Below are 576,716 nucleotides of genomic sequence, written 5' to 3'. Positions count from 1 at the left end.
ATCTGATTCAATACTTACTGGAAAACCGAATCGTAGTATGAGTTCCCTCAATAGGAATTTGGCCACTGTCAAGCTGTCATTTCGCCTGGTCGCGTATGCTTCCACCCACTTTGAAAATAAACAAACTATGACAAGTACATATTTAAGTCCTCGACAAACAGGTTACTGAATAGAACCAATTTGAAGTCTTCTAAATGGACTTTCTGACTTCCCAATTCGTCCAGTACAGACTACTGTTTTCCTGCCTGGATTTATTTGTTGACATTTTAAACATCTCTGGCAAAGACTCTCTGCGACATTCCTGAACCTTGCATTAAACCAATCTTTTCTGAAAAGTCTAATCAAAGCACCTCTGCCTATGTGGGTATCTCCATGATATATTCTAGCCATGGATGCAAGCATACAGTCTGGTATCACTGATCTTTCATCTAAATAGACCCACACACCATCTTCAGCCCTTCTCTGATAACCTATTTTCTCCCACTCCTCCTTTTCTTTCATGTCTACTTCATCTTGTAGGTCTTTTACTTCTTCCCATGTATTTATACCCCCAAATATCATAAGTTGGCAGCAGATCCCACATGTTTCAATTTTCTTGTTTAAGGCTATTTTGTATTTAGCACATTGTTGGGTAACCTGGTCAGCAAATCGATTACCGGATGTCACATGATTATCTCCTGATTGGTGAGCAGCACACTTGACCACTGCCACTTCTTTTGGCAATTGGATTGCTTCAATCAATTCTTTTACAAAATTTCCATTTTTAATGGGGAATCCTGAAGAAGTCATGAAATCCCTCTTCATCCAGAGCTTGCCAAAGTCGTGCATAACCCCGCAACCATACTGACTATCCGTGTAAATGGTTACTTTCCAATTTTTCCCAAGTGTACAAGCCTCAATTAAAGCAATCAGTGTAACTACTTGTGCAGACTTGACTCCTGGGGCCCGATTCACAGAATGAACTTACTACTTTTGGCATTCACAGAATGCACTTACTACTTTTGGTATTCACAGAATGAACTTACTCATTTTCGGTATTCACAGAAGTTAGGACTACTAACTTTAGGACTCCTAAATGCCTTCTGTGAATACTGAAAGTCTTAAAATTAGGATTTTTCTCAATTTAGTAGTAGTAAAGTTAGGACTCCTAACTTTAGGATGCCTAAATGCCTTCTGTGAATACCGAAAGTCTTAAAATTAGGAATTTTCTCTATTTAGTAGTAGTAAAGTTAGGACTACTAACTTTACTACTACTAAATTGAGAAAAATCGTAATTTTAAGACTTTCGGTATTCACAGAAGGCATTTAGACATCCTAAAGTTAGTAGTCCTAATTTTACTACTACTAAATTGAGAAAAATCGTAATTTTAAGACTTTCGGTATTCACTGAAGGCATTTAGGCGTCCTAAAGTTAGTAGTCCTAACTTTACTACTACTAAATAGAGAAAAATCCTAATTTTAAGACTTTCGGTATTCACAGAAGGCATTTAGGCATCCTAAAGTTAGGAGTCCTAACTTTACTACTACTAAATAGAGAAAAATCCTAATTTTAAGACTTTCGGTATTCACAGAAGGCATTTAGGAGTCCTAAAGTTAGTAGTCCTAACTTCTGTGAATACCGAAATGAGTAAGTTCATTCTGTGAATACCATAAGTAGTAAGTGCATTCTGTGAATGCCAAAAGTAGTAAGTTCATTCTGTGAATCGGGCCCCTAGTAAATAGGATGCCTCAACTATTCCAGCCAATGTACACATAGCGTAAGCAGCACTCAATCCTCCTTCTTCATGGCACATACACAAGCCATCTACAAAATGCTCATGTTCTGCATCTTTCAAGGGTTCTTCTTGTATGTCTGGAAGAGGTCTGGTACTGAGTACAGTATCTTACCAATCGATCAATTTCTGCTGCAACACCGGCTCTAATTTCTGGACTCATTTTGTATTGTCAGGGATTTGGATAAACTGCACCTTCTTTCACACTTACTTTTACTGGATCTAGATTTGCCATTAATCCTACTTCTTTTACTGTAAAATCCCACACTGCAGTATTCAAAGTAGTTTTAACCTCATCTGGCAGTTTGTCTCCTTTCAACATGGAAAACATTTTATTTACTTCAGTTCGCTGCTTGGCTAACATAATTTTGTAAACTCTATCTTCATCGGGGGTCTGAATTGTAACACCATCTGGTGTACAGAATATTGTGCAATTCATTTTGCAAAATCACTTCCTAATAAACTTACGCCACTTGAGTCACACACCACAAACGTATGCATCTCTTTAAAATTGCCAATACATACCTCCATTGGTTTTGTAATTGGGGTACTAATCTTTTTATTAGAACTGCCCACTACTTGGATCGCTTCTTCCGAGAGGGGGATGTTTGGGATGTCTGCTGTTCTCACAGTAGAACGGGTAGCACCAGTGTCCAGTGTATCTACGATATCATTGGAGGCCGTCACCAGGGAGCCATCAGGGGCATGCAGTTGCGCAATTACCCTACCTGCTTTCTCCTTTTTATCTAGCCAGGCTAACTTTCCCGGCCTTGTCTCCCAGCTCATATACCCTGTGGCTCATGGCTTGGAGTCTATCCAATACTGTTTCTCTCTGGTATGTCACATATTCAGTTTGTTTGAGCCACACTCGCTGTGCAGTATGAGACGTCGGACAGGCTGCATGTTGAACCGTCGCCTCCTCCAGGTCAGCTTCCATCTTATCGAGTTCAGCCCATTTGCCTCATTTATGCCCCGTAATTAATGCTATAGCTTGCCCACGTGTGACCACTTTATAGTTCTCCCAAAGAGTACTGGAGGAGTCTACCGACCCTGAGAGTTCTTGAGAGAAATTTGTAGTAGTTTCTGAAATACCCTTTGAGACCTCCAGTACATGCAAATAGCTAAGATGAATGAATGAATGAGGGGTTTCTTATATCGCGCAAACTTTGCCCAGTGGGCGTCAAGGCTGGATGGGGAATATACGGCTCCGAAGCGCCAGATGGTGTGTGTACGTCAACAGTACCGGCGAGTGATCGGATATGCCCCTAGGGTGGATATCTACCGTATTTATTCCCCCTAAGCCTTCCGCTGTCACCAGAAAATAATCTATACGTGTGAGACAGTTGTGAACCCCGGAGTGAAAAGTGTATTGTTTAGTATTGGGATATCTATACCTCCATGCATCTGTAAGCCCCAAGGCGTCCATAAGCCCTGTCATACAGCGATTATGTGGCAATGTCAGTTTCGTGGGGTGTATATCTATTGTACCGTCCACTATATAATTAAAGTCGCCCCTATCACCATCACAGCCACCGGCAATGCAAGTAGGAATGCTGATAGCACGAGTGTGCTATGGTATGTAAGGATAGTGGGATGTATACGGAGACAAAGTTAAACAATGTCCCTTCCCATTGGCAAGTAATGGCTGCAAAGCCACCATTTTGTAACCCCATCTCTCCATGGCCTTGCAAGTGGATCCCATGAGGTGCGTCTCCTGCAAAAAGGCTACTGCAGGTGTGCATTCTTTTAAATATTGCAGTACCAAACTTCTTTTAACCTTGTCCCCCAACCTCCGCACATTCCAGGTCAACACAGTCAACGGGGTCCCCGGGGCTATTTGAGTCAATGGGCGATTAGTGTCTTGTTGAGTGTGTGCAGACATATGTCACAGAAACAAAGCTTATCGTTGCCAAATAATAACCAGTCATACAACTGCAGATCGTCCGTAGCTATTCGTTCAACCATGTGGGCCTTGAAGAACTGCATGAACCAAACAAGAACAATGAAGCATACATCAATTCGAACAGCCCTTCTCCCCCTACCCACCCCCCATCCAGCCTCCCTGTCCAACGGACTCTGAACTGCCAGCCACCCCAACTCAGCAGAGCGCTTAAACCCTGTTCCCATGTACAGTACTTGCGTGCAAGGGGGGGGAGAAGTCCAAAGGAATCCGCATCATTCCCCTCCACAAAGCCACAAATTACTCAGGGGTTCAGTGTTTTTTCCTGCGCTTGTGTGCTCAGGTGCACAGCACCATCATAGTTGTCAAGTTGGCTGCGGAACATCTCACAGCCCCTCACTCTCCCGCCTCCTCCTGCTGCTGGCGGGCTTCCCCCACAGCTTGCTCCCGATCATTGTGGCTGTCCTCTCCTCTGTGAGGTTTCCGACGTCTATCAGGGCGATCGGTGACCTACACTCTCCGCCAGCCTTCCAACCAGTCATGTGCCTCCTCAGGCGTCTAAAAAAGTTGGGTTTTTCCATCCGCCACCACCTGAAGTCTTGCCGGGTAGAGCATGGAGTAGGGCAAATTTCTGGCCCGCAATTCCTTCTTGACCTCCATGAAACTCCTGCGCCATGCCGACACCAACGCTGTGTAGTCCGGAAAGAAGGACACAGTTGAGTTTTGGATCCGCAATGGCGGCGCTACCCGTGCCTTCTGCAATATAGCGTCTCGGTCTCGAAAATTAAAAATTTGAGCAAGGATTGGCCTAGGGGCTCCCGGGTCTGAGCCTACCTCCCGGCACCCTGTGCGCCCTTTCAACCGAGGAGAATGTGGAAAGACCCCTTGGCTGGAGACTAGTTTTTATTAGGTCCTCAACATATAAGTCCATTGCCGGGCCCCCTTCACTTTCCAGAACACCCGTGATCCTCACGTTGTTGCGGCAGGCGCGCCCTTCGTGATCATCCAGCCGTGCCGCCAGTCGTTTGTTGTCCAGTTCAAGTTGCTGGAGTTCTGGACTTTTTGGTACTGTCCAGAGGTGTCAGGGACAACACCTCGGTGCACAAATAAACAGAAACACGGGCTTCTCGATGGTGGCGTCAAAGACCAAAGGTTTATTACTGCAGGGACACAGAAGTCACAGAAACTACACACGGGCAGAATCTAGGAGCCTGTTCGAATTGTACAAAGTGGGTTGCTCCTTAAATACAAATTTTTTAGCCTGGGGCAACATTCTTCACATGCTAGTATGTTTCTAAACCTTCATGTCCTAAACAATAAATATTTGGTGTTACACAAGAATCGTCAACAATATCTGATGTCAAAACATTACGAACGAGGGGTTCCCACTGTTCCATCATAATCCCATGTCAACTTTTCATTCAAGAGCCGGACCGCCTCATCGTAAATTTTGTTACCTCCCCCTAATAAAAGCTCAGAAGGAAAGGAGCAGAGCCAGGTGCAGAAGATAGAAAAGCAGGATAAGAGATGTTTGTGGGTCGTAAATGGGCAAGGCTACCAGCTTCGGCCGCCTAATCATGATCAGGCCAACGAACACGAGAACCAGTAAAGCAGGACTGGCCTCAGGCTGGGGAGGCAGCTTTTGTCGAGTCATGCGGCCACAGCGTTTCTGTCCTAAAGTGCACGTGTCGCTAGCAAGGTGAATTGCTGGCTAAAGCTTACGTATCCTTAAGTGAAATGGTTTGATCAGAGGTCACTGTGTGTCCATTGACTATGTGAGGGCAAGAAGACAAAATGGCTGCCATAATCTAAAATGGATGCCATGGGTGAATCAAAAATGTGTTTATAACAAGAGTGCTCTTGCTCGTAGCATAGCGAAAACACCAGGATATTCTAAATGGATCATTTGCGGTTCACTGGTACTAAAATTATGAGTTTACGAAAATGTTGAAAACACGGGTTCAAATCGTCACGGAACCTCAGACCCTCCTTTTGCCCTTACATAGGCAATTACTCAGTCTCATTATCAGAGTCTATCTCGATGTTCATTAGGTCAGTGATATGTTGTTGCATCATTATCCTTTCTCGTACCTTGTCTCCAAACACAGGTGGTTTTCTAAGACAGGTTGCAGCACAGAGGCTACACAGAGCGGGACCACATTGGATAATAAGGCAGCACGAGAATAGGAATACTAGGATAATACCAACGACCATCAGAACCTTCCATCCCCACGCTGATAGTAGAGTCCAAAGCCACTCCATTAAGGACCAGTTTCCCTTGTCTACGTGAATAGAGTCGGAAATCTTGTGTAGCTTATAGATCGCTTTGTATACAGTCGGAGCATTATTGGGTATAAAAACACAGCAGCTCGATTGGATCATTCTGCATACCCCACCTCGATCTGCAAGTATTACGTCAAGAACCATACGATTCTGCAACGTCATGAGACGATCCGCCTGGAGCTCAGCTGATGACCTGGACTTTCCGGTGGCTTTGGTAATGCATTGAAAACCTGTTGGTGAATGAGACTCAATTTAGCAGTCAAGTCAAAAAGATAATCAATTAGCATTGGATATTCCAGTTGTTTGAACTCTTTCGGTCTAGGTACCCCCCAAACATTTGCAGGTCGACCGAACACAATCTCATAGGGGCTAAGCCCTACTCGAGAATGTACAGTCGCTCTTGTGGATAACAGGGCCAAAGATAGTGCGTCTGGCCAGGACAAGCCCGTGGAGGCTTGTATCTTGGCCAGTTTCAGCTTGAGGGTGCCATTGTAGCCTTCCACTAAGCCTGCAGACTGGGGGTGATTCGCACTGTGAAATTTTTGTTTTATATTTAAACCTGCACACACACTCTTCATAACTTTCCCTACGAATTCACTTCCGTTATCTGACCATACAATCCGTGGCATACCATACCTGGGGAAGTATTCCTTGAGAAGGATTTTGGCAGTGGACAAGGCAGTATTGTCCTTTAGTGGATATGCTTCGATCCACCTTGAAAAAGCACAGACTACCACTAGAACGTACTTAAGGTTGTTGCAACGATCCATGTGAATGAAGTCTAACTGAATCACTTCGAAGGGGCAAGAAGGAGGAGCGAAGTGACCAGCGGGTGTGGGGATTCCCTTGCCAGGATTATGCATCAGGCATATCATGCAATTTCTCACCACTCTTTCTGCACACTTACTAATTCCATCATTCTTCCAGACTGGAGCCAACATCTTACAAATCCCTTTAGAACTGATGTGCGCTGCTCCATGCGCCATCGTTACCACCGCAAGCACATACGCATCAGGCAACATCCAACGCTGCTGTTCTGACAGATCAATCCAACATTTATTCGAGTCCAATTTACCCGTATTCTCTTTCCATGCAAGCTTTTCCTCTTCATTCGCTTCTTCCTGGATTGCTTTCACACTTTCCACTGTATCCTCACACATTCCCGAGTCAGTAATCCATCTCGCAGACGTTGCAACATACATTCTACTCATCGTATTCCTAGCTGTCTGTTTAGCGGTCTCATCAGCAAAAGCATTTCCACGACCAACATCATCCGTGATTGCTCGATGAGCACTGCACTTCACAATCGCAACTTCAGTCGGCAAGGTTAGAGAGTCCAACAAATCATTGACTAGCTGACCATGCTGGATCTTAGTCCCATGGGACGTAATGAAACCTCTTTCCTTCCACAAACGGCCAAAACTATGCGCTACGCCGAACGCGTACTGACTATCTGTGAACACATTCACTCTCTTTCCCTTAGCTAAAACACACGCTCTCGTCAATGCAATTAATTCTGCAGCTTGGGCAGAATTCTGACTCACTCTTGCAGTTTCCACAATCGTACTCAAAGTCGTTACTGCGTAAGCAGCTGTTACATCACCATTCTCCAATTTAAAACAAGACCCGTCAACATACAACGTGCCATCTGGATCTGATAATGGAGTGTCTTTAAGATCAATCCGTCCCTTTGTCTCTTCCTCGGTTCTGAAACAACAGTCATGAGGTTCAGAATCACTCGACTCCTGACCAGTCGGCAACAATGTTGCTGGATTCAATACGTTACATCTTTTAATCTGAATATGACTCGCTAGCAGTGTCAGCTCGTAGCCTGATAATCTAGCACTGGTAAGGTGTTGTGTCTTGGTTCGGTTCATGAGCGTGTCCACGGCGTGAGGAACCATGACCACTAGCATGTTGTTCATGACCAAACCAGCAGATTGTCGAATGGACGCTGCAGCTGCTGCTGTAGCTCTCAAGCAACTAGGCAATGCTCTGGCTACCGGATCTAATGTTGATGAAAAATACGCACAAGGGCGTTGTTTATCACCAAATCGTTGCGTCCGAACACTCAACGTGCAACCTTCTCTCTCGTGGACATAGAGTGTAAATGGCTTACTGTAGTCAGGTGTACCCAACACAGGAGCAGAACACAGTGCATTTCGTAACTCAGAGAAACTTTGCTGACATTCGGCAGACCATGGCACCGGACTCGGAACACCTTTTCCAGTCAGGGCCACCAATGGTTTTGCCAAAAGGGAAAAATTTGGGATCCATTGCCTACAGTATGAGGTAATACCTAAAAACGCACGCACTTCTCTCTGTGTGCTAGGAACATTCATCTGTGTAATTGCTTTTATTCTCTCTGGGGTCAACCTTCTTCCCTCCTTTGACAAGAGATGACCTAGGTAGGTCACTTCTTGACAGCATTATTGCATTTTGGAAGGTGACACCTTGTGATTTAAATTAGACAAATGATGCAGTAGGGAAATTGTAGCTGCTTTGCAAGTTTCTTTGTCATCGGCAGCCACTAGAAGATCATCGACATATTGCACTAAAGCAGAACCAGGAGGAAGTACAAAGGAATCTAACTGACTTTTTAATGCCTGGCTGTAGATGGATGGGCTTTCACAATAGCCTTGTGGAGCACGTTTAAACCTGAAGCTTCGGCCTCCTAAAGAGAAGCCAAAAATATCTCTGCTTTCTTCGTCTATCGGAATGCTGAAAAAGGCATTCTTCAAGTCGATAACTGAAAACCATGTGGCTGTAGCAGGAATCAACGTTAACAATGCAGTAATGTCTGGAACCACAGGAAACTGTGGAATCACAATTTTGTTAACCTCTCTAAGGTCGATTACAAATCTATAGACTGGAGGCTTTGAAGGATCAGTGCGTTTCAGAATTGGCAGTACAGGGCTGTTACAGACATTTCCTCTAGTTTCTTCTACTACGTCTTTCTTGATCAAATCTTGCACGATCAATAAAAGCGCACGTTCACCTTCACTAGAGATCTTGTATTGTGGGATTCGTGGAAATTTGACATTTGCTTTCAAAGTAACTACATATGATGGAATTTCCAAAAGACCAACGTCGTTAGGACCAGTCGCCCAAAGAGTATCAGGGAGAGAACGCAGCTCCAGTGGGAGCGCATCCATTGATAAGTACATCGGGGAGATGATTCTCTTACCCAATGTAAGCTGTACTCCTGCCGGAGAACAGTACAAAGTCGCGTACAGGGGTTTTAACAAGTCTAAACCAAGCAGATTTTCATTACAACCAGTTGTCAAAATCAGGGGTGCTTTCAATTGACGGGGTCCAACAGAAATAGACAAAGGACCAGATACGGGGTTGTGAACAGGGGCGCCTGAAAAACCTACTGAAACATTTGTTAAGCCAGACAAAGGTGCGCCAGGGAGTTTCGCATGAATGATAGAACTTTTTGCTGCACCAGTATCCAACAGAAACGGTTCGACTACACCAGATGTTGCTACTGCGACATAAGGCCCACTCTGATCTACTGGAACTGATACTACTCCCTCTCTTTGTCCATGGCTGTCCTAGTACTCATTTTGCTGAAATCCCTCACTAACTTCACAGTAGTCTTCAACGTGATACTGTTGAGATCTAGTAGGTTGGGCAGACTGTCCGTTTCGCTGATCAAAATAATTAGAAGGGCGATCATTCGTTTGTGGAGGCATAGCACCTCGTCCTCGACCTCTAGAATTTTGCGTAGAACCACCACGACCTCTCTGAGCTGCTGCAGCATTATTTTGTGCTAATACTGGACACTCATTCTTATAATGACCTTCCTTTTTGCAGTAAGCACACTGATTCCATTGGTATTGTGGTCTCTGAGAACCATAGTCTGTCCTCTGATATGGCCCTTGCTGTGTATTTGTCTGATTCGTGCGGGGCGGATATGCCTGCTGCAAAAGAACTTTAGTTTTCAAATCTTTTGTTTTCTTATCTAACTTTTCCTTCTCTTCTTTATCCCTATTTTCATAATACTGAGCAGTTGCAAGTATTTGCGCAGTCATAGAGACAGCCCACGCACTTTCAGAATCTTTTAATTTATTACTGAGCTCTCGTAACAGATTGTGCACAAATTTATCAACAAATAGTCTCTGTCCTCCTTCCGTGCTCATATCCTGACCACTGTGATCTACGAAAGTTTCTTCAAACCTTGTGAAAAAGTCGGAGACACTTTCGTCCTTCTTCTGCCTGCATGCGGATAACTTGTCCCAGTTAACGCGCAATGCTGGCATCAGAGTTTTCATTAAATCGATTATTCTACCAGGCAAATCAGCAATTAGAGGTTCGGGTTTAGAACCACCTATTTGTTGACCATCTGCCGCTATTATAGCTGCCCAATCACCACCTAGGGCAACTGGATGATTTTCTTTACGAATTTTAGCCCAAATTGGTTGAGGTACTACATTGCCAAATAACATGTCAATGTCCGCTAAATTCATTACGCAAGCTTCAACCGTTTGCGCCAACTCTTTGTAGTATCCAGCTGGATTTTTACGCGGATCTGGCAAAGCCTGTTTTACTGCTAACACTTCTGCTCGTTTCCACGGAATGTGTATCCACACTCTCTGGAATTGGGCCGGAGCGGCTGCAATACCAAGGACTGCATCAGCTTGCACAGCTTCGCGCCAAATTGGAGGAACTTCTCTCATAGGATATTGACGACCTTGTCTCGTACTACGCTTGTCTAAATCTCTTGGTGAACGAAGGGAAGGATCGAATCTAAAATCTAAAATTAATTCCATTGCTTCTTTTATCTCCTGACCAACTATCATACCTGCAGCAAATTTTTGTTGAACTTGGATTAATTCATCCGGTAAATGTTCAGATTCGCTCTCTTCCCATTCTTCACGTAAAAGGGAACACATGACATCAAACACATAGCGCTGTGTCGGTTCCTTCCATTGCATGAATGTATCTAATACATCTCGCACACTATACCTTCCAACTTTCGAAATCCACCTAAGGGCAGTGGAGTCTAATATTCCACGTTCTTCACTACTAGGAAGCTGACTACGTCTCTGAACGGAGTCAGAGACAGGACTCCTAATCAAAGTTTTGTAAAAGGGAGATAGAATATTAGTGACAGAATCAGTGATTCTCCGACGAACAGAAAGCGGAGTCATATAGCTTGCAGAAGTTTGTAGGAGAGTAGTAGTCGGGACAGAAGAAACAGCAACAGTAGGGGTAGCAGGCAAAGTAGCTTGTGAAACAACAGGTATCAGTGGTACAGGCATAGGCAGAGGAGCTGGCAACCCTGGAAGAGGGGGTGCCGGAGGAACATTAATATTGACCACAGGAGGTACAGGAGCTTGATTCAGGGGAGCAGGAGCAGGTATACCAGGCTGTCCAGCAACCGGTAATTGAACATTCGGTAAAGGTGGAGCTGTAGCACCCTGTGCATACGGTGGGGGTGACCTCAACAAGTAAGACAACAGGGGATCCTTTTCAGGGTCCTCTACTATCTTAGCTGTACTCGATGGCAAGGCTGGATAGGACTTGTCTATCGCTAAATTACGCTCTCTATTGGCCACCTCCATCGCTTTCTCAGATTCATTGAGTTGCAGCTGCTTGGCAGACTGTTCCAAAGTCAATTCTTGCTCTTTTTGTTCTTTCTTTAGCTTTTTAGTTTCTCTCTGTTTGGATTCTTTTCGCCAATAACGGAAAGAATCAAACATTGCCGGCCGGGCTTTCTTCTTAAACAATTTCATTTCCAAATTATCAAGAATTTCGGGTTCAAAACTACCATGCAGTGGCCAACTAAGGACACCGTCTTTCTCCGTGTATCGGATCCACACCTCATTATAAGATATAGGACCCACACCATGTTTACAGTAAAGATCATAAAGAGGAGTTCCAATCGGAGGAACCAGACACGAGTCCTCCAACCGGGAATCCCTGTTGCAACCAAAACACGACAACATACAATTTTTCCGACTTACCATTTTATAATCCGGAACACAGAACAAACACAAACAAAGATGCGCGCTCGAACTAAGAACTTAGGCCTACCAAAAGCGAACAAATGTATCGATACCCAAACTAAACCAAATGATTATCGTAACTAGAACAACCAGTGATAATCTTACGAAACCAAACCAAACCAAGAACTAAAAGGATTATCCAAACAGGAGCAAACCCTTACGAAGTAACCAAACAACTAGCAACCACTTAATACTTAACTGAGGTACTGAAGACGTCACCAAGGAGAAACCCGTCTCCTCTCGCCGTACTAAGGTCTGCACCTCGGGTCCAAGACAGGGCGACAGTCAAGGCAGCGGACCACTGCAGCCGTCCGAACGGGAACCCTCGTGGAAGAGGACGTCGGGCCACTTTTGTGATATGCCGGGATCGATGAAGTGGGGCGCCTCCCTTTGGAATCTTCACACGAAGCTTCTCGAACTCTTCAGGCTTTTGGACCGGTACCGAATGACGTCGCCCCACGTTGGGCGCCAATTGGAGTTCTGGACTTTTTGGTACTGTCCAGAGGTGTCAGGGACAACACCCGAAGACTCCTGAGTTCTACCTGTCTCGGTGCACAAATAAACAGAAACACGGGCTTCTCGATGGTGGCGTCAAAGACCAAAGGTTTATTACTGCAGGGACACAGAAGTCACAGAAACTACACACGGGCAGAATCTAGGAGCCTGTTCGAATTGTACAAAGTGTGTTGCTCCTTAAATACAAATTTTTTAGCCTGGGGCAACATTCTTCACATGCTAGTATGTTTCTAAACCTTCATGTCCTAAACAATAAATATTTGGTGTTACACAAGAATCGTCAACAATATCTGATGTCAAAACATTACGAACGAGGGGTTCCCACTGTTCCATCATAATCCCATGTCAACTTTTCATTCAAGAGCCGGACCGCCTCATCGTAAATTTCGTTACCTCCCCCTAATAAAAGCTCAGAAGGAAAGGAGCAGAGCCAGGTGCAGAAGATAGAAAAGCAGGATAAGAGATGTTTGTGGGTCGTAAATGGGCAAGGCTACCAGCTTCGGCCGCCTAATCATGATCAGGCCAACAAACACGAGAACCAGTAAAGCAGGACTGGCCTCAGGCTGGGGAGGCAGCTTTTGTCGAGTCATGCGGCCACAGCGTTTCTGTCCTAAAGTGCACGTGTCACTAGCAAGGTGAATTGCTGGCTAAAGCTTACGTATCCTTAAGTGAAATGGTTTGATCAGAGATCACTGTGTGTCCATTGACTATGTGAGGGCAAGAAGACAAAATGGCTGCCATAATCTAAAATGGATGCCATGGGTGAATCAGAAATGTGTTTATAACAAGAGTGCTCTTGCTCGTAGCATAGCGAAAACACCAGGATATTCTAAATGGATCATTTGCGGTTCACTGGTACCAAAATTATGAGTTTACGAAAATGTTGAAAACACGGGTTCAAATCGTCACGGAACCTCATTGCGACACCTTTTTAAGTAATGTGGAAGTGTTCTTTGTCAGAGATTGAGTTACGTGCTCTACCTCCGTGACCCTGGCGGTCATTTTTTAAAAATCAGCCCTTAGGAGACCAATGTCTGTAGATATAGATCCGACAGTGGACTGAACACTGGTGAGGGCCGCCATGATATCCTCCAGCGTTGCCTTGGGCGCTCCGCCACCGCTCGGGCCTCGTCTGTGGAGCCCTTACTCGGAGATAGCGGGGGGAAGTCTTTGTTGTAGGCGTATTTCTCCGGGCTACTGTGCGAGGTTGTACGAGGACCTATGCCTCCTATCTTGCACCTGGTGATGCACCCCCCCAATGAATATTAGAACACCCAGCTCATGGTCAAGCCGCCCACCACTCAGTTCGCCCAGGGGGTCCCTTTGCTGGAGCGTTTGTTGTTTTGCCGCACTCTGCAGTATGGCCACTGTTCCGTTTATTTCTGCCCGCAATAGAGGTCAGTCCAGAGGGCTCCCTCAGCAACAGTCAGGTCTCAGGCTTACATCCAGAGGGCCGCCTACATCACCCGGGGACCCAGCAGCCGCAACTCCTCCCTTTCGTCAATTAGGATTTACAGATTCTGGGGTTCTCCAGGCCCCCATGATATGTCACCTCGCCTTCACAGGGCCCTTGCAGCAATCCGGCCCCGGGGCTCCTCACCTTCTGCGTACCACAACCAGCAAGCCCTGCAGGCCCGTGCGCTCTGAAATCTCCTGCACTCTGGCGGCAATGTGGCCCCCTGCAGCGCCAAACCCAGGCTCCGGCAACCACACTATCAGGCCGACGCCCAGATCCTCAGTATAGGCCTGCAGTCGCCCCGCCACAGGTGGGGGAGAGGGCGGGGGGTTTAGCGTTCCCGCCTCTCCGGGAGTCCCAGCAGCCACAAGCCGTTGCCGCCTCTGCCACTCCGCAACGACTCAGCGCCCCCCGAGCCGTGCTGTCCTGAGGAGTGTTGCCAAGCACCGCAACTCGGTGGTCGGCATGCACCAAAATTGAGCCCCCGGCTCAAGCGTGGATTGTTGGCCGCAAGAATCTCCGCTCTCCCACATCTCACACCGACCTCGGAGGTGCGCCGGACTTGTCCCGGACGGTAGCGCTAGTGTTCTGCCACAAGTGTGCGTCTTTGGGGCATACTGGGCTTGCAGATTTATGAGCGAATTAATGGGGGAACACGCCTCGTCCCCGGAGCTCCTCTAAGCTGTGGCCATTTTGTTCGGCTGCAAGCCATGCCCCCCAAGATATACTTTTAAACTTTTCTCACTGTATGCGTGCTGTATAGTGCAGCACACTTAAAACTTTTGAAAAGTTTGGAGAAAACAAAATTGTTCGCCTACTTTGCTCCTGCCTCAGTGTTACATATTTGTTGGTGCAAATCCCTGTCTACAAATCTTAGTGGCAAAGCTTTGCATCAAAAACAATAGGTGGGAGAGTAGGAGCGCCAATTTCCCTTCAGGGACATTCCCTCTTGACGCATAATAATAAAAGGCTTTGAATAGCAGTATTTACCATTATATTTAAGCAACTTCTGAGCACAAAGAACGTTTTGCACTGGAAAGTATATAACAAATTAACACTTTGCTCAAGCCTGCATCACTTCTGGTGACTTTGCACTCACGGAAAAGTGTTTCTAAATATTGCCAGAAGTTTTCAGACTTTGGCTTGATATATTGCTTTGTTTATTCTTTCCCCCTTCTCTCAGTGAGCAGCTCTATTATGGCGGCCACCTTTCATCTCATTAATTAGATCACACTGAGGTATTTTCCCCCCTCTGTCCTTTGCTGTACCATCTACACTTCAGGCATCTCCCTTCACCCTATAAGGAACATATTTCTGTCTGTGCTTGAAATTACTGCTGGCAGCTTCTCTGTGGTAATTACGGCAGAGAGATACTAAATTTAAAGGCTTAGTTTTTGAGGGACATTTTGCCTGGAGCCCCTGTCCAGGATTACTGTGTTATTCTTCTCACTTTTCTGAAAGATCTCATTGATAAAATAAGGGAAGAGGATAGTGCCATTCTCTCTTGACTCTACTTATCCTTTGATGATAGTGTTTTGGCTTTTTTTGTTAACGATCTGAATGTTCTCTTTATGTGCTCCTCAATGAACTATGCATCTATTGATTTTTCACCACACTTATACCTTCCCTTTGAATTTTTTATTTGGAGAGCTTGCGATAATGTGGTATTTTGTCAGGGATGTTGGGGGACAGTTTCAAATAAACAAAACAAACATAGACCCCAATACGAGCAATAACCCTGGGGGTGGGGGTCATAGATCCACTGAGTAACTGCACTGTTACAGAGAGAAGATATTTGAGAGCTATCTTTCAGGTCAACAAATCATTTTCTACCACTGGCCAATAGCCCTGTACATAGTGTGGGTATTTGAAGCCAATGGAGACACCAGAGCATTTGTGCTCATGGAGGGCCCACTTTACAGAATTAACTTGAGACAAAATCCGAAACGTACTACTTTCGGTATTCACAGAATGCGCTTGCTACTTTTGGTTTTAACAGAATGGATTTACGACTACTAACTTTACGTCTGCATTCGGGCCGGAAATTCGGGCCCGGAGGCGGAGTTTCTGGCTTGGAGGAAGAGCTTGCGGCCCGGATGTCATTTGCTCCCGCAACCACTTTGGACAGAGAAATTATGGAACTAAAATCTAAAGCTTTGGAAAAAATAGCACCCAGCCAGAAGTGACTGGCATTTCAGGACACAGAGGGACATATTTATAGCAGAATGGAGAAGCATGGCATTAAGCGATCATTGGTTATGCGACACTTATCCATTCTAAAAACGCAGGGATGTGCCATATTCACAAGAATGCGACGCACCCTTGCGTTTTCCCTAGTGCTGGTGCTGAGTTCAGCTGTCTAGTGCCAACACAGGCACCCTTGCACCATACACAGGTGTTGGCATTGTGGGGAAGATTGTTTACGTACAGGAAGGTGCCGTTAATGCAGCAAACATAGAAGTTGCAAAACAGCATTTTTTTTATGATTGCTTATGTGCAGGAAGGGGGACCTTCCTGCACATGAGCAATCATAGGAAATTTGCTGTGTCAATGTGTGCTGCCAAAAAACGGCAAAAACAAGGAAAAATAAAGCATTTCTCCTCATTTCGCCTATTTAAGACCAGGTTTTCCCTGGTCTTAATTTTGGGACTGCCTCCTATTTACACTGCCTTTGTAAATAGGGGGCAGCCTCAAAATGAGTGGGTGTTGCAGTAGAATGCCCACAGCAACACCCATTGCCCTCCCATTTCATATTAAATACAGTGTGAAAGGGTGCCTTATTTACAAGGCAGCTTTAAGCCATGTTAAGCGGCTCAACACTGCCTTGTAAATAAGGTGAGGCCCCTATCACCATCACAACATCACTGAAAGTGACATTGTGATGGCTATAGGGGCTTGTATGTATGCCCCAGAAATCACATTCTGCCATCCTCCCTCTATATACTTTTCCAATTTCCGAATTTTTATCACAGTATGGATACTTCACCAGTGCTTCACATCAAGTTAATCCAAGACTTTGGAGCCATTTTTACTCTATGTCTTTGCATATGTCAGTATATTCAAAATATTGAAGATGGCCCAGTTAGCGCCAATCCAGGGAAAGCTAACATTTCTTCACCCTCTGAATTTAGGGGAAAGAACCTAATTTACAAATGTAAAGTTACTACTAGAAAGTTTTCACACATAGGCAGAGATATCTGCCACTGGGGCAGAGATTTCCCTATGGTTATGTATAGGAATTTGTTTTATTTTTATTAAACTATAAAAAATATATATATTATTATGATCAATCTCAATGTAAAACAATTTGCCATATTTATTTTAATTGTAACGTTTAATTATAATAAATATTTTAAATGAAACTAAAATTATTTTTAAAAGTCTATTCAAAAGAATTCCCACCTAAACTAAAATGTTTGTATTTATTCATTGAATTGTCTAAAAATGACTCAAATATATGCATAGAATTAACTTAAATAAGTGTCATTATGTTGATAAAAATGAAGTGACACATATTTTAGTATTAACAAAGGTTTTATAATATTTTATAATAAAATATTTATTTCCTAATAAATAATTGTTTAACATTAAATAAAAACAGATATTTTTTAAAATGTACACAGAAATAATTTTATTCTAGCATTATTTCCTAAAGAATTTTATTTTAGGTCTCTGCCTCCATTATTTTCTATGGGAGGGCATTGTAATATCCGTGGTGGGCCATGTGTGGTTCTGGTCTTACTCCAGGCCTGAGCTGGAGTACATTTACAACTGTTTTGGGCCCATTTTGGCTACAGTAACTTTAGAAGTGAAGTTTATGAATAGGAATTGGCTTATTCTTTTGTGGGTGAGTGCATGTCCCTCTGTAAATCTCTCCTTAGCTCTCAGTAAAAACACTCCTTACTCATCCCTAAACCCCTTAACTTAAGTAGTCTGCATTTCCCATTTGACAGCCTCCTCCCACCCCTCCCACATTTACTACTAAAAGGTAGGCACACATGTGCAGACATCGCCCCTGTTGGGGTGAAGATCTCTGCACAGAAATGATTGGAGAGTCAGAGGTGTACACCTCCACATGTAAGATAGTGAATAGCATTCTGTAGTATTTGAGTAGTATTATTTTATTACTACTAAATGTACTATAAACTTGCCGTTTCTGAATATGCCCACATTGTCAAGCATCCAGAGACATTTTGCGTTCCTAGATGTTTTTTTCTCATTCTCATAAAGATGATCTAAAAATGAATTGTCTGTAACACAATATTTACTGGCATATGAGTCAAAAGGCTTTAAACAAAAAAGAAAAACTGACGCACACATTTTCCAAAATGAATTGAGTGTGTCAATGAAAACTTAAAATTTCAAGCAGGGGTGCTTTTATAATAAAATTAGACGTAAGCGTGTTCTAAAGAATGGGAAGCTTATAGAGAAAAAGACGAAAAGTTCACATTGAAAACATGTCTCAAGTCTACCATTGCAGCCTCTGTGTGCAGTTTTACGCTGTTAGTTTGCCCTTCCAAAAAAACTATTTGAAAGTCCTAAACCTCGCATTTTAATACATATAAGTCACCCCTAGGGCATGTCATAAACGGCCCAGAAGGCAGGGTAAATTGCATTGGAAAAGTTGGACATGTACTTCTAAGTTTTACTTTTCATGGTTGTGAAAGATGCTTACATTCGTTTTTCACTATTGCAAGGTCCACCCCTGTTCTAGGATAACAGTGGGTTACCTTATTTCATTTAATGTGTGATAGTTTTGTCATGGAGCATGTAGGAATAACATGTTTGCTGTCTGAGGAATTGTAACTTAAAAACCTTTTAAATAGAAAAGTCAGATTTTAGGTTGCAATTTTGAAAATGTAACTTTAAGAAAGTTAGCATTTTCTTAACCTAACCATTTGATGCCTGCAGCCTGTGCCTGGGTCACATGACTAGGTGTTGTTGGCAGTTGGTCTTTGTGTATTCATCCTAGACCTCATCACAATAGGGGATCTAGGTGTAGACAGAATGTTCCATCCTCACTTGATGAGGGGGCAGAGCTGTAACCTGTCACACTTGCACTTCAAATATCCTGCCTCAGCTCATACACAAAGGACATCACACTAAGCAAGGAATTCTAGACACTTCTGTAGGGGAAGACTCCAGACATTTCTTCAATTTCAAAGTGGGCACAGGGTATGAAGAGGGGACCCCTGACCCACTCTTCAGGACACTTTTTGACCGGTGGATACTACAGAAGAAGGACCACCCAACTAAACTGTTAAACTGGACCTGCCTGACTCCAGGGGTCAGCTGACTGAGCTCCTGTTCTGAGCTAAAAGGACAAAATAGGCTCCAGAGGGCTCCCTCCAACTGCCCAGCTGTTTTTGCAGCACTGGACCTTCCTTAACCTGCAACTGGACCTGTTGGAGCCCTGTTGGCCTCTGCTGGAGTACGTTTTTGATGGGTAATAGCCTTTACTCTGAAGTTTTTACTTTGTTTTTACATTTTACACACATTTTTGACATTGTAAAGGCTGTGGACACGAAAGTCTTTACAACACAAGACAAAACAACGCATTAGGGGGTTATTGAAAAAGGGGGTTTGGGTGGTCTCCACCCCAAATTATAAAATGTTCAAATAGTACCAAACCTGTAAACGACAAAGGCAATCAATTAAATATATATTACGATTTAATCTATAATTTTTGAATAGTAGGGGGCAGTGTTAGACTGTGACAGGATTTTTCAGAAACAGTAAGCATGGTAAAAGTATGCATCGTAGTGGAATGCATGGTGAAGGAGTTTCTAATGTGAGTGAATGTAAATGTGTGGTATTGGTATTTGTTGTAAAATTGGCGAGGTAAAGAATTATGTGTGTGGTGAAGTAAGGCGTAGTAATGTCATACAACTGTTTCTGATACCCAAGAGATGCCTCCCCGGTCCTTGACTCTTGGTTTGGCATCCGTTGAGTTCCTCCTTGAAGAATAGGACAAGTCATGAAGTTGTGAGCTCTTAGCAACTGTGAATGGGCCAATTCACAGCAAGATCTGCGCCCATGCCGCCGCCAATGAGAAGCTCCGGTGAACCCGACTCTTTGTGCTACAAAGAGTGCAAGTGAAAATCATATAAAAAGAAGGAAGAGATAAGAGTATTTTCCTAGAGGGGCTTGTTTTCCTAGTCTGATATATCTCAAGAAAAAAGAGACCATCTTTTTTAATGTCTGCTAACCTCCGGCACAGTGGAAAAAAGTGCAAGGTCTTTTTCTCCAACCCTCATCCACCACAATTACCACTTGGTGGAATGCTTCATGAAGTCCTGCTATGAAATGTGATGTGTTACTATCTGTGAATTATGCGGTAACACTAAATGGTATGCTCTAGATAGTGATAGAATAGGCGTAGGAAGGTTTTTTGGTGAAAATGAAAAATACCTGATTGGTAGGAGAGCAATGCCTAAAGGAACTACAATGGGGCCTGAATGTTGAGGCCGTTAGGTCCCTGTTGTAGTTCCTTTAGGTTGTTCAGCCGAGGGAACGCCTTGATGCATGTGTGATTACAGGACACCGAAGGACCTATGGAGCAAAACATTTGCTTTATTTATGTTGACAGACTTTAACATCAAGCAGGTGAAAAGTGTATTTTTTAGGAATAGGGAGTTTGTGAAGTCACTTTGTGTCAATTAAATTATTGGATCAGGAGTGGAATCAGGGAGTTAGTTCCTTGGTCCTGAAGAAAAGCCATGTGGAATGGATTGAAACATGTAGACATGTAGAAAGATAGGGCCATTACATCCATACTTTCGTTTTTTTTCCCCCCGTTTTTTTACCATATCACCTAGAGGACTGATTGCGCTCCGACCAGGTAGGTATTTTTAATTTTCACTACAAAAACCCTCCTACTCTAATTCTATCACCATCTAGAGCATACCATTCAGTGCTTCAGTGTAATTCACAGGTAGTAGCTCTCTCTATTCCATAGTTAAATGGGAGGAACCCTATGATGAATCATGCCACCAAGAGATAAACCTGGTGTGTGAGGGCTATATAAAACAGCCTTGCTCTTTTCTCCCACCCATCAGGAGGTCAGCACACACTACAAAGATGGACTCTTTTTTCTTAAGATATAGATGAATGAAGACCGTCAATTTGATATCTGCACTTCGTGCTACAGCATTGAAAGCCTTTGGTGACCGTCAACTCCAATCCCGAGCAATGATCATCTGTGACGCAGAGCAGGATCTTAGCACTACAGCGACAACTGTCTGTGATGCCCAACCTGTTCTTTGTACTACAGTGACAACCATCCATGACACTCTTGAATTCTTCATGCTGACTGATTTGGACAAGGACGCTATTACAGCTTGTGATTTTTCCACAATTTTCCTGACAGTGAACTTGCCATAGTCAAGTCAAGTCAAATAATTTATATAGCGCACTACATACCCAGAGGGTCTCAAGGCGCTTGATGGGGTGGGGAATTACTTGTCGAATATCCAGGTTTTCAGTTGCTTTCTGAATGCTAGATGGTTCTGAGTGAGGCGAAGGTGAGTGGGAAGTGAGTTCCAGGTTTTAGCGGCAGGTAGGAGAAGGATCTTCCTCCCATATTAGTCTTGTTGATGCGAGGTACAGTGGCAAGGGCTTGGTTGGAGGAGCGTAGCTGGCGGGGGGGGGCGTAGAAGGAAAGTCGAGTGTTGAGGCATTCGGGTCCAAGTTCGTAAAGTGCTTTGTGTGCGTGGGTTAGGAGGCGGAATGTTATCCTCTTATTGGCGGGGAGCCAGTGGAGGTCTTTCAGGTGACCAGATATGTGGTCGTTACGCGGGATGTCTGGTATGAGTCTGGCTGATGCGTTCTGGATGCGTTGGAGTTTTTTCTGAAGTTTTGCGGTGGCGCCGGCGTACAGGGCGTTCCCGTAGTATAGGCGACTCGTGACCAGTGCGTGGGTGACCGTTTTTCTGGTTTCGGTGGGGATCCAGCGAAATGTTTTTTTGAGCATGCGAAGAATGTTGAAGCAAGATGATGAAACGGCGTTGACTTGTCTGTTCATCGAGAGAGAGGAGTCCAGGATGACGCCTAGGTTCCGTGCGTGGTCCGTCGGGATGGGTGCTTTTCCAAGGGCCTCTGGCCACCAAGAGTCGTCCCAGGTGGAGGGAGAGGTACCTAGGATAAGGACTTCTGTTTTGTCTGAGTTCAGTTTCAGACGGCTGTGCTTCATCCACTCGGCAACTTCTTTCATTCCTTGATGTAGGTTGGTTTTGGCGGTGGTCGGGTCTTTGGTGAGTGAGAGGATCAGTTGAGTGTCATCAGCGTAGGAGATGATGTTGAGGTTGTGTTGGCGTGCGATGGTCGCGAGGGGGCTCATGTATACGTTGAAGAGGGTGGGGCTGAGTGAGGATCATTGTGGAACTCCGCAAGTGACTTCAGTGGCCTCTGACATGAATGGTGGGAGGCGGACTCTTTGAGTTCTTCCGGCAAGGAACGAGGAGATCCATTCCAGTGCTTTTCCTTGGATTCCGATGTTTCTGAGGCGTTGTAACAGGGTGCTATGACAGACTGTGTCGAAGGCTGCGGAGAGGTCAAGGAGGATGAGGGCGACTGTGTCTCCATTGTCCAGTAGAGTACGAATGTCGTCTGTTGCTGCGATGAGGGCGGTCTCAGTGCTGTGTTTGGCTCGGAAGCCGGACTGTGAGGAGTCGAGGGATTTGTTGGTTTCGAGGAAGGCGGCGAGCTGGTTGTTGGCAGCTTTCTCGATGACTTTGGCCGGGAAAGGTAGGAGCGAGATGGGGCGGTAGTTTTTGAGTTCGGTGGGGTCGGCTGTGGGTTTTTTCAGGAGGGCGCTGAGTTCGGCGTGTTTCCAGCTTTCCGGGAAGGTGGCAGAGTTGAAGGAGCAGTTGATGACGTCCCGGAGGTGAGGTGCTATGATGGAGTCTGCTTTGTTGAAGATGTGGTGAGGACATGGGTCTGTAGGGGAGCCAGAGTGAATGGTGTTCATCAGGCGGATGGTGTCCTCAGTGGAGATAGGGTTCCAGTCGATGAGGATGTTCGAGGGGGGTGAGGGTACGGCAGAAGGTTGTGAGGGTTGGTCTCTGGGTTGGTTGTCGAAGCTGTTTTGGATGTCTGCGATTTTGTCGTGGAAGAACGAGGCTAGGGAGTCGCAAAGGGTTTGAGAGGGAGTGATGTCGTTGGAGTTGGCAGAGGGGTTGGTAAATTCTTTGATGATGTTGAATAATTCCTTGCTGTTGTGGGCGTTGTTGTCTAGTCGGTCTTTAAGTGCAGCTTTCTTGGCAGTCCGGATCAGTTGGTGGTGTGTGCGGGTGGCGTTTTTGAAGGCGTCCTTGGTGCTGGTGTTCGGGTCTTTTTTCCAGGCCTTCTCGAGGGAGCGACAGAGTTTCTTGGATTTCTTAAGATCATCGTTGAACCAGGGAGCGTTTTTGCGGTCTAGTTTGTTTTGACGTTTTTTCAGAGGTGCTAAGTTGTTGGCGCTGTTGGTTAGCCATTGAGTGAAGTTAATGGCTGCTTGGTTGGGGTTCGAAGAGTGGGCAGGGGGATTTTGAAGAAGCGAGGAGGAGATCTGGTCGATGGTGATTTTGTTCCAGTTTCTTCGTAGAGTAGGTTGAGGATGGTTGTGGGTTGTCGTCTTTTTGTAGATAAAGTGAACGCAGCTGTGGTCTGTCCATTGGAGAACTGTGGTGTGACTGAAGGAGATATGTTTGCTGAAGGTGAAGATGGGGTCGAGTGTATGGCCTGCGTGATGAGTGGGGGTGTTAACAAGTAGTTTGAGTCCAAGGTTGGCGAGGTTGTCCAGTAAGGTGGTGGCGTTGTTGTCGTTGCTCTTTTCCAGATGAAAATTGAGGTCTCCCAGTAGAATGTAGTCCTCGGAGGGGAGGGCGTGAGGAGTGATAAAGTCAGTGATGTCTTCACTGAATTGTGCACGGGGTCCTGGTGGCCTGTAGAGGAGGGTACCTCTGAGAGTGGTCTTGGGGTCAGTGTGGATTTGGAAGTGAAGGTGTTCGGCGCTAGGGAGGTTGACATCTGAGCTGGTTGAGATGCGGATGGAATTCTTATGGACGATGGCGATGCCTCCTCCTGTTTGCTTGGTGCGGTCTTTACGAATAATCTTGTATCCTTCCGGGATGGCAATGGTGATGTCTGGGGCTGAGGAGGCGTTCATCCATGTTTCTGTTAGGAAGGCGACGTCCGGAGAGATGGTGTCTAGTAAATTCCAAAGGTCGATGGCGTGTCTGTGGACCGAGCGGGTGTTGAGCAGGATGCATTTTAGGTGGTTGGTGTCAGATCCTTGCACTCCTGACTATAGAATACATTGAATCTTTTCCAGATGCGTGACACCCATCAATATTAATCTTTCTTGTTAGCTATACGTCTTGAGAAAGCCTTGGCTCACGGGCCACAGGGGGCCAAACACATGTTGGCTGTGCCTCACAAAAGTATTTTCTTGTGGTGATCAGCCATGACTTCAAATAAATTTGGAGACGCCAACAGTTTCCAACCTCATTCTTTCCACTTCTAAAATAAAACTACAAACTGAATATTTACCCTATCAAACTCTCATAAATACCACTACTTGTCCTGGAACATCTTCGACAGTTACTGAACCAATGTGTAAGGGGTTTCCCATTCCCAAGGACAAGTGATACCTGAATTATACTCACTGGCATACAGGTTGGGCAAAAAACTGGATACATTACCCCTTCTAGCCTTTCGCCATCGACTTGAGAAGGTAACTTTTTCAGCTAAACTCACCTCTTCACTGTATCCGGCCCATGCTCCATCATGATCAGCCTTAATTTCAGGCTTTTACCTGGTTTTCCGTGACAAGATAGCCGTGAGTGGAGCTTTGTGCATTTTTGCGCTATTCTTCCCTTAAATCTTTGAAATATGGTTCTACTGATTAGATTTTTGTCACTTTGATGATGAATTATTTAATACATTTTACTCTGTTTTTCTAAATTGGTGTGTGTTAGAACTGGGGGTCTCTAGTTGGCGGAGGCAGTTACCTTAGTCCAATTAGGGACCTTTGCTTCTAGTCAGGGAAAAGAGGGACACCCTCTTTGGAAACCCCTGCTCACCCCCTGGTAGTTTGGCACGAGCATCCAGGCTTATCTTCAAGGCAATGTGTAAAGTATTTGCAACCACACTCCCAGTGACACAGTGATAACACCACAAATGGACACCAAACTGATGTATGAAAATAGCGGTATTGTTATCAAGAAGAAAAATACGGTTGACCAAGCGATAAAAGTCCAACATATGCTTAATCGTAATATTTCACTTTGCCGGTTATTTTCCCAACAAACATGTGTAGGTTTTTGCGGTATTAATGAGCATTTCACAATGTTCAAATGCATTCCTAATGCAATGCTATACAGTTCGTAATGCAGTTCGTATTGTCAGAATAATGCAGTTCTTAATGCAAAAATAATGCAATCCTCTGTGTAAGTAATCAGGCAATTCGTAATGCAAGAATAATGCAATCCTCAATGTAAGTAATCAGGCAGTCCGTAATGCAAGAATAATGCAATCCTCAATGCACGTAATCAGGCAGTTCGTAATGCAAGTATAACGCACTCCTTAATGCAAGTAATGAGGCAGTTCGTAATGCAGGAATAATACAATCCCCAATGCAAGTAATAAGGCAGTTTGTGATGCAGGAATAATACAATCCCTAATGCAGGTAATGAAGCAGTTCATAATGCAGGAATAATTCCAGGCCAATCGACGCGATTAGCACGGGCACCACTAGGCCCCAACCACAGACAATAGTCCTGAACTTCCAAGGGTGACCCCGGTACTGCCGGGCAGGTCCGGGCTGCTCGAGGACTCCTGCACGCCTCCCCAGGCCACACACGCTTGCGGTTCCCGACCGGAGTCCCAGCCTTACTTGCGGGATGCGCTGCCTCACTCTTTTTCTCTCCCCGCACGTTGGACCTCCTGCTGGGCGCTCCCGATGATGACGCAGCTCCGATGCAAGGCAACGCTGTAGCTGAACAGGTTATAGCTCTGCCTTCTCCGTTGCTGACAATCTTAGTCAGATTACTCTTTCGAATAACAATCACGATTACCTCACGACTTTTTTAGCTTTGTAAAATCTTTCAGCATGTTGCGGCTTGGCCCGACGGCGGCGATCTTGATCAACAGCCTCCATTACGATGACGGCTTGAGTCACAAACAGCTACACAGGAGTGTGAACGATGATTCACACTGTGGGTGCACTGCAGTCACAGGGCACTTTCCAACCAGCACCACGGACCCAACAGCAGTCTCAGGCTGCAAACACACATGCACATGTACAAAGCTTCACTGAGACTCGGTTGGGCTTCGGGCGAGACATTCCCAGGGCAATGCTTACGAAGGTCTCAGGCTGCAAAAAGCACACACACACCGTCGCTGAGACCCACTTGGAAACTTTGATGTTCCTGAGTTTCCACAACAGGGAGCCAGCTCTCCTCAGGTCCTTGGAGACAAGTTACTTCGGGAACACAGCACACAGCAAAGACCTTTCAAGCAGGGGGAAGCAGCACACAGCAAAGACACTTAGCCTCTCCTTAGGGAAATCAGCTAACTGCAGGCCAGTACCAGAACACACAGCAAGGGTCAGTCCTTCTCTTCAGTCTCTTCAGCTGTTCTTCCTTGGCAGAGGTTCTTCTTGGCCACAAAGTAGTTTCAATCCTTTTCAGTCTTGATCAGTCCAAAGTTCAGGGGTTTCAGATCTCATAGTTATACCCCTAAATGTCTGTGTGAAGTCTTTGTGTTCAGGGAGCACTGACCCCTGTCCAAAACAGTTATGGGTGTCTTCCTGCCAGTGGCACCTTCTTCCTTTGATAGTGGAGCCATTCTAGTATGGCAGCAGCCCAGGCCTCTTCACATCCAGGGGGGTACTCATCCCCCTTACACTCTAGATGCAGGTCAGCCTGTTGCTGTCTCACCTCCTCCTCCCCTGGGTCAAGACACTTCCCAGATCCTATCACATTCAAATCCAAACAATCAATCCACAACCAACCAGAGACACACAGAATTGTTGGAACAAAAGAAACAGCCACTTGGTAGAGTGGTTTCTAAACACACAATGCAAAAATCATCTTCACAAAAAGATGTGTTATTAAATTGTGTGTTCAGGCACACTAAACACCTCTCCATCTTAAGCCTATGGGAAGATAGGCAGGAAACATATTTATCAGCCTTTCCAATTCTGTCCTATGGGCAAGATGACCTTGCAACAGTGAAAAACAAAATGGAGAGTATTTCACTTTCAGGACATGGTACACACCTCAGTACATGTCCTACCTTTCCCTGACACTGCACCCTGCCTAGGGGGGTACCTTATGCCTACCATATGGATGTCTGATGTCCATGGAAAGAGAAGGGTAAGGCATGGCAAATGAGTGTACTTGCCAGGACAACATGGCAGTTAGCAAACTGCACACAGGCACTGCAGTGGCAGGCCTGAGTTCTCTCTTTAGGGCTATTTGTGTGGTTGGCACAATTAGTGCTGCAGACCCACAAGTAGCATTTGCATTACCAGCCCTGGCACACGTAGTGCACTTTACTAGGGACTTTACTATTAAGGCAAACATACCAATTATGGACAACCAATTACCATAATACTTTATACAGGGAGAACTTGCACTTTGACACATATCAGCAGTGGCAAAGTGCCAAAATCATCTAAGTTGCAACACCATATCAGAAAAAAAGGTCTAGGGGGAAGGCAAAAAGTTTAGGGAACTTTAGCCAAAAAGGGCCAAGTACAACAGTGTGGATTTTTCTTGTGTTGTATTTTTTACTTAATTGTAGTTTAAGTACTGCATAAATACTTTACACATTGCCTCTAAGTTAAGCCTTGCTGTTTTTGTAACAAGGTACCTGAGGATGTTAAGCACATGTTAACTGAGAGACTTTTGTGATTCACTTGGACACAGATTGTGGCTGTTGTTTGAGAAGTGCTCACTCTCCCCTCAACCAACAACCCACTTTTCATATAGCCCTAATAGATTCACTATTTTAATTGCTTTCATTAAAAGGTGCTACTGATACTAATTTTATTTGTATTTACATTCTTAGCGTCCAAATGACAAAAAGGAAATCTATTACCTTACTTCTTGCAGCTCACATATAACCAGCAGCAAACCGGTAACTCACTGTACAATGTTCTGAAAAAAAAATTTATGGAGAGATAATTTTGTGGTGATAGATTGCTTACCTCTTACTCATGCCAGAAGAGTAGAGTGGAAACTTATGGTAATAGTGGTGTCCTTAATGAGAGGAGGAAACTATGGAAGAGGAAGAAAGAATTCACCATATGGATGTTCTCCAGCCAGGATAGGCATTTGCTCTTCGTGGTTCTGTGGCCTCCAGGACCAATGTCACTGGCTTCCACACTCCCAGTGCAGAAAGGTAGAGAGTGGACATGTTGATGACCCTGAAGGGAAGGTTTCCTTTGAACTTCTATGGACCAGTTCTGCCTAGAGGGTGCATGGAAGAGAGTCTTCATGCCCTTGCAAGATAACAGGTAATCTAAAAGTGGCTAGGAGACCTTTGAACTAAGGGAGTACAGACAGGGTGTGTGACTTGCCTTAAGTTCTAGGGGTGGCTGCTATCGAGAGATGCTGGGCCAGGATGTTACCATGCACTGAGGGAATGGAGTGGCAAGTTTCTGAGGCTCTCCCTCAATGGAGGAAGGGCAGTCTGAACAATAATCAACAGGATTACGATAATGTTCGATGCCAGGAGGGAATATATAAGGACTCCTGGTGTTTGGAGTGTGCCCTGGTGTCTAGAACAGCATGCACTATCCAAAATGGAACTATAGGGCCAAAAATATCTTTTTTAATCACAATGGGCTACATTTCCAACAGTAAAATAAGAACAGAGTTTTCCCATAATGCGGGTACATTCCAAAGCACTAACCAAGCTAGGTTGGTAGTGTGTGCCCCTTCTTCCGCCTCCTCCCCTGCTTGCACCAGAGTGATTTTGCTTAACTGCTGAGGATTCCGTATGGGCTCCCATGTTTAAGAGCTCAAGTGATTCATGGATGTTCCATATGCGTCAGGGGCACCTGCAAGATCAAGGGATGCACCATCAGGTGCTTTGTGTAAAGGAGCACCGTTCAACTGCTGCGGCTTCAAAGGAGAGCTCCATAACTGGATCAAAAAGAATATCCGTGCGACACAACTTGCACCTCAAACCACCTTAGGGCATTAATTTACATGTATTTAGTGGTGCCTCCGATGGTGCAGGAGCACCAAAGGGGGCATATCTTGGTTTCCTGGAGGGTGGAAGGGGCATGCAAGTCCCTGACAATATTTTGGAAATTCTGCCTCTGCCTCCAAGTTTAATGAATCCAAGACAAGTTACAATTAAAGCATATATTTAATTGCTCTTAGAATGCTTTTAATGTTGAAATGTATTGTGGTTGAAGAGCTTGTGCACTGCATTTTAATATTGTGTTGGTAATCTGACATACACAGAGGGCTTGGCTGATTATAATCTCACTCCTGGTATTTTCTGTTAGGTGAGTGGTAGGTTATAATAATGTTTTAAGTTAGGGTGAGGAATTCAGGGTTAAGGAGTAATGATGTATCTGGTATGGGGATCCAGGGTACAATTAAGTGGTTCATTGACCTACATAACCTTTCATTGTTGTGGCCTCCCTTAGGCTATGTGGCTCTTTAGATAATGCCCTCTTATATATAACCATCTGCGATCCTGTAAATGTTTGTTAACTTGTGCAGAGTAATTCGTTTTGTATTTGTATTGTTATGGTGTCCTCCAAGGAAAGGCAAATACGGTGAAATGGGAGTTAGGTGTAGCAGAGGAAGGACCATGTGTTTCTTGTGATTTAGGTTCAATAGAAAATGAATCACATCTATTGTTCTTCTGCCCAGCCTATTTACAATGTAGGAAGAATGGATTAAACCCATTTGTCGACTATTTAGCATAAGATCCTGCCACGGGGCATAAAGACTGCAACGATTGGACACCACGCAAACAGTGGTTTTTAGTATCAGTAGGTACTTGCTTGGTGTAAGCCTGGTAAGGAAAAGGGAAGGCCTGAAACTCTAGGTTGATATATTAGAAACATAATGGACTTGGCACATGCACTTTACGATTCTAAAATGAAAAGTATAACGATCTCTAGACTAGTCTTAATATTTATTATTGAAGTAAGTGTTTTTTGTATCCATTATTTTAGAGGTACTTATTGAATTGCATAGTTGAATTTCTTTTATGACCTGATATATTTTTCCTCACACCTGTTTTTATTAATTTTTAAATTGACATGACCAATTGCAGAAACTTTGAAATATCCTTTTAAATATCATAATATGGTTGATTATTCCATTGAGTGTTTAGAGTGTCTGGCAGTATTGCACCCTAAGCTCATCATGATATAGCGTTGAACTCTGCACTGTATTTTTTATTTTGTTAACCTTTTATGGTTTTTTATTCCGAAATAAAGATTGAATTGAATTTAATAAATGTCTTTTCTTTGGACAACAAAAAAAATCGTATCAGGCAAAAAACGTCACTAGTATGATTAAAGGAGAATTTCAACACCATCTTAAGAATTTATTTATTTATTTATTTATTTAAAAGGTTTTATATAGCGCTGGCTGGACTAAGGAGAATCAGAGAGCTTTACAAGTCATATATCAGATTCAGTAGAAATATAGCATTGGTACTTTTGAGATAATAAGATAGACAATTTGCGCATGTGGTGCATAATTAAGATAGTGCAAAGCATGGGAGAACAAGGTTAATGAACAGATTGACGATAATAGAGTGGGTGTGATAGGATAGGATAGAATTGAGTAAGGCAGAGAGGGAGTTGAAGGCCAGTGTCCAAGAATTAAGAGCCCCAGTATTTGTTTAGAAGGAGCAGCTTGAGCTCTTTTTTGAAGCGGGGATAGGAGGGGTTGCAGCGTAGCTCTTTAGGGAGAGTGTTCCAGACAGAAGGTGCATTTCCAGAGAAAGAGCGAGCTTGTGTACTTTTCTTTTTGAATAGAGCAGAGACAAGGATCAGAGCGTTAGTGTTCCTCAGTGATCTGGTGCAGCCCGCTTTGTGAAGTTTTTCGGTGAGGTAGGGTGGGGTGTTTTGGTGGAGGGTTTTGTGGGTGATGCAAGCAGTTTTATAGGTGATTCTGCCTTCAATCGGGAGCCAAGTGAGGTCTTTGAAAACAGGGGAGATGCGGTCAAATCGTTTGCAGCCAGTGAAAAGCCTGGCAGCAAGGTTGAGAACTGATTTGATAGGGGCAAGGTGGACTTTAGGAGTTCTAGCAAGAGTGGCATTACTGTAGTCAATTCTTGATAGGACCAACAATTGCACATCAATTTAAAGTCCTCAGTTGGGATGAAGGGTTTGATTTTTCTGAGGTGCTGCAGTATGAAAAGAGCACCTTTGCTTGAGTTTTTAATGTGGGGGGTGCGACTGAGGTTCTGATCAATGCTGATGCTGAGGGATTTGACAGAGTTGGAGATGGAGAGAGTGCAGTTGAGGGCTTTGATGTCAGAGATCCATTGAAGAACGGGGAGCGGGTTGTTTTGGGGAGAGAATAAAATGATTTCAGTTTTTTTGGGTTACGCTTGAGGTGGTTTTGATGGAACCATAGTTGGATCTTAGTCAATGTGTTGTTGAGATGAAGGACGTCAGCATGGGATTTAATCCTATAGTAAAGTTGGGTGTCGTCGGCATAGACCTGATAACCGATTTTCGCTTGTTTGAGGACAAGGGTGATGGGTTCCATGAAGGGGTTGAATAGGGTGGCAGAGAGAATGGAGCCCCGGGGGATGCCCATGGTGACAGGTAGAAGTTTGGAAAGGCAATTGCTGATTTTAATTTGTTGTGTTCTCTGCTGGTAGAAGGAAGTGAACCACTTAAGAACAGTTCCATCAAAACCAAAACGGTCTTTGAGTATGTTGAGTAGGGCAGCATGGTTAACAGTATCAAAGGCAGCTGAGAAGTCAAGAAGAATGAGAAGGGAGGCTTCACCTTTCTCTAGGGAGCGATGGATGTCGTCAGTGATGTTGAGCATGGCTGTTTCAGTGCTACAGCCCTTTTGGAAACCTGATTGGGAAGCATCTAAAAGGTTGAATGAGTTAATGTGATTGTCCAGCTGGTGCAGGGAGCATTTTTCCAGTGCCTTGGATAAGAAAGGAAGGTAGAGATAGGGTGTAGGTTATTTAAGTCATTTGGGTCGGCTGATTCTTTTTTCAGGATGGGGTAATTTAGCCAAGTTGGAGGGATGCAGGAACAATGCCGGTGGTAAGGGAGGAGTTGACGATGGAGGTCCAGTATGGGGCGATGATGTGTTTTAGGTCTTGAACTAGATGGACCGGGATCGGATCTCTGGTATGTGAGGATGGTTTCAACTTGAAGATGATGCTAAGGATATCACTTTCTGAGACAGGACAAAAGTTAATCCAGAAGGCATTGTTTTTTCGCTGGGGGAAATTGTGATGGAGTACCGTGGGAGTGACAGTGGTGGCAAGTTGAGTGGAGTCCGAGGGGGGGAAGAAGTGGTATGAGGAAAGGGGAGAGAGTTAGGGAGGGGAGGTAGGTTAAGTGATGGGGATGGAACGGCGAAGGATAGGTCAATCTTGGTGATTTTGTCTTAGAAAAAGAAGATTAGGGGGGCTGAAGTAGTTTGGTCTTTAACAATGTTAACTAGATCTCTCGGTCAATTTTTTGCCCGGTCAAGTTGTGTACGGAAGAAGGATGCTTTTTCATTGAAGATATGTTTTTTATAGCAGGCCCTAGCGGCTCTGAGGAGGGTAAGATTAAAGGAGGAGGGCTATTGCCTCCAAGTGCGTTCGGTCTGTCTAACGGCTCGCCTCTCATTGTTAAGGTATGCATTGAACCAAGATTTGGATGGTTTGATATTTAGTACATTGAGTTTGGCTGGGGCGCTTTGGTCAAGGACCTCAGCAATGGATCTGTTGTAATGTTCTGTAAGGTCCTTAGTGCTGTGGAAGAGAGGAATAGGACGTAAGTGGGCTTTAATTTTAGTCTCCAGCTTGCCCAGGGGATAAGGTAAAGGTTTCGAGTAATTTTCATTTTTTTGGTTGTATTAGAGGAGGGGGGAGCATGGAGCTGTTGATCGTAAAGAGGATGAGGTGGTGATCGGACCAGTCAATGGGGATAGTGTTGGAGAGAACAGCCAGGTCCTTACTGGTGATGACAGCATTAAGGGTGGCACCTTTGTCGTGAGTTGGGGATTTGCAAAGTTGCTGATATCAAGTAGGTCATTAATAAGGTTGATCGAGGGGTCATCAGTTTTGTTCCAGTGGAGATTTAAGTCCCCAAGTAAGAGGTTCCTAGAGTTGGTGACCACTGATTCGATAAGAAGATCAGACAATTCTTCGACAAAGGAGAGAGGGTCACCAGGAGGATATTTAAATATTATATAAACGAATCGGGGGGAGCCCTGAACAATGAGTTTGGCACTCAGATATTCTAAAGTAGTCAGGTCAGGGTGCGGGACAGGTGAGAGTAGAAGTTCATCTTTATAAACTATGGCGAGGCCCCCACCAATTTTAATAAGCCTGTCTTTTCTGAGGATGGTGAAACCTGGGGGTGCGAGCAGGTCCAGGATTGATGTGGAATAGTCATTGAGCCATGTTGCCCTCAGAAATGCGATGTCAATGCTTTCACTGAGGATAGTCTCAGTGTTTTCCATAGCATGGCAGGAAGCTGAGCGGCAGTTGACCAGCATGCAGTTGAGGTGTTTGGGGTCAGTCATTTTAGTGGGGGAACAGGAGTGGATAGTGGTAAGTTGTTGCGGAGGTCTGGGCGAGGCAGGGGAGGACGGGGTCCTACTTGTTCCTAGGATCACAGGGATAGTTGAATGAGGAGGGAGAGAATTAGTGGTCAATGTGGAGGCAAGGAGGTTAAAATTGATGCCATGAAGAACAAGGGGGGAGATGGTTCGAGAAGTGGGGTGGTATGCTGGGGTGTTTACTGCAGTGAGACTTGAGTGAGGATTTTTTGTTAGGGGGAGTAGCCCCTTGGATGAAGGGTGCTGGGTCTGTAGGTATGAAGTCCTGGGGATATGTGTCACTGGAAGTATTTATTGAGGCGAAATAAGTTGCATGGCATGAAGCTGAACAGCAGTTGGCCAGCATGCAGCTTAGGGGTTTGGGGTCAGTCATTGTTGTGAGGGGACAGGAGTGGGTAGTGGTGAGTTGTTGCAGAGCTCTGGGCGATGCTGTGGGGGACAGGGACCTACTTGTTCCAAGGATCCCAAGGATTGATGAATAGGGTGAAAGAGACTTTGTGTTCAATGAGGAGTCAAGGTGGTTTAAAATGAGGCCAGGAGGAACAGGGGGATGGTTAGAGAAGTGGGGTGGTATGCTAGAGCATTTACTGCTGGGCAACTCGGGTAAGGGGATTTTGGTGGGGGTAGTAGCCCCTTGGGTTTGGGGTGGGGGGCTCGTAGGTGAGATCTCCTGGGGATAGGTGTGACTGTAAAGATTCTTAGTGGCAATGATTTTAAATAATTTTTGAGGGAGGAGAGTTTTAACACGAGGGATGAGAGGTGTAGTTCTATATTTAGGAGAGGTTGAATAAGAAGAGTGATGGGAGGGAGGATAGGAGATCATGTGGGAGAGAATAGTCCCGGTTGGAGAAAATTGGTGGATTGGGGTGTGTGATCGGTGGGAAAGCAGATGGAGGGGAGAGGGGGTGTCAGGGTTGCAAGGAGGCAGTGGTGTATGAGGGTGTGAGATGGTAGTCCCAGGCGTCAACTGGGAGAACAGAGAGGAGAGGGGGTGCTTGGGGCTGTTTGCAAGAAAATGGGTGTGATGGGAGATGGGGAAAGGATTGGGGTTAATAATGGAGCTGTTGGGGGTTCAAGGGGGTGCGTTAGATGATGATGGGGTGAATTATGGTGACAGTGGGGGAAATAGTCAAACTGCTAGGAGAGAAGGTGAGAGGGGTGATTTGTGCAGCTGTTGGGGAGTCGGGGGCAGGGGAGCCGGTCGAAGGAGGGTTTGGGAGGTCGAGGGGGATGTAGGAAGAACTGGAAGGGGAGGATGATGATGCGGTCATGGGAAGATATATCTGTGAGTCAGGAGTTTCAAAGTCTATTAGTGAGTCTGGGATCAGCTGGATTGGGGTCATTGAACGAGGGGGCAAGGGGGTAACTTTCATTTGGGGGGAGAAAGGTTAGCGGATGAAGTAGATGGTAGGTTATGGAATGATGAGCTGAAGTGATGTTCAAAAATGGTGAGGTGGTTTTCGGAAGCTTGGATGAGGATATTTCCTGTTTGAAAATGGAGATGTTGATTTCACCAGGGAATGTGGGGGTAGGAGTGGTGGAAAGTTTCAGACCATAAGGGATTTTACGGGAATTCGTGATAGGAAGGTGGCTGAGAAAGATAATTTTCCATTTAGAGGGGCGTTTAGTGTAGAAAATGTAGTTAGTTTTAATGATGGAGGTTAGGCTAAGATAGTTGTCCACAAATATGGTTTCTTGATGGCAGATAAGAAGTTTGTCTTTGAAGTTTTTCTTGACACTTTTGGAAAGGTAAGAGGGATAGACCAAGAGTTGGGTCCATGTTTAGTGATGAGTGAGTCCTGTGACGGGTGGCTAAGGTTGAGGGGTGGTATGATGGGTCAGTGTTAGTGGACAGGGGGAGCGGGGAGGACTGAGGGGGTGGATTGGGGTAGAGTACAATGTGGGCGGAGAATATGAGAGATGGAGGAATGAGGGGAAACGTCGGTTTAGAGGTGGTTTAATCAGCGGGTGTTTTGGGTCGTGGGAAGTCGGTGAAGAGGTAGTCTTGTCAGGGGGTGTTGTGGGCGGAGGAATGTAGTGAGTCGAGAGGGAGGTGTTATGGGGTGAGAGGAGGGGGAGAATCTAAGGGGAGGTATTGGGGAGGTTTAGCTTAGTGAGAGGCAGTAGAATGGAAGGTAGTGCTAGGCAGGAGAGAAAATAGTGGAAAGTGGTAGGGGAAAATGGTAGGGGTAGCAATGAAAGAAGAAGATCTGTGAGCAATAGTGAAAAACAGATTAAAGAGGAGCAGGGAGATGAAGACAAAGGTGTATCTGTGCGAGTTTTTCAAAAGATGAGCTAGGAAACGCTGAGAAAAATTAAAAGGTAAGATTCAAATTGTAACCAGTGGAGAAAAATGAAGTGGGGGAGTCAATAAAGAGTACACGTAGAGCAGAGGTAGATAACACGCCTAGTATCAAAGTACAAAAACAGAAATGAGGTAAACTATTATGAATGCTAAATAACCCAATTCACATTGCGTTTCGTGCAGTATAAATAATCCAGGGAAAATTAAAATTGTAAGCAGTGGAGATAAATAAAGTGGGGGAGTCTATAATGAATGCTGATTTTGGGATTAAAGTCAATGCTAACACAGGGGGAGAGCGGGTACTTGCATTGGATCAGGGAACCATGGCTACATCACCTATACATACAAGCTCCACGTCTAAAGCAGTGGAGGCTAGCTCTATATCTGATAATTCTTCCGCTGTTGTGACACCACAAGAATCCCCAAACCATGTCTTAATCAATAGTATAGAGTCCATTATAAGGACTTACACTCTTGCTATCGTAGAAAGACTTAACAAAATGGTTGATAGGCTTGGGAAGATAGAGCGTGGTATGGGTAGTAAGCTAGTATCCACTAAGGTACCATCTAAACCGGTTTTACAAACTACCATTATACCAACCCCAGCTATAACCCCTACACCTGCCCCCGCTCAGACTATGGACATGTCACAAACATCACATACCCTTAGAGAAATCATACCCAAAGCTACTTCTGTATTACCAAAAAGTAAACTCACATTGCCCCCTGTTGTAACTGCTAGTGGGTCGACGAAGAGCATAGGACAAGCCACTGGAGACCAGAAGAGGGATAGGGGGAGTGGGAGGCCTACACGGGGTAACTACAGCAAGGGCCCCCTTCCAGAACTTCCACCGGAAGCAGTGCCTTTCATGGTGGTTCTTACCGGGGTGCCAGAGTTAGAGGCGAACAAACACAAGGGTTTTGCCCAATTGAAGAACAAAATTATGCATTGGTTGAGCATGTATGGACCCATTGCAAACAACATCAATGGCGAAATCGTCCATGTTCGTCGCCTCCCCTGGTTGGGGGGAAGACCCAAGGACATCGAGGGCGACGTAGTGGTTATGAATTTCAGAGACCAGAATGCTGTCCATTTTATACTTAACTGGTCCTCTGATCACGATAGTAACCTTATCACCCCTCGCCCTCTCACATACTTCTATCCACGTTCAGTGGTGTTCCCGCCCCACCATCAATTCCCGCCAGCCCCTCCACCACCTTTACCCAGGCAAAAGTATCCAAACCCATACAGTCCACCCGGGTATATTAATGGATTTCCACTAATTGGTCATCATCCTGCAATAATAGCCGACCCGTACGGGTGGAATATTGTGGCTCCAATATATAATTCCTCATCCCATAGGAGAATGGACCATCTCAAGCCTTTCACGCCCCTAGAGACCACCAATAGGTTTGACCTGTTTAGTGGCCTGGAGGATTGCGATTGAAGCCAGCTGGCCACGGGGGGGTGGGTGAGGAAACATGTGGAGATGATGGGGGTGAAGTGGACAGAGGTATGGAGGAGAGAGGTTCTATTATGGATAATCCGTTATCTGGATATAATGCTGCCCGTACTACCAGCTGCAATGAAGATAGTATTGGGTACTTTCAACGTAACCTGGACCCCTTCACCCCGGCTGATGTTATTATAACCCCTATGGTCTCACCGACGAGTGGTATTATCCCCCGGTTACCTGATGACCTCCCGATCAGGGACGTATCCCCTTCCTACATGGGCCCTCCGTCCAACGAGGCCGCTAGACCAACAGTGGAAGGTTATAAGCTGGGGAGTTGGAATATTGCCGGTTGGAATAACAAGGTGGACCGTCTAGGGTGGCTAGAATTCTTAACCCAATTCGATATCTTATGTCTCCAGGAGACCTGGGCGACTGAAGATGTCCACCTTGATGGTTACGTTGCCTATAATTGTCCAGCCAAGCCCTCCAATATGGGTGGAGCTAGTGGAGGGTTGGTGATACTGCTGTCTGTTAGGCTGCCGGTACGAGTGAAAACTCATTTGACTGTTGGCCTGCACTCGCAGTTGTTATGGTTGCAACATAGGGATGGGAGAAATGTCCTAGTAATAAATCATTATAACAATGTTTTTAACCATTAAAATACTGTTATAGTTGAAGAACTTGATGTGGAGGTTGATAAGTTGTGTGGTCAAAATAGGGTGCCCTTTGAAATTCTGTGGGGAGGTGACTTTAACATCCATATGTGTCCCTTTGCCGGCACGAGGGTGTGTGGTTATGGTGGGGAGGATGGGGAAGATCAGGCCCATTTCCTACATTCGACCTATGGCGATTCTCTCAACACCCTCATGCTTAAATTGGATCTATGTATTATGTTACCTGGCGAAGACAAAGAGGGTAACCTGGTACCTACCTTTATAGGTAGGAACTGAGCGACGGTTATTGATTACCTCATCGTCTCCACCAGTATTACTGCTTTGTGTACCACCTCCGAAATAGTTGACATAGCCCTTAGCGACCACAACTGCTTAACAATGTACCTATCCTTGTGGGGGGATAAGATAAAGGCGTCGCACGGTACAGTGTCTGATGTAATTCCACACAGACCAAGCGCCCCCAGAATTAAATGGGGTAGGCACAATGAGGAACGCTTATTAAGTACCATAGTGTCAGCCTGTTTAGTTGAGGTAGAGTGCTGTCTTGAACCTGATATAGGTAGTGCTGATATATTAGCTAGCTTTGATACCATCAATAAAAATATTGCTAATATTTTAACTGGCACAAAACCCAAGGGCACCAGGGCCACCTGTGGGTGGTTCAATAAGGAATGTACCAAATCCCTACAAAAATTAAAAGCTGCTCTTAATTGTAAACCCAGGGATAGGGAAGCAGTTAAGGCCCTGAGGAGGAACTATATAACTCACCTGAAGGCTAGAAAACAGGAACTAAGGGAAGAAGCCTGGGACAACCTGACTAAGGCCGTGGATCTTAGGGATAGTTATTCTGGTCCACGGTCAATAGTCCTTTTCTTCAGAAGGATGATTTCCCAGTACTGTCTGCCCAGGTGAGTGAGGAACAGTGGGTGGCTCACTTTTCTAGCATTTTTAACCCCGAGGGATTAGATGTAGGGAGTGATAAGGATGCTGTGGGTGACACCCCCCTACCCCTTAATATTACAGTCACCGAGGTGGACGTAGCCATTTGGTGTAGTAAGGGGGGGAAGGCACCGGGCCCCGATGGGGTACCTGTGGATCTTTATAAAGCTGATGTATCCCTTTGGAGCCCACTGCTGACTATGGTGTTTAATGTAGCAGCAACGACCTCGGCCCCACAGGTCTGGGGGGAGTCTATCATTATCCCTATCTACAAAAAAGGAGCGAGAGGAGAGGCAAAAAACTATCGCCCCATCTCACTCCTTACTGCCTCCCTCAAAATCATGAGTAGGGTGTTATTGAGTCGTTTGCAGGACTGGGTTGAAGAAAATGGTGTCCTTGCGGACTCCCAGTTTGGATTCCGTAAGGGGTTAGGCACAATAGAACAGTGCATAAACCTGGACCTTATCATAGGCAAATATACACGCGCTAAGCAAGGCTCACTGTTCCTTTGCTTTTATTGAACCTCTCCAGTGCCTTCGACTTGGTTGACCACGGTCTTCTGTGGACAACTTTACTGGATATGGGCACCCCACGGGAAATCATTTACTTTCTGGCACAACTGTATAGGAAGTTATCGGCAAAGATACGGTATGGGCAACAGGGTGAGTGTTCGGCTAATATCCCTGTAGGCTCTGGTATCAGGCAGGGATGTGTCCTTGCCCCCTCCTTTTCTCCCTTTTTATCAACGCCATTGAGTCTGAATTACGTGCTGTCAGTGCTGATGCACCGACTGCTGACGGCATACCCAGTCCGGTATTGCTTTATGCCGACGACACAGTTCTACTTTCAAGAACCCCTGTTGGGCTTCAGAAACTCATGGATAAATTTGTGGATTTTATCAATGGGAGAAAATTAAAAATTAACAATTCAAAAACTTTTATTATGGCCTGTGGTAAGAAAGTAAAAAAATTAAGACCTTTTACAGTTATGGATCAAATAATACAAGTGGTTGACAAATTCTGTTACTTAGGTATCACTTTTAATAATAGGGGCATATGGGTGCCCGAAGTGACTAATGTAAGAGCTAAAATGGGTAAGTGTGCCTTTGGCATTTTTAAGTTTGCATCTAAGCTAGGCTCTAGGCGGATATCTGACATGTTGTATTTATATCGCCATAAATGTGTTGCCTTGGCCCTCTATGGTTCAGGGGTATGGGGCCACTGTAATCATAAAATGCTCCAGGTGGAGGAAAATAAATTTGTTAAAAAGCTTCTTTGCTTACCACCCTCTGCCTCAACCAAGTTGATCCACCATGAGGTTGGTCTGGAACACCTTTCTGATTTGATAAGTCTTAGACCACTTTTAGTATGGAGATCTATTTGGGTCAAGGAGCAGACAGGGTTTACAAAGAAGATCATCCTAGATTGTCTCCACATGGACAATTGTTCCCGTATCCCCGGCTCAATTACATTATTTGTGTATTTAAGGATGTCTTCAAATTGCATGTTTGTGATAACCCACTTGGTGTTATAGACATCCCTAAGAAAGAACTTAAATATGTTTTTATGAGGGCTAGTATTCTAAAGCGTAATGCTGTGACTTTTCTGTACCCTACACATGTTTTTTATGATAAGTATAATATGTTGGGACCGGGTTTCGCAGGATACCTTAAAATGGTTACCATTCATTCTCACCAATATGTTTTGACAAGACTGCGAATGGGGACCGTTCATTTGCTTGTTGCGTGTCCGCATATTAAGACTCACACTATTGCCCCTTGCCCATGTGATGGGACTTCAAAGCAATGTTCGGAGCATTTTTTATTGATTTGCCCATTTTATCTTCATCTCCGTAAAACCTATTTGAAACCACTTTTTAAAAAATATAATGTATCCACTGTTGAATCTGCTATGAGGCTTTTATTTGGACTTGATTCGCAGGACATTTGTTTTTTTATCGCAGTTTTTATCCTAAAATCGGTATATCTGAGGAAAAATATGTCCTTTGTTACATGAGTATTTATAAATTAGCCGTATTTTATATGTATTTTATTGTATCTTGCATGTATGTACTTTTATGATTATTGTAAACAAATAATCGAATAAAGTTTTTGAATTGAAATTGAATTGAATTGAATTGAATTGAGTGCATTTAGAGCAGAGGTAGATATCAAGAATAATATCAAAAAATTAAAACAGAAATGAGGTAAACCATTACGATTGCATCTAGACTAAATAATAAATAAATAAAAAGATAATGAACACAATTCACATTACGTTTCGGGCCGCATTATCAATCCAGGGATACAGATAGCATGCTGAGAGGAATTGCCTGAGCGAAGTTTAGCATCACCCCTATTGGAGTGGAGTTGACTGAGGATATCTTGCAGAAGAAACAAAACAGAGTGATCCCAGCTTGTCAGCTGTGAGCTGGAGATGGTTAGAGTGCTAACAGGTCATCTCCTTTGATGATGTTAGAAAGATTAGATGAGGGTAGAGCCCAGGTCCTCAGTCTTTAATGCGGCGCCGCCAATTTATGTCCAGGTAGGCGTCTACTCCAGTAAGGATTGTTTAAGGAGGTCCAGGAGATGCAGTGCTCCCCATATAATCTTTGGACTGCAGTAAGACATGGGTGAATGGAGGAGCTTGTGAAGGTAGTTAGGGGAGACAAGAGGAGAATGAAGATCTGGCCGTCGACAATTAAAGGTCCGGACAACCCAACCGGTGGTGCATTAGATTAGTCAGAGTGCAGGGGAGATGCGGCGCAACCCTCCTGCTCCGTTATGTTGAGCGGCAAGTAAAAGATTTCGGCTTCATCGGCCACCATAGGGGGCCAGGGGAGAAACAGCATTCACGCCGTCTTAAAACATGATGAGGCAGCCAATCGCGTACCTCGTCAATTGTAGTTATGGGGAGATGAAGCGCGACACCCAGCCCCGTCGCGCTGCACATCCAACCCTCAACCATGGCCACGGCAGCACCCAGGGAACCGAGCAGAGGCCGATCCAGGGTTGGCAGCAGCTCATCGACTCGGGCACCAGGGGGTGAGGGATTTGGATCGCGGGCTCAGAGCAGGGGAAGCAGTCACATGGAGCAGGGGCTTACCTCATGCCCAGTGAACCTGTAAAAGGGGCATACCTCATGCCCAGCTGTAATGAAGACCCTCTTGTACTGATTAACTCTCACAGGAGGGAAGAACTCTTTTTCCATCAGAAGTTTTCAGATTTACAGTTGAACTTGAAAAAATTGAACTTTTTCGAATGGGTGAGTATATTTTTAAAATGTTATATACTGATATTAGCCAAATCTAGGATTATGTACACTGTTTGATTGTCTCGTTTGACCAATTTTTCAATTTCAATCAATATTTCCATTAATTCAGTTTGTAATTCATTTTGCGCTGGTCAGTCCATATGCTCCAAAAATACTTACTCGCAAAAAAACACTCACATTTCCCATGCACACAAATTATATTTCCTGATAAATCTCCATTTTACAATTTCTGTGACATGGTTAAAATTGTGAACACATTCATTCCTTACATGCAAATTTCAGCACGTTTTAAATGCCATGTTTGCATATTTACATGCTTCTGTTATGTATTTGAAAACCTGAATAAAAAAAAAAATCATTAAACGTTTTAAATAGAATAGCAGCTCCTCATATACTGTTACGTTATTATGCGTGCTAATTAAAATAAATGAGCCATAAACGATGTAGCTGAAAGCGATGTGTTTGCAAAAAATATCAAATGCGAAAAATGCTTAAAAACATTTTACCAATAATGTATTGCAGAATGGAATCCATTATCTTTCTCTTTTTCATTACAATATTAGCACGTCAACGGTGCCTAATAACTGGTGGCTGCATCGTGAGGAAATCATATTTTATAGCTGCATTCTGTTGTTGTTTGTTTTTCCACTAGGTGACGGGTCAGATTTCAAAAGCTGTCTTCATATCACACACACGACCTTTAACTGAGGACGTTGAATTCAGGTTGCTGTGTACTTTACCAGTGCAAGTTCATTATGCTAAAACTTACTACAACTTACAATAACATAAAAAAATGGTAATGTGTGCTTTCGCAAAAATTATGTCTTGTGTAATTAAGAATGTGCAAAGCTTCTTCTTCACTTCAGAAGTTTTGGACGTTTCCATTATTTGGCCTCCATGAAGTTAAAAAATGTCCAACTTTGACTTCAACTTGATTTTCTGCATTGCAGATTAATTTTCACCTAGTAACAAGCAGCGCAGTGTAGACTGGTCGAATTATAGGGGCCAAAATCACTTATTCTGCCTGGTAATTTCTCCCCTGCAGAATTATGCGTTTCTGCAGCCATAAGGGGGGCTTATCCCTGTATGTTTTTTCCTGCACACACATTTTGCCTGTTTCCAGCAAGAGTTATCTGAAAGTGAAAACAGGGCAACCCTGGATGTGGCTTTGCAACCGATGCAATTCATAATCAAGTGGAGAGTGTCACAAGATGAGATATTGCATTGTCTGCCTGAAAATCAGGCCTGTCTGAGATCATTTTCACCGTAATCGACCCAAACTGAAGCCAAAAATGTGCTTATATTTCTTAGAGGGCTTCCTAGCAAAATAGAAAATTAATGCAGAAGTTCTCTGTCTAGTTCATGTTTTGCTGAGCTTTTAAATGCAAGATTTCACTGTGCAGCATTAGACAGCTGTGAAAAAGTGGATTAATATTTGGGGTGGATGGTAGTACCACACGTGTAATAGTGTCACTTTTCTTGTTAGGTCCAGTAAAGGTTACAGTAACTCAAACATGAGCTCAAACCCAGGTAGGTATGGCCCAGAGCAGACAGGCTTTACTGAAGAAAATGTGAAAAGCATTTAGAATTACCAAAACTGTTTCAAAGTCAAAAACAAAATGCAATAGAAATCAGCCTCTCAAGTTATAAAAATGGGGAATGATTTACAGAACCAAATGACACCAAAATGACAAAAATCCAATTAAGCCGACTGGAGATGTTACAATTTTAAGTTTTGTATGAACAAAGCATCAAAAAGTGTAAATAGCCAACCCCTGTTTTCTGGTTGTGCTTGACCGGGTTCCAGGCAAGATTTAAGGCTGACCTTGGTCAGATATAGAAACCACTTTCATCCCAGACGGAAGTGGTACCTTTTAACATGTAAGTCAAAAACTGTCAGCAGGGCAAGGCATCAGGCAGTAATCAAGGAGGAGGATCCACAAGGCTGTATAGTCAGTCACCAGACAAGGTCCTGGTGAGGCTGTTGACTTTTGGCTGGAGATTTCTGTGTGGGAAAAATTCAAAATGTTCCCATAAAAGGAAGTTGCCTCCCCAGGTGGATATTTTTATTGCTTTCACCTGATTATATTTCTATGTTCAGACTTAATCATAATTTTTGTAGCTCGGAATCCTGCAGCAGGGCAAGGCTGCAGCTAAAGCTGAACAGGGCTCTACGAGGCTGGGTACCCTCTCCACAAGGTCCCCCTGAAACGGATTTGCTGATGTGGAAAAGCTCAGAACGAGAGCAACCTGAATTTGTGACCCAGAGGCAACTCACCTTTCTCAAATTGACTTGGCAGGTTTGTCCCAGTTCTCTGTAGTTCTTGGGAGCCAACATTTTTCTAAGTCCCAGGTTTTGCAGGATGTTAGAAGGAGAACACTTTGACACAGCCATGGGTCCCAGGACCTCAGGAACAGCAGTGAGGGGTGAGGACTCACTCCATCAGGAGCCACCAGCAGGGTCCAGGACAAGTCCAGTTGGAACTGTTCAACTACGATCTTCAGAAAAGAGGGCTTCAAGCAGCTTGTTTTGGCACAGTAACTTAAGCCAAGTGACCCATGGGGTTCACTTTTTTTTGGTAGTGAAAGAACGTTCAGGCTTTCAAGTCCCCTTCCAGGACCCACCAGCAGGTGCAGTCCTTCTTCTGTTTACTGCAGGTCCAGTAGTGTTCTGAGGAGGGTGCTCTGAGCTGCCACATTTATGCCTGATACTTTCCTGTATGTGGAGCTGATTCCTGGTCCCTCCCTGACCTGTAGTGAAAAGGTTCTCGGGGTTAATCCTACCCACATTTACAGCAGTTCATGTACGAACTACAACAAACAATGCCACAGTGCACCATTCTACCGAAATCCAAGATGGGAGTCCCTTTCTTCCCTTATACAGAGCTTCTATGCCCATCTTAGAGGTGTGCCTAAGGAAATGAGCAATACAAAAGGGGGTGGTGATGGACGGAGCATCTGAATCAATCAAAAACTCACACCCAGTCAAAAGATCTGGGTTTAATCCATCACGTTCTTTAACCCACTCTGCCACCCCAGTTCAGACATGGCTATATACAAATCAGTCTGACCCTGTGCCTCATGGGAACAGTCCAGCCTGAACTGCTAAGCCATGTCTTTCCTGGACCGGAAACAAGCTTCCGAGGACCGGTTTCTGGCATTCCAGCCGTCTTCAGCCCGGCTTGCTTGAATCCAGTGGCAAAGTGAGCAAGAGACTCACGTCTGAGCATACCCTGCCACACTTATGGTGGCCAAAAGCGGTACAAAAGGGGGTGGTGATGGACGGAGCATCTGAATCAATCAAACACTCACACCCAGTCAAAAGATCTGGGTTTAATCCATCACCGTTCTTTAGCCCACTCTGCCGCCCCAGTTCAGACAAGGAAATGAGCAAACCATCTTCTGTGGTCACTCAAACATGCTACTGGGGGCAGCTCGTTTCCTACTGGGATTGGTGCCTTAGGGAATAAGAACATGTATGTATTGACTACACCTGCCTGTGACAGGGTAGGCCTCTTTAAAGTTACTAAAGTTCCTTGGCAATGCCTAACTGGGCATCCTGTCAGAGGAACAGAACACCGCCCCACACCCAAGTCCTTTGTCTCAGTTCTGGGAGCAAGTTGACACCTCTTCAAAGGGGCTATTCAGCTCCTGTACGACAGTTGGATGTTCGTGCAAATAAGCGTCTACTTGTTTTAGTCAGGCAAAAGGTGATATTTATAAAGTTGCTTTTGTAAAATATGTAATACAAATCTAAGTTTACTAACGAATTGGGCTTGCAATAAATAGTTTACAAAATGCAAGAATATACTTTGAAGTTGTTTCCTAAGTGAAGATAAGATTATTTAATTTTAATATTATGTACCTTTGCTTTCCTATGACACAGCTAACCCTGCTACAGTGAAAACAGCCTTTAGGGGGTCTTGTCACTGTAATCACATTTTATAATAAAATTCTACATGTCCTACATTGAAATACAATGCACATTGTCTTCTTGAGAATTAAGGCCTGCTCAGTGTTGTGTTTGTGCTGCTAATGTGGTGATGGCACAGTATGTGGTGCAGTACACTAGTGAGAATTAATTTACAGGCCCTGGGTACACTTTGTACCATATACTACGAACTAACAGCTAAGTAAAATATGTCAATTAGCAGTATAGCCAATTTTGACATGTTTTAGGGCTCAGAGCCTGGGAATAAGAGTTCCAGTAAACAGAGCAAAAAAAAAATCAGCACGTCATCCCAAAGAAAACATGGATGATCATATAAAAAAGTAGTAATTTTTCTATAAAGCTATTTCAACACCAAGCATATATTATGCAGAAGTATTTTATCAGTTTTAAATGAGGAAAAGTGTGATTTATATTGTAGCAACATTCTCCAACATGAGTAAGTTGGATTTAACATGTTAGCATTTCAGGTTTACTAATGAATTGCTGAGGTAAGCCAGAATTATCCCTGATTCACTTCCGGAATTCATAAGCATTTCATAAATGCTAACATATGTTTCAGCAACAACATTAGGAAGCAAGGCCATATGGTTTGTCTGGAAGTGACAAAGACAAAAATATTGGAACACCTGTAAGAAAATACTTTGCAAAGTGTGGGGGAAATCTTGGAGAGATTGGACAGTCCTATTCATAATATAAAAGGATACATGTGCAACAATGCTGAACCAAAATAAAAAGGTTTTTCTGTTTCTACATACTGGCAACTTGTAAAAGTAAATAGGTGGAGATCAAGATATGAGAACAAACCAAATGTGTCCTTACATAAGTAACTTTTTGCTATTGAAGGCAATCCTTGACAGGTGTTTCGTGTGTCATCTAATGGAGAGCTGCCAGAATGCACCTTGTATGATCAAATCTGCCTGGCCCCATTTCCGGCAGAAGCAACAGCCAGCATTCTCTTATGGAGCTTTTTGGGTCCCCAAGCAATACATATTTTGGGGCCCCCTGTTCAGCACAAACTTTGATTGTATTACTGTTTTTGTGTTTCTTTCAAGATTGCATGTAAACAAAGCATATTGAATTATATCATAAACTTTCTTAAACTGTGTCATTCAAAAGCAACTGAAATGTGTCTTGGCAACAGCCTCAAAAATCCTTCACATTATATTTGACAGAGAAAGAGTTAGAGGCAGACTTAGAAGTAGAAGAAGGCAGCAAGAAAGGAAGTGGTGAAAACAGAGAAATAGACAGTGTTGGAAAGAATTCTCTGTACAAGGGGATCTAGGAAGGTGGGGGCCCTGGTAATTGTCCACTATGTCGATGCCTTAAAACATCTCTGGGAGGAGCTTGCATCATTTTACCTTAACCATCACAAATCTTTGCACTGGCCCAAACGTGCACTAATTGAAGTTTTAATTTTCATGTTTTTCATTTCAATATGCTTGATCACCCAGGCCCATCTTTCTAGGTGGTCTGTGTCACATTTATAATGATTTTGTAAAGAAAGTTCACCAAATCTTAGGTACATATTTAGGAGTCCCTTGCGTCACTGCTGGGTCTCCTTTTGTGATGCAACACTGGCGTAAACCACAAAATCATAGTTATAATGCTATGCAAAGCCACTTTGTGTTGCTTTGAATAGCCTCATGGATATGGAGTAAGGCAAATTGCTGCATTCTTCTACTCTGCACTAGGGAGGTGTTCCATGGGAAATTAGTGGATGTTCCCATGCAGCACCCATTGATTTTGATGCATCCCCAGATTTACAAGACAATGTAAACCTGCAGGGATTTTATTTAATTGAGGAGTTTTATATAGAGCTGTCCAGGCCCGAGGGTATCGCAGCGCTTTACAACAGTTATAATGCAGGAATCCCAAAATAAGGCATAGGTATACATGTTGGTTTGGAAGTCCTGGTGTATGGTACAACATTGAGGCATCGAAGTCCTGATAACCTCGGAGAGTGCAAGTTGTCCAGGGCGGAACCATTTTCCGGGACGGGAAAGGGGAAGGGGCGTTGGGGCAATCGGAGGAGGTAGATTTTGGTGACCACGTGTCATGTTGCTGCGGAATGCAGGCATGTGCCCTTCCGTGTTGGTTATCTGTTCAGGTTGGCATGGTTTAGGAAGAGGTCTTTTAGGAGTTTTTAATTTTTTTTATAAAGGATGGAATGGTCCTAATGTCTGCTGGGATGGAGTTCCAGATTTTGGGTGCGTTTCCAGCGAAGGATCATGCAGCATTTTTTTGTTTCATCAGGATGACCAGTAGAGAGTTGGAGCTCCTGACGTTCCTTGTCTGGCCAGCCTTTTTGAGTTTTAGAGGCTAGGTATTCAGTTTTCCCTGTGTGGAGGATTTTGTGTGAGAGGCAGGCAGTTCTGAAGCTGGCACGCAACTCTACTGGGAGCCATTTTAGTTCTTTGAGTGCGGGTGGAATGTGCTCAAATTTATTGACTCCGGTGACCATTTGGGCTGCTGCATTTAGCATTGTTTTGAGGGGGCTACGTGGGAATTCGCTGCACCGGTGAGGATAGCATTTCCATAGTCAAGTCTAGATATCACCAGGGATTGGGTGGCTTTTTTGAGGTCTTTGGGCGGGATGAAGGGTTTTATTTTATTAAGAAGCTTCAGATTGAGGAAGGCACTCTTCGCTGAGTTCTTGATGTGTATGCCCATGTAAAGTTTTGGGTCTAGAGTGATTACTAATGACTTTATGGAGTTGGCCGGAGTGAGATTACCATTGAGAGCATTGATTGCTTTAAGCCATTCCATGATTTGGGGGTTTTCTTCTTTGTTGGAGATGAGGAGGATTTCGGTTTTGTCTTGATTGAGTTTGAGGTGCTTTATGGATAACCAATGTTGTACTTCTTTGAGAATATTCTTTAGTCTTTGAATATCTTCAAAGGAGAAGCTTTCCTAGTAGATATGGGTTTCATCTGCATAGAGGTGGAAGGTGATGTTGGTGTTTTTGAGTAGAGAGGTGAGGGGTTCCATATCAATGTTAAACAGTTGAGGGGAGAGAACTGATCCTTGTTGATGCTTCTGTTGACTGGGTGTGAGTCGGACGTGAAGGTTTTGATTTTTATCCTTTGGGAGCGGTAGTGTAAGAAGGAAGAGAACCATTGTATGACCACCCCATCTGCACCTACCCTGTCTTGAAGAGCCTTGATGAGTAGATTGTGATCCACCGTACCAAAGGCTGCACATAAGTCCAGGAGGATGGATAGGCAGCATTTGTCAGTATCTAGAGACTTGTGAATGTCATCCACAATGTTAAGGATCGCGGTCTCGCTGCTACAGCCTTTTCTGAATCTGATTGATGCAAATCTAGAAGGTTCATGCTGTTCATGTGCTGAGTCAGTTGTAGAAGAATGCACTTTTCAAGGATTTTGGCAAGGAGGGGGAGATTGGAGACATGTCCGAAGTAGTTCAGATCGTTGGTGTCAAGACCTGTTTTTTTGGAAGTTATGTTATGTTATGTTAATAACATTTATTAGGCGCAACAGCTGCCCCAGCGAAGGGGCGTCCTGGCGCCTGATCACATGTACAACACAACAGATCAGAGCTGAGAAGTGGGGACATTAGATAGCAGAGATGAACAGGTGGGTTTTGATGGCCCGTCTGAAGAGAGTCAAGCTGTTGAGGGCGCAAATGTGTACAGGAAGGGAATTCCATAGATCCGCTGCCAGAACACGGAAGGAACATCCTCCCATCCTGCTAAGCCTGAACCTAGGCTTGTTCGCCAAATGCTGAGCTTCGGATCTGAGTGAAGTGGTATGACTTGTCCGACTTTGAGGCAGCCGGGTATGACGCAGGTTGTCAAGGAGTTGTTTATGATCTGGCACCAGAATAGAGCTATGGAGAGTTTCAGCATTTTTTGTCAATTGGGTGGGTGTAGGATCTAGTGCATGAGATGCGTGTTTGAAGAAGGTGATCAGTTTGAGAATCTCAGTTTCAGGTATGGGGTGGAAGGATTTCCAGGCTTTCATAGGGTGGTTGTGTGTGTTGGGTTCGGTTTCTGGGGGTGGGGTTGTTCATGAGGGGTTGGGGTTCATGTCTAGAGAGAGATCAATCTTGGTGATTTTGTCTTTCAAGAAGTTGGCAAAGTTGTCGGACAGTTCTTTGGAGGCCTGACCTGGGGTCGCGGAGGGCTTAGATGTTTGTTGTCTGATGATGTTGAATAGTTCTTTCGGTCTATTTTTCGATTTGTCCAGGGCGGTGGATTAGAAGGTGGTTTATTCGTTGTTAATGTGTTTTTTGTATTTTCTTCGGGTTGCTTTGAATTGCCTGTGGAGGCTTGTAGAGAGGTTGTTCCTCTACAGTCTTTGCTGCTCTTAGTTGTCTTCTTTCAGCGTTGATTTCTGAGTTTAACCAGGATCTGGATGAAATGTTCCTATTGTTTTAGTTTTAGAGGGGCTAATTGATCTTGGATGGAAGTCATTGTAAAGTTATAGTGAGTGGTGAGTTACATTGTGGAGAGATCATCAGTGGCTGTTGGCAGGAGTGAGCATACCCTTTTTTCAAAGTCAACCTTGGAAATTTGGGTAAGATTTCTCGTCCATTTGGGGGGGTCTTGGGTGGGGGTTTGATCTGTGATTGGTTGAGTGATGTGGAATAGGATATGGTGGTGGTCAGACCAGTCAACAGGTAAGATATTATTGATTGTGATGGTGTCCTGTTGGTGTTGTAGCAGGCCTCAGCCAGACCCGCTACTGCAAGGGGTTCGCCCTTCTCAGCACAACGTCCTCAGACCAATAGGAAGAAGTTGGCATGAAAACTGGAATAGAAAATGTAACATTTATTACACCTCATGAGGGGGTGCTACGATTCAAACAGTACCCTTCGGTATTACAAGAAGTAGCACACCGAGCCAAGACAGCATGGTTTATTTATACCCGCACAGGGGCTCAAAAAGTGGGCGGGGGCTGTACAAACACAAGAGCACAATTTATGTACATATAAGGTAATGTTCGAGAGGCACAATCGATCAGTGGGAGGAGCTAACAGTTTTGGGTGTCGACAAACACATTCCTATCTGGAACTAATCACTAACAGATGTGGACCCTACTTGACATGCGCAAAAGTGAGGGATGCTAAATATATCTTGTTGCCGGGCAGATTTCAAGCGCCGTAGACAGGAAGATAGGACAAAGCACATGGTCGGCACGAGGTAGCATGTAGCAGACAAAATGGCTGCCGTGTATACAAAATGGAGTCCGCTAAATGTCAAGATAACAGCCAGGACTAAGATGTCTTCTTCTAATGCTTAATATAATCGATGTTAATTTACGACATTGGGAGATGATGGCATCAAGAATTGTTTCTTTGTTATGGGTAACTTCTGAACAGTGCTGGGTAAGGTTGTTGCTGTGTAGCAGCTCATTAAGTTTCTGGACTACCAAGTTGTTGTTTTCATTCCAGTGTAGATTCAGGTTTCCCAGAAGTAGGTTGTTCGCGTCTCGGAGTGAGCAATGAGCAATCAGGGCGGAGAAATGATCGGTGAATGTGGTGGTGTTTCCTGGGGGGTGGTATAGGAGATGGCACTGGAATCGCTTGTGTTGATGCTGGCGGAAAGGCATACACAGGTGTTATAGTTAAAGGTGTCAATTTCTGTCACAGATACATTGTTGTTATGAATGATTGTATACCTCTACCCTTTTGGTCTTTTCAACCTTTGTTGATGATTTCAAAGCCTGGTGGCACGAGAGTGTCCATGATTGGTGTTGAGCAGTCGTTTAGCCACATCTCGCTGATGAAGGCTATGTCTATGTCATGGGTAAGGATGGATTCTGCTAGCACTGTTGCATGTTTAGTGGCTGAGCTGCAGTTTATGAGCATGCAGTTGGTGGTGTGTGTCTCTGTATTGGGGTTCTTCTTAAGGGGGGCCCTGAGGATGTTGGTAAGGGAGGCTGGTGATCTAGGATGTTTAGGATGGAAGTAGTCCCTTCTGAATCCGGTGATCACCTGGATTTTGGATAGAGGGGTGGCTGTGGATGGGGTGTTGTATGTGGAGGCAAGATCTGCTGCTTCACCCTGGGACATAGCTATTCTAGTTCTGCAGGTACAGTCTAGGTTCTTATTTTGATTCGAGAGGGAGGTTGGGAGGTGCACGAAAACCTTATGCATCACCAGGGGAGGAGCAACAAGGAGAAATTACTTTATTTCTCTTTGTTTTTTCCTCTTTCTATGTGTGCTGCATCTTGCAGCACACATAGGAAGAGGGAACCCCTCCAAGGGTTGCTTTAGTGTAGGAAGGTGCCCCTTTCTGCACAAAAACAATCCTGCATGAAGCACAGGCACCCTTGCGCCATGGTGCACGGGTGCCTGCGCTGGTGTTAGGTTGCCAAAACTTCACCAGCACAGGGGGAAAGGATAGGAAAGCGCTATTTGCCATAGATACAGCACTTTCCTGCCCTTTCACTTTGACACAGGGCAGTGCAGCATGGTGACAAGATGTGCCCCCCATAAATACGTTCAGTTCCTCAGCAACTTCATTAAAACTCTGGGGCTCATGCTATATGTTTCCTATAGCACAGCCCTATGTGAATGTCAATTTTTGAAAGTAATTTGATATAGACTGGGGGCATATTTACAAGAACTAACTCATCAGCAACGATACATCAGATTTTTTGGGCCTGCCGCAAAATGCACTACCAACGCCATGGGTGCCCTGTATTTACAATACAGTGCTCCACGGTGTTAGGATTCACAGATCAGTCAGAAATTCTGATTCATCATTTGGAGTCAAAGTGGCACATTCCTGGAGTTTCTCATAAGACTGATGCAACTCCAGCAATGCATCAGAATTAAGTGGCTTTTAATATGGGAACGCCTACAATGCATACATTATACTTAACGCAGGTATAATGTGGCACAGACCTCTACAAACTGACACATTTGGCCCAATGCATCAGTTTGTAAATCCGGAGCAGTATGAAGCTCTGATAACACCGCCGCTGCATCAAAAAAATGATGCTGGGATGTCGCTAGCTTCTTGTAAATATGCGTCTGGATTCTAACTTGAATCTTATTTCAGTATTGTCAAGGGGTTTTTAGACATCAATAGGTCAGGTAGCATCCCAGCGGTAGACCATACCGGGGATGTCAAATGAAATTTTAATCATCCCGCACATCCAGGATATTAACACTCCTGTCAAACAACAAGGATGCAATCAATGGTCTTGAAGAGCGTGTCAAGCAATGTGAACAGACTGAGTAAGGTAAGAAAGAATGGCCAATCGCTCCTGCTTAGCATGAAGAGATGGACTGTACCCCTAGTATGCCATGGATCTCCTATTTATTGTAATCATTTGGAGATAAATATTGGCTTCCTGATTGCTGTAATGTTAGTTAATCTTTATGTAAGGAGGGATTCTGGCGACGAAGGAAACACACCTGGGCATTCTGGGTAATGGAATACAATTCCATTTTATCCTGGTGCTGCTGAAAACTCTGCCCGAAGAAGGCTTTGCTGTTTTCTATTAACTTCGGTAACTGCGGCAATTTGGGCCACGAGAGACCCTCCTTTTAGATTGTCAGGAAAGCTTTCTCCTGAGGAGACTGAGTGTAATGAGGTGCGGGACCTTGGTTAACAGTGTAATCAGCTATGCGGTCTTATTTCCCATCCATGTGCCTGCTGAAGGAACACGGGATGACTTTTTGTTTTTGTTTTTCACGAATTATTTAATTTGACTCAAAAGTAAAGACAGAAAAAAATGATACGATGACTTTGTTTATAACTTCACTTGTATTTTTCTATGAAAATGCGCAAACAGGCATTTTCTCATCTTGTTTATGAATCTTTTTTTAGATAATGCATGCTGTCTGTTTGGAACAGCTAGGCATAATGGAGATGCTTTGTTCCCTCTTTCACTAGTCTCGTTGTATTTTGTATTTTGTCTAAATAATACTCAAATGCGCAATGGAGCGCTTTGACTTCATAACAGAAACAAAAACACAGCAAGCACTGGAACTGACTCGGTGATTTTCTATGGATCACAGATGAGTGCACTGGAAGAAATATAGAGGAACTGGCGCAATTCAGAAACATTTAACACTGAGAGAATATATTCCTTGTACTTCTAATGAGTACTTAAGAGCAGGTCACAGTGGTATCCCTGTGCCTTCTGAGAGCAACTTGAAGAAGCACTTGGAGCTTTTGTTATGCGTTGTTCCCTCAGGTCTCTCTTCACTCTAATGAGCTCTTGTACACATACAAAGTTAGAACTAATGAAAGCCATCACCCAACGGCTTTTGCTGTCCTGTCGGTGGTATTCCTATGTGTCGGGCTGGGCACCACTGTTGTGGGTTAGTGTTCTGAAGGACAGGTTCGTGATGTCATTTGCTACTGCCGCCTCGAGGCAATAAACAAGGGTAGTCAGACGCCTCTTTTGGTGCGGGAGGATGGGTTCTCACTTACAGCTGAGGCTACAAGTTTTCAGTTTTACTGATTTCTACAGAAAAATACAGACAGCGACGTGTTTTCTGTCTGTATTATTCTTTCAAAGCAGAAAATACTGAAAATTGTACTTCGTGTGCGTGACTCTCCATGCTGTCCTTCATGAATTCCAGGCCACAGCTGAACAAATAGACAGCATGAGAAGTGAAAAGAGAGGTGGAGCTAATCCTAAATACAGGGGTATGTTCACATACATTTAACTATAATGCTAATATTGACCGGTGGCTATGGTGTTTTGTTATATTTGGCTGCTTAACTTACTAAAATGAGGCATCAGCGTAGGCGTGCATGTTTTTCCATTAAATAAATGATGAAATATACCAATATACTGCTCCATTTCTTCTCAAAACACAAATGAGATATAGATAAATGCCAATAAGATGGCTAAAAAATAAATATGGATAGTTACCGACTGAAATATCTTATTTTCAGTTCAGAACATAGTTTATTGACAATCATATAAATCATTTATACAAAATAAAAGCACCAATGCAAAGATAAAGTATACATTAAAGTAAATAAAAGATACATACCAAAGGAAATAGACTGTATAAATAACCAGCTATAATAAAATATGCAACCATTATAAATGCGTGAAAATAGTAAAAAATGGTATAGTATTTGTTAATAGAAAGTAGAAAAAACAATGAGGGGAACTCAGGGAGGTTTAGCGACTTCCTGTTGGAATGGGGTTCGAGGCAGAGAGCGGAGGGCACATGAATCAAAAAATGAGGTAACTGGGTCCCATGACTGTTTTCATTTTGGAGCCAAAACAAGTGGATAAACAAACGTTGTGTCTAGCCTATGGTTATAGCATACAGCGTACCACCAAGCCTGATACGAGAGTTTAGTGAGGTCCTTCCAAGCCTTGGTAATCTGCTGAAAAGCTACTGCAATAAGCAGGTCAATTATTTTTATGCTGAAAGTGCAGTGATCCAAAATGGGGGAAATACTACCTAAAAAATATGAGATATATGGAATGGGTGTGTGGTGGAAAATATGTTATTAATTTGAGACCACACCTTAACCCAAAACGTATGAACCGGAGTGCAATTGAAAAGCAGGGTATCTTTTACTAAGAATAAGTGGAGAAAGTAAGAGTCGATTGTAAATAAAAAATAACGTTTGAACAGTATTTGCAGCCCTGGAAGATTTTCGTAACCTTACCCACAGCTTATCTCATAATTCAACAGACCATGAGATACCCAAATCTCCCTCCCATGCCTGTTCCACTTTAGTCTTTGTGCGTGGTAATGCTGGTGCAAGTAGCAGAGAATAAATCTTGGACGCCCTAGTCCCTCGGGTAAGCACAGTGCGCAATTTAGAAATGATAGGAGATTCATGAGGGGAAATGTCTTATACTTATAGTCTTACCAAGACAACATTTACAAATAGGTTATCATAATGCCCATTGTTCAAACACGCAGGAAAAGTAAGTGACCACTGCCCTGCAGATAGAATACCTGAGAAGAACCTGAAGAGGAGAACCAGTCACTGGCCAAAGGACTGGCAGGACAATCTCCTGACTACTGTGCAAGGGTTAGGCCACTTTAGGGACAAATATGCAGGAAGGCAGGCTTGGGCACAGGTTTCCCTGGCACAAAGAGGCTGCACAGAGCAGTAATGGCCACCATAAAAAAATACATTTGAACAAAAATAGTTGCAGGAAGACAGAGTCAAGTATCTTAAATGTGGCATTGCAGAAAAAGAACAAGGACCACTGAAGGATCCTGTTGGATCTCACCCTAGGAAGCAACTATGAAATACTCTGCAACAAGCTTGAAGCAAATACTTTCACTCATTTAAATCTCCCTCAAGGGGAAACTGTCAAAGAACAGACCTGAAAGCTATATGTACTATTCTCCAACTGGAGGTCTTCCTTAAGACAACTAAAGATAAAGATAAACTCACAATCCTACAGGTGAAGATCCTGCATAGCATACTAGTCACCAGAAGCATACCCAGACTTAGTTGAACACTTTGAGGATAACCGGTGGCATGCCCTGGAGAGTTGCAACATTTTGACACATTCCCAGGGTCACAAGTCCTTTTAAATCTGGGCATGCGTCAAAACCCATGGGAGTTGCATGGGAACACCCACTTTGACACCCATGGAATGCCTTCCTTGCGCAGAGTAAGACAATGCAGCGATTTGCACTGCGTTGCCTTGGTCAAGATTTATGAGGCCATTCAAAGCCATGCAATGTGGCTTCATGTGGCTTCATAAATCTGAGTCAGAGCCTTGCATCACGCACGTACCTCTTTGCATAATGCAAACCTGACGCAAGGCTCTCATAAATATGCCCTTTTGTCTTTAGGATAATATTCTAGAAAGTTTCAGAAACAAGGACAGAGTTTTAGAGAGGAAAGTGAAGTAGAACATCAGATCCACTCCCAGGCCATAGCACGTTGTCAGTGAAATGGAGAGTTCCTATCTACCTCCAGACTGGTACAACAACCTGAAATAAACTTGGGGCTAACCATCACGTACAAGTCATTCCATCACTGAAAAATGTGGATTTTGAGTGCAGGATGCATGGAGTGCTTACCAGGAATTTGCTGAACGAACTGCCAGAAAAGCTCTTTGCTCTTGTTTACTGGAGTTTAGCTGCTGTAAATTTAGATTTTCCGGTAAATCAGGAAATAGCGGGTGCTATTTTTCAATTTTTTGGTGTCCTGCTCTTCTCGTCCTCTGCATCGTCAGAGTACCGTGATGCAGAAGAAGACAACAAAGAAGATAGAATGACACAAAGAAGAATGTGAATCTGAAGATGAGAAAGATAGGGCAGAAAGGTATACATGCTTTTTGCATCACATATCATGGTGCCAGTCTTTTGCCTGTCCAGTAGCATAGCTAAGGTCTACTTCACCAATTGAATGATTAATTGAAGGATTTTTTTTATTATGCATAAGTAAGTGAAATCAATGCATGTACAAAGTATGCAACACGGTTGAAAAGCATTACTCGAAATGTTGCAAACATGTGAGATTCTCAATTTACACAACCTCTAAAGTGTATTGGAGCTGTGTGTGTCTTAAGCCTCGAACAGGACTCTGTTTTAGTAGCATTTTAGCCATGTTTTCATAATAAAAGTTAAAAGCACACCCTCCCTGTCATCTTTTTCTCATTCATCTGATCAATTTCCATGATAAAAAGGTCTCTGTTACTGTTCCTAAACCTACTTAACATTGAATTAGCAGCAAATCTACAAGTAACAAAAACAGTTTTGCCACGTTCTGCAATGCAATCCTTTCTGTCCCAAAAGTGGAGAAGTAATACCAGTGGCATATTAATCGCCTCTTCGCCCCTACAGTGCGAGGGGGCTCCCTCTGGTACTGGCAGGCCTCTGGCCTGAGAGGTTCGGACTGGGTCCAGAGTATGGGAGCCACTGCATGTACTTTTCAGTAGGCCTGGGCGTAAAATTCCATTCCTCTCGCAGAAATTGCGATAATTTGACATTTTCCCGTTCCGCAGAGAGAGCAAAAATGCCAACATTTCCTGCTCGCGCTGTAAAAATACATTCTCCCCCGTGCGATCGCCTTACCTGGAGCCCCCCGTTCGCCAAAAAGTTTTCCCGATCCGGTTGCGTGCTCTACGAGATGTTGGATTGTTGGTATCCATTCAGCGCTATCTCGCGAGAGTTCGTGCCCGCGATCACGTCATTCGTCTCGCAATCATGCACTGCAAGAGTATGAGATCTCGAACCCGTCATTCTCCACCGCGAGCGAGAGCGTGAGGACGCAATCACGTCATATCGAATGCGACAAGAAGCGAGAGAACCCGAACACGTCAATCTCCACCGCGAGCGAGATCGGGGAACACGTCATATCAAACGCGACAAGGAGTAAGAGAACCCGAATACGTCATATCCAACACGACAGGGAGCGAGAGAACGCAAACACGTCATTTTGGACGCGCCATCACCTTCCGGCAGAAGTAATGTGAAGCTCGAGAACTCAAACATGTAACATTTTAAATTTGGAGAAGAATATCAGCTCTAGCAGCATAACACCTTCTGCAAATGATGATTTGGATGAAAACAACTCCTCAGATTGACATTTGGCTGTCCTTTTTTGTGCAAGAAGTCCTTTTTTTAAAATGGAGGGAGAGGGAGGAAGTGCCACAGAATCTCCAACTTCCTGTTCCTGTCTAGCAGGCTCCTCCCAGTGCTTTGTCCATCTCCTGCTCATTCAGCCTTTGGATTTTGAGCTGGAAAGATCACTCTTTTTGACTGATGCATCATTGCAATTGGATTTGAGGATTTTTTAATTGGATATTTTACAAGTAAGTGGTTGTTATGTCCGTTTGATTGTGGGCATTGCAGTTGTTGCAACTACAATTTAATTTTGGTAACTATCATTCCTTTTTTCAAAAATGTTGTGGGTAGTAGTAGTCAGTAGTTATGCTAGCTAGTCATGGCCTCGTGGGTGTGTGCATGATGAAGCAACTGTTCCTTAGGTGTTTTTTAAATGTATTTCATTTTCAAGCATCATTTCGGGCCTGGATGGCATTGGATTGAGTTGGGAAATGTGTTTTTTTGGGGTGGGCTTTTTGTTGTTGGGCCTAGACTTGTGGCTGGTCGCCATTTATAAGCCTAGGTGTGCAAGCCTGTCTGGCTTTGTCTGCCAACAGGCCTGCTTTCATCCAGTAGGCTCAGAGCAGGTAGCCACAGCTTTATTATCTAAGTGTTTCTGTGTGATCTGTTGAATTTAGACATCATTTAGAGCATGGATGGCATTGGATTGAGTTGGGAAATGTGTTTTTTGGGGATGGGCTTTCTGTTGTTGGGCCTGGCAATGTTGCTGGTGGACATTTTGAAGCATAGGCCTGCACGCTTGTCTGGCCATGTCTGCCAAAAGGCCCGCTTTCATCCAGTAGGCTCAGAGCAGGTAGCCACAGCTTTATTAATCAAGTGTTTCTGTGTGGCCTGTTGAATTTAGACATCATTTAGGGCTTGGATGACATTGGATTGAGTTGGGAAATGTGTTTTTTTGGGGTGGGCTTTCTGATGTTGGGTCTGGCCATGTGGCTGGTGGCCATTTTGAAGCATAGGCCTGCAAGCTTGCTTCGCCGTGTCTGCCAACAGGCCTGCTTTCATCCAGGAGGCTCAAAGCAGGTAGCCACAGCATTATTAATCAAGTATGTCTGTGTGGTCCGTTGAATTTAGACATCATTTAGGGCATGGATGGAATTGGATTGAGTTGGGAAATGTGTTTTTTGGGGGGTGGGTTTTCTGTTGTTGGGCCTGGCCATGTGGATGGTGGGAATTAATAGTGTCCTGCTTTTGCCATAAAGGCCTGCATGGTTTTCCTATTGGCTGACTGCTTCCATCCATCCACCCGCTTTGCCAGCAGCAGCTCCATGAATGGTTCTTATTCTCTTTCCTATCCTTCCTGAGAGTGTAGTGTGTGTACACAGTAGTATAACATAGACCTTGTTGACAAAGTCTTAGAAATGGCTAGACTATATATTTTGTTTGCACTAGTACAGTAGTAACTGAACCACAACAACAAATGTAACATTTCACTGATGTTCTTCTCCTGGCTTATTTGCTTTTAGGTGCACAAAAAGCCAGAGGAGTAGGTGTCATCATCATCACCCGTTGTACTGCCAGCCATCCAGAAGTCCTGCTGCGCATCACGTCCACGTGTGACCACAACTTGTTGTGCATCTGCGTCCTGCCTGACAGCTGAAGAACATGGCCCTAAAGAAAGGTACCAGGTCCAGTACCAAGAAAGTTGCCGGTGAGAAGAACAAACAGAAAAAGGAAGTGCCATTAACCAGGACTGGTGTGCCGGCCAATGTTTTTTTTGGGACTAAAAAAGTTAGGCCTGCAGCAGCATTGTCCGGTAACCAAGCTGGGAACAGCACCTCCGCACCAGCGATCCAACCCCACCAACCTAGGCCCAAGCCCTTCAGTGTCGCAGAGGTAGCCAGTCTACTAACAAGCAGCGATGTTGAAATGTCATTATCGCAAAGTAGTACACAATCAACGCAGACAGAAACTCAGCAGATAAGTGTGCAGCCGCAACAACTGCAGAAACTGCAAAAACAACAGCAGCAGCTACAAGAACAGCAGCAGCAGCCGCAAGAACAGCAGCAGCCGCAAGAACAGCAGCAGCCGCAAGAACAGCAGCAGCCGCAAGAACAGCAGCAGCAGCCGCAAGAACAGCAGCAGCAGCCGCAAGAACAGCCCACAATAGTGTCACGTTTCAGGCCTTACTGAGAGAACTGCATCTCCCAGAGTGCCTGTGGCTTAGTCTGTTGTTTGTGTTGTGTGTGATTCACTCCGTTTTCTATATCTGTCCTTTTCCCCCTCCTTCCGGTGCTTGTCACTTTTGCTGCCTGCCTATCTGATATCCGATGATTGCTGAAGCCTTACGAGGCCCCTTGCCTTTGCCTTGCGGATTAATTGTTGCTCGGAGGAGCGGAGACCGAGCAAAGCTGTGCTGCAGCTTGTTCCGCTGCACGGCGTGTTACTGCCCTTTGACCTGGAGCCGCGCTGAAGGCTTCGGAGGAGCCGCGCTGGAAAGCTGAAGCCGTGGTGGAAAAGCCGAGTCGGCGTTTGTGGAACTGTTGGGTACGTGAGCTCTGCAAGGCGTTCTAACAATAGAAATAGTTATCGAACGTCATCCGTACCTTTGTAGAAGCGGCTGCTTCCACTTTTGATTACGTTTTGGAGTTCTGTGGACTGTGTTTCTTGAGCACCATTTATTTTTCTTGACAGCGTGGGACTGTTGTCGAGTCAGGACGTTTGTTCCTGCGAATTGGCATGTTAAGTACTTTCTGCATAAGCACTTGACCCGGAGATCATTGACAGGCTATTAGATTTACGAGACTTCAGCAGAGAAAGCACATTAGCTTTGGAAATGTGTATTTAAGACTAAGGATTCTGCTTTCTCTCTGGAGCTGAAAACCCTATGGATTCTATTTTTCTTTTTCTTTTATCTTATCACTGTTTTTCTTGGATGATTGCGGCAGTTTAGACTAGTGAGTATACATTGTGTATCTCCAACCCTATTTCTATTGTTTTTCATATAAGGGAGGGGGTGTGTATTTACACGTGTCTTTTTGTGTATCCCTGCAGACTACCTACTTTAGCAAACGAAGAAAGAACTTCTAACCTGTCTTCGCCAGCTGTAGATGGTTTCTGGCTGCCAGCCTGTTTTCGTTATTTTCTCCATTTTTCCCCTTCCCTGGGAGGGGTTTCCCTAGAGGAGTTTTATACTTATGGCTCGTCGGGGGAACTGTTCCTAGGGAGGAAGGAAGTAGGCAACGTCATCGCTCCTGCTGCATCTGACTATCAAGGTTAGTCATCCTGCCTAGTTTGTGTCAGAGTGACAAGCCTACGTTCTCTTGCGGCCCGAGCGATGGATACCAACACTGTATTGCAAACCGTGTTGGATTCTTTAACTGCTTTACGGGTAGAGGAGGACGCAGTGAGAGGGGAGAACCATGATATGCGGAATAAAATGGGGGCTCTTAGACGTGATGTTGAGGGATTGGCCCAAGCTAGGACTGCAGGAAAGCAGTACATTAGAGAGGCTACTTTACCCCCCCTGTCCAAACATCTTCCCATTTAGCTCCAGGAGGGCAGGGTCCATCCACCATTCAGGTCATACAACCCGTTCAGCTACCATTGGCTCCGCCTGAAAGATTCTTAGGGGATCCTAAGAAATTTAGTACCTTTCTGGGGCAGTGTAAGTTGCATTTTATGTGAAAACCTAGTGTATTTTCGGATGACCATTCTAAGACCGCCTTTATGTTGTCTTACTTAGGAGGCAATGCTGCAAGCTGGTCCTTCCCTCTTAAAGACAAAAACGATCCTGTGCTAGCCAGCTTCGACAATTTCTGTGATGAAATGCGTAAGTTGTTTGATCGCAAGGCTCATATGTTGTCCTTGGATCGAGAACTTATAACGCTCAAACAAGGGTCACTAGATTTGTTAATCTACATTACCCATTTCAACCGTCTTGTTGTCGAGACTTATTGGCCATCTGCCAAACGAGTTTCCTTGTTTTATCAAGGATTGAGAGGGGAACTGAAGGATGTGCTGGCTCAGGTGGTGAACATGCCCACCTGTTGTGAAGAATTGATAGATCTGACTATACAGCTGGACCATCGGTTACAAGAACGTAAGGGCGATAAGCATCGCTATGATTTGAGGTTTCCAGTATCCAAACCTAGAGTGGCGTCGGAGGGAGCTTCTACTGCTGATACCACGGAACCCATGCAAATAGGGGGAGTTAGAGGCCCATTGAGTACAGAGGAAAGAACGCGTCGACGTAATCAAAAGCTTTGCATGTATTGCGGAAAGCCTGGACATTTCATCAGAGATTGTAAGGCTAAAACGAAGAGTATCAGAAATATCCCTGTGGTTGAATACCCCTCTTCGGATTCGGGAAACGAGAAAGCTCAAACAAACCAGAGGCCCTTGGTTTGAGCTATGATGGAGTGAAAGAGGTCTCTCATGCAATAGCGAATACCATGCAACCGGCTGTGCCCCATATGAATTTGTGTGTTACCCTTACATGGCCTGGAAAAATACCTGTCATGGTACATGCCATGCTTGATTCCGGAGCAACGGGTAACTTCATCGATGTACAATATGCTAGGAGGCTGGGAATTCCTTGCATCGAAAAAGAAGTACCTGAAGCAGTAAAAGCTGTTGATGGATCGGATCTGACATCTGGACCAGTGTGTTATCATACCTGTCCATTGGTGATGCAAGTAGGACATGAACATTATGAACGCATAGCCTTTGATTTAATTGATGCTCCTCAGTTTCGATTGATCTTGGGTATGCCTTGGTTAACTCAACATGACCCGCTAGTTAAGTGGGCTGCTCGTTCCATCACATTGAGTTCAGCATATTGTGCCGTACATTGTATTTCAACGCATCCTCATGAGGAAATCAAAATGGAAACACCTGCTAGCACGTTGGCTTCTGGAGGAAGAGAGTTGGGAGTCAACGCCATCACCACCCTTCCAGAGGTATATCAAAGATACCAAGATGTCTTCAGTGAAAGAGAAGCCAGTAAACTACCCCCACACCGGGATTATGACTGTGTCATCGAGTTGGAACCCAGAGCTAATATACCGTGTAGTAGAGTATATGCTCTCACTGAAGCTGAAAACGTTTATCTACAACAATACCTGAAGAAATTGTTGGAATCTGGATTCATCCGTCCATCTACGTCTCCTGCTTCGTCGCCTCTATTCTTTATTCCTAAGAAGGAAGGGGGCTTAAGAACTTGCATAGACTATAGAGCTATTAACAGAGTTACCAGGAAGAACAGGTACCCGTTGCCTTTGATTCCAGTCTTGTTGGACCAGTTAAAAGATGCTAGAATATTCACCAAGCTGGATTTGCGGGGGCATACCATTTGGTGCGTGTTCGCAGAGGATATGAGTGGAAGACTGCTTTCCGCACCAGATACGGGCTTTACGAATACCAAGTGATGCCGTTTGGCCTTTGCAATGCCCCTGCGGCATTCCAATTCTTTATGGACGAAGTTTTGCAAGGCTTATTGGATGTGTCATGTATAGTCTACATAGATGACATATTGATATATTCATCTACGGAAGAGGAACATGTCCAGCATGTGATGGAAGTGTTGGAACGATTACAACAACATGAATTGTATGCCAAGCTGGAAAAGTGTTTCTTTCATACAGGAGAAGTGGAGTTCCTGGGTTACGTCATCGGCCCGAATGGTATACAGATGGGTAAAAAGAAAACGCAAGCTATTATCCAGTGGGAATCTCCTTAGAATGTAAAAGCTTTGCAGAGCTTTCTAGGATTCGCAAACTTTTACAGAAGATTTATCAAAGACTTCTCCAGGATCATACAACCATTGACCCATTTGTTGAAAAAGGGAGCTACCTTTAAGTGGTCTGATCCAGCGGAAGACGCCTTCCGGACTCTAAAGACATGTTTCGTTACTACTCCCATTCTCCGACATCCAGATGCTAGCCAACCCTATATCATGGAGACGGATGCATCATACTATGTCATCGGAGGTATTTTGTCACGGAGAAATCCGGATACTGGTCAACTGCATCCAGTGGCTTATTATTCCCGTAAACTATCCTCCTGTGAAATCAACTACAGCATCACAGATAAGGAGTTGCTAGCCATCAAGAGGGCTTGTGAGGAATGGAGACACCATCTTATGGGGGCTAGACATACAGTGGAAATTTTCACCGATCATCGTAATCTCCTTTTCTTGAAAAGTGCACGTGCATTAACACCACGCCAATTACGGTGGTCGTTGTTTTTCTCGGATTTCGATTTTGTGATCAATATCGTCCAGGTCCACAAAATGGTAAGGCCGATGCACTGTCAAGACCAGAAGCAGCAGTGAGAGATCAACCCCCACCTCTCGAAGATCCACCTGCCATTCTCCAGGAAGTTTCCTTTCCTCCGTCGGTTTCAGCTATTACAAGTTCTCTTGATTTCCTGAAACAAGTGGAAGAGGAAGTCAAACTAATGGATGCGCAAACATGGATTGCTGTAGAACCACAGCAGAGAACAATTCGAAAAGGACTTCTTTTCAGGGAAAAGCTGTTGTATTTGTTTACAACAGAATTACAAAATCAAGTTCTGAAATGGACTCATGACTCTACACTAGGAGGACACATGGGTGCTCAGAAAACCCTGCAAACTGTCATCAGGTATTTCTTGTGGGAATCTATGAAAAAGGACATTGCGGACTATGTGGCTAAGTGTCCTGTTTGTACCCAGGCGAAGGCTCAACATCAAAGAAGCAGCGGTTTGTTACGCCCTATACCGATACATCAAACTAATGGATGCGCAAACATGGATTGCTGTAGAACCACAGCAGAAAACAATTCGAAAAGGACTTCTTTTCAGGGAAAAGCTGTTGTATGTGTTTACAACAGAATTACAAAATCAAGTTCTGAAATGGACTCATGACTCTACACTAGGAGGACACATGGGTGCTCAGAAAACCCTGCAAACTGTCATCAGGTATTTCTTGTGGGAATCTATGAAAAAGGACATTGCGGACTATGTGGCTAAGTGTCCTGTTTGTACCCAGGCGAAGGCTCAACATCAAAGAAGCAGCGGTTTGTTACGCCCTATACCGATACATCCAGCGCCATGGCACACAGTCTCTATGGACTTTATTGTGGAGATGCCTCTCAGTCACGGCAACAATACCATCTTAGTGGTTATTGATCATTTATCCAAAATGGGTCATTTTATAGCACTAACTTAATTACCTACCTCTGCGGAGTTGGCCGTAGTCTTCCTGCAAAATGTGGTTAGGTTACACGGGGTACCTTCTGTTCTTATCACAGATAGGGGAACACAGTTTACCTCTAAGTTCTGGAAGGCATTGTGTGACATCTTGGATATCGATGCCCATTTGTCGACAAGTTATCATCCTCAGACAGACGGGAAAACTGAAACACTAAATCAAACACTTGAACAGTATCTAAGGTGTTTTACTCTGCAACACAGTGAGGAATGGAGAACGTTGTTGTGGATGGAAGAGTTCGCCTACAATAGCGCTACTCATTCATCCTTGGCATGTTCGCCTTTCTATTGTCTTAATGGCTTTCATCCCAATTTCTTGCCTTTTGATCACCCTGGCATATCCTCCCTTCCTTCTATACAGGAGCACCATGCTCATCTTACAACTATAGCACAGGAGGCCGGAGAGCAGTTGGTGGCAGCCAGGGACCATGACAAAAAGCAGGCTGATAGAAAAAGATCTCCTGAGCCTGAGTATACTATAGGGGATAAGGTATGGCTGAGTACGAGGTACTTGAAATTGAAAGGGAATACAAGATTGCAGCCCAAATATGTCGGCCCATATTCCATTCTTGCTGTTATCAATCCGGTGGCCATGAAATTACGTCTTCCCCCAACTTGGCACATACACCCGGTGTTCCATGTGTCTCTTTTGAAGCCGTATGTGCCAGGTACTAGAGCTATGGAGAGACCACAACCTGTGGAGATTGATGAGGATATCCAGTATGAGGTGAGAGCTGTACTTGATTCTAGGAAAGTGAGAGGTGTGCTACAATACCTGATTGACTGGAAAGGGTATGGGCATGAGGAACGTTCATGGGAACCTCGTTCTAATCTCCACTGTCCTGGCCTTTTGAGACGTTTTCACGCTAAGTTCCCATCAAAGCCTGGTGGACCGCCGAGACGTCGGCCTTAGTGAGGGGGTTCTGTCACGTTTCAGGCCTTACTGAGAGAACTGCATCTCCCAGAGTGCCTGTGGCTTAGTCTGTTGTTTGTGTTGTGTGTGATTCACTCCGTTTTCTATATCTGTCCTTTTCCCCCTCCTTCCGGTGCTTGTCACTTTTGCTGCCTGCCTATCTGATATCCGAGGATTGCTGAAGCCTTACGAGGCCCCTTGCCTTTGCCTTGCGGATTAATTGTTGCTCGGAGGAGCGGAGACCGAACAAAGCCGTGCTGCAGCTTGTTCCGCTGCACGGCGTGTTACTGCCCTTTGACCTGGAGCCGCGCTGAAGGCTTCGGAGGCGCCGCGCTGGAAAGCTGAAGCCGTGGTGGAAAAGCTGAGTCGGCATTTGTGGAACTGTTGGGTACGTGAGCTCTGCAAGGCGTTCTAACAATAGAAATAGTTATCGAACGTTAACTGTTCAGAGCTTTTCATCCGTACCTTTGTAGAAGCGGCTGCTTCTACTTTTCATTACGTTTTGGAGTTCTGTGGACTGTGTTTCTTGAGCACCATTTATTTTTCTTGACAGTGTGGGACTGTTGTCGAGTCAGGACGTTCGTTCCTGCGAATTGGCATATTAAGTACTTTCTGCATAAGCACTTGACCCAGAGATCATTGACAGGCTATTAGATTTACGAGACTTCAGCAGAGAAAGCACATTAGCTTTGGAGATGTGTATTTAAGACTAAGGATTCTGCTTTCTCTCTGGAGCTGAAAACCCTATGGATTGTATTTTTCTTTTTCTTTTATCTTATCACTGTTTTTCTTGGATGATTGCAGCATTTTAGACTAGTGAGTATACATTGTGTATCTCCAACCCTATTTCTATTGTTTTTCATATAAGGAAGGGGGTGTGTATTTACACGTGTCTTTTTGTGTATCCCTGCAGACTACCTACTTAAGCAAACGAAGAAAGAACTTCTAACCTGTCTTCGCCAGCTGTAGATGGTTTCTGGCTGCCAGCCTATTTTCGTTATTTTCTCCATTTTTTCTCCTTCCCTGGGAGGGGTTTCCCTAGAGGAGTTTTATACTTATTGCTCGTCGGGGGAACTGTTCCTAGGGAGGAAGGAAGTAGGCAACGTCATCGCTCCTGCTGCATCTCACTATCAAGGTTAGTCATCCTGCCTAGTTTGTGACAAATAGTAGTTGTTGCTCCTGAAGTACGGGCATTTCAGGAAATCGAGCTTCCTGCAGACAAAGTGGAGCAAACCACTGTTTTGGAAGATCTATTGCCTTCCAGACCACCAGCAAGGAAAAGGAGGCTTAGTCTATCATCTTCTTCTTCAAGCCTGATGATTGTGATGCCACTTGGCAGCCACCAGCTCAGTCAGAGAGTGATGCATGCCACAAGACAATGCTTCTGAAAAGGAAGGTTCCAGAAAAACTTGGAGTTATGGAGGTAGATGTAGAAGATTGGGATGATTTTGATGAAGACGAGCCAGTCATCAGGCACATCACTCCCGCCCCAAAGGGGATGGAGACCGACATTCTCACCCGATCCAGAAAGGCTGCTACTGAGTGGGATGTAGCATGGATACCACCAACACAGGTTACACCACCACCACCTCCAGCTGCCATATTTTCAAAGGCCCGACAGGGACCAACTACATCCAACTCAACCATCTCAGTAGGTAGTGGTAGTAAAAGTCACAGTGTAGCTGCACAGAGTCACATTCCAAGCACACCCTCCAGTTCATCTGGTATTGAAAGTGGCACAGCCAGCAGTGCCAGAAAGTTCTTCTCCGGAGTTTGGGACTTCTTTTCTGTTAGCACCGAGGAGGAGAACGTTGCTATATGCTCAATTTGTTGACACAGTGTTCCACGGGTAAGCTTGGTACAAACTATGGTACCGGAGGCCAAGCAAGTCATCTCAGAATACACCACACTATTGTGTGGGAGAATCACCTACTTGACTTAAAACAAAGTAAAAAAAACTCAACCCATTGAAGTTGGGCATGAAGAATCAGGGAACAACATTATTGCGGTGGCAGGTGAAGAAGAGGGAGGCATTTCTAGCCCTGTCCCCAGTGGTGCAGTGGTACCGCCCACATCCTCCTCAGTAACATCTGAGTGGCACCACAGTAAGGGCCATACTCAGAGTCAGCCTGAGACACCAAGGCGACCGAGTACTGCTATGAGACAAACTGCGTCGTTGAGCCTAAGTGGGTTAATGAAAACAACAGCAGCACAAAGGAAAGTAATCCAGCCTACCATTGAGAGCATGCTTAGGTTAGAGGGGCAGTTCCAACGCAACCACCCAATGGCACGGTTGTACAATGCAAAGCTGGCTAAATTGTTAGCACTGGACCTTCTTCCTTTTTCATTTGTGGAAGGGCTGGGTTTCCTTAAATTTGTGTCAGCAATCTGCTCTAAATGGAAGGTTCCCAGGCGGTCCTATTTCGCAAGAATTTCTGTTCCGGCACTTCGTCATGATGTGCTGGAATGGATTGGACAAACTTTGCAGCAGAGTGCTGTTCACAATATTTATCTGACAACAGACGTGGACCAGCTGCCAAGCCACAGATTACATGTGCATCACTGCACACTGGGGGCCCGATTCACAGAATGAACTTAAGACTCAATCCTAAACTTACTACTATTTTGGTATTCACAGAATGCAGTTACTACTTTTGGCATTCACAGAATGAACTTACTACTTTTGGTATTCACAGAAGTTAGGATTTTGTCTTAAGTTTGTCTTAAGACAGACTTAAGACTGACTTTAGACAGACTTAAGACAGACTTAAGACAAAATCCTAACTTCTGTGAATACCAAAAGTAGTCAGTTTATTCTGTGAATGCTAAAAGTAGTAAGTGCATTCTGTGAATACCAAAATAGTAGTAAGTTTAGGATTGAGTCTTAAGTTCTTTCTGTGAATCGGGCCCTGGGTCTCTTTTGTGGGGGTTAGAGATAAGCTATCTGAACGAGGCATTGGTGACACAGCTGAGATTTTGAAAGCTACTCGGAAACATGCAACTGTAGCCATGTTCGCCATGGAGAAATCTCATACTGCTGTAAACATTTTGGAGAACAAGGAGGGGTTTGGCCCAGTAGGGAAGAGGGTAGGTAGGGCCCGTTAATACCAAAGAAAAGAGAATTTACCTATGCCTCTGTACACATGCTCACAACATTTAATGTAATGAAAGAGTAAACCACACTGTTAGTCGACTCAGACATTGATTTATGTCAGTTATTCAAAAATCATGAATTATTCATACTTTGTGGCAAGAGAAAAATACATAGTCAACTTTACATTGAACACACAAAAAGAGATTTTTGCAAGGGAAAAAGCAAAACAAACAACATATGAATGAGTGTGTGAATTATAGTGAACAAAACAACAACAAGTTCATGACATTGGACATAGTAAATAAATTGTGTCAAAACAGTGAACAACAGTTTTTCCAGGGTTATAATGGGATCAGGGGTACGTCTTACTCAATGCTTGCCCCACTGCCTGTAACACTATTAATTATGAATTTTATTCTTGTACAGGACAGGAAATAGAACCCAACATGAATTGGGATATGCCAAGAGATTTGGGCAAAACAATAATGCTGAATGCCAACGCGTTTCGAATACCGATGTGTGAGTCATCGGATTCTCATCAGGGCGTGGAGTGAATCCATTGGAACTGTTGAGGGAAGAAAGGAAAAGGGATATACTTTAAAAACTTGAAATTTTAACTTAAGGACGCTTTTCCCATATGAATGCACCATCTGATGCAACATACCTTATGCGACCAAAATGCTGTGGTCGATTGGGTCTTTTGTTATGTAAAAAACAGTCATCGTAAGCCGTGGAAGTCAACCTGTAATGTAGTGACATAGGCGTAGTGAGTAATTGTACAGTGAAGTACAAGCAGGCACGGATGTGTGCATGCATTATGAAAAAATTACCTCTGCTTTTAGGAGCAGCCGCTCCGAGGTCGAGGCTGTGAAGGCCCAGTTTTCAATTTAATGTCCCCCTAATTGGGATCTGCAAACACAAGGGATTGCGTATTAGCGAGGAGATCGTTACATCTGTAGCCCAACCAAATTTATTACCAAAGGATTTCTTACTTGTGTCCAAAAACGGATCTTTGCCGTATTCTGTGGAAACAAAACGGAACAGGGCGGGGAACTGATAAATGTCCTGTGTTAAATATATCAGGTAAAGCGAAAATTGCCTGTGCGCCGAGTGGCGTCTTACCGTGGATTCGGACCCTCAGGGCGTCGGGTCACCCGTTTGCTAGGACGGATTCGTCTCTTGTTAAAAGCTAATTCCTGAGGGGGAAGCAAAAAGACGAGCGGATTAATGCCCGGTCTTTGCTAAAGAGGAAGCGCGTGTGTGTGCGCTGATTGCCAACGTGGGTCTTACCTCGGTTATTGAGTAACCGCTCAGTGTGTTTGGATTCTGGAGGGCACAACAGCTCGCCGCCGCGAGTGGGGTGGACTGGGTTGAATGGTTTGGTCACATGGTGCCGTGAACCAACCGGCATGGGGGCCATCTCGCTAAGAATTGTGGGACATGTAGTCCTGGAGAAACGGAAACCGTACATTAAATTCTAGTGACTTCACTGAGGACATTAAGTCCGTTGTTGACAGTATTAAATTTCATGATGAGGTAGGCCTCTTTGCGTAATAGTGTTGCCTCTACATCCTGTACATACTGTTTAGGGTCCGCCCATGCAAGGACCGTCCATTTAAAGTCAAGTTCCCCATGGTTATGGCTCATGAAGTGTTCTACCATGGGTGCTGTACACACCTTTTTCTTTATGCGGGATCGATGTTGTGTGATGCGTGAATTGACAGGTTGACAGGTTTTTCCTATGTACACTTTGTCACAGGGACAAACCACGGCGTAGATGACATTTTTTGTACGGCAATTAGTAAACATCTCATGTTTCCAGGTGACCCCGTCATGGTCAAATGTATTACCTTCCAAGGTGGAGGAACACGAAATGCAGTTGCCACACTTGTGATGCCCGCTAACTGGTTTTAAATTCCATTTTGTAAGCAAATCACTTTTGGGTTTTGGAATATAGCTGTCAGCTCGAATCAGTTGTTGACCAATGCTTTTATTCTTGCGCATGGCAAAAATGGGCTTTTTTAGCGGACTTGGTAAATCTTCCAATAGATGCCAATTGTTTAAAATGATACGTTTGAACTGATTCGTGTGTGGTCCATAAGTTGTGACACACACCAACTCAATCTGTTCATTTTTTTCTTTTTTCACCAGGAGGTTTTCTCTGGCAGTGCATCTTGCTCGTTTTTTTGAATGATTGAGGAGTTTTTTTGGATAGCCCCTTTTGGCCATTTCAGGGCAAAAATTTGTCGCATGATGATCAAAATCCGATATCTCGGTACAATTTCTTCTTATTCGCAACAGTTGCCCAAAAGGGAGATTTTCCTTCAGGCACTGTGGGTGCGAGCTTTTAAAGTGAAGAATGGTGTTTCTGTCTGTAGATTTTTTGTGTAAGGCCGTGTTTAGAGTGTTTTTTCGCGGACCCCTACTGTGATGTCCAAAAAAGTCATCCTGCTTGTGCTCGATTCGATAGAGAAGCTGATGTCTCTGTGCCTGGAGTTAAGCCAATTGTAGAACTGGTCTAGTTCTGTCTGGCTCCCCTGCCACAGGAGCCAGACGTCATCAATATACCTAAGCCATTGAATTATGTGTCCCAGGAATGGATTGTTCTCAAATATGAACCTTTGTTCGTATTGTGCCATATAAAGTACCGCCATCTCAGGTGCATATGGACAACCCATAGCGATGCCTTTTATTTGGATAAAAAACGCATTCTCAAATTTGAAATAGTTGCTGCGTAGTGTGATTTCAGCCAGGGAAAGAATGAAGGCGGTGGGGACCCGGTGCGGTCTTTCACGTTGTTCCAGGTATATTTCCAAGACCTGCAATGCTTCGTCCTGAGGGATTTGAGTGTATAGTGAGGTGACGTCTAGGGTCACCATCCACTGAGTTGTTTGATCAAATGGTTGTCCCTCTATCTTGTTGATGAAATCTGATGTATCTCTGAGATATGACTTGACCTGCGGTAAAAAGGGTTTGAGAAAAAAGTCAATGTATTTTGAGACCGGTTCCAGTGCGGAATCGCACCCCGACACAATGGGTCGGCCAGGCGGTGTTTTGTCATTTTTATGAATTTTTGGTAAAAAGTACAGGACAGGTGTCCTTGGTGCTTTTTTGTTTAAAAATTCAAATTCCTTGGGGCCTAGGAACCCCTCATCAAGTCCTGTTTTGGTTATGCTAGCAATTTTGCTTTGTATAGCATGCACAGGATCCTCCTTTAGTGGTCTGTACCAGTCTGCATTGTTAACATGCGCCGTACCTTCCTCTAAGTACATGGTGCGGGGCCATATCACGACTGCCCCACCCTTATCAGCTTGCTTGATTAAAATTGACGTGTCAGATTTAAGATTTTGAATAGCAGATGTTAAGTCTTTAGACATGTTTTTGTTGACAAATTGTTTCTGTTTCTCAAGTTTTGAGAGGGAGGAAAGGACGGCTTGTTCAAAAGCCATGACCTGTTTAGGAATGTTTTGGGTCGGAGTGAACCTGGATTTAACCCTAAGCCCGGTGGTTTCTGAATTAGACATCTACGGCGTAGATGACATTTTTTGTACGGCAATTAGTAAACATCTCATGTTTCCACGAAATGCAGTTGCCACACTTGTGATGCCCGCTAACTGGTTTTAAATTCCATTTAAATTCCATTTTGTGAGCCATGCGCAAGAATAAAAGCATTGGTCAACAACTGATTCGAGCTGACAGCTATATTCCAAAACCCAAAATTGATTTGCTCACAAAATGGAATTTAAAACCAGTTAGCGGGCATCACAAGTGTGGCAACTGCATTTCGTGTTCCTCCACCTTGGAAGGTAATACATTTGACCATGACGGGGTCACCTGGAAACATGAGATGTTTACTAATTGCAGTACAAAAAATGTCATCTACGCCGTGGTTTGTCCCTGTGACAAAGTGTACATAGGAAAAACCTGTCAACCTGTCAATTCACGCATCACACAACATCGATCCCGCATAAAGAAAAAGGTGTGTACAGCACCCATGGTAGAACACTTCATGAGCCATAACCATGGGGAACTTGACTTTAAATGGACGGTCCTTGCATGGGCGGACCCTAAACAGTATGTACAGGATGTAGAGGCAACACTATTACGCAAAGAGGCCTACCTCATCATGAAATTTAATACTGTCAACAACGGACTTAATGTCCTCAGTGAAGTCACTAGAATTTAATGTACGGTTTCCGTTTCTCCAGGACTACATGTCCCACAATTCTTAGCGAGATGGCCCCCATGCCGGTTGGTTCACGGCACCATGTGACCAAACCATTCAACCCAGTCCACCCCACTCGCGGCGGCGAGCTGTTGTGCCCTCCAGAATCCAAACACACTGAGCGGTTACTCAATAACCGAGGTAAGACCCGCGTTGGCAATCAGCGCACACACACGCGCTTCCTCTTTAGCAAAGACCGGGCATTAATCCGCTCGTCTTTTTGCTTCCCCCTCAGGAATTAGCTTTTAACAAGAGACGAATCCGTCCTAGCGAACGGGTGACCCGACGCCCTGAGGGTCCGAATCCACGGTAAGACGCCACTCGGCGCACAGGCAATTTTCGCTTTACCTGATATATTTAACACAGGACATTTATCAGTTCCCCGCCCTGTTCCGTTTTGTTTCCACAGAATACGGCAAAGATCCGTTTTTGGACACAAGTAAGAAATCCTTTGGTAATAAATTTGGTTGGGCTACAGATGTAACGATCTCCTCGCTAATACGCAATCCCTTGTGTTTGCAGATCCCAATTAGGGGGACATTAAATTGAAAACTGGGCCTTCACAGCCTCGACCTCGGAGCGGCTGCTCCTAAAAGCAGAGGTAATTTTTTCATAATGCATGCACACATCCGTGCCTGCTTGTACTTCACTGTACAATTACTCACTACGCCTATGTCACTACATTACAGGTTGACTTCCACGGCTTACGATGACTGTTTTTTACATAACAAAAGACCCAATCGACCACAGCATTTTGGTCGCATAAGGTATGTTGCATCAGATGGTGCATTCATATGGGAAAAGCGTCCTTAAGTTAAAATTTCAAGTTTTTAAAGTATATCCCTTTTCCCTTCTTCCCTCAACAGTTCCAATGGATTCACTCCACGCCCTGATGAGAATCCGATGACTCACACATCGGTATTCGAAACGCGTTGGCATTCAGCATTATTGTTTTGCCCAAATCTCTTGGCATATCCCAATTCATGTTGGGTTCTATTTCCTGTCCTGTACAAGAATAAAATTCATAATTAATAGTGTTACAGGCAGTGGGGCAAGCATTGAGTAAGACGTACCCCTGATCCCATTATAACCCTGGAAAAACTGTTGTTCACTGTTTTGACACAATTTATTCACTATGTCCAATGTCATGAACTTGTTGTTGTTTTGTTCACTATAATTCACACACTCATTCATATGTTGTTTGTTTTGCTTTTTCCCTTGCAAAAATCTCTTTTTGTGTGTTCAATGTAAAGTTGACTATGTATTTTTCTCTTGCCACAAAGTATGAATAATTCATGATTTTTGAATAACTGACATAAATCAATGTCTGAGTCGACTAACAGTGTGGTTTACTCTTTCATTACATTAAATGTTGTGAGCATGTGTACAGAGGCATAGGTAAATTCTCTTTTCTTTGGTATTAACGGGCCCTACCTACCCTCTTCCCTACTGGGCCAAACCCCTCCTTGTTCTTTATTATTAGTGCGGGTATTTACCCGAGTGGGCAGGGATTGACTTTGATCGTCATCCTTACCAACAACTGATTCATTCAATTGCAGGGGACAAGTCTCCTGCGTAGCATGGCAGAGAAAGACACGCTGTCCTTTACGGAGAGCCACATTGCGAGTCTCATTGAATCATCTCCTTTTTCGAACATAACATTGAGTACCTCAGCTAAACAACAAAATGAGGCAGATAAATTGACCCGTCTCCAAAAGAAACACATCCGAACCGAATTACATGGCCACTTTTTACTTAAACATCTGAAGGCTGGGACTATTCCTTGGGGACTCCAGGTAAAGAATATCCCGGTGATTTTCACCGAGGACGCAGATTACAAAAAGGGATTTAGTCAGATTAATACCAAATGTAGTCGGGACCTCATGGTCCACACTATACAGACAGCCCAACGTATCTGCAGCCAAGAAGAAAAAGAAATTGAGGAGTTAATTAAGGCCATATCTGATAACCAAACGGTGACTGAAGCCAAGAATATTTTAGATAAGATTGAAAAAGAAATACAACTCTTTAAGGACAATACACTTAACGCTAAAGTAGCCCAATTCGAAAGGGACTCGAAATCCTTCAAATTGGAGCAAGTTTATCCATTCTTGAAGGAGGATTTCTACACGTCAGGTGAATCAAGAGGGGCTCTAACATCATTCCAAGGAAGATCTAGGAATATTCTTGACTTTCTCAGATACTACATCGTCTGACTCATCATCTGAGTCTCGACAAGATAACTCAAAAAGACGAGGGGCTGCTGTATCATCTCCTTTTTTAGGCAGAGGCGGGCAGTCACGGGTCCGCTTCAAACAGCCATGGGAGATGCGCACACGCAACAAAACTTACAAGAGCTAGAAAAATCAGCCATAGTTAATCTTTCAGATAAGCAATTGACTCAGGATGAAATAAGACTCTTATCCCTGGGCCTCAAGTTTGTCCCAAACAAAAGAACGGACTTCACTCAACTTAAATTAGAGGCATTAGATTTTTGCCGCAAGATTAGGTTGAAGGTGTTTTTCGCGGACTCCGAAGTGATGTCTAATTCAGAAACCACCGGGCTTAGGGTTAAATCCAGGTTCACTCTGACCCAAAACATTCCTAAACAGGTCATGGCTTTTGAACAAGCCGTCCTTTCCTCCCTCTCAAAACTTGAGAAACAGAAACAATTTGTCAACAAAAACATGTCTAAAGACTTAACATCTGCTATTCAAAATCTTAAATCTGACACGTCAATTTTAATCAAGCAAGCTGATAAGGGTGGGGCAGTCGTGATATGGCCCCGCACCATGTACTTAGAGGAAGGTACGGCGCATGTTAACAATGCAGACTGGTACAGACCACTAAAGGAGGATCCTGTGCATGCTATACAAAGCAAAATTGCTAGCATAACCAAAACAGGACTTGATGAGGGGTTCCTAGGCCCCAAGGAATTTGAATTTTTAAACAAAAAAGCACCAAGGACACCTGTCCTGTACTTTTTACCAAAAATTCATAAAAATGACAAAACACCGCCTGGCCGACCCATTGTGTCGGGGTGCGATTCCGCACTGGAACCGGTCTCAAAATACATTGACTTTTTTCTCAAACCCTTTTTACCGCAGGTCAAGTCATATCTCAGAGATACATCAGATTTCATCAACAAGATAGAGGGACAACCATTTGATCAAACAACTCAGTGGATGGTGACCCTAGACGTCACCTCACTATACACTCAAATCCCTCAGGACGAAGCATTGCAGGTCTTGGAAATATACCTGGAACAACGTGAAAGACCGCACCGGGTCCCCACCGCCTTCATTCTTTCCCTGGCTGAAATCACACTACGCAGCAACTATTTCAAATTTGAGAATGCGTTTTTTATCCAAATAAAAGGCATCGCTATGGGTTGTCCATATGCACCTGAGATGGCGGTACTTTATATGGCACAATACGAACAAAGGTTCATATTTGAGAACAATCCATTCCTGGGACACATAATTCAATGGCTTAGGTATATTGATGACGTCTGGCTCCTGTGGCAGGGGAGCCAGACAGAACTAGACCAGTTCTACAATTGGCTTAACTCCAGGCACAGAGACATCAGCTTCTCTATCGAATCGAGCACAAGCAGGATGACTTTTTTGGACATCACAGTAGGGGTCCGCGAAAACACTCTAAACACGACCTTACACAAAAAATCTACAGACAGAAACACCATTCTTCACTTTAAAAGCTCGCACCCACAGTGCCTGAAGGAAAATCTCCCTTTTGGGCAACTGTTGCGAATAAGAAGAAATTGTACAGAGATATTGGATTTTGATCATCATGCGACAAATTTTTGCGCTGAAATGGCCAAAAGGGGCTATCCAAAAAAACTCCTCAATCATTCAAAAAAACGAGCAAGATGCACTGCCAGAGAAAACCTCCTGGTGAAAAAAGAAAAAAATGAACAGATTGAGTTGGTGTGTGTCACAACTTATGGACCACACACGAATCAGTTCAAACGTATCATTTTAAACAATTGGCATCTATTGGAAGATTTACCAAGTCCGCTAAAAAAGCCCATTTTTGCCATGCGCAAGAATAAAAGCATTGGTCAACAACTGATTCGAGCTGACAGCTATATTCCAAAACCCAAAAGTGATTTGCTCACAAAATGGAATTTAAAACCAGTTAGCGGGCATCACAAGTGTGGCAACTGCATTTCGTGTTCCTCCACCTTGGAAGGTAATACATTTGACCATGACGGGGTCACCTGGAAACATGAGATGTTTACTAATTGCAGTACAAAAAATGTCATCTACGCCGTGGTTTGTCCCTGTGACAAAGTGTACATAGGAAAAACCTGTCAACCTGTCAATTCACGCATCACACAACATCGATCCCGCATAAAGAAAAAGGTGTGTACAGCACCCATGGTAGAACACTTCATGAGCCATAACCATGGGGAACTTGACTTTAAATGGACGGTCCTTGCATGGGCGGACCCTAAACAGTATGTACAGGATGTAGAGGCAACACTATTACGCAAAGAGGCCTACCTCATCATGAAATTTAATACTGTCAACAACGGACTTAATGTCCTCAGTGAAGTCACTAGAATTTAATGTACGGTTTCCGTTTCTCCAGGACTACATGTCCCACAATTCTTAGCGAGATGGCCCCCATGCCGGTTGGTTCACGGCACCATGTGACCAAACCATTCAACCCAGTCCACCCCACTCGCGGCGGCGAGCTGTTGTGCCCTCCAGAATCCAAACACACTGAGCGGTTACTCAATAACCGAGGTAAGACCCGCGTTGGCAATCAGCGCACACACACGCGCTTCCTCTTTAGCAAAGACCGGGCATTAATCCGCTCGTCTTTTTGCTTCCCCCTCAGGAATTAGCTTTTAACAAGAGACGAATCCGTCCTAGCGAACGGGTGACCCGACGCCCTGAGGGTCCGAATCCACGGTAAGACGCCACTCGGCGCACAGGCAATTTTCGCTTTACCTGATATATTTAACACAGGACATTTATCAGTTCCCCGCCCTGTTCCGTTTTGTTTCCACAGAATACGGCAAAGATCCGTTTTTGGACACAAGTAAGAAATCCTTTGGTAATAAATTTGGTTGGGCTACAGATGTAACGATCTCCTCGCTAATACGCAATCCCTTGTGTTTGCAGATCCCAATTAGGGGGACATTAAATTGAAAACTGGGCCTTCACAGCCTCGACCTCGGAGCGGCTGCTCCTAAAAGCAGAGGTAATTTTTTCATAATGCATGCACACATCCGTGCCTGCTTGTACTTCACTGTACAATTACTCACTACGCCTATGTCACTACATTACAGGTTGACTTCCACGGCTTACGATGACTGTTTTTTACATAACAAAAGACCCAATCGACCACAGCATTTTGGTCGCATAAGGTATGTTGCATCAGATGGTGCATTCATATGGGAAAAGCGTCCTTAAGTTAAAATTTCAAGTTTTTAAAGTATATCCCTTTTCCCTTCTTCCCTCAACAGTTCCAATGGATTCACTCCACGCCCTGATGAGAATCCGATGACTCACACATCGGTATTCGAAACGCGTTGGCATTCAGCATTATTGTTTTGCCCAAATCTCTTGGCATATCCCAATTCATGTTGGGTTCTATTTCCTGTCCTGTACAAGAATAAAATTCATAATTAATAGTGTTACAGACAGTGGGGCAAGCATTGAGTAAGACGTACCCCTGATCCCATTATAACCCTGGAAAAACTGTTGTTCACTGTTTTGACACAATTTATTCACTATGTACAATGTCATGAACTTGTTGTTGTTTTGTTCACTATAATTCACACACTCATTCATATGTTGTTTGTTTTGCTTTTTCCCTTGCAAAAATCTCTTTTTGTGTGTTCAATGTAAAGTTGACTATGTATTTTTCTCTTGCCACAAAGTATGAATAATTCATGATTTTTGAATAACTGACATAAATCAATGTCTGAGTCGACTAACAGTGTGGTTTACTCTTTCATTACATTAAATGTTGTGAGCATGTGTACAGAGGCATAGGTAAATTCTCTTTTCTTTGGTAAACATTTTGGAAGCATTTCGCAGCAAGGTTTTTGAATGGCTGCGCCCAAGAAGGCTTAGTATTGGTTTTGTTGCCACAGATAATGGCAGTAATGTACTTAAGGCCATGGACCTTGGTTCCTATTTTAGGGTTCAGTGTTTGATGCACTGCATAAACATTATAGTTCAAGACTTTCTGAAAATAGAACCCATAGTCAGCAACTTACTGACCACCTGCCAAAGAATATGCACTCATTTCAGCCATTCTTTTAAAGCTCGGAAGCAGCTGAGGATCAATCAATGTGAATATAAGATGCCAGTCAAAGCACTCATCCAGGAAGTGGCAACACGTTGGAACTCAACGTATTACATGCTTGATTGTCTGTTTGAGCAGTACAGGCCACTCAATGAATATGTCATGCGAAGAGTGGACGCTACTGTGAAAGGCATGACCCTTCAGATGAACCAATGGTGCCTAGTTAAATGCCTGACTGAGATGCTTCATCCTTTTGAGGTCTTCACACGTGAAGTCAGCAAGGAGGACTGTACAATGCCAAGCTATCCCATTATTGCAAATGCTAGAGCATCAGCTGAAGAAGGTGTCTGAATCATACAAAGATGTAGAGGAAAAAAAGGAAGAATATGACTTGGTGGAGAGCTTAGCCTGTCGCTTAGCTGAAAATACAAGGGTGCACAATAAGATTTTGTCACAAGAACATTACATTTCTGCCACAATTCTTGATCCACAGGCAACATTGGGACTGAAGACATTCATTCCTTCTTCAGAGATGGAAGTTGCCCTCTACAAAACTTGAATAGCTGAGGCAGCGAGTAAGTTGGAAAATGAACGGCTGCTAATTAAAAGTCTGCAAGATCAACCCACAAGAAGTACTGCAGCAGGGCATGAGGCATCAAGTGCAACTTTGGAGGCTGAGGTGCGTGCGTATGGCTCACAACACTCACCATCACTATCGACAACCGCAAGAACGACTGGATCATTAGGCCCAGTAGAATCCTTACACAGTTGGTATTTACAGTTAGGCATTAAAAAGCACAGTGCTGATGCGCAGGGAAAAGAGCTCGAAAGGTTAGCAGCAGCACCCCTAAACATTGAGCGGATGTTCCAGGCATATCTGGATGACCCAACAGAGGTGTACATTGATCAAAACCCATTGCAGTATTGGTATAGTAAAAGGGCTGAATGGCCACTGCTCAGCAGGCTGGCGATAAGCTATCTGGCTTGCCATGTCGCAAGTGTCTCTTACAAACGTGTTTTCAGTGCTGCTGGTTCCATTGTAACAGTGAGAAGGACCAGTCTCTCGCCCAAAAACGTGGAGAGGTTAACGATGATCAAAATGAATCAGCACTTCATACCACCGAATTACACAATACATGAAGCAAGGGAGGAAGATTAGGACAACGGCTCAGGTGATGGAAGTAGTGTGTCTCATGATTACCTATTACTGGCTGAACCCCCAGAGTTTGAGGACGAGCTATACTTCCCTGACAATTAGGCTTGCCCTTACTGTATTCCTCCCTTATTTTCCTTTATTTGTGTGTCTGTCGTTCCGGTTACTAATTTTGAATCACAACAAATCCATTACCACTGTCTTCTACTCTTCTTATTTCAATATACAAGTTTCAGGTGTCTGCTTTTCACAGTACAGTCCTCCGAATCCAGCTCCTCCAGTCCATCATACTGATTCTCCCTAGATCCATTGCTCTCATGATGATTGGATGATGGAAAATAGAAGAAAAAATAAAAACTTTCCTAGTCCCGCCAAAAGAAGTGGAAAATTATGACTACTATAGCTATCCTCCTTTCAGAGCAAAGAGAGACTGCCCATTAACTGAAAATGATATGGAACAGGTAATGATTGATGCCATGCATTGTAAGCAGAGTCGCAGACTGAGTGATTTTGTTGTTGTTTGTTGTGCATGAAGTTATGTCATTGTGCACTAATCATCTTTATACAGTACACACTAAATGTAACTCAAGGCAATTTTCCCCTTCTTGCAAATATTTTGAATAAGAAATTTGTACTTCTACTGAAGCTTGATACATTGCTTTTGATTGAATACAGGAAGGGGACTCAATCTGTACACTGCGCACTGAGTATGACAACAGCACAGTCTATGATGATGATGGCGAGAGAGACAGCCCCTTAACTTAAGATGAGAAGGAACAGGTAATGAAAATGAATGTCATGCATTGGACACCTGACTCTGAGCAATTGGTGTTTGTGTTTTTGGTGTTTGTTTGTTGTGCATGAAGTGAAGTCAAAGTGTACTAGTAGTCTTACTGTACACAGTAAAGAGTGACTCAAGTCAACAATATTTCTACTCTTGTTGTGTAATAACATCATTTTACTTCTACTGCAGGCCAATCTTCACAGTCAGTCAGTACAAGTACCGGAGACGATTGATGGAATAATAACAAGTCAAGAGGACGTTTCACAAGTGGCATAAAAGGTAAACACGTCAACAACAACCACAGCAGACCCAAATGTCTGTGTAGAAGTGGAGTCGAGTGTAGCGGTGGGATGACTGTGGTGCATTGATTTACCAACTTAAATTGTAAAATGCTATGTTTGGATATGTGCTTTGTCCAACTCTTAAAAAAAGTACTCTAAACGTAGGATGTGCTAAGCGACAAGCCATCATTGTGGGCCTGCTCTGTCCTGTTGTTGTTGAAGGTCAATGCTGGAAACAGACTAGAGTAGAGATGATGTATACATGCCGCCTCGGAAAGTGTTCTTGTTGCAGTACACCATCACGTGTGCATTTCTTTCAACTTTGTTTCTCATTCTACCTTTTGTTTTTCCATCTACGATTACAGGGGAAAACATTACAATGCACACTTACCTTACCAATAAATCTAAATTTTTTCCCAGGCGGGCAGTGGCGACTGGCGACACCCAAGATTGATGCACAAGAGGAGGACCAAGAGGAATGCCGAGATGCAAATCCAGTCCACATTTTTGACCAGGATAACACAGTAACAGTATCAACTTTCATCATCTTTTAAATTATTTGATTAATTGTTTTGTCTACAGTCTTTACAACAGTATGTTTTTCTTGTTGTTGTTATTATCAGTAGGTTTGCTCTCTGTTATAACATTTGTATTTGTTATCTGTAAAAGTATTAAGCCCGGAACAACTGAACAAGAAGTGTATGTAATCCGGGTCTCCTTATCAATCATCATCATGCATGCATTTCCTTTTTCTCCCTTAACATATTGATATGGATATGGTAGTCTACAGAGTTTGTAGTTTGTTGTTTGGTGTTTGTCCATGCATACTGTTTGTTTTTCATTTTCAAACCTTTCCCTAAAGCCCCCCTTCCCATCCATTTATGTTATGTTATGTTATTACACATTTATATCGCGCACGGATACTCAAGAGTGTCCCGGCGCGGTGGTGAACCATAACAGCAAAGCAGCAATTTTAGATGGGTTGGTTAAAAAGGAAGGTCTTCAGCTGTTTCTTAAATAGCATGGTGTCCTGGATTTTGCGCAACTCCAGAGGAAGGGAATTCCAGGCCTCCGCAGCCTTAGCAGAGAGCGAGCTACCCCCTAGCCGAACCCTGCGAAAGCGGGGAACAGTAGTCAGGCGCTGGGTGGTAGAGCTGAGATTTCTACGAGGAGCACAGAAGGAAAATCGCCTCTGGAGATAAACCGGGCCTGATCCATGCAGGGCTCTATGAGCCAGCATAAGGGCCTTAAACTGGATTCGATGGACCACAGACAGCCAATGCAAGTCTCGTAAAGGCTGTTTCATGCTTGTACGCCCAGGGATTTGCAGCAGGACCTTGGCAGCCGCATTCTGAATTACTTGTAGTTTCTTTGACTGATACCCTGGGAGTCCAATATATAGACCATTGGCATAGTAAATACGCGACAACATGAGTGCCCGAGTCACCATTTCCCTCGCAGATCTAGGTATCAGAGGGAAGAACTTCCGAAGAGATTTTAGGATACCGAAGCACACCCCCGCCAGTCGCTTTATCTGGCAAAATATATCTGAGATCTTCCCCGAACCAGATCACCACATTTTTTGCAGGGTTACCAGATGACAGAGGCTGGGGGTACCCTGGGGGCCACAGCGTCTCTCTAAAAAATGGAGGGAAGGGGCCACAGAGGAGAACCTCCAACTTACCCTCATTACACTTCAGCTTTGCCCGGGCCAGCCATCCGAAGACAACCGCAAGGCAACGCTGGGCTGCTGTGGGGTACACCTCACCTTCCTTCCAGGTAAAGAGGAGCAGAGTGTCATCCGCATATGCTATGACTTTTGCACCCAGCTCCTCTGCAAGGAAGATCAGGGGTGTAACATAAATGTTAAAAAGCAGTGGGCTCAAAGTCAAGCCCTGCGGAAAACCAGAAGCCACTTTCCGGGGGGTGGAGGAAAAAGATGGCATCCAGACCTGCTGTGTACGGTTGTCCAGGAAGGATTCAAGCCACTTCCAAGACCGACCAGACACACCAATGTGAGAGAGCCTAGAGAGAAGTTGTTGATGAGGGACCGTGTCGAAGGTGGCAGATAGGTCCAATAAAATCAGGGCCACTCTGCCGCCCCCGTCCAAACACTCCCTTATGGCTTCTGATATTTCCACAAGGGCGGTCTCGGTGCTATAGGATACCCTAAATCCAGATTGAGCCGGATGGAGAGCGCCTGACGACTCAACAAAAGTGGATAGCGGCCTAAAGACTGCTTTCTCACATATCTTGCCCACCGCCGGAAGAAGAGAAATAGGGCGATAGCTAGCATGCATGTGTGGGTCTAAGGACGGCGGCTTCAGAGGAGATATAAGTTTAGCCTCCTTTCATACCTTGGGTACAATGCCGGCCTGAAGTGATAGATTTATAATAGCATTCACCTCCGGATTAACTACCTCAGCAACCTCAGCAAGCAGCCTAGCAGGACACGGATCAGAAGGAGATCCAGATTTGAGGGCTAGAAGGATAGATAGAGAGTCCTTCAAGGTAATCGGCAGAAAAGCTGTCATTAGAGAAGCGGGCAGAGAGGGAACTGGCAGGCTCGAGATGTAAACTTCGGCCTGCCCTGTGCAATCCGATCCTAAAGAATCCTGTATTGCCTGGATTTTATCAATAAAAAAATCTGATAATTTCTCACCCCACTCTGCCGAGACAGGTAAATCCATCCGCTCTGCACTGGGATTGAGGAAACTCTGTACAATGACAAATATTTCCTTTGAATTATTTCTAGAGACAGCAATGCGCTCTTCAAAGAAAAGGCTTTTTGCCTCCTTAGTAGCTTCGTAATACCCCCTCTGGGCCTTTCTTAGTGCTGCTTTCGCCAATGGGCAGTAATTAGACCTCCAACAACGTTCAAGTTTTTTACAGGAGTGTTTTAATGCTATAAGATTGTTGGCATACCAGGGTTTGGACGGCGCATTTCTAATGCACCTGCTAGGAAGGGGAGGGGTAACAGACTCTACCGCCTGGGAGATCCAATTAGTAAAATTCACTAAGGCTCCATCCAGAGTCCCATTGGCAGTAGGCCGAGAATTAGACAGGATCTTACCAAAGACGGAAGCATCTATCCTCTGAGAGGGTTTGCTTTGAGAAGGTTTCTTAAAAAACAGAGGTTTGACAATGGACCAGGAGAACTGAATCAAAAAATGATCTGACCAGGGTACTTGAAGGCGATAAATAATAGACAGAGGAAAGTTTGAACATACCAGATCCAGGATATGCCCCCCAATATGCATTGGGGAATTACTCCATTGGGTAGGTTGTGCCATTTTCAAGGAGTTCTTCAATTCTGTTGTATCTGCCCCTGAATGTATGTTAAAATCCCCCATTAATAGAAAGCTAGAGAAACGTACAGCCCTAGGGAGGATAATCTCATCAAGAGCTTTCAAAAAAGCTCCAGAGGAGCCCGGGGGTCTATATACAAGTGTCCCACCCAGAGTGAAGTGAGGGGTCAAAGAGATAAAAAAATCCAATAATTCACCCCCCTCAATTCCTGGGGAGACTTTGTGGACCAAAGTCCAAGAGTCTCTATACACCACTGCTAGGCCTCCACCCCTGCCTACTTTCCTATGCACCCTTGTGATTTTAAACCCTCTGGGGATGGCCAGCTCAAGCATAGGGGCAGAAGATTCATCAAACCCTAACTCTCTTCCCCCGGGCTGTGCGACTTATTGAGGTGTGACTAAATTAAATGTACACCAATAATTAATCGCACGCTTCCTGGGGCGGATGTGGCAAAAGCAACAGTACTTCAATTTCAAGGCAGAGCGATGATCTTCTACAGCTTGTCCACCCATGAGCAGTATATTTTAGAGGTGATTTTTATTTACCAAAGGAACATATACCTCCGCATTAATTGCTGGCATTAATTGGATTTGTTGTCATCCTCATACACAGCACTAACTGTTACGTTGTAGGCCTAGTAAAGTGACTCGACACAACTATAGTTTGTAACTCTGTCAAGTAGGCTATCCCCACCACCATTATGTTTTGTTGTAAAATATTTTTGCATATTATTGTTGCTCTGTAAGTTCTGTACTGTACTTCATTATACTACTCCTCGAACAGTCTCTCAAAGGCGACTGACTGTCTCATTTTCTTTTTTTGCAAATGCTGCTGCCCTGCCACTGTATACTACTACTACCACCACCACCCCAATCATGGCATGTTAGAAAAATGAAACCATCATCACCATGCAACCATCGCTGTACCTAAGTTAAGCATCAAGCAAAGGTAAGAGAAGTTTGCGGGAGGCATAATCAATAATAATAATGGACATGTTTTCAATGAATTCACACACCCCTTTGAGTCCAGATAAAGAATGCATAGACTAGAAGAGAGAGACTGAAAGCACTAGTGGGACAACTCAATCAGTGAGGGGTGTCGCATCTATCTGTTTGTGTCTTGCACAGTCAGCCAATTATTTAAGTCAAACACTGGCTATGGGCGGACCTGCACCAGCATGGAAATAGTGTGATGTAAAATGGTAACTCCACCTGCAAAACATTAACAACATTGCATGTAAAGTAGAAATGTAGATTTAATATAACCCTAATAAAAATAATCTATGTAAAAAAAACACAAAACTGACCCACCCCCCTACCTAACCCCAACCAATGTCCGTAATGAGAAAGTCCAAATGTCCAAAATCCCAACGTCCAATTCCCACCCACCAAAACAAGAATTAAAAAAGGGGCAATAGACAGGGACTCTATGTGTGGCGGGATTGGAGAACGACAAGCATTTGCTCCTCTAGTCGGGCGACGCGGCGCTTTGGAACACTGCAGTTGCAACCACAGTGGGGGGGGGCACCAGAGATGGAAATGCGGCTACGGGCGGCCACCAGATGGTGGCGCCGTACCGCTGGAGGGCAGTGGCTGTGGCCCGGGGCACTAGAGGAAGCCTCAAGTGCTGCAGCCTCCTCCTCCTCCTCTTCCAAGACCACCAGCCCCCGATATTCTCGCTGGATTGCGTCCAACTTGCGGTGCCGTGCCTTGGCGGCCAACTCCTTCCGATCAGGTTTGGAAGGAGTAGCTGTATATCAAAAAGAAAAAATAAGACAATTGTAAAATATACTCTTAGAAGAACAGTAAGACAAGTTAATTATACACATAGTGGCATGGTAGCACTATAAAGTACATAACATTTGTGGTATGTATCAATCCTCCCACTTGTTTGGGCTTTACCATTTGCGGGATTTTTTTCAGGCATTAAACCAACCATGCATCAGATTCTTTACTATCAGCCACCTTTGCAATTTGCATGCTTCCATCACACATATCCTTCTCTCTGTCAGTCATAAATATTAAATCTCGCCCGTCCCTCTTCCTTCCACCCATCTTTAACTTTTTAGTTCAACACCAGGTAATCCAATCTGACTTTTAGTCTTCTCCATAAAACTTTCAAAGCGGAATTGAAATCACATATAGATGAGGCCATTGGTTACTAAATACTTCCGTCCCTAATGCCTTTACTAATGCCAATTAAAGGGTGTCTTCACTCTTCAAATGTTCACAACAACTCTTACTTACTTAGGGCATCATTAGGATCCTCACACTAAAATGGACCACCCGCCATAAGGGCGGGGGTCCCGCGGGTGCAATTAGGATGCGCCTGACAATATTTTTAACATTGTGGTGCTGCAATGCTAAAAATACAACGTGACAGGCCCCGCGCAGTGCCTGTCACGTTGTGCTTTTAAAGGCAGGGGGGTACCATAGGTACCCACCATGGGGGCCCGCAACAGGCCCCCCAAGCATACTCCGCATGCCTTTCGGACAGGCATTCCAAAATGCACATTATATGGCTGGCAGTGTGTTTCAGACACCGCCACCATATCGAACCCTATCCGCTTGGTAGACATGTCGACTGTGCGGAAAATCGCCGGGCCGTTTCTATCCACCGCAGACCCCCCAGCCATTGTAATATGGCGGGGGGTCATTTTTTTACAGGTATGGCGGGAGGTTAGGTTTGCCCCTGCCGGGCCGGTGGTGACTTCCTCCGGCCTAGCGGGGGCAATCCGTCGGCCATCCTAATGGGGCCGTAAGTCTCAACAGTACAGTATACATTCAGTACACCCTTTCAGTGAGTGTAATGTCAATAGTTAAGGATTATGAATCTAACCTACCACCGCCCGCCACTGGTGCTGGCACTAATAGTTATATATGGTCCATATGGTCATTCTAGCCTTTACTTAGTTAGCCCGAGCCATGCAACCATTTTTCCTTTGTGTCTTTTATTTTTGCACATGTGACGTTACGTTGCAGCTTGTTGTATAAGACACATTTGAGCCCACATGACCTCATACCGCTACTGTCTAAGCGCTGCGTACAAGGTCAACCAAAACATTAACAAGCTACTTTTTTTCTGAAGTTCTGGTGTACTGTTAGTCCATATTGTTTATCCATAAATGCTACACTTTTTGGCACGGCTGGGAAATGCTTGCAATATACTAACGCGCACCTTTTAATTTTTTGCATTACAGACAGAAGATTCCCTTCTATGAACCATAGCTTTGCAGAGCTTATGATGCAACAACTGCCAGTACTAGGTTCTTCTAAGGTGAGGGGTCCCCAGAATTCACTCAGAGATCTTCATTTATAAATTTATATAAACATACAGGTAGATTCATGAAAGAAAAATCGGCTCGCAAAGGGCCAGATTCTGCGAATCTGGCCCTTTGCGAGCGCAATTTTTGCATTTGGGATTCCTCATCCCAAAAGCAAAAATCGGTAATTTCGAAATCGCATATTTGCGAGGAATTGCATTTAAGGAATCTCTATTTGAGATTCCTTAAATGCAATTCATTAACCATTTTTAATTTGCGAATTTGCTATTTCTGGCCGCTATGTACCGCAAGGTCAAACCTCGTGGTAAATAGCGAAAACTTAGAAAAATGCATTTAAATGCATTTTTCTAAGTTGCATGTTACACACACACATGTCCTTTGGACATGTGTGTGCGCAACACCAATGTAGATTACATTTCAGGGGTGCTACAGGGTGTCCTTTGGACACCCCTGGCACCCTTGAAATCGCATCCTTATTTGCGATTAGCAATTTGCTAATCGCAAATAAGGAATAACTCCCCATTCATTCCTATGGGCCTAAAGGCCCATAGGAATGAAGGTGGAGTTATTCCTTATTTGCGATTAGCAATTTGCTAATCGCAAATAAGGAATGTGTAGGAATCGCGATTTATTTAGCGATTCCTACATGAATCCCGTTTTGCAAGTCCTTAATAGCGATTCCTTAATATTCGCTATTAAGGACTCGCAAAACGGCACTATGATGAATCTAGCTGTATATTCCTACCTAGGGGATGGTGGTGCTTCCACCACTGTTCAGTTATCATGATTTATTTCCCAACTGTAAGTAAGTGTAACAATGTTTATTGTTTTAAAGTTATTGATTTTCCTGTTGGTGTTTCATTATAGAACAATGTACAGAGCTTGTCAATTCAAAATAAAAATTTTGAACTTACATAGACTTGGTGGTATTTGTTGTGGACTAACACGAGTGAGCAAGCGAAAGGAAGGGTGTGCATGTGCATTGCTTCCACGACTGAGAGGTTGGATGTGTTATCTTCTGGGTTGTCTACTTGTTGGGTATCTTGGGGGGAGGGTTCGGAGAGCTAATAGTGACAAGACACTACTATAGCTAGTCGGGCAGGGGATTGTGGTGGGTTCTGAACTTCTGATTGAGGTGTCTGAGGAAGGTCCAACCTCCCATCACCAACATCCTATTTTCTTGTTCAAAGTTCTGCATGTGCAAAATCCCTACAACAGTAGTAGTATGTTCTATCATATCAAAATAGTAATACATCTGGTTGGGCATTTGTTGGTGTGAATTGTCAAAGCCTCAAGATTAACAAAGACTCAAGATCAATAAGACTAGAAGTAGTACAAGAGGATGACCCAAGGGACTGGACTCAATCGCTAGAGCTACTGGTGAATTTGAGGTTTATTTAAAACCTTTTAAATAAAGAGTGGCTAACTGGGCAAGCTTAGCTACTACAGTACAGACAGACTAATAGTAGTAGTAGTACAGAGAGTCATCATAGCAGAGGCAGGGATAACAAGATTTTCGAAACAGTACAGATCGAAAGATAATTGTTGGTAAAAAATAGCATTAGGAAACGGAAACAATAGTTCGGGAAAAATATGGTGCAGTAAAAGACTTACTAGGGCCAGCAGAAGAGCCTGCGTTGGTGTCCTCCTCTTGATGTTGTTCTCCCGCCGACTGTGCCCCTGGCTGCCTGCCCCTGGGTGCTGAACAGGAAATATATAAGAAAGAGACAAACATTGATGAATGGTGTCAAACAAATAATATATTTTTAAATAACGGTCAAAAAATACTTATGTACACAACAATTGCAAAAACTAAATTGACCGATCTTGTCTGGTCAACAAGTAGTATCGGGTATTTGCGGATCGACTACTTACTATTTATAAACACTAATCTAGTCTTCCATTCTGATTCCAGAATACTAACTAAGCCTAAGTACGACGTACCAACTGACCTAGCCCACCTATTCCAGGCGTGTCAATTGTACATTAAGTACGCATTTTCACTTCTTTTAGTCCTCAACAATGCATATGGTCTAATGGAGGACACGTGACTACATTTTTGTATACACCAAATTCTTGGTTGATTGATTTATGCTGATGTTCTGCTAGTGCTAAGCCTATTACCACTTATTGAACAAACTAGAAAAGGTTCTAATAAAGACTAGGGTACTAGCAGCACATGACGTAACAGAGGGGTATCACGCATACCACTAAATAATTACAAACTCATACAAAGTAACTAAACCTAAGTATCAATCCACCCCTATCTCTTAGTGACAGGACAAAGTAAGGACTAGAGTCACTATAGCAGTACGTAACTTAATTTCTCTAAAATAAACTCTTACATAATCACACTAAGCGAGCGCAAACACAAAGTTGCAAACAATTAAGATTAGTAGTAGCGCAGAAGAGCACCTGTGTCATAACAATCACAGAAGACTTTTAAACTAAATATTTAACCTGTAATGTAAGCAGCAGCATTCTAGTTAGTTGGAAAAAAAGATATTCACAATATAATTATATAACACAGAACAGAAGAACAGACACAAAGTAGCACTAAATAAATAGTTACCAAGACCCGGGACCTCCAATCCTAGCAGTTCCAGTAGGTCCTGCTCCTGGTCCAGGATGTCAGACCACCGGTGCATCAGCTGGGCCTGGGTGCGCCGAACTCCAGAGCAGCGGAACACTGGCCAGCACACCTTCCCCTACCGCTGCTGATGCTCCACGAGCCCTTACCCGGACCCAGGCCTGCCACCTGCTGCCAGGGTTAAGGGTAGGTGGCGCTGCACAAAGAAAATGAATGCAGCCAACTCTACCTCCCCAAATAAGGCCCGTGCCTGCACCCCTTGTGTGGGCCACCTTCCGCCAGGAAGGCGGTCGCGGCTCTGGCTCCTGCGGCGAGCCCTACCCTTGGACATGGTTCTGGGGTAGAGAGAGAGTGAGCTGGGGCGGGGAAGAAAAGGTAATAACATTTAAAAGTAAAAGAAATGAAAATAGCAGGCTATAGAAAAAGAGTGAAAAGTAGCTAAAAAACACACAAAAAGTAGACAAAAACCAAAAATATAGAAGCAGGAAAATAGTCAGAGAGATAATAAATAAAAAAGATTTTTAAAAAAGTGTCTTGAAACAAAGGATTGGAACGATAGAGGGAGGATTGAAAATTAGGCCCCAGAACCATATCAATAAAGTGAAAAACTAGATGGCCGCACCCATTGCTACCACGTGCGCAAGTTTGCGCAATATTTTTTCCCCAAGCACGGAAAAAGCACCACAAACACGTAAAAGCGTTCCCGAACAGGAAATACGTACCGCGTACGGGCGCGAGCATGCATTGTGAGACCTGGAACAGGAAATAAGCATTGCGAGCTGGCGGGACAAGTGAAAACAAGAGTGACCACATGGGTAAGTTGGCGAGACGCGATCACGCAGAAAATAGGGTGAATGGGCAGGCGAAAAACTTCTGCATCTTCGCGATATTTCCGCGCGTTCGCGTAGATTTTTAATATTTTCGAGATAGTTTGCGAAAGTGAATTTCGTAAATTCCGCCCACCCCTATTTTTCAGAGGGGGCCCCCCTCAAGTTTCATTACGCCACAGAGTAATACACTAGTCAAACTTTGAGGTTCATACTAACTACTGCTAGGTCACTATCTGGATGACTCCACTTGTCAGTGGTGTAACACAGGTGCGGGGGGGCCTCGAGCTGCAGGGGGCCCCCTCAGCACAGTATTCAGGCCTGAGAGCTCCATATTAAAGATGGAGTGGGGGCCCCTTCATGTACCTTGAAGGGGGGCCCCCTCAACTTTTGGTATGCCAGTGCCACTTGCACCCTCAACAAGCATGCAATAGAATTGAAGGCTTGCAACAATAGGATAATGAAATTTGCATAATTCAGGCCATTCTTTGATATTGAACTCCCCTAGTAACCAAGTGCTACAAACCTGTCTCCAAAACCAGGAAAATAATCATATAACACAAGCTAAATCCCCACCTGCCCTTGCAGTGCCTACCAACTCAACTGTGCAAAAGGGGTCCCAGAACACCTAGCAATTGATTGCCTGATTGTTGAGCACCTCCTGAGGCGGAAGCCGGGAGGCTGTTGCATGAGATTGTACATTTAGCACTGTGTAACTTTTAATCTCGTTTTTTAAAGTGTATTTGCAGCCGAAATCGGCGTTTTTACTTATTGCACAGTAATGGTAGCAAAATAGCTTGATTTGATAAGCATTAGCCGACTACCTGCTCCCCCTCTTTACAGCAGCCCAGGACCACTCCCAGCCGAGTATTGACGCTGTGGAGTCGGTCCCGAGCATTAAATTAGCGGCGGCCATCTTGGCTGTGGGGTAGGATCGAGTGCGCTCTAGTCGCGCATAAAAGGGGATGGTCATGCCTTCGCGCATCGAACGCGCACAGCGGACGCGCCTGACCCGCGCCGGAGTTGAGCCAGAGTCAGGCCTGTCTACGCCCGTCTACGTCCGGCCGGGTCCAGGGGCCATAATCCCTGGCCCAGGTCCTCAGTATTCCAGAGAAACCTTACTTGCACTAAATACTACCAGTCTCTTATGCCCGCCCATATTGGATATATTGAAACAGGAAAGATTGCTGAAATACACAGCTAAGCCACCTACTAACAAGACTAATCTGAAGAGGGAACTTGGTAAAGTAACCGCACAGAGCATTGCTCTACTTAATACACGTTCCCTCCAAAAACATAATCTGGAAGTGTTCTCTCTGCTCCAAGAAGACAACTTAGATGTCTTGGGGGTTACGGAAACCTGGTTAGAAGACTCGTCCATGCCCGACTTGGTAGCAGCACTACCCCCCAATTTCAGTGCCACTATTCACAACAGGAAAGATGGTAGAAAGGGGGGGAGTCGCCCTTCTATATAAAAAATCTTTTAAATCCGAGATCATCTGTGCAGAAAGTCTGGAAGGTGCGGATATTCTGGGAGTCAAGCTCTGCTCCACCACCAACTGCTTGGTGATACTCCTCGTTTACCGCCCCCCAAGGACTTCCCCAGCCTTCATGGAACCTTTTCTGGGTCGGGTTCATGACCTACGAACTAGGTATGAGGGTCTCATGATTATGGGAGACTTCAACCTCCACTGGGAGGAATCCCCCAAAGACACTATGTCAAAACAGCTAGATGAAGCATTGACTTTGTTAGACCTAATCCAGAGGGTGACTGGTTCTACTCATGAGAAAGGTCATACACTAGACCTGATCTGGACGTCAGTCCCGATGTTAGGCCCCATTACTATATCTCCCTGCATATGGTCAGATCATCACCTGCTGCAGGGTAGAATAGTATTTCCAGGACAAAGCGCACCGCACACCGCTGAGTGGCAGGTCGTGAGAAGGTGGAACACAATCAACACTGACACACTTATCTCCACTTTAGAGAGACTACCACCTCACCTTAATAGACAACCAGAGGATGACACTGAGACAGCCAGTCTCAAACTATCACGAAAACTGGAAAGCGTCATTGAGGTGGTGGCACCTGCACGAAGGGTTAAAATTGGAGATAAGGAGAAAAGTGCACCATGGTTCAATGAGGCACTAAGGCAATTGAAACGCTCCCTGCGTTGGTCAGAGAGAGCCTGGTGCAAGGGGTATGATTCTGACAGTCAAACCTTATATGCCAACGAGTTAATTACATATAAACAAGCTATTAGGGCTAGGAAAGCTGAGTTTTATGAAGACAGAATTGCAACCTCTCCTTATCCCCAGAAAGAAATCTTTAAGGTTCTGTCTGAATTGAGGAAAAAGAAGGAACAGCCCCCCTCCTTCTCACAAGAAGACTGCCAAAAATTTCAGTCTTTCTTTACCACTAAGATTGTTGATCTTCTGTCCGAAATTAAGATGACCCCCAGATTGGACTGTCCCGATACTCCGACCAAAACGACCCCAACAGTCACCCAGCCCCTTACCTCAATACCCTTACTCACTAAGGAAACTATTAGAACAGTGATGGGCCGAGTTAAATTAGGTTCACCGGCGGGCCCGTGTCCCCCAAGGGTCTTTAAACAAGCATGGTTAGGGCTAGAGGACGACATACTATCACTCCTGAATAGCTCGCTCATAACTGGACAGGTTCCATCCAACTTCAAGGAGGCTCGCCTGATTCCCCTCCTGAAAAAGGCAGGGGCTGATACCAAGATCCTGAAAAATTACAGGCCCATTTCACAGCTACCGTTCCTAGCAAAAATCCTGGAACAACACGTATTGCCCACTCTCTCTCAACATCTAGAAAATAACTCTCTACTAGAGCCCAACCAGGCTGGTTTCAGGGCCCACCATAGCACGGAATTGGTCATGCTTTCCGTGCTGGACGACCTGAGACTTAAAGCGGACAGGAAAAACCCATCTGCCCTGGTGCTGCTAGACCTCTCCGCGGCATTCGATACGGTCAAGCATGACCTATTGTTGTCGCGGATGTGGGACCTCAGTATTCAGGGCACCGCCCATGCCTGGCTGACATCCTTCCTGGAGTCACGGGTCCAGAGAGTGCAATTGGCTAACCTGGTATCGGAGGCAGTAGGTATCACATGCGGAGTCCCTCAGGGCTCGGCATTATCACCTTTACTGTTCAATGCCTACCTGCAACCTCTCATCTCAACATTAAATCAGATGGACTGCAGTATATACAACTATGCCGACGATGCGCAGATTATTATTCAAATTGACAACTGTCCAATGGCATACCAGAGAATGCATAACATTCTAAAATTCACCGTGAACTGGATGACGACCAACTCATTAAAAATAAATCCCAATAAGACCGATGTGTTGGCGATCATAACGGCATCTAGCCCCTGGAACGACCTCCTCTGGCCTACCGAATTAGGGCCATCCCCAATACCAGCTGAAGCAGTAAAAAGCTTGGGCCTGATTATCGATGCAAACCTCACCATGTCTGCCCAAGTCTCAGCCGTAGTGGGTACTTGTGTGGGGCTAATGAGGCAATTGCGCAAACTATCCCCTATCCTGGCGGTAGACACGCTTAGAAGAGCAGTATCAGCACTGATCCTGGCACGCCTGGATTACCGCAACGTTCTGTATGACAATATCCCTCAAAAATTGTCGAGCAGACTGCAGATAGTCATGAACGACGACGCCAGACTGATCTTCAACAAACCTAGAAGGACTCAGGCTACTCCCCTCCTCCATAAACTCCATTGGCTGCCGGTGAAACAACGGGCCAAATTCAAGGGCCTATGCATAACGCATAAAGCACTGTACGGACAAGCCCCAAAATATATCAAGAAACGTTTAGTTCCATACGCCCCAAGCAGGAATTTACGATCAGCAGACGCTGCTCTACTGATTTGTCCGCGTTTTAAGCTATCCTCCTTTGGAGGGCGCACGTTTTCCCATACAATTCCCAGTGCATGGAACAAACTGCCAGAGAGCCTGCGCAAAGAAACAAACCTTTTATCTTTCAGAAAAAAGCTAAAAACGGTGCTGTTTCAGGAGGCCTGGGGTAATGCCTAACTCTCTCCCCTCTAGTATGGGGCTCACTCTCTGCAAAGCACTTAGAGACCCCTGGGTGATAAAGCGCTATAGAAATCTAATATACAATACAATACAAATCACCAAGTATATCTCCAACTAGAGGAACAGAGGGGAGGGTTACTTGTGATAAGCAATAGCATGCTATGCAATAATGTCCCTAATTTATAAAGGTCTGTTTTAAGAGCAGGGAGGATTATTTATGATCTGTGCCTAGTACCAGGCTTGAAACGAAAGCACAAAGTAATGTATGTGTTGCAAAATGTGGGTCAAGCTGAAAACAGGTGTTGTGAAAGGTGGAGCAGCTAACCCTGTAAACAGTAAAGAAACGTTACGAAAGGGCAAGATTCCTAATATAGGGACTCAGAGTTTGGAGAGAAGCCTAGCTGTGCAAAGAGCTAGGGCTCCATTACGATGGCGGGTGAACAAATCATAACAGAAAACGGAACCGACCACCAAGAGGTGATGCGGTACCGCTAGGCCAATTAGGATGTGACCGTCACCCTGGCAGTTACATCCCGCATCTTCAACATTGTGGTGGGTGGTGCTGTAAGCAGCACCTGCCGTAATGTTGAATTTGCATGCAGTGCATTGACAGGCATAACGTGACAGGCACCGTGCGGTGCCTGCCACCTTGTGCATGACAATGAAGGGGGGTATCATAGGTGCCCCCCCAGGGCAGCCATCCACCCCCTCCACCCCCCCTGGGGCCCACAACAGCCTCCCAAGTCATTTACTGTATCCCTTTCCATAGCAGAGTCTCCTCCATGGAAATGCATACTCACCGCAGGCATACTAATATCGATGGCGGTGCCCGCAAGGCACGACACCATATTGTGGATCTTTTCCACCCGGTTGGCAAGCCAACTGGCGGAAAAGCGGCAGACAGACTTTCCACCCGCCGCAGTACCCCCGCCATAGTAGTATGGCAGGGGATAAATTTTGTTGTGATGGCGTGCGGATCGCCACCGCAGCCACCGTCACCGCCAGCCGGGCAGTGGAGATCCGCACGACATCCTAATAGACCCCTTAGTTTTAGTCAAGGTCCCTGCCATACACCTCATGATATCTAAATAAATGATTTAGATGATAACGATGATGAGGAAATGTGAAGTAAATTGGAAATAGTTTGTTTCTTTTTATAATGAAATTCAGCAGTACAACATGAACAAAAGACTCGACCAGCTATAAATTTGAAATTATAAATTACATAGCCAATAAGTGAATGCTTTTCACATCCAAAAGCATTTATTAACCAATCGTCAGAAATTGGGTTATTATTTGAGAGGTAGAAGCCTCATTCATATAAAATAACATGATTTTTTAAAAATTATTGAAAAAAACAAGCACAATCCTTATCAAGGTGAACCAGTCACTAAATTAACCTGTGCTTAATCCCCATGCAGCTTGGCACAAAAGCAGTCAGACTTAACTTAGAGGCAATGTGTAATTTATTTATGCAGCAAACAAAGAGTAATAAAGTGAAAATGCAAAACAGGAACAATTCCACACCATTTTACAAAATAGAGTATATTTGAATAAATAAAATGACACAGAAATTAATTAACTCCAATCAGCAGATCCAGAGAAAGGAATGGTTATACATTTGAGTGAGAAATAGCTTGTAAAAGATCAAGGCACCAACTGAACTCAGTGAGAGCTGCAGCAATGTCGATCCCACTGGCAATGTACCTTCATCAGATTGACTTGTGAGATGGTCCTGGTCTCCTTTCAATTGTCAGAGCTTGTTTCAAAGTACCATGTTTTGGGTGTCAGTAGGAGGAGTCACTTTAGCACCACAGCAAGGGTCTTGGGTGACACCACTTGTGGATTTTGACTTATTCCAGCAGGGAACAGCAGCAGTCAGGTAAGTTGAAGGGTCTCTGGAGCTTGTTGTTTCCCTGTAGCTCATGGAGGAGGCCAACTAGCTGGCCCTTGGAGACTCTCTGGTGGTCCTGGGTTCAGGGAGCAGGTCCAGCCTCCCTTTCTTATTCAAGAGGGCAGCAGGGCGGTCATTCCAACTGGAGGGCAGTCCTGCCAGTAGCATGGCACCACAACACAGTATTCCACATTTCCAAAATGGCCTGAAAAGTGGTTCTAGGGGTCAAATATTTATACCTGGTGTCAGCGAATGTCTGTGAGGGGACTCCCTGTCCTACTTCCACCTCTGGTTCCGGAAAGGTGTTCCCTTTTCAATGCTCAAATCTGTCTGGGGGTGACAAAAGGATGTTGTCAGGTTATTTTATGTGTGCTGTGGCAATGCCCTATGAAGTGTAAGTGGGGCAGGGTACAGCCCGCCCCCAGCCATCCTTCCTTGCAGGATGGCCCATCCTGCCCTTTATAATCCCATTTGTGTCACTGACTGGGAAGAGTACACAAACCTCAATTGCAGAGCTATTCTCAGACGCGTCTCCCTGGATAAAGACAGAAGGCACAAATGGTTGGTTCAAGAAAATACCAACTTTCTAAAAGTGGCATTTTCAGAATTGTGAATTAAAATCCATCTTTACTGTTAAAGAGGATTAAAAAATTGATTTGAGTATAATCAACACATCTCCACCTGCTCCCACTCCACCTATTGTATGTAATAAGTTAACCCAGTGTTAGCCAATGTGAGAGACAGACCTTAACACAGTGAAAAACCACGTTAGGGGTGTTTCAACTGCAAGGACATGTAACATGTAAGTACGCAAGCACTACTTTTTAAATACCATGCACTTTGCCCTTGCCCTTGCCCTAGGAGCTGTTAGGGCGTACCTAAGGGGTGACTTATATGGTATTAATAGGGAAGGTTTAGGCCTGTCAAAAGGTATATTTTGCCAGGTCAACTTGGTGTTTTAAATCTGTACTTCAGGCTGCAGTGGCAGGCCTGAGACATATTTTAAAGGGCTACTTTAGTGGGTGGCCAAATGAGTACTGCAGGCCTACCAGTAGCATATATTGAACTTGCCCTGTGTCAGTACCACGTACCTGAACTCGGCTTGCACAGGAGCAGAAGAACTTCTCCCCTGCTCCCAAACTCCACTGCGAGCTTATAGTTAAATCCACTCACAATAAAGAGGGGGAAAGGGGAATGGGACAACAAGAAAAACTGCCACTGCCGTGCTTCTTCCTAACTGGATACCCAGCAAGGGTTTTCTTGAGCAACCGCTAGCACACATCCAAGTATTACTCCTTCCCTAGACCCTCCCTTGACTCCCCAACAATTCCCCCTGATAACCGTTCTTGCTCTAATCGATAGTCCTATTACCTGTTAAATACAGTGGACTGGCTGCTCTCCAATGTTTGAATGACTTTTGAACAAGTAGAACCACATTATTATTTTGAGTTCTTTCTGTCGATTCTGGCAACTGAACTTCAGGTGGTAAGTACAAATATATATACATATATATATATATATATATATTTATATCTACTAAGAATTTTACTCAGTGCAATAGTAGTTTGGATAATTTAATGTTTCTTGTTCAACTAATTGATGCGCTGTTCAATGTAGGACTCCAAAAGATAAATGGCCGATTCCAAACTCAAGTGGTTTTAAAGTCTATTTTCTCACAGAAGTGGTTATACAGTCTGAGAAATGTCTCTCAAGTGACTGCGAAATACTGGAGAAGAATATGTGTCGCTACTTTAAAAAATGAATCAATAAAACAGCTTAGACTTACTTTTATTTCTTTTAATCTTCTTTCAATTTCCAAAAGAAAGCAATATGGCTCAAACAGGATCTCTCACAGAGCAAGAGATTCCACTGAGCATCAAAAAATACCTGAATATGAGCTGATGTTGAAGAAAGATATCTAGGGAAAAGACAGGCAGAGCAGTGTGGGAAGAAAACGCTACTCCCAGGACAAATTTTCACTAATCATGCGCTGTATCCCAAAACTATTTCTCCTCAGGAATAAGACCGTTGAAGTGCGCTGAGCGCATGAGCGCAAGCAAGAGTATAGCTACATTCCTCCCAAGGCTGAGCACTAGAACGCTCACCCAACACGCAATGACTTGTGTCGCCATCTTGGAAATTCCACTGTGGAGCAATATTGAAATGCTCGCACTAGAACAGCTGAAGTCTCCATGAAAAGAATCAATGCTACCTAACACATGAGCACCTGGGAAACCACTTATGCTTCAGTCCAAAGCAGAGACAAAATAGCTTAGCCCTGGACCAAGATTGCCCAGTCCTGACACCCTGAGTACATGTAGTAACATTTACTAGGGACTTATCAGTAAATTCAATGGGCATAGACCATAAATCCTTTAGCACTGATTATCAGTGGGAAAGTACCCAAATGTTCCAAAGCCAACATACACGAATCCAGCAACACAGGAGAGCAAAGGCAAAAGGTTTGTTGGTGAACCTGCATCGAGGCCAGGTCCAAAACAAATATTTCCCCCAGCTACCTAGGGTGCACTTTCTGACTCTACTTATAACTTATTCATCTGAAATCAGCCACATTTCAAACACTGAAAATACAATGAAGTGTAGACGAACTACTGTATCTTATTTCGGTGTGATTCCAGTCTGCCACTGAGGGCTTTGTTCCCCAAATGAAACATGCATATTTGATAAAAACAGTGGTACATAGTCCACTCAAAATTCTGTACAACAACATATTGAATACATCATAGCTCAATGATCACAGTAACTTGAAAGCCTCTTTTTGTGGAGGATAGTGCAAATAGAGTCAATCATGCCTACTGGAAGTAAGCAAGGAACCATTCATAATTGTCACATATAAAACTAAACTGTATTTGCTTCTAAAGGATACTGGGACTATTCCTGTTTTTATTTTTGCTCTCAACTAGTGAATGTATTTCAACTTTAACGGAAAAGTAGGAGTAACTATGGGAGGCCTTCATCAGGACAGGTTCTATTCCAAAGGAACAGTCCAGAGCTAACAGCCTGGCACTTTCCAGACAAAAACAAAAAAAGCACCACACCAGTTTCTGCCAAATGAATCTCATCAGTGAATTGCAGCTTAAGTCCAATTGCACAATCACAGATTGAGCAAGGGAACCATGCTTGGGACTACTTGTTACACTTAGACTGTGCCAATTACAAAAACAAACATTACTGGGTGGAATGCTTGATTTAATCTCAGCCATTAGTAATTACTTTGGTCCACATTCCAGTTTATTGTTTTTTGCTAACTATGCCAATCAAGACAGGCCAGCCATGTACAGTAAGTATTGATCATGCTCTTTAGGAAATGTTTAGTTTGAATTACAAGGCAAGGTCTCCTCCATATAAGAACACAAGCAACTCCAGAAAGGTTTCAAGTATTTGGGCCTCATCAAGTGAGATGTATCGGGTTCCAATGACACGGTAAGCATATGTCTCCCATCTGGGCATATCTGCCGAACTTAGGATGTCTCACTTTAAGGAACAAATAAGTGATGGGTTGAATGTTTGGATTAATCTTAGCCTCTGGAAATTACCTGAGGCTGAATGACAGTCTTTTTTATGCTATTTTGACACTCTACAGCAGAGGCTAGCAATATACGAATCTGTCTTGGTCCTTTTTCGTAGGAATTAAGGTATGACCAGTACAACTATCTGGTCTAAATGAGAACACAAGTATCACCAGATCCATTTCCTCTTTCTGGGACTTCTCAGTGAGTTGCTGTTTAAGTCCAATGACACAGTGAGCATGGGACACATGTCTGGTCTAATCTATAGCACGTAGGGTGCCTCATATAGAAAAACAAGAAATTGATGGGTAGAGTGTTTGAAATAATCTCAGGTGCTCGTAAATACTGAAACCACATTCCACCCTTTCCCATTGTGTTTTTCTTGATTAAAGAATGAAGGATCAGTGGTGCTTCAAGACAGGGTAGATTAATCTACAGATGCCTGGAGCTCATGGAATCCGACTGAGGAAGACCCAACTATCTCCTCATAGACTTGATGTTCTCATTTTTTTTTATGGAGAATGATAACCCCTTCACCCTGAACAACCAGCAATAAAATTACAGTGTATGTAACCTTTGCCAACTCTGAGCAGGTGGTAACCAGGTGCAACCTATTTAAATAGGCCCACAATGCCACTGGGATTTCCCACCATGGCTGGCCTGTATATGATGGCCAGGAGGCTGTGAATCAGAGATGTTACACAGAGAAGGAGAGGCCGGGAAAGGATCTAGAGAGCACTTATAACCCTCTTCCAGCTGACCGAGGAAGAGATTCATGTAAACTAAAGACTGCACAAACCATTCCCACCCATGTCCAGGTTCTGTGCTCACTGCACCTCCTGGCATCTGGGCGTTTTCAGGGGGTATAGCCACAGCAGCAGGGGTCTCTCAGAGTGCACTTTCATGTTTCTTCCACACTTTCCTTGATGCAATGTTTCAGAGGCTGCATCACCACATCCAATTTCCCAGTACACAACAGGCACTAGATAAGACCAAGCAGGAATTCTACCAAATAGCCCAATTCCCCCATGTCATTGGAACCCCTGTCGCACTCTCACCCCCATCAAAGAATGAGTATGTGTTTAGGAACAAAAAGTCATATCATTCCCAGAACATCCAGGTAGAATGCACCGCCAAACATATAATCACTGATATTTTGGCAAAATACCCAGGAAGCACACACAACTCATTCATGTTTTGCCCCTGTGGATTAAATCGCAGACTCACAAATGGCGAGTTTGGAGAGGGCTACCTGCTAGGTAAATGCATGGCTTACAAACACACAACCAGTAAAGGTTTGAACTGGCAGGACAGTATTGAACATGAATCTACTTATACCCTGCAGGTGACAGTGTGTATGCTGTACGTGACTACATCCTCACACCATACCTGAATCCAGCCATAGCAGGTGAGCAGAGGTACTACAGCGCCCACAGAGCCACACGCTTTGCCATTGAGAGGACCTTTGGAATCCTGTAGAGCCACTTCTGCTGCCTCCAAAAGAGTGAAGGTGCGCTACAGTACAGCACTGAGACATGTTGCAAAATCGTGGTTGCCTGGTCAATGCTCCACAACATCGCTACCAAGAAAGGCACCCAAGTGGATCTGACAGATTCCGACACATCAGATGAGGATGTACCAGCTCCATGTCTTAGATAAGCAGGTGAAGCCGGGGCAGCTGGCGGGTGCCTGGGACGAGATGAGATCACACAGAACTACTTGTAAGTGAGTAATGAGGACCCAATGCCACAGAATAGTGCTTAACTGTGATGTTTTATTTCCTTCAGGGCAGGAATACATCTGTCACATAGCGTGACTTTATTGTGATTGCTTTCACATGTTTGTGCCACAGTAAAAGTATTTCCATCAGCCAATAAGTCCACATGGGATGTGTTGCCTCACACTTAGCCATGAGTCCTTTGATGTATCTTCACCTCGTATGTGCATGCCCTTTTTCCCCTCGTCCAGGCTGCTCACTGCTATCCCTGGAGTCATCATATACTCTCCCCTGGCGTGCACTCCGGGATCTGTCCGGTGGAATTGGTGGAGTGATGCTGCTCCTGCTTGACCGTTTGTCAGTATCCATTGTGCTAAGTGGGGCCATGCCACCTGTCGCAACTGCGCGCATCTGGTCAACGGCATGTGTAACCTGCACCAGGCCCCTGCCCATGTCCTGGCAGCAGTGGGCCATCTCATGCTGCATACTGACACATCTTCGGGCCAGCAGGGATGTGGTAGTTGACTGGCGGTTGACAGCTCTTGTGTACAAGTCCAGCCGTGTGTGATGACGATGTCTCTCTCTGCACCTGGCTGCCCTGTCCCTCCTTATCTCCCTGCACAGTCTTCCAATGCACCTGTCATGGCCATTACACCAACCCGCAACTCTGTCATGTTATGATTGTGTGCAGCCAATTGGCGCTGTATTAATCTTATTCCTTTGACTTGCAGGCGATGTGCTTTCAGCATGCTGTCTTCAAGGCCCGAGAACACCTTGTCTTCGTTGACAGGAGAAGTGCTGGTGGACGGCAGTGCCCTGCAACCTACTCCCTTCTGTGGATTGTACAGGGGACTGTGTTGTCTGCTGTACTGCATGCTGCCTCTGGATTGGCTGTGCCTCTCCTGCTGAGTCTGTTGCCTCTGCCTCCAGCAGTGGTAGTGGTGGCACTATGTTATTGCGTTCTGAGCAATCGCTATGTGATTCTGCAAATTATTGAGAATCACAATTTTTTTGCGATATTTTACCTACATTGGAATTTGCGATTATTAAAATGCGATTCACAGAAAATCGCAATTTCAGAATCGCAAATTCAGTTATACCTATATATGGCCCATAGTATCTTTAATGGAATCAGTGAACCACAATGCAAGATATTTAGGAGTCTATGGCGGTCGGAAAAGCACTCAGACCTTCATGGTAGCAGAAATCAACCGCCCGCCGGTACAGTGGAAAAACCGGCGGCACAATTAGGAACAATCACCAAAAACATCAGACCGCGGCAAAATGAGGCCACCAAAGACCACCCGTAGCGGGAAGGGAAAGCTAAAATCCATCCCCCGTGGTTGGATTCACAATGGAAAATCACTGCCTTGAAAATTAGGATATGCCCGATGTGACCGTGGTACGTTCCTCTGTTTCCGACCACCACGGTCGATAACAGTGATGAATGAGAGAGCCAGCAGAAGAGCTGTAGCATAGCCATCACTGCGGACGCTCCTTGAAAAACATGGCGGTCAACAGCAAAAACTCACAAGGCCACAAAGTGTACACAGTAAACTAGCCATGCCCCCAAAAACATTTAACACACGCCAATGATACAACCACATGGCAACTACAAAAATACAAATACTAGGACAACCCAGACAGCACACCTGACAGCAATACCCCATTCGAACACACCCACATAGCTGAGTATAAAGCAAGCCCCGTTCCTGACCAGAATCCTTTGCAATACTCCACAACTGAAGGGCCCAACACCAGAGCACAAAGGAGAGGCACATCAACACACCATCACTACTCACAATACACACAGCACCACCAACACTTCCACACCAACACCTCTAACCCCTTTGCACATCACACAGCATGGCAATACAGAAAAGGCCCAAATTCACAGAGAGTGAGTTGGCAGTCATGGTAGATGAGATAATCAGAGTAGAACCACAAGTGTTTCGTATCCTGGTCCAACAGACACCATTAACCACAAGAGCACAAATGTGGGCACGTATAGTCGATAAGGTCAATTCAGTAGGGACCACCAAACAAACAAAAAAGTAAATCATGAAGCGGTGGCATGACTTGAGGAGGGTTGAGAAAGAAAAAAGAACAAGAACCATGAGCTAGCTCAGAGGACTGGTGGTAGCCCGCCATCCCACGAAAAAAAATTCACTGCATGGGAGGAGAAGGTGCTTGCCATACTGCATCCAGAGAGTCTCACAGGAATAGCCTGGGGAGTGCAGCCTGGTAAGTACAAACACATGTAGACCATTACACAGCTATGTACTGTCCAGCACAACTACAAAGCTACATCTCAGAGGCCCAAGTATATTTATTTGCACCACAATATCCACTACATGTCCCACAGATGTAACGTTCAGTCCATCTGAATCACCCCAAAGGTAGTCAGCATTTACAAGGTTATATGTGTCCAGGCAACCAGCACTACAACTTCCACAATGCCCCCTGTCCCACCCCTGAACAGGATGGAGAACTCACCCACACCCAGAAGCATGTGCCAGCCATTGTATTTTTCCCGCTCACCTAACAGCTAGTTAGCTATCCTCCCAGGGAAAGTTGTTTGGGGGTGGAAGACCTGCACAGAAAGTCCCACCATGCTCCCTGTCCCACCTGTGAGCAGGATGGAGCACTCCACATCAACACAGAAGAAGTTGGTAGCCATTGTAAGGTTCACCCTCAGCTAACAGATGGGTAGCCATCTTCCCAGGGAGAGATGTTTGGGGGTAGGAGGCCAGCACAACAATTCCCAGGTGACACCCTGTCCCACACCTGAGCAGTATGGAGCACTCCCCCCGAAGCATGTGCCAGCCATTGTATCACTAGAAACAAACTTACAGGTAGGTAGCCATCTTCACAGGGAGGGTTGTTTGTGGGTGGTAGTCCTGCACAACAACTCCCACCAGGTACCTTGTCCCACACCTGAGCAGGAACGGCACTCCCCCCTCAGAAGCATATGCCAGCCATTGTATCACTACAAACAAACTTACAGGTAGGTAGCCATCTTCACAGGGAGGGTTGTTTGGGGGTGGGAGGCCTGCAATACTAGTCCCAGCTACCCCCCTGTCTCACCCCTGAGCAGGTTGGAGCACTCCACAGCACCCAGAAGAAGTTGGCAGCCCTTAAAAGTTTCACCCTCACCTAACAGATAGGTAGGCATATTCCCAGAGAGAGCTGTTTGGGGGTGGGAGGACTGCACAGAAAACTCCAACCAGGCACCCTGTTCCATTCCTGAGCAGGATGGAACACTCAAACACCCCCCAGAAGCATGTGTCAGCCACTGCATTGTAAACTTTAAACTAACAGGTAGGTAGCCATCTTTCCAGGTTGTGCTATTTGGGGGTGTGAGGCCTGCAATGATCCTCCCAGCCTGCTCCCTTGTTCCCAAGCTGAGCAAGATGGAGCAATCCCCACCCACCCAGAAGCATGTGGCAGTCATTGCATTGCTCACCCTCATCTAACAGGTAGATAGCCATCTTCTCTGGGAGGGCTGTTTGAGGGTGGGATGCCTGCAAAACTCCCACCAGGCACCTATTCCCACACCTGAGCAGGATGGAGCACTCCCCCCACCCAGAAGCATGTTCCAGCCATTGTATCACTACAAACAAACTTACAGGTAGGTAGCCATCTTACCAGGCGGTGCTGTTTTGGGTTGTGAGGTTTGCAATACTAGTCCCAGCATGCTCCCTTATTCCACAGCTGAGCAAGATGGAGCACTCCCCACCCACCCAGAAGCATGTGGCATCCATTGCTTGCTCACCTTCCCCTAACAGGTGGGTAGACATGATCACACGGAGGGCTGGTTGGAGCTGGGACGCCTGCAGTACAACTTCCACCAGGCAACCCTGTCCCACCCCTGTTAACGTGGCGGTGCGCGGTCTAGGGCCCGCCCCATCCTCTGGCACGAAATTGCCGTGGTGATATCCTCGACGCCAGATGTCAAATTTGCTGTATGGAAAGGCGCATTCCCCTTTCCCAAGGTCCCGCTGGTGGTCGTGCTGCGCTGCACGGGGGGTTGCATGATTATGATTTCAGTGTTTTTAATGTTGTTTCTTCAATGTGGTTATGCAGAGATAAGTATCTCTTATGTGTTTATTGGTGCTCCTTTGTTTTCTTTTGTAGCCCTTGTGTATTTTTCCCTGTCTTTCTTCAAGGGGACTACAAGTCTCAGCCGTCCTGGGTGGTGGCCATCTTGAATGCTGACTGCCTACTATGTATAATGAAATATACGTGAAGAAATCAAATGCAACCCGAAAGAACTGATTGTTCATTGTTAATCTTACTGCCCAGGTTCTTAAGGATACTGGGTCACCCCATTGTTACTTAACTTAAGAGTCAGCGTGGACATGTGTCTTGGTGCTCACTATTCAGAATCCCCATGCCTGAGAGACGTGTTTTGGTGATGGCTGCTGGAGTGGTGGCGCAGTGCTGGCAGAAGCTGTGTTTTGCCTCATGTCGAGTCCTGCAGCTTGAGGCAAGGTACTACAAGCCTGGTCTTAATGGAAGATCTCTTTATTTAACATTCCTCCCAGCTGGCAAGAGTATTTCCGCTTGCGGTATGGAGAAGAGTTTGTTTTCCTAACGGGCATTCCTGTTTGCTGGTGCATGTGACACAGTGTTTGTGCTGCTCCTAGTTAAAAGTGATATAAATTCTGGGCGATTTTTTATTTATTTAAAGGCATTCATTTTTCCCGCTTGAGAGAGTTAAACAAGCGCGCATCAATGTGGAAATGAAATAACGAGTGAGATCTAAGTATGGGCGAAATGCGCGAATTCGCGGTACGCGAATTTGTGCGAATTGGCGATCCGCCAAATTTGCGAATTCGTGCGAATTTGCAGATTTTGGGTTTTTTGCGTGTTCGCTGTTTTTTTGCGTATTCGCGGGCCGCTTGCAGCGCACCGACCGCGAAGTTACCCATGCAGTCGTACATGGGCGCGGCCATCTTGTGCGCGTTGCGTATTTCCGTTTCTGGGCGCTATTGGTAATCTCGCATTGTGTGCGGCACGCTATTATGAGTTTGCTTGTGTTTTTGCATGCTCGCGGGGGAAATATCGCGCAAACTTACCCACGCGGTCCTCAATGGGCGCAGCCATCTTGTTTTTCATTCATTGCTATGGTTCTGGGCCTGGCTTTTCTATCCTCTTTTAATCTTTGCAATCCTTTCTTTCTTTGAACTTTTTTTTGCTCTTTTGTGCTCATTATCTATCTCTCTATTTGTCTAGATCTATATTTTGTGTTTTTTCAACTTTTTGTTACTTTAATAACTACTTTTTTTGTTTAGCTCTCTCTTTTATTTATTTATTTTTTCCCCCTATTATTTTCTTCTTTCGCCCAGGACCTTGGCAAAGGAAGCCGGCAAGTCAAAGGGGAAGGGTCCCGCACCCCGTAGCCGGCTCCCTTGCGGACGATTGAGGGGAGTGGATGTAGTGGCCAGGGAGGTTTTTACCATGGTGGAGGTGGCTGCCCTTATATTTTTTGTTCTGCGTCATCTCCCTAAGACCGTGGCAGCAGGGGGCAGACCCGGTCAAGGGTATGGCCTCCAGGAGTGTCGCCAGCGGTGGGATAAGGTGTGCCGGGCCATGCCGGGGAGTCGGGGGTCCGGTGCACCTACGAGCAGGAGACGCACCGGTGGGCCGACGTCCTCGACTGGGAGCAGGACCTGCTCCACCTGCTAGGTGTGGAAATCCCTGGCCTTGGTGAGTAGCTATTTAATACCTACTTTGTTTTCTTCTGCTCTGTGTTATATTGCTAATCTATTTTCTTCCCGAAGAGTACAAATGCTGCTGATTTGATTACATTGCAGGTAAATTAATGTTTAAATAGCTTCTGTCATTGCAGTTCCTCACCTGATAATTTGCGTTGCTACTATGCTTACTTGTTTGCAACTTTTTGCTCCTTTGAGAGACAGTAGAGACTCAAGTCTAGTCCTTCTTTGTACTCCTGCTGCCAACAAGAAGAGATAGTGGTGGATTGATACGTTGAGTATATTATTTATTACTTGTTATAGGACATTTGTTAGTGGTCTGCAATCATGATGACGGACTGTGTCTGTCACGTGACGTCTCGTGCTGCTGAGTGATGGCAGTCGTAGTAGAACCTTTTTGTTGTTGGTGTAGTTAGTGAATTACATAACTTTCCTGTTAGACGGTCGGCGAATCCTGCAATACTGTACTATCCTCCTAGTTGATCAGATCACATAGGTCAATACATGTAGTGCAATTGTTGTTAATTTGTTTCTCCGAGATAATTTTAGATTGTGTTCAAAGAAATCAAATATTTAAAAAAAAACAATCATCCATGTTGTGTTTCTTTATTTCTTGATCATCAGCACCTCCCAGGGGCAAGGCGACTAGCACCATTGAGACTCCGGTGGAAGAAGGTGGACAGTCACAGGATCGGTCCCTTGCAGGCTCTTCTGCTGGCCCCAGTAAGTTGTTCTATCGTTATACTAATACTTATACTTCCCTAACTTTTACAGCTCCTATTCATTACAAACTGTTTCCTAATTCTATTTTTTACAAAATAGTTTTTGACCTTCTTCTAATCTAGACTACTTTCTACATTCTTATCCTGCCTCTACCATCACTCTCTGTGCTATTACTATTTACGATTATGAGTCGGTCTGTGTAGGTAGCTAAGCTTGCCCAGTCGGCAAATGGTGTTAAACAAAACTCTGATCCAGAACAAAAGTTGAACCCCCAATCCCCTGACCGACTATCCATTGTGTCTGACCAATGATTTTACAACCCAGAAGAACAGAAGAAGACTACCGCTGAGTCCCGCCTATCTGAGTCACTGAAACATGACTGCCAAGTGCAGTAGTTTAAACCCTTCCGCTCACTCACTCGTGAACAAAAACCACACAGTGTTTGTTAGTTTTAAAGTTTTATTTTCAATTAAAAAATGAAAAAAGTATTTCTTTATTTTTAATAGCGTAGTATTCGGAGCTAGCACTGCTGATAGATGACGTTAAAGTTTAAACAACATTACCATGAATCAAATTACTTTAACGTAATAGTTAAAGACACATGAAATTATTAGAATAACTATGCGGGAGCCCCCGCCTTCTTTAAAGTACTTAAAGTACTGCTGATGAAGACTTACTAGTAGTTGGTGAATCGTCCTGTTGGCAGAAGGGCAATGCAATCTTTCTGTAATTAGAAAAATGGTGCACGTTAAGCAAGCATTCATCAGTTGTCCTAAGAAGTGTAGCATTTAATGGAATAAGCATATAAAAAGTTAACACCTTCCCCAAAACTGTCACTTTTTTTCAATCCCAGTAATATAAAATGTGTTATGTAACATTTTCTTCCATAACGAGACGAAAAAGGGGGTTGTGTATGGCATCTGAAAATATGACATGTTTTTTCTAGACGTCACAACATCTGATGCGGCACAGACGACCACCAGTGCTGGGGCCAGAAGTGCAGAGGGGTCCACTTTAGGGGCAGATGTGGCGGCACCACCAGTAGGAGCTGGGGGGAAGACTCAACGGCGGCGGATGGTGGTAAGGTATTATACTCCTTACTTATTAAAATTTTTGAGTAGGCTTGCAGAGGAGTGTATGTACAGTACACAGTACACTAGTACAAGTACACTGTACTGTTAAGAACAGTTACTAATTTAGAATTACTTTTTTGGCTATCACAGAGAAGACAGTCAACCTTGACTTGTAATAGCATTAGTGGCGGTACTTCTCGGGTAAGCAATGACCCCCTCTATTTGACTTCGAATCAGCTGGCAAACTTTTATCGTGAAGCCAAGTCATATCAGATGTACTTTAGGGATGTGAAGAACGAAAAGTGAAAGAAGGGTGAAACGAAGGATGAGCGAGTCTTAACGTTTATGACTGTAAAGAATGGTGATTTTGAATGCAAGTCAAGAGAAGAAGACAGTGGTTTCCAAAATATAATGAAAAGGGTGTTAGTTGGTTGTTGAAAAAAGGAACACTTGGTACATTTGAGACATTAAGTAGAATGATAGACGTACTTTGGAAGCCTGGATCTTATCTTCTTTTTCCTCATCGATAGCAGAGGTGTATGATGTAGTAGAGCAGACGGTGAGTGGATGAAGATTGTTACTTTGAACAGCATGTCTGTGCCAGAGTAGCAAAGCTGAGGAAATCCAAATACTAGAATTTGTGATTGTTTACAAATACTCCCTGCCTTGACTAACAGTACAGTACTTTAATTTGCAAACACAGCATCTATTGTGTATGTATTGTATAGTTGACAACATTATATCAAGTGAAGTCCCTTCCTCCGGCAATTATGGGTACCACACTCACTCCCTATGTTAATAATTTTATTTCAGCTGTGTCATGGGTGGACTATCGCTGTAGTTCACTCAATCTATCAATACAAGGGACCTAAAGTCATCCATCATATAACCAAAGATCATGTGATCGTCAGGGTAAATATATATGATCAGAATTGAATAATCTTCATTCTTCTTTTGTAGTAGTCAAGGCCGGGGGGGCAGTGCGAAATATATCATTACATTAAGCAGTAGCCCTTGATGTAACCAAGTATGGCCAGTGGCAGTGCCACCCCTATAGAAAAGTAAGAGCTTCTTATCCCCACCTGCATGTACTGCTTAAAGTAATGCTAGTCTGCGTCATCATGGCTTGTGTCTGTTTTTCTTGGGTGCCAGCTGAGTGAGCTGCAATGCTGGCTACCACAAGTTCATGTACCAGTAATTTATTTTGCAAAATAAGAGAAAAAAACAGAAGACTTTTTTTTAGTACTCTCTGACTATGTATGCAGTATTGAGTCCATCCATAGTCCTGCTAGTGAAATTCCTGAAACTCCCAGTATTGTCACAGGCTACAAAGACGGTGGAAAGATACATGCCAAAATGTTATACTGTGTTTGATACTTGCTGGTGTTACTGAGAGTCAACTTTCCGTTGAATTATTTCGACTTTATGTTAAAGACTATTGGCTACAGTATTTTTCTTTCTTCATATAGATGCTACTCCGAAAAAGCTCACCAGAAAGGAGATGGCTGTCCGGGCCAGGGCCCGTAAGCTGGAGGCTATTTGTGCCGAGTATCGGTGGCTGTGGGCTCGGGAGCAGGAGGAGGAGACAGCAACCACTGCATCCTCCTCCAGTGCCCCCGTGTCCACCAGCCAGAAGCCTCCAGCCAAACGGAGCCGTGGCCAGACAGCCTCCCGCCGCACAGAAGCAACACAATCAGCTGCCCCCCTCCCAGCGCCGCCTCCGTAAAAGAGTGGACTACCTGGAGCGGTTGGTCGAAAAACATCAGCGCCAGCTCCGGGACCTCCTCAAAGAGCTGCAGGACGTGCAGGAACAGCTGTCCACACTACGCCATCAGAGAAGTGACTTTCCTTTGCCCCTTTTTTAAAGACTGTTGGGGGTGGGAATTAGGTGTTTGGGAAAGGGGACTTATGGACATTGGTTGGGGTTAGGCCGGGGGGTGAGTTGGGTTGATTTATTTTATTTTTTGACTACATCAATATATTTCTTAATAATTATTTTTCATACCAAAACATAGCATACGTGTTCATATTATTTTGTGTGGGGGTGGGCGGTGGTTACTGGACGTTTGGTTTCTTTAAAACACTTGCAATGATTATTAGACATTCCCAGGAGTGCTCCCAGACCCCTAAACCCAGTCGCAAAAATCTAGAACCCCCCCCCCAAGTAGCCCTCTGCAGAAATGCAATTTTGGAAAAAAGATAAAATAATTCACCTTGGATTTTCTTCAAACCACTTGCAATTACAATTACACATTCCCAGGAGTGCTCCCAGACCCCTAAACCCAGTCGCAAAAATTTAGAACCCCCCAAGTAGCCCTCCGCAGAAATGCCATTTTGGAAAAAAATTATAATAATTCACCTCGGATTTTCTTCAAACCACTTGCAATCACAATTGCACATTCCCAGGAGTGCTCCCAGACCACTGAACCCAGTCGCAAAAATGTAGAACACCCCCAAGTAGCCCCCAGAAAAGTGCGAAAGTGCTAACCCTAACTCCAAATCATGCCAAAACACACTCTGCAACTAGGCGCAAACCCCCCTTTCCACCATGGATTTTCTTCAAAACACTTGCATTCAAAATTAGACATTACCAGTAGTGCTCGAAGACCCCTGAACCCATTTGCAGAAATCTAGAACACCTCCAAGTAGCCCCCTAAAAACATGCGATACTGCTACCAGGTTGAACCCTAACTTCAAATTGTGCCATAAACCCACTCTACAACTATGCCCAAACCACCCTTTAGCACCATGGATTTTCTTCAAACAACTTGCAATCAAAATAATACTATCCCAGCAGTGCTTCCAGACCCCCAAACCCACCCCCAAAAACCTAGAACCGCCCCAAACAGCCCCCCAAAAACAAGCAAGTGAGAAAAAACGGAAAAACTTTTTCACCATGGATTTTATCCAAAACACTTGTATCCGATATTAGATCTTCCCAGCAATGCCCCCATACCCCTCAACCCACCCGTAAAAAAGCAGAACAACCCCAAACAGGCCAAAAGCAAAAATGGAAAATGTAACACAGAACATTTGCGGCCTACCAGTCAAAATCACTCCAAACTCACTCTGCAGCTAGGCCCTAACTCCCCTTTCCGACCATAGATTTTCTTCAAACCACTTGCAATCAAAGTGATAATATCCCAGCAGTGCTCCCAGACCCCCAAACCCACCCCCACAAATCTAGAACACCCTCAAACAGCCCCCCCAAAACATGTAATACTGGTATATTCAAAACATGAAAAATTGCGCTGTTCACAAACAATTGCTGTTTTCAGCACTTCCACTACTTCGATCCTCTTGAAACTTACCTGGACACTTGTTCCAGCAATTCCCAAGAATCTCAGCAAGGCAGAACAAAATCGAACAACTGCGCTCTTTGAAGAAGAAGAAGAAGAAGGAGAAAAAGGTCTACGACTAGTTTTCACTTAGTTTTCACCCAAACACACGTGCCCGCAAAACACCAAAAAAGGGCAAAAGTCTGCCAATTCTAGACCAAAGAATGCCAAACCCCCCTAAAACCTTGCCAACATCATTATGAATGAGCCTGCATCAGGCCCTGAGCCCTAGACTCAGCGGGAACCCTACCAACTTAAACCCAAAAACCCTAATAAATCGCAATGAACCCTAAACCCTAGATATGCTTTGTCTGTCTGTGTCAAAGAGCCTAGGTATGCTACATCAGGATGCTTCACTCAGTGGTGCCTGCCTTGACCGTCTGCATGGCCCTGCCGCAAGCATGTGCCAAAAATTCGTTCCGCTCAAGAATTTGCGATTTTTCTGTAATTTCGCGAGATTCGCGAAAAACAACAAATTTTGCAAACATAACGGATGTTTGGCCCAAGTTTCAGGGAGTGTCATGCAGACGGTCAAGGCAGGCACCACTGAGTGAAGCAACCGGATGTAGCATACCTAGGCTCTTTGTCAGACAGACAAAGCATATCTAATTTTATGCAGCAAGCCACATAGCCCCAATTTGACATGAACTGCTGTCTGAAGTGGACACTGCCTGGCATTACAACAACAGTACACTGCCTCGCCCTCGACCACTACATACCACAAATAGACATACATGTAGTTCTGCTGTAGTAGTTGTTGCAGACTGGTTTACCTGTTTGCCACTCACAAATTGGCCATAGTTCTTCCGTAAACCAACGCTATTTATCTTTCCATCCCAGTGAGTGACTGTAAAGAAAAAAGATATATTATTTAATTAATCATCATGGTATATTGGCAAGTGAGTCCACTCTAAGGACATTTTACATATTGTAAAATGCAACATAGTGGCCCCTGAATTTGAAGTACAATTTGAATTAAACAAGGTAAAAAAAACAGAGTGGTAGACATGAGTTACAATTACTGTGTAAAAGATTAAATAATAACTAAGACAAGACATATGATTCATTTCATTGACAAAAAACAAACAGCAATTGGTTTCATCAGAGCTAGACAGCCATTGCTGTCCACTGCATGCCATCTTCTCCATTATTCATTACCTGTTCTACTTTTTGTCCGCAGCTTCTTCGGAAAGTGAGGGCCCACAGGGCAGCCTCTCCTGTCAATTTCAAAAGTAACTCTGTCAGCAATCAGCAAGCATGTAGTCAGTCAGTAATTTCAGTCCCACTTGAGGGGACTCGTCTATGAAAACAAAGTTTCTTTATTCTTCGTAATCCATCCATCTGCCTTGAGGGAAATGGATAGGTGGAGTCTGGAGGAGGAGGATAGAGGAGCATGATTGAGTTGTGAACTTGTGAACCTCAGGAATGCAGACTGCGGCACCTTCAAATCAATAAGGAAAATAAGATGAAGACAGTGCTGCTGATGGACTTGTTGTGAGAGTTTTGTTGTGGTGAAAGTTGCAAAACAAAGAAAGACACACAGGAATAAAAGTGAATAAGGACGAAAAAAAAGGAAGTCATTTTCAGGCCTCGGTGTCAGGGAAGTAGAGCTCGTCCTCAAACTCTATGAATTTAGACGGGAGTAGGTCAGCTAACAGAGAAGAACTTCCGTCACCAAAGTCAGTGTCCTTTTCTTCCTGCGTGCATTCACGTATTTTGTAATCTGGTGGTATGAAGTGCTGATCCATCTTGATCAGTGTTCACCTCTCCACATTTTTGGGCGAGAGGCGGGTCCTTTTTGAAGTTACAATGGCACCAGCAGCACTGAAAACACGTTCAGAAGACACGCTTGCGACTGGGCAAGACAAATAATTTAGAGCCAGGTTGGTGATCAGTGGCCATAGAGCCCCAAAAAGTCGAAAAACACACAAAAATAACCACATTCCAATGCCATCCATGCCCTCAATGATGTTTAAAATCAAGACACCCCTCAGAAAAACTTGGTCCATGCACCACTGAGTACCCCTGGGCCCAATGGAAGACAGCAAGGCAAACTGGGTGCAGGCCTGAGCACACTGCCTGGCTTCAAAATGGGCCCTTGACCCCCAGCTACATGGCCAGGCCCTGCCTGGACCAGGCCTCAAAATGGCCCCCACCCACATGGCCAGGCCCAAACAACACCCCAAAAAGTAAAAAAAATTACAAAAATCACCACAATCAAATGCCATCCATGCCCTCAATGATGTTTAAATTCAAGACACCCCACAGAAAGACTTGGTTCATGCACCACTGAGTACCCCTGGGCTTAATAGAAGAAAGCAAGGCAAACTGGGTGCAGACCTGAGCACACTGCCTGGCTTCAAAATGGGCTCTTGACCCCCAGCCACATGGCCAGCCCCTGCCTGAACCAGGCCTCAAAATGGCCACCACCCACATGGCCAGGCCCCAACAACACCCCAAAAGTCGAAAAACACACTAAAATCACCACAATCCAATGCCATCCATGCACTCAATGATGTTTAAATTCAAGACACCCCACAGAAAGACTTGGTCTATGCACCACTGAGTACCCCTGGGCCTAATCGAAGAAAGCAAGGCAAACTGGGCGCAGGCCTGAGCACAGTGCCTGGCATCAAAATGGGCCCTTGACCCCCAGCCACATGGCAAGGCCCTGCCTGGACCTGGCCTCAAAATGGCCCCTACCCACATGGCCAGGCCCCAAGAACACCCCCAAAAAGTCAAAAAACACACTCAAATCACCACAATCCAATGCCATCCAACGCCTCAATGATGTTTAAATTCAGGACATCCCACAGAAAGACTTGGTGCACGCACCACTGAGTACCCCTGGGCCTAATGGAAGAAAGCAAGGCAAACTGGGTGCAGGCCTGAGCACACTGCCTGGCTTCAACATGGGCCCTTGACCCCAGCCACATGGTCAGGCCCCAACAACACCCCAAAAAGTCGAAAAACACACAAAAATCACCACAATCCAATGCCATCCATGCCCTCAATGATGTCTAAATTAAAGACACCCCACAGAAAGACGTGGTCCATGCACCACTCACTACCCCTGGGCCTACTGGCTAGTGAGGCTTTACAGGCACCCCACAATAAAAAATAAAAATCAACATATAACAGTAAGATCAAATTCCATGACATAAATGAGAATTAAGTTTAAAAAAATCACAGAAACAGTTGTATCATGCACCCATGACTAACCCTGGGCCTACTGGATAGTGTGGCTACATACAATATATATTTTTTTAAGTTGTGAAAAAAGTTTTAAAATTGTAGTTGCAGCAACTGCAATGCCCCAAACAAACAACACCAACTTACTTGTAAAATCTCAAGTCCAAAAGTGATCCAAACTCCAAAGTCCAAAAAGTCCTCAAATGCAAATATCCAGCAGCAGCGACAGAAAGTAATCCTTCCAGCTCCAGATCAAAATCAAAAGTGACCAGGACATGGACAAAGCACTGGGAGGAGCCTGCTGGACAAGAACTGGAAGTTGGAGACTCTGGGGCACTTCCTTCCTCCCACCCCAACCCCTAAAAATGGACTCGTTGCACAAAAAAGTGCAGCCAAATGTCAATCTGAGGAGGTATTCTGATCAAAATCATCATTTTCAGAAGGTTTATGCTTCCTGTGGTGGGTTTCTTGTGCAGAATTGCCATTTTTGCAATTTCAGGAAAACGAGCGGTTCAAATCTAAGCATGAGCGAATTTTGCGGATCTCGCGTTCGCGAATTTTGCGGATTTGCGGATTCGCAATCCGCAAAATCCGCGAATTCCCGCGAATTTGCGGATTTTTTTTTTTTGTGTTCGCCCGTGTTTCTGCCAGTTCGCGAGGGTTTTGTACACTTTCGCAAATTGCGAACTTACCTGTCGGGTCGCAAGTTTCGCGAACTTGTTGTTTCTACGTGTCCAGCCTGTTTGGGACACTCTTCTTCATCACTGCCACTCTCTGTCACCACTGCCACTCTCTGACTACTCATGCCACCCTCTGGCCCACCCATGCCACCCTCTGTTTCATCACCACACCCTCTGGTTGTCCAGTGTACATTATTTTCGGCAAAGCAAAGCACACCTTCCCTGCCTCAAGTGACCTGAATTAATTTGCGGCTGATTAATGTGTCACAGAATATTTTTTTAGCTGGCACCTGCTTCCTTAGTGCGCCCTGATTAGTGATCTTTTGCACTTGCTAAGTGCTTTCATTGTTGCAAAATTAGTTACAACACCTGCCCTGCCCCAACTGACAATAATGAATTAGGGGCTGATTAATGGATTTTAACTTCCAGCCTGGCTCCTGCTTGTCTCCCTTAGCTGTAATTCAGGACCTTTGTGGCATATGTGTAACTATTCTGAGATTCAGAGCAGGGTCACATAATAGTTTCAACTGGCAACTGAACTCTGGAGGGGCCCCTCAGGAAGCACTACAGGAAATGGCTACTAATGATGAGCCTGAACTTTTGAACCTGGTAAGTAGTTACTTTCAGTTTTGCTAAGATCGTATTTCTGCAATTTTGCACTTATTCGCGGGGCGCGAACTCACGCGAACTCACGCGAACAGTGCGAGCAGTGCGAGCAAAATCCGCTGCTCGCGGATTTGCGGATTTTGCGGGAGATTCGCGAATCTCGCGGATTGCGGATTTCCCGAAAATCCGCAAAATCCGCGAGCGGAACGGATTTTCCGCCCATGCCTATTCAAATCTCCCGCCAGAAGTCAGCTGCGCGCTGCATCTACGTGTTCGGCATTGTTTACTCCCGCAATGCGTGATCGTGGGCCCTTATGACGTACTCGCGTTGTCAAACTCTCGCTGTACAAGATGGCGAGCCACGATGACATAATTGCGCTTGAAAAACTTTATCGCGATCACGCACCAAGAACCAAAATGGCGCAGCCCACGCAAACCGGGAGAAAAACAACTCGGCGGACTCAGAATCACGGTAAGTCAACGCCGCACACGCGGTATTGGAATTTTTCAAGTGCGACCAAGCAAAATAATTAGCAGCTTGCGAATTTGCAGATTTCTGGGCAAATTCGCGTGATTCGCGGACCGCAAATTTGCTAAAGATCTGCAAATTCCACGAACGAAACGGATTTTACGCCCACGCTTAGTGAGATCATTGACAACTCGTGTTCATTCTCACACGGCTAATAAGGCTCAAACGTGATTAAAACACACTTGTGAGTTGAACAAGCGTAGGTGTGCATGAATGTATTATTAATATATTCCTTTGCTCTTATCTGATGAGCATAGCCTTCACAGGCATAACAATATGTTCACAAAGAAGCATTCTTCAACCAAACCTCCTATGTGTAGTCCTGCATTGTTTTTTATGTTTATCTGTTTTCTTAGAAAGCACAACTTCTAGTATTGGTCTTGTGCTTTATAATTTGTTTTCTTTTAAACATCCAAGCATTGCCAGAATTTCTCCCAGGCACGAGAAATCGCCAAATTAGTAAAACTTAAGAAGTATTAAGTTATAAGTCTGGTTAGCCCATTTGTATTTGATATTGTGTCTGTCTGTTAATTTCTTTTACTGATCTCCCTCCCCGCAGACCCCTTTCTACCCTTTTCTCTCCTGCCCTCTGCAATACTCTGTGCTATTATAGCTTTTTGAGTTAGAGCTGCCTGGAGGTGCAATAAGTAATCTTCATGCAGATCCTGAGGAAGAAGCTACGCTGACAACCCCTGAGCAGAATGGAAACCTCCAGCACACACACACACAGATGTGTCACAAATCCAACACGAATGTAAAATCAGGACAGGTACGTAGCCAGTACATGCACCCAACCATTCCTCTCAAAAAGCATGGTGCCATATGACAACATAAGCCCTCTCATCACACGAAAATACACACAGATCCTATTGCCACTCACATTGTACAGACAGCTAAGCGAATGTGGAAGAAAGTCTGTGCACAATCACTGAATGCCATGTGTAAGCGCCATGTGGCCAGAGCATCAATGACCATATGAAAGCAAAGAAAGCATGGTTGGTGGTATAAATTTAGATTTGCACATGACATTACAAAGGTATGCATGAGATGACAATGGCCAGTTCAGGCTCAGATGTAACCTCTGCAAGGCAGAGTAATCAACAAAGAGGTTTCGCATAATGTCTTTGTTTGTCTAGTCGCTAGATGGCAACATGTCCCTGTAATCACAAAATATGCAAGTAGCGCATGGTATGTTTCAACACGTCGCACCATGGACATGTAATGAATGTACCTCAACATCATGTCAGGAGGCACATTAGTGTTCATACAAACAATGTGATGATTAGTCAACTGTGTGGTGTACAAACAGTAAATAAGACACATATAACACAAAGCTTGCAGGTGCACTACAATGACCATTTCCCCTCTGTCCCACAGGTGACCAAGAACTGACTGCAGAAGACAACACCAGCACCCTGCAGAGTCAGTCTCCCCTCCAGAACATGGACTCTCTGATGTTGACCGGGATTTAGAGGACAAGGAGCTTGAAGCCGGCCCATCTGGTGTGCCAGGGCGCAACAGGTCACAGGACCCCATCATCCCCTCACCACATCTGCAGCAACACCAACCTATCTGCAGACCAATGCTGTTACGGCCTGTACGTCCTGTACCACCACCACCAGTGCTGCCTGCAACACTCTCCCTGTCCCAAAGGATGACCAGCCCACACCACCAACTGAGGAGGGCAGGGTGAGGAAGCGGGGGCCCACAGTGGTGAGGCAACAGGTCCGTGGCAGCAGGGCAGATGGGATCGCAAGGGTCAGTCACAGACATCCAGACCCTGGAACCGAAGCCCGGGACAATATCAACAGAGTCCTTGGGGCCTATGAATGGGCCCAGGGACAAACGGGCCTGTCAGAAGAAGATTCACGTGAGCACCTTCTGCTGATGAGATCCATGGACACCCGCATGGGACAAGTTGTGGACCTATTGGCCCAGCTAGTGGTGGTACTGAGGGACAGGCCTGCACCACAACCAACAACTCCACCTCCCTCTAGTGTGCCGCAGGATGACAGTTCACCATCCTCCCCTGCGGCCACAGAGAAGGGTGAGTCCTCAGATCCCACTGGCACTACAGTAGAGGTCCCCCCCTGCCAATCGACAAAGGGGCCATCCCAAGATATCCCTGGGAGAATCTGTGGCAAAGCACCTACCAAAGGTCAGTCACGGAGCCAGCCATGAAGGCAACCCTCTTCACTACTGCATTGACTTTTTGGACTGTCCTTACCCAAACTGCCTTCTGAATGGCTTCTGTCTGTTGGACAGGGTCACCACATCAATATGGTGACTACTTGATTCTCTCACTTACCATAACTGTAAACTCACTGCTTCACTAATCACCACAATGTAAATGTACACCCCCTCACATGTCACCATTGTAAATAAATACTCCTTATACCCATGTTATTGTTTCTGCTCTATGTTTATTCCAGGATGTGCAGTCTTCACCATGATTACAATGTACTGGGAGAATGGAATTTATGTAGGGCAAGGAGAGGCTGAAGGGACCTAGGAAAACACAACAGAACAAGATTCACTAGTCAGGGGCTGGCATCACAGACATCACACAGCACTTACCATCAAGCTATTCAATCATGCACACATCACAATGACCAACAGTGCCAACATACACATCCTGTAGATGTGCCAAAATACCCTGTTCCAGAAACATTGTCAGCCACCACTGAGTCAACAAAACAACCGGCTGCAGTCACAAAGCTCACATAAACATTGCCAACAACAGCCACATCGTCAGACAATGGGTCAGTTGTACATCCTCATTCACTTTCAAGTGAAGCAGCGGTTAATTAGCTGTTGACGCTGCTCAACACCTTCCTCCTTCCTACTATCCTCGTCATTGGACACAGGTTGGTTTGCAGCTGGGGGACTTGGCTGCTCATCAGCATCTAGGAGCAGGGGAATTTCCTTGCGAATGGCCAGGTTGTGGAGCATGCAGCATTCAACTACAATCTGACACACCTTCCTGGGTGAGTACATCAGTGCTCCTCCGGTCTTGTCCCAGCAGCAAAATCATGACTTCAGGAGCCCAAAAGTACGCTCGCTCCACCACACAACGTGTCCTCCCATGGGCATCATGGTAGCTGATTTCAGCAGGTGTCCTGATATTCCACAGTGGGCTCAGCAACCAAGGTCGGTTGGGATATGCAGAGTCACCTAGGTGTGAGAAACAAAGAGAAACCTTGTAATCTTACTGTGGCAGAGGACAGCATGTCACACACACAAGATGCTAATTGACTCTGCATACTCAACCACAATCCATGTATACTCAGGTAGCAGATTAGCCACCAGCTGTAGTACAGTGCTGTTACGCATGATATATGAGTCATGGGCCGAGCCTAGAAATCGGCACACACGTGCAAGATGATCATATCCGCCCGGCACACCACTTGCACATTTATGGAGTGGAAATGTTTACGATTCCTGTAAATATGCTCACATGCCTGTGGTAGAACCAGCCCAACATGAGTGCAATCAATGGTACCGACAAAATGGGGGATGTGTCCAAGGGCATAAAAATCACCCTTAACACCCGCCAATTCACGCCCTCGAGGAAATGGATATATCTGTCCTGGTAGATCATCATAGCGGCCAGGACATCACGTAGCACCATGCTAAACATAGATTGCGACTTCCCACCTGCGCTGGACACCGTGTACTGGAAAGATCCAGAAGCAAACAAATGCAGGGCCGCCATCACCTTAGACATTGGTGTGAAAGCATCCAGATATTTCCTGTGAGGTTACAGGTGGGACTCCAACATAGCACATAGGTCCTTGAGGGTGTCTCTATCCAGACAGAATTTCCGTATGACGTCCTCATCCTCCATGTCTGCCAGCACTGTGAAGGGACGATGCACATTTGGCCTCCTCCTAGCTGAGATGAGAGAGCACACATGTCAATGCAATCCACCAGGAGATGTGTCTGACATCTTACATTTTGACTGACACAGCGGCAACAATGACTAACATCACAGTTGAGCTTACAGCACACATTATATGTAGGAAAACCTTCAGCTACACTAGTCGTACACTTGTCCAACTTTTACACAGCAAGTACCTACAAAACAATATCTGACTATGAGAATGCCCGAAGGGATATGGCCACATCTTGCATGAGCAGCCCTGAGAGTATCTCACACAGCATATGTGTGAAACAGCAACACAACTCTCTCATACCTAGCTGCAGTACCTGCCACACCCTCAGGCATAAGTCAAATAGGGCATACATCAACAACACAATGAGCACGTCTGTGCGAGAAAAAAAGGTATGTGCATGAGCCAGGAAAAGTAGACACTCAAAACAGCACATTGTTCAGTAAGACAATCATCACTGTGAGTTGCTCAGCACTTACACTCATTGCCATGTGTACCCATTGGAGGGTCCTCCACAACACTGTTCTGAGGGCATGCTCAGCAATATCACAAGGGACATGTGAGAGAGTACATGCTAATGTCCCAAAGCGTAAACACAAACATGGCATGTGTAGTCAGCAGTGAGGTAAATGTGACATTAGCATTGTGTGCACAATCACGTGGCCACTGTGCACTGTTGAGAACTGCACATTGGCCTTTCACACGTGTCCCTAGGTGCTCTCAAAGTGCACCACCACCCAAATCACGGTCATTCATGGCAATGTATGGTACCCAAATCGCAACAGCTACCGCCTGGCACCAGCGGTGTGTCACCACCAATGCCCAAGACACAATTGCCGTAGTGATAGGCATATACACATGGTCAAATGGTGGTTGGCATGCTTTGCCACCCAAATCGCGATAGCTACACCCTGGTACCAGCGGTGTGTCACTGCCAATACCCAAGACACAATCGCGGTAGTGATAGTCATATACACATGGTCAAATGGTGATTGGCATGCTCCCCCACCCAAATCACAGTAGCTACCGCCTGGCACCAGCGGTATGTCACCACCAATGCCCAGGATACACTTGCAGTAGTGATAGGCATATACACGTGGTCAAGTGGCGGGTGGCATGCTCCACCACCCAAATCGCTGTAGCTACCGCTTGGCATCAGCGGTGTGTCACCACCAATGCCCAAGACACACTTGCGGTAGTGATAGGCATATAGACATGGTCAAATGGCGTTAGGCATGCTCTGCCACCCAAATCGCGGTAGCTACCGCTTGGCATCAGAAGTGAGTCACCACCAATGCCCAAGACACACTTGTGGTAGTGATAGGCATATACATATGGTCAAATGGCAGTTGGCATGCTCCGCCACTAAAATCACGGTCATTCATGGCAATGTATGGCACCCATATTGTGGTAGCTACCGCCTGGTACCTGCGGTGGGTCACCGCCAATGCCCAAGACACAATCACAGTAGTGATAGGCATATACACATGGTCAAATGGCGGTTGGCATGCTGCACCACCCAAATTGCGGTAGCGCTCACCTAGCCCCTGTGGTGTGTCACCGCCATCGACCATGCCTTTACAGCCAATGAGAACCGCAATCACGATAGCACAATGCAAGATTGGAAAATCGCGGTAGGCGTGCTCCACCACGGTAGCACCGGTCATTGGCTGCAATTGAAAGATACACCACCGCTGTAGCTCCCGTCTGGCCCCTGCGGTGTGTCACCGCCATGGGCCATGCCCTTACAGCCAATGGGAACCGCAATCGCATTAGCACAATGCAAGGTTTGAAAATTGCGGTAGGTCTCCTCCGCCACCTCGGAGCCGGTCATGGGATGCATTTGAAAAAGGCTAACCTGGAACACCAATTGTAGCAGCTTAGAACCACTGAAACAACTCCAGGGGGCTATATATGTGTGGGAAAGAGCCCCACATTTCCACAGCTCACAGTGCCTGTTGCCTGAGACCCCTCACCACCAACTGCTGCTGCTGCTCCTGTCTCAGAGACTGCTGCCTGAGACTCCTCACCAACAACTGCTGCTGATGATGATGCTCCTGTCTCCAGAGACTGCTGAGACCCCTCACCAACAACTGCTGCTGTTGCTGTTCCTGTCTCCAGAGACTGCTGCCTGAGACCTCTCACCACCAACTGCTGTTGGGCCTGTCTCCAGAGGCTGCTGCCTGAGACTCCTCACTAACAACTGTTGCTGCTCCTGTCTCCAGAGACTTCTGCTCGAGACCCCTCACTACCAACTGCTGCTGCTCCTGTATCCTGAGACTGCTGCCTGAGACCCCTCACCACCAACTGCTGCTGCTGCTGTCTCCTGACCACAGATATCGAGGACTGAGCTCTGTGCCAGTCCCTTCACCAGCGAGGAGCTGGGGGTCCTGGTGGAAGAGGTGCTCACACAGTATCCGAGGCTTTATGGTGCTCCAAATGTCATGGTGAGTGGGAGTGAGAGTGCAGTGTGGGGCACACATGAAGATGATCTGTTGCAGTATGTGCCTGAGAGTGTGGGGTTGTGTCATACAGTGCCTAGCATGCTGTGTCCTGGGGTAAGGGGTGTGTAACCTATTTCACACATCTCCCTGCCTGCATATCAAGATTGGAGGGATTTGTATTGTCTTGTCAGCCATACAGTGACGCAAGATGTTGGTAATGCAGGAGTCATGGCAGTGACTACATGTGTTAATGGCTGTGTGGGTCCCTGATGTCCTTCATAGGCCCTTCTGTGGCCTTAGCTGGGGTTTTCGTACAGAGGGTAGTGATGGAATTCTGGCTGGCTCCTAATCGTACATCATCTCAAGTTCAGCACTATGCTCAGTAATTCATTACCCCCGGATGACACTATTGGTGGGCATTCACCTATGACACAGCAGATTGCCGCACTATTGTGTGCAGCACCCCCTATTTCCAGAAGCATGTGTACTGACTGGCATGTGTAGGCACTGTTTCAACTCTCAATTTGTCCCTTCATGTGACATTTCTGATGCCCCATGTTGGACCTCAGTGTGGGCCCACCTGGCCTGCACAGTCACCGCCCAATCTGACAAGGACACATCACTAAATGTACAGAGTGGTGCATGTGTGTATTTTGTGGGACTCTCCATCAATGAGCCAACTCAGCCCTTGCACACGACAGGCCTTGTGAGAAGGGTGTGGGTTTGTAAGATCATGTCACTCAATGTGACATCCATGACACAGTGAGCCATTCACAGGGATGGGATATTGAGGGCTGTGCAGTGTTGGACACAGTGAGTAAACCCCCAAACATATATTGATATGTACTGTATGTCTTGATCAACTAAAATATGGACAGGAGATGTGGGCAGCCTACACATAGCCGTCTTTGCTGGCCTCCTGAATGTGTATGAGATGGGCAGTTACTGTGTCCACCCTCATACCTGCATGCATTTACGTGTGATTCTCACATGCTAATGTACTATGTGAGATGCTGTATGGTCTCTGTTAGACATATCTGTTAATTTGGGATATGTTAGTATCATGCTCCTGTACTGAGAGACATTGGTACATAACACTGTGTCACATATTTTTCCCCTCTTGTATCCCATGCCTGCAGCTCAAAGTCCACCAGTGTAAGGCTGTGTGGAGGGCCATTACATGCAAGGTATGGGCTCTGTGTATCTCCAACCGACGGCGCACCCACTGTCACAAGAGGCGGGATGACATCTGCCAGCTAAGCAAGAACGTGGCGGAGATGACGCTGGGGCTGATCCCTCGGACTGGCAGGTTGGCGCATCGGAGCATAATACCACTAGTGGCCCCCATCTTGGCCGTGACACAGCCTGAGCTGGATTCACGTTTGAAGGAGCATCAGCAGCAAGCTAGGGGTGAGTATTCTTGGAAGGGTGACTTTGGCTTGAGTGGCAGCATGTGTTCACTACCTGGGGCAGATATGTGATGTCGGTAGTGTGATGCAGTGTCTTGTACGTGGCCTCTGTGTTGGGTGCAGCTGTCATGCATTTGCCCTACCTGTACTTTCTAATGTTATTGGAGTAATGGGTAATGACATTGCATCCAGAGACGTGGGCTTCAGGTATCATCTGCATTGGGGTAGTCCTGTGTAAGGGCAAGGCAGAGCGCATAATCTGTGTGTGCTTTCATCAATGCGTGCATTGCCTGACCTCAGAATGGTGAGGCTTGGACATCTGACACCAAAGTGCAACATTAGTTGTGCACCAAAGTATAACATGGTGGAGGACATCTTCTCATGGACATTGTGGAATGTTATGTTGTAATCTGTATCTGTGTTGTCCCCTTCTGCTCCATCCAGATTTGATAGTGGTGACATGTGGTGTAGTACATCTTTGCCCCCATCAGGGCCCTAGGTGTGCTCAGAGCTATTTGTATGTCTGTTTGAATGCAGCCACCGGAAGGATATTGTGCTGTGTGGTCATCACATGGCTCACTTATGCCCCATTAGCTTGTTGACAGGCAAATATTTAGTTAAAAATGGAGGTCCCGCAATGTTGTGTGAAACATGGAGATTTCATCATCTTTAATGATGCTTTGCTTGCATATGCATGTTCTGTTGATGCCAATTGTTAGATTTGGGGGTCTCTAGCTGGTAGAGGTAGGTACCTTTGACCAAATAGGGACCCTTGCGTCTTGTCAGGGTAAGGGGCTACACTCCTAAAATAACCCCTGCTCAACCCCTTGGTAACTTGGCATGCGCAGGCAGGCTTATCTCAGGGGCAGTGTGTAAATCACTGAATGCCATGTGTAAGCTCCATGTGGCCAGAGCATCAATGACCATATGAAAGCAAAGAAAGCATGGTTGGTGGTATAAATTTAGATTTGCACATGACATTACAAAGGTATGCATGAGATGACAATGGCCAGTTCAGGCTCAGATGTAACCTCTGCAAGGCAGAGTAATCAACAAAGAGGTTTCGCATAATGTCTTTGTTTGTCTAGTCGCTAGATGGCAACATGTCCCTGTAATCACAAAATATGCAAGTAGCGCATGGTATGTTTCAACACGTCGCACCATGGACATGTAATGAATGTACCTCAACATCATGTCAGGAGGCACATTAGTGTTCATACAAACAATGTGATGATTAGTCAACTGTGTGGTGTACAAACAGTAAATAAGACACATATAACACAAAGCTTGCAGGTGCACTACAATGACCATTTCCCCTCTGTCCCACAGGTGACCAAGAACTGACTGCAGAAGACAACACCAGCACCCTGCAGAGTCAGTCTCCCCTCCAGAACATGGACTCTCTGATGTTGACCGGGATTTAGAGGACAAGGAGCTTGAAGCCGGCCCATCTGGTGTGCCAGGGCGCAACAGGTCACAGGACCCCATCATCCCTTCACCACATCTGCAGCAACACCAACCTATCTGCAGACCAATGCTGTTACGGCCTGTACGTCCTGTACCACCACCACCAGTGCTGCCTGCAACACTCTCCCTGTCCCAAAGGATGACCAGCCCACACCACCAACTGAGGAGGGCAGGGTGAGGAAGCGGGGGCCCACAGTGGTGAGGCAACAGGTCCGTGGCAGCAGGGCAGATGGGATCGCAAGGGTCAGTCACAGACATCCAGACCCTGGAACCGAAGCCCGGGACAATATCAACAGAGTCCTTGGGGCCTATGAATGGGCCCAGGGACAAACGGGCCTGTCAGAAGAAGATTCACGTGAGCACCTTCTGCTGATGAGATCCATGGACACCCGCATGGGACAAGTTGTGGACCTATTGGCCCAGCTAGTGGTGGTACTGAGGGACAGGCCTGCACCACAACCAACAACTCCACCTCCCTCTAGTGTGCCGCAGGATGACAGTTCACCATCCTCCCCTGCGGCCACAGAGAAGGGTGAGTCCTCAGATCCCACTGGCACTACAGTAGAGGTCCCCCCCTGCCAATCGACAAAGGGGCCATCCCAAGATATCCCTGGGAGAATCTGTGGCAAAGCACCTACCAAAGGTCAGTCACGGAGCCAGCCATGAAGGCAACCCTCTTCACTACTGCATTGACTTTTTGGACTGTCCTTACCCAAACTGCCTTCTGAATGGCTTCTGTCTGTTGGACAGGGTCACCACATCAATATGGTGACTACTTGATTCTCTCACTTACCATAACTGTAAACTCACTGCTTCACTAATCACCACAATGTAAATGTACACCCCCTCACATGTCACCACTGTAAATAAATACTCCTTATACCCATGTTATTGTTTCTGCTCTATGTTTATTCCAGGATGTGCAGTCTTCACCATGATTACAATGTACTGGGAGAATGGAATTTATGTAGGGCAAGGAGAGGCTGAAGGGACCTAGGAAAACACAACAGAACAAGATTCACTAGTCAGGGGCTGGCATCACAGACATCACACCGCACTTACCATCAAGCTATTCAATCATGCACACATCACAATGACCAACAGTGCCAACATACACATCCTGTAGATGTGCCAAAATACCCTGTTCCAGAAACATTGTCAGCCACCACTGAGTCAACAAAACAACCGGCTGCAGTCACAAAGCTCACATAAACATTGCCAACAACAGCCACATCGTCAGACAATGGGTCAGTTGTACATCCTCATTCACTTTCAAGTGAAGCAGCGGTTAATTAGCTGTTGACGCTGCTCGACACCTTCCTCCTTCCTACTATCCTCGTCATTGGACACAGGTTGGTTTGCAGCTGGGGGACTTGGCTGCTCATCAGCATCTAGGAGCAGGGGAATTTCCTTGCGAATGGCCAGGTTGTGGAGCATGCAGCATTCAACTACAATCTGACACACCTTCCTGGGTGAGTACATCAGTGCTCCTCCGGTCTTGTCCCAGCAGCAAAATCATGACTTCAGGAGCCCAAAAGTACGCTCGCTCCACCACACAACGTGTCCTCCCATGGGCATCATGGTAGCTGATTTCAGCAGGTGTCCTGATATTCCACAGTGGGCTCAGCAACCAAGGTCGGTTGGGATATGCAGAGTCACCTAGGTGTGAGAAACAAAGAGAAACCTTGTAATCTTACTGTGGCAGAGGACAGCATGTCACACACACAAGATGCTAATTGACTCTGCATACTCAACCACAATCCATGTATACTCAGGTAGCAGATTAGCCACCAGCTGTAGTACAGTGCTGTTACGCATGATATATGAGTCATGGGCCGAGCCTAGAAATCGGCACACACGTGCAAGATGATCATATCCGCCCGGCACACCACTTGCACATTTATGGAGTGGAAATGTTTACGATTCCTGTAAATATGCTCACATGCCTGTGGTAGAACCAGCCCAACATGAGTGCAATCAATGGTACCGACAAAATGGGGGATGTGTCCAAGGGCATAAAAATCACCCTTAACACCCGCCAATTCACGCCCTCGAGGAAATGGATATATCTGTCCTGGTAGATCATCATAGCGGCCAGGACATCACGTAGCACCATGCTAAACATAGATTGCGACTTCCCACCTGCGCTGGACACCGTGTACTGGAAAGATCCAGAAGCAAACAAATGCAGGGCCGCCATCACCTTAGACATTGGTGTGAAAGCATCCAGATATTTCCTGTGAGGTTACAGGTGGGACTCCAACATAGCACATAGGTCCTTGAGGGTGTCTCTATCCAGACAGAATTTCCGTATGACGTCCTCATCCTCCATGTCTGCCAGCACTGTGAAGGGACGATGCACATTTGGCCTCCTCCTAGCTGAGATGAGAGAGCACACATGTCAATGCAATCCACCAGGAGATGTGTCTGACATCTTACATTTTGACTGACACAGCGGCAACAATGACTAACATCACAGTTGAGCTTACAGCACACATTATATGTAGGAAAACCTTCAGCTACACTAGTCGTACACTTGTCCAACTTTTACACAGCAAGTACCTACAAAACAATATCTGACTATGAGAATGCCCGAAGGGATATGGCCACATCTTGCATGAGCAGCCCTGAGAGTATCTCACACAGCATATGTGTGAAACAGCAACACAACTCTCTCATACCTAGCTGCAGTACCTGCCACACCCTCAGGCATAAGTCAAATAGGGCATACATCAACAACACAATGAGCACGTCTGTGCGAGAAAAAAAGGTATGTGCATGAGCCAGGAAAAGTAGACACTCAAAACAGCACATTGTTCAGTAAGACAATCATCACTGTGAGTTGCTCAGCACTTACACTCATTGCCATGTGTACCCATTGGAGGGTCCTCCACAACACTGTTCTGAGGGCATGCTCAGCAATATCACAAGGGACATGTGAGAGAGTACATGCTAATGTCCCAAAGCGTAAACACAAACATGGCATGTGTAGTCAGCAGTGAGGTAAATGTGACATTAGCATTGTGTGCACAATCACGTGGCCACTGTGCACTGTTGAGAACTGCACATTGGCCTTTCACACGTGTCCCTAGGTGCTCTCAAAGTGCACCACCACCCAAATCACGGTCATTCATGGCAATGTATGGTACCCAAATCGCAACAGCTACCGCCTGGCACCAGCGGTGTGTCACCACCAATGCCCAAGACACAATTGCCGTAGTGATAGGCATATACACATGGTCAAATGGTGGTTGGCATGCTTTGCCACCCAAATCGCGATAGCTACACCCTGGTACCAGCGGTGTGTCACTGCCAATACCCAAGACACAATCGCGGTAGTGATAGTCATATACACATGGTCAAATGGTGATTGGCATGCTCCCCCACCCAAATCACAGTAGCTACCGCCTGGCACCAGCGGTATGTCACCACCAATGCCCAGGATACACTTGCAGTAGTGATAGGCATATACACGTGGTCAAGTGGCGGGTGGCATGCTCCACCACCCAAATCGCTGTAGCTACCGCTTGGCATCAGCGGTGTGTCACCACCAATGCCCAAGACACACTTGCGGTAGTGATAGGCATATAGACATGGTCAAATGGCGTTAGGCATGCTCTGCCACCCAAATCGCGGTAGCTACCGCTTGGCATCAGAAGTGAGTCACCACCAATGCCCAAGACACACTTGTGGTAGTGATAGGCATATACATATGGTCAAATGGCAGTTGGCATGCTCCGCCACTAAAATCACGGTCATTCATGGCAATGTATGGCACCCATATTGTGGTAGCTACCGCCTGGTACCTGCGGTGGGTCACCGCCAATGCCCAAGACACAATCACAGTAGTGATAGGCATATACACATGGTCAAATGGCGGTTGGCATGCTGCACCACCCAAATTGCGGTAGCGCTCACCTAGCCCCTGTGGTGTGTCACCGCCATCGACCATGCCTTTACAGCCAATGAGAACCGCAATCACGATAGCACAATGCAAGATTGGAAAATCGCGGTAGGCGTGCTCCACCACGGTAGCACCGGTCATTGGCTGCAATTGAAAGATACACCACCGCTGTAGCTCCCGTCTGGCCCCTGCGGTGTGTCACCGCCATGGGCCATGCCCTTACAGCCAATGGGAACCGCAATCGCATTAGCACAATGCAAGGTTTGAAAATTGCGGTAGGTCTCCTCCGCCACCTCGGAGCCGGTCATGGGATGCATTTGAAAAAGGCTAACCTGGAACACCAATTGTAGCAGCTTAGAACCACTGAAACAACTCCAGGGGGCTATATATGTGTGGGAAAGAGCCCCACATTTCCACAGCTCACAGTGCCTGTTGCCTGAGACCCCTCACCACCAACTGCTGCTGCTGCTCCTGTCTCAGAGACTGCTGCCTGAGACTCCTCACCAACAACTGCTGCTGATGATGATGCTCCTGTCTCCAGAGACTGCTGAGACCCCTCACCAACAACTGCTGCTGTTGCTGTTCCTGTCTCCAGAGACTGCTGCCTGAGACCTCTCACCACCAACTGCTGTTGGGCCTGTCTCCAGAGGCTGCTGCCTGAGACTCCTCACTAACAACTGTTGCTGCTCCTGTCTCCAGAGACTTCTGCTCGAGACCCCTCACTACCAACTGCTGCTGCTCCTGTATCCTGAGACTGCTGCCTGAGACCCCTCACCACCAACTGCTGCTGCTGCTGTCTCCTGACCACAGATATCGAGGACTGAGCTCTGTGCCAGTCCCTTCACCAGCGAGGAGCTGGGGGTCCTGGTGGAAGAGGTGCTCACACAGTATCCGAGGCTTTATGGTGCTCCAAATGTCATGGTGAGTGGGAGTGAGAGTGCAGTGTGGGGCACACATGAAGATGATCTGTTGCAGTATGTGCCTGAGAGTGTGGGGTTGTGTCATACAGTGCCTAGCATGCTGTGTCCTGGGGTAAGGGGTGTGTAACCTATTTCACACATCTCCCTGCCTGCATATCAAGATTGGAGGGATTTGTATTGTCTTGTCAGCCATACAGTGACGCAAGATGTTGGTAATGCAGGAGTCATGGCAGTGACTACATGTGTTAATGGCTGTGTGGGTCCCTGATGTCCTTCATAGGCCCTTCTGTGGCCTTAGCTGGGGTTTTCGTACAGAGGGTAGTGATGGAATTCTGGCTGGCTCCTAATCGTACATCATCTCAAGTTCAGCACTATGCTCAGTAATTCATTACCCCCGGATGACACTATTGGTGGGCATTCACCTATGACACAGCAGATTGCCGCACTATTGTGTGCAGCACCCCCTATTTCCAGAAGCATGTGTACTGACTGGCATGTGTAGGCACTGTTTCAACTCTCAATTTGTCCCTTCATGTGACATTTCTGATGCCCCATGTTGGACCTCAGTGTGGGCCCACCTGGCCTGCACAGTCACCGCCCAATCTGACAAGGACACATCACTAAATGTACAGAGTGGTGCATGTGTGTATTTTGTGGGACTCTCCATCAATGAGCCAACTCAGCCCTTGCACACGACAGGCCTTGTGAGAAGGGTGTGGGTTTGTAAGATCATGTCACTCAATGTGACATCCATGACACAGTGAGCCATTCACAGGGATGGGATATTGAGGGCTGTGCAGTGTTGGACACAGTGAGTAAACCCCCAAACATATATTGATATGTACTGTATGTCTTGATCAACTAAAATATGGACAGGAGATGTGGGCAGCCTACACATAGCCGTCTTTGCTGGCCTCCTGAATGTGTATGAGATGGGCAGTTACTGTGTCCACCCTCATACCTGCATGCATTTACGTGTGATTCTCACATGCTAATGTACTATGTGAGATGCTGTATGGTCTCTGTTAGACATATCTGTTAATTTGGGATATGTTAGTATCATGCTCCTGTACTGAGAGATATTGGTACATAACACTGTGTCACATATTTTCCCCCTCTTGTATCCCATGCCTGCAGCTCAAAGTCCACCATTGTAAGGCTGTGTGGAGGGCCATTACATGCAAGGTATAGGCTCTGTGTATCTCCAACCGACGGCGCACCCACTGTCACAAGAGGCGGGATGACATCTGCCAGCTAAGCAAGAACGTGGCGGAGATGACGCTGGGGCTGATCCCTCGGACTGGCAGGTTGGCGCATCGGAGCATAATACCACTAATGGCCCCCATCTTGGCCGTGACACAGCCTGAGCTGGATTCACGTTTGAAGGAGCATCAGCAGCAAGCTAGGGGTGAGTATTCTTGGAAGGGTGACTTTGGCTTGAGTGGCAGCATGTGTTCACTACCTGGGGCAGATATGTGATGTCGGTAGTGTGATGCAGTGTCTTGTACGTGGCCTCTGTGTTGGGTGCAGCTGTCATGCATTTGCCCTACCTGTACTTTCTAATGTTATTGGAGTAATGGGTAATGACATTGCATCCAGAGACGTGGGCTTCAGGTATCATCTGCATTGGGGTAGTCCTGTGTAAGGGCAAGGCAGAGCGCATAATCTGTGTGTGCTTTCATCAATGCGTGCATTGCCTGACCTCAGAATGGTGAGGCTTGGACATCTGACACCAAAGTGCAACATTAGTTGTGCACCAAAGTATAACATGGTGGAGGACATCTTCTCATGGACATTGTGGAATGTTATGTTGTAATCTGTATCTGTGTTGTCCCCTTCTGCTCCATCCAGATTTGATAGTGGTGACATGTGGTGTAGTACATCTTTGCCCCCATCAGGGCCCTAGGTGTGCTCAGAGCTATTTGTATGTCTGTTTGAATGCAGCCACCGGAAGGATATTGTGCTGTGTGGTCATCACATGGCTCACTTATGCCCCATTAGCTTGTTGACAGGCAAATATTTAGTTAAAAATGGAGGTCCCGCAATGTTGTGTGAAACATGGAGATTTCATCATCTTTAATGATGCTTTGCTTGCATATGCATGTTCTGTTGATGCCAATTGTTAGATTTGGGGGTCTCTAGCTGGTAGAGGTAGGTACCTTTGACCAAATAGGGACCCTTGCGTCTTGTCAGGGTAAGGGGCTACACTCCTAAAATAACCCCTGCTCAACCCCTTGGTAACTTGGCATGCGCAGGCAGGCTTATCTCAGGGGCAGTGTGTAAATCACTGAATGCCATGTGTAAGCGCCATGTGGCCAGAGCATCAATGACCATATGAAAGCAAAGAAAGCATGGTTGGTGGTATAAATTTAGATTTGCACATGACATTACAAAGGTATGCATGAGATGACAATGGCCAGTTCAGGCTCAGATGTAACCTCTGCAAGGCAGAGTAATCAACAAAGAGGTTTCGCATAATGTCTTTGTTTGTCTAGTCGCTAGATGGCAACATGTCCCTGTAATCACAAAATATGCAAGTAGCGCATGGTATGTTTCAACACATGGACATGTAATGAATGTACCTCAACATCATGTCAGGAGGCAAATTAGTGTTCATACAAACAATGTGATGATTAGTCAACTGTGTGGTGTACAAACAGTAAATAAGACACATATAACACAAAGCTTGCAGGTGCACTACAATGACCATTTCCCCTCTGTCCCACAGGTGACCAAGAACTGACTGCAGAAGACAACACCAGCACCCTGCAGAGTCAGTCTCCCCTCCAGAACATGGACTCTCTGATGTTGACCGGGATTTAGAGGACAAGGAGCTTGAAGCCGGCCCATCTGGTGTGCCAGGGCGCAACAGGTCACAGGACCCCATCATCCCCTCACCACATCTGCAGCAACACCAACCTATCTGCAGACCAATGCTGTTACGGCCTGTACGTCCTGTACCACCACCACCAGTGCTGCCTGCAACACTCTCCCTGTCCCAAAGGATGACCAGCCCACACCACCAACTGAGGAGGGCAGGGTGAGGAAGCGGGGGCCCACAGTGGTGAGGCAACAGGTCCGTGGCAGCAGGGCAGATGGGATCGCAAGGGTCAGTCACAGACATCCAGACCCTGGAACCGAAGCCCGGGACAATATCAACAGAGTCCTTGGGGCCTATGAATGGGCCCAGGGACAAACGGGCCTGTCAGAAGAAGATTCACGTGAGCACCTTCTGCTGATGAGATCCATGGACACCCGCATGGGACAAGTTGTGGACCTATTGGCCCAGCTAGTGGTGGTACTGAGGGACAGGCCTGCACCACAACCAACAACTCCACCTCCTTCTAGTGTGCCGCAGGATGACAGTTCACCATCCTCCCCTGCGGCCACAGAGAAGGGTGAGTCCTCAGATCCCACTGGCACTACAGTAGAGGTCCCCCCCTGCCAATCGACAAAGGGGCCATCCCAAGATATCCCTGGGAGAATCTGTGGCAAAGCACCTACCAAAGGTCAGTCACGGAGCCAGCCATGAAGGCAACCCTCTTCACTACTGCATTGACTTTTTGGACTGTCCTTACCCAAACTGCCTTCTGAATGGCTTCTGTCTGTTGGACAGGGTCACCACATCAATATGGTGACTACTTGATTCTCTCACTTACCATAACTGTAAACTCACTGCTTCACTAATCACCACAATGTAAATGTACACCCCCTCACATGTCACCATTGTAAATAAATACTCCTTATACCCATGTTATTGTTTCTGCTCTATGTTTATTCCAGGATGTGCAGTCTTCACCATGATTACAATGTACTGGGAGAATGGAATTTATGTAGGGCAAGGAGAGGCTGAAGGGACCTAGGAAAACACAACAGAACAAGATTCACTAGTCAGGGGCTGGCATCACAGACATCACACAGCACTTACCATCAAGCTATTCAATCATGCACACATCACAATGACCAACAGTGCCAACATACACATCCTGTAGATGTGCCAAAATACCCTGTTCCAGAAACATTGTCAGCCACCACTGAGTCAACAAAACAACCGGCTGCAGTCACAAAGCTCACATAAACATTGCCAACAACAGCCACATCGTCAGACAATGGGTCAGTTGTACATCCTCATTCACTTTCAAGTGAAGCAGCGGTTAATTAGCTGTTGACGCTGCTCGACACCTTCCTCCTTCCTACTATCCTCGTCATTGGACACAGGTTGGTTTGCAGCTGGGGGACTTGGCTGCTCATCAGCATCTAGGAGCAGGGGAATTTCCTTGCGAATGGCCAGGTTGTGGAGCATGCAGCATTCAACTACAATCTGACACACCTTCCTGGGTGAGTACATCAGTGCTCCTCCGGTCTTGTCCCAGCAGCAAAATCATGACTTCAGGAGCCCAAAAGTACGCTCGCTCCACCACACAACGTGTCCTCCCATGGGCATCATGGTAGCTGATTTCAGCAGGTGTCCTGATATTCCACAGTGGGCTCAGCAACCAAGGTCGGTTGGGATATGCAGAGTCACCTAGGTGTGAGAAACAAAGAGAAACCTTGTAATCTTACTGTGGCAGAGGACAGCATGTCACACACACAAGATGCTAATTGACTCTGCATACTCAACCACAATCCATGTATACTCAGGTAGCAGATTAGCCACCAGCTGTAGTACAGTGCTGTTACGCATGATATATGAGTCATGGGCCGAGCCTAGAAATCGGCACACACGTGCAAGATGATCATATCCGCCCGGCACACCACTTGCACATTTATGGAGTGGAAATGTTTACGATTCCTGTAAATATGCTCACATGCCTGTGGTAGAACCAGCCCAACATGAGTGCAATCAATGGTACCGACAAAATGGGGGATGTGTCCAAGGGCATAAAAATCACCCTTAACACCCGCCAATTCACGCCCTCGAGGAAATGGATATATCTGTCCTGGTAGATCATCATAGCGGCCAGGACATCACGTAGCACCATGCTAAACATAGATTGCGACTTCCCACCTGCGCTGGACACCGTGTACTGGAAAGATCCAGAAGCAAACAAATGCAGGGCCGCCATCACCTTAGACATTGGTGTGAAAGCATCCAGATATTTCCTGTGAGGTTACAGGTGGGACTCCAACATAGCACATAGGTCCTTGAGGGTGTCTCTATCCAGACAGAATTTCCGTATGACGTCCTCATCCTCCATGTCTGCCAGCACTGTGAAGGGACGATGCACATTTGGCCTCCTCCTAGCTGAGATGAGAGAGCACACATGTCAATGCAATCCACCAGGAGATGTGTCTGACATCTTACATTTTGACTGACACAGCGGCAACAATGACTAACATCACAGTTGAGCTTACAGCACACATTATATGTAGGAAAACCTTCAGCTACACTAGTCGTACACTTGTCCAACTTTTACACAGCAAGTACCTACAAAACAATATCTGACTATGAGAATGCCCGAAGGGATATGGCCACATCTTGTATGAGCAGCCCTGAGAGTATCTCACACAGCATATGTGTGAAACAGCAACACAACTCTCTCATACCTAGCTGCAGTACCTGCCACACCCTCAGGCATAAGTCAAATAGGGCATACATCAACAACACAATGAGCACGTCTGTGCGAGAAAAAAAGGTATGTGCATGAGCCAGGAAAAGTAGACACTCAAAACAGCACATTGTTCAGTAAGACAATCATCACTGTGAGTTGCTCAGCACTTACACTCATTGCCATGTGTACCCATTGGAGGGTCCTCCACAACACTGTTCTGAGGGCATGCTCAGCAATATCACAAGGGACATGTGAGAGAGTACATGCTAATGTCCCAAAGCGTAAACACAAACATGGCATGTGTAGTCAGCAGTGAGGTAAATGTGACATTAGCATTGTGTGCACAATCACGTGGCCACTGTGCACTGTTGAGAACTGCACATTGGCCTTTCACACGTGTCCCTAGGTGCTCTCAAAGTGCACCACCACCCAAATCACGGTCATTCATGGCAATGTATGGTACCCAAATCGCAACAGCTACCGCCTGGCACCAGCGGTGTGTCACCACCAATGCCCAAGACACAATTGCCGTAGTGATAGGCATATACACATGGTCAAATGGTGGTTGGCATGCTTTGCCACCCAAATCGCGATAGCTACACCCTGGTACCAGCGGTGTGTCACTGCCAATACCCAAGACACAATCGCGGTAGTGATAGTCATATACACATGGTCAAATGGTGATTGGCATGCTCCCCCACCCAAATCACAGTAGCTACCGCCTGGCACCAGCGGTATGTCACCACCAATGCCCAGGATACACTTGCAGTAGTGATAGGCATATACACGTGGTCAAGTGGCGGGTGGCATGCTCCACCACCCAAATCGCTGTAGCTACCGCTTGGCATCAGCGGTGTGTCACCACCAATGCCCAAGACACACTTGCGGTAGTGATAGGCATATAGACATGGTCAAATGGCGTTAGGCATGCTCTGCCACCCAAATCGCGGTAGCTACCGCTTGGCATCAGAAGTGAGTCACCACCAATGCCCAAGACACACTTGTGGTAGTGATAGGCATATACATATGGTCAAATGGCAGTTGGCATGCTCCGCCACTAAAATCACGGTCATTCATGGCAATGTATGGCACCCATATTGTGGTAGCTACCGCCTGGTACCTGCGGTGGGTCACCGCCAATGCCAAAGACACAATCACAGTAGTGATAGGCATATACACATGGTCAAATGGCGGTTGGCATGCTGCACCACCCAAATTGCGGTAGCGCTCACCTAGCCCCTGTGGTGTGTCACCGCCATCGACCATGCCTTTACAGCCAATGAGAACCGCAATCACGATAGCACAATGCAAGATTGGAAAATCGCGGTAGGCGTGCTCCACCACGGTAGCACCGGTCATTGGCTGCAATTGAAAGATACACCACCGCTGTAGCTCCCGTCTGGCCCCTGCGGTGTGTCACCGCCATGGGCCATGCCCTTACAGCCAATGGGAACCGCAATCGCATTAGCACAATGCAAGGTTTGAAAATTGCGGTAGGTCTCCTCCGCCACCTCGGAGCCGGTCATGGGATGCATTTGAAAAAGGCTAACCTGGAACACCAATTGTAGCAGCTTAGAACCACTGAAACAACTCCAGGGGGCTATATATGTGTGGGAAAGAGCCCCACATTTCCACAGCTCACAGTGCCTGTTGCCTGAGACCCCTCACCACCAACTGCTGCTGCTGCTCCTGTCTCAGAGACTGCTGCCTGAGACTCCTCACCAACAACTGCTGCTGATGATGATGCTCCTGTCTCCAGAGACTGCTGAGACCCCTCACCAACAACTGCTGCTGTTGCTGTTCCTGTCTCCAGAGACTGCTGCCTGAGACCTCTCACCACCAACTGCTGTTGGGCCTGTCTCCAGAGGCTGCTGCCTGAGACTCCTCACTAACAACTGTTGCTGCTCCTGTCTCTAGAGACTTCTGCTCGAGACCCCTCACTACCAACTGCTGCTGCTCCTGTATCCTGAGACTGCTGCCTGAGACCCCTCACCACCAACTGCTGCTGCTGCTGTCTCCTGACCACAGATATCGAGGACTGAGCTCTGTGCCAGTCCCTTCACCAGCGAGGAGCTGGGGGTCCTGGTGGAAGAGGTGCTCACACAGTATCCGAGGCTTTATGGTGCTCCAAATGTCATGGTGAGTGGGAGTGAGAGTGCAGTGTGGGGCACACATGAAGATGATCTGTTGCAGTATGTGCCTGAGAGTGTGGGGTTGTGTCATACAGTGCCTAGCATGCTGTGTCCTGGGGTAAGGGGTGTGTAACCTATTTCACACATCTCCCTGCCTGCATATCAAGATTGGAGGGATTTGTATTGTCTTGTCAGCCATACAGTGACGCAAGATGTTGGTAATGCAGGAGTCATGGCAGTGACTACATGTGTTAATGGCTGTGTGGGTCCCTGATGTCCTTCATAGGCCCTTCTGTGGCCTTAGCTGGGGTTTTCGTACAGAGGGTAGTGATGGAATTCTGGCTGGCTCCTAATCGTACATCATCTCAAGTTCAGCACTATGCTCAGTAATTCATTACCCCCGGATGACACTATTGGTGGGCATTAACCTATGACACAGCAGATTGCCGCACTATTGTGTGCAGCACCCCCTATTTCCAGAAGCATGTGTACTGACTGGCATGTGTAGGCACTGTTTCAACTCTCAATTTGTCCCTTCATGTGACATTTCTGATGCCCCATGTTGGACCTCAGTGTGGGCCCACCTGGCCTGCACAGTCACCGCCCAATCTGACAAGGACACATCACTAAATGTACAGAGTGGTGCATGTGTGTATTTTGTGGGACTCTCCATCAATGAGCCAACTCAGCCCTTGCACACGACAGGCCTTGTGAGAAGGGTGTGGGTTTGTAAGATCATGTCACTCAATGTGACATCCATGACACAGTGAGCCATTCACAGGGATGGGATATTGAGGGCTGTGCAGTGTTGGACACAGTGAGTAAACCCCCAAACATATATTGATATGTACTGTATGTCTTGATCAACTAAAATATGGACAGGAGATGTGGGCAGCCTACACATAGCCGTCTTTGCTGGCCTCCTGAATGTGTATGAGATGGGCAGTTACTGTGTCCACCCTCATACCTGCATGCATTTACGTGTGATTCTCACATGCTAATGTACTATGTGAGATGCTGTATGGTCTCTGTTAGACATATCTGTTAATTTGGGATATGTTAGTATCATGCTCCTGTACTGAGAGATATTGGTACATAACACTGTGTCACATATTTTCCCCCTCTTGTATCCCATGCCTGCAGCTCAAAGTCCAGCAGTGTAAGGCTGTGTGGAGGGCCATTACATGCAAGGTATGGGCTCTGTGTATCTCCAACCGACGGCGCACCCACTGTCACAAGAGGCGGGATGACATCTGCCAGCTAAGCAAGAACGTGGCGGAGATGACGCTGGGGCTGATCCCTCGGACTGGCAGGTTGGCGCATCGGAGCATAATACCACTAATGGCCCCCATCTTGGCCGTGACACAGCCTGAGCTGGATTCACGTTTGAAGGAGCATCAGCAGCAAGCTAGGGGTGAGTATTCTTGGAAGGGTGACTTTGGCTTGAGTGGCAGCATGTGTTCACTACCTGGGGCAGATATGTGATGTCGGTAGTGTGATGCAGTGTCTTGTACGTGGCCTCTGTGTTGGGTGCAGCTGTCATGCATTTGCCCTACCTGTACTTTCTAATGTTATTGGAGTAATGGGTAATGACATTGCATCCAGAGACGTGGGCTTCAGGTATCATCTGCATTGGGGTAGTCCTGTGTAAGGGCAAGGCAGAGCGCATAATCTGTGTGTGCTTTCATCAATGCGTGCATTGCCTGACCTCAGAATGGTGAGGCTTGGACATCTGACACCAAAGTGCAACATTAGTTGTGCACCAAAGTATAACATGGTGGAGGACATCTTCTCATGGACATTGTGGAATGTTATGTTGTAATCTGTATCTGTGTTGTCCCCTTCTGCTCCATCCAGATTTGATAGTGGTGACATGTGGTGTAGTACATCTTTGCCCCCATCAGGGCCCTAGGTGTGCTCAGAGCTATTTGTATGTCTGTTTGAATGCAGCCACCGGAAGGATATTGTGCTGTGTGGTCATCACATGGCTCACTTATGCCCCATTAGCTTGTTGACAGGCAAATATTTAGTTAAAAATGGAGGTCCCGCAATGTTGTGTGAAACATGGAGATTTCATCATCTTTAATGATGCTTTGCTTGCATATGCATGTTCTGTTGATGCCAATTGTTAGATTTGGGGGTCTCTAGCTGGTAGAGGTAGGTACCTTTGACCAAATAGGGACCCTTGCGTCTTGTCAGGGTAAGGGGCTACACTCCTAAAATAACCCCTGCTCAACCCCTTGGTAACTTGGCATGCGCAGGCAGGCTTATCTCAGGGGCAGTGTGTAAAGCATTTGTGAACACATACAGTAATACAGTGACAACACTACAGATGGGCAGCACACAGGTAGTACTATAAAAATAAGTATTTTTATATAGACTTAACACAAGAACAAACAACAAAAATCCACAATACTATACTCAAAAATAGACTTTACAATGTTATAAAATAGCTCATTTCTCTCACGTTGTAAATGCAACACTTTACACTCAATGTACCTTGAATGTGTAACGCAAAGAAAACAAAAGGGTTACAGGGAAGATGATGGGTTGGTTCCTTACACTCAGGGGAGTGGTTGCGTCGGTTCCTTGCTGCTGCGCAGAGAAGTTGATGCTCGCTTCCTTACTGTGTGTGGAGGTGATGCGTTGGTTTCTCACTGCTCTCGAGTGCGATGCAACAAGATGGCACCTCAATGCGATACTCTTCTCCTGTGCGATGCAACAAAATGGCGTCTTCGTTACGATGCGACAACGTTGATGTGATGTGTGCACGCACGACGGCCGTGCGGCGACTCAATGATCTTTGGAGCCGCAACAGGCCCTGCGACACGCTTCTCCGGTGATGCAATGGGGACCTCTGAGGCAGAGGCATGCTTCTCCAGTGATGCGCTGCGCTTCGGCGATGCGATAATGACAGCGGCAGCGGTGGCTCGCTTCTTCGGTGATACCACAACAGCTGCTGCGGTGGCGACACGCTTCTCGTCATTGTGTTGCGCTTCCAGCGACACGCAGTCTCTCAGAAGGCCCAGCACAACAGCAGGCACTTCAATTCCCAGCAATGGAATTAGGTGGGGAGCTGGTTAATGAAGTCTTGTGTCCCTGAGACTTTAGGCATGAGGCAAGCTCTAGTTCAAGCCCTTGAAGATTCTTCTTCAAGTTGCTAAAAAGCCCACTCATTCCTTTTCTCCTTTTTTGGCAATGAAGCAACCACTGCAGGCTGACCCCTAAACACACAGCACTGGGGTAGTCTCCTGCTTCGGTTTCCTGGTTCTTCTCCTCAGCAAAGGTTTGTCTTGATTCCCAGAAGTAATCTAAATTTCTGGGGTCTGGGTCCCCTCTTTGATACACAAAAATTATTTGTCTCTGAAGGCAGAGAGTGTTTGTGCCTTGTCCAAACCAGTTCTGTTTAGTCCTGGGCACTTTGTTTACAGGACTCCTTCTGTTCCTTTGACAGTGCAGGCCAGGGACATCAGACGCACCACAGGAGGTTTCAGTTTCAGTTTATTTTTTATTTGCAGAGTTACTTAAAACCATTGCAATGTGTGCAAAAGATAAAACCATTTATAAATATGAATTCACAATAATAAAATGTCATCATAATTAAAATATAAAACACTTCTGTTTGTTTACAAGTTTAAATAAATTCTGATTTAAACATGCAAGAGCAACCAATGTGAGTTGGCCAGTCAATGCTGCAATTGTTACGTCCCCTGAACAAAAAATTTGTAATCCAAAATCTCCTTTGCCCCAAAAAGCTTTAGTGACAGTCTGGCATTTTTGCCCTTGCCGCTTCAAGAGATCTAACTAGTCTGGAGTTCGATTGTGGTGATGCTGGGTTGATGCAGGCCAAAACTGATTGCCTCCTTGTTTGAATCCCCCTTCGACTAAAGGGGATTTTTAGCAGTTGCCTCCTTTCTTGAAGCATCTCTGTGCAAGAACAAATGGTATGAATGATGTCACCCTCGCCATTTTTGCAAAAACTGCATACAGTGAAAGTCTGCACCCTTTTCCATGATGGAAGATGCTGGGTGCATGGTATCACTCAGAGTATTAGCTTTAGGAATTGTAATTTCTTTGCTTTTGGATAGCCCAGGTTAAAATATTGGAGGTGGAGCCAACATTGGGGAAGGCAGGCACAGCTCTATTCAGGTCCCAGGTGCTCCCCTTCCCCACTCTATATGCAGATGAGTTGATTCAGCCCTGTGCGGACTCATCCTGTCTCCTGGAATCCCCAAGCCCCTGTCACTCAAACTCCAGACAAGGAATACACAACCTAGCAGAGGCATGCTTGGATAGTTCGGCAAGAAAATACCTACATTCTAAATGTGGCATTTTCAAACTCAGACTGTTAAAACCAACTTCACTAAAGATGATTTTTATCATTCTGAGTTTAGGCATACTAAACTTGAATTTCCACCTAGTTTCCTGAGACAGTTAGGATTATAAGATGTTACAATCAAACAGCCCATTCTGGCCTATGGGGAACCGATAGTCTTGCAATAGTGAAAAACGAAAATGGCTGTAATTCACTATTAGGACATGCCACACACATCAAGGCATGTCCTACCTTTTACCTACAATGCACCCTGCCCTTGGGTCTACCTTAGGGGTGACTGATATATATAAAAGGAAAGGTTTAGGGACTGGCAAGTGGGTGCACTTCCCCAGTGAACATGGCAGTACCAGACTGCACACAGGCTCTGTAATGGGAGACCGGAGACTCACTTTACAAGCTGCTCGGTTGGGTGGCACAATCAGTGCTGCAAGCCCACCAGCAGCATTTGATTCACAAGCCCTGGGCACATGCAGTGCACTGTACTAGGGTCTGACAATTAAACCAAACAAGCCAATCATGGAGTCACTAATCCATACATCAATGTACCATAGGGAGCACTTGCACTGTGGCACTGAATAGCAGGAGGGCAGTGCCCGAAAGCATCTAAAACCAGCATAAAAATAAGAGGCAAGAGCAAACTATGGAAGGGAGACCCATGCCAATGGTGCCAGGTCTAACACCAATGAACTGAACCTAATTCTCTCTCTCTCTCATGCAGCATCTCCCGTGGGCATGGAAGGCCAGGGGACAGACACCAGTGGTAAGTCATCAAGTACAACTGCTGCACACGAGCACAGTGACACAGATGTGAGCAGCGCCTCGGAGGGGGACAGGAGTCTGCTTCAGAAATCACAGTCAGAGATGCAGAGCTCAACATCATCGGACGCTAGCGTTAACGCATCTATGTTGGAAGGCCCAGGGTATGGGGACTCTGCCTCCTCTTCCACCACACAGCATCCAGTGCCCACCCTCCCTGCTACTTCTACTGTTGCTGCCTGTGTTTGCACCAGTAAGAAGGGAAGAGTGTCCTTCACCCCAGGCACCGCTGCCCCTGCCCCTTTCCCCCCTGCTGCCATCAGTGTGTGGAACTTTTGTGCCAGCTGTTGTGGGCTAGACATCTCACCTCAATGCCTTTGTAGACCACGACAAAAGGTTGGCACAGGTGGTTGCTTTCATGCAGGGCATTCATTCAGACATGGGTAGGCTACAGCGGACTGTCCGGTCTTTGTCCTCCGCAGTGACGGCAGCCATTCAACTGGCACAATAACAGAGTCCAGCTCCAGTCTCTTTGTCCACCCTCCTGCCAGTGGCCACATCTGATAGTGACCACACTCCACAGACCTCAAGCACAAGCAGCACACAGCAGCAGCAGCCCAAGAGGTCCAGGACGCATCATCCCCATAGAATACTAAAGCCACCCCAGAGTGCAAAGGCAGAAGCCTGTCAGGTGACACGAAGGGCCACAGAGTCAAGAAGCAGGCCTCAGGGTTGAGGTTCTACGATTTCGGATTTCGGCCCGTATCTAGCCGCCATTTTGTGTCCTGCCGCCATTTTGTGTTTCCCTCACTCAGTCAGCACGGCGAACGATGTGCTTTTGCTTTTCCAGCTGCTACGTGTCCTTTCAGTTAAAAAGTAACTCCCGTGCCCTTGTTCATGAAACCCGAAGTCAGGGTCTGGCTGAGTTCATTATTCCATGTCTAGCTTGATTGATCCCTGTCTCAGCCGACTATTTGCCCTCTCCTATTCTTTCCTTATACTATCTTATCCGACTGACCTTCCCCATTCTCTCCTTGTATGCTCCCATTACACAACCATCCTTTGAGGCACACAATTGCGTCCTGCCCCCTGCAAGAGAGGATTTTGGACGCCATCACTGATTAATTTGTCAGGAGGGGTAGCACACGGGGTCTGAGAGAGAAGCGTGTTTGAGACACCGGATAGCTTGTTTTGCAACTTTTCCTATTGGTCTGTTTTGTATGTGTAAGGAGTAAACTCTGTAAATGTGTTTCCTATATAAGATTGTGCGCCACGGATTGAAGTGGCAGTCTCCTTAGAATCCACCTCGAGTGTAACTTCTGGGACAGCTGTGCTTAGCTGCAGCTAATAAACCTTGCTTCCACGCTCCACGGAGTGTCTTGTGTCTCTGTTTTTTTACAACATGTACATTTACAAGGCAGGTGAACTCGGGGATTAAGGCGTGCCCTGCGCCGCCCGGCCCATAAGGCCCGGTTCTCCAACTGGCACCTAAATTGGGGCGGTTTCAGTGGTAGCAGTTCAGCCCGAGGGTCGTGAGAAGCCCCGTAAGAAAATTACGGAGGATTCGCGAGCCACGTCAAGCGACCCCTGTATGTCGAAGTGGACCGAAGGTCTTTTGCAGCGCGGCTACTCCTTTCCGACGGCTGCTAATGACTGCTGCTCTGACTACCGCCCTGCCTTGGACCCTCTGATGATGATTGGTATCGCAAGACGTTAGACGGACCTCTGTTGGCGTGAGAAGACCATTTAGTTAAGTATTCATGGGTAGCGCCCACTTCTTTGTTTTGTTTTTGATTTTTGTTATTCGTCTGTTGCAATAGTCGAAGCTGAGGGGTAAGTACTTTTGTACTGTGTTCTTTGCTTTCACTCCTTGAAGTTAGTAAACGGATCAGTGTGCTTAAAATGCCTGGTCTGAGCAGATTTAGGAAATTTTGTTGTTTTTGCTGTACTAGGGATTCCCGGCTCGAGGATTCATGTCCGATTCCTACGGTTGGAACTCACACTTATGAGCTCTATTCCAAGCATGGTGTTGGTCCCATTGCCTTTAATGAGGCATGGATCCGATACACGAAGAAAGATGGTGTTTTACTGTGGCCACAAAATGGTAGCTTTGAGCCAGATATATTAGATAATTTGGAATCAATTCTGTTTAAAAGAAAAGCCTGGGCGGCAATGTTTGACTCTTTCCGCCTTTGGCGTAAGGAAGCCAACCAGAGAGAAATTAAACAAGCAAAAAGAGATAGGAAAATGAAAGATATGACGGTTATACAGGCTGCCCAGCAATTTAAACACAATGAGACTGATCAAGCGATTGAGGTCTCGGACAGACAGCATCGGATGGCAATTAATAGGTGCTATCCCGTGTTACCTCCACAGCGCACACATCTTGATGAAGATCCCTTAATGTCCCATTTGTTGAAATTACCTCCGCCTTATGCGCCAGGTGCTAATGCACCTGTATTATTGCCACCTGTGCAGCAACCTGTTGTTCAGCCAGGAGCTCCGGATCCTACGCAATTGCCCCTTCCCGTATTACCGCCTGCACCTGGTGGAGAAGAGTGGCTCAGGGGTTAGAGGCGGCAGACCCGGAAGCTGAGATCGGCCCTGGACCAGGGTTCAATTCCCCGCCTCGGCGGGTCTTGGGCTAAAAAATTCCACGGACTCGATAATTCTCGCTCCGGTGCCTCCTCGACTCACGGGTTCACACTCTGCGACTCTGGGCGATAGCTTGCTTAATCTCCACAACGGCCCCTCGCGGCGGGATGCCTGGCTTTCACCTTGTGGATACCCTGCCGGGATATCTCACAGGGGAATACCAGGACGGGTTCCCTAAGCAAGCGCCGGGAAACCCACTGCGGGTAGCTGTGCGCTATATAAGCTCAAATACATTTACATACACACACACACCTCATTTGCCACCAACTTCTGTACCTCAGTCTCCTTCACCTTCTGTTTCTCTTGCAACGGCTAGTTCTTCTCTTCCTTTGCTTAATACTGTGTCTCCAGTTTTACTCCCTACTTCTTCCCCGATTCGTAATCGGTTAGTTGATACTGTCTCTGGTCTTTTCTCTCCCCTCTTTGGGCAGTTTAATAGGACTCCTGCTTTTTCCCGAAGGCAATCTCGTAGCCAACTTCCAGATTCTGAGGAACGAGTCGTATTTGACTCTCGCTCATAAATGGATGATGAATGGTCCACTGTATAGTGTACCCGATATATTGCTTACCTTTCTTCAGTGGAATGCACCTACGCAGAGATATGTTTTTAATGTCATGTGTGACACACTTGTTAAAGGATGGGAGGATATGGAGTTGGATTTAACTCCTCAGGGTCTATTGGATATACAGGACAGGTTTGATAAAGGACTTATTGTGGGTCCTGACGTTGAGGGTGCTATAAAGACACTTGTTACTTTTAGGTCCTTATATTCGTCCCAAACTATTCCTGAACCTGATCCTGCAGTTAGACAGAGGACGAAGAATTATCTTATAAGAGAAGTTCCTCCAGTGTGGAGAGAAGCGGTTCCACAGGCCAACAATGTTCCAGGTGTCCCTGCTCATTTTCAGCGTATATGGGTACATGTCGCTTGGAAACGAGCTGAAGTTTTAGCACTTAAACAGTCTTTGCCGGACCCTCGTAAAAATCCTGCTGGTTACTATAAAGAGCTGTCCCAGACTGTTGATGCATGTATTATGAATTTGGCCAATATTGATATGCTGATGGGGAATGTAGTTCCACAAGCATTGTGGGCTCGGATTCGTAGAGAGGACCACGACCAAGCTTTAGGTGGTAGTTGGGCCGATATAGTCGCCGCAGATGCAGCACAAGTGGGTGGTGCTAAGCCAGATGATTTGATTACGCAGTTGCCTGGTAGAATCATCACTTTAATGAAGATGATGATGCCTGCCTTACGCGTTAACTGGGATAAGTTAGCTGTGTGTAAGCAGCAGAAAGATGAGAGTGTCTCTGATTTCTTTACTCGGTTTGAGGAGACATTTATTGATCATAGTGGTCAGGATTTAAGTACTGAAAGTGGACTGCGATTATTTGTGGATACATTTGTCTTTAATCTACTTCCTGAATTGTCTCATAAGTTGAAAGATTCGGAAAGCTCTTGGGCTGTTTCTTCGTCTGCCCAAATATTAGCTACTGCTCAGTATTATGAGAATAGGGACAAAGAAGAAAAAAATAAGGCTGAGAAGAAGACTAAGGATTTAAAAACAAAGGTTCTTCTTCAGCAGGCTTATCCCCCTTGTTGTGGCCAGCGTCAGTTTCAGCAACCTACTCAGCCTCAGAGGTTGCTACAGAAACCTGAGTCTTTTGTTCCGCGACCTTTGCTTGGTCCTAATCAGTGTGCCTATTGTAAAGAGGAAGGCCATTTTAAGAATAGCGTCCGGTTTTATTGCAGCGTAATGGTGGATTTCAAGTGCCGCGAGGCTATGGTAGTTTTCAATCAGCACCTAGGGGTAGAGGGCGTGGTGCATTGCCTCAAAGGCAGCGTTCCTTTCCCCCTCAGAATTCTTCGAAATATTTTGATCAGCAGAATACTCAGTCTGCGCAATATTACAATAATGACTATTATGTTGAAGGTGAGGTTCAGGATTTCATTCTAGTTAGGACAGCCATGGACAAAGTAAGGAAGTCGTATCAGTTCCAGTGGATCAGAATGGGCCTTATGTTGAGGTAGTTGCTTTGGGTGTTGCAGAGCCATTTCATTTGGATACTGGTGCAATGAGAGGTTCTATGATTCATTCAAAACTCCCTGGGGCACCTTTGTCTGGCTTAACAAACGTTTCTGTAGGATTTTCTGGTGCCCCAGTTGCTAACCTGGTTTCTTGTCCTTTGCCTCTTTCGATTGGTCCTTACGATCTGGAAGCTCCACTTATTTTAACGACTGGTTGCGGAGAAAACTTGTTGGGTTTGGATCTGTTGAAACATCTTCATGCAACGTTGTATTGTCCCCCCTCTGGTGTGCGTCTTACTTTGGGTGAGAAATTGGTTTCTCCCATATATCTACCGAAAGATAGCTTTCCGCCTGAGTTGCAATCTCTTCCTGCTACACTTTGGGCTACAGATCTGAATGATGTTGGTTTGTTGCAGATTCCTCCTTATGTGGTTACTATTAAGCCTGATGTTAAATTGCCACGTATTCCACAGCACAAGATTTCTAATGATGGTGAGCGAGCTTTGATGGCTATTATCTATGATCTAGTTCAGAAGGGTGTGGTTGAAGAAACGAGAGGTAATGTTTGTAACAGTCCTGTTCTCCCCGTTCTTAAACGCAGCGATCCTTCTCAACCACCTGTGTATCGCTTTGTGATTGATCTTCGGGAGGTCAACAAAGATTGTTGTCCCCCAGTTTCCTGTTGTCCCAGATATCACTGCTTTGCTTACTATGATACCCACCTCAGTGGCATGGTTTTCTGTTGTCGATCTAAAGAATGCTTCCTTTAGTATTCCTATTGCTGAGGAAAGTAGGGATATTTTTGGCTTCTCTCTCGGAGGCCGAAGTTTTCGGTTCAAGCGTGCTCCTCAAGCTTATTGTGAAAGTCCCTCCATTTACAGTCAGGCTTTGAAATCTCAGCTTGATGTTTGCATTCTACCTTCAGGTGCCACTTTGATTCAATACATTGATGATTTGCAGATTGCTGCTGATTCGGAGGATATCTGTAAAGATGTGACGGTTTCTTTGTTGCGTCATTTGTCTGACCTGCATCAAAAAGTGTCCCCTTCTAAGTTGCAATATTGCCGCCAAGAGGTTACCTATTTAGGTCATCTCTTGTCGAAGGAGGGAAGACGGTTGACCCCAAAACAAATTCAAGCGATTGCACAAATGTCTGAGCCAACCACACAAAGAGAGGTACGTGCCTTTTTGGGCATTACCTCTTATTGTAGACAATGGATTCCGAATTTTTCTTTGTTAGCTAAACCTTTGCTGGCACTTACGTTAAAAGATACGCCACAACCTCTCCCTTGGACTGACGATGCCAAAAGAGTTTTTCTGATTTACGTAATGCTTTGTGTTCTGCACCTGTGTTAGGTACTCCAGATTATAGTAAGCCTTTCACACTCTACGTGCATGAAAGAGTGGGTTGCGCGTTGTCAGTTTTAACGCAACAATTTGGAGACAAACAACGGCCATGTGCCTATTTTTCAGCTACGTTGGATCTAGTAGCCAAGGCATAGCCTAGTTGTCTCAGAGCTGCGGCAGCAATTTCCATTCGACAATCTGCTGGATTGGTATTGGACAACACTCTTGTTGTCATGGTACCACATGCAGTAGATACTCTTTTGAATAGGACAAAAACACAACACCTCACGAGTGCTCGCTTGTCTGGATATGAGCTGACGCTTTTGGCGAGCCATATACACTTCAAGCGGTGCAATACTTTGAATCCAGCCACATTGTTGCCCATACCAGACGAGAAAGGCATTCAAGAGCAGCATGATTGTTTTCACCGAACAGAGGAGGAAACGAAAGGCAGAATAGATCTAAAAGACACACCACTTGTGGATCCGGATGGGATCCTATGGGTGGATGGGTCTTGTTTCAAGCTTCCAAATGGTGAGACAACTGCAGCTTATGCTGTTACCACCTTGCATACGGTAGTAGAGACAGCACGCATTTCACAGAATTCAGCCCAAGCAGCTGAATTAATTGCCTTGAAGAGAGCATGTGTGTTGACAAAAGGAAAGAGAGTGAACGTCTACACTGATAGCCAATATGCTTTTGGTGTGGCTCATAGTTTTGGTCGCTTGTGGAATGAAAGAGGATTCTTTACTTCCCATGGGACTAAAATACAGCATGGCCAGTTGGTGACTGATCTTCTTGAATCACTTGCCTTGCCTACACAAATAGCAATAATCAAGTGTAGTGCTCATAAAAAGATTTTTTTATTTTTTTTATTTTTTTGTATCCTCATCTGCCCGACACACGTCCCTTAGATGCGAGAGGAACCAACCAATCAATCATCTCACTGCCTCTAGGAGCAAAACCCTGAAGATTGAGCCGCTTCACAACTTGGCAGAGAGTTTTATGGATTGATAGGAACAACCGTGCATCTTATGACGATGTCTCAAAGCAACGTAGTGCCAAAAATATTCAGTATATATTTGTCGGAATCTGGGCATGCCACCATACTGAACTTGAGTGGATGGGCTTAATCATCGGATATTGGAAAAAAAAAAAAAAAAAAAAAAAAAGGACCTCATTTCCACTCTGTCAAAAGTTTCCAAAATGCGAGATTCTGAGCTCTACATGATCTTCTCAGATCTACTTTTGAGGTTTCATATAGTGAGTTTAACCATCCTGAGTGGGTGGGAGGGGTGGTGTCCACCCAGTTCATACATATCTGCCGTCTTGCCAGCAGGATGGCTTAAAACAGAAAGGATCGTGCTGCCCCAGTTATGTTCTGGACTACCCCAAGGATGACAAGAGATAAAGAAAAGGGGATATCGATTTGAATAATCGAGTCCAAAGTAGCTTTAATCTCTGTCCAGAAAGTTGCTAATTGGGGGCATTCCCAGAGCATATGAGTAGGGTTGACACTGTCAAGATTCAAATATATACAAATCAGCAGTTGGGCCAGAGAATTGAACAGGAAAGACTTTAATATCGGGTGAATTAGTCCTTTAGAACAACAGCTAATCAGAAAACAGACAGGAGGCAAAGAGGTGGCTTGTTGGTATTGGTCTATACTTGAGGAGATAGATGGGGAGTTCCACCTTCCAAAACAGCTTTGGGGGAGTGAAATTGCGGCAATAGAGGAGGACAGTTGGACAGAATCTTTCACCCTCTTATATAAATTGGTTAAACCCGCATGGCTTAGACGAAACCATTTGTTCACTTTACATCGGGCTTATCTCACTCCCCTACGTTTGTCCAAATTTCATGAGGGGAAATGTTGTAACAAATGCAAACTCCCCTCAGCATCAGACACTCATATGTTCTGGGAATGCCCCCAATTAGCAACTTGCTCATAAAAAGATTACTGATGATGTGGGTCGTGGGAATGCGTTTGCAGATGAAGTAGCAAAGGAAACAGCGAGAGATACTACAAGTCGTATGTGTGTTGCGGGCCCTGCAAGATGGGTCAGAGAAGGAGGAATGTGTGAGGACACAATAGAATGTGTGAGAATGATTCAAGAAGAGGCCACTGAGAAAGAACGGAGTAAGTGGAGAGAAAGTACGGGAATGTTGGACTCCACTGGGTGTTGGACGGAATTGTCAGAACATCAACGTTGGCTGTTACCAGACGCCTATGTACTACCTGTAGTTACTATGGCGCATGGTCCAACCCACATTAGAGCAAAAGGCATATGTAAGATTTTGGCTCCAGTATGGCAAAATGAAGGAATTCCTAAATGTGCAGAAAACGTGGTGAAAAATTGCATTGTTTGTTTAATGCACAATCCAGGAAAGGGAACCCCAACTCCAGCAGGTCATTTTGCTCCCCGTACGTATCCTTTCGAGGTATTACAAATTGATTATATTCACATGGATCGTTGTAATAACCTCAAGTATGTTCTGGTGGTGGTCTGTGCCTTTTCCAGATAGATAGCGGCCTACCCCCTAAAGGACAATACTGCTTTCTCTACTGCTAAAGTCCTTTTGAAGGAGTTTTTCCCGAGATTCGGTTTGCCGCACATTGTCTGGTCTGACAATGGGAGTGAATTCGTAGGCCAAAATATGCAGAAAGTGTGTGCAGGTTTCGGTATTAAACAGAAATTCCATGCGGCAAACCACCCTCAGTCAGCAGGATTGGTAGAGTGTTATAATGGCACTCTCAAGCTCAAATTGGCAAAGATTCAGGCGAGCACAGGTCTCGCCTGGCCTGATGCCCTGCCGTTAGCACTTCTGTCTTTGAGAACTACTGTGCATTCTCGTTTGGGTCTGAGTCCGTATGAGGTTGTTTTTGGGCGCCCAGCAAATGTCTGAGGAGTCCCTCGACCTAAAAAGTATTCTGATATTCCATACCCAATGCTGATTGACTATTTGCATGACCTCACAACTAAATTACGTGTTCTTCATCAACAGGTTCAAAACGCTTTGCCAGAGGTCTCCGCAGACCCAGGTCACTCCATCCAACCGACTAGGTCTGCGTGAAAAACTTTCAGCGAAAAAGAATTTGGAACCTCGTTGGGTCCCACCACGACAAGTGCTGTTAACGACACGTACGGCAGTGAAAGTCGTTGGGAAAAAGAACTGGATTCACGGCGTGCATTGCAAGAGGGTACCTTTGCCTTTGCCTTTTGATTAATGGATCGGTAAGGGCATAGGTGATAATGAATGTGAAAGAGTACCTAGATTTGTACCGTTTAGCAGTGCACGCCTGGAACAAACGAACTCTGAGAAAGAAGACGACGACGTGTTACAGGAGGCAGTCCCAACACATCTGCATTTGAATACAGTGAACCCAGAAGTCTTGTTTAAGAACCAGACGATCCCTAATAAGACTCAATGTAATTTACGACCAAGAATGATCAAAGACAATTGAACTTTTTTTTCTTTTTTCTGATTTTTCTGATTATACTTTTTTTTTAAAGACCTTAATGTGTTTTCTTCCACTATCCATCAAGTTGCAGGGTCACGGTAGGAGTCTTAAGCTGTGACCTGAGTAGTGACATAGGTCTGCAGGACTTGCAGTGTCATAGGACGACTAACAACCACAGCTAAGTGATATAGGAAGATTATCGTGAGCAACGCTTTATTGTAATGGGTATTGAAGTGGAAATTAATGATCAGACTGTAAACATGAAAAGCAGATTTAAGAAATTATTGGTTAGTCCATGTGGAATAACCTTACGTACTCTGATATGTTTATGTACTTTATTAGCGTGTGGATGCTGGGTTGTTTACGTTATACAGCCATCACCTGTCCCTACCTCTGTCTCTTTATCTTTTCCTACTACTGCCTCCCCACATCGGTTTTATACACTTTCAGAACATGAACAGATTAGGAGAACCGAATATTTCAACAATTCGTTTATTCAGTTATTGCATCAACCTCAACTGGTGATGAATACTACTGATTGTTGGGTTTGTGGGCTCATGCCTCATAATACAGAGAGAGGTATGCCATATTTAGTCTTTCCATTCTCCTATGAAGGTTCCGCCTGGGCTTATTTGGCTATGTTCTCTAACATTTATCAGAATCAGCTACGGTATCCTCCTGGTAGCCCATATGGTGGTGGAGCAGACTTCAGTCACAGTTCCTTGATTAAGGGAATAGTGGCTATGGCTAAAATTGCTCAGATTAGTAAGATTCCTATAGATGAGAAAAGAGCATATGATGGATGGAATATAACTCGATATGTTACTAGCCTCACAGAAAAGGCTAAACAAAGGGGCTCTCCGCCAATTTGGACTGTACCTCATCGAGGTAATTTCTGTTTACAAATTAATGGCCAGAATGTTAAAAATAAGCAGGAGAAGAGTGTCTGTTCTCATACCTATATTTATACACCTCAGATCCCGTCACCACTAGTTCCATCACAAGGCACATATTTTATCTGTCATGGCTTCCTACATATTTCTCAGGAACCTGTTATGTGGCTTTTCTTCTTCCCCCAACGTATACTGCTCCTTCCCTTCAGGTCTTTCAAGAAAAGACATGGCAGGGGAGTTATTGATCAGAGAGACACAGCAGGACAGGAGGCAGGTGACTTTATTAAAGGGTTGCTTCCTTTCTAGGGCCCAATGGCCAATAGCAGAGACATCAGACACTTAGCTCGTGTTGTTGAGGCTACCATAAATGAAACTTCTGGAGCCTTGAGTAATGTGACAGCCGAACTTCAGGCGGATCGTCTTATGACGTTACAGAATCGGATAGTTTTAGATATTATCCTTGCAGATCGTGGAGGAGTCTGTAAATTGATCGGGTCTAGTTGCTGTGTCCTGATAATGCCCCTACAAGTCATCTCCAATATGTGGTCTTTGTGCCACTAGGTGTGTCCCGAAGCCTGTTTCACGGAAAACAGAGAATATTAGAATGATGCTACAGCAACAGCTCGATGACCTCATGGCCATTGACATCAACTCAGACTGTGTTTTGCCCGAGAAATGGCAAAAGGAGGGTCTGAGGTTCTACGATTTCGGATTTCGGCCCGTATCTAGCCGCCATTTTGTGTCCTGCCGCCATTTTGTGTTGCCCTCACTCAGGCAGCATGGCGAATGATGTGCTTTTGCTTTTCCAGCTGCTACGTGATCTTTCAGTTAAAAAGTAACTCCATTGCCCTTGTTCATGAAACCCGATGTCAGGGTCTGGCTGAGTTTGTTAATCCATGTCTGGCTCGATTGATCCCTGTCTCGGCCGACTATTTGCCCTCTCCTATTCTTTCCTTAAACTTTCTTATCCGACTGACCTTCGCCATTCTCTCCTTGTATGCTCCTATTACACAACCATCCTTTGAGGCACACAATTGCGTCCTGCCACCTGCAAGAGGGGATTGTGGACGCCATCACTGATTAATTTGTCGGGAGGGGTAGCACACAGGGTCTGAGAGGGAGACGTGTTTGAGACACCTGATAGGTTGTTTTGCACCTTTTCCTATTGGTCTGTTTTGTATGTGTAAGGAGTAAACTCTGTAAATGTGTTTCCTATATAAGATTGTGCGCCACAGATTGAAGTGGCAGTCTCCTTAGAATCCACCTCGAATGTAACTTCTGGGACAACTGTGCTTAGCTGCAGCTAATAAACCTGGCTTCCACGCTCAACGGAGTATCTCGTGTCTCTGTTTTTTTACAAGGCAGGTGAACTTGGGGATTAAGGCGTGCCCTGCGCCGCCCAGCCCATAAGGCCCAGTTCTCCAACGTCACATGCCTCAGAGGCATACCCAGCCCAGGACTCTCCTGTCCCAAAAGCATCTCACAAAGACAAGCAGACAGTTTCCGTGCGTGCTGAGAAGATGGTGCCTGCTAAGAGTAAACATAAGAAGAGCTCTAAGGCAGATTCCCCCACAACCTCAACTCCCATTCAAAGTTCTGTGAAGCAGGGAACAGAGGGCACTGCAGGGGGTACACCTGGTAAACCGGGGATGCAGGGGCAAAGACAAGGACAGACCAAGCGTCTTACTGGTTACAGTATGTTCCCAGAGGGAGGGCCACCATCTGCACCTGATGAAGCTTTGGTGGTGAGTGTGCCTGTTGTGTCCACACCACTTTCCATTAATCCCAAGACAGGGAAGCCATTTAGAGTCCCCAAGAAGTGGAAAGACACCCCACCACAATCTCCCACCCACACTGTGTGTCATAGCAGCATGACTCCACATCCATGTGCCACTACACTACCTGGTCCAAGCAGCCCTCTCTGGCTACATAGGCCACTGATGCCTCTACCTCAGCTGGGACTCTCTCTCCCCGGTCCAGTCCTCCAACCATCCCAGACACACAGCCACCTCCCAGTCAGACTGACAGGCAAGTCTGTGTGGAAGTCCCCCTCATGCACCTGTCTCGCACACAGCGGTGCCTGTGCCACCCATTGTTACCCCCTGACTGTTTTGCTGACCATGGCAGGGTACAGTCACACACATTCCATGTGCAGTTTTTTATGTACTTACTCTGTACTTTATCCTGGCCACTGGTCTTGTTGCTCACTGCTGTTTACCCGTGCATGTGCAGGCTCTCATGTAACTACTCTGAACATTGGACTGGCCACTGGCCTTGATGTGGGCCCCTTATCTCTGCAGCTTCTCATGGGCATACATTGCACCTTGTACTGGCCACTGGCCTTGTTGTTCCTTGCTGTTTGCCCCTTGCCTGTGCTGGATCTTATGTACTTCATCTGTACTTTGTCCTGGCCACCGGCCTTGTGGTTCACTGCTGTTTACCCCGTGCCCATGCAAGATCTCATGTAACTACTCTGCACATTGGACTGGCCGCTGACCTTGTTGTTCACTGCTGTTTGCCACTTGCCAGTGCTGGATCCCATGTACCTCTTCTGCACCTTGTCCTGACCACTGGCCTTGTTGTTCACTGCTGTTTACCCATTGCCTGTGCAGGATCTCATGTAACTACTCTGCACATTGGACTGGCCACTGGTCTTGTTGTTCACTGCTATTTGCCACATGCCTGTGCTGGATCTCATGTACCTCATCTGCATCTTGTCCTGGTCACTGGCCTTGTTGTTCACTGCTGTTTGACACTTGTCTGTGCAGGATCTCATGTAACTACTCTGCACATTGGACTGGCTAATGGCCTTTATGTGTGCCCCTTACATGTGCAGCTTCTCATGGACATACTATGCACCTTGTACTGGCTACTAGCCTTGTTGTTCCCTGCTGTTTGCCCCTAGCCTGTGCTGGATCCCATGTACCTCACCTGCACCTTGTCCTGGTCACTGTCTTTGATGTTCACTGCTGTTTACCCCTTGCCTGTGCAGGATCTCATGTAACTACTCAGCACTTTGTCCTGGCCACTGGCCTTGCTCTTATCTACTTTTGGTGCCTATATCTGTGATATTTGAATAAAAGCAGTTACTCTTGTTGTCTGCCTTGACTGTGTCCTTGCTAAATAAAGCGTTTTTGTGTGGTTATGGTTTACTGTGACACATGCTCTATTTGCCACTTCAACATAGCCAATGGCTTGTTTCCTCTGATCGTGTTGTTTCCACTTTGGAGTCCAGACTTGTTCTTCTGTGGATCTTGGGTTAGCTGTATGTGTTTGTGCTGAATGACTGCTTAACTTCATGGGTGTGGTGTTGTCTGTGTGCTGATTTGATTGCTGTTGTGGGTGTTCATGGTATGTCTCATATCTGTGTTGAACTGGTATGTTTGTTGTGCACACACTGCTTGGGGTGTATCCTCTGATGTACTGCTGTGTTTGCAATGTGATTTCTTGGCATGTGCATCAGTTGTGTGTCTGATGTGGCTGTGTACTGTGTTTGGGCTGTGTTGTCTCTTGCAGTTGACAGATGCTCTGTGTGTGGTTCTATTTGCATGTCTGTGTTTGTGTTTTGTTGGTGTGTTTCATTCAGATGTATGTTGCCAGTGTGGTGTGCCTTACTTGTATGTCTGTCACATGAACTTAGGTCTATTCTAGTTAATGTGCTTGTTTTTAGGTGCTTTGGTTGGTTTTGATTGTTTTGGTGTTTTCTCCTCTCATATTTGAGCTGTCTCGTCATTCTTGTGCATGTGCAGGCATGTGGTACACTATTCCACCATGTTGACTGGATGGGTGGTGTGGTATGTCTGTCTGTGTGTCATTGTAGGCCCATTTCTCCCAGCTTGTGTCCATGATTGTTTTGTGATGATTCACTTCTGGTCTGCCCTGTGTTGTCTGTGCATTGTTCCTGACTGATGAGGTTGTGTACTCGTGTTGTGTCTGCACAGATCATGTCTGGTCTTGTTGTAGTTCTGTCTGTGTTTTTATTGAGTTATGTGTTTGGCTGTTGCTTTTGCGCAAACATTGGTTCAGGCATTCCTGTGTGTGTGTGTGATGTTTGTGGATACCCACAGGGAGTGTGATTGCTTGTCAGTGTATTGACTGGACATTATTGGCACCCTTCTGTGTGTTTGACACTGGTGTTGTGTGCTTCAGGTGTGATGGGGGTATGTTGAAGGTTCATACTTGTGTTTGACAGTCATGGAATGTTGTAATGGGCCCTGTGTGTTGTGCTACTGATATACTCCTGTCATGTAGTTGGATACATATGTGTGGCTGGTCACTGTTTGACTTCAGACCCTTCCTTTCATCCCTGTGCCTATACATGGGTTGCCTTGCTGTCTCCTTGAGTCGTTTCACTCAGGTGACTGTGGTTTGACTTCACTCACTGTGCCAGCTATGTGTGATAGGATGGGATGAGGTTGTGGTTATATGTTCCTTCTCCTGCATGTGATGTACACATGCTTGGTGGTTGGCTCCTTGGCCTTCCATTTGTGTGCAGCTCACTTTAAGTTTCCTGTTTGTTGTCTTCCATTGCTGCTGGCATGTGGTCTGTGTATGTGGATGTGTGTCAATGTGGGGGATGTCTGTGTGACTTGGCAGGCTGTGAGTGTTTGTTCATTATCTGTGTGTGTGTGTTTCTTTTGTGCTTGGACTCGGTTTTCTTGCCATGAGTGTGGTGTTGTTGTGGTGTGTGGGTTTCCCTGGCCCTGTGCTTCTGTCCTTTGTGTTCCTCTGCATCCACACCTGCTGAGGCTGTCTCCCTAGTTGTTTGGTGTGTGGTGCAGGGTGTGGGTTCACCTGGCTGGTTATTGTGCATGGGGAGCACAGGAGGGGCACATAGCACGTCTCTTCATGTTGGGGGCCTAGTGTAGAAGTGTAGCCCTGTGAACTTTGTGCACTGTCCATGCCTGGTGCTGGGCCTGCCTACTATATTGTGTGCATGTTTTTACGCGGCTTCACCGCTGCAGTGATGTGACTTGGACATTATTTCACAATCTCGGGAAAATGGGTATCCTGGATGCAGAGGGGTGACTTGGTGACAGGTAGGACAAGTTTGGGTACACTTGTGGATGTGTTCCTGTCCCCACCAGGGTGTCAGGTGTGGGCAGGAACTCTGTATCTGTGCATGGGTAATGTATTATTGTTGTGTGCAGAGGGGTGTTATTGGGTACCTGCGGCGGCGTCCGCGACGGTACATGAGTTGCTGGTAGTGTATCAGGTACAGCACCGGGAAAACGTGTAGAGCTGGGTCCATTGCAGTCGGGCCCGGGCAGTGAGGACTGAGACTCTGGTTTTGCGATCCACTGTCGAGCTTCCGCCGTCTCCGGTTGGGTGGTTTCTCCACTGCGGTGCGACTTGTTGTTTGGGGCATCCTGATTTGTACAGCGGTCGGGATGTCATTGCACGCAGCAGTGGGTCTCTATGGGCTCCCATAGCCACGGTGGCGGGCGCTTTTAAAAGCATCCCAAATAGTTTTAGCGGAAATTCCAGGAGTTTCATTCTCCAGAAAAAATATATTGGTAAATTGTTCAAAAGCTTGTGTAAACGTGGGATCTAAAAGAAGGGTGTTATTTAATCCATTGCATATTACTGGGGGATTGTGGAAGGCAATCTAAATCCATAATGACTGGGGAATGATCCAAAATTAATATGGGACCTATACCTCAGTGTATGAGATGTTGAGCAAGTGCTTTAGATATAAAAAAAATAGGGTGAGATTGAGAAAAATTAACAGTGGAAAAGAAAGTATATTCCTGAAGAGCCGGTTTACATAATCTGCAAGCATCAACAAGAGATCTTTGAAATATAGTAGATTTAATCTGAGAATGGACATGTGAAGGAATAAAGCAAGCTTTTGAGTGTGTGTCTGTAATAGGATCATAGACTGTTACAATCACCACCTACTAATAAGTAATCATCATTATAAGTCATCAATTTCGACAACACCTGGGGCCAAAATTACTTATCTGGATTAGTAGTTGCATATATGTTAACAATGGTTAAGGGGATATTATCAACAAGTAAGGAAACTGAACCTCCTCTACCTTCATTGTCCTTATTTTGGGCAATGACTTGTATATTGAGGCATTTGCAACAAAATATAGCAACTCCATTACGTATCCCTGAACCAGGAGATGCAAAAATATGACCAACCCATTGTCTTTTGAGCTATCTGAGATATTAATTTCTTGTAACAAAACAATATCATCCTTTAACCTAGAAATATGTGCTAAAACCCTTTGACATCTTATAGGTGAGCCTTAACGTTCCATGACATGAATCTTAATGCCATCTAAAATACGTTCATAGGTTCAAAATGTTAAAACAGGCAAGAATAACTAGGAAAATATAAAGAAAACATAAGGATAATAAGATATAACTATAAACTGGAATAAATATACAAAAATAGATAGCATACAAAAAAGAAAATGGAAGTGCAGAAAAAGAAAGAATAACTTAATGGAAAAAAGAAAAGATGCAAAAGGATAGAGAAAATATGCAAATTAGGAATGAAAAATGTAAAAAGAAATAAAGTTGAGAATAGGAAAAAAGGAGATAAGAATACAAAAAGACCAAGGAAGAAAGACAAAAGCCATATAGAAAAGAGAAGTAGAAAAATTGACATACCAAAAAACATACACAAAAGTGGTGAGGCCACATAAGGCAAGTGTATGGCACAAGCATGACACACAACAGATTGAAGAGTCTACTCTAGTCTCTATTTTAACAACTTTACTCTCTATAGTAGACCATTTATCATCCAAATGTTGAAGGTGGATATTAGTATCCTCCATGTATTATTTCCTAAAGAATTTGTTCCATGGATATTGGTGGAGGAGATACAGCTGATGAAGGAGAGGCTTTTTTAACCCGTTTTCCTGATGAAAGCGTCACAGAAACAGCTAATTTAGTTGTTATTTTAGAAGGAGGAAGGGAAATACTTGAGGAGGTTGCGTATATATTGCAAGAGGCACCACACATTGCTCTGACTCCACCATAGTCTCTTGAAGAACTCTATAAGGGTTATAATTCACCACAGATGGAGTAGTAGAAGAGGTTTTAACAGTACGATGGACAGGCTTTGTTTTCACCATACACAAAAGAGGCAAATAAATAACAAGCTCTATATAATGGAGAGATGTGCCTTGAAAATGGTAATATTTCTTTGCCTCTTCAATAAAATAATGTTCCGAGGAAAATTATTATAAGACACACAGATGTGGTAAAAACTTAAGGCAGTAGGACCTCAGGGGACCCAGACAGGAACATGAGTAACCAGAAATGCCTTTGAGGAGGAAACTTAATGCGAGAATCTTCTACATGACATTTCTGGCAGTCAGACTTAATGACAGGAATCCAGCTTGAGCAACAGTGGGAAGAATGCATACAGAACACTGATGTGAGTAAAGATGCTGAGTACATTGGTGAAAAAACACCTTCACCACTACTGTGGTAAAAAAACAAAATGGTGGGTGAGAGTCCTGTGAGGAAACGCGCCAACCCGATAAAAAAGAAAATACTGCTCACCACTTGTCTTTATGGCCGCAAGGGGCCAATTAGAGCAGTGCCAGATTAAAAGGTCTAGTCTGAAGGAGCTCAACTCTCTCCCAAACCGCTACAGAGCTCTACTGAGAGGCAGCCATTCCTGTTGGCACCAAGTCACGGCCCTCTAGTCAATGACTTCTTAACTGGTAAAAAGTAGTCTTATCCCACAGCTTATCCCTTTCAGTGATTGTCTAAGGAGAACCAAAAAATCTGCTCTATCTAACTATGTGGAGATAGTTAATATATCTAAGGCATCTTGACTTACCATACCCCTTCATGGATAATAGATCTTTAATGATCTGCCTGTTGAAAGTGGAACACAGGTTACACATGCCAGGATTCCATAGTAAAAGGGGCACAAGATAGATTACATTCATCCAATAAGGGATACCAAGTGCTTCACAGCAGGACAGAATGTGGGCAAGACTGGGGAACTAGACAAAAGTCATGTGGAAAACCTTTTTCCCTCCATTTGTAGAGGGCCAGGTTTAATGTATCCCCATGCACCCGCACAACAGGAGATGGAAATGCATTTAGATTGAAATAAGGTAAGCATATGTGGCCTGTGTTATTTTTCTAGTTTCTGTGCATAATTTAAAACAGCTCCTTCCAGGAATATCGGTTAACAAAAGTCAATCCTAGTTAGGGAAAGGCCTTGTTCTTCTCTAGGTGATGACTCTTTATCATAAAATTTTTGATTTGACAGATTTATTACCATTGACCATAACATAATTCTTGCAAAAATGTGTACTAGGGACCCTTTCATCCACATAAGAGACAAATCAATTAAGAAGCTTTTTCAATGAATAAGTGTGCTTATTCGAATGAAACAACCTTCTAATTAATACACTTCTATAAAATATTTTTTGTTTGGCTAGCCAGAAGAAAATCTGCACACATTTTCTCTTTGAGTTCATGTTTGCTGGCTCTTACAGCTTCTTTATACTAGTGGCTACAGACTGCCACCTCCCCTCTGTCTCTCAGTCCCTTTGAAGGTGATTTTCTCAAGTTGCTGTTAGCCTCTGAACATGCCCTTTTAAACCATATTTTGCCAGTGGACACAGTTGTGGAAGCATCATTCCTAGTTAATAGATACTTCATGGTACTGGTTATCCAATGAAATGATTGAAGCAATACATCAAGCATTAAAACCAGATAAATTCAAACAGTTTTGGAAATCGTGAGATTATTCGAAAGTACACATTTTAATATTTCAGTAGGGATGATCTGGTCCCATTTTAGTCTGTGACAACCTTCTGTAGCCTCAAATGCCTTGTATACCAGGCCTATGTCGTGTGTGTCACAACCAAATAACTTTGAAAACAAAAGGAGTGGATTCTCGTCACTAAAGGGCATTAATGACAGACACGAACTAAAATATTCACTAGATATAAAAAATATAGTCAATATTAGATGAGCAGCGCCACCCTGTGAATGTTGAGTTTTCCTTGGATGGGCTACCTATCAATCCATGAACATTCACAAGGTTTCCCTCCAGGATATAATTAAAAAGACAAACACCCTACTTACCACAATTTTCAGCAGTAACTGGAAATACATTTATATTATATACACATAGATGGGAATCTTCTGAAGTCAACTGATTTGCCATTTAGCAATAAAATCACCTGCATTAATTAAATGATAGTTAATACTCCTTCAGAAAAAAACTAAAAACTGTATTGTTTAAACAAGCATGGAGCAGATCTTAGGTGTACAGGCGGTATCAAGTGAATGCAATACCTCACTATGTAAATCTGGACAAACAGCGCTTAGAGACCCCGGTGGTTATAACGCGCCATATAAATTAAATAAATAAAATAAAATAAAATACTCAACAAATCAAGATTGACATGGGCATCAATAAAGTTTAACAAAATGTATAAATGATCTGTGATATTCTTTTCAAAATTATTATTATAAGAATTAAAATTATTGACACTAAAATTGTGTCCGCTACATAAATAAATTGCCTGTATAATAGGAGAGTCTATTGCAAAACAACTAACTTCAAAATTCAATGTGGTTGCAAACCTGCTAATCAAACACCCTTTTGCAGTGCCAGACTTTCAGGCACAGATAATGTTGTTTGCTAAGACATAAGATTCTCCCACCTGTTTTCGTAACCAGTGGAGAATTTTATTTTTCAGATGATCAAATGATTCTTTCTTCTCAGCAAATAAACAGGAAACATTAGCTAAGACCAAAACAACAGGCATTGCTTCCAAGGGAAGGGGGTTGTGGGGGGATTAAATTAATTAAGACAGATGATTGATTAATTGCCTTGTTAGATATGGTGGAGTGCAGCTGGTAGAAGTTGCAGTTCCATGCATGCATACTTTTGATAGTAAAGGGCATTCAAGGGTGCACATTTCGGGGGCTTCCAATTTAACAGTATTATCACAAGAATGCGTTGTGACCGTAGTTGTAGGGACTGCCCCAGCTGAGGGCTCACACTTTCCTTGAGCAATGTAAGTTTCCTTAATTGAGTTTAAAATGTTACAAAGTTTGTTCATACTGTCGACACTGACTTCAATAGATTCCATATGAGAATAAAGAAAGCTGGTTTGAATGAAGCAAGTTGCCTAGATATCAACTTGTTCAATAACAATTCATTCAGTAACGAACAATGGCCAGGTTTTGTTGATGAGCCAGGTATGTATAACATATGCTAGTTGTAGCTCACAGGTTAAATTCAAAACTTATTCCATATATGAGGTCACACTGTCATCCACATGCTGAATACAATTAGGCAGTGGCATGCTGAAAGCACAAGGATTAGGAGGCAGTACATTCTTACTATTGCCTACACAGATTGCCATTGATGACCTCCCTTTATCACCTACAGATGACTCAGCCTCTAAAGGCAAACACTCGCTATAGGATAATTACGTTTTTTTCCTGTCTCAGCAATTTGAGCATCGAGTGCTCCAACTGCTAGAGCTAAAACAATGTCATAATAGTGAACTTACAAAATTCAAAAAATGAAGAACAAGAATGGATAATAAAAATTATATGAGGCGTCATTTGTAGATCGATTACTTGTGACCGGCCTACTTCCCCCAGCAGTATAACTGGGCACAACAGCCCCATGTACCCGCAGCAACACACAGGATTCCCATTTAAAGACCTATGAATGGGTTTGGGTTGTCAGAGGCATGTTTTTCATGATGTTTTTTTCTATCTTCCTTTTTGGTACAGTGGCTGAGGTGTAAGTCAAGAAAGTAGAATCTACCATCAGTATTTCCTAATAATTATTGCATGCTTAGTTTACACATGTGAATGCATGTAAACAACCAGAAGACTCGCTACTGACTACCATACTATAAAAGGAGACCCAGAGAAAGGATCCCTTTTGTTTCCGAGGCTCTCTGTGGCCAGGTTGGAACCAGCCAGTGGTATGGGAAGCAGGGCACAGAACCAGTTTGTCGTAGCTGAGGAGGGGGAGACTGCTAATTTTTCCGAACATACTCCTGGCTGGAACTTAGCCACATCCCAGGGAAGCAAAATTGTGCCATTTATTGATTTTACTTAGTATTGTGAACTGTGGGACAGTTTGCACTAAAGCAGACATGGTATGCTGCAAAACTGGTAAGGTTTATCCTTTGGTACATTTTCCTCATTGCTTACGGAGTGTCAAGAAGTCACCCCTAGCCACTACCTAATGGATAAACAGAAGAAGACTGGACTTACAGTTTGAAACCTGTGTGGAAACTCACAGTTTTAAACCTGTGTGGAACTCTGAAGGGCAGGGCCTGCACCCACTTGTACCCAGTTCTAAGAAGTGGATTCCAAGGGTCAAGGTTGACCTCCTGTGCGTTTACATAGGAGACATCAAGCTGCAATAAACCTTTTACAAGAAGTTTGCAGCTGCCCAGTAGCAATTATACCTAGACTGGACTATGCTGGAGGTAGTCTCGGCACCTAAATGTTATTCCTGATTCCTTGGAAGATCAAGAGGAGACCAATGATGAGCTGTTCAAGAAAGTCTGAAAAAGAGGGACCTTAAATATGTTTGTACTTTTCAGAGCTCCGGAACCTCTGGGGGTCTCTCTTTACACTTAACTATGAATGGGCAGGCCTCAGCCTGGTCCCTTTCAAGTTAATGAAGTCACTGAACACTCACAGCTACCCTTCCTGTGGTGATTTAAGGCACATACTTCACACTCAGTTCTTCCTGCCAAAAGGCCTAATACATTGCTTCAGTTGTGTGACCCTTGCGTGATTGCTCTTTGGTTTTGATGCCGGACATCTGTTAAAGGTCATGCATGGGTTAACATAAAACATGTGTGTCTGATGGTAACACTGTAATAAATTGGGGGTGTTAATTTAGGGGCCAACTACCTTTCTCAAGTGATAATCACAAACCATGTAAGGGCAAATCACTTAATGCACTGAAGTAACCAGGGCTCAAACCCCTGGTAGCTATGGCACAGAGTAGAGAGGGTTTTCCTCAGAGGCAATGTGTAAACAAATTGTACAGTACCAAATATTAATAAAGCCAAAATACAACACCAACTAAAAAAATTAAGCACATTTTCATAAATAAAATGACAACAAAACATCAAAAAACAATAGGCGAAACTGGAATCATGAATTTTTGAAGTTTAAATATAACAAATAGTGCCAAAAAGCATTAAGCTTCAAACATGTTAATCTTTTTTGCCTATGCACAGGTTAAGGCCAACTGCGTTGGAGCATGGGCAAGATACAGAAACTCAGTCAGATATTTTACCTTTGGATTTAGTCACTGTAATGGAAGTGTCTAATTCTCACATCATCAGTAGCTTCTGGAAGAGGTCTTGGTGAAACCATTGACTTTAGACGGGAAAGCTCAAAGCTGGAGAATTGTAATTTTGTCACCTAAATATTGTCTCTGACCAGCCAGATAGTTTTGGCATCTTTTCCCAGTGTAGATTTCTTCATTTGGCGGAGTCACCTTTGTGGAGCCCAGATGCTACAGCAGGGCAAGACAGCACCCTGCAGAAAAAAGGGCTCGACAAGGCCAGATACCTTCTCTCCAAGGTCCCCCTGAATCTGATCTGCTGCTGCAGAAGAACTCCAAGAGAGCGCTACTTGAATCCTCAGCACAGCAACAATGCACCAATAATAGATTGGCAGGTTGGTCATAGTTCCCAGGATGTCTTTGGAACAAAATAGCTTCTAAGTCCCAGGTTTTGGCAGATGTTAAGAGGAATACACTTTGACACAAACAAGGGTCACAGGACATTGGAAACATCATTTTTGTTTCAAGACTCACCCCGGCAGAAGTCACCAGGAGGGTAACGGACAAGTCCAGTTGGAATTGGTCAACTGGAAAGTTGCAAGAAAGGCCTCTTGAAGCTTGTTTTGTCCTATAGCCTGAACAGGAGATCAACCTAATCACTCTTGGAGTCCGCTTCTTTGTCCTTATTACTAGAGGGACTGCAGGTCCAGTTTTCTAGGCTCTTCTCAGTTCTCAGACAGCAGGGTCAGTCCTCTTCTGTCCTCTTCTGTTCTTCTACAGGTCCGGTCATTTTCCGAAGAGGGTACTGTAGGTGCGCATTTATGTATGGCAGTAGCACATGGGTGGGATGACTGCTGGCCCCTCCCTAACCAAAAAGTTCCAAGAGTAATCTTATCCACTTTTGAAACACTTCCTCTATGCCCTAAAGGAAACAATCCCACATTTCAACCAAAGATGGTGAAAGCCTTCTTCCCTGGTGCAAAACCTTTGTGTCTACCCCAGAGGTGTGGACAAGGAAATGAGCAATACCTCCTGTATGGTCACTCTACCACTGGGATTGGTGCCTATGTGAATGTAGGAAAACGGGAAAGGCCTGCCCAGTTGTCACTGAACATTTGCTTGTTTATAGGATAGGCCCCTTTGAAGTTAATCAAGTTCTTGGCACAGCCACAGGTCATCCTGTCAAAGGAACAACAACACATCCCAATAACCACTGCCTAGTTCTGCTCTGGGAGCAGCCGGGTGGCTGTTAGGTCTCATGCAAATTTTACAATTTAATGTAATTTTTAATAACTATTAAAAAGAGTCTTTGAATTACATTTCTAGTTGTTTCTTAACTGAAATTAGCATAATTAAGTTTAACACTGTACCCCAGGGTTTGCTAGTGGAGCAGCCAACATTGCTATAGTGAAAGTAGCTTTTGGGTCTTTTTCACTGTGAGGACATCTTTAACATTAAACTTTTATATGTCCTACTTATAAATACAAAGCACTCTGACTTATGGGTAGTAAGGCCTACTTAGAGGTGACTTAATATTATTGTTTAAAAAAAGCGTTTATGCCCATCGAATGGGTCATTTTGACAGGTCAAAAATGCTGTCATTCAGGCTACAAATGGTAGGCATGTGGTCATGATTGCGCTGTTACAGGTATGAGTGACACAATAGGTGTTGCAGTTCACTTGTGACATTTAACGTACAAGCCATGGGTGAACTCTGTGCCATAGGCAAGTTAAGTATGCCAATTAGGGATATACCATTGTCAACATGTTGAAATTAGGAGCACAAGCACTTTAGGTGGGGAACTAGGTTCGAGTCTCGGCAGGGACGCTCAACATCGTGTGATTTTGGGAAAATCACTTAATCTCCCCATGCCTGAAATAAACATGTCTGTCTGTCATGCAATTGTTGCTCATGTAAATCACTCTGATACATTCGGGTCAAGTTTTTTTTAAAAATATAATTTTAATGGCTTTTGACATTTTTCCAAGCAAACGTTCCACAATCTTTATACAGCTATGCGTGCAGTAAACATTTACAATAGTTGTTTCTGGGTGTGGCATTTGAATCATATACATTGATTGAGGTCATTATGATTTACGCTCATTATTCCAAGGAATGTCTCATGCATGTATAGATATATAATAACAACTTATAATGCCTGTAGTTGTGTAATTGCCTCTACCATATGTGAAAGAAAGAATGGTTAAAGCATCAAATAATAGGTAAAACGAAGCGCTGCCATTTGTATGGGGCACATAATCCAATTGGGAGTATCTGAATTAAATATCTACGCTTCCCATCTGCACTATACCGTTAATCCCATGGTTCCCAATAGCATACTGAAAACAAGAAATGTACAGTCTTATAGTGGAGGATAACCAACACCAAAGAAATCCCATAAGTAAATAATGAAACACAAGCGTGTATGTCCTGTGTCTCTTCTTATTTTTAATAAACAAAACTTGAAAACCAGCTACAAGGAGTCTTATTCAGCATACTTTAATTTAACTTACTGGGGCTAATGACATCCATATGGCCATGAGGAAAACCCGGGCGGTAGAAGGTTACAAAAACTCCCACCAATGTTAGTCGAACAGTACGGGTCCCCACCTTCTCCTATGGTCTAAAGTATCACATGTATTTATGGCCAGGTTTGGGTGTCTCTCATGTCATAAACAAAATGTGTCCCAGGCTTTCTCTATGTCTCCCCATGGTTCTGCAAGTGGTTTGTGTCGTTTAGTCACTCTACCTTCTTTGATCAGAGTCCGTTCCTCAGCTCTTCCCCAACGGGTCAGGTCATCCTCCCATCTAGTCACTAATGGTGCCTGCTTTGCTTTCCACCCAAGAGCTATGCGCCGTCAAGCCAAGAGCAAGGCTAAGTCTAAAAATCTGAACCACAACCTTTTGGCTTTAGGCCGGTATCCACACCACATCCAGTGACATCACTTTGTTTAGCAGCTCCGTCACCTTAGTCCAGACGCCATGAAGTCTAGGGCAGACCATGTGGTCAAAGTCTGCTTCGCTAAGAGTACAACGGGGACCTGTGTGTTCTGTCCCCTAAATACCACTTTCCACCTTTGTGGTGTGAGATATGTTCTGTGTAGCCAGTTAAACTGTAGATATTTAAAGTCTGCATTATGAGACACCTTCATGGGGCCTTCCAAGGCCCTTTCCCACTCGTTATCGGTAAACTGCTTGGAAAGCGTTTCCTCCCATTACTCAACCAAAGTATGGACGGTTCGAGAGTTCTATAATCACCTGATAAAGCCATTTTGATAGATGTCAGGCCGAGCCCAGAGTCACCATGGCATGCAAGACCGGGTGCGTATCCAGTTCCACCATCTCTTTTCCCCACAGCTCCGCCTTGGCACCCCTGATTCTGTGATAATTCAAGAATTGCCCGGGAGGCAACTTGTGATATTCCAAGAAGTCTGCGAGTGGTAGCAACTCCCCATCTCTATAACAGTCTCCCACTGTCTGGATCCCTGCATCGTCCCAACCTTGCAATTGTGAGGGGTGGGCCCCTCTCCATCCGAGGCAGACCTACCAGGGTGACACAAGGAGAGTATAATCTCACGTCTCTGGATCTCGCCGCGCATCTATCCCAACACGTCATAGCCACAGAAAGTAGCACTCCTATAGTTTTGATCTTCCGGCGCCTATCAAGCATTCTAGGTAAAAGGGTCAATGCCGCCTCGCCGGGGATGATAGGTAGTAGGTCCAGCCCTCTCCCATCAAGCCACCGGGCCAACCACTGCAATTGGGCCACCAAGTAGTAGACCTCGAAGTCTGGGACTCCCAGATCCCCGCTCACAAACGGGCATCGCAGGGACTGTAGGGGTACTCTATTACGGCACACACCACACCAAGTCTCTCATTATTATATCTACCCTCTTAAACCAACTGTGCGGTATTATTACTGGTAGATAGACAAAATATTATAAAAAACGGGGCAGCGTCACCATCTTAGATAGCTCCACCCTGGCCATTTTTGGGAGTTTCAATGAGCGCCAGAATGCAACGCTCTGCTGAAGTCCGTGTATAGTCCCCCCTAGGTTGTCTTCCAGCAGGTCAGCCTGAGAAAGATGGATTCTGACACCCCAATATTTAAAAACAATGGGTGCCCAATCTAAGTCCAACGGGAGTGTCTGTGGTCTCGGGAAAGAAGGGGATAAAGGAAATACATGAGTCTTCCGTCTGTTGAGTCGTAAGCCCAATATCTTTGCAAATTCTCCTAGTATTCGCAACATCCCAGGTATTCCAGCAGTTCCGTCTCTTAAATATACCTACACATCGTCCGCATAAAGTGAGATGATGTGTGTGGTCCCATCCAATTTAATCCCCAAATGCCCATCTTCCTTTTGAGTGCCTTCCGCCAGGGGCTCCATAGCAAGAGCGAACAACAGTGGTAAGAGGGGGCAATTCTGCTGTGTTGTGTGGCATTTTAGGCTCCGAGTGAATTTTCCCAACTCATATCCGTATATAGGTACAATGCACAATGCCCTAATATAGGCATAGAAATCAATCCCTTATTTAGACACAGCCCATGCAGACCAAATACAGGCATGGCTACTTCCAGCCGTACCAAACGTCACAATGATTTCTTGGAAAATCGCTTAAGCAGTCAGGGACCTTCCCTTGCTTGAATATTGATTTGTCAAAGAACTCATGCACTTTGCAAAGGACTACTATTCCTTAGGGGTTCTTTCCTGACGTTATTATGTCCGACTTTACGTCAAACTAGACACCTTCAAGGTATAAATATGCCTTCACTTGCTCTAGCAAGACACGGTGGTTCGGAGCAGTTCGACTATCTACTTGCCCAACACAGCTCGCTACAGCAAGTGCCGAAGGAAGCCGACCCTCTAGCTGACGCACTGATCGAGAGGCTGCATTTCTCTCGGCGAAAAAACAGCTCTAGTGTTTCCAAGCTCCCCTTGGGGGGTGTTGGGAAATCGAGTCCAGAGACAAAGATACCAGACTTCCTTCATTCTAAACTAAGGTATGGAGCTGATCCGAACCAAGAGAAATCTTGGATAGATTCTTATTTATTGATTTTGAAAGTTTTATAGAGTGCCAACTTGCCCCTTTCGGATATCAGAGCGCTTTACATGCAGTGATGAAAAGTTATACAACAAAATAGAGAGAGGTCGAAACTAATATACGTGTACATAATGTGCAAACATACAGCAAACAAATAAGGTAGATCAGAGTATGAGTAACATATTGTGCAAAATAAACAAAGAGAAGGGTGTGGGTCAAGAGGGCATCTTTTCAAGGTAGGTTGTCTGTTTACATCCATACACTAAAAGAACTACCAGTAGGGGTAGTGTAGAAGTCATGGTATCCTTATGTGATGATCATGTGAATTTTTCCATGAGAATTGCCTTTACTTCCTTTTTGAAACATGCAGTAGATGTGATAAGTCTGGTTTCTGGGGGTAGTGCGTTCCAGATCCTAGGAGCCATCCCTGAGAAGGAGGGTTTATAAGTTTTCATCTTATTGAATCTGAGAGGCTTTAGTAATAGGTTTTCTGCACTCCTTGTGGATCTATTACCCCCAGAGATAGTGTGTTTTTGAGAAAGATAGCTGGGTGTCTTATGGTGAATGGCTCTGTGAGTCATGCAGGCTATTTTTAGGTGAATTCTAACTTCCATTGGTAGCCAGTTCAAGGCTTTTAAGTTGGGGGAGATGTGGGACCTTTTTTCGAGCCCATGATAAGTCTGGCTGCAGCATTGATGGTGGCTCTTAGTGGTGTTGTTGATGCTTTGGGGAGGCCGCAAAGAGAGACACTTCCAAACTCAACCCTGGGGATGACTAGAGCTTGAACTGTCGTCTTGAAGTCAATTTTTGGTAGGAAGGGTTTCAGCTTCCTTAGAATATTAATTTGGAAATTTGCTCCCTTTGTTGCGTTGCCAATGTGTTTATGCATGTTGAGGTTGCAGTCAAGGGTTATAGCCAATGATTTTGCTGAGTCAATGATTGTTGGTTGAACGTTGAATGCCGTGAGGTGTTTGAATCAGTCCTGGAGGAGGTCTATTTTGGAGGGTAGAGCTATAAGTAGGAATTCAGTATTGAGTGGATTTAGCTTGAGATGTTTCTCAGCTAGCCATGATTGGGTGTTCAGCAGCGTTTTGTTAAGTAGTTTGATGTCTTCTGGAGTATGAATCTTAAGGTACAGTTGTGTATCGTCTGCGTACATGTGAAATTGGATGTTGTATGCTTGCAACAAGACAGTAAGAGGTTCCATAAATAGATTGAACAATGTCGGGGATTGTGCGGACCCTTGTGGGACTCCCAGAGTTACTGGTACGGATTTGGACAAGGAGTTATTGACCTTGAATTTTTGAGTCCGGTTTTGAAGAAAGGAGGTAAACCAATTGAGCACTGAGCCTGATAGGCCCATTCTGAGATTCAGCAGGTCAATGAGGTTCTCGTGTTTGACCGTATCGAAGGCTGAGGAGAGGTCTAAAAAGATGAGTAGGCATGATCCATTCTAGTCGAGTTTTTCTAAAGCGTCGTCAATAATGTGTGTCATGGCTGATTCAGTGCTCTGCCCTGCCCCTGAACCCAGATTGGTGATTGTCAAGCAGGGTGACTTAGTCAATATGTTTTGTCAATTGTTGGAGTACACATTTTTCAAAGAGTTTGGCCAGGGTAGGGTTGTTAGAAATAGGGCGATAGTTGTTAAGGTCCATCGGGTCAGCTGTTTTTATTTTTAAGGATGGGTGACACTTAACCAATGTTGAGGTTGTCAAGGATGCAGCCTTGATGCAGGGAGCAATTGATGATCTTGGTCCAGAGCGGCAAAATCAGAGGGGTTAGATCTTTAACGGCATTAGCGGGGAGAGGATCGGTGGTATGATTGGCCTGCTTTAGGGTGCTAAGAATCGTGCCTAATGCTTCTTCAGAGTAGGTATAGAAGGAGGACCAGGTTGCTTCGTTTTTTAGCTCGAGTTTTGGGGATGCTTGTTGTGGTGGCATTGGAAGAGTGGGAGGAATTTTGGTGGGAGGGCATGACTTTAAGACTGTAAGGTCATTGAGAAGATCTATCTTGATGTTTTCGGTTTTTAGATTAAAGAACGCAGAGAAATCGTCACATGTGGGTTGAGTGCGAGAGATGTCTTGTAGTTGTTGAGGTTCCTCCTTAGATTGGGATTTGATTAATTCAAAATGTTTTTGGGGGCGATTTCTTGCTTGGTCTAATTGGTGGGTGAAGAATTCAGCTTTAGTGCGTTTGATTTTTCTATAGTAATAATTTCTCTTATTCCTTAGAATTTTAAGGTGCTTGGAAGATGGGGCTGATATCCAAACGCATTCCAAAGATCTGAGAGTGCGTCTGTCATCGTTTAGCAGGTCATTGAATCAGGGTTTAGAGTTTTTCAAGGAAACTCTCTCTAGTTACCAAAGAGCGACGTCATTGATAACCGCAGATATTGAGTTAAGGTAGTGGTTGGTGAGGTCATGTACATTGGAGAGGCCATCCGGAGGTTGGACTAGTTTGTGGGTGTATGTGGGCAAAGTGTTGGGCTTGAGTTTTTTCAAGACTCTTTTCCATATCTTTGGTTTAGTGGATTGGGCTGCGTTGAGTTTCACGGTTTCCCTGATAAAGAAAGTGATTATTTGATGGTCTGACCAATCACAGGGAAGGATTGAGTCCAGCTGAATGGAGTTATTTTTGGAAATTATTAAGTCCAGGATTGCACCTTTGTTGTGTGTGGGGCTGTTGCAAATTTTGGTGAGTTCAAGTGCCCCGATTAAGTTTTTGAGGCTGTTGACCATTGAGTCGTTGGAGTCGTTCCAGTGGAGATTGAAGTCGCCTAGGAATATTTGAGTGTTTTGACGTCTGGTGATTGTTGTGACCATGTCCATGAAGTGTTCAGTGAAGGTAAGGTTATCATGAGGTGGATGATACATGATGTGCAGGGAACATACTGGCGTGCCATTGCTGGTGATGTCGATGCACATGTATTCGCAAGAGGAGAATGTAGGGGATAAGGCTCTGTTTACTGAGAAGGTGCTCCGGTATATGCATTCTTGGCAAAGAAAACTAAAATCTATGCTACACAATACTTACTTCTTCCCGCATACTAGACTTAGGTTAGGTACATTGGGGTAGGAAGTATTTTAAAAGCACCAGTTGAGTATTTTTAGCCATTGTTATTTATGTATGTAGTTATATATATAGTTTAGAAACTATACAATGCTCCTACAGTATTATGTTATAATAGTCTGCATTACGATTGTAGCAGTTCACTTTACTTGCGTGAGAAAGAAGACTGTTCAATAAAACCTTTTATTGAAAACGCCTGTCTCTCTATTTCTCTGCACTTCTGTAGAAAAGAAGCATGCACAAGTGACTGAGTGAAATACTTATCTATTGTTTCCGAAACTCTAGAGATACATTTCTTATTCTTGGGAAACAAAGTTGTCATGTTTATGCGGTTGTCAGATACTAATCCCTTCTTGTGAATTCGAGAAAGTTTCTAGTGACCTCTGAGCTAGCTGGCACTCACTATTAAATTTAATATATTCGATAGAGACCTAGTCGACCTCAGTCCTACAGCTAATCTATAGGATATATTAATCCAATGCGCAGAGCCTATTGGGAATATAGGAACTACAATACATGGCACCCAACGTTTGGAAAGGCACTAATTAAACGCTAGATACTAAAGTAACTCAGTCATGCTTTTCTCAGAGACCCCTTTTTCCCGTAAAATACTCCAATAGACGTCTGGAGTGGGTAAAAGGATAAAAAATCGCCATAACTGAGTAGGACGAAAATCCTATGTATTAGTTTTTGGTTTGTTCAAAGTTGAAGGATACCGTGTTCCAAAATATTGTGCACCTTATCTTTGTCTCCTTGAAACTTGCTCTGCAACTATCATACAACAATACCGGACGGCGATAACAACGCAACTGGTGGAGCTGCAGCAGCTGCAGCCCTACCAGTCTTAGATGTTACAGGCTTTAATGAAGATGGCCGATATGCTATAATCATCCCAGAAAATCTAAGGAAAGCCATCTCCATAAAACTTATAACAAATGGCCTATCATCAAGAGGTGGTAGGGTAATGTTTGTGATAGAGGCACATGAATATCATCAGACAGAGGTATTCTAATCATGGATTATCTTCCCTGAAGCAAATCCAGTATCACATGTTTTTCACTTCTACAAAGAAGAGGAACCTCCAATTACAATCCTTTCGAGGACATTGAAATTCCACTAACTTACCAAGAGCATCAGCTCTGGTTTAAAGGCACCCTACAACATCAAAATCACATTACCAGGCTCGGTCCACTAGGTAGACCAGGAGCAACATGGCCGGTATTAGCCAGCTATACAACACATCCTGCCATTGAAGAAATGTTAGGTGCAGAACTATTAGTTCAAATAAAACAACTAATAAAAATACACAGACAATTGGTTCAATATGTCATGCAGACTCTAACAGTCCAACCTCCTATAAGGATTCCACAGCACACCCCTTACCAGGGAAACACAAATAAAATTACACCACAGACTATACAGTCAGTCATTGGTAAATTACCTGCAAAAAGGGAACTAATTCCATTCTGGATAGCTCAAAACATTACTCAAATAGAGGCAGTATTTCCTGATACTACCCCTCATGAGAAACACAGGATTTTAACAATCTGTTTACCAATGGGGATCGCACCACATCTGGAGAACTGCGACACTTGGGGTCCAGTCTTTGCTGCAATTTACACCAAAACACATGGTGTTCCATCTATGGCGGTAATACCAGACGTCCTGAAACAGATTCAAAATTAATACGGGCAGAGCCTGCTTTAAATCTAGGTATACAATTACTGAATGATTTCAAACAGGTCTCCACAATAATATTAGCTAATATTAAAAGGTGAAGCAGCATCCATGGTGATCCGCCAAAAGTTAAGAGAATTTGATGTAACTGAGCAACCTAAGGAACTAGCCAGAATTATTGAAAAATCTTATGAAGAACTAGGTAGAGACAGTTTTGGTGGTAAACCAGTGAAACCCCAACTGACTGAAAGTCCTGCAAAGGTCTTTTTTAAAAACACTCTCCCTCTTCCTAAAAAAAAGTGGGAGAACACTAAACAAACTTCTAAAGAGAAGCGTTCTCAATCCCGAGGTAGGTCTACTCAAAAGGAGCCCTCTGAAAGGAGGTATAACCTCAGGAATAGGGATAATTTGAGAAAACCTGATAGATATCAAGATACTGATACAGGTCCTCTCGTACCTTTCGGACTTCCTCACAGAAATCGGAAAGCAGAGGACGGTCAGAACAAAAGGAAGAGGCGTGAAGTCGAAAGACTATCAATACGTTCCAAAACATAAGAAAACTCGTTTCACCAAAAAGAAGGTAGCAGGTCTAAAAATCAGACATGCCGAGGATCTTGAGGACCCAACTCAGGAACGGGGAGTGGGCTCAGACAATGTTGGACCGCGCAGCAGAAGTAACTGTAGCTCGCAAGATCTTGAAGGATCATCTGGAGACAGTGGACCTAAATAAGTACATCCAGGTTGAAACTGCTGATACCAGGGTTAGTGTCCCACACACAAGTTATATGAAGTAACACTCCGGATGGAGGGGGATACAATTAGAAAAATAGGAGCACTCTTTTGGGAGAAGCTCTCTAAGGGTTATGACATTCTACTAGCTGAACAAGACCAATTTGTCAGGGAGTGCTCACATGGCGAAGACATCATTATGCCAGCCTTCTCCAATCATATTTCAATTCATAAAAAAAAATACACCTATGCCAGGAAATGGGCAGTAGCCCAGGATCCTGCAATATATAACAATCATGTAGGATGGGATGAGGGTTCTCCTCAACATAAAATCCAGTTAAAAACTCCACCAACTGCACAAATGCAGTATCCAGTTAAGCAAGAAGCTAAACAAGAAGTCAGGGAGATCCTAGATCAACTTGAATACCAAGGGGTGATTGAAACATGCACCTTGTCAATGAACAATCCTTTGTTTCCTGTCTCAAAACCAGACAATACATATCGTCTAGTTTTGGATTACAGACATTTAAACTCCTGTTGCAAAACTTTGCAGTACAAAATGCACACAGTGCAGCACTAATGAATAACATTGTGCTTAAAAATGTAAAACATTAGATATTTCTAATGGATTCTTCTGTCAAAACATTGCACCAGATAGCAGGTATTTGACCGCTTTCGCAATTATGGGCACACAGAGTCAATTTTGTCGTCTCCCCCAGGGATTCAAGAATAGTCCAGGGTTATTTTTCAGCCAGAGTAACAGTAAATCTATGATGATGATGCATTATCATATGTCAATGACATCTATCTAACAGACGATGACTTGGATAGGCACAGGGTGAGCACCTTAATATTGGGCTTCCCCTCTGAAGGGTATAAATTAAATTTTTAAAAATCACAAATTGCCCACCTCAACGTCCTTTTCCTAGGATACGAGTTATCAAGTGAAGGCAAAAGCCTGGCGGCAAACTTTCTAGAGAAATGTGCGCTGCTCCAAACACCAAAAACGCTGAAAAACTTAAAGTCAATTCTAGGTTTCCGAAATTTCGGAAGAACTTACATTCTAAATCACGCAGAAAGGGTTAAACCTCCCTATGAATTAATCAAACCAGATTTCAAATACATTAATTGGACTCAAAAACACACAGAAATTTTACGTTCAGTGAAAACAGACATGTTAGCAACAACACATTTACAAACACGCGTAAACGTACGCAACCTAGTGATCCGAATCATTCCAGGAAGATGCGGATTCACGTAACTAACCTTTAATGAAGGAGAAAAAGTACCAATAGCTTACAATCGCACTTGTACACACAAGCTGAAATGAAATTCACTTCTACAGTAGCAAAAGCGAGAGCCCTCGCACAGGGTAAGCGCATATTGGTTGTTACTCCTGTACCTGCTTTAAAGGCAGTGACAAAAGCGAGCATTTCAGAATGCAAAGGCTTTACATCCAGGATGGATACAATGGGTTAATTCTCTTGCTGCAACAGACGTTGGAATATGTTTTTGACCCCTATTTGAAAGCACAAGAATTTCTACAATACGAACTAGAATGTCATAGGCCCACTGAGATTCTGCCTCTAGAACAGTACGGATGTATAATTTATACAGACGGATCAGCACAACCCCCAATAGGGGGTAAACAAGCTTATAGTGCTGTGTGCACGATCGTTAAAGGTCGCTGGCACAATGGTAAATTCCGACCTATGGTCACAAAAACATACAGCCTTATTCATGAAGGCTAAATCGGCTCGCAAAGGGCCGGATTCTGAGAATCCGGCCCTTTGCGAGTGCGATTTTTGCATTTGGGATTCAGCATCCCAAATGCAAAAATCGGTAATTGCTAAATCGCTAAATTGCGAGGAATTACATTTAAGGAATCTCTATTTGAGATTCCTTAAATGCAATTCATGAAGCATTAGAAAATTGCGAAAATGCAATTTTGGGCCGCTATTTACCGAGAGGTCAGACCTCTCGGTAAATAGCAAAAACGTAGAAAAATGCTTTTAAAAGCATTTTTCTAAGTTGCATGTTGCATGTTGCACACACACATGTCCTTTGGACATGTGTGTGCGCAACACCTGTTTCAATTTGCATTTAAGGGGTGCTACAGGGTGTCCTTTGGACACCCCTGGCACCCTTTAAATCGCTATCTTATTTGCGAGTAGCAAATTGCTAATCGCAAATAAGGAATACTCCCCATGCATTCCTATGGGCCTTTTGGCCCATAGGAATGCATGGGGAGTTATTCCTTATTTGCGATTAGCAATTAGCTAATCGCAAATAAGGAATCAATGGGAATCGCAATTAATATTGCGATTCCTACATGATTACCGTTTTGCGAGTCTCAAATAGCGATTCCTTATGATTCGCTATTTGAGCCTCGCAAAACGGCCCGATCATGAATCAGGCTGATAGTCTCTAGTGATTGTAGAGCTCAGTGAGCTGAACTACAAGCATTCAAGATGGTGCTTGAAAATACTGATCGCAAATTCTCCACACTCATAATGTGCGATTCCTAATATTGCATTCAATTCCATTGCACTGCTAACTCCTGAGGCGAAAAGCCGGGAGGTGTTTTACTGCTATTTTTAAACCTGTAATCTGTGTATTGATTTTAATAATACCTGCCGATTTGCACACTCTCCTCATTCCCACAGCAGCTGAATATTAGCTTTTGGGAAAACGAAAACCACTCGTCCTTGGCGCCATTGACCGCCGAGGGAGAACGATAGCCACGCCCATCTCTTGCTGGCCACGCCCCCTCCGCTGTGATAAATAGGGCGCGCTGACTCACGCGCTGCTCCATTGCACTGCTAACTCCTGAGGCGAAAAGCCGGGAGGTGTTTTACTGCTATTTTTAAACCTGTAATTTGTGTATTGATTTTAATAATACCTGCAAATTTGCACACTCTCCTCATTCCCACAGCAGCTGAATATTAGATGTTGGGAAAACGAAAACCACTCGTTCTTGGCGCCATTGACCGCCGAGGGAGAACGATAGCCACGCCCATCTCTTGCTGGCCACGCCCCCTCCGCTGTGATAAATAGGGCGCGCTGACTCACGCACTGCTCCATTGCACTGCTAACTCCTGAGGCGAAAAGCCGGGAGGTGTTTTACTGCTATTTTTAAACCTGTAATTTGTGTATTGATTTTAATAATACCTGCCGATTTGCACACTCTCCTCATTCCCACAGCAGCTGAATATTAGCTGTTGGGAAAACGAAAACCACTCGTTCTTGGCGCCATTGACCGCCGAGGGAGAACGATAGCCACGCCCATCTCTTGCTGGCCACGCCCCCTCCGCTGTGATAAATAGGGCGCGCTGACTCACGCGCTGCTCCATTGCACTGCTAACTCCTGAGGCGAAAAGCCGGGAGGTGTTTTACTGCTATTTTTAAACCTGTAATTTGTGTATTGATTTTAATAATACCTGCCGATTTGCACACTCTCCTCATTCCCACAGCAGCTGAATATTAGCTGTTGGGAAAACGAAAACCACTCGTTCTTGGCGCCATTGACCGCCGAGGGAGAACGATAGCCACGCCCATCTCTTGCTGGCCACGACCCCTCCTACGTCACTAGCGACCACTATAATTCATGTGTCAATACCGGAAGCGCAGCGGACGAGCGCAGCGGGCACGCCGATTGCGCGCCGAAGGCGCGCTTAAGGCAAGCTCGTCTGCACTCGTCCGCGACGAGGACGCGCCTAGCGCCACAAACCCTGCCCTATACAGCCCACTCTCCCCCTGCTACACTCGGGATGCACTGCTTAATCTTCGAGGGTATGCGCACGAAGGTAAGCTCACCTTTGAAGAGACTGCTTCTCCATTAACTGACTTCACCCACAAGGACCTAATTGTAGGAGGTCTCTTGAACCTCAGATCTTTACCGAAGCATGCCACTGAAATCAATCTTCTTATAGATTCACACCATCTGGATGTACTTTTCCTAACCGAGACCTGGACACATGCAAACTGTGAGACCGACCTAGCGGCTGCTTGCCCGCTAAACTTTAATATTCTTCATCTCCCCAGACCCAAAGGCCGCGGTGGCAGAGTTGGCGTCATCTTCCGAGCCTCGTGGCAAATGAACACCTTAGACATAGATCCTGCACCCGGAATCGAGCTCTTTGGTCTGACTATAAACTGCCACCAATGAGTCACCTTTACGGTGATTATCTACTACCGTCCACCTGGGGCCTTTTCTCTCTCGCAACAGCAAGCACTCCTCACGACTATCACTAACATGGCAACCTCTCATAATAAACTTATACTTCTAGGAGATTTCAATCTTTGGCCAAACGGCAGCCTAGACACAGGTCTAGACAATCTTCTGCTGTCCTGTGATAGTGTTTGGGGCTTCACCAACTGATAAAGGACCCCACTCACTCCGCAGGCAACCGGCTTGACCTTATCCTCTCGAGCCCGGGTCTAACTCAAGTAGGCGACATTCTACCTATGAGCTGGACAGACCACTCGCTCATCAAACTTTACATCAATAACGCCACAACAAGTAAGCCCAAAAATCACTCGCCACCACAATTCTCTTATCGAAACTGGAAAGCTTTAGAAAAACTCAGCATTTCCACCAAAGTCTTCGAGGTGGAGGACAGTTTCTCCTCCACCAGCTCGGTGGAAGACAATTACAGATCCCTTAGCTCGAGAATCACCTCCATTGCGGACTCTGTTGTCCCTCTTAAACTCTGCAAACCTAAAGGTAGAGCACCTGCTCCCTGGTACAATGACTCTCTGAAAACCCTCAAATCAGCCTGCAAACAGGCTGAGAGAAAGTGGAGACACGGATACTGCAACAACAACAAAATCCTCTGGAAAAAGTCACTCCGTGACTACAAATCCGCCATCGCAGAGAGTAAAGCGATTTACTACTGCTCCACTATAGCCAATGCGGCCAACAGTCCAAAAAGTATATTTTAGATCCTGGACAATATCTTACATCCTGACTGCGTCAAAAACCCCATTCCCCCCTCTCAGTCCCTTTGTGATAGCCTTGCTCAGTTTTTTACTGACAAAATCGAGACTATCATCAACAATCTGGCAACGCCCCCGCTTCACACTCATCCCACCCTTTCCGAAGTCAGCCCCACCAATTCTGACTCTCTGAGGTCAGCCTGCCCTCCTACGAATAGGCTACTGGCTTTCCCCCCTATTTCTCAAACAGAGTTTGAAAAAGTTGCACAGGGCATCACCTCGGGATCCCCCCTTGATCCTCTGCCTCCGAAAATCTGGAACTATTTCACACTCTCCGGATGATTTGTAATCAATCCCTTAGCTGCGGCTTCGTCCCCCGCCCCTGGAAGCAAGCGCTTATCACCCCGCTACTAAAGAAACCCACGCTAAACCCAGAATGTTTGTCCAACTTCCGCCCCATATCACTCCTGCCTTTCCCGGTGAAGGTGCTTGAACATTGGGTCAGTAAATGCCTCTCAACCCACCTCGAGCAGCACCACATTCTGGACGAATTCCAATTTGGTTTTCGCCCAGCCCATGGCACTGAAACTGCTGTGCTCACTGCCATGGAGGAGCTTCGAATGCGCGCAGACAGGGGCCAAGCCGTGGCCCTGATTTTATTAGACCTGTCTGCCGCATTCGATACTGTTAATCATGGGATTCTGCTCGAGCGGTTGAGAGACGCAGGGATCGACGGCACGGCCCTGATCTGGTTTCACTCCTACCTCAGCGAAAGAAAACAGGCCGTATCCCTCCCCCTTTCCAATCGGTCTTTTCCCCTGTCCCTCACGGTGTTCCCCAGGGTTCCTCTATCAGTCCGATTCTTTTTAATGTTTACTTGAAACCACTGGTCACGTTAATTAAATCACACAACATGACCACAGTAAACTATGCGGATGATACCCAGCTCCTCTTCTCTTGGGAAGGCGAAGATTCCATCTCCTTGCAAGCCTTCCATGATTGTCTAAGAGATACTGCGAGCTGGTTGCACCGGAACTCCCTTCAGTTCAACTCCTCGAAAACCGAGGTGCTGTTCTGTCCTGCGAGTCGCATACCCCGCCCTCTGCCTGCTGAGTTCTGGCCCCCGGAAAACTCTAACAACCCGCCACCTGTCACCAGTGTTCGCAACCTGGGCGTCATGCTAAATCACCAACTGAGCATGGAAACGCAGGTCTCAAGAACAGTCGCTACCTGCTCTGGCCTTATGCGCTCACTGCGCAAGGTCTTGCCTTTGCTACCATCCTCCGCCAGAGCATTAGTAGTCAGGTGTACTATTCTTAGTCGCCTCGACTACTGTAATGCCCTGCTGCTTGAATCTCCTGCGACACTACTGGACAGACTCCAACGAGTTCAGTCGGCAGCAGCCAAACTGGCTCTTGGCTGGACCAGGAGATCCTCGGCCACCGCTGCACTGGCCGAGCTGCACTGGCTGCCTTTGAAGCAACGCATTGCCTTCAAGGCCCTCTGCCTGGTCTTTAAGGCACTACATGGTGCAGGACCCAGACCTCTCCAACGTCTGTTCTCTTGGTACACCCCCACCAGAACACTCAGGTCCACAACTGCCTGCCTTGTGAGAGTGCCCAGATGTAAGAAGGCCAGGATGGGGGGAAGATCGTTCAGAGTGGCTGCAGCCAAGCTGTGGAACAGTCTGCCTGTCGATATTCGCCAAATCCCTCATCTCCTCCCCTTCAGGAAACGAATCAAAACATGGCTCTTTCCTCCACCCCTTTAAACCGGCCAGCTATAGTCCATCCCCCCCCCCCGTCAATAAACCCCAGGAGTAGCTACCAGCGCCAGGATACCTGCCAGGTGACAGTCGCGCTCTATAAATATTTTAAATAAATAAATAAATAAATAATCTTACAATGAATACTTGTAGAACTGGATTGAAAATGGTTTCAAAGATGCAAAAGGGGGCACAATCAAGAATCAGTTGCTTTGAGAACAAGTAGTTCAGTTACGAAAAGAACTACAGAAAGCTCACGTGATCCATACACTGAGTATTCAATGGGATGGCGTTCATGTTGCAGGGAATTCATTGGCTGATAAAGCAGCGAAGGCAGCTGCGCAAATGGCTTCCATAGCTGCAATCACTCGTTCTAAAATGAAAATAGACTGTGAAATAATGCTAGCTGTCAATGTGATAAGCAAAGGCAGCGGTGCAGCGTTACCTCAAAACTATCCACTTGAATATTCATACATATTGATGCAAACTCCGTTCCTTTTGCTTAAATCCCTGGAGTGGGGGATAGAGTAATTCTGAACAGGAAACATAGAGTAGCTTTGATACACGAAGCACATTTGGAGGAGAGTCTGATGCATCAGGGGATCTCTAAATCTATACTAGATTTAAAAGAGACGTATTGGTGGCCAGGGATGAATGGTCCCAATAACACATTTGCAAATAATTGCCATGACTGCAACAGAGATCGCAGCAGAGAACGCCGCCAGATACCTGACTACAATGTAGCCAGCCCAGTACATACACCTTTGTTAGACAGCATTAGACTATCTACACGTAGATGTGCCTATGGACAAATGCGGTCCCACAAATATTAAGACAAGATTCATTTGGATGTGGCCCCAGCGCTCGGCTGACACCCAAACCGTTATAAAAGATGTGCGAGTCTTTATCGGCAGAAAACGCAGTTGGCACGCCTCATACTGACCAAGGTCCTGCGTTTAGCTCAAAAGCGTACAAGGAGGCCATGGCCAATCTGGGCGTTGCATTGTGGTATGCTAGTCCATTCCATCCTGAGGGTAATTCGGTTGTGGAGAGAAAAAACCGGGACATAAAGCAAACTATAACAGCTAGGGTACTAGGCTCAGGTGAAGGTTGGGTAAAACATCTAATAAGTGTCCAACGTAGTCTTAACAATCTGCCAAGAAGTTCTCTAGGGGGAATCACTCCATATGAAATCCTTTTTGGAACTAGAATGATTGTCCAGGACCTTGATCGTCACACTTCAGTGGTAGAACGTAAACATTTTGATATCAAAGAGCATTTGGCTGTTTTGCAGGACTTAAATGATGCAAGAAAAAGTCAAAGCAACGTATACCTGAAGCCAACAACCACTGAAGGAAACACCCATCCCAGCAAGGCCTGCCTGGATTGCAAAGATTGGGGATCTGGTCAGAGAAAAGATTGCGGACAAGAACGAATTTGGGCCTTCTTACAGACAACCAGTACCTGTGCAAGCAATTCACGGATAAAGAACATAGTTACTGCTGTCCCTTGCTGGAAGAAAGGAGAACAGGTGTGTATCCATTGACCTGGTAAAACCACATCATGTGGCCAATCGTAGGTAGTAGGCCAAGTGGACTCCAATGATGTAGCAGATGCCCGAATCTGGCTACAATTCAAGAGATTCAAACTGAGAGACTGATAACATTTGAAGACTCTGCAGTACATAATAAAGGACTATGTAACAAAGCCATGGAACTTGTACCTCTTGAGACCCAAATAACAGTTTGTCAAGAAACCCCTGTCTACAATGATATGGCATCCGAGTGTACTAATACGACAAGTGATCAAGTGGTTCCAGCGATTTCATCGAATACTGAAGAAATTTCTACAATTGACAGAACTGCCTCCAGCTATTTCATTAACTTTGATACTTTTTCTGAGGATCCAAGTGAACCTGAAACAATGCCAGCTAAAAAAAACTTTTAAAGAACAAGCAACAGAACGTTTTCAGCAACTGGAAAAGACACATCTGGTTTCACCATTGGCTGAAGTATGAATTGTCTTAGGTGTACTTTTTGTTGTACATTGGTTGACTCTGGTATTTGCTTTGGGAATACTGATCAATGGAAAATAAAGTACAAAAGACACAGTAAGAAAGAACATCAACCTACTCCTCAAGCCACACAAATCATCCCATCGTGAACAAAGACACTTGTCAGCAGTGAACATCACACGCTCCCATACCAGGTGGTATAGCTTGGAACAGAACTGAATATGACATTCTTGGTCCGGCGGAGCTGTTGAAGATTCTACACCAATTCAAGGTTTCCTTGAGTGACTTTGTTTCACCCAGCACCTTTTCTGATGATTGATACTTTGAGACTGTTAATAATATGATGTCAGACTTAGAAATGTCTGCAAAATTTACAAATCATGAATACTAAGAGGGTTCATCAGATTATGAACAAATGTACTGTTATAATCACTATGGTCATCATTTCTTGCATAAATCTGAAATTCCTAGAAATGTAATAACTTATAACCAATGGGAACATTGTCCAACACCACCGAAGGGTAGCTCTAAAACATTATATGACAAAATTCCATCAATCCAGAAACATTTTACTTAAAAAATGTTAATAGGACAGGAATGAAAAGTATGTTGACGAATATAAAGCAAAATTATTCACCGGCCTTTTATGCTCAGATGTCGACATTAGGCACAGGGTCAGACTAATTTGCATATGGCCATGTCTGAACTAGGGTGGCAGAGTGGGCTAAAGAACGGTGATGGATTAAACCCAGATCTGTTGACTGGGTGTGAGTGTTTGATTGGTTCAGATGCTCCGTCCATCACCACCCCCTTTTGTACCGCAGCTGTCTACATTAGGTTTTGACTTTTGGAAAGACAACATTGAGACAAATTCATGTTTTTGAATGACACTGTTCAACAGACATCTTGTCTTGGATTAGGTAAGATAAAAGATTTAAACAAACCATCAATACCTACACCTACACCTGATAACAGTAACACTTCAGAGGGGGTGGTCGACGTAAACACGTAAAAACTATTTTACTTAAAAACAGAACAGATCCTGATTGGAAAAAATGGTTAATCTGACCCACAGACACAAACATCTGTCAAGATAGATTCCTGAATAAGACACAAGGGTTCACATTCACTAGGCCAGATCCAAGATATGTCCAGAGACAATATCCAGGAAAAGTAACATCATAAAGTGTAGGAAAACTGTGACTTGAGTGACTACAAATATCTACACTAAAGAAAGTGAAGCAACACTTATCTTTACTTAAAGATGGCATTGATTTAAGGGACTTCTTACAAGGACCTGCAAAACCACGTCATAAACTTTTTATATACACCGGTATCTATGCCATTTATAATGAAGCACGGAAAACAACGCAAGCAGAGACTGCAGAACGAATACGAGAAATTGATTGTATTAATTTAGAGAAATCTCTCTCTGTAGTTGACAAAGGGTTAACGACTCTGTCATCCAGAATATATTCTTTTGACAGCATAGTATTCTCTGCCATTGATATAATGAACAGGACCTGGTCATGTTACAACATGGTCAGTCACAATTGTGTTCTATAATGTTTTTGGCCTGGAAGTTACAAAACCTTCGTTTTGGCTATGTGCCGGGGCATCTAATCAACACCATGTCATTGTTTTCTGAATTTAACCTTAAAGAAAAACAAATCACTTTGGCACAGAGGGTAGCAGACTATGCGGTGCTGAGCATTGAAAAACTGGAAAAATTACTATTAACTGTTTCTGAGAAACCAGGAACAGAATGGATAATACACGGTACAATCACTCTGCCTGTTACGATTTTCCATTTTCAGTATTGTTTAAAACATATATCAGGAGGCGTATATGAAAGGTTGGGTAAAGAATACATCAAGATATCCTGGGATTTACCTTATATACACAAATGTTGGAGGGGGGGAAAAGAAGTGTTTCTTAGTGGTACGAATTGCGAAACTGCACTAAGTGGTTCACTCTTATGTCAGGGTATTAATTTACACGGGGCCTGCAATGGTTCTTTGAACAACTTATCCTGCCACCTGCAAGGTTCTCCAGCTGCAGTGATAGATCCCATTTTTAGGCAGCTTTCTAATGGAAGTTACATTATATTGAATAATCACAGCTGCTGTTGCAAGGAACCCCCCATCTCGTAACTGTGTCAGCCAGAGTCACTTGCTGCATGCAAGTATTGTTTCCTAAAACTAAGACAGATGGGAGTCGCCATTATGGCAATCACTGAACATCTCCTCTATACGAATTGATACTTTAAGCAGAAAGAAAGCCATTCTTTTGCAAAAAACTGTGCCACTGACCCGCACCAAAGAATCGTATGATCTCCAAGTCGCATGGACTTTTGCAGGAATACATGTCCTTTTATCGTCAAACTGCCCTATACATTTCTCAGAAATGTTAGGTCATATGTTAAACATGTCTGATAGGAGTGGTAATGTACCTGTATTTAAGACTGTCTTTTGGGGACTGTTAGCACCCTTTGAAGCAGTCCTAGGCATATTTCCAAAATTTGTGCACTCTGTGTTTGGCGGCCTTCCTCTCCTTTTAGGACTCGTAGCAGGGATACTAGTTTTGCTCTTTCTGCTCCAATATGGCAAGCCAAGTCACCATCAACACCCAGATCACCTTGGAGAACACCCTCCTGGCAATGAAGTTTCGTGAGCGCATGATACAAATACTTGGTTTGATTCGTTTAAGAGATCTGAATACCACGTGGTTTCTATCATTCCGACCAATCTGGCAATATTGCATCTACCTGTTCTACGATGCCTGCTATGTGGAGAAGAATGCATGCTAGACATCTGTCTGACACTCCCATCAGTCCTGTCAACGGAAGTTGATACTTTGCTTGAACCTGTAACGACTCATGCACTGTGCTGTCCCCAGCGGCTACCAATCCTGATGACGCCATTAGTTGAGATCTCACAGACGCAAAATGCAGACAGTGAGGTACGTGGAGGAAAAGGCACACAGGTACCATCTACTTCGAACATTGCTAATGCAACTGACGCTGACGGCGATGCTTCTCATCTATGTGCGGTTGATCTGCTTAACGAGCTAGTCCAACTGTCACCTACAATAGTAGACAAATTCTTTACCAGCTTAGAAGATTTGATGTTTTCTCCAAACAATGACACTGACTTTTGAAGTTAGCACACAGTGTTCTGTGAGACTCTAAATTCTACCTTCACTTTCCAAAATAAAACTTCTAACTTTGGAACTCTATTTTTCTATGATTTTACTTTTTTACCAAAATTGAACTTTTTTTTGGCACAAAGTAATCTGCTTAAAGTAGAACTAGTCCTAGAGAACGAGTATTCTTTGAATACTTCCAAGAGACAATATTTGACCTTGTCCACAACCAAATAATTTATATATTCTGTCATGGAATGGTCTCGACTTTTTCTTCTGTATTTAAGAGCCATTTCATAGATGTATTTTCATGATTCATTCGGATAGCGTTTTTTAAATGTCATCTTTATGCTTTGAATGAAACATTGCTTTTAAATGTGTACAGCACAAATGTTCTTTTCGTGTACAACCATTTCAAATGCATTTTTATGTATTTTGGGTGGGGTTTTAACACATGTTTAGAATAGGTTTTATGTGTTTAGAACTTAGTAATGTCGTACATAATAAAGCGGAGTGGGTGTTGTTTGGCGTTTTAGGGTCCGTGTGAATTTTCCTGATTCATGCCCTTATATAGGTACAATCCACATTGCCCTAATATAGGCATAGAAATCAATCCCTTATTTAAACATAGCCCATGCAGACCATATACAGGTATGGCTACTTCTACCCGTACCAAACGTCACAGCGATTTCTTAGAAAATCGGCTTAAGCAGTCAGGGACCTTCCCTTGGTTGAATATGGATTTGTCCAAGTACTCATGTACTTTGCAAAGAACTACTATTCCCCAGGGGTTCTTTCCTGATGTTATTATGCCTGACTTTACGTCAAACTAGACACCTTCAAGGTATAAATATGCCTTCACTTGCTCTAGCAAGACACGGTGGTTCGGAGCCCTTCAACTATCTACTTGCCTGACACAGCTCACTACAGAAAGTGCTGAAGGAAGCCGACCCTCCAGCTGACACACTGATCGAGAGGCTGCATTTCTCTCGGCGAGAATCCAGCTCCAGTGTTTCCAAGCTCTCCTTGCGGGGTGTTGGGAAATCGAGTCCTGAGACAGAGATACCAGACCTCCTTCATTCTAAACTAAGATATGGAGCTGATTAGAACCTAGAGAAATCTTGGATAGATTCTTGGCAAAGAAAACTAAAACCTATGCTACACAATACTTACTTCTTCCCGCGGACAAGACTTAGGTTAGGTACATTGGGGTAGGCGTATTTTAGAAGCACTAGATGAGCATTTTTAGCCATTGTTATTTATGTATGTATTTATATATGGTTTAGAAACCATACAATGCTCTTACATCATTATGTTATAATATTGTCATGCTGTATGCATTATACTTTGCAAAAACAACAATTGATGGACAGAATGCAGAACAATGTCATACATTCACCCCTGTACAGAGATCTGGGCCTAAATCCATTGTTTCTTTGAACTCCACACCACCCCAGTTCAGACATGGCCATATGCAAATCAGCCTTGACCCTGTGCCTCATGGGAACAGTCCAGCCCGAACTGCCAAGCCATGTCTTTCCTGGACCGGAATCGGGCATCCTAGGACTATACAATGCTCCTACAGTATTATTTTATAATATTGTTCTCGCTGTGAACATTATACTTTGGAGTCTGCATTACGATTGTAGCAGTTCACTTTACATGCATGACAAAGAAGACTGTTCAATAAAACTTTTTATTGAAAACGCCTGTCTCTCTATTTCTCTGCACCTATGTATGAACGAAGCATGTACGAGTGACTGAGTGAAATGCGTATCTATTGTTTCCGCGACTCTAAAGATACATTTCTTATTCTTGGGAAACAAAGTTGTCATGTTTATGCGGTTGTCGGAAACTAATGCCGTCTTGTGAATTCGAGAAAGTTTCTAGTGACCCCTGAGCTAGCTGGCACTCACTATTAAGTTTAATATATTCGATTGAGACCTAATCAACCTCAGTCCTACGACTAATCTATAGGATATATTATTCCAATGCGCAGAGCCTATTGGGAATATAAGTACTACACTACAGCTGAGTCCCTCTATAGATCTCATACGATGTGGATATCTTAGCTTCAGTGCGGATCCACGCACTGGGCTCCTCATACAACAGCCGTACTCAGCGTAACCAGCTCTTGCTCATCTGCATCTTCTCCATCGTTGCCAGTAAGAAGTTCCAACTCAAGGAGTCAAAAGCCTTTTCAAGGTCAATTGACATCACAACTGCTTCGGGATAGTCTCCTAAGTCATTGTGGAACATTACAGTATATAATCTACGCGGATTGTTAGAGGTGGACTGCGTGGGTATAGAACCGTTCTCGTCGGTATGGATCAACCGCTGCATGTATGGCAGGAGCCTAGTAGCTAGTGTCTTGCTTAGAATTTTAAAATCTGTATTTAAAACGGCTAAGGGCTAAAATCCATCCCTCCTCAAGCGCAGTCGCATAAAGGTGTTCCAGCTGGGCGGCCAGGGTATCAATAAATAAAAGTCCACTGGTAAGCCAGCAGTCCCAGGAGTCTTCCCTCTCGACATCCCCTTGATCGCTTCCCTGATTTTCCCCATCTTGACCGCTGATGCCAGGGAGTCACTGACATTGGCCACTAACCCTGGAAAACCGTAGTGCATCCAGATATGTCTGCATCGTTTCAATTGAACGACCGCTGGCTGCTGATACAGATTTATGTAGTATCTACAGAACGCCTCTTTAATATCACCTGGAGAACAAAGCTCTTGCCCCGTACCAGCCGTGATGCTCCGGATAGGCACTCCCTGACACTCAGTTCTAACCAGCCAAGCTAACAATCTACCAGCCTTACCCCCTTCCTCATGTTGCCACACTCTATACTTGGACATGTCCACCGTCTGCAACTTGTCCCACGTAGCATTATAACAACTCCTAAGTTCCGCCATTTTATCCTGTACCACCAAGCCGCTCGCCAATTCTCTGTCTAGGTCTAGTAATTGCTGTTCCAATTTTCCCAGTTCCCTGGCTATCTCTCGTCGGAGGCCCACTGTTTGTCCCAAGCATTGTCCCCTGGTGTCCACCTTAAAAGCTTCCAATTTAACCAACAAAGAGCTGGTTGTCCCCCGATTCTCAGAAAAATGGGTGGTCAATGCTGCTGCCAAAAGCTGTTTAAGATCATCTTCCAGCAAAACAGAGTCTAGTCTCCACAAGGGAATTAGAGTTCTCTCAATAATAGGAGAAAACGGCATAAGCCGTGGACTGTGATCCGATATGGCTCTCCCCAAGTATTCCGTCTCAAATAACACATGGGTCAGTGTAGTAGAGCAAAAAAAATGTCCAATCGTATGTGGAGATCATACAGATGAGAGTAATAGGAATATATTCGTTGTTGATCATTTTGAAGTCTCCACATGTCTACAAATCCCCACCCCTCTGCCCACCACCTGAGCCCTTGTGCCATGGTGGATGCCAGCGTGTCCGCACTAGGGGGGTGGATATATCCCATTCAACATCACATACACAGTTGAAGTCACCACATAGTATCAAATTGTCAGCACCCACACCGGCTAGGGCACCCAATAACCTCTCCAGGAAGGGGATATGTTCTCGATTGGGGGCATATACACTTCCCAGTGTTATCTCTCTCTCTGCCAACTTCCTCAGTATCACCACATATCGCCCTTTCACGTCCACTAATTGACAGGAAAGTTGGAAAGGTACACCCGGCTGAATCCACACAAGAGCTCCCCTCGCAAAAGCAGAGTAAGTATTCGCATACAGCTGCCCCCTCCATCTAAGTTTCAATTGTCCCACCTCCGGCTCTGTGAGGTGGGTCTCCTGTTACTACGCTATATGTATGCCCCCATGGCATCGATAATACAGTATACAATAGCGCTTAGCAGGGGAACCCATACCACGTATGATCCAAGTAAGGAACTTGAATCCTTCAGATCTAACTAGCTGATGCGCGATCCAGTAAAGCAATATTCCCCCCGGTTTCTCCCCCATCTCATTAGCCCTGAAAATAAGCATAGACCACTTGGTATGGAGCAACAACCCCAAACAATGAACTCCCACACCCGTGAGCGGACTGATAATGATCAGCTGCCCAAACTCACAAAAATGGTGCCTAGCACAATCTTACGACAAAACACCAAGGTCCTAGGAACCAACCAAGGACCTACGAGAAAGCGCGACCAAAGCTTCTAAAGTTTAGTGGTAGATCAATGAAGTACCCATGGCATCCCAGCCTACATAGGCCATCTTGCCCATTCCTCAGGTACCCCCCAGGCCCCCATACCCCCATCCACCCAGAAAACGGCCACTGTATTCAACATAAACCTACACAGGTTATGCAGGCCTCTCAGTTCTTAGGACATCAGAGGGAAGGAGGGTAGAGTGACAGAGAGTATAAGGGGAAGAGGAGGACAAAAGAATAAAGAGGGAAGGGAGAGAAAAAGGGGGAAACAGGGGGAGTAGTGGGAAAAACTATCCATCACTTATTGAAAGATCTCATCAGCCGTCTGCTGGGTCACCTCCCGCATACTGTTATGTCCACTTTGTGAAGTGTCTGATCCCGATTCTGCAGTTCCATGATTCGAATCCGATCCCCTCTCCTGCACCAATTCTCCATCCTGCAACATCTCCGCTACTGTTTGCAGTGCACTTGCCCGCTGCTCCGCCGCCTGCGACGGTTTCTTCGTGGCTCTCTGTCGCTGCCACCTCCGGGATTGTTTCCCAGGTTGCAGAAGTGTGTTTTCCCGTCCAACATAATTCGCAGCCTGGCCGGGAACATCAGCAAGTACAGAATTCTGTCCTCGCGCAGCGTTCGCTTGACTTCTAAGAAGGACGGACGCCGCCGTTGTGCTTCCAATGTGTAGTCTGGTAACAGAGAGACCTTGTAGTTGTCCACCGTATAGGGGACATCTGATCCTGCTCTCGGGAGCAGCAGGTCTCTGTCTCGATAATGAAGCAAACTGGCCACCAATGGTTGCTGAAGTTTTCCCGATACCGGCGGTCTGTTTGGCACCCGATGGGCCCTTTTCGAAGTATAAAATTGTGATAGGCCCTCTGGTGCCACCACGTCCCTCAGCAAGTTTTCCAGGAAGGTTACCATGTCTTGCCCTTCAATTCCTCACTGCAACCCCAAGACCTGCACGTTGTTGTGACAATTGCATCCCTCTGCATCCTCCGCTCTGCGCTCCAACATCCCCATTCTATCCGAAAGGTCCGCCACTGTGGCAGCCAGGACTTTCTGTGCAGGGGTGAGTTCCTCAAGAGTCGATTCAGTATGCTTCACCTGATCAGACAATTTGCTATATTCCGCTCACAACAATGCCAAACCCACTGCCACCATTCTGATGTCTTGGTGAAGTGTTGCTTTGGTATCAGTGATAGCTTTCAGGATCTTGGCATATTGTTGGTGTACCAGTATCTCAATAGGGTCACCTCCAAGTTCCTTAGACAATGAATTTGCAGCGCTTTTGTTCTGTTGTGGGGGAGGACCCCCCCAGCTTCCCCCTATGTTTATCCATGGCTAGCGCACCGTGCTCCACCACCTCTGATCTTGTGCGGCTCACTCTCTGTGGGCACCAAGTTGCCACAGGTGCCTCCAGCACGTTTCTCCTCAGGGTGCAAAATAGTTGAAAACTCTCGACTGCCCCCACAGCACTGGGATTCTGAGTTTGCCCGATTCGCCACCAAGGCACCAGCCCCGCTCAAGAATAGGCCTCAGAGAGTTGGCAATGGGTGATGTAAAGGGTATATCTTGGGCTACCGGCTGGATCTCCGACGGGTCACTCTCAGTGATATCCTCCCCCTGTGTCAAGGGTCTAGTGGGGTCCCACCCCTGCCACAGGCCCGGTGCAGTTTCACACTACGCAGTAGTATCATTCTCCCTTGGATGCTGAGTATGTTGTAAGCGACTGCGTCTCAGGTAACCGATCTGGGTCCTCCAGGTCTCCGTCCACTCTGTTGGGCAGTGACACATTAACCGACGAGCGAGTGTAAGGGTGTATCAGAGATATGTCCTGTATTTATTATAGGGCCTCCTGGGAGGATCCCCTCCTGTCAATGCCAGCCCCGACCTCTCCGCCTATGAAGTTCATTCCCAGTGTGGTAGCGTCATAGGTCGCTGTGGCCATCCAGGTCAATGCAGCAACCCCACTTTGTCAAAGTGCTATAGAGCGACCTTCAATGAGGAGAAAATCCTGGTGTGACAAACTCTGTCCAAGGGGCTGGTATGTAATAATTGTGTGATTGTGCTAAAGGTTACGGTCTCCAAGCACATAGAGAAGCAACAGGCACTTGAACTGTGCGGGTGCTAGTGTTACAACCAACATCAGCAATGCGTCAAGCTATTACTATCAAGATATATAGGTCGAAATGTCCGATCTTTCCACTTTCCACACTGGAACAATTGTCTGGTGTTGTACCTTGTCTCTGGTGAAAGGGTGCAGTGATCTATATGGGCAGTATTTCACGGGACCCTCCCGCTCCAAAGAATGCAGATCGCTCCGCTACAATCCCGTTCTCCCCCATCGCCACAGCCAGCTCACAGGAAGTCTGAGGAGATCGTGGGAAGTAAAGCTCAGCCAAATGGTGTTCCTTGTAAATGAATTCAGCAAGGCATATCGCTCACTCTACACCCGCAGTGCCCCCAATTTTCACCAGTCTATGTGGGTAGAGTCCCTGCTACGCACCTGAGTGATCACAGCTCACTGTCAGTTATGGAAGCGTCAAGCCCCCAGGGCAGCGCTGGGCATGGGAGCTAAACCGGTCCTCTCTTAATAAATAAAGAGTCGGAAACACGTTGGTTGCGTTTAAAGCTTTATACTTCTTGAGCGCCGGGAATGTGTCTCTTGTTGCCTTCCCTCTCTGTGGCATCTAAAATGGCCGCCTTCCGCTTCCGGCATGCCTCAGGTGCACGCACAACTAGAGCACATCAACACATACCTCCCCCTCTTTGACATTACACAAACATATGTAGAAACAACAAAAGTCAACTGGAGGGGACATAGGCTTCCACTAAATGTCATAGATTATAAGTGCTAAACAGTCTTACTTGATTTCCATGTCATAGTCCTTAAATTTCTTTGGTACCTTGATCAACCTGCCCAACCGGGTACGTGCTTGCATCGGGCTGCCTTCCGCTCGTGGCTCATGAACCGGTGGATCTGCTCCTAACTTCGCCTTTATTCGCTGTCCTCTCTCCTTTCTTTCAGTACCCGGACAGCAAGGCGTAGGTTGGTTGGTTGATTCCGCACCATCACAGTCCTCTGGGGTGTACAGCTCTTGGCCATTCTGATCATGGCTGGTGGTTCCTTGCCAGGTGCTCCCCGGCTCTTGTGCCATTTCGGGTTCCTTGTTTCCTTCCGGGATGGGTGAGCTCCAATCTTCTGTGTCTTCCCCCTTCATGACTCTATTGCATCTTTCCATCCTATCTTGCGACCATACCTTTACGTCGCTAAGTAGGGCTGACCTAGTATAGGGTTCCACTACTTGCAGAGGAGGGCTAAATTTGCTGTCTCCCTTCTTCTTCAATACTGCCTGTTTCACTCTCACCCACTCGCCCTTTTCTAAGGTCACTTCCTTGACAATACGAGGTTTGTTGTAGTATTCAGTGTATAGGGCTTTTGCCTTGTCCATGTTGTGTCGCACAACTGCCGGGGACCATTTGCTTTGCACAATCACTTGTTTCCATGCTAAATTCTCCTTTGTAAAGGGGTCTCCTCATCCTCTGAGTATTTGAACAGGCTATATCCAGTGTTGGCTGGGGTGATGCGATATGCCCATAGCATCTTATGCAGTTCCTTCTTCCAGTCTTGTCCCACACTTATTGCCGCTTGCACCGAGCCCATAATTACCCTGTTGAACTTCTCTGCTAGTCCGTTTCCCGCCAGATGGTACACAGGTGTGTGTTTGACTTCTATTCCGTTGCGGTCCTTAAAGGCATTCCATTTTGCCGAAATGAACTGCGGACCATTGTCACAGGTAATTTCCTTTGGGATCCCTTATCTCAGTAATGTGGAGGTGAGGATGGAAAGTACTGCTTCTGTGTCAACCACCTTACATTTGTCCACTTCCGGCCACTTGGTGTACCTGTACACCAAGACAATCACGTATTTGGAAACACTATTTGTATCCAGTAGGGGACCCAAGATGTCCACTGAAAGCATTTCTCACGGACCAGATGGGCAGGTGAACCTTCCTAGTGGTGGGTGTAGTAGGACTTGTGCCTTGTCTGCCCGACTGCAACTTTTGCACATCCTGATATGTTTTTCTACTTGGTTATCCATGGCAGGCCACCAGTACGCTTGCTTCGCCTTGGCTTTTGTCTTCATTAATCCCGATGTTCCCTCATGTATGATGGCCAGGAGATGATCTACCAAGGGTTGTGAAGGTACTACTTTGCCCCCTCTGCATAGAAATACCGGATTGTCACCAATGGATAATTCTTCCCTGACTTCCCTGAATTTCCTCTACTGGCTGTCTAGGTGCTTCTTGTCTGGCCACCCTTGCGTCAAGGAGGTCTTCCTGTTTTTAGCATTTCATCACTGGCATACGCTTTCTCTCATTCCTGCATACTGATCACCCCTTTGTGGTCTTGCATGAGTGCCACCATGTAGTCTTTCCATTCTGCGGGTTCCTGATTTGCTGCAGGTCCCATTGTGGCCTCCCGGGTCAAGAAATCAGAGACTTTGTTTTTTGTCCCGGGAATATACTCCACTTCATAGACATAATCGAGTAGTCTCAGGTCATCTTTGCTATACGAGGAGTCGCTTGTGCATGCCTGCTAGAGGTCAGGACTCTCACCAGCGGTTTGTGGTCCGTGCGGAGTAGGAAACTCGAGCCCCACAAGAACTGCCTGAACCGTTCCATGGCCCAGACTGCAGCCAACATCTCTTTTTCCATCACGTTAAATTCCCCCTCATTGGGTGCTAAGGACCTGGAGGCGAAGTTGACCGTGGTGATTTCTCCTTCCTGTGATCTCTGTCTCTGCATTAACACCGCTCCTAGCCGCTTGTCACTTGCATCAGTGGTCTGTATGGATAGGGCCGCTTTATCGAATCCTTTAAGAGGAATGGCAGCACAGATGTCTTGTTTTAGAAGATCAAACTCTGTTTGCTCCTCCTTTGCCAATTTGAAGGTGTTCTTTTTCATCAGGGATTGTCTCAAGTGGTGCGTTTTGGACACAAAGTGTGGGACAAATTTGCTGTAAAACTCCACCATGCCTAAGAATGAGCGGACATCTTCCTTCTTCTTTAGTGTAGGTGCTTCTTTGATAGCTGCTACATTGGCACGTTTCGGCTCTATCCCTTTTTCGCTGATCTCGTAGCCTAAGTATGTCACAGATCCGACTCCAAAGTTGCATTTCTCCCATTCTGCAGTGAATCCATTTTGGGCAAGTATGGTCAAGACCATATGTAATTTGGCATCATGGCCCTTTTTTGACTTGCCCATGACGAGAATGTCGTCCTGGAAGTATTGCACACCCTCTACTTTTTGGAATAACTTGTGCATGAGTTTTTGGAATACCGCGACAGCGGACGCCAACCCAAACGGCATCCTAAGGAATGTGTAACAGCCGAATGGTGTGATGAGCGACGTTAGGTGATTGCATGAGGGATGCAGATTTGATGGTACGCTGATGGGAGGTCTACTGTGGATAACCACTTTACTCCCTTTGTTTTGTCGAGCATTTCGTTTATCCGGGGTAGCAGGAACTTGTCTACCATAATGTTTTTGTTGAGATCCCTTAAATCCACACACAACCGTACTTTCTCATTGGGCTTCTGTGCGACCACTAACAGTGCAAGCTATTCTGCACTTTCGATGCCTCTATGACTCAGTTTCTTTCCAGGCGTTGGAGTTCTTCCTGCATGGCTTCCCTGCTCCTGAAGGAAATGTTGCAAACCTTTTTACTCACTGGTTGTGCCCCCGCCTTAAGACATAGTTTGTGTGTGAATTTTGTCATCCACCCGATCGTCCCTTTGAAGACCTCAGGGTATTCTTTCATCCATGTGTCTTCTTAGTATGCCTGTACTCTATCTGTCATCAACACTTGGTTGGTCCCGCCTGGGTTGAGCTGGATCCCTAGGGCTCCTTGATCCATCCACCTTAAGACGGAGGGTTCTTTCTCTGCGACTTTCAGTTTTCCTTCTGCTGTTCTTCCCTTGAACTCAAACTTGATGGAACGATAACCCACCATGGGTGTGGGTTCACCGGTGTACGTGACCAGGTGTATGTCAGTTGGGAGTAAGTCCATGCCTACTTTAGGTTCGAAGTCTCTCTTCCATATGGTTCGCTGGATTATGTTATACGGGAAGCCCGAATCAGCCACTATGTTAATCTGTACTCCTCCGATTTCCATTTGTAATGCCGGCTTCCTGGATCTTGTGCAGTTTATTCCGAGAGCTTGGTTGCCTTTGCACAAGACTCTGTCCTCTTCATCTTCTCCTTCTGGTGTTTCTTCGTCTCCGTCCAACTCCTGGGTGATGTACTTCACTTCCGTGACTCCTGAGCATGCGCCTGCACACCTTTTCATAGTGCCCTATTATTCCGCAGAAGGAGCGTTTTGCCCTGAACGCGCGTGATTGGTGCTGCATCTGTAGCAGTTGCTTCTGCTTTCACCCTACGGTCTTTGAGTCCTCGTGGGTGTCTGGGGGTATTTCTTTTGATGCCTCGCATTTGTCGGCGTTTGTTGCTGGGTCACTTCATGTCTGTTCCTGTCTGTTACTTTGCACACTGGGGTTCTGTTGAAGCTCTCCCTTTTAGCGGCTTTGGCGCACCTCTGACAGTTCCGCCTTCGTCACGAGCGCCACGACTTCTTTAAGAGGGGCATCTCCGTTTACCCACAGCTTCTCTTGGATCGCTGTATTAGCGGTGTGCATTATGATCTGATCTCTGATAAGTTCATCATGCAGTGTGCCAAATTTGCATGTCACTGCTAGCTTCTGCAGCGCCCCTAAATATTCGTCTATCAACTGTTCACTGCCCTGCTTTCTGTGGGAAAAATTGCATCTGTCTATAGCTATGCACACTACTGGTCGATAGTGGGAGTCCAGGTCATCCAGTGCGTGTTGGAACTCATATGTGTCGTTCAGGAGTCTGGTCTTCTTCACTAAGTTGTCATACACTCTGATGCCCTCTGGGCCTAGTTTGTGCAGCAGTATATTCTTCCTCCTCGAGCTGGAGAATTCCCCTTCTCCCTCTTCCTCTAGGGGGCACAAGTAGTTAAGAAAGTACTGCTTCCTGTCTTCCCACGGCATTACCGGCTCTCCCTGCTTGAGTAAGAACGGGACTAAGTTGGTGAGGGACGACGACTGCGCACACATTTTCCCTCCTTCGTGCTGGACTGGGGCTTGCTGTGTGGCGACTCCAGGTGGACTCCCTGGGGCTTGCTTCTCTTCTGACCCGCTTGCCTGCGTGTGTGTAGGGCTCCCGTCCCTGTCGTGGGATGCGCCTTAGAGCTCCAGCGCTGTGCTTATTAAGGGGTAGGGATAGACCGCTATGAACCTCCCTAATGAGCCCAAAAGTCTTCGAGTGCCTAGCTGCCACCTGCTTACTCACTGCATGTGGAGGGGCCTCTGCACCCTCAGTGTAGTGGCACCTTGTGGATCTCCAGAGGCAAAACTGCACGATGCCATCCTGTGTCTGGCTCCAGGCTGATCACCTGGCCCTCTTCCCCCATCTTCAGGCCTCAAGGTGTCCCTGTGGTGTCTCCGGTGTCATCTGGTTTGCAGGCACTACTCTCCCCTGCTCTGTTACAGCAGGTGCTCTCTTCGCGGAAAGCCTCCACTGCTGCGCTTCACTCTGGATTTTGGATAATGCCCCTCTGCCTCGTGGTGACTCATGCTCCTCTGCCACGCTCAGGTCCATATATTTATCGTGGTTCGGTGGTTCCTGTGTGTGCGCTGCTGTGAGGGCGGTCGCGGCGTCCTGCAGCCTCGTCGCCAGTTTAAACCGGTCCGCTCTTAATAAATATAGACTCGGACACGTTGGTTGCGTTTAAAGCTTTATACTTCCTGAGCGCCGGGAATGCATCTCTTTTTGCCTTCTCTCTCTGCGGCATCTAAAATGGCCGCCTTCTGCTTCCGGCGTGCCTCGGGAGCACGCACAACAACTAGAGCGCATCACCACAGGAGCAAGATGCCGCGCAGTGCTCCGGCACTGCAGATTAGGGTCACTGAGGAGGCAATGAGGCCCCCATGAAAGGGCTTTCCAGCGCCGATCGCAATTAGGATCAGGGTGCCGATCACTTACAGGAACCACCTCATACCATCAAGGGGGAGTCTGCAGAGATCTGGCTGCAGGCCTTGGCGTTCCTCGTTCGGCGCAGGTAGGCAATGGTTCCATCTTTGGCTGTGACACAGGACAGCTCCACTCGTCTCGCCACCATTTTGTCAGAGACCCACCGTCCTCCACTTGTTGCAACAGCAGTCTCCAATTAATGCACCGGGTCCCTTGGGGCAGCACCAAACGCTCCAGCCGCTCCCCTCTGCAAGACCCAAAGGAGGGCGCCCCAGGGTCTGGGCAGGATCACCGATCAGCAGGAGAAATTGCTTGGCTGGCACAGAGCTCTCTGCTCACGCAGCCGCCAATAATTGATGCGTAGCCACGCCCCCACCTTCGGGTTAAGTTTGCGCTCTATGAACGCCCCCCCCAAAAATTATGTTTAGAGTATGAAGGGATAAACTGCACACAGTTCTACAGCCAGCAAAACAGCTAAGGACCAAATATGAGAATAAACCATTCAAAAGATGGTCATTTTCTCTGAAAGCATTGTCAGCACAAGAGAGGCTGCAGGCACAAGCATTCTTTCCTTTATTTAACCTAAATTGATAAGTGCTCTTGTGTCATTTTAAGCTCCCTAAAACTATTTAATGCAAAAAGCCTTACACAATTGCAGGAAACGTTTTAAGTGTAAAAAAGTGTAGTGAGCCATTAAAATGCTTTTAATAATGGAAAAGAAGTGCATTTGGTTCACAGAACGTGTTCTCAATTTCGTTTTGCAGGAGTCATATACCCTTAACCTGAAATGATAATGACATATGGATGGGATTTCATTGTCTACTGCCAATATCTCTTGCAGTCCTTGTGTAAGGTTAACAATGGCAGATCTACTCTCCTCTATTAGGCAGTGATGTAATTGCTACATTCCTCATATCATTCATAAGATCTTTCTGGGATTCAGAGCATATACTTGGAACATTGCTGACTTATGGCTGACCTTCAAAGAGCTGCTCGGAAGGTTACAGCCTGCCCAGTGGAGAAATATTTTACATCCATATAAATACCAAGAGCGTTTATCATGATTAATGCTGTTACGGTGAATATCAAAAATATCTTCTTATAATTGGGCACTTCTTTCAAAGTAGTACATATTCTTCTTTTCGCTAACTTTTTTACATTTGAAGGTAGACATTATTTTGAAGATAAAAATATTACTAAATATCAAAATCCAGACTCTTAACAAGTGTAACAAAAAAGCATGATATTAATTTTGATTTGCACTTGTCATTCATCCAAATTGTTTTATTAATTTTACAAAGCGTCTTGCAATCAGTAGGTGAATTGTTTCCTAAAAATATTTAAATACTTATCAGGATTACCAATAATATTTATGCAGAGATGAGATCGAAGCAAATGAGGATTTGTGCTCACGTGCGACTTAGGCACCTGGTCATAATACATGTTGTGAGTATATGTTTGAACAGGGCAAGTGAATAACATTGCACCCAACATGATAATGGTGTGCGCAATGTTCCTATGTTACCAATTGCATGCATGTTTTGCATTCCAACATTTTCTTTACAGTTGTCTGTGAAAACCGATTTGCAGTTCGTAAAACAATCACACTTTGGCGTGCACATTTTACTCTCCATTCTAACATTGGACTCACTTTCAAACCTGCGTTTCTTCAAGGGCCGCAAATCCTTTGGGCAAGGAGTTGAAGCTGCATGTAGGTGCCCCCTAGTGGCGGTGATGAATTACTGGCATAATCTTCAGTAAATGTATTTTTCAGGGGATGTATTACAGAAGTGCCTCTGAGGCACAATGGAAATTTGAGTCCATTATGTTCTCCCCATGAGACTTCCATATTACAGAAGGGGGCTGGAGAGGCTTTGTAGCCACTTTCGTGAAACTGATCATGCAAATAAGCATTTTACATCCACACAACCTCAATAAGAAATTCCCTCATTACTAATGCGATGTGGTCGCAGTTAAAGGAAGGAAAAACGTTGTCCCTGGGCTCCCTTCATATCGCAAATGCAGAAACAGTGGCTAAGAGACTGCGGGGGATGCACTGACTGTTCATCCAAGTGTACCTTTTGGTATGGTGCTCGAGTTACAGAGGGACCACCAGGTATGTACCTGTAGGCGATTGCATTCACACACTGCACTGGCTTAGTGGGAAACCTGCTCTCGCTGAAAAACCCCACATAATTTCAGTTCCATTAATTTTGCGAATAAAGACTTGAAAAGAGTAGTACTATTTCGCAGAATTGATTAAATCCAGCTCAGGATTCTCTGTGCAATAGAAGACTGCAGCAGTTTGGCAATGCACATGTGTGTGGGCTAGACAGGGGGGGAGCAGATTATATGCACAAGTAAGTATTTGCACGCTGAAATGACAGAAAGGCTCCCGCTTATTAGCAATAAATGTAAATCAACACGACTTTCTTAAAAGATTATTACTGCTAAGGAAATAAAACATGTATGGAAAATAAATTTTTATTTTAATGTCTTTAAAAAATATTTTTTTTCAAACATTAATTTGCAATTGCTAAAAAAAAACCCTGCTAATAAGAATGAAGCAACACCTGAAAATATGATATTTTCAATCAAAACTCACTTATTACAGAATATTTACTCTATCATTACTGGTTCCTGGATTTGATATGGCATTTTAGTGCTGTTCTCAATCCATGGCTCATTCTTTTAATACTGTGAAAGGTTTTAACACCCTCAAACACCCTCAAAGGCAAAAAAGATATCGTATTTTATTTAATGCATAGGGGCATATTTACAAAATGCCAGCAGTGCAGAGCAGCAACCAAAGTTGCAGGGGTGCATTGAGTAAGAAGTAGAGTTCAAGAAAGTGCCACATTTACTAAGACAGGGCACTGCTATGCTCTCTACCTAGGGCTGGCAGCAATCAGAATGCCAAGCAGCACCCTCACACAATAGTATAAGGGTGTGTTTGAAATGTCTAGCATAAGTTTTGTACTGGAAGATTGCTCATGTAACTCTACCCTGAGGCAAAGTAATCTGTTGCAGCAAAATCGCTGCTTTGCATTACTTCCAGGCAAATTTCTAGTAAAAAACAAGCTTTGTGCTGGTAGACAGGTTTGGTTCACTTTTGTGATGCAAACCTGGCACAAAGTGTTAGGAAAATCTGACGCCCAATGTCAAGTGTCATGCATGCTTTCTATGTAAGCTTCTCCTTTGGACAAGATGGCAACATGTTTCAACCCCATTTGTTTGTTTGTGGGATCTCCTTAGGATTCAGACTGATGAATTGAGCATTGATCCTAAAAAAGAACAAATGATAAAGTTTAACTTTGCTACATTCTTAAAGAGCGTAATTTGTTTTGTGTGATAATGCTGAGAATTCTGCACTAGCAAAGCTCATTTGATGTCTTCATGATTTGATATGGCCAGAAACCTCAAGGCACAAAAATACCTGGTCATATGACAGGAATCACTGACAGATTATCGATTTCTAAAATATCGACCTACTATAACATCGAGTCTGTAATATCGATAGCACTAATATCGACACCCTATACTTAACATGAAAACTACAATAATATCGAGCAAACTATATCGATGCACAAAAATATCGTCTACAGAAATATCGTTAGCATTATTTTCGAATACCATAATATCGACACTCAATACTACATATACCACACTACAATAATATCGAATACAAAAATTTCGATAGCACTATTTTCGTCAATATCAAAATATCGATAGCTAAATTATACTCCATTTTTTATATATAACACCAATAAATCTATTCTCTAAGTAATACACACATTTCTAATGACTTCACTAATGTATTTTCAAATTATTAAGTAACATTTAGTATACAATATTGTGTTTTCGCAAACTGACGAAATTTGTATATAAACTCTTTGTAAACATACTTATTTAATACTTAGTACTCATTTTACATAATCTTTAATTATTACAAGACTTTTATTTTACATAAATAATTCATTTCAATTCCTCAACATAAACTATATAAGAAGATATATCTTAAATGTTTTACTTAAAAAAAATTCAAACTAACCAATAGTAACTCGTCTTTACGTATCTGACCAATCAGATGGCAAACTTAATTACACATAGACTATATAAACCAATCACAAACAGCCATACAAGTTGCAGGAAATATTCTTCGTGACCACATACTGCCAATTTTGGGAGCACCATCTATATTCTTCTCTTCAAGAAAAATCGTCCTGAAACTACAAGTAAGTAATCATATAGCTCTGTTAATAAATTCTAATTTTTTTGTCTATTAATTATAGACCAAGATTTGTAACCTAATTTGTTATTTCTTTATGTACTTTACCTTTAAACAGACTCTACAAACAAATCAAGTTACACTTCAACTTCAAGATACAGGACACTTTAAATGTAAAAAAGGTATCTACATATGTTTAACATTTACTTAACGTTCTTTGCCAATTATTGGCCTAATTTAAAACTCTATACTTTGTTTCTTAGCCTGAAAATCTTAATACATAGTGTGCAGCCAGAATTTTTTGAGGAAAAAAAGTTACAATGCTGTGTAAAAAATATTTTCTTCCTGTTCTTAAATATGTTTTAATGTGCTTTTACTCATAATACATGTGTCATCCTCGGTTCTTTTTAGCAAATAAGTAACAATGATTTATAACAAATGTGTATTATTTATATAACATATAAACGCATTAGTAATTTTCATCAACTTTCTCTCTAAACAGAACACAAAGGTACAGAAAAGAGATAATTCAAATCAAAGGACAAACATTCTGCTACTACTATAATTCTCTTGGTAAGATCATAAATAAAACATAACTAGTCTTTATAAACTCTATGGAATGTACTAGAAATAAAATGCCTCTTGTTATGCATCTGTTACTATAATCTTCCTGTTCTTAAATATGTTTTTTTGTGCTTTTACTCATAATACATGTATCATCCCCGGTTCTTTTTAGCAATTAAGTAACAATGCTTTATAACAAATGTGTATTATTTATATTACATATAAACGCATTAGTAATTTTCATCAACTTTCTCTCTAAACAGAACTCAAAGGTACAGAAAACAGATAATTCACATCAAAGATCAAACATTCTGCTACTACTATAATTCTCTTGGTAAGTTCATAAATAAAACATAACTAGTCTTTATAAACTCTATAGAATGTACTAGAAATAAAAATGACTCTTTTTATGCATCTGTTAGTATAATCTTGGAAATTTCTCTTTTTAAATTCAAATAAACAAAACTATTTTTAGAGACGTTATAACGTAAAACAAAACTTACCAAGAAAAAAATTGTAACTTTTCCTATAACATACTTAATTATTTCTCAACAGACCGTGGCAATAGAAGAACAACATCTAACTGAACAAGCATCTACTTTCGATAAAAAGAACATTACTGGTGGTAAGTACATTACTAGAAGAATACTAGCTTTATTTAAAATCTTTTATACAATTCAGATTGTATTAATATTTGTATATTAACTTTTCTAGATACCAGAAGTAAAGAATGACTGATGATGCAAGATTTATTACATCTCAGAAAGGGAAATTTTTGTTATGCTATATGGGCTACATTTATACTCAAGAGAAACAAAAAGACCTTAAAGTGAATTGGAAGTGTACAAAATATTACTCCAATAAATGCTATGGCCGTGCTACAACAAGGGAAACTAGTGTTATAAATACCACTGAACATAATCACCCACCAAACATCTCGGAAATAGAAGTGAGATCCACTCTTGAAAATATCAAGGAATTAAGTACCAGATCTGAACTACCTACCAACGTAATTCTGAAAGAATTACTACCTAAAGTTCCCAAAGAAGCAAGAGGTCAGCTACTATCTATTGCTACCATTAAAAGAACAATAGCAAGAACAAAAAAAGCAAGTAGACCCAATATACCAACTCCTAAAACTTTTGAAGAAGTCATAATTCCGCCAGAGCTTGTAATTACTCATAATGACGAGCCATTTATATTTTATGATAATCATAGCAAGGACAAAAGAATAATCATGTTTGCAACTAATAACAATATAAAAAAATTAACTGAAAGTACTACTTGGACGATGGATGGTACTTTTTCTATATGTCCAAAACCTTTCTACCAGTTATACACAATTCATGGGCAATATCATAATACCTGTATCCCCTTCATATATTGTTTATTACCAAACAAACAAGCCACTACTTACTCAGAAATCTTACAAAAAATTAAGGAACAAAGTTCTGACTACTTCCCAATGAAAATCATCATAGACTTCGAGCAAGCTATGATTAATTCTATTTTGAAAACTTACCCACACACATCCATTCAAGGATGTTATTTTCATTTCAATCAATGTCTCTGGAGACATTTACAAAAATCTGCCCTTAGTGTTGAGTATGCAACAAATATAAATTTTGCATACCAGATCAAACATCTCATTGCTCTGGCATATGTACCAGTAACTGATGTGACCGAACATTACAATTTGTTAATTGAAAGTCCTTTCTACACCCAAAATGAGCAAAGACTCGCCCCACTTTTAGATTACTTTGAGGACAACTGGGTAGGAAGACTACATAGGTCAGGCCACAGACGCCAGCCAAAATTTGCAATTCCCTAGTGGAATGTCTATCTACCAACACTCAACCAAGAAGCAAAAACGAACAATGCTGTTGAAGGTTGGCACAATGCCTTCCTCTCTTCTACTGGACGTACAACACCCACATTACACAAGCTAGTCTCAGCTATACAAAAAGAGCAAAGCTTTCAGGAACTACGTATGCAGCAATCAGTCATACAACTGAAACCAAAACTCTCTAGACAAACTGCTCAAATGTATTTATATCTTCAACAGCAAGTCCAACTATATCCTACAACAAGAGGACTGGAATATTTAAAAATGATAGCCAAAACATTGAACTAATTGCTATAACTAAATTAATTCATAGAGATCAAACAATATCCTTAATTTAAAAAAACACATATTTTAATATATAAAAAAATATTTATTTAGTCTAATTTATTTTTTAACACTATTCTAAAAAGACTAAATAAATATATTATTATATCACAATATTTGTTTTAAAAAACTGCTTCCATCCAAATAAAATAACATAAATTTCTAACTTACCTTTAAATAGAACATCATAAAGATAATCCTTTACCGAGAATACAATGTGTAAATATCAAAGACTTAATCCAACCAATCATTAATTATGTTTTCTTTAACTCTGCAAAAACTATCCATCATCCAAATTAAACGACTATTTAAATGCCATTTAAAATAACGACTGTTATCTTAAAGTGTGATAAATATTTCACAGAACTCAAAATATAAAGGAAGAACGTAAATCATCTCCGTTCTAACAACTGAAACACACTTCCTTTCCCTTAAAAAAAATTAATCGGAAACGGAAATAGCTGTTTCAAAATACGAGAAAAAAAAACAGCTAAACAATCCCACCGACATAACACTAACGAGTATCCCAGAATATATAAACATAACATTCCTATTTATTTATAATTTAATTAAATTATACCACATACTCATTAACTCCAACTATTTTAAATGGCTCAAAAATTCGTGACCGAAAATACGTATTGATTCCACTCCATTATATGTAAATAGTCATACTTTAATTCTCAACCCCAAAATAACAAAATATAACCTTTAATTATAATTTACAATACTTTAACAATATAAAATTAGATTCGTACCTACTCAAAAGTGAACCTGCTTCCAACCGCGACTTTCCCTTGACCAAAATAACGCAAAAAGACAAATAGTGGTTACAAAATAAACGATCCAAATTATATGTAACTGTGAAAAGTACTACTATAAATGTCGATTATTGTTATATATATGGCTCGAAATTATGTGTAATGTTAAAAAAATTGTATAGTATATTGTGAATAGAAAATGTTTTTGCCTGTATATTAATTATATATTACATACTTTTAATATTTATTACATTAAGTATTAAAATATAAAAATATTTAATGTAATATTTATTAAAATTATTATATAACTAAATGTGTAATATTGTTTTTGTTTATCAGATTTAATTGTTTACAATATGACTAATATGTGAAAATTGTTATTATTAAAACGTATTTATTAATAATAATAATCATACATAAGAATATTGTAATGTTAAAAGAATCATTGATGATGATGTACATGTTCTAATTAGAATATTTATATTATATTATAATTTTAAAAGTGTTCATATGTTAATATCATCATCAGTATCTCACTATATGTATTAAAAATTTGTGACTTATGTTTTTCATTACACATGTTGATATTTTATTAAGAAACAATAATAGTATTATGTATGTATAATATCATACATTGCATTATGTGAACTAACCATTTTTTCTCTACAAATTAAAAGTACTTGTCAAGAAAATTACTGTAAAATGTGATTAATAAAAGGACATTGTCCTCCATTTTTGTTTATATGTATACCAAAGATAGCTTAATAAAATGTATATATGTTCGTATATTTCAAGTGTTGAATAAAAAAATTTACAGGAAAGAAAACTGGTGTCATTATTTTGTATTACCTATGACAAAATCATTTTTATGTATTTTTGCAAATGTATTATAACTGTAATGTTCTATCTATTTCTATATACCACATGTAAATAAATAACATACTATACACTGAAGTTATAAAAAATATTATTCATACACCCATATACATATAATATCAATATTTGAAAGACACATAATTACATTTTTAAATTTTCCGACTCCAATAACCATTTACTTTAGGTAATTGCTTCACAAAAACCGTAATTAATTTACAATTCGAAATGCAATCACCATTTAATTATAGTAAGTGCAGGACACAGAACATATTAAATTTACTCTTCCAACTCCAATTAACAATTAATTTAAGTAACTGCTGGACATTAAATAATAATTAATTACTATAAAAAATCAAATGTAAAAAAATGAATAATGTAATATCATTAAATTAATTTGAATATAATAATTTTAATTTAAATAGAATCTTAATTTATGTTTTCCCTGTACCCCTATAATAAAATCTGACCCTGAAACCTAAATATACCCCTTCACCCACAAACTAAAAACTGACCCTGAAACCTGACAAAACCCCTTCACCAACAAACTAAACACTGACCCAGAAACCTAAAAATACCCCTTTACCCACAAACTGAAAACTGACTCAGAAACCTCACAAAACTCCTTTACCCACAAACTAAAAACTGACCCAGAAACCTAAAAATACCCCTTTACCCACAAACTGAAAACTGACTCTGAAACCTCACAAAACCCCTTTACCCACAAACTAAAAACTGACCCTGAAACCTTACAAAACACCTTTACCCACAAACTAAAAACTGACACTGAAACCTAAAAATACCCCTTTACCCACAAACTAAAAACTGACCCTGAAACTTGACAAAACCCCTTCACCAACAAATTAAAAACTGACCCTGAAACCTAAAAATACCCCTTTACCCACAAACTAAAAACTGACCCTGAAACCTGACAAAACCCCTTCACCAACAAACTAAAAACTGACCCTGAAACCTAAAAATACCCCTTTACCCACAAACTGAAAACTGACTCTGAAACCTCACAAAACTCCTTTACCCACAAACTAAAAACTGACCCTGAAAACTTACAAAACACCTTTACCCACAAACTAAAAACTGACCCTGAAACCTAAAAATACCCCTTTACCCACAAACTAAAAACTGACCCTGAAACCTGACAAAACCCCTTCACCAACAAACTAAAAACTGACCCTGAAACCTAAAAATACCCCTTTAACCACAAACTGAAAACTGACTCTGAAACCTCACAAAACTCCTTTACCCACAAACTAAAAACTGACCCAGAAACCTAAAAATACCCCTTTACCCACAAACCAAAAACTGACCCTGAAACCTAAAAATACCCCTTTACCCACAAACAAAAAACTGACCCAAAAACATAAAAATACCCCTTTACCCACAAACCAAAAACTGACCCTGAACACTTAAAATACCCCTTCGCACATACACAAAAAACAGACCCTATACGCACAAAATGTAGCTTTGATAAAACTACCCACCCTGATCTACTATAAACTCTACACCCCACTCCTAAAAATATGATACATTTATTTATTTAATATCTACTACATTATATATTTTTGATTCTTTTTACTACATACACAAAATACCTCAATTTAGAACAACAACCTAATAGTGTTCATAATTTCGTATTTAAATAATATTTATATAAAATTTAGAATCTAAACTAAAATGAAATACAAGGCAAAATTTTTACTTCTATGATTAGAGTATACTTTGTTTATACACTACCCACCCTTATCCCCTTGAAAATATACATCCCACTCATAACATAATTAGACAAATATTTTTAGAAAAAATATGAAAATATTATAATTACTAATATATTTTAGTACATAGACAACAGCAAACTTAAAAAATAAGTACTATATTCGAATAAAATCGATATCATTTCGCAAATATCGAAATATTAATTGCAATTTTTGAAATTTCGCAAATTTATATGAAATTGCGAAATTTTAATTTATATAATCACCCTCTATATTTTTAAAACACTACCCACCCTTATCCCCTATAAACTCTACATCCCGCTCCTAAATTTATAGTACAAATATTATAAAAATTTAATGTAATATTTTCATATTTATAAATATTTTTTGTACATACACAAAAATTATTCATAATGTTTAATGTACTCCCTAAATTGCGATCAAATTTTGACTACTCCCAAACAATTTTTATAAATATCGAAAATTTCAAATCTAAATGAAATGCGAAATTTAAAATTTTACAATTTCACTATACTTTTTTAAAACACTACCCACCCTTATCCCCTATAAACTCTACATCCCGCTCCTAACATTAATATACAATTATTTAGTAAAAAAAAAAATATTTAGATATATTTACATAATTTAATAGTATATATCCAAAATCAAAGAACAAATAATTTAACAATACTCAATAATTTTATATAAAATTTCGCATTTATAAATATTTTGATTAAAATTTCGCAAATTTATAAATTTACTTCAAATGCGAAATTTATTATTCCATATTTACACTATACTTTTTTAATACACTACCCACCCTTATCCCCTATAAACTCTACATCCCGCTCCTAGACTTCTAACTAAAAATAATAAAATTAAATGTAAAAATTATCTTATATATAAACAACATTTAAATAAATCATTACTTAACATACTTTAAAACATCTATTTTACATATCGATATTTTTGACAATCGATATTTTCAGCATCGATATTACTGATTTCGAAATTCATGTCTTTGATATTTTTGACACACACATGAATCGATATTTTCTACGACGATATTTTTGTTTTCGAAATTTCGTACCATCGATATTTTGGACTCGATATTATGGTACATCGACAATAACAACTCGATATTTTGACTGTCTACCATATGACAGAGTGAAAATGACAAATTGGTAGTTAAAGGGGAAATATAGTAGAATGTGAGAGGCATAGCTTTGTGTGGCTTCCTGGTGTGCATACCTGAATATTTTAACATTTATCAGGATAAGGAATGAATCCCAGTATTCCCGAATTATTTAGGAATTTTACAATTCCCAAACTCTGTATGATAAAAGGATCTGTTTGGAAAAGATGTGTCATACATGATATAATTGCTAAGCAGTATTGATATTTTAAGAAAAGTGTGCTGATCCAAGGGAATGTTGAGGTGACAGTTGGTGGTCAGTTGCTGCCTCGTGTGTGTTACTTGTGGCTCGCTGTTCACCTTCTCCTAAAAATAAACGTGTATGTGAAGGCAACCTACCATGTTCTACTCCTTCAACTGAGACATCCTTTTGGCAATGAGCGAGTGAGTCACCAGAACAAATCCTACGTGTACATGACTGCTATGAGGCAGGGTAACCTGATCCTTATGGGAGACACTTTGAACACTCCCCGCATCAAGGTACAGGGGTGTAAGCCACGAACTCGGAGCTGATGATTCATACTGCTTGTGAGGAAATAACTTGAAACACTTGCAGGCAAGTTTAACTCCTCAAACGAGGCGAAATGATCTGCTTGAATGTTGTGTTCCACACTCAGGCCGGGCGTCTCCTGACATGATATACATGGTGACCTTTTTGGGAGCGAACCGAAGGTTTTGCCGTCCAGAGTGAGTGTACGCTGAGCTCTAAAGTCAGGCCAGGTCTCTACTGACGTGTTTTACACGGATGACATTTTGGAAGAAACCTAAAGGTTTTGTGGCCCAGTGTTACTTACGAAGCAATATCGTCAGTAGATTACAATTTCAGCTTTTTGTATTGACTGACACACTGCCATCCTGGGACTACTCTGCTGTTATCTTTGTCTTCCACATTGTGATGCAGTTGTGCATTCCTGTTTACGGCAGTCTACAGTGGAGGCTTTCTTCGGCACTGAACCGCACAGTGTGCGGACTCAAGGCAAATGATTCATTTGTATTTCAAAATATTTTTATTGAAAATAAATTTTACATATACAAAAAACAAACAGTTGTTTGGGCTGCTCTTGCAATGTGTCCTTTTGGCCTAGTGGAGCCGGAGAGAGAAGAGAAAAGAGAAGAGAGGGGGGGGGGGGGTTGCGGGTCATTGCTTCCGATAGGCATCGAGGGCTTCCCACATGTCCTCTTCGGCTGTGTGGTTTGCCGCTTGGGTTTGGCGGTAATGTTGTCTGCCCCTCGAAGGAATGTTACCCAGTTGAACCAGCGTTTGAAGGTGGCTTTGCTGGTGTTCTTCCAGTTCCCCAGGATGGTTTTCACCGCAGCCATCAGCAGAACGTCAACTAGATCACGTTCTTCTTTGGAATAAAGCTGTGTTTCTAGGAAGGCGGTGGCAATCCCTGCTTGGCCTCGTTGTGTCTGGCATCCTGTGATTGTGTCTATGAGGTTATATACTTTGCTCCAGAATGCTTTAACTTTGGGGCATTCGTATATCATGTGGGCTAGGTCTCCCCTTGCTTTATGGCAGTTCCAGCAGGTGCTACTACTGCTTACCCCCACAGTTTCTAGTCTCCCTGGTGTCCAGTGTAGTCTGTGTAGTATCCAGTATTTTGTTTGAGCCAACTGCGATGTGATTTAGTTTTTGGACGCCGATGTCCATAATCTGGCCCTCTCCTCTTCGTTTAGCGGTCTCTGTATGGTCTCTTCGCAGAAGGCTATTGTTTTGTTGTTAAGAGCTGTGGTGCGTGGTGTGATTAGTTTGTAGATCTGCGCTGTTTGGTGGCCTATCTTGTTTAGATTCTGTGCATACTGTATGATGGTGGGTTTGAGTTTGGAGAGGTTTGCTTTGGTGATGGCTGCTTTGATTCTTAGGAATTCGTAGAATTCCTTGTCTGGTAGACTGGTTATCTGCTGCAGCGCCTTGTAGGTGAGTGGGTTGTTTCCTACTTCTAGTTGTGCCGGCGTTGTGATTCCTCTGCTGAGCCATTCTTTGCTTTCTAGAGCCTTACCTTTGTATGTGATTTTGGTATTGTGCCATACTGACTCCCATTTGGTGCCTCTGATGCTTACTTCTTGTTCCCTGTCTACTCTCAGTAGCGCTGATTTCATGTTGCGTAGTATCGCGTTTTTGGCTTCTGGGTGTCTGTAAGCCGTAAGCGCCATGATCGGGTCTGCTCCTCCTAGAATGCCCCTTTCCAGGTCTAGCCATACTGGCATGTACTCTGGTGTGGGGGCTACCCAGTGTAGTCCCTGCTTGGCAAGGCATGCCGTTTGGAAGGCCTTGTAGTTTGTGTGGTTCAGTCCACCCTGTTCTCTTTTAAGTCTGAGTTTCGCTAGGCTGATTCTTGGCTTCCCCCCCCCATAGGAACGCGTTGATGGCTTTGTCCATGTGTTTATGGATGTCCGTTGTCAGTGTAAGTGGCAACATGGACAGCAGGTAGTTTAGCATAGGGGTGATCATCATCTTTATTGTCTCAATTCTCCCCCACCAGCTAATGAATTTGGGGCCCCATGTGTCTAGCTTTGTCTTAATCTTTTTCAGCATCGCCTTCTCGTTATGGTCTAAGGTTGATCTGAGGTCCCTCCCGAAGAGGAGGCCCAGATATTTTAGGGGTTTTGTTTGCCGCGCCAAACCGGACGTGCCTAGGACTGTTCTGGTGGTGTGGCAGTTCATCGGTTTGCATTCAGATTTCTCCCTGTTAAGTTTGTAACCTGAGACTTGTGCATATTCCACTCCTGCTGCCACAGCGAACGTTTTCTTCAGTGCGGATTTGCACTTGCACAGCATGCAAGCACATGTCAGTTATTTTACTGGTTGAAGTGATACGTTTGCTAGCACTTGGGGCACAAGTCCTATAAAAAGAAGTGGGGGGACTGACCAAGTAAGACAATATGCAAATGACCTCATGACGTCAAGACATAGCGCTGTAAAAGAAATAAAATAGTGCTATTTCAATTATTTGTGTAAATACTGGGATAGACTAACCCATCTGACAGTCTTACAGTGTCTGCATTTATATACAGGGACAGAACAAAGGCAAAAGCATGCATCTCTTAAATACCTGTGAAGAGAAGGCAAGCTGTGTGCCTTTGTTTCCCTCTGTGGCATTTACATTTAAATGTGAGGTTCCAGGCGGCCCCCAGTCAGCATATATAAAAAAAAGGAGGCGGGATGGCCCCTTAACCTCGGCCCAGCTGGTGGTGAAAAAAGGCTCCCTTGCTGCCTGCATATTGCTGCTAGGAATGGAAAGCAGGCAACGTGCAGGTACTACTGAACGTTTCCCGGTGTTCGACAATGACACCAGGACAAGTTCAGCATATTTCTGTGAGACTCAAACTTCTTGGCAGGGGGGACGGCGTCCACCCTGTGAAAAGAGTGGAGGGACGCTGTGTACCTGCATGTGCCCCCGACTTGAGCCCTGCTAGCACTGATCCACCAAGCAGGCAGCAGTATTTTTGAGCTATATAGCACCAAGGCGCTGATGCACACAGCAAAATTTAGCAGATCACACAGTGGAAGTTGGTTGTTTACACTGGCACTGTTGGTTGTTTACATTCAATCAATAAATCAGGGTTTGTGAAACACGGCTACTCAAATGTGTGGGTCTCAAGGTGCAGGAGGGGGAGGGGCTCTGAACCATCGAAGTGCTGGGGTTCAGTTGAAGAGCCAGGTATTAAGACCCTTTCTGAATTGGTTCAGCGACGGGAATTGTCTGAGGTCTGGTAGCAGAGTGTTCCAGGTCTTGGCAGGCAAGGTAGAAGAGGGCACTTCCTCCGGTTCTCGTCTTGTGGATCCAAGGGATGGAGGACAGGACCAGCTAGGTGGAGTGGAGTGCAGGTGTCTGGTGGGTACGTCAAATGAGAGGCGGTGGTTAAGGTATGCTGGTCCTGTGTCATGGAGGGATTTGTAGGTGTGTGTGAGGAGCTTGATAGTGATTCTTTTGTTGACTGAGAGCCAGTGGCGTTCTCGGAGGTGCTCGATGATATGGCTGTGGTGGGGATGTCGAGGACCAGTCTGGCTGTGGCATCTTGAACATTCTGCAGTTTCCTGAGGGGTTTGAGGGTAACATCGCCGTAGAGTGCATCGCCGTAGTCGAGTCTGGTGCTGATAAGTGACAATTTTTTCTGGATTCAGTGGAGAGCCATCTGATTGTCTTTTGAAGCAGGTGAAACATGTGGAAGCAAGATGAAGAGACAGTGAGGCCACGGGAAGTCATCCCATGCTGAGGGGGTGGGTCCCAAGATGAGGACTTCGGTCTTGTCCGTATTGAGTTTGAGGCAACTGTTTTACATCCAAGAGGCAACAGTCGTCATCCAGCTGTGGAAGTTGTTTCTGGCAGTTGTGGGTTCATTGGTAAGTGAGAGAATAAGTTGGGTGTCATTGGGGTATGAGATTATGTTGAGTCCATAAATACTACCGATGGCCACAATATGGGCCATGTAGATGTTGAAGAGAGTGTGGCTCAAGGAGGAGTGCTGGGGTACTCCACAGCTGATGTTTGTGAGTTCAGAGTCTCCATGGTCTGACTTGCTGTGTTTAACACTGGCTCTGATTCGCAAAGTTTCAGGACAAATATCTTTAACTAAGGTTTTTTTTTTCCAGGGTCAGTACAGTTGGTAACTGCGGTGCTGACCAGCACAACTGGTGGACATTGTTAAACTTTTGGTGTCTTCCAGATTTCTCTCTAGCACTGACCCCCAAGGGTATTAAATCAACTGTCCTGCTGGATTATTAAGCCATTTATTGATTGTATCAGGATCATACTAACTTCCACAACTGCATGCAGAATGTCTCAGCCTGGATGAAGGACAACTGCTCGAAGCTCAACACAGACAAAACATAAGTGCTGATCTTCAGCAGATACACAGTCCTCTGGAACGACTCCGGGATGCCATCGGAACTTGGACCCACCCCCACACCAAAGGGCCATATCCGCAACCTCAGAATCATCCTGGACCGCATACTCTCCATGAAATGGCAGGTCAACGCAGTCTCCTCAGCCTTTTTCATCACACTCTGCATGCTCTACAGAATCTTCAAACATCAACATCAGGAAACAGTGGTTCAGACCCTCATCCCTAGCAGGCACCACCATCAAACTCATGAGAAGACATCAGACAATCCAGAGTACAGCAGCCAGACTGATTCTCAACCCACATTACCCAGCACCTGTGAGACCTCCATTGGATCCCCATCCAGAAGAGATGCCAATTCAAGCTCCTGACCCACTCAAACAATTTACTTCGTTACCAAGAACCTGCATGCATGAACCATCATTTGAACTTCCACTAAACACTCACAAACCTCCACTTCGCTCACCTCGTCCTAGCCCAGAAACTGCACATCTGTCATTGCTGTACTGGAGGACCCTCCTTCTCCCACCTCGCTGCCAAATCCTAAAAAACGTTCTCCCTCTCCCTCCACTGAACTGTACCATCTCTCAGTCGAAGAGACTCAAGACCTGCCTCTTCGACTGAACTCCTGAAGCACAGTGCCGGTATATCCGCATGGATGACAAGCCACGCTATACAAGAACTGCTTGATTGATCATATCTACTAGGTGCGGTTATGCCATTGTTCTCCATACTCAATGTAAATGTTCTCCACATTCTAGTTTTAGGAGGAGTGTTATAAAAACCAATAAGGCCTACGTCAAACTATTGTTATTAGAGACAGTTTTCTATACCAGTGCTGGGTCATCTCTAAGAACCTGATGTAGGTCGGTCGGTAACGGCCGAAAATCTGTATTTTTGGCCGTTACCGATCGGGGGCATTATTTTACCGAATCAGTAAAATTACCGATTCGGTAATTTTACCGATTTGGTAAAATAAGTAATTGGTAAATTTACCGATTCGGAGCCACCCATATGTAGCTGGGACTCTTCAGAGTCCCAGGAGCCTTAACGAATTGGTATTTTACCATCAAATCCAATTTGATGGTAAAATACCGATTCCGGTGTGCATGCACATGTGTGCATGCACACCTATGCCATGTGACAGGTAGACCTGCCCTTAGGGCAGGTATGCCTGCCACATGGCACCCGTGCCTGTTTTGAGGGTGCCAGAGGGTGTCAAAGTGACACCACCTGCACCCTTGTGTGAATCGGTATTTACCGATTCGGTAAATACCGAATCGGTAATGCCCATTCATTCCTATGGGCTTCAAAGCCCATAGGGATGAATGGGCATTACCGATTCGGTATTTCCCGAATCGGTAAATACCGAATTCATCCGATTCGGTATTCCAGCACATCTGGAATACCTACATGTTGGACCCATAGATTTACCGATTTTAAATTACCGAATCAGTAAAATTCGGTAATTTAAAAACGGTAAATCTTTCCTACCTACATCTAGCCCTTAGTCCTCAAATTTTAAGATTTTTTTACCGTTGTAAATTTTTACAAAATAATGCAGGAAGTAACTCCACAACATGCTTTCTTGCAATCACCCTGTGTGCCTCTAATAAAATTGAAACAATGGTTTGATGCCTTTAAGACATATTTGGGGGAACTGGAGCACTTTGTTTCTGTGCTGAGAGAAGGAAATATCTACTTGTTCATTCATTATTCTTTGAAGGCAGAGCTATACCGAAACACTTACCTGAGCTAGTTCTGGAGGGCGATGATGAAATGGATAAATACCAAGGATCTGTAAAAAAAAAAATGCAGATTAGATTTGAGGAGAAACTAAGTTTGGTGGCAATTTGTCACAGGTTTTTCATAAGAATTCAGAATCCATGGGGATATGTGAGACCTATATTACTGCGCTTAGAAAGCTTGTTGCCGAATGCCAATTTAGAACCTTTGCGGATCAGTTAATAAGAGATCATTATATATGTCACTGCAGTAATAAGATGATAAAACAAACGTTATCAATGGGAAATCACACATTACAGAATTCCATTAGGATGGCTAAGAATATTAAGATCACTCAGTTGTCAGCTAATGCACTGCAAGGTAAAATCACAGAACCAGTTGCTTATCTTAAGATTATTTGTAGTAAAGTGTAAAAGACAACAAACAGGCTGATAAAATCAATTTAGTTTTTTATGACAAATGCAACTCTTTCTTTTCCCGGCAGAATATGTTTCCTATGTGGAACTCACATGCATGTGAAAGGGGGCAAGCAATGCCCGGCTGGCTATGTAAGTTGTAGGTAATGCAACAGACAGGTGCGTTTCATGAAAGTGTGTCAATCTTCCCAAGCTAAACTACAGTCATCAGCCAATGTCACTGATGCTTATATTCAAGAGGAGGAATATGTAAGTATCAGCAAAGTATTATGAGAGATGATTTTTGGCTCTAAAAAGTGAGGTGGTAAAAACAGTCAATCCAGACTTTTAAGTAGTCATCATGGTGGGCGACACAAGTTTAAAATTGTTACGGGTGTCTGTGGTATGCATCACCATGATCATCCAGGATCTATATGACAGTGTGTGGCTGACAAGACAACTATTACTGCCTGAATAGAAAGCAGTGTCTTATGAGGGACATGACATTAAGTTGTGTGGGTACATTGATGACATATTGGAGTTCAAAGGATGAAGAATAGCTGGGAAGATTTGAGTAGTCCACAAGGGGTTGAGCATCTTCAGGTCGCTACACCAGAGGCTGTTGGGCACAATTCTTAAAACTGAGGCCAAAGAGCACATTATGAGTGCTCTTTGGCCTCAGAGCTATATAAGCTCAAATACATACAAATACATTCACATGTTTTTTTCTGGGGAAATGGGACAGTTCGAGACATACAAATTAAAAATAATAGTGATGGAGGGGGCAAGACAGATAACAAAAAATTAAGGAATGTTCCTTTTAGCATTCAACCGGATTTGGAGAAAGAATTAGACTCTTTGTGCAAGTGTGGCATTTTTGAACTCACTGATTAATCATTGTTGTTGTCTCCCTTGGTGGTGTCCCGCAAACAGAATAGGAAGCTGAGGGTTTGCATGGACCTGTGTTTTCTGAACAAAGAAATCTGTGTACACTCCCATCTTTGGTCCAACATCAATGAGCTTCTAGCTGGTTTAAAGGAGGCCAGTGTTTTCTCAAAGTTAGAACTGGCTTTAACGTACCAGTAAATTGATTTGGAACCAAAATCGAGGAATTTAAAAGATTTTGTTTCTCCATATGCTACATATCAATACTGCAAACACAACAGGTGATGGACCGAATGTGGTTCAATGTCACACACTCACCCCAGTCCAAAGATCTGGGCCCAAATCCATCGTTTTTTTGCACTCCACACCACCCCGGGTTAGACAATGGCGATATGCAAATCAGCTCTGACCCTGTGCCCCATGGGAACAGTCCAGTCCGAACTACAAAAGCCATGTCCTTCCCAGAACGGAATCAAGCATCCGAGGACCGGACCGGTTTCGAGGTAACACATCTCATCAGCCCGGGCTAGCTTGACTCCAGTGGTGTGGAGTGCCTGGGACCCACGTCTGGGCATCCCCAGCGCACTTGGGGCGGAATATGCAAACACAACAGGTGATGGACCGAATGTGGATCAATGTCACACACTCACCCCAGTCCAAAGATCTGGGCCTAAATCCATCGTTTTTTTGCACTCCACACCACCCCGGGTTAGACAATGGCAATATGCAAATCAGCTCTGACCCTGTGCCCCATGGGAACAGTCCAGTCCGAACTACAAAAGCCATGTCCTTCCCAGAACGGAATCAAGCATCCGAGGACCGGACCGGTTTCGAGGTAACACCTCTCATCAGCCCGGCTAGCTTGACTCCAGTGGTGTGGAGTGCCTGGGACCCACGTCTGGGCATCCCCAGCGCACTTAGGGCGGAATATGCAAACACAACAGGTGATGGACCGAATGTGGATCAATGTCACACACTCACCCCAGTCCAAAGATCTGGGCCCAAATCCATCGTTTTTTTGCACTCCACAACACCCCGGGTTAGACAATGGCGATATGCAAATCAGCTCTGACCCTGTGCCCCATGGGAACAGTCCAGTCCGAACTACAAAAGCCATGTCCTTCCCAGAACGGAATCAAGCATCCGAGGACCGGACCGGTTTCGAGGTAACACCTCTCATCAGCCCGGCTAGCTTGACTCCAGTGGTGTGGAGTGCCTGAGACCCACGTCCCCATCACCTGTTGTGTTTGCATATTCCGCCCTAAGTGCGCTGGGGATGCCCAGACGTGGGTCCCAGGCACTCCACACCACTGGAGTCAAGCTAGCCGGGCTTATGAGAGGTGTTACCTCGAAACCGGTCCGGTCCTCGGATGCTTGATTCCGTTCTGGGAAGGACATGGCTTTTGTAGTTCGGACTGGACTGTTCCCATTGGGCACAGGGTCAGAGCTGATTTGCATATCGCCATTGTCTAACCCGGGGTGGTGTGGAGTGCAAAAAAACGATGGATTTGGGCCCAGATCTTTGGACTGGGTTGAGTGTGTGACATTGATCCACATTCGGTCCATCACCTGTTGTGTTTGCATATTCCGCCCTAAGTGCGCTGGGGATGCCCAGACGTGGGTCCCAGGCACTCCACACCACTGGAGTCAAGCTAGCCGGGCTGATGAGAGGTGTTACCTCGAAACCGGTCCGGTCCTCGGATGCTTGATTCCGTTCTGGGAAGGACATGGCTTTTGTAGTTCGGACTGGACTGTTCCCATGGGGCACAGGGTCAGAGCTGATTTGCATATCGCCATTGTCTAACCCGGGGTGGTGTGGAGTGCAAAAAACGATGGATTTGGGCCCAGATCTTTGGACTGGGTTGAGTGTGTGACATTGATCCACATTCGGTCCATCACCTGTTGTGTTTGCATATTCCGCCCTAAGTGCGCTGGGGATGCCCAGACGTGGGTCCCAGGCACTCCACACCACTGGAGTAATGCTAGCCGGGCTGATGAGGTGTTACCTCGAAACCGGTCCGGTCCTCGGATGCTTGATTCCGTTTTGGGAAGGACATGGCTTTTGTAGTTCGGACTGGACTGTTCCCATGGGGCACAGGGTCAGAGCTGATTTGCATATCGCCATTGTCTAACCCGGGGTGGTGTGGAGTGCAAAAAAACGATGGATTTGGGCCCAGATCTTTGGACTGGGTTGAGTGTGTGACATTGATCCACATTCGGTCAATCACCTGTTGTGTTGGCATATTCCGCCCTAAGTGCGCTGGGGATGCCCAGACGTGGGTCCCAGGCACTCCACACCACTGGAGTCAAGCTAGCCGGGCTGATGAGGAGTTACCTCGAAACCGGTCCGGTCCTCGGATGCTTGATTCCGTTCTGGGAAGGACATGGCTTTTGTAGTTCGGACTGGACTGTTCCCATGGGGCACAGGGTCAGAGCTGATTTGCATATCGCCATTGCCTAACCCAGGGTGGTGTGGAGTGCAAAAAAACGATGGATATGGGCCCAGATCTTTGGACTGGGGTGAGTGTGTGACATTGATCCACATTCGGTCCATCACCTGTTGTGTTTGCATATTCCGCCCTAAGTGCGCTGGGGATGCCCAGACGTGGGTCCCAGGCACTCCACACCACTGGAGTCAAGCTAGCCGGGCTGATGAGAGGTGTTACCTCGAAACCGGTCTGGTCCTCGGATGCTTGATTCCGTTCTGGGAAGGACATGGCTTTTGTAGTTCGGACTGGACTGTTCCTATGGGGCACAGGGTCAGAGCTGATTTGCATATCGCCATTGTCTAACCCGGGGTGGTGTGGAGTGCAAAAAAACGATGGATTTGGGCCCAGATCTTTGGACTGGGGTGAGTGTGTGACATTGATCCACATTCGGTCCATCACCTGTTGTGTTTGCACATATCAATACTGCTGCATGCCATTTGGGCTGGCCTCTGCAGCCTCTGTTTCCTAGAAAGTGATGTGTAACATACTGAAAGGTATTCAGGGGGTGTCCATATTTCAAAATGATGTGTTAATATCTGTACCTGACAGAAAAAAACACATGATAATAATGTTGAGGAGATTCCAGAGCAAGGGGGTTGTTCATAAGGAGGGTTACATGTGTATTTCTCACTGATCGAGTTGAGTACCTGGGCAATTTGGTTCACCGCCATGGCATAGCACCTAAAGAAAGCCTAGCTGACAGCATAATTCAGACCAAATGGCTTGTAGACAAGGCAGTTTTGAAATCATTCTTTACCTTCGATTAGAATGCTGAATGCCAAAAGGTGTATGAGTGGGTGACAGGACAATTGGTTTTACCAAAGATTTTGAAACATCAGATCCTGAGTTGCAGTGTGTTTAACAGTTGATGCCAGCAATATGGAATTAGGAGCGGTTCTCAATCAGGAAGATAGTGCAAATGTTGGGACCACTGGTTATGCTTCACATAGGTTAACGGGTGCAGAAAGACAGTACTCTGCTATCGAAAAGAAACTTTTAAACTTCTGCTGGGCAGTTATTGAAAATTAGGAGCTATGTTTGGGGAAGAAAGTTCATAATCAAAGAAGATGATGGAAATGTTAGGGCCATTGGTTATGCTCCATGCATGTTCATGGTTGCAGAAAGACAGTACTCCGTTATCTAAAAAGAACTGTTAGTCTGCTGGTGGGCAGTTCTGAAATTTACAAACTATGCTTGGGGAAGAACATTTATATACTAAACAGACCACAGATATTTATGTGTTATTTTGAGTTGTAATAAATGTTAGAGGTTTTTCACCCTGCATTGCTCATGTGTCATCAAAGCTTTTACAATTTGATTTTTTTCCAGAATACATTCCTGGTAGCAAGAATGGGTGTGCGGTTAATTGATAATAGTATGTATTTATATTTATATATTCATTACCAAATTTCTCAATAAAAAATTGACAAAAAAAAATGGGTTTGCGGATTATTTGCTGCATTCTTCTGAGTGTGTTGATGTAAAAAGTGATTGAGGGGGTGATGATGAAGATTGTATAATGGCAACGTAGGGCGTACCACAGATGTGTTTGTTTCGGAACAATAATGGCTCAAAGCTACCATGGATGATTCCTCCATGGTTTCCGTCATGAAATATGTGGAGTTTAGATGGCCATGGGAGAGAAATCTTGACTTTGATTTGAAGACTTATGTAACAGTTGTGGAGGACCTTTCAGTGAAAGGTGGATTGTTGGTAAGAGGGGAGCAGTTGGTGCCACCTGTCTCTTTGAGGAATGCCATTATAATATGAGCTCATGAAGATCATTTTGGAGCTACAACGACAAAAAGGAATGTAAGTTTGTATTTTTGGTGGGCATTCATGGACACAGAGATTGACCAAGTGGTTAAGAAATGTGTCATATGATTTACCTGCAACAAAACTATGAGGTTCTCAAAGTTGAGATTGGTGATACAGTGTATGTAAAGAAACCTATGCAAGTGAGGAAAGGTGGATCCAAGTTTGAGCCACCCATTAGGGTATTGGAAGCAAAAGGCAACAGTGTACGGGGTGAAGGTGGTAAATGGTGAAATATCTGTAGGGTGGTTCAAGTGGTGTGTGTAGAAGAAAGGAGTGGCAGAAATTAAGAATGTGTGGAATATTCTGGGAAAAGTATGGAGGCAGTAAGTGTTGGTGGAGGTATAAGATGTAGTAGTAGAGTCATTTTGGAGTGGGATATAGGTGGTTCCGCAGGTGGGTTTGCCTTTACCATGATATGTTTAATGCCTTTTCATTAGTGTGTCTTTGTGGCACTTCTAAAAAGTATAATGATGGTTTTTGTCTTCCTTCACTATATATTATTTAAAGCCATGTATTTTTTTTAGTGTGCGGTTTGCCTATTTTGGCACTCCATAATTCTAAAATATGTATATTACTTAAGTTATTTATTTAGTATGTACTCTTAAGGATTACAGATTCTTTCTGTATTCTTTTGGTTATAAGATGTCTTTGTTCAATTTAGAAAAGGGGAAACCCATGTAGTACATTAAGATAGAAAGTCATTCGGTTGATTCAGGATGAACAGCCTTTCCGGAGAGCTCTAAAAACCCATCTGTTTTCTTGATAATTTTTTCCCATTTCATAACACCTGAGGCAGCATGTGATCACACAGGAGCGCCGGGACACCCCGTTGGGGTATCTGTGCACGATACCAAAACACACTAAATAAATAAATATTAAATAATGTTAGGAATGGGAACAATGCCATGCGGTAGTTCCATGTTCCCTGAGGGAATGTTGAGGTGGTCAGTTGCTGCCTAGTGTGGTCTTTCCTTACTTTTCAGTGATCTGTGGGGCTCTTTGTTTGTATAGCTTGATCTATTTACTGTGCAAACATTAAAGCTGTTTTAACTTTAGACTTTTTGTTTTGAATTGCAATGGTCTTACTATTTGAGGGTGAGTATTTTGTATTACCATGTGTAAGAAATGGGGTTACCAATTCTACAGGGGGTAGCATCGAACAGAGCGGGCAGGCCAAACTCCTGAGGACATGTGAAGTATCCCCGCAGTACCCACAGACGACACACCAGGCACACCACAAAAGAGGCACAACACCAGTTTGGATAAAAGAAGAATAACTGTTGTATTGTACCAAATAGGCAAGACTAACACCCAGTAATAACAGTAGGGCACCAACGGGTGCCAGGGAAATGGATTCCAGGGGCATTATTTACAGGAGAATGGGGCAAGAAAAAGGTAAGTCAGTCCATGGGTGTCCAGAGCTGAAATAAAAACCAAGTTATCAATTGAAGTGGGACATTAAGAATGAACGCATATCAGGCATTATAACTTCGGCATCACCCCTGTAAAAAAAAATCATGAGCTCTCAGCATGAACATCAGGCCTTGGCCTAAGCTCTGAGGCAGGACACCTGTAAAAAAACATCAACGCTTTCTCAATAGCATGAAATCAGTGTCAGCTCAACCAACAGGCATGAAACATCAGTATACATTGGCAACAGGACACAACTGATCCTGGGCAGGGGGCGCAGTAACCTAAGCACCCAGCTTTCCCATAAGGCTTGGCCCTAACTCATGGGTCAGGAACACCTGTAATAAAACAGCAAGACTTTTGCCGGATGTATGACGTTACAACGCAGGCTATTTAAACGCCTGCCTTTACAACGCGTTTTTTACATCGCATACCTTTACAACGCATAGAGCTTAGAGGTGCTGGATAGTGAAAAGTTTAATTTTCTATTCCAACTCCAGTCCCCGTGGACACTAGGGAAGGTGTTGGATAGAAAATTAAACTTATTCCCTATCCTAGAGCGCCCCCCAACGCAATGCGTTGTAATGGCTTGCATTGTAATGACCGTGTTGTAATGGTAGTGCGTTTTAAAAGTTTCGTTGTAAAGGTTGTTCACCCTTTTGCCACCATAACCCTGTGGATATAAACAGCAGGCGGAGCTTGTGAGGTATGACCTCTTCCATTGGCACCTTACGGGATACAATAACACATGGTGCATAGTTCCTGAGCAATACCCTGGGCATCAATAATATTATCAACAGGAGGTAGGTATATTCACCATCAAATCAACATTACGGGCTACCTTAAAATCAGGCAAGAATTCAGCGCACCTCCTGCAAGTAAATGGGAGAACAGCCACGCAATTTTAATATCAGGCCTGGCACTTCCGTAGAGGGACCTCCGGGCAAAAACAACCTAGTGGGAAAACACACAGGGTAACGTGCGTTAGCATAAATCGCAGTTCACCGGGTGCACAAGAAAATGACCAGGAACATCAGGCTGTCAGCATTGACCTCAGTATCACACTTCACTGTTGGCAGAACCTTTCCTCATAAGCCTAGGTATTTAATTCACCGGGGACTTCCCATAGTGAAGGCATTAGTCCCCTCAACCCTTTAGGACACAGGTGACATCTCCTTCGTGAACCCAGGTAAACATCTCCTCCGAGAAACACAGGGATTTAGTCAACCTTCCCTTAACCCGGGGTCGACTCTGGCACTAACAGTCACTGAGGGCCTAACTAAGGTCCGGGCCCATTCCAGAGGACTATTCCAGCACAACTGAGGCCAACGGGGCCCCAACACCAGTCTCCAGGGGGTGGGCATCGACCAAATGCCCCGACACGCCCCCCATCTCCCACACAGACGAGCCCCCACTCACCGAGCTCCTGATGTCCTTTTGGGGTTCTGTAGGACTCTCCTCCGCGGTAGGGGGCAGGCACCGAAAATGTGCCTCGAGGCCCCAGCCGCACGGTGCTTGACTCGCGGGGCTTACGGGCCCCTTCTGGGCCCAAGGCCCCTCGCAGGCGGCGGAGGGGAGGCGCGGGACACACGCGGGGCTCTCCTTCCCTCTCAGAGAGCCCCGCCGAGAACAGCTCTCACTCCCCCTGCTTCGCCCCGGCCCCTCCTCCCTCACGGGGACCCGGGGCTCTCGTAGGTGGCCGCGGGGCTGAACTCAGCTCTGGAGGCCTTCCCCCGGCTTCAACTAGGTCCTGACTGGCGGGGTGGGCACCCGCTCTGGTCTCAAGACACACACAGGGGCTCGGCAGGGCGCACAACGACGTCCTCCTTCTTCACCCGGGCCCCTCCTCTTTCTCACGGGGGCCTGGGGCTTCTGTTGGTTCGCTCGGGCACAGACCGGCGGGGTGAACTCCTGCTTTGGTTGCTTCCCTCGGGGCTCCCTCCAGACTACGGGGGCCCCGCACCTGCGCCTCTCACCCCTCGGCTTCACCTGGGTCAGCTTCCCTTCCTCTGGCTGCCCGGCCGGCAGCCAATCCTTGCGCGGCCTTCAGGGGGGCTGGGGGCACGGCTGGTGACGTCATCGGCGCCCCAGCCATGTGATGCGGTCCCTGATGGCTTCAGGGCCTAGCCCGGCCCTCTCCTCACTCCGGTGGCCCTCTCCTCACTCCGGGGGCCGCCACGATGATGATGGCAACGGGGGAACTCCTCCATGTAGCGCTTGGCCGCGTCAGTGATTTCTGGCTATGTACAACCGGCGCGAGGCAGCGCCAACACTCCCCGGGCTGCGGCGGTGAGGACGGCAGCAATGAGGGGTAGGCTCCCTTTTGGTAATTCTTCCACATACAGCATAAGCGCACCAAAACGCGGGGTAGGCTCCTGTGGCGCTATCTCCTCAGCAAAAGGGCACAAACACGTGGGATAGGCACCCACAGAGCTATTCACAGCGCCCAGCTCCTCTCTCGGGCCACACAGCTTCTGGGGGCTCCCAGGGGCACAGTGCTTTCGGTGCCCATGGCGCTTGAAGGGCCAGTAGCGCTTCAGGGGCCACAATAGTCACAGGCCACAGCGCTTCAGCAACACAGCAGTTCCTTAGGGGCACACTCCCCATACAGCGCTTCTGCAGCACAGCGCTTCCCAGGGGGCCACAGCTTCACGAGTATAGCGCTTGACAGGCACACATCGAAGGGGGGCAACAGTCCCAGCAGCAGGCCCAGGGGTCTCCAGGTAACTCTCCTCACCTCCTGGGGGGGTCCTGTCCTCAGCACTCCTTCCCTTTCAGGGTGCTTCTTCACGCAGCACTGGCGTGGTGCAAGGTCCCACAGCTCCCGGGACCTCGGGGGCCCTCCTTCCTCAGGGGCCCTAGGGACAGAAAAGTAGCACTACTGGGCCAGGTCAACAGGTAGTGGGGGCATCATCAAAGCAGGGTTGTAGGCTCTCACCATCCCCACTGCAGCGTGGCCTTCCTCCCACACAGAAGCCTTGAACTCCTGAAGTGGGGCTTTACAAGCCCTGGGGACAGTAGGGGAGGTTCTGGATGGGTGTAGGGTCCAGCACACAGGCCCAAGTGGCGGTATCCCCTCGCAGCAGGTCCCCTCACATTCCTGTCCCAGCTCTGTCTCCCTGCATGGTGGCACATCCCCCTTACTTATACCCTCCTCCCAGTCAGTTACCATGGGGGAAATTGACAAGTGCTCGCACCATTGCATGACATTACATATTAACAAAGCATCTCACACCACACATGGCCCATACAGGTTTATTACCATGGGGGGAGACAGTTCCAATTAGGGGGACAAAGAGCGAAAAATTTTGGGGGAAAAGGGCCAAGTCCAACACCATGTTTCTCACCACACCCTTCTCAAATGTCCTTTAATCCCACCCACTTTGAGTGGTTACTCTGCATTTTTCAAACACTCCTTGATCCCTCCACAAAGTAGTATAAAGTAGTATACTTACATACTTACATGTGTGGAAATCACTGGTACCTCACCATTTTACAAGTGAGTGAAATTCAAATTCAGTTGGATTCACTTGTGAAAGGTACAACACAGTGAAACCTTCTATAAGACTGATATAAACTCAAAATGTACACACTTTAAATTACGAAAATGTATATTAGTGTTCTTACAAATCACTTTCAGCAATGTTTGTACCTCACTACCAAGAAAAGTGAAAAATGTAAACATACTGCACCAAGAAGCACAGGTTCAAAATATATCAGACTTCATGAAAAATACTCGATTTATATCTGAAAAACTGATTGGGAGAGGGTCCAATATTCTCTACAGATTACAGTATCTCTCTTTGGGAATTCTGGTGTTTAGCAGGATCAGTCCTTCTTTCTGACTTCCGCAGGTCCAGAGATGTTCTGAAGAAGGTACCCAAGGGTCACACTTTTTTATTTATGGAACTTGCCTGTGGGTTGGCATGACTTCCCAGAGCGAAAATATTTCTTGGGGCATGCCTGCCCACTTTGACATCATTGCTTGGGGTGTGGCTCTGAACAATCCCAGTTTCCTGCTCTGCCAAAATCCAATATGGCACAACCTTTCACTCCACAATCAGAGCTCTGGGTCACCCCTTATGTGTGTCTAGGGAAATTAAGAACTCCCCCAAAATAACAGTTCTGGGACAGGTCGGTGCCACAATGGCTGCTTGGATAATGGCAGGAGCAGGCCTAATTCAGAGATACATCTGTCTATGGGAGGGGCTGCCCCTATGAATCTTGTACAGTTGATAAGCACATTCTCCAGGTCATCCTGAAAGGAGGAGGTTACACCACCTCCCAACCAAGGCTTGTTTGTTCCCTTTCCTGGTGGAAATGTACACCTCCTAGCAGGTGATTATCTCTGAAAGGGCTACTAAATGCTTTAGAAAGGAAAATGCCAACTTTCTAAAACTGTTTTTTTCAAAATAGCAATGTAAAATACACGTTTAGCATCAGACTGGATTGTACATTCCTATTAATTTTACTCCTTGAATCACTGTTCAAGCTATTTCCAAACTGGAGTTATGAAGTGTTAAAATGTAACCTATCACTTTTCAATAGGAGAGCCAGTCTTGCCACAATTAAAAAAAACGCTGGAGTTTTTTCACTGCCTGGACATGTAAATTTAAAAACACATGCACAACATTTTAGGCACAATGTACCATGCCTTATGGGCACATCGGGCCTAAATTCGGGGTGACTTAGACCTTTTTCTAGACATAAAACATCCTTGTTAATATTTCTATTTTAACATGTGCCTAGCTAGGCTCCAGTGGCAGGCTACCTGTTATGTTGTCATTTGCCCCTTTAGTGGTAGCACAATATGTATTGCAGTCCAGAGGGTACATTTACATTAGAGGCCCTGGGTACACAGGGTATCATATACTAGGGACTTATATGTAGGTTAAATACGCCATTTGGGGATTAGTCAATTATACATGTTTTTAGGGGTCAGAGCGGATACACGGCTGCTAGACAGTACCGCCTTATTGTTCAGAGTCCATACACCAGCACTAAAATCTAGCAAATGAATTAGAGGTGACCACACAAAAAGGGCATCTCCTCACAAATAAATATTGCATCAGCATACTACTTTAATCTAATTTAAATTCATGTTCAGAAGTTCAACAACTAAATCTATACAAATATGTTCAGGCCTTTTTCATATTTAGATCCAGCAGTTATTTTAGCTGTAATTTAGGAATTATCTGAAATTTTTGAGCCAGAGTTGAAGTTCCTTTTTACAGTCCTAGAAAAAAAAATAACACTATCAGAACATATATTTTCACTGATGCTTTTCTGCAAAGTGTATTAATACTGCACATCTATATTTTACACTATTATTCACTCACATTATAATATTGCAGGGACAATATGTACAAGTACATATAGGCAAATCAAGATACGCACTGTTCACAAAAGTGTTTGCGTATGGGAAGTAGTACTCTTATGTACTCATCCATGCCTTTGTGAGTCCAATCCGAAATGCAAAGTCTCTAATAGAAGGGAGCATAGAGGGCCCATTATTTTCTATTTATATTCATTTTCCTTGAACGATCCCTCTATATTCCCATTTTATTCCAATTTTAAATGCTTTTGGGACACTTAATAACGACATATAAGGCTATGTAAAAAAGTGCTACAGTAGAGATACTTTATGTACTGCAAACGGCATTTGTAAATAGGCCCCCATATGATTACTTGCACACTTAACCCTTTCGCTGCTGATGACGAGCTCAGCTCGTCATCACCCACGGGTGTCGTGTGCTGATGACGAGCTGAGCTCGTCATGGTGCCAGCAAAATAGTAATTTGCAGCACAGCGCAAAAATCCCCGCAGCAGCCATGTGGTTAATCATGCCTGAATCAAAACACATTTTTTAGCACATTAAAACATTTGATTGGACATATTCAATACAAATTCACAGACTTTGCTTTTTATACATGAAGGAAACCAATATTTGTGAATTTATCCCCTTACTTTAGCTCCTTACTGAAAAGTGGCCATTAGTACCCATAGAGAAGATGTTTTAAAGTATTTTGCGACTGCACACAGTGGGATTTGCAATCTCAAAATTCCTTTTCAATATTTAATAAAATCCTTCTGTGATTTGCAAAAGCCATTCTATGTTCCAAAAAATGGTGAGGGGCTCATTCTGAAACGCAAAGGTGTGAAAGAGGCGTTCCCTCTTAAATGCTAATCACAATGACATTTGTTTATACTCTAAATAGATTTTTTTCAAAGCAATATATGTTCCTTTGACATAAATAAGGTTCCCATGTTTCCCATTTGGGGATGGTGGTCAGCTCTTCCTTGCAGAGCACCATTCCTGTGTTTCTAGCCAATCACAAGGGGTCACAAATAATGACCAGCCTAATTTATGTTAATTAAGGAAGTCATTTTGTGACCCCTTGATACTAGATGGTTCACAACATGATTCAATACTAAACTGGAAAGCATAAGACTGGCCTCAAAAAGTCAGTGCACAATTTGCATACACTTTTTATTACCAGTTATACATCTAGCCCCATGTTACGCCTGGGTGGCTCTGAGTACAAGCTTTTAATTTACTATGCAATGTCATGACCTTCCGATACCTAGGCAATATCTGCGAAGTATTCTAGTTATCAGAGGTGTATTATATGACAGATATTTGTAGGGAGAGCTCTCTACTTTTTATTTTGGCCATTACGAAATCATCTTTTCTATGATTCCTAATCCTATATTCTGCTTGAGAATGCTGTATATATCATCTATCAGTTGCAGCATATCATAGAATCTCCTAATATTGAATGTTATAATAAACTTGATGGGTGAGAGCAGAGTGAATGCACTGCAGTGTTTTGACAGTTGAATAAAGAAAAAGCTCTGTATGTACCATATCCACTTTATATATATATACATATATATATTACCTACTGGCGGTCGCCAGTAGGTATATATAGTTAGGATTTTTTCTCTATGGGACTTTTGAAAATTCTATGTCTAATAACTTGGGCGTTTGTGGACGGAATCGGCTGAAATTTTCAGGAAAATGGCACATTTTGTTTCTGAGCAGCCCCTGAAAATTTGGGGGGGGGTTTCGTCAAGGGGGGGCCGAGAAACCAGGGGGGGCCCAAAACACGTTTTTAACATTCATTTTTCCATAGGGCGGTTGGCCTCACTTTTAGCTCGAACGGCTGAATGGATTTGCACGAAACTTGGCAAAATTGTAGGGACTGTTAGCCCGATGTGCCTTTGCTAGGTCTCAATATATGTGCTCCAGTGGATTTTGAGAAATTAACGTTTTAAAAAACAGATATATCTGTGACAGCGTCCCGGGTAGCGCTCCGGTTCGCTTACTTTTCGCGTAACGGAACTTTGCGAAGCGAAGCTGATTGGCTCTCCGGTGTCTGTCAACATTCTAAACAGTCCGGAACGACCGCCATCTTGTCTCTCGGTAGGATTGAGAGACAAGAGGAGGAGAAAAACGAAGGGGGAATTTAATGAAAGGGGGCAAGGTAGACCCCTCTTGACCCCCTAGGAATGATGTTGGGGTTATTAAAGGGTCCCGTGAGGCAAATAAAAAAAAAATGATTTTTCGCAGTAGAAGCGCTTCCCGGTTCACGATCTGGGTCGCGATCCGGTAGCGAAATGGGAATTCGCAATTTTGTGTTTCAATTTAATGAAATTACAAGATGGAGGAAAAACAATATGGGAAATGGGTATAAGGGGGTACGGGAGACGTATCCTGACCCCCTATGTTTTCTGAGGGTGGCTGAGGATGCTCATATATGTTGATGCATGTCTTCCAGTGGCTGCACGTGAGCAGATTTTTTTTTTTGCTGCGTGACGTCTGTTAACGTTCGATTCGAAGGAAATCAGGAAGTGTTGACCGCCATTTTGTCACTGCGAGTAAATATATTGTTAAAAATAATTGTTATAAATTAATCCGTATTGATAAACATTGTCTGCGCCATCTTGCCTTTTTTCCAATGCCACACTTTTGTCGTGCACGGCAGCCATTTTAGATGCCTTGACCAGACCCACTCTCTGCACGCCGCCGATCCTCAGCATGGCTCCCCACCCTCGCAAGCCTCTCCCCCACGCACTGGTCACCCCCGCTCTCTCTCTCATGCATGGGCCATAAACCTCACCCCATCTGCGCTGCTCTTCCCTGAGAATCACACCCTGTGCCCGCCCGACACCTCCCTTTCACCCTATTCACTACCGCACCCTCTGACACTCCTCTTCCTCTGTGTCTGATTGTCCAGGCTGGTCCCAGGCTATCACCTAGCCCTGCGGATGTAGTTTATGGCCCCAACTGTAAAGAATCACCCCTCTTCAAAGGAGTTACAGTAGATCAAGGCCCCCTCCCCATGAGATCCGTCACACCACACGCGTTCCTACTACCTGATAACGATCCTGTATTGTGATTGGGGAGGGAATTCTCACTGTAAGGGGTGTGGGACCGAGCCTGAAGCGGAAGATTCCAGGGATGCCTTTTTGTACATCAAAGTCTTCACAATTATGTGTCACATTAAAAATATATAGCACTCCAACAAAGTAGTAGGATTATAACACTTTAATAACTTATAAATATATACAACTCTCCAACAAAGTAAACACGTTAAAAAAAACATTTTAAACAACTATTTACATGGCAGCCTGCTGCAACATCCATCTCAAAGCAACAATGGGCTGCTTTGGTCTGTCTTTTAGTCGGCAAAATCCGTCGGTCTGTGAGGTTGAGTCAGTAGTGGACCATTGTGCGAATAGGCCGAAGAAAGCACAACGCGCCGAGATCAGGACGGCACCGATGTGGTGTCCAGCAAGTTGCCGCACTGGTCTGGCCATCCTACAATGCTGCGCCGAAAAACGGTGTGCGGCGCCCCAGGGGGTGGGGGGGGAGGCGGCACAAATGGGCCTCCCCCGCCTCCCCAGGTGGAGGCTCCTCAGCTGCAGTGGGGCGCCCCTTGGCATCCAACTGAGCTGCGCCCGCTCTTGCGACACAGTGCCTCGCTCGGCCAGCTGATTTGCACCTGCTCTTGCTATTACAGCGCCTCACCCGCCATCCAGCTGAGTTGCGCCCACTCTTGCGGTGCAGCGATAGGCGGCTGCCACAGGACTCTCAAAATGGCTGCCGGCTCTTCGGATTTGGGCCTGGTCCACTAAAATGGCCCTGGGACACATTTGAACTCGGACATTTGCCTGCTAGGGCATGGGTCCCATTCCCGAAAGCGTCCCCCTCAGTCTTGAAGATTCTACAATCGTCATCGGGGCCCCCGACTCCCGCAGGCATTCCGGTGGGGAGCGGCTGTCATGATTGCTTGCGGAATGGCCACGACGGAGCCACGAGATGGTGGTGCTCTCATGCTGACGCCAGCTTCAGTCTGAAACATCCAGAAACACTGTAGACTACCAATTCGATGACTTCCGGTGGAGCCCCAACATGACCCGGTAGGGAAGAACTTGCCCTCCCCTCTTTTGACTGATGGTTCTTGTTGCCTGTCCCCTCTGTTGTCATCTAACGGAACCTTTTTGGACTGGCGAGTGAGAAAAAAAAAAGGTGGGGCTTTCATCATTTGGGAAAAAAAAATGTTCCAATCCAATGAAAAGTGTTATTTTTAGGTCATAAGATCAAGCCTTCCATCATTAGGAAACCAAAAGTAAAATGAACCAATGAAAAGTTTTATAAACAAGTCACATGACCTGTTATGCGGCTTTGGGCTATAAAAAGCCTACAAAATCCGCTGGCTTGTGAGGCGGCGTCAGTAGCGGACCGATGTGCGAATAGGCTGAAGGCAGCACAACGCGCCGAGATCCGGATGGCACCGAGGTGGTGTCCAGCAAGTTGCAGTGGTGTGGCCATCCTACAATGCTGCGTCGAAAGACGGCGTGGGGTGCCCCGGGGGGGGGGGGGAGGCGGCGCGGACGGGCCTCTCCCGCCTCCCCAGGTGGAGGCACCTCAGCTGCAGTGGGGCGCCCCTTGGCGTTTCACTCGCTATCCAGCTGAGTTGCGCCCGCACTTGCGGCTACAGTAGGCCGAAGGCAGCACAACGCGCCGAGATCCGGATGGCACTGAGGTGGTGTCCAGCAAATTTCTGCACTGGTCTGGCCATCCTACAATGCTGCGCCGAAAGACGGCGTGGGGTGCCCCGGGGGGGGAGGCGGCGCGTACGGGCCTCTCCCGCCTCCCCAGGTGGAGGCTCCTCAGCTGCAGTGGGGCGCCCCTTGGCGTTTCACTCGCTATCCAGCCGAGTTGCGCCCGCACTTGCGGCTACAGTGCCTCACCCGTAATCCAGCTGAGTTTCACCCGCTCTTCCGGCACAGTGCCTCACCCGCCATCCAGCTGAGTTCCACCCGCTCTTGCGGCACAGTGCCTCACCCTCCATCCTGCTGAGTTTCGCCCGCTCTAGCGGCACAGTGCCTCACCCACCATCCAGCTGAGTTGCGCCCGCTCTTGCGGCTACAGCGTCTCGTCCACCATCCAGCTGATTTGCGGCCACTCTTGCGGTGCAGCGATAGGCGGCTGCAACAGGACTCTCAAAATGGCGGCCGGCTCTTTGGATTTGGGCCTGGTCCACTAAAATGGCCCTGGGACACCTTGGAACTCGGACGCTTGCCTGCTAGGGCATGGGCCCCATTCCCGAAAGCGTCCCCTCTTTTGACTGATTGTTCTTGTTGCCTATCTCTTCTGTTGTCATTTAACGGAACATTTTTGGACTGCCGAAAGGGGTTCTGGTCCGACCGCTGGTTGGTGGAGACATTTTGACTATATCCTGGACCTGCCCGGCCTCGCCCAAAATGGCACCGGTATAAATGGGACTCGTAACTCCTTGTTGTGTACTGGTTGCCCAGCCTTGATATCACGAGATACGTATGCAGTTTTGAAGCACATGGCGGGCGGGGACGAGTACTGATTGAACATTTGGACATCCCTATTGAGATTAAATTCTGATGTGTTATTGATTACTGTACTATTGAAAGTTCAAATTAACGTCACCCATGGTACTTGCCCGCAAATGTATATCTAGATAATTTTATTGTAACTGGCCCTGTCTTAATTTAATTATAAAATGTACGTCCACCGATTCCGCAACTGTTAGACACCTTAGTTCTTGCAACCTAATGGCGCGCCCGTTACGTTCTTCTACAGTGTAAATGTACCCTCATCATATAAGATTACAGTTTGCTCCGGTCCCGGCCCACGTGGTCATAGGCCCGTATTTGTATACTGACATTTTCACAATAAAGGTTTTTAAAACAAAACATAGTAGTAGTACCTAGATTGGTAAAGTTTCGTATAATAGCCACTGTTTTCGAATCAGTAAAAGGCAAGTGAAATAAAGCAGCCCGATTACATGACGGTTAAAAGGTATAATACGCAGGAAAGCAGTAAAGATAAAAGGTCAAGGGCTGTTGTGTTTTCCACTCCTGCAACATAAAGTGATCGATAAGAATCCGATATTCATGCCTATCAGCGACTAAGACAGCAGGTCGAGCCTCTTTTGTTCAACGGCTCCCTCATGGGACGAAGAAACGCCCTTTTTCTCGAAATAGGAATATTTTACTTGCAGGACAGTTGTAAATTTCCCGGGAAAATACATTAGCCTGGAACATTGTTAGTGATAAACTGTAAATGCATTTGGGTCCTTTTCTTTACAAGTCAGAGTGAGAAAAAAAAGGTGGGGCTTTCATCATTTGGGAAAAAAAATGTTCTAAACCAATGAAAAGTGTTATTTTTAGGTCATATGACCAAGCCTTCCATCATTAGAAAAACAAAAGTAAAATGATCCAATGAAAAGTTTTATTAACAAGTCACATGACCTGTTATGCTTACGTTACGTGCTGCGCGCCGCGCCCTGGATCGCTTCCGGGACGCTGCGCCTCGCGTACCGGAGCACTTCCGGGTGCGCTAACGTGGCGCGTCATATGACGCATTACGCGACAACGCAGGTCCAGAATATAGTCAAAATGTCTCCACCAACCAGCGGTCGGAACACAACCCCTTTCAGCAGTCCAAAAAGTTCTGTTAAATGACAACAGAAGGGTCAGGCAACAAGAACCATCAGTCAAAGAGGGGAGGGCAAGTTCTTCTCTAACGGGTCACGTTGCCGCACTGGTGTGGCCATCCTACAATGCTGCGCCGAAAGACGGAGTGGGGTGCCCGGGGGGGGGGAAGGCGGTGCAAACGGGCCTCTCCTGCCTCCCCAGGTGGAGGCACCTCATCTGCAGTGGGGTGCCTCTTAGCGTTTCACTCGCCGTCCAGCTGAGTTCCGCCCGCTCTTGCGGCACAGTGCCTCACCCGCCATCCAGCTGAGTTCCGCCCGCTCTTGCGGCACAGTGCCTCACCCGCCATCCAGCTGAGTTGCGCCCGCTCTTGCGGCTACAGCGTCTCGCCCACCATCCAGCTGAATTGCGCCCACTCTTGCGGTGCAGCGATAGGCAGCTGCAACAGGACTCTCAAAATGGCGGCCGGCTCTTTGGATTTGGGCCTGGTCCACTAAAATGGCCCTGGGACATCTTGGAACTCATCTTGGAACTCAGACGCTTGCCTGCTAGGGCATGGGCCCCATTCCCGAAAGCGTCCCCTCTTTTGACTGATTGTTCTTGTTGCCTATCTCTTCTGTTGTCATTTAACTGAACCTTTTTGGACTGCCGAAAGGGGTTCTGGTCCGACCGCTGGTTGGTGGAGACATTTTGACTATATCCTGGACCTGCCCGGCCTCGCCCAAAATGGCGCCGGTATAAATGGGACTCTAACTCTTTGTTGTGTACTGGTTGCCCAACCTTAATATTCATTCTTGCATCATTCGTCATCCACTAGCAAGGAAATGCCAGTTTGGCCCTACAAAAGGTTAGCACCCACTGTAAAATGGAATACAAGCTTTTTACGTAAAAGGAGCTACGACCCACGAGCAAGGCGGAACATCTATTTCAAGCAGCAAGTTTATTTTTGGAAATATCGGCAGCATGCTGGAGATGATTCATTTAAGTTGGGAATATGTTCACGTTGTTAATTTATAATGAATTGAAAAATGTTTTTAAAAACATGCAGTCTGGACTTTAAGAACGAGCGTGACCTGCCTTTGTAATAGAGCACCCTGGGAGTTGAAGTATGAGAGGCAGATAGCAGCAATTAGATAACGTCAGGTGTGAGTCCTGTTGTGTTAATGGGCGGCACAGACTGGGATCCAGGGGCGGGCCGATGGTTTAAATACCAGGTGTTTGTAGTATCACAAAAGATTTTCTCTGTTGGAATGAGGGGAGCGCGTCGGCGGCAGTGGAGCAGGTATGCAAGGTGTCAGTGGGCGGTTAAGCACAGCAGATGAGGCAGCAGCAGGGGATTTCAAGTCTTCCATGGTTACAGTTATGTGCAGAATGTTTGAGAGAGCTTAGGAAAGTGGTTGCTGAGTTTATTTAATACGAAGCATTGTCTCAAGTGAATCTTGTGAATAACTACATACATTTGGTGCATCATTGGGAAACCTGTTTCTGTAATTGTGCATTGTAGCTGGGTATTATCAAGTAGTGATTTAACTGGATGGACGCAGTGGGATGCATACGGTTTGGAGAGGAGGGGCGAGGACATGTGAGGGGTTCACTGCCGGGATGATAGAATAACGTAGTTTGCGCGCAGGCAAATCTTTGAGATTTGAGTGATTTATATTACTGTATAAGATGAGGTGACTATCATGGGGCACTTTGAGAATAGTTTGCAGGATATTATTGCTGGTTCAACATGGTAAAAGATGCATAATCACATGTTTTTACTTTGACACAACGTGATGCACTGTATATTAATTTTGTGTAATTGATATTTCCAGTTATCCCTGACGAAGGGCCCACGGAGGCCCGAAATGCATTGGGTTTTAAATAAACTGCTTCAAATGAAATTGGCGTTTGTACGTATTCTTGAATGAAGAGGCACGGATGGCCCATCAGGAGTATGAGAAGCACAGGAAATTGGCATTTCCTTGCTAGTGGATGACGAATGATGCAAGAATGAATACATGAAAAAACGAGGAATAAGAGTGAAAAACATGACAAATAAGGACTTAAATTCAGAAGTGGAATATGTATTTCTGCTTCCACTACAGCTACAGTGCCGTGGTCAGGGGTACCTTCGAGTGCCCCTACGTTGCTATGTCTCACATTCACGTGTCTCTCAGGCTGGGCACGTTACCATTGAGCACGCTTGGTTTAGTGAAATAACATGACAATAGGAGTAAAATATTGGTGTGCAACCTACCCTTCAATGAATTTGATATATTTTTAATGTGACACATAATTGTTAAGACTTTGATGTACAAAAAGGCATCCCTGGAATCTTCCGCTTCAGGCTCGGTCCCACACACCCTTACAGTGAGAATCCCCTCCCCAATCACAATACAGGATCGTTATCAGATAGTAGGAACGCGTGTGGTGTGACGGATCTCATGGGGTGGGGGCCTTGATCTACTGTAACTCATTTGAAGAGGGGTGATTCTTTACAGTTGGGGCCATAAACTACATCCGCAGGGCTAGGTGATAGCCTGGGACCAGCCTGGACAATCAGACACAGAGGAAGAGGAGTGTCAGAGGGTGCGGTAGTGAATAGGGTGAAAGGGAGGTGTCGGGCGGGCACAGGGTGTGATTCTCAGGGAAGAGCAGCGCAGATGGGGGGAGGTTTATGGCCCCATGCATGAGAGAGAGAGCGGGGGTGACCAGTGCATGGGGGAGATGCTTGAGAGGGTGGGGAGCCATGCTGAGGATCGGCGGCGTGCAGAGAGTGGGTCTGGTCAAGGCATCTAAGATGGCTGCCGTGCACGACAAAAGTGTGGCATTGGAAAAAAGGCAAGATGGCGCAGACAATGTTTATCAATACGGATTAATTTATAACAATTATTTTTATCAATATATTTACTCGCAGTGACAAAATGGCGGTCAACACTTCCTGAAATCCTTCAAATCGAACGTTAACAGACGTCACGCAGCAAAAAAAAAAAAAAACGCTCACGCGCAGCCGCTGCAAGCATGCATCAACATATATGAGCATCCTCAGCCACCCTCAGAAAACATAGGGGGTCAGGATACGTCTCCCGTACCCCCTTATACCCATTTCTCACATTGTTTTTCCTCCATCTTGTAATTTAATTAAAACGAAACACAAAATGGCGAATTCCCGTTTCGCGACCCGGTTCGCGAACCGGGAAGCGCTTCTACCGCGAAAAATCCCATTTTTTTTATTTGCCCCACGGGACCCTTTAATAACCCCAACATCATTCCTAGGGGGTCAAGAGGGGTCTACCTTGCCCACTTTCATTAAATGCCCCCTTCGTTTTTCTCCTCCTCTTGTCTCTCGATCCTACCGAGAGACAAGATGGCGGCCGTTCCGGACTGTTTAGAATGTTGACAGACACCGGAGAGCCAATCAGCTTCGTAAAGTTCCGTAACGCGAAAACTACGCGAACCGGAGCGCTACCCGGAACGCTGTCACAGATATATCTGTTTTTTAAAATGTCAATTTCTCAAAATCCACTGGAGCACATATATTGGGACCCAGCAAAGATACATCGGGCTAACAGTCCCTACAATTTTGCCAAGTTTCGTGCAAATCCATTCAGCCGTTCGAGCTAAAAGTGAGGCCAAACGCCCTATGGAAAAATGAATGGGAAAAACGCGTTTTGGGACCCCCTAATTCTCGGCCCCCCCTTGACGAAACCCCCCCAAATTTCCAGGGGCTGCTCAGAAGCAAAATGTGCCATTTTCCTGAAAATTCCAGCCGATTCCGTCCACAAACGCCAAAGTTATTAGACATAGAATTTTCAAAAGTCCCATAGAGAAAAAATTCTAACTATATATACCTACTGGCTATCGCCAGTAGGTAATATATATATATATATATATATATATATATATATTTTTTTTTATATGAAAATGCAAACATTTGAGCCTTTGTATGTGTGAATTTCAGTAAAATGTGGTAATATTCAATGCCTTGATGAGGTTATTGATACTTGTATTCCAGATAATAGGAAGCTCATGTATGTTCTCATGAGACTAAGCAACTTCCCAGCCCCAAAATCACATCATGATATGAGTAAATCGGTTCAAATGTCAAGTCAAAAGATGCTTTATTCGGTATGTAAAATACAACCATATAGCAACAGACATAGTAACAAAACAACATACATATATATCAGGTTTTTAGGAGCATGTTTCCGCTAAAATATGTACAAAATGTATCAAAAATAAAGCACAAATAATTATAGAATTATTTCTTTGTACACTACAATATAGCGGCATTCATCTGATATTGGTATATGTGCAAATTAGCCTAATAAAGTGCAAATATTAATTCCGTCATTCATACAGTGTGATGTGCTTTTTAGTAGCACAAAACCAAATGCTTAAAAGGTCTAAGCTACGTCATAATAAAGTGCAAGTGCTATGGCCTTCTTTCAGTACTCAAAAAACGATAGTAGCAATTTATACAATATTCATATATGTGCAAATTAGCATGATAAAGTGCAAGGTGTCAATATCATCCTACCAAAAATACACAATACGTTCAGCAGCACAGATTTCATATACTTTAAAATGATAAAGCATCATTGAATAAATTCATATAATAATTGACTTTCTTATGAAAATACATTTTAAAATATAAGTGGCCACATGAAAACATACATCTGGGGTCTCTAAATTGAACATCAGTTGCATCGCTGTTTGTATACCACGCGTATTATATTTTAAAAAGATGGGTTTCAAAGAAAATTTTCTAAAAAAGGTATAAAAGTTACAGGATAGCATAAAGTGACAGGTATCTGTTTGGATTTACCGTCACAGGGACACAAACAGGTGGCGGGTTTCTTAACCACGGGGAAGGCCACAAGGTGGTGCACAATTCCCAAATGGAGACGGGTCAATACAAAACGATGGGAATTAATACTAACAATACTAAGATAAGTTTGGAAGCCTTCATTAATATTGTATTCCAGGTAGAGATTGAACGTACTTTGTTTTGCATATTTTTCCGTTCTAATCCCAGCTGTATGTTTAAGGAATAAGATTTTAAGCTCCCGCTTCGATGGTACAAAATTTATTATGGGATCTTTAAAAATGTTTAGGCCATAAAGTGTCTTGTAACAATGTTGTATATGACTCAGCCATGGAATATTTGATCGGCGATCAAGTTTGATACAGTCATTAATTACATCCTGGGTGAACTTTGTCTCCTCCTTTGCCCAAATTGAGCGCCAAAGGGATAAAGGACTAAAACAATTAAATCATTAACATGATTCATATTAAGTTCCCTGTGTGTTAACTCAGTTGAGGCTGTAGCCGGTGCACTATTAATCATTTTAAAAACACATTTTCCTCACGTTGAACCAATTTGGCACTCTGGGCATCATATCCCCATACCCCTGCTCCGTATATGGCTGAGGATATACATCTTGCATTAAATATAGATAACATTTCAAGAATTCTACGACCCCCTAATTTTGCAGCAAATCTAAAAATACAGCTTGTATTCCTAACCATTTTAAAAAGGACACTTTTTTGTTCATTAACCCATCTCCCCTCTCCTGAAAAGGTGATACCCAAATAACAGAAACTACTGACAGATTCTAGTCTCTCCCCTTCTAAAAAGAAGGGCTTACATTTTCTTAGTTTCTTACCACATACCATTGTAACCGTCTTCCCTTTATTAACTTTCAACCTCCTATATTCAATGAAAAGATGGAATTGATTAATTAGATGTTGCAGTCCATTATGAGTACTAGAAAGGAGGACCGCGTCATCCGCATATAAAAGGATTGGGATTGGGTTACCATTAATGAAAGGTATTTCAGTAAAATGTGGTAATATTCAATGCCTTGATGAGGTTATTGATACTTGTATTCCAGATAATAGGAAGATCATGTATGTGCCTCAGCCATATAACCCCATGTTTATACCATATTTGTTCTCATGAGACTAAGCACTTCCCAGCCCCAAAATCACATCATGATATGAGTAAATTGGTTCAAAAGTCATAAAACTATTGTCACCCCTATGATCTGTAAATAGATGGCCTTATTAATGCTTAAGATAGATAGAAAACTCCTCTACTTAAGGAAATACAAATATATGCAGATAAATGGAAAGATGGTCTGTCCATCACCAATTCTCCACTAGGATCTTCTTCGAGTCTAATTGTTGATCATTCGATTTTGGGAAAAAAATTAAATATTGGATGATGTCTAACCCTTAGATATTCAAAATGCCTAATGCATAAAATAGTAACATCCCACTACTGAATTGAAGGTTCTAATAGTAGTCAAACAAGCTAGAGTATGCCCACTATTCAGTTTCTTGCAGCCATTGATATCTGACAGCTGACGAGTAGCCTCCTAGAAGTGTTCCTGAATGCCACAAAAACTGACAGTTCCAGCCTTTTATTATGGCTTTTCAGGATGTTAACACCTGAAACGAAATATTGTAAGGTAGTCCACTGTTGCTTTTTTAATGTAAACTTAGGAGAATTACTTTTTGTAGACACTTTTAGTCAACATCTTCACAAACCCAATTTCTCAAATGTTTTCGTGATGGCATAATTTGGAACAAAAGGGAAACAAGTAGTAGTGAAGAAGCTCATCTTTCGTCTAATATCCACATTCTTAAAAAAAATACTATAATTGATCACATGAAATAAAATTAGTAACACTCCTCATATAAAATGGCTTATGTTCACTGCCTTCTGCATGTGAGACAAATGGAACACTGATTTTTTTATTTAAACAGTACTTGATGAGTAACAATTAATTTGCAAGTGAAAATAAACAAATTAATGGTGTAGTCTGCCTTCCTGGAGGGACAAACTAACACTCCTCAGCTTAATGCATCCTTTCCCATCTTCTTCAGTTTCCGCTAAGCAATTGATTATGTTCATACCATCCATTCTTTACTTCTATTTTTGATTCTACTTAAAGGATTCTGCCTCCTGTTATTTTTGGAACCCTCTCATTCTCCTTCTTTTAATAATCTTTTTTTTGTGGGACTTTTTTGCATTCTCCCCTTTTTACATTTCCATCCTCCTCTCCTTAAGATTCCACCTGTGCGGAACTAGAAGTAGTTATTTATGCAATAAGCTTAGCTATTTTAACCTCCATTTGCAGTATGCATGCATGGACCTATAAATATGTCCTATTTTAGATTCATTAGAATGCATTTTATTTCTTTCCGCTAGAATGCTGAGCTGACTTCATGGCGTTTAGCAAAGTTATTATGAAGAACCTCAAAAAAACTCTATTACTCACCTAGGTAAAAAGGCATGAAACTTCCCCTTCAAAGAAACCATGCTATTTTCCAATTAACACTGTTGAAGTTTTACTTATTTTACCAAGGTTCCCACCATTCATGTCTCATTACCTGCTCTAATCATCAAAAAGCAAACAAAACCAAATTAGGCTCTCCCTCATAATGAGGAAAGGTCTTGATCTATAAAACATATCATGTTTTAAATACAACAAGAATAGGGTTACTGCCAACAAATTGCTGATCCATTGACAACTTAAGTTTGTAATGTGTTGAGGTTTTTCTTGTAGTTGATTGTCAGTTCCCACTGCTACTTATAAATATATTGTGCTTTTTTCTTTCTAACAATGTTAAGAAATAAATTAATTTCTCTTGCACATAGTTACTGATTAAATGTCTATAAGAAATATACCTAGAATTAGATTTTAAGAGCCAGACACAATGTAACTTATTTAAAGATTGGAGCAGGATATCTGGCAACAAGTGAAAAAGCAGGTGTAAAATCCCTGGTGCTACTGCGGCTGATCATCTGTTTTTGGTTCGCTTCGCAGATCTGGCAGTTCATTGTGAATGTGGTGTTGTGGCTTTTTAGTTTGTTTTTGCACGGGAACGCTTACTCTGCATCTCATTAGTGTTAGTTGGTGGTGTCCACCATGGAGATACATTTTGGGGCAGTTATTACAGGAATACTGGCGATGTCTGCAGGTTGCACCGGCTTGTGAATGGGGTGTTAAATCTATCTCCACTTTTGATGCGTTAATGTGAAGATAAATCTGAGATAAGTCCTTGTGAATATGGCCCTTAGTACACTATATAAGGACTATCTGATATGATGGGAACTGCTAATTTTAACACATGCAGAAATAGATGTATTTTATTAATCCACTTATATAACAAATACATAGGAAATATTATTTAATTTTTAGCACCATTAATTAAACATATAATTCAGGTGGCCATCTTAATTGGATTATTCATTTTTTAGGCTTATTCTGATTTTGTGTGAAACATAAAATCATTGAAAAGAGAATGGCTGTACAGGTATATACATGACAACAATATATATAGTTTTCTTGGCATATAAAACTGTATGTGAAACATAACATGGTAGAATTGTTAAGAGCTTCTTAAAGCATGATATTGACTATACCATGTGCTGATGATCAATAAATAAGCATTACATATTCCAGAATGATGGATGGAAGCAGTACATTTGTTTGGTATCTTCAATTGCATACTGAATCATAACGTACGTATTTTAAATCAATCATGATCAAAGAGTAGTAGATCAGAATACAGGGGTACAAGTGGACGTTATACATACAATATAATGCCAATGAAAAAATAGGGTATTTAAAATCCTTACCCTAGTCAACATCAATAGAAATGCCCCATGATTTTTAGACAAGGTCAGTGCTGACAACAAATCCTCTGTGAACAACTGTATTTTCATACATGTTACACCAGAAAGTCGATGCAAATGAACATAATTTTAGACAAATGTTTTTGTCCAGCAAAAGCAGGAATTGAACGTATGTTTACGGCCCCTCCAGAATGTTTTTTATTTGACCCCTGGGAGAACTTCAGTGATAGAAAATAGAATAAATAACCCCTTTCAGGCAAAAAAGGTATTACAGTGGCATTACCATATACCGGAGTCCTGGCAGGAAGTAATTGAGAATGAGACACAGCAAATGCTAAAAATGTGGATAACAGAGCTGTCTAATAGTTAGTTGAATTCACCTATTGTGATCGTCCCCAAACCTGATTGATCTATCATGTTTTTTATTGACTTTAGAGAAGACTTGGTTCGATTCATACCTGCTCTCCTGAGTTGATGAAATGATTGAAAGACCAGGAGAAGCACAATACATTAACACATTGGATTTGTGCAAAGGCTATTGGTAGGTGCCATTAAGGGCGCAGGATAAGGAAAAGAAGGTATTTTCCACTCCTGGAGGTTTATTTAATATTTTTTGGCAAATAAACACACCCAGGCAAAATACAAATACTGACAATGTTCAGGTGAAAAAAAAGTAACAAGGCACTGAAATAGCACAAAGGATTTAATTTAATAAATTTGATAAAAATATCATAAAAATATTCATTGACATATTTGCTTAGTTAAAAAAACATTAAAAAGATTATTTCAACAAATGCATAAGATATATAAGTTGTTTGTATAAATAGTACTCCCAATGGTACAAAGAAGAGATGGTTTTCATCTACGCGTTTCGACACTGTGAGTGTGTCTTCATCAGGACAATACCATCTTGTGTCTAAAAATAGATAAACAATATTTTAAAATGCTGCCTATATGCTAAACAGTGCACAGTGATCAATACATTTTTCTTGAACATTAGAGCCAGAAGTCTAATAGCAGAACATGATATACCACTCTACAACAGTTTGTCATCTGTTCATATCTAACATACAACTATAGAAACAGTGCAGTACAGTTAGATCATATATTCTTTGGTTCAGTTGTATGAGAGCGCAATGGAAAAAGTGGAAATTTAGAGAGGAGAAAAGAGGGGTTAAATCAGTTCATACGTACGAGATGGTAGATACTGGTGCTGCTCCAGTAGGTGATCTGAACATGTATTCACCTATTGAAGTAGTCAGAGTTTCTATTTTGACCTATTTAAATGCACAGTAATAACTCCCAAGGGTTACTGAATGGCAGGGAAGGATGGGGGTTAACTAATATTAGGGGTAACAGTGCTAACTAGCTGTCTAATGTAGCAAATGTTAATATTGAGTGCCGGAGATTACCTAGCTTAGCGTAGGTCCCCCATGCTCCAGTGACTCTCCGTATGTACATGTACCTCCACGACCTTTTCCATCCAGCCGTATCTACCAATAGGGAACCGAGCTGTTCATATAATCGGACTTTAAGACGCACTCGCCATGCTAATCTCTAACTGCCCCTGATTATGGCGATGCTTTATTAAATATGCTCATACTTTGTTTCATCATTTTTCCCAAATGGCTGGATGCATATACAGAGGTCCTATTCACATATCCTGACTGGAACCACCATCAAGCTTTTTCCTTCATGACCCAAAGGTAAGCTCCGGCACTCAATATTAACATTTGCTACATTAGACAGTCTGCCCATCTCATTCTACATAACCTGGGCAATACATTTCAGAGCTCAAAAACTGTGGAAACTGTAGGAACAAATTAATGTACAATCTAATAGCTCAACTATGAAATAATCCTTTTTCACAAACTAATTGATTCAATACGCCCAAAGTCAATTTCCTAATACACTACTCCTGTCTATGCAAACATTTACACTCTGTATTGTTGTTTATAGTCTTTGATACGGATACAACAGGAGATAATACATATAACTACAAATATGTACATCAGAGTATGTGAAACAACACAATAATTTATGTCAGCACTTTGTTTTGTTGAACTCTCAGCTCAGATAAAAATTTTCAGAGATCATGGCCAACACATTGGGGCACATTTTCAGGGACTTATCGCTGAGTCTGTGGCACTTTATCACAGCCAAAGTGGCAATAAATATATCTACTTATTCACAAGCTTGTGCTAACAGCCGATTTCACCAGTTTCCTTGCGATAGCAGCAGCAATATCATCACCACAGATGACCCCAGAGTAGGTGTTCCCATGCAAAAAGCCTTGAAAACACCACAACATTCTCAATGACCAGTCCGATCGGCGATAAGATCCCAAAACATGCGATAAGGCATGTTAGCAGCAGGGATTTAACACCTGCTCTGACCTGGTTTAAAGTCAGACGACAACCTTCACCATCAAAGGGAGCCAAGCCTAGAGCCACACCTGAAGAACAACAGATGCTATGGAGCTACGGATCATGCAGCTCGGACACCCAAGAGGGCGACAACGCCCACTGCCACCAACCTCAGGCCCGCCAACCCCCCCCCCCTCCCGGAACTCCCCTCCCCGAGAAAGAGAGGGAGAGACATTGAAAGGAAGAGAGGAATAGGGAAAGAGAGTGAAAGGAATAGAGAGAGAGAAAGCAAGACAAAAGAGAGAAAGAGAGGGTGAGAGAGAGAGAAAGAGCGAGAAAGAGGGGGGGAAAGGGAGAGAGAGAAAGAGAGAGAGAGTAAGAGGGAGATAGAGAGAGAAAGACAGAGAGAGCGAGAGATAGTGAAAGGAAAAGAGGGAGAGAGAGTAGCGACACTGCAGACCCAGGCCTCACTGCTCACCTGCTGCCACTGGCGTGTCTCCAACTACGTGCTGGTATACACTGCAGTCCACTAGGTCCCTTATAAGAAACAGAGTCCAGATTTATGAATGGCAGAGTTCCTACAATTGCACATGCCATCATTGCTTGCCCGCCCCTGCGCACACAGGCTCTTACACTCCAGACTCTCCTGCTGCCCAGCGGTGATTGCCATCCCCTGCGCACCCAGGCCTCACTGCTCTCCTTCCACCACCGGCGTGTCTCCAGGAGGGCCCACCATGTGCTTTTGCAAGCTCCAATCCTGGGGCCCACGACCTTGGAAGCCTCCACATCATGGAGCCCCGCATTGCGGGCCACCAGGTCACACACTTGATTCTGGATCTTGTTTTGCAATGGCAGAGATCATATCAGTGCACACAGCATCATCGCAGGCTGCACACCCGCTCAGCTCTTTAGGTGCCACTATGTGAACTGCGAGGCAACACCACATGGCGGTAGGCCCGCACTGCCCGTTGGCTCAGGCCTACACTGCAGACCAGCTGGGCTCAAATCCTTTCCAGTCCGGACCACCTGGACGAGGCATTATTGCAGGCTGCAGAAACGCTCAGCACTTAAGGTGCCCCTACCTCAGGGCACCGCAAGTCACCGGCCCGTGGCGGTAGGCCCGTGCCGGCTGCAGTGTATCGGGTCCCACCAAGTCTGTGCAACGCAAGTCATGGACCCTTTATGATTGACTCTCGTTCTGCGGATGCCATCTTGTCACCTCTTGCAGTGGGGAATGTGATGTGGTAGGGCCCCAGGCCCTCATGCATCAATAATTACCACACGGATACTCCCAAATAGACAGTGGAAATGACGTTGTGCACATGCACCCAGCCCTTTTTATTGGCAGGCTCACATGTCGTGTGACGCGTTTGCTGGATGGGTGTGGTGTGGGTGTAACTGGCCGTGAGAGAGTGGCTGTGGCATGCTGACAACTAGACCTGTTATCAGGAGATCAATACAGGAAAGACCTGGGACATGCAGTATTGTTGTCCCCCCCGTAAGGGGAGTGGGCTGGCCTTGCGTTTAACAGTCCAGCGTAAGGGTTTGAACAATGACCACAGGGTTCTGGGCGTGGTTCCGTCCTGGGCTGGACAAGTAAGTAACTAATGCGTGTGTCTCCGTTGTAGTGTCAGTGCCACCCGGACCGTAATCGGTAATGTTGCACCCTGTGACTCAAGTCCCACAACATGAGCAACATGGACTTAAGGGGGAATCGAAATTTGCCTAGGCTAGTGACGGTAAGTTTCAATTCTATTAAGGAGGCGAGGATTATGCTTTTCTCTCTTGGCTGTTTATTCACATAAAACCACATAGCAGCCAGAAAAGCATCAGAACTTGAAAAATTTTCATTTACATCCCCAACACAGGGATAGTCAGGAAAAAACATAATAACAACATCTTCTTCGAACTACAAATCCCATCAGTCCAACACTCGGTAGTCCTTCTATAGTGTCCATAGTGCCAAGGTAGGGCGTCCATCTCGTGAACTCCTCTTCTTTCTTCGCGCGAGTCACGCCAAAGTCTCAACGATCCTGTTTCGCACCATCATTACCTGGCGGGAAAGAACACAACAGTGTGAGCGTTGCCAGACCCGCCAAAGTCCGAAGGCAAAAGCATCACTTGCACTATAACAATCCTTTGAAATGCAACCAAAGAGAACAGTTTACACTGAATCCAATCCAGAAAAAATGTTTACTTAAGTCAGTACGGGGGGGGGGATCTCCGCAGGAGGTATGGGTGGGATAATCCTCGTTTCCGTGTCCTTAATAGAATTGAAACTTACCGTCACTAAGCTAGGCAAATTTCGATTCTATGTCAGGACCGGAGGCTTCGGATTATGCTTGTTCAAAGCTTATTCACCACCAAACTAGCAATATCCACCACTGGCTTGAAATAAAAACTTTTAAAGGTGGAATCTGAGGACCAATCCGCAGCTCGCATTAGGTCCTCTAAACGTGCCCCAAGGGCGAATGCTTTGGAGGCCATGGCCCCTCTAGCTGAATGAGCTCCGAATTTTTTGGTATCAATACCAGCTTCTTGTAATACCCACCGCACCCAACGGGCTATAGTGGGGGAAGAAACAGCCTTGTGTGGCTTCCGTAACGCAATCAGGAGCTGTCGTTCGCCCGGAGGGCGAAGTTCCATTGTAACATCCTCATACGTCCTTAGACACTGCACAACACACAACTTAGGGACGTCCCCAAAGGCTGGATAAGAAATAGACCTTGTAGCGGACTTCGTGCGGCGGCCTACGGTAAAGGTAACCCCATCTGGGGAAAACACTCTTGCCGTGATATCCAAGGCGTGCACATCAGATACCCTACGACACGATACCAAACAGAGGAGCATAGCCAGTTTGGCTGATAATTCCTTTAACGAAAGGTATTTGTTATGTTGCCATGAAAGAAAAAGGTTCAGTACCACGTTGACGTCCCAGAGGACAGAATATCGCGGTTCCGGGGGTAAGGAAAGCCGTACTCCCCTAAGGAGCCTACAGACAAGGGGATGTTCCCCGACCGCAACTCCATCCAACTTCTCATGAGCTGCTGATATGGCAGACCGTATCGTGTTAATTGTCCGGTAGGCTAAACCGGCCGTTGACTACTCTGCCAGGAAATTCAGGATGGGAATGACGCCTGCGACCCTGGGATCCAAGTCCCGTCGAAGACACCAACGAACCCACCTGGTCCAAGCCGATCTATAGCTTTTTGCGGTGCTACCTGCCCAGGCTTTGGACAAAAGGTGTTCAGCCGATTCCGAAAGGCCTGGGAGCGACCAGCGTCTCCGGAAAGCCTCCATGCCATGAGGCTGAGAGAACCCTGCAGGAGGAGGTGATGAGGGTTCCCGTCCGGATGAGGAGAAGACGAGGGAGCCGGGGGAGTAGGATTGGAGAATCCCAGGAAAGTTCCAGAAGAACTGGAAACCATACTTGCGATCTCCACACGGGCGTCACCACTTCCGCCATCTGCCGGCGAAGTTGGGCTGCAGCCCGTACTATCATGGAAAAAGGCGGGAAGGCATACGGTCGTTCTTGACTCCACTCCTGGAGGAACGCATCCGTCGCCTCCGCCAGAGGATCCGGTCTCCCAGCTGAAAAATCTCGGTAGATGGAAGTCCAGTCGGGACGCAAACAGGTCTATGGAAAAAGGACCCCAATTCGTTGCCAGCCAGTGGAACACCTGAACATCCAGCTTCCACAGGCTGGAGTCCCGCAGGTATCGCGAGTGCCAATCCGCAACCTGGTTGGCCTGTCCCGGAAGGTACTCTGCCGTTACAGAGATCTGATGGGCCAGACAATAGTCCCAAAAATCCTTCGCCAGATCCGCTAGCGCTCGTGATCGCGGACCTCCCAAGTGGTTCACATACCGAACCGCTGAGACGTTGTCCATTCGTAGAAGGACACACGACTTCACTGAATCTCTGGTCCAGCAACGGACAGCAAAGGATCCTGCCAGAAGTTCCAGGCAGTGGACGTGAAGTCGCTGTTCGTCGGATGAAAAAGCGCCGCCTGTGGAGAAATCCCCGCAGCAGGTGCCCCAGCCAGACCTGCTGGCGTCTGATTCTATCACCAAGTCCGGAACAGACCCGAAGATCGCCCGGCCGTTCCACGCCTCCATATGGGTGAGCAACCAAGCCATCTCTTCCTTGACCTCCACTGACAGAGGCACCAGGTGGTCGTAGGACAGCCCCTTGCGCAAATGATGCGCCTTGAGACGTTGAAGGGCCCGGTAATGAAGAGGGCCCGGAAAGATCGCCTGAATGGACGACGAGAGAAGCCCCACCACTCTGGCAATCTGCCGAAGAGAGGTGTGCGACTTGGAGATCGTCTGTCGCAGTTCGTGTTTGATCTTGGCCATCTTCCTGGATGGAAGACTGAGGGACGTTTGCAAAGAATCCACAACAAACCCCAAGAACACTGTGTTCTGGGCGGGAATGAAGACAGACTTGTCCTTGTTGATAATGAACCCCATACTCTGTAACAGGGAGACTGCCTGAGAGAGATGAAGGACCAACTTGGTCGGGTCCTGGGCCATCAGCAGGATATCATCTAGATACACGATCAATCGAATCCCTTGGCTCCGCAGGACTTCCACCGCTGGATGTAACAGCTTGGTGAAGCACCAAGGGGCCGAGGAAAGCCCGAATGGAAGGGCTTTGAACTCGAAGACCGCGTCCTTCCAGAGAAACTGGAGGAAACGGCGGTGAGGAGGATGGATGGGAACTACCAAATACGCATCCTTGAGATCTAAGCGGACCATCCAATCGTTTGGAAGCAGAACGTCCCTCAGAAGATGGATGCCCTCCATCTTGAAGTGATTGTACACCAACCAGCCGTTGAAGTCTTTGAGATTGATGACTGGTCGTTTGCCCCCGTCTACCTTCTCCACGAGGAAGATATTGCTGAGGAATCCGCAGGGGTGTCGCGTTGTTCGACAAATAGCCCCTTTGCGCAACAGCGCTGAGACTTCCTCGATCAACTGCGCGTCTGGCTGAGAGAAAGCTATGGGGCGAGGTGGCCTTAGCTGGCGCGGTTGATTGTAGAACTCTATACGGAAACCACGTACGGTTTGGAGACCCCACGTGTCCGCAGTAATAGCCGCCCAAGCTTGTGGAAAGCATACCAACCTTCCCCTAATTAAAACCTGATCCGCGGGGATCACACTTACCGTGGGAATTGTTGCCACCGGTGTCATTCCTGAAGCCTCCACGTCCTCGGAAGCGCGGACCCCTGGTCGGGTAGAAATTGATGTAGTTCGCAGAGGTATTGTACTGGCCTCTGCCGGAGCCCTGCCCTTTATTGGGTTGATTCTGACCGCCACGGCCGGTTGTGAGGCCCCTACCACGACCAGCCCCTCAGGAAAAACGTTGGTGGAAAACTCTTAATAGTGGACTGGGCCTTGTCTAAGGAGGTGAAAGTTGAAACGAATTTCCCCAGCTCCTTGATAAATGGCTCCCCAAAGAGACCACCTTGCGCTACGGCGCCTGCCTCCGAAGATGCCAAATCCCCCAGTTTGGGGTCCAGTTTGATTAACAAGGAACGTCGCAGCTCCATTGAAAGGGCGCAGTTTGCGTTCCCTAGAAATAGGACCGTCCTCTGCGCCCAATTCGACAACACCTCAGGGGATATGGGGGTGCCCGACACTTTGGCCTCCTCTGCCATATCCAGGATCTTCGTGATCGGGCCTATGGCGTCCAACAGCTTGTCTTGGCATGATCGCCAAGAGCGGTCAATCCCCTTATGGGGATCCTTAACAAACTTGGCCATGAAAGTGGCCATCTTCCCGTCCAACTCTGGGGTCATAGCTACCTTCCCCTCCAGCGTTGGACGAGGACACTCTCCCCTCAGGCAACTTCGCACCTCCTTCTCTAGGGGTTTGCGGAGGCAGCCCGCCACAAACTGCGCGACCTTGTCCCCAGGCGCCCAAGCGGCTGACCGAGGAAAAATTCTCTCATCCGGGTCGAGCATGCCTGAAGTGTCCTTGGGTAACTCCGCCGCGGATGTGGATGGTCGCCAAGAACGCACAGAATCCTCTTCATCGTCATCAGTATCCGTGGGGGAGATCCCTCCCGGGGAGGGAGGGGCAGTCCCAGCCGAATTTGAAGGGTCCTGAGGCGGGAGTGACACAGGGGCAGGCACGGTCGCCTTAGCTAGAAAAGCGTCCCGTAGGCGCTCAAAGGAGTCCTTATCTACACCCTGCGCACCTCCGGAGCCTCCGTCCCTACAGACCCTCTTAGGCGCCGGTGGCTGTCCAGGGTCAGAGACTGGCATCCCTACAGGGCCTGGTGCCAACTTAGCGCACTCCTCCACTATGCGGGCGGAGAGTCTATCTTCCATAGGTCCCACAATTTCTTGCACACAACGATAGATAGACTGATCCACAGCTGCATAAAACTCATCATCCTGTAGGTATTGATGAGATTCCTCCTCCTCAACGTAACACCCCTCAGCCATGATGCACTTTGTGCGCAGATATAAGGATAACTGAGGGTATAGTGGCGCTCAACGTGCCAAATATGGGCCAACCGGAGGTTAGCAACGTTTATATGCCGGTGAAACCTGGCAGTCACAGAGGCAGCACCAGCCTCTCACAGAGACCGGGTCACACCGCCTCCCAGCGCGCTCAAAATGGGAAATACCTCAGCAGCGGCAAAGCCATATAATGGTGCTCAAACCAGCCCGTAGGCGTCAGCGCGGTTGAAACCGCCGATACAGACCCCAGCGGGGCGTTAAAAAATGGGACAATACAACCCAGCAAGGGCGTCAGGGTTAGGCGGCAAACGGGGCTCCGGCGCGGCTCCTTCTCCCCAGCGCGGCTCCAGTCAGCGAGACGGAACCGCGCTCGGGCAAACGAGACGCTATGGCACCCTCTAGCGGTACAACGCACACCGCTGCACACACGGGGACATCGCGTAAGGGGCGAAAGCGTCCCCGCAATGAGGGGCTCTGTAGAAAGAAAACCCAATCAGAGCGTACAGAGCTCACCAAAAAACACAGATAGCAAAACACTATACAGCAATTGAGTCACACATCGCAAAGAAATGCCCTTACACAAATCTGTGTGAGAGAGGAAAAATAGTACTTAACTGGCTGCAAAGCAGCGAAGAAAGAGGAGGAGTTCACAAGATGGACGCCCTACTTTGGCACTATGGACACTATAGAAGAGTGTTGGACTGATGGGATTTGTAGTTCGAAGAAGATGTTGTTATTATGTTTTTTCCTGACTATCCCTGTGTTGGGGATGTAAATGAAACTTTTTCAAGTTCTGATGCTTTTCTGGCTGCTATGTGGTTTTATGTGAATAAACAGCGAAGAGAGAAAAGCATAATCCGAAGCCTCCGGTCCTGACATAGAATCACAGACCCTACATTCATCCATACTTCCACATTTAAATGATCAAAGATATGAGACATCTGAGTGAATATGAATGTTTAATGCACATTCAGTGGAGTGTTGTAGCTTAAGCAGTACAGGGCCATGCAAACCCATCTTTACATTGTTGGCCCATGGATGGCCAGCCAGAGTCCTTTAGGAAATGATAAGTTCATTGGAAGAGGAAGAGTTAAGTCTGCAGTCTGACTGCTGTGTCATTGGTATCCAAACAAAATATGGCAGTCCATTTCGAGGTCCTAGGTGAGTGTTGCAGAGTGTATCTGGGGATAGTGGAAGGTGATGATGCGGAGGGCAGAACTAAGCAGAAACAGGCCATATGGCGGAGATGAATGCTACAGCTTTCTCCTTAAATGTAAGGCAAATTCGTCCACATCTTTGTCCTCTGCCGTTTCATGTGTCTCACTTGTGGGTGGTGGTGTTCTGTCTCCAGCACTGTGTGGCAGTGACACCTCAGGGTCCAGAGGTGGAATGTCTGCCGCACTGTGTGGCACTGACACTTCAGGGGGCGGAGATGTGGATGGAGTGGTAGCAGCAGCATTCATCTGCGCCAGGTGTTGTGGCAGCAATGCCATGAGGAAGGTCTTCAGGGCATGGAAGAACACTACTACTTGTTGCTGGTGTGCAGCTGTGGCAGCCGTTCTTTCCGCATGCGTCCTCTCTATGTTCTCCATGATATCCCACATGTGTCCCAACTCCCGGGTGACATCGCTGGAGCCACTCTGACTAGACAGTTGTTCTTGTCTCTGAATCAGGACTCCAGCAATGTCAGCCATGGATCATTGAAGAGCATAGAGCGGACTGTGGGTGTCCGTTAGGAACTTTGAGTGGTCCCCAATGGTACATACACACCCACGTATGGCATCTACTTTGGATGCCTTGCAGTCAAACCCACCGCACCTATTCAGCCATCTGCTCCTTGCATCCCAACCCACGGCATTGGAAGGCCATGTGTTGTTCGTGGGGGTCCTGAAAGGCAGCCATGGTGGTGGGTGCTGCCTGCTGTGTGGTCTGTGCAAGGGGTGAGGTCTCATCTATGCAGCTGGCTTGCCCTGCTCCTGGAGGTGGGTTGAAGTATCTGTCAAACTCTAGGAGGGCGTCGGTGTCGAAGGTGTGGTGGGCCTCTTCATCATCAGAGAAGTGAGGTTCGTCTGCTCTGCAGGAGATGTCGGTTTTCCCTCTGCAATGTGAAGGGGAGATGCATTTTGACATTGTGTTCACATGTATGTTGATGCATTGTACATGTTTACATACAGACTGCATGAAATGGTGCATTTTGACTGTTTGGGAGGAGCTGCCCATTTGATGCGGGACAGTGGGCATTTCGACAACATCACAAATGTGTGTTTGTACTTGTACATTATCAACTCACATTTTCCTGAAATCAGTTCATGCCTTTGAATGTTTGGTCCGTGGTCAAAAAATTTAATTTTAGCACATTACGAGGGGCAAATTGGCTGAGAATGCTATTTTTTAGTAAGTGGTTACTTTACGGAACACCTTTTTCTATTTCTAAAATGTATCCTAATCATTCTACACATTGTTTTCGATGATTTCATCATTCTCCAGCTAAATGGTCACATGTCATGTGTCACTGTGCTAAGATCTTTACATTTTGGGAAGAGATTTTCTGCTATCTTCATATCGAATGTGGTATCAAAAACGGAGTGAATTAGAAATTAATTTTGTACGGTTTTGATCCTGACCTTTCTTTCCCTGACCAGATGGCTAAATTGTTATATATTGCTGTGGCGTACAGAGCAGATTCCATCTAGCTATTAATGGTTACATAAGATGAAAAGGGTTAAAAGCAGTGAGCGGACCTTCTTTTTACGAGTGGGAGGTATTAGAAAGTTTGATAAGATCTGAGGGGGGCATTTTATTTTATTAAAATCAAGAGGATTTATTGTTATTACTTGATGTAGTAGTGTTATATGCTCTACAGCACATTATATGTTTAAATTGGAATTTTAATTAATTCCCTGCTTTTGGATTGCTTGGTGTTTGGTATATGATTTATTTATCTATTAGGCTTATGTAAATGTTTTCAATGCAAAAAAAGAGATTTAGAACTGTTGATTGGCTGTATATTTTTTATAATTTTACATTGTTATTAAGGAGTTCAATAAAAAAAATAAATAAAATAAAAACTCACATTTTCCTGCTATACCAAATGTGATCGGCTGTATCTACACACAAGCGGCACCAGTTGTGTCCTCTGTTCTGTTGTGGACGTGTAGTGGTTTGTACCACATTGTTGTCAATGTTGATGTGCTCGCTGCATTTTGTGAGAGTTGCCCCTGGAGCTCTGATTTTGCTGCCCCTTTTCCCTTTCATGCAGTGTACCTTTGACTTTTGTGCTTATACAGTGCTGAGATGTTGCAGACTTGGGTACATTGGGCTCTTGTTGGGAGTTGCCCGTGGATATGTCAGAGTGTGACCTGCTCCTTTACGGATGTGGTCCACACTCAGCCACCGCAGTGTTGTGGCGTGCAACATTTCATGATATGTTGACTGCAGCAATGCTATTCATCATACAGTGTCACTTGCATTGTCAGTGTTGCTCACAGACACGCCACTTTGCTGGGTTTAGCACATGTGTATGGGTTGGTTGTGAGATTGGTGATGTGTGGGGAGGGCCTCCTATGGGCATATAGTCGACAGGGGCCTACTTGCTGTTTCTAGGTGTTCTGCAGTGTGCCAAGGGGTTCAGAGACATGCTCCAGAGTCCTCCTGGGTGTGCACTGTGCTCTGCTTAAATATGCATGTGTGCCAATGCACCCATCTCCGCTCATCCCCCAAGTCCCTGGTCATTACTCACCCTGTTGCTGTTGTGTCAGGTCATGTTGAGCAGTGTCTGGTACCCCAACTCTTGCCACGGTCTCCCCACTGATGACTGTGGACACCTTTTCCTCCATCTCATCCTGCTCCTCCTGTGGCACTGGACTCCCACCTCCAGTCTGCATTTCTGCCTTCCGGTTCTTGGCGGGGTTTTGCTTGCTTTTGCGCTTCACATCATTCCAGCACCCCTTGACCTCTTCAGCACTCCGACTACATTCACCTTCTCCACGATGGATTGCCATATTATATTTTTTGTTGCCAATGACACAGTGGAGGTGACGAACAATAGTTGATGGTGTTCTACCACCTCATTTATCAGGATCCTGTTTTCCTGCGGACTGAACCACGTCTTCCTCTTCTTCTTGTGTTTGCCCTTCCCTGACCCCGAGGTCCCAGGCTGGTCCTCCGAGGGGCTTGTGGGGTATTGGTTGTCCTCTGTACTTCCTCCGGCTACCTCCATTGTGCTTCACAGTTGTTTCTTTTGTTTTAATTTTTTTTAACTTTTATAGTGATTTTTCCTGCCTGACGTGTGAATTGCAGGCCTGGCGAAGATTATCGCAGATTTTTTTTATAGCGGTTAGGGCCAATCACAACTTTTTTCGCATTGGGGTTTACATTTTCATCGCCATCCCTGTGAGTTATTTTCCTGCGATAGAAGACGATAAGAAACATTGCTTCAACCGATTTTGGCAATGATTATCGCATGTTCTTGAGAATATCCCCCATTGACTTTAAACTCCAGTCTTGGTGAAATGTGCAAAAATACTCATCTTTGGTCACATAGATTCATAAGAAGCTAAATAAGGGAAACAAAACGTGTAGCAATGGCATAACTCTGCCTTGTGAACCTTTAACTCTCTAAAGTTATAGAACACAAAGAACTGCTATTGATAAAGTAAATATAAAGTATAGAATTGTCTCTAGACATGTACTGTTGAAGTCAATTGGAGGCACTCAGATTGCAGCATTTTGAAAATTGCATTTATCCTTAAATCTCTCCCCCTCAGATTTGAGGACACGAAAAGTTGATCTTCCCTGAGAGTGCCTCAGCCCTCCGTGGTGCATTACTCTACGCCCCTCTGACCCACTTATTACAATGTAAATATACAACTCGTAATCTGTTATATTTCATAAGCACTCGATTGTATACCATGGTTATAGCTTTTTTCACTGTATCAGAGATATGCACCATGATTTTATGTTACCATTTCATTGCCAATGTCCTTATTCATCACGTGATAAGATGCACAGACGTCTTGCTCAAACTGCTTTACTATAAAAAAAAATGCAAACATTAGTACACAGGCATACTCGTAATACCTCTTGCAAAGAGTCTATTTTTTAGCTGGTTGGTATGCTTTAATCCTTAACACTGCACTTCCGGTAATCTTTTATGGTCACCATTATTTTTGCATCCTCAGGCCTCACCTCTCCCAGTACTACTATAACAAGAACTCACTATGAGAGAAAATTATATATATCATTTTAAGGATTAGCAAATCTTTAAAACCTGAGAAACATGAGAAAAAAACTGACCTTAGAAAAAATAATCCTGGGTACAAAAATATGGGACATATGTATCAACATTCCGTTTTGCGATTCCTAAATAGTGATTTTTAAGGAATCGCTATTTAGAAATCGCAAAATGGTATGTATGTAGAAAATCGCTTTTTTTTGCTATTCCTTAAAATTCCATAATTGCGATTAGCAAATTGCTAATCGCAATTAAGGAATAATTTCCCATTCATGTCTATGGGCCAGAAGGTCCATAGGAATGAAGGGGAAATTGCGAATCGCAATTTGCTAATCGCTTATTGTGAATATTTTCAAGGGTGCAGGGGCGTCTCAAGAACACCCTGCTGCACCCCTGAAAATGACATATGCGCGCATATTACGCACATACATGCCCTAAGGGCATGTATGAGCGTCACATGGCACCTTTTGATTTTTAATAAAATGCTTTTTTAAAGGAATTCGCACCTTACCACCAACTAGAAGTTGGTGGTAATTTGAGATTCATTAATGGCATTTTGGAATGTTTTTTTTCCTTGATACATTGCATTTAAGGAATCACAAAATGTGCAATTCCTCAAATGCAATCGCAAAATAAGGAATGGCAAATTTAGCGATTCCTTATTTTGCAAATTTTGCAAATTTTGCTAAATTGTTTCATACATACAATTTATCGAAAATGGGTTCGCAAACACCGAAATTCTGTGAATTACGGCGTTTGTGAACCCATTTTGCCTTGATACATATGGCCCAATATTCCCTATAGGTAATGCAATGAGATTGCGATTTATCTGAATAAGGTAAGAAAAATGCACTCCCTCACATCTACGATGGATTATTTATTGTATTATGAATATTGTTTTTTGTCTCTTTTGTGGTTACACTTAATTTATGTGCTTTATAAGGATGAAAATGTGTTCCAGAAATGAATACACTGCAAAAATGTACTTGATGAGTAGGTACTAAAACTGAAGCATGTTAATTATAGTCTCAAACCTTATACTGTTGGCTGCAGATGTTTGACTCACGCATATGGAAATGTGTCAGCTTTTAAAGACATATTTTATCGCTAGCTTATGAATGTCGGATCTGTGGGTTTTCGGTGCATAGATGGCAATCATTGTAACAAAAATGTTGCCACATGTATTTTTTTCAGTAGTGTCAGCAAAGAAAGGGGGTCGATGTTCCCACAGAGACACGAATGCAAACATTGTGAAAACCCTAAACGATTAAGTATTATAGATATTCATGAATATTTGCAACTTTTTTTCACACTTTCATGTGCTCTAGAACATTAATGGAATGACGTAGGGGCAAGTGCTCCGGGAACCTGGGAAAGCGAACACCCATGTTTTCAATCATCCCTGTTTTGAAGAGAGTTTCTACATTGAACATAATTTTGTGTAGGGTGAATACAGTAAAAAACGTGAATATTCAACTTTGTCTCAACCAAAAAGCTGTGGATCTATCTTATCAACATCAGGCTGCTCTCAAATCGATGGGAAGCGCAGGCAGAATCCATGGAAACTTTGCCAGTCATAAGCTGCTATGGTATGCTTTCGGGGTCCCTGTCAAACGATTAGGATATATTCACGAGACATAAATCTGTTCCTGGTGTCTGTCTGTGTGTGATTGCCTAAAGTGTGTTTGACCTCTTTCAGGGTTTTTAGAAACCGGGGTGGATCCCACCATATAAAAATAAACCCAATGTTGATTTAAATATACTCAAACATTTTTGAACCAGCTCTGGCCACTCCCATAGTTAAGCCCTTCGGAAGATTTAGGTGCATATATTAGGATCTGAGAGTCAAAATGTTCCTTCACTTTGCTTGATAAATCGCCATAAGAAGCATCAAACTTCATTTTGATGACAAAAATTACAACAAAAGGGGTTGATTGTACATAAACCATATAAGCAGTAGGGAGGTAGCTATGATCGATACTTGTCTTCTGAAAGCCTGCAAATTCACCAGGCATCATTATATATTGTGCTTAGGGGGAAATCGAATGACAGGTAATGCAATGCCATTAACAATATCATTATTTAATATACGGCTGGTAAGTTAGCTGCCTGCCTGTATAGTACTTTAAATGAACCATGACGCTTCCAGCAGAGATAACACTGCAACTCTTTCGAACTAGTAATGTGTAACAGTTGACCATTCACAGCCAGGCCCGAGAACAGAGAAGAGGAGGAAAAAAATGATTGGTATGATGGACAATCAGATTAAAAGATCCACACAGGAACGGTCATGCCAGAAATGACGCAGAAGGAATGTAGAACTGGAAATTCAGTTCAAAGTGGCTACTTAACATCTCTCTTACCGAATCTCGGGTGGAACAAGACTGGAAACATGCCATGGTCGTTCCCCTGCTTAAAAAAGCTGATGCAGACATCACAAATCTTGCCAACTTTAGGCCTATATCCCTGCTGCCAGCCTGTTCCAAAATACTGGAACTCCACGTCAACACCCAGCTTAATGAGTTTGTTGAAAACGTGGGATATCTTCATCCATCCCAATCAGGCTTTCGCGCTAACTATTCCACCGAATCCGCACTCCTTGGGGTGACCGAGCGACTCCGACACGGTATCGATAGCGGTGAGACCTTTGCGCTTATTCTTCTTGATTTAAGCGCTGCTTTCGATACCGTGTCTCATTCCACTCTACTGGAGTCCCTCTGCTCCCTTGGTGTCGTTGGATCAGCACTTGCCTGGGTGGCCTCATTTCTCAATGAGCGCACCTTTCAGGTTTTCTCAAACAAAGCTGAATCTGCGATTCATTCCTCTGCTTACTGCGTCCCTCAAGGGTCTATATTGAGCCCTTTGTTGTTCAATATCTACATTAGACCACTTGCTTCCATCGCTGAGGACGCCGGTCTGTCTATATACTCATATGCAGACGACACGCAGATTGTGTTTTCTCTTTCTAGCAGCAGGGCTCAGGACACTTCTGCCCTTAAAATTGTCCTTTCTCGTGTTGCAGCGTGGATACAAGTCCATCTGCTAAAGCTCAACGGAGATAAGACCGAGGTGATCGTTCTAGGCAAACAAAGATCTGTGGAGCTCTAGACACTGGCCCAGTGATATGGGCCCGTTGCCTGCCCCCGTGCCTGTTGCCCGTAACCTCGGTTTCCTGATCGACGATAAACTTTCGATGAGGCAGCAGGCAACTAAGGTCGCTGCAATCTGTTTCAATACCCTACGTTGGTTGCAGAAGATCATATGGATGTTGCCCGAGTCCACTCGAAGAACTGCCGTACAGGCCCTTGTGATGTCTCGCATCGACTATGGCAATGTGCTTTATCTAGGAGCTGATAAAACAACAATCAATAAACTCCAAGTGGTACAGATCTCAGCCGCTCGCCTTCTGTGCAATGTTCCACGGAGAACGTCTGCAATACAAGCTCTGCGCGGCCTACACTGGTTAAAAATTTCTGATTGTGTGGTCTTTAAAACTCTGTGCTTCCTGTTTAAGATTCGTCAGGGTTCTGCTCCCATCTACCTGCACAACCTTGTCCAGCCATATCTGCCTGGCCGTTCCCTTAGGTCATCCAACAATGGCAATCTCGTGATTCCAAGAATCCGACTGGCAAAAATGGGACGCCGCTCATTCGCATATCTAGGACCTAAGATGTGGAATGCTCTCCCGCTGGCGCTAAAAACAGAAACCAATCTTCTGGCTTTTCGCAAAAAATTGAAGACTTTTCTGTTTTGAGTTCTCCTGTTCGGTTTTACTTTTTCCCTCAGCGATTGCTTGTTTTCTTCTTCAGTCTGTCCCTGGCGCCGGGAAACCCACTGCGGGTAGCTGTGCGCAATACAAATTCAATAAATAATAATAATAATAATAATAATAATAATAATAATAATAGTGGCTAGGTCAGATGCGCTTTTTATATAACACATGCAAAAGGACAGTTTCATTGCCTAAATTCACTGGCAAGTTTGCTATACAGAACATAACCTGTTGAGCGTCCAAGTTGATCAAAAAGTCAACTTTTTACAGCATGCACCATTGCATAACCATCTTTTTTCTGACATAGGCCGTCATGTCACAAAAAATAATTGAGACTTTGTTTAGAAAAGAAAGCACATGCATACTGGAGGCTAGGTTCGAGTACAAGGAAGAGCTTAAATCGAGAAGAAAGTTGGAACTTGGTCTATGACAAGAGGAAACATCTAGCTATCACAAAGAGTCTCACTTAGAGATGTTATAAAAGCATTCACCCCAGTCAAGAGATCTGGGTTAACTCCATCATTCTTTTGCTCACCATGCCACCCCAGGTTAGACCTGGCCATAAGCAAATCAGTCTTGACCCTGTGCCTCATGGGAACAGTCCAGCTCGAACTGCCAAATCAGGTCCTCCCAGGACCGGAAACAAGCATCCTAGGACCGGTTTTGGGGTTTCATCCCTCTTCAGCCAGAATATCTTGATTCCAGTGGCACAGTGAGCCCGGGACCCACGTCTAATCTTAAGGCATTTTTCTGTAACAACATGGCATATAATGTGGCCCTGCAAATACAGAACAACCCAGACAAAAACAGGATTGTACAATCCAATGGCTGGAATCCCAATATATGTATCAAGAAAAAAAAAATGGGAAGACATACCCTGCAGATCTAAACAAGCAGATCTAAACAAGCAGGTCCAAATCCAACAGAGACACCAACATAAACCACTGGCACACAAAGCCAAAGCATGGTTTGTGAACTGCCTCATTTCATCAAACACAAAACTGAATGTCTTCTGGTATACTAGCATGTTGGTTTACCATATTAACCATCTACATCTCAAACCCATGCGTCTGTGGCATGGAGAGAACCAGGCTATCAGAATAATCCAAAGTATGCAGACAAAGCAGAAGTCAAAGCATATGTATTAAATGCACTTTATGATCTATTGCTAAATCAAAGACATTTATAGAACCAATCAGAGCCATCTATAGGTCAAGTCTATCTAAAACCAGTAAAACCTCCAAACTGCATATTACAAGACAGGTGCATTCAGTTTGCCAGATCACGACTAACCAAAGTGGATCATGCCACTGTCTGAACTTCCAGACTCGGGAGAGCATACATATACCATTAAAGGTGGTTTGGCCGGAAAAAAAGATCTGAAAAGGACATAAGCAACAAAGGGGGATCTGAAAACTCTTCATTGTTCCCTTCATAAAGGACATTCGTATTAAAGAAGCAAATGTGAAAGGTATTGAGCAGGCATATAATGACGCCAATGCTCAGTATAGTCAAAATGTTAAGGAGTACTCAATTAGTTCAACATTCCCCCTACCACTCAAGCAAACATGTACAAGGTGGTCCCAAAAGTTGAATAAATCCGAATCCTAGTCAATCAATCAACCATAGAGCAGTGTCACACCTAGGGGTATGTGGGTGCTGAGGGAGCGATGACTCTGCTGAAGAACCAAGTCTTGAAATAATTTCTGAAATTCTTCAGGGAGGGTGCTGTTCAGGGATGGAGGGGTAGTTCGTTCCAGGCCATGGCATCGAAGTAGGATAGATCACCCCCGCTGTGGAAAAATGTGGGGGTTGTGCATACAGGCTGCTCGACAGAGTGTGGATATCTTATGGTTTTATGGAAATTCAGTTGATGGTTTATGTAGACCATTCCCAAATCATGTAGGACTTGCAGGTGTGCGTGAGATTCATGTTATCCAGTGAAAGGCAAGAGATGAACACTTCACAATCACGAAAACTTCAATGGGGCCCATATACACATTCAAATTTCCTGGCTGTTTCGCTGGGGTCAAGTTTTATAATTTCTCTACAGCTCTGATTAGTTAACTCACTGTAGCCTCAAAATCATTTGAGGTAATTATTTCACAACCTAACTAATCTTCAGAGATCAACTCTCTGTCCTCTGGTCGATGGACCATTAGATGAGTTATTTGATGGTGATATTAACAATTAACAAACTAATTTATAGATCTCAGTGAAATAACCACAGGGTAGGATTCATGAATTTTATCTAAATCTCAGTCGTAAATGAACGCTCATTAGTACAAATTCACAGTGCAGACTCCATCAACTTTCATGGGAGAGAAAATTCATTTAGCAAATACATTCAAAATCACAGACTCATTCAACAAATTAATGCATTAAGAGGGGATAGAGGTAGAGACAAAAGGCATAATAAATCATACATTTGCAAAACGATATGCACATTTGAGACAGAATAATAGCTACCCAATGGTGATAACAGATATCCAACCCTCTTGCCAAAGGACTGGTTGAGGTCCCCTGATTAGGAATCAGGAGACAAAGACTAAGGGATAGGATAAGACCAGGGCAATACTTACTAAACTTCTCTATAAACCCAATACACCAGGGTGCAACCCTCTTTTTCACTCTCTCCCTCCTCGATATTCTCCATTCTTCCGGAATCTTCAATCTACAAAGGTTATCATTCAGGTGTGAATCTTCCGAGTCTGTTCTCTCCTTTCCTTATCAGCAGCAGCTCTCGCCTCTCTTTCTCTTGAATAGCTCGCTAATTACTAATCTTTAGGTCATTCTAATTATAGTCTTCATTTCTACATGTCCCACCCTCAAAAGTTGCAAATATAGATGGAATAAGGACTTTGATTGGGCAGAGGCAGGGGAGTTGTCGTCACATTATGCTGACATATTCATTTTGATTAATCTTCTTTTTGTTTGACAAACCCTTCCCCTTGAGCTCATTCATAACTTTATTTTACTTAATTCCCAGACATCTAATGTTGCAAATCAAATAAAATTTTTCAAGGCAGTTCCACAGTCGAGAATAACTTTCACATGACTCCTGTCGTTGAAATCAGCCACACTGTCATCGGGTCACATCATGACTTCATTGTGCATGCGTAGCTTGCCTCCATTTCGCCGCCATTTTCCTTTCATTACATACAACAGTAGGCCCAAACGTACACTATTAATAATGGAACCATAAACGGATGTTAATTTCTCAAATATTTAATTCTCACTGTTCACCACCCACTTCTACTCTATCCTATGTTATTATCGTTTCTTTGAGCCGAAGCATTAGCAGCAATAGCTCTCTTTTAATTTCAAACCAGCATATGCCAGGCATGCAGTGCCTCAAGACCTAATGTTAGTAATTCTTGTGCATGAGTGAGAGTTTTCCCTCTCAAAAAGGGTTAGTCACTTTACTATCTACGTAATTCTGGTTCGCACATTCGCAAAAGCGTTTTTCAGTTTAAAGCGGGTGTTAGTCGCATTGCATTTTATTCAACTTTAGTGAAGCATGCATAAAGCTTTTCCCCCAAATGTCAGTGTTGTGTGTATGTTAATTTTGCCTTATCTACTATTTTTAACGATTAGTACTATTAATGAGGGCTTGCTCCGAGCAAGTTTTGTCTCCTAGAATTCTTGCTCTATCTATCCCTAGTCTGATGGCATTTGTGAGCCATCATAAAATACCCACCATTACCATGTGACAAATTTACTATCTAATATTGATATCTACGTTGTTCTCTATACATTCTACATTTTTCACTTTCATGTCTAGTTCTTTCATTTTATCATATAGATTCTCATTCATTTCTTATATCTCTATTTCCTCCATTTTTTTCTTTCTTCCTATCCTTTTTTCTTTGTTTCAATCCTCAGTCTTGTTTTCAATTTACCTTTGCAACACTTGGAAGTCATTATTATCATCAAAATTACTAATGCTATTAATATCACAGGTATTAGTATGTTCCTTAATAAACTACTCCTAAAAGGGTAAAACCAATTACCTATAGCGGAAATGCTTTTACTTAGTTTCTCCCAGACACCATCAACGTCCAGTTGGGTCAAGTCTGTATGACTCTTTGTAATATTCTGAATATATCCCTCAATACCTTTACTTTTGTCTGGGATATATGTACAGGGGTGTTAAACTTTCAACATGCCACAGACTCCACCCTCTTTTGCCAATAAAATATCAAGGGCAAGTCGATTTTGCAAAACCATAGATCTCATTGCAACCATTTCGGTAATTATCATCAAGAATTGTTGATTGGCAGTCAACTACTTTCGACAATTTACGTATTTTATGTAAATTTGGTACGACTCCAAATGACAGTATCAGTGCACAAAATGTATCACCTACTATTTCTGAAATACTTACTCTTTTACTTTTTTTTAGCCCTTTACTTATTACATCCATTTCATTGTTCTTAGTTATGAGATATACCTTCGTGAATACGATGCCAAAATAACTACCATACCATTGTCCAGGCAACCTGTAATAGGCATTTTTACCACACACGTAATAAACTCCTGGGAAAACAGGATCTGTTCCACCTTTTAGTTCCCATCCCCCATTATTAAGAAGGTATGTTCACATTCACTAGTACCAATGAAAATAGTATTATATTCTGTTTTTAGTCTATGTAGACAGAATTTCCCCAATTTTGACAAGTCTAAGGACATTGCAGCATGAGTCTCACCATTTCTTAGAGTCCCCCTCCTGAATAGCCCATGGTGGTGCATGTGACTTCTGCTCAACAGCCTTCTTTTGGAAATCCTGCCTTCTTTCCTCTACTAAATGTAGAAAATGTTTCTCTTCATCACGCAGAATGCATGTTATATTGTTCCTATGAGCATATGTTATATCTTTTGGGCTTGTGGTTAAGAAAAACTTGCCCATAAATTCTGCATCTTTACTACTAAGCACTGGATTCAGATTTTTTTAAATAGGTGTTCGAATTGGGATTTCTGTTTGGCTAAGGCTTGCGCCAAAGCCAGGTAGGAACCACCAGTCTAGTCAGGGAAAGGGAGTTACACACTGAAGATAACCCCAGCATTAGCGCAACACACACACACAGCAGCAACAAACTAGGCACACCACAAAAGAAACTCCACACAAGGTAATATAACAAATAGCCTTTGTATTATCATAAACACATTAGAAACCTAATCACATAGTTACACTGTGGCAACTGGCATGGGCAATATTCACAAGGGATTTTATACAAGTCCAGGCCAATCGGGCCACGCTCCAAAAAACCATCAAAACAGGTAAGTGAATGTAAAGCACAACCAGTAACTACTGGTACTGTAATGACCTCAGCATTATCATAAAGGCATAACTCCACATTAGGCCCAAACCTCATCAGCATAAACACATTACGCAATGGGCCTCAAAAGCATAAACACAGTATGCATTAACCTAATAAGCATAAACACATTACGCAAATAGGTACTACCCCAAAACAACATAACATGGCATTAGACATCAGCATAAACACATTATGCACTAGAACGTAGTGCACCACAGCACACTGACCAGGTGCATACATTACATGTGTCAATAATCTTAACAAGCATAAAGATATTATGCAATAATCACATTAGGTATAAACACAGTGTGCAATAACTCAATGTGCACAACAGGACCCCAAGCCAACTGGCCTTCTCAAAGGGGCTAAAATGCCCTATGACCCAAATGTCAGCCCTGCTGCCAAGGCAGCGGAATCCAAAGTGTGTCATCGCAAAGGAGTGCATTTCACTTCTCAACACATGCACTCAAAGAACTGTGGCCTAAATGTAGCAGCTGGCACTGAGTGCTGCGCAGCTGTTGATCAAGTGAAGGCCCTGGCACTACTGTGCCTCCTGAGGCGAAAGAAGGGGGTTCCCCAATGGGCTTCTTTTTAGATGCAGGCGGGTCGAGGGGGGAGAAAGACTGAACAAAGAACAAAGAACGTACCCCGCCAGTTGATGATGTGGTCCCAAATCTGGGATCCCAATATATGTGGGGTGATAAGCCTAAAAGTTGGCACTGCACATTACAAGATTAACTTGATTCAAGTATTTGCACGAGAAAGTATTTAGCAAATATATAAGTATTTTTATTTTAGTGTAGAAAAACATTTATATACATCTATAACACATAATTATCCTACAGATATAGCACAATACACATAGTCAATTTGGAAAAAAGATAAAAGTAACAAAATTACATTCTTCTTTTGAACCTACCCAGTAACACTTCATACTTCAATCATACTATCATTCTTTCAGTTTTTCAAAACCTAATCCTACCTAAAGTTCAGACATTCCACTTTCATTCTTCAATCCATACAAATTGTTCTGTTGTATGCTACATAAAGATGGTAGATATGTGGCATAGAGCAGAGTATTGTTCCAGACAATTGATCTTAACACGGCACCTAATTGGTACTACATAGTATGCTGTATTTCTGGAGCCTACTGTGCCTCCTGTCCCACTCAGGGACTTGATTAAAAAATACTGCACACCATTGCAGTTGCCCACTGTCAAGCGGGGCAACTGTGAACACATCTGTAAAGGGGCCCGGCACCACGATGCCCTCTGGACACCCACCGGGCTTCCTACAGCACAATGTGGCAAAACATTGCAGCTGCCCACGCTGGTGCGGTGCAGCTGTGAGCAAGGGGCACTGGCACTATTGTGCTTGGGGGATCCCTGATCACCGGGCCCCTCAGAGTGCCATTTAAAAAGAACATGCCCCCTTCGTGGGAGCGGCCCACAATGGCGGGTCCACTCAGAAACTTATGCACCGGCAGGGTGCCTATCGTAAAACCATTTCTGGGGCGCTTTGTTTCACAAAAAAACTGCCCTCAAGCATTAGAGCGGCCCGCATCAGCGGGTCTGCTCAGGAAAATCAAATACTGGTGCCTTGATAGGCACCTCAGCACTCACCGGGCAGTGGGAGAGGCGATGGCTTCCTCCTTCCCTTGCCGGTGATCTATGGTTTCACCCGGTCCCCCTTCCTGGGACCGGGACTTCAATGTGGAGCTTGCAAGGCTCCGGGCAGCTTCTCAGCCGGACGGGACATCCTCTCCCTGCCCCGCCGGACGACTCTGAAGCCCCGCCCACAGTCAGGCATCGGGCGCCTGACTTACGGTTTGAACAGGGCTGGAGCAGTGACTTCTTCTTGGTGCTGCGGTGCAGGGTGGGACCCCGCCTTCTAAACAAAGCGACAAGCGGGACGGGCACCTTCGAAAGAGAACAAAAATGCAGGGTCGGCACCTACTATTTTAAATATGGATAAAGTGGCAGAAAGACGGGGTGGGCACCCGCTCCTCTTCCCTCCAGCAGGGGGAATCCCCACGTCGGGATTTTCTCTGGAACGATTGCAGCTCCGTGCTGCACAGCCCTTGCTCTTCCTCTGGGAAAAATACTGAATTAAACACAGTGCTCACCAGGATCTAGGAGTCCCCACAACAGTCTTTAGGGATCAAGGGGCAATGCAGGGCCCAGGTAGGCAAGCCCTCATAGCAGCCCCCCTGGGCCCCAGCAGCAGCATGCCCTGGCAGGATTCAGGAACAGGTACAGAGCAGAACCTTTTCATGGGGTCACAGCCCCTATACTTATACTCAGATTCTCTTTGTCTGTTAGTGCAGGGCATGGGTGAACCAGATGCAACTCACTCAGAGGGGAATTGGAGCTCTTTGTTTTGCAAACTTCTTTTCCCCTATGTCATGTGGGGGCTAGGTGGTCAAATGCAACACAGGGGGCAGAGCCAGCATTCACTAGGGCAGGAACCATCCTATTCAGAGTCAGGGGATTACCCCTCCCACTACTCCCAGCCCAGATGTCCTATTCCGCCCAGTGCTGACTCGCCCTGCCCCTCCTGGAACCAGTGAAGTAGTGTGGCTCACTGGTTAGAGGCTGCAGACCAGAGAGCAGAGGATGGCCCGGGACCAGGGTTCGATTCCCGGCGCGGTAGGTTTCTGGACCAGGGTCAGCGGACTCGATAATTCTCACGCCTCGGTGCCCACTCTGATCAGCGTTCACACTCGGCAACTCCGGGCATTAGATTGCCTCATCTTCACTAACCGCCCCACCAGACCGCCGGGGATGCCTGGTCTCACCCTGAAGATACCCATTAAGGGACCATCTCTCAGGGAAGCCAGGAAGGGTTTTGCAGCGGTCGAAGCGCCTTGGGACCCTCCAGGTAGTGCGCTATATAAATGCCTATACATACATACATACATACATACATACATACATACATACATACATACATACACACACACACCTCCCAGTCCCTGTCACTCACAAGCCAGATATGCAATTTACATCAGGCAGGCAGACCTATAGCACACAAAAATGCCAACTTCTAAAAGTGGCATTTCTCCACAAGTCATCATAAATCTGCGCACACCATTGAACAGCATTTATTCTCACACATACTAAACTCGATCCTGCTCTCCTCTCATACCAGGAATTACCACGGACACACTTATCCCCAATGCATTCCTATGGGAGGGCAGGCCAACTTCACCAAATGTGCACAGAGAGCGCATGCACTTTATACTGGACCACAGTGCTAAAGTGCCCAGAGGCCTTAAACCACCAACACCATGTCAGAACTTAAGGCAAAAAGTTTAGGGGTGATAATGCCAAAAAGGGCCAAGTCCAACCCTTCCAGTCAAAACTCAGGGTAGACCAATCACTCCCTTGATGGGCTTCCATGCTTTGAGTGATAGAACACGGACGCTGGTCCACAACATCAGGGACACCCTCTGGTTATACGCCACACTGAACCCACGTTGTTCCCTCCAAAAATGAAACTCTCAGGCCCAACTAGGCTACCCCACTGGTACTCCCTAGTTGCCCCCGGCCAGCACCAGCCCCTAGGCCACCCAGACGTCACTGGTCCTTGCCAATCCCCAGAGTGGGGGGCAGTAACCCCTGGCATACAATAGCCATTCTCCACTCTCCCAATCAGTGTAGTTCCAAATTAACACGGATCCTTCAACCTAGGGTCCACACACTAAGGCTGACCAGAGGTCACGGGCGAAGCATCTCCTCACCCTACCTCTACTTCTGGGGTTCCGCGCTCTCCCAGGAGAAGCACCCGCCAGAACACAACTATCCCACCAGTTCACGACCTCTTTCCATCAACTGGTCCACCACCTTGGATCTACATTCACCAGCTGCACTGGCGTCAGAGACGAGGACTCCCTCCCTCTGCACCCCCTTCCAGAGCCCGGTACTCTCCAGTTCCATGATCACAGGGTGAGTCTCAGTATGTCCCAGGCTAGACAGAGCACACACCAGTGGTGTATCAGCAACCCACTTTCCTTCCAACTGAAGCTTCCTAAGAGAAGGCCAGCTCACTCAGACCCTCGGAGACTCTTGTCTTCATAAAAACAAAGCACAGAGCAGAGTTCCTCTTCAGGCAGGGGGACAGAGCACACAGCAAGTCCCTTAGTCCTCTTCCTCAGCAGAAACAATAAACTATAGTTCAGCCCCCAGACACACAGCAATGGCGGCAATTTTCCAAAGTCTATTCAGCTATTCTCCTTGGCAGGGATTCCCCCTCGATCACAAAGTTTCCAAGTCTCCCAACCTAGGGTCTAAACCCTCAGGTTGCACCGGGGTCAAACGCGAGGACGCCCTCCCTCTGCACCCCCTTCCAGAGTTCTGCACCCTCCCAAATTGGAGCGGTGCCCCTGGAAGCCGAACCGGTCAGGACACTGATTGCAGATGCCCTTCCCTCCAGGTCAGGCTGAACCTGGCCTCCCCAACCTCTGGGCTTAACCCTTTGTTCAGACAATTGCCCAGCAAACCAAGTCTTCCAGGGGAGCACACATGCCCCTCTTTAGGGTGATACATAACTAATGTGTCGTGTGACAGTCTGCCTGGCTCTAATATTGCAATCTCCTATCCACCTGACAGGGCGCAGAGATCGCCCGGGACAGAAGTGGCGTCACCATGGTCCCACATTGGTGTCTCAGCCCTTCTGGCTGGCCCCTGACCCAATGGTTCTTCCACTGGGGACTCTTTCTCCCTCTCACTCCTCAACCGAGCGATAGTAAATCCAATGCGGAAAAACTCTGCCATGCCATGGACAGACTTACCCAACCTCCGCCCCATCTCTCTTCTGCCATATTTGAGTAAACTGACCGAGAAACATGTGAACACTCACCTGTCTAAATGCATCGAGGCATCGGGAGGTCTAGACCACACCCAATCTGGGTTTAGACCCAACTACTGCACCGAATCAGCGCTCCTCTCCGTGTCAGATAACATCAGGATGGCACAGGACAGAGGGAGCTCTATGATTCTGTTGCGGTTGGACTTGTCCGCTGCCTTTGACACGGTGTCACATGGTATCTTACGGGATCGTCTGCAGAAGGTGAGGATAGGAGGTTTGGCGCTGTCCTGGCTTGAGAGCTTTCTCTCCGGCCGCTCACAAAGCGTCAGTTTAGGCTCCTATCGCTCGACACCGAGGGAGCTCACCAAGGGGGTTTATTTATTTATTTATTTATTCATGAGTCTTGTAGAGCACACAGCTACCTCCATCGGAGGTGTCCCGGCGCTAGAACTGTCAGCAGAAATAAAGGAGGGCTTATCTAAATAGAGGAAAATAGCCAAGTTTTCAAGCGGCTACGAAACAGTGCTTCAGATGGGGCAAATCTGAGGTCTAAAGGGAGGCTGTTCCAATGTTTCGCAGCAAGGACAGCGAAGGCTCTGCCACCCATTCGTGTGCGACGGAAGCGTGGTACAACCATAAGACGTAGGCTGTTGGAACGTAGGTCTCTAACTGAGTGAGATAATGTCAATCTCTTTCTCAAGTATTCTGGTCCGGTTCCGTTCAGAGCACGGAAGGCAAGAGTAAGTATTTTAAACTTAATACGGCAGGCTATAGGAAGCCAATGGAGCTTTTTGCGAAACATTGAGATCGGATGTCGGAAAGGGATATTGCCAATCAGTCTTGCTGCCGCATTTTGAACTACTTGAAGGCGTTCAATTTGGTACAAAGGGGCCCCCGCATAAAGACTGTTGGCATAATCCAAATGGGAGGTTATTAAGGCCTGGGTAACTGTTCTGCGCGCGTCCATTGGCAGAAATGGAAAGATTTTTCTCATCATTTTTAGTTTTCCAAAGCAGGCAGCAGTGACTTTATTAATTTGAGGGCTGCAGGAGAGCGTATCGTCAAACTGGAATCCCAAATTACGGGCGGTGTGCACCAGAATAGGGGGGGGGGGTTGAGTACCGTAGGCCACCAAAGTGAGGGGGGTATTGTCATTTTTTGATTAAAAAACAAGACCTCCGTCTTATCAGTGTTAAGACGAACATGGTTCGAGGTCATCCAAGAGCAGATTTCGCCCAAACAGTGGCGGAAGCTAGAGAGGCTGGAGTCAGAGTGATCTCTAAAGGAGAATATCAGCTGTGTATCATCAGCATAGGAAATCACTCTGACTCCGCATGCCTCCACTACCTTGGCCAACGGGGCAAGGTAGACATTGAAGAACAAAGGACTCAGTGCCGAGCCCTGCGGGACTCCACAGGCAAGAGGTTTGGACCCTGATTTAAAAGGTCTGAGGAGAACCCTCTGTGATCGACCCTGGAGAAAAGAAGTGATCCACAACAGTGCAGAACCGCCCAGTCCAATCTGCTCCAGTCGGTCTAAGAGTATTTGATGGGACACCGTATCGAAAGCGGCGGACAGGTCGAGGAGAACCAACATGGCCTCCTCGCCCTTATCCACACACTCTCGAACAGTCTCTGATACTTCTAGCAATGCTGTTTCCGTGCTAAAACCCGCTCGGAAACCAGACTGGGAGTCATGGAGTAGGGAATTAGTCTGGAGATATTCTGCAAGTTGAAGTTGGACGGCCTTCTCCAAGACCTTCGCTGGTTTCGGAAGGAGAGAAATAGGCCGATAATACAGAATTGTGTGGGGTCCGCATCTGTTTTCTTCAGGATAGGTACAAGCAATGCTTCTTTCCAAGCAGAGAGGAATTGGCCCAACTGTAAGGAGGCATTCCATAAGGAAGTAAGTGGCTCTAATAATAGGGTAGCCAAGTCACTCATGATCTTAGGGGGGACCAGGTCCAAAGGAGAGCCCGATTTGCACTGTATAAGAAGTTTAAGTGCAAGATCAGGAGTGAGGTCCTTGAATGCCACTAGGGCAGGAACAGTGTCGTGGCTGATTGAAGTCGGGGAAAGGGGGTAATCAGACGCCGCATCTGGAGGGAAGGTGGCTGCGATTTTCTCAATTTTTTCCTGAAAGAAGTCAGATAAACCATTGCAAAGAGACTGGTTGGCAACATTGTTGGGTGTCATTGCAGGAGGTTTGACAAAATCTTTAACAATTTTAAACAAAGTTTTTGCCGAGTTGTCTGCATCTTTAGTTTGCGAGGTAAAAAACTCTTTCATGGCAGATTTTTTGAGCTTGGTAAATTGCTTTAAGGCCGTTTTGTAGATAAGTTTCGCCTCTGTATCATATGTTAATCTCCAGCTGCGTTCTAATTTTTTGCAGCGGCTTTTTTCTTCCCGTAAGGCAGCTGAAAACCAAGGAGCAGAGGGGCGAGATCTTATAGAGGAAACAGGTAGAGATGGAGCAATACCGTCTATCGCAGATAGTAGGGCCGCATTGAACTTGAAAACACCAGCATCGATGTTATCTATGTGAGGCTCCAGAGGGCAACTAAATACCGACTCTAGGGCCGTGCATGTGATTTTGTGCCATTTTCTCCTGAAGTCTGTTCCCAGTACCACTGGAATAGGTATCTGAGGAAGTGGGATATCGACCGAGAGAATGGTCGGTCCAGGTAAGGGGAGGGGGGGGGGGGGTCCGTGATGATACCTGGGAGATTAGAAAAAATTAGGTCCAATGTATGGCCGGCCTCATGTGTCGGACCTTGGATTAATTGTGTCAGGCTCAGGCTCTGAAGAGAGTCGAGGAACCGAGTGGCTAGGGTACAGGTAGGGTCATCAGCATGTAAATTAAAATCACCTAATACTATAAAGTGCGGGTGCTTGAGAGACAGGTCAGTTATGATGTGAACCAACTGCGTTAAAGAGGAGGGGGAAGCTTTGAGGGTTATAGACTAAAATGTCGGTTAGGTAAACTGACGCAGAGTCGGCAATCGAAAAATACAAGGCTTCAATCAACCCAATGTTAGCTAGTTTTTTAATAGTGATATTGATGTGAGATTTAAACATGATGGCCAGTCCACCCCCAGTTTTTCCTTCTCGGTTAATGCCCAGGAAGCGATAGTCCGGGGGGGTGGCTAAATAGATATCCGGTTTTGAGGTATCCTTAGTCCAAGACTCAGTAAGGAATAGAATGTCCCAGTTGTAAGTGGTCAGATTCGACCAAATTTCATTAGCGTGACGAGGGAGAGATCTACAGTTAATCAGCGCTACTTTTAAAGTACGAGCAGTCGGGGCTGGAGGTAGTGGCAGAGTGCGTTCGCATCAAGGAGGGAGAGCGAAGTTTCACTGAGGGCGTTGGAAGGAATGGCCGTCTAAGTTTTCAGGGGGGCAGCGGGCAGCTAAGTCACAAGAGTCCGATCCTGTTTGTAGAAGCTGTTCTCTAGTCCAGCTTACGCGGTTCTCGATAGTTACCTGGGCAGGGGGACTGGCCCTCGGCCCGTGCGAGGCGCAGACGGGCTTGCCTTAGGCGCGCCTTCGGCGCGCCCGCTGCGCCCGCCTGCTGCGCGGACGAGAGGAGTGGTGATTTTTATACATGACAGGAGGGTGGGAATCGTCCAGAAGCTGGACCGCTACCCTTCCTGCCTTCCCCAAGATGGCGGCGGTAATTTCCGCGACTACCGGCGTCAGCGCCTCAATTCGGCTGCGCCGGTAGGATCAGGCAACAATTTCGACCCTGGAGGTGAAGTAGATCTCACCTTCTGGGTCGTATTACAGGAATTCAGGAAATTTAAAATAGCGCCCAATAAAATATTTACAAATGTAAAAGCAAGCCCTGAGAAAATGTCACACACTCCGTAATATATCTACAGGTGAGGGTAGAGAGAAGAGCGCCCCCGGCTTCCGCCTCAGGGGAAAGGTGCTAACAGAATTTGCACACAGAACGAAAGTCAAACCTTAAATAAGGCGGGAGGGCGGGAATCGTCCAGAAGCTGGACCGCTACCCTTCCTGCCTTCCCCAAGATGGCGGCGGTAATTTCCGCGACTACCAGCGTCAGCGCCTCAATTTGGCTGCGCCGGTAGGATCAGGCAACAATTTCCACCCTGGAGGTGAAGTAGATCTCACCTTCTGGGTCGTATTACAGGAATTCAGGAAATTTAAAATAGCGCCCAATAAAATATTTACAAATGTAAAAGCAAGTCCTGGGGTTCCACAGGGCTCATGTCTAAACCCAACATTATTTAATGCGTATGTGGCCCCCCTTGCTGAAATTGTGAGAACATATGGATTTACGCCAGTCTCATACGCTGACACTCAGCTCTTGTTTCCATTCTACACTCTCACCCCAGCAATTAAACACTCCTTTGCTGAGGGTATGAGAGCTGTGTCCAGCTGGATGGCCTCAAACTGCCTACAATGCAATGTGGGAAAGACTAAGGTCATGCTTTTTGGAGAGGCCCCCCTCCTGTGGTCACCAGACTGGTGGCCTTTGGATTTGGGACCTGTTCCCATCACCAAGCAGACAGTAAAAAACCTGGGTGTATGAATGGACCAGGGACTGCTACTGAAAGAGCATGTGAACCAGGTGACTGGCTCATGCTTCCGGACAATTGGACTTCTGAAGCGTGTGTTTCCATTCCTGCCAGACGTCCATAGAAAAACCCTTGTCCAGGCCCTCGTAGTCAGGCTGGATTATTGTAAAGGCCTACTGATATCTGCCAATGAAGACGTGCTAAGCAGATTACAAGTGGCTCAGAACACCGCAGCACGACTGGTCCTAAATGTCCCACCTAGAGCACCCTCCCATCCGCTTCTGTAAAAACTTCACTGGCTGCCTATCCGTCAGCGGAAGAGTTCAAAATTTGTTGTACTATACACAAATGTCTCTACGGTTTAGGGCCACAATATCTGACTGAAAAATTTAAGTTTTACAAACCTGCGCGCTCTTTGCGCTCTAGCAACCAATCCTTGTTAATAATTCCATCTATCAAAAGTGCAAGGCAAGGTGGCCGAGCACTCTTGTACATAGGCCCCACCCTATGGAACAAACTTCCCCTCAATTTGAGACAAAACCCGAATCATTTAACCTTTAGGAAGACATTAAAAACACATTTGTTTCTAACAGCATAAACCTTTCCTGCACCTCTCAAAGCACTGCTCTGGACATATACTGATGAGCCAAGCGCAGAGATACCCCTACGGGGGTCGAGTCTTGCGCTATACAAGCACATAAATAAATAAAATAAAACCGGGACTTCTGCACCCTCCTCTTAGGAGCGGTACTGCCCAACACAAGGACCGCTGCAGCTCTGGTTACAGACACTCCACATCCTCTAAACATTGGAAGATCCTCCTCAAATGGCCTACAAGTACAGCCTAGGACCCCAACCCAGCGCTGCCTTAAGGAACACAACAGGCCCTGAGACTGGGTTTCGGGCCACCTTGGGACACACCGTCCCACATTCGCTCCGTCCCCACTTTGACAGGATGTAAGCCCCTACACCCCTCCCATTCCTCTGGGACCTAGCTGGGTTACACTGAACCTCTTCCACCACATAGGACCAGAATATACTCAAGCCACTACTGTTGGAATCACACTCCAATGCCTCTGCAGGCCCTCTAGCACACAGCCAGAGGTCCTCCTTCCAGTGCAAGCTCCTTATCACCAAAAGAACTCACACCCAATCGTCCAATGCAACACCCCAGCCATCCACACACACCCTCAAGACTGGGGAGACAGCTCCCTACTGCCCCTGAATCTCAACCTGTACTCCTCCTACTGGGAACCAGGTACCACACTCTGGGAACTAGGAATGGGAGTTTCTGCACTGGACTCCCTTCCTGCAGCGACCACTGGATCCCACCCTTACTGGTGAATCTAGACAACTCAAAATACACTCAGGGGAACCTACCCTCAAGAGCTAGCTATTTCTCCCCCACACTCCCTTTCTTCCCTCCTATCCCCCCACATCTCCGGGGACAGGAAAAGGGATGGGGCACAGGACTCCCTATCTATGGGAACCTCCCCACCTACTAGCGTCCCCGCCTTGTCATTTTCTTTCTTCTGCCACCAAAATAAAAGTGCAGAAAACACCATTTAAAAAGGACACTCGAGGAGAAAACAAAATCAGAAACAATAATCCCAAAACATGTGATTATCTAATATGAAGAGTTTGTAGTCCAACCAGTTGTCGCTGTGGTACTGCGCAAACACATGTCCTATCCTCATCGCTGACAACCAATGTTAGAAATGGGATTTCTGGTTGGCTAAGGCTTACGCTAAAGCCAGGCAGGAACCACCACTCTTGCCAGGGCAAAGGAGTAACACACTGAAGATAACCCCTGCTCACCTCCTTGGTAGCTTGGCATGAGCAATCAGGCTTATGTCAGAGGCAATGTGCAAAGCGTTTGCGCAACACACACAGCAGCAACAAACTAGGGACACCACAAAAAAACTCCACATACGGTTATATAAAAATAGCCTTTGTATTATCATACACACTGTAGAAACCTAATCACACAGTTACACTGTGCCAACTGGCACTGGCAACATTAACAAGAGATAATACACAGGACCAGGCCAATCTGGCCACGGTCAGAACCATAAGAACAGGTAAGTAAATGTAAAGCACAACCAGTAACTATTGGTACTAGAATGACCTCAGCATTATCATATTAGCATAACTCCACATTAGGCCCAAACCTCATCAGCATAAACACATCACGCAATGGGCCTCACCAGCATCAACACAGTATGCAGTAACCTCATAAGCATAAACACATTTCGCAAATAGGTACTACCCCAAAACATCATAGCATGACATTAGGCATCAGCATAAACACAATATGCAATAGAACGCAGTGCACCACAGCACACTGACCAGGTGCACACATCACATGTGGCAATAACCTTCAAAAGCATAAAGGCATTATGCAATAATCACATTAGGCATTACCATCATAAACACAGTGTTTAATAACTCAAGGTGCACAACAGGACCCCCAAGCCAACTGGCTTTCTCAAAGGGGCTCAAATGCCCTTTGTCCCAAATGTCAGGGCTGCTGCCAAGGCAGCAGAATCCAAAGTACATCATCGCGCAGGGGCAAAGGAGTGCATCTCACTCCTATATCTCAACACATGCCCCCAAAGAACTGTGACCTAAACGTAGCAGCTGGCACCAAGTACTGCGCATCTGTGGATCAAGTGAAGGCCCTGGCTCCACTGTGCCTCCTTTCCCACTCAGAGACTCTATAAGCAAATATGGCCCCACCGTTACAGTTGCCCACTGTCAAGCCGGGCAACTGTGAACACATCTGCAAAGGGGCCCGTCACCACAATGCCCTCCGGACCCTCTTGGGGCTTCCTAGATTACAATGTGGCAAAACATTGCAGCTGCCCGTGCTGGTGTGGTGTAGCTGTGAGCAAGGGGCACTGGCACTTTTGTGCCCGGGAGAACCCCCGATCACCAGACTCCTCAGGGTGCCATTTAAAAACTACTTTCCCCTTCGTGGGAGCGGCCCGCAATTGTGGGTCAACTCAGAAACTTAAGCACCGGCAGGGTGCCTATTGTGAAGCCCCTCTCTGGGGCTCTTTAATTCACAATCCGCTCAAGAAAATCAAATACTGGTCCGGTGCCGTGATCGGCACCTCAGCACTCACCGGGCTGCAGGACAGGCGATGGCTTCCTCCTCCCCTTGCAGGCAATCTCTGGCTTCGCCTGATCACCCTTCCTGGGACTTCAACGTGGAATGCAAAGATAGTCGCGATGTTCCTATAGGTTGAGGAATGTGTTGGTACAGACTGTAGTGCAGGTGGATTAGAACAGGGTAGCCATGTGGTCACCCTGGGAATCCATTTTGTTGGATTTAATGCCCTCACACACCCTTTCAGGTGTCATGCTTCATCATTTGGGCCTGCTCCTCGTTGGGTCGGCGGTGCAATACCCAACGGGCAACACCTCAAAGAGGGGCTCTTTGGCGGAGATCTTTTTCCAACTGCCGTATGGATGAAGTGCGGGTGTGGGGCCAGGATTCAAGGTAGACGTAGTTGAGTGAGATAAAATAAAGCTAGTGGTACCAGAGACACTTTATTCAGGAGGGCCACTGCTCTAGTTTAAAACCAATTTCCTAGAGGAGAGTAGTGGAAAGTGATGTTTCCTATTCTCTTCTGGAGTGTGCTAAAGTCCGGTCGACATGTTTCTCGCTACTCTAAAATTTACTGAGCGATTCTTCAGGACCAAGGGGACTGATTAAGCATGTATCTAAGTGAAAATGAAACGGTCTACACTATTGTCACAAGGTATGGTGTATGTACACTCATATGGCTACCATCCTAGTGAGTGAAAAAAAGGGGGAACTATATTACCCTTCTTCACGTTGCGATTGTTAATACCTATTGGAGGTAAAAAAGAAGGGATAAAAAAACATATCGCGAACAAGTTGTGTTACTTTGCATTACAGTCTGTGATACTTGTGTATATCGCATGCTGTGATTCATGCGTGGCGCAGCATAGTTACACAAGTGTGACAAGTACTCACAACAGTGGCAATTCAGTGGGAGTGACATGTGAAAGTAGATAAAACCAGAATCTTGTGTTAAAAATAAAATACCCATTTGGTATTGGTTGCACACAGTTATTCAAGACTCACCTAAAGTTAAAAACAATCAGACAACAACAGTGTCCAGCGGGTAAAGCTTCAGGAGATCTTCCACCACAATGCTATATATAGGGGGAAAGATCTCAGTAACATTTTACACAGATCATATTATCCTAATGATATTGACAGTCTAAGGACAATAGAATACATGAATATATACAGGCATATTTTACAGTAGTACGAAAAGGTAAGTATTGTTGCTGGCATGTATTATGTAAGAGCGATGTATTCAGAGCTCAGAATTTTTAAAAGGTGATATTGTGGGTTAGCTAAATGGTAAGTGGTAGATAACTCCATTTGGTAGAATAATTGTACCAGTTTATAGATGGAGTATCTGTTCTTATAGTTAAAAAAGGGGGGGGGAAAGGGGAAAGGTTTGTCTGTTGTAGTTTCTATCCCAGAGGCATTGTCTCTGTGGGTGTCTAAAGGCAATTACCCCAACAAACATGTGTATAATAATAATGTCTGGCGTATGTCCCTTTCTGGACAATTGAAAAGTCTGTGTCTACTGGGGGAGGGTTGGGGTTGGGTTCGTTTTTTTATGAGGGTCCTTTCTGAGTGAGGAAGTATGCTGCTGATCGGGTTCAGTGACCGTATTACAAAAAACGGAACCCGTTGTATTTTGTAGTTAAACTCCTGGTATTTAATACTGCTTGGATTCTTCTTCTGAAGAGTCACGCGTCCGCCCGTTTAAATGAGGTAATCGGTGGATCGTTTTATATATTCGGCTAATAGCGGTAAAGGAAACATTTTGGGATTCTCTTCTAGCAAATATGCACCCGTGTAAACTATACACGCGGGCGCGCTGTTCTTTTAGCGTTTGTAATGTTACCGGTCCAGTATGACCGCGCATTTGTGCACGCTGCAAATCATTTTAGTTTAGTTTTTTCCGATCTAGTTATGGGCACAAGGATCGGCCGGCACTTATTTACAACGCACATCTAAATAGCTAAACCGGCGTGAGTCTGAATTCACGGCCGGACATTATTGTGTCGTAATTAGCCAACTAGGGAGGGGAAAGCGCATATATTAACACTTACTTGATGTAAGCCTGAGCTTCGTGTCAAGCACCTACCCATCGCCGCTGGAACCGGGTGGAGGCAGTGGGAGGGGTTGGGATTGTTTATAAAGGAAGTTAACGTGGATCCCATTGGTTAGCAGTAATGGGAGCCATCTTGTAGTGGTGTATGGTTGTTATATGTTTATGCACAGAGACTGCCAGGTGCCTGTATGATCATGTATCTGTGTGTGTGTTAGTGGGGAACCTACAAAGTTTGGGCAGAGAGTCTCACATTAGTATAATTATTTAAATAATTATCTATTATGGTTAGGTTTTTTGTCGCACTGCAGTACGGAGAATTAATCATTTTCTCCTCTACCTCGTGTTGACATGTGGACAAGACAAAAAGACTAAAACTGACTTCCTAAGTTTTGCAGGAAGTGTTCATATCAGAATGCAACATTAATATTATATTCATAAGATGTCAGCCATATAGAGTAGTTTCTAACCATTTGTATCTTACATCTCCTAGTGGAGTGGATATTTCTCAGATATATAAGGGGATATGTGATAGAGGTAGTCTAAAGCCAAAACTATCGTCTCAATTCTTGAGGGAGCATTATATGGTTGAATCAGTAAAGTGATGGTGGTGTATACACTATAATGGTCATTTCAGAGGCTTGCCCAGGGTATATCTTCGTTAAGGCCCTTGCTGTTGGAGGATAGTCTGTGAATCCAACGTTGTTCTTTGTAAAACAGTCCTTCCTTAGATGTCTGGGGACTGGCTTCCAGGACGAGCCATTGGAGAGAGTCAGCTGTATGTTGCATTTCCAGGAAATGCTTGCACATTTTGGTGTTATTCTTTTTACACCTGAAATTGCTTCGATGTTCTGATATCCTGGTCTTTACACTACGTGTTGTCATGCCTATGTATTGTAGGTTACACGGACATATGATCAGGTAAATACAGTTAGAGCTATTGCAATTTGTATGGCCTCTCATTTCCCACATGAAGGTTTCAGATAAGGTGATAGATTTGTATTTCTTGGTGAGAGGGCACGCCGTGCAATTTCCACATGGGTAGTGTCCGGTGACTGGTGGCAGACCCCATAATGTTGCTTGCCGGTTGGGTTCATTTTTTGTATTGGGTCTGGTATGGATAAGAATATCCTTTATGTTCCTTGACCTTTTAAAGGCAAACCTCGGTTGGTCTATGTTGAGGGTGCCAGTGTTTAGTATGGACCAGTGGCGTTTCACAATTTTCTTTACTTTGTTGGATATGGGTGTGAAAGTCGTCACGCAGGTCATGGGTTGGGCAGTAGCAAGGTCTCTCTCTCTGGGTTCAATCAAGCTCTCCCTATTGTTGTTCTGAGCTCTTTTCAAACTTCTTTTTATGTCTCTGGTAGGGTACCCTCTTTCCCTCAGGTTCCTTGAAAGGATAGCAGATTCAGTTCTGTAGTTAGCCATGGTGCTGCAGTTGCGCCGTATCCTGAGAAATTGCCCATACGGTAAGTTGGATCGTAGGGCTTTGGGATGGTGGCTTTGGTAGTGGAGCAAACTATTGCGGTCAGTACTTTTTTTGTGTAAGGTAGTGTTTAGGGAACCACCCTCCAAACATATCGTGAGATCAAGAAACGCTATGCGACTATTTGAAACAGTCATGGTAAATGACAAATATGGATTAAGAGTATTCATCCATGCAAAGAACTCTTTGTACGAGTCTTCGCTGCCAGACCAGAAGATTAAGATGTCGTCTATGTAATGTTTATATAGCTTTATGTTCTCACGGAAGGGGTTAGTTAGAGGTGCTATGTTGGTTTCCTCAAAGTGTGCCATATACAGACATGCTACACTGGGGGCTACAGTGCTCCCCATGCAAGTTCCTTGTACTTGGTGGTAGTGGGTACCCTTGAATTCGAAATAGTTCTCGGTTAGGACCTTTTCTGCACATTCCATGATAAAGCTGATGGGCGTAGCAGACGTCCATTCAGTCTTTTCCAAAGCAGTGGCTATAACACCTAGGGAGGCCCTCTGTGGGATGTTGGTGTAGAGGGCCTCAACATCTAGGGTTAGAAGGTAATCAATAGATCTTGCCTCATTGTAATCCTGTAGAAGGCGTAATAGATCTGTGGTATCCTGAATATAGGAAGGTATTTGTTTTACAAGAGGCTGCAAGAAGTGGTCGCAAAATTTGGAAAGTGGTTCCAGTACTGAGTCAATCCCGCAGACGATCGGGCGTCCCGGGACTGGAGTGACTCCTTTGTGTATCTTTGGCAACGTATAGAAATACGGAACTTTAGGGTTCTTTTTTACAAGGAATTCAGCCTCCTTCTTACTTCAACGTGGAGCCTGCGAGGCTCCGGGCACCTTCTCCAGCAGGTGGGACTTCCTCTCCTTCCCTGCCAGACGACTCTGTAGCCCCTCCTACAGTTAAGCATGGGGCGCTGGCTTCTGGCTTGAACCGGGCTGCAGCGGTGACTTCTTCTCAGTGCTGCAGTGCAGGGTGGGCACCCGCCTTCTAAACAAAGCGACCAGTGGGGTGTGCACCCATGAAAGGGCACCACAATGTGGGGTTGGCACCTGCTATTTTGAAAATAGATAAAGCGGCAGAACCCGGGATGGGATCCCGCTCCTCTCCCCTCGAGCTGGGGTAATCCCCACATTGGAATTTCCTTCGGAACGATTGCAGCTCAGCCCTGCGCAAATACTGGAATACTGAATAAAGCACAGCACTCACCAGGCACTAGGAGTCCCTCACAACAGTCCTTAGGGATAAAGGGGCAATTCAGGGCCCAGGGAGACAAGCCCTCATGGCATCCCCCTGGTCCCCAGCAGCAGCAGGATGCAGGAACAGGTACAGAGCTGAAGCTTTTCATGGGGTCAATAGAGATTTCTGAAAAGACCAAAACCATATTTGAGTAATAAAACTGCAACCTGCCTGTGACATAGAACAAACTAGACTTAACGCTACAGGACACACCATAGGGTAATGAAGATGGTGATACGTCACTCCTTCTGAGATGGAAGTAGGTCTTTTCAGGCAAACATAACAATCACTCACATCCATGGTATCAACATACTCATACAGGAGTTTAGTGAATACATTTAATGATTAATCACTATTTGATTTATCATGAGGATACATGCTCTTATCCATTTGTTATAAATCTGTAGAAGTTGTTTTTAGTAACTGCATTCATTCTTGCACTAGTATCTGTGTTATTTTGATTGTTAGTTACCATTAGAATAGGTACTATGACAGTTAACAATAACCACATCAACGTTGGTATTGAAATACTTCACAACCAACATTTAAAACATCTTCGTTTTAGACTAGATTTTAGATGTTCAGCCACCTTCATTTCTGCCATTTTTAGTACTACAAGAATTAATATCTAAAAGTTATTTCCTCTAAAAAAAATTATTTATAAAAATAAATCTTTGTGTGACCCCACACTTCATAAGCCTTCCATCTTTGCCCCCTCTTTTTCTCAATTTTCTTTCTTTTTGGTTTGATAATTTCCACCCTTCGTGTAAAAGTCTTTCCTTTTAAGGTGGTCTCAATTTCCTTTAATCAGATCCTTCAATAAGGTCACTTTCAGGTTCTTCAGTCAGATCAAGATTCTCAAAGTCTTCAAGTATAACATACGTCCATTCAGGAGCCTTATCTTTTCTACTTGGAACTTTCAATCTTTTTGATCTCCTTAATGATTTTCTTTTTGATTGGTCTTGCTCAACTTGACTTGACACTTCATTTAGTTGCTCTTGTTCTTTCCCTGTTTTCCTTCTTCGAAAGTATCTCAGTCTTTTTCCTCCACTCGGCCAGTGTTCATCCTTTCTGACCCTTTTTGTTTATACTGCCTTTTCACCTTCTTTCAAGTGTCCTTTTATTTTCCCTTTCTTTTCAACTTGTTCTGGACCTTCTGATCTTTCCCTTTCTGTTGGCTGATTTTGTTCTGGACATTTCGCTCTTTCTTTTCCTTCTTCTGAATGAGCCTGATCTGGACCATTCAGTTGTTCTTTTCCTTTTTCTGACTGAGCTTGATTTGGCTTTTCTGCAGTAGAATTTTCTATAATTTGCTGTTCTGGTCTTTCAAGTTCATGCTCTCTTTTGGCCTCTACAGTGGTCGCTTGGGACTCAGTAACTGGTGCCCACCTTACTTGACTTGTACTTGGTTGCTCTCCATCAATGCGTTCTTCAGAGTCTGGTTCTCTGTTTTCTTAGATTTCACGACTCTCAACATCTGGTTCTTCCTTTTGCTCTACCAGTTGCTGCTCTTGTTTTTTCAGGGGGACTTGGGACTCTCTGGGTCTGACTGGCATGGATCCAATTTGTCAAGCCAGCAGATTTCAATGCTGTTGTTGTGACCAACATAATTTGATGAGATCCTTTCCACCTGGGTTCTAAACATGATTTGCTCATGTGCTTCTTTACCACAACCCAGTCTCCTCGACACAAATCATGAGCTTGATTCGATGTGCTGTGGTTGCATCTTCTCCAACCTGGTGAGACACAGAATGTACCAGATCAGCTAGTCCTTTACAATAGCCCAACACTATATCATCAGTTATATTCATCAGTTTGTTTCCAGGTACAAATGCTTGTCACATTGCTCCTCCCATAAGGATTTTTTGTGGATTTAATCCCATTCTTCTGTCAGGAATGCTTCTAAGACTCATCAATACAAGGGGCAAAGCATCAGGCCATTTCAGTGGAGTTGATGCACACACCTTCCCTAACCTAGATTTTATTGTACCATTGAGCTGCTCAATCACTCCAGATGGTTCTGGTATATAGGCACAACGTAGTTTCCGCTCACTTTTGAATGCTGTACAAACAAATTTAATTATCTTATTGTTAAAATGAGGTCCTGTACCAATTCCAAAGTGACTGGAGATCCAAATCTGGGAATTAACTCTCTCAACAGTAGCTTGGCAACTGTGAGACTGTTTTCTCGATGGGTAGATGTCTATCCCACGAGAAGGAATGACAGACACACAATGACAAGGATACACTTCAAACCGTTGCGCGTTGGCAACTCAATGAAGTCAAGTTGCAGTCTTATAAATGGTCCCTCTGCCTTTCCAATTTTTCCCCAACTGACAACTGATTTTCTACCTGGGTTTTTCTGTTGGCTGTTCAAATACCTCTGGCAGATACTCTCTGCAATTACCCTAAACCTGGGATTGTACCATGTCTGCCTGAGATGTCTAATCATAAAATCTCTCCCAATGTGTGTAGCTCCATGATATACCCTAGCCATTTGTGATACCAAACTATCTGGCATTATTGGTCTACCATCTGGACACACCCATACCTCATTGTCTGCTCTTCTTTTGCAACCTGATTAGATCCAGAGTTCCCCCTTCTTTGCATCTGCCTCATCCTGCAATTTCCTAACTTCGTCCCATATGTCAAATGCAGAGATAAACATTACTTGGCAATTGGTAACTTCTTTTCCAACCCTCTGTTCAAAGATATTGCATTTCGAGCACAAAATTGTGCAACTTGGTAAGCGTACGATTACCCGGTGTCATATAATAAATTCCTGACTTATGTGCGGCACATTTGACCACTGCAATTTCTTTTGGCAATTGCAATGCTTCCAATAGTTATTTAACATTATTGTCATTACTGATAGGAGAACTTGAAGAAGTCAGAAATCCCTATTGCAGCCAGAATTGGCCGAAGTCATGCACAACCCCAAAACCATATGGTCTATCCATAAATATGGATATTCTCAGTTTCTTCCCAATTTTGCATGCTTTTGTCAAAGGAACCAATTTGGCTATTTGTGCGCACTTGACACCTCCTAGGCAGGAAGCTTCCAGGGTACCTCATACAGTACATACATCATAAGCAGAACTCAATTCTCGATTTCCCTCCTCAAGCATGACTCACCAACAAACATTACAAAATCTGACTCTTCCAAAGGAACATCAATTATGTCAAGTATGGGCTTTGTACATATTTCTCTCACATCCAAACAATCATGATCAACTTTTTCTTTCACTTCTTCACAATAGGAATCGGTCAACAAGGTTGCTGGATTCATCATGATGCATCTTGTTACACTTACATTCTTAGCACCCAATATTACTCTTTCATATTTAGTCAGCCGACTAGGGGTCAAAGGCTGAGTACGATTCCTTGTTAAAAGGATCTCAACTGAATGTGGCACATACACCTTTATGGGATGTCCCATCACAATTGATTCACTCTGTTCTACTAACTCCAACAAGTAGCAGCTACTGCTTTTAAGCAGCCAGATAATGCCTCAGCCACTGAATTCAGAGTAGCAGAGAAGTATGCTACTGGACATCGAGACCGTCCATGTCTCTGTGTTTATACTGAGAGTGCACAACCTTCCCTTTCACAGCAGAACAAAGCAAACTATTTTGTATAATCTGGCATTCCCAGTGCTGGTGTTTGACACAAACAATCTCTCAGTTTTATAAATGCTTCTTCACGTTCATCATCCCACTCAGTCAGATCTATCACATCCTTTCGTGTCAACTTTATTAAAGGTTTTGCAAGAAGTGAAAATCCACTGATCCACTGGTGACAGTATCCAACCACTCCTACAAACATTCACAATGTTTTCTTAATTTTAGGCAGACTTATTTGTCGAATCACTTTTATTCTTTCTGGCGTCACTTTTCTGACTCCTCTTTCTATCTTGTGTCCTAAATATTGAACTTCTTGTTGGCAAAACTGTAATTTTTCTGGCAACACCTTGTGTCCTTCTGCTAAATGGTTCAGTAAAGCTATTGTGTCAATAACACAAGCTTCTCATGTCTTTGATGCCACCAGTAGGTCATCAATATACTGAACTAAGACCGAATTTCCTGGCATAATCAAAGTCTCAAAACATTGTTTTATGGTCAGATTGAAAATCAAGGGACTGTCTGTTTACCCTTGAGGAACTCTGCACCATGCCAAAACAGGGTCTCCAAACCAGAATGCAAATAGATATCGACAATACAGATGTAAGGGAATAGAAAAGAATGCCTGGCACAAATCACTCAAAGTGTACCAATGGGCATCTCATGGTATCTGATAAGAAATCACTGCTGGATTTGGTATTACTGGACAACAGGGTACTCCTATTTTATTGATTTTCCTCAACTCGTGCACTATTCTATATTTCCCACTAGGCTGTATGAGCCCCATGATTGCAGAGTTACTAGGACTGCCCAATATTTCTTTTAGAAAACCTTGTTCAATCATTTGATCAATTACTGGGGCAACACCTGCCTTTACTTCAGGACTCATTCTGTATTGAGGTGTGTTTGGATTTATTGCACCCTCTTTCACCACTATTTTAATTGGGTCTACATATGCCATCAGACCAATTTCTTTTCCTGAAAAATCCCACACATCTGACCTCACTGTATTTTTCAGTTCCTCAGGCAAATCACTTTCAATTAGAAGTGAAAACATTTCATCCACTTCTGTTCTCTGTTTCACCAACATCATTTTAAAAGTGACATCTTCATCAGGTGTTTGGAAAACAATACCATCAGGCGTACAGAAGATGGTACAGTTCATCGTACAAAGCAAGTCCCTCCCTAACAGATTCACCAGAAATTCATTTAGCAAATACATTCAAAATCACAGAGGCATTAAACAAATCAATGTATTAAGAGTGGATAGATGTAGAGACAAAAAGGCATATACATTTGCAAAAGAATATGCAAATTTGAGACTGAATAATAGTTACCCAATGGTGATACCGGAAATCTAACCCTTTGGCCAAAGGACTGGTGGAGTTCTCCTCATTAAAAATCAGGAGACAAAGACTAAGGGTAAGTATCAGGACAAGGCAATACCTACTAAACTTCTCTATAAACCAGACACACCTTGGTGCATCCCTTTCTTTCATTGTCTCCCTCCTCAATATTCTTCCGGAATCTTCAATCTACTCAGGTTATCATTCAGGTGTGAATCTTCCCAGTCTGTTATTTCCTTTCCGCATCAGCATCAGCTCTCGCCCCTCTCTCTCTCTCTAATAGCTCGCTAATTACTAATAGTTAGAAATGGGATTTCTGGTTGGCTGAGGCTTGCGCCAAAGCCAGCTAGAAACCACCACTCTAGTCAGGGCAAGGGAGTTACACACCAAAATAACCCCTGCTCACCCCCTCGGCAGCTTGGCACGAACAGTAAGGCTTATCCCGGAGACAATGTGTAAACACACACACACAGCAGCAACACACTAGCCACACCACAAAAAGGAACTCCACATTGGGTTATATATAAAAATAGCCTTTGTATTGCCATAAACACATTAGATCATAATCACACAATTACACTGTGCCAACTGGCACGGGCTGTATTTACAGGGGAATATATACACATGACAGGGCATGTGGGCCACTGTCAGAAATAGCACTTAGTAAAAATAACACTTCTAGAACGTAGAATAATTGTAGCACAAAATAACAAGTGTAGGACCCAACCAGTAATCACTGGTAAAAGGTAAGTATACACTACACAATACTAATCACCATATGCATAGGCCATGTAGAGAAACATAAACTGACTAAAATAAACAATGCTAGGCAAAACAACCTCCTAATCATAAAAACACAGAGGTATCACAGGCATAAAGGCATTGCACATTACGCATAAATCACATTAGGCAATTATCAGCATAAACACTGTATGCAATCACCTTGCGCAAGACTCACATTAGATACTGACCAAAGGCCAACTGGCCTTCCGTGGGGCTCAAACGCCTTTGTCCAACAGTGTCAGGGCAGGCTGCGCAGGCAGCAAAAGAAGAGTGTGCAAGAGTTTAGGACCTAAACATGGAAGCTGCCCACTACTTGCTGGGCAGCTGGGTAATCACGAAAGAGGGACATTGGCAATCGTGGGCCCCATGTAGAAGAACTGTGTAACATTGCAGCTGCCCTCTGTCACGCAGGGCAGCTGGGAGAAATGAGCCCGGACACCAGCGTGTCTCTTGAGCCCCTCTCTGGGACTCTCATCCACCAATGCTCTTCGTTGCAGCTGCCCACTGTCTGGCGGGGCAGCTGTGTGCATGCAAAAGAGGCCTGTGAGTCCCACTCGGGGGACCCTTTCCAACAAATGCCCCTCAATGTTGGAGCGGTCTGCTGCCCTGTGGGACCGCTCAAGGAGGACAGGTAGAATGGGCACAACTGTGCCTGCGAGCCCCACTTGGGGGACTCTTGAAAACTAATGCCCCTCAACGCTGGAGCGGTCCGCTACACTTGCTGGACTGCTCAGGGAGAACAGGGACCGGCGATAGGGCGGGTAACGCCCCACTAACCTGGGACTCTCCTGCGGTCTCCTCTCTCCGGTGCGTCTCCAGCTCCTGCACGTGGGGCTCTTCGCCAGGTCCCTCTCCTAGGACCGGGACTTGGACAAGGAGCCTCAAAACATCTTAGGCTGCATGCGGGCTCTCATCCTTAACACGGGATCCCCGCGTCATGCTGGCAGCCTTCCTGTGCTTACTCTCGTGCTGCAGAGTGGGCTAAAGAACGGTGATGGATTAAACCCAGATCTGTTGACTGGGTGTGAGTGTTAGATTGGTTCAGATGCTCCGTCCATCACCACCCCCTTTTGTACCACTTTGTTCGCCATAAGTTGGCAGGGTAGGCTCAGACGTGAGTCCCCTGCTCACTTTGCCACTGGATTTAAGCAAGCCTGGCTGAAGCCAGCTGTAATGCCAGAAACCGGTCCTAGGAAGCTTAAATCCGGTCCAGGAAAGGCATGGCTTGGCAGTTCGGGCTAGGCTGTTCCCATTAGGCACAGGATCAGACTGATTTGCATATGGCCATGTCTGAACTGGGGTGGCAGATTGGGCTAAAGAACGGGGATGGATTAAACCCAGATCTGTTGACTGGGTGCGAGTGTTTGATTGGTTCAGATGATCCGTCCTTCACCACCCCCTTTTGTACCGCTCCTCTTGTGCTGCCGTCCGTTGAGCCCCCTTCGCTGCGAGGCAACGCCCGCGGCTGGGACCAATCCCAGCGCGGCGGCCTTGTGACATCAGAGGGAGCACATCCGGGATTCCTAAGCCAGCTGCGGTGATACGGGGTAGGCACCCGTTTAAATGCAAAGTCCCTGGTGGGGTGGGCACCCGCTAGGCACAAAATGCAGGGTGGGCACCTGCTCAGTATATAAATAGCAACCCACCAAGGCAGAGACGTGGGGTGGGCACCCGCTATCGAGCAGAACATGGGGTAATTCCCAGGCTGCCTCTCCGGGCTGCAATTCATGAACATGAGCGTCCTCCAAGGGCCCCCAACTCAGCAACAGGTCAGAGAGGGAAACTGGACAACACAAAAGTGGTGCTCCCACGAAGCACAGAAAAAGGGATCCTTAGGCATCAGGAATGAAAGTGCTTTCTTTAGGAATCAAAATTAAAGGGATCCTCAGGCAATCCAGATATAGTGCCTCTCAGGCACTGGAGCGCAATGTCCAAAGAAATTCTTGGAGTGAAGGAAAGGGGGGGGGGGGCAAAGGCTGGGCCCAGGAGCCAGCTCACGGGCCGTCCAGCAGGGAGGCAGCACCCAGTGGCGGTTCCTCCTGGTGCCCAGCAGCAGCAGCTGGCCCCCATCTAGTCAGGATCTGGGAGAACACTTTACAGGGGGTCACAGACCCTTTTTATACATACATTTCCTTTGTCTAAGGGTGTAGGGCAGGGGGAGAACCAGTTGCAACTGGTTCTTGAGCACTTTGTTTTGCTCAGCCCCTCTCCCTATTCACAGGACTGGCTAGGGACATCAGATGCACCACAAGGGGTGGAGCCAGCATTGTGGAGGGAAGGCATAGCCCTATTCAGGTCCCAGGTGCAACTCCTCCCTCCCATCTACATGCAGATCTCCCTATTCACCACCAGGCAGACCCATCCTGGCTCCTGGAGCCAAGCACACCAGCCAGCTTCAGCCAATCACAAGCCAGACAGGCAATTCACATTCACTGCACACAGACATGCCAACTTCTAGAAGTGGCACTTCTCCACTAGACACAATAAATCTGCGCACCCCATCGCGCAGCATTTAATCTCACGAGTTCACACATACCAAACTTGCCCCTGCACTCCTCTCACATCAGGTACTACCATGAACACTCATCTCCCTCATGCATTCCTACGGGAGGGCTGGCCAATCTCACAACACACACTCAGGCTGCGCACGCACTTTACACAGGGACACAGTGTTAAAGTGTGCAGAAGCCAAAAACAACTACCACCAGGTCGCATTTAAAATTAAAAAGTTTAGGGGTGAACCTGCCAAAAGGGCCAAGTCCAACACAAATCTTTAAGTCACTCTAGTTATAGTCCTTTATTCTATATGTCCCACCCTCAAAAGTAAGCATGGGAGAAATCTGCGAATTAGCGGTCCGCGAATTCGTGCGAAAGCTAATTCGTGGTCCGCATTATCTGTGAATTTGTGCGAATTTGCAGATTTTTTTTGCGTGTTCGCAGGGCTTTTTTTGCATGTTCGCGGGCCTCTTGCAGCGCACTGACTGCGAAGTTACCCATGCGGTCGTACATGGGTGCGGCTATCTTGTCCGCGTTGCATGACCGCGCGGGGCGCAATTGCGTGGTCGCGCGCGTTTTTGCATGCTCGCGGGGGAAATATTGCGCAAACTTGCCCACGCGATCCTCTATGGGTGCGGCCATCTTATTTTTCATTCATTGCTATGGTTCTGGGCATGGTTTTTGAATCCTTCCCTAATCTTTGTAATCCTTTGTTTCTTTCACTTTTTTTAAAAATCTTTTTTGCTTATTATCTATTTCTCTATTTTTCTCCCTCTATATATTGTTTTTTTCTACTTTTGCTTACTTTAAAGCTACTCTTTTTAACTCTTTTCTTTACTTTTTCCCTATTCTTTCCTATTTTTTTTCAGCTGTCCAGGACCATGGCAAAGGGAGCCGGGAAGAGCAAGAGGAAGGGTCCCGCACCCTGTACCCGGCTCCCATGCGGGCGATTGAGGGAGGGAAGATGTAGTGGCCAGGGAGATTTTCACCACGGTGGAGGAAGCCGCTCTTATATTTTTTGTTCCGCGCCACCTCCCTAAGACCGTGGCAGCAGGGGGCAGGCCCGGTCAAGGGTATGGCCTCCTGGAGCGTCGCCAGCAGTGGGATAAGGTGTGCCGGGCCATGCGTAGGGAGTCGGGAGTCCGGCGCACCCATGACCAAGCGACGCACCGGTGGGCTGACATCCTTGACTGGGAGCAGGACCTGCTCAACCTGCTAGGCGTGGAGATCCCTGGCCTTGGTGCGTAGCTATTTAATAACTATTTTGTTTTCTTCTGCTCTGTGTTATATTACTAATATATGTTTTTCCCGAAGATCAAGAATGCTGCAGATTCGATTACATTACAGGTAAATTAATGTTTAAATAGCTTCTGTGGGTGCTCGCCTGCTCAGTGGCGTTGCTACTATGCTTACTTGTTTGCAACTTTGTGCTCATTTGGCCTGAATATGTAGGAGTGTAGCACTTTACAGAACTGCATAATGCTAGAGAGACGAGAGACTCAAGTCTAGTCCTTCCTTTGTACTCCTGCTGCCACTAAGAAGAAGAAATAGTGGTGGATTGATAGGTTGAGTATAGTATGACTTGTTATTAGTAGTAGGACATTTTTTAGTGGTCTGCAATCATGATGACGGACTGTGTCTGTCACGTCACGTGCTTTTAAGTGCTGGCAGTCATAGTAGAATATTTTTGTTGTTGGTTTAATTAGTGATTTACATAACTTTATAAGTAGACGGTCTGCGAATCTAGCAATACTGTACTAGTATCCTCCTAGTTGACCAGATCAGATAGGTCAATACATGTAGTGCAATTGTTGCTGATTTGTTTCCCGAAGAAAATTTTTAGATTGTGGTCGAAGAAATCAAATATTTCAAAAAAACAATCATCCATGTTTGTGTTTATTTCATGATCATCAGCACCTCCCAGGGGCAAGAAGACAGCAACACCCCAGACTCCAGGGGAACAGAGTGGGCAAGAACAGTCTTCTGCAGGCTCTTCTGCTGGCCCCAGTAAGTTGTTCTGTTGTTAATATAATTAAACTTCCCTAACTTTTACAGCTCCTATTCATTCCAAACTGTTTCCTAATTCTATTTTTCACAAAATAGTCTTTGATCTTCTTGTAGACTGTTTCTACATTCTTATCCTGCCTCTCTACCATCACTCTCTGTGCTACTACTATTTACTATTATTATGAGTCGGTCTGTGTAGGTAGCTAAGCTTGCCCAGTCGGCAAACGGTGTTAAACAAAACTCTGATCCAGCCATAGCTCTAGAGGCTCTGAGTGCAGTTCTCTGGGTTGCCCTTGCTGTCTATTCCAGTCTTCTTAATATTAGCGCTTTGACAATTTACAACAACAAAATGTCAATGTCCACAAGGATAAGCTAGTAGTTGGATTTTTTATATGATAGTAGCACATACCATACCGCTAGTGTTTCAGGGACTATTCTGCACATACAGAAGTATGGACAAGAGAAATAGGACATTGTTGATGATAGGTGCAGTTCGACTTCCCACATACCTCAGTCAGAAGTAACTGTGCGGGACTTGGGACCCCTCACCTTGTTGGAACTTTAAGTCCTCCTGGTGGTGATGAGGAGTAGTTGGTTCTGTCTGTAATTATAAAAATGTTGCACGTTAAAGAACAAGCATTCATCAGTTGTGCCAAAAAGAGTTGAATGTTATAGCTAAGCATATAAGTTAACACCCTCCCCAAAACCGTGACTTCTTTTCAGTCCCAATAATTATTTTTTTTTTTACATTTTCTCTTCCATTACGAGAAGAAATAGGGGGTGGTGTATGGCATCTAAAAATAGGGCTTGTATTTTCTAGGCGTCACAACATCGGATGCGGCACTTCCCACCACAAGTGCCGGGGCCAGCAGCGCAGAGGGGTCCACTCCAGGGGTGGATGCGGCGGCGCCACAAGTGACACCAGGAGGAACTGAGGAGGATGGCTCAGCAGCGGCGGACAAAGGAATGCTGTACAGTAGACAGTACACTACTACAAGTACACTGTACTGTTAAGAACAGTAAATAATGTAGAACTACATTTTAGCCAATCACAGAGAAGACAGTCATCCTTGACTTAGCGATAGCATTAGCAGCGGTAGTTCTCGAGTAAGCAATGGCCCTCTCTATTTGACTTCAAATCAGCTGGGAAACTTTTATCGTGAAGCCAAGTCATATCAGATGAACTTGAGGGATGTGATGAACGAAAAGGGAAAGAACTTAGGATCAATAGAAGGACGAGCGAGTCGTAACATTTATCACTGTAAAGAATGATACGTGTTTTTGAATGCAGGCAAAGGTGGCTGATAGGAAGGAATCAGATGCATGGCTGCTTGAAGCAAGGATGGTTGGAGGAGAAAGAAAAAATTACTGCCTGTGTGGGTGAATAAGAAAATTAATGTGTGGTGTGCACTGCAATATATCATTTGGGTGAAACTCAAATGCAAGTCAAGACGGTGGTTTACCAAATAAAATGAAAAGGGTGTTATTTGGTTGTTGAGAAAAAGTTGTTACAGTTGAGACATTAAGAAGAATGAAAGACGTTTACTTTGGAAGCCTGGATGGTATCTTCTTCCTCATACATAGCAGAGATGTATGTAGAGCAGACGCTCAGTGCATGAAGAGTGTTACTTTGTTCGAACAGCATATCTGTGCCATAGTAGCAAAGCAGAGGAAATCCAAATAGTACAAGTTGTGATTGTTCAGAAACTCTCCCTTGCCTAAAGTAACAGTACAGGAGTTTACTTTGCAAGCACAGCATATATTGTGTATGTATTGTATAGTTTACAATGATATCAAGTCCCTTCCTCTGGCAATTATGGTTACCACACTCACTATGTTCATATTTTTCTTTCTGCTGTGTTAATCACGGGTGGACTATATCTGTTGGTCACTCAATCTATCACAACAAAGCACCTAAAGTCATCCATCATATAAGCAAAGAGATCATGTGATCGGCTGGATACATGATCAGAAATGAATAATCTTCATTTTCCTTTTGTAGTACTGAAGGCCCAGGGGGGCAGTGCGAAATATAAATTACATTGAGCAGTAGCCCTTGATGTAACCGAGTATGGCCAGTGCCACCCCTATACAAAAGTAATAGCTTCCCTATCCCCACCTGCATGTACTGCTTAAAGTAATGCATGCAAGTCTGCGTCATCATGGCGTGTGTCTCTTTTTCTTGGGTGCAAGCTGACTGAGCTGGCATTATGCCGACAACCACAAGTTCACGTACAAGTAATTTCTTTCGCAAAACTAGAGAAAAAAAAGAAGAATACTGGTGGACTCTCTGACTATGTATTGAGTCCATAGTGCTGCCTGATAGTAGAATTCCTGAAACTCCCACCGTTACAGGCCTACAAAGACGGCGGAAAGATACATGCCAAAATGTTATACTGTGCTTGCAAATTGCTAGTGTTACTTTGAGACAACTTTCTGTTGAATTATTTTGCGTTATTGTTAAAAAGTATTGGTTACATTATTTTACTTTCTCTCTTCATATAGATGCTCCAAAAAAGCTCACCAGACAGGAGATGGCTGTCCGGGCCAGGGCCCGGAAGCTGGAGGCCATTTGTGTGGAATATCGCCGGCTGCAAGCTCAATAACAGGAGCAGGGGGCGTCAACAACCTCCTCCAGTGCCCCCACCAGCCAGCAGCCTCCAGCACGGCGCCGTGCTCGGACAGCCTCCCGCCGCCGCTCAGCTGCAACACCACCAGCAGCTACCCCCCCAGAGCCTGGATGGCACGCCTGCGCCGCCTACGCCTCAGAGTGGACTACCTGGAGCGCAAGGTGGACAATCTTGAGCGACAGCTCTAGGACCTCCGCAAGGAGCGGCGGGACCACCTGTCCACACAACACCGGAAGTGACTGTATCCCTTGCCCCTTTTTTAAAAACTGTTGGGGGAGTGGGAATCGGGAGTTGGGGATTCTTTGGGACTTTTCAGAGGACTAATTGAAATGAACAATTGTTTGGGTTAGGGAGGGATGGGACTAGTTCATTTTTTTAGGGTAAATATATAATTATTTATTTTACATACTTCAACATAGTGTACGCATTGATGTTATTTAGTTGGGTGGTGGGCAGGGGTTACGGCACGTTTGGTTACCTCAAACTTACCAGCATGAACTATCTAAAACATTCAAAAATGTTCAAAAGTGCCATTAACAGAGTTAGTGAATTCAATTGGCCTACTAGTACTTTACTAGTACTACTGTCAGTCTCTCCTTCGAGTCCTAGAACCATTATTTTACCTCCCCAAAATGCTTATCTTACCTGTGATTCATGTTTGAGAATAGAGCTAGGCACAGCGCTGACTGCATGGCAAATGGCGATTATGCCATCCAGGACCGAAATTCCGTTGTGGTAACACACTAGCACTAGCAGCATATGAAAAACAAAGTTAAAAAAATGAGACATTGAGTGGCCTGAGAGGAGTATTAGAAGGAACAGTAGCCTAAGCAAAGCAGAAGATAAGCATGGGGAAAAAAGAATTGCATGGATGATTATGGCTACAACAAGAACAGTGACACAGCAGCGTAACAAGTCTTCTTGACATGTAGGAGGATGATGTGGACGATGGATCCAATCGATGGTGGGCATGAAATTCAGAATTTATTTTAAAATACTCCTTGTTTTTTTAACAAGAATTACAATATCATAGGATTCATCTAGCTGCCTTAAAATTGATTTGAGGAGGTTGCTTGCACCTTATCCTCCCCAGCAAGTATGTGGAATTATTGTTGTAATTTACTCACACCTCAATGAAAACCACACAGCCCGGAGAAAGAGGGTTAGGGTTTAAAACTTGGATGGGAATGGGAATTGTGGGGAAAGTTTTGTGGAGAGGAAAAAAAAACACAGCATGGACAAACAACAAATGAAGATAAACAAATCTTTGGATACGAAGCTATCCATAAATCTTTTAAGGGACATAAAGGAAGTGCATGCACTACTGCATGCATGAAGTGGTTTGCCAAATGGATAGGTTACTGAAAAGTAAGTAGTACTTTCTACAATGTACTAACTATGAAGAAACAATTTGACAGTACAGGGCTGCAGTAATTACGCAATTTCACTTGCCTATCTGCCCTCAGAGAGAAGAGAATTTGTACATTAAATTAGTTTAAAAAATAGCAAAGAAAAAAGTATACAATGCTGGAGGGATGAATTGAAGCAGAGAGCAAACAAATGCACACTCATAGAAGTTCACAGCAATAACAATACTTAAAATATAAGTAGAAATGAAGATGGATACTGTAACTGTATGTTGTTGTAGTTGTCCTGTTGAATTTGGGAAGTTGCATGCATCCAGCCATTCCTCTTTTTCGCGGTACTCCTCCATTCCGTCTGACGCTCCGGTGATCAATGTTGGGGACCAGAAGACACCTTGTCCACTGCCTGACTGGCGGATGCGGAATTGCGGCTCGCTAATGGTAAGCTTGAGTTCATCCTTTTCCCATTGCACAGGGTAAAAGCCAGCCTGTAATTGTTGATGGAAAAACAGGAAGTGATATTAAAACACCACGGAGAAAAAAATATAAGGTACGCTGTGTAGTGCAAAAATAACACTTTCAGTTTCAGAGTCGACAGTATTACAATACATAAAAGTATTCTTTAGAAAGTGCGTACTCTGAGTCTCCTTTTCAAGGATAAGTAAGTGTGGGCGAATGTTGCGGATCTTTCCCCTCAAGCTAGGTATAAACTGCGATTTTAGAACAAAATTAGACCTTCCCAGCAGTGCTCCCAGACCCCTCAACCCACCCGGAAAAATCTAGACCACCCCCAAGTAGCCCCCCAAAAACATGCGGTACTGAGACCTGGCTGAGGCCTACTTGAAAATTGAGCTGAAAACGCACTTTGAAAGTAGGCCCAAACACCCCTTTTGCACCATGGATTTTCTTCAAACCACTTGCAATCAAAATTGGACCTTCCCAGCAGTGCTCCCAGACCCCTCGACCCAGCCCCAAAATTGTAGAACCCCCCAAACAGGCCATCAAAGAAATGCAACACTTAGAATCCTCAGAGGCCTACGTTTAAATCGCTCCAAAACGCACTCTGCAGCTAGGCCCAAACCCCCCTTTTCCACCATGGATTTTCTTCAAACCACTTGCAATCAAAATTAGACCTTTCCAGCAGTGCCCCCAGACTCATCAACCCACCCCCAAACAACTAGAATCCCTCCAAGCAACCCCCCAAAAACATGCAATACTGCTAGGCCTAAGTTTAAATTTTGCCAAAACGCTGTCTGCAACTAGGCCCAAACCCCCTTTTTCCACCATGGATTTTCTTCAAACCACTTGCAATCAAAATTATACCTTCCCAGCAGTGCTCCCAGACCCCTTAACCCACCCCAAACACCTAGAACCCCCCCCAAGCAGCCCCCCAAAACATACAATACTGGTATCCCCAAAACATGGCAAATTGCACCGTCAACAAAAAATTGCTGTTTTCAGCACTTCCACTACTTCGATCCTCTTGAAACTTACCAGGAAACTTGTTCCAGCGATTCCCAAGAATCTCAGCAAGGCAGAACAAAATCGATCCGCTGGAAGGTGTACGACTACTTTTCACCCAAACACACGCGCCTGCAAAACACAAAAAAAGTTCAGCCAATTCTGTACCAAAAAACACCAAACCCCCCTAAAACCTTGCCATCATCATTATGAATGAGTCTGCATTGGGCCCTGATCTCTAGAATCCGGGAACCCTACCAAATTAAACCCAAAAACCCTAGTAAACCGCACTGAACCCTTTACCCTAGATATGCTTTGTCTGTCTGTGTCAAAGAGCTTAGTAGGTATACTACATCAGGTTGCTTCACTCAGTGGTGCCTGCCTGGACCGTCTGCATGGTCCTGCGCAAGCATGGGCCAAAAATCTGTTACGCTCAAGAATTTGCGAATTTTCGGCACTTTCGCCAGATTCCGGATTGCGAATTTGCTTCTGAAAAACAGCAATTTTCGTGAGCGGAACGGATTTTTGGCCCATGCTTGTGGCAGCGCCATGCAGACGGTCAAGGCAGGCACCACTGAGTGAAGCAACCTGATGTAGCATACCTAGGCTCTTTGTCACAGACAGACAAAGCATATCTAATTGTATGCAGCAAGCCACATAGCCCCAATTGTATATGAACTGCTGTCTGGACTCTGCCTGGCATAACAACACACTACACTGCCTCGACCACTCCATACCACGACTATACAGACATGTAGTTCTGCTGTAATAGTTGTTGTAGACTGATTTACCTGTTTACCACTCATGAATTGGCCATAGTTCTTCAGTAAACCGACGCTGATGATCCATCCATCCCAGTGATTGACTGTAAAGAAAAAAGATATATTATTTAATCAATCATCATGGAATATTGGCAAACAGTAAGTCCAAGGACATTTTGCATATTGGAAAATGCAACGTAGTGTCCCCTGCAGTTGCAGTACAATTTGACTTAAACAAGGTAAAAAAAAGCAGAGTAGACTTGAGTTACATTTAGTGTGTAAAAGATTAAATATTAACAGAAGACATATGATTCATTTCATGCACAACAAACAAACAGCAATTGCTTATATCAGACCCAGACAGCCATTGCTGTCCACTGCATGCCATCTTCTTCTCAATATTCCTTACCTGATGCACTTTTTGTCCGCAACTCTTTCAGAGAGTGAGGGCCAACAGGGCAGCCTCTCATGTCAATTTCAGAAGTAATTGTCAGCAATCAGCAAGCATGTAGTCAGTTATTACAGTCCCACTTGAGGGCACTCACCTACGAAGACAAAGTTTATTTATTCTGCGTAACCCAGCCATCTGCCTTAAGGGAAATGGATAGGGGGAGTCTGGAGGAGGAGGATAGAGGAGAATGATTGAGTTGTGAACTTATGAACCTCAGGAATGCAGACTGCGGCACCTTCAAATCAATAAGGAAAGAAGATGAAGACAGTGCTGCTGATGGACTTGTTGTGATTAGGTGATTAGAGTTTTGTTGTGGTAAAAGTTGCAAAGCAAAGAAAGACACACAGGAATAAAAGTGAATAAGGACGAAAAAAAGGAAGTCATTTTCAGGCCTCGGTGTCAGGGAAGTATAGCTCGTCCTCAAACTCTAGGAATTAAGACTGGAGTAGGTCTGGTAACAGAGAAGATCTGTCACCTAAGTCGGTGTCTTCGTCTCGTCCTTAAACTCTAGGAATTGAGACTGGAGTAGGTCAGGTAACAGAGAAGATCTGTCACCTAAGTCGGTGTCTTCTTCCTGCGTGCTTTCACGTATTTTGTAATCTGGTGTATGAAGTGCTGTTTCATCTTGATCAATGTTAACCTCTCCTTTTTTGAAGTTACAATGGCACCAGCAGCACTGATAACATGTTCAGAAGACACGCTTGCGAGTGGGCAAGACAAATAATTTAGAGCCAGGTTGGTGACCAGTGGCCATAGAGCCCTTTTCCTATACCAATACAGCAATGGGTTCTGATTAACAAAGACCTCTGTTGTGTCATCCAGATAGGCCTGCACCATCGACTGAAGGTTCTCCAGGGTTGCTCTACTTTGCGTACCATCTGTGGCCTTTGCATCACTGGAACGAGCAAACCCTTGATGACTTTGCCAATCCGCTTCCGACAATATTATGGCTGGGCCTGGTGCAGGTGAGGATGATGATGATACGGTTGCTGGTGTCGTTAACGGCTGTGAGGGAAAGTGACTCCATTCGGCCACAGATTAAGAAGTGGTACTTGGCACCGGATGGCCTGCGGATTCAGTTGTACTTCTGCCGGCTCCTTAAATTTTCTGCCGCTCTTTTTCGAACAGAGTAGCTGACACAGCTAGCCAATGTTTGTACTTTGAAACATCTGCTTCATCAAAAGGAATGAATGCTTTGCTGACCAGTGCCTTTTTGTACTGTGGATCCAGAATAGTGGCACAAATGTAATGTTGTTCTGTATGTATTTTTTTAAGCCTTTCATTGTTAACTAGGCGGCTTAATAACCTATCCGCTAACTGATATGCGTCTTGCTTTTCAGCATCATCTCGGAACGTTGAAGACATTGCCTTCAGTTGTTGATCTACCATGCGCAACAATGGGATAGCTTTGCCCAAAGAACAGTCCTCCCTGCTGACTTCAAGCGTGAAGACATCAAAAGGACGAAGCATGTCTGTCAGGCTTGCATCTAGCTTCCATTCCTCCAACTCTAGCCTCATGTCTTTCATAGTAGAACACAGTTTGACCTACTCATTTATAACCCCCCACTGCTCAAACAGCCGCTCAAGCATGTAAAAGGTTGAGTTCCAACATGTTGTCACCTCCTGGATGAGTCCTTTGACTGGCAGTCTACGTTCATGTTGAATGCTCCTCAGCTCCTTCCGGGCCTTAAAGGAATGGCTGAAATGTGTGCAGATTCTTCGGCAGTTGGTCAGTAACTTGTGGACTGTGGATTCTTTTTTCTTGCACAATAATGTTAATACTGTGCTCCAAACACGGCACTCTGAAATAGTCACCTAGATGCATGGCCTTAACTATATTACTGCCATTATCCGTGGAAACATAACCAATCATGCGATTTCTTGGTTCCAGCCATTCATAGACCTTCCTATCAAACTACTCTAAAAGGTTATGTACAGTATGAGTTTTCTCCATGGCAAACATGGCTACTGTTGCATGTTTCTGATTAGCATGAAAAACTGTGTCCGTGTCAACACCTGCTTTTACCTTTTCTTTCACCCCTGCAAAAGAGACCCAGTGTGCAGTGATGCACATGTAATCAAGGGCTTGGCAACTGGCCCACATATCTGTTGTCAGGTGGATAGTGTGAACAGCACTCTTCTGAATAGCTGCGCCAATCACCTCCAGCACATCTTGATGTAGTGCTGGAACAGCAACTCTGGCAAAATAGGACCGGCTAGGAACCTCCCATTTAGGGCAGACTGTTGCCACAAATACTAGAAAACCCACCCCTTCCACGAAAGAAAAAGGGAGGTCCAGCGCAAGCATTTTAGCCAGCTTTGCGTTCAAATGGCGCCTCCGACCAAAACATTCTGCTAATGGTGGTCTGGACCGTTTATCGTGATGATGATGAGGATGATGATGATGCAGACTTCTTTAAACCAGTTAGGCTCATTGATGTACTTTTTCGCATTGGTGTCTCTCCCAGACTCTTAGTGTGCCTCATACATGTTCCAGGGGTAGAGGGTGTGGGCGCTACCACTGCAGTGCTGCCGACAGTGGTACTGGGTGTACCAGAAGAAATGTCTTTCGCTTCTTCACTTCCCCCCTGCACGATCAGCCCCTCGTCATCATCAGATGCAATATCAATGGATACATTTGGATTTGCTTTTCTTTTGGCTTCCTGGATCTTACTTAGGTGCGCCTCCCACTGGATATTGTGTTGTTTTTTGAGATGACCTCTCTGGCCTCCGGTACCATAGTTGGTACCAAGCTTACCCCGACTAAATGATATTTTACAAATCGAACAAATGACCATGTTTTCCGCCTTTTGGCTAACAGTAAAGAAGTCCCAAGCTGGGGACTGGAGATGTCTGCTGGTGGTGGAGGTGCTACTTTCAGTTTCAATGCCAGATTAAGTGGAGGATGGGCGTGGCTGAATTCGACTCTGTTGTTCACTTACAGCACCACTACTTGAGGTAATGGAGGTCGAGCTGGATGGAAGTCCCTGCTGGCCCTTCTGAAGAGAAAATATGGAAACTGTAGTTGTGTTGGTGTTGTAGTTAACTGCGTCGGTGGTGGTACCAGTGTCACACCGCCTACATCCTGCTCAGCAGCCATTCGGGATAGGGTCAAAATGTCTCTCTGCTGCATGCCCACTGGTGCTGGAGTGACAACTGTGATGACTGGGTCGTCGCCAGACTGTTTATCAGCACTAGAAGACACCACTTCTTGTTAGTCATCATCACCCATAAGTGGAAGCCTTGCGGGAACCTTACTTTTAGGCTTAGCTACCTTTGTTGGCTCTTGGCATGCCTCCCCCTCAGACTGCATTTGTGGGTTCCAATCAAGATCAACATCATCAGAAGGAAGGGTGCTTGAATAAGAACTTGTAGTAGTCCTCCTTGACCTTTTTCTTGCTGGGGATCTGGAACACAATGGATCATCCTCAGGAGGAGTGGCTTCCTCGGATGATACCTCTGCTTGAATCTCGATTTCCTGATGTGCCCCTACTTCTGAAGGAACAAGCATTGTGGGCAGTTGTGCCGCTCGATGCGCCTCTAGTTGCGCCTCCCCTTGCGCCTCTCCTTGAGCATGTACTTGCGCCTCTCCTTGCGCATGTACTTGCGCCTCTCCTTGCGCATGTATTTGCGCTTGTACTAGTTGCACCCGTGGTGGTCGTTGCGGCTGTGGTTGTTGAACACTCGTCAGCTGAGTTACACCCTGCGTTGATTATATGCTACTTTCTTGCGATGAGCCAACATCACTGGTCGATGGTGATTGAACAACCAAAGTGGCTGCCTCTGCAGCACTCATGGACTTGGACCTAACTTGGTGGGGTGGCACTGAGCCCAATGAAGCGGAGGTGCTGCTCCCAGCTTGGTCCCCGGAGGACCCCGCTGCTGCAGGCGTTGTTTTTTTTCCCGAAAAAAGTGTTTGTGGGCACACCAGTCTCCTTGGTAAGTGGCACCGTAGTGTTCTTCTGCTCCTTCTTACTGGCAGTGGCAACTTTCTTTGTAGAGGAGCTACGGCCAACTTTCTTTGGGCCCATCTTCTTCAGATGGCAGAACAGCAGGCCGCAGTTGCACGAGTTGCAGAGTTGTCTGTGGCCACACGTGACGTCACATGACATTGTGCTGCACACACCGCTGCAGGACTTCTTCCTGGCACTGGTGGTTCTCTTGTGCACCTAAAAGCAAAGGAAGCCAGAGGAACATCAGTTAAACACCCCAAAAAGTCAAAAACACACAAACATCACCACAATCCAATGCCATCTATGCCCTCAATGATGTTTAAATTTAAGACAGAGGCCCCACACAAAGTCTTGGTGCTTGCACCACTCACTACCCCTGGGCATAATGGGTGAAAGCAGGGCAGGCTGGGTGCAGGCCGATGGCTCAGAGCACACTGCCTGGCTTCAAAATGGCCCCTTGTCCCCCAGCCACATGGCCAGGCCCTGACCTCAAAATGGCCCCCACCCACATGGTCAGGCCCAACAGCACCAACAAAAAGCTGAACATCACAATTCAATGCCATCCATGCCCTCAATGATGTATAAATTCAAGAGGCCCCACAGAAAGTCTTGGTCCATGCACCACTCACTACCCCTGGGCCTACTGGCTAGTGAGGCTGTACAGGCACCCACATTTTTTTAAAAAAAATCCATATATAACAGTGAGCTAAAATTCCATGACATAAATGAGATTTAAGTTTAAAAAAAAACCTCACAGAAACAGTTGCATCATGCACCCATGACTAACCCTGGGCCTTCTGGATACTGTGGCTACCCGCAATATATATTTTTTAAAGTTGTGAAAAAGTTTTAAAAAAAATTGTAGTTGCAGCAACTGCAATGCCCCAAACAAACAACACCAACTTACTTGTAAAATCTCAAATCCAAAAGTGATCCAAACTCCAAAGTCCAAAAAGTCCTCAAATACAAATATCCAGCAGCAGCCACAAAAAGTAATCCTTCCAGCTCCAGATCCAAATCAAAAGTGACCAGGACATGGACAAAGCACTTGGAGGAGCCTGCTGGACAGGAACAGGAAGTTGGAGACTCGGGGGCACTTCATTCCTCCCACCCCCCAAAAAATTGACTCCTTGCACAAAAAAGTGCAGCCAAATGTCAATTTGAGGAGGTATTCTGATCAAGATCACGATTTTCAGAAGGTTTATGCTGCCTGCGGTGGATTTCTTGTGCAGAATTGCAGTTTTTGCAAGTTCGGTAACGCAGGATGTTCAAATCTCCCACCAAAAGTCAACTGCGCGCCGCATCTACGGCAATGCGTGAACGTGGGCTCGCGTTGTCAAACTCTCGCTGTGCAAGATGGCGGGCCGCAATAACGTAATCGCAGTCGAAAAACTCGCGCGATCACGCAGCAAAATCCAAAATGGCACAGCACACGCAAACCGGGAGAAAAACAGCTCGATGAACACAGAATCACAGTAAGTCAACGCCGCGCAACCAAGCAAAAACATTCGCCAGCTTGCGATTTTTGGGGCAAATTCGCGCGATTCGCGGACCGCGAATTTGTCAAAAATCCGCAAATTCCGCAAACGGAACAGATTTTGCGCCCACTCTTACTCAAAAGTAGCAAATATCGATGGAATACGGACTTTGATTGGGCAGGAAAGTTGTAGTCACCTCATGCTGACATATTCATTTTTATTAATCATCTTTTGTTTGACAAACCCATCCCCTTTAGCTCATTCATAATTTTATTTTACTTCATTCATATATCTAATGTTGCAAATCAAATAACATTTTTCAATGCAGTGCCACAGACGAGGATCACTTTCACACGACTCCTGTCCTTGAATCTTGGCAGCTGTTCAGCCACTGGGTCATCGGGTCACATCAGGACTTCACTGCGCATCATATCATTTCCCCACCATTTTAATTTCAGTATGTACAACAGTAGGCCCAAACGTACACTATTAATAAAGGAATCATAAACAGATGTTAATTTCGAAAATATATAATTCTCACTGTTCACCACCCACTTCTACTCTATCCCATGCTCTTATTGTTTCTTTGAGCAGAAGCATTAGCAGCATTAGCTCTCTTTTAATTTCAAACAAGCATATGCTAGGCATGCAGTGCCTCAAGACCTCGAGTTAGTAATTCTGTGCATGCGTTAGAGATTTCTCTCTCAAAAAGGTTTAGTCACGATACTATCTACATAATTCTGGTTCGCACATGCGCAAAAGCGTTTTCCAGTTTAAAGCGGGTTTTAGTCGCATTGCATTTTATTCAACTTTAGTGAAGCATACATAAAGCTTTTCCCCCCAAATGTCAGTGTTGTGTGTATGTTAATTTCACCTTATCTACTATTTTTAACTATTAGTACTAATAATGAGGGATTGCTCCGAGTAAGATTTGTTTTCTTAAATCAATGCTCCATCGCTTGTACTGGCATCTTTTCTGGATGGGAATCCAATGGAGGTGTCGGAGGTGGGGTATGATGCAGGTCGATTTGGGGAGGTCCAGGATGAGTCTGGCTGCTGCATTCTGTATGGTCTAGAGTCATCTGAGGAGTTGAATGGAAATGTTAGCATAGAGAGTGAATATTTGAGGCAAGTGCACCGCTTTGTTATTTCCCAAACTTGTGGAATATTTTGGTGCTCCGCAGGAGGCGTTTGACGTCCTGAGGTGCTTGAACTGATGAAGAAAAGAACATGCTTCTAATGGAACACTAGAAGCATCCCAGCGGGCACACCTTTCACTCATCAGTGTGAAATGAGGGTTCTTGTCACCATGTTAGTATTATGTGTTTTCCATATTTTATTCACAAATTATCAGTTCAACTTTCTTTTATGCTCTTCTCAAATCAATTTCTATTTTTTGTTCATTTGTACTCCATTCAATTCATTTTACAAAATGCGGCATTATTTTTGATCCAATGCATTTCGGGCATTATAAACTGCCCTTCATCAGGGAACAATACTACAAAGAAAAAGTGAAACAAAATCAAAAACATTGTACGATCTAAATGTTCCTTACACTATATCCCAATGTTGTGAACCTTTATGTTATCACCTAAAAACCAGTTCAGTTTGAGTTCTAAGAACAGTGGATATCGCGCCATCAAGTAACAAAAGCCGTGAATTTAAACTGCCACCTTACATGACCTTACATCTTGTGTGAATTCAAAAATTGGCCGTATAGCCCACTCACATGCCAATTTTGCCGCATAACGTTATCACTGTGTAGTCGAAAGCTATCCAAAGCAAAAGCAGTAAGCGAAGCGTTAAAAGCAAAGCTCTAATGTCAAAAAACTCCATTATCACCATTCTATCCATACACTACCAATAATCCATTTCTGCAACTAACCTGGTGTGTTCTCACTTGTAGAAAGCTTTCTCGAGTGTAAACCAAACCTTCAAGAACACTCCATAAGTGACCAACTTGATTTTATCCATGGAATCGATCATTGGTCAGAGTTCCGATCATGTGGTGTGAAGATGGAAAACATACTCAGTGCTCGGTAAGTTAGTGCGTTAAATGCGAAATCTCCGATCATTTGGTGTAAATGCTAACACCCACGAGATATCACTGTATACTACATGAATTGCGTGCTGAAACTTCCAATAATGCTCAAAAAAATAATATTAGATGGTAAGACAGCCTAGGGGTACGAACCCTGCGGTGTCAAACTATGTCTCTAGGGATACCTAAAGGATGGAGCTATAGTGAGTGTTGCGTTTCAGGTGCATAAAACATGAACATAGGACTGTTTCATAATCTGAATAAGATCGTACACATGTTAAAACAAAACAAGATTTGCAAATATCGCAAGAATCAATTTTTGGCACCAAGGCAAGTTCATGATTTCATAGATAGCATGATAGTTCTATGCAGTCATTAAGCCCGTTGGGCTTATGTGTACACAATTTCTGTATTCAAAAGTTCTCTCTTTATAAGAGATTTTTCGTGTTGTCTCTCCCTTCCTTCTTATTCGCAGTCTCTAATACAATGAATTTTAACTGTGATATGTTGTGTTGTGCCTCCACAAAATGCGCAGCAACTGTCGATGTCATATTTTTTGTCTGTATGTTGGATTTGTGTTCAATCAGTCTGGTTTTTATGAGTCTTCCTGTCTTTCCGACATACAACTTTCCACAGGGACATTTCAGAGCATAAACAACATTGGCTGTGTCACATATCGCATTGGTCTTCACTTTGATTTTGTGTCCTTTCATGGGATGGTTGATCTCGTTTCCTTTGATAATATTATTACAATTTCCGCAATTTAAGCAAGGTTTTGTTCCTTTGAATACCTCCTCCCTTGTGGGTTTGTCTTTTAACATTTCTCCTATATTACGAGCTCTTGTGTAGGCAAATAATGGTACTCTTTCAAAACTTCCATTAAAGTCTGGCTCAAGGTTTAAAACTGGCCAATTTTTTAGTTATAGTTTTTTCAAAATGTTCACTCAATGTTGAGAATTTTGAAACTGCCACTAATCTGGTTTCTTCAGCCTTTTTTTTGGTTTTTAATAGTTCTCCTCTTTCGATTGATTTTACTCATTTCCCTGACTCTTCAATGATATGTTCAGGGTATCCTCTTTTGGAAAATCTCATTGCCATTTCATCCATTCTGAGTTGTAGTTTAGATTTGTCAGAGGTAATTCTTTTAACTCTCGCCATGAGAAAAAGGTAGATGTTTTTTTAAACTTTGGTTATGAAAGCTTTGATAGTGGAGCATATTGTTTCTGTCTGTATTTTTCTTGAATATGTCTATCTCAAAACCCTTGTTAGTAACTGAAATCTTCACATCCAAAAATGTGACCTCTGTTTCCGAGATGTCCCAAGTTAATTGTATAAGGTCATCCATTTTATTAAATTCAGTGAGTTTTTCCTGAAGTTTCTCTTTTGAGTTTTTCCAAATTATAAATAGGTCATCTATGTATCTTATTATTAGTTTCAGATTGTCCTGCCATTCCATTTTGGTGAAAATGTATGTCTCTCCGTAATCCTGCATGAATATATTCACGTATACCAGTGCCGCTGAATTGCCCATGGCTGTTCCAACCAGTTGCTGATACCAATCATCTTTGTAGCGAAAATAACTTTGGTACAGAGTAAATAACATCAATTCCATGAGTAACATCCGAAAGGGTGGGTCTGGGTCTGAGTTGAGCAGAGCCTTTTCCACTGCCTCTATCCCCAATGAGTGGGGTATCGATGTATAAAGTGAGCGAACAACAGCTGTGCACAAAATCAGTTTTTCACCCGGTTCAATTGGTACTGTTTCAAACTTCAATAAGAAGTCAGTGTTATCTTTGACATATGTCTTCATATTTTTACTATAGGCTGGAGATATCTGTCAAGTAGTTGTCCAATTGGTTTGTGTAAACTCCCACAGGTTGAGACGATCGGACGTAGAGGTGGATCCCAAAGGTTTTTGTAAATCTTCGGTATCATATATAATACCGGACTCCTAGGGTTGGTTTTAATCAGAAGATTCTTGGTTTTGTCATGGATTGTTCACATTTCATGAGCTTTCTCAATAATGTCCTTTAAGATTCTCATGTATTCCACAGTTGGATTACCATCCAACTTCATGTATGTGTTCGTGTCCATTATGTGCTCTTTGACTTTCTCCTCATACATTGTGGTTTTCATGATAACTAACGCGCCACCTTTTTCTGCTGTGGTGCGCGTGATCTCCTGATTGGCCGCTAGTTTTTTTAAAGTGTCTAGATCCTTTTGGGTAATGTTTTTTTTATAGTACGTAACCCATATTTGAATTTTGACAGATCTTGTTTTACCAGTTTTTCAAAATGATTCAAAGTCTTATGGCTGACTGGTGCCTGAAAAGTGCTAGTTGTTCTCAAACCCAATAGTTGATCCGGTACCTGTGTGTCACATTTTGGTAGAACATTCTCATAAAAGTGCCTTAACCTTAGTTTGCGCATCAGTTTAAAGAAACTTACTTCCAGTTCTAGTGAGTCAGTGGTTGTGGTTGGTACAAATGATGTTCCTCTTTGTAAAAGGTCTCTTTCATATGTGCTCAGTTCATAATCACTGATGTTATTAACTAATTGCTCTGTACTACTTTCTTCTTCTTTTCTTTGTCCTTCTTGGGCATGGTTGTACTCCTGGTGTTTTGTGCTTCTCTGTCCTTTTTTTTTCCTTTTGCCTTTTTTACCTGCCTGGGTCTCCTTTTTGGGCTTGGCCCTGGTCTAAAAAAGGACTTCTCTGTGGTAACACTGGTGGTTGGTTGCTCAGTTTGAGAAGTATCTCGAGTTCCAGTTGGTGGTTGGGTTCTTTGTGAGGTTTAACTCTCCGACGAAGAGGTATCTGTGTGTTGAGAGTATGGTCGATTTCTTCTTTTTTGGGCGTAAATCTCAGCCCAAGTATAAACTTCCCCAAGTTTACAATCAAGAGTATCCCTCTTGTATTTGCGTATTTTTCTCTCATTTATGTCTTTCGAGTGTCTGTCCATTTGTTCTTTGATATCCTCTAAAGTTTTTGATAATTCATCTTCTGACATCCTGTTCGCTAGGTCTGTTGATACCTCAGTGATCTCTTTGGTTAGTTCCTCTAAGATTCCTGATAACTCTTCTACAATTAAAAGAATGAGGCCAAGAGAGCACTTGTTTAAAACTGCACACCATTTGTCCTGAAAGCTCTTAAAATTTTTACACAATGATGGTTTTAGGGCAATTCTTAGGCCCCGCGGTATATGTGATGATCGGTGGTATTTTAATAAAATTCTAAGAGCTTTCAGGACAAATTGTTGGAGCCTGTGTCATTGGTGCCTGCTGTATAAAAGGAGGGAGAGGGGGGCAAAACCATTACTGTCCATATGAGTGTGACATATGATACCAACACTATTCTTGAATGACCAATATTATTCCTGTATGAACAAGATAGAGCCATTATGATGCACCTCCAACTTAGGAAAGCGAGACACTGTAAATGCACTATGGTTATGTGATCATGGAGTTGAATGGTTAACTTAGTCCTGATACTTCTCCACTCCAATACCTTAAAATCAAGCTTGGGGCTGGCACACACGTCTCGAAGCCGATCAGGACGACAAAGGGATTAAAACAGGGTTGTCTTCTAGCGCCCATCCTATTCAATCTCTTCTTAGCGGATCTGCCTGCAGAATTAGAGAAATGCTGTAACCATGCACCCAAGTTAGGGCACATCACCCTCTCTAATCTGCTATACACCGACGACCTTGTGCTGATAAGCCGCACCAAAGTAGGCCTTCAGCACCTCCTGAACGCAACCTTTGCCTTCTCTGCAAAGAACGCCCTCCAAATAAATCTTCATAAGTCAAAATCCATGACGGTCAATTACAGGAAAAAATTGAATCCTTGTTGGTACCTAAATGGAGAAAAACTTGATAGGATGGCCTCATATAAATATCTGGGTGTCCTCTTGGATTCAAACAACAACTCTAGACCTCAACTCCATTCCATCCGAGGGAAAGCCACAATGACTTACCTGGCATTAAAATCTCTAAAGGCAAAACTCCCTGATCTCACACTAAAACCATTTCTTGAAATCTTGTGTGCGAAACTACAACCGACTCTCACGTATGGGAGTGAATCACTTCATGGGAAGGATGCCGAACTACTGGACACGGTTATAGCCAACTCCTATAGGGCCATTTTCAACCTTCCTACATATGTCTCCCCTGCCCAGATTCGTTTGGAATTCGGCATTATCAGACAAACTCTAGAAAGGCGGAGCGCATATGTAGCAACCTGGCGCAAAATCCGCAGTGCAGAAGCCGACTCCTTAAATGCCAACTTATGGGCTGAGCTACTACGGCACCGTACATCGCCGCACAGAGTTTATCTTTTTGAATCAATTGAACTCCTAGGTTTATCTAACATTTAGGAAACGCCTACAGACCTCCAGTCCTTCAAATAATTGGCTAAAAAAATCAGCACGTATCATCTCTGCAATTGAAGACAAGAAAGTCTTGGCAAACAGAGCGCACGGATGGACAACCCTGGGTGGATATGGCAAAATACAGTCACAAGCATACCTTAACATCGGGATGAAAATACAAGTCAAAGAAAAGTTTTTAAAACTGTGCCTTGGCGTAATCCCGATATTGCCACACTTACCCCCCTGGGTGAGACCACCCGCTTTACAACAGTGTCGCCTGTGAAAGTCTGGCATGGAGGATATTGTCCACGTGATATGTATATGCCCCAGACTGAGGGACCTGAGGCGCAATCTCCTGCTCCCATCTTTTAAGTCACACGCTGTACGGACCTGCAGGCAGGCAGTTATAATGAATGAATGAATGAATGAATGAATGAATGAAGATATTTGTAGAGCGCACGATGGCCAAAACGGCTTCCTGGCGCTGGGAGCTCTAAAGAACCGAACAGACAGGGCCAGGAGGTTTAGCAGGGGTAGGCCAGGGCAAACAGAAAAGTTTTCAGCGCTTTACGGAAATGTGAAAAAATAGGGATCGAACGCATAGAAAGAGGAAGGGAGTTCCAGAACCGGGGAGCAAGAACATACTATGTTTTACCTCCAGCAACACAAAATTTAACTGCCAGGTTGTGAAGTTCTTTGACTCATTAAAAAAAAAAAAGACTTGACACTGTTTGAAGTTCTTCATTAGCACCTGAGGTCACTATTGATCTGTTTACAGCAATGTAGTATTATTTTTAAATTTCAATTACAGTTCAGTTTTTTAATGTCGTTACTGCTATTTTATATTTTTGTAAAGATTTTAATTAATCATGTACAAAATAAATATATTACTTACTTACTTGCTTAGTCATTCATTCATTATTTACTTTATTCGGTTATAATGCAAAGTACAACCATAAAAGTACAGTTAATAATCACATTTAAAATATATGGAAAAACAATCATAACAGAGAAAAATGAGCTTGTTCTATTTCATTAAGAAATAGATTTCCGAAATCTAAAAACATTTCTAAAAAACACAGAGACAGTTGCAACAGGTTATCTAATCTTTGGATAGATTAACAAGCACTGGCGTTGCCAATAGGTCTCGCAGTAGATAAGTTGGAGCTATTGGTTTTGTAAATGACAAAGCCCTTTAGGTTTTTAAAATGAAAACAAAAATAAAAGGCATTGTTAATTGCAATTGTAATAGCTCCAACTTTCCTACTGCAAGACCTATTGCAATACAATAGGTCTCGCATTTGCGAGAACTGGAGCTATTGGCAACGTAAATGAAAATGTGTTTAATGTATGTGTTTTTGTTTGGAGTGGACAAAGTGAGGAATAAATACAGAGGGGCGGTTGAGAGTTGACAGGTCGGGCCCAAAAACATTAATAAAAATAACAATAATTTAAAAAAACTTTATTTGGGGGGTCAGACAATAAAATTGGCCACAAGGGTTACCAGAACAACAAATAGGCTGTACTAAAACTGAAAATATAAAAACTAATTCTGCATTACAGTTTAAAGGATTAAATACAGCATTGTTGGTAAGGGGGCTAAACACTTTACATCTGGAACACCTGGATTTAAGGTTCACAATAAAACTCTGCCTCGGGCTATAGGGACTAGACATTCATCATTGCGAATACACTGCACCACTGGTACCGAGACTGCCAACTCTGCACTAGGGATATCAGGTGTAAACGCAACAAAGCCTCTGCACTTGGGCACACCATAACTAATAAGTCTGCTGAATGAATACAGAGGACTAGAAATTGTGCATTGGAAATACCGTCACTAAACACTAATAAACTGCAATGTTAAGGACGGCTTGAAAGTTTCAATCAGGAGCTAAAACTGTGGTTTGGAGCATACCGAAGTAAAAAAAAAACTGTTATACAAGGCATAATTAGTCTACGTATAATATAACCAGCACTTGAAATGAAAATTTAGAAGTGTGGGTATTCAGTTATCCCGGAACACCTGTTTGCAACTGAAGAGTTTTAGTTCTCTCTCACTAAAAATGCAGCAGCAGTGCAGTCTCTCAAACCAAAGTGGTGCGGGTACTCGGTGCCCACTCATATAAAGCAGGGTATATAACAAAACCATTGTGTATTCCAAAATTAAATCTTGCCACCATTGTGAAATCACGGCTAAAGATTCTGCTTTTTAATTACTGGAGCTAAAAACTTTCAAGATGGGCACAAGGAGCTAAAACAAATAATACCCAATGCTGATTCCAAGGCTAACAATATCTCCAATAGTGATTTGTGCATTGGTTATTAAAAGAGAAAGGCAATGCTCTTGTTCAGCCCTAAACAGATTGCGTCTTCGCAGCATTACACAAGTCGGGTACACAAACCCTACAAAGACTGGACATGCCCCAGGCATGGACCTCTGGTGGTAGGCCGGACATGCCTTACGTACTCACACATTAAAATAGCAGGCTTTTACAAGAAATGCAGTCCGCGCAGAGGGAGGGAATTGGACATGGCATCAACTGCTAAATACAGCGTCCAAGCCTGTGTGGAGTGGGGTCGGCATAGATGCATTTTCAAAGCTCTTTGCACCATTCCCCCTGCCCAGGACCGTAGCTCCATGTCACAGCACTTCACTCACCTCACAATCCTACACAGCCGCTGCTAAATGTACACCCTCTCTTAGTGAATGCAGTGTTTTCATGTGGCCTTAGTCAGAGTCGCCATAAAAGCTCACTTTAATTGCTGGCCGAATTGTGCACACAGTACCTCCTCACACAGCTGCCCACGTGGGAGTCAGTGGACCCACACAACACTATATCCGGTGGGTTACTGCCGAAGAAGGATACACAAAGTAATGAGAGTGAAAGCATAATCACTTTGCGTTCCTGAAGTAATTTAATTATAGCAGTAAAAAGAAAAAGTCTGCGACAAGTGCGCTCAAACTTCCTATCCACTACCCATACTTCCTGTTTAAATGACCCGGTGGTTTGTCACATGGTCCATCTAAAGCCCCAAAAAAAAGACTGAAATGCGAAAAAAAGCTAACAGTGCAATTCAACTCGCTGTTAACCTTCTTTCTACTGACTCATCGTGAACCCTTCATTGATAAATGAATTCACTTGTTTAACCGCGCAACATAAAGCCCAACAGATAAAACAAAAAGGAATAATGAAAAGAGACAAAGTAAAAGACCCACAGCGCAACGTGAAGCCTGACAAATGATACAAAGAAAAATACTTGCCAAATGAAATTGCAGGGATGGCTTCGGAATGTAGGGAGATGTTCTCGAGCTCACCGAAGCGCCATCACATCAGGGGCGTCCAGTGTGTGCAAAGACACAGGCCACAAGGACAGAGAAAGCAAAAGTTTAAATATGTGCACGGGCGCCATGCTCAAACAAAGCATGGGTCCTGCGCACATATATGTTAAGCACATGGCCATCGTAATACAAAAGTAATAATGATGAAAGTTCCCTCGCATATTAAACATATATACGCATGGCAACTAATTAAGCAGGGACCATTGCGACAATGCGGAAACATAGTTACGAGTGGGCTCCTACTCACGTGACCGAAATAGAAAGAAATAAAGGACAGAGTACAGGGAAACTGAAAGTACGGCCGGCCATGAATAATTAGTGGAGGAGAAGCCGCCACCACATCAAAGGGAGAAGCCCTTTGATGTGGTGGCGGCCGTGAAAAAAATGCAATTAGGAGGGAGGGAGGAAGGCTGATGCGCGTGCTTGTTTGGTCAAAGAAAAACCCACAAACAAAAGCTTGGTTTGACGAGCATTTTGAGGTCTTGAATTCTCGCTCCGCTCAATGCGCTTGTGCGCATTGATAGGTCACGAGACCTAAAAATCAGGATGACACAGATTTAGTTCCATGATCTTCAATATGGGAACAATCCATCTTTTCTTAGGAACTGTGTAAAATGTACAGAAAAACAAGATATTGGTGTCTGATTGTTCAGACAAATCATCACATGGGCATTTGCTAAGTTGCTTTGACCAATTGTTCCTATTAGGAAAACTAAAAAGTCTGAATACAAGGTTTAACTTAAAACGTGTTAATAAAAACCTTTCAAAATCGCTCATGTGTAGCTTAACATATGGTTGCGTGTTAATCGAGTTCATTATTAGTTGGTGCGCAACCACAGTCTTTTTTATCATTTCTGCATTGTTTCTGCGCTCACCCAAATACTTCATACATCTATTCCGAAGGTCTTTTCTAGATACATGACACAACAATATACAGGATCATCATAATAATCATGGTGGCCTATATTTATAAGAAACATCTTTACATAGCTTAACCATCCCATCTTGCCGCCATTATCAAGGCTCATCACGTCCCTCACAATAGAGCGATCAAAAACGCACTCCTCGGTGGTCCAAACCCTATGCCACAGAAGAACCAGTGCTACCTTAATGATGTCTTCAATATATGGTTGGCCTAGTTCAGCGTGACAAATGTACGTAGAAACACTATCAGGGACTGCTAGGAGGTATCTCATAAAAATGTTTTCCACCACCTGCAATGATTTAACATTTGCGTAACCCTATATTCCTGCCCCATGTATGGCGGTTGCTACACAAGTCGCTCTATAAAATGGTTCGAAGTTCACTAATTGGTTCTTTGCCCATCTTTTTACTAACATTTTTCAAGGCCATTATGGATTTACAAATTAACAGCCTCCTTGTCTTTATTGCACTGGGGTAAAATCCAGTGGTTTTGAATGAATGTACATTACTTTTTTCTTTGTATCTGCCCAAGGTCCACAGTTCAGAATGTCTTAGTACAGTTAATTCGCAAATCCAGGTTGGTTATGAATTGTGAAAAAGATGCGACCATCCTTTGCATGGCCAAGGGCGTCCTGGCCATCAAGACCACGTCATCAGCATATAGGAGTGCAAGGACAGATTTATTAGCTATCATCGGCATGTCACTGCACTCCCTTAACAGTGTTTTTTCCAAATCGTTAATATAGATTGTAAATAGAAAAGGAGCAAGACGCAGCCCTGCCGCATTTCTCTTGCAATGGCGAACGTCTTGGTACACTCTCCATTTCTACTATACCTAACTCTGGCTAAAGCCCCCAAGGAGAGCTCCCTAAGAAAATTAATAATATTGTTCTCCACCCCAAGTTTCTCCAAAATCAGCCAAAGTTTACTATGAGTGACGCAGTCAAAGGCTGACGTCAAGTCAACAAATGTTAAAAATATGCGACTTCCCTTAGCTTTGGTGTATTTTTCTAAAAGAATGTGCAAATTAAGACCCTGGTTAATAGTACCAAGGCCTTTCCTGAACCCATATTGCAGATCACGAATTATGGAGTGTTCCTCAGCCCATGTTTGTAGTCTATTTAAAATCACACGGCCAAAAATCTTGATGGATGAGTCCAATAGTGATATAGGGCGATAGGGCAACTTGTTCATGCTATCTCCCTTTTTAAAAATAGGGACAATAATAGACGCATACCATGATGGTAGCAAACCATTGGAACAGGATGCATTAAACAATAGTGTAAGAAGTGGGCCCCATATGTCCATATTACTTTTATATAGGTCAACCGGAACCTCATCGGGGCACGGGGCCTTTCCTCCCGAACAAGCTTTAATGCTTAAAGTTACTCTGTTCAGGGTAATACCCAGATCCAATTCAGTATTAGTATGCGTGGTCTCTTCAACCACTACGTTCTGAGGTAATATTAGCTCCAATGGGCTTGGGGCACTATATAAGTCTGCATAATGCTTTACCCATTCATTCTCAGAAATGGCTATTTCTACCCTTGCCTTGTTTTTATCAGTTAAAAAAGGGGCATTAACTGCTTGCCAAAAAGCCTCAGTGTCTCTGTTCGAAGATGCCTTGCCCAGAGAATCCCAGGCTTTCTTTTTAAGTGTGTCCTTTCTCTTTTTCAAGGTCTTTTTATAGACCTTTCACAACTCCCTAATCAAATTCCGATCTTTAATGGGGGCGTTTAAGGCATGCTTTAGATTGGAATAAGACTTGGTGCAAGCTGTATCGAACCAGCTCACTGATTTCTCGTTAGAGTTTTTCATATCCATCCAAAGGCTATTTTTAATGTTTGAGGCAATAATCATAAAATTATTAATAATTACAAGATCATCCGAATTTTCATCCAGGCAAACATCAATACTGGATTTGCATTTCTTAATTAAATTGCAAAGAAAATCCTCAGGAACTACTTTGGTCCACTTTGGGGAGTAACCGTTTTGTCTATTCAATGCAATATTATCTATATATTGCCTTGGCGTTTTATCTCTAACATGGTTATTGTATAAATCTAAAATTTCCACGCTTAAAGGAAAATGGTCACTTAATGGAGTGTCTAGAGTATTAAAGGTTTGAACATGTCCTCCATATCTAGCCGATATCAATATGAAATCTATTGTTGAGAAGGCTCCTATGCCATTAAAGGTGGGTCAAAAAGGGAGCTCCACTTTACAAATTCTATTTGCGAAACCCATATCGCAGGAAAAAATACTTTCATTCAAGTGCCCCACTTATAATATGTTCAAAATGGCTTACACTGGTATCATTATTCAGCATAAGCCACATGCCCCTATTTCTCCAGGTTTACATAGAGAACAGTTAAAATCCCCTCCCCAAATAACACAAGCTTCTTTGGATCTACCCCCCAACAAACATTTGATATCAATACCCAAAGCTTTCATTGTTTCTTCCAAATCCCATGCAGGAACATTATTATAAAAATTAACAATAAATTGAGCAAAACGCATTATCAATATGTATCCTAACCATGTGATAATATCGCTTGTTAAAAACTATCTAAATTTTCCTACAGTTAAACAGGTTTGATACAGAAGTGCACAACCCCCCTTTGGCCCTGCCGTGTACTGAACCTATTGCCGGTGAAAAAAAGTTTTAAAACCACACAAATGGTGAGCCTCTGTAGTCCAAATTTCTTGCAAGCTCACTATGTCGTACTTATTCACAAGGTTAACCCACGTCCGATTGGACATTTTTGTTTTTAAACCTGCGACATTCTAAAATATTATCAACCACCTACTCGTATTAGCTAAAATATCCACGGTACTCACAATGCCAGGATGCCAGGAATATCATTTTTGTTTTCTGGCAGTTTGTTCACGACTACGCTGCTTTCCTTCAATGCGCCAGACTCTTCAAGGTTAGTTGGCCCGGATCTCACCCTGTGATCTATCCAAGGGCAATTTGCTCCTTCAGGGGCGTTCACTGTGAAAGATCTTTCATTTACAAAGTTAGGCACAGGTTTAACAATGGGGTTAACTTAGTCAGTCCTGGACACTTCTTTTCCTAAAGAATCATTAACTTGTGTTATATAGTGTAGACGTTTGCCACTCAAGACTGTAAATTATAATGACTTACTCAACCCAAGCATCAGAAATGTACACTTATTTTACCATTATACATATGTCAACGCCCTCCTAAAAATGGTGTATTGTCAGAAGTAATTAGTGTGGAATGTCGATCACTATTTGAGAAGTCGTGCACATGAACAAATTGAAATAATAAGTCGTTCATTACATGAGGTGACAATGCCTATAGGGTAACCTGCGTTTTCTGAGCAAACAACCATTGACTATTGGATATTTTGATGACTGTGAACTGCAAGGGTATTTGCCACGAATAACATATTTTAGACATTCAGAATATAAAAGTTCACTTTTTTCCCTCGCAGTCATGAAAAAACACAAGGTTTACCTATGCAAATACATCTTTAATTAATTCCTCTAGTATTATGTGTTATAAATTTAAATAACAAATTTTTCACAAAATGTGAGTGTTCACGCATATTTGAAATGTTTAAAACGTCCTTTTTATGTGAATGTCAGCCATATTGTTGAAATACTTCCCACGTTATAACCCAAAAGGCATGTTAAGGTTATAATTTTAGCAGGACATTTATTCACGGCCAGGCTGCCGTTTCATTTGGCAAGAGGGGGGGGGGGGGGGGGAGGGCTGGCCATGACTTCTCAAAGGCCTTTATTAGCAGAGAGGTAAGACAGGGATGATGTAGCTCTGGGGGACCTTTAAATAAAGGCCTGACCAGTGATACAGTCTGAGCAACTGAGATGCTCCTAGAAGTTCCTTAATTCAAGGCCTTTCTGGTGGCATTCCACAACTCTGTGCACCAATTGCTGATGTTCTGCCATCTTGACAGGTGTACATTTTAGTCTCGCAGGGTGTCAGGCTTCCCTTATAGCTAAATAAAGCGGTTTCTAATTTTGAAAAAGAGGTACGGAAAGAGAGAGAAACAGACGTCAACGTTTTCTTAATGTTTCTTTGTGTTCGAACTGATGTGTACTCTTGTGCACTTACTTATTTTCATTTATGCGATGGTGTGTACGGGCAGCCATCATTGACGTGTTTACAGCTTCTCTTTAGAAGAAAAACGAGAAAAGAGGAATTATGTATTTCACCCTTTACCTCTGCATATGAACATTGGTATGATGAAAAAGTATTAGCACATACCTTTTCCAATCTTCATTTTGTGCTGCCTTCGAACTTGGAGTATTTTGGAACCTAAGGAAAAAACGAAAACTGACTTGAGAAAGGGGATCTTTATATTCGGTAACATCTACCTTATGTTGTTACCGGTGCAAGTTATGCTTTAATACATTTGTTCCGCAATGTAGTAGTCGGGAGATCTAATGAATCAAATGAGTTTACACGCTATCTGCTCGATCGTGTTCTGGTCGGCTTGGGTGCCATTCTTTGGCCAACACTGCTTGTTAACATGTAAACGATTGCCTTAATGCCTAAACACTTATTGTCAAATGCTCCTAAATCACACTTCTCTGTCGTTAAAAAAGCGGCCTTGCACTTACTTTTTATAGCTGCTTGTCTCAGAGGGGATGGCGGTCTTCCTCGCTTCTTCACTCCACCGAGTGTATTCAATTCAGTCCGACCTGCCTTTACGTTGTCCTACTTCCTGGTTTCTGTGTGCGTGCTGGGGATTGTGGTATATGTAGTGCCCCTCACTGATTCACATGTTTTCGCGTTTCTAAAATCCATTGATAAAACTGTTCTGAAGGATAATTTTGTTATGCTTATGATCTCCATAAAAATTACTCCTCGCTTGTTTAATCCACCCTGAGCGTTCCATTCAGCCGGGCCTGTTGTTTTGTTGTTGTTCCACTTCTTAGTTTCAACATGCGTGCTTGGAATTGTGGGATACGTAGTTCCCTCTCCACTTTTAATGTTCTTGCCATAAATAAATCAGTCCCAATGCTTTTTCAAAGGTTCATTTTGATGTACTTGTAATCTCCATAGAATTATTCATAGGTTGTATATTTCTGATAATTCATTTAGGCATGCAGTGTCAAATTTTACAATTAGCAGTGCCTTCTTTATATTAATCTACTTTCCAAATCACTTCCTTGTGGGTCTTGCTCCAATTTGGATATCACTGTCCAACGTAAATCTTTTTCCTCATGGTTGTGGTTGATCCAATGGTTAACCAACGGTGCAGTCAACACTTTTTTTCGAATTCTTGATTTGTGTTGTGTTATTCTTTGTCGTATTTCTTGATTAGTTTTTCTTACGGGCACAGAATTCCATGCACAACATTTCTAGATTTGCAATTCGTAAACGTGTCATGTTTCCAATTCACGTTTTTATGAGAAAATACAGAACCTTCTACCGTTTAGTTACAGTATGTGCATGTGCCGCATTTATGATGACCCTTGATCGGGGGTAACCACAATTGTTCCCGTAGTGTTTGGTTTAATCCCACTTTCGGGGGAGCAGCACTAACGACTTGGTTTCCAATGCTATTTTCTTTTTTAAGGGCAAATAATGGGCACTGATCAAATGTGTTATCTAATTACGACACTAAATGCCAATTTTGGCAAATTACTTTCTTCAAAAAATTAGTGCTAGGGAAAAAGTGGTAACACATACCAAACGATCGGTCTTCTTTTTCTCCTTCTTTTGTAATAAGACTTCTCTAGGGGTCCACCATGCCCTCTTCATCGCATGTTTGAGCAGTTGTTTTGGATAGTCACGTTCTTTTAACCTATCTGACAGTTGGTTAGCATGAAAAGTGTACTCATCTTTGAATGTATAGTTTCGCTTTATCCTTAAAAACTGTCCATAAGGCAGGTTATCTCTTAAATTTCTCAGGTGATGGCTTGTGTAATGAAGTGATTCGTTTCTATCTGTTTCTTTTCTATATAGTGTTGTTACATTGGAGGTGTAAACTTCCACATCCAAGAATGTCATCCTTTGCGATGGTTAATGCTAAACTTGATGTCTGTCGTCCTGTTGCTTAGTCATTCAAAAACTGAAGCAAAATGTCTTCATTTCCGGTCCATATCATGACTATATCGTCTATATAACGGACCCAGTTTGAAATATGTTTGGAAAATGGGTTGCTGTTATAAACATATTTTTCTTCAAATTTTGCCGTATACAGAATTGCCAGCTCTGGGGCAAAGGAACAGCCCATGGCACATCCCTTTATCTGAAAGTATAAGTCTGTTTCGAATTTGAAATAATTTTTCTTCAGAGAAAAATTTGCCAGTTCCGTTATAAAGTCTGTTGGTATTCTATTCGGTTATGGTCTCATTTCCAAAAAGATTTTATCGCTGACAGGCCGTCATCTTGGGGTATCTGTGTGTATAGCAATACTATGTCCAGTGTAACCAGGAATAGATGCTCTGATGTAAATGTCACCTTTTCGCTCTTATTGATGAAATCTGTTGTATCCTGAATGTAAAATGGTATTTCTTCTATAAACGGTTTAAGGAAAAAGTCCACATACTTTGAAATGGGCTCTAAAACTGATTCGCAGCCTGAGACTATCGGTCTCCCGGGTGGATGAGTTGAGCTTTTATGAACTTTTGGAAGAATATATAGCAAAGGAATTCTTGGGTGCTTCTTATTCAAAAAGTCAAATTCTTTCTGTCCTACAAATCCTTGTTCTAAACGCTTTTTCAATATTAAGGTTCACTCCTTTTGAATGTCCGATGTAGGGTCTTTGTCAATTTTTCGATAACACTCTTTCACATCTAGCTGTCTTTTTACTTCCGTAATGTATTCTTGAGTGTTCCAAATCACTATAGATCCACCTTTATCGGCTTGTTTTATTACAATTGATGTGTCATTTTTTAATGTTGAAATAGCCTCTTTTTCTAATTTAGAAATGTTATGTTTAACAAAATTTCTCTTTTTTTCTTGGTTGGCACAGGCAGAAAATACGGTCTTCTCCAATATTACCACCTCCTTAGGTATTTTATTTGCAGGGGGACAGAGCATGGATTTATTTCTTAATCCACCGAAAAGGATTTGCTACTACAGGGAAAAACATAGTGGGAGCTGCTATAAAGTCGGGACGACCAACTATGCACCTGGGGTGGATCGGAGAGCAGGTAGGTCCTGGTCTCCTCTTGGTTCTCATCGCATGTTGTTGTTCCAAATTCTGGATTTGGCCATACATGGATGCCTTTAACATCACTTCCAAGGGTCTGAAACTTGAGGGGCACCACTTTTGTAGTCAGGACTCATTTAGGTTGGGTTGAGGTGTGGGTAAAGATAGCTGGAGCATTTTCTGTCCCTGAGGCCCTGATCTGGGTGACAGCGATCCAGCCTTTGGAGTAACTCTGGAAGTCTTGGGTTCAAGCAGGAAACAGGTCTCAAGCAGCATGGCAGTCCTCTGAGGGCACAAGGCATACTTCAGGGGACAAGCCAGTCTTCTTGGTGCAGCAGGATAGTCCTCTGAAGTTCACAGAAGGCCACAGGCTGTAGAGAAGTCATTTGAGAGTCCTTCTGTAGGTTCTGAAGTGAACTCAAGATGGAATCTGAGGGTACTATTTTTATACCTGGTGCTAGCTCTAAAGTAGAAGAAACATCTGGAGTTTTCCACCCATTGACGTGTCTTGAAATTCCTGTCTCCCAACCATGGTTCCAGGCTGTCTGCAAGCACAATGGGCTAGTGTTAAGTTCTTGAGTGTGAGCTGAGGCAGAGTATTTGAAGTTCAACTGGGGCTGTGCACAACTCAATCAATCTATCTATCAATCAGTGGGTTTTGTAGAGTGCAGCTGGCCACCCTAGTTGGTCTCAAGGCCCTGGGTGGCTCATCAAGCCTCGGTCTGAGAGGTGGTGGTTGAAAAGCCAGATCTTGAGCTGTTCCCTCAAGTACTTCAGAAATGGGGAGGTGTGCAGGTGGAAGGTGAAGGTCGTTCCAGGACTTTGCTGTGTCATAGGAGAAAAGCCGACTTCCTCAGCAGGTGCGATGGATGCGGGGTATGTGGGCCAAGGTGAGGGTGGATGATTGGAGCTCTCCGGTCAGTTGGTGGAATGTCAGACAGTTGTTGATGTAGACATGTCAGGTTTTATGTGGGGCTTTGTAGGTATGCATGAAGAGTTTGAGATGCATCTCTTCAGGACTGGGAGCCAGTGGAGGGCCCTAAGGTGTGGGGTGATGCTGGTTCTTCTGGGAAGGTCAAGAATAAGTCGTACAGCCAAGTTCTGAATGATTTGGAGTCGATTCAGGAGCTGCTTGGTGGTTCTAGCATAGAGTACATTGCAGTACGGGATTGATTATCTGTCTAGTTGAGACGTTGATTTATCAGAAGAACTTGCACCCCCATCTATCTTGGATGAACCATCCCAACAATATTGAGTCCCTCTACAGTGTGGCTGCCTGGGGGGAATATACAAAGGTTAACTGCCAACTACACCTAGTCATGTCACCCTGGGAACAGACTGCAGGTTATAAATGGTTAGGACAAGAAAATGACAACTTTCTAAAAGTGGCAGATTCAGAATTCTGACTCAAACACAGACTTTACCATTAAAGAGGATTTTAAACAACGTATTAGACACCAAAATGAGATTCGCAAGCGAGCCAGCCAAAGAGACATAGGCCATATAAACTGGTGGAGTGAGCACAAACTCAACTGCTGCCAGTCAGCAACAGTCCAACCCTAACAACTTGCTTGGCCTGGAAGCAGTGAAAAAAAATGGTAAGCCATTTTATTACCATTTTATTTGTCTCATTTTGCTACTCTGGCAGTATGGTGGCAACCCTCCTCTGCTCTAATGTGGGGGCCTCCGCTGTTCAAATGCTTGACTCATGCACAGAATTTGTTTTTCTATATACATATGTGCCTGTGTCTGTGCATATTTTACTGTGAAGCTAATGCAATGCTTCCATTCTCTGCTTACATTACTAATTGAATTGCGATTGTTTGTTGCATCTAATTAGGATGGTCGTTGTGATTCACTGGCAATGGACGCTGCCCAGTCTCATTGCTTTTATCCCAAGATTCCACTCATCTTAAAATGGGTTCATGTTTAAGACTCTCTAAATGAGGGCTATCAAGAAGCAAAACAAACTATGTAAGAATAAATGACCAAATTAAAATACAGTGTGTGCCTCATACACAATATAACATTGGCATAAAGACTTGACTTAAACCTTCTTGCAATTATGTAAATGTAGATTTAACCTACTTTGACCCAAACGCAATTAATTGACAAGATGTAAATCGGGGATGCATTCTTGTGAGAAACATGTGAATGATCATTCCAAAAAGCAGGCTGGACATAAACAGAGCTCATTGCTCAGTATCAAACAATTTGGAACAAGTGGTGAGACAATATGCCAAACGCGGGCATACAATTTCCAGTGTTTTCAGTCTAGGCAATTACCAGGTGCATAGCCTGCGAAAATATGACTCTGTTTACTCAAAGTTGGCTTTTATCTACTCTGCTCAGATGTACTCAAATAAATACGCCAAGGTCTTTAACTTTAACTCAGCGCTGAAGTGATAAACATAACACCATGAGTGATTTAATATATGTAAAGAATATGTAGAATTAACTTTTACTATAAATAATATAATAACATGATCTAGAAAACGTCACCATGCCAAATCAGTTTTATACTGTAACCAAAATACAAATCAGCATCTGTCTTTAAGTACTAAAAACTAAATGTGTAAATATTTTGTTGCTTATGAATATTATTAGTGTAAACTCTTATTTGGCATGGATACCCTACTGTTTGCTAATTGGTAATCTTGAGTTCTCCCTGTCTACAGAACCTCATCAAAGCCTTACTAGTTGAAGTGGACACGCCCTCTAATAGGCAGCTTTCCTTCAAAAGAAGAGACGGAAAATCTGTATTTGCACTCAGCACTTTCTGGGGGACTTTACAGCAGGTGCCGCCAACGACGGTGACCTGCGCCCGGAGGCACTTTAGGCTGCTCTGGGCTCCTGCAGCACTCAGCAGTATCTGGGCCGCTCCAACTCCCACCTGGCTTTGCGGCAGGTGCCGCCAGCATCCATGGTACATGCCAGGAGGAGCTTAAAGGCTGCTCGGGGCTCCCACAGTGCAGAATCCCGTCATCGCACTCAGCACTTTCTGGGGGACTCCAACCCCCATCTGGCTTTGCGGCAGGTGCCGCCAACGTCCGTGTTCCACGCCAGGAGGCGCTAAAAGGCTGCACGGGGCTCACGCAGCAAGGTAATGTGCAGGAAAGAAGCCCAGGGCGGGCCCATCCTTGCCCATTACTGACCGGAGAAGGCGGGCTGGGCCCCCCCCTCTGACATCTGCGATTCAGCGTCATGAAGGTACTGTTTATTGCATATTCTTGGTCCGCTTGATAGGTCTGTCTCATTAGCGGCTAGTGGCGCTGGAACTGCTTCTTTGGTTAAAGAACTAACTGGTTTTGAACAATATTTACAGCCCTTCTGACTGTTATATGGTCATAGATACTCCTAAGACACCAGCAGCTTATCGTGGGCTGCAGCTAATTTGATTGGCCATAGGCGAATAGTCTCATCCGGTTGTCGCCATAGTTTTTCCCTTGTATGTATTCCCGGCCCTATCTTTCCTTTTATTTTTCTGCTTGTGGCTGTTTCTGAAGCATGGTCCAATGGGAAAAGGAAAGTAGCCCAAGTGAGCCTCACAGTTGGAAGGAAGCATGCGACTATTGATTCTTTCATGGCAAAAGCAGTTGAGGCCATTTCAGAAGAATTTGATAGGGCAGAGTGAAGACTGTCCTTGGGCCCTAAAGGCCTTCTTACCCCCTTGCGGCAAATCTGAAGAACTGGCCACTCCTAAATCACTGGTCGGGGCTCAGTTAGCAGCACCGAAGGCTACAGAGTGTACTAGTACCAGCAACTACAGTAGTTCGACGATAACAGTAAAGGTAAGGCACCCTCTGCCACGATACAGGAAGCGGACTTGTGGGTTCTCCTGCTCACAAAAGGATGTGACGTACGCACAAGAAGCCAGAAAAGATAGAGCCCTCCAAGAAAGGAGAAGGGACTGTAGCTGTTGACCCACGGATTATAGAACCCCTGAAGCAAAAAATCACAGAAACATTGACTGACTTGTTATCCAAATTTTGTAATGAATCCACTAAAATCATGAGGCATCTAAAGACTCGCTAGATATAGCCAAAAATGCCCTGGTTTTTAATAAGCGGAGCCCTCCACTGATAATGAGCAGATAGAGGCAGCACAAAGGGGTATATTTCCTCTGGATACTCGTAGCACTAACCAACCCTTCTCTTCTAGCAGCAGATCTGTAGGGGCCTCGGCAAGTGTAACGAAGACTTTGGGCATACGGCCCCAAACCCCTAGCAGACAGCCACCAAGTTTGGCTTTATCCAGCCAACACCCTGCGCCACAGCTTAGGGAAGGTGTCACTGGCAGTCTATCTATAGTTAACACCTGGGGTCGGCCAACAATTGATCTCCCTCGAGCATGTTGTCCCTATTCCGTGATTTTAGCGGGTGTCCCTGGTCTGTGTTTGCTCAGGGACGAGTCATCTGTCCAATTGATTAATACAGTTACACACTGCCTGTGCAAATATGCTAGTTTTAAAATGGCTGATCATAGACATATCCTGCTGGCCAGGAGGGTGGCATGGTTAGGTTGTTCAAGGAAGATATTTGAGGGTGATTGTGTTATAATTACATTTTGATTCCCTGATTTAGCCTGCAACATTCTACAACAGACGTCTCAGACATTCTTACATGAGGTTGTGGTTATTTTACAAACCCCCACATAACGTCACACTTAGTAACCACAGTGTAACTCCAGCAGGAGCCCCCTCCCATGTTGGGGGAAATTTGCAATGCCCAATCCTTTTGCCTTCATGAGGAATATCAACAATCCAGACTAACTGCCTCTCCCCAAGGAGAACGCTACAGCTTCTAATGCTCCTGGGGTATTACCATCACAGAGATCAGTACACCGATAATGGGAGTTAATATATGTATCTTCTACACTTCTACACCTATAGGTACATTACTCCTAGTGTTTTTTGTAAAATACACTTTTACATTCTACACCCATGTGAGTAAGGTGAGGATAATCGTGCATATCCTTGTCCTGAAGAAGGAGTCACTTTTACTCCGAAACATGTCGACGCACTTTATAGAGGTTGATATACCCTAATATGTATAACTAACAACCTCATCTTGCACCCCTTTTAACAATACCAGCCGAGGACATAATAAATATTTTTTCCTACGAGCCAGGCATTTTTTAACTTTCACCTCTCTCACCTCACCACTCACACTCCCTCTCACACACACAAATACATAGTTCACAATCAGTGCTCCTACGTTTCCGTGAGTCGTAGCACGCCGCATCCCATAGCGGGGTGCGAAGGCCCCGATGATGAAGCATGACACCAAGGGGCCTGTTGGTGTGTGAGGGGTATTTAAACAACACTGTGTGCTCCCCATCACTTTAGGGATCACTACCACCTTCTGAGTGGATTCTATTTTGTTTAAACGATTTGCCAGGGGAGACTGAATCCACTTTTTTTCTCCCTCCCTCCTTTTGTTGTACTCATGTTCTAGACAGCGCACAGCTGTGGGAGCCCCTCCCTATATTGAACACACTAAGATATTCGCCATACACCACATCCAAAGCCTAATCTTCCCATTCACCATACCAAATGGAGGACGAACACAGCCTAACCTTCAGTGAGGACGACATCGACAGAATTCTTGCAGATGTAAATCCTTTTGATGGGTTAAGCAACAGTGACCCGAGTCCAGCAGTAGCAGACTGGGATGAATTGATGAACTTAAGAAAAGTCCAAGTAAGAGCGGCCTTACATGACCTACTAATGAGGGAATATTTGAGGAATAAAATAGCCCCGCAGGGTTTATTGGTGAGAAATGAACCTTTCATCTTTCAGGATGACCTCACCTTTAAGAAAGCTCGGTCCCTTATCTCCTGGCATTGCACCAGAGACTGGTTGGTGCTAATAGTCCAAACAGCCACAAGAAAGTCATTGGAATTAAAGGTAGAGATTCAGAAACTCGAAATACAACTGAAAGCTTTCGTTTCACCAGCAGACTTAAAGAAAGGGCTGGAAGAACTCAATCAGCAAATGAAGGATTTCGAGATCACTTTAAAACAAAGCAAATGTAACAAACTGAAAAAAGATAAAAACCGCTTTACCCCAGAGAGAGCATACCCTTACACAAGAGCTGACTATGTGGCGAAAGGAAACGTGAGTGACACAGACAGCGTAAGTTCGGATGGTAGTTCCACCAGCACCAACTCAGGTGGTTTCCAGCAAAGGAAACAACAAAGGGGAGGTTTCCGCCAACAGAGATCTCAATTCCCCCGCCAGAGAGGCTGGAGAGGTCTCCAGGGATCACCTTAATACAATCCGTACCAAAACCAATTTCAATTCCCTCAATACCAATTTGGCCCACCACAAATGGGACAAATGTACCCCCAATGGGGGCCCGACCAAACTACCGTACCCCAGAATGCTCAGCCTTTTTTATCATGGGGCCAAGGACCCCGCAGAGGGAGGAACAAGAAGGGGAACAATGTCAACTGGCAGCCCGCAGACGAAGCAGACCCCAGGGTCCATACCAGGAGCATGACTGCGAACCAAGCATCAACGAGCAAGAGGGGGACCTAGTAATTAACATAACCCTATGGCCCTTAACTAACCTACAACATGAGGTACTCAATAAGGCCTAGGATATGTCCCCACTAATAAACCTGACCCTTTCCTTCTGCATAAAGAGATCCAGGATTTCATTAGAACTATAAAACTGAGGGCTTTCTTTAAAGATAAAGAACCATCACAAGAAACTTCTGACACAGGTTTAAAACCAAAGTCTAACTTTACACCCCAAGACAATCAACTCCCTGTCAAAGTATTGACATTCGAAAAAGCCATTATGCTTGAACTGAGCAAATTAAACACCAAGCAAAATGTTTTCCAAAACATGAGCAAACTAGAGAATGAGGCGATAAGAGAACTCAAACAAAACAAGGACCTCACCATAAAACCTGAAGATAAGGGTGGGGCAGTGGTTATTCAAACCACAACGGCATATGACAAAGAATGTAGGAGATTACTCTCTGACAGAAGGAATTATCAGGTTTTGGCAGAAGATCCCACCGAGTCTCCACGTGTGCAAATAGAGGCAATGATTGAGGAAACTTTGGCGCACAATTGGCTCACCAAAAAAGAATCGGAATTCCTTGTTCAAAAAAATCCCCGCACACCTTACTTCTACACAATACCAAAGGTCCACAAGAACATTGAAAGCCCGCCAGGCCGCCCTATTGCGTCTGGCATTTCATCCATTTTAGAACCACTGTCAAAATTTGCCGATGCCTTTTTGAGACCCTTGGTGCAAGCAACAGACACGTACCTAAGGGATACCAAAGCGGTTCTGCAATTACTACAGAACCATCCTTTTGATCCTTAATCACAGATGCTGTTGAGCCTTGATGTGGAGAGTCTCTACACAAGCCTTCCACATGACGAGACACTACTGATCATTGAGGAGGTACTTCACTCTGACCGATGGAAATACCAGACCCCCCGTGGAGTGGTTATGGAGTGTATCTCGCTAGCACTTACAAAAAACTTTTTTGAATACGAGGGCACTCTCTATTGGCAAAGCCATGGAACTAGTATGGGGAGTACATTTGCTCCGAGCCTGGCGGGATTGTATGTTCACCATCTAAAATCCTCCAGGATTCTCCACCCAGGCAACCCCTTCAGGGAGAGAATCCATACTTGGCGATGCTATATTGATGACATCCTGGTGATTTGGGAAGGGGATGACCAATCGATCACTGAGTTCATGCATTGGTTGAACAACCAAAACTCTTTCCTGAAGTTCACCCATCAAATGTCCAACAGCTCAATGGTTTTCCTAGATCTGAACATCTATCACGAGGCAGGTCTGTTAAAAACTGAGACTCATTTCAAACCGACGGCGAGGAACTGTCTCCTCAAGTTCGACAGTTTCCATCCACGTCACCTGAGGGAGAACTTACCATACGGACAGTTCCTACGCCTACGTCGCAATTGTAGCGACATAGCCAAGTACAAAGCTCAGGCCAGGGATCTGGGTGAAAAACTGAAACAGAGAAAATACCCAAACCAGGTTATTCAAAAAGGCAATGAAAAGAGCAAGAAACAATAACCGTGAAGCCCTCCTGGAAGACAAGCCTCCCAGAGAAAATAAACCCAGCAGAACAGTCTGTGTCACCACTTACAGTCCAGTTTCGAACCAAGTTTCTAAACTGGTCAATAAACACTGGCGTATTCTGACAAGCGGCTCACTTTATCTGGAAAAACCACTGTTTGCCCACAGACGGGGCAGGAACCTAAAGGACATGCTTGTACATACGAGACATCCAACCACAAAAGAACAACAAACAAGGTTACAGGGAATACATGGCCATCATCCCTGTGGAAACTGTAATAGCTGTCATTTAACTAAAAAGAGCCAGACCCTCACCTTCATGAATGGTACCAGATGGGAACAACGCACGTTCACTAATTGTCATAGTAAGAACGTTGTGTACCTGATCACATGCCCCTGCAACAAAGAATATGTGGGCATGACAACAAGGGCAGTCAATATCAGGATCAATGAACATAAAAGCAACATAAGTAAGCATGGGCGGAAAATCCGTTTCGCTCGCGGATTTTGCAGATTTTCGGTAAATTCGCAATCCGCGAGATTTGCGAATCTCCCGCAAAATCTGCAAATCCGCGAGCAGCGGATTTTGCTCGCACTGTTCGCGTGAGTTCGCGCCCCGCGAATAAGTGCAAAATTGCAGAAATACGATCTTAGCAAAACTGAAACTACTTACCAGGTTCAAAAGTTCAGGCTCATCATTAGTAGCCATTTCCTGTAGTGCTTCCTGAGGGGCCCCTCCAGAGTTCAGTTGCCAGTTGAAACTATTATGTGACCCTGCTCTGAACCTCAGAATAGTTACACATATGCCACAAAGGTCCTGAATTACAGCTAAGGGAGACAAGCAGGAGCCAGGCTGGAAGTTTAAATCCATTAATCAGCCCCTAATTCATTATTGTCAGTTGGGGCAGGGCAGGTGTTGTAACTAATTTTGCAACAATGAAAGCACTTAGCAAGTGCAAAAGATCACTAATCAGGAAGCACTAAGGAAGCAGGTGCCAGCTAAAAAAATATTCTGTGTCACATTAATCAGCCCCAAATTAATTCAGGTCACTTGAGGCAGGGAAGGTGTGCTTGCGTTGCCACAATAATGTACACTGACTGGACAACCAGAGGGTGCTGTGATGAAACAGAGGGTGGCATGGGTGGGCCAGAGGGTGGCATGAGTAGTCAGAGAGTGGCAGTGGTGACAGAGAGTGGCAGTGATGAAGAAGAGTGTCCCAAACAGGCTGCACACGTAGAAACAACAAGTTCGCGAAACTTGCGACCCGACAGGTAAGTTCGCAATTTGCGACATTGTACAAAACCCTCGCGAACTGGCAGAAACCCGCGCAAACACAAAAAAAAAAAATCCACAAATTCGCGAGAATTCGCGGATTTTGCGGATTGCGAGTTCGCAAATCCGCAAAATTCGCGAACGGGAGATTCACAAAATTCGCCCATGCTTAAACATAAGATGCAAGAAATCAACCACGAAAATGGCAGCCCATTTTCTAGAATACCAACACTGTGTAAACGAAATACATTGGACAGTGATTGAACAACTGCCAACGGATGTTGGGCTTTTTGAAAAGGAGCAAAGGTGGGTGTTCCGTCTGGGAACAGACACCATTGGGTTAAATGACTCCATCCCTTGGAGCCAATTGCGTTGACCTACCTTGACAGAATGGGCACCCATCATTTTCTCCTACTGCTGGCCTTGAGACTAGATAATAACAACTAGACAATAATTCTGTCTTTCATTGAACACTGTAAATACCATTCACTCCTATTTGGTCTGGTTTCTATGACTCTAAATGAGCTGTCCATTATGCATGTCTTTTCGTTTTATATACAAAACCGCTGTCCTCAGATCTTAAACTCCTACCACTACGCTGTGGTGCTGAACCTCCTATTGTGCCCCTCTGTTTAGAATAGGCTTGCGCGAACAACCAGCGTTTGGAAAGGAATACTAACACGCATGTGCGCTGCCTAGATGTGCCGATTCTGACAACCGGCATCATTAACGGCAGTACACATGCGCGCGTGGAGGAACGCTTACTCCCAGCGCATGCGCAGTCTGACCGCGAAATACGCCCTTGACCAGCGCGCAATACCGGACTTGGCTAGAGGTTCTATCCTTCTATGGGCATGTTTCCGCTTCTAATTAACATCTAATTAACATCTAATTAACAACTAATTGAAGCGTTTGGTGGCATATAAAAGGAACGAATCAACTTGACACATGGTGGGAGCCGCGTTGAGGGGATGGCAGTCTACTAGGTTGTGCAGTTACCGTGAGTTGGGTTGTTGAAACAAGGGCCACTGAGTTCCCCAGTACTAATTCATGACCCTAAAACCTACCTTTAACATCCTATAGGTTGCTATATTGAGCAGTGAGAAAGGAACCACCAATACCACGCTTAGGCTCATGAGGTCAGACAACCTTGATCCATAAGTAAGCCACTATTATCAAATCCTTTTCCTTCCTCCACAGTCAGTGTTGGGAAAGATGTTTTGGCGAATCTCCAATAAGTGTATGTCTTTGTCTACTGTGTGTCTTTCTTCTTTTTTTGTGTTTTTTTCCACAGGGTCCTTGAGCCTTATTTTTGGTTCAACTTTTACCCTCATATAACTGGAAATGTCTTCCTGCTCCTGGACGTCCGACTGTGATGTTTATTATGCTTTTCATCCCGCAGGTTCTTTAAACGCCACTTGGGCGCAACAGAGCTTATCCACACTTCTACACCTATAGGTACAATACACCTAGTGTTTTTTGTAAAATACACTTTTACATTCCACACCCATGTGAGTAAGGTGAGGATAATCGTGCATAGCCTCGTCCTGAAGAAGGAGTCGCTGTACTCCGAAACATGTCGACGCACTTTATAGAGGTTGATATACCCTAATACGTATAAATAACAACCTCATCTTGCACCCCTTTTAACAATACCAGCCGAGGACATAATAAATATTTTTTCCTACGAGCCAGGTATTTTTTAACTTTCACCTCTCTCTCCTCACCACTCACACTCCCTCTCACACACACAAACACATAGTTCACTATCAGTGCTCCTACATATCCGTGAGTCGTAGCACGCCGCATCCCGTAGAGGGGTGCGAAGGCCCCGATGATGAAGCATGACACCAAGGGGCCTGTTGGTGTGTGAGGGGTATTTAAACAACACTGTGTGCTCCCCATCACTTTAGGGATCACTACCACCTTCTGAGTGGATTCTATTTTGTTTAAACAATTTGCCAGGGGAGACTGAATCCACTTTTTCTCTCCCTCCCTCCTTTTGTTGTACTCATGCTGTGCCTTCCCCTCATGGGAGAAGTAAGGAGGGGGTTATGTATATATATTTCCAATTATGTGAATTAATCTTGAACTGTAGAAATCAGAAATCTAATACCATATGTTTGTATACAATATAGACAAAAGGCAGTGTCTAGTTGCGTTGAATTTTTATAACAATATCCCATCAGACCATAGGGGTAGTGAGGAAATTGAGTTGAGACCTGAATACCTTACAGAATGAAAATGCTAAATACGTATGTGTCATCTGGGGCGGGGATTATAACTCTGCTCTGTGCCACATATTGAGGGGGCTACTTGTGGCATCAGAGTCAATAATTGAACTAATTATACAAATGTTCCACACACCATATTTGGGGAACTTTTGAAAGAAATCATGTTTTCATTTGACCTTGATTATGCCAATGATTTATGCTCTCCGACAGCCCCGTTCAGTCACACCTTTAACGGCGGAAGGATGTCCTCGACCATCAACTATATTCTTGTGTCAAATAGGCATTCTAGTAGGCTCAAAAGCTCTACAACTCACAAAAACCAGATGAGTGATAATTTCCCATTAATTATTTAGTTCCCCTGTGACATAATAAAAGGGTAGATCGGCTGATATAGTTCAAAACATAGCTTTGAACAAGATTAATAGCTATACTCTTCGATGCCCTATGGTGAATTTGGCTGTATTCACAATGTAATTATTAACAAATTGTAAATCTGCCTTTCTAGCTTGTCTTGACAAGACTACTCCCCATAATGAAATTAAAAAAAAAAATTACACAGCTTACTGGAGAAATTAAGAATGCCTTGTCCGTGGAGAACAAGAAACCCAATAGGGTCAAACAGGGCTGGTTCGATACTAATTGCACTAAAGCTCTTAGTACCTTGAAATTCGCTTTACACAAGCCCATTAGAAATCTGCAAGAAATCAAAGCAGCTAGCGGGGAATACAAACGCACCTCCAAAGAACACAAAAACATGTTAAGAAAAGAACTATGGGCAGCACTGCACAAAGCCACACTAACCAGAGACAATTCCACCTTCTGGAAGGCAGTGAATGCCCCTTTTCTAGCCCTTCGAGATCTACCATCCACATTGATAGCCATTACTGAGGATCAATGGGTTGATCACTATTCAAATATGTATATTAATAACGTTCATGAGATTTTAAAGGCAAACCGCTTACATCCTCAGGAGAGTCTGCCACCTAGTCACCACCCCATAAAGGTACTCTACTCCTTAGAAGAGGTTAATTGTGCCATCAAGGCAAGCTTAGGCAGAAAAGCTCCCAGCCCAGATGGATTCCTGATAGACCTTTATAAATCAAACTTGCCTATATGGGGCCCTTTGTTAAAACAAGTAATAGCAGTATATTGCTCTTCTAGCTTATAACAACATGTTCAGAATCAACACTGGTATCAATTTTCAAAAAGGGGGATTGTCAAAACTCTGCATGTTGTCGACTCATATACCTGCTAGATTCTTTGGTGAAGGTGGTGATATGTATCATACTGAACAGATTACAAGATTGGGCAGAAGACAAGGGCATCATAACAGAATTACAATTTGGCTTCAGGCAGGGCCTAGGCTTAGTCAAACAGGGTCTAAACTTAAAAATCCTCCTGGGAAAGTACACATTGGCCAAACAGGGAAGGTTATATGTGGCTTTTGTAGACCCAACTGCAGCCTTGGATTGTGTCATACATGACACATTATGTCCAATTTTAGAAGATATGGATGTGGAAACCCCAATTATTCTGTTTCTTCAGGCAGCTATATAGTGACGCTGTTAGAACTGGGATTTTGGGTTGGCTAAGGCTTGCCCCAAAGCCAGGCAGAAACCACCATTCTAGTCAGAGAAAGTGAGTCACATGCCAAGATAACCCCTGCTCACCCCCTTGGTAGCTTGGCACAAGCAGACAGGCTTTTCCAGGAGACAATGTGTAAAGCATTTGCGCACGCACACAACAGCAACAACATCCTAGGCACACCACAAAAGGAACTCCGCACAAGGTTATATAAAAATAACTTTTGTATTGTCAAAACACATCAGATAGTAATCTGGCACCGGTAATATTCACAAGGGATTATTTACACCAGGACAGGGCCACGTGGGCCACTGTCAGAATCAGCACTTAGTAAAACTAGCACTTAGAATAACTGTAACACCAAATAACAGTTATAGACCACAACCAGTAACCACTGGTAAAAGGTAGGTACACACCATGCAATACTAATAACCATAGGCATAGATCACGCAGGTACACATAAACTCACTAGTATAAACTATACTAGGCAAAACAACCTCCTAGGCCTGAAAACACATCTAGAGGTATCACAGGCATTAAGGCATTGCACATTATGCATAAATCACATTAGGCCTAACCAGTATAAATACAATAGGGAATCTCCTCACTAGTCTAAACACGTTAGACCCTACCCCCTAAGCATAACTCACATTTAGGGGCGTAAATCATAGTTAAGCACAATCTCACTAACACAAACCTCCACAGGTAAAACCATCTCTAGAGGTTTCAATACAGGGTGCGTAAAACATACTAAATGCATTACATTTCCTATCACCACATCACTCTAGCCCATAAATCTTATTAGGCAATTATCATCACAAACATAGTAGAAATCACATTGCGCAAAAATCACATTAGGGCCTTGCGCCCTATGCACATACCAGCCCCCTGGCCAACTGGCCATCTCAAGAAGGGGCTCAAATGCCCTGTGTCCAGAATGTCAGGGTACGCTGTCAACGCAGCGCCAGACAGGGGTGCGCCACTGGCGCAATCCTAAACGTTGCAGCTGCCCACTACTTGCTGGGCGGCTGAGAAAAAGAACAGGGCCTAAATGCTGCAGCTGGCACTAAGTGCTGTGCAGCTGTGGAAGGCCTGGCACCTCTGTGCTACTTTTGTCCCTCTCAGGGACTCTCTCTCCATTGGTGCCTAAACGGTGCAGCTGCCCACTACTTGCTGGGCAGCTGTGAAAGTCATGAGTATGGCATGGGATCTCGGTAGCCCTTTAGAACAAAACTGCACCAAACTGAGCTATCTGGCTCTGAAAACAAATATGCGCAGGCTGGAGCCACACGGGGCTCTGTAAATAAAGCTGTCCCCTAAACACTGAGGCATCCCATGGTGGAAACACAGGCCTCTCGGGGGGCTGCCTGCAACAATCACTGCCCCTTTGTTGAAGCCTCCTAGGCCCTGAAACCAATAAGGCCCTCATGAGGCACATTAGCACTCTAAAATAAAAATGTGCACTAAAATAAATTACCCCTCCAAGTGTTGCAGACGCCCTCTGCGAGCGGGGCAGCTGGGGACTAGGGTGTGGCATCACAGTGCCCGCTGACCCCCACGGGACCTACAAAAGAACCTTTGCCCTGGGTTGGAGTCACCTAGGCTCGGAAAATAATGAGGCCCATAGGTTGGAGCGGCCCGCAACGGTGGGTCCACTCAGAAAACACCTATAAAGGGACCCCCCTCGAGCACCCTCTTACCAGATGGGTCGGAGGAGCTCCTCTTCACCGGCTGGGAATCTGGGATTCTCCCTCGCAGCCCGCACTGGAGAGCCCCCGCTCCTCAAGAACTCTCTCTCCCACGGGACCTTGCGGGGGGAAGAAGCCTCTCCTTCACCCAGGCCGCGGCAATTCTTCTCCTGCGGGGCTCCGCTACACTCCTGGGAGCCTCGCACTACCATTGGTGGCCTCAGCTGCCATTTCCACTTCACCCGGGCCCCCTCCTGGGACCTGGGGCTTCCTGCCAGTCTCCAGGAGGCAGGGGGCTCCCGTTCTCCCTCGCGATCCATATCTCAGGGCTCCCATCGCTCACGGGAGCCCCGCACCGGTGCTCCATACTTTTCCGTCCTGCCACTGCGTCACTTCCGCCTCCGTTCAGCGGACCCGCCCACAACCAGGCGGGCCACGGACGGCGGCAGTGATCCGGACCGTGAAGGAGGGGTAGGCTCCCTCTGAACTTTAAAAACACAAAGCAGGGTGGGCTCCTGCGAAGGCTCCGATAAGCGGGGTGGCCACCCACTCTATTTAAATAAACATCGGTAAGGTGGCCATGATGGGTGGGCACCTAAGTAATCAAAATAAAAATAAGCGGGTAGGCACCCACCAGGCATGACGGGAGAATCCCTACACAGGGGACGCCTCCTTAAAGGGCTGCAGCTGTAGCGATCACCCAAAATGGCACAAGAAGGAATAAGTGCATCTTTGTCATGATTCCCAAATGGAGAAACTACAGGTTCCAGAAAGCAAAGCGGCACCAGGAACCAGGAAAGTGGGCGGACACTATATAGGTTCCTCCCTATCACTGGACTGGTGCTTGTCAATGAAGTTCCAGAGCCTGTTTTGTTTGCCTTCCTGTGTATGCCTGTTCTTACGAGCCGTCATGGTGTGCGGAGATCTTGGCTTTTACGTGTATCTTGCAGCCCTCGAAGAAACCGAGTGACCAAACGTCTTAGAGAGCCCCTCGCCGACCAAGAGCCAGCGAGGTCAGATTCCGTGGTGCAACCCTCGCCGACCAAGAGCCAGCGAGGTCAGATTCCGTGGAGCCCCTCGCCGACCAAGAGCCAGCGAGGTCAGATTCCGTGGAGCGTTTAACGCTGTTCCAGAGTCAGCGCGGGCAGAGTATTTATACGCGCCTCTCTGGAAGCACAAGCCTGAAAGATTCCCGTCCTCGTGATATTGTGCAAGCTGAATTCTTCGCACAGCAAGTATTACGGGGAGAGCGGGATTGTTTATATATATTTTACTTTTGTGTTGCACATTATTTCTGTGGTCCCTGTATTGCCGCCTCACCATTTGGAAACCCTACGTGTGTGGGGAAGTCTGTTTCTCCTGTGCCCTCCCGACGCAGGGGATCCGAGGAAGTTTGCTCTTTTGTTTAACCCTTTGTCCACACAAAGTAGTGTGGTATTAATAAGACGTGCTGTTAACGTCTATTCTGAAATCCACTACCAGTTCAATACTTAGTCGAGGTGAATGATCTTTTTGAGAAGTGACGTAACTTCTTGTGCTCTCTTAGCAAGACTATGTGTTTCTGATTATTCAAGGGATTTTTACCGAGAGAAGAAGAATAGATCTCGGTAGGTTTCACTATAAAGGGAAAGGTGGGGAAGACAACAACCGCATGATTACTAAGAGCCTGTTGTCTTTCTTTTCATCCTCCTGCAGTACTGTCGACCCCTGTGTCTACAATGGTAGTGTGTATCTGAAGCCTTCGAAGAACCCTAGACATCCTCTGCCCATTCACCTCGCGGCCTCTTTTCTGATTCCCTTAAACAGTGGTGGAGTACCCATTGTTGAGGTATTACGGAGAGAGGCTTTGAGGACTATCTTCTCATCGTCCCCGCTGGTCTTAGGAAGAAGGTTAGTGGCGCATGCGTGTTCTTGCGCTGCTTGTAATCACGACAGATTGACAAGCCCAAGAATACTGTCTAGCCTGGACGATGGATACGAACGCGGTCCTTACTTCCTTACTGGAAAGTTTCTCGAACTTGCAACAGGAAGTACAGACCTCCCGAGCAGAAAACCAAGCTCTGTACAAAGAAGTGGCGGATTTGCGTAAAGACCTGTCCGATCTTGCACAAAGAGAACCCGTTACTAAACCATTGTTGAGACCAGCTACCTTGCCCCCACCAGCCTCCTTCCCGTCAGGAGGTTCTTTTGCTGCACCCTCCACCTCTACTGAGTCTACCCCTACCGTACACATTATTCAGAATCAAGGGATACCTCTAGCCCCACCCGAAAGATTTTATGGAGACCCCAGAAAATTCGAAACATTTTTGAACCAATGCCGTCTACATTTTTTATGTAAACCCATAGTGTTTCAGGATGATTCAGCCAAAACAGCATTTATGATGTCGTACATGGGAGGGAATGCCTCCAGTTGGACAATCCCTTTGATGGAACGAGATGCTCCTGTACTCCAGAATTTCTCTGATTTTTGTCTGGAACTACGGAAGTTGTTTGACAGAAAGTCGCACATGATGTCCTTGGACAGGGAATTAATGACTTTAAGACAAGGTTCCCAAGACCTCTTGTCTTATATTACCACGTTTAATCGTCTTATAGTGGAAACGGATTGGCCAGTTCAAAAAAGAATATCCTTGTTTTACCAAGGACTGAGGAGTGAACTGAAGGACGTATTGGCTCAGGTGGTGCAACTACCGTCCACTTGCGAGGAACTCATTGATCTGACGGTCCAGCTGGATCATCGATTGTTGGAACGAAAGGGGGATCGAGGAAGAGGTGACTACAGGTTCTCGTTCCCCTTGGCCAGAAGTCGACAAGGGGGTGAAGAAAAGGCCAAGGTGTCTGATAGCCCCGAACCTATGCAGATCGGGGGGATCCGTGGTCCACTCACCAAAGAAGAGAAGGACAGGCGAAGAAAACTCAAACTGTGTTTGTGCTGTGGAAAAAGTGGGCACTTCGTAAATGAATGTCGAGCGAAATCTTACGTAACTGGGAAAAATCCTCCTTCCCGTGTACAGGCCACTTCAAGAACGGAAGAACCGACGGAAAACTAAAGGTCTTGGATCAGTTAGAGGCCTCTGATTTGAGACACCCTTCTCCTATGGTCTCCCCTTTTGTGGCGAATACCCTTCATCCCGCTGTTGCCCATATGAATGTCAGCGTTTCCTTATGGATTACGATGCAAGAGTCTTTCCTGGTAGACGCTCTGCTTGATTCGGGAGCAACGGGCAATTATATTGATCGAGAATATGCCCTTCGCATGGGCATACCATGTGAAAAGAAACAACAACCTGAGACCGTCAAGGCAGTGGACGGGACGGTTCTTTCGTCAGGACCTGTTGTATCTCATACCCTTCCTCTACGGATGGAATTTGGAAAGGAACACAGCGAAAATATTCAGTTCGATCTCATAGACGCACCACAATTTCGTCTGATACTGGGAATGCCCTGGCTCACATTACACGATCCTGTGGTGAGCTGGTCCTCAAGAACAGTCAGTATGACATCTGAGTACTGCAGAGAGCATTGTCGAGGTCAGGCAATCTATAGTTCCACTCCCGACCCATCACCGGCTACTTACTTGGCGAATGCCTGTACCGTCGACCTGTTCTGTTGCGCCACGACATTGCCAGAAGAGTACATAGAGTATAGTGCTCTGTTTGACAAACAAAAAGCCACCCAATTACCTCCTCACCGGGCATACGACTGCCGCGTGGACCTTGTTCCTGGAGCAGACATTCCCTGCAGTCGAGTGTATGCCTTAACGGAGAAAGAGACACAGTATCTTAAAACCTACATTGAAGATAACCTGGCTACGGGTTTTATAAGACATTCCACCTCCCCTGCCTCATCACCCATGTTTTTCATTCCTAAGAAGGACTGTGATGAATTGAGACCCTGCATTGACTACAGAGCCATAAATAAAGTGACAATTAAGAACAGATACCCTCTCCCCCTGATTCCGGTCTTAATGGACCAATTAAAAGGCGCTCGATACTTCACCAAACTTGATCTCCGTGGAGCATACCAACTAGTACGGGTGAAACAGGGGGATGAGTAGAAAACCGCGTTCAGAACCAAATTTGGACTCTATGAATATCGGGTGATGCCTTTTGGGCTTTGCAACGCCCCCGCCGCCTTCCAGTGCTTTATGGATGAGGTTTTAAGGGGGTGCTTAGAGTCTTTTTGCATAGTGTACATTGACGATATCCTGGTGTATTCTGTTTCTTATCCTGAACACATCTCCCATGTGAAGGCCGTATTAGACAGATTACAACAAAATTCTCTGTATGCGAAATTGGAGAAATGTCTCTTTCATGTACAAGAAGTGGCATTTCTGGGGTATGTCATTGACGCACAAGGATTCAGGATGGACATGAAAAAGGTTGAAGCCATATTGTCATGGAAGACGCCTAGAAACGTGAAATCTGTGCAAAGTTTCCTTGGCTTTGCCAACTACTATAGGAGATTTGTTCAGGATTTCTCCAAGACCATCCAACCTATCACGGCGCTCTTGAGAAAGAATGCTCCATTCATATGGGGAGAGGAAGCAGAAAGCGCCTTTCGGTTGTTGAAACAGAAATTCACACAAGCTCCTGTCCTACGACACCCAGACCCCCATCTACCGTTCATTCTCGAGACCGACGCTTCACAGTACGCTCTTGGGGGAGTGCTGTCTCAAAGACATCCTTCTACAGGACAGCTGCATCCCGTGGCCTATTACTCGAAGAAGCTCTCTCCCTGTGAAGTCAACTACACTATTACAGACAAAGAACTTCTTGCCATTAAGAGAGCATGCGAAGAGTGGAGGCATTATCTTCTGGGGGCCTTGCATACGGTGGAGATCATTACAGATCACCGTAATTTGTTGTTTTTAAAGACGGCTAAAGCACTGACCCCTCGCCAGCTGAGGTGGACTCTCTTCTTTTCCGACTTCGATTTCGTGATCAAGTTCAGACCTGGAACGAGAAATGGGAAGGCTGATGCCCTCTCGCGGCTTGGAGAAGAAGAGATGGCTGCCCCCTCAGACCCGCCGTCCATCCTTAAAGAGACACACATTCAAGATGACGTTATAGCCTTGATTACCTCCAAGGATTTTCTGGAGGATTGTAAAGTTGCCCTTTCTGTTCTTGATGTTGCTTCCTGGATACAAGAAGATCCAACACATCGCTGTGAGAAAGACCAACTTGCATACCATTATCATGCATTGTACATCCCCCAAGGAGGGTTACAACTACAAGTGTTACAATGGGCTCACGATTCAGTACTAGGCGGACACATGGGTATACATAAAACCATTGCCACGGTGGAACGATCTTTTTGGTGGCCTAGTCTTAGAGCCGACGTGACAGAATACGTCAAGAACTGTGCTGTTTACGCTCAGGGGAAGTCTAGTCATGCGAAACCTTCAGGTCTCTTACAACCTTTGTCGATACCACCTAAACCCTGGCATACTGTGTCTATGGATTTCATTGTGGAAATGCCCCCTTGTGAAGGCCAAACTGTTATTTTGGTGATAGTTGACCACCTCACGAAAATGGGTCATTTTATAGCCTTGCCAGGTCTACCCTCTTCATTGGTATTGGCCAAGGTGTTCCTGCAACAGGTCGTGCGGCTGCATGGCTTACCGAGTGTGTTGATCACGGATCGTGGAACGCAATTCACTTCCCATTTCTGGAAAGCCTTATGTACATTGCTCCAAATCGATGCACGCCTCTCCTCTAGTTTCCATCCGCAAACGGATGGAAAAACAGAAAGGCTCAACCAAACCCTTGAGCAATACCTTCGTTGTTTCACCTTGCAAAGCACAACCGACTGGACCACCCTTTTGTGGTTGGCGGAGTTCGCCTACAACAATGCGGTACACTCTACCTTAGGATGTTCCCCGTTCTTTTGTTTATATGGTTTACATCCTAACATGCTTCCCTTTGAGTGGCCGTCCACATCATTGGTTCCTACTGTTCAGGAACATCACGCTCATCTCCGGGCTGTTTTGATTGATGCTAGACACTGCTTGGAGAATGCTCAAAAGGCCCCGAAGCGCTATGCAGACACACATCGTTCCTTGGAACCTGAGTATAAGGTTGGGGATAAAGTGTGGCTATCTACACGTAATCTGAAATTGAAAGGGATCAGTAAATTGAAGCCGAAGTTCATAGGTCCCTACGGTATCTGTGAAGTGATCAATCCTGTGGCCATGAAGCTTTCTCTTCCTCTGTCATGGTCCATACATCCTGTGTTTCATGTGTCACTTCTTCGCCCTTGTCTGCCTGATGTTCGGGTGCCGGTCCGCCCTCCTCCTCTGGAGGTAGAAGGTCAGGAGGAGTACGAAGTTGCAGCTATCCTTGACTCCCGGATGGTGCGAGGTAGGATTCAATACCTGGTGGATTGGAAAGGTTTTGGCCCAGAGGACCGTACCTGGGAACCGGTTGCCAATCTACATTGTCCGGACTTATTGGCGTTGTTTCATGATACCTACCCTGGAAAACCTGGTCGTCCGCCGGGACGGCGGTCCTCGAGAGGGGGTACTGTAGCGATCACCCAAAATGGCACAAGAAGGAATAAGTGCATCTTTGTCATGATTCCCAAATGGAGAAACTACAGGTCCCAGAAAGCAAAGCGGCACCAGGAACCAGGAAAGTGGGCGGACACTATATAGGTTCCTACCTATCACTGGACTGGTGCTTGTCAATGAAGTTCCAGAGCCTGTTTTGTTTGCCTTCCTGTGTATGCCTGTTCTTACGAGCCGTCATGATGTGCGGAGATCTTGGCTTTTACGTGTATCTTGCAGCCCTCGAAGAAACCGAGTGACCAAACGTCTTAGAGAGCCCCTCGCCGACCAAGAGCCAGCGAGGTCAGATTCCGTGGTGCAACCCTCGCCGACCAAGAGCCAGCGAGGTCAGATTCCGTGGAGCCCCTCGCTGACCAAGAGCCAGCGAGGTCAGATTCCGTGGAGCGTTTAACGCTGTTCCAGAGTCAGCGCGGGCAGAGTATTTATACGCGCCTCTCTGGAAGCACAAGCCTGAAAGATTCCCGTCCTCGTGATATTGTGCAAGCTGAATTCTTCGCACAGCAAGTATTACGGGGAGAGCGGGATTGTTTATATATATTTTACTTTTGTGTTGCACATTATTTCTGTGGTCCCTGTATTGCCGCCTCACCATTTGGAAACCCTACGTGTGTGGGGAAGTCTGTTTCTCCTGTGCCCTCCCGACGCAGGGGATCCGAGGAAGTTTGCTCTTTTGTTTAACCCTTTGTCCACACAAAGTAGTGTGGTATTAATAAGACGTGCTGTTAACGTCTATTCTGAAATCCACTACCAGTTCAATACTTAGTCGAGGTGAATGATCTTTTTGAGAAGTGACGTAACTTCTTGTGCTCTCTTAGCAAGACTATGTGTTTCTGATTATTCAAGGGATTTTTACAGAGAGAAGAAGAATAGATCTCGGTAGGTTTCACTATAAAGGGAAAGGTGGGGAAGACAACAACCGCATGATTACTAAGAGCCTGTTGTCTTTCTTTTCATCCTCCTGCAGTACTGTCGACCCCTGTGTCTACAATGGTAGTGTGTATCTGAAGCCTTCGAAGAACCCTAGACATCCTCTGCCCATTCACCTCGCGGCCTCTTTTCTGATTCCCTTAAACAGTGGTGGAGTACCCATTGTTGAGGTATTACGGAGAGAGGCTTTGAGGACTATCTTCTCATCGTCCCCGCTGGTCTTAGGAAGAAGGTTAGTGGCGCATGCGTGTTCTTGCGCTGCTTGTAATCACGACAGCAGCACCGCGCTACGAAGCCCAAGCTCCCTCCTGCAGCATAAAAAGAGCCAGGTGCTCTGAGAAGGGAAAAGTGAAGCGCTCCAAGGGCGCAGTAGGGCCTGGGGCTGGGAAGCAAGGAAAAAGGGTTCCAGAAATCATTCCAGCAAATCATAAGGGCCCACAAGAAGTCCTCCTGGGCATCCAGGGTCTGGGCAGGGCCCAGGGAGGCAAGCCTTCCCATGGGCCCCAGCAGCAGCACGCCCCTGGTTGTTTCAAGTTAGGAAAAACAGGAACATTTTCATGGGGTCACAGCCCCGTTTTTATACAGCAAAATCCTTTGTCTAGCGGGGTGCAGGCAATGGGAGAACCAGCTACAACTGGTAATCGGGAACTCCTGAGCACTTGTTTTGCCCTGCCCCTCTCTCCCTTTCACTGGCCAGGCTAGGGAAATCAGACACACCACAGGGGGTGGAGCCAGCATTGTGTGGGGAAAGCCCAGCCCTATTCAGGTCCCAGGTGCACTCCTCCCTCACATCAATCATGCAGATCTCTCCACTCACCACCGGGGCAGACCCATCCTGTCTCTTGGAGCCAGGCACACCAGCCAGCTCCAGCCAATCAACAGCCAGACAGCCAATTCACATAAATTGCACAGACATGCCAACTTCTAGAAGTGGCACTTCCACACTAGATACAATAAAGCCACACACATCATCGCGCAGCATTCAATCTCACAAGTTCGCACATACCAAACTCGACCCTGCACTCCCCACACATCAGGAACAACCATGGTCACACATATTCCCCATGCATTCCTATGGGAGGGCAGGCCACTCTCACCACACATACACAGAGAGGGCACGCACTTTACACTGGACCACAGTGAAAAAGTGCGCAGAGGCCTAAAATCACCAACACCAGGTTACAGAAATAGGCTAGGAAAAAGCACAACGTTTTGGGGAGAACCTGTCAAAAGGGCCAGGTCCAACAGATGCAAAAGCAAGGGTAAGATATGGGAGTGCACAGCCACTTTTAAAATGAGTAAAGGGGTAAGGCAAGGATGTGTTCTGGCTCCCTTTCTTTTTACATTGTATACAAGTGAATATGGCTGAGTGCTGGCAAACCAGTGCCAGGAGCTTTCGAGATAGATGGACACTCGATACCCGCCCTATTGCATGTGGATGACCCAGTCTTAATGTCATGAACACAACTGGGGCTCCAAAGGGTTTGTTTCTTGCTTGTAAACATTTATGCACAACCTGGGTCTTAGGGTGAACACCTCCAAAATGTATATATTGAAATGTGGGCATGATTGCTAAAAATGCTGCGATAGTTTTATTGCTACTAATAGGACCACATTTATGAAAAGATTTTCTTATCTTGGCATTCTTTTTGATCATAAGGGGAGTTGGTCCCAGGCTGTGCAAGCAATAAAACTGTTATTTATGAAAGCTACTACAACCCTGGCAAATTTGGCTAGAAAATGGGTAGAAGACTGGTTATAGAGCTACTACATCATTGGTATAGAGTCAAAATATCGAGTTTTTATTATCGACTAGATATAATATTGAGTACAAAATATAGAATAGACATAATATCGACTAGACATAATATAGACTAACAAAATATCGACTAGAAAATTTTAATATCGAATAGAATGGACATAATATTGAATAAAAAATATAGAATGGACATAATATCGACTAGACATAATATAGACAACAAAAATATCGAAGTTAATATTAATTTTTGATTTTTGTGTAATATAATTCGTAGCGGGTTGTGGGTTTATAGGGGAATAGGGTGGGAAGTAATTTAATTATAATTAATTAAATATGTTATTTTATTTATTGTAATTTATCTAGAATTAATTGTTAATTATTTAATAATTGGTAATAAACTAAAATATAATTGGTAATTAATTTGAAATGATTAATTGATAAATATGTTAATTTTAGTAATTTATTTTCTGTAGCGGGTTGTAGGTTTATAGGGGAATAGGGTGGGAAGTAATTTAATTATAATTAATTAAATATGTTATTTTATTTATTGATATTTATTTAGAATTAATTGTTAATTAATTATTATTGGTAATTATTTAAAATATAATTGGAAATTAATTTTAATTGATGAATTGAAAATATGTTAATTTTAGTCATTTATTTTCTGTAGCGGGTTGTGGGTTTATAGGGGAATATGGTTGGAAGTAATTTAATTATAATTAATTAAATATGTTATTTTATTTATTGGTATTTATTTAGAAATAATTGTTAATTATTTATTAATTGGTAATTAATTAAATATAATTGGTAATTAATTTTAATTGATTAATTGAAAAATATGTTAATTTTAGTAATTTATTTTCTGTAGCGGGTTGTGGGTTTATAGGGGAATAGGGTGGGAAGTAATTTAATTATAATTAATCAAATATGTTATTTTATTTATTGGTATTTATTTAGAAATAATTGTTAATTATTTATTAAATGGTAATTCATTAAATATAATTGGTAATTAATTTTAATTGATTAATTGAAAAATATGTTAATTTTAGTAATTTATTTTCTGTAGTGGGTTGTGGGTTTATAGGGGAATAGGGTGGGAAGTAATTTAATTATAATTAATTAAATATGTTATTTTATTTATTGGAGTGGGAATAGTAACTTTTACCCCTACGCTATCCAACGCTTACCCTAATGTTGCACTCACTGGAGTGGGAATAGTAATTTTTACCCCTACGCTTTCCTACGTTTTCCCTACTGTTGCACTCTCTGGAGTTGGAATAGTAATTTGTACCCCTACGCTATCCAACGCTTTCCCTACTGTTGCACTCTCTGGAGTAGGAATAGTATTTTTTACCACTACGCTATCCACCGCTTTTCCCACTGTTGCACTCACTGGAGTGTGAATAGTAAATTTTATCCCTACGCTATCCAATGCTTTCCCTACTGTTGCACTCACTGGAGTGGGAATAGTAATTTTTACTCATACGCTATCCAACACTTTCCCTACTGTTGCACCTACTGGAGTGGGAATAGTAATTTTTACCCCTATGCTATCCAACGCTTTCCCTGCTGATGCACTCTCTGGAGTTGGAATAGTAATTTTTACGCCTACGCTATCCAACGCTTTCCCTACTGTTGCACTCACTGGAGTGGTAATAGTCATTTTTACCCTCTCACTATCCAACGCTTGCCCTACTGTTGCACTCTCTGGAGTTGGAATAGTAATTTTTACCCCTACGCTATCCAACGCTTTCTTTCTACTGTTGCACTCACTGGATTGGGAATAGTAAGTTTTTACCCCTACGCTACCCAACGCTTTCCCTACTGTTGCGCTCATTGGAGTGGGAATAGTAATTTTTAACCTTACACTATCCAACGCTTTCCCTACTGTTGCGCTCTCTGGAGTGGGAATAGTGATTTTTACCCCTACGCTATCTAAAGCTTTCCTTACTGTTGCACTCTCTTGAGTGTGAATAGTAAATGTAACCCTCTCGCTATCCTACGGAAAAAATATTGGATATCTTTTGTTAATAATATGTATATATATATATATATATATATATATATATATATATATATATATATACATATATTTCAATGCAGCAACTTTACCATTTGAAAGAAGTCAGCTCGAGCCCAGATTCGTTAGCGTGAAGTTTTTATTCAACACACAGGATGCCAAAAAACACTCGACGCGTTTCGGTGCAGCAGCACCTTGGTCACGGGTAACAGTGATTTTCTCATTCAAAGTTTTTAAAGTCAAAATAAATCAAAAACATAAAGGTAGGACTACTTGTCCTCACACAAGTGTATGTTTTACCACAATTTGGTGGCCATCTTTAAATGTGTTTTTTTACAAAGTAAAAATAAGCATGCATCTACAATTTCTCAACGGTTTATGAGAGACATTTGATAAAGAGATGTAAACTTAAAGAAAGGCTTTGGTTTAAAGCTTTGCTGGCCTGAAATTATTAAACAAAAATTGTTTTGAAAGTCGTGCCCTGTATATATATACATATATTGTGTTAAATTGTACAATTCTGGGCTTGAATCTGGGCTTGAGCTGACTTCTTTCAAATGGTAAAGTTGCTGCATTGAAATATTAGAGGGTCGCCTCCTCGCTCGAGGCCGCCGCCGCAAGACTGCTGGGGGACTGGCGAACTTCGTTGGATTCGTATATATATATATATATATATATATATATATATATATATATATATATATATATATATATATATATATATATATATATATATATATATATATGTATATATATATATATGTATATATATATATATATATATATATATATATATATATATGTATATATATATATATATATATATATATATATATATATATATATATATATATATATTAAAAAAAATTAAGTTGCATTCATTATTTATTAATTTTAAGTATATTTAAGTATTTTAAGTATGTTTAAATTAATTATATTTATTATTATATTACTTTTAAATTACTTTTAAGATATTTAAAAAATTCGATATTTTGACTGTTTATATTTTTTCCCATCGATATTTTGCAGTCGATATTTTTGTACTTACCTGTTAGTAGATAGGAATTCGATATTCTGGCATTCTATATTTTTACCTCGATATTTTGGCAAGTCGATATTTTGACTGTCGATATTCTGTCAGTGATCCACATATTTACCAAGTGAAATGCATCTCCGCGGCTATGTACGGGGCTGGTTTTTAGGGCTATGAAGAACCTCAGCCCCTACAGCTAGTTGAGAATGCATTCTTTAAATATTTATTGGCAGTCCCAAGAAGCACCTCAACCTAAATATGCCACTCTGCATTGGGAATGTCGCACAGATCCGATCTTATAAAAATACAACCCATTTTAAAGTGGTACTGGTTTTAAGTGCGATATTATAAATGATAGTTTAAAATTATAGCGGACCACTAGCAACCCAATGACTAAAATATATTACAAAAAAATTATGAAAGACCTTGGGCACTTTCTCCAATGTCTTTAGGAGCAACCTAAAAATAATTTGTTCAACGCTTCTTGAGAGTAATAGATATTCTACTAAAATATTATAGACTACAGTGCAGGTGAACCGATTGATGCTAACCACTTACAGTATTTAACCATATTTAAAAACTATATTAGGCGGGTATGACTGGATGGTGTTAACTCGCATCAGACTGGGGACCTTCCACAGGTTAACTACTTCCCCCAAAATGAACGATTGGTCGACCATCATGTGTTTGTGCCCATGTGACGATAAGTCTCTGCAAACAACATTGCATGTCTTTTTATTTTGCAAATTTTACACTGAACCAAGAAATCCTATTGCTGCTTGGTTAGAGATAATGTCGCCCAGCGTTCCTAACGTTACAATTCCTAGAGAATGAACATTTTACATGGTCTATAGCTTGCTATTTGAAATGTGTAATAACAAAACAGGAAAACCATTTGCATATAACCTTTTATTAGTATGTTTCCTACAACCAGGCCCTTTATTATTAAATCATACAGTCTGTATATTTTTTAAAGATTTTTTATAGTCTAATAATCATGTGTTTTATGTGCTTTTATGATTTTATTGTAAAATACATAAAGTTTATTTGAATTGAATCTTGAGATTTTCCTGCATACATAACCTCATCAGTCTTACTAGTTGAAGTGGGCTCACCCTCTAATAGGGAGCTTTCCTTCAAAAGAAGCACTGAAAATCTATATTTTCAAAGCCCCATCTCCTTTGAGGCTAGGCTGAATAGGCTACACCCTACCACTATTCACCTCCAACAATAGAGAAGGTGAGAGTAAGTGAGGGGAGATGCGTGTAAGGACTATAACAGAGGAGTATAGAACTCGCAGAAAAGAAGATAACAATATAACAAATATAACAAATAAATAAGGGGGGCATCACTTGTGAATTCTCCTCCCTTTGGGTATGCACAATATGGGGTTGGCTGAAGTACCCGCGCCTAACCCTCAAAGCCAGGGCAGGACTAGCTCCCGGGAGTTTTGATGGGCCATAGGCACTGAATTAGTGGTGCGGGGGGCTTCAGCATCCCATAATACACTTGCTGGATTTTTAGAGGTGAATGAGCAACAAAGATGTCTCTGAATTTTTATGTTTTCACAGATAGACAAAGGTCAAATGTCAGCATATTTTTTCTGACAAATTGCTTGCCTATTCTTTTACCATGGAGAACAGTGTTTAATGTTCCTTCTCTGACAGCAAAGCTAGAGGATTTTGTAAAGTGAACTATCTGACAATATTGCTGGGGTACAGGGAGGGTGAAAGGAAAGGTGTAGGAAGTAAGCTTTTCCGTAACACACAACAAAAGGAACATATTTATAAATGAACTGTACAGATAGTACAAAATATTTAAAAAAATAAGCAGTTGGGAAAACACAGATGAAGCACTTTTTTTACTTAAGTGTAATGAAAGAAACGATTTTAATGGGATCTAAATAAATAAATGCAAAAAAAACAATTGATGGACAGAATGCAGAACAACGCCATACATTCACCCGAGTACAGAGATCTGGGCCTAAATCCATTGTCTTTTTGCTCACCATGCCCTACCTGTTTGGAACCAGTCATAGCAAATCAGTCTTGACCCTGCGCCCAATGGGAACAGTCCAGCCCGAACTGCCAGGCCAGGTCCTCCCTGGACTTGAAACAAGCATCCTAGGACCAGTTTTAGGGTGTCACCCCTCATTACCAGAATAGCTTGAATCTAGTGGCATGGATGAGCCCGAAACTGGTCCTAGGATGCTTGTTTCAGGTCCAGGGAGTACTTGGCTTGGCTGTTCGGCCTGGACTGTTCTCATTGAGTGCAGGGTCAAGACTGGGTAGCATATGGCTGGGTCCAAACTGGAATGACATGGTGAGCAAAAAAAAGGATGGATTTAGGCCCAGATCTATGTACTGGTGTGGATGTATGACATTGTTCTGCATTCTGTCCATCAATTGTTCTATTTTCTAAATAAATAAATACACTTTATTTGGTGATGAGCAAATGATAAATATTTGCTGAATCCCGATTTCCACAAACACGTTACTGCAAAATTTACTGGATATGCTGTATTAATATATTTGCAACAGTGTACTGCAAAGTGCACCACTGGCTACATGCCACCTTGAACACTCTCTTCCTGAATGGGTAAATGTCATTTGCTGTTCTTGTGATTTGTAAAATGCTGGGATTCTACACAGTCCTATAAACTCAATAATGCAACATTGATGGCACAGCCCCCACTATAAAAATGGTTCCAGTACTATTGCAGTATGCTGTGAGGGTGGGGGCCTGTTTTATTGCTGGGCACCTGGTGTTCCTGTTTCTATTTGCGGTGCTTCTAAGTGAACAAATGACTTTAAAGTGTGCTTAAAATGTACTTTAGAAGCTCTGCAAGTAGGAACATGGCTGTCAGGGCCCCATAAACAAAACAGGCCCCCATTGATAATAGAACTGCCCCCCACCCTGCCTGCCCATCCCAATGCCTGGTCAGGGGCGGCTCCTCCACGAGGGCGAAGACGCCGCCCCACTGCTTTCTCGTAGTGCGAGAAGCAAAAAAATAAACTTTTAGAACCATTTTATGTTTGGTTGTGGGCAGGAGTGTGGGCAGGGCTGCTCTTCAACCAGGGCATGGGAGGAGTGGTGTGTCCACTCCTGAGTTCGCAAAGACTGTTTGGCTGGCCCTCCGGGGCCTCCCAAACCAGTCATGGTCACTCTGCCCTTCTCCTTGCAGGCTGATTAGAGAACATGGCCTCCCCATTAGCAGCTAGCTGGGCAGCGTCTGGTACCTGTGCCTGGTACGAGTCCAGGAGGTCCAGGCCTGCCCGTGAGCAGCAACTCATTGCTGCACATGGGCTTTGAAAGTGCACAGCTGGGTAAGGGAGTGTTGGGTGCAGGGCCTGGTCTCTGGCCAGTGCCAGTCCAAGCTTTCAACCCACTCTGCACATGGTCTTCTGCCATATGCTTAAGTGGTTGGCAGCAGGGCCTGTTCTCTGATAGGGCCCTGCACTCACCCCCCTGCTGCATGTGACCAGCCACCCCTGAACATGTCCTTTGACTGTGTGTAGCAGGTGGTTGGCTGCAGGTCTTGGCCTCTGGTGGCCAAGCTTCCATGGACTGCCATGCCTGAAAGACCCCCAGACAACATTTATTTTATTTGTGTTTTGAATGTTTTTTACAGAATATTACATTTTTGTTGTAGAACTACCCTCATGCTTCAACCCCAATACACCCAATCCACATGGGTAGCCAACTTCGGGGTTGGCTACAGGGCCTTTTCTCTGCCAGGCCCTGTGCCAACACCTTGTGGGGGGCCACCCCCACTGCACACAACCGTAGGCCATGCAGAGCATGGTGGTTGGCTGCAGGGCATGGCCTCTGTTTGCAAGCATTGTGTTCATCCCATGCGTTATGTGGCCAACTCCACCACTGTATGTGGTCAGCCCCTAATGCACCCAGCCAGGTGTCTGGGTCGGGTAAAGGTGCAGCAACAATTTTCTCTGAGTTCCGGCTAGCTAATCAGGACTCTCAGTACAGTGGAAGCATGGGACCTCAGCAAATCAGTGGGCCCTATTTTTTCTTTTAATTCTTGGTACCAGCGGACCAAATGTCCAGATATACTTATTATTAACTTTTTGACCCCTTTGTGACCTCTCAAACACTTCTTTAGACATGCATTTCTTAGAAACAGTCGATCAGATTTACACCAAATAATGGAAGGCATGCTTTCTGATTAAGTACTAACTTTCTGCAAAATGTGGTTTAATTCTGAGCTATTTTTCTATATCAATTACCAACATTTCAAATAGGAATTAACATGGTAAATTAACTTTTATGGTCTCCACCTTTTTCTTGGCCCGGCTAGATTGATCATCCAAAAATGTCCAGGAAGGAGCTAAGGTGGATGAGATTTTTCAGTATTGCAGTACTTTGAAGGTGAAGCTTGTGCAGAAGACAATCCTGGAGTACCACGGCACCCTGGAACAATAAAAGAAAAATGTGGGTTTCTGGCTGAGATCTGCAGAAAACACAGCACTTACTAAACCCAAGACCCTGTGTAGTGGTGGGTTTGCTATCCAAGAGGGAGGTGTTTGCCTCGGGGCTTGGGACCAGGCTCTGAGGCATGGCACCCCCGCTGCACCGCAGGGGATGTTGCCTGAATATCATCAAAATTCTACAGACCTTCACAGGAAAAAACAAATGTCAAACTGATCTTATAGTTATGTATGGTATACCATGAAATACTGTTCTTTTTGGTTGTATGTATATTTCCTGCCTACTGTAATACTTTGAATTTCTTCCATGTCTAAAGCATCACCTGACTCTTTACAATAAAGGTGATTGGGCACATTGTTTTTCTTTTTGCAGTGATGAAGCCCTTGTAAGGGTGAACCATGTTGCCACTATACAGCCTGGTTCTAGCCTGCCACTACAGAGCCTGTGTGCGTAGTTTACTGCCACATTAACGTGGCATTTAAAACTATTTTCCAAGACTTAAACTCTACTCTTATTACACATAGGTCACCCCTACGGTAGGCCCTAGAGAGTCCTATGGGCTGGGTGCTGTGCAAGTAAAAGGTAGGGCATTTACCTTTATGTTTAGCATGTCCTGGTAGTACCAAACAGCCTATTTAGTTTTTCACTGCTGTGAGGACTACTCACCTCATATGTTAGCATTGGTAATTCTATTATATACTTTTAAGCAGCAATTCCTGATCAGAATTGAATGGTGTTGCCATGTTTGGCATGTTTAAAATAGCAGTGATAAATCCTTCTTACTGGCGAAGCTGGATTTCTCATTACTATCTTAGAAATGTCACTTTTAGAAGGGGGCATTTCTCTGTTCTTATGCCCCTTTGTGCTTTGCAGCCTTCCTCCAATACACGTCTGGGCTTGGTGACAGCTATACTTTGTGGATACTCTCTAGACAGCCACAACACAGGAAGTATTGGGTTGACATAGGATATATCTGCATTCATCTGCATACTGATAGTCTTCCTGGGCTGGGCGAGGGAGAGGTTACTCACACTTTACTTTGAGTAGGTTGTGGCATGCCCTCACACAAAAGGCTGATTTACCCCCTACTGAATAGAGGGAGCCAGGGCTGGGCTGTAAGCTATTGCTGTGCCCTTCTAATGATTCTTTTGAAGTTATCCCCAAAATTAAAGGCATTTGTTAGCACTGGCTCTCTGATTCTATGTTTGGAGACACTGCATGGGCCTTGTAACCAGATGCTGATGGTTCTACATGCGCACATTGCCTGAGTACTGCTGTGCTGCCAGGAAGGACCACCATTTTGTTGACTGCTTTGCTGTGTTGGCCTGTTGTCAGCTGATTGCTGGGCTGCAGGAGGGACTGCCACATTGCAACATGATATAAATGTGCTGGTCTGCTGCTTGCTGCTCCCTTTACACTCCCTCAGTGTTCTCCAATGGCTTGTGGACCCCACCCTTTTTTTCACCATCTCAGGAAAATAAAAGATTGCACCGGAATACCTCTGCCGCGGGAATCCATCACAGGCAAGCCAGGTAGTAGTGCGGTCTACCTAAGAGCTGGGATTGATTTTGCCATGCTTCACCGACACAGTAGCACATACTGAGGGCTTTGATTTGCCCACCTGAACCTGAGGCATGGGCTCATTTCATCAGGTTCCAAAGCAAAGTTTGTGGTGAGGGCTTTGTTTGTCTCCAGACTGAAGTGCAGGTGCTTGAGGCAGGACCAAGCTTCTTGTTCTGTGGGATCGGCCCAACTGCACCTCCCTATGTGGCTCTATGAGACATGGTGCTTGGCTCAGTGTTGCCTTGACTCACCTCCAGAGACTCTGCCGATGTCAGTGGCACCTTGTCCGCACACAAGGAATCCCAGAGTTCAGCAAGTGGGGCCTGCATGGAGGCCCGCTGACATTCCTGGGACACCTGAGAATCTGCTGGTGGGTATAGGACTCCCTGAGTTATTTCAACTCTCTCCGGGTACTGGAGTTGGTGTGAGCACCTTCTAAAGTTCCAACGCAATCCTGTTCTCTTTCGCGGGCTACTACTCTCACTGTAAGAGAAGCGGTCAGAGTGGCCCCAGAGGTCTGTGAGCACACAGCGAGTTAGAACCATCCCTGGTCCGGTGGCCTGGGAAAAAGCATCAACGAGGTCCCAGGAGGGAACGTGCATGCTGCCCTTGATCCCAGGGGACACCCCAAGGTCTTTGGTTGACTTGGCTTCGGGAATATCGTAGAACAATTAGTAGGCATGCAGGTGCTCTTGTGCCCTTTTGTTGAGGTTGGGATACAATCATTTCAGTATGAACTCACAAAATTTATATCAAGGATCAAACAGAAGGACAAGTGCTCTGAGCCCATACCTACAGGGTGGTTTTGATGCAATATGTCAACATGCTGAATATTTGGAAATGCACTTTCTAACCTTGCTTTCTACAGAATGATACGTGATATATTTGACATTTTATTCATTGTGTTCTTTGCCAATTGCCTAATTTATAAAGTATGTATTACTACATGCCATTTTGGTCCTCTTGTTATGTACAATATAGAAAATTAATTTTATATAACCCTAGGTGGTGACCCCTTTGTGGTGTATTCCTTGTGTTACTGTGAGATTGTGTTCTACAAACGCTTTACACCTAGTCTCTGAGGATCAGCCTGTCTGCTCGGGGTTAAACTACCAGAGGGTGAACACTGGTTATCTTTGGTGTATCTGACTTACCCTGACTGGATTGGTGGGTCACTACTGGCTTAGTGCATACCTTAGCCAACCAGAAACTCAATTTTTAAGATTGATGAGCCTTCATGAAACTTTAAACTTTAAAAAAAAAGTTAATCTCTTTTCTCCCAAAACGCACTTTATATATGCAGTTTCATATATAGTTTAAGAAATGATACCAGAAAAAGCTAAACAGAATTACACCAAACTTGGCAGAAAGCTGTATCTTTACACAGAAAGCCTGTGTAAATTCAGCTATTTTTGACACATTATGATTAAAAATAAGAGCTATCTGGGTGGGGCAAGTCCAAATATGCTGTAATTTGCACCTTTAAAGAGGACTAGTTAATTATTTTTGGTCACAACCTGAACAGTATTTTGGGGCCGCCATAACAGGACACAGAGACATGAACCATGTGTCCTTAAAATGAGTTAACACAAATATAAGGGAGCAGGATGAGCACACCCTAACCTAAAAGGGCATGTGGGGGGTTCCCTTCCCCCTTGATTGGCTGGTCACCACATGGACAACATAGTATGGTAGCTGCTTCAGGACCTAATGAAATTAAACCCATTGAACTTAATTGTAGAGAAAGCCTGTTCTTGATGGTCACAAAAAGAAACACGCATAAGGGGTGATAACAGTTCATTGTCAATATTTAATTTAGATCATTTGTTGGTGGGACCACAATATTTTTAGGAATTGTGGTATGTTCTACGGTGATTTTACCCAGTGCAAAACACTGATCCTCTGCTGGGATTTAACCCCATTGTGGCTAGGCCTTTCACACCTGTGCTAAGTCTTTTTTTGGGCTATTTGGGATAGTTTGCACTTTGGCCTGTCAACAAAGGGTTTATGGTGCTAATATCACAATCTTCCTAGCTTTCAGGCACAAGCAGAATTTCACCAGAATTTTCTACACAGTTTTGGTATTTTACTGGGACATAGCCTATATTTCCTATTTTTGTGCTTCAAACCTCTTTCCAGTTATTGGTAGAAATGGATAGAAAGCAATACCAGAGAACTATACATTTGTAAAAAGTAGACAACATTCTGAATTCAGCAGGGGGTCAGTTGTGTAGATCATTCAAGGTTTTTCTATAGAAACTCAAAATTGAAATTAAAAAATATTAACATTGAGTTAAAAAACAGCCATTTGTGCCAACATTTCCACCTGTAACTTCTTCTAAGTATGGCAGATTTTTTAAACTAGTATACAGTTATGTGTGATGAACACTTCTGGTTGCTGTGATACATAGGACTTGTGAGTTTACCTGGAACATGAGGTACCCTGAGCCAATACCAGAGCTGCGTCATGCAGTGGTTTGTACCAGGTATATAGCAATTGATATGGTGAAATATAAAGAGTGAAAACTAGGTACTAAGGAAACCTATATATTTATGAAAGGGGAGCACAATATAGAGTTTTAAAGTAGTGGTTATTTGAACATGTCAGAAATTGTGGGTAATTTATACAAGCATGTGAATTAGTGGAAAGTTTTCAAAATTACTTCTTTTTTACAAATTGTCTTACATTTGGGAGGCAGAAATGCAAAGAAAGTCAATTGATAATAACACTTGTTCTCCTATTCTGTGTTTCCCTAAGTATTGCAATAAAAATTGTACCTCCTTGTGTGGGTAGGCCTAGTGCCTGCAACAGGATATATCCCAAAACGCAACGTGGACACCTCACATTTTAAAGGAAAACTGACCTTTTTTGCAATGTGACTAGCAGTGGATTTTTGTCCCTAGCTCCAAGGAATCCAAGATGGGTCACTTGTGTGTCTGAAGTCTATGTAGGTCGGACGAATCAGTCCCTTAGATGTGTGCACTTTTGCATGAAACAAAATGTTTCTTCACTTAATTATAGGTATTTTCAAAAAACATTCACAGACTTCTTCACAGATTATTCCATGACTTTATTCATTCATAAATGGAACTCCATTAATAATTTACTTCATTGATTCATTGCTCTTGACATCAGCAGAACTCTATTTGAACACAACTAATGCATTTCGGGTAATTTGTCGACCATTAATCAGGGGTCCATAAGATAAATACAGAAAAACCACATGAGCCAGTATTGGAAAAAATATATGCATTAAACTTGAAATAACAACAGTAATATAATCCCCTTCATATTGCGCAATTAACTCAGATAATCATCATGAACATGACCGAAAACATAACGGCATGTGAACGCTAGATGTCAGAGCGTGTGAAATTAAAGCCGTATTTACATCTGTGAATGACAGAGAACTTCAATGCGAAATATGCACCTTTCATAGAATTACCTGATGTTATATGCACTTACTTTAAAAGCGTATTGGGCATAAGAATATGGGTTTCATAACCACGTATTAAAATGCACCGAAACTCGCGGAAAACTTCATGCAATTGTGAAACGACCTGCAAGGCCCGTTCGCAATGCCGCCTAATGCGATGTTAACTTACTTTCCAAGCGTTTTCAAGCACTGACGCATAGTGTTTCTCTGCGAGTGAGGCAACAGAAAACCTCGTTGTTTAAATCACGTGTGGGGAATTGACCTATGGGTTCGATACTAAATACACACTCAGCAAGTGGTAGTAACCGGCCTATCAAATCACACTCCCTCTCCACGTGATGCGCTGTTCGGTGCTCTGTTTCACAACCTTGTTTGTAGAACGAATATATATATATATATATAGTGCATATAAACATCCTGAACAAATTAAATAAACGATCATACAACAATAAGGTGAAAGTGAAAATAAAAGAGTAGATAAATCCAAATGAATGCCCAGGGCAGTGCTAGTGTAAGTTGTGCTGTGCAAATACAGGGAACCATAAAGCATTTTCAAACAGTGTATCTTGTTCAAAGAAAACATGTAAGTTCAATTCTATCGTTCATCCCATGCGGTTGCATGGAATTCAATTTTTTAATCAAAAAATATTCAGTTCTCAGACGTTGCTTGTGCGAGCCCATATCACCGTAATTCCAAAGCTTCCAGGATTGTAAATCTAACTTGTGCAACATTGTGTCCTGCTTCAAACCAATGCATGGCCACTGTAGATTTTGAATTTGTTAAGCAAAGTTGCTTTTATGTTCTGTCATTCTCACCTTGACTTTTCTTTCAGTTTGTCCCACATAAATTCTACCACAAGGGCATTTGATGGCATATATAACATTCTTAGTATCACATGTACTAGAGTGTAACAGAGGTATTTTAGTGCCCTTGGTGGGATGTGTGAACTCATTCCCTTGTATGACATTGTTACAATGTGGACAATTCTCACATCTTTGCATCCTTTTGAAGACCTGATTGTGTTTTTTTTTAGCTCTTTTGTTGGACAAATATTCTTTGAGATTTTCTGATCTTTTAAAGGCATAAGTGATTTTTTCAGCAAACAATGGTTAAAGGTCCGGTTCTTGTTGGATCAGTGACCAATGTTTTTTCATGATCATGTCGCCTGTGTTGAATATTTAAGTACACAAACTGTCAGTTTTGTTTCTGTCTTGGTTTTGCTTGTAAGTAAGGTTTCACTGTTTAAATGTGTTACTTTCATCTTGGATTCTTCTAGAATGTTCATAGGATAACCGCTCTTACGATAATTCAGGAATAGCCTATTGATTGTTGCTGGTACTTGTGTGTCTCTCACTAGGTTCTGTTACCCAGAATCCTCTGCAAACCTCAAACTTTGTCAAAAAATGAATTTTCTCCATAGTTCTGTGATATTAAAGCTCTGGAATCTGCAGGGAGCCACACACTTCCACCTACCCATCATTTTCCAAAGTCTCCGAATAAAAATGGTACCTCACTTGTGTGGGTAGGCCTAGAGCCTGTGACAGGAAATGGCTTAAAATGCCACGTGGACACATCACATTTTACCAGTGAAAACTGACTCTTTTTTCGTAATGTGCCTAGCTGTGTATTTTGCACTCTAGCTCTGCCATTACCTGAGCAAACCTAAAATACCTATACATTTTTTCAAACTGGACATCAAGGCAAATCCAGGATGGGGTGACTTGTGTGGCTCTCAAGATGTTCTGTTAACCAGAATCCCTTGCAAACCTCAAACTTTGTAAAAAACAAACAAATTGTCCTCATATTTCTGTGATGTTAAGATCTGAAATCTGTGGGAAGCCATACACTTCCATACATCCAGCATTTCCCAAAGTCTCCAAATAAAAATGGTACCTCACTTGTGTGAGTAGGTTTAGTACCCGCGTCAGGGAACAGCCCAAAATGCAATGTGGATTTATCACATTTTTCCAGTGAAAACTGACTCTTTTTTCGCAATGTAGATATTGTACCCTAGCTCAGCTAGCACCTAAGAAAAACGAGAAAACCTATCCTTATTTACAAGTAGACATACAAGGGAATCCAGGATGGGGTGACTTATGTAGCTCTCACCAGGTTCTGTTACCCAGAATCCCATGCAAACCTCAAACTTTGTCAAAAAACCCACATTTCTGTGATGAACAGTTCTGGAATCTGAGTGGAGCCACAAACTTCCATACAAACAGCATTTCCCCAAGTCTCCCAATACAATGGTATCTCACTTGTGTGGGTAGGCCTAGTGACAACAAATGGCCCAAAACACAACGTGGACACATCACATTTCTTCCACAGAAAACTGACTGTTTCAATGAAATGTGCCCAGTGGTGGATTTTGGGCTCTAGCTCAGCCGGCACCTAGAGAAACCTAGTAAAACTGTACATTTCTGAAAACTAGATATCCAGAGAAATCCTATATGGGGTGACTATTGTGGCTCTCACCAGGTTTTGTTTTTTCACATTTCTGTGATGGACAGTTCTGGAATCTGCATGAATCCACAAACTTCCACCAACCCAGCATTCCTCTAAGTCTCCTGATAAAAATGGTACCTCACTTGTGTGGGTAGGGCTAGTGACCATGACCGGAAATGGCCCAAAAACCAATTTGGACACCTCACATTTTTCCACAGTAAACTGACCCTTTTTTTACGCAATGTGACTAGCTGTGGATTTTGGGTGCTAGTTCAGCCGGCACCTAGAGAAACCAAGCAAAAATATACATTTTTTTAAACTAGACATCCAGGGAAGTCCAGGATAGCATGACTTGTGTGGCTCTCACCAGGTTCTATTACACAGAATCCCTTGCATAGCCCAAACTTTGTAAAAATAAAACACATTTTCCTCACATTTTTGTGATGGAAAGTTCTGGAATCTGCAAGAAACCACAAACTTCCACACACCCAGCAGTTCCCAAAGTCTCTCTATACAAAATTGTACCTCATATGTGTGGGTAAGCCTAGTACCCAGGACAAGAAACGGCCCAAAACGAAATGTGGACGAATCACATTTTTCTACAGAAAACCAACCCTTTATTTGCAATGTGCCTAGCTGTGGATTTTGAGCTCTAGCTCAGTCAGCACAAATGGAAACCTAGCAAACCTATACATTTCTTAAAACTAGACATGGAGGGGAACCAAGTATGGGGTGACCTGTGTGGCTCCCACCAGGTTCTGCTACCCAGAATGCCCTGCAAACCTCAAACTTTGTAAAAAGAAACAAATTTTCCTCAAATTTCCGAGATTGAAAGTTCTGGAATGTAAGGGGAACAACAAACTTTCACCAACCTAGAATTCCTCCAAGTCTCCCTCAAAAAAGTGGTAACTCACTTGTGTGGGTAGACCTAGAGCAGGAAACAGCCCAAAACGAACTGTGGAGACTTCAAAATTATGGATAACAAAAAGACCTTGTTTTGCATGGTAGTCACTTGCGTTTTTGATCACAGGCTCTTCTGTCTTCTAGAGTAACATACCCATCCCAGACATTTTTGAAAACTAGACACCAGGGTGAGTCCAGTGAGGTATAACTTGTGTGGATCCCCTAACATTTCTGTACCCAGAATCGGCTGCAAAACTAAAATCTAGTTGAAAAAATCTAATTTTCCTCACATTTCTGCGTGGAAAAGTTGTGGGATCACCCGGCTGACACAAATGTCCCACCACTGAACATTTCCACCGGTCTCCCAATAAAAATGGTACCTCCCTTGTGGGGTTGGGCCAAGTACTCGCGACAGGGAAGGGCCTAAAAAGCACTGTGGAGACATCAAAATTATCTAATACAAAACTACCTGGTTTTGCAAGGGGGCACATGCGTTTTTGGTCCCAGGCTCAGCGGCCATCCATGGAAACCTACAAAACCCACACATTTCTGAAAACTAGAATTATGAGAAAGTCCAGGGATGTGTGGCTTGCATGGATGCCCCAGCATTTTGTTATCCAGAATCCCCTACAAAGCTCATATTTAGATAAAGAAATCAAATTTTCCTTACATTTCTGTGTGGGATCACCACACTGGCACACACATCCTACCACCCAGTGTTCCCCTTGGTCTCCTAATATGAATGATACCTCAGTTGTGTGGGTGTCCAATGCAGAATCTCCTAAAAATATATTTTAGAAAATATATAGCGCTTGGAGTTTGCTGTTCTATCCCCACAATCGCTATGTTGTTGGCCCTTCTCATTCAAGACCCTTGGCCCTCCTGGATTTTGTGAGCAAGTAAGACGCTAACTCTAATGCAGAGAGATAACTGATTAACACCAGATGGAGAGCAGATAGTTGGTTGTGCATGCTAGGCATTGAAGGTTGAGCTACAAGTATGATAATGCATTAATCTTGTGCAGATAATAATAACCTATTTATTTTCTTCCCATTTTCTGGGAGATTGAATTTCTTGCAGTTCGCTTTGTGCGAAATGAAAAATCCCATCTTTAGAAAAAGCTTAGATGACATCTTTGTCATAAGATGATTTGAAGACATGATTTGTCAGTCGTCACCAAAATCATTGATAGTTTTACTTGAGTATAGGAATTAAAGAAAGGTGATTCCAGAAAACAGTGTTCCAAGCATCCACAGATCTTCCTTCAAACCTGTGCAGACACACCCGACCTCTGGCATCTAGGAAGATTACCATTATGTGCTGATTGTGAAGGTGTGAGGAAAGCACAAAGGGACTTCAGGAGTATATGTAGATCATTCTAAAATCGCTTACTTTTCTTTCTTTCTTTCATTCTTTCTTTCTTTCTTTCTTGTTTTTCTCAAATCTTTCAGTATTTACACTGTCGGCAACAGCATAATTGCCTATGACATCAGTAATATCAGCTGCAATATTATCTATTATTCTAGCAGCAACACCATTTTATGTGCAATATCCAGGAGCCTTACTATTTTCAACATCTTTAGAACGATATTTGTCTTCAGCAGATGTGGCAGCGAAATGGGTCAACATGAAAGCACTCACAAGCAACATCTTGACACCAGTCACATCGTGTATGTGGAGTAAAACAGCATGAACTTCATACCTACTAGCACTAACAGCAGGAGGCAAATTCTCCTGGTCATTCAATCCTTTCAAGCTGCTAGTGACCGCATAGTTGCTGCAACAGAGGTGAAGTCTTGTTCTGTAGTGAGCATTCAGCATTTTGAGAATAACATTTTTCTAACGGGCTGATACATTTTTACAGGTCTATTTGTAAGTACAGATCAGCTTGACTGTGATTACATATTTGCGACAACTTACCTAGGGATAGTACGTATAGATATAAGATCAATTCTGTCAGAGACTGCCAGGATTACATATATAATTTAGGAGGTTCTGGAACAGCTTTCTCCCCAAAAAATAGAAGCATAAAAGACATCCACACTAGGGGGCCTATTACGATTGCGGATTTCCCGCATCCTCCTGGCCGGCAGTGGCGGAAAACCGCTGCGGATGCTTGAAAGACCCACCGCCAAATTAGGATGGCTGGTGGGTCTTGGAATCTGTCCTCCGCTTTTCCGCTGCGGTCGCCTTCAGACATCGGCGGAAAAGCATTAACATGGCTGACAGTGTCTATCAGACACCGCCAGCCATATTATGATGGAGTAGAAAGTTTGCTTTTCCACGGCGGCTTTTCCGCCGTGGAAAAGCATACGGACCTTCACTTCATGGGCCCGTTGAGGGCCCCCTGGGTGAAGGGTTCACATGGGGGTTACCTCTGCTACCCCCCTGCATTTGCGTGGACAAAGCGGCAGGCACCGTGCGTGCCTGCCGCTTTGTGCACGCAAATGCCGTTATGTTATGTTATGTTATTGAGCTTTTGTATAGCGTACAGCTACTCACGAGGAGTGCCCCGACGCTTTCCACCCTCAACTCAAATTGAAATAACACAACACAGCTAAAAACAGACAACAGAACGGAACAAAAACAATGGGCAATAAAAGCAGACTAGAAGTTAAAACATTGCGGCGGGTGCAGCTTGAAGCTGCATCCGCCGCAATGTTAAAAATAGAGGATGTGACCACCACCCTGGCGGGCACACCCTAATCTGCATGGAGGGACCGCCGCTGCCCCTGCGGACGGTCCCTCCTACTCTATGGTGACGGACGGACTCAGGTCCGTCCGCCATCATAATCGGCCCCTAGGTCTTTTTAAAACTCTTCATCCAATATTAAATACCAGTTTTAGTGCAGGGTATATGAATTTGAGTTATTCCATATAAAAATAATAATGGTGAAAATGATTCATTCAGTTCATGCAAAACCAATGATATTAATAACCTATTAGTTGGAAATCATTATACATTAAATCAATGATTGAATCAATTGTTGGAATCCTTCCCTTCTTAGTGCCTAGGTGATGTCTACATTAGCACCAACGTGCTACAATAACAAGTTTCTGATGTCCTTTAGCACAAGTTCCTTTTGGTCAGTGTTTTCTCAGAGTCTGCAGCTTTAGTTTAGGAAGTGTACCTACTGTTTTCGGTAGTTATGACGTATATTTGAGAAGGAAACGGATAGTGCTCCATAGCTTCGAAGCAGATTATTTGTGACTATGCCTGGGTGTAATTATAATTTGGCTCATGGAAGTGGCATATTTTGATAACTCCACATTACTCTTGTAACACAGTGTTCCTGCCAACTGGAATGTGGCAGAATTATACTCTTGTTCGAACAGTTTGATGTTCATGGAAATAACGAAAGGCTCTATCAACCGTGCTTGTGCGCACAAGCAATATCTGCCAGTCCCTGGTCCAATTTCCAGTTGCCAGGTAGCCTTCCAGCACCGTTTTGTAACGCTGGTGGTCACGAGCAGTTGGGGTTGCAGCTCAAGAAGCAGCTAAATCAACTCAAAAATACATTTTCGTGTGAATATTCTACCCAAAAAGATTGTTAAAGTATTTTTTTTTCGCAAAGCGCACTGTCATACTTTTACTTTTTTAACAGGAAGGAAGTGCTGCAAAGACTACACTTCCTTTTGCTGTCCGGAAGGACTCTCCCAGTGCTGTGCCCATCTTCTGGTAATTTTTAATTTAGATTTCGATGAGAAAGGATCACTCTCTTTGTCTACAATTTCTGATGCATATACCATTGGATTTTAAGGACATTGCAAACAAGTAAGTTAAAAAAAACGTTTGGATTAGTGTATTGTTTGCTAGAGAGCATGCATCAGTACATTTTTGTACATTTTTAATTCGTTATTCAATTTCTAAATTTGACTGTGGGTGGCCTGGAGTTGCAATAGAAGCCTATTTTTTTGCATTTAGATTTTTGGCTTTTTTAGGACAAAAAGGTTGCACACTTAAGTACTTTTTCTATATGTTTGTGAAATTGCACCATTCATGTTTTTTAACATACGGCCTATCTGCCCACATTCCATCTAAGCATGGGCGAATGTTGCGAACTCGCAATCCGCGAATTTGTGAATTTGCAATCCGCAAAATTCGCGAATTCGTGTGAATTTGTGGATTTTTTTATTTTTGCGAGTTTGCGGGTGTTCCTGGGGCACTTTGCGTGTTTGCGGGTGTTCACGAGGCGCTTTGCGTTTTCGCGGGGGGGGGTTTGCCTGGTTAATCACTGCCACCCTCTCGTTTTTTTATGCCCATCTGCTTTCTGTACCACTCGTTTCTGTGCCCTTCTGCCCTCTGCCCCACTCATTTTTTGTCCACTTCTGCCCTCTGTCCCACTTTTGTGCCCTTCTGTCCTCAGCCCCACTAAGAATGGCGCCGGCAAGCTGCCTGCGTCATTCTAAAATAGCTACAAATAGCTTCAACAGGAAGCACTAATAGATAAAGTAAAGCAGGTGCTTGAGTTGAAGGTCAAATTAAGTTACACAGTCATTAATCACCCCAATTTTGGGGTGATTAATGATTGTGTAACTGAATTAGAGCAGCACCTGCTTTACTTTATCTATTAGAGCTTCCTGTTGAAGCTGACTTTTGTAACTATTTTAGAATGGCTCTGGCAGCTTGCCGGCGCCATTCTAAAAGAGTTAGAAAAGTCATCTTGAACTTTTGACCCAATCCGTTCCACTCGCGGATTTTGCAGGAAATTCGCAAATCTCGCGGATTGCGAATTTACCGAAAATCCGCAAAATCTGCGAGCGGAACGGATTTTCCGCCCATGCTTAATTCCATCCTGCCATTACTAGGTATTGGGTATATAAAGCAACTGCTTCTGTATTATATGTAGTTTTACAACATCTATGATTTAGGAAAGGCATTGGATTACGTTTTTTTTTGTATTTCAGATTTCTTTCTGCAAAATGTTGAAGTGTATTTTGGTGCGGTACTATTTTTTTTATTACTTAGGTGGATGCGTGTTGCTGAAAATATTTAGTAGATAGCCTAATTTTTGTTGCTGGCATTGCTTAGTTAATGGTAATGTTTCCTTTTTTGTTTACCATGCCTCCTTTGTTTGCTGACCAAGAGGTAATTTTTTGTCTGCCCAGGGTGCGTGTGTGTGTGTGCCATTGGCCATCATTTTGTCTTTGTTCTCCATGCATGTGGCTGGTGGCCATTTTGTGTAGTCAGTGTCCATACGCACTGCATGTGCTCTTTCTTTGCTGTCTATGCCTCCTTGCTTGTTGTTGTTTGAACAAGTGACCCTGCTTGCAGGCAGGTCGATTCACACACCGCGCAGCTCCACCTCTCTGCGCCTGTGCCTCTCAGCCAGCAACCGCTGCCTGTTCGTGCCTGCTATTGTCATGGTATCCCCTGTGGAGCGTGGGTAATTGCGAGTGTACTGTCTGTACTGTAGTTTTGATTCTGTTCTGTTTTGCTCCTGTTTCCACTTTTGTCATTGTTGTTAGCTGCTCCCCATTTCCTTCTGTACACTTTAGCCTCATGTTTTTCCCGCTGCGTCCCTGAGACCCCGCCCCCTCGCCTCGCCTCACACTCTCGTTCCCGCCGCTGCATCCCCTGTGGCCCCGCCCACCCGATCACCTATTCGCTGAGCCCCCTCCCAGCTGACCCGCCCTCCCTCATCCCCCTACTTATGGCGGCCACTGCGCGGCCGTGCAGTGGATACGCCGCTTCACCTGTCGACCTGCAGACTTACCTGCGACAGAATAACCAAACTACCGAGGACCGGACCCAACCACCTCCGTTGCATACTCATCAATGCCCGGTCCACATGCAAACAGGCCGTCGAGCTCTGGGACCTGCACGACACCGCCACTCCAGACGTGGCCTTCCTGACCAAGACCTGGTGGAATGACTCCTCGGCACCCGACATCGACTTAGCCATCCCAGACGGCTACAAGGTCACCCGCAAGGACCGCAACAATGGAATCGGAGGAGAAATAGCCATCGTCCACAAGTCCTCCCTCAAGGTCTCCACCCACGCGGACAACACCCTCAACACCGCTGAACATCTGTACTTCCAGATCCACACCGACCCCAACACCACCCTCAGAGGAACTCTCATATACAGACCCCCGGACCCCAAGCTCAGTTCAGCGACTCCATCGCCAACCTCGCCAACACCCACGCACTCGCCTCCAGAGACTACATCATCCTCGGAGACCCTAACTTCCACCTCAAGAACAACAACGAAGCTAACTCCGCCACCCTGAACGACAACCTCGCCAACCTCAGCCTCAGACAACTCATCACCACACCCACCCACGCAGCCGGACACACGCTAGACCCCATCTTTTCCACCAGCGCCCATGTTGCCTTCAACCACACCACCAAACTCCACTGGACCGACCCCCGCTGCATCCACTTCACCTTCAAGAAACCTACAACATACCACCACACCCAACAGCTGCCCCACCGCTGCTGGAGCAAAATCACCAAGGGCCAGCTGACCACCACCCTCGCCTAGAACCCACCCACTGACACCACCGACCCAGAAACCGCTGCCTACAACCTGCGACAATGAATCAACAACTGCGCCAACACCCTCGCCCCGCTCAAGAAACTCTCCAACAGCAACACCAGCAAGAGAGCCACCTGATTCACCAACGAGCTCCTGACCTCCAAACGCACATGCCGGAAACTGGAAAAGAATTGGCTCCACAAACAGACACCAGACAGCCACACAGCCCACAAAGACGCCACCCGCTGACTCCACCACCTCATCAGGTTAGCCAAGAGATCCTCCTTCAAAGACCGCCTGGACAACAATGCACAGGACAGCAAAGAGCTCTTCAGCATCGTGAAAGAACTCACCAACCCCAGCGCTAACACCAACAACATCCCGCCTTCACAAGAACTCTGCGACTCTCTGGCCACCTTCTTCCACTGCAAGATCGCTGACATCCACGACAGCTTCGATACCACGACCGGCCAGACCACTCAGACCCCACCATCCCTATGAACATCCCCCGCACCAACTGCCTGCTGACCGCCTGGACCAACGTCACACGTGAGGAGACCCAAAAAGTAATGAATTCCATCCACTCAGGATCACCTTCAGACTCCTGCCCACACCACGTGTTCAACAGAGCAGACGCAGCCATCGCACCCCAGCTATGGAGGGTCATCAACACCTGCTTTGAGACAGTGATATTCCCGGAAAGCTGCAAACACGCCGAAATCAACGCCCTTCTTAAGAAGCCCAAAGCGGACCCCAAAGACCTCAAGAACTTTCGGCCCATCTCCCTGCTCCTGTTTCCGGAGAAGGTCATTGAGAAAGTCATCAACATACAAGTGGCCCACCACCTCGAGGACAACGACATCCTAGACCAATCCCAGTCCGGATTCAGGCGGAAAAACAGCACTGAGACAGCCCTCATTGCCACCACAGACAACATCAGACGCCAACTGGACAACGGTGAAACAGCTGCCCTCATCCTCCTGGACCTGTCAGCCGCCTTCAGCACGGTCTGCCACCGCTCACTAAAGACCCACCTTCAAGAAGCAGGAATCCAACAAAAGGCCCTCGACTGGACCACATCCTTCCTCGCCGGCAGGACCCAGAGCATCCGCCTCCCACCCTTCTGATCCAAAGCCACCGACATCATCTGCGGCATACCCCAGGGCTCATCCCTCAGCCCAACGCTGTTCAACATCTACATGGCCCCACTCACACAAGTGGCCTGCCAGCAGGACCTCATCATCATCTCCTACACCGACGACACCGAGCTCATCCTCTCCCTCACCAAGGACCCGCTCGCGGCCAAAACCAAACTTCATTATGGAATGAAAGCCGTCGCGGACTACATAAGGAGCAGCCACCTGAAGCTGAACTTGAACAAAACGGAGGTGCTCATCCTTGGACCCACCACCTCAGCATGGGACGACTCATGGTGGCCGAACACGCTGGGAACAGCACCGACACCCACCGACCACGCATGCAACCTAGGATTCGTCCTCGACTCCTCCCTCTCCATGGTGAAGCAGGTCAGTGCTGTAGCCTCCTCTTACTACAACACCCTCCACATGCTCCGCAGGATCTACAAGTGGATCACAACCTAAACCAGAAGGATGGTAATACAAGCCGTCCTCAGCAGCAGGCTGGACTACGGCAACGCACTCTATGCAGGTATCCCAGCTAAACACCTGCATCGACTACAACGCATACAAAACGCCTCCACCCAACTGATCCTCAACGTCCCTCGCCGCAGCCACATCACCCCCCACCTGAGAGACCTACACTGGCTCCCTGTCGACAAGAGGATTACATTCAAGCTCCTCGCCTACACACACAAAGCACTCAACAACGCTGGACCAGCCTACCTGAACAGCAGACTCCGCTTCTACGCCCCCACCCGCCAACTCCGCTCCACCAGCTTCGCCCTCGCCTCTGTCCCCCGCATCCAAAGATCGACCTCCGGTGGCAGATCCTTCTCCTACCTCGCCGCCAAGACCTGGAACACCCTCCCCACTCACCTTCGGCTGAACCAAGACCAACTCACCTTCAGAAGACTCCTCAAGACCTGGCTCTTCAGGCATTAACGGCCCCCCTCCCCCGCGTCTTGGAACCCTCATGTGTAAGTAGTGCGCTTTACAAATGCATTGATTAATTGATTGTGTAGTCGGTACACAGACAAAATATCGATTTTTAAATATCGATATGCAAAAATATCGAAGTTTAAATATCGATATACAAAAATATCGAAGGTAAGTAATATTGACAGTCTAAATATCGATATTGGTATGATATCAGTAATATCGAAGTTGTAAATATCGATGTTAATAATATCGAAATTAATAACTTTGATGTTACTAATATCAATTTTTAAATACATTTAGTGTATATTATATTGTATTTATTATGTTTTATTATTTATTTTTAATGTTATTTTATTAAATATTGTCTTTTACTAATGTAGCGGGTTGTGGGTTTATAGGGGAATAGGGTGGGAAGTAATTTAATTATCTTAAATTGATTATTAATTAGTAGGAATTATTAATTAATTAATTGAGAATTAATTTTTAATTATTTTTAATTAATTTATTAATTGATAAATATGTTCTGTAGCGGGTTATGGGTTTATAGGGGAATAGGGTGGGAAGTAATTTAATAATAATTAATTAATTGATATATGTTTGTACATATTTTAATTATTAATTAATTGGTAATTAATTTCTATTAATTAGTTCATTAATCATTATAATTATTTACATATTTATATTTATTAATTAGTTGGTAATTAATTATTATTAATTATTTAATTACATTAATTATAGTAATGAAGTAGTGAAGTAGTGTGGCTCACTGGTTAGAGGCGGCAGACCCGGGAGCAGAGGACAGCCCGGGACCAGGGTTCGATTCCCGGCGCGGCAGGTTTCTGGACCAGGGTCAGCGGACTCGATAATTCTCTCGCCTCGGTGCCCACTCTGATCAGCGATCACACTCGGCAACTCTGGGCATTAGCTTGCCTCATCTTCACTAACGGCCCCACCAGACCGCCGGGGATGCCTGGTCTCACCCTGGAGATACCCATTAAGGGACCATCTCTCAGGGAAGCCAGGAAGGGTTTCGCAGCGGTCGAAGCGCCTTGGGACCCTAAGGGTAAGTAGTGCGCTATATAAATGCCAATACATTTACATTTTTTATATATAATTTATTGTTATTCTTAATTAATTAATTGTGCAAAATAATATTAATTATTAAATTAAATTAATTACAGCAAATGTGCTAATATATTTACTTTATTCTTATTGTTAATTAATAATTAATTGGTAATTAAATAATATTAATTAATTTTGGGTACAGGGGTATTTTTAGGGTTCAGGGTCAGTTTTCAGTTCATGGGTACAGGGGTATTTTTAGGGTTCAGGGTCAGTTTTCAGTTCATGGGTAAAGTGGTATTTTTAGGGTTCAGGGTCAGTTTTCAGTTTTTGGGTAAAGGGGTATTTTTAGGGTTCAGGGTCAGTTTTCAGTTTTTGGGTAAAGGGGTATTTTTAGGGTTCTGGGTCAGTTTTCAGTTTTTGGGTAAAGGGGTATTTTTAGGGTTCTGGGTCAGTTTTCAGTTCATGGGTGAAGGGGTATTTTTAGGGTTCAGGGTCAGTTTTCAGTTTTTGGGTAAAGGGGTATTTTTAGGGTTCAGGGTCAGTTTTCAGTTTTTGGGTAAAGGGGTATTTTTAGGGTTCAGGGTCAGTTTTGGGTTTTTGGGGTACAGTCGTACATGGTAAAAATAAAATAAATTTAAATTAAATAAATTAAATGAAATTAAAAAATATAAAATTACATTAAATTATTAAGTTTTTAATTTATTTTAAATGTATATGTATTAGTTTTAATTTTTTAATTATGTTTTAATATTTGTATTTAATATTTGTAACATTATATGTATTTTATAATTATTTTTACATTATTATTAATACTTTTAAAAAAACAATATTTTTAATTTCGATATTTTTGTACTACGATATTATTTTTTCGATATTTTTGTACTTACCTTGTTAGGGATAGGATTCCTATATTTTTGACTTCGATATTTTTGTTCCGATATTTTTGTATTTCGATATTTTTGATTTCGATATTTTGTCAGACATTCGTGTAGTCAGCTAGTTTGCTTTTGCCATAGGCCTGCATGTGTGCTTTCTTGTCCATGCCCTCTTGCTTGTTGTTGTCTGAATATGTGGCCAGCAGCCATTTTGTGCAACCAGACAGTTTTTTAAATCCCTTTTTACAATTTGTAAACTTTTTTTTTAGGGACATTGATAGGAGTAGGCTATGCCTTTTTGGTTTTTGTTCATTTTGTTTCCTTGATATCAGTATTATGTGCTTGGGGATGATCATATGTATATATATATATATATATATATATATATTACCTACTGGCGGTCGCCAGTAGGTATATATAGTTAGGATTTTTTCTCTATGGGACTTTTGAAAATTCTATGCCTAATAACTTTGGCGTTTGTGGACGGAATTGGCTGAAATTTTCAGGAAAATGGCACATTTTGTTTCTGAGCAGCTCCCGGAAATTTGGGGGGGGGTTCGTCAAGGGGGGGCCGAGAAAAAAGGGGGGTCCCAAAACGCGTTTTTCCCATGTTATTTTCCATAGGGCGGTTGGACTCACTTTTAGCCCGAACGGCTGAATGGATTTTCACGAAACTTGGCAAAATTGTAGGGACTGTTAGCCCGATGTGCCTTTGCTAGGTCTCAATATATGTGCTTCAGTGGATTTTGAGAAATTAACGTTTAAATCAAGATATATATCTGTAACAGCGCTCCGGGCAGCTATCCGGTTAGCGAACCTTTCGCGTAACGGAACTTTGCGATGAGAAGCTGATTGGCCCTCCGGTGTCTGTCAACATTCTAAACAGTCCGGAGCGGCCGCCATCTTGTCTCTCGGTAGGATCGAGAGACAAGAGGAGGCCAAAACAAAGGGGGAAATTACCATAAGGGGGCATAGTAGATCCTCGTTGACCCCCTAGGTTTTATGTGGAGGTTTTAAAAGGGCCTAGGAGGGTCCAAAAAAAAAATTTTTTTTTTGCGTGGTAAGCGCCAAGTTCGCGAACCGGATAGCTTTCTGGGCAGCGAACTTTATGGATAAAAGAATGAAAGACTTTTCTAATACTGTATGTTAATTGTTTGTTGTTTTTCTTGTTTTTTTTTGTTTTCTTTGTTTATTTATTTTTTTTATTATGATTGTGTTTCATACTTTATTAAATTTTCTAACATTTCATTGTCAGAAATGTCATAATTTATTATAGGGTGTAATTGTTTTTCATTTTGAAGCAAGTTGTCTACTGCTTCAACACATTGTAGAAGTTCGTGGTCTCTACTGTCATCCATAAAGTCATCAAGTTTGTCTTGGCTGCTCTCCTTCAGTTCAATCGAAAATGAAACTTGTTGTTCGCCTTCCATTTTGCCTGAAATTTTGAATAAGAAAATATATATTAGTAGAGATAGGGCACTGTTGGGATTAATTTTAGATAGGCAGTTTTTATCAGTGAATTTATCTTTTGGTAGTGTATAGTATGAGAGTGGAAATAGGACTATAAAAAAGTGTATGTGATTTAACCAAGACAAGCCTTACTCCATTGATAACTATAACAGAGAAGTCTATCTAAATACATTACTACTACAGAGGGATAGTGTATATCTAGCAGAAAAAGTCTACTATATTAAGTCATAGTGCACAATATATTAAATTATAACTTACCTTCACAAAGAAGTTGAAGTTTTTTGAAGCTTTTGAAATAGGAGGTACAACAAGAAGTAGTAGTCAAAATGGCTGTGTTTCCTTCTCTCCCTTTATATATATACAGGTATATAACCAATCAAATGTCAGGTAATAAAAGTAGAAAATGAAAGTAACATTTTCATTGGTTGTCAATTCCAACAATTCAGATGTGTTTTGTGAAGTAATTTACCTCACGGTACTTGGAGAGGTCTACAGGCTAAATGGAATTTCAATGAAATTTGTGAGAATGGAAGGGATTGTTATGTAGTATGAGCTAATCTATATTTGGTGAGAGTGTCTCTAGTCGTTTTTCTGTAAATTACTTTCCCGCCTTTTTTTAGGACCGCTTTCCGGGAAGCTGCCCGGTTAGCGAACCTTAAGCGTCACGGGAGTCCACCATTTTGTGTTTCGTTCGCATTAAGATACAAGATGGAGGGCAAATAATGTTTAGAATGGGTAGAAGGGGTCATGGTAGACTTATCTTGACCCCCTAGGTTTTCTGAGCGTGGCTGAGGAGGCTTATATGTGCGGAAAAAAAAACCGGGTAGCGCTCCGGGGAGCGAATTTTGTGGAAAATTAGTGAAAAAAGTTAGAGAAAAATAATAATTGTGAGTGATCAGATGTAGGGTAGCTCTGAGAAGAGCTTTTGGGTTTATGGTACATTTAGGTACTTATAAGTAGGTACCAATGCACAGTCTTAAATTCAGAATGAAAATTCTGTTGCCCTCATCTGAGAAGTGAACTCCATCTCCTCTGTAGATATCTTGCATGTAGTAACGCAAGTTATTGTTGTACAGAGAGCCCATTCCATGGTCTCTCATGTAAGCTGAAACAGATTTGTTTACATGCTTCCTCGCTTTCTCAATTTGTGGACAAAATTGGTTGGACCACCTCCATTTCTGTCTTTGGCATATATTGGAATATACCAAGGCAGTTTGAGGAAAAAGTGCCATTAATTGCTCCAAGGTGTCCTTTAAAAGCATTTCCAGACCTACCCCTGTCAAAGTGCCCAAATCATTACCTCCACAGTGCACTATTAACAGGTCAGGTTTTGGCAAATGCATAAAGGTTTTCACCAATGGAATCAATTGGTGACATTTTAATCCTCTTTGGCCCAACCAGTTAATTTCCACATCTTGTAAATTGAGGTTGTGTAAATTTCTGCTCTCAGCATACCTTTGAGCCCAGTGGATGTAACTATGTCCAACAATCCAGACGTTAAACATGGTGGAAGAAGGTTGTTCTGCAGTCAGATGAAGTGTGGTAATGAAAGGGCAGTTGAAACAGTAGGAGTTTCTAAAGAAAAAAAACTGTGGTTTTACTATGCTAATGATTCATTAGCAGTGATTGGTGCATTTCCATTTCTGAAAACAGAAAGTTAGGGTGCATGGATGTGTTCTTTGAAAAATGTAATTTGAATGGTCAAGGAAGAAACAATTAATGAAAGATTGCACTGGATACGCAGGTGCACTGAGAGTTCAGAGTTCAATTGAAACATTGTTGTGTGAATTTGCAAACATGAGAGGTCTTCCAGGAGGTGGTTGCTATGGAAACAAGGCAGACAGGGCAGAGGGGGGAAGGGTTTTGATTTGAAAAAAGTGAGGGAAGAGGTATGATTGGCTAATATGAGAGATATGTGAAAAGAATATCTGTATTTCTGTGCTTTCAATAGCTGCAGCCTTTGGAGTGCATCCTTTTTCTTCTGCTGAAGACAATTTGGTGTATTTCTGAGACTGTTTTCAAAACTCAAAAAATATTTGCTAAGGTGAGAAAAGATTTATTTAATTTAGATAGAGAATAGTATGATTTAAGGAGAAAATGATGAAGAAAGCTGTGTTTTTAAAATGTGGTTTTGTCTCTAGTGATATACTAATAGAATTAGTTTCATAGAGAAATTATAATTGCATATTTGGTGTAACATTCTGGCATGCAGTAACACAAGATATTGTAATACATGGAGGCCATTTCATGGTCTGTTATGTAAGCTGAAACAGATATGTTGCTTTTAAAAACGATTTAAGAAATCAATTACATTTCTGGATATGTACTGCTAGAGCTTCATAGGTTGTTTTGGGCCATATTTATAAGGTATTTGAGTGTCTAAGATGTTGTGTTCGCCTTTTAAAATGTAAAGTGTTCCTCATGGGGCAAGTGTCTTGTAAATACGGTCCCACTTGTGCTTGGCAAATTTAGATTTTGATTATGGGAGTTACCTAGCCATGTTAATAGTGTCCCAAAAATGGTGCTAGGGCATTCCAGAAAACACTTTCATGTGTCTCAAGGACATTTTTAGTTATTTCTTCATGAATGCAGGTATACAATTGATTTATATGCTGTGTTTAAAAACGAATTTTGAAATGAATTAAATTTCAGGATATGTACTGTTAGAGCTTCATAGGTTGTTTGGGGTCATATTTAGAAGGCATTTTAGTGTCTTTGAAGTTATTTTTCCCTTTTTAAATGGAAAGCGTTCCTCATGGGGCCCTGAGCAGTTCTTAGCCATGTTATTTAATAGGAAGTGGATAACATGGCTAAGAGCATTTGCTGGAAAATGCATGAATATCGCTGATTTTTCTGCTATATTCATGCATTGTGGCCGTTTTTTTTCACATTGCTTCATAGGTTGTTTGGGTTCATATTTAGAAGGCATTTTAGTGTCTTTGATGTTATTTTTCCCTTTTTAAATGGAAAGCGTTCCTCATGGGGCCCTGAGCAGTTCTTAGCCATGTTATTTAATAGGAAGTGGATAACATGGCTAAGAGCATTTGCTGGAAAATGCATGAATATCGCTGATTTTTCTGCTATATTCATGCATTGCGGCCGTTTTTTTCACATTGCTTCATAGGTTGTTTGGGTTCATATTTAGAAGGCATTTTAGTGTCTTTGATGTTATTTTTCCCTTTTTAAATGGAAAGCGTTCCTCATGGGGCCCTGAGCAGTTCTTAGCCATGTTATTTAATAGGAAGTGGATAACATGGCTAAGAGCATTTGCTGGAAAATGCATGAATATCGCTGATTTTTCTGCTATATTCATGCATTGCGGCCGTTTTTTTCACATTGCTTCATAGGTTGTTTGGGTTCATATTTAGAAGGCATTTTAGTGTCTTTGATGTTATTTTTCCCTTTTTAAATGGAAAGCGTTCCTCATGGGGCCCTGAGCAGTTCTTAGCCATGTTATTTAATAGGAAGTGGATAACATGGCTAAGAGCATTTGTTGGAAAATGCATGAATATCGCTGATTTTTCTGCGATATTCATGCATTGCAGGCCTTTTATTATCACATTTGCAAGCACTTCACTTCTTAGCCATGTTATCCAATGGGAGGTGGATAACATGGCTAAGAGCATTTGCTTCAAAGGTTGTTTGGGGTTATACACCATTTTTGGGAAATTATTAACATGCCTATCTAACTCCCATAATCAAAATCTAAATTTGCCAACCGCAGGTGGGAGCGTATTTACAATAAATTTGCACCATGAACAACGTAAAATAGCATACTAGACACTCAAATGCCTTATAAATATGACCCAAAACATCTTATGAAGCACTAGTAGTGCATATTTCCAGAAATGTATTGGTTTTCATTTAATGATTTACTTCATTGGTAGGCCTTCACATGTTTTTTGACCTTGGTTTTTTTCAGTGATAATCTTATCTGCAACCATGTGTTGGCCTCACCTCAAATAAACAAAACAGGTGATGGAATGAATGTGGATCAATGACACACATTCACCCCAGTCCAAAGATCTGGGCCTAAACAAACCTTTAGATAGGCTACATCTTATCGTCATCCTGAATTAATGATTTAAAATATTAGGGAGTGATTTATGAGTGTTGTATGCCTGTTTTGTACCATTGAGTGTCATTTTTGTGATGCAGTGCTGGTGGAAAATATTTGCTATGTTAAATAATTAGTACGGCATTAAGTTTTAGATGACTGTTATTTATTTACTGTTTGGTAATAGTGGTTAATAACATTTTATATTATATTTTTTCACAGATTCAACTGCAGATTCTTTCATAGTTTGGAAAATGCCTTCCAGAAGTCGAATACGAAAGGCTAGAAAACGTCAAAGACAGCAGGATGATGTTTTATTGCAGCAGTCCTCTTCCCCAAATACTTGTCAAAACACCAAGAAAGGTCCGGGTAAGAGCACGAAATCATTCTTAAGAAATATTTGTAGTAAAAAAAATTTTGCTCAAAAAAATGTGTCTGTTCACAAAAAGAAAAGTAATTTAAATGGAAAGGAAAGACACATCACAAATGTTACTGGTAGAGGAAGAGATAACTCTGTGCATGATAGTAGAAGGAAACAACAGTTTAGGGACATTCGACAAGGAATGTTCCGTAATAGGATATTAGTTAATTTATTGAAAAATATTAAAAAGAAAGGCCAACAGAAAGCGGCATTTTATAGGAAGAAGAAAAATGTAGAGAAAATTATTGATCATGCTTTTGAAATCAAGCGAAAGTTGTTTATTTTGGTAATCAATAGAATTAGGAAACTAAGCAAGGTAATTTCTGATTTCAAAACAAAAAGTAGATGGAAGAGAGTAGTAAATCGTACTAACTTTTGTGAAGTTTTTTCTGGAGAATGGATGCATAGTTCAAGTTCTGAGGCATTTTTTAATGAGGAGACTTATTTTCAGGATAATGATTTGGTGCATGCAGTTGACATCAGTGGTCGAGCTTATGAAGTGAAGGATGGTTGTCCAGTTGAAAAAGAACAACTTGTGACAACAGAGACAGAAGAGGCGCTAAATGATGAGGTTTTAGGAAGACGTCCTAAGGGTCCTGTGTACATTTGGAAGTGTAGTTCTATTTGCAGTGTGCGACAGGTTTCCATCAATTTGCTTTGTGATTTTATACGGACATTTAATAAGAAAAGTTTGAAGCAGAAAATGAAGTTGTTGCAAGATTTAGATCCTTGCAGAGTGAGACAAATGACAGGTTTGCGTGGTCATTCACTGGCTTGTCTTTCCAGGAGAGTATGCCAGAGTGTTTTTCATCATTTCAGGATGCTAGCAGTGCATCATAATAAAGTGAGAAAATTAGTGAGAATGTTGTATTATGCTAAGAGTCCAGCAATTATGCTTAAACAGTTATGTGCTGCTCTTTTGCATGGTTCTGAAATAGATGTGAAGAATCTTTGTGAAGAAATTGAGTTTTGTTACTTTGGTAGTAAAGATGAGAATGTTCAAATTGACCCTGAAGTAGAGGGTAATGTGGAAGATAATGTACAGGTTTCCAGTACAGATAATTTTCAGAAGGAAATTGCCACGTTTCAGATGAAATCAAGTGAGAGGCCTAATTTCACTTGTGTATGTTGTCGACGCACTTATTATAAGAATCAGACTAAGGTAGTGGATTTATATGCAAAAAGTGAAAGGGTAAATAATAGTGAATGGAAGGATTTTGCCACATACTTGATGGTAGAAAATTATTTTGATTTGGGATCGGATCAACGTGTGTGTACTTATTGTTGTAATAAATTAAACCAAAACCAGATGCCTGCTAGGGCAGTTCATAATAATCTGGAATTGGTTGAGATTCCTTCTGAATTGAAGGATTTAAATACTTATGAATCTATTTTGATTCAAAGTATCCATCCCTTTCAGGCTATTGTAAGAATGGAGCCAAAGACAGGGAAGTTGCCTCCAGCAGATTTACAGAGAGGATTAAAGGGAAGAGTTGTTTATTTGCCTCTAGATTTGAAGAAAAACATTAACACAATTGGAATAGAAAAAGTGGAAGAGGAACCTCTGGTTATCTTGGTTAATGGGGTTCCGACAAAGAATAAGAAAATATGGCAAGATTTAGTGGATGTTAGGAAAGTCAAAAAGGCAACAGTGTATTTGAAGAAAAATAATAAGTACTATAAGAATGTATATGTTGCAGAAGAGGAAGTAAGTGATGAAGAGGATAGCGATTTGTGTGCTGGCCAAATTGAGAAAGTAGAGGCCTCTAAAAGTGAAGAAATATATGAACATTATAGTGTTCATCCTTTGCATTCCAAGGAAGTCATGGGGAATGCTATTGAGTTGTTTCAAATGAAACAAGCCAAAGGGAGTCCCATTAGTGTTTGGGAGGAAAGTTTGGAAGCTCGGTGTTTCCCACAGCTATTTCCCACAGGTCAAGGAGGAAGATATGATGAGCGACCTCGTGAAATTCCTGCGTCTGAATACCGGACTTTACGATTGTATGCAGAAGATTCTAGGTTTCGGCAATGCATTCCCTATTTGTTTCATCTCCTGTTTGAAAGCGATCTGTCTGGACTTTCATATGCAGTGAACCACATCTTAAAAAGTGGTATACAGATGCGAAACATCTCGGCAAGTGACTTTATGCATAAAGTCAATGTCCAAGACAGTATTTTGGATTCTCACTTAATTAATCTCATGGCGTGTCAGCGTGGTACTAATGAGTACTGGTACCGTCGTCATGGTGATTTAAAATGTATGCTGAGGAACTTAGGAACTCCGACATGGTTCCTCACTCTGAGCTGTGCCGAGTATGGCTGGGAAGACTTACTTGAATTTCTACGAGAGGCAAATGGAAATATTGAAAACATTGAATTCAAGACACCTGGAGAACTGTGTTCTTTGGATCCTGTGAATGTATGCAGGTACTTCAATCATAGATTTGAAGCAATGATGTCTTTCATCACAAATAAAAAGAATCCACCTCTTGGAGAGGTGTTGGATTTCTTCTGGAGAAAGGAGTATCAAGCAAGAGGTGCCCCTCATATACATATGTTGCTGTGGATCAAGGATGCACCTAAATTTGGAACAGATCCGGATGACTTAGTGATGAATTTCATCGAACAGTATTCTACGTGTGCTGTTCCAAACGCAACGGAGAAGAAAAGTCTAAGAGAACAAGTTCTACGTTTCCAAAGCCATCGTTGTGGAAAGTACTGTCGTCGTAAATTCAGAAACAAGGACAAGTTCTACACCAAATGTCGTTTCAACTTTCCACGACCGGTGATTTCTAAAGGAAGAGTGAACAGTTTGATGTCTTCGCTGCGACATAATGTGACGAGGAAATCACCCAAGAATACATACAATTTGAAAAGGAACGAAGAGTCCAAGTACATCAATGACTACAACCCAGTGATTTTGTCCATGTGGAATGCCAACATGGATATACAGTTTGTGGCTGACAACTGTATGGCTGTGGCTCGGTATGTGACATCTTACATCACCAAAAAAGAAAAGACCAAACTGAAGGATATGTGGGAGGACATTTCCCATGAAAAGAGCCTCAGCAAGAAGTTGTACAGTTTCAGTCTGAAGATGTTGTCGCATCGAGAAATCGGAGCTTACGAATGTTCTGATCGATTGTCTTCAGCAAGTCTCTATGCCAAATCCAGGAGTCTCGTTTGGGCGAGTCTTGGTCTTGCTGCAACGCGAAATCGAGTTCTAAAACCTGTTCGGGAAATTGAGTATTTGGCAGAAAAGGAACCAAACAGTACCAACATTTTGAAGACCAACATGTTGGATACATATTATCCAAATCGAAGCAGTCACCTTGAGAATGTTTGTCTATATGAGGTTCTCCAAAATTATATATTCAAGAGGAACATCAAAGAAGATATTGAGAAAGGAGTGTATGCTGTAATTGGAAGTGAGGGATGCCTGGTCAAGCAAAGAAAATGCCAATTAGTAAACCATCGAAAATTAAGTGGCGAATCTCCAGAAAAAAAGGAGTTTTTCTATTTAGCACTTTTGCAACTTTTCAAGCCTTGGCGTGCAGAAGAGGAACTGCTTGGAGATTTCCTCTGTTACGAAGACTCTTTCAATGCAGCCAAGGAGTCCATAGAATGTCCTGCTTTTTCTAAATATCAAGAAATGCTAACTTTGGAAATTGAGCAGGAAGCAACGATTGCAGCCGAGATTGCCAGAGACAGTTCTCAGGACAGTCAGAGTTCTGTTTCATTGAGTCAAGATCCACTTGGAGGACCTATTATCGAAAATGAAGCTGCCACTGCTATGAATGAAGTAGAAAGAGCCATGGCACATGCTCAGGAGGATTCAGTTAACTTACAAGACTTGGAAAAACAACTCAACGTTGAGCAGAGGAAAATATATGATGAAGTTACCAAGGAAATTGAGCACGGATTAAGTCATGAGAAGAAAGAGTGCTCGTGTACGTCGTTGAAGCCTGTCCGACTGTACGTGAGTGGAGAAGCGGGAACTGGAAAAAGTTTCCTCATTAAAGCAATCTCTTGTTATTTGCAGGAAAGGACTGAGTCATCGCTGTCTTGTGTTGTCACCGCTCCTACTGGACTGGCAGCACATAATATTAAAGGTATTACTTTGCATCGTCTATTGATGCTGCCGGTGGAGCATGACAACAAATTACAATACAACAAGTTATCTGGAGATGCTTGCTGTGAAGTTTCAAGAGTTTTGAGGAAAATGAAACTACTTATCATTGACGAAGTAAGCATGGTTTCCAATGTCATGCTTGCCTTTGTGCATTTGAGAATGCAAGAAGTACTTAAAACTGAATATGATGTCTTATTTGGTGGGAAACACATTATTGTTTTCGGAGATCTTCTACAGCTGACACCAGTAAAAGGTCAACATGTGTTCAAAATACTCACGCATGAAGATACCAGGAAGTGCCTAGGGAGCATTGGCAACGTCAATATATGGTTAAACTTCAATTATGCAGAACTGCATCAAAATATGCGTCAGGCAAAGGATGAAGATTACAAGAATATTCTACAAGATATCAGAATTGGAAAAGTGACCGAGCATGGGAAAGAAGCTTTAAATGCACGGTTACTGTCAAATTTGTATCCCAAACAAGAGATTGTGCCTGAGAATATTTTTCAGAAAATTACTGAGAAGAAATCCGGGATATGTCTCATGCCAACTCTTGCAGAATGTGCCATCTTCAACAACAAAATGTTGAATTTAGAAAAGCAAGACATTGTGAAACTGGAAGCTATCGACAAATTAGAGCATATGGGATCAACAATTATTTTGTCAGATAATTTGAAATCAAAATTGGATTCATTAGAGAAGACTATATCTAAGACAGCGGGTTTTGAAAAGACTCTGAATGTGTGTTTAAATTGCCGAATCATTTTGAGACGGAATTTACATGTAGAAAGAGGTCTGGTAAATGGATCAATGGGTAATGTTGTTGATTTTGAGAAATACAGAAATAGAGATGGAATAGAATTTTTAAGAATTAAATTTGATGGCATTGAGGAAGTACAGCAAATTGGTCGTTGTTCTGCTAGGTTTTTGCTTGTTAAAGATTTATATGTTCGCCGTAAACAGTTTCCTGTTTGCTTGGCATATGCGGTGACAATCCATAAATCGCAAGGTTTAAGTGTAGACTGTGCATTGGTGAATATTGGCAGTTCTGTGTTCAAGGAGGGTATGGCATATGTGGCATTGTCACGAGTTAGAACTTTATCGGGATTGTACTTGATTGACTGTGATGTCACAAACATTTGTGCAGATCTAGATTGTGTTAAGGAATACAATAGGTTAAGAAGAGAGTATGCGCCACATTTGCCTCAATATCCTTTGTTTGAGAAACGTGTGGTATGCCGGAAACGTAGAAATAGCATTAATAGTAGGGAGGTTGTTGCAAAAAGACCAAAAGTCAATGAACCGAAAATTGTTAGCAGAAAGAAAGTGGATTTTGTTGAAGATGTTGTTGGTTTTCAATTTGAAAACAGTTCTGGTGTCAACTGCTATGCAAATGTAGTGGTTAATGTTCTCTTTTCACTAGAGAGTTTAAAAGAACAGATTCTGTTGAATTCAGAACAAATTTTATGCTGTTTGTTGAATTCTGTTTTCGAGAAATGTAGCAGTGATCGAACAAAAGTAGAAAGTGTGTCTGAAGTTCGTTATCTTTTAGATGAATGTTCAGGTCAAACAGACTTCTCTGAAAATAATCAGCAAGATTGTCAGGAGTTTTTAATGTATATGCTTGATATATTGCAAGTTGAGGGTGTAGATGTAGATCAACTGTTTGGGTTTTCTTATCAACGGCAGCATGACTGCGAGAACTGTATGGTATCAAGTACTACTAGTGTAGACTCAGAAAGATTTATATATTTAACTTTGCCAGACAGTAAATCAGTGTCCTTTAATAAGCTAGTAAATGCAGCGGATCACAACATGGAGTGTAGCCAATGTAAATGTGATATGATGTCAACATTATTTATACGTAGATATGGCCAGTATGTCATTTTAATGATTCAACGATGTAGGCCTGATGGATCAAAATTGTCAACTTTAATAAAAAATGTTGTGGCTTCTCAGCTGTCAATATCAGGGAGGACTTTTGTTACTGTAGCAATTATCTATCACGATGGTCCATCAACAACATCAGGACATTATACAGCTTACTTAAAGTCTGGAAACGGCTGGTCATTCTGTAATGATTCTGTTGTAACTTTCAAAAAAAAATTGCCGTTTGACCTTAAAAATTCTTACCTGGTGTTTTTAAAACCAAAATTTTAAGTAGAGGGAATGTAAGTCTGCAATGCTGTCTCGATTAAAAATCCAACTATATAAACCTGATGCAAGTAAGTCTGCTTCATAGTAAGCAGTATCAGTGTCATAGGAAAAGGAGAACATGAGTGACAAAGAAGACTAAGATATTAGTAGTCCAGGATTGTGAAAATAATCTCAAATATTTTATTTTTGAAAGTTGCGAAAATAGAAAATGTCGGGATTTGATTGGAAGAATTACAAGACTTGCGAATCACGGCAACATGATTTGGCCTAGTGGAAACATGTGATATAATGAGAGAAGTTTTTTTTCTATGTAACATATTTCACGTATCGATGGAGGTTTTCTTTCAGAAAGTGGCGGGCTGAAAATATTTAAAGCACAACAGAGTGGATGCTGTTTATAGGAGATCGTTTGACGTCATTGAAAGTAAGTTAATTTTAAGAAGTTTTGAAATCAGATTTCTTAGGTTGTATGGGTTTTTTAAACACAGTCATTTTGATTGTGTTTTTTTTTCCCCGCTGTTACATGATGAATACCTTCAAGTCACTGATTTAAGTGAAATTTGATACATTCTGAGAACAGCAAAAATAAACCATTTAACATGTATAATTAATGTTATGCTTTTTGTCCTTATGATATACATTTAGAAATGTGTGGTACATATGGGTAAGCTGAGTTCTGTAAATATCAATTTTAATGCTTAGAGTGCTGTACTTCTGGGTAGTGTTTTTTTTTTATAAAAAAAAGAGGCCTCACCTCAAAGAAAGCTCTTGAAAGCACACATCTTATTTGCATCATAAAACAATCATTTACAATGTTAGACACAATTTTATTATGGCTTTACATCTTTTTTGCGCTGCTATTGCATCACTATTGTGAGACATTAGCAGTGCAAGAAAAACATCATGTTCCAAAATAGGCCTCAGTTCAGCAACATCAAGATACAGTTTCTTTCGAATATATATCTTTAGGATTGTGTAGGGGACGTAGAGAAGCAGAGACTTCTGTAAATGTCAAAGTTGTTGAAAAACTGTTTGTTTTTGAACCTTTTCCCTTGTCTTTTCTAATTTTTAAATACATGTTTTAATATTTTTTGAAATGTTTGTTCTTTGTTTTACAGATTGAAAGTATGAAAAAATATTTAAAAAAGGTAACAAGAATTATAAGGTAAATGTTTTCCACTCTTTTTACCCGCAATGCACTGCTGATGATGTCATTGACACTATCTCTCATTTACTCTCTCTAGCTGTCTTTCTTTTTACATTATTCTCTGATTACTTCCCTTATGCTAACTCTTCTTTTTTTAAAAAAAATATTTTTTTAGTTCGCTTAAATTTCGCGAACCGGTCAGCGAACTTGAAGCGAACCAAAAGAAATAGAGCTTGCCAGAGTGATAAACATTCTAGCAATTTTGTTTGAAAGGGGAGGTAGTTCTGAAAAGAACTGGTTTTTTTTTGTTTTTGTTGTTTTATATATTTTTTTTATTTTTTGAACATTTTTTGATTTTTTTGTATTTTTAGAACTGTTTTATGTTTTTTTTGTTTTTTTTATGGAGGGAAGACAACAAAAAACAGGCTTTCAAAACGGCTCAACTGGAGCAAAAAAAAGAAAATTACTTTTTGGGTGCATTAGGGCATTTATGATTTTCATATGCAATGTTCATGAGGTTGACACTCATGTTGCCATATGACAGCATATCACCACAGTAAACACAAGATAACTTTATGTGCTGGAAGTTAGGTTGGATGTTTGGCACAGTCTCTTGTGCCTCTCTTCCCGTCAAAGACAATGTAGATGTAGATCTTGCCACAGGAGTTGCCGTCGGATTGTCTACAAGATCCCTTAACTCAGCCCGGCTGTAGTTCAAGGGATGCCACCTGCTCATGTGACGATGCATTGTATAGTTCCCCATACTGTACTTCTTTTCTGTGCCTCTCGACAATCTGTAGTCACAGATGAGGCAGGTGGCATATTTTGCATTCACTTTCTTTGTTCCAGGAGGGATGGTGAAAAACTGCCAGATGAAACTGGATTTTCGTTTAGAAACCCGGGGCAACTCATCAACAAATTGTTGTTCCTCTCTCTCCTCTTCTTCTTCTTCCTCATCTTCCTCCTCTCTGTTAGTCATAATTTGACTAGGTGGTCCTCTCTTCTTATGAGGAGGTGGAGGTGGTGGTGGGGGTGCACCAGCTGCAGCAAGAATGGAAGCCATTGTGGATCTTCAGATAAATGGTCTTTCTCTCACCAAGATGAAAGTCAGAGTGAGGAAATAAGGAGGGGTTTACATGATTTGGGGAAAACAAAAGTTCTGAGCCAATGAAAAGTGTTATTTTTAGGTCACATGACCTAGTCATACATCATTTGGAAACCAAAAGTGAAATGAACCAATGAGAAGTTTGATAAACAAGTCACATGACCTGTTCCGCTTACGTTACGCGGCGCGCGCTGCGTCCCAGATCGCTTCTGGTTCGCGGTCCGGAGCACTTCCGGGAGCGCTAACGCGACGCGTCATTAGACGCATTACGCGATAACGTGATATGTCGCGCTTCCGCGACGCGTCACTGTTCCGCTAACGTAACGTTGACTGGTTCGCGGACTAGATCGCGGCATCAAGATGAGCTAACGGAAAGCTTCCCGGTTCGCGAACTAGAAGCGAAGAAAAAAATATTAAAAAAAAATCATCAATAAATATCTATATATATTTTGGGATTTAAAGAATAATACATTTTACAGCTACAGATGTTAGCTTTTAAAAAACCAATGAAATTCACTGAAAAAACCATAGGTTATAGACCATATATAGTTAGAAATTTGCATTTAAAAAACCATTGAAATTCAATGAAAAAACCATAGGTTATAGACCATATATAGTTAGGAATTCGCATTTACAAAACCTTATTTTACTCGCACAAAACCATTGAAATTCCATATATAGTTAGTTGCACTAACTATATATCGCGCACCCGCAATCCACTGCTGATGATGTCACATATTACATCATTCATGACATGGTCAGTGACATCACTGATGACATCACTGATGACATCTCAAATGACATGACTGATGACATCACTGATGACAACATCCAGTGACTGTATGTTTCTGTAAAGTTAAAATATCTTTTACATATTGAAGAATGAGTGGATGTATAAGTGTCTGGATGAAGGATTTAGTAGGTGCATGACTGACTGTATGAGTGAGTGATTAAATGTGTCTCACTGAGTGCATGGGTTAGTGACTAAACTGTCTTAATTTGTGCATCATTATGTCTGTTGTTCTGTAAACTGTTGCATGTGTTGATAAGTAGCTATATGAGTAACTATATGGGTTATTGATTGGTTGCCCAAGTATTTGTATGGGAGACTGTGTGTGTTTGTGGGTGGCTGGGAGGTGTATGACTCTGTGCATAGATGTGTGAGCAGTTGATTCACTAGATGTATGGTTTCAAAAGTGCATGTGGAAACAGCTGTATGGGCGGTTGACTGTGTGCATGAGTGTATTGGTGAGTGAATGGATATCTCAGTGCTACATGTCAAAGTAAGTACATATGTAAAGCACAGTACATGTGAGAGTTGACATATATAAATAACTGTGCATAAGAGCCAGTGAATGTGTGAGTGGCTGTATGGATCATTGTGAACTTGTATCAGGGATTGTATAAGAGAGTAAATATGTGTTAGTATATGTTTGATTAAGTAAGGTGTGTATAACTGTATAGTTGAGGAAATGGAGGTGTGATTGATTCTTTGCATGACTGACTAGGTGTGTGAGTAACTCCATGGATGAGTGACAGTCTGTGAGAGTCTGTTTACACTGATTGTATCTAAGGTTATATAAGAGTCTGAAGAGGTTGATCGTATTATCACATGAATGATATCATCAGTGATGTGATCAGTAATGACAAATGAGATGTTATCAGTGATTTTACTAGTGATGTCATTTGAAATATTATCAGTGATGTCATCAGTGATGTCACTGACCATGTCATGAATGATGTCATTTGAGATGTCATCAGTGATGTCATCAGTGATGTCACTGACCATGTCATGAATGATGTAATATGTGACATCATCAGCAGTGGATTGCGGGTGCGCGATATATAGTTAGTGCAACTAACTATATATGGAATTTCAATGGTTTTGTGCGAGTAAAATAAGGTTTTGTAAATGCGAATTCCTAACTATATATGGTCTATAACCTATGGTTTTTTCATTGATATATATATATATATATATATATATATATATATATATATATATATATATATATATATATATATATTACCTACTGGCGGTCGCCAGTAGGTAGTTATAGTTAGGATTTTTTTCAATGTTAAATCTCAAAATTCTATTTGGAATAACTTTGGCACCGGTTGACGAATCTGCTTGAAAATTTCCTGAAAATGGCCTCGTCGAGCTCCGGTTCTTCCTTGAAAGTTTGGTGGGGATACGTCAAGCGGGGGCCGAGATAAAAGGGGGGTCCCAAAACGCGTTTTCCCCATGTTAATTTCCATAGGGCGGTCGATTTCACTTTTAGCTCGAATGGCTGAATGGATTTCCATCAAACTTGGCAAAATTGTAGGGACTGGTAGCCCGATGTGCCTTTGCTATGTCTCAAGATATGTGCTCCAGTGGATTTTGAGTAATTTAGGTTCAAAAAAATATATATATCTATAGGCGCTCTCCGGTGCGCGCACCGGAGTGCGCTCCTGGCGCGACACGCGACTTGCGCGCAGAAAGCTGATTGGCTCTTGGGTGTCTGTAAACATTCTAAACAGTCTGGAGCGGCCGCCATCTTGTGTCTCGGTAAAATTGAGACACAAGGGGTTTGAAAAATAAAGGGGCAAATGACCATAAGGGGGAAGAGTAGACCCCCTCTGACCCCCTAGGTTTGATGTGGGGGCTAAAATAGGGTCCTGCGGGGCATTACATTTTTTATTTTATTTTTTCGTTTTGCGCGGGGGAAGCGCATGGTACGCGCACCGGCGAAGCACGGGGAAAATCCAGGACCATATTTATGAAGGCCTTGCGCTGCCAGTTTTGCGCCGCCTGTGCGTCAATTTTTGTGACGCACCAGCGGTGTAAAAAAATGCGCATTGTTACGCAATATTTAAAAAGTGACGCATCTATCTAGATGCGTCACTTTTTAAATATAGTGCAACGAGGCACATTTTTTTACACTGCTGGTGCGATGCGTCACTTTTCTGTGCGCACTCCTTATGACATTCCAGATGTGTCATATTTAATGTATGACGAATCATGTTGCAAGGAGTTACAGATACATCAGTATTTCTGACATATCTGTAAACATAAAAGTGACGCGAGGCAGGCGCAAGATTTTGACGCAACAGCATCCTAAAAGTGACGCAGAGAAATCTCATAGATTTCAGTACGTCGTTATTACCAAGCTTTTTGCGGGGGAATGCCCCCTCTGCATACATTATACCTGACGCAGATATAATGTGGCGCAGAGTTTTAAAAAGTGACCCATGTACCTAGATGCGTCACTTTTTAAAAATAGCGTCAGGTATAATGCATGCAGAGGGGGTGTTCTCCCGCAAAAAGCTTTGTAATAGCGACGCAGTGAAATCTTTGCGATTTCACTGCGTCACTTTTAGGATGCTGTTGCGTCAAAATCTTGCGCCTGCTTTACAGCAGGTGTTAGACTGACGCAAGACCTTTCACATGGTGCTTTTTCCATGTGAAAGGACACATTACTGGAGTTGCTTCACTTTTGTGACGCACTCCAGCAATGCGTTACTTGGAATGTCATAAGGAGTGCGCATAGAAAAGTGACGCATCGCACCAGTGGTGTAAAAAAATGCGCCTCGTTGCGTTATATTTAAAAAGTGACGTATCTAGGTAGATGGGTCACTTTTTAAAATCAAGCGCCACATTATATCTGCGTGAGGTATAATGCATGCAGAGGGGGTGTTCCCCCGCAAAAAGCTTTGTAATAGCGACGCAGTGAAATCTTTGAGATTTCACTGCGTCACTTTTAGGATGCTGTTGCGTCCTTTAAATATAGTGCAACGAGGCACATTTTTTTACACTGCTGGTGCGATGCGTCACTTTTCTGTGCGCACTCCTTATGACATTCCAGATGTGCCATATTTAATGTATGACGAATCATGTTGCAAGGAGTTACAGATACGTCAGTATTTCTGACATATCTGTAAACATGAAAGTGATGCGAGGCAGGCGCAAGATTTTGACGCAACAGCATCCTAAAAGTGACGCAGAGAAATCTCATAGATTTCAGTACGTCGTTATTACCAAGCTTTTTGCGAGGGATTGCCCCCTCTGCATACATTATACCTGATGCAGATATAATGTGGCGCAGAGTTTTAAAAAGTGACCCATGTACCTAGATGCGTCACTTTTTAAAAATAGTGTCAGGTATAATGCATGCAGAGGGGGTGTATAATGCATGCAGAGGGGGTGTTCCCCCGCAAAAAGCTTGGTAATAACGACGCAGTGCGTCACTTTTAGGATGCTGTTGCGTCAAAATCTTGCGCCTGCTTCACAGCAGACCTTTCACATGGTGCTTTTTCCATGTGAAAGGACACATTACTGGAGTTGCGTCACTTTTGTGACGCACTCCAGCAATGTGTTACTTTTGTGTTTACAGATACGTCAGAAATACTGACATATCTGTAACTCCTTGCGAATTGATTAGTCATATATTAAATATGACATATCTGGAATGTCATAAGGAGTGCGTCCAGAAAAGTGACGCATCGCTGTTTTCACGTAGCGATGCGTCACTTTTCAGAAATGAGGCCTCCAGTTTATTCACTGTGTCATAACTTTCTTTTCTAACACTCACCTTCTTTCATTCCTCCTACTTCACTTCCTTTCACCTCTCATACCTTTCTGTTCTTTCTTACTCATTCTCCTTTCAATTATCAATGCACTATATTTCACTTACTCTTCATTTTTTTAAGAATATAGCTCTTTGATGAGAATTGGAGGTAGTTCTGAAAAGAACTTTTGGTTTTCTTCTTTTAACTGAACAGGAACAAAAACAGGGAATGGAAACTGCTCAACAGGAGCAAAAAGAAAACAAAAAAATTAGGGGTGGGAAGGGCAGCGATGGTTCTCCAATGCTCGAACCATGAGCTGGACACTTTGCTCCCCATAGGTGAGGAGTTGATTGCAGTATCTGCATCTGACGACCCCATGGTTAAATGCAGGTTGTATGTTTGGCACCTGCTCCTGCGATTGCTCTCTCCCAGAAGAAGTTGCTACTCCGGTTGATGTAGAGGCCACATCTCTGGGAACCTCTTGTGCCAGAGCCCTGACACTTTCCCGGGCAAAATTCTGGGGGTGCCTCCTCTCCACATTTCGGATCATGGTAAAGTTCCCAAAAGAGTACTTTTTTGGGGGGTTACCCCGTGACAGGACCTGTTTGCAGATCCTGCACTCCACTTTTGGTGCATTCACCTTCTTCTGGTCTGCTGGAAACTTAAAAAATTTCCAAATGAAATGTTCCTTCACCTTTGGGGTAGGAGGCTCTTCATTGATGAACTCAGGTTCATCCTCACTGCTGGATTCTCTGGCAGCCATGGTAATTCACAAAAGATCCAGGTGCAAAAAACAGGTCTTTCAGTCACAAAAGTGAAAGAAGAAGTGAAGGAAATGGGTGGGGATTTCATTCATTGTAAAAAAAACTGTTAGCAACCAATGAAAAGTGTTATTTTAGGGTCACATGACCCGACGCGTTTACGCTGCGCGCTCCGGAGCACTTCCGGGTGCGTTTACGCAGCGCGATCGTAGGCGCTTCCGGGGCGCAAACGTGGCGCGATCGTAGGCGCTTTTGCGTGCGTTTACGCGGCGCGAACGTAGGCGCATCCGAGGGCACTTACGTTGCGCGCCGAAGTGACGTCATCAAACTTTTACAGAAATGCATAATCATTTTCCTTATTAAAAAAAACTAATTTTATTTGTATGGTACGAAATGTTTTGCATTATTATTAACTTTTCATTCATATTTTTTTCACGAACGACAGTAGCGCTCTGGGTGCGCTTTCAGGTGAGCTCACGGAAAAGCTTACCGGAGAGCTTAGCTGAAAGCTTCCCGGAGCGCGCACCCAGAGCGTAAAAGAAAAAAATAAAATAAAAAAAATGAATACTTAAAAAAAACAGCAAATTGTAAAAAAAAAAAAGGTTAGAAACTCGATATACAAAGGAATTAGCATTTAAAAAACCTATGAAATTCACTGAAAAAACCATAGGTTTCACACCAGTTATAGTTAGGAATTAGCATTTAAAAAACCTATCAAATTCACTGAAAAAACCATAGGTTTAACACCAGTTATAGTTAGCTGGAAATTTTACTGATATAAAACCATTGAAATTCCCACGTTATAGTTAGTCGGACTCACTATAACTTGCGCGTGCAATGCACTGCTGATGACATCACATATTACATCACTCATGACATGGTCAGTGACATCACTCATGACATCACTGATGACATCTCAAATGACATCACTGATGACATCGTCCAGTGAATGTGTATTTTTCTGAAAAATAAATAAATTTTATATATGTATATGTTAAGGTCGATGGAAGAATAAATGTTTAAATAAGTGTCTAAATGGATGTTTTTAAAAAAAAAATTGATTGGTTAACTGGCTTATTAAGTGTATCTTAGTGAATACATATATTAGCGAGTAATGTTTAAATATTTAAATATATGTATCAGTGTTTTACTTTGTGTACAAGTGGCTGCATGGGTTGGTGAGTAGCTACATGTGTGTGTATATGGGTTATTAGATGTTTTTTTAGTATCAGTATGAGTGTCTGTATGGTTTGGTGGGGTGTTACTTACCACATAGATGCATGAATGCAAAACTCATTATTTATATGTGTTTTGAAGACAGCATATGTGCAGGACTGTATGGGTGGATGAGTGTGTATATGTGTGTGTTAGTGAGTGAATGCCTCTCTCACTAGTGTCTTTATGAGTAACTACATATGTTTTGATCTTGTATATATGAGCATTGATGTATATAAGTAAGTATATGTGAGAGTGAGAGATTGAAAGAGTTCCTGTTTAAATAAGTTGTGTTTCTGTAAGTCATTGTTTAAGAGAGTAAGTATGTGTAAGTTTCCTTAGAAGTAATGTGCTAATGTGTGTATAGTTGTATATGCAAATAAATGGATGTTTATTAGTTTATTTGCATGTGTGAGTATATGTATGAGTAAGTTTTTGATGACTGTCGGTGTGTAACAGAATAATTAGGGGTATCACTACATATAATGAATGAGTATATGTATGAGTGAATACATAAAACTGTTGGTGAATGTGTGAATTTGTATATAGATGGTGAAATTACTGAATTGGTTGTTGTAACTAGTATGGGTATATGCAATTTTTTGAAAATGTTAGTTTCTATTTTTCAATATGTGTTTCAAAGGTTACTTTACAGTGAGAGGAGGTCTGTCACTGTTTCACAAGGATGGTGTCATCAGTGATGTCATGAGTGATGTCACTGACCATGTCATGAGTGATGTAATATGTGATGTCATCAGCAGTGCATTGCACGCGCAAGTTATAGTGAGTCCGACTAACTATAACGTGGGAATTTCAATGGTTTTATATCAGTAAAATTTCCAGCTAACTATAACTGGTGTGAAACCTATGGTTTTTTCAGTGAATATATATATATATATACAGTATTTTTATGCATTTTATTTAAGATCTCCCCCGCACCTCATTGCTTCCCTCCCAAAGGATTTCTCATAGTCACTAGTGACACACCAGCAAATTTTGTTTTAACATTATTTGTTTTCCCCTGCACCCCCTGCCTCTCGTAGGTCTATTAGGCCATAAGCGCACACCAGCATACATTTTTTAAGGATAATTTCATTTCCTCTGTACCCCCTGCCTGCCAAAGGCACTAGGCACGCCAGCATTCAATTTGTTATGATTCAGGATTATTCCATTATACCTTGTGCCCCCTTCCTGCCACAGGTGCACACGGGTATTCTTTTTATAAGGATTATTCAATTATCCTCTGCACTCCCTGAATGCCATATGCCCATACTATCATTACTTTTGATTTTCCTCTGCATCCCCTGCCTGCATAGGTACACACCAGCATTATTTTTTTATGATTATAAATTCCATTTCCCCTGCACCCCTTGCTAGCCACAGCTGTCTCATAAGCCTTAGTGACTAGAGGCACAGTAAATAAACTTTTAAACATGTATGTAATTGAAATATGCCATGCTTTGGAATGGTGTTGTGTAGTTCCTATAAAACCTATATAGGATCTGCACATTTAGACAACATACACTGCAGGATTGGTGTCAGACTGATTCTAGACAGCCCCACCGGGTTTGATGGCCTGTGTACCATCTAGCTCAAAGTGCCACTAGAAACTCCTCTTACCAAGGAGAGAATAGTTATTGCCAACTATCGAACATGATAACCCTGATCACTCAGGACGGTGGAAACAGTGTACAGTAGGGACATTTTTCATTAACCCCTTCGATGCTCATGACGAGCTCAGCTCATCATGAGGTACACCTCTCGTGTGCTCATGACGAGCTGAGCTCGTCATGACCACACCCACTGACATTGACTCCCTGCACAGCAGAGGAATATGTGCAGCCTCCATGTGGTTAAGTACTAGCTTATCCGTTTTGCGTTGCTGCGATCTCTGAAGAAAGGAAATTTAAGGAAACTTGTTATGATAACATTCAATTTAGATTGTGTCATTTCTATTTAAACCTATTCATTTTAATATGGAAAACATTTTAAAGTGTTGTTTTAATTCTGTTTATTTATTTGAGTGCTTGTGGATACACAGTATTTTTTGTTTTTCCGTCTCGTACATACACAAATAAATCAAAAGGTTTTCTGACTTGTGAGCTGGCCACATACAGTTGTCCATGTGAGAAGCACGGATTCTCCAAATCTAGTCCACACACTTGCAGCGATTGTCCTTGTGCTTTTTTGATGGTCATTGCAAAAGCGAGTCGCACCAGAAACTGTAAACGTTCAGTACTGGAAAGATTATGAGGGACCTGGGGGGCCGAAATGTAGCAAATTTTTCTTTTATTTGTTTTTGCCAGAAATCTTTGCGGGAGTGTACTCAACAACTTTTAACAATTTTTTATTTTTATTTATTTAAAAATTATTATTATAATTTTTTTTTGCCAGAAACCTTTGCGGGAGTGTACTCAACAACTTCCCAAAGTTTCATGCCGATCGGATGAATGGTGTAGTAATGCATAAAGGACAAACAGACAGACATACATTTGTTTAATATATATGGATTTATTGAACAGTCGTTATTCTAGTATAAAATATGTGTGCTCAAACAATCATCAGACACTAAAATATATAAATGATTAGAAGCACCAAGAAAGTAAAAGGATGGTAGATCTCTTCCATTTTGCTATAACCATGAATACAGGAAAGTATATAAAATACATGACAATAAAATGTGTACTCCTACAATGCTACCCTAACTAGATGTACCTAAGTGTACCAAGCCTGTATGTAGGTTTTAAGCCCAGAATCCCTCTAGGATAAAGTCAACCCCATTACCTAAAGTGAGAGACTGTGGGACCCCATCTTGGTCTCAATTTGGACACCCACAAGGGATGTTTTAGATCACTGCGAGTTGTAGTATCTACATGCAGGAACCTCGGCGTCTCGCGTCAGTGTCAGCCGGGAAATCCTGATCTCTGTTTGTCTCAGCATACATATTACATATACCAAAAGGTCTCCCCGGGGGCCCTACCTTGCTGTGTCACTTGTCAGACTTAGGATGACGTTGGGAATTAACTTTATACATAGTTATTATACAGGAGATGGTGGTCCTGCTGAGTTTCCAAGAATCCTCATCCATAATGTATGAGGCCTTTGCCAAGGAAAATCACACGTTCTGTGTGCAGTGTCGTATCTAGGTAAAAGTTCAGTCCCTAAGAACCATTATGCATGTAATTCAATAAAAAATTTCTATTCATTTGGAGTTACAATTTTGACATTGTATTAAAAAGGCCGTATTTTTCCCAGCACACGACGAACCAAATGTTTATGTGTCCTGGCTGGTAGACGCAACATTGCTGTTGCTTGCCTTCGCATACGACGAGCCCTGTAAGACCGCGCAGATTACATCAATTGAGCACAATTTATCTCCTGTACTGCTTAAAGCCGATGCTGGGGCAGCATGTGTGCCAACCAAGGCCTGGGTGTCATTGGAGGAGCCGGTATTCATTCCAATAGGAGGTGAGTCTTCCTGTTGAGGCTCTAAGAATACCGCCATCAACATAGGAATATGTTGGAGACGCTGCAGAACATGTGCTGGTTTTGGGTCCAGTAAAGCATCAACGTCTAGTAGCGCAATTGATGGAAGTGTCAGACAGAGATCCAACATGCATTCTTCTAAGCTGAACAGGCATCGGAGAATAGGTAGGATGCAGTACATGCAGACTGGTCTAAATGACAAGAACGAAGAGGCACTCAGTTCTCATAGGCGAGGTGTGCCCAGATGTTGTACAATGTGATCATGGTCTTTACATTGCAGAGTGCTTTTTTCATCTCCTTGGCGACTGGGACATCCAAAATTACAATCAGTATCCCTGCTATTAGAAACAGGATCAGCGGGAGTCCTCAAAACATTCTTCAGAATACGGAGTGTATAAAGTTTGGTAAAACTCTGAGGACCTTCTAAAAGGTGCTTTAAAGTCCTGAACCTAGGAGGACTATACCAGTCGTATCAGACATATTAAGATACGATTTACCATTTCTGTGAACTGGAAAGGGCAGTTTGTACCTATTAGTGCCTGAATCTCGGCTGAGGACCTTGTGATCTGAAGAACATCAGTCTCCCGGGCGGAGATTAAAGGCACGGTTTTCTGTATAAACATGGTTTTCATTCAGCTCAGAGTATCAAACCATATAAAGCAAACATTCAACGAAGGCCATAACTGCACCTCCCTTACTGTGTGTTTCAGTGGAAATAATACTTGCATACAGCAAGTAACCCTGGAGCTCATGGTGATGAGAAATGCGATGCCCGGAAGCATCCCACAGCAACCTTGATCGTTCAGCATCAACAAACTTCCATTTGAGAGCAGCTTGAATACCAGGGTAATTATGGGTGTCTGTGATCCCCTCAAGTGACAGGATAGGTTCACTACTCAGTGTGTGATAAACATTTCCTAGGCAACTAAAAAATCATAGAGGCAACACTGTGCGAGGATTCAACAGAAACAGTAAACAAAATGGCTAAAAAATATTTGTTTTATTCAATGTATTTAAGATTTGTATTATTAAAAACGTGTTCAACAGAACAACACACAATATATCTGAACAGTCAATATATTTCATATGGTCAAAAATACATACAATTACATTTCATTAAGATCAGTTTTTTTAAAAAAAAGCAGTAATTATCGACGAGCGTTTCGGCGTATTGGACGCCTTCTTCAGGAAATTACCACAAATTACTTTGTAATTACTGCGTTCGGGTTGAACAAGTTTCTAATATTATGAATCTTAAAAACAATTTAGACATTTAGTTTACTGTTTCTGTTGAATTCTCCGCACATTGTTGTCTCTATGATTTTTTAGTTGCCTAGGAAATGTTTATCGCACACGTTTTTCCCTGTCCTAGGAAATGAACCATTCACAGTTCAAGGGGGCCTTTGATAATTCCAATAGGTTCGCTACTGAGCCATTGCAGGCCCCGTGCAGCATAATATCCTGGCATACGAGAGATCTACTTAAAGCGTTTTCACAGTTTGTTCCGCTTAGAAATACTTCTAGATCCCCACTTCTGCATCAAAGTCTGTACGATAATTCCCTACCCTATTTCTTCATATCTAACAGTATTTTGTTCTATGCAATAATGAAATTGGAAAGTTGTGACTGGTAATGTTATATGGCCATAGATCAATCATTCTATTGATGGTGACTCAGCCACAATAAAAGGTCACCTGTCAAGTTTTTCAGTACGCAGCATTGTATATTTTGCTCCCACTGTGCCACTTTTATCTGTTTTTCTGTTAGATTGTATGCAGAATACAGTGACATACTGTTGATAAAATGCCCAGGCACATAACCTTCCCGCAATGTTTGCAGCATCAAGCTCAATAATATAATAGAGCATAATTTTGGTTGCCCGAGCTGTAGTATGGACAAATCTTGTTCTGGTACATCAATTGCAGAAGATAGAATGTTGCCCAGTGAATAACTCCTGGAAGTCAACGTAGTCATACCATTGTCGACTGCGGCTAACCCCTTTTCTAAAGACCACTGACTCATTGTCAGTGAAATTGCTCTCCCACCCTCGCAACTCCACCATTAAGTGAGGCCTGCCCCTGCACTCTTGAGTGTTGTTGGTGTTGGAGGCCCTCCTCCACCCGCAGGTTCACCTGTTCCTCATCCCTGGTGGTCCATTGGACCTCTGTCTCCTCTCTTTTGCTCCACCTTCCTCTCTGTTTTTTACTCATTTTTTTCTCACTCATTTTTCTCCCTTTTGTTTCTCTGTTCTGCACTTTCTTTGCACTTTTCTGCCTGTTTGCCTCATTCCTCTCTTAGTTCCTTTCGCCCTCCTTCAATTTCCTTCCCCTGTTCCCGCCTGTTTTTCACTTGTTGCTTATTTTTTTCACGCGTTGCTTATTTTTTTCACTCGTTTTTCCCTCTTTCCTCCCTGTTCTGCACTCGCTTTGCACTTTTTGTCTTACTTCTCTATTATTTCCTTTAGCCCTCCTTCAATTTCCTTCCCTGCCCATTTTCCTCACTGCTGCTGCCCCCATGTCCTCTCCCCCCCAGAACAACCAGCACCACCGGCCCAATCCAGCTCTCCCCGCTCCCGCCTCCCAGCTGCCAGCCCTCCCCTACTTAATGGCAGTCACACGTAGTGGGTGCACCGATGGTCCGCCTAAGGCAAGCCTGTTTGTGGCCGTCCATAACGTACCTGCGACCAGCACCAGGAACCCTGGCCCTTTGCACCGCCAATGCAACAGCCCAGCGGCACACCACAAACTCAACCCAGGCCGCAACAACAACTGCAACATAGTTTCACCAGCCTACACCTACAGACCCTTCAGCTGTCACAGCTGCTGAAAATCCTACTGCACCACCAGAAACATGGACCCAGCTTAACCCAACCGCAAGAACACACCCGAACCAAAGACCATGCAATGCATCCTCCTCAACGTCTGACCCTCCACAAACACGCCACTGTAATCTGGGATCTTCTCAACAGCAGCACCCTGGACATAGCGTTCCTCACCGAACCCTGGAACCACCCCACCTCTGGACCTGAAATCGCTATCCCCATTCCCAAAGGATACAAGATCGCCAAGAAGGACCACCACACCCGCCTGGGAGGAGGAACCATCTTCGTTTACAAATCCACCCTCTACCTGAGCACACTCCCCAACAAGCCCACATATATAATGGAACAACTACACTTCAAGATACTGACAAGACCTACCATCACCCTCCAAGGAACCCTCATCTACCGACCCACTGGACCCTGTGGACCGTTCACCAACTCCATCTTGGACATCATCTCCCTGCATGCCATTCGCATCCACCAACTACACCCTGCTGGGAGACCCCAACTTCCACCTCGACAACCAACTGGATCCCTAGACCACATCCCTCCTGGACAACCTCCAAAATATCATACCCCGCCAAATCGTGACCGAATCCACGCACTCAGCAGGACATACCCTCCACCCCCTCTTCACAAAAGGAAACTCCATTACCTTCAGCCACACCACTGAACTCCCATGGACCGACCACTGATGCGTCCACTTGACCTTCAGAACACCCAATAACCACAGATACCAGTACCTGCTCCCACAAAGAAACTAGACCAGAATCACCAACAACCAGAACACCTCTTCACTCAGCAACTCCACCCCAATAAATCACTTACAACGATGATCCCAACACCGTAGCCTGAACCCTGCACAGGTAGATCTCTGAAAGCGCCAACACTATAGCCCCCCTCAAGAAAAACAACACCACCCACGCCAAGAAAGCCAGATGGTTTACCACCAAACTTAGAGAGTCCAGACGCACTTGCAGCAGCATCAAAAAGGCCTGAAGGAACACCAAATCCACGGAAGCACACAACAACTTCAAATCCACTACCAACGCCCACCCCCAACTCATCAGACAAACAAGGAAAAAAGCGATTGAAGACAGAATCTCCTCACATGCGCACAACAGCACAGTACTCTTCAGCATCATCAAGGAGTTCGCCCAACCCACCAGTGAGTAGACATGACATCCCTCCCTCACAAGACCTCTGCAACAAACTCAGCACCTACTTTCAACACAAATTCAAGAGCATCTACGACAACTTCAACGAAGATAACCAACACACAGAACACTCACCAACTACCCCCGACACCCTGAAGCCAGCGATTTACAACTAGACAGCCCTCATCACCGAAGGCACACTGAAGACGATAAAGTCAATCCACAACGGGGCCCCCTCGGATCCCTGCCCCCACAACATTTTCAACAGATCCGCCGACGCCATCACACCCATGCTCTGCCACACCATCAACCATTCCCTGGCAACCGCCTTGTTCCCTGATGACGGGAAACACGCAAAGGTCAACCCCCTACTAAAGGAAGCCTCCGCGGACCCCACCGACCTCAAAAACTACAGGCCCATCTCCCTGCTCCCGTTCCCTGCGAAAGTCATTGAGAAAGACATCAACAGCCAACTTGCCACATTCATCGAAGAGCACAGCATCCTCGACTCCGCTCCATCCGGCTTCAGAAAAAACCACAGCACGGAAACCGCCCTCCTTGCCGCAACAGAGGTGAGAGCCATGGTGACTTCAGAGGGCTGGAGGCGAACATGGTAAAGTTGCAGCGGTATGTATCGATCGGGAATACCGATCGGTATTGTTGAATTGGTGATATTTACCAATTTTTTCCGATTTCGTGAAATTTACTGAATTATTACATACATAGAAAATAACGATTCCTAAATACTGATTCGGTAAAATTCGGTATTTAGAAATCGGTATTTCAAAATTACCTACATATGGCCTACAATGCCCTCCATGACACCGGACCAGCATACCTGAACAGCTGACTCAAATTCCATGCACCCCAAAGGATCCTACAATCAGCGCAGCTCTCATACGCCGTGGTCCTTTACACCAGAAGAACCAGATCAGGAGGCCGCTCCTTCTTCCTCACAGCCAAAGCCTGGAACACCCTTCCGCACCACCTCAGGCAGACAACATCGCTTCCCATCTTCGCTGGAAACCTCAAAACCTAGCTCTTTGACAGACTCCCTCCTTGATGGAATTGAACCTGCACCCCCCACCTCCGCGCCCTGAGAGCCTTACTGGTGAGTAGTTGCACCTAACAAATGCCTATCTATTTCTCGTGGTCTCCCCGCTGTTTCTTGTTGGGAGATTTTCCAATTTTTTTTATAGAAAGTATAATAGAAACTTTTTTGACAGGGCTTTCTGGGACCCAATACAAAATCCCTTAGGTCCAGCTCCTCTCTAAGTAAGGATTAGTGTTGTTTCACCTGTGTTAGTTTTGAGATTTTTAGCCAATCAAGGCATACCTGAACAGCTGTATGATGTCACTACCCCTGGATGTCCTCTTTGTACATAGAGTGGGTCTGTCCTGTGAATACTGAACCCTTCGGTTGAATTCCTGAATCTTTCCTGACATCTATTAGTGTCTGTGGGCCAAACCACCCATCCCTTCCAATTGTGTTCTGATCTATTGTATTGTAAAATGTCATCTAAAGCAACCCCTTTCAGTGATATAAAATTACCCTCAGCCTATGATGGTGTTGCAATCCGTGGCTAGTTCAAATCCTTATTCTTGGCTATTCCAAGCCAGGAAGTCTGTTGCACAGTATTGTTTAGAAATGTAATCTGCTGAGGAATGAGGCATGCTCTAAATAGTGCTTCTGTTCCCTGGACTTGCCAGTCTCTAGAACCCCAGACTGATTTTAAGTCTTTAGTGTCTTTCCATAAATTGAAACCTTGTTCAGACAGTTGGGTAATAAAGGAAGCAGAGTAAATCTGTTTGGTGTTAGTCAGCATATTTTTCTGTGTGGATGTCGGGGCAATCCTTTAGTAATATGAGGTCGGGAATGAAAGGTCAAACCCTGAAAAATATGACATTTTTTATACAAACGTTTTCGAACTACTTTTAGATGGTGTAGGGCAATGTTCCCATTTGGGTAGAAAATGATGACCATAATGTTGATAACAATACATTGTGTTAAAGTATGATGCGCCCTGTAGCATTTCATTGCTAGAAAATGCGACAGATTGTTCTAAATCAGACAACTTGTTTGTTACAGTTTCAAAATCCCAATCATCGGAAAATGTACTGGAGGTAATGATATGATTTGAGGAAATGTTTATATAAATGTGGTATGTTTAAAAGTTCGGTCGGACCAAATATCTCATAATCAACCTTGTCCCATTCTATACCATCTAGTATAGGAACTGCTGTATTGATCACTGATGACAAGTGTCTTTGTTCACAATGTGATGAAACATAAGGTTTCAGGAGCACATTCACTTTTGATGCTGCAGACCTTTGGCGCAGGTAAATTCCATTAATAAGTAAGCAGAAAACAGTAACTAAGCCTATCCTGAAAAGAAAGAAAAGTATTGCAGTGCTTATCCAAATTTTCAGCCAAGGTGACACCAGGTAATTCTTTTTAAGAAAATTGAAGAAGTCTTTGATTTGTTGTTGATGAGATATTGGGACTGGTGTCGTTTCAGGTTCCTTCGGTTCCAAAGAAAAGGTATCAAAGTCGATGAAATAGCCAGATGCAGTTCGATCTATTTTAGGTAGTTCAGCAGGTTTTATTGAACTTGTAGATGGCTCTTGTTGAGGCATATTTAAGTAGACATCAGTGTGAGTCGCATTGAAATATGACTTTCAGTTTGATCTTGAATGTCAGTTTCAAGAGGAACGAGTTCCGTGGCATTGTAACATAGTTCATCATTCCGTATGGGAGACTCTTCAAACGTGATGAGCCTTTCTGTTTGAACTTCCTGTATGGTAGCAACAGGAGGGTGTCGGCTACCCAGGAGCCAATGAGGCCTACTATTTATTATCGGCCACATAGTGAATGGAGACAAATCTTTTCTCCTGTCTGGCAAGAGGAGGCAGAAGTACAGTTCTTGTCCTTCAACAGCCAGGAAAGGTACAGGTTTTCTGTTTGATGGTCCAAATTCTTTTTTGTCCACAATCTTTTCTCTGACTGGATCCCCAAATTTAGGGTGTTCTAACCCCACTCACCTGCAAACACACGTACTACAGGAACGAAGATGGCCCGATTCTCCCTTAACAGTGCCTTAACCCCGGAGCGATGTTCAATGATAAGCATCTGAGCAGGCAACGCACCCGGGGGAGAACCAGTTAACGTCAATAATCGTGGTAGTATAGGTATTTATACGGCCTTCCTCTAGACTGCAGGCATACCACATCTCCATACCCGGAACATACTGCAGCAAGAAGAAACAAAGAATACAACAGATATTAGGAGGAAGGATGGACCCAAATACAGCGTCACTCAATAACACCCCTTCCACCTTATTCTTCACCTACCCAGAGCAGAGCGTAGTAATGCTCTAAAGAAATCATGCAATACTGAGGTCTCTTGAATAATAATAGGAAGGAAGGGGGAAAGGGTATCCACCAAAGAAGTTCCAGACAAAATCCCATAGGCACCAGATTCTCTTTATATGCGGGTAAAAAAGGAACACTTCCAGAAAACGAGTGACCAAAAAACCTGCTGGTCTTGCTGTGACTGACTTGACCTCCCCAGTGGTGGTCCGCTTTACTTACACATTGCTCTGTAGTACCCTGGATTCATTCAGATCCTGTAAAACAGGCAAACCCTTATTGATGTCAAATGGTTTTTCATCAGCCACTATGCCTTCATAATCGAGATCAGGCACCCACATTCTCATGACAAATAAGACCTCATAAGGAGTGACACCGACTAGAGAACTTCTGGGCATATTATTCAAGGTCCGCTGTACCCCATATAAGTGATTGATCCAACTACCACCCAAACCTAATACTCTAGCTGTTAAAGCTTGCTTTAAGTCTTGGTTTTTCCTCTCCACAACCAAATTTCCCTCTGGATGGTATGGAGAAGAGTACCGCAGTGCTACACCCAAACATCACATGGCTTCTTTGTAAGCCCGAGAGCTAAATGCGGGGCCACGATCAGAATGTAATGTGCCAACTGCATATGTCCCTATAAAGACTCGCAAATTTTTAATACCATTTTGAGCCCCAGCCAAGCGCTGAGGCCTTATCTCAAGCACAAATCCACTGCAATGATGATATATTTGTAAGCCCCATCAGATTGTAAGAGGCCACAGTAGTCCAAATAAACACATGCAAGTGGTCTGTCTGATATTAGCAACGGTGTCTGTGCTGGACGTGTTATTGTGGACAGCTTCAACTGCTGATAGATATCACACTTTAAGACATAATCTTTGGTCAGCTTAGTTAACCCTGGCCACCAATAGCGCTGTTTCAATAACGAAACAGCTGCTGTAACTCCTGTATGTGCAGTCCCCAAACCCTCCTGTGCAGGTAATATTAAACCTAATCTACGATCCATGTTTGGAATTACTCAATCCCCCACTCCGGGAATCTGAGCAAATAGAATGTTGTTTGCATCTAACTTGTAGGAGTATTTGAGTGGAATTTTTTCGGTACAGCCGAGGTATTGCGTGTAGCAATGATAGCAACCATAATGTCTTCGTTTATTCTCATTTTTGAACGAGTGATCACAGCTACAGAAGCTGTGCGTACAGCCCTTTTTGCGGCTACATCTTTCAATGAATTCCCAATATGAAGGCCATCATGTTGTTGACTCAGTGTATGTATCACAAGGGCTCTTTTTAGTTCATTTTTCAACTCAGCTACCTGTCCCCATAGCATTTTGTCCTTAATTGTGACACTTTTTGAGTCCTTAAACCCATTCTGACCCCAGTAGTAAGTAAAGATATTCATTGTATGACCGCCCACACTAAAAGGAATCACACACGATGAGTGTGGGGAATTCTCGATCCGTATTTATCAGAGCCAGTAGAAGAGATTTTAATTCTGCCAGCTGAGCGGTGCAGTCCCCTAGAGACTGAGCTTTGTACAGCTTGGGTGGAACTTTCCGTCCTGAATACGACCTTGTACAATTGAACATTTGGTACTATATTGTTGTTTACTTCCAATGTCCGGCTGAGCAGATCCGTCAGTGTATATTATGTATTCATACTGATCTAGAGGCATTATTTAATTCAGTAGTAGATATTCTTGTTCATATTGCAGAAATGATTGTGTTTTTAGATTTGGGTCATATCTGTATTCTATGTCTGATGCAGTGAGGGAATTAGCCCATTGCATCCATCTCGGATGTAAGGCGTTAGCATTTGGAAGACTTGCCTTTGTAGCGACCTCTAAGGCCAGTACTGGAGTCACAACAATCCTTCGTTTTCATTGTGCAAGTGTTCTTTCTCTCACTACAGCAGTCTATACTGCTATCAGACTTTTTTCTGTGGATTCAAAAAGTATCTCAGCGTTTGTATATATGTGTGATTTGTATGCTCTGGGTACTGTTTCACCCTCACTGTATTTTAGGTAGGTGTAACCAGATTGACCTACAACTATACAGATCACAAGTTTGTGGACATTTATGCATGTCTGTAAGTGTTTTGAAGCTATCATGTCTGCTTGTAGGGAACGAAGGGTATCTGTGTGTCCTTGTGTCCAATGCCTAATGGAACAATCAGGTCTTATGAGGTCGTGGAAAGGTTTAACCCTCTCTGAGTAATCCAAAATGTAAGTTCTGCCAACATTTATCAATCTCAGTATGGATTGTGCATTTTTCAATGAGTTTAGTGGTTGGACCAGCACACACTTTTCTAAAAAGTTAGCTGTCAAGCTTTTCCCTTCACTTGACAGCTCATATCCCAAAAAGAGGACATTGAGATAGGCTATTTATGATTTTTTTAAAGTTGAATTTGTAGCCCTCAGAATGAATCCCAAAATGTTGGTGTTCACCTTGGTCAAGGGTTCCTCCAGGTCATCTTCCATCAGATAAATATCATCTATATAGGACAATGAATCCTCATTCAGATTCTGAAGTACCTCAGTTACTCTAGCTGAGAACAACCCTGGGCTGTTCGTAAACCCCTGGAGGAGTCGACAAAATTGATGCTGGGACCACAGTGCTGAGAATGCTGTCAAATATCTGCTCTCAGGCTCTATATTTTGGCAGAAAAATCCATTTGAGATATCTAGTATTTTGTATTTTTTCAGCATAATGTTATTCATCAACGCGGCACTGTGTGTGTTTTGTACTGCCAAAGTTTTTGTGCATGAGTTAAGATATCTGTAATCTAAAACTAGATGAAAGAGTTGTCTGGTTTCATTATGGGAAATAAAGGATTATTCATTGAAGAGGTGCAAGTTTCGAACACCCACTGGTATTCAAGTTGATCTAAGATCTCCCTGGCCTATTTTTTTTATCTTCTTACCTAATTGGATATTGTCTCTGTGTAGTCAGAGTACTTTCTACTGGTATCATGTGGTGAGTTGAATCCTCATCCCATCCAACATAGCAATAGTAGGCGCCTAATCTCTTTCAGCTAAAAGGATGTAGTAGCCAAAAGTCAGGTTCTCCCAAATGAGACCTTTAATTTTTCTGGACTTGCCCCCCCCATATTTACAAGTACAAATTCATATGGAGTGTTATTTCATTTAACCTATTTGGGACCCTTACCCTAATATCAGGAGTTTCCACTGTGATATGTTCACTCAACTCCGCTGTCACCAGAAATTCCATCAGGTTCTGATGAACTATTGCTACATCTGGTTCGCTGTCTAGTATCGTCAGAGCCCATTCCCCGTTCAGTATTTGAGTCCTCAGAATTCTGGGCATGTCTAACTTTGAGACCTGCTACTTTCTTCTTTTTGAATTGAGATTTTGATTTAGGCTTTTCATCTTTTTTGGAAGTGTAGTCTGAAGTGTGTTGTGTGTCTCTGGACTTTGTAAGCTCTTCTTGTCCGTTCCCCGACCATCCTTCCCTCTCTGAGTATTTTGTTGAACCCGGAAAGGAACGTGAGGAATGTCTATCAGTATCCTGATACCTGTCAGGTTTTCTAATGTTAATCCTATTGCTAAGGTTATACCTCTTTTTGGAGGACTCCTGTTAATGAGACCAACCTCTGGATTGAGATCTATTGTATTTATTATTTTGTTGTGTGTTATTATCCCATTTCTTCTTGGAAGAAGCAGGCGCTTGCCTTGTATTGTTCTTCTCAGGACCACCTATAAGTTGAGGTTTTAATGCTCTATCCCCCCAAACTGTCTCTACGTAATTCAGCATAAGCTGTTTCAATTAGTTTAGGTAATTCATGGTCCTGTTGTAAAAGAGTAAACTCCCTTAGGTGTTGGCGAATTGCCACTGATGCTGCTTCCCCTTTAATATTCGCTAATATTATAGCTGATACCTGTGCAAAATTACCTAGTAATTTTATCCCTAACTTTAGAGCAGGCTCTGCTCCATACTTGTTCTGTATTTGTCTTGATGCATATGGTTTTACTGCTAATGACTGGATACCATGAGTCCTGGTGTATATTGCATCAAAAAGTGTGCCCCAAGAGGTACAATCCTCTATCTGGGGTGTTATCTCCATGGGCAAGCAAATTGTTAGCATTCTATGTTTTTTCATGTGGGATGATGTTTGTAAATACTGCCTCTAGCTGTGTTATTTTTTGAGCCACCCAGAAGGGCATTTGTTCAAGTTTAGTGGGCATCTTGCCAATGACTGTGTGTAAAGTTTGCGCTGTAATTTAAGTTGCTGATGTTTGAGTCAGACCTGTTTGTGTAGCCATCACTTGCTGAACTGTGAGTGTCCTCATCACGAACTGTGTCATGTTTCTGTAAAGTTTTATTAATTCTTTATGTATAAGTAAGTCTCTTCCTGGCATCGTTTCGATGTCAGGATGTGGTGTGTAGGCCACCAGTACTGGCTATGTTGCTCTGTCTATTCCAAGTGGACCAAGTCTAACTTTATTTCTTGTATGGGTAGGGTGCATTTGAACCAGTATAAATGCTCCTGGTAAGTGGGCGGACCTTAAATGTTGTCATACAGACAATATTTGTTTAGTATTTCATCTTCTATGCAGTAATGCAATATCTTTGTTAGTGCATTTGCCTGTGGGAATGTAACCCATGAATAGAATACTTCTGTTTTAAATTAGGCCTGGGCGGTAAATTCCATTCTGCTTGCGGAATTTGTAGATTTTCGCGATCCGCGGGTAAAGCGAAATCGCCCAAAATTCTGCGTTCTGCGACTTCGAGGAATTTTTTGCTTGTTGGCGTACCCAAATACGTGTTCGCAAGATGTTTATCCCCGAGCATGCAAACAGCCATTGTGAACAGGAAAAAAGCATTGCAAACAAGCAATTCCGCGTGTTTGCGGAATTTCTGCGTGTTCGCGAAGATTTTTTACCAATTTGCAGAACTTTGCGTAGCACGACTACGCAAATTAAGGCCACCCGTATTTCAAATGATTAGTGTTCCTCAATCACGAAGGTTACCTGCCCACCCCTAGCTGTTATACCATATGAAGCTAGTTTTAGGGAGATGGCTTTTCTAACATTTTCTGTAATTTGTATTGCCTCTGCATCTTCTTCTTCCTGAACTGTTATATTCATTTCACGCACAGTGTCTCCTTGGTTAGTCATCGTATTGAGTAAGAAGAGTTCTTCAAGGAAACTGAGATAAGGCGTAATGCACAATAGGAACAATGTGTCCTTCAAGCTTGATTAACCAATAGCCAATACATAGGATTTTAACTATTCAGCTGTAGCAGATTTTTTGTTCCCTCCCACTCCAGACAGCTCTGGGGAAATGTGAGTAGGGGTCTCTGAGAATAGCACAACTGAACTACTCAGTTTTGACTGTTTAATAAGTACCCAACCAACGTTAGGTGCTATGCCGTGTAGTTCCTATAAAACCTATATAGGATCTGCATGTTCAGAAAACATAAACTGCAGGATTGGTGTCAGACTGATTTTAGACACCCCCAACGGGTATGTTGGCCTGAGTGCCAGCTTGCTCACAGTGCCACTTGAAACTCCTCTTACCAAGGAGAGAATAGTTCTTGGCAACTATCAAACATAACAACCCTGATCCCTCAGGACCATGGAAACAGTGTATGACTTTTCGCTCAGTCACTCGTGCTCACTTACTCTTAGAGAGTTACACAGAATAAACAGAAGGGACGTTTTCCAATAAGTATCTATTGAATAGTCAATAATCTAGTGTAAAATAGGTGTGCTGAAACAATCATTACACAGTAAAAGATATAAATGATTAGAAGCACTAAGAAAGTAAAAGGATTGTATATCTCTACCATTTTGCTATAACCATGAATACAGGCAAGTATCTAAAATACATGACAATAAAATGTGTACTCCTACGAAGCTACCCTAACTAGATGTACCTAAGTGTACCTAGCATGTATGTAGGTTTTAAGCCAAGAATCCTTCTAGGATAAATTCAACCCTATTACCTGAGGTGAGAGACTGTGGGACCCCCTCTTGGTCTTAAGTTGGACACCCTACAAAGGATGTTTTAGACTACTGTGAGCTGGGGTGTCTGCTTGCAGGAACTTCGGTGTTTCACGTCATTGTGTGGGCAGGGAAACCCTGATCACCTCTGTTTGTCTCAGCAAGACGTGATGTTTATATACCCAAAGGTTTCCCCGGGGGTTCTACCTTGCTGTGCCACTTGTTGGACGTAGGATGACGTAGGGAATAAACTTTCTACATAGTTATTATACAGGAGATTGTAGTCCTGCTGAGTTTCCAAGAATCCTCATGCATAATGTATGAGGTCTTAACCAGGGAAAATCCTGCGTTCTGTGCGCAGTGTTGTATCTAGGTTAAAGGTCAGTCCCTAAGAACCGTTATGTATGTAATGTAGGGAGGAATATAGGTGAAGGGGTAGGGTGCTACCTGAGCCTATATTGGAGTAACTTTTTGGAATAGAACAATGGTATGGATACACTATTGTTAATTATTTGGGATAGCCTCACTAAATTACATTGTCTATATGTATGTATGATAAAACTGCAAGTGCCACTTTTCACTGTATGTTTTTGTTGTTGTTTTTTTTAGGTGCACAAGAGTCATCACCCACAGTACTGCCAGGCAGAAGGCAGGCCCAAAGTGACACAACCTGAGTTCTCTTCTGTTTCCTCTTGTGCATCTAAGACCCAACTGCCAGAACTAAGAACTTGAAAATGTCCCCAAAGTTGAAATAAGAACTTGAAGATGGCCCCAAAGAAAGGTGTTTCTGCCAGAATGTGGCCAGTCAGGAGCAGAAGAAGAAGGAGGCAGATTGTCACCACTGGTGTGCTGCCTTCCACCTTTTTCAGCAAGCACAGTGTGCCTGGTATATCCTTCTCTGGGCAGCATAAAGCTGAGAACAACACTCCTGCATCAATTGCACCATCCCAACCTAAACCAAAGTACATGTCTCTCAGTCAGACAGCCACTGCAGTCATGGCGATGAGCTGAGAGTCTGGATTGGATGTATCTCAGCCGCAAAGTACCCAATTGTCGCAGGAAACTTAGCAAAGTGGACAATAGGAGACACAGCTGACAACAGTCCTTCCTGATAGAAGACCAGAACAGGAGGTTGAGCTTTCTGCTGAGGAAGATGTAGCTCTTGAAACATTGGCTTTACAATCTCCAGTAAGAAAAAGAAAGGTTACTCCAGCCACCCTTCTGATGATCTAGACATTGGAATTTAACCAAGCTGATTCCAAGACCCACCAAAAGGGACAAGGGAATAGGAAATTTGCTGAAAAATTTAGGATTATGGAAAGTGACAGAGATGAGAATGAGCAAGTGATTGTCAATGTGGAGGGTGCCTCTGAAGACACTAAAAATACACCTGCTTTTCTTCCTGCTCAGAGGGATGTGGTTGCACCACTACCATTGCCAGCTTCCATATTTGTAAGGCCCCCATTGAGCTCTGCATCCATGACTCCCTAAGTTAAAGTACACAGTGCAGAGAGGCAACCAAAACAAGCACCTATCTCTCCTTCTTCAGGCATTGGTAGTGGTTCACTAAAACGTTTTCTCCCCTCATTATGCTTATCAAGCAGGGGAATAACATTTTAATATGCTCCATTTGCCACGTCAGTGTTCATCAAGGTGACCCAGGCTCACACTATGGTACTGGAGGCCAAACATCCCATATGGAAAAACATTATGCAATCCGGTGGGAGGAACACCTTAAAAGATAGGTGGTGGTGGGGCTGGTGATGAGAGAGGGCAAGCAGCTCCTCTCACTGTGCTAGAAGAAAGAGATGATGATGAGGAAGAAGAGGAGTACGGCTTTTTTAAAGCAGCACTGTCCACAACAGAGTACCAGCATCAGCAGCACCCACATCAGCAACCTCCAAATGTCACAAGACTCAGATAAAGACAACACACCATACCTTGATTCCCTCAAGATGCACATTGAGTCTAACACCTCCTGGTTATCTATGGAAGTCAAAACACACAACAGAGCAGACAAGGTCTGGAGAAAGTGTGTAGCTGCAATGGTGAATATGCACCTGTGGATGTGTGTGCGAACATGTGCAGTTGAACCCATTGGCTAGAAAAAATCCCATCAGACCACCCTTATGGTGGAATTTACGTCATGTGGGATGTTCACTGATCAATCCATATCACAACCGACCATGTAGTGCCGGTGTAGAACTGGATGTCAGAGGTCTAGCCATGATATCCATCATGAAGTGAGATTTGCTAAAGTGCAGTGCTCAAGTGACAGTGATAGAGATGAAAATAAAATGGAATTAAAATTAACTACGCAGTCGCTGTATGACATTCAAAGCGCAATCTGTGTGTCAAAGGATAAAACCACGCCCAGTAGTAAGACTACCTCTTTGCGCTGTGCAGGTCGGTCGACATGTTTCAGCCTATGGGACATTGCCCGGGCTTTCTTTAGGACCATGAATAGAAAAGCTACTGCAACTATGAGTGATGTGTGAAGTGAAAACACAACAAAGGATATACTCAAAAAAAGTTACATATCTACCAGGAAACATCACATTGGTATGCCCACTGGAAGGAGAGAAGGAAATCTTCTTCCTAAGAAACAAGAAGTATTACAAAAACACTATGTTATGCACAATCATCCACATAAATACACAAAGACCATACAGACAAAACACACCCGCACGAATGAATTGCATTCGGCGTTTGAATAAAAATAAACATAATAGTTTCACCACCATAAGGCATTTCCTCATGGCGTTACTCACCCAGCTTTGTGTGGGTGAAGACTAGGCGTGGGCGGAAAATCCGTTCCGCTCGCGGATTTTGCGGATTTTCGGGAAATCCGCAATCCGCGAGATTTGCGAATTTCCTGCAAAATCCGCAAATCCGCGAGCAGCGGATTTTGCTCGCACTGCTCGCACTGTTCGCGTGAGTTCGCGCCCCGCGAATAAGTGCGAAATTGCAGAAATACGATCTAAGCAAAACTGAAAGTAACTACTTACCAGGTTCAAAAGTTCAGGCACATCATTAGTAGCCATTTCCTGTAGTGCTTCCTGAGGGGCCCCTCCAGAGTTCAGTTGCCAGTTGAAACTATTATGTGACCCTGCTCTGAACCTCAGAATAGTTACACATATGCCACAAAGGTCCTGAATTACAGCTAAGGGAGACAAGCAGGAGCCAGGCTGGAAGTTAAAATCCATTAATCAGCCCCTAATTCATTATGGTCAGTTGGGGAAGGGCAGGTGTTGTAACTAATTTTGCAACAATGAAAGCACTTAGCAAGTGCAAAAGATCACTAATCAGGGCGCACTAAGGAAGCAGGTGCCAGCTAAAAAAATATTCTGTGACACATTAATCAGCCCCAAATTAATTCAGGTCACTTGAGGCAGGGAAGGTGTGCTTTGCTTTGCCGAAAATAATGTACACTGGACAACCAGAGGGTGTGGTGATGAAACAGAGGGTGGCATGGGTGGGCCAGAGGGTGGCATGAGTAGTCAGAGAGTGGCAGTGGTGACAGAGAGTGGCAGTGATGAAGAAGAGTGTCCCAAACAGGTTGGACACGTAGAAACAACAAGTTCGCAAAACTTGCGACCCGACAGGTAAGTTCGCAAATTGCGAAATTGTAAAAACCCTTGCGAACTGGCAGAAACACGGGCGAACACAAAAAAAAAAAAAAATCCGCAAATTCGCGGGAATTCGCGGATTTTGCGGATTGCGAGTTCGCAAATCCGCAAATTCGCGGATTGCCAATCCGCAAAATCCGCTCATGCCTAGTGAAGACCTCACCTCACCCGGCAACCGCTCGGGATTATGAGGCCCCGCTCTACAGTGTAGAAAAAAGGACACAATGAGCACTTAAATTCACTGTCTCCATGCAAATTGCTCTACACAATAACCCAACGGACGTCTGATAGTATCCCAACTATCCTGCCAAATCACTAACCCACCAAAAGACACCTGGAAAAACACACAAGCTGTTGTTTTTTGTCATAAGACTTACAACTACTTAGGTATGCCTCTAGTAGCTGTTCCGTAACTCAAAAGAACCTGTCTTTACTTGTAGTATCTGCTTATAATTAAAAAGTACCAATCTCTCCCCCTTGAATGGTGACTAGGGCTACCTTAGAGTAAAGAGCCACTCGTGTGTCCTGATATATAAACCTGAAACCAGGTTCAAAAGAAATCCGGATCTTAGCCTCACAAATTATCCATGGTAAAGGGATATTAAGATGCCCAGAAGCATAAAGCCAGCACCAAAAAGTCCTAAAAGAACCCCCAGGTCGAGTAGATTACAGGGGTGAGGAGACCAACGAGGGGCTCACCTGTCCGTCGGTGCCTCCCAGGATAGAAGCGAGCGGAAGTGGAGGTGGTCGCTGGAAGCGCCCAAAGCCCTATTAGTAACCGCCGGAGAAAACAAACAGCCGTGGAATCAAGCGCGAGAGACAGAGACATTGCTCTATCGCGCATGCGCAGAACACCAGATCTGGCGAGAGATAGCGGTAGTCCGTATGATATTACCCATTTCGTAAAAATGCGGGGACAATGGTTGGAGCTGTTAGAAAGACCCAAGTCCGGTGGAGGTACAGCTGAGTTAAAGGCATATCTAGTGAATATAATGCCGGTGTCGATCGCGGATCGACACTAAATCACAGCGCATGCCCAGAGAAGAGACGCTGTACAACTGTCATGCGCTCAATGGAGGAAGCTAGATAAAGCTGAAAATGGGCGTGCTAAATAACACGCTCCTAAGTACCGGTTCGGAAAAGCAAATGTGTATATTATGCACATAAAATTAACTAGCATTTGTCCCAGGAAACAATTGATCATGATAAATCTCTAGCGCAAGTGTCGCCACTGTAATGCTTCTTCTGTATAGATTCTACCCTAAGAATAGAATAGTCAGTCTACAGAGAGTCCTTGTAAGGCAGGGAGTGTCCTGCACTTCAACTACTTCTGCTGGAAGGTGAGACGTAATGATACCCTTTAGATGGATCATTGATCAAGTGTCAGGGAGGATAGATGTTGGACTCGGTGGGCAGAGGGGACACCTGCATAATAAAGGTATTTGCGAATGCAGCTCAAAGTACGTTAATTAACCCTTTACGAAAGATCATTACTTTAATAACTCAAGGAGGTCGTTGTTTCTGAACAGTGTCGGAGCAGTGGGTGTTGGACTAGGTGGATAGAAGGGAAACACACACAATTCCGTTGGGTGAGCTTAAAGGATGTAACCAAAAAGTGCGTTACATCTATTTCAAATTGACCCGCAACTGTCCAGTTGCTCTAGATACTCAAAAACAAAACATGTATTGGAGGGTCCAGGGGAATATTTATTGACCTCTCTGCTCGCTCCCCTACTCTAGAATACAAAACACACAACAGAGCAGACAAGGTCTGGAGAAAGTGTGTAGCTGCAATGGTGAATATGCACCTGTGGATGCGTGTGCGAACATGTGCAGTTGAACCCATTGGCTAGAAAAAATCCCATCAGACCACCCTTATGGTGGAATTTACGTCATGTGGGATGTTCACTGATCAATCCATATCACAACCGACCATGTAGTGCCGGTGTAGAACTGGATGTCAGAGGTCTAGCCATGATATCCATCATGAAGTGAGATTTGCTAAAGTGCAGTGCTCAAGTGACAGTGATAGAGATGAAAATAAAATGGAATTAAAATTAACTACGCAGTCGCTGTATGACATTCAAAGCGCAATCTGTGTGTCAAAGGATAAAACCACGCCCAGTAGTAAGACTACCTCTTTGCGCTGTGCAGGTCGGTCGACATGTTTCAGCCTATGGGACATTGCCCGGGCTTTCTTCAGGACCATGAATAGAAAAGCTACTGCAACTATGAGTGATGTGTGAAGTGAAAACACAACAAAGGATATACTCAAAAAAAGTTACATATCTACCAGGAAACATCACATTGGTATGCCCACTGGAAGGAGAGAAGGAAATCTTCTTCCTAAGAAACAAGAAGTATTACAAAAACACTATGTTATGCACAATCATCCACATAAATACACAAAGACCATACAGACAAAACACACCCGCACGAATGAATTGCATTCGGCGTTTGAATAAAAATAAACATAATAGTTTCACCACCATAAGGCATTTCCTCATGGCGTTACTCACCCAGCTTTGTGTGGGTGAAGACCTCACCTCACCCGGCAACCGCTCGGGAGTATGAGGCCCCGCTCTACAGTGTAGAAAAAAGGACACAATGAGCACTTAAATTCACTGTCTCCATGCAAATTGCTCTACACAATAACCCAACGGACGTCTGATAGTATCCCAACTATCCTGCCAAATCACTAACCCACCAAAAGACACCTGGAAAAACACACAAGCTGTTGTTTTTTGTCATAAGACTTACAACTACTTAGGTATGCCTCTAGTAGCTGTTCCGTAACTCAAAAGAACCTGTCTTTACTTGTAGTATCTGCTTATAATTAAAAAGTACCAATCTCTCCCCCTTGAATGGTGACTAGGGCTACCTTAGAGTAAAGAGCCACTCGTGTGTCCTGATATATAAACCTGAAACCAGGTTCAAAAGAAATCCTGATCTTAGCCTCACAAATTATCCATGGTAAAGGGATATTAAGATGCCCAGAAGCATAAAGCCAGCACCAAAAAGTCCTAAAAGAACCCCCAGGTCGAGTAGATTACAGGGGTGAGGAGACCAACGAGGGGCTCACCTGTCCGTCGGTGCCTCCCAGGATAGAAGCGAGCGGAAGTGGAGGTGGTCGCTGGAAGCGCCCAAAGCCCTATTAGTAACCGCCGGAGAAAACAAACAGCTGTGGAATCAAGCGCGAGAGACAGAGACATTGCTCTATCGCGCATGCGCAGAACACCAGATCTGGCGAGAGATAGCGGTAGTCCGTATGATATTACCCATTTCGTAAAAATGCGGGGACAATGGTTGGAGCTGTTAGAAAGACCCAAGTCCGGTGGAGGTACAGCTGAGTTAAAGGCATATCTAGTGAATATAATGCCTGTGTCGATCGCGGATCGACACTAAATCACAGCGCATGCCCAGAGAAGAGACGCTGTACAACTGTCATGCGCTCAATGGAGGAAGCTAGATAAAGCTGAAAATGGGCGTGCTAAATAACACGCTCCTAAGTACCGGTTCGGAAAAGCAAATGTGTATATTATGCACATAAAATTAACTAGCATTTGTCCCAGGAATCAATTGATCATGATAAATCTCTAGCGCAAGTGTCGCCACTGTAATGCTTCTTCTGTATAGATTCTACCCTAAGATTAGAATAGTCAGTCTACAGAGAGTCCTTGTAAGGCAGGGAGTGTCCTGCACTTCAACTACTTCTGCTGGAAGGTGAGACGTAATGATACCCTTTAGATGGATCATTGATCAAGTGTCAGGGAGGATAGATGTTGGACTCGGTGGGCAGAGGGGACACCTGCATAATAAAGGTATTTGCGAATGCAGCTCAAAGTACGTTAATTAACCCTTTACGAAAGATCATTACTTTAATAACTCAAGGAGGTCGTTGTTTCTGAACAGTGTCGGAGCAGTGGGTGTTGGACTAGGTGGATAGAAGGGAAACACACACAATTCCGTTGGGTGAGCTTAAAGGATGTAACCAAAAAGTGCGTTACATCTATTTCAAATTGACCCGCAACTGTCCAGTTGCTCTAGATACTCAAAAACAAAACATGTATTGGAGGGTCCAGGGGAATATTTATTGACCTCTCTGCTCGCTCCCCTACTCTAGAATACAAAACACACAACAGAGCAGACAAGGTCTGGAGAAAGTGTTTAGCTGCAATGGTGAATATGCACCTGTGGATGCGTGTGCGAACATGTGCAGTTGAACCCATTGGCTAGAAAAAATCCCATCAGACCACCCTTATGGTGGAATTTACGTCATGTGGGTTGTTCACTGATCAATCCATATCACAACCGACCATGTAGTGCCAGTGTAGAACTGGATGTCAGAGGTCTAGCCATGATATCCATCATGAAGTGAGATTTGCTAAAGTGCAGTGCTCAAGTGACAGTGATAGAGATGAAAATAAAATGGAATTAAAATTAACTACGCAGTCGCTGTATGACATTCAAAGCGCAATCTGTGTGTCAAAGGATAAAACCACGCCCAGTAGTAAGACTACCTCTTTGCGCTGTGCAGGTCGGTCGACATGTTTCAGCCTCTGGGACATTGCCCGGGCTTTCTTCAGGACCATGAATAGAAAAGCTACTGCAACTATGAGTGATGTGTGAAGTGAAAACACAACAAAGGATATACTCAAAAAAAGTTACATATCTACCAGGAAACATCACATTGGTATGCCCACTGGAAGGAGAGAAGGAAATCTTCTTCCTAAGAAACAAGAAGTATTACAAAAACACTATGTTATGCACAATCATCCACATAAATACACAAAGACCATACAGACAAAACACACCCGCACGAATGAATTGCATTCGGCGTTTGAATAAAAATAAACATAATAGTTTCACCACCATAAGGCATTTCCTCATGGCGTTACTCACCCAGCTTTGTGTGGGTGAAGACCTCACCTCACCCGGCAACCGCTCGGGAGTATGAGGCCCCGCTCTACAGTGTAGAAAAAAGGACACAATGAGCACTTAAATTCACTGTCTCCATGCAAATTGCTCTACACAATAACCCAACGGACGTCTGATAGTATCCCAACTATCCTGCCAAATCACTAACCCACCAAAAGACACCTGGAAAAACACACAAGCTGTTGTTTTTTGTCATAAGACTTACAACTACTTAGGTATGCCTCTAGTAGCTATTCCGTAACTCAAAAGAACCTGTCTTTACTTGTAGTATCTGCTTATAATTAAAAAGTACCAATCTCTCCCCCTTGAATGGTGACTAGGGCTACCTTAGAGTAAAGAGCCACTCGTGTGTCCTGATATATAAACCTGAAACCAGGTTCAAAAGAAATCCTGATCTTAGCCTCACAAATTATCCATGGTAAAGGGGTATTAAGATGCCCAGAAGCATAAAGCCAGCACCAAAAAGTCCTAAAAGAACCCCCAGGTCGAGTAGATTACAGGGGTGAGGAGACCAACGAGGGGCTCACCTGTCCGTCGGTGCCTCCCAGGATAGAAGCGAGCGGAAGTGGAGGTGGTCGCTGGAAGCGCCCAAAGCCCTATTAGTAACCGCCGGAGAAAACAAACAGCTGTGGAATCAAGCGCGAGAGACAGAGACATTGCTCTATCGCGCATGCGCAGAACACCAGATCTGGCGAGAGATAGCGGTAGTCCGTATGATATTACCCATTTCGTAAAAATGCGGGGACAATGGTTGGAGCTGTTAGAAAGACCCAAGTCCGGTGGAGGTACAGCTGAGTTAAAGGCATATCTAGTGAATATAATGCCTGTGTCGATCGCGGATCGACACTAAATCACAGCGCATGCCCAGAGAAGAGACGCTGTACAACTGTCATGCGCTCAATGGAGGAAGCTAGATAAAGCTGAAAATGGGCGTGCTAAATAACACGCTCCTAAGTACCGGTTCGGAAAAGCAAATGTGTATATTATGCACATAAAATTAACTAGCATTTGTCCCAGGAAACAATTGATCATGATAAATCTCTAGCGCAAGTGTCGCCACTGTAATGCTTCTTCTGTATAGATTCTACCCTAAGATTAGAATAGTCAGTCTACAGAGAGTCCTTGTAAGGCAGGGAGTGTCCTGCACTTCAACTACTTCTGCTGGAAGGTGAGACGTAATGATACCCTTTAGATGGATCATTGATCAAGTGTCAGGGAGGATAGATGTTGGACTCGGTGGGCAGAGGGGACACCTGCATAATAAAGGTATTTGCGAATGCAGCTCAAAGTACGTTAATTAACCCTTTACGAAAGATCATTACTTTAATAACTCAAGGAGGTCGTTGTTTCTGAACAGTGTCGGAGCAGTGGGTGTTGGACTAGGTGGATAGAAGGGAAACACACACAATTCCGTTGGGTGAGCTTAAAGGATGTAACCAAAAAGTGCGTTACATCTATTTCAAATTGACCCGCAACTGTCCAGTTGCTCTAGATACTCAAAAACAAAACATGTATTGGAGGGTCCAGGGGAATATTTATTGACCTCTCTGCTCGCTCCCCTACTCTAGAATACAAAACACACAACAGAGCAGACAAGGTCTGGAGAAAGTGTGTAGCTGCAATGGTGAATATGCACCTGTGGATGCGTGTGCGAACATGTGCAGTTGAACCCATTGGCTAGAAAAAATCCCATCAGACCACCCTTATGGTGGAATTTACGTCATGTGGGATGTTCACTGATCAATCCATATCACAACCGACCATGTAGTGCCGGTGTAGAACTGGATGTCAGAGGTCTAGCCATGATATCCATCATGAAGTGAGATTTGCTAAAGTGCAGTGCTCAAGTGACAGTGATAGAGATGAAAATAAAATGGAATTAAAATTAACTACGCAGTCGCTGTATGACATTCAAAGCGCAATCTGTGTGTCAAAGGATAAAACCACGCCCAGTAGTAAGACTACCTCTTTGCGCTGTGCAGGTCGGTCGACATGTTTCAGCCTATGGGACATTGCCCGGGCTTTCTTCAGGACCATGAATAGAAAAGCTACTGCAACTATTAGTGATGTGTGAAGTGAAAACACAACAAAGGATATACTCAAAAAAAGTTACATATCTACCAGGAAACATCACATTGGTATGCCCACTGGAAGGAGAGAAGGAAATCTTCTTCCTAAGAAACAAGAAGTATTACAAAAACACTATGTTATGCACAATCATCCACATAAATACACAAAGACCATACAGACAAAACACACCCGCACGAATGAATTGCATTCGGCGTTTGAATAAAAATAAACATAATAGTTTCACCACCATAAGGCATTTCCTCATGGCGTTACTCACCCAGCTTTGTGTGGGTGAAGACCTCACCTCACCCGGCAACCGCTCGGGAGTATGAGGCCCCGCTCTACAGTGTAGAAAAAAGGACACAATGAGCACTTAAATTCACTGTCTCCATGCAAATTGCTCTACACAATAACCCAACGGACGTCTGATAGTATCCCAACTATCCTGCCAAATCACTAACCCACCAAAAGACACCTGGAAAAACACACAAGCTGTTGTTTTTTGTCATAAGACTTACAACTACTTAGGTATGCCTCTAGTAGCTGTTCCGTAACTCAAAAGAACCTGTCTTTACTTGTAGTATCTGCTTATAATTAAAAAGTACCAATCTCTCCCCCTTGAATGGTGACTAGGGCTACCTTAGAGTAAAGAGCCACTTGTGTGTCCTGATATATAAACCTGAAACCAGGTTCAAAAGAAATCCTGATCTTAGCCTCACAAATTATCCATGGTAAAGGGATATTAAGATGCCCAGAAGCATAAAGCCAGCACCAAAAAGTCCTAAAAGAACCCCCAGGTCGAGTAGATTACAGGGGTGAGGAGACCAACGAGGGGCTCACCTGTCCGTCGGTGCCTCCCAGGATAGAAGCGAGCGGAAGTGGAGGTGGTCGCTGGAAGCGCCCAAAGCCCTATTAGTAACCGCCGGAGAAAACAAACAGCTGTGGAATCAAGCGCGAGAGACAGAGACATTGCTCTATCGCGCATGCGCAGAACACCAGATCTGGCGAGAGATAGCGGTAGTCCGTATGATATTACCCATTTCGTAAAAATGCGGGGACAATGGTTGGAGCTGTTAGAAAGACCCAAGTCCGGTGGAGGTATAGCTGAGTTAAAGGCATATCTAGTGAATATAATGCCTGTGTCGATCGCGGATCGACACTAAATCACAGCGCATGCCCAGAGAAGAGACGCTGTACAACTGTCATGCGCTCAATGGAGGAAGCTAGATAAAGCTGAAAATGGGCGTGCTAAATAACACGCTCCTAAGTACCGGTTCGGAAAAGCAAATGTGTATATTATGCACATAAAATTAACTAGCATTTGTCCCAGGAATCAATTGATCATGATAAATCTCTAGCGCAAGTGTCGCCACTGTAATGCTTCTTCTGTATAGATTCTACCCTAAGATTAGAATAGTCAGTCTACAGAGAGTCCTTGTAAGGCAGGGAGTGTCCTGCACTTCAACTACTTCTGCTGGAAGGTGAGACGTAATGATACCCTTTAGATGGATCATTGATCAAGTGTCAGGGAGGATAGATGTTGGACTCGGTGGGCAGAGGGGACACCTGCATAATAAAGGTATTTGCGAATGCAGCTCAAAGTACGTTAATTAACCCTTTACGAAAGATCATTACTTTAATAACTCAAGGAGGTCGTTGTTTCTGAACAGTGTCGGAGCAGTGGGTGTTGGACTAGGTGGATAGAAGGGAAACACACACAATTCCGTTGGGTGAGCTTAAAGGATGTAACCAAAAAGTGCGTTACATCTATTTCAAATTGACCCGCAACTGTCCAGTTGCTCTAGATACTCAAAAACAAAACATGTATTGGAGGGTCCAGGGGAATATTTATTGACCTCTCTGCTCGCTCCCCTACTCTAGAATACAAAACACACAACAGAGCAGACAAGGTCTGGAGAAAGTGTTTAGCTGCAATGGTGAATATGCACCTGTGGATGCGTGTGCGAACATGTGCAGTTGAACCCATTGGCTAGAAAAAATCCCATCAGACCACCCTTATGGTGGAATTTACGTCATGTGGGATGTTCACTGATCAATCCATATCACAACCGACCATGTAGTGCCAGTGTAGAACTGGATGTCAGAGGTCTAGCCATGATATCCATCATGAAGTGAGATTTGCTAAAGTGCAGTGCTCAAGTGACAGTGATAGAGATGAAAATAAAATGGAATTAAAATTAACTACGCAGTCGCTGTATGACATTCAAAGCGCAATCTGTGTGTCAAAGGATAAAACCACGCCCAGTAGTAAGACTACCTCTTTGCGCTGTGCAGGTCGGTCGACATGTTTCAGCCTCTGGGACATTGCCCGGGCTTTCTTCAGGACCATGAATAGAAAAGCTACTGCAACTATGAGTGATGTGTGAAGTGAAAACACAACAAAGGATATACTCAAAAAAAGTTACATATCTACCAGGAAACATCACATTGGTATGCCCACTGGAAGGAGAGAAGGAAATCTTCTTCCTAAGAAACAAGAAGTATTACAAAAACACTATGTTATGCACAATCATCCACATAAATACACAAAGACCATACAGACAAAACACACCCGCACGAATGAATTGCATTCGGCGTTTGAATAAAAATAAACATAATAGTTTCACCACCATAAGGCATTTCCTCATGGCGTTACTCACCCAGCTTTGTGTGGGTGAAGACCTCACCTCACCCGGCAACCGCTCGGGAGTATGAGGCCCCGCTCTACAGTGTAGAAAAAAGGACACAATGAGCACTTAAATTCACTGTCTCCATGCAAATTGCTCTACACAATAACCCAACGGACGTCTGATAGTATCCCAACTATCCTGCCAAATCACTAACCCACCAAAAGACACCTGGAAAAACACACAAGCTGTTGTTTTTTGTCATAAGACTTACAACTACTTAGGTATGCCTCTAGTAGCTATTCCGTAACTCAAAAGAACCTGTCTTTACTTGTAGTATCTGCTTATAATTAAAAAGTACCAATCTCTCCCCCTTGAATGGTGACTAGGGCTACCTTAGAGTAAAGAGCCACTCGTGTGTCCTGATATATAAACCTGAAACCAGGTTCAAAAGAAATCCTGATCTTAGCCTCACAAATTATCCATGGTAAAGGGGTATTAAGATGCCCAGAAGCATAAAGCCAGCACCAAAAAGTCCTAAAAGAACCCCCAGGTCGAGTAGATTACAGGGGTGAGGAGACCAACGAGGGGCTCACCTGTCCGTCGGTGCCTCCCAGGATAGAAGCGAGCGGAAGTGGAGGTGGTCGCTGGAAGCGCCCAAAGCCCTATTAGTAACCGCCGGAGAAAACAAACAGCTGTGGAATCAAGCGCGAGAGACAGAGACATTGCTCTATCGCGCATGCGCAGAACACCAGATCTGGCGAGAGATAGCGGTAGTCCGTATGATATTACCCATTTCGTAAAAATGCGGGGACAATGGTTGGAGCTGTTAGAAAGACCCAAGTCCGGTGGAGGTACAGCTGAGTTAAAGGCATATCTAGTGAATATAATGCCTGTGTCGATCGCGGATCGACACTAAATCACAGCGCATGCCCAGAGAAGAGACGCTGTACAACTGTCATGCGCTCAATGGAGGAAGCTAGATAAAGCTGAAAATGGGCGTGCTAAATAACACGCTCATAAGTACCGGTTCGGAAAAGCAAATGTGTATATTATGCACATAAAATTAACTAGCATTTGTCCCAGGAAACAATTGATCATGATAAATCTCTAGCGCAAGTGTCGCCACTGTAATGCTTCTTCTGTATAGATTCTACCCTAAGATTAGAATAGTCAGTCTACAGAGAGTCCTTGTAAGGCAGGGAGTGTCCTGCACTTCAACTACTTCTGCTGGAAGGTGAGACGTAATGATACCCTTTAGATGGATCATTGATCAAGTGTCAGGGAGGATAGATGTTGGACTCGGTGGGCAGAGGGGACACCTGCATAATAAAGGTATTTGCGAATGCAGCTCAAAGTACGTTAATTAACCCTTTACGAAAGATCATTACTTTAATAACTCAAGGAGGTCGTTGTTTCTGAACAGTGTCGGAGCAGTGGGTGTTGGACTAGGTGGATAGAAGGGAAACACACACAATTCCGTTGGGTGAGCTTAAAGGATGTAACCAAAAAGTGCGTTACATCTATTTCAAATTGACCCGCAACTGTCCAGTTGCTCTAGATACTCAAAAACAAAACATGTATTGGAGGGTCCAGGGGAATATTTATTGACCTCTCTGCTCGCTCCCCTACTCTAGAATACAAAACACACAACAGAGCAGACAAGGTCTGGAGAAAGTGTGTAGCTGCAATGGTGAATATGCACCTGTGGATGCGTGTGCGAACATGTGCAGTTGAACCCATTGGCTAGAAAAAATCCCATCAGACCACCCTTATGGTGGAATTTACGTCATGTGGGATGTTCACTGATCAATCCATATCACAACCGACCATGTAGTGCCGGTGTAGAACTGGATGTCAGAGGTCTAGCCATGATATCCATCATGAAGTGAGATTTGCTAAAGTGCAGTGCTCAAGTGACAGTGATAGAGATGAAAATAAAATGGAATTAAAATTAACTACGCAGTCGCTGTATGACATTCAAAGCGCAATCTGTGTGTCAAAGGATAAAACCACGCCCAGTAGTAAGACTACCTCTTTGCGCTGTGCAGGTCGGTCGACATGTTTCAGCCTATGGGACATTGCCCGGGTTTTCTTCAGGACCATGAATAGAAAAGCTACTGCAACTATGAGTGATGTGTGAAGTGAAAACACAACAAAGGATATACTCAAAAAAAGTTACATATCTACCAGGAAACATCACATTGGTATGCCCACTGGAAGGAGAGAAGGAAATCTTCTTCCTAAGAAACAAGAAGTATTACAAAAACACTATGTAATGCACAATCATCCACATAAATACACAAAGACCATACAGACAAAACACACCCGCACGAATGAATTGCATTCGGCGTTTGAATAAAAATAAACATAATAGTTTCACCACCATAATATATTTTATTTATATCAGGACACACGAGTGGCTCTTTACTCTAAGGTAGCCCTAGTCACCATTCAAGGGGGAGAGATTGGTACTTTTTAATTATAAGCAGATACTACAAGTAAAGACAGGTTCTTTTGAGTTACGGAACAGCTACTAGAGGCATACCTAAGTAGTTGTAAGTCTTATGACAAAAAACAACAGCTTGTGTGTTTTTCCAGGTGTTTTTTGGTGGGTTAGTGATTTGGCAGGATAGTTGGGATACTATCAGACGTCCGTTGGGTTATTGTGTAGAGCAATTTGCATGGAGACAGTGAATTTAAGTGCTCATTGTGTCCTTTTTTCTACACTGTAGAGCGGGGCCTCATACTCCCGAGCGGTTGCCGGGTGAGGTGAGGTCTTCACCCACACAAAGCTGGGTGAGTAACGCCATGAGGAAATGCCTTATGGTGGTGAAACTATTATGTTTATTTTTATTCAAACGCCGAATGCAATTCATTCGTGCGGGTGTGTTTTGTCTGTATGGTCTTTGTGTATTTATGTGGATGATTGTGCATAACATAGGGTTTTTGTAATACTTCTTGTTTCTTAGGAAGAAGATTTCCTTCTCTCCTTCCAGTGGGCATACCAATGTGATGTTTCCTGGTAGATATGTAACTTTTTTTGAGTATATCCTTTGTTGTGTTTTCACTTCACACATCACTCATAGTTGCAGTAGCTTTTCTATTCATGGTCCTGAAGAAAGCCCGGGCAATGTCCCATAGGCTGAAACATGTCGACCGACCTGCACAGCGCAAAGAGGTAGTCTTACTACTGGGCGTGGTTTTATCCTTTGACACACAGATTGCGCTTTGAATGTCATACAGCGACTGCGTAGTTAATTTTAATTCCATTTTATTTTCATCTCTATCACTGTCACTTGAGCACTGCACTTTAGCAAATCTCACTTCATGATGGATATCATGGCTAGACCTCTGACATCCAGTTCTACACCGGCACTACATGGTCGGTTGTGATATGGATTGATCAGTGAACATCCCACATGACGTAAATTCCACCATAAGGGTGGTCTGATGGGATTTTTTCTAGCCAATGGGTTCAACTGCACATGTTCGCACACGCATCCACAGGTGCATATTCACCATTGCAGCTACACACTTTCTCCAGACCTTGTCTGCTCTGTTGTGTGTTTTGTATTCTAGAGTAGGGGAGCGAGCAGAGAGGTCAATAAATATTCCCCTGGACCCTCCAATACATGTTTTGTTTTTGAGTATCTAGAGCAACTGGACAGTTGCGGGTCAATTTGAAATAGATGTAACGCACTTTTTGGTTACATCCTTTAAGCTCACCCAACGGAATTGTGTGTGTTTCCCTTCTATCCACCTAGTCCAACACCCACTGCTCCGACACTGTTCAGAAACAACAACCTCCTTGAGTTATTAAAGTAATGATCTTTCGTAAAGGGTTAATTAACGTACTTTGAGCTGCATTCGCAAATACCTTTATTATGCAGGTGTCCCCTCTGCCCACCGAGTCCAACATCTATCCTCCCTGACACTTGATCAATGATCCATCTAAAGGGTATCATTACGTCTCACCTTCCAGCAGAAGTAGTTGAAGTGCAGGACACTCCCTGCCTTACAAGGACTCTCTGTAGACTGACTATTCTAATCTTAGGGTAGAATCTATACAGAAGAAGCATTACAGTGGCGACACTTGCGCTAGAGATTTATCATGATCAATTGTTTCCTGGGACAAATGCTAGTTAATTTTATGTGCATAATATACACATTTGCTTTTCCGAACCGGTACTTAGGAGCGTGTTATTTAGCACGCCCATTTTCAGCTTTATCTAGCTTCCTCCATTGAGCGCATGACAGTTGTACAGCGTCTCTTCTCTGGGCATGCGCTGTGATTTAGTGTCGATCCGCGATCGACACAGGCATTATATTCACTAGATATGCCTTTAACTCAGCTGTACCTCCACCGGACTTGGGTCTTTCTAACAGCTCCAACCATTGTCCCCGCATTTTTACGAAATGGGTAATATCATACGGACTACCGCTATCTCTCGCCAGATCTGGTGTTCTGCGCATGCGCGATAGAGCAATGTCTCTGTCTCTCGCGCTTGATTCCACAGCTGTTTGTTTTCTCCGGCGGTTACTAATAGGGCTTTGGGCGCTTCCAGCGACCACCTCCACTTCCGCTCGCTTCTATCCTGGGAGGCACCGACGGACAGGTGAGCCCCTCGTTGGTCTCCTCACCCCTGTAATCTACTCGACCTGGGGGTTCTTTTAGGACTTTTTGGTGCTGGCTTTATGCTTCTGGGCATCTTAATATCCCTTTACCATGGATAATTTGTGAGGCTAAGATCAGGATTTCTTTTGAACCTGGTTTCAGGTTTATATATCAGGACACACGAGTGGCTCTTTACTCTAAGGTAGCCCTAGTCACCATTCAAGGGGGAGAGATTGGTACTTTTTAATTATAAGCAGATACTACAAGTAAAGACAGGTTCTTTTGAGTTACGGAACAGCTACTAGAGGCATACCTAAGTAGTTGTAAGTCTTATGACAAAAAACAACAGCTTGTGTGTTTTTCCAGGTGTCTTTTGGTGGGTTAGTGATTTGGCAGGATAGTTGGGATACTATCAGACGTCCGTTGGGTTATTGTGTAGAGCAATTTGCATGGAGACAGTGAATTTAAGTGCTCATTGTGTCCTTTTTTCTACACTGTAGAGCGGGGCCTCATACTCCCGAGCGGTTGCCGGGTGAGGTGAGGTCTTCACCCACACAAAGCTGGGTGAGTAACGCCATGAGGAAATGCCTTATGGTGGTGAAACTATTATGTTTATTTTTATTCAAACGCCGAATGCAATTCATTTGTGCGGGTGTGTTTTGTCTGTATGGTCTTTGTGTATTTATGTGGATGATTGTGCATAACATAGTGTTTTTGTAATACTTCTTGTTTCTTAGGAAGAAGATTTCCTTCTCTCCTTCCAGTGGGCATACCAATGTGATGTTTCCTGGTAGATATGTAACTTTTTTTGAGTATATCCTTTGTTGTGTTTTCACTTCACACATCACTCATAGTTGCAGTAGCTTTTCTATTCATGGTCCTGAAGAAAGCCCGGGCATAAATACACAAAGACCATACAGACAAAACACACCCGCACGAATGAATTGCATTCGGCGTTTGAATAAAAATAAACATAATAGTTTCACCACCATAAGGCATTTCCTCATGGCGTTACTCACCCAGCTTTGTGTGGGTGAAGACCTCACCTCACCCGGCAACCGCTCGGGAGTATGAGGCCCCGCTCTACAGTGTAGAAAAAAGGACACAATGAGCACTTAAATTCACTGTCTCCATGCAAATTGCTCTACACAATAACCCAACGGACGTCTGATAGTATCCCAACTATCCTGCCAAATCACTAACCCACCAAAAGACACCTGGAAAAACACACAAGCTGTTGTTTTTTAGGCTGAAACATGTTGACCGACCTGCACAGCGCAAAGAGGTAGTCTTACTACTGGGCGTGGTTTTATCCTTTGACACACAGATTGCGCTTTGAATGTCATACAGCGACTGCGTAGTTAATTTTAATTCCATTTTATTTTCATCTCTATCACTGTCACTTGAGCACTGCACTTTAGCAAATCTCACTTCATGATGGATATCATGGCTAGACCTCTGACATCCAGTTCTACACCGGCACTACATGGTCGGTTGTGATATGGATTGATCAGTGAACATCCCACATGACGTAAATTCCACCATAAGGGTGGTCTGATGGGATTTTTTCTAGCCAATGGGTTCAACTGCACATGTTCGCACACGCATCCACAGGTGCATATTCACCATTGCAGCTACACACTTTCTCCAGACCTTGTCTGCTCTGTTGTGTGTTTTGTATTCTAGAGTAGGGGAGCGAGCAGAGAGGTCAATAAATATTCCCCTGGACCCTCCAATACATGTTTTGTTTTTGAGTATCTAGAGCAACTGGACAGTTGCGGGTCAATTTGAAATAGATGTAACGCACTTTTTGGTTACATCCTTTAAGCTCACCCAACGGAATTGTGTGTGTTTCCCTTCTATCCACCTAGTCCAACACCCACTGCTCCGACACTGTTCAGAAACAACGACCTCCTTGAGTTATTAAAGTAATGATCTTTCGTAAAGGGTTAATTAACGTACTTTGAGCTGCATTCGCAAATACCTTTATTATGCAGGTGTCCCCTCTGCCCACCGAGTCCAACATCTATCCTCCCTGACACTTGATCAATGATCCATCTAAAGGGTATCATTACGTCTCACCTTCCAGCAGAAGTAGTTGAAGTGCAGGACACTCCCTGCCTTACAAGGACTCTCTGTAGACTGACTATTCTAATCTTAGGGTAGAATCTATACAGAAGAAGCATTACAGTGGCGACACTTGCGCTAGAGATTTATCATGATCAATTGTTTCCTGGGACAAATGCTAGTTAATTTTATGTGCATAATATACACATTTGCTTTTCCGAACCGGTACTTAGGAGCGTGTTATTTAGCACGCCCATTTTCAGCTTTATCTAGCTTCCTCCATTGAGCGCATGACAGTTGTACAGCGTCTCTTCTCTGGGCATGCGCTGTGATTTAGTGTCGATCCGCGATCGACACAGGCATTATATTCACTAGATATGCCTTTAACTCAGCTGTACCTCCACCGGACTTGGGTCTTTCTAACAGCTCCAACCATTGTCCCCGCATTTTTACGAAATGGGTAATATCATACGGACTACCGCTATCTCTCGCCAGATCTGGTGTTCTGCGCATGCGCGATAGAGCAATGTCTCTGTCTCTCGCGCTTGATTCCACAGCTGTTTGTTTTCTCCGGCGGTTACTAATAGGGCTTTGGGCGCTTCCAGCGACCACCTCCACTTCCGCTCGCTTCTATCCTGGGAGGCACCGACAGACAGGTGAGCCCCTCGTTGGTCTCCTCACCCCTGTAATCTACTCGACCTGGGGGTTCTTTTAGGACTTTTTGGTGCTGGCTTTATGCTTCTGGGCATCTTAATATCCCTTTACCATGGATAATTTGTGAGGCTAAGATCAGGATTTCTTTTGAACCTGGTTTCAGGTTTATATATCAGGACACACGAGTGGCTCTTTACTCTAAGGTAGCCCTAGTCACCATTCAAGGGGGAGAGATTGGTACTTTTTAATTATAAGCAGATACTACAAGTAAAGACAGGTTCTTTTGAGTTACGGAACAGCTACTAGAGGCATACCTAAGTAGTTGTAAGTCTTATGACAAAAAACAACAGCTTGTGTGTTTTTCCAGGTGTCTTTTGGTGGGTTAGTGATTTGGCAGGATAGTTGGGATACTATCAGACGTCCGTTGGGTTATTGTGTAGAGCAATTTGCATGGAGACAGTGAATTTAAGTGCTCATTGTGTCCTTTTTTCTACACTGTAGAGCGGGGCCTCATACTCCCGAGCGGTTGCCGGGTGAGGTGAGGTCTTCACCCACACAAAGCTGGGTGAGTAACGCCATGAGGAAATGCCTTATGGTGGTGAAACTATTATGTTTATTTTTATTCAAACGCCGAATGCAATTCATTCGTGCGGGTGTGTTTTGTCTGTATGGTCTTTGTGTATTTATGTGGATGATTGTGCATAACATAGTGTTTTTGTAATACTTCTTGTTTCTTAGGAAGAAGATTTCCTTCTCTCCTTCCAGTGGGCATACCAATGTGATGTTTCCTGGTAGATATGTAACTTTTTTTGAGTATATCCTTTGTTGTGTTTTCACTTCACACATCACTCATAGTTGCAGTAGCTTTTCTATTCATGGTCCTGAAGAAAGCCCGGGCAATGTCCCATAGGCTGAAACATGTCGACCGACCTGCACAGCGCAAAGAGGTAGTCTTACTACTGGGCGTGGTTTTATCCTTTGACACACAGATTGCGCTTTGAATGTCATACAGCGACTGCGTAGTTAATTTTAATTCCATTTTATTTTCATCTCTATCACTGTCACTTGAGCACTGCACTTTAGCAAATCTCACTTCATGATGGATATCATGGCTAGACCTCTGACATCCAGTTCTACACCGGCACTACATGGTCGGTTGTGATATGGATTGATCAGTGAACATCCCACATGACGTAAATTCCACCATAAGGGTGGTCTGATGGGATTTTTTCTAGCCAATGGGTTCAACTGCACATGTTCGCACACGCATCCACAGGTGCATATTCACCATTGCAGCTACACACTTTCTCCAGACCTTGTCTGCTCTGTTGTGTGTTTTGTATTCTAGAGTAGGGGAGCGAGCAGAGAGGTCAATAAATATTCCCCTGGACCCTCCAATACATGTTTTGTTTTTGAGTATCTAGAGCAACTGGACAGTTGCGGGTCAATTTGAAATAGATGTAACGCACTTTTTGGTTACATCCTTTAAGCTCACCCAACGGAATTGTGTGTGTTTCCCTTCTATCCACCTAGTCCAACACCCACTGCTCCGACACTGTTCAGAAACAACGACCTCCTTGAGTTATTAAAGTAATGATCTTTCGTAAAGGGTTAATTAACGTACTTTGAGCTGCATTCGCAAATACCTTTATTATGCAGGTGTCCCCTCTGCCCACCGAGTCCAACATCTATCCTCCCTGACACTTGATCAATGATCCATCTAAAGGGTATCATTACGTCTCACCTTCCAGCAGAAGTAGTTGAAGTGCAGGACACTCCCTGCCTTACAAGGACTCACTGTAGACTGACTATTCTAATCTTAGGGTAGAATCTATACAGAAGAAGCATTACAGTGGCGACACTTGCGCTAGAGATTTATCATGATCAATTGTTTCCTGGGACAAATGCTAGTTAATTTTATGTGCATAATATACACATTTGCTTTTCCGAACCGGTACTTAGGAGCGTGTTATTTAGCACGCCCATTTTCAGCTTTATCTAGCTTCCTCCATTGAGCGCATGACAGTTGTACAGCGTCTCTTCTCTGGGCATGCGCTGTGATTTAGTGTCGATCCGCGATCGACACAGGCATTATATTCACTAGATATGCCTTTAACTCAGCTGTACCTCCACCGGACTTGGGTCTTTCTAACAGCTCCAACCATTGTCCCCGCATTTTTACGAAATGGGTAATATCATACGGACTACCGCTATCTCTCGCCAGATCTGGTGTTCTGCGCATGCGCGATAGAGCAATGTCTCTGTCTCTCGCGCTTGATTCCACAGCTGTTTGTTTTCTCCGGCGGTTACTAATAGGGCTTTGGGCGCTTCCAGCGACCACCTCCACTTCCGCTCGCTTCTATCCTGGGAGGCACCGACGGACAGGTGAGCCCCTCGTTGGTCTCCTCACCCCTGTAATCTACTCGACCTGGGGGTTCTTTTAGGACTTTTTGGTGCTGGCTTTATGCTTCTGGGCATCTTAATATCCCTTTACCATGGATAATTTGTGAGGCTAAGATCAGGATTTCTTTTGAACCTGGTTTCAGGTTTATATATCAGGACACACGAGTGGCTCTTTACTCTAAGGTAGCCCTAGTCACCATTCAAGGGGGAGAGATTGGTACTTTTTAATTATAAGCAGATACTACAAGTAAAGACAGGTTCTTTTGAGTTACGGAACAGCTACTAGAGGCATACCTAAGTAGTTGTAAGTCTTATGACAAAAAACAACAGCTTGTGTGTTTTTCCAGGTGTCTTTTGGTGGGTTAGTGATTTGGCAGGATAGTTGGGATACTATCAGACGTCCGTTGGGTTATTGTGTAGAGCAATTTGCATGGAGACAGTGAATTTAAGTGCTCATTGTGTCCTTTTTTCTACACTGTAGAGCGGGGCCTCATACTCCCGAGCGGTTGCCGGGTGAGGTGAGGTCTTCACCCACACAAAGCTGGGTGAGTAACGCCATGAGGAAATGCCTTATGGTGGTGAAACTATTATGTTTATTTTTATTCAAACGCCGAATGCAATTCATTTGTGCGGGTGTGTTTTGTCTGTATGGTCTTTGAGTATTTATGTGGATGATTGTGCATAACATAGTGTTTTTGTAATACTTCTTGTTTCTTAGGAAGAAGATTTCCTTCTCTCCTTCAAGTGGGCATACCAATGTGATGTTTCCTGGTAGATATGTAACTTTTTTTGAGTATATCCTTTGTTGTGTTTTCACTTCACACATCACTCATAGTTGCAGTAGCTTTTCTATTCATGGTCCTGAAGAAAGCCCGGGCAATGTCCCATAGGCTGAAACATGTCGACCGACCTGCACAGCGCAAAGAGGTAGTCTTACTACTGGGCGTGGTTTTATCCTTTGACACACAGATTGCGCTTTGAATGTCATACAGCGACTGCGTAGTTAATTTTAATTCCATTTTATTTTCATCTCTATCACTGTCACTTGAGCACTGCACTTTAGCAAATCTCACTTCATGATGGATATCATGGCTAGACCTCTGACATCCAGTTCTACACCGGCACTACATGGTCGGTTGTGATATGGATTGATCAGTGAACATCCCACATGACGTAAATTCCACCATAAGGGTGGTCTGATGGGATTTTTTCTAGCCAATGGGTTCAACTGCACATGTTCGCACACGCATCCACAGGTGCATATTCACCATTGCAGCTACAGACTTTCTCCAGACCTTGTCTGCTCTGTTGTGTGTTTTGTATTCTAGAGTAGGGGAGCGAGCAGAGAGGTCAATAAATATTCCCCTGGACCCTCCAATACATGTTTTGTTTTTGAGTATCTAGAGCAACTGGACAGTTGCGGGTCAATTTGAAATAGATGTAACGCACTTTTTGGTTACATCCTTTAAGCTCACCCAACGGAATTGTGTGTGTTTCCCTTCTATCCACCTAGTCCAACACCCACTGCTCCGACACTGTTCAGAAACAACGACCTCCTTGAGTTATTAAAGTAATGATCTTTCGTAAAGGGTTAATTAACGTACTTTGAGCTGCATTCGCAAATACCTTTATTATGCAGGTGTCCCCTCTGCCCACCGAGTCCAACATCTATCCTCCCTGACACTTGATCAATGATCCATCTAAAGGGTATCATTACGTCTCACCTTCCAGCAGAAGTAGTTGAAGTGCAGGACACTCCCTGCCTTACAAGGACTCTCTGTAGACTGACTATTCTAATCTTAGGGTAGAATCTATACAGAAGAAGCATTACAGTGGCGACACTTGGCTAGAGATTTATCATGATCAATTGTTTCCTGGGACAAATGCTAGTTAATTTTATGTGCATAATATACACATTTGCTTTTCCGAACCGGTACTTAGGAGCGTGTTATTTAGCACGCCCATTTTCAGCTTTATCTAGCTTCCTCCATTGAGCGCATGACAGTTGTACAGCGTCTCTTCTCTGGGCATGCGCTGTGATTTAGTGTCGATCCGCGATCGACACAGGCATTATATTCACTAGATATGCCTTTAACTCAGCTGTACCTCCACCGGACTTGGGTCTTTCTAACAGCTCCAACCATTGTCCCCGCATTTTTACGAAATGGGTAATATCATACGGACTACCGCTATCTCTCGCCAGATCTGGTGTTCTGCGCATGCGCGATAGAGCAATGTCTCTGTCTCTCGCGCTTGATTCCACAGCTGTTTGTTTTCTCCGGCGGTTACTAATAGGGCTTTGGGCGCTTCCAGCGACCACCTCCACTTCCGCTCGCTTCTATCCTGGGAGGCACCGACGGACAGGTGAGCCCCTCGTTGGTCTCCTCACCCCTGTAATCTACTCGACCTGGGGGTTCTTTTAGGACTTTTTGGTGCTGGCTTTATGCTTCTGGGCATCTTAATATCCCTTTACCATGGATAATTTGTGAGGCTAAGATCAGGATTTCTTTTGAACCTGGTTTCAGGTTTATATATCAGGACACACGAGTGGCTCTTTACTCTAAGGTAGCCCTAGTCACCATTCAAGGGGGAGAGATTGGTACTTTTTAATTATAAGCAGATACTACAAGTAAAGACAGGTTCTTTTGAGTTACGGAACAGCTACTAGAGGCATACCTAAGTAGTTGTAAGTCTTATGACAAAAAACAACAGCTTGTGTGTTTTTCCAGGTGTCTTTTGGTGGGTTAGTGATTTGGCAGGATAGTTGGGATACTATCAGACGTCCGTTGGGTTATTGTGTAGAGCAATTTGCATGGAGACAGTGAATTTAAGTGCTCATTGTGTCCTTTTTTCTACACTGTAGAGCGGGGCCTCATACTCCCGAGCGGTTGCCGGGTGAGGTGAGGTCTTCACCCACACAAAGCTGGGTGAGTAACGCCATGAGGAAATGCCTTATGGTGGTGAAACTATTATGTTTATTTTTATTCAAACGCCGAATGCAATTCATTCGTGCGGGTGTGTTTTGTCTGTATGGTCTTTGTGTATTTATGTGGATGATTGTGCATAACATAGTGTTTTTGTAATACTTCTTGTTTCTTAGGAAGAAGATTTCCTTCTCTCCTTCCAGTGGGCATACCAATGTGATGTTTCCTGGTAGATATGTAACTTTTTTTGAGTATATCCTTTGTTGTGTTTTCACTTCACACATCACTCATAGTTGCAGTAGCTTTTCTATTCATGGTCCTGAAGAAAGCCCGGGCAATGTCCCATAGGCTGAAACATGTCGACCGACCTGCACAGCGCAAAGAGGTAGTCTTACTACTGGGCGTGGTTTTATCCTTTGACACACAGATTGCGCTTTGAATGTCATACAGCGACTGCGTAGTTAATTTTAATTCCATTTTATTTTCATCTCTATCACTGTCACTTGAGCACTGCACTTTAGCAAATCTCACTTCATGATGGATATCATGGCTAGACCTCTGACATCCAGTTCTACACCGGCACTACATGGTCGGTTGTGATATTGATTGATCAGTGAACATCCCACATCACGTAAATTCCACCATAAGGGTGGTCTGATGGGATTTTTTCTAGCCAATGGGTTCAACTGCACATGTTCGCACACGCATCCACAGGTGCATATTCACCATTGCAGCTACACACTTTCTCCAGACCTTGTCTGCTCTGTTGTGTGTTTTGTATTCTAGAGTAGGGGAGCGAGCAGAGAGGTCAATAAATATTCCCCTGGACCCTCCAATACATGTTTTGTTTTTGAGTATCTATGGAAGTCGCCTATGACAGTATCACCACAAAAGAAAGAAATCAATATATTTAGTGGAAAGAGTGAGATTTTTGGAATTTGTGTTTGCCATTAGTCCGAAATTGTAAGTTACTAGCTGGACCTATTTTGCCTGAGTTGCTGTTCTAGCACCTAATCATGATGTGCTGCGATTGGTTGGCCAAGTTATGTAGTATTGGGTTGTTCAAACTATCCACCTGATGACAGACATGCAAACCAGTTGTAAAGCTACCTATTACATGTGTATCACTGCACACTTGACCACTTTTGTGGGGGTTAGGCAACAGCCATTTACAGGTCTCAGAACTGAAGAATTTTTTAAGGGCAATCGAAGGCAAGCAACAGTAGCAATGATTACCATAAAGAAATCCCACGCCATTGCAAACATCTTGGACGACTTTAATAGAAAGGTATTTGAATGGCTTTGACCCAGAATTGGATTTGTTGTTGTGGACAATGACAGTAATATAGTCAATGCCTTGGCAGATGGTGGTTGTTTCAGGGTCCTGTGTTTGGCACATTGCATTGCATCAACCTGGTTGTGCAGGCCTTTCTAAAGAAAGAAAACCTAGTTAGCATCATAGATGCCCCCTGCAGAAGAATTTGCACTAATTTTAGTCATTCTTTTGAAGCCCAGAACAGTTTAGAATCATTCAGCGTGCTAACAGAGTACTGATAAAAGTGCTCATGCAGGAGGCCCCAACATGTTGAAACTCAACCTACTACATATTGCAATGTCTGTTTGAGCTGTACAGACTGATCACTGACTATTTCCTTCATAGACGAAGGGATGTACCTGGGAAAAGTATGACCATGGAGATGGGCAAATGAGGGCTATTGAAATGCCTGAAACGAATGAGACTTCCTTTTGAGGTTTTCACACAGAAAGTCAGCAAGGAGGGCAGTACAATGAGCCAAGCAATCCCGTTGTTGTATCTCTTACATGACCAGATGTAAAAGGTGCTGCAAATGTTTGCTGGTCTGAACGAATAAGCATATGTGTTGGTTCGGAGCTTAATCCTTCATTTGACTGTTAATACAAAGCTGCAAAGAGAGATTGTGTCCTACAAAGAGTACATCTGTGCGATAATACTTGATCCATGGTACATAAAAATACTGCCCACGTTCATCCCCTTTTCAGAAGGTGAAGTTTCACAATACAAGACATAGATTGTTAACCAAGTGAGAGACCTAGAAGAAGAATGACTGGAAGTTAGACACCCAGTCAGAACTTCCAGTGTGTAACATTCAACCTCTAGAGAGGGCAGAACTGTTGTCTCATTGCAGCCAGCATTAGCAACAGCACAAGCAGCAGAAGAACCAGACCCAACATCTGCAATTGCTTGGTTTCAAGTGGCAAGGCTTAAATCAAGTGCAGAGGAAAAGGAAACAGAGGTCGAGTAAGTACCAGTACCAATTACCATTCAGAGGATGGACCAAGACTATCTGGGTGGACAAAAAAGGTCTACCTGGTTTAAAAGACCGTGATCTATTGGTATAGGAAGATGTGCCAATGACCAGAGCTCAAGAGGCTGGCAATAAAGTATCTGGCTTGTCCGCTAGCCAGCATGTCTTTGAAGTGTGCGTTCAGTTGGCATTGTCAGAAGGATCAGTCTCCCCCCTCAAAAATATGGTGAGATTTACCATGATTAAAATGAACCAACACTACAAATCACAAGATTATACTGTTCCTGCGGCCTCTTCTGTTAACATTTATAGAAAACAGGGTTAAACCCACTAAAGTCAAAGGGACCTGGGTAGTTATCGGTATAACGGGAAGGGGTCCCAGACACAAGACAAATTATTCAAAATTATTTCATGATATACAATTAATTCAAAGAGCAAAGCTGTTGAATGCAAAAAAGTTTAATTCAGATTTGCATGTACATCCTTTTAGTGGTTGAAACTCATAATACATTTATTCTAAGCATGTCAAATTTCATTAAATGTGTGTGCCCACATTTACAACAGGGAGGGGTGAAGTGAAGGGAGTGTCAAGTATAGGATAGGGTAAGGGTAAGGGATAGTCTGATTCATTCAGTGGCAAGTCTTATTCACAATTTAAAGACCGAGTACATGTGGTCCCTTTAGCCAAAGGCCACAACATAAAGGCTCAAAAAAAGAGTCCAAAATATAACTGATGAACAGAACCAAACTCTGTTTGAGCCGTTAGGGTCTTGCTTGGGGTAGGAGTTGGTCGTGGTCGTGTAGTCTACGTTTCGACCCGGATGGTTAGTAGGAGAATGATCCTTACAGAGTGGGTCTTCTTCAGGACAGAGAAGTTGTGGGTGGGCAACCTCCTGGGGGGGGCAGTTAAAATGAAATCAAATTAACACACACCCATCTTGTTAATTATTCCAAAGAGGGCGGATTATCAAAGAACAGTGTATCAATTAAAAACGTGTTGTCAAATTGTGTCTAAAACGCAATATACAAAGTTTGATTAGGGATACATAAGATTAGTTGATAGCTCACCTAGCGCAACAGGCGAAAGGGGCTGGGTCTACAGAAGATAGGATCTCACGGACCAAATTGCAGGTTGTTAAACTGTAAATAATAAGGAAAAAAGGCTTATTGGCCTACGAAAGATTATTTGTCTGAGAGCTTTTTTAATTAGAAGAGAAACATATTTTATTGAATTAGCAAATGACCTGTTAGGTCATTTCTCATAATTGTCAAGGGCAATGCCTAGATTCCATACCATCAATGGACCCTGCTGTAGTCATTGGTGACGAGAAAGTGAAGTCACCTAGTATGTCTAAGATTGGATGCATAATACACAGCTATATGTATAGATACACTCAGTGTCCTAAGTCTAAACAGTCTGGGATAGGGTTTTATGATAAGAAATCAGTTCTGGGATCCTCGTGAGAGGTAGTTAATTCCATAATAAGAAACCAATATAATTACTGACTCCTAAATTCAGAGAAAAGCATACCTCTTAACTCTGAAGGTTCTCAAGGCGTCTTGCCAATGGAGTGAATAGTTCTTAAGGGTTTGTTGATTCAGTCACCTTGAATAGGGAGACGGCGTTTACCATTAAGGCATGTTACATAGTATCTTAAAAACACGAGGATAGTTTGTTACATAAAGCTTACCGCTATTGCTCATTTCAATAGCAGACTGGGTGGATTCTACGCATACAACACACTATCAAGTGCTTCTATGAATCGTACTACCAAGTCCTATTTTGTTAAGAAAACGATCGATTGTGCCTGTACATAGGGGACACAAATTGAAAACAAAATGAATTATTAATGCCAGGGGTCCGAAAAAATAGTTAGGAAGGAGTTTTATCAAACGGACATACCTCTGATATTCGGAAGATTCTGAGGGCATCAACCAGTAAACTTGACTGATTTACATTTTGTACCTTTAAAGAATAGGAAAAAGGGCATTTTTAAAGTATTGAAGCCATGCTGTACCCCATTCCATAAAGGCCAAAACGGTCTAATTTAGGAACATGCCTTAATGATAAACGCTGTCTCCCTATTCAAGGTGACTGAATCAACAAACCCTTAAGAACTATTCACTCCATTGGCAAGACGCCTTGAGAACCTTCAGAGTTAAGAGGTATGCTTTTCTCTGAATTTAGGAGTCAGTAATTATATTGGTTTCTTATTATGGAATTAACTACCTCTCACGAGTATCCCAGAACTGATTTCTTATCATAAAACCCTATCCCAGACTGTTTAGACTTAGGACACTGAGTGTATCTATACATATAGCTGTGTATTGTGCATCCAATCTTAGACATACTAGGTGACTTCACTTTCTCGTCACCAATGACTACAGCAGGGTCCATTGATGGTATGGAATCTAGGCATTGCCCTTGACAATTATGAGAAATGACCTAACAGGTCATTTGCTAATTCAATAAAATATGTTTCTCTTCTAATTAAAAAAGCTCTCAGACAAATAATCTTTCGTAGGCCAATAAGCCTTTTTTCCTTATTATTTACAGTTTAACAACCTACAATTTGGTCCGTGAGATCCTATCTTCTGTAGACCCAGCCCCTTTCGCCTGTTGCGCTAGGTGAGCTATCAACTAATCTTATGTATCCCTAATCAAACTTTATATATTGTGCGTTAGACACAATTTGACAACACGTTTTTAATTGATACACTGTTCTTTGAAAATCCGCCCTCTTTGGAATAATTAACAAGATGGGTGTGTGTTAATTTGATTTCATTTTAACTGCCCCCCCAGGAGGTTGCCCACCCACAACTTCTCTGTCCTGAAGAAGACCCGCTCTGTAAGGATCATTCTCCTACTAACCATCCGGGTCGAAAAATAGACTACACGACCACGACCAACTCCTACCCCAAGCAAGACCCTAACGGCTCAAACGGAGTTTGGTTCTGTTCATCAGTTATATTTTGGACTCTTTTTTTGAGCCTTTATGTTGTGGCCTTTGGCTAAAGGGACCACATGTACTTGGTCTTTAAATTGTGAATAAGACTTGCCACTAAATGAATCAGACTATCCCTTACCCTATCCTATCCTTGACACTCCCTTCACTTCACCCCTCCCTGTTGTGAATGTGAGCACACACATTTAATGAAATTTGACATGCTTAGAATAAATGTATTATGAGTTTCAACCACTAAAAGGATGTACATGCGAACCTCTTCTGTTAACATGGCACGCTGCCGGTGATTCTTGGGATTTCAGCAAAGGCTCATAAAGTTAATATAGTTCAGTATATGAGGAAGTGCATTAAATAAGATTCAAAACTTACTTGTTGCAAACATATCAAAGAATACCAAGTTGAATACTCTATATTAACTTTACGAGCCCTGAAGTAGTCCCTGGATGGGACGAAACGCGTTGGCGGTTTCAAAAGTGGTGCTTTCAAAAGTTTTTAAAGAATGAAAAATAAAGAATAAGTTGAAATTGAACATCGACTCGTCTATGGAACAAAATCACTTGAATTGTTTTCTGATTCTACTACAAGTTTTGTATAAAGTGTGCCGGGCTATCATGCTTTCATATTTTGTTGAATGCTAGGTTCTATGAATCAGCTTCTAAATTGAGGAAGTATAGGGAATTGTGCTTCCAGCCCGTGGTCTGCACCTTTTCTTGCAACTAACACTAATAGGGATTACAGTACTAGTGCGGGAAATTTATGCTTTGATTCCCATTTCTTTGTCCTTCTATTTCAGCAAAGGCAACGGCGGTGGCGGCCAGGAGAGACTTTCTGTGACCGCGTGTGGAAGAATGCAGGATCGCGAGGGACTAGCAGCGCAGCTCCAGGTAAAGGTGATGGCTCCTCCGCGGCCTACTCGTCGGGAGCAGGCAGAGATCCAGGCAGAAGCTGGGGACCCCGCGGATGCCATGGAAAACTAAACACTGTCGGACACCGATGCAGCTGCCAATAGCGGTACAGTGTCAAGAAAAGTCTTGGTAAGCAGCACTGTTTCTATGGGGGCCTGTAACTCTATCAACCCCAGAGATGACTTATTAACAGACCCTCAGGTGGGGAAGCCAATCCTTAAACTTTTGTGCTCAGGGAACACTTCAGCGTTGCTCCGCTCCTGAAGCTCGGAGACAGCCATCCCCAGTGTTCAAATGGCGGAAGTTCTTGAGGGCTGAGGGGTCACAAAAGACTTTATACGACCATCATGTGCTTCTCCCGAAAGGAGTTCTGGTAGTGGCCTAATGTCGGTAGCTCATACCTCAGAAGCAAGTATGGTGGATTCGGCTCATGAAGAAGTGTTGGAGTCAGTTACCTCGACCCTTCCCCATGGCGTTGATGTTGCTGAAACTACACCTGCTAATTCAGATTGTATTATTCACTCCAAGGGGCTGACTAATAAAGACTCTCTGGCTTAGGTAAACAGTAATCCACTATGTACCGGCATGGGCAGGGTGAACGAGACTAACTTGTGGTGAAAATGGCATTATCAAGGGGGTGACCAACGAGGCCATAGACTCTGAGGACCATTTGGATCCCTCTTTCAACACTCTCACATAGGGAGAGGATAACATGAGTAGCAGTATGAAGTGTGGCTCAATGGTTAGAGCGGCAGACCCTGATGCAGAGGTCTAGCCCGGGACCAGGGTTCAATTCCCCGCCTCGGCGGGTCTTGGGCTCAAAATTCCACGGACCTGTTAATTCTCGCCTCGGTGCCTATAATAATCATAGAGTCCCACTCTGCAACTCTGGGCAATAGCTTGCTTAATCTCCACAACGGCCCCCACAACGCTAAGGATGCCTGGCCTCCACCCTGGAGTGGACGCCTCACATGGAAAGCCAGGACGGGTTCCACAGCGTACAAGCGCCTTGAGACCCTTGCGGGTGAGTAGTGCGCTATACAAGTATCAATTTACAGTATCAGTAACAGTAACAGTAACAGCGAAGCAGGGGCTCTTAGTAGTCAAGGAGGGGGGGAGAGCTCTTAAGGGAAAAGGCCCAAAACCTGTTCGGACTGGAAAAGGCATGAGGTCGCGGGAGTGGTGCTGGCACAAAGGCTCAGATCTCCGAGGTACTGGGATGACTTAAAGGGGCAACAAGCACTACAAAGGTGGGCCTGGGGGTGGTCCACTATGGAAATGGGTTTCATCAAAGGGCGAAGTGAGAGCTATTGTTCCTAGATCTAACCCAGGGGTACATGGGAGTACTTCAATCAATACTCTGCAAACTGGTCATTTAGATCCTTCTGTTATTGTACTGGTAAACACCCTCAAGGTCCTGCAGGTTAATGGCATTCTTGACAAGCCCGCAGCTAATTTTCAGGTTTTGGGTAGCTCACAGATCGAGACTCCTGGTGGTGGTCATGGCTCTGCCCAAAATTCATCGGGCGTGGAGTCTTCTCAAACCATTGGGTCGGCATCTACTTTAACTAGTAACCAATCCACAGTGTCTAAATCCTTATCTTCTTCTCCTGCTATATTGTCTACAGAAGAATCTGGAACGGAGTGCAATGTCAAACTTACTCAGCATGTGAAAGTTGACGGTGAGGGCGACAAGCCTTCTCTCTTCAAAATTATGCAGGCACTCACCATTCAGAGAACAGAAGCACAAGTCTACTACCAACAGGCTAAGGTTGATAGCACTGAAATTAAACAAGCATTGTCAGAAGTTACTGTCAAGGTTTCACATTTAGCTTCTGAGGTTTCCGATCTCCAACATCGGGTGGCAGCTGTGGAAGAGGTCAACATTCAAACTGTGAATCTGGTCAAATCGCAAGATTCACAGATGGCTCTGATGCAGTTTAAAATTGAAGATCTCAAAAACCAGCACCAATGTCACAATCTGAGGATTTTTTGGATCCCAGAAGGCAGGGAAGGCTCTCATCCACGTTTGTTTCTCGTTGATCTGCTACAGAAGGCATTCCCTGACTTAGATGACTGGGATATGGACACACAAGTTCAGAGAGCGCACCGTCTGCCGCTATTCCTTCCACAAGGCAGCCAAACCAAAACAAATTTTCCTAGGCCTATTCTTGTATTTTTGGGCAACTTTTTGCTTTGTCAGGAAAAAATGTTTAAAGCTCGGCCCACGGCTCCTGCCAAAGTGGACACTATGTCAATGTTTGTGAGGTCTGATTTGTGCAAGTCAACTATGGACAAGCGATGGCAGCTCCGCCAACTTATGGATTTGTTCAAGGCTGTCTGTGAACAAGTTTTTTTACAGGAGCCTGCTCATTTAAATGTCATCAAGGGATGGTCGCACACATTTTTTTTTATTGAGCAGGAGGCGAAAAAGGTGCTCCTTCAGTGGCAATCTACTCCTAATGTTTGATTTGATGTCTCATCAAGGCATAATAAGAACGGGGGTCGACTGAGAATTCTATTTATGACTTGATGAAGCTGCTTTATATTGTATTGTATAGATACCGGGGTCTTTCTACTTGGTTTTCCTTATTAGGCTTTCTTCTTTTGGTCAATGCATTGCTTACTATTTGTGATGGTATGGGAAGGGTGCGGTGGGTTCAGTGGGGATTTTGGGGAGGAGGTGAGTGGGTCATCTTCCAAATGCTGTCACATCATGACAGCAAAGAAGGGGGGTGATTCCTTTTCCAAGATACGGGGTGGGGGCTTGAAAGTGAAAGGGATGGGAGAAGGTGGGGAGGTTTGTGGGGGAAAGGGGGGTTAAATAGCCACCTCACAGTTAAAAAAACATAGAAATTGTATAGAGTACTGAGGACAGGTTTAAGGGAAGGGAAAAAATTTAATTTTTTAGGGATGGAGACCGATTGGACACCACAAAGATTATACAATGCCGAGCGTTACATTTATGAGTTGGAACGTCTGTGGTCTGAACCAGGCTAGTAAAAGACGACTGGTAGCTGAAGAACTTAAGGTGATTAAGCCTCATATAGTTGGGCTTGCTGAAACCCATTTGGCCTTTAAGGATAGAACTCATTTCAAGCAACTTGGCTAAGATTTGATTGTGTGCACGTCACAGTCGGCATCTATCAATGGGGTTGCTTTATTGAAGGCCAAAAATTCCACATTAACGGTTCTACGCACACAGGCCGATTCCATGGGAAGATGGGCAATTGCCCAGCTCTTAATGTTTCGTCATAAGGTGACAGAATGTATGGTTTATGGCCCTAACATTGATTGCCCTGAGGTTATCTCTTTTTTATGTTCTGAATTATTGGAATGGGACCTCATAGTTATGGGAGATTTTAATTGTATCCTAGATAAAACAATTGACACTACAAACCTCAGCAAGAGTTAGAATGGCTCAGGTAAGGGCAGCTATACAAGATTTGTTACATATACATCAGTTGGAGGATGTCCGGAAAAAACTTTTTCCTACAATACCGGGGTACACTTTTCTTTCTTATGCTCACATATAGTACTCCAGAATTAATATGATCTTTACTAACTGTGCTCTGTTGGACAATTCCTCCATGGTGGTATGTCCCCAGGTAACATCAGATCATAATCCATTTATGTTTATGGTACATCCCGGTTCTGATGGGGAAGAACAAGCAAGGGAATTTCCGTTTCCTAGGCACCTTCTTAGTAACTCTGACTACGTAATTTACATGCAAGAGGTATTGAAGGAATACATTGTAAATAATCTTTATACTGCATCTCTTGCAATAGTCTGGGATTGCTTAAAGGCATATGTGAGAGGGACTACACTCCAATACATAGTCAAACAGAATTGGCTTAATGTTAGTCAGGTAGAAAAGGAGCATAGGCTATACACTGATTTAGAGCAGCAACATGCTCGAGCAATTGCCTTGAAGGACACTGGCGAACTACTAACATATTTACAGCTTATTGCTATAAGAGTGAAGCTCAGTAAAAGGCTAAATGGCAAAGTAGCTACCAACTTTTCTAAGTTCAGAACAAAACAGTATGAGTATGGAGAACGGGTGGGATGGGTTTTGGTCTACCAACTTGCGGATCAGAAGGCCAAGTCACATATTAAGCAAATGAATCATGCAGATGGCTCAATTTTCTTTAAATCTCAAGATATAATTGAGCAAGTTAGGATATACTATGCCAATCTGTATAATGAGTCAGCCAGTTTTAATAATCAAATGGTTATAGATTACATACAGGAAAGTGCATTGCCTGTTCTAGATCCATCCCAAACATTGGGGCTGGACACAAATGCGGACTTAATATAAATTAAAACAGCAATTGGGGCAATAATTTCTGGCAAAGCAGTTAGCGAAAATACTATTCCGCTGGAGTTTTACAAAATCTTTAGAGATGTACTGACCCCGCTTTGTTTTTAATTGGTCAATGAGGGACTGCAAGGTGGAGACGCGCTTCCCTAGTGGAACAAAACTAATATCATCGTTTTTCCCAAAAAAGGTAAACCTGTGGAACATATGATCTCATACCGACAGATATATCTCTAATTAATGCGGACGCAAAAAAAGTTTCATAGCTTCTCGCCTTCAGCTTAGTCCCTCTGACTCATCTATTGGTATCAGAACAACAGCATGTTTTTTTCCGGATAGGGACACTAAAGCACATTGCAGCATTTGATGTAGCTACCCACTTAGACCAGCAGATTGGGATGTTGATGTTGGACGCTGCGAAGGCCTTTGACCCAGTGGCCTTGGGGTCTCTATGGTATACATCGATATCTCTAGTTCTCAGTCGGAGGTTTGTCCCGGCGGTACAGAAACTATATTGCAAAACAACTGCTGTTATCAAGCTTAATGGTCTTGTTTCCCCCTCTTTTAGTATTCAGAGGGGCACATTGCAGAGATGTCTGCTTTCTTCCCAAATATTTGCTCTCTACATTGAACCCTTAATTAGGCATCTGTTTCATAATGATTTAATTTCACCAGTGTCCTTCAATGAGTGACTGAATGAAGGATTTGAAAAGCACATGTCTGCCCTTAGGCTTTCCAGCGCTGTGCAGTTAGATACTGAAGTTGGGTAGGTTAACCTTGCAGATATTGCGTGAACAGCCATGTTTTAATTGTTTTGCAGAATTGTGGCTCCCCCTCTATCCACCTCAATTCCAGTGGTAGGGAGTTTCATAGTTTGGGGGCCAAGTGGGAGAAGGATCTTCCTCCCTATTTTTCCCTCCTGACCTTGGTTTGTACTATCCCATCTTCTGCACTTGAACACAGATGTCTCTTTGGGATATAGGGTGAGATTAGATTTCTTATTTTTTTGGGGCCTTTCTTGCTCTATGAGTTATAACCAAGGTTTTGCACTTTATTCGGGCCTCCAGTGGGAGCCTCAGATGCTTTTTTGCTGATTTCCGTGCCGGGATGTTACACAGTAATCTTGCGGCTGCATTTTAGGCTATCTGCAGGCAGCTTCTGGATGACATGTTTGGGTGCCCCTAGGAGGAGTGAATTTCCATAATCAAGTCGTGAGGTGACCATCAAATGGATCACTGTCTTCCTTAGTTGGGTGAGTATCCTGTCTAGAATTTTACGTAGACTTCTAAGAAGTCCAAAGCAAGTTACTGTGACTTTATTGGCTTGTGAGGTCATAGAGAGGTTAGTTTCTGGCCGGAACCCCAGATTTTATCCTGTATGTGCTGGGGGTGGTGGTTTATCCAAAAATGCTGGCCAGTTTATTATCGGTCTAGGTATTGCCTTATTTCCGATACATAGTAGCTCAGTTTCTTCTCCATTTAACTTTAAGCAGCTTGCAGTCATACAATCCTTCACTTTAATCAGAAATGACGACAGTCTCTCACCATCCCTGCAGTTTTTTGGATCCAGGCAGATGATCAGCTGCGCATCGTCAGCATATGAGGTCATGAAGGTATCGTATTCCAGTCCAATTTTGGCAAGTGGCTCGACATACACATTAAAATGTGTTGGATTCAGGGATGAGCCCTGAGGAACTCCACACTTCAATGACATAGTTTTGGAGCAGATATTATTTTCCTGTACTTGGAATGAACGTCCGTTCAGTAATGAGGTCAGCCACTTGAGTGCCAAGCCTTTTATTCCCTTATCTGAAAGCCTTCTACACAATATACGGTGATTCACCATATCAAAGGCTGAGCTCAAATCTAGTAAGAGCAATGCCGCAGGTTTTCCTGTATCTAGTGACTGTTTTAACTCCTCCACCCCTACCAACAGGACAGTTTCAGTCCTATGTCGTGTTCTAAACCACATCTGTGAGTGATGGAGGCAGTGGTTGGTCTCCAGGAATTCTGTCAAGCTCTTGTTGACATGTTTTTCCAATAACTTACCAGCAGTAAGGAGATAGGGTGGTCATTTTCTGGTAGTAATTGGTCCGCATTGGTTTTTTTTAGTAGTGGTTTTATCACAGCATGTTTCCAAACCGTTGGAACTATGCCTGTATCTGAAGATTGATTCATAATGTTTTTTAGGGTGGGTGTCAGAATCGGCGCTACTATTTTGAGGATATGAAAGGGTACTGGATCAAGGGGTGAACCCGACTTCACTATGTCTAGTAGGGATTCTAGGTCCTTTTGTTCCATGTTTGGAAAGTTAGTGATAACCTGTTGTAAGGGTGCCCCTACATGCTCTTCTTCCTTCTCTGTTAAGTGGTCTTCGTCTGTTCTAAAGCCACTGTAAATATCCGTCACCTTCGAGAGGAAGTATGAAGCTAGGGTATTATACCTGTCCTCTGATGATTCGGATGTGCCACTGCCAGTAGGTGGATTGGTCAGGGTCTTAATTATTGAAAATAGTTCTCTTGTGGAGTTCTGTGCCCCCCCTAATTTTCTCCTCAAAAAACTCGGCTTGGCCCATTTTGATATTATCATGATACTTCCTAATGGCCACTTATACTTTGTTTTGTGTTTGGGATCATAACACTTTCTCCATTCTCTTTCGATCTTCTTACACTCTTTTTTTTGGTTCCAATAGCTGGGAGTTAAATCATCCTTCTACTCTGGTTCTAGTTCTATGTTTATAAATGGTCTTAGGTACTACTATGTCTAGTGGTTGCGTGATCCAGGATTCCCAGCGTGAGCAAGCTTCTTCAACTGACCCTGGTGTCTCTAATTGGGAATTTTCTGTACCTGTAAGAATATACCCCCAATTGCCTGGGTTAATCTTATCCCAGCCTCTTTTCAATACCTCGTTCTTCAGTGTGATGTTTCAATGCTCCTTTCCTGTCTTTTGTACCTTGATAGGTACAAAATAGTAGTCTGACCAAGGCACTGGAACAGGGGATGGGACCATGAGATCGGGGACATTGGAGCTTATCACATCTAAGATGTGGTCTTTAATATGCGAAGCTATTTCTACCAGTTGAACCAATTGTAAACTCTCTAGATCTGATAGTAATCACTTAATACTTGGATTGCTCTTATCCTCTATGTGAAGATTCAGGGTTCCAAGTATTGTAATATGAGTTTTTTTGAGTAGCAAACTAGCCATTGCATTAGATGGTGGCCGATAGATTAATAGGCCTGAGAGCGTAAAGGTTGGAAACAAATGTATTGTGAATTGGAGACATTCACAGTCCTCCAAGGTAAATTGTTCCCTGATACACTTGTATTCCTATTTGACAATGATGGCTAAACCTCCTCCTGTTTTGCCCATCCTATCTAGTCTATGCAATTCATAGCCTGGTGGCACCGCGATGACTATATCAGTGGAGTAGTGTTCTTTGAGCCAGCTTTCCTTTAGAAATAGGACATCTAATTTTGAGTCCTCTAATAATATGCATAGCTCAATTGTATGTTTAGGCAAGGATCTGCTGTGAATTAGTCCACAGTCCCACTTCTGGCTTGTTTCAGACCTCCTTGATGTCTTATCTGATTTTTCCATAGTATGAAGGGCAATCCATCTCTGTTTGCAGCATTTGCAATAACTGTCTATGGGCTTGCCTGTTGTAAAGTCTCCTTTCATGTCACAATTGTTCTAATTGAGTATATTATATCTATGCAAATCTACTGTAGGGTATCTTAGTCTCACAATTTTTTCAGGGGTCCTGGTCCCTGGTCCAAGATGGGCGTGGACAGGCGCAGACTGGCTTGCCCAAGGTGTTGCGCGCCCGCTGCATGCGTCTGCTTCGCGTCTGGGTCGCCATTGTTCTTTTATCCTCTTTTGCCCTGGAGTATTGGCCGACTGGACCGCTAACCCTTTACTCCCAATATGGTGCCTGCGTCAATGGTATGCTTTTAAAAGTCACTGCTTATGCAGATGACATTGCGGTATATACCATGGTGCCAGTGATAGGGCATAACATTTTGGATCTTTTTCTGGATACAAGCTTAATTTAAACAAGACACAGTCAATTCTAAATTTTGTACCTGCATCAGACCCACCCTCGCTAGGTATTACTAGATCTGCTACTTATATAGGAATTTGTCTTAATTGTCGTACTGATGATCTTATAACTGTAAACTATGAACCGCTGCTCAAAAAAATTGCTGCAGATCTGCGTAGGTGGCTTAAGCTACCACTGACTATCGTTGGGAGGTGCAATATTGTAAAAATGAATATTTTACCAAAATGTATTTACCTGTTCCATACTATTCCACTAAGAGTACCTTTGTCAATTTTTAAGTGGCTTGACAGTGTTATTGGAAGTTTTATATGGGGCTGTTGCAGGGTGAGGAGAACTCTGAAGTACATCAAGCTAACTTATGAACAAGGTGGTTTTAAACTCCCGGACTTCAAAGCCTATTGTTGGGCTACCTTTGTTAACCGGATCCAGAGTTTACTTAAGGGACTTGGCTTGCATATCAGTTGGCGTGTGGTCCAAATACGGGGTTTTTATTACATCAAATGTCTGACCCAAACTACTACAAGAGAGTTTGATTTAAGATAGTCAGACATATTACCCGCATTTGGCAAGACATCTGTAAAGCTTTTGCACAGCCAGGCTTACACAAATTCACATTTCTTTGGGGTAACCCGAGGCTTCCTAGTATATTTTCTGACTCTGTGGGGATAATGTGGCAAACCACAATGACAAAAACGGCTTTAGGTAATTTTTCTCATTGAAAGAAGAATTTGGGGTATCTGATAACCAATTTGTTAAATACTTGCAAGTTAGGAATTTTTTCATTCAAGGGGAAGGCCTGCTAGCCCTACCCTCTACAGCAGAGGTACTACTGGTAATTTTCAAGACTTCAGGGTGGATTGTATAGGGAAAGTCTACCAGAGACTCTTATCCGCTTCGGGGGAAGATGGTACACAGATTACAGCTAAATTAAACCGCATTTTTTAAATTGACATTTCTAATGACAAGGTATACGAATGAATAGCCATAATCAATACTGCAGTTGCCTCAATTAATTTAAAGCTGCAACAACATTGTATCATGTACATGTTGTATTATACTCCAAAGGTCATTTCTAAATGGGATATATCCCATGCTTCTTCGAAGTCATGCTGCCCCAGGTGTAATGTATATGCCGCGGCTCTCTGACACATGTTTGTTACGTGCCCAAAGTTAAATACGTTTTGGTATGAGGTTACCCAAGAGTTGAGTACATTTTTGGCAAGGATACTCAACTAACTGAGAAAGAAATGCTATTGGGGATGGTAGCTGACATGGGCAATTTATTGAAATCTTTAGTTTCAATTAATATTGTTTGTGCTCGGTTGTGTATTGTTAGGGCATAGATTGAAATATTTAGTCCTAAGATTAATGATTTTTGGTTGTTATTGAGGGGGGTTTATGAAATGGAATTGGCTTTAGCTAAAGCTAGGGGCCCACGTTTGAGGGTTAAATTTGAGAGCGTTTGGGCTAGCCTACAGTGGAACTAGTAGATAGTTAGCTTTCCATATGTCATCTTTATTAAGTGTTTGTATCTATTTGTAATTCTCCAATTGTGTTACGACATTATTTTCTTGTACTGCTTTGTGATGTGATGAAAGCATTTATATTATTTTTCTGTGCTATGTATGTGCTTATGTTTAAAGTATTTAACCAATGGCTAATAAAAGCAAAACAACAAAAAAGATTATACTGTTCCTGAAACAGCACAGTAGGAGGATGAGGGCTGTTGGTCAGACTCCATTGTGATTGCTGATGAACTTCTGGATGAGCCGCTGGAGTTTGAGGGTGAACTCTACTTCCCTGACTGAGTATGCCATAAAAGAACTTTCATATTATCGTAAAACTGCTTTGCAAAAAAAAAGAATATAGAGAAACATTTATATATTGGTGTCTGACATATGCAGCTCCACCATTTTTTTTGCATGGATGGACTGGAGTTGGAACTGAGTGCGCAGAAGAAGCCCTTTATTCACTTAAATGACAAAAAGACAATGAATTTCATATTTATCCTTTCTTTTTCATTCCTTAGCTAGGCTGCCAGTAAAGATCATTAATTTACAATACTGCCATTGTTTTTTGCTTCAATAGGAAAAGAGGAGATACAATAGACAACTGTGTACCAAAATGCTTGAAATAGGTAACTATTGCACCAATGAGTGATTCATTTTTGAGTGAGTGATGATTCATGTGATGGCAGGGATGGTGTTGCTCAACTAATTTGTAAACTTGATTTGCAATGTTTGAGGCCTGATGTGGGATTTTGCCTGAATGATTGCCCCTTTCACACTTCGCCAGAATGACTTATAAGGTCGACTCTTTGCTGTACTTCTTTATATTTTGGGTTACTCAGAAACGAGACCAGTTAGTTTAGTCAACAAAACTACCCAAAATTTTCAAATTCCTTTGCTCGTCTTGTTCATCAACAGTACTACAGGTCTATCCCTCTCAATATCATTTGGGTCGGGACTTGAAGTCAGGACTCAGGGCGGGGCATCCTCAACAGCCAGAAAAAGGAAGTTATGAACAATGCCTATCTACTTTAAAGGGAAAAGGCATGACTCAAAGTGGTCAACTCAGCCCTATGGACTGAAGAGAACTGCGTTGATTTGTGAAATGCTGAGTAGTATGCTGGCTCAAATGTCAAACTCCACTAATTAAGTGATTTTGGTCTTGTGGGGGGGGCGGTAACTGGAGACATGTCAAACGAAGGATGCACTTGACTAAATGTTTTGAAGGTTGAGAGATTGATCAGCCAGGGGCATGCAGCTACTTGTTTGGGATTGAATGTTAAATTGTTCTCACTTCTCAGGGGATCGCACATGACTGTACCAGCCTATGCTCTTGCTCTACCCTCTTAGTCCTCATCCACCATGAAGCTTACCTTCTTGTTGACTCTACAATATCGACATTTCCTTTTTAGTACTTCACAGACCTTCTCTTCTTCTGCACAAAAGCTCCAAAACACTCCTGCTTACTGGTAGGGTTCAGCCATGCACCCAACATGGACAATCTGAGAAGAAGAATGCAGATGCACCATCCATTTCAGCATTTATATTCAGCAGTATGTTTCTGTTCTTAACAAACCCAATTTTATTTAACTGTGTGTGTCCTCCCTAATTTGTCAATTTTCAACCCTAGGTGATAGAACTATTATATAACTTGGTACTATGGGGCTGAAGGACTGCTTGCAATGCATTTATTAACTTAATAAATGTTGTGTTCATCTTTGTCACACATTACCTTAACTCTCCATTCCCATCCATTTATCACTCGCCTGAACCTCTTTCCCCAGGTTGTGTGATATATTGAGATGTGGATCACACATTTACCCCATAAATGGTTTATACACTTAGAGAAGCAGATGTGGTCAAAGGGACACCAACTCATTGCAGAATCAGTTCTTATGTAAACATTAGCCCACAACACCTCCCCTTATCCACCCAGGCTTTAAATGGACAACATCATGATGGTGCAGAGTCTTAGGTTGATAATGTCTGTCCCATGATAGGTAGTACTAGTGTGCACTATGTGGCCTGATTCACAAAGGTAAAATTAACCTTTTGGTGTAAGTCCACTCTTATAATTTAACTGAACTACCAGCAACTTTATGAGTAATATCCTTACAAGTAGTAACAAACTAGGAGTAACAGTAACTTCTTTCAAAGTGATAGGGATTACTTACTATTCATAAAGTCACTACTCATAAAGTTACTGATGGAAAATTTACTAGTCGTATGCGTACACTGCAAAAGTAAACTAACACCAATAGTGTGACATACTTTACCTTCCTGAACCAGGAATTGTGTTGCTTAAATGCTTAACCTTCTCCTGAGTCCTGACTCGAGAAATTCATGTTTCATTTTAATAAATTAAACACTAGTACCCCGGATTGCTTACAAGTTATTGCTGTTAGTGTTTGTGAAATGAGGTTTTTGACATGGTGATCAACTAGTCTCATTCTTTAAAAAACAACTCACACTGTTTTCTTTCAGTCTAGTTGCCTGTGATGGATAAACTTTTTCTATAATCCTTTAGTTAGAGTTCACCTGATTCATAATAGGTGGAATTGCATCTCGATTTGTGATGTCTTTCCTGTTAGCGCTAGCCCACTACTACCACCACAATTAAGAAAGCATGTTGGCAAACCCTACTATCAGGTTTTAGAAAAGTCAGAGATGTAGCAGCCATCACTTCATCTATTCAGGTAAGAACTAAGACACAAACTAGTTATTTAACTTATCACTTAAGTTATTTTCTGCATGCTAAGATAGATAGATATGATTAGGATTCTTGTGAATATGGTAGGCATACAACCTCTAGTGGTCAACAGTTAAAGAGGGTAGTAGTACAATGGTATTAACTAAATAGTATAATCTTTGGTAAGTGGTTGGGTGCTACAAAGTGGCAAAACCCCATCAAGCAATAAATTAAACAGAACTAATCTGTTGCCTCTGTGGTGGTGGAGTGCACTGGACTGAAGGAGGAGGTAAGTAAAGTAACCATGCAAAGAAATACAAGGGACTTCAGCTAGGGAACATTTAGAGGGAAAAGTCAATTTACAGTGTGTGACTATTTGTCAATGAAAATATTCCCAATGCTACACTTAGGAGCGGTGCAAAGACAAAGGACAAGTAGTGAGTGATATGAACTGGAATGACTTTTTTTATAAAAAAGGACACCTACTCTCTCCACCCACAAAAGGTCCAGCCCTTTTCCCAAGCAAATACCCCCGAATATACCATGGCTGACCCTTTGCCCAACTTCCCTTCTCAAATCCCACCCTCTCCACCCGCAGCCACACTGTAGTTCCCACCCAAAAATTCCATTTAAAAACAGGTCCAGAAGGCATCCATGCAGGCTTGTGAATGGGTCACTTCCTGGGTCAGGTTTGGTGGCCATGCTGAAGCAGCGTCTTTTCACCTAGGGTGAATCAGAGGAGGGGGTCTGCTGATGTCAAAGATGAGGAGGGCCGCAATGTCCTAGGCTGACAGCCCTATCTACGGGAAGATGCGGTTATACTGTTCGACTCGATAGAGTGGCCCTATCTTTTTGAAGTGTTGGCGAGGTTTGGTTTTGGCCCAAGATTTCGACAGTGGGTGGCACTGCTGTACACTGAATTGTTGGGTCAAGTCAGAGTAAACAATTACACGTCATGCACATTCGCTTTACAGAGAGGGACCAGGCAAGACTGTCCCCTGTCCCCCTTATTGTTTGCATTGACCCTTGAGCCGTTAGCCCACTGGATACGGCGAGATGTTTCTATGCCGGGACTGCGATGGAGTGAATTTAGAGAGGACAAAATATCACTATACGCTGATGACATCCTCATATACCTAGCGTCCCCCCGAGCCTCCATCAACAGTTTACTTAACGTAATCACTAACTTTGGTAAATATGCAGGGTACACTATTAATTGGTCCAAATCTGTATTGTACGTATTACAGGGCTCCTGCCTCGCCTACCCTGCGGCTTCACGATAGAACTGACCACTGAAGGTTTTAAGTACTTGGGCATTTTTATCATCTTCTGTGCCCCTTAAGAGGCTGCAAGAAGATATTAAGCATTGGCAGTCGCTGCCCCTTTCCCTCCTGGGAAGGGCAGCCTTATTTAAAATGCTTGCGCTTCCTAGGTGTTTAAATGTGCATCAAAACTGCCCATTACCTATCGCTGACAACTATTTCACTAACTTTGAAGGGGAACTCCTTATCTGGCTATAGGATGGGAAGGTGCCCCGTATCGCCATCCAGAAGCTCACAAAGGGGTGGTATAATGGGGAGATTGCCCTTCCGGATCTACACCTCTACTACTGGTCCTCACAACTGGTGGCCATTAATTACCAGATCAATGGATCCCAGACGAACCAGTCTTTCCACCTAGAGCAATACCAAACAGGATGAGAGGGGTATTTGGGTGCTCTTTTCAGTAAGGCCTGGAGAGGCAGGTATTTAGGGCCTATGTCACAAACTGTGGCCATTTGGCACAAGGCCACTAAGCGCCTGGGTTGGGCGGATACATTTACAAAAGCCACACCTTTGTGGTAATCTCAGCGGTTAGGATAATTTTGATTCCACCCAGGGTTTGACTAGTGGGACACCATTGGCATCACTAATATAAGGCACTTGGTCAGCAAGGGGAAACTTTTCACCTTTAAGGAATTACAAACTTAATATGCTCTCACACAAGGAGAGCTTTTCCGATACCTACAGATCTGACACGCTCTTCTCACAAATGTTCCAGACCTACCTTCCTTGCCAGACTCTTACCCCTAGAGGACCGCTTGCTAACTGAAGCACTCTTGACAAAAGCTATCTCCTGCACCTACCGTAAACTCTGCAATAACTTACCTGACTCCTTTCAGACTCTTCGAGACTGCTGGAAAACAGACTTAGGGCTAATGGAGGATGAGGACTGGCAGACAGCACAAATTTCCCCCAGGGAAACAGTGATAAATCACTGCTTCCTACTAATACAGCTAAAAATACTCCCCAGGTCCTATCTCTCCGGAGTACTCTTGGCCAAAATAAGTAGCCTTGCAGATGCGATGTGCCTTAGGGGCTGTGGCCAAGACTGTACTTTTTATCATGTCCTGTGGGACTGTCCCCATATACGTCCCCTGTGGGACAGGGCAACCAAAAAAATGAAAGACACTCTAGGTAAACACCTTCAATTATCGCAGCAATTGGGGATTCTGAATATATGGAAGGCCACTGACTTGACAAACATAGAGAGCAATGGGTGGCATTGGGATACCTGCTCATGAAGCTGGCTATAGCAATGCTCTGAGGATCCAACAAACAGCCATTGAAGAGTGGATGGGTGGCAGAGATGGATAGATGCATGATTGCAGAGAAAGAGGTCTATAAACAACGGGGCTGCCCTAAGAAGTGGTTTACAACAAGGGGTGGTGAGGGACAGAGTCTCTGAATTGAGCAGAAAGCTCTCACCCAGTCAAGAGATCAGGGCTAGATCCAACACCGTTTTTTAGCTCACTGCACCATCCTAGTTTCAGAACCTGGCTGTATGCAAATTAGTCTGTTCCTGTCCCAGTGCATGATGGGAACAGGGCAAACCAAATCTACAGAAGCCAATTCTTACACTGGGAAGGAAACAAGCTCCCGGGGACCGGTTTCTGGCATTACAGCCGTCTTCGGCCCGGTTTGCTTGAATCCTGATGGTGCAATGAGCAAGGGTCTCACATCTGAGAATACCCTTCCACGCTTAGGGTGGACAAAAATATTTACAACCAGGGGTGGTGAGGGACAGAGTCTCTGAATTGAGCAGAAAGCTCTCACCCAGTCAAGAGATCAGGGCTAGATCCAACACCGTTTTTTAGCTCACTGCACCATCCCAGTTTCAGAACCTGGCTGTATGCAAATTAGTCTGTTCCTGTCCCAGTGCATGATGGGAACAGGGCAAACCAAACTACAGAAGCCAATTCTTACACTGGGAAGGAAACAAGCTCCCGGGGACCGGTTTCTGGCATTACAGCCGTCTTCGGCCCGGTTTGCTTGAATCCTGATGGTGCAATGAGCAAGGGTCTCACATCTGAGAATACCCTTCCACGCTTAGGGTGGACAAAAATATTTACAACAAGGGGTGGTGAGGGACAGAGTCTCTGAATTGAGCAGAAAGCTCTCACCCAGTCAAGAGATCAGGGCTAGATCCAACACCATTTTTTAGCTCACTGCACCATCCCAGTTTCAGAACCTGGCTGTATGCAAATTAGTCTGTTCCTGTCCCAGTGCATGATGGGAACAGGGCAAACCAAACTACAGAAGCCAATTCTTACACTGGGAAGGAAACAAGCTCCCGGGGTAGTTTTTAGTCTGCCCTGTTCCCATGATGCACTGGGCCAGGGACAGGCTGATTTGCATATAGCCAGGTTCTGAGCTGGGATGGTGCAGTGAGATAAATAACGGTGATGGATCAAGCCCTGATCTTTGGACTGGGTAAGAGTGGTCTGCTTAATTCAGACACTCTGTTCATCACCACCCCCTTTTCTGAATCGTTTTTGGCCACTATAGGTGTGGCAGGGTATACTCAGACATGAGTCCCTTTCTCACTGCACCATCAGGATTCAAGCAAGCCGGGCCGAAGAAGGCTGAAATGCCAGAAACCGGTCCCCGGTAGCTTGTCTCCTTTCTGGTGAAGAATTGGCTTGGTAGTTTAGTCTGCCCTGTTCCCATGATGCACTGGGCCAGGGACAGGCTGATTTGCATATAGCCAGGTTCTGAGCTGGGATGGTGCAGTGAGATAAATAACGGTGATGGATCAAGCCCTGATCTTTGGACTGGGTAAGAGTGGTCTGCTTAATTCAGACACTCTGTTCATCACCACCCCCTTTTCCGAATCGTTTTTGGCCACTATAGGTGTGGCAGGGTATACTCAGACATGAGTCCCTTTCTCACTGCACCATCAGGATTCAAGCAAGCCGGGCCGAAGAAGGCTGAAATGCCAGAAACCGGTCCCCGGTAGCTTGTCTCCTTTCTGGTGAAGAATTGGCTTGGTAGTTTAGTCTGCCCTGTTCCCATGATGCACTGGGCCAGGGACAGGCTGATTTGCATATAGCCAGGTTCTGAGCTGGGATGGTGCAGTGAGATAAATAACGGTGATGGATCAAGCCCTGATCTTTGGACTGGGTAAGAGTGGTCTGCTTAATTCAGACACTCTGTTCATCACCACCCCCTTTTCTGAATCGCCCTAAGAAGTGGGACATAAAATGGGGTGGGTGGAATGATTTTATAGAGGAGCTTTGTACTTCTCCAAAAGAAGATATGGCGATAAAACAAATCGAATCAGTGACCCTCCAACTCAATAAATATGGGTAGCATGCAAACGACGATGTACTGCAGTGCATGAAAATGCCACTACACTGTGATATTGTAATGATGACCCTGTGCTTTAACTTTAATAAAAATTGTTAAACTAAAAAAAAAAACTATGATGAGGGAGGTGAGGCCCCTCTGGGTAGCAGTGGGCCCTGGCTGCAGGCGATGCTACAGTTGATGTGGTGGGGATGGATTTGGGGCAGGCTGGCCACCCTAAGAACTGGAGGCATATGCCTTCTCCTCATCCTCCTTCTCTAAAGTTATCAGCTGGAGCTATTTGTCTATGACAGCCTCCACCCTCTGGCGCTACAACCAGGTGGCTATCTCCTACCTGGATGGGTGACATCCAGTAGCAAGAGTAGCTATATCAAAAAAGTAAAACACAGATTGTAATGCTCAGTGCAATCATTTGTGTATATTTTTATGATACAGTAGCAGAACATTACATGTCCCCTAAGACCACTGGAATTATTGATGTGATTAGTCACAGGGCCAAGTTTTCCCAACAAATGCATCACATAACACAATAGGACAGCCTGCAAGGAATTAAGCCAGAACAACACCGTAATCAAAAATGTATTTTCATTTAAAGGATTTTATAATGAAACTAAAAGGACACTTCGTGTGTTATGAATTACCTCTCATTAATGAGTAAGGAGTATATGCTGCACAATAATAGTATACTTGATAGTATATGTGCAACATTAATGGAGGCATGCTGGCGGGTCTACTACTCTGAGGCATGTTTTTGGAGCAGCTATAATGGATCCTTTATTAACCAATTATAATTATTACAATGGCCCTACTCTTCTCCGACTGCCTCTTCATTTCTACCCTGACTCAAAACTTAGAGGCAGATGGAATACTCTGGCACATATGTGCTGTATAACGCATATCCTTTCTGCAGTTAGTAGACAGTGCACAGATTAAAAATGAAGCACTATAGCACAGGGGTTAGGATATATTTTATTTGGCAGGTTTGTTACAGAGTATCCCATACACCAAACTCTAAATCGGACACTTAGTCCCACATTACATCCTGGCCTCCACCACAAATTATTACCAACAAAAACCTTCGCTTTGCTGTAGGGAATATTGCTCTACTGGAATTTTTAGTAAGAGGGATTAGGCTAGGTAGATTTGTGGCTATAGAATAGTTCAGGAACACTGATCATGTGCCACGCTTTTGCTTGGTCACATTGGTTGATGAAAGCCGAATTGAATGAAGAAAAAAAATTGGTGTAGTCATATATTTGTCCTGAAAGTCATGAAATATATGTCACTTGGGCGGAAAAACATGGTACATGCTGGGATGGAATTTTAAACTTTTGGTTAGGCTGGTACAGAAGTAAAGAATGATAAAATGAAGTGCTAGTAGGAGGTAACTGAGTGGGCACTGAAAATACACCTTGTTTTCAGATTTGAATGAATGTCAAACTTCGTAATGCTACACAGTTAACTAAAACAGACTCACATTTCACAGCCTTCTGTGCAATACTGAATTAAATCATGCTGTAGTTTTAGGTGGGGAAATGCCTTCCGTGGGCATGACTGTTATGGGTAGGATATCTGCCTCCCTTAACAAACACAATATTATCCATAAGAAAGCAAGATTAATCCGCACTTGTCCCTGCCACTACTGGAACGGCTCCCCTTCTCACCACGTGTGCCTTCTCTGTCCCATTCTCTGCCTGGCTACTGGTGCAGGCTGCAGCACTTTTGGTCTGTGTGGCTAGAAAGAAACATAAATTACCTATTTCAGATACCAGATTTGCCACCTACGTAATTGTTGTGCAGAAAGTACAACAGCAATACCTCTCTACAGTTTGGTTAGCAGCATCTTTTATTCAAAACTATCACTTTGGGAAGTTTGTTGGTTGACAACTTGTCAAAAAAGCCAGGTAGTCAAGACAACCAAAACGTTTTCTCCAAAATGAGAAACAAGTTTACAAAAGGATGAGAGCAAAGCTCAATGAAAAGATGACGGGAATGGTCAATGAAGGACATATGTTATTGGTTACTAATTGGAACTCATTCCTTTCCTTTGATGTTGCACTCTTATGGAAACTGATACTATACTATATAAATAAGATAACTTTGGGAGTCCATGACCATGGCCACTCTATTTCTTTTTTACTGTTTGATCAAGAAAGCCTTGTTTGTTTAATTGATTACTTAGGCCTGTGATCTTCTTGTACCACCAATCTGTTCTCTTAGTCTTAACAGGACTACAAGACATAACAGAGGGGTGAGAGGAAGCTTACTAAAAAAGAAAGCAGAGAAAGCTATAGACAGGAGAAAGTCAGTGGCAGAAACAGGACATATAGAAAAGCAATGTATTGCAGGAATAACAAACATTAGATAGAGGAGTTGAAAAAAAAGTAGATGTACACGAGGCCAAAATATTTTACTAGCGGGGAGAGGGAAAACAAGAAATAATCATTAACAAGACTTACTGTGTCCAGCATAACCATCTGCCCTGGTACTGGCGGTGTAGTCTCACCCTCCACAGTGCTGGTGGTGGCAGCCACTTCATCCTCGGATGTCCTCTTGCATGCTGATGTAAGGAATAAAGAAGATTGAAAAATGATTAGTGGTACTCTCTAAAAATAAGATTGACAGGCACAGCATTGTACTTTCTAACTTACATAAACTATTCCTAGTTTCCTAAAGCCAAAATTACATTTTGAACTACTCATGCATTGTAATGAATGATCAAGGTCAAGTTAGATGCCCTTTGCAATGCATACTACACATCAGTGAGATAAGAACTGTATGAGCTACATGAAAGCACAGAGAAGAATGCTAACACCCTGATACACTACTATCATAATAGTGACAGTATAGGAGTTAACATCCCTTCTTAAATCAGCCCAAGCGAACACCGCCACCGAGGACCTGGCTGTCTCATGCTGGAACAGAATTAAGATGGTATCATTCATTTAATGTCTACTCCACTCCTCAAGGTCAGGCTGACACAATTCATCACTACTGCCAGGGCCCAGATTCATCAAGGGTTTTTTGTTTAGTTTGTCCTTCACTATAAGAATTTTTTTTGTGCGGGGGGTGTCCTTTTCCTGCACAAACAATCCTGGGTGCCATGTAATTTATGTGGCACTGCATAGTGGTGGTAGGCTGCACTTTGTCACACCAGCATTGTGCAAGAGCCGGAATGCAACATGTCTTGCTAAACTATGAAATATGTTTCATTCCTGCCCTAACCCTTTCATGCACCAAGTCAAGTTGTTTTCCTGCACTCGCAGCGTTAAATACATTTGATAACGGTCCCCGATGCGCTCATTAAAGTGTATAGAATATACCCTGGTGTATTATTACATCACATTCTGAAGAAAGACAGTAGGCACAACTGCAAGCAATAAATGATGTAAAAAAGTGCATTAATTTAGGTGAGCGGCACACACGAGCATTAAAAGACACCTGCCTCATCATGGTACCATGCTCATAGATAAAATTGCCTTTCTGCACCAGAGGGTACATGTGCCAACAATAATTGTTGCAAAGAAATATCTATATATCTATTCTATACACACACATTCTGACCAGCTCTTAGGAAACCCACATTGTAAGACTAACAAGAGGTACCAATAGGGCTTCTTACCCCCAAGGACCCTCAGGAGTAAAGTGAACTTCATCTTCTAACCAGTAGTGCACCTTAAGCCATGTTAGCAGAGTGGTGTAGAAAGGTGGCGTGGCCTCCGAAGATCTCTTAGCAATCCCAGTGTGTGGGACTTATTTCAGATAACAGGAGGGGTAGTTGGCGCCCCAGGACATCTTTGGGAGCCTACTAATCCTCCTGAAAACCTCCAGTAAGTCTCACACAGTAGGATTGCTGAGCGGTTATCAGTGTAGGGGCCTGCCCCTGGGCGGTGGCAGTCCCCGGTGCTTAGATTGGTCCAGGATAGGGGCCATGCGGTCCCCCTCCCATTTTTTTAATATAAAGAATACCAAATACAGTTTGGCCCCAGGGAGGTGGTGGTCCCTGGAGCCAGAGGTGGTCTGTGAGATCTCCAACATGAAAATGTTAAAGACCCTGGGAGGTGGTGTTAGCCATGGCAGGGGGGTCTTCGAGGCCCCCATTACATTATCCCTGGGGAGGTGGCCATCCCCGGGGCTGCGGGGTGGCCATAGTGGCTCTACTGCACTTTTTATTAAATTATTAGCCCTGAAGAGGTGGCGGTCCCAGAGGCTGAGGGGGTTTCCCTGGGGTGGTGGTCCCTGAGGCATGGGTGTGTCACATAGGCACCCTCCACAGTACCACATAAACTGTCCTGGGGACCCAGGCCCACCTGGGGGCATTTATTTAACAAAGCACGGGCGACCACGCATAGTTTTTTTTTAATTTCAGCTGGAGTCACGGATCCAAAGCGACTCCTACTGATTTGTTTAAAAAAAATGCTTTTTTGGCTGTGGGGTCCCTGTTGGATGCCCCTTAGAGGCCTAGGGGTTGGGGTGTTTCTACCCTGTCCCCTTCTTTTTTTTTTAACCTTTTTTCTATTGACTCAGTTCAACCGAGTCACAAGATGGCTGCCAACACTTACTGGTTTCAAGTGTTGGCAGCCAATCAGATCTCAGGCACAAGATTAGAAGGGGTCACGGATTCACTGCGGCCTTACTTGTATATCTAAGAAATCTTTAAATTGCTCAACAACCACTGAATGGATTTGCACCATTTAACAAAAGGGGTGCTTTCTAGACCAAGAGCTACCTTTCTGGCAAATTTGGTGCAATTCCGTTCAGCCGTTCGGGCCATAGTCGTGTCTAAAGTTTCCCATGGAAATTAACATGGAGAAAAAGCATTTTGGGCCCCCCTTTTTCCTTGCCCCTGCTTGATGGATCATCCCAAAATTGCCAACACAGCAGCTCAAGTGAGTATCAAAGTAGTTATGGAAAGTTTGCGAAGATTTGTCAAATGAGACCATAGTTTTTGGCAAAAAAACACTCTATGGAAACTACATCCTAACTATAACTATTGAATGGCTACAGCCAGTAGGTAATATATATGTCTGATCAGTTGTTTTGGAGTATTTATTTAGGTATATCTAAACATGAAGACCCACAGTAAACCTACTGCGGAGGGTCCACAGGCTAACAGCAATGCCGTTATTGGCTGGCTGCAACCTGAGTTGAAATTTGCTACCTCCATTTTGTGTATCAGGACTCAGTTCCCAGGAGGAAGTGCAAATAGGATATAAGGGGTAAGGAGAGAGGTATCCAGACTCCATAGGAATGATAGAGGGGTGTATGAGGGACTACTCCAGGGCAAGAAAGTACCCCTATTTTTGTTTTTTGAGCTGCACAAGGATCCACATATCCACTGTGTAGCTCAGCGCATCCCCATGTGAAACTGCAATGGATCCATGGATCCAGATCCCAATTAAAAAATAAGCCAACTCACACACTCTTGCACACACTCATATGAGCATTCACACACTGACACACATCCATACACATACTCACCCACCCACTGACAAACCCATACAGTCACTAACACACTCTCACATACCCATACAATCACTAATACATTCACTCACAGACCTAGAGATCCACTAACACACCCACTCATATACCAACACAGGTACTCACACAGCCATGTATACACCCATAAAGCCACTTACAGACTCACTCACAGACCCACACAGCTGCTCACATTCTTATGAAGCAGAGAGACTGACACAACCACTCCACACCCATACAGCCACTCACATACTGCTCACAGCCATCACTGTCATCCCAGCCCCGGGGCTGGGCCATATTCCAAAAGGGGGAAGGCAGCATGCAACCACCTCCCAACGCTGATTTTGACCTCAGTGATCCCATCACCTGGGACCTAGCCTAATGTGCTAAGGGGGCTATAATGCCCCTTTGGACGCCTTCCTACAGGCCAGCTCATAGGCTATGTCCCAGAGTGCTCACCCCTGGGACATATCAGTTTCCTTGCCCCCACTGGTGCTGGCAATGAAAGCTGTGTTTGCTCTCCCTTGGTGGGAGCAATTTCAAATCCCCTGCCAAGTGGGAGAAAACACCAAGTCCACTTCCAGTGGGCAGGAGCTTTTAAAATGCTCCCGCCTACTGGGAGTGGACTTCAGATCTGTTTCTCTGCCAGCAGTGATGTGGGCCGGGAAACATATATAAATATTGCTCATGGTCATAGGGAGCAGAATTATTAATTGCTCCCTGCAGGCGGAATTATTGTCGACTCCTGCTGGATGCTTGGAGTGACAAATGCAAAAAGAGCAGGTGATGGACCGAATGCTGAACAAATCAAGCATTCACCCTCAGTCAGAGATTTGGGTTAAATCCATCGTTTTTTCGAATGCCACGCTGTTCCAGTTTAGACAAAGCCATATTCAAATCAGTCTCGAACCTGCTCCCCATGGCAAAAGTCAAGCCCAAACTGCCTGGCTAGGTCCTCCCTGGACCAGAAACAAGCATTGTGGGACCTGTTTCGGGGTATCACCCTTCACCAGCCTGGCAAGCTTGAATCTGGTGGTGTATGAAGTACAGGACCCAAATTTGGGCATACAATTCCCACTTAGGGTGAAAAATGCAAAAAGAACAGAAGATGACCGAAATGCTGAACAAATCAATCATTCACCCCCAGTCACAGATCTAGGTGAAATCTATAACTTTGGCTCCGTTTGATGAATCATTACAAAATATTCTAAATAAAATAACCTCCTGTTTCTAGTTATGCATGAAAAAATTCGGGGGGGGGTCTATCATGCGCCAGCTGAGAAAAAGGGAGGGTCAAAAAATGTGTGTTTCCAATGTTGTTTCCTGCAGAGATTTTAGACATGACTACAGCCCCAACTGTTGGACAGAATTACACCATATTTGGCAGTAAGCTAGATCTTTTTCCAGAAAGAGCAATTGTTGTAAATCCGTTCAGTGATTTTGGAGTGATTAGAGAAAAAAGTAAAAAGATATCTGGCCTAATCATAGATCTCATGGTTCGATCTGAATGGCTGCCAGCACTTGAACCAGGACGTGCTGGCAGCCATCTTGGGACTCGGACACAGCCAGGATTACACACAGTGAGTAGGTGTCTTCAAAATGGCAGCCCTGCACAATTTATAGTGTTCCCTAACCTGCTGAGCTGCTCTGGGAGCAAAGGCTACACAACATTAGTGATCATGCTGGCACATGCGCCACTGATCAATTTTGAATTAATAAAGACAGGCATGAATTATAGCCTTTTGAGCAACTCTTCTCTAGTGAAGCACGGTCCCATGGGGGGGGGGGGGGGGGGGAGGAGGGGGGCGTCATGATAAACTGTTTTGTAAATACAACATACAATGACCAACCCTGCAGACAGTGCAGGCCCCCAGGAGCCCAGATTGGTTTGGACAGAGGATTGTCTGTTATTGTTTCTTTGGCAAGACTCCCACCCCATTTTAACCAGGCAGGGTCTATTTGTCCTAGACATGCACTGACACTGGTGGCGCGCAGGCTGGGGCAGCTTAATTTTCACTTGCCACACATCACTCCTGCTAATTCACCAGTGGCCTCAGGCAGTGCCTTTTAGCACACCACGGCCCCGGATTGTTGTCAGAGATATGACAGCAGTCCATCCGATGGAGACCGTCACGCTCAACTTCAAGAGTGTGTGGCACGAGGAGAGCATCTGTTTGACCGTGACTGCTGGTGTAACTAGCAAAAACATAACACCAGAACTATAAGATGAATCATTCACAATATTATGCTACTTTGGGGCAGATTTATGAGGCCGTTGCGCCTCTTTGCGCCGCAATATTGTCACTTTATTTGACGCAACTGCGGCGCAAACAATGCGCCCTATTTACAACGTGACGCATCTAGGAGATGCGTCACGTTGTAAAGCACTGCGCCATAAGGAGGCGTTCCTGCGCAGGGGGGGCGTTCCTGCGCAGGAACGCCTCCTGAAAGTGGCTGAGTGAAATTTATGAGATTTCACTCAGTCACTTTCAGGGCAATGCTGCGTCAAAACCCTGCGCCTGCTTGAAGCAGGCGTAGGTCTTGACGCAGCATTGTGCACATGGTGTACCCTCGAGCTTTGCTGGAGCTGCGTCGCGCTTGCGACGCAACTCCAGCAATGCGCCACATTTCCGGCACAGATGCATCACGCATCTGTGCCGTTTTTGCACCATGGTGCGCCGCATTATAAATGCGGCGCACCATGGGTGCGGTAGCTGTGGCACACGTTAACTGGCGCATCCCTCGGGATGCGCCAGTTAACATAAATCTGCCCCTAAATTTTTTACCAGCTGTTACAAATTCCCGACCTTTGCCGTGCCAGCCTGCTCTCAAGGTTCACACTGTCATGGAACATTTACACAGCACTAGTAAGTGCCACTGCGCATGCCATCATCAATTTATGGTCCCACACAATGCCAAATATACGGCACCTGCACGTTACCCTATCACTGTCATTATTTTAGTGCCTCCGAGTAAGATACATAATGCCCTGTAAAGTTTGAGTTGTCGGGTCGACATCCTTTGTTCTGGGTAAATCACTTCCCCCCCCCCCCCCATTTTGGGAAATTAAATGAATGTGTACTTGTGTAAGATAACTATTGCTCATTCAAAGCACTCCAATGGCATCGGGTGGAGTTTACGCATTATAAAACTGCAAAAAAAAAACAAAAAAACCTTAAAGCAGTGCTGTACAGTCAGTGGGTCAGGCGCACATACCATCTATTAGTTGCGTAATGGGGCATACTATCGCCACCATATCGTCACCTAACATAAAGAAACCTATAAAAAATGCCATTTTGTAACTTTCATGTGTGCTGCATGAAGAAGCAAACATGAAAGTTACAAAATTACGTTTTAGGATTGTTTATGTGCAGGAAGGGACACCTTATTACACATAACAAATCCTCCCCTGTACACAGACACCCTTGCACTCTGGTGCAAGGGTGCCTGCGTTGGTGCTGTTAAACTTAGCGCCATCACAGGGGAAAACGCAAGGCTGCACCACATTCTTGTAAATATGGTGCAGCCTTGCATTTCAGAAGTGGCAGAGCGTGTTGTTAAGCCAAGGAGGCTAATGACACGCTCCGCCACTTCCTAGTACAAATCCCCCTATGAGTTGGCTTTTTTTTACATTACAGAGGTAATACATGGTGAGGTAGGCATGGGGAGGGGTAGTTTATTGTGTAAGTTAAATAATAATACCATTTAAGGCTTTGCTGATCACTTCATGACAGCTGAGTGCAATGTTCTACTTCCTAGTCATGTAACTACTTAACAGTAAGTTACACAGTAAGTAGTTTTAGATACTTTGTCCATAAAGTATAGTTTACAAGTGTAATCTTTTTCTGATTTACACGTGGCCTGATCTGATGTCACACCTGAGTGTTGCAAACAGAGGTTTCTTTTATTGTGAAACATTGGTTACTTGAGGGCAGCTGTCAAGCAGAGAATGGAAATTAATTGACTCTAAAATGGGCTGATGATAATGTTTGTTTTAATTGAATCTACATTTGAAATATCTTTCACAGGCTAAAATAGTTATCCTCTGATAAAGATATGGCAAATTAAGCCTCTCAACCTTCATGCATCATATTTTTTTCTTCAAGAAATTAGACAGTATTTTCTGAATGTTCACAAGTCTGTGTATTTTGTGCAGTCTGTTTACGTCTGACTTTCACCAAGCTGCTTTATCTTGAAACTAAATAAATAAACAAAAAATATAGCTTCTGCTTCAAGGGTCGAGCAGATAATTAAAAGTTACTCGCCCTGAACTGGTCTAGCAATATTTTTAAGGTTTTGTCGAGGCCTGCCAGTGCATTGTAAACTCACTCGCCTTGTGTAATAAACTTCTATTTCAGGTGTTTTACAGCAGTTTCAAAGCTTTTCATAGCCATACCATTTCTCTAAAGTTGGCAATTTGTGATATTTATTTCTTGCATGGGTGTCAATGCTTGGTTTTATCTGAGAAGTGCCACACATTTGACAGTGGAATGTCACTCATATTTGTTGTTAAATCAGGGATGTGTCACAAATAAGCAATCTTAAAACTTGGCAGCTATGAAGGGCGAACTAGCAATGCTTTCGAAGTTGTGCTTCTCATACAATACGTGAAGTGAAAAAAAATGGCTTCATCTGCCCAGAATCACACTGTTCGAAGCCTATGGTCTTTTGTGTGCGTCATGAGGAAAAGAGCTGTGTGTGCGCGTACGCCTTTATCCCACAGTTGGTAGCCCACAGGTTGTCCTCGAGTAAACCCCTCCCAGGGGCGGGTCTTCCTCCCCACCTTTGCCCACATAACTGCGGCCCTCTCACCTTTTATTCACTCCACTGACAACTTGGTTTGGTGCTTTGCAATGTTGAAGTTTACTCAAACATAACATGGTTGTACATCTCGCAATTCTATTTGGTCATTCATATACATACATTTTATTGTATACCTTCATTGTCTTTGTACATTGTCAATTTTTGATCCCAGACAGTACAGATTTGTGAGCTGACCCTTTTGCTGGGCCTGTGTGCCCTTCTTCTTGAGGGGGCGGGGGAGGGGACGGGGGGGTTGCATGCTAACACTTGGCCTTGTGCCCTTATTTAACCCTCCCACTGCTTGCCGCCACACCCCCTGATTGGGGGGCTGTCTGCTACCTTGGGGCGACCAATCCTGGTCGGGTCCTCTTTCGCAGCCTTCTGCGACGGGGTGGAGGGGTTCCCGCCTCCGGTCGGCGTTTGCCCCGGGCTCTCATCAGGTCTAGCTGCGCCTTCCCCGGTCCGGATTTCAAGCCGCTGCGCATGTGTTCTCGTGCTGTGCTGTTCTCTTGTGAAACAAGTGATCTGGGCTGAGCTTGGTTGTGTCGCTTGGTACAGCGGCAGCTACTGCTCCGGTTGCAGGTGCCTGTCTGAGTCCTACCTCCTGTGACTGGAAGCTCCCAATTTCTCCTGCCTACTCCTACAGTTCTGCCCCTTGCCGGGATGCGAAATTACAGCTGAAGAAGGGGGGTGGGGGTTGAGGACAAAGAAAGCAGCTGATCGTCCTGGGGATTCCCAACCCTTGCTTTGGTGCCAAAGTTGTGTCTACTATTTTCTGATTTTGACTTACTTTGACCACGACTTCGGCATCCAGGAGTTTAGCCACGGAGACCGGCAGGCCTTCCACATTGGTTGTTTCTAAGATGCTGTCCCACTGTAAAATTGATGCATTAAAATAAACTGTAGTTATTGAGGTACTACAAGGGTTAAAGAAGAAATGTTCTGCTCTCTCCAAAAGCCACAAGAGGGCCTTGGCTGCAGAATCAGATGAAATCATGTACTTGATCCACCAGAGACGCGGGCATTTACTATGACGTTAAAGGCAAAACGTTTGTCACTATCTTGATGCATTCATGGTATCTTTCTAGTGCTAGCCTGCCAGTGGAAAGTTCAGATGGGACAAAAGTTTTTCACATTGTTTTAGGAAAACAATCAAAATGCCGGGTTATAGCAAATTTAGAATTTCGAAGAAACTTCACAAAAGGGGCTGAACCCGACAGGATCTTTACGCAGTTTGACTAATTCAAAGTTATTCGATTGAAGCTCCTAACAGGACATTCTAGTGATAGCTGCTCATAGGTTGTGTGTATAAAACATCGACACAATTTTACATATTATCATGCTGTTAGAATTGGGGGTCTCTGGTTGGCACAGGTAGGTACTTGTGACAAGCAGGCACCCTCTCTTCTAGTCAGGGCAAGGGAATTACTCTCTTAAAATAACCCCTGCTCACCCTCTAGGTGGCGTGGCACGAGCAGACAAGGCTTATTTCTGAGGCAATGTAAGTTAAGCAGTTGTGACCACATAAAGTAACCCAGTGACAACACTACAAATGGACACCACACTGGTTTTATATAAAAAATAAGTATACTTTATATAGAGTTATCACATGACTAATAAACAACAACAAGAATCCATAGTACTATTAAGTTTCAAGAGTTCAGGTTAAAAAGGCTTAATTCAAGGTTCTGTGCGAATCGGTAGCCTTGTCCGGCTAAAGCGTTGCTGAAAAGAACACAGAGTCTAACAAATCCAGCGGCCCATGGCGGTCCGGGCCCACTCAAATGTCGACAGACTCAGTCACAGTACCTTTTCCTTGAGGCGGCCGGCACGGATGTGCAAGCCGGTTCCGGGGTTTGTCGCGGTGTAGGCTATGGCTTGTTGACGGAGTCGGTGAGCTCAGAGCTTGAGTTGTTCGAGGCGGACGTTGCTCGTTGATGTGTTTCCAGTTTTATGGTGTGTCGAACGAGCCGGAGATCGGGAGCTGGCGTCGATCAGTCCGATGTAACAGATCTAGATAGATAGTCCGGACAGCGGTGCGAGTCGAGCAGTGCGTCGCAAAGCGTGCGAGGCGGTGCCCAACTCCGGTGTGGTCACAGGACTCGAAGTCAGCAGCAGTGACTGCGTCGGTCTGACCAGTTTGATTTGGTGTAGCGAGGCGTTGCATGTCGCGGTGTCCTTCCAGTCGCAGTGCAGGCTACTGCTCCTTGACGGCGTCAGGATGGAGCTGGTGAGTGCAGAGCTTGCATTGTTCGAGGATGACATTGCTGGATGCAGTGCCCACAGGACACCGGGCCGGTCGTGAGAGTAGGTCACAGCTCCCTGCCTCTGTAGCCACTTGTTTTCAGCAGCAATTCACAAAGACTGATGAAGTCCACTGGTCCTGGGACTTCGGTCAAGGGGCAAACTCTATTCCAAGCCCTTGGAGATCTATGCACAAGTGAAAGAAAAGTCCAAAGTTCTTTCTCCTCTCTTTGGCAGTCAGGCAACCACTGCAGGCCATTCCCCCAAGCAGCACTTCAGCTTGGGAATAGTCTCTCCTCAGTTTCTTCAGGTTCCTTCTCCTCAGCAGAGGTTTCATCTTGTCAGTTCCAGGAGTGATCTAATTTCATGGGATCAGGGTCCCAATACTTATACCCCCAAATCCTTTGTTCTCTGAGGGGAGAGGGCCCTGTGCCCAGTTGAAGCCAGTTCTGAAGTACTCTGTTTACTAGACCTCTCCTATGCTTTCACCCGCAGGGCAGGCACATCAGACGCCCCACAGGAGGTGGAGCCAGCATTGTGGAAGGTAAGTACAGTCCAGAAGCACTTTGTTGACAGTCTTCCTCCTTTTCTTTCAGTGTGCATGGCAGAGAAATCAGACACACCACAGGAGGTGGAGCCAGCGTTGTAGAGGGAAGGCCCAGACCTATTCAGGTCCCATGTGCAACTCCTCCTTCCCATCTAGATGCAGATCTCCCTTTTCACCACCAAGCTGCCCCAGCCTGTCTCTTGGAATTCCCCAGTCCTGTCACACACAAACCCAGACAAGGAATACACAACCTCGCAGAGGCAGGCTCAAATGGTTAGGCAAGCAAACACCTACTTTCTAAAAATGGTATTTGGAAAAACTGAATATTAAAGTAAACTTCACTAAAATATGTATTTTATTATTTTGAGGTAAGGCATACACCTACTTTCTAAAAATGGTATTTGGAAAAACTGAATATTAAAGTAAACTTCACTAAAATATGTATTTTATTATTTTGAGGTAAGGCATACTAATCTCGAATTTCTACCACGCTCTCTGAGTCTGCTAGGATTATAAAGTGTAATAATTCTAACAGCCCATCCTGGCCTATGGAGACAGGTAGCCTTGCAATAGAGAAAAACGAAAATGGCTGTAATTCACTATTAGGACATGCCGCACACATCAGGGCTTGTCCTACATTATACTTACAATGCACCCTTCCCTTGGGCCTACCATAGGGGTGACTAATATGAAGAAAAGGGAAGGTTCAGGGACTGGCAAGTGGGTGCAATTGCCCAGTCAGTATGACAGTACCATACTGCACGCAGGCTCTGCAATGTCAGACCTTAGAAACATTTTACCAGGCCACTCTGTGGGTGGCACAACCAGTGCTGCAAGCCCACTAGCAGCATTTGGATTTACACGCCCTGGGCACACTCAGTGCACTGTACTAGGGTCTGACAAGTAAACCAAATATCCAATCAGGGAACCACTAATCAATACATCAATTTACAGTAGGGAGCACTCGCACTGTGGCACTGGACAGCAGTAGGACAGTGCCCAAAGCATCTAACACCAGAAAAAACACCTGAGGCAATAGCAAAAATGGAAAGGAGACCCACGCTAATGGTTCCAGGTCTAGCACGTGTCCCCTCCAGCTGAAATGTGGGGAGAACTACCCTACCTCCTGGGAGTTCTCATCACTAAGGTGGCAAAATCTTGACAGACCATCAGCGTTGGCATGTTCTGTACCAGGGCTTAGTTCCACCGTAAAGTCCATACCCTGTAGAGAAATGGACCACCTCAACAGCTTTGGATTCTCACCCCTCATCTGCATCAACCATATGAGGGGACTGTGGTCTGTCTGAACTGGGAAGTGAGTCCCAAACAGGTATGGTCTCAGCTTCTTCAGTGTCCAGACCACAGCAAATGCCTCACGTTCAATAGCACTCCACCTCTGTGTGAGAAGTTAGCCTGGCATGTGATGTCCACCAGTTCTAATGGGCACCTTGCACCAGTCTAATCGACCCTTATTGATGGTGATTGTAAAGTCAACTTTATAGAAAGCTATCCTAGTGGTAGCATGAACCAGCCGTCTTCAAGCTAAGACTTCAGTAGGCGCGTTAAGCAAGTTGTTTTACCATATATAATCCCTTGAATACCAAATGAAGGGACACCACACAAGGTATATATCAAATATATATGTATTTAATCTAAACACAACCCCTCTGCACTCTTTATGAGGTCAGAGGTCAAAATACAGTACAAGTCACACAGTTAATATACAATAGGTTGCACAGTATACGTTATGCCCTAGGGGCCTCACAAATTGTATACTAAGAAAGTGGTATAAGTACCACGTGAGAGTTAGAAAGCAGGCCTGGGGCCTGTGAAATCACTGAAGCTACACTAAACAACCAAAGGTTAGGAAGTAAACACAAACACGGGTTTCCACTGACTTTCTATGGGAAACAAAGAAGTTACAAATATGCAATTTAAGGACACTTCCGGATGGACTAGGATGGAACCCTTTTAAACTAGGACACTTTGAGAGTTAAGACCCACGGGAGCACCGGAGTACTCGTGTTACCTCACCTAGGGAAGCCGGGTGCATAGGTGTCTTTTCGTGTCAGGTTTCGTATTCGTTTTCTATGGAGAGCTGCAAAGAAGTGCTGCAGGCGACCAGAGGAAAAGTGTCCGGGTGGATCCAAGGGTGGATCAGTGATGTGAAGAACCTGAAAGCAGAGGGGACAGAGTCTGGGTCACTAGCCAGTGACCAGGAAGTTACCAGGAAGGAACCAGGCGATGTTGGGTGCTTGAAGGTGAAGAAGTTGAGTTTGTCTCTTTAGCCACGAGGTTCAGGAGGCATCGACGATGACCAGGCGCTGGGTTTGAGCTGTCCCACAATGGATCTAGAAGACTGCAGTGTCGGTATCTGGATTGGACCCAACAAGCCTTGGCAACCGGAACCCACGCAGGATTTCAAGATTGGCTCTGTTGCAGACCAGCAAGGTCTGTGGCACTTATCCTTTTCAGGGAAGCTGGAGCAACCAGGAAAGCAAAGTAAATTCAAGATGGCATCTTCAGGGGGCTCACTAGCCAACGGGCAAGGAACCAGGAAGACGCGTTGAGCTCAAATGAAAATGCAAAGGTGGGGCCCATGGGACATTCCCGGAGTGTGGGGGTCTGAGCTTCGGTGCAAATAGTGCTCGGGCTGGGGCTTCTCATACCCCAATGCACAACTTACAGAGGCTTCAGGAAAGGAGGGCAGATGGCAAAATGCAGGAAGTCCAAGATGTCTGGTGCCAAGTCTCTCGTGATGCTGAGGCTCTGTTTAACTTTAACCGAGTAAAGCAGCAACTTACATGTCTTTTCCGCACAGAGATGCCCTCCCATGAGAGAGGAAGAAAGAAGAAGACGCAGAGAGATACTGAAACTCCCCCATGAGAGAGGCACAGAAAAGGTGGGTGGATGAATGATCGGTGGATGGATGGATGAAAGGGTGGATGGATGAAGGATGAATGTTGGATGGAAGGATAAAAGGGTGGATGGATGTATGGATGGAAGGATGAAAGGGTGGATGGATGAAGGATGGATGGATTTAAGGATGAAAGGGTGGATGGATGAAGGATGGATGGATATGTGAAAAGGTGGGGGAATGATTGATGGGTGGATGGATGGATGAAAGGGTGGCTGGATGAAGGATGGATGAATGAAAGGGTGGATGGATGAAGGATGTATGTATGGATGGAAGGATGAAAGGGTAGATGGATGAAGGATGGATGTATGGATGGATAAAAGGTTGCATGGATGAATGATGCATGGATGGATTTGTGAAAAGGTGGGGGAATGATTGATGGGTGGATGGATGGATGGATGGATGGATGAAAGGGTGGGTGGATGAAGGATGGATGTATGGATGAAAGGGTGGAAGGATGAAGGATGGATGTATGGATGGAAGGATGAAAGAGTGGGTGGATGAAGGATGGATGTATGGATGAATAAAATGTTGCATGGATGGATGATGGATGAATGTGTGAAAAGGTGGGTAGATGAATGATGGGTGGATGGATGGATGAAAGGGTGGATGGGTGAAGGATGAATGTATGGATGGAAGGCTGAAAGGGTGGACGGATGAATGATGGATGGATGGAAGGATGACATGGTGGATGGATGAAGGATGGATGTATGGATGGATAAAAGATTGCATGGATGAATGATGAATGATGAATGAATGGAGGTGTGAAAAGGTGGGGGGATTAATGATGGGTGGTTGGATGGATGGATGAAAGGGTGGGTGGATGAAGGGTAGATGAAAGGGTAGATGGATGAAGGGTCGATGTATGGATGGAAGGATAAATGGGTGGGTGGATGAAGGATGGATGTATGGATGGATAAAAGGTTGCATGGATGAACGATAGATGGATGTGTGAAAAGGTGGGTGGATAAATGATTGGTGGATGGATGGGTGGGAAAAGGATGGATGTATAGATGGAAGGATGAAAGGGTGGATGTATGAAGGATGGATGTATGGATGGATAAAAGGTTGCATAGATGAATGATAGATGGATGTGTGAAAAGGTGGGTGGATGAATGAATGATGGGTGGATGGATGGACGGGTGAAGAATGGATGTATAGATGGAAGGATGAAAGGGTGGATGGATGAAGGATGGAAGGATAAAAGGGTGGATGGATGAAGCATGGCTGGATGGATGTGTGAAATTGTGGGTGGATGAATGATGGATGGATGTGTTGAGGTATAACAGGCGAATTTATGGTTGTCGATAGTTGTTGATGATGAGGAGTACCAGTTTTTAGAAATTTTTGTTGGAAGGAGATCCTTACGCCTAAAATGGTTTTACAAGGGTTCCTCGGCATCAAAAAGTTTGAAGACCTCTGCCTTATTGTATTATTTACACTTTTGTCTACAATGCAGGGTCCTGTAAATACATGCACAACAATGGCGGGATACGTAGTAGTGCTACTTTTTTCTCGGGGGCACGATCAGGGCGGACCCCATCGTGTTGCGTTGTATGTGTGCCCCCCCTCCTCTGCAGTTGTTCTTGGTGGAGCGGCTGGTTACCTTATGAGCTGAAATGCCAGACATGGCCTCTGTGGTGGGTGGAGATTGGAATGATGTGCTAGACGTGGGCAAAGACAGGAGCAGGGTTGGTGGGAGCCTGGGTGGCGGTCAGCCCATGAAATTGTACTCTTTGGTGACAAGTCTTGACTGAGTAGACACATGGCGGCGCATTCATGGGGACAGGAGGAAAATACGTACCTCTCAGCAGTTCAGAAGTAATTCGCTAGGATTGACTATGTATTTTTCCCTTGGGTGATGGTTACCAAGGTGGTGTCAGCTGAGATCCTTCCCCGGGGGCTTTCGGATCACTCTCTGGTGTCCGTCGAGCTGCTGATGGGCAGGGGAGGGCAACCTTTTCGTTGGCGCCTTTCGGTATGGAACTTGCAGAATGAAGGGGAACATATGAGGGAGGTGGTCACGAACTACGTTGTCGCCAATGAGGGGTCGGTTTCCAGTGCTGTGACACTTTGGGAGGCACTGAAGCCTACTCTACGCGGAGTGAACATAGAATGGTGTGCGGCGGCCTGTAAAAAGCGCCAGGATGAGTAGGTCCAGGCTGATGCGGAAGTGGGAGCTCTCGAGCGTCGCAGCCGGAAGGCAGGTGAGGAGCTGGCGGTGCGACAATTGCTCCTGGCACAGCGGCCCTTTGCCTCTCTCCTGATGGATATGGCCGGACAGGTCTGGCTAGAAACGCGTAGCAGTATATGTCAGTGGGGTGACAAGTCGAGTAAGATGTTACATCGGCTCTGTCAGGGCACTCTGCACCCCAGGCCCTTCCAGGTGTGCTGGATGAGGGTGGGGGCACCGATGACAGATCCCATGGCCATGGCGGAGAGGTTTGCCACTCATTATGCTGACTTTTACGCCCCTCTGGAGTGCCTGCCGGAGGCTAGGGAGGACAAATTCATAGCGGATCTCCCGCCCAAAGCGGTATCGGATGAGACGCGTCAAAAACTGGAGCTCCCCGTGTCAGAGGAGGAGCTGGGCAAGGCCCTGGGAGAGCTCAATTCAGAGAAGGCGACTGGACCAAATGTGTTGCCTAGTGAGTTTTTTCATCTGTATAACTTACAGCTATTCTCTTACTATCTGGCGGCATTGAAAAAAGCCAGGGAAGTGGGTCGGCTCCCCCCGGACTAGAGGCATGCAGAGGTAGTGGTGTTTAATAAGCCTGGTCGGCCCCCGGAGCAGCACGCCTCCTACCGCCCTATTTCCCTCCTCCATGTGGAGGCCAAAGTTTTGGCCAAAGCTCTGGCTAACCGCCATTTACCCCACATTATGGCGCTGGTACACTGGGACAAGGCCAGGTTTTTGCCCCAGAGGGAAACAAGACACAACATAAAGCAGGCACACATGGTGCTGGTGGCTGCTCGACAGACTGGGGAGTCGGCTGCACTCCTGCTGGCAGACATGGACGGGGCATTCGATTCCCTAAAGTTGGGTCTACCTGCTCACCTTCCTACATAGACTCAATTTTGGGCCACGCTTTTTGTCATACATGATGCTCCTCTATACCAATTTGATAGGGATGGTACAAGTGGCAGGAGCGGTTTCGTCCAGCTTCCCTATCAGACGAGGTACCAGACAGGGATACCCCCTGTCGCCATATTTATTCGCCCTAGCCATGGAGCCTTTGGCAGCCTTCTGCATGGGGCTGGAACAGCCAATCTTTGTAGCCAGGGGATGTCCACGTAAGCACTACAAAATATGGAAGCGGTGCTCTGATTATAGGGGTTTGTTTCTGGAACCTCAATTGCTGCATATGATCTCCCAGTGGAATGAGGGCAAGGACCGGTCGGTCGGATCTGGCACAGGGTGGAGTTGGGGGTAACCAGGGGTCTGTGTGTACTAATGTTGTTTTTTTACTTCTTTCCGTTACCCTTTTTATTTTTATTTCTTCTAGTACTCAGTGGACTTTGCACAACTCGGAGAGGGGTGGGGGGTAGTTGGGTAGTTGGGGGGGTTATTATCCTAATTGAAACATCGTGTCAGGAGTTTTGGTTGCTCCTTTAAAAAGGTCAGTTGCTGTTTTGCATATGTATAATCTGATACTGCAGTTGCCTCTGGGGCACAGAGCCCTGCGCCATATGTGCAATTTGACAATAACATTTCTTTAAAAAAAAGAAATGAAATCTTTGACCGTTTTTACATGTTCATCTGTTTGTACATAGATGTGAATGCTTCAATAATGAGCTTTGCTGTGCCATGCCTGTACCTCATTTTTTTTGTCTCTGTAGTTTCAAGAAAGCAAATTCTTTTTTGTAAGCATTTTGCTTCCCTGATTGATAGTGAATTATTGGTTAATGCTCTTTAGATTTTTAGTTCAATAGAAGGATTATTGTTCATATTGGTGTATTCCCAAATGGAATGTTTTGAATATGATCTTCTTTTTTGCATATGTGTTGATGTAGTAACCGATTTTACTTTAATGTTCTTGTTTTATAGTGAGTTTCTAGCATAGCTGGTTAGGCCCTGAGGAAGAAATAGATGTCATGAAACTTGTGTTGGCCTTTTCAGAGTGACTGACTACATTTGAGGAAAACTTGGGTGGTGCAGAGGTCAGTTCAATTACAGAGAGGAACCAAGATATTTTTACAACTGTGAAGGTAACCCACACCTTCAAGCATTTCGGACACAGACAATTGGTTAAAAATGAGGCAATATAAAAACAATGATTGATGGAGCCAAGTTAAAATAATAATAAACATGAAAACCATGAGTTGATTTAATTCAAGAGAGAGGACATGGTCCAATTTACGTTATGGTTGAGAATTAGCTGGGCAGACCTATGCATTCTTCTTTAGGATAGCGGTGGGAGTATACCATATGGAGAATAAAAAGTGTGAGATAGAGAACACAATGGGCATATCAGTATCATATTAAAATATCCTAATAACCTCATTGCAGTGTCTGGACTCCAAGTTTCTACAGAGCTGTAACAGCCAACGGATCCTTGCTCTCCTATAACCTTGACAGAAAAATAATAGATTAATTTCAGTCTCATCTGCATTCTCACAACCTGGACAAATCGGACTGGGAGAACCCGCCCACTTATTAGTAAATGTACGCAGTGGGAGCACCCAATGTTTGAATTGGGGGTATTGCTTCTTGGCGAGGAGCGGCTCATTTTCGTCCAAAACCAATTCTAACCTGTATTGGTCTTTTACTTCCAGAAACCTAAGGTTCAATCAGACAAACTTAGACTTCCTCTGTAGCTGGGAGAGTTTATGTTCTCTATAAATCTCCATCAGGACCTTTCTAGAGGTCGCCTGGCAGGTTTCTTCTTCATTATTCCACAGATTAGCCCTCCCCATTACCTCACGGATATTCCTAATGTATGCCAACCCTTGAAGGCTCTCTACTTCCCTTCCCAAAACCATGTGGCCCCCCTGTCTGGGTGAGGCGCCCCAACCCAAGAATGAGATTAAGAGCTTGGGTGTATGGTTAGAGCCCGACCTGACGTTCAGAGTTCATACGAAGAAAGTGGCAGGGATTTGCTACGGCTTGTTACGCTCGGTCCGAAAGGTGTTGCCCCTTCTCCCTTTTAGTTCAAGGAAACTCCTGATTCAGGGGCTAATATTGTCAAGGCTGGACTATAGTAACGCCTTGCTGCTCGGTGCCCCTGAATCAGCCATCAACACCCTCCAGCGAGTACAAAATGCGGCGGCCAGGGTTTTGACAGGCTCGGAAAAAAGAACTTCGGCCAAGCCTGCTCTCAGAGCTCTCCATTGGCTCCCCATCCGGGAGAGAGTCAAATTTAAGGCTCTTTCCATCGCCTTTAAGTCTCTCCAGGGAATGGGCCCCCCAATCCTCAGGGACCTTATATGCCCCTACAAGTCCTCGCGTCCCCTCCGCTCTGATGGGAGCAACTTACTGACTGTCCCCAGAGTAAAGAGAGCTCGCTCGGGAGGCAGGAGGTTCTCTGTGAACGTAGCCAAGATCTGGAATGATCTTCCTGCAGCTCTCCGCCTGGAACCCTGTCTCCAGAGGTTTCGGAAATCTTTAAAGACATTCCTTTTTCCACGAGGAATATGAGTCCGCTGTCTGAGGATCTTGGAATCTAGCTGAGTGTATTAGCGCTGGGACGCTCTTGGGCAGCCATGCGCTTAACAAATCTAATTTCATTTCATTCATTTCATTTCAAGGCCCATAACTTCACTCAGCTCATCCCTATATGGAACCAGTACAGGAGTGCTCCACGGACGTCGCCAAAATAAAAGAGGTCTGAGAGCTACTGCTTCTGTGACGGGTCAATCCTGAGGTCCATTCTCGGAGGTGTTAATAGGAGGCTTTAGGGAATACCCATAAGTTACCTAGGGCCAGATGTAGGTAGCCCTTTACCGATCGGAATCGGCCGAAAATACCGATTTTCGGCCTTTTCCGATCGGTAAAGGGCTAGGGAGATGTTGGTGCACATATTCGGTAATTTTACTGAATCGTTATTATTACCGAATCGGTAATAAGTACTGATTCGGTAATATTTACCGATTCGGTAAAATTACCGAAAATGCTATGTGGGTAGCCAATTTTCTATTGGCACATGGCTTACAGAATCGGTATTTTACCATGGAATACAAATCCATGGTAAAGTACCGATTCCAGTGTACATACACATCTGTGCATGTACACATGTGCCATGTGACTGACAGACGTGCCCTTAGGGCATGTCTGTGTGCCACATTGTACACATGCCCGTTTTGGGGGTGCTAGAGGGTGTCAAAATTACACCCCCTGCACCCTTGTGAATTCATTAATTACCGATTCGGTAAATACCGAATCGGTAATGCCTAATCATTCCTATGGGCTTCAAAGCCCATATAAATGAATGGGCATTACCGATTCGGTATTTACCGAATCGGTAATTAAAGAATTGTTAAGGATTCGGTAACGAATCCAGATGTTGGGACCTACATCCCATTTACCGATTTTGAAATACCGAATCGGTAAAATTCGGTATTTCAAAATCGGTAAATGGGATTTACCTACATCGGGCCCCTAGTGAAGGAATTCTCAGCATGCAATAGAGTGCCTGGTGAACCATGACCCCAGATTTCAGCTCCATATAACGCAGAGCCCCTAGCCTGTACTTTACAAATTTCCTCTGCCGGGCCAACCAATTTGTGGGTACAGCTCCTATATACCTTTGAGATGCCCCCCGCAGTCTGGGCCACCTTCAAACTTGCTTTCTTTATTTGTGCGCCCCAGTCCATTTTCTCAGTAAGCCTCATCCCCAGGTTCTCAAAAATGGATTCCCTCTCTAATGTCCTTCCATCTAAAGGGGGATTTGGGTGGGTGCTATTATTCCCATTAAAAAACCATATACTTTGTTTTTTAGAGATTAATCTCCAAACCTTGATTTCTACAGAAAACACTAAAGATGTCAAGGGCGCTCAGAATTCCCATAGGGGATTTCGAGAGCAAGAGTGTGTCATCTGTGAACATCATGGCTGGTATTTTACAGTTTTCTACCCTGTGGGCATCAATGTCCTTCCCAAGAATCAATGACTCAATCGGTTGTTGAGATCTTTGCTCTAAACCCGGCTTAGAGGGGGGTAAGAACATTATGCTCCTCCATCCAGGTCTGCAGTCACCCCAGTAATATGAGGGCAAATATTTTCCGGCTTACATCTATGAGGTTAATAGGGTGATAGTTGGCAGGGATGAGCGGAGAGCCCTTTTTAAAATTGGAATAATTTCGGCCCCAGCCTAGGTGGTAGGAATCACCATGCCTTGTAAGATGACATTAAACAAGGACCGCAAATAAGGGGCCCAGACAGTGGGCTCAGAACAAAAGAGGTCCCCAGGGATCTTATCCAGCCCTGGCACCTTAGCTGGTGTCCTCTTGCTCAATGCATCAGTGAGCTCCTTAAGGCAGAACTAAGGGATGGCTAGAGAAGTTGACTCGGGGGGGGGGGGGGGTAATAGTGTTAGGCACTGGCCCACTATCATCCTCTACCTTAGGTATAAGGATTCAAATTGTGCTCCACATACATCCTCCTCAATATTGGGTTTAATAGCCGATTTACCTTCTAGGGATCTGGAGTTGTTTACATTCCAAAATGCTCTCAAGCCATGATTGTTTAGCACTTCTTAGAGAATCCCATTTTTGGTACTCTCATCTACTTTTTGCCTTTGCAATCGCATTTTTGTAGACTACCCTTGCTTCCTTGATTATTGACCTGTCATTAGCTTAAATGGATGCTATAAGGACAGATGAAGCTGCATCACAGCATTAATTGTACCATCGGTGACAAGGTTTTCTAAATAGTTGCCATAGTGGAGAGTAAATCTTGATGGTTTTTAAGATTATAGTTTAGGATATTGGGTGCCATTGGTCGCTCTGAGTTGGCTCGCAACTGTAAGAAATGGGATGATTGATTGGTAGAGGGAGGCCAGTTTTTCTTCCGATTGGGAAAGCTCCCCCCAACAAACTCTCCTCCCTCAAATAGACAGTGTTAATCTAGGGTCTGGTGGCGATGATATTTCAGATGTATTCTTGGCACTTGGCAAAATTACCTCTAGAACAAGAGCATTATGATCACTCTTGTGACCGGGGATTATCTTAAAATCTAATACCCTTTGACAGGATTTGGTGTCTACCAAGATATAATCTATGATGAAGGGATGCCCTGGTCTAATAAAGGTGTACTTCCCTGGGGTGTCAGATATTGCACGGCCATTGCATCCTCTTAGTGAGAGGTTCAATGTGAGGGTATTCATTTGCAACACTAGCGGATTCCAAGCCCTTATGGGTGAAATATTGGGCTCTGGAATGGCCCAGTGTGAGTCCTCCTCACTGGAGATGCCTGTAGCCAATCCATTCATAGGTTCAAACTGGCAATTAAAGTCCTCAGCTATGATTACCCAAAAATTGTCAGGGATTGTTAAGAGAAAGGTGGGCAGTTGGTCAAATGTAATCGATTATTGACCATAACAGACCAGTCATGAGTAGACATTACCCAGGGCAATTCTGACCTTTGTGGAGAAGGTCAGAAGGATAGAGAGGATATCTCATGATGAGGGGTCTACCTGTTTTGCCGAAAAACCCCAGGTGCAAACCAACCCAGAAGCACAGTGCCCTGGATGGCCTTCCCCTGCTCCATGGGTAGCTAAAATGCTAATTGGCGAGTAGCCCAGTCTGTGTGTGTCCACCCTATCCCAAGGTTCCTGAAGCAAGCAGATCTCATCTTGTTCTATAAATAGCCCCCACTCTGGGTTATCACTTTTGGAGGTGAGTCCAGCTATGTTCCAGGAAATAAACTGCAGCCTAGATGAGTCCACACCATTAACTGAACTGTGGGACTGAATGTCACAATTCTTTGTGTGGCCCAGGTAGAGATGTTTATCCCCTCTGACCCCAACGTCCTTAGGCCAGTGCTGGATCTGGGGTGGCCAACTTGGGCAGGTAGGAGCTTTACAGCTGCAGACTGATCACATTTGGTTGCCCATGGACACGTCCGGGATGGCTGAGGCAATGGAGAACTAATGAGTCCCTTCTTCTGTTTTCCACTTTCTACTCCTCTCTCTCCACCTGAGTGTGCCATCTATAGTCCCTCTTTCTGCTTCCAGATACCTCTCTGCTGTGCAGACTCCCCCCGCTGGAGTGTGCCCCCAGTAAACTCCTTTTGGCGGGAAATCTCTCACTTGGGGGTTCAATGCACATAAGTCAAACTACTGACTCAAGGGGACTGTATCTGTTTGATACCGGTAGATTGTAAAATATTGGTCTTGGTTTGTCCTGACCCAGTGTAACATATTGCTTGTTCACCCCCCTCTCATGACCATCTCTGCTTCTATTGTGTGGCGTAAACCCTGGTGGAAAATGTAATGCAAAGGGAAGGACCCAATGCCCCCCTTCTCTCTTTGGTGGCTGCAAACTAGGAGAGCTTCCACAACCATTGTGTTTTTGAAGTTTATCACCACACAATCCCCTGGGTCATCTTTTGGCATCCAACCCACCCTGCTCGTCAGGAGAATTTCATTTGCATCTTTGTAGACAAATTGCCTGTGTTTACCTATCCAAAAGATGCATTTGTTTTTTAAATCAAAATGGGTTTCCTTTCACCCCTTATTCAGCTCGGGTACTCCTGTTAGTAGGATGACATTATGTGTTGAGGCTGGGGGAAGATTCATGCATGGCAAGACTGACCCAGTTTCAAGGGTGTATTCTCGAGGGGCAGCCTTTGCTCCGCCCCTGTGATTGGACCCTTGCTTGGGAAGGTCATATACTTGCGGCCTAACCATAGGAGACCTAATAATATTTCCTATCTCTGCCCCTTGGGTAGGTCCTTGGCAGCGGGAGTTGTCATCTGTTCCTAGTGTCAGTCGGTTACTCGAGCGTTTACCTGCGCCCACCTGATTGATATGATTAAACCTAGTGGTGGTTGTTATATTGCATGTTGCTAAGGGTTCCGGCCTAATGGTGAGAGGGGCTGGTTGTGGATTCGCAAGCTTTGCTGACTCAGCCCCTCTTAAAATAAACTCTGACTTGCCAATTCACAGATCAACAAATGTTGTAAGCTTATCTACCCGCTCCAGCAAACTATTAAATTCATACTTCACAATCGTCCTAATTTGGACCTTTAAGTCCACCACCAGATTAGTCACCCATGCTGGCTGCACTGTGCCTGCTTGAGATAGAGCCACTGGCCTGGCCTCACCAGAGTCACCAATCATTACATGGTCCATGGGTTGTTTTTTGCATTTGGGTCCCTTTGTTGCAGTAGATTTGTGTCTCCCTTTTTAAGGATGGGCACCCTCAGGGTGAGATTCAACAGTATGTGACACACAAGCCATTGTACGTGTCCTTGGGTGGAATGTTGGGGAAACATGCAGGATCATGGTTGGTGCGGGGTAAGGCTAAATCCGCTTTTAGTGATAGGGGCCTTTCAGTCAGTTCAGTTTCTGTGGCAACTACGCCAATTTCCCTCTGGAGCATTCTATCAATTTAAGTTGGTTGAAGAGAGTATACAGGTTGCAAGGATGCCGTTTGAATTTTGCCCACACAAGTGTACGTTCCCATATATGCAGGTGGCGTATGAGTACAATACAGTCCTTTTTGATGGCTATGGCTGCAGTCGGGCTTCTTAATCATTTGTGGACAACAGCGTGGGCAGCCTTAGGTCGATAAAGCTGCTTACGAATGCTGGGGCAGCAGAATGGTTGAACAAAATGATAAAATCACTGACCTTATCTCTACTGCCAAATTATAACTTCATGCCCAGGGTTCTCCGGTGGCAGGGCTCAGAGGGGTGGCCAAGCCTGGCCTCCTCAGGGGTCTGACCGGCACAGGCGGGTCCACTCTTGGCCGGGGTGCAGCCCAGACACACCTGCATGCGTACCTCACTGCCGAAGTGCGCAGCAGAATTTGGTCGCCAGAAGGGAAGCATCACCTCCTGCGCCGTAAGCAAAGGCTGCTGTGGGACCGAGTCCCACCCCAGCAGTGCGTTGCACTGAAGGGTCTTGGTGCAGGGCAAGGACCTCGGACAGCCCGCCTTGAATCCTCCTTGCTCCTATCCTCATAGAAGGGGAGAGGCAGCTCTGGGGCTCAGACAGCCCTTGTGGTGAGTGAAAAAGCAAGTGCTATTCACAAGATTGTGTTTACTATTATAATGTTTCTGAAATCCCAGGAGACATTGTAGTGTACATTGTGAGACGTTTTAATATTGGTAGGTTTTAACATTTTTTGGGGTAATTTGAGTTTCATTTTTGGCTTTGCATAGTTTTGAATGCTTGTAGGTTTGAGATGTTATGCTTTTACATTAATTGGAGTGGGCAATGTTGAAGCAATTATATTTTATTGATTTAAGTGCATTTGTATGTTGTTTTTTTTTGTTCTTTACTCTTCTCCTTTTTTGTAAACTTTTTTTCATTCCAGTTACATGTTGTGCAAGTATCCTTACCTCCATATCACAGCCCGAATTTAAAAGGTTTTGTGTCAGGTCTGGGTTATTAATGTTGACCCAATGCAAAATCCTGTTTTGGATTTGCAAAATTATTCAAATGGCTATTTGTGTTGGTATGTAACAAAAGTAACACAAGGTTGTGTTACTTTGTGTAAAGGCAGCATTACATGGGTGGTGCAGGGGCATTCATGTGTGTCCACCCATTGATTTTGACACAAATCTATAGCAACAATTGCTTTCCTGGACTTGACTTGACTTGACACCAAAGTGCTGCTCCTATTTAAAAGCCTGGCCTTATGAGGAAAAATATATTTTTTCCTCTTTGAATGTGTTTTTGAAAAAACTATGCAGACCATAATGCAGATATGCTTGCATTATGACCCAAGGGTGCCTGTGTTGGCGCATGGCTGCCCAAAGTGTGCTAGTGCATTGAGAGACAAGATCTGCCCTCTCCATATTTCACAATGCAGCACAGCAACTTTGCTTGCTACCATGCGTTGGGTAAGCTCTTAATACATCTGGGCCCACATCTGGTATCACTTCATCTGACATGTAGGTAAAACGTTCATTCCTAATGCCGAACGAGCCATTCTTAGCATTTAAGAATGGCTCGTTCGGCATTAAGAATGAATTTCCTTGAAGTGCTGAAAGTGCTTGCAGGAGCTGAGTGCATTGAAACGTTAACCTGGGAGTCTCACTTTTGCACATTATGGCATAATAAGGTTATATATTTTTCCTACTGCGCATTACGTCCGTCTAAAGTGTGTCATATTTCGTCACACCTTTAAAGGAGGCTGAGATGCCTGCAAGACATTGATTGTTATTTGATTTCGAATGAGCACTTCCTGAAGCACAACATAAGTGATGCATTCTGTTGGCAGGCAATAAAGCGAAAATAGCACATTGTTAAGGATATTTTCAGCTGTTGGATAATTTATCAGTTAATATGTCACTGTTTGAGAAGTCAGAGCACAAAGCTCGCTAAAGGATACTTTGTTGTGCCTCCAAGAACGACTATTTTCTCCTCGTCTCCTTTCCCTCGCCTCATAAAACGCAGCTACTTACCAAGCTTCAATACAAAAGGAAGCAGTTTCTATGGCAACAGTCATTTGATGACATATGATTGCTATTCCCACATTCCATTAGGATTATTAGACGAAAATGTACAGTGAATACTTTGGTGATGTTACAAGTCGCCAGGTTTATGCAGCTCACGCGTTCGTATTTAGAAAGACTTTCACTAAAATGGGCAGGGGGGAAACTTGTACAAGGTCTAAGTTTGAAGGTTAAGCTTTTCTATTTTTTCCGGACTGCTTAAACCCTGTTCATTTCTGCATATTGGTTATGTTACCAATAACAGTAAACACAGAGAAAATCTAAAACAGTATGCATCTTCTATCCCAAGTTTGCTAGTGTATCCTATTGTGTTTGGTTGATGGCGTCCTTTTTGATTTGTTTGGGGATATTACATGTAAACAATCCCAAATCGTCAAACTGAAATCTTGTTGCATTGTATATGACCTTGCTCTCACTATTCTCTGCAGAAATTGTTCCTGATTCCATATAGGAAATGGCATGGACTGCCCTTGGTGAAAAAGCTAAATCCATTTTTGCCCTAACTACAGTACTGGGGTCATTTGACTGCACGTACAATTGTTCGTCTCTGCGATGCGGCTGATGCAGCGCTCCTCCAGAAATAATTTCTAAAGACATTTCACCTCTCCCTTAAGTACAATTTCTAACATATTCTCCAACAGTTGGGCCCATAACACTGCGCATCACTCTTAAACACTGAGGGCCATATGTATCAACACTTTTCCCCATAGACACAGAATGGGCAAAACCCTTTGATACATCTGGCCCTTACACTTTACTTCATGGATCGGTGAAATTCAAAGGAAAAGCTGCTGTATCATAGTGGAATGTCTAAAAACGAAATTGCATATTTATACTATTTACACCTGCAGTTTTTATGTATTTACCATGGTTTCATAAAATACGACATTTTATTAGACACACCACCATTGAGATCGATAGATCTGCTAGTAAGAAAATTAGGCGTAGGAAAACTCAAGACCAGCTTGATTCTCTATTTATCTAATTTTTATTAATAGCAAATTCAGCATGTCTAATATTATTCACTTTTATTTATTTTATTTAAAAAAATTCAACATTTAAATAAAAGGATTCGGATTTAGGAAAGTTAAAAATATTTATTTTAGAAAAACTCCAGAATAGACATTTTCATTATTTGAATAGATCAGATATTAGCAAATAGACTGATAGTTCCCATACCATTCACCTATTCTCCTAACATCCCTAACTTAACTCTCAAATAAAGTGCATCTCCCTGTAAAAGAAAACAGAGTTAGGTAGGTTTCTTACATCTCAGGAAAAATCAGCAATCCGGTAGCATTTCAGGAGGAAATCGAAGGAAGCGATCCCCTTTAGTAAAATCAGCACTTTTTTATACCTTTTTCACTAGCTCAATCTAACTAAAATTGTATCTTTTAACTTAAATGTGAGTTCTGATTGGACAGTTTTGGGGTGAATGAGCAGCATCTCGTCATCAAAACTTAGGTTTCCTTCCGTCCGCAATTTTTCTAATGGGTCCATTGTTTTACTCAATGTTCAGCCTAGTCCGTTTCCCTACTTGCAACGTTACTCAATATTCCCACTTTCTGTACCACTGTGCTCATCACTTGGCAGGCATCTGCATTTCCAATCCAGAACAACCTTCAACTTTACTCGGTCCGGGCTAAAGCTGCTCGCATCCAATTTTCACTCATGCGCAGTTCTTTTGTAGCCACAATAATCGAGTGACTTAATTTTCTCTTAGGCCTCATGATATGAGAATGGGAACTATCATAGAAACAAACACAAATGAACATTAATTTAAGTTGTTTAACCCTTCTGTTTACCCCCCCTCTTACTAAGGTTTTCCCAATTAGTATTTACCTGGCAAAGTTGAAGCAATTTTCACCACGCTTGAACATCAGGTGGCCCTTAATCTTGCGGAAGGGTCCCACAGGGCACCTACTGCCGGTTCTATGAAGGATGAATTCCTAGCTTTCAAGCCAGTAAACTCAGGAGATGTTTTAAAACTTCTGAGGGCAACTAAATCAGGGTCTCCTCAAAATCCTTGCCCTATGTCAATTGCAAAACTGGCAGCTGTCCCTATTTCGGACCACTTAGCCAGTATATTCAATTTGATGTTTGAGAAGGACGATTTTCCCACAGTGTGGAAGCGGGCATCAATCCGCCCACTACTTAAGAAACCATCACTGGATATCACCGACCCTAACAGTTATAGGCCAATTGCCAGACCACCTCTGCTGGCAAAACTGATCGAAAAAATTATGAACTCCCAACTCTGTTCCTTTCTGCGTAACTCGAAGGGTCTAGATCCGGCCCAACATGGGTTTAGGGAAGGTCACAGCACCGAGACCGCCCTGATTAAATCCACAGAGGAGGTCCGGAAAGTGCTGGACGATGGGGGCCAAGCAGTGCTGATCCTACTGGATCTGTCAGCAGCCTTCGATACGGTTCACCATGCTATGCTGGTGGACCGATTGGAGGCCTGCGGGATCGAGGGGCAAGCACTCAACATTCTGAAGGCCTTCTTGAAAGATCGGATACAAGTGGTTGCTATGGGGGACTTCCAATCAAGACCTTTCGAACTCCCCGGGAGGGTCCCTCAGGGATCCTCCCTTAGCCCTACTTTATTTAATATTTATGTATCCTCCCTTGCCCCAGTGATTCGTTCCTTCGGGTTTGAGTTAACATCCTACGCAGATGACACCCAGATTGTGGTCTCGGTGCTGCCGGGGAAAGAACTGGGGGTGGCAGCTAGGTTTCAGGGCTGTATGTCCGCAGTCAGTTCATGGATGGCAAAAAGCTGTTTAAAATTGAATTCCTCCAAGACCGAGGTGCTTATTTTCGGGTCAAACACAAATCTTTGGAGTTCCAAGTGGTGGCCTACAGATATGGGCCCTCTGCCATCTCCAGCTCAAAAGGTGAAGAATCTTAGAGTCATTATAGATAACCAACTGACCTTCAAACCCCAAGTCAAGGCGCTGACATCTTCCATACATTGGATTCTGAAAACCATTAGGAAGGTTCTTAAATTTCTACCAGAGGGAAGTAGAAGGACGGTGGTGACGGCACTCGTTCTTTCGCGCCTTGACTACTGTAATAGCCTCTTTCTAGAGGCTCAACAGAAGGTATTGTTCAAACTCCAGGTCCTACAAAACGCAGCTGCCCGCCTGGTCGGGGGCCTGTCCAAGTTTTCATCAGTCACTAAGGAACTGGAGAGGCTGCAATGGCTCCCGATACGGAAGAGGATTTTATTCAAAACCCTATGTATTGTCTTCAAGGCACTGCATGGTTTGGGCCCGGTGTTTCTTCAAGATCATTTCCAGTGGTACAGACCAGGGAGACAACTGAGGTCTGCCACTATAGGACTGATTAAAACAACTCGGATCAGGAAGGCACGCTGGGGAGGCAGGAGCTTTGTGGGGGGAGCAGCACAGGCATGGAACTCCCTCCCGTTGACCCTCAAACTAAACACAAACTAGCCTTTAGGAAAAACCTTAAAACATGGCTTTTTACCCTATAGCCCGGGAGTCTGAACCTCAGGGAATTACCACTTCAGCGCCAGGACACCGATCGGTATCTGCGCGCTCTATAAGTGTTAAAATAAATAAATAAATAAATAAATAGATACATTTAAGCGTAGTATACTTACTTTGTTTTCGCATTTTTGTACAAAGACACATAAACAAAAGCACATTTAGGCCGCATTCCATTAATTTAAAAGCTGCTTATTAGTTTTAACATAACAAAACCACACAATTAGTTGATTATGATTGCAACATAAGCAAGATTAATTTCCCACGTGTATTTGTGTAGATGCATTTCTTTTTCTATGTTGGTTATTCATGCACGACATTTATTTAATACAAGTTATGGTTATTGGAGTATAATTTCACAAGGGTGCATAACATTTTGTTACACCACCTTGCTCCATCACGGAGAGCGCAAGATAAGTGGTTTTATTTATTTGTTTATTTAAGTTTACCTATCGCATCATCTGTCGACTTTCCCCCACCTGACCCTGCACTGCCCCACTGCTCCCTGTGCCGACTACGCCTGTGTGACTGCATAATTTTAAGGAAGTATACTCAGCAGGGGTGGCTCCTCCACTAGGACGGAGGAGGGTCCCCAACTAATTTCTCGCAGTGCGAGAAAGCCATAACATAAAATGGTAATATAATTTATTTATCACCATTTTATGCTTGTTTTGGTCATAGCGGGCAGGCAGGTGGGCGGGGCTGCTCTAATCTTTGAGCAGGGTAGGGTAGGAGTGCAGCCTACATGGAGAACATGCCCACCCCACTAGCCCGTCGTGGAGCGCCATCCCAACCAATCACAATGCTGCTTGCAGCATTGTGATTTGCCTAGGGGAGGGAACCTGGCTGCCTGCTCTCTGTTCCTGTCGGCGGCAGGAGATCTGAAGAGCAGGAGCAGAGAAGACACAGGACCAGGTGGAAAGGTACATTTTATTTTATTTCTTTTATATTTTTATTTCCCTGCGACACCCCCGTGATCCCCGTTCGCCGACACCTCCCACGAATCCCGCCACGAACCCTTGCGCCTGCCGCCCACCTGCAAGCAATGCCGGCCGATACTGAGACTTAGTGGCCATTGGTTACAAGTGCAGGGCAAAACTATATTCACTGTGCAAACTTGTTGGCACGAATATCTGAATTACGAGTTGTGTGATAAATATCACACCCTCAGATAATCCCACTAATAAATTCCTGCAGGTTAAGCTTGCCAAAATATTTTGGGGAAAAGACCTACAAAAAAAGTTGAAAAATACAGACTTTGGTGTGTTAAACACTGATTCCTCATGTTATGCCTTATTTAAAAGCTAAAAACCTGGAAAAGGAGTTGTTTACCACACCTGGTAAATACCTCACTCAAGGGTAATGTGTTTCCCATGTGTGTTAAATACTTCATATATTTCGCCTAACTTGTAATGAGGGTCAGTACTGTGTAATTCCATAAATGGAAAATATTGCATGAAGATGATTTTTCTGGCTGTAAAACCATATGGCACCCTATATTCCATGTGGATTTACCATATACATTTACTTCCCTCTCTGAGTAGTCAGTAAATGTATGCTAGGGTCGGAAAGTTGGATGATGGGGAAGGGAAGCAGGTGGATAGGGTATGGGAGAGAAAGGAATGTTCTTTTTTAGCAGGAGTGGCATTTTATATGCCTTCGTGTTAGAATAAAAAATAAGTGACATGATATTTGGCTGATGCTGCAGCCAGAGTTTCTTGTGATTTCTCTGGCGGAAATAATGGGGCTTGGAAAAACTTATCAACTTATAAACAGGTGGAGGAAAATTAACTTTTGCAAGCATGCAATAATTTTGTAATGCCTTAATTGCTATGGTGGTCACCTAGCATTGTGTGCATTTTGGTGTAGAAATTCTTGGACTTCTGCAGTGGTTCGAGGTATCAAAAAAGGAACATTTTTAAAATAAGGGTCGTGCTACATAATGGTAGGTGGCTTTGCAAACAACACTTAGAGCTGTTTCGAATGCTGACACCGCCGTATGATGTCACATAGGAAGGCATACCGTTCTTTCTGGATCTTAAAAAAAAGAAATGAACAATTCTATGTTATTCTATAAACAATAAGGCATTCTCTCATTTTATGATGAAACTGTCAGATGTAAATTAGTTCTAAACTGTCCGACTGATGCTTTCCTTTGTGATGGAACAAGTACCAGGCTGATACAATGAGAAGTGTGACGACTGTTGACCTCCGAGGAGGTGCTCTATGATTTACGCTTCCACAGAAGCATCTATGAAACCCATGGAACAACAAAGGAAGCTGTTGCTCTAAAGGATTGTTCTGTTCCAGAGGCCATGCCACAAGCTTCCTAGCAAAGTGCCAGGCAGCCCGGGATCTGTAACACGGAATGCCTGCACCTGGCTCTTGCAAGAAGGCACAAACAAAGGTGAGTCTAGTCAATAACCATACACAACCGCTCTGGCTTACACATGTAGTGTGTGATGGTCTGCATGGTGCAAAGCTGAGCAGTAGAGCATTTATGCAGTGTGCACTTACTGTGGCCAAGGTGATGTTCTATATTTCTCACTGCAGTATTGTGCAACAGGTGCAGAAGATAACTCTCCAATCGTTGGCAAGTGCGAGCTGCCACTCAGGTCGAATTTCTCCCAGAGCGACAGGAAGATCAGCATGAACAGCAGTTCCTGCCGCAGAGTTTTTTTGGCACTTCACGGAGGTCCGCAAACTCCAACCAGGCCTGGTGTGGAGACAAGGCTTTTACTTTTGAGTAGCCTAAACGGATGTGTTACATATGAGGTCCTAACTTTGTCAACATGTTTTACAACAGTTGGGAAAACATTACCAGTGCTTTCTTTTCTTTAAATCTACAACATAAACACTTTTACTGATGGCATCAAAGAAATCTTGTGTCATTAGTTCAGAATATCATGTTTTTCCTAAAGCATAGCTTTTTTGTATATTCATATTAAGTTAATTTAAGGAATGTATATGGACGACCCATTACCATGAAACAGGGAATTCTAGAAGCAATATTTGAAATATTTGTATTTTGTTGTCTCTCTGTATAAGGCAGTAAGGGGGACAAACATATGTAGGTGGCACATGACAATTTTGGTGCCCACTGATTCCTAGATTTTCAAACTCACATTCAACTCGGTTTAACAGTACTCCGCCTAGATCCCTCTACTCTCGTCTCCTTTTTTCACACATCAAGTTCCAAATTGAAATTGTCAATGTATTCTATTAAGATGATTGTTTTTATTTAGCATCTTTTTGCTTGGTGACTTTCTTGCCTTACCCTCACTACAGTTCCTCTTTTTAATGTGTTCCTGATATTGATGGAGTTCGATTTGTACTGTCTCTAAAAAACAATTCTAGTTGTTTCAGTTTGGAACATGATATCAAATAGAAAGCAGATGAATGTTAACCAAACTAATAGAGAGGCATTGATCAGAGTTTGCCTTGAAATACCTGGTGCGTTTGGTTTCTGATTACATGAACTGTCGTGTTACTATAGCACATGGAATTCAGCAATCCCCTATAAAACTCATCTAATTTTTTTGTTATGCATGGCTCTTATGTTGTTTGGAATATAGAACAGATGGGTTTTTTACACTAGAGGTTGAGAGCCTATATTATTGTATTAAGAAGAAATATGGGGGCATAATATCAAGAAGGTATTAGCGAGTTAACAGTACTTTATCATTGCCAAATTCATGATGAATTTATCTCTCCATTCACAAGCTGGTGCTAACAGCCCATATTACCAGCTTACCTGCGATAGCAGCCACAAAAAACATTTCCACAGATGAGCCCGGCAACAATCGCTAATGAGATGCAGAGCAGGAATTCCCGTACAAAAACCCGCAACAACGCCACTCCACAGCATTTTCAACAACCAGCCAGATCGGTGATGAGAACCCAAAACAGGCGATAAGGCACATTAGCTGGAGGAAATTAACACCTGACCTGACCTGGTGTAAAGTCGGATGACATCCTGCACCAGCCTGCACCAGAAAAGGGAGCCCAGGCCAGAGCCACACCTGAAAGTCAGCAGATGCCATGGAGCCACTGATCATGCAGCTAGGAGCCCCAACAGGGCCACAACACCCACCGCCACCACCCCCCTCCACCCCCAGACCACCACAGAGACAGCCACCCTCAGAAAAAGCACCAACCTCACAGCCCCAACACCTGAGAATGTCATTGCTTACTACAGGCTCAAAAGGACAACCATCCTCCATATCCTGATCATCCTTGCCCACAGGCTGATGGTACCAGCACAGAGAACAACCAAATTTCCACCTCAAACAAAGCTGCTGGCTGTGCTGCACTTGTTGGCCTCTGGTATCTTCCAACCAATAACCATATGAGTCAGATGAGTCTCACACCCAGCCCAATCCAAGTTCCTCACAACGGTCTTGGATGACATCATCAGCTTGGTACCCCAGTACCTATACTTAACCCACACTGTGCAGGAACAGCAGGAGACCAAGCAAGGCATCTACACAATAGCTGGCTTCCCGCACGTGACAGGGGGCAATTGACTGCACCCATGTCCTACTTGTGCCCCCTGGCAACACTGCACACAATAACCGCAACAGCAAGCACATGCATTTTATTAATGTGCAGGCAATAGTGGACCACCGGAGAATCTCCATCAACGTAGTCGCCGACTACCCAGGCAGTATGCATGATTCCCACATCTACCGAAAGTCCATCATCAACCAGAGATACCAGGATGGAACCCATGAAAATGCACTGATCGTTGGCAAGTACCAAATGAACACACCACACACCTCAACTCCACAATCATGCAACTCACAACTCTGGGAATTCACATGTTACAAACTCACATACAACATGCCTACCCACCAGACACAACAGCACAACTTACTGCCGTAACCTGGGCTAGACATGTACGTGAGCCATCAACGGCATGGCACCTAAGCCACACAATAGAAGAATGTGGGGAGAGGTGAGTGGCATGCATGTACAGAGGAGGCAAGTGACCAATGAATTAGAATGTACACAATGCCAAGTGTAGCATGGATGTGCTGGTCAGACTGCAGTATGCAGACCACACACATATCCATGTTGACATACACTGCTGGTATTTTGAGTGTAGTGGACAGTGGACGCAACCATGTCACCCAAGCCAGTGGGGAAGATCGCAGGAATGTAGCTTGCAATGTCCCCCCTGTAAGCGAGGCCAGAGTAGGGGTGTGAATAAAAAACATGTAACTCCGGGCGTGGTTCTCTTTAGGAATGCCCAACTTCTCTGCCAGGACGGCGCCTCTCACCCCGTTACGAGGCTGACGCCATCGCCATGAGCGGCGTTGCCTGCGATCCTGTGTGCCTGCTGAACCCCCGGCCCAAACCCGTCTTGCCCGCCCTGTGCACCCAGGCCTCACTGCTCACCTGCCGATACCGGTGTGTGTCAAGGAGGGCTGACCACGTGCCGGTACAAGCTCCAAGCCCAAGGTTGTCGACCCTGGCATCCTACTCAGACCATCACAGCCACCGTGACACAGGGCTGCAGTACTCCTTTCTTGTTGACGTACTCAACCGGTATACACAGCAGACAAGTAGGTCACACATTTGGAACTGAGTCTTAATTACACTATGGCAGAGGACCATTTGTATGGCAGAGTTAATATCACTATACTCCCTTCGATGTGGTGCCACCAAGTCTGTGCATAGCATTTCAACCACGTGTGTGTGTGGGGCCACGCAGACTACTGCCCTCGGGCCACACTAAGCTTGAGTAGGTCACACATTTGGAACTGAGTCTTGATTTATTCCTGGCAGAGTTCATATCATTGCACGCAAGGAAAGGTGTAAGAGGAAGACTCGTATCAGTCGGAGGAAAAAAGGATCATTGTTACGGAGGTGATTGAACACTACCAACAAATGCCCTGGTGTCACTAACTCTGTGCATCGCGCGCCAATGACACATGGCTGTGGGCCCCTGCTGACCGCTGCTTCCGGCCTACATGGTGGTGGAGTACGTCACACATTTGGGACTGAGTCTTGATTTGGCAGGGCAGAGTTCATATCATTGTACCGGCCTCATCGCAGACTGCATCCCCTCTCAGCCCCAGTGCCACTAAGTATGTTTCCTGGCATTCATGGATACTCTCTGGTTGAACTTTGGACTGGGGGTTGTCTTCATCCTCATGTAGCTGATACCGACTTGGTGGTAATAACGAGGCAGTAGCATTCCACTCCTCAATATGCCGCTTCCGGATGGCTTCTGCCCTCTGTATCATACCCTGGAGAACACCTTCTACTGTCCCCTGTAGCCCTCCACCCTATTCCCCTTGGACATCGACGAGGACCTTCTCATTCAGCGTGGCCCTACCTCAGTGCACAGCAGTTCACCATCCCGTGGCAGTGTGCCTTTTCCGGCTGCAATGCATCCTGGTCCACTAACTCTGTGCAGCTCAAGTGAGGGACCATGTCTGCTGAGATATTTGATGGCCTCTGAGACGATGGCTTTGGGTTGTCAACGCCATGTGTATGTGGACCTGCACTGTCTGGTGCCTCAGACCTATACTGCGGGCCACCAGGGCTCACACATCAAATCAAGTGCTGACCAGCCCGGATGTCACATCACCACAGGAGGCACACGCCACCACCACCTTGACAACCTCCAAACGCCAACTGCCAGAGTCCAAAGAGTCTTACTGCCAGACTATCAGAGCTGCTCACCCCTGTCATGGATGCCCTCATCTGCCTGATACCCTGCTCACCACTCCAGGTGCCACTTACTTAGTGCTCCACAACTCATGGTCCATACCTGACTGAGTTTTGTGCTTTGGACAGCTCACATAGCAATGTCACCTCCGACACTGTGCGAGACCTGGGACGATGATGAGGAAGATGATGCAGGTGTAACACACCCCACTGCAGCTGCATCAGGAATATTCCGAAGGGACACAAACCTAGACATTTTCTTAACATGAGCACACTCAGCTCTAGAGCCCCAACCTCAGTGCACTGCAACTCACAGACACTTCTGTTTGCTCATTGGGTGACCTCTCTACTTGCTCCAGCTACCACATGATGCTCCGCAGTTGTGTCTGCAATGCTGGTGTTTTATGTTTCCGTTTTATTAGTGTTCACTTTTGTAGTTGTTGCCAGCACCAACCACTCCGTGAGGGCTGGCTTATACTTACCCCATGCACATCCAGCACAGGCGTCACTGTACATGTGATCCTGCCAATGAAGGGATCGGGCGCACGTGCCAGTAGCCAGTCCCACAAACTATCTACGTGTGTCCGTGTGGTCATAATGTATGCATGAGGGCCCCAGGCACAACAACAATACATTGTGCTGTGTACAGCTAACACAACCATGCCCCGCTGGTTGCGGCTATGACCTTGGACATGTAGCTTTGTCATCACCCACTCAATACATAAGAGGAGTGGACTGGGCCATCTTACGGAGGTCCAGCATGGGTGTGTGAATGGTAATTTCGGTGCTCTGGTCCTGCTTCAGTACAGGAAATATGCAAATGCATGTGTCTCTGTCGCAGTGTGGGTCTCTTTTGTGGGGTGTAGGTGGTCCCTGATGGGACTTAGACACCCACGTATGTGGTGTAGTTTGCCTTCCATGAGCTCTGACTCCACCTGCACCTGTTTGGCCATCTCCTGTTGGCATTCTGACACCTGGCTTTTGAATGCGATGTGTGCCTCGTTGGAGTGTTGGGAGCCAGCCTTGGTGGCAGGTGCTTCCTGCTCTGTGGTCTGTGCAGGGGCTGGGGTCTCCTCTAAGTAGCTTGGCTAACTTGCTCCCTGGAGGTGGTTTGCCTAAGATGTCCATGAGCCGTTGTAGGGCATCGGTCTCGAAGGTGTGGTGGTCCTCTCCAGCATCACTGATGAGTTGTCTGGTCTGCTCTGCTGGAGGTGTTGTTTGTCCCTCTTCAATGTGAAGGGGAGATGCATGTTGACATTGTGTTGAAATGTATGTTGGCGCATTGTTCTTGTTTACATGCAGACTGTATGACAATGTACATTGGGACTGTTTGGGAGGTGCTGAAAATTTGTTGTGGGACAGTGGACATTTGGCTACATGATGGATGTAAGGTTCTACATGTACATTCCAATCTCACAGTTTCCTGCTATGTTAGTTGTGATTTTCCTGTTTCTGTGCATGAGCAGACCCAGTTGTGTCCTCTGTTCTGCAGTGTCGGTGTTGCACTTTGAACCACATTGTCGTGGGATGTGCTATGATTGCTGTGTGTGTGCTGCAGTGTGCCACGGGGAGCATAGACATGATCCTGGGTCATAGTGGGTATGCAGCCTGCTACACATCATTGTGCATGTGTGCCATTATACCCATCTAACCCCCCAGTCCCTGGTTGTTACTCACCCTGTTGATTTTGTGTCAGGTCCTCCCAACTCCTCTCCACACTGATGACTGTGGCCTCCATTTTCTCCAGCTCCTCCTTTGGAACAGGACTCCCACCTCCTGTTGCCATTGCTGCCATCCTGCTGGCAGCGGGTTTGTGTTTAGTTTGGCTTTTCACATCATGCCAGCGGTTCTTGGCCTCCTCCATTGACCTCCTTGATACTCCGACTGCATTCACGTTTGTAAAATTGGCGTCCAGTTGATGGTAGTGTTCTGTCACCTCTGTGATGCTGATCTGGTTTTGCTGTGGACTGCACCTCGTCTTCCTCTTCCTCTTCTCCTTGCCCTTCACCAACCCTGAGGTTTCTTGCTGGTGGTCTGGGTGGCTTGTGGGGTTTGCATTGGCCTCTGCACTCGGTCCGGGTGCATCCATGGTGCTATGCACTTTGAATTGTTGTGTTCTTTTCGTTGCTTTTATAGTGCATTTTCCCACATGACACGTGGGATTTGCAGGCCAGTCACTGGGTTTTGCTGCTATTTGTATCGCGATTGGCCTCATCACAACTTTGTTTGCGTTTGTGTTTCGCATTTTTGCAACGTTGCGTTGACTTTATTGCAGACATTTGACTCATTATCAAGGGCCTATTGCATAGTACCTTCGTGTTGTGAACACTAAGTTAACACAGCGTTATTTTCCCGCTATAAACTGAAATATGAAGAGTTGCATTCATCTAATTTTGAGGTAATTATCACACGTTCTTGAGAATATCCTCCATGGTTTATGATCTTGAAGCATTTCCTGTCCACTAGACATACTGAGTTGTATGAGCGTACGAAAAAGCTTTAAGAAATAACAGGTCAATTTAAACAATAGCATTTTCTTGTACAACAGACAACAGTTCCACCACATGAAGGGGCCTGCAATGGGTTTTAGGTCTGTCCCCTCCTAGTCCAACATATTTATGGGTTGGTTTGAGAGCGGGTCATACCTTGACCCGTTAAGTCTCAGAATGGACCCAGTTTATACATTTTTGGGGCAGATATATTGATGACATGGTCATTTGGACTGGAACATACAAGCAAATTCTAGCCTTTTATGAATATTTGAATAGAACTAGCTACAATGTAACTTTAACTATGAATTTTCATAGAACACAGATATAATATCTAGATTTATGTTTCTGTACCTCTGACAAAAAATCCAAAATACTTTATATCGGAAAGTAGCTGCTTGTAACAGTACATTACTTGCTATGAGTACACATCCATCGAGTACTATGAAGGCTATCCCCTATTGAGAGATGGTCCACTCTTGGAGAAACTGCAGTGAGGAAACTGAATGTGGACATAATTTTGATCTAATTATCAATAGGATGACACAGAGAGGGTATAGTCCTAAAGTCTTGGAGAAGACTAAACAAAGAGTAAAGAAAGTTCAGAGACAGGACCTCTTCAAAGCCAAGTACAAAGAGGAAAGCAATAGTTGTTTAGCATTCATCAACCCCTATAGCACATCTAACCAACAGATATGGCACATTCTCTATGGACACCAGGAGCTTATCTTTATGGTACCAGGACTAGAGACTACACTTACCAAGAAAGCTTTGATAACATATAGAAGGAGGCAGACTATAAAAGCGATGGTTAGTCCAAGCTATATTGGTCCTTGTAACAAGGAGAAATCAACCTGGCTACCAGGCCAACCATTGGGCTTTTATACATGTAAAATTTGTTCTGTGTACAAGCTGGGTATGAATAAGGTCACTTCTTTCAAGTATAATCCTAACCAAAACTACACAATAACTAAGTTCATAAATGGTCTGACTAGTTATGTAGTTTACGTATTTATTTGTGGTTGCAATAAAATCTATGTTGGTAGTACCATCAGAGAGTTAAGGTTTCAGCTTGCAGAACACGTGAGAGCCAGCCAGAATAAGGATTCTTCTTTCCCATTAGTATCCAATGATTGCATAGTAAGAGACAAGGACTTATTTTGTTTTAATGGAAGTGATATTATTCCCAGTGATGCACAGGGTGGAGATAGAGAACGTCTGCTCTTGCAATGTGAGGCAACGTGGATCCGCCGTCCAATGTCTTTGAAATTTGGATTGAATAAGGAGCATGACTTCTATCACTTTATATAACATCTGAATGTACTTGTCATATCTGGTCACTGAGTTTGTTGGTGTAGCTGTGGCACAGGTAGATCTGTTCTTTGTGCAGCACAACGTTTGTCTTTGTTACTGCACATGCCATGTGGCTTCTTACACTGAGTTTAAACCAGTTTAAGTGCACAAGAATGTGTCTCTTTCAAGAAGGCTGCCATTTTTCTGACAGTCACAAATATTTTCCCTTGGAGAACTTCATCATCATCATCATCATAGCCGGGACGCGCTGTTGGCCGCCATCTTGGGTGAGGAGGGTGAGTAGGCGAGCGGTGCAGCGCTCGGCCCCTCACGACCTTAGCCTATAAAAACTATTGTGTCACGACCTACAATTGATTGGATGCTACGAGCCGGCCAGTGGGATTCTAGCCACTCGCCTGACTCGCGCTGTGCTCTGCGCCCTTTGCGCATTATTTTAAACCTTTTTAATACATTTGTGTATGTCTAACCTTTTGTTGTGCAGGGCTCATTTTCACTGCGCGCTGGGCAGTATCATTCCCCGCTTCTGCTGTCCGCTGCCATATCATCTACAGCCGTCCTCGCAGGAGATTAATTCCCGCCGGGACGCGCTGTTGGCCGCCATCTTGGGTGAGGAGGGCGAGTAGGTGAGCGGTGCAGCGCTCGGCCCCTCACGACCTTAGCCTATAAAAACTATTGTGTCACGACCTGCAATTGATTGGATGCTACGAGCCGGCCAGTGGGATTCTAGCCACTCGCCTGACTCGCGCTGTGCTCTGCGCCCTTTGCGCATTATTTTAAACCTTTTTAATACATTTGTGTATGTCTAACCTTTTGTTGTGCAGGGCTCATTTTCACTGCGCGCTGGGCAGTATCATTCCCCGCTTCTGCTGTCCGCTGCCATATCATCTACAGCCGTCCTCGCAGGAGATTAATTCCCGCCGGGACGCGCTGTTGGCCGCCATCTTGGGTGAGGAGGGCGAGTAGGTGAGCGGTGCAGCGCTCGGCCCCTCACGACCTCAGCCTATAAAAACTATTGTGTCACGACCTACATTTGATTGGATGCTACGAGCCGGCCAGTGGGATTCTAGCCACTCGCCTGACTCGCGCTGTGCTGTGCGCCCTTCGCGCATTATTTTAAACCTTTTTAATACATTTGTGTATGTCTAACCTTTTTGTTGTGCAGGGTTAATTTTTACTGCGCGCTGGGCCGCATCTTTCCCCGCTTCTGCTGTCCGCTCCCATATCATCTACAGCCGTCCTCGCAGGAGATTAATTCCCGCCGGGACGCGCTGTTGGCCGCCATCTTGGGTGAGGAGGGCGAGTAGGTGAGCGGTGCAGCGCTCGGCCCCTCACGACCTCAGCCTATAAAAACTATTGTGTCATGACCTACAATTGATTGGATGCTACGAGCCGGCCAGTGGGATTCTAGCCACTCGCCTGACTCGCGCTGTGCTCTGCGCCCTTCGCGCATTATTTTAAACCTTTTTAATACATTTGTGTATGTCTAACCTTTTTGTTGTGCAGGGTTCATTTTCACTGCGCGCTGGGCAGTATCATTCCCCGCTTCTGCTGTCCGCTGCCATATCATCTACAGCCGTCCTCGCAGGAGATTAATTCCCGCCGGGACGCGCTGTTGGCCGCCATCTTGGGTGAGGAGGGTGAGTAGGCGAGCGGTGCAGCGCTCGGCCCCTCACGACCTCAGCCTATAAAATGGCGCCCCCTTACAGGGAGCGCAGCGGGCACGCCGTCAGCACGCCGAAGTCGCGCCTAAGTCCAGCCCGTCTGCGCCCGTCCGCGGCCGGACGGGCCCAGGGGCCAGGGATGCTGCTACTGCTATTTTGTACTCTCCCTCTGTTCTTATGAGTTTACAAACCTCTGCTAGCCCCCTATCGTTCGATACCTGGACTCGGATCTCGTCACTTGGCATTGCAGGAAACTCCCCCCCCCCCCATTTGGGGTCGGCCTTACCCTCTATTGCACCTGCTCTTGCCGAGTCACAGATCCACGTACTATACCTAAATACTCGCTCCCTGGTCAGGCATCAAGCCGACATCTTTCATCTACTTATGACTGAGAGGTCAGATGTTCTCCTATTATCTGAGACCTGGCTTACCGATGATTCCCTTCCCGATATCCTGGCAGCGTTACCCCCAGATTACTATCTGTTGAATACCAACCGTCCGGGGGGCCGCCCCGGGGGAGGGGTGGCAGCGGTAATACGTAAGAATCTAAAGATCATCGCCATCGCTTCCATGACTCTCCCTGAAGTGGACAACCTGGTTCTCAGTCTTGGGACTGAGGTGGGTGCAGTTACCCTTATGGTACTCTACCACCCCCCTCACCCCATGCCTTCCTTCCCTTCATCTCTCATCGAACAGCTTACTAATCTCGCTAGTTCCTCCCCCCGTATTGCTATTGTCAGTGACTTGAATTACTGGTTCCAGCACAAGGACGCTGGTCCCCATGCCTCTGAACTGTTCGAAGCTCTTTCGAGCTTGAACTTCACTCAACTAGTTAGGTCCGCCACTCATAGTGGTGGCCACATTCTTGACCAACTCTGGGCCCACGGGGTCAAGTCCTCCTGCCCGCTCATAACACCTTGTGTGTGGTCTGATCATTTTCTGATTGACACCACAATTTCGGCTGTCGACCAGATCAGGATCCCCCTGCGGGAGGGCGGTACCACCCGTAAGTGGAGGGCCGCTGACTCCTCTAAATTGCTATCCCACCTGTCACAAACCCGTCCCCTTTTTCCCAATGATATCGGTACCAACGAGCTAGATGGTTATATCTCTGACTGGCTTATGTCAGCTAGCGATATCTTTGCCCCCTTAACTAAGTTTCCCCGATCCCGTCATAGCAACTCCCACAAATGGTTCACCCCCCAACTTAAAGCCCTACATTTGGAACTCCGCCAATTAGAGCGCAAGTGGAGGAGAGACTACTGCTCGTCAAGCAGAGACATCTATGTGGCAGCCCGCAATAAGTACAAAATAGCCATCTCTGCAGCCAAAAAAGCTTATGCCTCAGAGAAAATCTTATTAGACCCTTGCAAGTCGAAAGAGATTTTTAAAGTTCTCAATGAATTCACCTCTGACCCTAGGACGCTCCCGACTCAGGCCCCCACACAGGAATCTTGTAATCCGCTCAGTACATTCTTTATTCAGAAATTTTTTTGATTAAGGACACTATCCCGGTCGCCACCCTGGCGCGGATTCTGTCTCTCCCCCTCACAATGCCCTTTCTTTCACACAGTTCCCTCTTCTAGATCCCGCATCCTTGGCCACACTGGCCGTCCGTATCAAGTCTGGATCTCCAGACGACTGCTGTCCCCCTTCCATACTCCGGGACATCTGCCATTCTTTACCCGACTGCATCCTTCCCTTGCTTAACTCCTCTCTTTCCTCCGGTACGGTGCCCAGCTCCTTCAAGGAAGCCGTTTTGGTGCCTCTATTGAAGAAGCCTGGAGATGACCCCGCTGTTCCGGCGAACTATCGTCCCATCTCCCTCTTGCCCTTCTTCTCTAAAATCTTGGAATCTCACATCACCGCCTGTCTCTCACAGTTCATCGAGAGCTCCAACTTTCTTGAGGCCAACCAGGCCGGCTTTAGACCCGGCCACTCTACGGAGACTGTGATCTTGGCCGTGTTGGATGCCTTGAGAGACGGTGCTGACAAGGGTACCCCCCAGGCCTTGGTATTATTAGATCTGTCAGCCGCTTTCGACACGGTGGACCACAACATCCTCCTCCACCGTGTTGAGCAGGCTGGCATCCAGGGCCTGGCGCTGGCATGGGTCAAATCCTTCCTGACCGGGAGGTCTCAGACCCTCAGCCTGGGCACCTTCAGGGCTCCTAGGGAGCACTCGCCCTGTGGGGTCCCCCAGGGCTCCTCCTTATCCCCTCTTCTCTTTAACCTCTATCTTCGACCATTTCTTTTTTCTTTGAGGCAGTGGGACGTCACCGTCTTCAACTACGCGGACGACCTGCAACTCATCTTTCCTCTCAACTCCCCTTCTGCTATCCCCAATTTCCAGGCAGCCATGTCCCACATCCTCCAGTGGATGTGTCAAAACAAACTCAAATTGAACCCCGGAAAGACGGAGCTCCTTCTCCCTGGCAGGAGCTCTGCCCACTGGGGTCCGCACTTTTGGCCGGCAGAACTTGGCCCCCCTCAAATCCCCGTGGCCACGGTGAAAAGTCTCGGGGTCACTATCGACTCTGGCCTATCTCTTGGGCCCCAGGTGGGGACAGTGGTCTCCTCCTGCATGTACCAGCTGCGCAAGATCAAGAAGGTGGCTTATCTCCTTACTCCTGAAGCCCTGCTGCAAGTCATCATGGCCCTTGTCCTCTCCCGCTTGGATTTTTCGAACTCTATCTACCACGGTCTGCCTAAATCATCTCTCTTCAGACTGCAAACTGTTCAAAACCAAGCGGCGAGATTGGCCTTCGGGATTCCGAAATGGCAATCTGCCAAACCCCTCCTTTTCAAACTGCACTGGCTCCCTGTCATTTCGAGGGCAGCCTTTAAGATCGGCTGCCCCACTTTCAAATCTCTATTTGGTTCCTGCCCCACTTTTCTGAAATCCCTCACCAGGCCCTACTGTCCATCACGTAATCTTAGATCATCTCACCTTCACCTCCTGGTCGTCCCCCCCATCAAACTCTGCAGATCTGGAGGCCGGAGATTTGCATACCTGGCCCCTAAACTCTGGAACTCCTTTCCTCCCTCTGTCAAAACCTCTAACTCTCTTATCCTATTTCGTAAATCCTTAAAAACATGGCTCTTTCCACAATCCAGCTAAGTTCCTCTGTCCCCTCTGCATCCGACCAGCGCCAGGAAACCCACGGTGACAGTGCGCTTTACAAGCACCCCTTAACATAACATAACATAACAAACCTTGTTTGGCTTTTCAGATAAAAACCATAAAAGTCACAAATAAAACAGTACAAACAAAAAAAAGGAACAAAATGCCCCCAACCAATTAATATAAGCAGACAACAGATAGCATACAATTATCTCACACATATTATAAGTTAAAAGAATAAAAGAAGATCTAGCAGCCGAATAAACAAAGAGTTCTAATCACATCTGATCTGAGCCCAACTGCCGCCTTTAAAAAGCTAAGTACGTACCATGACATGGACCCTGAAAGGAGAGCTAAAAATGTAAAAGCAGGACGTACTTGATTAAAATTTAGGGATTTTAAAAGTGGGATTATATAAGTCTTCCTCTGTACCTCGTAAAAACTGCAAAACATTACAAAATGGATCATGTCCTGCGGAGACATATTGTCGCAACCACATAAGGGCAAGGTTTGACCTTTGTTACTCCCTCTGGGGTGAGCAAGGAGAAGATAAAATAGATCAAAACAAACCTTTTCAGTATAAAACGATTATATGTGTTTGGGAGCCCTAGAAGATATGATTCTGTAAATTGTACTGCTTTTAATATAATGTATCTCTGTATGCTGGGTTTCATTATTTCAGATTCCTCCCTTTTTACTGCCTGAAGACTGAAGAAATGCCCCTTGGCCCAAGCCAAATCTTTCCTGGTGATTGTTTCAGGGTCATTAAAGAATTCAGCTCTCCCAAGAGTCCTGATCCTATCCCCAATATAACATAAGCAAGGGATATGTTGGGAGTAATCGAGAGCCATGCTGTCCCTTATAATGTCTCTGTGTATGGAGGTCCCTTTGTTCCCCCACATTTTAGGCCAGTAGAGTAAAGAGCAAGATGACGATAGGTCAGTAGGGCAAACCCAAACCTTTGTGTAACATAAAGGTGGGGGGGGGGGGGGTTCACTGAGGTACACATAGGAGTCATCTTAAAAATCTATTTTCAATTCATTGTAACTCATCACCCCTGGAGTAACCCCAGATTTCACTACAATATAATACCTGCGCTAGGCACTTAGCTCTATATATCTCTAGTATTGCACCTATTGGTTTTCTGGTCAACTGAGAGGCAATATTAAAAATTGCTGCATTGGCTCTTAAAAAATACTGTTTCTACTTTCTTAGAGGCCCCTAATTTAGGTTTGCATCCAACAAAACCCCAAAATAGGGAAAAGCCCCAGTTCTGCGTACCAATGTGGACCCCACCTTAACATTAAAGGACTTACCTGTACCAGGTCCCACATTCATCACATTGGATTTGGATTTGTTGACTAACAGGTCCCAGTCCTCCATAAATTTCACAAAGGAATCGAGGAAATAATCTCACTAGCATGAACCACAGTAGGGATTAACTCAAATATAAACGCTGTATGCAAAACCTCCTAATCATAAAACCATATTAAAGGCATAAAACAGGGTGCATAAATCATAGCATATAAATCACATTTCCTACGCACCTACCTAAATCACATTAAGGCCTAGTGCCCTACAAACCTGACCCCCTGGCCAACTGGCCTTCTAAAAGGGGCTCAAATGCCCTATGTCCAAAATCAGGGCTGCCGCCAAGGCAGCAGAATCCATGTGCGCAATTGCGCAGACCTAAACGTGGCAGCTGACACTAATTGCTGTACAGCTGTGAAAGTACGGGGGCAAAGGAGTGCATCTCACTCCTAACTCAATAAAAAATGCCCCCAAAGGGGGCGTGGCTTGATCAACCAGCATAGCGGACACAGCTTAGCAGAGCTGCGTTCACCCACGCCATAATCCGATAACTATCCTTCATTATCCTGCTCGGAGACAGCTTACCCAGCTCCTGCGTTTCTCCCGACTGCCCAGGAGTACGGTGAAGCCGTCAGCTTTATGCTCGGCTGAGCGGTTATGGAGCGCTCATCGCTCTCTTCATCTGAGCGCTGACTGCTGCTCCAGCCGCCGTGGCCTGCCCCATACCTGCTGGGCGAGCCTGCGGTGGGGGCCCTGTTCTGACGCTCTAGTACCCAGACCTCGGAGCTAAAGTGCCCGTTGCCCCTGACAAGCCGCCCTTGAGGAGAAGAACTGCACAGATGTGCGGAGATCCCTGCCAGCTCATCCCCCTCTGCCTTGCAGCCGCCATCCTGCCAGTGGGGTTCGGGGCATGGCGGCGCCTGTCCAGTGGTGACACCCAGAACGTTGCGCGCACAGTTCAGCAGGTTGGCTGCATGGCAGGGAACATCGTGCTGGTGTGAGGAGCCTGCCACCCTGATCTCTCGCTGTGAGAGGCGCGTTGACACTGCTGCAACCTAAACCAGCGGTATCCGGCTCATCTATCCGTGGCTGGCGAGCGGCGGCCCTGGTGGGGCTGCTCCCACAGGGTTTCGATTGGATTCTCTCAGGGTCAGATTGCACCCCTGACGGTGAGAGGCCTGCCAACCAACTTCCTCCTCCTGCGACTGGCGTGGGATTGGCCCACCCTGGAGTTACATGCTGGACCATCAGCGCTCTCATGCAACTTGGGGACAATCTTTGTGGGGCACTTTGAGTGGTGTCATCCCTTGACTGTTTCATGTCTGTGAGTGGGGTGAGCTCACACAGCCCTCTGCCCACGTGACCTGAGATCCTTAGCGTGCTGCTCAGAGGCCTGTGTGGGGCCCCCCAAATCCGGGGTGCATGCTTGGTTTGTTCGACTGTGGTGGCTGCCTCTCCACCTGTGGACCCGTATCTGCTCCCAGCCAGATCCCTTAGTTGCGCCTCATGCGCCTTGGGTACAATCTTTATGGGGCACATCAGGTTGCGACATCCCTTGACTGTTTCATGACTGTGAGTGGGGCGAGCTCATGCAGCCCTCCGCTCCACACAAACTGAGATCCTTAGTGTGCTGCCTGGAGGCCTGTGTGGGGGCTGCTCCAAATCTGGGGTGTTTGCTTGGTGTGCTGGACTGTGGTGGCTGCCTTCCCACCTGTGGACCCGTATCTTCTCCCAGCCAGATCTCTTGGTTGCGCCCCATGCATATTTAATAACTGTATCTCCCTTGCCTCGGCCATCCTAGTTCCACCTGTAGAGGTGGGTGCCTGCCCGGCAGGGAGAGCTCCTTGTTCCCAGTTCACTACACGGCGCATAATCAACCATCCTGATAGGCAAAGTTCGGCCCGGCAGTGCCAGCCCCAAGTAGGGCGCTGCGGGTGGAGATGGGAGCAGCTCAGCTCCGGATAACGCTGCTATTCTGGCTGCCATCAATAATGCCAAGATTAAGTATGGGCGAAATTTGCGAATTCGCGATCCGCGAATTCGTGCGAAAGCAAACTTGCAATTCGCAAAATTTGCGAATTTGTGTGAATTTGCTGTTTTTGCCGGTTCGCAAGGGTTTTTTAAAAGTTCGGGAACGCGAACTTACTTGTGTGGTCGCAACGGTCGCGACCATGTTGTTTCTACGTGTCCAGCCTGTTTCGAACCTGTGGTTCATTGTGGCCACCCTCCGGTCATCGCTGCCACCCTCTGGTTCACCCCTGTCACTCTCTGGTTCTTCACATCACCCTCTGGTTCACCACTGCCACCCTCTGGTTCACCCCTGCCACCCTCTGGATCATCACTGCCACCCTCTGATTCATTACTGCCACCCTCTGGTTCGCCACTGCCACCCTCTGGTTCAGCACTGCCACCCTCTGGATCATCACAGCCACCCTCTGGTTCATCACTGCCACCCTCTGGTTTGCTACTGCCACCCTCTGGTTCATCTCTGCCACCCTCTGGTTTGCCACTGCCACCCTCTGGTTCATTACTGCCACCCTCTGGTTCGCCACTGCAATCCTCTGGATCATCACTGCCACCCTCTGGTTCATCACTGCCACCCTCTGGTTAATTACTGCCACCCTCTGGTTCACCAGTGCCACCCTCTGGTTCATCACTGCCACCTTCTGGTTGATCACTGCCACCCTCTGGTTCAAGGCTGCCACCCTCTGGTTGATCACTGGCATCCTCTGGTTCAAACCTGCCACCCTCTGGTTGATCACTGCCACCCTCTGGTTCTGCACTGCCACCCTCTAGGTTACCAGTGCCACCCTCTGGTTGATCACTGCCACCCTCTGGTTGAACACTGCCACCCTCTGGTTCAAGACTGCCACCCTCTGGTTGATCACTGCCACCCTCTGGTTAATTACTGCCACCCTCTAGTTCGCCACTGCCACCCTCTGGAGCATCACTGCCACCCTCTGGTTCATTACTGCCATCCTCTGAATCATCACTGCCACCCTCTGGTTCATTACTGCCACCCTCTGGTTCACCACTGCCACCCTCTGGATCATCACTGCCACCCTCTGGTTCACCACTGCACCCTCTGGATCATCACTGCCACCCTCTGGTTCATCACTGCCACCCTCTGGTTTGCCACTGTCACCCTCTGGTTCATCACTGCCACCCTCTGGTTAGCCACTGCCACCATCTGGTTCATTACTGCCACCCTCTGGTTCACCACTGCCACCCTCTGAATCATCACTGCCACCCTCTGGTTCATCACTGCCACCCTCTGGATAATTACTGCCACCCTCTGGTTCACCAGTGCCACCCTCTGGTTCATCACTTCCAACCTCTGGATGATCACTGCCACCCTCTGGTTCAAGGCTGCCACCCTCTGGTTGATCAGTGGCATCCCTTGGTTCATCCCTGCCACCCCCTGGTTCATCACTGCCACCCTCTGGTTCCGCACTGCCACCCTCTAAGTTACCAGTGCCACCCTCTGGTTCTCCACTGCCACCCTTTGGTTCAAGACTGTCACCCTCTGGTTGATCACTGCCACCCTCTGGTTAATTACTGCCACCCTCTGGTTTGCCACTGCCACCCACTGGATCACCACTACCACCCTCTAGTTCATTACTGCCACCCTCCGGTTCGCCACCCTCTGGATCATCACTGCCACCCTCTGGTTCATTACTACCACCCTCTGGTTCACCACTTCCACCCTCTGGTTCCGCACTGCCACCCTCTGGTTGATCACTGGCATCCTCTGGTTCATCCCTGCCACCCTCTGGTTCATCACTGCCACCCTCTGATTCCGCACTGCCACCCTCTGGTTCAAGACAGCCGTCCTCTGGTTGATCACTGCCACCCTCTGGTTAAATACTGCCACCCTCTTGTTCACCACTGCCACCCTCTGGATCATCACTGCCACCCTCTCGTTCATTACTGCCACCTTCTGGGTTGCCACTGCCACCCTCTGTATCCAAACACAACAGGTGATGGACCGTATGTGGATCAATGTCACACACTCAACCCAGTCCAAAGATCTGGGCCCAAATCCATCATTATTTTGCACTCCACACCACCCTGGGTTAGACAATGGCGATATGCAAATCAGCTCTGACCCTGTGCCCCATGGGAACAGTCCAGTCCAAACTACTAAAGCCATGTCCTTCCCAGAACAAAATCAAGCATCCGAGGACCGGACCGGTTTCGAGGTAACACCTCTCATCAGCCCGGCTAGCTTGGCTCCAGTGGTGTGGAGTGCCTGGGACCCACGTCTCGGCATCCCCAGCGCACTTAGGGCGGAATATGCAAACACAACAGGTGATGGACCGAATGTGGATCAATGTCACACACTCAACCCAGTCCAAAGATCTGGGCCCAAATCCATCGTTATTTTGCACTCCACACCACCCTGGGTTAGACAATGGCGATATGCAAATCAACTCTGACCCTGTGCCCCATGGGAACAGTCCAGTCCGAACTACTAAAGCCATGTCCTTCCCAGAACGGAATCAAGCATCCGAGGACCGGACCGGTTTCGAGGTAACACCTCTCATCAGCCCCGCTAGCTTGGCTCCAGTGGTGTGGAGTGCCTGGGACCCACGTCTGGGCATCCCCAGCGCACTTAGGGCAGAATCTGTATCATCACAGCCACCCTCTGGTTCATCACTGCCACCCTCTGGTTTGCCACTGCCACCCTCTGGTTCACCACTACCACCCTCTGGATCATCACTGCCACCCTCTGGTTCATCACTGCCACCCTCTGGTTTGCCACTGTCACCCTCTGGTTTGCCACTGTCACCCTCTGGTTTGCCACTGTCACCCTCTGGTTCATCACTGCCACCCTCTGGTTAGCCAATGCCACCATCTGGTTCATTACTGCCACCCTCTGGTTCGCCACTGCCAACCTCTGAGTCATCACCGCCACCCTCTGGTTCATCACTGCCACCCTCTGGTTCATTACTGCCACCCTCTGGATCGCCACTGCAACCTTCTGGATCATCACTGCCACCCTCTGGTTCATCACTGCCACCCTCTGGTTAATTACTGCCACCCTCTAGTTCACCAGTGCCACCCTCTGGTTCATCACTGCCAACCTCTGGTTGATCACTGCCACCCTCTGGTTCAAGGCTGCCACCTTCTGGTTGATCACTGGCATCCCTTGGTTCATCCCTGCCCCCCTCTGGTTCATCACTGCCACCCTCTGGTTCCGCACTGCCACCTTTTGGGTTACCACTGCAACCCTCTGGTTCTCCACTGCCACCCTCTGGTTGATCACTGCCACCCTCTGGTTAATTACTGCCACCCTCTGGTTTGCCACTGCCACCCACTGGATCATCACTACCACCCTCTAGTTCATTACTGCCACCCTCCGGTTCGCCACTGCCACCCTCTGGATCATCACTGCCACCCTCTGGTTCATTACTACCACCCTCTGGTTCACCACTTCCACCCTCTGGTTCCGCACTGCCACCCTCTGGGTTACCAGTGCCACCCTCTGGTTAATCACTGCCACCCTCTGGTTCATCTCTGCCACCCTCTGGTTCATTACTGCCACCCTCTGGATCGCCACTGCAACCTTCTGGATCATCACTGCCACCCTCTGGTTCATCACTGCCACCCTCTGGTTAATTACTGCCACCCTCTGGTTCACCAGTGCCACCCTCTGGTTCATCACTGCCAGCCTCTGGTTCATCACTGCCACCCTCTGGTTCAAGGCTGCCATCCTCTGGTTGATCACTGGCATCCTCTGGTTCAAACCTGCCACCCTCTGGTTGATCACTGCCACCCTCTCGTTCTGCACTGCCACCCTCTAGGTTACCAGTGCCACCCTCTGGTTGATCGCTGCCACCCTCTGGTTGAACACTGCCACCCTCTGGTTCAAGACTGCCACCCTCTGGTTGATCACAGCCACCCTCTGGCTAATTATTGCCACCCTCTGGAGCATCACTGCCACCCTTTGGTTCATTACTGCCATCCTCTGAATCATCACTGCCACCCTCTGGTTCATTACTGCCACCCTCTGGTTCACCACTGCCACCCTCTGGATCATCACTGCCACCCTCTGGTTCACCACTGCCACCCTCTGGATCATCACTGCCACCCTCTGGTTCATCACTGCCACCCTCTGGTTTGCCACTGTCACCCTCTGGTTTGCCACTGTCACCGTCTGGTTCATCACTGCCACCCTCTGGTTAGCCACTGCCACCATCTGGTTCATTACTGCCACCCTCTGGTTCGCCACTGCCACCCTCTGAGTCATCACCGCCACCCTCTGGTTCATCACTGCCACCCTCTGGTTAATTACTGCCACCCTCTAGTTCACCAGTGCCACCCTCTGGTTCATCACTGCCAACCTCTGGTTGATCACTGCCACCCTCTGGTTCAAGGCTGCCACCTTCTGGTTGATCACTGGCATCCCTTGGTTCATCCATGCCCCCCTCTGGTTCATCACTGCCACCCTCTGGTTCCGCACTGCCACCTTTTGGGTTACCATTGCAACCCTCTGGTTCTCCACTGCCACCCTCTGGTTCAAGACTGTCACCCTCTGATTGATCACTGCCACCCTCTGGTTAATTACTGCCACCCTCTGGTTTGCCACTGCCACCAACTGGATCATCACTACCACCCTCTAGTTCATTACTGCCACCCTCCGGTTCGCCACTGCCACCCTCTGGATCATCACTGCCACCCTCTGGTTCATTACTACCACCCTCTGGTTCACCACTTCCACCCTCTGGTTCCGCACTGCCACCCTCCGGGTTACCAGTGCCACCCTCTGGTTAATCACTGCCACACTCTGGTTGATCACTGCCACCCTCTGGTTCAAGGCTGCCACCCTCTGGCTGATCACTGGCACCCTCTGGTTCATCCCTGCCACCCTCTGGTTCATCACTGCCACCCTCTGGTTCCGTGATCACTGCCACCCTCTGGTTAAATACTGCCACCCTCTTGTTCACCACTGCCACCCTCTGGATCATCACTGCCACCCTCTCGTTCATTACTGCCACCTACTGGGTTGCCACTGCCACCCTCTGGTTGATCACTGCCACCCTCTGGTTAATTACTGCCACCCTCTGGTTTGCCACTGCCACCCACTGGATCATCACTACCACCCTCTAGTTCATTACTGTCACCCTCCCGTTCGCCACAGCCACCCTCTGGATCATCACTGCCACCCTCTGGTTCATTACTACCACCCTCTGGTTCACCACTTCCACCCTCTGGTTCCGCACTGCCACCCTCTGGGTTACCAGTGCCACCCTCTGGTTAATCACTGCCACCCTCTGGTTTGCCACTGCCACCCTCTGGTTCATCTCTGCCACCCTCTGGTTTGCCACTGCCACCCTCTGGTTCATTACTGCCACCCTCTGGATCGCCACTGCAACCTTCTGGATCATCACTGCCACCCTCTGGTTCATCACTGCCACCCTCTGGTTAATTACTGCCACCCCCTGGTTCACCAGTGCCACCCTCTGGTTCATCACTGCCAGCCTCTGGTTGATCACTGCCACCCTCTGGTTCAAGGATGCCACCCTCTGGTTGATCATTGGCATCCTCTGGTTCAAACCTGCCACCCTCTGGTTGATCACTGCCACCCTCTGGTTCTGCACTGCCACCCTCTAGGTTACCAGTGCCATCCTCTGGTTGATCGCTGCCACCCTCTGGTTCTGCACTGCCACCCTCTAGGTTACCAGTGCCACCCTCTGGTTGATCACTGCCACCCTCTGGTTCAAGGATGCCACCCTCTGGTTGATCATTGGCATCCTCTGGTTCAAGACTGCCACCCTCTGGTTGATCACAGCCACCCTCTGGCTAATTACTGCCACCCTCTGGTTCGCCACTGCCACACTCTGGAGCATCACTGCCACCCTCTGGTTCATTACTGCCATCCTCTGAATCATCACTGCCACCCTCTGGTTCATTACTGCCACCCTCTGGTTCACCACTGCCACCCTCTGGATCATCACTGCCACCCTCTGGTTCACCACTGCCACCCTCTGGATCATCACTGCCACCCTCTGGTTCATCACTGCCACCCTCTGGTTTGCCACTGTCACCCTCTGGTTTGCCACTGTCACCCTCTGGTTCATCACTTCCACCCTCTGGTTAGCCACTGCCACCATCTGGTTCATTACTGCCACCCTCTGGTTCGCCACTGCCACCCTCTGAGTCATCACCGCCACCCTCTGGTTCATCACTGCCACCCTCTGGTTAATTACTGCCACCCTCTAGTTCACCAGTGCCACCCTCTGGTTCATCACTGCCAACCTCTGGTTGATCACTGCCACCCTCTGGTTCAAGGCTGCCACCTTCTGGTTGATCACTGGCATACCTTGGTTCATCCCTGCCCCCCTCTGGTTCATCACTGCCACCCTCTGATTCCGCACTGCCACCTTTTGGGTTACCAGTGCAACCCTCTGGTTCTCCACTGCCACCCTCTGGTTCAAGACTGTCACCCTCTGGTTGATCACTGCCACCCTCTGGTTAATTACTGCCACCCTCTGGTTTGCCACTGCCACCCACTGGATCATCACTACCACCCTCTAGTTCATTACTGCCACCCTCCGGTTCGCCACTGCCACCCTCTGGATCATCACTGCCACCCTCTGGTTCATTACTACCACCCTCTGGTTCACCACTTCCACCCTCTGGTTCCGCACTGCCACCCTCTGGGTTACCAGTGCCACCCTCTGGTTAATCACTGCCACCCGCTGGTTGATCACTGCCACCCTCTGGTTCATCCCTGCCACCCTCTGGTTCATCACTGCCTCCCTCTGGTTCTGCACTGCCACCCTCTGGTTCAAGACAGCCGCCCTCTGGTTGATCACTGCCACCCTCTGGTTAAATACTGCCACCATCTTGTTCACCACTGCCACCCTCCGGATCATCACTGCCACCCTCTCGTTCATTACTGCCACCTTCTGGGTTGCCACTGCCACCCTCTGGATCATCACTGCCACCCTCTGGTTCATTACTGCCACCCTCTGGTTCACCACTGCCACCATATGGTTCCACACTGTCACCCTCTGGGTTACCAGTGCCACCCTCTGGTTCATCACTGCCACCCTCTGGTTGATCACTGCCACCCTCTGGTTCAAGACTGCCACCCTCTGGTTGATCACTGCTACCCTCTGGTTAATTACTGCCACCCTCTGGATCGCCACTGCCAACCTCTGGATCATCACTGCCACCCTCTGGTTCATTACTGCCACCATCTGGTTCGCCACTACCACCCTCTGGATCATCACCGCCACCCTCTGATTCATTACTGCCACCCTCTGGTTCACCACTGCCACCCTCTGGATGATCATCACTGCCACCCTCTGGTTCATTACTGCCACCCTCTGGTTCATCAGCGCCACCCTCTGGTTCATCACTGCCACCCTCTGGTTCAAGGCTGCCACCCTCTGGTTCATCACTGGCATCCTCTGGTTCATCTCTGCCACCCTCTGGTTCACCACTGCCACCCTCTGGTTCATCACTGCCAACCTCTGGTTTGCCACTGCCACCCTCTGGTTTGCCTCTGCCACCCCCTGCATATGTTGCTTCTGCCTCAAGAGTTTGTCCGGGACTCCTGCGTAGAGGGTGTTTTTCTGTAGTCCAGCCTGCTGCTGATGAGGGCCTGGGTGACTGCTCTTTTCGTTTCGGTGGGGATCCACTTGTAGATCCTGCGGAGCATGCGGAGGGTGTTGAAGCAGGAGGAAGAATTGGCATTGACCTGCTTAGTCATGGAGAGGGTGGAGTTGAGGATGACCCTAGGTTGCGTGCGTGATCGGTGGGTGTTGGAGCTGTTCCCAGTGCGATCGGCCACCAGGAGTCGTCCAGGCTGAAAGGGTGGGTCCGAGGATGAGGACCTCTGTCTTGTCTGAGTTCAGCTTCAGTCGGCTGTTTCTTATCCATTCGTCGACGGCCTTCATTCCTTCATGGAGGTTGGTTTTAGCGGTGTGGGGGTCCTTGGTGAGGGAGATCATCAGCTGAGTGTCATTGGCGTAGGAGATGATTTTGAGGTCGGGCGACGTGGGTGAGAGGTGCCATGCAGATGTTAAACAGCGTTGGGCTGAGGGTTGAGCCCTGGGGTACGCCGCAGATGATCTCGGTGGCTTCGGACAGGAAGGGGGGAGGCGAACGCTTTGTGTTCTGCCGGAGAGGAAGGAGGTGGTCCAGTCCAGGGCCTTCTCTTGGATCTCGGTGTCATGGAGGCGTGTTCGTAGTGGGCGGTGGCAGACCGTATCGAAGGCGGATGACAGGTCCAGGAGGATGAGGGCCGCTGTTTCTCTGTTGTCTAGCAGGGTCCTGATGTCATCAGTGGTGGCGATGAGGGGAGTTTTGGTGCTGTGGTTGCTGCAGAACCCGGACTGGGAAGGGTCCAGGATTCTGTTCTCCTCAAGATAACAGGTCAGTTGTTTGCTGATGGTCTTCTCGATGACCTCCGCCGGGAACAGGAGCAGGGAGATGGGCCGGAAGTTCTTGAGGTCCTTTGGGTCCGCCTTGGGATTCTTGAGTAAGGGATTGATCTCAGCCTGCTTCCAGCTCTCCGGGAAGGTTGCTGTCTTGAAGGAGATGTTAATGACTTTCGAGAGATGGGGTGCAGTGGATCTCCTGGATTTGTTGAAGATGTGGTGTGGGCATGGGTCTGACAGCAATCAGGAGTGGATGGAGTTCATGATCTTTATGGTGTTGTCATCGTTGAGGAGAGCAGGCGGTTGGAGCAGATGGTGGTCATGGGTGCAGGGGTCTCAGTGGTTGTCGGGAAGGTCATGGCGTTGAAGCTGTCATGGATGTCTGCGATCTTGCAGTGGAAGTAGGTGGCCAGCGAGTCGCACAGGTCCTGCAAGGTTGGGATGTTGTTAATGTTGGAGCTGGGGTTGGTGAGTTCCTTCACAATGTTTTATTTATTATTTATTTATTATAAAGTTTTGTATAGCGCGAACAAGACCCAAGGGTATCAGAGCGCTTCACATAAAGGCAAGTTACACGTTAACGTTGTATGCACAATAATAACAACATACTGGTATGAGGTAGAAAGTTATAAGGTTTGGGTGCATATAGATCTATATCCATTCCAAATGTGCATTATGTGATAAGAGGTAGGTTAAGGCTAAAACTTATATCGTATTCTATTACGCTAACATATAAAGGTAAGGATTATCTGGATTTACCCAGTGTGATAAAATATAAAGTGAAGTGGATATATACGATTGTCTTTACTTGAGGTAGCATTTTGTTTACAGTTTAGTCTCGGTGGAGTCACCAGTCTCATATCGTCTCAACAAAGTTCAGTAATCGGACTGCACTTGATTGTAATCGAACGAGTCTATGTGGAGAATTTCTTCATCATGAAGCTCTTCACTTCCCGTTTAAAAGTTGAGGTATTTTGGATCTTCCTAATTCGTGGGGGGAGTGAGTTCCAAATTCTGGGGGCAGCTCCCGAGAACGCTCTGTCATAGGTTTTCTTCTTTCGGAAGAAGGCTGGCCTCAATAGTAGCTCCTTAGCACTCCTAGCTAGTCTGTTACCTCCTGACAGCTCAATTTTCTTGGCTAGGTATCTCGGCGTGTTGTAGTGGAGCGCTTTATGGGTGATACATGCTATCTTTAGTTGGATTCTGGCTTCAAAGGGTAGCCAGTTTAATGCTTTCAAGTGTGGGGATATGTGGTCGAATTTTCTTGATCCCGTGATGAGTCTTGCCGCTGCGTTCAGGCAAGCTTTTAGTGGTGCTGTCGACGTGTTTGGTAATCCGGCTAAGGTGGTGCAGCCATATTCAATCCGAGAGATGACTAGGGATTGGATAGCCAGTTTAAGATCGGCTTCTGAGATTAATGGTTCCAGTTTCCTTAGATAATTCAAATGGAAGCGGGCACTTTTAGCCATTGAGTTAATATAGGTTTTCATGTCAAGATTTTCGTCTAGAGTGATTCCTAGTGATTTAGCTGAGTTGACTAGGGTGGGGGTGCAGTTTAGCGCCGTCACCAGCTTGATCCATTCCTTTATTTCTGCTTGGCTCCTTGTTGGTGAGATTAATAGGAACTCTGTTTTATTAGCATTGAGTTTCAGATGATTAGCCTTTAACCATTGCAATGCCATATTTAAGGTCTCGTTCATTGGCTCAATGTCTTCAAGGGAGGCAATCTTCATATATATCTGCATGTCGTCCGCATACATGTGATAGGATATCTTTGAGTTTCGGAGAATTTCTGTGAGGGGTTCGACATATAGGTTGAACAGGTCAGGTGATAGCGACGATCCTTGTGGAACTCCAATTGAGTTAGGGCATATAGGTGAGATTGATTGGTTGACCAGGAATCGTTGTGTTCTGTTTTTGTAAGAAAGACTCGAACCATTTCAGAACCTTTCCCTCCAGTCTCATCCTGTTCCGCAGCCTGGTCAGTAATGCTTCATGATTTACTGTGTCAAATGCCGAGGACAGGTCTAGGAGAATTAGTAGACAAGCTTGGTTTTGGTCAAGGGACTGTAGCGCATCATCAGCAATATGGAGGATCGCAGGTTCCGTACTATGCCCTGATCGGAATCCTGATTGGCATTCATCTAGTAGGGAGAACTTGTTGATGTGTTTGCTCAGTTGGCACTGCACACATTTCTCAATTACTTTGGCCAGTAAAGGAATGTTGGTAACTGGACGGAAGCATCCGCTGTAGGTTTTTTCATTATGGGAACAACTTGTCCTGTTTTTAAGCAGTCAGGGAGGATCCCTTGTGATAATGATGCATTTATTATTTTGGTCCAAATTGGGACCACAATATAGTTGATTTCTTTTACGCACTTCGCGGGTAGAGGGTCATGATAGTGGTTGTTAGGCTTGATTTCCGAGAGCGTTTTGGCGACCTTCTCCTGGTCAAATAGTTCGAATGTATCCCAATATGCTTTGTTTTTTGATTCACTGCGCTCTATAGCCCTGTCGTGCTTGTTCGCAGTCAATGGTTGGGTTGGCAAGGTAGCCGCTGTGCTTGTGAGCTCCAATTCCAGTGCTTTGGCCTTCTCCGTGAAAAATGTCGAGAAATCCTCGCAGCTTAGAGGAGTTTTTGAGTTCTCATGGGCGGTTTTGGCTAACTTATTTGATTGTTGCTTTAGGATCTCGAAGAGTTTCCGTGGTCTGTTTTTGGCATTGTCCAGTTTGGATCTTATATATTCCCTTTTGGATTTTTCGGAGTGCTGTCAGCTCCGGGGATGACGGGTGTTGTCTCCATTTTCTTTCGGCCATTCTAAATTTGCGCCTCTCTTCATTGAGTGATCCATTGAACCATGGATTTTTTTCCTTTTCGGTGACTCTTTTCAATTTTAGTGGCATGGCGTCATTGACGATGTTCCCGATTGTGGTTATGTAGTGTTCTGTCATCTCATTTACTTTCTGCAGATTGCTAGGTACCTTCAGGTCTCTCTCACACCTTTCTACGAGTTGCTCCATATTAGCCTCTTTTGTAGCTCGACTCCATTTTCTGAGTGTGAAGGGTTGAACGGTCTTACTCTTTTTCACTACTGGTATCAAGAAAGATATGGCATGGTGATCAGACCAATCACACGGGTCCACGGAGTGAAGTGATGTGTCTTTGGCTCCTGAGATAATCCAGTCAAGCGTTGCTCCTTTCGAGTGAGTAGGTTGTGTGCATGCTTGATTGAGGTTTAGCTCGACGAGGAAATCCTTAAGCGCGTTGACTATTTTGTCATTGGAGTCCTTCCAATGTAGGTTGAAGTCGCCTAGGTATATATTATTGGAGTCGATGTTGGAGTTGGCCGTAATGATCTCCATTAACTGTTCCGTGAACTTTGTGTTCTCTCCCGGTGGGTGATAGAACGCATGCAAGTTGCATCTTTGATTGGTTGCAGATCTTACATTGAGACCTAAGTATTCACAGGATTCGAGTGGGTCAGATTGTATTAGGTTGACCTCTATATCCGATCTATGAATGCAGGGTATCCCTCCTCCGGTTTTTTTCGGCCTATCTCGTCTCATAATGTTATATTGGGGAGGTACCAATAGATCCAGAGTTGGCGATGATGATTCTGTGAGCCATGTTTCTGTGAGGATCGCCAGATCAATTCCATTGTTGATGATGAGGTCTGCTATATCGGACGCATGTTTGGTTGCCGATCTACAGTTGAGTAGGAGGCAGTTCATTGCAGTCCCAGAGCTGCTAAGGTTCGTCCTTTCTGTTTCGGTTATTAGCTGGATTTGATGTAGGTTATCGAGGTCCGGTTTTCTATCGTTCTTTCTGGATGTTCTATTGGAGTCGATTGGAACTATTTTGATTCTTTCCTCCCTCGTATGCATCGCGGGTTCATACGTTCTGAGTAAGGCCAGCGATTCCTCCTTCGACAAGGGCTTAGTTCTGTTTGGTCTGTTGTGCCTATTTGCTGCTGGCATGGCCATCTCGTTGCTCCTTCTTTGCGAGTAGTGTACAAGGTTTTGTATATGCGTGACTTTGGAGTGCGTGCTTGCCGTCATTTCCAGTATTTTTTCAATCGCTAGTCGAGAACTAATTGTGTCTTGAGCCATGTAGCCAACTAGTTTCTGAAGATCTTTGATATCTTTCCGATATTGAGGGGACTTCTTAGAAATGGTTAGTCTGCCTGTCCTTGTTCTGCCTTTTTCTCTTCTCTGTTTTTGGTCTGGTCTTATTGTCGTAGTCTTTTCCATTATGTTCACTGTTCGATTGTTTGTTCCGCTTCTTTTTGATATGTTGTGTATGATATCTGCGTTTGGAGATGCTAGTCGATTTTTTGTTGGCGATGCTCTCTCTGAGTCTTTTATGATATTGGAAGGAGGTAACGGGAGCTTGTTATCTTCGATCATATTTATTTCCCAATTCTCATAATGTGGTTCTTTCAAGCTAGGTGTGCGCCCAGCGTCGGAAGTCCCAGCACTTGAGATTAGCGTCGGCTCCTCCCTAAGGAGTAGGTCTTGTTCGTTGTTCTCGTGACTAGTAGACCTTCCTGTCTCTTCAGCCTCCTCATTCGATACTGTCAGACCTGTTTCATTTCTATAACTCGTGTTAATAGCCAGACCCTGTGCCTGGTGGCCTCCATTTTGATTGGCCTCTCTGGAGGTAGAGATGGTGTTTCCGGGGGCGACTTCATGTGTGCTCAGATCTGGTTGGTGTCTTGGTCCCTCAAGCCGCTCTTTTACGGATGGGAACATCTTGTCGAACTTATCTAGTTCGCTGTTCGCTGCTTGAATCAGCACTATCCCTGTTTTATATATAGTAATATATAGTTCGGCTCCACCTCTTATTGAAGGCGAGGTCGTTATTTTAGTGCCATATGGGATGTTCTTTATAGCTTTTATGTTAAGCGTATTTGTGAAGGCATTACGCCATTTAGCCGTTTTATATGAGAAGAATATTAAGTCGTTCACTATAATTCCTTTGTCTATATTAAAGTATAGATCAGAGAACAGTGTGTCTGGGTGTTTCCTCAGGGTATCATGTTTAAACTTTTTCGCTGCGTTTTTGGATAAGTTGGATGGATATTTTAAGCTCAGGGCGTTCGTGCCAGAAGCCACAGGGTATCTTTCATCCATGTTGCGCCAAGTTGTAGGATATATGTTGAGTCTCCACTCTTTGTATCTTAAATTCTTCCTCTACTGATGTTATAGAATAGTTAATGTAGACCTCTCTTTCATGTAATTTTCTTATGAAGTCTCAGCTTTCCCCTATCGGTATAGGCTTAGGGTGTTAGCTCTGTCCAACGTTTTGTTATTCCCTATATTATTTCCTTGTCTTCCTGCTATGGTTCGTCTTTCCTGTTTCAGTTATTCACTAGATTTGATGCAGGTTATTGAGGTCCTATTTTCTATTTCTAATGACTCTCCACACGCAGATGAGATCTCTATGGGCGATACTCAGTGGCATATGCGGTCACTATTTGCGAGTCAGGCATGACGTTTCCTCACTGTTTCCTCATTTGCAGCATTCACTATAGGGGCATTCCAACAGTCTTGTATGACTTTCACTGCCTGCTCCACCTAATGATGTGATGGGTCTCCTCCGTTTCTCCCAGTCTTGTCACGTGCATTCTAGTCTCTCGATATCCTGAACAGCCGCCATGCTTTGATCAGGCGCGCTATTATGAATGAGTATTTCCACTTCTGTGGTATACTGTATGCTATATGTATAGGCTGTATGAGCTTTAAGCATGCACTTAATTCTTGCCTACTTCGCCATGGGTGTGGTTGTCTTTCTCCGCTTTTCCCAAACGTCGCGTGCTTAGATAGGAAGTTAGACTATGTCCTAATCGGCCGCCATCTTAAGGTCAGGCGCGCCGCTTCAGCCCTTCTCACTGTTGTGTTGGAGTTTAACTTTGTTCTATTGTTCTCTCCACCTACGTCGCGCTGTTTGCTGTTGTGTGCTTTGTTGTCTAGGTGGTATATGAAGGAGGCCTTTTGACGGATCTGATGAGGTGATGGTGTCTGCAGGTGGCGTTCTTGTGGGCTGCATAGCTGCCCGGTGTTCGTTCGCAGAGCCAGTTCTTCTCCAGTTTTTAGCCGGTTTGTTTGGAGGCCTGGAGAACTTCGATGAACCAACATTCTTTCTTGCTGGTTTGACTGTAGGAGGGTTTCTTGAACAGGGCGAGGGTGTTGGCGCAGTCGTCAATCCACTGTCTGAGTTTGCGTGCGGCGGTGTCGGTGGGGTCAGCGGGTGTGTTCTGGATGAGGGTGGTGGTTAACTGGTCTTCAGTGCCTGCTCCAGCAGTAGGGGGGCATCGATTGGGTAAGGTGGTGCGTGGTGGGCTTCTTGAAGGAGAAGTAGATGCAGTGATGGTCAGTCCAGTGGAGTTTGGTGGTGTGGCCGGTGGCGTGGGTGGGTGTTGTGATGAGTTGTCTGAGTCCGAGGTGGGCTAAGTTGTTGATCAGTGTGATGAAGTTTGTGTCATTGTTGTTCTCGAGCTGGAAGTTCAGGTCCCCGAGGAGAATGTAGTCCGTGGAGGCGAGGACGTGTGTGCTGACAAAGTCAGTAGATGAGGATTCCTCTAAGGGTGGTGTTGGGGTCGGTGTGGATCTGGATCTGGAAGTGCAGGTGTTTGGCGGTGCTTACGGTGTCGTCGGTGTTTGGTCGAGACTCTGAGAGTGTTCCTGTGGATGTTGGCGATTCCTCCTCCTACTCCATTGGTGCTACCCCTGCGGGTGATCTTGTAGCCGGCTATGGCGATGTCGGGCGCTGAGGCGGGGTTCAGCCAGGTCTCCATCAGGAAGGCGACATCTGGGGAAGTTGAGTCGAGGTGTTCCCAGATTTCAACTGCACATTTGCGGGCGGAGCGGGTGTTGAGGAGAATGCATCTGAGGTGGTTGGGTACATTCCTGGTCGGTGGTTTGGTGGGCGGATGCTGGTGATGCTGCAGTTCCGGCAGGTGAAAGGTCCGTGGGTACGCTTCGGAGCGGCCAGGAAGCAGGTGTGTGATCGTCCGGCATTGAGTGCGTGGAGGGTGCTGGCCTCGTAGCAGTGTCAGACATCCTGGCGTCCGCGGGGGGCAGGGGTCTGGCGCTGGGCGTGGTTCAGGTGCGTACTGGCGCAGACATGCTTGCTTTATGCGCGCCTTCGGCACGTCAGTTGGGTGCCCGCTGCTCGCGGCTAGCGCGCCCGCTGCACGGCCTCCATATGAGGGGAGGTAGGAGGGAGGAGTAGCTGGGAGGCGGGGTGGCAAATGTGAGAGCAAGGGGCAGGCCGCAGGAACACAGCTGTGGGAAAAACGGGTGAGGGACGGCAGGGGGAGCAAAGGGCGAACTGGGCACAGAAGAAAAGCAAAGTTAGGCACACAAGCAAGGTCTGGTGAAACAAATACAAATACAGGCTGCAAGGCAAGGCATAGACTGACAGAGCAATGGAGCAGCATGGGGAGTGACCTGCCTGCGAGCAGGGTCAGAGGTTGCATACATTGATATTGCATTAATTGGTACTGCTGCTTCTATGCATGCATAGATCAGCGTGTACAATAAAAAATAGGAAGGGAATTAAACGCTCACAACACATCAGATTTTAACCCAGTACTTTTCACATAAGAATATATAGACCTACTCAGTGGTGAACACGTGGTTTCAAAGCTAAAAAAACAGTGCACTACATTGCATAAGCAATAAAAGCTCAAAGACTCATGAAAGACATGTGTTACATCCAAACGAGGACTATAATGTTAGTAGTATTCCCACTTTCTGTAAACTAAACAGCCTACCTATAATCCCAGTACATTAATGTTGCTGATGCTTTTGCTGGAACGATAATGAAAGGCCATTATTAGGAGAGCGATGAGTGGGGCACACAAAATACCCTAGGAATTCATAAAGGGGATGATCACTCTAAGGCTATTTAATGACCATAGTCACAGAGGCCATTACTATATAATGACTTACTGGGAAGGGGAGGGAGACTCCCTGGTAGAGGTAGAGAAGATGCTATTACCAAGCAATCCCACAGAAATTAGGAGTTCTAAATTTTAAGAGTAAACATGCATAATTAGAAAGTAAAAAATAATTCCAAAGAGGGAGCGACTTGGGTAATTAGTGTGCCAGCGCTCGTGAAATGTACTTATAACTGTAAATAGCCCAGAAAGCCTAGGAAGCTGGTTGAAGGTGATAAGCAGAGTTTGAAGAGTATCTCAATACAACGCAGAAACAATTATTCAGGTTTTTATCATGGAAAAGGTCTTCAGCTTGCATCAACAAACATCAACAGAAATGAGTCAAGTAGGTGGGCAGCAGTGCGACTTCCACTGTTGGCCCATTGTGAAACAGTGAAAGATGTTTAAATATCTTCAGCTTTTTCATTAGAAAAAGCACTTGTGTGAGCATGCAGCTAGCAAACAGGCTAGTGGCAATTTATTTTTTATAAAGCATAGTTGATTACTTTACGATGATACCAACAACATAACTTTGTGTCTAATGAATTCATTAAGTAGCAGGGCAACCCAATGAGCATATAGTCTGTTTCATAAAATAAAAAACTATGAAATGCAATAAAAGGCAAGAATGCTGAAATTCAAGATGTAATACATTTGAAAAGGTGTGCAGTAAGAAGGGTAGTCAGTAATCCTAGCTAGTACAATCTCTCAATGTATGATGCTGTTCTTTTTTTCCAAAGTGCGTAAGACCCTCTTAAAAAGAGTTGCACTCATTGGCCCTCATGCATGTACAGAATTTTCATCAATTTTCCTCCTCTTCCTTGATTCTGGGTGGTGCTGATTACATGCCGGCAAATGTCGCATTTGGTATGCTTTAACTTCACAAAGTGTGCCATCTTTAGAGCTTTAGCAACCTGGCATCTCTATTTTTCACCTATGTTGGCATATTCTTACTTTGATTGTTTTTTCCAGCACTGTAAATGAAACTTAACATTACACTAAATGCAATATACCACATTGGTAATCCCTAGAGGCAAACTATGACTGGCTCTAAAAGATATGCGCATTCCGCCACCCAGCCTTAATTTGGTAGTTCGGCTACACAAAGGGAACTATGCACAAATCAGATGAGGTGTGCAGGGGCAACCGACCAATCACATCCCAGTAGTAGGGGAGTTTGACAAGGTTGTGTCCTGGCTCCCACCCTATTCTCTCTCTCTGTGAATGGAGCGGTGAGAGTCCCTTGGAAAGAGTTGACACCTTCGAATATCTCGGTGTTCGACTCTCAGACAAAATGTCGTGGAAGCCCACCTAACTAAGATGCTGTTGGGCCATAAGCAAGTAACGGGCTTACTGGTAAAGAGCATCGCGCTTCACATAGTAGACAATTAGCCCTAGCCGTTCAGATCTATGACGCAAAGGCTGTTAGCACAGCCCTGTAAGGAATTTAGTGATGCTTTCCCGAAATATCCAGCTCACTCCCCTAATGTTCGAGATGGGTAGGCGTTCCATCTGTGATATAGCAAGGCTTCACCTGCCTCTTTTTTGGGCTTTAGAAAAGGGGGTGGTGATGAACAGAGTGTCTGAGTTAAGCAGACCACTCTTACCCAGTACAAAGATCAGGGCTTGATCCATCACCGTTATTTATCTCACTGCCCCATCCCAGCTCAGAACCTGGCTATATGCAAATCAGTCTGTCCCTGGCCCAGTGCATCATGGGAACAGGGCAGACTAAACTACCAAGCCAATTCTTCACCAGAAAGGAGACAAGCTACCGGGGACCGGTTTCTGGCATTTCAGCCTTCTTCGGCCCGGCTTGCTTGAATCCTGATGGAGCAGTGAGAAAGGGACTCATGTCTGAGTATACCCTGCCACACCTATAGTGGCCAAAAACGATTTAGAAAAGGGGGTGGTGATGAACAGAGTGTCTGAGTTAAGCAGACCACTCTTACCCAGTCCAAAGATCAGGGCTTGATCCATCACCGTTATTTATCTCACTGCCCCATCCCAGCTCAGAACCTGGCTATATGCAAATCAGTCTGTCCCTGGCCCAGTGCATCATGGGAACAGGGCAGACTAAACTACCAAGCCAATTCTTCACCAGAAAGGAGACAAGCTACCGGGGACCTGTTTCTGGCATTTCAGCCTTCTTCGGCCCGGCTTGCTTGAATCCTGATGGAGCAGTGAGAAAGGGACTCATGTCTGAGTATACCCTGCCACACCTATAGTGGCCAAAAACGATTTAGAAAAGGGGGTGGTGATGAACAGAGTGTCTGAGTTAAGCAGACCACTCTTACCCAGTCCAAAGATCAGGGCTTGATCCATCACCGTTATTTATCTTACTGCCCCATCCCAGCTCAGAACCTGGCTATATGCAAATCAGTCTGTCCCTGGCCCAGTGCATCATGGGAACAGGGCAGACTAAACTACCAAGCCAATTCTTCACCAGAAAGGAGACAAGCTACCGGGGACCGGTTTCTGGCATTTCAGCCTTCTTCGGCCCGGCTTGCTTGAATCCTGATGGAGCAGTGAGAAAGGGACTCATGTCTGAGTATACCCTGCCACACCTATAGTGGCCAAAAACGATTTAGAAAAGGGGGTGGTGATGAACAGAGTGTCTGAGTTAAGCAGACCACTCTTACCCAGTCCAAAGATCAGGGCTTGATCCATCACCGTTATTTATCTCACTGCCCCATCCCAGCTCAGAACCTGGCTATATGCAAATCAGTCTGTCCCTGGCCCAGTGCATCATGGGAACAGGGCAGACTAAACTACCAAGCCAATTCTTCACCAGAAAGGAGACAAGCTACCGGGGACCGGTTTCTGGCATTTCAGCCTTCTTCGGCCCGGCTTGCTTGAATCCTGATGGAGCAGTGAGAAAGGGACTCATGTCTGAGTATACCCTGCCACACCTATAGTGGCCAAAAACGATTTAGAAAAGGGGGTGGTGATGAACAGAGTGTCTGAGTTAAGCAGACCACTCTTACCCAGTCCAAAGATCAGGGCTTGATCCATCACCGTTATTTATCTCACTGCCCCATCCCAGCTCAGAACCTGGCTATATGCAAATCAGTCTGTCCCTGGCCCAGTGCATCATGGGAACAGGGCAGACTAAACTACCAAGCCAATTCTTCACCAGAAAGGAGACAAGCTACCGGGGACCGGTTTCTGGCATTTCAGCCTTCTTCGGCCCGGCTTGCTTGAATCCTGATGGAGCAGTGAGAAAGGGACTCATGTCTGAGTATACCCTGCCACACCTATAGTGGCCAAAAACGATGGTGCAGTGAGCTAAAAAACGGTGTTGGATCTAGCCCTGATCTCTTGACTGGGTGAGAGCTTTCTGCTTAATTCAGAGACTCTGTCCCTCACCACCCCTTGTTGTAAATATTTTTGTCCACCCTAAGCGTGGAAGGGTATTCTCAGATGTGAGACCCTTGCTCATTGCACCATCAGGATTCAAGCAAACCGGGCCGAAGACGGCTGTAATGCCAGAAACCGGTCCCCGGGAGCTTGTTTCCTTCCCAGTGTAAGAATTGGCTTTTGTAGTTTGGTTTGCCCTGTTCCCATCATGCACTGGGAGAGGAACAGACTAATTTGCATACAGCCAGGTTCTGAAACTGGGATGGTGCAGTGAGCTAAAAAACGGTGTTGGATCTAGCCCTGATCTCTTGACTGGGTGAGAGCTTTCTGCTTAATTCAGAGACTCTGTCCCTCACCACCCCTTGTTGTAAATATTTTTGTCCACCCTAAGCGTGGAAGGGTATTCTCAGATTTGAGACCCTTGCTCATTGCACCATCAGGATTCAAGCAAACCGGGCCGAAGACGGCTGTAATGCCAGAAACCGGTCCCCGGGAGCTTGTTTCCTTCCCAGTGTAAGAATTGGCTTTTGTAGTTTGGTTTGCCCTGTTCCCATCATGCACTGGGACAGGAACAGACTAATTTGCATACAGCCAGGTTCTGAAACTGGGATGGTGCAGTGAGCTAAAAAACGGTGTTGGATCTAGCCCTGATCTCTTGACTGGGTGAGAGCTTTCTGCTTAATTCAGAGACTCTGTCCCTCACCACCCCTTGTTGTAAATATTTTTGTCCACCCTAAGCGTGGAAGGGTATTCTCAGATGTGAGACCCTTGCTCTTTGCACCATCAGGATTCAAGCAAACCGGGCCGAAGACGGCTGTAATGCCAGAAACCGGTCCCCGGGAGCTTGTTTCCTTCCCAGTGTAAGAATTGGCTTTTGTAGTTTGGTTTGTCCTGTTCCCATCATGCACTGGGACAGGAACAGACTAATTTGCATACAGCCAGGTTCTGAAACTGGGATGGTGCAGTGAGCTAAAAAACGGTGTTGGATCTAGCCCTGATCTCTTGACTGGGTGAGAGCTTTCTGCTTAATTCAGAGACTCTGTCCCTCACCACCCCTTGTTGTAAATATTTTTGTCCACCCTAAGCGTGGAAGGGTATTCTCAGATGTGAGACCCTTGCTCATTGCACCATCAGGATTCAAGCAAACCGGGCCGAAGACGGCTGTAATGCCAGAAACCGGTCCCCGGGAGCTTGTTTCCTTCCCAGTGTAAGAATTGGCTTTTGTAGTTTGGTTTGCCCTGTTCCCATCATGCACTGGGACAGGAACAGACTAATTTGCATACAGCCAGGTTCTGAAACTGGGATGGTGCAGTGAGCTAAAAAACGGTGTTGGATCTAGCCCTCATCTCTTGACTGGGTTAGAGCTTTCTGCTTAATTCAGAGACTCTGTCCCTCACCACCCCTTGTTGTAAATATTTTTGTCCACCCTAAGCGTGGAAGGGTATTCTCAGATGTGAGACCCTTGCTCATTGCACCATCAGGATTCAAGCAAACCGGGCCGAAGACGGCTGTAATGCCAGAAACCGGTCCCCGGGAGCTTGTTTCCTTCCCAGTGTAAGAATTGGCTTTTGTAGTTTGGTTTGCCCTGTTCCCATCATGCACTGGGACAAGAACAGACTAATTTGCATACAGCCAGGTTCTGAAACTGGGATGGTGTAGTGAGCTAAAAAACGGTGCTGGATCTAGCCCTGATCTCTTGACTGGGTGAGAGCTTTCTGCTTAATTCAGAGACTCTGTCCCTCACCACCCCTTGTTGTAAATATTTTTGTCCACCCTAAGCGTGGAAGGGTATTCTCATATGTGAGACCCTTGCTCATTGCACCATCAGGATTCAAGCAAACCGGGCCGAAGACGGCTGTAATGCCAGAAACCGGTCCCCGGGAGCTTGTTTCCTTCCCAGTGTAAGAATTGGCTTTTGTAGTTTGGTTTGCCCTGTTCCCATCATGCACTGGGACAGGAACAGACTAATTTGCATACAGCCAGGTTCTGAAACTGGGATGGTGCAGTGAGCTAAAAAACGGTGTTGGATCTAGCCCTGATCTCTTGACTGGGTGAGAGCTTTCTGCTTAATTCAGAGACTCTGTCCCTCACCACCCCTTGTTGTAAATATCTTTTTTGGGCTGGCATTAGGCGGAACCCAGAGATCCTACCTTATGCAAAAGCTCTGTTTGACGTTTTCCAGGTAGATACAAGTAATAAGATAGGCTGGATCACCAATGTCAGGAAGCTGATGTCGGCTCTAGGGCTTCAAGCCCAGTGGGCCAAGCAGAATCCATGAGGAAAGATATGCTCAAACGACATTACTGGGAATGGGTGGATCAGCAAGAATCCAGAAAACCAAACTTGGGGAGATTAACTGTGGAATTCCATCTCCACAAACAGAATAGACACCTGGAATCCTACCTAGACATAATCCAGTTCCCCTGGGACAGGATGCTGTACATCCATTTTAGGTTTGGAACACTTCCTGTCTGCCTGTTGACAGCTAATTGGCACCCACACAATTCAACATTCAAGGATTGTCCTTGCGGCAAGAAGAAGGTGCCAAGTACTGCCGCGGCTCGCATACCGGCGGACCCCCTGTAGACGACCGGCACCTGACCGGAACCGATGGTGATGTGACTTACCGACATCGGCCACCTTCACAATAAGGACAGGAAGGAGAGTCTGACCCTGCCTTACTCTTTCTGCTCTACTAGAAACGAATATCAGGAAGAACCGCCTGAAGTACTTATACTAATCTGGAAAGCCCGTGAGGAGCAGGTCCGTGCAGAGCATTTAAAAACCCAAATAAAGACAGGACTTATTTCTCAAACAGATGCAGTAACCATATGGATAAACTGAGTCAATCTTCATATTAAAACAGCAGGGGAGTTTTTCTCCATCGCTACTATTAAATATAGAAATTCAAGAACCCCCTATTATAGTCGTTGGTGTATGTAGTTGTTTTTTGTTTAGTTAGTTTTTGGCCGTGAAGAAGGTGATTTAAATATCAGCAGTCACCAAAATGTATGTAGGCCGTACGCATCAAAGACCCTCATATGTATAATCAACTTGTCATATGTACAGAGAAAGAAGCAACCTTTTGTAAATAATGTTTAAACTAAAAAGGGATTCGTTTTTAGGCCTTCTCTTCTCTCTCATAATAACTCATAGGGGTCTCTCAAGAACAACTCTGTGTCAGTTTAGTGTGTTTTTTGTTAATTATGTCCAATCTGTTCTTTTAGATCGAGTAGTGAGTGTAGTAGTATGCATGATGGAATGAATGATAATAGCATAAGATGATTTGCTTGGGGTTCTTTTGCTTAAGTTGAATCATGTTTTGCATAGCTAGAACGTGGTACTTAAATATTTTGTATGTAAACAAATGACTATGTATTTATGATAAAAAAATATATAAACCGAAAGGTAAAATGAGAAAAATAATAAAACAATGTTTGAATAAATTACATGTCTTTCTCTTACATATAGCATCCTTTCTTAATTTTACTGTGAAGATTATCACTGGAAAAGAAATATAGGTCTGATCAGAGGTACTTCTTTAGCTTTGTTTTTTTTTCTTTCTCCTCTGGACCTAAAACTATACTGGGAGAACTCTTTCTCTGTAATTCACTGTACAAAGCTGTTGCATGAGTTGTTTATCTTTTTATATCTCTTTTTATTGTTCTAGCTGGTGGTTTTATATCTTTTATGATACGAGCTGTCGAAATAAAGCTTATACAATACAATACAATACACTGGTGGAATTGCATTTTGACAATTGTTTAACAACATATCAGATCATTTAGAGTCCAGTGTCAGAAAACTCTTTACAATGATATTGTTTGTTAAGATAAAGAAAACAAGAGCGGTGGGGCCCATTGTGTGTGTCCTCAACCCACATCACCCATGCATATCATCACAATCATCGATAGGGAAAACGAGTGATGTTTCCCCCCCTAAATAGTGTAGGATGGCTATCACTTGGCTATAAAGGTACTGGAGGGAATAGGCCTGCATGTCAAAGGCTTATCCTGTAGGATGCAGCTCTACCAGGATAAAACTATACCAAAGCACAGATGTATGAACATTTTTTGCGGTCACAAATGGTAAAGTGGTCCGTTTGCGAAAGCAAAATAGGTCTGTGCAATGCACAAACCCTATTTTGCGAGTCGGTAACCTATTACGGACTGGCAAAATAGGGTTTGTCACCCGCTCTTAGGAAGGGTGTGCCAAGGGTGTCCTCCCCTAGTAGCGAGTTGAACTTCTATGTATGATTGTTTTATGACTGCAATTGCTGTCGCAAAACACTCGCAGTTTACCACCTATTTCAAAAGGATGGCAAGCCACTCGGAAACGGGAAGGGGTGCCCAGGGGACCCCTTCATCTTTGGGACTGGCAGCGAAAATATTTTTTAAGAGCAGCTACTGTTAAAAAATGAAACAGAAACATTTAATTTTTCTTTTTTTAAATGCATCCCATTTTCCTTTAAGGAAAACGTGCTAAATTTAGAAAAAAACTGCTTTATTTAAAAAGCAGTCACAGACATGGTGAGCAGCTGACCTCAACAGGCCATCATCCTTGAAAGTGCTATCCAGTCCCAATGGGGTCGCAAATTGCTACCTGCCTCATGAATATTAATGAAGCAGGTTGTTTGCGAACCCATTGGGAATTGCAAACAGTGTCTGAGACACTGTTGTACATTCCATTTATTGCGAGTCACAAAACTACTCAATTTGCGACTCGCAAAATGTAAGGGTCATACATCTGGCACCGAGTTCCCGAACTATAAATAGATTGGGGCAATCACAAATTTGGTGCAGTTGAAGCATCAATGAACCATGGCTGTACTCCCACACTATCAAACACTAACTTATCGACATAGAAACTCTCCCATCATTTCTAAATAGATTGATATTTGATGTAAAGCTGCATGTAGCGCGATTTCCAGATTCGTATTGACCAACAATCATGGGCATCTCAATCAATTTGTAATAGAAGCATTGTTTTATTTAAAGTTACAGGCAACCCTCAGGTGGTCCTTTTGTTGCTACCATTTTTAGATGCAAATGTCCAAATCATTATTGAGGCTGCTTCATCTTAGAATATTTCAGTTTTTCTTTACCAATCATATTTGTTTAATCACTGATTTTGTGTGATAGCCTCTGGCCATGAGTAGGGGTGGGTGGTATATTCCACTTTGCCTGCGCAATTAGCAGTAACACAGAATTCCTGCCACATTCTACCAACCACCGTGTTGCAGAATTTTTCTCACGTGCAGTTTGAAAACAGTAACTTGGCGAGCATGAGTGAGATTTGGCATCACCCAGGCTTGAGTTTCTGTTCCAATGAAGTCGCCTGATGAAATTTCTCCAACGCAGTCTGTCGCGACCATTCGGTGTCAGAAAGCTGCCGCTCAAGTCAAAAATCTACCAGAGTGGCAGCAAAGTCAATTCAAGAAGCTGCACACCCTGGCGTGCCATGTGGTGCCATTTGCGCTGATTTTTCACCGTGAAACAAGCTACTGGCACTAAATCATAGCATGAATAGCAGGACATGCTGATTTCTGCCCGTTCCCTGAATTCCTCAGAATCTTCCTGAGCTTTTTTTAAATCCACAGAATTCCACAGAGTGAAACTCTGGAGGTTCCGCCCAGTCCTAGTTATGAGCTTTTTAGTGAGCTTAGTGGCTCCGGTAAAATAACCATTCTTCAATCTAGAATGACATAGGTTTCTGTGAAACTGGCTAAAGTGCCAGACATCTTTTAAAGCTTGTCATTCATTGGTAGCGAAGTGCAGGAATGTATTTTGTTTGCTCTTCATTCTAAACTAGGTGCTACACATCAGATCATCAACCTGTTTCCCTCTTAAATTTAAAACCAGGCTTTCACTCCCCCCTAAATGCATAGCAAGTAGTATTCCCTGCTGCTTCAATAAAGAGTGTTCAAATGCACATAAATTATTAATGTCAGCCCTAAAAGTTCAGCTTAAAGAATGATGGCTAATAGCTAAAAAATGCATTGCGTATAAGAGGGCACTTGATTGGAGTCAAAGAGCACTCAAGGAGAAAGCCTGGGTCAATCTCATGAAGGCCTTCCTCTCAGGCTGACAGTAATACAGTTTTGAGGTTGTTAGCCACCCTTTATTTGATGAGCATGGGGCCCATACCATTTCTGCGCATATTCTTCCTGAGAAGTGGATTGAACATTTTGTGGGTATTTATAATTCTCTGGAGAGTGGTGTCCCTCCTGAGCCCTCACCATTAGACTATTAGCTACTCACTTATGTGACTTAACATTTGATGTTGAAGAAGTTCTGTAAGCTATTGGGTACATGATAGGTTGCAAGGCACCTGGTCTCTATTAGATCCCTGTTGATCTATTCACATTGTTACCTAGTCTTTGTGCCCCGATCTTAACAAGAATGTTTAATCTCCCATTACGTATAGGACTACCGCATTTGTGGTCTCAGTCCATCATCATCCCTGTATAAGAAAAGGGCTCTAGAGATCTTCCGAGCTGCCACAGGCCTATCTCTTTGATAGACTCTGTAGTCAAGGTGATGGGAAGGCTTATAATGGAGAGGGATATTTCAGGGGCAGAGAATAGTTATACTATTTCAGATCTGCCATTTGGATTTTGTCCTGCTGTAGGTACATGTGATCAATGCCTAAATCTGTTCTTGTTAATTAACAAGTGTACTGTTGCGAAAAAGAGGTGTTTATAAATCTCATTTATGGAACAATCTTCTGTCTTTGACAGAGTGAATAGATCCAAATTGTGGCAGATCTTGTTGAATATGGGATTGGACACAGATATCATCTATTTCCCTAGTGAGCTGCAAAGGCATATGAAGGCAGTTGTCAGATATAACATGGGCTGCTCCTGTACTTTGACTAAAGAGTGGAATAAGGCAGGAATGTACAATGACCCCATTATTGTTCACACTGTATGTGAACTATCTGGGTGCTAGGATTCTAGATAAACATGCTGACTATCCACGGGCAGGTTCCTGCTAGATTCCCTCATTGTTATACTGTTGTACTACTTTGCTGGTGAGAAATGCCTTGCTGCTCCATACATTATGGTAAATTGCAGGTAATATTTTTCAGACCTAGGGGAACCAAATGAAGATCCTTTCATGTCCAGGGCCCCAAGACTTCTAAATACTTAGGTGTGGTCTTTGATGAGCGATCCATCTGGGCTCCACTGAAAAGATCTTCAAGATTAGCGCTGTCCCGGTCAGTAGGGGCAGTCCTTGGCTTCTTTTCTAGAATTGGTAATGAACCACTGAGCACACTGATTAAGATCTATCAGGCCAAATCTCTTTCAATAGCCACATATGGCAGTGATGTGTGGGAATACATAGATCAAATGGAGCTTCAAGTGGAGGAAAATAGATTCTGCAGACGTCTTCTGGAAGTCCTGGCCTCTACTCCTGCTTTTGTAGTTCATGAGGAGTTGGGACAGCCTTATCTGTTGGACCTTATTGCCTTGCGTCTCCTGGTTAAGTGGCTTACTATTTGGGTGCAAACAGAGAATCATCTAAGCAGGGAGATACTTATGGACTGTGTGCAGCTTCAAGGGTGGAGGTCAGTTGAATGGCTGGCATATATAAGGGATACCTTTGTTAAGTTAGGCAGACCAGCCCTGTTTGACTCACTATCTATTATTTTGTAGGTAGATATTCTCTTGCTATTGAATAATGTTCTATCATGGAGGAAAGCAGAGAGAGAGGATGCAGAAGTTGAGAAATCCTCATCTTGTCGATATGCACAGATTGTAATAGGGCCAGCTGTTGCACCTCATCTGATTAACATAACCAGTAGTCACCATCGATTTGTCCTCACATGATTTAGGTTCAACCAGTTTCCTCTCTTGCTGCCTTTCATTAAGCCTAGTGTTTCGAATGTGAAGCTAACCCTTGCACATGTAATAACTTTCCAGCTCATGATCTTGTGCATTTAATTTTTTTCTGTGGCTATTATGATACCCCATGAAGGACAATCTTTTTTTTGTTCTTTTTTTGTCCTCATTTGCCTTGCTCTCCTCTCTTATTACCACTGTTGAAATCTCTGAACTTTGTTCAGGTTAAGTTGGTTCTTTTGCATCTTCATTTGCTCCCAGATGTTCACAGAACCTATGTTGTTGCCTGCTTCCTGGCCTCACTATTAAGGTGATATAGGTTGTGGGCAGGACTGATTTGTCTTTTATTATGCACTTTATCATTGTTATGAGATTTTGTATGACTACTGTAGAAAAGTGCCTCTTTTGACATGGTTATCCCCAGCTTTTTGTCTGGTATCTTGTGCAATTTTGACTGAGAGTGGGCTGGGTTCCTGCTAACCAGTTCCCCAGCCTCAGTGTTCTTTCTGTAAACCATGATATTGTTGCAAAATTGACAACCCATTTGGATCCATGCAAGCCATGAATAAATGGAACCCCTTGTACCTAGAGCATTGGACCTAAAGAAGGTTCCTAAAGGCTCCAGCTTGAATTGTCCCACCTTACCCCTTTCGATGCTCATGACGGAAAGGTTCCGTCATGAGCATCGGTTGAGCTGTGCTCATGACGGAACCGTTCCGTCATGACCACGCTCGTTTCCGTTAGGGCTCAGCACCCGGCGGTAAATCGTACCGCAGGCAAGGTGTTAAGGGACACCCCACCAAGCTCATACAAACTGCCATTGCAGCCTGGGTGTCTTGATGCACGGAAAACGGAAGGGTCGACATGGCACACATCTCTGTGTACCATGCCTTCCAGCACTACATGTTGTATATGTAAGTCCCCTCATACGGCAGTCATTACAGCCCTAAGGCAGGGTGCACTATTCCCATGTGAGGGCATATCTGCGAGGTTGGATATGGTTATGTCCCTGAGTTATCTGAGTTCACCCTTAGATGTTACCAGTGCGCAGGGAAGCCATAACGTGCATATGAGCTGGACACTTATCATTACAAGTGCCCCACCTGCATGATGGCTTCACTCTACCCCAAGGTGTTTGGTACCAAACACCTCATCTTAATAAACCCACACTGATGCCAGCACAGGATTAATTCAAAAAAATGCACACAGAAGGCACCTCAGAGGAGCCCCCTGAAAACCAACCGGCTACTAGTGTGTTGACTGATTGGTCTTGACCAGCCAGCCAACAGAGACAGGTTTCAGACCTCCTGAGGTGAGGGCCTTCACTCTCGGACAACAGGAACAAAGCCTGCTCTGGGCTGAGGCCTACCAGCGCAGGAAATTTCAAATGCCTGCCGCCTTTGTTGTGCGACCCCAGGCCTCTCCAGATAATGTAGTTGCCACCCCCTGTTGTGACCCTACATTCTGGTGGCAAGCCAAGTGCAAAGATTGGTTAATTAGGAGGTGTGCCTGCATTCAGCCAGCACCACGTCCTAGGGTGACCAAACTGATGTTTCCTTCATATTGTTTTGGACAGAATAAACATTCTAGGGTCAGGGCTATGCCCAATTACCACAGTAAGTGGTCATATAGAGGGTGTAGATACCCTGAAGGTAGGTCGCACATGAGCTATGACCTGTGGCTCCCCGTAATACCCCAAAATTGACTATTTAGATGGCACCCCTGTACCCCTGTACCCAAGAACTCAGATTTGATGTGTCAACAGAAGAAAGATGAAGAAGAGTCACATAGAGAACTGCAGCAAAACTGTGGTGCAAAACCCTGCTGTCATCAGCCCTCTCCCAACAATCGAAACAGAGTGGCACGTCCTGTGAGCTGGGGAGATACCAAAGCCTTGAGTTGCCTGCCTATACTTCAACAAACACTTAAAGTCTCCTTTGGAGTAGAGCAGCTACTCACCTGCAGTCCAGAGGCACCAACAAGTGGAGCCTGGTCCACTGCCTTGCATCTTCCTGGTTCCACCAATGCTGCAGACTACCAGGAAAAGGTACTCTTTTTGTGGAAGGTCAGATCTGTATCCAAACTGAGTGTGAAGACACCAGGATCAACCGCAGCCATGCATTACCAACCTCTGGGGTACCAGACGCCCTTTACCAAACACAGACCATGAGTGTCCAGTCCCAATCCTCACTGCACCAGGACCAAACAGCTGTTGAGGGCTGTCAGCATCACTAAGACCTACTTAGAGAGTGTTCCAGCTGTTTGATTTTGCACCTGCTAGCTGTTTGTCCCTGACCACAATGTGCATCTTTGTGTACCCAGCCCAGCCAACCAAACCACTTTGCTCCTGAGCCCCCGTCCCAGGTCTCAACAAACCTTGTGTCCCAATGCTCCAAGACCCCTTGCGATCTCAGCCCGTTTGGAGCCTTCTGACTTGCCCACAAGCCCCCTGTGCACTTCTTTTCAGGTGCCCTCCTTCTCCATAGAATGCAAGCTGCCAGTCTCACTATCTCCCTTCTCCCCGTAAAATACGATTGGTTCCTGACAACCTGCTGGTAGTACTTTGAATCTTGACCCACTACTACTCTGAGCCCAGAAGGTGAACCCCTGAAACAGACTGTACCTATCCTTATGCATCTTTGACTTTTCCTCCCTTAGGATTGCATTGTGTGTAAAAGCGCACAGGTTTGAAATGTTTTCTTACCTGCAAATATTTTTATTAAAAACTATACTTACCTTGAAATGTAGTTCTTGAATTTGAAATATATATAAAAAGAAGTGTTATTTTACTAAATTGGTCTTGCATATATTATTTAAGTGTGTGTCTCATTTATTGCCTCTGGGAGTAAAAAACTGCTTAGCACTACCCTTTGATAAGTCTAACTGCTCGTCCACACAACCACAAAAGATAGAGTTACTATTATGTATGTAAGCCTCTGTAAACCAATGGGTGACCCACTGGACTGTCTGCACAGTGTACATCTTTTTAGTTCAATATATAGAGAGCCATCTTCATATAACAACAGTCCTGTGTCATGGTGGTATACCTGACTCTGTACATAATGCATTTAACTGACTTATTTTTGAATTTCCCAGAATGTTTAAATATTTGCCGTATTTGCACAATATATTTATAGTCAAGAAATGGAGAGTCAGTTGGTCCCGACTGTAATGCATTCTTATTTTAATCTGATAATAATTTGCACAATATGCTTATCCTGTTTTTATACTGCATAGTCTAGGAATTATAAGCTGATGTTGTGAAGAAGTGTGGCTGAATGGTTAGAGCGGCAGACTCTGATGCAGAGGTCTAGCCCGGGACCAGGGGTCATTTCCTGCCTCGGCGGGTCTTGGGCTAAAATTTCCTCGGACCTGATAATTCTCGCCTCGGTGCCTATTCTAATTCATGGGTCCCACTCTGCAACTCTGGGCAATAGCTTGCTTAATCTCCACAATGGCCCCCACAACGCTAAGGATGCCTGGCTTCACCTTGGGGGTGCCCTGGAGTGGACGCCTCACAGGGAAAAGCCAGGAAGGGTTCCACAGCGGTATGCGTACACGCGCCGAGATGCCTCAATGGGTGATTCGTGCGCTATACAAGTACTACTACATTTACATTTTACATTTATGTCTTATAATAAGGTTTTTTTTTCTTTTTCTGTTATCTGGCTTTTTTGTACTGATTTTATCTTATTGATATGAACGTATCCTGGTTCTATTGAATATAGATGTATTGATATTATTGTGTACTTTTACGATCTAGTTAAACTGAATAAAGTTATTCTGATGATGATGATGAGGATGACGCTTAAATCCTTTCAAAGTGTAGGCTACTTAAAAATATTAACATTGAAGGAATGTGAATGCTGCAATAAATTCTGTTCTCTGTTTTGTACCTCCTCACCTGGTTCACAGGCATTTGCAGGAGGTCACAAGATGCCTCCTGTCTAGTTAATATTCACAAGGCAGGAGGTTTAATGATGCGGCTGATTTTTAGTTTAACTTAAAAATTCTGAGCTGGTCACAACCAGTCGGTGTTTAGCTGGCACATAATGATTTGGACCTGCCCTGTGATACCTCTGTCCCTTTGTAACTATGAATGGAGTTGGTATAATAGAGAAATATTGAAATTGAAACATGTTGTCCTGGAAACCAATAATTGGCTCTAAAAGGATGCACTCAAAGATAATGATGTCAGCACGCAGTCCTTTAACAAAAATAAGATGGGTATTCTGCTCTCCCTTGGAAACATATGCAGAGTGCAATATGGTTCTGCAACTGACCTCGTTGACGCTTATATGGTGGCATGGAGAATAACCTGAACATATTGAGACTGAGGGAGCAACCTGGAAAGAAATGTAAAAATCTAGAGTTATCTTTTGTGTCTCCTAAATCAATAGTCGTGAAATCAACCTTACTATTGGAGCAAGATGGTCGAACTGCAGCAGAGGGTCAATTTTTTAGAACTGTTTCCTAAGGATGATATGGCACCCATATTTTCATCTATTGGGTATTTGCTTGTGAAGGTATTTCATCTTACCTCTCTTTTTACCAGTGACAGCATGAAAAGGGCAATCCTATGTTTTTATGTGCGGAGTTTTCCGCTCCGACTGTGTTATCAGCAGTAGTAAAGTTACTATAACATTGTAGTTCGTGAATACCGAAAAAGAGTAAATTTATACAAATGAAAACATTTTCCTTGTCAATCAGCCTCCTTGGGATTTGGGTACGTATTTGCTTTGACAAATATGTCTAAAATAGGTGTCTAAATTTAACATATCTATTTTCTTTTGTATGTTTGAGATTTGCACTATAAGCCAGTATACATTATTTAGCATAAAAAAATATCAAAGCCTAGGGCATTTTGAAGGTGCTCTTGAGCAAATCTTTGTGAATTTAACTTGCACTTCATCCTCTCTAATGGGGAGATTATGGGATACAAAACATATTCAATCTCTTCACTAAGTACTAAATACTAAATATGGGGCTTATTTACAAGCCCCTTGCGCCGCCAGTGTGCCAATTTTTGTGATGCACCAGCAACGCATCTTACTGGCCCATATTCACAAGGACACGAAAAGCAACTCTGCGTGGCATTTCCTGTCCTTCAAATACTGCCTCTTTACAAGCAGCACTTTGTGTAAAGGGGCGTTCAATGAGTGTTACTCTGAGTGTTTCCACACAACACCCATGGAACTGACACATTTCCAGATTTACGAGAAATGTAGGGAGGTGCAACGTGGAGAAATGTATTCATTTTGCCTTGTTTTTTCCCCTCTTGCTATGCGTGCTGCATTTTGCAGCACATATAGATTGAGGACATCACCTCTTATGATTGTTTATGTGCTGGAAGGTATTCCTTCCTGCACATACCCAATCAATAAAAAACTGACATTTTGCCAGTTCTATGTGTGCTAATGCAGCAAACATAGTAGTTGAAAAACTCCACTTCAGATTGTTGATGTGCAGGAGGAACACCTTCCTGCACACAAACAATCATCCTGTGACTCATACACCCTTGCACAATGGTGCAAGGATGCATATTTAGGTGCATGACAGCTAATTGTGTGCCAGCGCAGGGAAGATCAAAGGGATCCGTCATATCCTTGTGGATATGACACATCCCTGTGCTTCAGAATTAACGCAATGTGGCACAGCCAAATGGCTTGCAGCACCGCGCTGTGTTAATTCTTTGTAAATAAGCTCTTGTTTCTATTTTGGATGGGGGTCATGGATGTTGGAAGGTTAAGTTACAGTAGAACAGGTATTCCCTGGCAGAGTGTCTAAAGGAAAAGGGAATGCTTGACATGGTGACTAAAATATGAGGGATCATTTCCATGGGGATGGTCGTTTTGGGAGTTGAAGTGCAGCTTTCGGCAGTGTGATAGGGATACATAAAAGTCATAACGATATCAGCTGTTTGAGTGGATTTGAGAAGAGTGAAAGCAGTGCTGGTGCACACCACATAGAGTGCAATCTGGATCAATCTGGGTTTGGCTGGGAGGGTTTCCTTGGACAGGTGCAGACTGACCTGCCATCGGTTCCTCGTTTTTCTTCCCTTTAGAAAGTTGTGAAGGTCCATCGTTAAAGATTGCTAAATATTCACCAGTCGCATGTGCCCTGCGTCAAATACTTATCCATGCCTTCCACCAGAAACAACTGATAGCATATGACAGGCCTGGGAATTGAAACATAAGTAGGGGTTGCGATATCAGGTTTCTTTTTTCAGAAAAACAACCCGCATACTGTTTATAAATAGTGCAGGAGTCAGTTGTGCAACTTCTGAAAATAGTGAGTGTTCAATATTTATCCCCATCGCCTGTCTCTTACCTGTGTTGGGCTGTGCTGTCAGCCTGTACCTCTTTGCACAAATACTTTTTAGGCAAAAGCTTTCATACTATTAAAAACGACTTTAATTGAGTATTTATTTGGAATATCTCAGAAGGAAAACTTTTTTTAAAGAAACTCAGAATGTATAACGTTTATACAGGCACTGCCATGAATAAACAAAATACAGGTGCTTTGTCGTGTTGGAATCCGGTCAATGAGCACATCCATTTTGACTTGGTAAAGATATTTTACTCAGAATGTTTGTGTCCTATATTTATTTTGCAAAAAGAACAAGTGATGAACAGAATACAGAACAATGTCATACATTCACCCCAGTACAGAGATCTGGGCCTAAATCCGTTGTTGTTTTGCTCCCCATGCCATTTGCCAGTTTGAGCCCAGCCATATGCAAATCAGTCTTGAACCTGCACCCGAACTACCAGGCCAGGTTCTCCCTGGACTTTAAACTAGCATCCTAGGACTGGTTTCGGGGTTTCACTCCTGATCAGCCAAGATAGCTTGACTCCAGTTGCATGGAGAGCACGGGACCCACGTTTGGGCATACCGGTCCCACACGGTGTGGCAAGTGCAGTAAAATCAATTGATGGACAGAATGCATAACATTGTGCTACATGCACCCCAGTACAGCGATCTGGGCCTAAATCCATCATTTGTTTTCTCCTCATGTCATTCCAGTTTGAACCCAGCCATATGCAAATCAGTCTTGAACCTGCACCCAATGTGAGCAGTCCAGCCCAAACTTCCAGGCCAGGTTCTCCCTGGACTGGAAACAAGCATCGTTTCTGGCTTTCACCCCTCATCAGCCAGGATAGCTTGACGCCAGTGTCATTTAGATCACAGGACCCACGTCTGGGCATACCCATCCCACTCAGGGTGACATATGCAAAAAGAACAAGACTTGACTTTGCAGTTCGGGCTGAACTGTTCCCATGATGCACAGGGTTAAGACGGGTTTGCATATAGCTGGGTCTGAGCTGATTGGCAAAGTGAGCCTTAGAACGATGATGGATTCAACTCAGATCTGCTACTGGGGGTGAGTGTCTGAAAAGTTTCAATGCTCCATCCATCATCTCCGTGTGCGTTGTTTGCCCTAAGATGGCTGGGTACGCCCAGATGTGGGTCCCTTGCTCACTTTGCCACTGTATTCAAGCTAGCCCGGCTGATGAGTGCTACCCCGAAACCGGTCCCAGGATGCTTGTTTCCAGTTCAGGGAATACCTGGCATGGCAGTTTGGGCTGGACTGTTTCCATGAGGTACAGGGTTAAGACTGATTTGCATATAGATGGGTTTGAACTGAGGTGGCTAAGTGAGCTAAAGAACGAGGATGGATTTAACCCAGATCTGTGATTAGGGGTGAGTGTCTGAAAAAGTTTAGCGCTCCATCCGTCATCTCCTTGTGTTTGCTAGGTTTACTCAGCCGGTTGGTATCAGATTGGTGCAAATTGGCTGGCTTGACCTCTACTCTGCTGGCGGCTAGGTGCCGTCTGCCAACAAGTCTTACTAGCGGCACTGGCGTTCTTTCAGTCGGTGGTGCCATGGCTGGGGTTTGGACCCTTCTTCCTCTTCCTTGTTTGAGGTGAGGCTGTTTCTCCAGGAGGGTTCTGCCTTGGGCTTGAAGGTTTCTTCCCTTCGTTTGCAGTGGGCTGCAATTAGGGCATTTCGAAGCTCCTGGGGCAACCTCTCTGATCCTGATGGGTTGGTTAGTCACCTTTTTAAGGGTTTAGGTAATGTTCGTCCTGCCCCTCTGCGGCATTTTCCCACCTGGGATCTGTCTCTGGTCCTGGACGCTTTAATGTCCCCTCCCTTTGAGCCCTTGCCTTCTGTGGATCTGCGCCATTTGTCCTTCAAAATCTTCATTTTGGTGGCCATTTTCTCTGCTCGCCATCTTAGTGAGCTGGGTGATCTCTCTTCCAAGCATCCTTTTTGTAGGGTTTTTGAGGACAGGATTGTTCTGAGGCCTCTCCTTTCCTTTCGTCCTAAAAGGGATTCTCAGTTCCACCGGGATAAGGAGTTGATTCTTCCTTCCTTTTTTGATTCTCCTGTGTCAGAGTGTGAGGTGCGGCTGCACTCTTTGGATGTTCGGCGGCTCTCCTTGTCTACTTGGAACGGGTTGCTCCTTTCCGTTTGTCTGATTCACTTTTTGTTAATTTTGGGCCTGTGAATCGGGGTTTGCATCCTTCTGCTCCTTCCTTGGGTCGTTGGGTTCGGTCTCTGATTTCTTTAGCGTACGAGGTGGCGGGGCGCCTTTCTCCTTTAGGGGTTCAGGGTCATTCCACATGGTCCATGGCGACATCCTGTGTGGAAGTTCAAGGGGCTTCCATTTCGGAGATTTGTCGAGCTGCCACCTGGGCTTCGCCGTTGACCTTTGCCTCTCAGTACCGGATTGGCCAGGAGGTTGACCGTGCTGATGTTTTAGGGTACAGGGTTCTTTCCGCTATGATTCCTCAACAGTGTTTTTTTTCCCTGCTGTCTGTGTTTTTTAATTCACCTGTTTTTTGCATACCTTATTTGGGTGTCCTGTTTGGCTTTGTACTTCTCGACTACTTAAGGAATAGAAGCGAGGGAGGGACGATGAGGTAATGTCTCAATTACTTACCGGTAATTGCATTACTCTGAGTCCTACTCCCTCGCTTCCATTACTTACATCCCTCCCTCCCTCCCCGGTAGTCCGGGCCAACCAATTGGTATGATTTTGGTCTCTGTGGTATTACAGGAGGTTTGAGGGGGGTGGGGGCTACTTATAGCCCCCGGCTGATAAAATCACGTGGTATGGGTGTCTGGTGAAGCAGGGTTGCCTCGACTACGTAAGAAATGGAAGCGAGGGAGCAGGGCTCAGAGTAATGCAATTACCTGTAAGTAATTGAGACATTTACTGCTATCCCCGTTCTTTAAATATATCTTGGTCCTGAGTAAGGTGATGCAAGGCAGGGAGGTAGGATTTCTAAGGTGTCTCGTGAATGATAGTTAGGTCCTTATACATTGCATAATAGAAAGACACGTTTGATTTCCAAAATGTTGTCACAAATGAAAGCATAAAGCCGATCTGCAGTTCTGTAGTGTGAAGAAAATGAAACAATCAAAGTGCAACTTGTCATTGTATATCCCGCCGCAGCCCATGCAGGTAAAAGCGGTGGGGCGTGGGTCTGGGTTGGGCAGGGATTCGACAGACGAGCATGAGGGAAAATTAAATACATCATTTTCCCCTGTCGGCGTCCGTCGAAATCCACCCCCCCCCCCCCCCCCCCAACCTGGCCAGCCTGCACTTACCTGCATGGGCCACCGCTGTGTATGTCTTTTGTTAGTGCTCTGAGGTATGCAGTGGGGTCTGGCTTGGTGTGTTGTTCAGGCCACAGATTTCCAGGTTTTATGTTAATGCAGATGTAAGCTTTATTCATCACTAGAGACTGTTTAAAAAAACTTTTTACAATTTCTGGGCAATGAAGATGTGGTCCTGTGCCGGAAATCAGAGAGGGGGGTGATTGTTTGAATTTAACAAAGGGAAAGGGTGTTATGATAAAAGGATATCATACACTTTTTATTAGTTTGCTGGTTGAAGGTAGTTTCTCACTCGTTTCCTGTCCATTAACTTCTAAACGAAGTCTTTTTTATCAAGATGATGTGAGAGTTCTGTAATCATGTACAAATGTGATAAATTTGATGAATGAGGAGATTATCCCGCATTTTCAAGAAAGATGACTAAGTGACCATGGTGTTTAGCCATCCTCTGATGGCTACAGACTTTCAGACAAAGGACTGTTTTGGTGGATAGAAGAGTGTGGTAGGTCTACAGGATGAATGTTGTGTAATTTGCTTGTTGTAAGATTTTGGAAGTTTCTTGATTTAAAAGAATAGTGTAGCCATTTTGTAACAACAATGTGCCTTTCTTGTGGTAAACACAGATAGCGTTAAAGTTAAAGCAACTTAACCTGAGCTAGGTGTTATGATGAGTATTTAAAAAGTTTTGTAGCATCATTTTTTTCTATAATCCCAGAGAAGCAAACTTTTTAGAAGTCACAGGCTTTTGAGATTCAAGGAGCGGCAGTGGTTATAAAAATATGATGGGCATATTGGACTAATTGTGTGACATTCTTGTTTGCTGTTAGAGATTTACTCACCAGATGCATGGAGCTGGCTATCTACTATCGCCACTGTATTGGTTTAATAATGTTGTATCATAGATCAGAAATGTAGCCATCAATTTCTTGCTTTCTGCAGATTTCTAGAATGTACCCTCCAGTTCTTGACCAGAAATCATTGATCCTCCAAATGGCAGTATAATCAGAATTGCCTTCTGTGTCACATCAGTTTCAAGGACCACAGCCATGTATATGTATGGGCTTTACCTAAAGCTCCAGAAGTTGCTGCTGATGCTTACAGATTATTGAATGATATACCTGATAAGAAACGGACCTGTTTTCCTTTATCCAGAGTGCAGAAAATTAGTCGACTCCTCCCAGCACCTGGTCTGCCAGCATTAGAAAATCCTTCAAAAGCGACTAATCTGTCTAGGTCATGTATACATTAGCCCTGATGGCAAGGTTCAAAGTGACACACATACTCTATGAACTACACTCCCTATCTTTCTGTCTATAGGGTCAATAGGAAGAGTGTCTTTTGCGCTCAAATTGTCTCACGATGAAAAGCCAATTATTAAATGCGCCACTTTGACTGCAACCGTGGAATTCCTCAACAAAGTTCTCTAAAGAAGTGAAAATCATAGAATAGGCCGTAGGTCGCTTGCAGGCCTCTTCACCTTGACATGCGGCTCCCCATGTGAACAGCTGCACAGGCTGCTGTTTACTTGCTGAGCAGAAATATTCAGATTCTTTTTTTATATAAACAGTCAAGCATTTATTTTCAGGTTAACTGAAGTTATCAAGTAACTAAAATGGGGTTCTGCACAACTTAGCTTTAGGAACACCTTTATTTTTTAAGAAATCGTGCAACACGTGTAAAAATAGGATGATGTTTCTTCAAAATTCAAAGAAGTGTTTTTCATTCACATTCAACGTTTTTTTCCATACCACTGCTTTGAAACATATTTTTTAAATCATAGTTTTGAAACATGGATATAGAAACATGTATGCTTTCCAGCTCCCCCTGACAACAATGCAAATAGTGAACTAAAAAAAAGTCCGATTGTCATGTCCACCCTTTGGGAGGACTAGGTTGCTAATATATGTGGACGACATTATAGTGAAACACAGGAGCAGGTTTTGTACAGCACACACTCTCTGAACTCATGTATCTCAAGTTCCTTTTATATACCATAATGAAGAAAAAGGAGTCAAAGTGAAAAGAAAATTGCCTAGGATCACACCGATTGTCAAGGGGAAAGCCATGATTGATCCCAGGTTTTCTTGTGTCGCAGTGTACAATTTAGCCTCTAGATGTACATGCTTCACTTCCCCTTTGACTATCTTACAGAATCACTGATCCACCAGGACTTCCTACACCACCACTGTGGCATCAGTGTGAGCCTTGGTCACACCACAGATCATACTCAATGGCCTCTGGACAAAAGTTTCTGAGTACCCATGCTCTAAGGGATAATGTTTAGTCAGTATTCTTGGAAAGTATTGTTTGTCTAAATCTTTCCATTCATGGAACAGAAGATTCTGGCTCAAGGAGCAGGTTTTGATAAAAATATCGTTCATTGCTTCTCTCCAAAAGCCGGAGGAGGAAATCCCAAATGATTTCTTAGAAGCTGCATTAACTTTGTAATATCAGAGCCCTGAACGATGTCACCTCTGACCTCCTCTATATCAGGTTCCACAGGGTCATCAATGGCATTAGTTCTTGGTACCTTAAGTGGAGCAGGAACTCCTCTTACTTTAAAGGCTGGTTCCAAAACCTCCTCAATCATGAGTTGCCCGACATTCATGGAAGCAGTGAGGTTTGAATGGCCTGGGCACTCCTTAGGAGGGTTAGCAATATCAGCATGGCGGCACTGTCTAGGGGAACCTAATTCTTGCATTTTTGCACAACACTGGAACCAGCTAAAGCTTCCAGCTTTGGCTGGTTAGCAAGCACCCGAAAATGCGGTCTGCAAGATCTTGCATGAGGCAACATGTTTAAACAAGGTGAACCGGCTCCAAACACTTGCCGGGAAGCCAAAATAGAATAACTCAACAAAATTCATCCTCAATTTTTTAAAAGGGGATATAGAAACCCCCTCTGAATCCAGTATGCATGCTCCCAACATGACCGCTCAGTGTGTCATGTAGGTGAGTATCAGGTGCCATCTGCTTAGCAAGATGGAGCTAGCTGGAATCTGTAAAAACAAAGCCTATAGTGAAGGATCTGATAAAACAAAGATATAAAGTGACTATGGACAATAAAAGAAAGATAGGGAAGGTAAACCCTGCTCACAGAGGAAGAAACAGGAAGGCACCCTCATCTACCAACCCCCCGGGCCCCGCCCCCAGTTCAGCGACTCCATCACCGACTTAATCAGCACGCACGCCCTGATCTCCACCGACTACATCCTCCTCAGAGACCTGAACTTTCAACTTGAAAATAACAACAACAAAAACTCCACAACCCTGATCGATAACCACGCCAACCTTGGACTGAAGCAACTCATCACAATGCCCACCCACTCTGCCGGCCACATGCTCGACCATGTTTTCACCTCAAGCCCGCACGTCTCCATCAGCCACACCACCGAACTCCTCTGGACCGACCACCGCTGCATCCACTTCGCCTTCCAGAAATCCACCACACACCACCGCACCCAACAGATCCCCCGCCGCTGCTGGAGCAAAGTCACCGAAGACCAACTGCACGCAAACCTTGCTCTCATCCCACCCACCGAACCCTCCAAAACCGACGACGCTGACAACAGCCTCAGACGCTGGATCGAGGACTGCGCCAACACCCTTGCCCCACTGAAGAAACCGCCCCACAAAGACACCAGCAAGAGGGCTAGCTGGTTCAACCCAGAACTCCTAGCCTCCAAGCAAGCCTGCCAGAAACTAGAGAAGAAATGGCACAGTGAACAAACTCCGGACAGCCACGCAGCGCACAAGGATGCCATCCGCAACCACCACCACCTCATCAGGGCGGCCAAGAGGACCTCCTTCAAAGACCGCCTCGACAACAATGCACACAATAGCTCTTCAACATCGTGAAGGAACTCTCCGCAAGCCCTGTATGACTCCCTCGCCACCTTTTTCCACCGCAAGAAAGCAGACATCCACGACAGCTTCAACACCCAGACAGCCCAAACAGACAGCAACACAACAGACCCTCTGCACACCACTGACAATGACCCCCTGCTAGCCTGGGCCAGCATGAGCATCGATGACACCATCAAGAGCATGCACACAATCCACTCCGGCTCTCCATCAGACCCATTCCTGCATCACGTCTTCAACAGAGTAAGCAGCTCCATTGCACCCCACCGGTGCAACGTCATCAATCTCTTCCTCGAAACTGCGACCTTCCCTGAGATCTGGAAACACGCCGAGATCAACGCCCTACGCAAAAAACCTAAGGCAGACCCAAGAGACTTCAAGAACTTCTGGCTCATCTCTCTGCTCCCCTTCACGGCCAAGGTCATCGAGAAAACCGTCAACAGACAGCTAACCCGATATATCGAAGAAAACAAAATCCTGGAGCCTTCCCAGTCAGGGTTCCGCAGCAACCACAACACCGAGACTGCCCTCATCACCACCACTGATGAGATCAGGATGACATCAGGACCCTGCTAGACAACTGCGAGGCCGCAGCACTCATCCTCCTAGACCTCTCTGCTGCCTTCAACACTGTCTGCCACTGCGCACTAAACGCACGCCTCCACGCCGAAGGAATCCGAGACAAGGCTCTGGATTGGACCACCTCCTTCCTCTCCGGCAGAACCCAGAGTGTCCGCCTCCCCCATTCCGTTCTAAAACCTCTGAGATCTTCTGCAGCGTACCCCAGGGATCCTCCTTTAACCCAATGCTGTTCAACATTTACATGGCCTCGCCCGCACACGTAGCCCGACAGCATGACCTCAACATAATCTCCTACGCCGACGACACTCAGCTGATCCTCTCCCTCACCAAGGACCCCATTACTGCCAAAGCCAACCTCCATGAAGGAATGAAGGCCATCGCCGACTGGAGGAAGACCAGCCGTCTGAAGCTGAAATCGGGCAAGACGTAGGTCCTCATCCTCGGCTCCAACCCTTCAGCCTGGGACAACTCCTGGTAGCTGACAACACTGGGGGCAGCCCTGACACCCACCGACCACTCACGCAACCTGGGAATCATCCTCGACTCAATGTTCTCAATGACCAAGCAAGTCAACGCTGTCTCCTCCTGGATGGATCCAGACAAATACAAGAAAGACAGTCACCCAGGCCCTAGTCAGCAGAAGACTCAACTACGGAAACGCCCTCTACGCGGCAGCCTCGACCAAGCTCATCAAACAACTACAACGCATTCAAAACACCTCGGCATGACTGATCCTTGACATACCACGGCACAGCCACATCACCCCCCACCTGAGAGACCTACACTGAACCCCGGTCGACAAGAGGATCACCTTCAAGCTCCTCACCCATGCCCACAAAGCACTCCACAACGCTGGACCAGCCTACCTGAACAGCAAAATCAGCTTCCACACCCCAACCCACCAGCTCCGCTCTGCCAGCCTCCCCCTCGCTGCTGTCCCCCACATCCAACGAACGACCTTCGGTGGCAGATCCTTCTCCTAAATTGCCGCCAAGACCTGGAACACCCTCCCTACCCACATACGGTAGACCCAAGACCTACTTGCCTTCAGAAGACTCCTCAAGACCTGGCTCTTCGAGCAGTAGCAGCACCCCCCTCTCCCCTCAGCGCCTTGTGACCCTCAGGGTTAAGTAGCGCGCTTTACAAGTAGTCTGATTGATTGACTGATTGATTGCCATATCTATCATGGTATCGCTCATTCCTCCTCTCTGCGACCTTCGACCCTGCTTGCAGGCAGGTTGCTCCCCACGCTGCCGCATTGCCAGGTCTGATTGTCATTGTACTGCAGTTCATTATTGTACTGTTGTTGTGGTAATCATGTGACCACTACTGTGATTACTGGTGAGCTATTTTCTTGTCTGCACACTGCTTAAATTGTTTGTTTCTCTCTCTTTGCTGCCAATCCAATTGTTTTTTCCCCCCTGCCTTTTTCCTGCTGCGCCCTGTCTTGACTAGATTCCCACACCCGTACTCCACTCGTTTCTTTTTCCTGCTGCAGCGTCACTGCAGCCCCCCGCATTCCACTTCGCCGCCCCGCTCCCGCCTCCCAGCTGGTTCTCCCTCCCACATCCCCTCTTGTGGAGGCCGCGCAGTGGCCGCACAGCAGCCGCGCGCAGCAGACGCGCCCAGCGCCAAGACCCCTGGTCCCCGCAAGTGCCATGACACCGCCTCTGCTACGATTCCAGCACCCTCCATGCACTCAACACCAGACAATCACGCTCCTGCTGCCTGTCCACCCCGAAGCGCATCCCAGGACCCTTCTCCTGCCAGAACTACAGCTTTACCAACATCCAGCCCACCAGCCCACATACCGAAGTACTCAACTTCCTCAGTTGCATCGTGCTCAACACCTGCTCCACCTGCGAACAGGCAGTCGAACTCTGTGACCTACTCAACACCAATGCCCCAGACATTGCATTCCTGACGGAGACCCCTCCTCGGCACCCAACATCGCCATAGCCATCCCAGAAGATCACCCGCAAGGACCGCACCAACGGAGTTGGAAGAGGAATTGCCTTCGTCCACAGGAACACTCTCAAAATCTCTACAGACACCAACGACACCGTGAGCACTGCCGAACACCTGCACTTCCAGATCCACACCGAACCCAACACCACCCTCAGAGGGACCCTTGTCTTCAGACCCCCCGGACCCTGACCGCAGTTCAGCGACTCCATCGTTGATTTCATCAGCACACACGCCCTTGCGTCCACGGACTACATCCTTCTCAGGTACCTGAACCTCCACCTCGAGAACAACAACGACCCCAACTCTTCCACCCTAATCTACAACCTCACCAACCTCGGACTCAGACAACTCGTCACAACACCCACCTACACCGCTGGCCACACTCTTGACCCCACCTTCTCAGCGAGCTCCCACATCTTCTTCGACCGCACCACCAAACTCTACTGGACCGACCACTGCTGCATCCACTTCACCTTCCAGAAACCTATCACACACTACCGCACCCAGCAGATGCCTCGCCGTGGCTGGAGTACAGTTACCGAGGACCAGCTAACCACAGCCCTTGCCCAGGGCCCATTCGCAGACCCGACCGACCCCGACGCCGCAGCCCGTAGCTCAGACAGTGGCTCGATGACTGCACCAACTCCCTTGCCTCGCTCAAGAGGTAAACAGACAAAATATCGACTACAAAATATTGAATGGACATAATATTGAGTACAAAATATAGGCTGGACAGAATATCGAATGGACAGAATATAGACATCAAAAATATCGTTTTGAAGGTAAGTAATGTAATATCGAATTTTAAAATATAGATAGTCAAAATATCGAAGTACATAATATAGGTTAAGAAAAATATCGAGCTTCTAATAATATCGAATTTTTTATAGTGTATTTTATGTGTTAACAGTGTTTATTTTTGTTATAATGTAATTTAATTAATGAATTTAATGTTATTTAAATTTTGCGTAATTTAATTCTGTAGCGGGTTGTGGGTTTATAGGGGAATAGGGTGGGAAGTAATTTAATTATAATTAATTAAATATGTAAATTTAATTGTTGGTATTTGTTTATAATTAATTGTTAATTATTTTTATTTTATAATTAATTACAGTTTAATTGACAATTAATTATATTTAATTGATTAATTGATAATTCTGTTAATTTAACTAATTTAATTTCTGTAGTGGGTTGTGGGTTAATAGGGGAGTAGGGTGGGAAGTAATTTAATTATAATTAATTAAATATGTTAATGTATGTAGTGTAATTTAATTTTAATTAATTAAATATGTAATTTTATTTATTGGTATTTGTTAATAATTACTTGTTAAATTATTTTCATTTGGTAATTAATTAAATTTTAATTGCCAATTAATTTTATTTAATTGATTAATTGATAATTAGGTTAATTTAATTAATTTCATTTCTGTAGCGGGTTCTGGGTTCATAGGGGAATAGGGTGGGAAGTAATTTAATTATAACTAATTACATATGTTAATTTTTTTGTGTATTTATTAGATTTAAATTGTTAGGTAACTGTTCAATTACTAATTAATTAATTGTTAATATGTAATTAATTATGATTAATAGATAACTAATTGTAGTGATTAAATTAAATTAGCATTTGTAATTAATTAATTATTATATTATATTAAAGTGGTTATTACTTTTAATTTATTTTTTATAGATATTAATATATATATATTTTAAATGATATATGAAGTATCTACTTTCCCTACTGTTGCACTCACTGGAGTGGGAATAGTAATTTTTACCCCTAAGCTATCCTACGCTTTCCCTACTGTTGCACTCTTTGGAGTGGGAATAGTAATTTTTACCCCTATGCTATCCAACGCTTTCCTTACTGTTGCACTCTCTGGAGTGGGAATAGTAATTTTTACCCCTTCGCTATCCAACACTTTCCCTACTGTTGCACTCTCTGGAGTGGGAATAGTAATTTTTACCCCTTCGCTATCCAACGCTTTCCCTACTGTTGCACTCTCTGGAGTGGGAATAGTCATTTTTACCCCTACGCTATCCAACGCTTTCCTTATTGTTGCACTCTCTGGAGTGGGAATAGTAATTTTTACCCCTTCGCAATCCAATGCTTTCCCTACTGTCGCTCTCTCTGGAGTCGGAATAGTAATTTTTACCCCTATGCTATCCAAACCTTTCCCTACTGTTGCACTCTCTGGAGTGGGAATAGTAATTTTTACACCTACGCTATCCAACGCTTTCCCTACTGTTGCACTCTCTGGAGTGGGAATAGTGATTTTTACCCCTACGCTATCCAACGCTTTTCCTACTGTTGCACTCTCTGGAGTGGGAATAGTAATTTTTACCCCTACGCTATCCAACGCTTTTCCTACTGTTGCACTCTCTGGAGTGGGAATAGTAATTTTTACCCCTACGCTATCCAACGCTTTCCCTACTGTTGCACTCTCTGGAGTGGGAATAGTAATTTTTAACCCTACGCTATCCAACGCTTTCCCTACTGTTGCACTCTCTGGAGTGGGAATAGTAAATTTTACCCCTACGCTCTCCAACGCTTTTCCTACTGTTGCACTCTCTGGAGTTGGAATAGTAAGTTTTACCCCTACGCTATCCAACGCTTTCCCTAATGTTGCACTTTCTGGAGTGGTAATTGTAATTTATACCCCTACGCTATCCAACGCTTTCCCTACTGTTGCACTCTCTGGAGTGGGAATAGTAATTTTTACCTCAACACTATCCAACGCCTTATCTACTGTTGCACTCTCTGGAGTGGGATTAGTAAGTTTACACTTCCGCTATCCTACGGTAATAATATTGGATATTTTTTAATTATATTATGTTACTATATATATATGTTTTAACAAATATGATTGTAAATTTTTTTTTTATAACTTACATTAATTATTTAATTATTATAAGGTAATTTAAGTATTTTTAAGTATATTTTAGTAAATAATTTTTAATATTAATTTAATTTTGATTTAAATTGTTAGGTAACTGTTCAATTACTAATTAATTAATTGTTAATATGTAATTAATTATGATTAATAGATAACTAATTGTAGTGATTAAATTAAATTAGCATTTGTAATTAATTAATTATTATATTATATTAAAGTGGTTATTACTTTTAATTTATTTTTTATAGATATTAATATATATATATATTTTAAATGATATATGAAGTATCTACTTTCCCTACTGTTGCACTCACTGGAGTGGGAATAGTAATTTTTACCCCTAAGCTATCCTACGCTTTCCCTACTGTTGCACTCTTTGGAGTGGGAATAGTCATTTTTACCCCTATGCTATCCAACGCTTTCCTTACTGTTGCACTCTCTGGAGTGGGAATAGTAATTTTTACCCCTTTGCTATCCAACGCTTTCCCTACTGTTGCACTCTCTGGAGTGGGAATAGTAATTTTTACCCCTTCGCTATCCAACGCTTTCCCTACTGTTGCACTCTCTGGAGTGGGAATAGTCATTTTTACCCCTACGCTATCCAACGCTTTCCTTATTGTTGCACTCTCTGGAGTGGGAATAGTAATTTTTACCCCTTCGCAATCCAATGCTTTCCCTACTGTCGCACTCTCTGGAGTCGGAATAGTAATTTTTACCCCTATGCTATCCAAACCTTTCCCTACTGTTGCACTCTCTGGAGTGGGAATAGTAATTTTTACACCTACGCTATCCAACGCTTTCCCTACTGTTGCACTCTCTGGAGTGGGAATAGTGATTTTTACCCCTACGCTATCCAACGCTTTTCCCTACTGTTGCACTCTCTGGAGTGGGAATAGTAAATTTTACCCCTACGCTCTCCAACGCTTTTCCTACTGTTGCACTCTCTGGAGTGGGAATAGTAAGTTTTACCCCTACGCTATCCAACGCTTTCCCTAATGTTGCACTTTCTGGAGTGGTAATTGTAATTTATACCCCTACGCTATCCAACGCTTTCCCTACTGTTGCACTCTCTGGAGTGGGAATAGTAATTTTTACCTCAACACTATCCAACGCCTTATCTACTGTTGCACTCTCTGGAGTGGGATTAGTAAGTTTACACTTCCGCTATCCTACGGTAATAATATTGGATATTTTTTAATTATATTATGTTACAATATATATATGTTTTAACAAATATGATTGTAAAACATTTTTTTATAACTTACATTAATTGTTTAATTATTATAAGGTAATTTAAGTATTTTTAAGTATATTTTAGTAAATAATTTTTAATATTATTTAATTTAACATTGTTTTTATTAAAGTCGATATTTTTACAAACTATATTTTTGTAATCTATATTTTTTACTCAATATTTTTGTACTTACCTGTTTGTAGATACAAAGCCGATATTCTGTCTGTCGATATTTTGTCGCCGATATTTTTGGTAGTCGATGTTATGTCCCTCAGTGATTAGCTCAAGAAGACCCCCAACACCCACACCAGCAAAAGAGCCAGCTAGTTCACCGAAGACCTCCTGGCCTCCAAGCAAACCTGCCGAAAACGCTAGAAAAGTTGGATCCGTGAACGAAAACCGGAAAGCTACACAGCCCACAAGAACGCCACCAGCAGACACCCCCACCTCATCAGATCTGCAAAAAAGACCTCCTTTAAAGACCGACTAGACACCAATGCACACAACAGCAAAGAGCTCTTCAACATCGTGAAGGAACTCTCCAACCACAGCTCCAACTTCAACAACATCCCATCGTCACAAGACCTGTGTGACTCGCTGGCCACCTTTTTCCATCGCAAGAGCTCAGACATCCACAATAGCTTCAATGCCGTCACCACCCCAGCAACCGCTGAAACCCCCGCTCCCACGACCACCACCCGCACCAACCGCCTTCTCGCCTGGACCAACATCACCAACAACGACTCCATCAAGATCATAAACACCATCCACTCCGGATCCCCGGAGCCCCCTGCCCACACCACATCTTCAACAAAGCAAGCAACATCGCAACCCATCTCCTGAAAACCATCAATATCTCTCTCAAGACAATGACCTTCCCAGAGAACTCGAAGCACTCAGAGATCAACGCCTTACTCAAGAAACCCAAGGCAGACCCCAAGGACCTCAAGAACTTCCGACCCATTGCCCTGCTCCCGTTCCCAGCAAAGGTCATCAAAAAAGCTGTCAACAAACAACTGACCAGCTTCCTCGAGGAAAACAGCATCCTGGACCCATCCCAGTCTGGATTCCGCAGAAATCACAGCACAGAAACCGCCCTCTTCACCGTCACCAAAGACATCAGGACCCTGCTTGACAATGGAGAAACTGCGGCCCTCATCCTCCTGGACCTGTCAGCCGCCTTTGACACGGTCTGCCACTGCACACTATGAACACACCTCTACGACGCCCGAATCCAAGAGAAGGCCCTGGACTGGATTACCTTCTTCCTCTCCGGTAGAACACAGAGCGTCTGCCTCCCCCCTTCGCTCTGAAGCCACCAAGATCATCTGCTGCATACCCCAAGGCTCATCCCTCAGCCGAACGCTCTTCAACGTCTACATGGCACCACTCGCCCATGTCACACGAAGCCACGACCTGAACATCATCTCCTACGCCGACGACACCCAGCTGATCCTCTTCTCACCAAAGAACCCCACCCCGCCAAATCCAACCTCCATGAAGGAATGAAGGCCGTCGCCAACTGGATGAGAAACAGCCGACTGAAGCTGAACTTGGATAAGAGGGAGGTCCTCATCCTTGGATCCACCCCCTCAGCCTGGGACGACTCCTGGTGGCCGACTGCACTAGGAGCACCCCCCACAATCACCAACCACTCATGCAACCTAGGGGTCATCCTCGACTCCACCCTCTCCATGAAGAAGCAGGTCAATGCCGGCTCCTCCTCCTGCTTCAACACCCTTCAAGTGGATCCCCACCGAAACTAGGATGGTCACTCAGGTCATCGTCAGCAGCAGACTGGACTATGGTAATGCACTCTACACAGGAGCCAAGGCCAAATTCCTGAAACTACTCCAACGCATCCAGAACGCATCCGCACGCCTAATCCTCGACATCCCTCACCGCAGCCACATCACACCCCACCTGAGAGACCTGCACTGGCTCCCTATCAACAAGAGGATAACCTTCAAACTCCTCAGCCATCCAATCAAGGCTCTCCACAACACCGGACCAGCGTACCTCAACAGCCGACTCAGCCTCTACACCCCCACCCGCCAGCTCTGCTCCGCAGATGGTGCCCTAGCCTCCATCCCTCGCATCCAAAGAGTAACCGGCGGTGGCAGATCATTCTCCCACTTCACCCCAAAGACATGAAACACCTTCCCCATCCGCCTGCGGCAGACGGAAGACCTTCTAACCTTCAGGAGACTCCTCAAGACCTGGCTCTTCGAACAGTAGCAGCCCCGCCCATAGCGCTTTGGGACCCTCACGGGTATGTAGTGCGCTCTATAAATGCCAAGATTCATTGAATGATTGATCTGCCTGTGCCAGCACCCAAACTGCTGCCAGAATTTCCGGTAGGATTGTTCTTATGCAGGAAGGGACAACTTCCAGCATCAAAACAATCCTCTAAGGCTCTTTCCTCTTTCTGTGTGCTGTATAATGCAGCACATGCAGTAGGAGGAAACAAACAACGAGAAATTAAGATATTTTGCCTTGTTACACCGGCCCTGGGAAGGCGTAGCATTCTGATACATTCTCAGGCCCTGACAATAGAGCCAAAGAATAATATTCTTTGGAGTCTGCGAGCACAGCTTAATGAATATATCAATTAATGTGATACACTTTCAAAAATGATCTAAACAAACACACTTTTCGTATTCTGTTATGTATATTTCAATCCAAATAAAAAAACTATATTCTACAGTAAACTAATACATATACCACTCCTAGATTAACATATAGAGATTTTTTGGGAGAAAAGCAATAGCTATCCTTATCCCACCACCACTACATAGTTATAATCTCTCAATTTTGCATTGTCACTGGTGACAAAATCCAATAACCCATAGCCTAGTGCATTTCGGGATGCACTCCCTTCTTCAGGGGATGAAAAATTGTAACTAAAAGAAATAAATAAATGAAAATAGACATAAACATACTCAGAAATGGCAAAATGCATCTATTGTTACTCAACAAACAATTCTTTTGTTGTGTTTTCCAAAATGTGTGAAAAAAATGAACGAGCCAAAGATAAAAATTAAAGGTCAAAGATATACTGGAGCGTAAATGTGTATTTGTGAGACACACACCAAGTTGAAAAAAAAAGTCCATCTACTTGAGCTCAAACATTAAGTATAAATATGTGCTCCCCCAACCGTAGTTTTAAATACAAAAGATTGCAAAAATGTGTCAGAAATAGAACCTGCTTGGTTTTACATAAAGCATCGTGAATGTTTAGTTCCTGATGAATCTCGTCCCCGTGGTATGAAACCACCATACCCTGAAATCTACCCCAAAAGCAACATAAACAAGTGTTACTAAAACCTAAGTAAATGCTGCTATACACTTACTGACTCCTGGAAAATCACTAATGAACAACAAAACAGTCATAATGAGTGTCTGTCCACATGAAAACTTCGAAGTATATAAAACTAGTGTTTTTTAGGAACTCTAACATACCGGCTTTTGGTAAAGTACCGGAACCAAACAGTCTGCCTTAAGCTGGAGTAAGCATGGTACTTTTCTGTGCTGCTTGATGAAGAGTCTGTGAGAATATAACCAAAAACCCAAGGTCAACCTCCGACAAAAGTACTTGATAATCCTAGACCACCCAGGTACATGAAGCTGTTCACCTCACCTTTCTCTTGTTAAAGTTATGTGACGCTCATATCGAGTTGCGAAACAACTGTGAAACGCGACGTATGTTTTTGAATCCTCCTTGACCACACAACATCGAAGAAGGAATCAATGTATTTTTTTATTTTTATTTTATTTAAACATTTCACAGTGAAACAATACATACTAACAGTGCACAGTGTTATCTGCAAGAGTAGTTTCAAGAAACAACATGCAATAAATTGCTATTAGACATCTCTATACAGGAGGAGGGAACAATGTTAATATTTAATATCGTACATCCAATTGAATCCGTAATCTGTATAATATTTTGTTTGCCACAAGAATATACATCCTCCTCCTACAGTTCAACACATACCATTAGTGACAGGATCCCAAACAACTATCTATGCATGTGAAATCTTAATTGTCCCCCTCAAACTCCCTCGATTCTTTCTCAATAAAGTATTGTTTATACAATCCCCAGAAACTCTTAGGGCAAAATTGGGGGGGAGAAAGGGGGGATAATAATTTGTTATACAACTCGGACTGCGTGTTACAATATAACCTATCTTTTGTCCATTCTGTTATCGTTGGAACAGGCCAACAAGCCCAACGCATTGCTATTCTAAGTGGATCTATGACAAAATATAGAAAGACAAAATATCGACCTACAAAAATATCGGAGCAATAATATCGATGTCAGCAATATCGACATCCTATCTACAAAAAGGTAAGTACAAAAATTTCGAAACAAAAATATCGATGTCAATTATATCGTTTTTTGAAAAAATATTGTTTTTTTAATTAAAAAAATAGGTAAAATTAATTAAAAAATAAAATAAACATAGTACAAAATATATTATAATATTTAAAATAATAAGTCATATTCATAATGTAATTAAACAAATTAAACATATAAATAGAATATATAATATATATATACTTAATAATCAGTTGCACTATTTATTGTAATAACTTATACATAATTAAAAATATTATATATTACAAATTCATCTATACACATAAAATAATAACATAAATACAAATTAAATAATTATGCAAAACAAATTAAAATAAATACATTTATTTTTATTATTTTTTCAATTAATTATATACTACATTAACAAAAACAATACAACAAATATTAAGTAACAGAGGGAATAAAATACTATTTCAACTCCCAAAAAACAACAGTAAGGAAAATGTTGGAGAGCGGAGGGGTAAAAATTTCTATTCCAACTCTAGTTAGTGCAACAGTAGGAAAAGTGTTGGATAGCATAGGGGTAAAAATTACTATTCCAACTCCAGTTAGTGCAACAGTAGGGAAAGTGTTGGATAGCCTAGGGGTAAAAATTACTATTCCAACTCCAGTTAGTGCAACAGTAGGAAAAGTGTTGGATATGGTAGGGGTAAAAATGACTATTCCAACTCCAGAGAGTGGAACAGTAGGGAAAATGTTGGATAGCGTAGAGGTAAAAATTACTATTCCAACTCCTGTTAGTGCAACAGTAGCGAAAGTGTTGGATAGCGTAGGGGGAACAATTATTATTCCTACTCCAGTTAGTGGAACACTAGAGAAAGTGTTGGATAGCGTAGGGGTAAAAATTACTATTCCAACTCCAGAGAGTGCAACAGTAGGGAAAGTGTTCGATAGCGTAGGGATACAAATTACTATTCCAACTCCAGAAAGTGCAACAGTAGGGAAAGTGTTGGATAGCGTAGGGGTAAAAATGTCTATTCCCACTCCATTGAGTGCAACAGTAGGGAAAGTGTTGGATAGCGTAGGGGTAAAAATTACTATTTCAACTCCAGAGACTGCAACAGTAGTGAAAGTGTTGGATAGCGTAGGGGTAAAAATTACTATTCCCACTCCAGAGAGTGCAACAGTAGGGAAAGTGTTGGATAGCGTAGGGGTAAAAATTAATATTCCCACTCCAGGGAGTGCAACAGTAGGGAAAGTGTTGGATAGCGTAGGGGTAACAAAAAACTATTCCCACTCCAGAGAGTGCAACAGTAGGGAAAGTGTTGGATAGCGTAGGGGTAAAAATTACTATTCCCACTCCAGAATGTGCAACAGTAGGGAAAGTGTTGAATAGCGTAGGGGTAAAAATTACTATTCCAACTCCAGAGATTGCAACAGTAGGGAAAGTATTGGATAGCGTAGAAGGTAAAAATTACATACGTATAAATAAATTACCAATTTAAAATAATACAAAAATTAATTATTAAATAAATATAAACTATTTACAAAAAACAATGCATAATTATTAAAAACATGATTAACAATAAATAATTAAGTAATAATAAATACCAATTAATAATAATAATTTACAAATTAATAATTAATTAACAATAATATAATTTACTAAACAATGAATTAAAATAAATTATTACTTCCCAGCCTATTCCCTTATAAACTCAGAACCCGCTACAGAACATAATTATCAATTATTCAATTATTAAAATTAATTAGCAATTAATTAAAATTAATTAGCAATTGATTAAAATTAATTTATGATTCCTAATAATAATTAATGCATTATAATTAAATTACTTCCCACCCTATTCCCCTATAAACCCATAACCCGCTACAGAACATAATTATCAAATAATTAAAAATAATTACCAATTAATAAAAATTAATTACCAATTACTTAAAATTTATTTGTAATTCCTAATAATTAATAATTAATTTACTATAATTAAATTACTTCCCACCCTATTCCCCTATAAACCCAGAACCTGCTATGGTACTAAAATACAAAATGTTCTTAAATTACATAAATAAAAATTAAATACATAATAATATACATAAAAATCATACAAAAATCGATATTAGTAACATCGATATTACTAACACCGATATTACTAATATCAATATTAATAACATAGATATTACTATTATGTCCCTTCAATATTTAAACATCGACATTATTGTAAGTCGATATTTAAAACTCGATATTTTGTCTGCCTACCTTCTACGTTTAGCAAGGAGCAACCCCATCACCATTAATCTTGTGACATCCTTCTGCAGTGCCCTGGTGTAGCCCAACAAAGCCAATAGCGGATCTGGTGGGAGCAAGAGACCTGTGATTTTGTTTAACTCAATCCGAGGGCAGAGACAGAAAACATGCAGGAAACCCGCTGAGTCCTCCCCGTACTAATAGCAATGAGCTGTGTCTCTCAGGCTGTAACGTAGCAGTCTCTCCAGAGTATAATACACTTTGTTAAGAAATTTAAAATGTATGAGTCTCTGCCCGCTGTGTAATGAGACGTTCTGGGTTACCTCGCAGCAATACCTCCATTTAGCATCCTCTATAGCTACTCCTAGATCACTCTGCCAATCCTACCTGGATTTGCTATACTGTGTTCTCCTAAATTCTTGTGACATATCATAAATGTTAGATACTTAGTTATTGGGAGATTTAGAATGCAATAGAAAAGAGAGGGAAAGTAACTCAGGGGGCTCCTGGAGGTTGTTGCCTAGTAGAGCCGCCTCCAGTACCCTGAAGAAATGGAACTGTGAGAGTGGGATTAAATCTTGTCCCTCAACTATTACCTCAGCCCAAGCACAGGCCTTGCCCTCAGAAAATAAATCACCCATAGTAGAGATGTTGGGTGACCGTAAAGCCTGCACAGCCTCTCTCTCTACACTCATTGGCAGCCAGAAGCACCATTCCACTGCTAGCAGGGAGGAATATACAAGTGTGCCAGCTTGCCTTTTCAATAAATCATGCCCTGCGTGCACTGTCGAGTTGGCAGAGTCTAGTACGCCATTTCATCTGATAAGGTTATGAAACAGCCTCTGAGGGAGCAGGTCTGGTTAAACCGCCACTTGTTTAATATGCAGATGAGGAAGATTCTGTAGGCCGTGTATCTAAGAATAATCATGTGAGCACTGAGCTGCTCTATAATATACCTCTAAATCGGGGGATCCTAGGCCTCCCATAGTATAGGGAAGTGTTAGAATGTCCCATTTGACCCACAGCTGCTTGCCAGCCCATGCCAATTTCACCATTAGATAGCATGTAATCTGGAAAGTGCGTTTGGGAAGAACCATCAGGATATTTAAGAAGAGAATCACAGGAATCAATGTTTGTCAAAGGCAGACGGTGGCTAAGGACAGCATTTTTTAATCTCCAGGTTTAAAAGGGATATTTAAACATGAGATATCTCTATAAGAAGCTAAATCCTCATGACTAGCTTATTCCAAACTCTGTGTCTGTAATTATAACAACAACGAATTCCTATAATCTTTTCAGTTCAAATTGCTCTTGGTGCTTTTAATAGTTCCTTGAGATTCTTTGACCTAGTTCACGGAACTACTGTTTTTTCAACAAATAGGCCATTGAACGTGGATTCAAGTTGTATAAGTTCCCATTTCTGGTTAATAATCCTTTTTATGTTCTTAGATTGTGTGGAATATTTGGACACAAAGATGACTTTTCTGTTCCTTCTTAATTTGTTGTTGGAGGAGCGTATGTCTATTAATCGCCATCATTTTTTTCTCTGGGTCATCTAATAAATTAGTTTGATATTTCCTTTGACGATACCTCTCTTTATGTTGTTTGATACGTTTAATTCTTAGAACTAGTGAAAATTGTAGGTTTCTCAATAGATTTCAGGATGAAAGGTTTTGTACAATAATGCATTTTTCCTATCTGTCAGTTTCATATACATGCTTGTACATAGACCCATCTATTTCTTTTCAATTTTCACATCCGAGAATGTGATGTCAGTTTGACTGATATGACTGGTGAACTGTATCCTGCAGTCAATGCTGTTGAGTATGCCAATTTGAGAAGACAATATTTCTTGACTCCCTTTCAATATTTGAAAGATATAATCTATGAAGTAGTAATATGTCACCAAATGCTGTTGCTAGAGTGGTTTGTCCAATATATGTTCTTTCTCAGAGCCGCGGGGAGGCCAGACACGGTGGAGCAGTGTCCCAGGAGCAGTTGCAAAAATAGGCACCCCTCCCACCCGTTACAGGCTTATGGGGCATGTTAACTCTTGAGAACAAATGATTAATCAAATATACTTATTTAGGTCTTGTATATGTGCATTGAGAATCCACATGTACATTATATTTATTCTCACAAATAAACTTTCAAGTAGTAGATTATTTTAAAACACACCACATAATATGTGACTGTAAAAAGGGATCTGCAAAGTCCTGAAGAAGAAGTCTGGGGGGCTTCGAAACATGTTGACTAACTCTGGAGGAATAGATCATTAAGGCAAATACATCTCCTTCCCCACTTTTTAACAATACCAGCTCACAGGTGTATAAAAAACGTTTCTAACCGACGAGCCAGGTAGTTTTTAACATCACTCTTCCATTCACTACTGATCCTTCCACTCACACTCCTACACAATACATTGTCGTCTCCTAACAACAATGCTCCCTCGTATACGCAGGTTGTAGGACGCCTCGTCCCGTAGAGGGTCGGGAAGACCTTTTTGATGAAGAATGACACCTTTGGTGTGTGAGGGGTATTTAAAAACACTGTGTATTTCCCACCATTATAGGAAGCATACTCAACCTGGGAGGACACAGGCGTGAAAGTGTTTGAGTATGGATCTTTGAGGTTTAATGATTGTAGACTAATGGAGGAAGTATCCACCTCCACTAATAAATAGTACCTCTTTACTCCCCTCCCCTTTTGTTCTTTTCTTCTTTCTCAAATTTGGCTATGAAAATATTTGCGGACGCTGGGGCCCCAGCAAAGCCCATAGATGTGCCTCTTAGTTGTAGAAGAAACTGGTCTTGCCATTGGAAAAAACTATAAAAGAGGCAAAAATGTAAGAGCTCTAATAAAAACACTCTATTAGCCTTACCATCAATTTGTTGCAACAGTGCCCACTCAACTTCCTCTAAACTTTCCTGATGTGGAATCGATGTATAAAATGCGGTCACATCAATTGTAAATAATATCCAATCTTCTGAACTCTCCATGGATAAAGCACTGAGTTTATTTAGAAAGTGTGAGGTGTCCTTAATGTAGGTGATCCATGTCTGTACAAAAGGTTGGAAAAAACGTGTCCAGGTATTTGTCAATAGGCTCAAATATTGAATTGCATCCAGATACTATTGGTCTAAAAGATGTGCCAAACATATTCTTGTGGAGTTTTGGGCAGCATATGAAGCAATGGTCTTCTCAGAAATTCTGTAGTTAAAAAAGATTCTGTGGCGGATGAGAACCATTCAAGGTCCTCTGCTTTTAATAAGAGGATTAACAAGACTTCTGTTTTCTCTGTGATGGGATCTTCATCTAACACAATGTATTTTGAGGTGTCAATTACATGTTTCTCTACCTTTTTTATATAGAACGAGCGGCCCTTCAGCACTAGGCCTCCACCTTTGTCCATGCTTTGGATTGTGAAATCTGGATTGGATGCCAAAGTGCGAAGCATGTTTGAATCTGACTTGGTTAGATTATGTCTTCGCTTGGGTTGAAATTGAAGTTTGTTGAATTCGCCTATAAGTAAAAGCTCAAACGTGTCCAGTAATTTACTTTTCGGTTTGAACTCCATGAATTCCGTTGAATTGAGGGTGCCTTGAGACGGAAGTATATTGGTGAAACAGTGCCTCAACCTTAAAATATGCATAATCCTGAAGCGAGCAATCTCACTTTCTAAAATATTTGTGTTGTATGTACTGACAAATGAAGTACCCTTTTCAAAGATTCTCAGTTGGTTATCTGTTAATCTTATTAATACAATGTTGATGACTACACATTGTCTTGGCTCCTAAGATTCTTCCATTTTTCTTTTTCCTCTACGTATTTTCCATTTCCACGTGTCGTTTTTTTGGATGATGTGGTTGTCCTGTGTCATGGTCTAAAACAAAAAAGA

Source organism: Lissotriton vulgaris, chromosome 8 (genome assembly GCF_964263255.1).
Source record: "Lissotriton vulgaris chromosome 8, aLisVul1.2, whole genome shotgun sequence".
NCBI lineage: Eukaryota > Metazoa > Chordata > Amphibia > Caudata > Salamandridae > Lissotriton > Lissotriton vulgaris.
This window is presented reverse-complemented; position numbering follows the sequence as displayed.